Below are 576,716 nucleotides of genomic sequence, written 5' to 3'. Positions count from 1 at the left end.
TGTTCATATATTTTTGAATTCATTTATTTATTCAACAGAGTATACATTACCTTTATTAAAGTATAGTTAACAACAGAGAACATACAAAGAAATACATGTGAAGAAAACTATTTAATGCAAATTTTACTCTGCTCTCTGAGAATGACAAAAAAAGAAAATGAAAGAAGATTCAGTAGGAAAGGAAAGCAAGGGAGAAGGCAAGAAACAGATAAGGACCCACAGAGAGTCAGCAAAAGGGAAAGAGAAACATTAACTTCTTGTACAAATAATTTGAGGAAAAGGGCTTCAAAAAAAAAATGTGTCTCTAGCCACCATACTATAAGAAAAACACTGAAAAACCTTCCAAAAGGAAACAGGCTAGTTACGGAACTGCTAGCCATACTGGCTAAGGAAAAATGGCAAGTTGATACTTAAACATGAGCTAAGATGCCTTATGAAAGACTGTAGCCACCTCCGCCTGCAAATAAATGAAAGTTCATCAACTGGCAGAAAGATTAGATTAAATTTTTGCCTCTGGAGTAAAGAATTAAAACTGAAGTATCAATTAAAAGGAAGCAGATTTATATTCTCTAGAGTTTCCTTAAAATTAGATAAGTTAATTCTGGGGAGTAAAGGGCCAGAAGTGTTTTGAACTGTTAATACCTCTGCTTTGCTTTGGACTTGATAGCAGAAGCAGCAGCATGTATGCAGAAGGAAAATTGTTACAATCAATACCTTGCCTGAAAAGTGAAGGTGAGCCCAGCATGGAGGGGCAGCCTTCCATTTGCCCGGCAGAAGAACCAGCTGCTTTTACCTTCTGTAGAAAAGAACTGTAACAAGCACAGCTGTGATGAGCTCTGATAACCAGGGTAGCATGGCTGTAGGGAGCCAGGAGAAAAGTTTCTGCAGAGAGTGTGCTCAAAAAGTAAAGCATGGTGAGAAGGTTAAAGAGACCTGAGAAAAAAGTGAAGATTAACCTCACCCGCTTCACAAATTTGCCTCAGGCCAGACTTTCCATTCCATTTATGCCTTCATTTTTCCTCCCCTTATTATCAACTGAGCAACTATGAGCCTTAACTTGGAATGTCAATCCTAAATATTTATGTGTCAGCACAAGCTCCCACGCATTAGAGGTCTGATGTCTAAGCAGTGGTCAGAATACCTTAGCATGATAATCAAATGTCAGCATTATTTTAGTGTGGCAAAATAATAGTCCAAAAATATTCTATGTCCCAGTTCACTTCTAAACATTAATCACAAGAAAATGAGTGCTTATAATTATCTGTAATTTAGGAAGGAACTCATAAATTACAGCTTGTTATTTGCATGTCAAAATCAAGACGGCATGTACTATTTAACAATCTGGAAGTTGGAAAATTAAACTGATGGAAAGGAGAGGGAGACTAGATACAAATCAAATTGGTAGTTGTTTTTTTATTAGGTGTTTACAAGGAGCACTTAATAAGTTAATAGCAAAGGTCCTTATTAAAACAAGAAAGGCTCTTCACATCTATTTGTTGTGAAATAAATAGTAATTCAAAGACTTGGTAAAGTGTTTTCCCTTGGGAGTCAGAAGCAGTGTCAATGGTTGTATAAGAATAATAAGACTAAGTAGTCATGGCTATTACGGTAATAGTTTATACAATTTGTGCACACTTTCTTATATATTAACTCATGTAATCCTCATAAGAAGTTTTCTGTCCTCACTCTCTTTCCTAAACACCCTCCTCAAATCAGAGGTGAAGAAACTGAGGTCTGGAAAAGTCAATATTTTAGCCAATGCAACAAAGCCAAGGAGCTAAACCAGAGTTCAACACAGGTGTGACCTCAAACCCATAAACATTCACCTTTGAACAGCGCTTCCCTCTGTGAAGTACTGGTTCTGCCACTAACAAGCTCTATGATGTCAGATAAATTGATTAATTTCTCTGGATCTTGGTTTCTTTCTATGTAAAATTCCTTTACTGAATTACATGAATTCGAAGTCCTCTTTCTTCACATTCATCATTCCTCTATTAAAAGTATATCATAAAGCCAGAAATAAAGCATGTGATTTGCACTGTTTGTTTGTTTGTTTTTTAACAAGGAGTGATTATTCCCCTTGGAAATGAAAACACTACCTGAAGAATCAATAAATAATTCATAAATCAATACTTATCAAGAGCTGACTCTGTACCAGAATGATGCCTGTGATTGATACAGAGGATGCAATAATAAAAATTTAAAAAAATAAAAATAAAAATAATCCCTGCTTTCACAAGTTCAGAGATAACTGGAGGAAATGTGCAAGTCAAGAAACAATTTCAAAGCCATATGTTAGGGCAAGAAACTGGACATGATAGAACAGGCATGTAACAGAGACCAGGAAATCAGGAAAGGCTCCCTGTGAGCCATAATGTTGAAATATAGCTTGAAGGAAGAGAGATTAACTAGGCAAATGACAAGTAAAAGAAAGATGTTTTATGCAGAGAGAGCTGCAGATACACAAATATTAATAAACTAATATCCTAAAAGCTAACTTGCATACTGTAACTGTTCAACTTCCAAAATGTATCCATAATTGCCATGTAAACCACAGGACCTGATGTAGCAGAAGTCATCCTAAACATATGGTTCTACAGTTGTGCAAAATGATCTTCATAAATATTCAGCAGCATGACTAAGGCAATCAATTGTGTCTGATTCCAAAGTATGAAGCCTGTGCTCCTTACCTCTAAGCATTGCCAACTTCCTGTACATTTTTTCCTTTAAGTTCAACTGAGCAAAAATGATCCTGGTGCATAAACACATTTAAGGACACTGGACAACTGAAGCACTACTGAGTAATTGAAGAGAAGGTACAAGAAGACGTAAACTCAGCTGAAGAACCAGACTTGAACCTGCTCTAAATCCATTTGGAAAGGTCTCCCTGAATCTATGCCCTAGCCATGTACTAGAGACATCTCAAAGAAAGAGACTTTCTGCAAAACAGTAGTCAGAGGGGAATTTCCTTCCCTCTGAAGTTTAAGAGGGCAAGCCATCAATAGCACAAAACTTTAAGAGTACAATCAGATTCATTTTGTATAAGCAAAAGCATAATTTTACTTGTGGTTTGGCAGTAACTGGTAATTTATAGGTTTATATATTTTAACAAGGTATTAACATCCTATAATTTTTAAACCAAAAAGGTAAAACAAATTTGAGTTTTCATTTTTACAACCCAAGGAAGGAAGATCAATGATTCTTTCAAATGTCCATCACACAACATTCACTCCTTAACTGCACATCTGGTGTAGTGAGAGAAAGTAAATGCCTTCAGGCATGTGGATGTTGTATTTAGCAGATGTTTCCCCAGACTTAACTGGCGTTGAAAAAGGTACAGACCCATGAGTCACACTCTCAATGACAACAAAAATGAAAAACCAATACTCCAGAGATTATGGTCCCAAAAGAGATCCCCAGAATCACCCAAGAGTAATCTTTCTTTAGGAGGAATCCTGGGTAGTGGCTGGGCTGCAGGACAGACCCCAGCCCCTCATGGCCTCACCTTCTCCTCCCAACCAGGGCAGGAAGCGAGTTTCTCTCACAGGGCGCACAGCCTACGATTCCCTAGGCTTCCCCTGGGAAACTGACTGTGGTAACTAGAAGTTGCTACAGATAGTTGAAATAGAAAACACAACATTGCCACTATTAAAAACAAAAATCATAAATACTCACACAAGCAACTATACTCCAATTAAAATATATATATATATATATAAAATTTGATTATCGATGAGATCTTAGAGCTCTCTCCAAGGAAACTCTTCCACTAAAAAACTGAAACAGCAGTGGAAGAGGTCTTGTTTCTAAGAACATACTTTGTTTAAAGTAGGAAATCACCCCCCTAGCAGTGAGAACTCTAAGGATTTCATCATTATAACCCTTTTTTTCTGTAATCAAAACTGCCTTTCTACTCACCCTTGAAGCCACTTCAATAAAGGCTCTTCCTAGTGGGAAAAAAATAAACAAATAAATAAATACTCACACATTTGCTTTTTTTTTTTCTTTTTTTTTTTTTACGGGCCTCTCACTGTTGTGGCCTCTCCTATTGCGGAGCACAGACTGGGGATGCACAGGCTCAGCGGCCATGGCTCACGGGCCCAGCCGCTCCGCGGCATGTGGGATCTTCCCGGAAGAACCCGTGTCCCCTGCATCGGCAGGCGGACTCTCAACCACTGCGCCACCAGGGAAGCCCCATTTGCTTTTTTTAACATGCCACTAAAAATACCACTTTATTTTTTTTAACTTTATTATTTATTTATTTAAAATTATTTATTTGGCTGTGTTGGGTCTTAGTTGCGGCATGCAGGATCTTTGTTGTGGCATGCGGGATCTTTCATTGTGGCACATGGGCTTCTCTAGTTGTGGGGCACAGGCTCTCTAGTTGTGGCACGCGGGCTTAGCTGCCCCACGGCATATGGGATCTTAGTTCCCCAACCAGGGATTGAACCCGCATCCCCTGCATTGGAAGGCAGATTCTTAACTACTGGACCACCAGGGAAGTCCCAAAATACCACTTTATTTTTAACCAATGATTATATTCTATGTACATATTATGGTTCTGAAACTTTAAGCAACATTCAATACAGTCAGATATTTCTGGAATCCCCAAAGTGACCAATCAAAAATGTTTTCAAGATGTGAACTTAATGTACAACTTAAAGTGACAGAAGGAGGCCACTGACACTTAAGTTACACCCACCTGTCATTTCTGCAGCTGGTTCAGCTCCCAGTTCCACAGTAACCAGATGTGGATATAGCCACTTTTCACTGGTCTTCCCAAACTTCTCCCAAAAAAGTGTGAATGTAGCACACTTTTCCAAAGTTTGGTGCTGTAAAAGATTTATGTCAGAACAAGTGTCTTAAAACCAGATATTAGACAACTGTGCTCTCTAAAGACTTTAGCTATCCTGCCACAAGAAACTGTTTATCTCCTTAACTTATTAAGCACTTTTTTTTTTTTTTTGAAGATTCCAGAGTCTTGGAATCACCATATTGTATGGCTCCCTTCTCCAACCTCAGATTACTATTAACGTCTTAAGCAGAGCATTCTATCCAGCAACTTGTTTCACTTGAATAGTGTAAACCATGCCTTGGTGTCTTTCTCATCCCACCAAAGTGGACTACACAGGTATTTTTTTAGAGGAAAAGTTTTATCTTCTAAAAGAACTCTATGTTAGCTGTTTAAAAAACAACAACAACAAAAAAAGCTGAGAAAAGAATTTCTCCCGCTAAAGTAACAGAGTAATTTTGTTAAATTTAATTAATTTTGAGAAGTTATCATGAACTACATTAATAAGGCAGATAAAGACCTAAGAGCCTTGTTAGTTCTAACCTAAGGGATATTTTAATTCTATAAAACACCTCATTCCACATTTATTCAATTAAACGTCTATTAAGTGCCTTCTCTTTCAATATTCTATCAGGATGAACCATAAGGAGCCAAACAGATGTAAACTCTGGAGGTTATAGTCCAAGATGTGTGACAGATCATTTTCTTTAAAGTACACATATATGAAACTTGTGGGAGTTAATATGATGAAAATGACTGAGTGTGATGATAAAGAGTAGTTAGGGGGACTTGCTTGGAGAGAATGGTCAGGAAAACTGTCCATAAGGAAGTGACATCTGGGCCAAGCCCTATGGAATGGGAAGATGGTGGCCACCTGAAGACTCATTTTCAGAGTACCAGGGCTCTGAGGAGGAAAAGGAGAAAATGAAAGAAAGCCAGTCTGGCTGCCCAGCACCACTCCTAGACATAAGTGCACACACAGACCTTTTTCTTCCTCTGAGTCTACCCTTTAAAACAATGAGCAATGACCTTGGCCTGGAGAGAAGTATAATAGACCAGCTGCACTCCTACAACTCTGTGGGCCACCCATTAAGGAGTAATTCACTTTTTGTCCATTCTCTCTTAAGCAAGGACTCCTTTCAAATGGAGTTTTAAATACTGCATGGTGGTGACATTGCAGAAAACATCCACCAAGCCCTCAGGACACATTTGGGAATTGTAAACAGTGGTCCATCTGCAACTCATTTGCTGTCCCTTCAAAGAGTAGACTAATGACAAACTTTTGACTGATGGCTAGTTTTTTGTTTTGTTTTGTTTTTAAATCTTGCTTATTGGTAACAGAGTCACCAAAAATGCTATACTTAGACAGGAGCCTGTGGCAATTACTTGATTAAATGCAGCAACTGCATTGAGATAAGAATCAAACCACCATATAAAAGCCTTTAGAAAAACACATATGGACAAGATAGTTGATTTTTCTCCAAAAAATATTGTTTATTCATGAGTTAGTGTAGTTCTGAGTTGGATTTAAAGGACTTCAAAGTTACCTCCCTTTCTATTCCAACTGATGAGTGACTGTTATAATGAACATCACTGGGGTGTCCGTGCTCTATAAGCAACCTCTTTGGCACCACAAGTGGAGGTAGATAATGGATCTACATAACAATTCTCTTCCAGGGTCAATTTAACTTTTTTCATTTTCAATTAGAGACACTTGTAGTCTCACCAAAATGTCTTCATAAAAATGAGCAGGGGAAAGTATATAAAACCATAGTGACAGTTATAACTGTGCAATCTTGATGCTGATTCACCTAAAGAGAAGAGTCTGTCAAGGCTAAGGAACTTCGGACTATAAGGCCTGTTAAATAATCATGGGAACATGAGGAGGAGCTCAAACGCACTGGAGAAGTCAAGATCAGGAAATTGTTACTTCTACTTCTAGTGAAGCCCTCAAGGACTATCCTAAGTCTTATCTTCCAGTGTGAGATGGGTGTGTATAAATTATCTGAAAAGCAAATCAAATTCCATGTTTTTCTCTACCTGTCCTTATCTGTAAAAGGGAAAAGCTGACACATGAAAAGTAGAGCCTGCCCATAAATGAGCGTATCCACTGACATGAGATTCTTCAAGCCATTATCTTCCACACTGCTTATTGCTGTTATCATGGTTTTCGATTTTGTTTTGTTTTGGCCATGCTGTGCGGCTCGTGGGATCAGGGATCGAACCCACACCCTCAGCAGTGAAAGCACAAAGTCCTAACCACTGGACCACAGGGAATTCCCGACTATTATGGTTTATAACAAACACATCTATCTATAGCTTGGCTTGAAAAGTGTTTTCACAGTGTCCATCAGTAATAAGAAACCCATGCCCTTACTCATGTGCTAGTTAAGCCTATAACCTATCAACTCACACAAAACAAAGAAAATGAGGCTATGGGGGTAGAAGAAAGAAGAGACCTAGGATCCTGAGAGGAGCATCACTAAAATTCCTTTATTCTGGGAATGTGCACCCCAGTTCAGCAGGTCCTGGTATAAGTGGGAAGTAGGAAACTGGCTAAGAGTATCACTCACTTATGGGAGGAGAAGCCAAATGAGAGCTGAGACCCTCTGTAGATTGGGCCTTCAGAGCTCAGTGCACAGTAAAGCATCGGTCATCCCTTCCAGAAAACCACAACCCATGTTACAGCTTTTGGTTGCATTTGGATAAAGCATTATCCTACAGCCTTGGAAAGAGGAAGACCCAGTTTAGGTTGGGGTGGGAAGAGAGGGTCACCAACTAAGCCCTAGTAGGAGACACAACAGACTCAAGAAATGCAGCACTGAATAGAATGAACTAATTCTAGCCTCAGCTCTACTGCTTCCCTGCTATGTGACTTTCAACAGCATAGTTCACCTCTCAGTCTACATTCCCATGTCTGCAAGTGGGGCATGATAATAATACTCACCTTCGGATGTTTTTTTCTTTTCTTTTCTTTTTAATTAAATGAAATGACTTTAGTGCATGTAAAGTCATTCTTTTGAACACTGCCCTCCAAAAAATAATGGTTATTATTTAGTAAGTCTTTAGTATATACCCAGCATACAGCTGAGCAGTTTACATGAATGATTATCTCATTTAATCCTCACAAATATCTTAGGAGGTATAGCCATGTAGAAATTAAGGAAATGAGGCACAAACAGGTAAGCTAACTTGCCCAAAGACATACAAACAGACCTCAGTCAGATCCCAGCTCCTATGTTCTTAATCACTATAATGTAATAACTCCATATAACTAATTCTCAAGGATGTTTGTTATGAGCATTTCAGTGGCCAATAGTCTCACCAGTTTACTTTTATTCAATAAAACAATAAATTGCATTGGTTATAAAAAGAGTATTTTAAAATGAGATTCAGGGACGCAGAGTCAAGATGGTGGAGTAGGAAGACATAGAGTTCATGTCTTCTCAGAATTACAGCACCTACCAGGCACTGGTGGGGGACCTTGGACACCTAAGGGGACAGGAGGAACCCCATCACGACTGGGTAGGACATGGGGGGGGATGAGGGGGAGGGAGAAGTGGAGGTGGGACGGGACCATCACCCCTGAGGGGCGGCTGGGGGAGGGGAGGTTCCCATGCTTGGAGGGCCCCACTCACGGCGAGGGAATCAGCAGGGACAGGGAGACACCTTTGGGCAACTGGAGGATTGGAAGGGAATGCAGCCAGCATTTTCCCCGCACACTCGGGCCCCAGGGAGCCTGCTGCGATCCTGGGCCTAAACCTCTGCCCTCCGAGGCCCCCTCCAGTTGCACTGAGCCTAAGCCCTGTCCCCACCCACCAGGACCTTTTCCAGCAGCTCTAGTCCTAGAGCCTAGGACCTGCAACTCTCCATAAGCCCCACCCACCCGAGGAGGCTTTCCTGGTCCCTTTCTTTTCTTTTGCTATTGTGGTTCTGTTTTGCCTTGTTGTTGTTTCATTTATATTTTTTTCTAACACATTTTTTACTTTTCTAATTTTACTTTTTATTCTTTGTTATTGTTCTGTATTTTTTTTTTTCTTTTCTTCTTCTTTTTTGGGCTGTGCTGTGCAGCTTGTGAAATCTTGTTTCCCAGGCCAGGGGTCAGACCTGAGCTCCTGTGGTGGGAGCACCAAGTCCAAACTCAGACCACAGGGAATATTAATTAGAGTGAGGTCTCCCAGAGGTCCTCATCTCGGCACCAAGATCCGGCTCTACCCAACTGCTAACAAACTCCAGTGCTGGATGCCTCAGGCCAAACCACCAGGAAGACAGGAACACAGCCCTACCCATCAAAAAAATGAGAGGACAAAAAAATAGGTTACAGATGAAGAAGCAAGGTAAAAACCTACGAGACCAAATAAATGAAGAAGAATTAGGCAACTCCCTAAAAAAGAATTCAGAGTAATGATAGTAAAGATGATCCAAAATCTCAGAAATAGAATGGAGGCACGGATTGACAAAATACAAGAAAAGTTTAACAAGAAGCTAGAAGGACTAAAAAGCAAACAAACAGTGATGAACAGCACAATAAATGAAATTAAAAATACACCAGAAGGAATCAATAGCAGAATAACTGAAGCAGAAGAACGAATAAGTGAGGCAGAAGATAATATTGTGGAAATAACTGCCAAGGAGCAGAATAAAGAAAAAAGAATGAAAACAATTGAGGACAATACCAGAGACCTCTGGGACAACACTAAATGCACCAACATTCGAATTATAGGGGTCCCAGAAGAAGAAGAGAAAGAGAGAGGGTCTGAAAAAATATTTGAAAAGATTATAGTCGAAAACTTCCCTAACATGGAAAAGGAAACAGCCACCCAAGTCCATGAAGCACAGAGAGTCCTCTACAGGATAAACCCAAGGAGGAACATGCCGAGACACATACAATCAAACTAACAAAAATTAAATACAAAGAAAAAATATTAAAAGAAGAAAGGGAAAAGTGACAATAACCTACAAGGGAACCCCCATAAGGTTAACAGCTGATTTTTCAGCAGACACTCTGCAGACCAGAGGGAGTGGCAGGACATATTTAAAGTGATGAAAGGAAAAAACCTACAACCAAGACTACTCCACCCAGCAAGGATCTCATTCAGATTCGATGGAGAAATTAAAAACTTTACAGACAAGCAAAAGCTAAGAGAATTCAGCACCACCAACCCATCTTTACAACAAATACTAAAGGAACTTCTCTAGGCAGGAAACACAAGAGAAGAAAAAGACCTACAAGAACAAACCCAAAACAATTAAGAAAATGGTAACAGGAGCATACATATGGATAATTACCTTAAATGTAAATGGATTAAATGCTCTAACCAAAAGACACAGACTAGTTGAATGGATACAAAAACAAGACCCATATACATGCTGTCTACAAGAGACCCACTTCAGACCTAGGGACACATACAGACTGAAAGTGAGGGGATGGAAAAAGATATTCCATGCAAATGGAAATCAAAAGAAGGCTGTAGTAGCAATATGCATATCAGACAAGACAGACCTTAAAATAAAGACTATTACAAGAGACAAAGAGGACACTACATAATGATCAAGAGATCAAAGAAGAAGATATAACAACTGTAAATATTTATGCACCCAACATAGGAGCACCTCAATACATAAGGCAAATGCTAATGGCCATTAAAGGGGAAATTGACAGTAACACAATAATAGTGGGGGACTTTAACACCCCACTTATACCAATGGACAGATCATCCAGACAGAAAATAAATAAGGAAACACAAACTTTAAATGACACAATAGACCAGATATATTTAACCAATCCTTACAGGACAGTCCATCCGAAAGCGGCAGAATACACTTTCTTCTCAAGTGCACATGGAACGTTCTCCAGGATAGACCACATCTTGGGTCACAAATCAAGCCTTGGAAAATTTAAGAAACTGAAACCATATCAAGCATCTTTTCCGACCACAACACTATGAGATTAGAAATGAATCAAAGGAAAAATACTGTAAAAAACACAAACACATGGAGGCTAAACAGTGTGCTGCTGAATAACCAAGAGATCTCTGAAGAAATCAAAGAGAAAATTTAAAAATCCATAGAAACAAAAGACAAGGAAAAAATAACAACCCAAAACCTATGGGATGCAGCAAAAGCAGTTCTAAGAGGGAAGTTTATAGCAATTCAATCTCACCTCAAGAAACAAGAAAAATCTCAAATAAACAATCTAACCTTACACCTAAAGCAACTAGAGAAAGAAAAAACAAAAAAAACTAAAGTTAGTAGAAGGAAAGAAATCATAAAGATGAGAGCAGAAATAAATGAAATAGAAACGAAGGAAACAATAGCAAAGATCAATAAAACTAAAAGTTGGTTCTTTGAGAAGATAAACAAAATTGATAAACTTTTAGCCAGACTCATCAAGAAAAAAAAGCGAGAGGACTCATCAATAAAATGAGAAATGAAAAAGGAGAAATTACAACTGACATCACAGAAATACAAAGGATCATAAGAGACTACTACAAGCAACTATATGCCAATAAAATGGACAACCTGGAAGAAATGGACAAATTCTTGGAAAGGTATAACTTTCTAAGACTGAACCAGGAAGAATTAGAAAATATAAACATCCAATCACAAGTACTGAACTTGAAACTGTAATTAAAAATCTTCCAAAAGGGCTTCCCTGGTGGCGCAGTAGTTGAGAGTCCGCCTGCCGATGCAGGGGACATGGGTTCATGCCCCGGTCCGGGAAGATCACACATGCCACGGAGCGGCTAGGCCCGTGAGCCATGGCCACTGAGGCTGCGCGTCCAGAGCCTGTGCTCCGCAACGGGAGAGGCCACAACAGTGAGAGGCCCGCGTACCGCAAAAAAAAAAAAAAAAAAAAAAAAAAAACTTCCAAAAAACACAAGTCTAGGACCAGATGGCTTCACAGGCGAATTCTATCAAACATTTAGAGAAGAGGTAACACCTATCCTTCTTAAACTCTTCCAAAATATTGCAGAGGGAGGAACACTCCAAAATTCATTCTATGGGGTCACCATCACCCTGATACCAAAACCAAAGACATCACAAAGAAAGAAAATTACAGACCAATATTACTGATGAACATAGATGCAAAAATTCTCAACAAAATACCAGCAAACAGAATCCAACAACACATTAAAAGGATTGTACATGAGGATCAAGTGGGATTTATCCCATGAATGCAAGGATTCTTCAATATAGGCAAATAAATCAGTGTGATATGCCATATTAACAAATTGAAGAATAAAAAGCATATGATCAACTCAATAGATAAAGAAAAAGCTTTTGACAAAATTCAACACCCATTTATGATAAAAACTCTCCAGAAAAGTGAGCATAGAGAGAAACTACCTCAACATAATGAAAGCCATATACAACGACCCCACAGCAAACATCATTCTCAATGGTGAAAAACTGAAAGCTTTTCCTCTAAGATCAGGAACAAGACAAGGATGTCCACTCTTGCCACTATTATTCAACATCATTTTGGAAGTCTTAGCCACGGAAATCAGAGAAGAAAGAGAAATAAAAGGAATCCAAATCAGAAAAGAAGAAGTAAAACTGTCACTGTTTGCAGACGACATGATACTATACATAGAAAATCCTAAAGATGTCACCAGAAAACTAATAGAGCTAATCAATGAATCTGGTAAAGTTGCAGGATACAAAATTAATGCACAGAAATCTCTTGCATTCCTATACACTAACAATGAAAGCTCAGAAAGAGAAATTAAGGAAACAATCCCATTTACCACTGCAACAAAAAGAATAAAATACCTAGCAATAAACCTACCTAAGGAGGCAAAAGATCTGTATTCAGAAAACTATAAAATACTGATGAAGGAAAGCAAAGATGTCACAAACAGATGGAGAGATATACCATGTTCTTGGATGGGAAGAATCAATATTGTGAAAATGACTGTACTACCCAAATCAATCTACAGATTCAGTGCAATCCCTATCAAATTACCAATGGCATTTTTCACAGAATTGGAACAAAAGATTTTACAATTTGTATGGAAACACAAAAGACCCCGAATAGGCAAAGCAATATTGAGAAAGAAAAACAGCTGGAGAAATCAGGCTCCCTGACTTCAGACTATACTACAAAGCTACAGTAATCAAAACAGTATAGTATTGGCACAAGAACAGAAATATAGATCAATGGTACAGGATACAAAGCCCAGAGATAAATCCCCACACCTATGGTCACCTAATCTATGACAAAGGAGGTAAGAACATACAATGGAGAAAAGGCAGTGGTGATGTCTTTTCAATAACTGCTGCTGGGAAAACTGGACAGCTACACATAAAAGAATGAAATCAGAACACTACCTAACACCATACACAAAATAAACTCAAAATGGATTATAGACCTAAATGTAAGACCAGACACTATAAAACTCTTAGCAGAAAACACAGGGAAAACACTCTGACATAAATCGCAGCAAGATCTTTTTTGACCCACCTCCTAGAGTACTGAAAATAAAAACAAATGGGTCCTAATTAAATTTAAAAGCTTTTGCACAGCAAAGGAAACCATAAACAAGACAAAAAGACAGCCCTCAACATGGCAGAAAATATTTATAAATGAAGCAACTGACAAAAGATTAATCTCCGATATATATAAACAGCTCATGCAGCTCAATGTCAAAAAAACAAACAACCCAGTCAAAAAATGGGCAGAAGACCTAAGTAGACATCTCTGCAAAGAAGACATACAGATGGCCAACAAACACATGAAAAGATGCTCAACATCACTAATTATTAAAGAAATGCAAATCAAAGCTACAATGAGGTATCACTTCACACCAGTCTGAATGGCCATCATCAAAATATCTACAAACAATAAATGCTGGAGAGGGTGTGGAGAAAGAGGAACCCTCTTGCACTGTTGGTGGGAATGTAAACTGATACAGCCACTATGGGAACAGTATGGAGGTTCCTTAGAAAACTAAAAATAGTACTACATACAACCCAGCAATCCCACTACTGGGCATATACCCTGAGAAAACCATAATTCAAAAAGAGTCATGTACCCCAATGTTCATTGAAGCTCTATTTACAACAGCCAGGACATGGAAGCAACCTAAGTGTCCATCAACAGACGAATGGATAAAGAAGATGTGGCACATACATACAATGGAATATTACTCAGCCATAAAAAGAAACAAAATTGAGTTATTTGTAGTGACTTGGACGGACCTAGAGTCTGTCCTCCAGGGTGAAGTATGTCAGAAAGAGAAAAACAAATACCATATGCTAACACATATATATGGAATCTAAAAAAAAAAAAAAAATGCTTCTGAAGAACCTAGGGGCAGGACAGGAATAAAGACGCAGATGTAGAGAATGGACTTGAGGACATGGGGAGGGGGAAGGGTAAGCTAGGAGGAAGTGAGAGAGTGGCATGGACATATATACACTACCAAATGTAAAATGGATAGCTAGTGGGAAGCAGCCGCATAGCACAGGGAGATCAGCTCAGTGCTCTGTGACCACCTAGAGGGGTGGGATAGGGAGGGTGGGAGGGAGACACAAGAGGGAGGAGATATGGGGATATATGTATATGTATAGCTGATTCACTTTGTTATAAAGCAGAAACTAACACACCATTGTAAAGCAATTATACTCCAATAAAGATGTTAAAAAAAAAAAACTAAAAATAGAACAACCTTATGACCCACAATCCCACTCCTGGGTATATACCCTGAGAAAACTATAATTCAAAAAGACACATGTACCGCAACGTTCACTGCAGCTCTATTTACAATAGCCAGGACATGGAAACAACCTAAATGTCCAACGACAGATGAATGGATAAAGATGTGGTACCTATATACGATAGACTATTACTCCGCCATAAAAAGGAACGAAATTGGGTCATTTGTAGATATGTGGATGGACCTAGAGTCTGTCATACAGACAGCCAGAAAGAGAAAAACAAATATCGTATATTAACGCATGTATGTGGAATTAAAAAAAAAATGGTACAGGTGAACCTAGTTCTAGGGCAGGAATAGAGACACAGATGTAGAGAATGGACGTGTGGACATGGGGTAGGGGGGAGGGAATGGTGGGATGAACTGGGAGATTAGGTTTGACATAAATACACTACCATGTGTAAAATAAATAGCTAGTGGGAACCTGCAGTATAGCACAGGGAGCTTATCTCAGTGCTCTGTGATGACCTAGATGGGTGTGATGGGGGGGGATGGGAGCGAGACGCAAGAGGGAGGGGATATATGTATACATATAGCTGATTCACTTTGTTGTACAGCAGAAACTAACACAATATTGTAACGCAATTATACTCCAATAAAAAATAAAATGAGATTCAAAGCTATTTTTCTTTCAAGTGGGGGAAAGTAGTACATAAAATAGTTTTTCTGAAGTTTTTTTTTAACATCTTTATTGGAGTATAACTGCTTTACAATGGTGTGTTAGTTTCTGCTGTACCACAAAGTGAATCAGTTATATATACATATGTCCCCATATCTCTTCCCTCTTGCGTCTTGAAGATTCTTTAACCAAAAGATTTTTCACCTTTAACACATACTATCTTGCTGTAACATATTTTTTGGAGATTTTAATAGTAATACTAGTAACCATTTACTGACACTCTACATTCAAGTACTGTTTCAGGTACTTCAGGTTATGCCTAATACCCATTATAACACAAGGAAGTATCACCCTCACTTTCAGAGATACAAAACATTATAACGTGTAAAGGGCTCAAACCCTTAAGTGATGTAGCTGGGGTTCAAGTTCAGGTCTCTCTTGCCCTTCAAGCTGTGCTTTTTCTGGTTCAACAAGCACTGTCATAAATAGATGCCTCCTTACCCTTTCTTAATTGTGCCCTTACTCTCCCTGACTCTATCATCGCCCAAGTTCAAGTCATGCCTCACTGAAGCATTAAAAATGCCTCTGGATTTGCTTCCTTCAAATATATTCCACATTGCTACCAGAGTTACATAAGTAACAGCAGTGCAAATCTGACTATGAATGCTGTTCTTCACATACTTCAAGTTCCTTCAAATACATCAGCCTATGAAGCCCTCCACAGCTAGCCCTGCCCACGCTCCCAGAAACCTACACCTCATATTTTACTTTCTATTAATACCAAACGACACAGGGTTCGCCACATTCACCCTGTCGTTCATTCAGCACTGCCTTTGTGCTCTCTGTGGCAGGAACAATCTTCTGACCTTCCAGTCACTACCTTCTCTCCACCCCCAAACCTGGCCACACATGTTCATCCCTTAAGAATCATCCCAGACATCTCATCCTCCAGAAACTGTGCCTACCTTTTATTCCTCAAGCTGCATAAGGAGAACCTCTTCCAAAATCACAGTGCCCTGCACATACTTTTCTCACATTATTTTGAAACATTCTATATACGTCTGTATTTCTCTGGGACCATATTCCATTGAGCTTTGTTTCTCTGGCACTTGGTAATACTAGGAATTCAGTAAAGAATCTGTTGAAATAAACTGAAGCAACTTGCCCAAGTATAACAGTTAAGAAATAGAAGAAGCAGGACTTTAACTTCAGGTCTTCTGAGGCTGTGTCCAGTGCTCTGTTACATCCAAAAATAAACATATCTATGCAGTAAAGGATTAGACTGCATAGTCTTTCTTGAAACAGAGATTGCAATTACTGTCATCTTGGGAACAAATGACAGAGAAATATTTTTAGACAATTTGTAAACCACTGGTATCAGTATGTGGTAAATCTATGCTAATTTCTACTGTGGATCAGTGTATTTCTCAAGTGTCTGTAATACAGCAGTAAAAGTTTGTATATAAATGAAATATGTTCATACCAACAATGACCTTTGGTAATTACATAATTACTGCACTGCTTGGTACTGTTTATAGACATCCAGTTATTAAACACAGATTCGGAAGCAAGGGAGGAAATAACAATTTTCCCTGGTGGGCTCTCAAAAGAGACATAATTAAAGACTTAAAAAACCCAAAACATTAAAGACATTCCACAAAACAAACAGTTAAACATATCTTAAATGAATATTACCTTCTACCTTAGAATTAGGACAATGAAGCATATTTTATCTACTGCCTGTAAGGGGTAAACACATATGAAATACTGAAAAAATAATTTTAAACCAACTCCTTGATTCTGGTATTGTCTCTTTGCTGGATTTCAAATAAAATACTTTCCTCTATTTGGGGAAATGTCTCACTGTCCTTCACTGGATTCCCTCCTTTACGTAGCTCGGAAATGTGAGTGCCTCTTAGATGCTGCCTTTGGCTCTTCTCTCTTTTTTTGCATTCCCTGGGGACTTCACCAGGGAACTTCACTTCAACTACCACTCAGAAATGGACTGCACCACTCGATAGCAAAATACAAATAGCCTAAATAAAGAATGGGCAAAGGACTTGAACAGACATTTTTTCAAAATAAGACATACAAATTACAAACAGGTTATGAAAACATGTTCAAAATCACTAACCATTAGGGAAATGCAAATCAAAACCACAATGAGATACCACTTCACACCTGTTAGGATGACTATTATCAAAAATACAAAAAATACTAAGTGCCAGAGAGCATGTGGAGACACAGGCACCCTTGTACACTATTGGTAGGAATGTACAATGGTACAGCCACTATGGAAAATAGTACAGAGGTTGCTCAAAAAATCAAAATACAACTACCCTGTGATCCAGCAATCTTACTTCTGGGTATATACTCAAAAGAACTGAAATCAGGATCCTAAAGAGATATTTACATTCCCATGTTCATTGCGGCATTATTCATAGCAACCAAGATACAGAAGCAATATAAATATCTACTGACAGATTAATGGATGAGGAAAAGTGGTGTGTGTGTATATATATATATATATGCAATGAAATATTATTCAGCCTTAAAAAAGAAGGAAATTCTGCCATATGCAACAACATGAATAAACCTGGAGAAATGCTAATATTATTATATATAGTTATTATATAAGCCAGACACAGAAGGACAGTTCATGGTTCCACTTACATGAGAGATCCAAAATAGTTAAACTTACAGAAGCAGAGAGTAGAATGGTGGTTGCCAGGGGCTGGGAGGATGGGGAAATGGAGAGTTGTTGATCAAGGGATATAAAGTTTTAGTTATGTAATATGAATAAGTTCTAAAGAACTGCTGTACAACATAATGCCTGTAGTTGACAGTGCTGTATTGTGCCTTTAAAAATTTAAGATCTCATGTTAAGTGTTCTAACCAAAATAAGTTTTAGAAAAAGAATCACATTACTCCCAAGTTTATGACTTCAACCCATTTGTCACTTCTCTTCTCCATACTCTTACAAATGCCTTCTAGTCACTTACAGGTGGATATATAAGAAGTACCTAAGCCTCAGCATATCTAATGAACCTCATCATCTTACACGCAAAACTTAGCCCTTAAAAACACATTCCTTATCCTGGTAAACAGCACCACCCAGTTGCCAAACTAGTCCTTCTCTCTCCCCTACGACCAATTTTTACCAGTTAACATTGATTATCCTTCCTATACAGCTCAATATGACTCCTCCTCTTCCACCCAGTTGTAACTGCCTTAATTCAAGTGCCCTTCATCTCTTATTGCACATTTCAATAATCAGTTTTCCAGCCTCCACTCTTTTACAATCGCTCCTTCATTCTGCTGCCAGAGACATATTTCTATACTGAAAATCTGATCACACTCTTCTGATTGAAATATTTCAATACACCCCACCTCCTGCCCTCAACATCCTTAAATGCCCTTTTCCTTCAACCAAACATGACTCATTCCTGTATATCTTTGCTTATATTATTCCCTCTGCAAATTATTCTTCTCTTTTGCCCCTCCTTTACCTTTCATTCTTCGCTACTCCTTATCTTCTGGGAAAATGTATTCATCCTTTGATCTTAGTTGAAGGGTAACCTTTTCTTGGGATCGTTCTGCGATTCTCCTAAGCTCTTCTTGCTCAAACTGTGGTCATAGACGCATCAGATTCATCTGGGAGCTCGTTATAAACGCAGAATTTCAGATCCATCTCAGACCTACTGGGTCCCACCCAAGGAGGCTTTTACAGATATTAAATTTTGAGAAGCACTGTGTTAGGTCAGAGTTACTCCCCAAAGCACAGCAGCATCTGGAAGCTTACTGGAAATGCAAATAACTATCTGATAAAGACTTGTATCTAGACTATATAAAGTACTCTCAAAACTCAATGATAAGCAAACAAAAACAATCAAATTTTTTTCCCATCAACCAAATTTGAATTGCAAAGATTTGAACATATATTTCACTGAAGAAGATAAACAAATAGCAAATAAGCTCATGAACAGATGTTTAAGGTAAGCAGTCATTAGGGAATCTACCCCAAGATATCACTATATATATAAACTGTCAGTATGAAAAGAATAACAACAAAACCTGACAATAATCAGTGCTGCTGCCCAGAATGTTGAGCAACTGGAACTCTCATACATTTGGGGAATGCAAAAGTGGTACAACCATTCTAGAAAGCAGTCAGTCAGTTTCTCATAAGGTGAAAGATGCACTCAACATGTGACCCAGCAACCCCACTGCTTAATATTTACCCAACTGAAATAAAAACTATGTTCAGACCAAAAAAAAAAAAAACTGTAGATAAATGTTTATGGAAGCTTTATTCATAATTTCTAAAAAGCTGAACCAACTTAGATGACTTTCAGCTCATGAATGAATACAGTAACTGTATTACCATACACACAATGGAATACTCATCAATTAAAAGAGAACTATGGATACACACAGAACATAGATAAACCTCAAATTTATTATGTTAAGTGAAAGAAGCTAGACTCAAGGGGCTACATACTATATGATCCCATTCATATGACATTCTGGAAACTACATGATGTAGAACAGATTGGTAATTGCCAGGGTCTGGCAGTATGGAGAGGTATTGACTGCAAAGGAGCACGAGGGAATTTGAGAAGATGATGGAACTGTTCTACATCTTACTTTTGGTGGTGGGGTGGATAAAGGACTCTCCATTGTTGTCATAACTCACAGAACTATACAGTAACAAGGATGAATTTTAATATACATAAATTATATTGTACTTTAACAGAAAATGATAAAAGTTTTATTATACAAAGTACACATCTATTAAGATCCATATATTCTAAAATGGCAATTTTTCACATTTTAATACTTCTGAAATTGCGAGTTATAATGAATGGCATTTAACATAATATCCTGGTTCCAGTGGGCAGCAGTTTCTTCTTAGTGGAACATAACATAATGGTATATCTCAGAATCAGTGGTGTCTTAGATTTGATGAAATATGTTATGCACATGTACTGTTTCTAGTTGGTTAGGTTACATGCTTATTTTAGAAAATGTATAAAATATGTTAACGTAAAGGAAAAAGTAAAATTAGGCAATAATTCTAGAGATTATAGTATTACTATTTTTAGAGTACTGTATATTTTGTCTCTTTACTAAGCACATATATTTATGCTTATAATTTAAAGCATTTCTGCATTTGAAAAATAACCTAGGTTTGAATGCCACCTCTATCACAGAATAACTGAGGTGACACTGGGTTACATCTCTTACCTCTCTCAGCCTCAGTTTACTCAAATGACATCTGAGTTGGCCCTCATGGTTAGAAGACAAACATCTTCAAACTTTTTAATTCACTTATCTCAAAATTATTTGAAAAACTATATATTCTCTCATATATTTTTAATTGACTTAAAGTATCTTCTCATATCTTTAAGTAGATGTAATTTCTCTAAAACTGAGAATAAAACAATTACTTCACTCTTTAAATGTACTGAATGGAGTTAAAAACCATAAATATGTGATACCCACCCTAAAAATACACACATAAACTGTTGTTCAACTGAAAATTAACATATTTCTCTTTTTCACTTAACTATGTAATTTCATTACACAGAATTTTACTGTAATTATATAATATTTTATAATTGAATGCCTTATATTGATCATATATTCCTGTACCAAAAATATGTATAGAAAATTAAAATTTGTTTTCTTTCTTGTGATCAAAAGACTCTAAATAGCTAAAAGTTTCTTCTGGATTGAGTTATCATTACAACTATTATTAGCTAATAATCAAAAGAACATACAGGTTACAAATTTTAGTTTAGTAATAATTAACTTTAAACATATAATTTTGCTAGACGTGTATGTCTTAGTGAGATGAATGGGGCTTTTTTTTCCAATTAGTTCAACTATTTATAATTAAATGGACATAATTCTGCATGGATTGATGTCTATTTTTCTTTTTTATAACTGGAATTACTAAATAACTTAGTTCACAAAAACAAATAGACAGAAATGGAAGTTTTGTTAGAACACTGGCTCACATTTCTTTGAACTACTTCCAGTTTCACGATCAAACAAAAAAAAATCACATGATCTATTACTATGGAGTTTTTAAGTAATAAGCTAAAAACTCAACTAGATTCCCATTCAGTTTTATGGAAAGTGATATGTTAGGAACTGTTTGATATGCAAATATACTTTTATCCATTATACTAAAATATAAATCTTATGTACCTTCTCAAATTCTCTTGTTCACCTTCTCCTTTCTATGCCTTGGTCAGCACTTTACTTACACAAAGTCAGTGCTCTACTTCCATACTTGGATGAAATACTATGTATGCTTCAAGGCATGGGGCCTGGTTTTCTGAGCAGCCACCAAGATGCAACCAAGAAGTGAGATCATTACGGAGGTAAACCTTGACCAAGGGGAAGAGGATATGGGAGGAGGTCAAGGAGAAAATGTCCCCCTTCTTTCACGGTTTCTTATGGTTTATTTTGAGTTGAAGTTCCTTCTTTCAATCCTTCTAGAAAAGTCTAAAATACAGAGTGAACTGTGACTGCTAATGTCTCCTTTGTGGTTCTTTATAGTAACCAGTATAGCAACACACATCTCTTTGCCTCATTTCTCCTTTTCCCTTACCTTCACTGTCTTAGGCTTCCACTGATACCTCTCAAATAAAGTATTAGTCCTGTCAAGAACTGCGAAGGGTCTCACCTTGCTTGTGAGCTAACAAGTGAGCCTACCACAGTTTCATAGATGCTGGGAAAAGACACGAGGTCCTTGGTGGGAGACAAAGGACTTTATTGTTACTCACAGCACAGCAGGCAAGGTGAGCCTTATGATTATACTGGCTCCCCCTGCCAACCAAGTCATATGCAGACATTGCACACACAGTGTATTTGTGTTACAACTGAGAAACCACAAGCTTGGGAAACCCCAATATTTAAAGGGGTTGCTAGCAACTCTGTCCAACCTTTTCCCGACAGGGGAATATTATCTTTATTATCATGACATTATTCCTATCTTCCAAGGCTGTCTACTATGCAAACATCCTTCAAAACATAGACAAAAGCTGTCACAGATGTGTAGAAACACCATGGACAATTGGCCCCAAGAAGTCTTTTACTCTTTGCCTTCAGATCCACTTTCTAAAGGACCCAGCTAAGATATACAATCATTAAAGTCATTCATTTTCTCCATTTCTGGATATTTTCCAAATCTTCTTCTGCATCCTCACTTGGGCATTTTTCACTCTATTCTGTACTCTGGGAACTTGACCCCTAAGTCCCTTTTACCTTCAGTTGTGTTCAGCCAATGAGAGGCACCATCTTCAGGTCTGAGGGTGGCTGGTGAGGTTAGAGTCATTTTTGCCCTGCCCCCTCTCTGCTAAAGTCTTCTTTCATGTGGCAGCTGATCTAACAGCTAGTTTATAATTTTACTTTTGTTCACAGGACATAGAAAATGTTTAACTTTTTATTATCAAACAAGATGAGGAGTATTTGTAATTAGAACAAATTTATACGACATGACTTGGAAAAATTGATTTTAATTACTTTAGGTGACAATATATATTAAATCTGAAAGAAACCACATTAAAGTTTTATTTGGAGTTTTTTCCAATGTATTTTGAAAATTTTGGTATTTCCAGAAACATCCAATTGCACTGTTTAAAAAGCTTTCCTTCTCTATATTTTTTGGCTGTTCTTAGCTGCTTTCAGATACCAGAGAATAATACTGAGACAAGTGGAAAAAGATTTCCCTTATTTAAGAATGTAGAAAAGATCGTTTTTAAGCATTTAATATTTTTTAGTAATGTTCTTTCCTCAATGGACTCTTCCACAGAAGCCATAAATTCTTTGGAAATGGAAGAAGCAAAGCTGTATAAATAAAAATTGATATTATTCCCTTACCCTCTATACCACATATCTGATTTCACCTCATTCTTAAGTGGCAGAAATAGCAGGTTCTACCATTAGGCTTTATCCTTAACAGAAATATGAGCAAATTCAGGAAAGACTCAAAGCCCTCTAGGTTCATAGTGCTGTAATTAATCACAGCCGGAGGCTTCCCCTTTGTTAGATACCCAGAGAGGTTTACTCTTCAGGCAATATACCTTAGTAAGAAATAAGCTGAATGAGGAATTTGCATAGTCTTTATAAAGTAAGACTTGGGCTTTTGTGAGATAGGCTTGTTTTCTGACACATCAATTTCGGGGAAAAACTTCATATGAAAGTAAAGTATCAGGAAATGTATTGTTTTAAAACCGTTCATGCTTAGGTATCTTGGAAAGTCTTCCCATACTCCCAGGTAGATGACCACTGCACTATGCTATACTGTACTTCTAAACATTGGGAGGGATGCTAAAAGCTTATGAAAAATCTTGAGTTATCAAGTTACTGATTCACAAAAGCTCAAAACTACCTCAGTAAAAGGATAAAATCTATTTTTATTGCCCTGTTGAAAAATAAAATATAATAAATGTAATGTTTTAAACCAAAAAAAAGGGGCACAGCCTTAGGTAAATCCATATCATCCTACCATATTCCTCAGGATCAGAGTTCCCGTGGCCTTCCAACACTCTCCCACCTCTCTCCCAGGCATCCATGTGCCCACCTGCTTCACTTGCTACAGCAATATGCATTCCTCAGGAACTTGCCTGAATGGAGTGTGAATCAGTGAGCCCATTATTCCAGTCTTTTCTAGGACCTATTATCAACCCCCCTCAACTGAGTCCACAAAAACTGAATGTGGTAGGGGTTGCAGACCCCTCTTGCTGCCTCGTTTTCCTTCTAGGCAATGAGAATGTGCATTAGACAAAAACAAAGAAAGCTCCTCTTTTTGCCACCCGGAAATATTGAGCAGCCACTATATCCAACGCCCTGTGAAAACCCTGCATAATGACTGGTTCTTTAAAGCACAGTTGGATTTTAACTTAATTGGTTTTATTTCATTGGGGAACTGTTTAGTGTAAATTAGCATGTTTCAGAGGTTCCAAGTATAATTTTATAGTGTTGAAAGGGGAGACTCCACATTCAAAAACTAAATCTCAATTAAGATTGTGCACCATTCAAAAACTTCTCCAATCCCTAATTAGGATACGTTGCCACCAGGTGGCAGAGGAATGCTTTCATTTCATGAACTGAGCTTACTGGAAATACTAGTATTGCTATTTATTTTATTTGTTTGCTTTTTATTATAACCTAGACTCAATAATAACTAATGGAGATTAATGTTAATGTGGTATTAATTAATAATACCTTTTAGTACTAGTTAACAGAAATTGCTCTTCCTCTCTTTATCTCCATGGCATTTTGGGGGGTCCTCAAGACCCTTTCAGAAACTTCACAAAGTCAAGAATATCTTCTCAATATTGCAAAGACATTATTTGCCTTTTTCATTCTCATTTTCTCACAAATGTACATACAGCAGAGTTTTCCACAGGCTACATAACAAGGGATAAGATTATCATTCCGACAGTTAAAGGAATGAATGTATTATTATTGTATGTTTGTATTTTAATTTTTCTCATTTTAATTTCTAATGTGGTAAATACTAATATTAGCTATACAAACAGAAATTCTTTGGGATCCTAAACAATTTTTAAGAGTCTAAAGGAGTCCTGATATCAAAAAAAAATTGAGAAACGCTACTCTAATTAGTTAATTAGCTTTAATAAATGTTCATGTATTTTTGTCTCTTCTGAGGACAGGGATCATGTTATATTTACCTTTGGACTCAATCCCATTGAAAATCTAGCACTAACCATACATAATAGATAATAAAGGTGTGCTAAAAAACAAAGTATTGATAGCTGGGAGATGTGAGTAAAATGAAACAGGTATTAATGGAGAACACATTTTTTAAGTTTACCTATTAAAATTAAATAATAAAATATTTAATTTAAATATAAATCTTTAGGTAAAATCTTAAGCTGAGTACCATTTGGCCCCTTTCTATTATTAATAGAGACTACATTAATGAATATATTTGTCTTCTCCTCAAAGATAAAATTTTTAAAAAGACATTTTTCATATTTGTTGGAATTTACTTTCCTATACATAACCTGAAAATGTCAAGTTTTGGTCCCAAAATACCTCTAAGTTTCCTCCTAATATACAGTTATAATAAAGTCCACTGATACCATATATCTTCTTCCTCAAACATCAGTTTCTCAGCACTTCTTATTCTAAAACGCTAGTCTGTCATTTTTTTTGAAATTAAAATACAACAGCACCTTTATATGGTAAGTATGATCTTGATGCCCTGCCAATCTTTATCTTTGATGCAAACTCATTTTTTTGAAGTTGGCATATTGTACCATGGAGCATCATATTCTGAACACCATTTTTTTAATCTATAAAAGTTATAGATTCTTACACAAAAGTTTTAAGTAAAACTATTCCAGTCACTGAGTTCTAATGAAAATATACCAGAAACCACCATAACTCAACAAGAAGTCATCCTTAATTACGCATTGAGGACACAAGAAGCATTTAAAGCATGTGAAAGAGATTCTTATAACACAACATCATGTGAATTGGAAACTGATTGCTTAAAACAGTAATTATATGAGATACTAGGAATTAGCATACTGAGAAGAGCATTTCAAACATAGCCAAATACAACTTGCTTTGAGAAAAGGTAGGCTAAGAAGCAGCACAGCCTTATAGGGATGGACCTTCAAGGCCGCTCCCAACTTTCAGGAGAGGATTGCGGAATGACTTACTCATTCTCACAACTCTGGGTACAAATCTTGATTGAGCAGGTTTTACTCAATTCCTATATCTGAAATACTTAAAGGAATTCTGCCTTTACTTTGTAAAATCCCGAGTTGAAACATCAATACTGACTGAATCCAAACTATAGAATGAGGAAAATATAAAGTTTTAATGAGCATGATTATGTATAGGAAAAAATCTTATAAATCATATTGTGTGATTCTTCCATTTTCCCTTCATTCAAGCTAAGGAACAGGTAATACTCTTAACCTCAGGTAGAGGCTAATAAAATGTTTTAAAAGTCAAATAATTTCTTTTTTTTTCTTTTTTTTTTTTATCACACAGGGGTTTTACTGTAAACTAACTTCCTCTGTATTCCACACCATTCATATTTCCTAAAAGACTTACTAGAATTGTTACTTTTTTAAAATCAGGAATTGATAAGTACCAAGTGTTCTTAGGTTACCCAACTGAAACCTCTACGTTTCAGTTTTATTTAAAGATTCACCATAAACAATTCTATAGTTTCTGAAGTTTGTTCTTAGTTGTATAGAACTTAATGAGCTTCCCTCCCATCCAATAAGTGCAGTAAATTCTTGCTGCAGCTGCTCACATGTAAGGAATGGCACCTCTATTTGCGTGGTACACAGCTTTCAATTTCTTTTTGTTCTGCCTATAGGCTCTCTGGGTTTCTCTATGAGGCCTAATGTAATCTGTCTTTTTTGTGTTTGTTTGTTTGTTTGTTTGTTTTTGAAGCCACTCACCTTGTTATCTGCTCCTATACTGCATCAATGAGACATGTTATATAAATGTTATATATTTTTGGTGAGATTATTTTCCTAAATGTTTAACATAAAAAAGTGTCACTAAACCCTATTAGTAATAAATTATGATTCCATGACATTCTCTGAATCAAAATCCCCTGTAAGCACTGAAACTGTGAGGGGAACCAATGACCAAAGCCACCAGCCCTGGTCAGGCACGACAATAACCACTCGCATGAGTTCTCTTACTACAGGAGGCCCTGGAACCAACAAGGTACCCACTGACCGGCAGAATTCAGGAAAGGTCAAAAGGAGAGAGGAGACGCCAGTCCACATGTCCTACCAACCTCCCAGAATCCTTCTCGCTGGAATCCATCTTGGCTGAGTGACGCGCGGGCCACCAGGAAGGACCCTGAGTCAGAACGATTGGCCAGAGACAACCCGGAAACTAACCCCATTACCATAAAACCGAGACTGCGAGCCACGTGGCAGAGCAGTTCTCCTGGGTTCCCTTAGCCTGCTGCTCTCCACCCGGGCAGCACGTCTGTCTCTTTGGACAATTCATTTCCGAGTGCTAGACAAGAGCCCACTCTCAGGATCTGGAAGGGGTCCCCCTGCCTGCAACAAAATCATTTTATGCTCATTGTAATGTGGACAATATTTAGCTTTTTTTCATCCTGCCCCTTCACAGTATGGAATCCATGTTCCCAGAATACACTTTTTTTTTTACATATTTTCAAACATACTCAGGTTTCCAATGGCAACTTAAAGACCTTTTAAAGAACTCTGAACCCTTGTTTATTTCCATGTACAATAACAACAAAACAGCAAAGCATGGAAAATAATGAAAGATTTTGCCATTTTTACTTCAAAATCTATGAGGCATTCTTAGACAGAAGCCATTGGGCACAATTTTTGTTTACCAAGTAAAAGGGAACTCCCTACACCAGGAGGCTTAGGACAAGGTGCCCAGCTGACTCCTTCAAGCTCATTCAATGCCGAGGTGCTTTTCTCTTTGCATTTGAAAAAATAAAGTGAAGACCTGGCATATTTATTCAGGTTATTCACGGAAAGCAAAATTCTAGTACTAACAATAAAAGGAGACTTAAGACTATGTTTATTAACCAAATTTTCTGTTTAATTGCCCTACTCCCCTTTTCATTTTTGGTTTAATAACAATCCTATAATTTTACTGCCCTCCAGGATACCTAAATCCCTCCAAGAACAGAGCTGGGGAGGCAGAAAATGAATAAGAAAGATTCGGGCTAAAGCCAGGTAGCCTTTACCTCTTCCATTCTCTTCAAAGTATCTTATTGCTGTAGGGCAGTGAAGGCTAATTAAGGATTCACATTTCCAGGCATCTCCCTTTCCCCCCTGGTTTAGCACCAAGCATCAGGAAACCACTCCTGGTTGTGCTTTGGAGGGCAGTGGGGTGGGGAGGGAGTAGCCCACCATTAGAGTAACCAAGCCCAGCAGGGCCTCCCTAAGCAGCTGGAAGAGTGGAACTGATTTGTTTGGAAGCACTGACAAGCCTAGAGGGCAGAAGCTGCTGCCCTATAATTGCAAATCACTCCTCAGTCCTTCTTGGGGTATGTCATTAGCAAGTTATAGGAAGGATTAACTATTCAGATTAAAAGGGGTGGGAAGACAGTCCAAAAGGCTAAAACAACTAGCCATACATGAAATAGAGTATAAAGTCAATAAAGGCTGTTGACTGACTTGATGATATACATCTGTCTTTTTAGTATGGCAATTCTTTAAGAGGAAGAAAAAAAGCATTCTGTCAAAACAACACAATGTGTGAATTCACTTAATACAAATGAAAAAGATGATAATCACAAAGAGGATGATGATCAAGGATGGTTAACATAATTCAGGTACTTTTTCATCAAAGAGGTAAGGTACCTTACCCATGTCAACAAACACAGAATCTTCTTTTTTCCTTTCTTCATCTATTTCTAAGTGCATGAGTTTCCTCATGGATATTCATTTGTTCAAAGAAACAAATATAATAAAAAATGCCTGTTACATGCAAGGTACTAGGCTAGTTATTAAATACAGAATAAAAATAAAATAAGATGATTTTTATGAAAGCACACTGATAGTTGTAACATGCTATACAAATGTTTGAGGTTGTTATTACTACTACAAAGATTTATGTGCTTTTACACAATAAAATTTGGTCCTCTTCTGGGGTCTAGATAGGCCTAGTTGGAGCCCAAGGCAGATGCTGATGGGCAGGGACCCTCTGGAGTCAGGCTGCCAAAAGTGGAGCACTATCCTGAGCGCACTGAAGCTGAACAGTAACCAGAGGGAGGATCCCAGATATAGGCAAGAATGAAGTCTATGGCTCATTGGGCCATAAATACTCAACTATAGTCTAAAGAGCAAGATCTAAGTGAAAAGAGGCCAGAGTGATGGGAATAGGTCAGTATGGGATTTGATGTTATCCTATTTACAATTTAATAAGTTCACCTGAAACTAGTTCTAAATACTGGTAGAAGATATGGCACTTCTGGGTCAGAAATAAAAGACTTTACTACACACGGCACAGGAAGGAGCTCAAGCATCCATCTCCCTTGCTTTGCCAATCGCCCTGGGGCAATGCAGAGGAGGGCTCAGATGGATACACACGCCACTGACCTTGGAGAACCCACCATTGTACAGCAAGAGGTAAGGAATGTTACTCTTTGTCCCAGAGGAACATTACTTCATTCCTCAAGGTTGTTCCCTGAAAATAAAACCCGAAGAAATGGCCCAGGTAGAGAGCCCTCATGGCCTCGTATTCTTGGTATACCCAGCAACCATGTAGGAACATGAGAAATTCATGAGGTGTATCTCCCAACAAGTACTCCACATCAGGCAAATGTGTCAGATCTAAGATAGTACAAAGTGAAAGGATGCTGGCAGCCTGTTTATTTCTAGCACTGGCTGGTGGATTTGCTGATGAATTAAAACAGTCACCTTTCAACCCTACCTGGACATTAAAAACAGAACATTTAAAAAATCCACATCCTAAATATTCTGATTAAATTGTGGTCATGTGGCTTGCCATTTTTTAAAAATGACTCTAATGTACAAAGTTGAGACTCCTAATTTAAACAACCCTTGTGGGATTAGATCATGTGTCCCCATCTTCCTGAATGATAAGAATCATGTACAGAAATGGTTCTCAAACTTTAGCATGCATTAGAATCTCCTGGTGGGCTCACAGATTGCTAGGCTCCAAACCCACAGTTTCTCATTCAGTAGGTGTGGGGTAGGGCCTGAGAATGTGCAACTCCAAGTTCTCTGGTGATGTTGCTGCTGCTAAGTCTGGAAGTACCCTTTGAGAACCACTGATTTAGAGTGATGCCTCTTAAACCTGTACAAATACGAGGAGTACTTATTATAAGGAGTACTTATTATAATGCAAATTATGATTTAAGTCTAGGGTGGGTTCCCAGAGTCTGCCCTCGGATGCTGCCAATACTATTGGTGCTTGGCCCACATATTGAATAGCAAGGGGTTCCAGTTAAAAATATAAAACCCAAGGCCCCATTCCAGACCCACTGAATCAGATTCTCCAAGGAGAGACCTGGGCTACACGACCAAACACCCCAGGTGATTCTTCTCAAGACAAGAAATCTTTGTAATCTTAACGTTGAATGCAAATAAAAATAATATGATCAAACCTGAACTTTCCATTAACTTATATGCAGTTCTAGATACATTTCATTTTATGATTTATGTTCAACTGGCAGTAACTCTTAAGTCCCAGCTGAAAGCTTGTGAAGGGTAGCAGAATATGCCACCCCAAAAATATGTCACTTTGGCTTAGAATTATTTTGAGCTGAAAGCAATAGAGAAAAAAGCAGATACAAGAAAAGCTCTCTGCCCTCCCCCTCGACTTGTCTAAAAACAAGATATATACTCTCTACTAGAAAGGAGGAAAATTAATCACCAGAAAAATTCTTGACCCTTATCAGCCTAGAGATGGCACCAGAGGAATGTACCTAACAAATCTTGCTAAAGCTAGCCTTTATATACCATTAGTTTCCCCATATATTTCCCTTCCCACAATCTGCTGCCCCAAGAAGTTCAAAGTCCTCTTCCCTTCTCTTGTCATTTCTCTAAAAATGTATCCTTCTTTTGTTAAGATGTTATTTCCGCCCATGTTCTAACCATGCCTTTAAGTTACTCACTGCTGGGTGTTTCCATGTTTATGCACAATGCACAGGTTAATGTGGTACCCTTAGCACAGTTTCAGAAACACGAGGCTATATACCAATAGAACAGAATAGCTTCCATTAAAGCTAGTTTGTGTTACTATTGTTTTAAGCCTCAGTACTGTCTCTCTCTACAAAATAATTTAATATCTGCCAATAAATGCTTAAATGCACTGAGTTAGCAATGCTAAATATTTATAAAGCAAATACTCCTCTTTTAATACAAATCACTTCTCAATTAATGTTTATTAGACTTTTACATGTTTTTCTTAAAACACATGTCACTGGGGCTTCCCTGGTGGCGCAGTGGTTGAGAGTCCACCTGCCGATGCAGGGGACACGGGTTCGTGCCCCGGTCCGGGAAGATCCCACATGCCGCGGAGCGGCTGGGCCCGTGAGCCATGGCCGCTGAGCCTGCACGTCCGGAGCCTGTGCTCCGCAACGGGAGAGGCCACAACAGTTAGAGGGCCCGCGTACCGCAAAAACAAAAAACAAACAAACAAAAAAAAACACGTGTCACTGAGTCCTAATATTTAGAAGAACAGCGTGTTTAAAAGAAGAAAAAAAAAGGAGAAACAGAAAAAGCTAAAGTATATTTTTATTATTCTTATGATATTTTTACCATGGCTCCCTTTTTAAATCATTTCTATCCCGTACTTTGTTCATAACTGTCAGTGAGTAAAATTTTTTTTTCAAGACTTTAGCAAGAAGCTGAAACAAATTTAAAGCGCTTTGAAGTCAGTAGATAGGAATCAAAACATATGTCTAATTACCTCTGATGAACTTCAGTATTAAATATATATTAAACATGATTTATTCTCAAAGGATTCATTTTTATGCTTGGCATCACAATTTTTTATTAAAGCAGACAGCAAAAGATGAGGTTCACAAGATGACTAAATAACGAAGCAGAGGTATCAACTGAAACACACGTACTTTGGAATCTATAATTTTAGCAAATGTCTGACATACACAAGTATGGAAGAAAACTTTTGCCTTTGCAGGATCTAGATGAAGAGTAATAATTCTGATGCGGTGTCTCTACTATTCGAGATAGATTAAAAATCAATTTTTTCCTAATCTTCATTAGTTTCCAGGTTTCTCTCTTCTAACTCAATCAACATTTCCTACACAGACTAAACATACATCCTCATCTCAGGCCTATTTCTGGAGCTTCAGACTCACATTCTCAGCTGTTTATTAGCTGTTATTTCCTAGCTCACCTATCTGAACCATAAATTCAGCTTATCCTAAGCCAGTTTAATAACTTTCTCCCCCAGAGGAGATCCTTCTCTGGTTTGCAGGTAATAGGAATTCTTTTTTTTTCATACCTTCATGTTTATAATCACTGAGTTATTTTCAACTCTTCTTTCTACTTTGCCCCTTAAATTCTGGCAGTCGTCAAGTCATGTAGCTTCTATCTCCAAAATATTTCTTGCGTTCTCTCTCTTTGACCCTCACTTCCTCTGTCTTGTTTATGCCCTTCTTATTTCTAACTGGAGCTCCATAACAGGGGAGGGAGGAAGAAGTGCATCTTCTCTTCTCCTGTCCACTCTGGCACTGCAGTCAGATTCTTTCTTACCCTCAGCTCTCAACTCACTCTCTGGCTCTAAAGCCTTCAAGGGCTCTTCACTTCCCAGCAAATTAGCATTTTCACCCTGGTATTTGAGATCCTTCTAAATATGGACCTGGCACATATTCCCTGTCTTATTTCCTACTACTTTCCCTTAACTTCCACATGTTCCAGTCAAACCTGGTGGCCTCTCCAAATAGGACATGTGCTTTCTTCCTTCTAAGGCTTTCTTCCCTTCCTGACACTTAAAGACAGCACAACATGGTGGAAAGAAGAAGTGTGAGCTTTGGACTCACTGCATTCAAGTCCCTACTCATCAGTTGTGTAATTGTGGAAAAATTACTTAATTTTCAAACCCTCTATTTCATAATCTGTAAAAATGTACATAATTCCTACCTCACAGCTATAGTTTGAGCTTCTTTTTTTTTTTCTTTTTACCGCTAAACACCAGGCAGGTAAAAGGTGAATAAGAACCGACCCTGTGCTCAAAGATGTTAATGTCCTATTAAGGAAACAGACTTTAGACAATTAGGTTATCCCTCTTCTTTTTGCTCTTGGCATTTTGTTCTGTGGGCATCATGTAAAGGTGATGTGCAGAAGAGGATTCATGGAAACCTTCACGCTGGAGCTAGTGCTTGAAATGGGTCTAAAAAGATATGAGAAATTTTGTCAGGTGGATCAAATAGAAAGCAGAGATGTTACCAGACAGAGGAAAGAGCATGTGTGAAGGCAGAAGGAATGGCTTTATATTTGCTAATTTGATCAACCGGTGGATAAGGATGCCATAAACCAAGAAAGGGACCCATAAAAGGAGAAAATGGGATGCACGTTGGAAGCCCAGTTAGCTTTTCTTTTTTTACTTATATATCCTTTTTTTTCCCATGGTAACAGTAGCGTTTTTTTTTTTTTATTGCACACATGTCTATAAACCTAATAAACAGGTGTTTTCTATTTCTTTTTATACAACATGTTCTTATTAGTCATCAATTTTATACACATCAGTGTATACATGTCAATCCCAATCGTCCAATTCATCACACCACCATCCAAATCCCCCCGTGGCTTTCCCCCCTTGGTACCCATACGTTTGTTCTCTACATGTGTGTCTCAATTTCTGCCCTGCGCACCGGTTCATCTGTACCATTTTTCTAGACTCCACATATATGCGTTAATATATGATATTTGTTTTTCTCTTTCTGACTTACTTCGCTCTGTATGACAGTCTCTAGATCCATCCGCATCTCAACAAATGACCCGATTTGGTTCCTTTTTATGGCTGAGTAATATTCGATTGTATATTTGTACCACATCTTCTTTATCCATTCGTCTGTCAATGGGCATTTAGCTGCTTCCATGTCCTGGCTATTGTAAATAGGGCTTCAATGAACATTGGGGTGCATGTGTCTTTCTGAATTGGGGTTTTCTCTGGGTATATGCCCAGTAGTGGGATTGCTGGGTCATATGGTAATTCTATTTTTAGTTTTTTAAGGAACCTCCATACTGTTCTCCATAGTGGCTGTATCAGTTTACATTCCCACCAACAGTGCAAGAGGGTTCCCTTTTCTCCACACCCTCTCCAGCATTTATTGTTTGTAGCTTTGCTGATGAAGCCCATTCTAACTGATGTGAGGTGATACTTCATTGTAGTTTTGATTTGCATTTCTCTAACAATTAGTGAAGTTCAGCAGCTTTTCATGTGCTTCTTGGCCATCTGTATGTCTTCTTTGGAGAAATGTCTATTTAGGTCTTCTGCCCATTTTTGGATTGGGTTGTTAGTTTTTTCAATATTGAGCTCATGAGCTGTTTGTATATTTTGTAGATTAATCTTTTGTCCATTGACCCGTTTGCAAATATATTATCCCATTCTGAGGGTTGTCTTTTAGTCTTGTTTATGGTTTGCTTTGCTGTGCAAAAGCTTTTAAGTTTCATTAGGTCCCATTTATTCATTTTTGTTTTTATTTCCATTACTCTAGGAGGTGGATCAAAAAAGATCTTGCTGTGATTTATGTCAAAGAGTGTTCTTCCTATGTTTTCCTCTAAGAATTTTATAGTGTCCAGTCTTACATTTAGGTCTCGAATCCATTTTGAGTTTATTTTTGTGTATGGTGTTAGAGAGTGTTCTAATTTCATTCTTTTACATGGAGCTGTCCAGTTTTCCCAGCACCACTTATTGAAGAGACTGTCTTTTCTCCATTGTATATCCTTGCCTCCCTTGTCATAGATTAGCTGACCATAGGTGAGTGGGTTTATCTCTGAGCTTTCTATCTTGTTCCATTGATCTATGTTTCTGTTTTTGTTCCAGTACCATATTGTCTTGATTACTGTAGCTTTGTAGTATAGTCTGAAGTCAGGGAGTCTGATTCCTCCCACTCCATTTTTTCTCCCTCAAGACTGCTTGGCTATTCGTGGTCTTTTGTGTCCCCATACAAATTTTAAGATTTTTTGATCTGGTTCTGTAAAAAAATGCCATTGGTAATTTGATAGGGATGGCATTGAATCTGGAGATTGCTTTGGGTAGTATAGTCATTTTCACAATATTGATTCTTCCAATCCAAGAACATGGTATATCTCTGCATCCACTGGTATCATCTTTAATTTCTTTCATCAGTGTCTTACAGTTTTCTACATATAGGTCTTTTGTCTCCCTAGGTAGGTTTATTCCTAGGTATTTTATTCTTTTTGTTGCAATGGTAAATGGGAGTGTTTCCTTAATTTCTCTTTCAGATTTTTCATCATTACTGTATAGGAATGCAAGAGATTTCTGTGCATTAATTTTGTATCCTGCAACTTTACCAGATTCATTGATTAGCTCTAGTAGTTTTCTGGTGGCATCTTTAGGATTCTCTATGTATAGTATCATGTCATCTGCAAACAGTGACAGTTTTACTTTTTCTTTTCCAGTTTGTATTCCTTTTATTTCTTTTTCTTCTCTGATTGCCGAGGCTAGGACTTCCAAAACTATATTGAATAATAGCGGTGAGAGTGGACATCCTTGTCTTGTTCCTGATCTTAGAGGAAATGCTTTCAGTTTTTCACCATTGAGAATAATGTTTTCTGTGGGTTTGTCGTATATGGCCTTTATTAAGTTGAGGTAGGTTCCCTCTATGCCCACTTTCTGGAGAGTTTTTATCGTAAATGTGTGTTGAATTTTGTCAAAAGCTTTTTCTGCATCTATTGAGATGATCATATGGTTTTTCTTCTTCAATTTATTAATATGGTGTATCACATTGATTTGCATATATTGAAAAATCCTTGCAGCCCTGGGATAAATCCCACTTGATCATGGTGTATGATCCTTCTAATATTTTGTTGCATTCTGTTTGCTAGTATTTTGTTGAGGATTTTTGCATCCATATTCATCAGTGATATTGGTCTGTAACTTTCTTTTTTTTGTAGTATCTTTGTCTGCTTTGGGTATCAGGCTGATGGTGGCCTCATAGAATGAGTTTGGGAGTGTTTCTTCCTCTGCAATTTTTTGGAAGAGTTTGAGAAGGATGGGGGTTAGATCTTCTCTAAATGTTTGACAGAATTCACCTGTGAAGCCATCTGGTCCTGGTCTTTTGTTTCTTGGAAGACTGTTGATCACAGTTTCAATTTCATTACTTGTGATTGGTCTGTTCATATTTTCTATTTCTTCCTGGTTCAGTCTTGGAAGGTTATACCTTTCTAAGAATTTGTCCATTTCTTCCAGGTTGTCCATTTTATTGGCATAGAGTTGCTTGTAGTAGTCTCTTAGGATGCTTTGTATTTCTGTGGTGTCTGTTATAACTTCTCCTTTTTCATTTCTAATTTTATTGATTTGAGTCCTCTCTCTCTTTTTTTGATGAGTCTGGCGAATGGTGTATCAATTTTGTTTATCTTCTCCAAGAACCAGCTTTTAGTTTTATTGATCTTTGCTACTGCTTTCTTTGTTTCTATTTCATTTATTTCTGCTCTGATCTTTATGATTTCTTTCCTTCTGCTAAGTTTGGGTTTTGTTTGTTCTTCTTTCTCTAGTTCTTTTAGGTGTAAGGTTAGATTGTTTATTTGAGATTTTTCTTGTTTTTTGAGGTAGGCTTGTATAGCTATAAACTTCCCTCTTAGAACTGCTTTTACTGTATCCCATAGGTTTTGGATTGTTGTGTTTTCATTGTCATTTGTCTCTAGCTATTTTTTGATTTCCTCTTTGATTTCTTCAGTGATCTCCTCTTTGATTTCTTCAGTGATCTCTTGGTTATTTAGTAATGTAGTGTTTAGCCTCCACGTGTTTGTGTTTTTTTCGTTTTTTCCCCTGTAATTCATTTCTAATCTCAAAGCGCTGTGGTCAGAAAAGATGCTTGATATGATTTCAATTTTCTTAAATTTACTGAGGCTTGATTTGTGACCCAAGATATGATCTATCTGGAGAATGTTCCGTGCACACTTGAGAAGAAAGTGTAATCTGCTGTTTTTGAATGGAATGTCCTATAAATATCAATTAAATCTATCTGGTCTATTGTGTCATTTAAAGCTTGTGTTTCCTTATTAATTTTCTGTTTGGATGATCTGTCCATTGGTGTAAGTGAGGTGTCAAAGTCCCCCACTATTACTGTGTTACTGTCAATATCCTCTTTTATAGCTGTTAGCAGTTGCCTTATGTATTGAGGTGATTCTATGTTAGGGGCATATATATTTATAATTGTTATATCTTCCTCTTGGATTGATCCCTTGATCATTATGTAGTGTCCTTCCTTGTCTCTTGTAACATTCTTTATTTTAAAGTCTATTTTACCTGATATGAGTATTGCTACTCCAGCTTTCTTTTGATTTCCATTTGCATGGATTATCTTTTTCCATCCCCTCACTTTCAATCTGTATGTGTCCCTAGGTCTGAAGTGGGTCTCTTGTAGACAGCATGTATATGGGTCTTGTTTTTGTATCCATTCAGCAAGCCTGTGTCTTTTGGTTGGAGCATTTAATCCATTCAAGTTTAAGGTAATTATCGATATGTATGTTCCTATGACCATTTTCTTAATTGTTTTGTGTTTGTTTTTGTAGGTCCTTTTCTTCTCCTGTGTTTCCCACTTAGAGAAGTTCGTTTAGTATTTGTTATAGTGCTGGTTTGGTGGTGCTGAATTCTCTTAGCTTTTGCTTGTCTGTAAAGCTTTTGATTTCTCCATCAAATCTGAGTGAGATCCTTGCCAGGTAGAGTAATCTTGGTTGTCGGTTCTACCCTTTCATCACTTTAAGTATATCATGCCACTCCCTTCTGGCTTGTAGAGTTTCTGCTGAGAAATCAGCTGTTAACCTTATGGGAGTTCCCTTGTAGGTTATTTGTCATTTTTCCCTTGCTGCTTTCAATAATTTTTCTTTGTCTTTAATTTTTGCCAATTTGATTACTATGTGTCTTGCTGTGTTTTTCCTTGGGTTTATCCTGTATGGGACTCACCACGATTCCCAGACTTGGGTGGCTGTTTCCTTTCCCAAGTTAGGGAAGTTTTCAACTATAATCTCTTCAAATAATTGCTCAGGTCCTTTCTCTCTCTCTTCTCCTTCTGGGACCCCTATAATGCGAATGTTGTTGCGTTTATTGTTGTCCCAGAGGTCTCTTAGGCTGTCTTCAGTTCTCTTCATTCTTTTTCCTTTATTCTGTTCCGCAGCAGTGAATGCCACCATTCTGTCTTCCGTTCTTCTGCCTCAATTACCCTGCTATTGATTCCTTCTAGCGTAGTTTTCATTTCAGTTATTGTATTGTTCATCTCTGTTTGTTTTTTCTTTAATTCTTCTAGGTCTTTGTTAAAGATTTCTTGCATCTTCTCAATCTTTGCCTCCATTCTTTTTCCTAGGTCCTGGCTCATCTTCACTATCATTATTCTGAATTCTTTTTCTGGAAGGTTGCCTATCTCCATTTCATTTAGTTGTTTTTCTGGGGTTTTATCCTGTTCCTTCATCTGGTACATAGCCCTCTACATTTTCACCTTATCTCTCTTTCTGTGAATGTGGTTTCTGTTCCACAGCTGCAGGATTGTAGTTCTTCTTGCTTCTGCTGTCTGTCCTCTGGTGGATGAGGCTCTCTAAGAGGCTTGTGCAGGTTTCCTGATGGGAGGGACTGGAGGTGGGGTTGCTCTGGTGGGCAGAGCTCAGTAAAACTTTAATCCACTTGACTGCTGACGGGTGGGGCTGGGTTCCTCCCTGTTGGTTGTTTGGTCTGAGGCAACCCAACACTGGAGCCTACCTGGAGTCTTTGGTGGGGCTGATGGCAGACTCCGAGAGGGTTGACGCCAAGGAGTACTTCCCAGAACTTTTGCTGCCAGTGCCGTTGTCCCCACGGTGAGCCACAGCCACCCTCTGCCTCTGCAGGAGACCCTCCAACACTAGCAGGCAGGTCTGGTTCATTCTCCCCTGGGTTCACTGCTCCTTCCCCTGCATACTGATGCTCACACTACTTTGTGTGTGCCCTTCAAGAGTGGGGTCTCTGTTTCCCCCAGTCCTGTCAAAGTCCTGCTATCAAATCCCACTAGCCTTCAAAGTCTGATTCTCTAGGAATTCCTCCTCCCATTGCCAGACCCCCAGGCTGGGAGGCCTGATGTGGGGCTCAGAACCTTCACTCCAGTGGGTGGACTTCTGTGGTATAAGTGTTCTCCAGTCTGTGAGTCACCCACCCAGCAGTTATGGGATTTGATTTTGCTGTGATTGCGCCCCTCCTACTGTCTCATTGTGCCTTCTCCTTTGTCTTTGGATGTGGGGTATCTTTTTTGGTGAGTTCCAGTGTCTTCCTGTCGATGATTGTCCAGCAGCTAGTTGTGATTCTGGTGTTCTTGCAAGAGGGAGTGAGAGCACGTCCTTCTACTCTGCCATCTTGGTTCAGGCCCAGTTTGAGCTTTAAATAAGATAATTCAGCAAAGGAACCCAGTACATATTACTGTCCCCACCTCCTTTCTTCATGTAGACAAATCTCACACATACTGTTCTCACTCCATTAAACTTTTCTTCATCTTCTAACCCTTCTATCTTTACTGTTATTAAAATCATTTGCCAAGTAGCAAAATCCTTGATGTCAATGATTTTGTTTTATTCATCTCAGGATCTCTGGGGCACCCCACATAGTGTCTTGAATCTCGCTCGTTAAATATTCATACAATTGAATTGATTTTATTATCTCTAATAAAAAGCAGGATGAAGGAAAGAAGCCCCTAACTGATCCTGGTTCTATGGGGACAATCTAATCAGCCACATACAAGATGAGACTGCAGAATAGCGAGACTGCACATTCAACTACAGAGGACAAGACTGCATGTCTTCTCACAGAATTCATTTCAACTTATGGGAACATCAAACTAAACCTCAGGGCCGCACCTCCAGGAGGGTGCAGAAGAGTAATTGCTCTGGCCCATAATTTGAAGGATCTATTGCCACTGTAAGGAAGTAGACTCCAAGAATTAAAAATTGAGGGAGTTTATAGGGAGGACCAACAAGAGGTGATTTTACCAGTTGATGCCAAAAGTGACCTGAGACACAAACATTGCAAACAAAATCAGCATTGTCAGGACTGGATCCAACTACCAGGTTAGATATACCTTCAGGCTATTTGTTACCATTCTTTAAAATATCTCTCTTCATTTTTCTTATATTTTGCTATTACTCCAGATTTCATGTGGATAAACAGCTGTATGGTGGAAGGCCATTTACTGCATTTGTTTCAGGCCCCAAATCCTTGTAATTTGGTAAAGCCATTTTTTCTCATTAGCTAGAATTTCTTCACATACACTTTTTAGACACATTAAAAAGCTTCGGGCTTCCCTGGTGGCACAGTGGTTAAGAATCCGCCTGCCAATGCAGGGGACATGGGTTCAAGCCCTGGTCTGGGAAGATCCCACATGCTGTGGAGCAACTAAGCCCGTGAGCCACAACTACTGAGCCCACGTGCCACAGCTACTGAAGCCCGCATGCCTAGAGCCCATGCTCCACAACAAGGGAAGCCACCGTGATGAGAAGCCTGCACACTGCAGCGAAGAGCAGCCCCTGCTTGCCACAACTAGAGAAAGCCCGCACGCAGCAACGAAGACCCAACGCAGCCAAAAATAAATAAATAAATAAATTTATTTTTTAAAAAAAGCTTGGAAGTTCCTCTTTTTTGGTATCAATTCAAAGGAAAAGACTGCTACACATTTGCTTTTTGATATGGAGATTACTATGTTCTGATCTACATAGCGACTGATTCTATTTCAAGTGGGTTTCAATTGATAGCTATAAGGATAAAAGCAACTAAGAGAAAAACAATAAACGTACAAACAACTTCTTAAGGTTTCTTTTGTAATTATTTCACTTTGGGAGTTAAGAATAGGAAAACAAATATCAATTGTGTTCATAAGCTCATTAGAAAAAATAACAACTTTGTGCTGAAGACAACTGACCTGACTACAGGAATGTTTTGGTGCCAACAGTTTCTAAGCTTTGTTTCCCAGTTGAGCCACAGTATTAGACACCTGACTTGTAAAGAGTAGGTCCTGAGGGAAATGGAATTCCCTCTTTTAATGAAGCAGCCATGGAGAAGACAGACCAGCCAGGAGCAGGGCTCCACTCCTGATTATAGAAGCAAAGAAGGAATCACTGAAGAAGAACAGAGACCTGGTCAAAGAAAGCCCAGCAGTGTATGTCCTGCTTACTCAAGGACACAGAAAACCCACCTCACTCTTTTGGCTTTTGTTAGAACAGGGATCCTTGACAAAGATGCAGCTGCTATCACTAATATCCATCACCATTCCCACCTATTTCACTAAATTAAGCTTAATTCATGAAAATACCCTCCCTAGGACCAGGGATGCAAAATGAGCAGAACTGGTTCTCTTTTATTTTTCCTTCTTTTCATTGCACCAGCAAATCAACTTCAAAAAACCAACAAAAAAAAAAATAAATGAGAAGGATTCATTCAAATGAGTTCAAGAGGGAGAGAGTAGCATAAACTTCCTACTTCCTACTAGAAAAGTGGTACAGATGAACCTATTTCCAGGGCAGGAATAGAGGTGCAGACATAGAGTACAGCCATGGGGACACAGTGGGGGAAGGCGAGGGTGGGATGAATTGGGAGATTAGGATTGCCATATATGCACTACTATGTGTAAAACAGATAGCTAGTGGGAACCTGCTGTAAAGCACAAGAAACTCAGCTCAGTGCACTGTGATGACCTAGATGCGTGGGATGGGGGGGTGAGGGGGTGGGAGGGAGGTCTAAGAGGGAGGGATTCACTTTGTTGTACAGCAGAAACTAACACAACATTGTAAAGCGATTATACTCCAATAAAAAAAAAATTAACTTCTTGCTCTACAGCAGTTAAAAAAAAAAAATTGCTCTAGCACAGGAAATTCCCTGGTGGTCCAGTGGTTAGGACTCTGTGTCTTCACTGCCAAGGGTGCGGGTTTGATCCCTGTTCAAGGAACTAAGATCTCACGAGGTGCAGCCAAATAAATTTTTTGAAAAATTGCTCTAGCATATTCCGTGGCCATCTTTAAAACTCCTTCACAATGTGCGTAAGTGAGTTAATCTTGACTAGAACATTATCAGTTTTAGTGTTTATTCTAAACAGTTTTACTGAAAGTTATTTTAAATATGAGTAATATAAACTTTAAAGAGTCATTAACAAAAGTATCAATTTTGTCTAAATGGCAGTGTAAAGTGTAAGTACTCCTGTGATACCAGGATTAAAAGTCACTAGAGTGCCTAGGATGGTGATTCACATATAATGTTGTGGATCCAGTATCCACAATTGAAAGAGTATTTAAATCCATATTAAGACTGACATGAAGTTTAGTAAAATATGTTGAATATTCAGTTTCCCCCAGATGAATGCTTCAAAAAAGAATGGAAGATTTTTGGAGCCTAAGGGAAAGGGAAATTTCTACTGTAGCCCATGCAGTAGATACTTCTGTTTTATAGGTGCTTGTTTTGTTTTATTTTGTTGCTATGTGTGTGTGTGATATTGTTAAATTATTATGGCTGAAATGTTTTCTATAAAAAAATTCTCCTAGGGAGGGCTAAGGAAAACTCCCAATAAGTGGGAAAAGCTGAGAAATTCAAACAAGCAGGTATTGAGTAGCAGCTGGTCTCAGGATCTGTCACTCTCTCTGTTCAGCAAGTGACAATACACAAGTGACAAATGTCTTTACCTGCCCAAGCCTCCAGCGGCTCCCATCTACCCTATGTAAAATTTCAAGCTCTACATATGACTTGCAGATCTTGTCAGGCTCTGACCTCCATCTCCTCTTCCATCCCCAGATCTATATAGTTATTAAGATATACATTCCCAACAAAATGTTTCCATGTTCAATAATAATTTATCAATATTTATAGGAAATTCCCTGGTGGTCCAGTGGTTAGGACTCTGTGCTTCCACTGCAGGGGTCACGGGTTCCATTCCTGGTCGGGGAACAAAGATCCCACAAGCCACATGGCGCAGCCAAATAAGAGAAAAAATATAATTATGTTTCACTAATCAATTGTGTAATAATAATGATTATAATGCAACATAATCCAGAATAGAAATATTAATGTTTCAAGCCTTATGGCCAAAGTAAATTTTTTTAAAAATTCAATTTCAATTTAATAGACATAATTTATTTAAAGTATAATAGGCTGATCAATAAAAGATTTTCAAGCAAAAGCATATATTACATTAGGATGACATGATGTGGGATAAATGGAATAGAACTATGTATTTTAGGAGAAAAGAAACAATATAAAAACTCTTACAGTTAAAGAAGAGCTTGTCAAGTTTGAGTCAATTGTAGTACATCATCATATTTCTAGGACCTAAAACAATGTGTATTTATTATTCAATGAACCAGAGATATCCTCTAAACCCAGACTGAAAAAGAGATACAAAATAATGGAAGAAGCAGAAGAGCACTAACCACTGTGTGCTCCAGGCTAGCCAAACAGAGCAAAAATGTGTTAGAAGCAAGAATATAACTTTGAACCAAAGAGAGTTCCAGGTGACCCTGGAGAACTAGGTCTAACATGAACTCATCGAAATGAAGAGTCTTAGAGATAAATCACAAAAAGCATTTAGAACTATGCCTGGCATATGGCAAATCCTCATAAATATTTGCCATCCTTATTATTTTATCACATCATTATCATTATCAGCGGCCTTAGCCTACTTGGACTGCACCTAAGCATTCTCAGCAACTGGGGAATTTCTGAAGGACATTTTCAGTCTTCAGTCTTTAAGTGGACTCCCCTGTGCCACTTGACTGCCCTCCTTCTTGACTCCCATGACACTCACACCTGTTTCTATTTTGAAAATTCTGGTCACTATGTAATTCTTGTATAATTATATTTTCTTTTTCATAAGCTACCTACTGCCGTATACTTCCATCCTCAGCTCATCTCTCTTCTTAGCCTATATATTCTCTCTGAGTGATGGGTTCAACAACCCCTTTGGATCATTTCTAAGTCTGTTTATCCAGCTTTACCCTGTCCTCAAACCTCTGAACCACATGTCCACTTGGAGCAGATCTGGATGCTCCTAGGGGACAAAATGCATTCACCATTTTGCCCCCCAAAATTTTCTTACCTTTTCTCAGCTCTGTTAGCTAGTAGCACAGGCATTTTCCCCCTCACCCAAAGGAAAGATCTAGCATACAACCATTGCTTCTCTTCTTCTGTCAGCACTATTTCCTCTTATCATTGTCCTTCTCATATTACTCCTAGAACATTTGTTAATGCAGTCCTCTCCTCCTCCCCATTCCTTTCACGTCACTGCTCTGGTTCAGGCCCCACAATCTCTCAACTGGACTACTGTAATGGCTTGTTGACTGGTCTCCCCAACTGTAATCTGCCCTCAAATCCACACTCCCCGACCACGTCTGTCTCCCTTAAATATTATTCAGTGGTATCTTATCCAGCAAAGGATCAAGTATAAGCCCTTTAACACCACACGTGAGGGCCCCCATTTCCTCACCTCTGTCTCCTCCAACACAATGTGCCATATCATGCTCTGGAAAGATGAACCTGCATGCAATCTTTACTTTGCTCGATCCTTTTCCTGCAATGTTTGGCCCACACTTTTTATCTTAGATAATTCATATTCATTTATGCCAAGAAGCCTTTCCTGACCTCATCAGTCTGAGAGCTAAGGGTCTTGATGTATACTTCCTAATTATCTGTACAATATCTTTACCTATATATCCATATCTGTAGGTCTTCTATTAGACTATGATCCCAGTAGGACATGAATTTTGTCTTACACAAAGACAAAATTTTGTCTGTTTATCCCCAGCACCTTATCACAGTGCTTCAGCTATAGTCACTGCACCATAAATGCTGAACAAGACTGAAGTTTTGAGTAATTGCACACAATTCAGGGCCATACTTGGGTAAACAAACAGGATGAAATAGTTGCTTCCCGGTGGAACATAAAATCTGTTTTAAATGAGGCTTCACCAAGAACCTAAAAGGGAAATGTAAGAAGGAAAATGCAAAGGCTTACAAAGAATTCTAAAATAATACAAATCTAGTTACACATTGTCCAGACACATCAATTTTTTTCTATTTCAACTTTATCAAGTTTCAATGCTAGTTTCAGGTTCCCTACACAGAAGGACTGAATCAAATAGAGGTTTAAAATATGCCATGCTCTCTCTCATCTCCATGCCTTTACCGACGGTGCTATAACTTTCACAATTTTCTTCACCAGGTTAACCTATACGTCTTCAGTCTCAGCTCATCTGTATGTCTAAGGAAAGATGCCACAATAGTTAAACGCAAAAGGCATTTCACAAAACACTATGTATACTTTGATTCTGTCTAAAGATATATTTGTCTCTGTGTATATTCAATCCAAATGTATCCTTATTTTTACACAAAAATATTCAAAAGGGTACATTATCTACCTCTGGGAATTGGGATGGAAGAAGGACTGGTTCAGAGAATTTTTACTTCACCTTCATGATATTTGGGAGGAGTTCATATTTCACTTCTGTGACGTTTGACTGGACCTGCCCAGACTGGGTTAGGTGCTCCTCCTTTCTGCTCCACAGCATCCTGGACAAACTCTGGAGCATAGCAGCATCCCAACGAGTTTTTATAGTATGTTATTTGAGTATCCGTGCCACTACCTACAAGCTTTTTGAAAGTGAAATTTATTTCTGTACTCCCAACTGGTACCTGACATATAATAGAAATTGTTTTTATATTCTAGAAATTCAACAAATTTCAACAAATATGAACAACTGAATTGAATTCTCCATGACTATCAATCCTGGTGCTCTTTTTCAGGAACAGAAGTGGTCAGTTTGACAAGAAAAAAGTGCTCAAAGCTTTGAAATTCAAGTTTTTTTAGATACATCCCAAGATAAGAAAACCCTCTATATTCAGTCAAATTTGAAAACAGCTTTCCAAAATTCAGGAGACTTGCTCTTATATCCTTGTCAAAAGTATACCAACCCACTGAAAATAGGTAATCAAACAATTACTTATACATGAAATGTTCATAGCAGCACTATTCGCAAGAGCCAAAAGGTAGACACAACCCAAATGTGAATGTATGGATAAACAAATTGTGGTGTATTCATTCAATGGAATATTATTCAGCTTTAAAAAGGAATGAAGTACTGATGCATGCTACAACATGGATGGACCTCATAAACATTATTCTAAGTGGAGGAAGCCAGACACAGAGTATCACATATTGTATGACTCTATTTAAATTAAATATCTAACATAGATAAATCCATAGAAACAGAAAGCAGACTGGCAGTCACCAGAATATGGGGGATGGTGGGGAAAACAAAGAGTATTCAGGGTTTCCTCTTGGCATGAAAAAAAAACATTTTGGAACTATATAGATAGAAGTCATGGTTGCACAACATTGTGAATATATTAAATGCCACTGAATTGTTCACTTTAACGAGGTCAATTTTATGCTACACGAATTTTACCTCAATAAAAAAAACATGCCAACTGCTTATGACTTAGAAGAAAGACAGAAGTACTTACATAAGGGCTAATTTTATGTCTTTACCATCATACACCAAGTATTTAAAGGGAGGGAAGTTAACATGTGATGTAAGTCTTATTCATTAATGGATAGCTAATTTTTCATGAGTATATTCTATTTCTGTCCAGTTTTAAAGGTTTGAGGGAGATGACAAAAAAAGAACTACTGGGAGAGAAGGTCTACAGCAATTAATTTTTGCTATGTCCTAACTATAAAAACAGATTAGACGAATTTGCAAGGTTCATTTTTCTGCAGCTCTTAAATTTGTTTTTAAAAGCTAAATTTAGCTGAGCTCTTTCTGATAACAATCAGAATTAATTCTTTTATCATTATTAAATAATCTATCTCTATATGTGCTATAAACTTGAAACTGCAAAAATAGATGACTCAAGAATATGAAACTTAGATTCCTTGAGAATGATGTAATCACATTTGTTTGGATTCAGCTATTAATGTTATCCCAGATGGCACTGCCTTTGCTGTCATTTCCATGAGAAAATGGAAATGATTTTTCCATATGGAAAATGTAAAGGATTTTTAGTACAAAATAAAATATATACTTTGTTAATAATACTGCATGGTATCTTAATGACATGGAATAGTAAATGCAGTTTCTTATATGCTTACCTTATGGTGAAAATTACTTAGGCTTAATAGAGGGTTGCACAGGAATGCACAGTGCATAGTAAGGTGATTTTAAAATGTATGATATAATCTCTAGAAATACTATTAATATCCCAAGGGAAACTGTACAACTTATGGTTTCAATTAAGCTCAGCTCAACAAATATTGACCCTCTATTATATGCTGAACATTGTAAAACGGGAGAAAAAAATAGTAAAAAGAGAATTACTACCTTTAAGAAACTCACAGTCTGATGAGAGCCACAGAATCCAAACAAGTTGTAACTAGATAGTTTTATGTATAATAAAGTATGGACATATTACAAAAGTAGTACAAGGAAGGCAGTAATGAGCTCAGTTTGGAGAAATTAGAAGGAATGGTACATGAACTGGCCTTAGTAGAATGAATAGGAGTTCAAGGAGTGAACAAGCTGGGAAAAAATTTTTCAGATGGTCTAGGCGTATAAAACAACCTTGTCATCTTCAGAGAACAACAACCAATTTAATACTGAAGGAAGAGGAAGAAGAGGAGGGTGTGGGAAGAAAAGAAGGGGAGGGGAAAGAGGATGGGAGAAAAAGAGAAGCAGAAAAGGAAGAAGTAAAGAATTGAGAAGTGGCAGAAAATGAGGTGGGAGAAACAGATTGGGACCAGATTAGGAAGGGCTTTGTTGAGCTTGAACTACTTCTTCTAAGCATCAGGTAGTTACTGAAGGAACTCACCTAGGGAATGATATGGTCAGATTGAATTGTAGAAAGGTCACTCTGGTAACAATATGGAAAAACTGCAGGGGCAAGTCTGAAATCAGGAGGATCAAATAACAACCTACTGCTATAGTTCAGGCTGGAGACGACTAGAGCTTGAACTAACATAAGGCCATTGGTGACACAACAGAGAAGACAGACTTGAGATACAACATGAGTGACCACTTGGGTACTGAAGGTGGGACAACACAGGAAGTGCCAAATAACTTAGAGTTTTCTGGATTTTGGATAGTGGTGGTGGCATATCACTAATGCAGACAGGAAAAGAAAAGTGCAATAGTTTCAAGGTAGAGAAAGGGGAGCCACATTGCTCAATTCTGGGTGTACTGACTGAGGAACTTATTAGACCTCCAGCTGAAAATACATATTTAGGGTTATTCATTTTTAAATAATAATTTAAGACAGAGATAGATGACATTATCCGGGGAGAGAATATAATAAGAGAACTAAAGAGAAAACCAAACTCAATCATATTTCAAGTAAGTGTTACTCTAAAGAAAATATCACAGAAATAGTAGGAAATCCAGAAGAGCATGATGTCACGGAAATCATGGGAGGAAATACTTTCAAGGAGAAAATAATCAACACTGTTAAATGCCGGAGAAAAACTAAGTAAAACAGAGACTGAAAAATGTTCATTGGACTTGGCAACTATGAGGTGAAAAGTAATATAGTGGTAATTTCAGCAGAATAAGGAAGGCAGAATTCAGATGGTAAATTAAGGGCAAGGAAACAAAGGCAGTTTCTTTTATCCATTTATTAATTTAATCAATTTTTTTTTTTTTTTGCATTACGCGCGCCTCTCACTGCCGTGGCCTCTCCCGTTGCAGAGCACAGGCTCCGGACGCGCAGGCCCAGCAGCCATGGCTCATGCGGAGCATGGCTTCACGGCATGTGGGATCCTCCCGGACCGGGGCACAAACCCGCATCCCCTCCATCAGCAGGCGGACTCTCAACCACTGCGCCACCAGGGAGGCCCTTAATCAAATTTTTATGCTTTATTTTATGAAGGTATTATTCCAGTAAGATGTTAAAGAAGGACAGAAATAAAAGAGGTATTCACCATAGGAAAAACGTTTCAAAGAGTGTTTTAGGCTTCTTTTTAATGTTTTTAATGTCAGTTCAGTCTCTTTTTTTAAGAAAATATAATCACTGGCAGGTTGACCTCTAAAATTCTCCTAGTAGCAGGACAATCACTGCTGAAAGTTTTGAAGGGTTTTGAAACAGAAACTATAAAATTTTAGGAAATCCTTTGCAGCAGGGAAACAGACACCGGAGAGCAGGGCACCCTAATAACTTCACATACTGGCATGAACAGCAAATGAATGCCTTCAGAGGTGCTGCATATCAAGAAGCTGTTGACACCATGGAGGTGGTAACATGTAGTGGTTAAGAACAGCTCTGGAACCCATCTGTCCAGGTTCAAGGCCTGGCTCTACCACTTTCTCTCTCTGCGACCTTGCCTAATTTACCTGTGATCTTGCCCAAGTTAATTACATTGTCTTCAGTCTCAGTTTTCTCACCTGTAAAATGGAGACAATAACTCAATCTACATAATAAGTTCTGCCAGGAGTAAGTGAGACAACATTTCTCTGGCATTAAGTGATTAGAATGACGATGCTGGTTTGGTATATTTTGCTAGATGGTGACGATGCTGATTATACATTGTTTGTAAAATCTTATTTAAAGCTATGAAACTGGATGAGACCATGAAGGCAATGACAGTAAACGGAAAAGAGAAGCGGTCTAAAGACTGTTCCAGGGCTATAAGCTATTAGGATCTCGAGGAAGAACCAGCAAAGGAGACTAAATTAGAGCAGCCAGAGAAGTAAGAGGGAAACTTGGAGAGTAGACTCATGGAAGCAAAGGGCAGAAAGTGTTTCAAGAAGGAGAGGATAATTGAGTCAAACAATACTAGTAAGTCAAATAAAATGAGGACTGAGAATTGATCACTGGATTTAGCAAAGTGGAAATCTTTGACCTTGACAAGAGCAGGTTGGTGGACCTTTGTGTCCTATGTTAACATGTGTATGGCCTTGATCACTTACATGCAAGCCACTGCACTGACTAGTATAGATTTTTGCTCATTACAGAATATGATCCAAATAGGGACAGCGAAATGTGGCTGATGTTTGCTGGGGACTTCTGCAAAACATGTTTACATGCTGTTCTCAGAAAGCCAATGGAAAGATACACGTTCTGCCACTGGATGTGACCAAGAAAATGAGTATCACTGGGAATTGTTGGCAGACATTTTACAATCTTGAGAACTAGTTGTTTTGCCACAGAGGAATAGATAGAAGTCAGGCAGAAAAATAGTCACTAATGACATAACTGAATTACCAGTTATGTGGAGTTCAATAGAACTCTACTTATCCTCCCCGAAGTTTGCTTGGCTCAAGATAGCTATAACAGTAAATAAATTCCATGTTTTATATAAGCCATGTTAGATTTTTCTGTTCCTTGCAAAACATATATTCCTAACTAACAGTGCAACTTATCAAGGCTCAAACTACATGAGCTGGTTCAGGGGAGAGGCACTGGTTACTGGAAGGATTCTGGACAGTCAATAAAAATAACTCCCACCACAATCTATATATTACACATGACCAAATCCTGCTGTTTTTCATTTCTGTATACTTCCCCATTTTAAAGACATTCTAGTGATTTATAAAATTAATTAACTGATTTTTTAAAAACTAGAATTCTGTTCTGAGAGGATTCTGGGAAAGACAGCAATCAAATCTAAATGTCTTATGAGGGAAAGATGGCAGAAAAGTAAGACGCGGAGAGCACCTTCCTCTCCACAGATACACCAGAAATACATCTACACGTGGAACAACTCCTACAGAACACCTACTGAATGCTGGCAGACCTCAGATCTCCCAAAAGGCAAGAAAGTCCCCACGTACCTGGGTAGGGCAAAAGAAAAAAGAATAAACAGAGACAAAAGGATAGGGACAGGACCTGCACCAGTGGGAGGGAGCTGTGAAGGAGAAAAGGTTTCCACACACTAGGAAGCCCGCTCGCGGGCGGAGACAGCGGGTGGCGGAGGGGGAAGCTTCAGAGCCGCAGCGGACAGCGCAGCAACAGGGGTGCAGAGGGCAAAGCGGAGAGATTCCCGCACAAAGGATCGGGGCCGACCGGCACTCATCAGCCCCAGAGGCTTGTCGGCTCACCCACCAGGGCGGGCGGGGCTGGGAGCTGAGGCTCGGGCTTCGGTCGGAGCGCAGGGAGAGGACTGGGGCTGGCAGCGTTAACACAGCTTGCAGGGGGTTAGTGCACCGCGGCTATCCGGGAGGGAGTCCGGGGAAAAGTCTGGACCTGTCGAAGAGGCAAGAGACTTTTTCTTCCCTCTTTGTTTCCTGGTGAGCGAGAAGAGGGGATTAAGAGCACTGCTTAAAGGAGCTCCAGAGACGGGCGTGAGCTGCGGCTATCAGCACGGACCCGAGATGGGCATGAGACGCTAAGGCTGCTGCTGCCGCCACCAAGAAGCCTGTGTGCGAGCACAGGTCACTATCCACACCCCCCTTCGGGGGAGCCTGTGCAGTCCGCCACTGCCAGGGTCCCGGGATCCAGGGACAACTTCCCGGGGAGAACGCACGGCGCACCTCAGGCTGGTGCAACGTCATACCGGCCTCTGCCGCCACAGGCTCGTCCCACACTCCGTACCCCTCCCTCCCCACGGACTGAGTGATCCAGAGCCCCCGAATCAGCGGCTCCTTTAACCCTGTCCTGTCTGAGCGAAGAACAGACGCCCTCCGGCGACCTACACACAGAGGCGGGGCCAAATTCAAAGTTGAGCCCCTGGAGCTGTGAGAACAAAGAAGAGAAAGGGAAATCTCTCCCAGCAGCCTCAGAAGCAGCAGATTAAAGCTCCACAATCAACTTGATGTGCCCTGCATCTGTGGAATACATGAATAGACAACAAATCATCCCAAATTGAGGAGGTGGACTTTGAGAGCAAGATTTATTATTTTTTCCCCTTTTCCTCTTTTTGTGAGTGTGTATGTGTATGCTTCTGTCTGAGATTTTGTCAGCATAGTTTTGCTTCCACCATTTGTCCTAGGGTTCTATCCGTCCGGTTTTTTTGTGTTTTATTTTTTCTTTAAATTTTTTTTCTTAATAATTATTTTTTCTTTTAATAACTTTACTTTATTTTATCTTATTTTACCTTCTTTCTTTCTTTATTTCCTTCCCTCCTCCCCCCTCTCCCCTCTCCCCTCTCCCTCTCTATCTCTCTCTCTTTCTTTCTTTCTCTCTCTCCCTTTTATTCTGAGCCGTGTGGATGAAAGGCTCTTGGTGCTGCAGCCAAGAGTCAGTGCTGTGCCTCTGAGGTGGGAGAGCCAACTTCAGGACACTGGTCAACAAGAGACCTCCCAGCTCCACATAATATCAAACAGCCGAAATCTTGCAGATATCTCCACCTCAACACCAGCACCCAGCTTCACTCAATGACCAGCAAGTTACAGTGCTGGACACCCTATGCCAAACAACTAGCAAGACAGGAACACAAAATCACCCATTAGCAGGGAGCCTGCCTAAAATCATAATAAGTCCACAGACACCCCAAAACACACCACCAGACGTAGACCTGCCCACCAGAAAGACAAGATCCAGCCTCATCCACCACAACACAGGCACTAGTCCCCTCCACCAGGAAGCCGACACAACCTACTGAACCAACTTTAGCCACTAGGGACAGACATCAAAAATACCGGGAACTACGAACCTGCAGCCTGCAAAAAGGGACCCCAAACACAGTAAGGTAAGCAAAATGAGAAGACGGAAAAACACACAGCAGATGAAGGAGCAAGATAAAAACCCACCAGACCTAACAAATGAAGAAGAAATAGGCAGTCTACCTGAAAAAGAATTCAGAATAATGATAGTAAAGATGATCCAAGATCTTGGAAATAGAATAGAGAAAATGCAAGAAACATTTAACAAGAACCTAGAAGAACTAAAGATGAAACAAACAATGATGAACAACACAATACATGAAATAAAAAATACTCTAGATGGGATCAATAGCAGAATAACTGAGGCAGAAGAACGGATAAGTGACCTGGAAGATAAAATAGTGGAAATAACTACTGCAGAGCAGAATAAAGAAAAAAGAATGAAAAGAACTGAGGACAGTCTCAGAGACCTCTGGGACAACATTAAAAACACCAACATTCGAATTACAGGGGTTCCAGAAGAAGAAGAGAAAAAGAAAGGGACTGAGAAAATATTTGAAGAGATTATAGTTGAAAACTTCCCTAATATGGGAAAGGAAATAGTTAATCAAGTCCAGGAAGCACAGAGAGTCCCATACAGGATAAATCCAAGGAGAAATACGCCAAAACACATATTAATCAAACTGTCAAAAATTAAATACAAAGACAACATATTAAAAGCACCGAGGGATAAACAACAAATAACACACAAGGGAATCCCCATAAGGTTAACAGCTGAACTTTCAGCAGAAAGTCTGCAAGCCAGAAGGCAGTGGCAGAACATATTTAAAGTGATGAAGCAGAAAAACCTGCAACCAAGATTACTCTACCCAGCAAGGATCTCATTCAGATTTGATGGAGAAATTAAAACCTTTACAGACAAGCAAAAGCTGAGAGAGTTCAGCACCACCAAACCAGCGTTACAACAAATGCTAAAGGAACTTCTCTAGGCAAGAAACACAAGAGAAGGAAAAGACCTACAATAACGAATCCAAAACAATTAAGAAAATGGGAATAGGAACATACATATAAATAATTACCTTAAATGTAGATGGACTAAATGCTCCCACCAGACACAGATTGGCTGAATGGATACAAAAACAAAACCCATATATATGCTGTCTACAAGAGACCCACTTCAGACCTAGAGACACATACAGACTGAAAGAGGGGATGGAAAAAGATATTCCATGCAAATGGAAATCAAAAGAAAGCTGGAGTAGCAATTCTCATATCAGACAAAATAGACTTTAAAATAAAGACTATCAGAAGTGACAAAGAAGGACACTACATAATGACCAAGGGATTGATCTAAGAAGAAGATATAACAATTGTAAATATTTATGCACCCAACATAGGAGCACCTCAATACATAAGGCAAATACTAACAGCCATAAAAGGGGGAATCGACAGTAACACATTCATAGTAGGGGACTTTAACAGCCCACTTTCACCAATGGACAGATCATCCAAAATGAAAATAAATAAGGAAACACCAGCTTTAAATGATACATTAAACAAGATGGACTTAATTGATATTTATAGGACATTCCATCCAAAAACAACAGAATCCACATTTTTCTCAAGTGCTCATGGAACATTCTCCAGGATAGGTAATATCTTGGGTAACAAATCAAGCCTTGATAAATTTAAGAAAATTGAAATTTTATCAAGTATCTTTTCCAACCACAACGCTATGAGACTAGATATCAATTACAGGAAAAGATCCGTAAAAAATACAAACACATGGAGGCTAAACAATACACTACTTAATAACAAAATGATCACTGAAGAAATCAAAGAGGAAATACAAAAATACCTAGAAACAAATGACAATGGAGACACGATGACCCAAAACCTATGGGATGCAGCAAAAGCAGTTCTAAGAGGGAAGATCACAGCAATAAAATCCTACTTTAAGAAACAGGAAACATCTTGAATAAACAACCTAACCTTGCACCTAAAGCAATTAGAGAAAGAAGAGCAAAAATACCCCAAAGTTAGCAGAAGGAAAGAAATCATAAAAATCAGATCAGAAATAAATGAAAAAGAAATGAAGGAAACAGTAGCAAAGATCAATAAAACTAAAAGCTGGTTCTTGGAGAAGATAAACAAAATTGATAAACCATTAGCCAGACTCATCAAGAAAAAAAGGAAGAAGACTCAAATCCATAGAATTAGAAATGAAAAAGGAGAAGTAACAACTGACACTGCAGAAATACAAAAGATCATGAAAGATTACTACAAGCAACTCCATGCCAATAAAACGGACAACCTGGAAGAAATGGAAACATTCTTAGAAATGCACAACCTGCCAAGACTGAATCAGGAAAAAATAGAAAATATGAACAGACCAATCACAAGCACTGAAATTGAAACTGATTAAAAATCTTCCAACAGGGCTTCCCTGGTGGCGCAGTGGTTGAGAGTCCGCCTGCCGATGCAGGAGACACGGGTTTGTGCCCCGGTCTGGGAAGATCCCACATGCCGCGGAGTAGCTGGGCCCGTGAGCCATGGCCGCTGAGCCTGCGCGTCCAGAGCCTGTGCTCTGCAACGGGAGAGGCCACAACAGTGAGAGGCCCGCATACCGCAAAAAAAAAAAAAAAAAAAAAAAAATCTTCCAAAAAACAAAAGCCCAAGACCAGATGGTTTTACAGGTGAATTCAATCAAACATTTAGAAAAGAGCTAACACCTATCCTTCTCAAACTCTTCCAAAATATAGCAGAGGGAGGAACACTCCCAAACTCATTCTACGAGGCCACCATCACCTTGATACCAAAACCAGGCAAGGATGTCACAAAGAAAGAAAACTACAGACCAATATCACTGATGAACATAGATGCAAAAATCCTCAACAAAATACTAGCAAACAGAATCCAACAGCACATTAAAAGGATCATACACTATGATCAAGTGGGGTTTATTCCAGGAATGCAACGATTCTTCAATATATGCAAATCAATCAATGTGATACACCATATTAACCAACTGAAGGAGAAAAACCATATGATCATCTCAATAGATGCAGAGAAAGCTTTCGACAAAATTCAACACCCATTTATGATAAAAACCCTGCAGAAAGTAGGCATAGAGGGAACTTTCCTCAACATAATAAAGGCCATATACGACAAACCCACAGCCAACATCGTCCTCAATGGTGAAAAACTGAAAGCATTTCCACTAAGATCAGGAACAAGACAAGGTTGCCCACTCTCACCACTCTTATTCAACATAGTTTTGGAAGTTTTAGCCACAGCAATCAGAGAAGAAAAGGAAATAAAAGGAATCCAAATCGGAAAATAAGAAGTAAAACTGTCACTGTCTGCAGATGACATGATACTATACATAGAGAATCCTAAAGATGCTAACAGAAAACTACTACAGCTAATCAATGAATTTGGTAAAGTAGCAGGATACAAAATTAATGCACAGAAATCTCTTGCATTCCTATACAGTAATGATGAAAAATCTGAAAGTGAAATCAAGAAAACACTCCCATTTACCACTGCAACAAAAAGAATAGAATATCTACGAATAAACCCACCTAAGGAGACAAAAGACCTGTATGCAGAAAATTATAAGATACTGATGAAAGAAATTAAAGATGATACAAATAGATGGAGAGATATACCATGTTCTTGGATTGGAAGAATCAACACTGTGAAAATGACTCTACCACCCAAAGCCATCTACAGATTCAATGCAATCCCTATGAAACTACCACTGGCATTTTTCACAGAACTAGAACAAAAAATTCCACAATTCGTATGGAAACACAAAAGACCCCGAACAGCCAAAGCAATCTTGAGAAAGAAAAATGGAGTTGGAGGAATCAGGCTCCCTGTCTTCAGACTATACTACAAAGCTACAGTAATCTAGGCAGTATGGTACTGGCACAAAAACAGAAAGATAGATCAATGGAACAGGATAGAAAGCCCAGAGATAAACCCATGCACATATGGTCACCTTACCTTTGATAAAGGAGGCATGAATGTACAGTGGAAAAAGGAAGCCTCTTCAATAAGTGGTGCTGGGAAAACTGGACAGGTGCATGTAAAAGTATGAGATTAGATCACTCCCGAACACCATACACAAAAATAAGCTCAAAATGGATTAAAGACCTAAATGTAAGGCCAGAAACTATCAAACTCTTAGAGGAAAACATAGGCAGAACACTCTATGACACAAATCACAGCAAGATCCTTTTTGACCCAACTCCTAGAGAAATGGAAATAAAAACAAAAATAAACAAATGGGACGTAATGAAACTTCAAAGCTTTTGCACAGCAAAGGAAACCATAAACAAGACCAAAAGACAACCCTCAGAATGGGAGAAAATATTTGCAAATGAAGCAACTGACAAAGGATTAATTTCCAAAATTTACAAGCAGCTCATGCAGCTCAATAACAAAAAAAACCCGACCCAATCCAAAAATGGCCAGAAGACCGAAACAGACATTTCTCCAGAGAAGATATACAGATTGCCAACAAACACATGAAAGAATGCTCAACATCATTAATCATTAGAGAAATGCAAATCAAAACTACAACGAGGTATCACCTCACACCAGTCAGAATGGCCATCATCAAGAAATCTAGAAACAATAAATGCTGGAGAGGGTGTGCAGAAAAGGGAACATTCTTGCACTGCTGGTGGGAATATGAATTGGTACAGCCACTATGGAGAAGAGTATGGAGGTTTCTTAAAAAACTACAAATAGAACTACCATATGACCCAGCAATTCACTACTGGGCATATACCCTGAGAAAACCATAATTTGAAAAGAGTCATGTACCACAATGTTCATTGCAGCTCTATTTACAATAGCCCAGAGATGGAAACAACCTAAGTGTCCATCAACAGATGAATGGATAAAGAAGATGTGGCACATATACACAATAGAATATTACTCAGCCATGAAAAGAAACGAAATTGAGCTATTTGTAATGAGGTGGATAGACCTAGAGTCTGTCATACACAGTGAAGTCAGAAAGAGAAAGACAAATATTGTATGATAACACATATATACGGAATTTAAGAAAAAAATGTCATAAAGAACCTAGGGGTAAGACAGGAATAAAGACACAGACCTACTAGAGAACAGACTTGAGGATATGGGGAGGGGGAAGGGTGAGCTGTGACAAAGCGAGAGAGAGGCATGGACATATATACACTAACAAACGTAAGGTAGATAGCTAGTGGGAAGCAGCCGCATAGCAGAGGGAGATCAGCTCAGTGCTTTGTGACCGCCTGGAGGGGTGGGATAGGGAGGGTGGGAGGGAGGAAGACGCAAGAGGGAAGAGATATGGGAACATATGTATATGTATAACTGATTCACTTTTTTATAAAGCAGAAACTAACACACCATTGTAAAGCAATTATACTCCCATAAAGATGTAAAAAAAAAATGTAAATGTCTTATTTCCTATCCATTCCTACTTTGAATCTATTTGCCTATCTGAAGTCAAACAGCAGTTGGTGATGGTGAGCCACTGAGTATAAGTAAGATACTGAGTTCTGGAAAGGCCTTGGCAGAGGAAATAATGTTGGACCGTTTCCAACGTGGGGCAAGCATGAGTCTGAAAACCAAACTCAGAGACCCTCAAGATTAAGTTCACACTTGGTGAATGCTGCGGAAAGCTTCAAAGTTCTGTGCACCCCCAAGCATCTAAGGTTGACGTGGTCTCTTGTTACATTTCTTAGCCTGACTGAGGAATAGGCTAAAATTTCAATATTTCTGAGGGCAGAAAGTGTGAGTGGAAAGAGGAGCAGGAAGATTCTCTCTGCTGTCTAGATAGAGTCTGGCTGTCTACCTGCTGTACAATCCTTCAGGGAGTTAGACACAGGATGCCTTGCTTATCACTAACGAAACCACTGACACTCCAAGTTCTGTACTCAACTCCACACCAAGAAAAATAACAACCTGAAAGAGAAAGATCAAAGAATATAGGTTGCCAGTGAAACAGAGCTCCTGGGGAGATTAATGACAAGTTGAACAAAAAAACTTGAAGAGCACTTTAGTACAGCACACACACACACACAATCTAAATATGTATTTAAATCTAAAACAGATAATGGTAGGCTGTATGGGAATGTGTTTTTAAAAGTACTAAATAAGAATTCTTAAAATGATACTCTAAGAGTTTACAAGTGTTTACCTCAGCAAAACCTAGAAATTAGTGACAGGGGCAAGGTGGGATTGAGGTGAAGAGATTGGGGAATAAAAACATTCCAAACTTCTCATCTGGTGGGATGCAGTGGAGAAGATGAGCAAGTGAAAGTATGCTTAGGGGCATATCTTGTTGGAGTGAGTGAGATAATAATTAGAACTGGAAAGCCTTCGTAGAAAAAAGACTGGTCTCTCCTTTCACAACATATACGTATATCAAAGAATCACACTGTACACTTTAAATATATTATAGCTTTATTTGTCAATTATACCTCAGTAAAGCTAAAAAAAGAGCGAGAGAAAGGAGAGAGAGAAAGAAAACAAGAATCTAGTGAAGTATTAATTTCTTCATCCTGCTGTACCTTTTGTACTTCTCTGTTCTATGAGTCAATATAGTTCCTCCTGTGCTTAAATTTCGGGACAAAAAACCTAGGTACCTCGTTTTTAAACAATAGTAGCAGAGAAATATGTGTCTAACTTCGAGCAGCCAAATAGGGGTGCTTAAAGGGGTGAAGGGGAATGGAAAGAACAGTAACCTGAACAAACCAGGGAAATAAGAATAAATTGCAAATAATAAAGTAAAATAAGAGGAAAAATTACGGAAACAAATGAAAAGTATCAGACGATGTGCACAACGTCAACGGACCATACACTTCCATTAAAAGATTCAGTCATGTAACCAGAGGGTAGACAGAAGAAGCAATAAGAACTACAACCTTGCAGCCTGTGCAAAAAAACGCACGTTCACAAAAGGATAGACAAGATGAAAAGTCAGAGGGCTAAGTGCCAGATGAAGAAACAAGATAAAACCCAAGAAAAACAACTAAATGAAGTGGAGATAGGCAACCTTCCAGAAAAAGAATTCAGAATAATGATAGTGAAGATGATCCAGGACCTCGGAAAAAGAATGGAGGCAAAGATCTAGAAGATGCAAGAAATGTTTAACAAAGACCTAGAAGAATTAAAGAATAAACAAACAGAGATGAACAATACAATAACTGAAATGAAAACTACACCAGAAGGAATCAATAGCACAATAAATGAGGCAGAAGAACAGATAAGTGACCTGGAAGACAGAATGGTGGAATTCACTGCCATGGGACAGTATAAAGAAAAAAGAATGAAAAGAAATGAAGACAGTCTAAGAGACCTCTGGGACAACATTAAACGCAACAACATTCACATTACAGGGGTCCCAGAAGGAGAAGAGAGAGAGAAAGGACCCGAGAAAATATTGGAAGAGATCATAGTCGAAAACTTCCCTAACATGGGAAAGGAAATAGCCACCCAATTCCAGGAAGCACAGAGAGTCCATACAGGATAAACCCAAGAAGAAACATGATGAGATACAAAGTAATCAAATTGGCAAAAATTAAAGACAAGAAAAATTATTGAAAGCAAGAGAAAAATGACAAATAACATACAAGGGAACTCCCATAAGGTTAACAGCTGATTTCTCAGCAGATACTCTACAAGCCAGAAGGGAGTGGCATGACATAAGTAAAGTGATGAAAGGGAAGAACCTAAAACCAAGATTACTCTACCCGGCAAGGATCTCACCCAGATTTGATGGAGAAATCAAAAGCTTTACAGACAAGCAAAAGCTAAGAGAATTCAGCACCACCAAACCAGCACTATAACAAATACTAAACGAACTTCTCTAAGTGGGAAACACAAGAGAAGAAAAGGACCTACAAAAACAAACCCAAAATAATTAAGAAAATAGTAATAGGAACATACATATCGATAATTACCTTAAATGTGAATGGATTAAATGCTCCAACCAAAAGACACAGGCTTGCTGAATGGATACAAAAACAAGATCCATATACATGCTGTCTACAAGAGACCCACTTCAGACCTAGGGACACATACAGAATGAAAGTGAGGGGATGGAAAAAGATATTCCATGCAAATGGAAATCAAAAGAAAGCTGGAGTAGCAATTCTCATATCAGACAAAATAGACTTCAAAACAAAGACTATTACAAGAGACAAAGAAGGACACTACATAATGATCAAGGGATCAATCCAAGAGGAAGATATAACAATTATAAATATATCTGCACCCAAATTAGGAGCACCTCAACACATAAGGCAACTGCTAACGGCTATAAAAGAGTAAATTGACAGTAACACAATAATAGTGGGGGACTTTGACACCTCACTTACACCAATGGACAGATCATCCAAACAGAAAATTAATAAGGAAACACAAGCTTTAAATGACACAATAGACCAGATAGATTTAATTGATATTTATAGGACATTCCATCCAAAAACAGCAGATTACACTTTCTTCTCAAGTGTGCACGGAACATTCTCCAGGATAGATCATATCTTGGGTCACAAATCAAGTCTCAGTAAATTTAAGAAAATTGAAATCATATCAAGCATCTTTTCTGACCACAACACAATGAGATTACAAATCAATCACAGGGATAAAAACATAAAAAACACAAACACATGGAGGCTAAACAATATGTCACTAAATAACCAAGAGATCACTGACAAAATCAAAGAGGAAATCAAAAAATACTAGAGACAAATGACAATGAAAACACGACGATCCAAAACCTATGGGATGCAGCAAAAGTAGTTGTAAGAGGGAAGTTTATAGCAATACAATCCTACCTCAAGAAACAACAAACATCTAAAATAAACAATCTAAGCTTACACCTAAAAGAACTAGAGAAACAAAAACATACAAAACCCAAAGTTAGTAGAAGGAAAGAAATCATAAAGATGAGAGCAGAAATAAATGAAATAGAAAAAAACACACAATAGCAAAGATCAATAAAACTAAAAGCTGGTTCTTTGAGAAGATAAAATTTATAAACCATTAGCCAGATGCATTCAGAAAAAGAGGGAGAGGACTCAAATCAATAAAATTAGAAATGAAAAAGGAGAAGTTATAACAGACACCACAGAAATACAAAGCATCCTAAGAGACTACTACAAGCAACTCTATGCCAATAAAATGGACAACCTAGAATAAACGGACAAATTCTTAGAAAGGTATAACCTTCCAAGACTGAACCAGAAAGAAATAGAAAATATGAACAGACCAATCAAAAGTAATGAAATTGAAACTGTGATTAAAAATCTTCCAACAAACAAACATCCAGGAACAGATGGCTTCACAGGTGAATTCTATCAAACATTTAGAGAAGAGCTAACACCCAACCTTCTCAAACTCTTCCAAAAAATTTCAGAGGAAGGAACACTCCCAAACTCATTCTATGAGGCCACCATCACCCTGATACCAAAACCAGACAAAGATACTACAAAAAAGAAAATTACAGACCAATATCACTGATGAATATAGGTGCAAAAATCCTCAACAAAATACTAGCAAACCGAATCCAACAACACATTAAAAGGATCACACACCATGATCAAGTGGGATTTATCCCAGGGATGCAAGCATTCTTCAATATACGCAAGTCAATCAATGTGATACACCATATTAACAAACTGAAGAAGAAAAACCATATGATCATCTCAATAGATGCAGAAAAATCTTTTGACAAAATTCAACACACATTTATGATAAAAAAAACTCTCCAGAAAGTGGGCATACAGGGAACCTACCTCAACTTAATAAAGGCCATATACGACAAACCCACAGCAAACATCATTCTCAATGGTAAAAACCTAACAGCATTTCCTCTAAGATCAGGAACGAGACAAGGATGTCCACTCTCACCACTATTATTCAACATAGTTTTGGAAGTCCTAACCACAGCAATCAGAGAAGAAAAAGAAATTAAAGGAATACAAACTGGAAAAGAAGAAGTAAAACTGTCACTGTTTGCAGATGACATGATACTATACATAGAGAATCCTAAAGATGCCACCAGAAAACTACTAGAGCTAATAAGTGAACCTGGTAAAGTTGCAGGATACAAAATGAATGCACAGAAATCTTTTGCACTCCTATACACTAATGATGAAAAATCTGAAAGAGAAATTAAGGAAACACTCCCACTTACCACTGGAAAAAAAAGAATAAAATACCTAGGAATAAACCTACCTAGGGAGACAAAAGACCAGTATGCAGAAAACTATAAGACACTGATGAAAGAAATTAAAGATGATACAAACAGATGGAGAGATATACCATGTTCTTGGATTGGAAGAATCAATATTGTGAAAATGACTATACTACCCAAAGCAATCTACAGATTCAATGAAATCCCTATCAAATTACCCATGGCATTTTTTACAGAACTAGACCAAAACAATCTTAAAATGTGTATGGAGACCAAAAGACCCCAAATAGCCAAAGCGGTCATGAGGGAAAAAACAGAGCTGGACGAATCAGACTTTCTGACTTCAGACTATACTACAAAGATACAGTAATCAAGACAATATGGTACTGGTACAAAAACAGAAATATAGATCAGTGGAACAGGATAGAAAGCCCAGAGATAAACCCACACACCTATGGTCAACTAGTCTATGACAAAGAAGGCAAGGATATACAATGGAGAAAAGACAGTCTCCTCAATAAGTGGTGCTGGGAAAATTGGACAGCTCCATGTAAAAGAATGAAATTAGAACACTCTCTAACACCATACACAAAAGTAAGCTCAAAATGGATTAGAGACCTAAATGTAGGACCAGACCCTATAAAACTCTTAGAGAAAAACATAGGAAGAATACTCTTTGAAATAAATCATAGAAAGATCTTTTTTGATCCACCTCCTAGAGTAATGGAAATAAAAACAAAAATAAACAAATGGGACCTAATGAATCTTCAAACTTTTGCACAGCTAAGGAAACTACAAACAGGATGTAAAGACAACCCTCAGAATGGGAGAAAATATTTGCAAAGATAGCAACGGACAAAGGATTATCTCCAAAATATACAAACAGCTCATGCAGCTCAATACTAAAAAAACCAAACAACCCAGTCAAAAAATGGGCAGAAGGGGCTTCCTTGGTGGCACAGTGGTTGAGAGTCCGCCTGCTGATGCAGGGGACACGGGTTCGTGCCCCGGTCCGGGAAGATCCCACACGCCGCGGAGCGGCTGGGCCCGTGAGCCATGGCTGCTGAGCCTGCATGTCCGGAGCCTGTGCTCTGCAACGGGAGAGGCCACAACAGTGAAAGCCCGCGTACCACCAAAAAAAAAAAAAAAAAAAACATGGGCAGAAGACCCAAATAGACATTTCTCCAAAGAAGACATACAGATGGCCAAGAAGCACATGTAAAGCTGCTCAACATCACTAATTATTAGAGAAATGCCAATCAAAACTACAATGAGGTATCACCTCACACCAGTTAGAATGGGCATCATCAGAAAATCTACAAACAACAAATGCTGGAGAGGGTGTGGAGAAAAGCACACCCTCTTGCACTGCTGGTGGGAATGTAAATTGATACAGCCACTATGGAAAACAGTATGGAGGTTCCTTAAAAAACTACAAATAGAACTACCATATGACCCAGCAATCCCACTACTGGGCATATACCCTGAGAAAACCGTAATTCAAAAAGAGACATGTACCAAAATGTTTACTGCATCTCTATTTACAATAGCCAGGAGATGGAAGCAACCTAAGTGTCCATCATCGGATGAATGGATAAAGAAGATGTGGCACATATATACAATGGAATATTATTCAGCCATAAAAAGAAACGAAATTGAGTTATTTGTAGTGAGGTGGATGGACCTATAGTCTGTCATACAGAGTGAAGTAAGTCAGAAAGAGAAAAACAAATACCGTATGCTAACACATACATTTGGAATCTAAGGCAAAGAAAAAAAAAGGTCATGAAGAACCTAGGGGTAAGACGGGAATAAAGACACAGACCTACTAGAGAATGGACTTGAGGATATGGGGAGGTGGAAGGGTAAGCTGTGACAAAGTGAGAGAGTGGCATGGACATATATACGCTACCAAACGTAAAACAGATAGCTAGTGGGAAGCAGCCGCATGGCACAGGGAGATCAGCTCGGTGCTTTGTGACCACCTAGAGGGGTGGGATAGGGAGGGTTAGAGGGAGGGAGACGCAAGAGGGAAGAGATATGGGAACATATGTATATGTATAACTGATTCACTTTGTTATAAAGCAGAAACTAACACACCATTGTAAAGCAATTATACTCCAATAAAGATGTTAAAAAAAAAAGGCACATGCACCCAATGTTCATTGCAGCCCTATTTGCAATAGCCAGGACATGGAAGCAAACTAAATGTCCATTGACAGACGAATGGATAAAGAAGATGTGGTACATATATACAATGGAATATTACTCAGCCATAAAAAGGAACAAAATTGGGTCATTTGTAGCAGCGTGGATGGATCTAGAGAGTGTCATACAGAGTGAAGCAAGTCAGAAAGAGAAAAACAAATATATATTAACACATATATGTGAAACCTAGAAAAATGGTACAGCTGAACCGGTTTGCAGGGCAGAAATAGAGACAGAGATGTAGAGAACAAACGTATGGACACAAAGGGGGGAATGTGGTGGGGGGGTGCGGGGGGGGGTGTTGTGATGAACTGGGAGATCGGGATTGACATGTATATGCTAATATGTATGAAATGGATAACTAATAATAACCTGCTGTATAAAAAAATAAATAAAATAAAATTCAAAACTTAAAAAAAAAGCAAATAGCAATTGAAACGTATCACTGTTAAAATTTTGCTAACTATCCTTCCCCAAGTATCCCTGTTCATTTATTCATTCATTCCTTCATTCAGCAAATAATTTTTGAGCGCCTACTGTGTGCCCTGCAACTCACAGTCTGTGTCCTCAAGGTGCTTTTACTCTAGTCATATGTCTGGTAGTAAAAGTTTCAATGAAGAAAAATAAAGAAGGGTATTAACGTTAGACAGTAAAGATGTTATTTTAGATGAGCTCATCAGGGAAATTCCTTTCTGATGTGGTAACATTTGAGCAAAGGTGTGGTGGTGAGAGCAGGAAGATGGGGACATCTGGACAAAGGGGTCGGCTGTGCTACTAAAGTTGTGAGACGGGACAGTATCTGACTAACAGTGAGGACAGAGGACCAGTGTCCCGAGGAAAGGGGAGAGTAGTGTGTCATGAGGTTAGAGAAGTTACAGGGGCCAGATTCTACTCTGACTGCAGTGGAATGCCACAGGAGAGTATTGATCAGAGGAGGCTCGTGATCTCATTTCTTTTCAAAGAGCCACTCTGGCTGCTGCTTGGGGGATGGACTGTAAGAAGGAAAGTGTGGAATAGGGAGAAGACTGTAGTTGGAATCGAGGTGAGAGCTGATGGTGCTTGGACTAGAGTGGAGCAGTGGAAGAAGTATATATATATACAGGTATAGCCATATACTTACACCATTTTACAGAAATGGCACCATATCTATGCTGTACGTGTGGTTCATACTTTTCTTATTTACTCCTTTTTCTTTTGTTTGTCTCCCCATTACCTGATCTCCAGCCCACACCCCTCTGCTCCTCCCTTCCAGTAACTAACACAAGAAGCCAGCCAGATATGCAACCTTTCAAATTTATCTCCATTTTTATAAATCACACATGGAGGACTTTTTGATAATATCTTTCTTTACAAAAACTGAATCATACTATCTTACTTTGCTGTGTGAATTGCCAATACTTTTGATAACTTTTCTATTTGGTTGTTTGCCTTTTTCTTACTTTGAAGGCACATTGTAAGTATTGACTCTTTTTGTATCATTTATTACAAACATTCTTTCTCATTTAGCATATGTATTCTGACTTTATGGTTTATGGTATTTTGCCATACTTTAACAATATTTTGCATAATAAATTATGTCTATCCATCTTATAGTTTCTTGGCTTCCTTTCTTTCTTTAAATCATCTCACCTTAGCCATACATATATTCCAAATTTTCTTCTAAAATTTACTTGATTTTGCTGATTAAAGTGTGAAATAAAAGTCTAATCAATACCTGATTTAATTCTTTACACAAACTCCATTTTGAGTACCAAAAATCTTGTTTTTCAGTTGGTTTCAGTTGTTTTTTAATTAATCATGACACCCAGATGCCATTGCCAAAGGTCAGCAACTTTTATGCCAGAAAGTGTTCTCTCTCCACTGAAAGTGGTCTCTCCTGTATAATGGTTACCTCTATGTATGTCGCCTTTCCTCTACTGCAATGTAAGCCCCTTGTGGACAGATTCTTGACATTTATCTTTATGTCCCTGTGCTGATTTTGCGTTTGTTTGTCCTCAGGTCCATTTCTTATCTCCAGACTAGGAGACTCAAGAGGAAGAGGGCTAATGCCTGCTGCCTGCAACTCCCTGTTCCCTCATCAACTGCCTCCAGCTGGGTTCCATTAATAGGAAACACTAGGTGAGATTAAAGAGTGGGAGGAAGGGAGAAGCCAGGGCATTCCTCCTTTTCTGAGTCAGCCAGCATCTCTGGAGACAGCAACTCGCCTCCATGATCCCAGTTCTGTAACCCTGGCCCCCAAACCCCTATATGATCACCCTCTCCTTTTGCACACCTAGATGGTAGCAGCTTCCTAATGTTGCCTTACTGTCCTCTGTTTGGCTTCTCAGCTCTTCCATCATCTAAGTAAATCAATTCTCAGCTTTAAATTCCCTATATTTACTTGATTCAGCCCTGATACATTCTCCAGTAATATTTAACTGTGCCTTAATCAGAAGAAAAGCTCAACTTTTTTTAAAGCAATGAATATCATGATGGCCTTCCACACAGTAACACAATTACTGGGAACTGCTCATTCTTACCTATTCAACACCAAATGCAATATAATTGACCACACATTGCTAATTGAGTGTCACATAGCCACCACCTCCAGAAACACAGCATCCCGTTTTTCCATCACCACAAGCAATGATACTATCTTCATTCACAGATTCTGCAGACTCTGGATTTAGTTCACAATATCTCTGTTCTTCCTTGCCCCTCAATAGCATCTTTTCACTTATGATTCCACTAAATGTATAGATTATTAAAATCTTTCCTCTTTGGGCCTCCATGCTGTCAACTATCCAAACTGATCTGTCAAATTTATAAAGCAACTGATACCTCTTGAGAGCGCAGTATCTGCCAAACAGTATACAAACCAGAAGCTACAGGGTTACCATGATACAGTCTCTCTGAAATCTCAGTAAGCTGGTAATTATAATTCAGTGTGATAAAGGATGTTTTGGTAGGCAGAATTCTGAGATTCCCCAAGATCCCCTACGCCTGGTGTACACGCCTTGTACAATCCCTTCCCCTTAAGTATGGGCAGGATTTGTGAATATGAGGGGGAAGTCCCTCCCTTGATTAGGTTACAGTATACGTCAAAGGTAATGGGTAGTCATTTCTGCTATTATGTAATGTTACATAAGAGTCTTAGAAGACTGAGAAGAAAGATTCTCCTGCCAGTCTTGAAGAAGCAAACTGCCGTGTTGTAGAGAGGGCCATGTGGCAAGGACCTGACCTGAGAGTGGGCCCAGTTAAGAGCTATTAAGAAAACAGGGACTTCTGTCCTACAGCTGTAAGGAAATGAATCCTGCCGACAACATGAGGAAGCTTGGAAGCCTAACTCTCCCTAGTCAAGCCTCCAGATGAGGACACAGCCAGCCAACATCTTGATCTTGGCCTTAGATCCTGACCCACAGAAACTGTGAGAAAATAAATTTTATTGTTTCAAGTGCTACATTTGTGGTAATTTGTTACACAGCAATAAACAATGAAAATAGATTTGACAGACGTAAGCAAAGGATATTAGGGCACAGAGGAAAAGACCTAGCCCAGCCCATGGCCAGGGGTGACTTCCTGAAGGAAAACCAAAAGTTGAGACCTGAACACTCTGCCAGGTTTAGTCAAGCAAGGGGAGGGAAGTAGAGAAAGGAGGGATCGAGAGATAATTCAGATAGAGAATCCTGGAAGTGTGTGTGCGTGTGTGTACGACAGAGAGAGAGAAGCACAGACTATAAAATCTTTCTCATTAGGTCTCTAGTAATTTTATCATAAATTTTACCATAATATCCTAGGTGCAGAGAACAGCTTCTTTGACCCACAGTAGGTCTTCTCCATCTGCTTCACATAACAACTGTTTCATCATCTCCAGGATGCCACCTTAAAGTACCTCCTTTTAGCCTCTACCCAGAATCTCACACCTCACCGCCAACAGTGCATTTGTGTAACAACCGTGTGAACCTCCGTTCATGGTATCCTTGGCTTCTCGAGGGCTGGGACCACGTCCAGTTTATGTTCTGTCCTGTTTTAGTTTCTGTTATCATATCATAAACACCTGCTGACTGGCTAATTTATTTTCTGGCTAGCAAGGCTTAATGATATCTGAGCTATTCAAAGTAGAAAGAAACCTCTCTCATCCCCAGCCCCCAGACCACCATTTAGGTCTCCTACTCTCATGGGATACTGAGGGGTTTGGAAAAATGGGTAATGGGGTAGGAATTTCATTTTTATCTTTGTTACCCATCAAGTGTATGTATAGTTAAGCTTTTTTGAGTGCACATTATGTGCCCAGCATTGTGTAAAGCACTTTACATGGATTACCTCATCCTGTGCTCACAACAAACCTACAGATAGATGTAGTAGTATATTCCCCATTACACAGACATGGAAACTAAAGGTTAGGGAGATTTAGTAAGTAGCAAAGCAGGGATACCAGCCTCAGCATTGTGCGTCTAGAGCGCAGGCTCTCAACCACTATAGTATAGTGTTTCTTCAGGTCTCAACTTGGATATTACTCCACCCAGGAAGTCCTCCCTGACCAATGCCCAAATGATTTTGGACATGGGAAGCTGTCTCCTCCTCAGGGGATTTTATGTTCAGGCACAGAGCTGAATTGACACTGCTTGGATTTAATCACAGTTCTGCCATTTATCAACTTTGTAATCTTAATCCCTTGAGAAAATATGATTACTCTTATTCTGATCCCAAGAGAGCTGAAGCAGGTACGTATACTTAGAGTAGTGCATTTCCTACTATCTGGAGACAAATGAAAATGAAAACACAACGATCCAAAATCTATGGGATGCAGCAAAAGCAGTTCTAAGAGGGAAGTTTATAGCAATACAAGCTTACCCTGGGAAACAAGAAAAATCTCAAACAATCTAAACTTACACCTAAAGGAGCTAGAAAAAGAACAAACAAGACCCAAAGTTAGTAGAAGGAAAGAAATCATAAAAGTCTCAGCAGAAATAAATGAAATAGAGACTAAAAAATAATATAAAAGATCAATGAAACTAAGAGCTGGTTCTTGAACAAGATTAAAAAAAACTGATAAACCTTTAGCCAGACTCATCAAGAAAAAAAGGGAGAGGGCCCAAATCAATAAAATCAGAAATGAAAAAGGATGAGTTACAATTGACACCACAGAAATACAAAGGATCATAAGAGACTACCATGCCAATAAAATGGATAACATAGAAGAAATGGATAAATTCCTACAAATCTACAATCTCCCAAGACTGAACCATGGAAAAATAGAGAATATGAACAGACCAACTACCACTAACAAAATTGCATCAGTAATTTAAAAATTCCCAACAAACAAAAGTCCAGGACCGAATGGCTTCATAGGTGAACTCTACCAAACATTTAGAGAAGAGTTAACACCTACCTTCTCAAACTATTCCAAAAAATTGTAGAGGAAAGAGTGCTTCTGAATTCATTCTATAAGGCCAGCATCACCCTGATATCAAAACAAAACAAAGATATAATAAAAAGAGAAAATTATAGGCCAACATAACTAAATAACATAGATGCAAAAATCCTCAACATAGTTTTAGCAAACTGAACCCAGCAATACATCAAAGGGATCAAATACCATGATCAACTGGGATTTATCCCAGGAATGCAAGGATTTTTCAATATCCACAATCAATCAATGTGATACACCACATGAACAAATTGAAGAATAAAACCCATATGATCATCTCAATAGATACAGAAAAGACTTTTGACAAAATTCAATATCCATTTATGATAAAACTCTCCAGAAAGCAGGCTTAGAGAGAACATACCTCAACCTGATAAGCCCACAGCTAACATCATACACAATGGTGAAAGCTGAAAGCATTTCCTCTAAGACCAGGAATAAGACAAGAATGCCCACTCTCGGCAATTTTATTCAACATAGTTTTGGAAGTCCTAGCCACAGCATCAGATAAGAAAAAGAAATAAAAGGAATCCAAATTTGAAAGGAAGAAGCAAAACTGTCACTGTAGATGGCATGATACTATATACATAGAAAATCCTAAAGACACCTCCAGAAACTAGTAAAGCTCATCAATGAATCTGGTAAAGTTTCAGGATACAAAATTAATATACAGAAATCTGTTGCATTTCTATACACTAATAACAAACGACCAGAAAGAGAATTTAAGGAAACAATCCCATTTATGATCACATCAAAAGAGTAAAATACCTAGGAATAAAACTACCTAAGGAGTTAAAAGACCTGTACTCTGAAAACTATTACACTGATGAAAGAAACTGAAGACAACACAAACAGATGTAAAGATATACTGTGTTCATAGATTGGAAGAATTAATATCGTTAAAATGAACATACTACCCAAGGAAATCTACAGATTCAATGCAATCCCTTGGTACCCAAAATGCCAAGGGTATTTTTCACAGAAATAGAACAAGTAATTTTAAAATTTGTATGGAAACACAAAAGACCCCAAATAACCCAAACAATCTTAAGAAAGAACAGAACTGGAGGAATCACACACCCTGATTTCAGACTGTGCTGCAAAGCTACAGTAAGGAAAAGAGTATGGTACTGGCACAAAACAGACACATGGATCAATGGAATAGAATAGAGAGCCCAGAAATAAACCCATGCGCTTAAGGTCAATCTACAACAAAGAAGGCAAGAATATACAATGGAGTAGAGAGTCTCTTCTATAAGTGGTGTTGGGAAAACTGGACAGCTCCATGTAAAAGAATGAAATTAGAACATTCTCTAACATCACATACAAAAATAAACTCAAAATGGATTAAAGACCTAAATGTAAGATTGGAAACCATAAAACTCCTAGAAGAAAACCTAGGCAGAACACTCTTTGACATAAATGGCAGCAATATTCTTTGGATCTTGTCTCCTAAAACAAAGGAAATAAAAGCAAAAACAAACCAATGGGACCTCATGAAACTTGAACGTTTTTGCACAGCAAAGGAAATGACTGACAAAATGAAAAGACAACCTACTGAATGAAAGAAAATATTTACAAATGATAAGACCGATAAGGGGTTAATATGCAAAATACATAAACAGCTAATAGGGCTCAACATAAAACAACAATAACAACAACCCAATTTTAAAATGGGCAGAAGACCTGAATAGATATTTTTCCAAAGAAGACATACAGATGGCCAATAGGCGCATGAAAAGGTGTTCAACATTGTTAATCATCAGAGAAATGCAAATTAAAGGTACAATCGGATGTCACCTCACATCTGCCAGAATGGCTATCATCAATAAAAACATGAATAACAAATATTGGCGAGGATGTGGAGAAAAGGGAACTCTCAAATACTGCTGGTGGGAATGTAAATTGGTGCAGCCACCATGGAAAACAGTATGGAGATTCATCAAAAAACTAAAAATAGAACTCCTGGGTACATATCTGAAAAAAACAAAAACACTAATTCAAAAAGATACACACACCCCAATGTTCACAGCAGCACTATTTACAATAGCCAAGACAGGGAAGCAACCTAAGAGGCCATCAACAGAGAATGGATAAAGAAGCTGTGGTGTGTATATATATATATATATATATATATATATATATATATATATATATACACACACACACACAACACACATATATACACACATATACACAATGGAATACTACTCAGCCATTAAAAAGAATGAAATTTTGCCATTTACAACAACATGGATGGATGTGGAGGGTATTATGCTAAGTGAAATAATTCAGACAGAGAAAGACAAATACTTATGATATCTTTTATATGTGGAATCTAAAAATTAAAACAAACTAGAGAATATAACAACATAAAAAACAGATTCAGAAAACAAGCTAGTGGTTACTAGAAAGTGGGGAGGGACAAGATGGGGTAGGGGACTAAGAGGTACAAACTATTATGTATAAAATAAAAAAGCTACCAGGATGTATTGTACAACACAGGGAATATAGACAATATTTTATAACAACTACAAATGGAGTGTATCCTTTAAAAATTGTGAATCACTATGTTGTACATCTGTAACATATAATATTGTACATTGACTATACCTCAATTTTAAAAAAAGAAAAATATGATTACTATTATTTTGATCCTCAAGGGGGTTAAAGCAGGCACATATCCTTAGGATAGTGCATTTCCTACAGCGAAATAGAAAAATTCCTCTTAAGTCAAACATTCCTTTCCAGGCATTAGGATGATAAATGTCAGGTATGTTGAAAGTTGAAATGTCCTTTGAAACATTACCTTAATGATACTTTTTAAACTATTTATAATAACCAGAGGGAGAAGGGACTATAAATGAGTATTTTTACATTTGTGATCTTTAACGGTGAACTTTAAATAACACTGTTGTAAACTATGAAAAATTTCAGCTGGTTCCCAAATCCCCAATAACTTTGCAATAAGGTAAAAAGGATGGTGTTCAGGAGAGAAGCTCTGAGCCGCTATATATGCAATATAGCAGAGGGTGAGTAGTATGTTCAAGACAGGAGGTCAAATTGGCTCTTTCACTATTTTCGATGTAGCTAATGAAGGGCAAACCTCAAAATGTTCGGCGCTCCATGACTTTTCAGATCAACATTGGAAATTGTGAGTATAATTCATGTCGGATATTGATTTACTGAAAAATACAGATGTAGAGAGAAAATTTCAGCATTTTAATCTTTTCTAAATATGGTCTCCTTGAAATACAGCGGGAAAGGTCTCGACTATGAGCCAAGACATGTGGGCTCCAATGCTGGCTCTGCCTTAACTAGCTGTGTGGCCTTGGCAAGTTCCACCGTCTCCCTGGGCTTAGCATCCTTGTCTTTACAAATGAGAGGATGGGGAGCCTGACTGGAGGACCCCACAAGTTCCTTCCAGCTTTCATAGCAAGTGGAATAAACGACTTGGTATCTTTTATTTATTTTTGGTATCTTTTATTTTTAAAGCAGATGATCATCTTGGAGAGCATACACTTTAAATAAAGCAGTGGTTTAAGGCATCCTGGAAACGCATTTTCATGGCCACTGGCTGGAGGAAAATAGACTGCAATTAACATCTGGAGTCAAGACAATATTAAGTGACATAAGAACAGTACTTAAATATTTTCCTGAGCATAGAAATGGAACTTTCAGGATTATCATTTTTAAAATTGTAACTTTTCAAAATGTACATGATTAGTAACCATGTGAAAAAGTAAGTACAGCATAGTGTATATAAAATGTATTTTATAGAAACAGACTCACAGATTTCGAAAACAAACTTTTGGTTACCTAAGGGGAAATGTGCGGGGCGGGAATTAGGAATTTGGGATTAACATACACACACTACTATATGTAAAATAGATAACCAACAAGGACCTACTGTATAGCACAGGGAACTCTCTCAATATTCTGTAATAACCTATATGGGTAAAGAATCTGAAAAAGAGTGAATGTATCTATATGCATAATTGAATCACTGCTGTACACCTGTAACTAACACAACACTGTAAATCAACTATATGTCAATTAAAAATAAATAAAATGTATTTTACATGTAAATCTCAACTATAGAAAGCAAAGCCTTCTTATGAATTATTTTCAAACATTCAAATTAGATTTTAATTCATAACAGCCAAAATTTCCAATGAACTTACATATATACATATATTTGTATATTCACTTACTAATATATATATGAATTATTGCTAATCGGCTTAGTGAATTTCTAAGCATTACACATTTTTTTAAAACTAGGCTTCAATGTAATTATACTTCTTGTAACTCATCGGGACATTCTTGCTTCAGAGCTATGCAAGCCCAGAGAAACCCTTTATGTCTGAGTTTCACACATGAAATGGGAATAAAGTAATACCATATTTCCCTAAATCTTTACAGAGTAGTATATTCCACCAGAGTAAACTGGAAGTAGGGACTGAAAGTGCTTGTCAATGGTCTAACAGCTAATGGAAAGTCATTTCAAAACTGATGGAATGGCATTTCCCTTGGGAATTCGTGTGAATTTTACTGGCATGCTCCAAAATCTCTGACTGACTCCTGGTTTACGAATCAAGTTTTTGTTTTCTGTTGCTGTGTTGATACTTATTTGTCTTATTTATTTTTGTTTCAGTTTTCCCTCTCCCAGGAACTCTTATGAGCAAATATGATGATTTGTAGGCATATTTTGAAACTGCATCTTTCGTCTCACTGTCAGAAGATTATCTAATCCCTGATCTAAATTATAATACAAATGCCCAATCTTATTTTTGTCCTAGTGAAATCAAACAGCTCAGAGATATCTCTCAAATCCATTACCTATCCTCTCTGCATTCTTCAAGAGACATAAACTAAATTGCCAAACCTCTCCCTGAGAGTCGGTAAACAACGAACAAGATGAAGGTACCCCAACAAATGAGAGGGGAAAAAATTAGAGAGATTCTACATACTGAGCACACATACACACACATACATACACACATAGATGCTTATCTATGTTTTGACCAAATGCCACATTTAGAAAGTATTAGAAAAATTTATGTACGCTATATCCCTGTTAAGCATGGGATTACTGTGAATAATTCTAATTCTGCAGTTACCATTAGTAAATGGCAATTGTGTGTCTTCCAGGTGGTCTTGACAAAGAATGGTCTTGGTCTCCTCTGAATGGAAGGAGCTGCCTTCCAACATGGGTGATCTGCTACTTCTGAGATTTTTACTCTGGTTGCTCTGGGACGTTTAATGGTCATTTAATCAACCTTAAAGTACTCGTTGAACTAGCTCTAACTAAACATTGTGATTTAAGTGGTGAGATTAGTGAGATATTGCTCCAGGGAAATTGATGTTTTGAACGTTTCTAGGGCAACAGTTAATCTCTCCCAGCAGCAAGTCTGTTGGAAAATAAGTGGATGGGAATATTCAAACCCTTTTAAATTAAAGGAAACACTATATTTGAAGATTAAGGTCGATGGAGAGATGCAAACACATGCTAAGTCTACAAAGGCTCATGCTGTTTACGTAATGACATAGTTACTCAGAAAAGCAGAAATCAAAACAATTTCACTTGATTAGTTTTTTGTTTCGGTAATTTTGGTTTGCTTTTTGGTAAGTTACTTTCTGTGGTTTTTCAATACAGTTTAACTGCTGATCTGCCTAGAGGTTTGGCTCTAGGAGAATCTGAAATAACTGTGTAGCCCTTATAGCAACAGACAGGAATCTATGCGCAGAGCTGTAAAATAAGCAGATGCAGAGGAGAACAAAGGCAACTATTTATTTGCCTTTCTTTTTTTCGTTTTCTATGATCCTACCATTCTTTTTAGAACTACCTTTCCTCTCTATTATTTAATGTCCGTTATTGATGAACCTGGAAAACAGATATTCCTCTTCTGTAACAGAATATTTTCAATTATAGTATTTTTTTTATTCCTTTCAAAATCTGCAAAGGCTGAATCAGGGACTAATAATCTCGAGTGTCGTTTTTATATCTTTTTCCTCTCATTCATGTTGAGCAGGGGGTTGGGAAGTGGAAGACACAGTAGTTTTGGTTTCATATGCTTTACTGGGGGAGGAAGGAAGCCTTTCCATCTTCAGGAATCCTGCTGCATAATGCAGATATGGGTAAGAAGGATCAAACCTTTATCAACTGACATAATATTTCTCTAACTGATGACACTCCAGAGAGAAGCAGAAATTCAAAAAGGCTTTACAGAATAATGAGGGATGCTACTAAAGGAAATCTGGGAAGAAAATTAAAGGGAAACAAAATCACACCTGTAATCATATAACCTGCTAACCACCTGATTAGTAATCTCCCTAGATGGGTAGTTTGTTTGTTTACTGTTTGTTTTGGTGGAGAGGGGTCAGACTGTGGAGAGGGTACAGTTCTAAGAACATGAGGTTCTCCATTCAAGGAAAAGAAGAGCTCACTGAACACTTAACACTTGTCCTTGTATACACTAGTTTAGTGTACCAGCTTACCCCACCTTCTTTCCTTTTAAACAAGTTCATGTTGTACCATGTTCTCTCCTCCAATATCCACCAAGAAATGAAAGTTTTGTTTTTCTTCCTTTCTTACCAAAGTAGCTACAGAGAAGTGCTTTATTTTGTTTAATAGAGTAATTTGAAAAACAGGTCCCTGAAGAATCAGAGTAATCTCAATATACATAGAAACAAAAATATAAGTGAATGGAAAATTCCCAACAGCGCATTGTGTGACTGGCTGACCTCAGCAAAATGTGTATTTGCTTGTTTTTAACAAATGTGCTATGTTAACACCTACTCACTAATGAGAGCTATCAATGTTTCCAACTGACAAACAGCCAATGCAGAAGGATTAAGAAGAACATGGATAATAATTTCCTTGTAGGTAGAAAGAAAAATTATCACTCATGGTGTGTTTAAAGGCGGTCTTTCTGCCAGTGTTAAGTTCCTTGGGGAAGGGAGAGTTCCCAGTGCTTTACAGAATAAAATTTAAAAAATCAATGTGTTCAACTTGTTTTACCTATCTGAGCACATTTTGAAGACCTTCTCAAGAAAAGTGTCATTTTTCTAAGTTTTCTCTGATACAATATTTTTTTAGAACTACCTTTTCTTTTCATTATTCTAGATATCACCATTTTGCCTCTCCTGTGTTAGAGCAAACACAAATAGATGAGAGAAGATTTAGCAAGTTAAAAATAATAAGTACTTTAAAAAAAAAAAAGAAGACTTGGTAAGGATTATTTGATTATGTGTTCTTCAGTAAATCTATTTCTTGGCTACACCTATTAAAAAAAAAAATCACACCCAAGGACGATGTTAGAGTACAACTATTGTGAAAGTACTCTGTATCAGCTGCCAATCGAAAAAAAAAATCTCAGGAGGCAACGAATTCAGTCAACATAGACCTTCCGAGTTTCAGACCTGACCTGCTGAAAGGAATGAATAAAGTTAAGATGCTTTTACTTATAACTTTTAATTCTGCCAGATTAAACACCTAAATCTCTTTTCCCTAAATTATTAACATGTCTAGGTAGGGTGAGATTATTCAGAGGTTATTTTTCAAAAAATTTCCCAAACTCTGGCACAGGATTGGCAATATCCCTGTAACGTTCTTTCATTTAAAGAGTGGCGCTGAAGGAGAAAAAAATCATTTTAGTTACACACTGTAAACTGTCTAGCTGACAAAGAGCTTTCATAAGGATATTTGTTTCGGTGAAATAAATTGGTACTGATGCAGAGAAACTGATTCGAGAGAAAAGGATGCCAAAGAGGAAACAATGGAGGGATATAAATCAAAAAGTAATATAAGGAAGAGATTTAGTGACTAGCAGTAAATTGCTTATTCATGGCCATTTATTGATATTATACTTCCAACAAGATGCTAAAAGTAATACTAAAATCTTTATATTTTAGAGGCACATTTACTATTTACTCGAAGTCTTAAGGAACTCTTCACTCTATTTAATATACTTTTTGCATATCTGATATAAAATTATAGATATAGCAAATATAGTGTATCAACTGAAAAAAAAAATACACAACCTAAAAGTTGAGAATTATGTTTTATTCAGTGGACTTTCTGAGGACTTAAGCCCAGGAGTCAGCCTCTCAGATAGCTCTGAGGGACTGTTCTGAAGAGGTAAGGGAGGAACCAGGATATATAGGAGTTTTTACAACAAAAACCAGGTAGTCAAAACATCGAAAGATTACTGTTAATTAAAGAAAACCAGACATCTCAAGTTAATAAATTTAGCACTTTTCTGTATATGGGAAGATTCAAGAGTCTGGGCTCATTGAGATCATTCCTTTGATATGCACCTTAACTATCTAGGGCCAGCGTCCTGGTTTTTTCCATCCTGAATCCCCTCAAGGGTGCACAGTCAGGGCAGCTGCAGTGGCTGAGGGGTAGATGGCCCCAACATCCCTTGTTTACTGACATGGCAGGCGACATTCTTATTCCACAAGCAAAACTATCCCATTCTTATCCCTACTGTTTTCCCTTCCCCTACAGGTATTTGGAGGGTCATAAGGCAGAGTGTTTAAGATTCCATGTCCACACTTGGTAACCAGTTTGACAACCTCTTAAGGTCCGAGGATTATTTTATGGTCAGTACAAATTTAGTCTTAGTCAGTATGCCAGAGCTGGCTCATTCTGTCTGTAAGACCCAATTATTAAACTTTCAGGAGGTTTTGGAACCAACCAACAGCACCTTGGTAGTTTGAAATTGGCTATGTGGGAGTATTTACACCATGTTAATTGTCACACACACACACACACCCCCAAGCCTGAGAGATGGTTAATAAACATTTACCAGTACACTACTGGCCAGAGCTATTCTTTGACTTTTTCATAAAACGCCAAGGAAAATAAAACCAATTATATAATTCAGCTTTGACCAAAAAGCTCTCTAAAACATTTTATGTGTTTTTTTTAACCAATAATTTTAGAATTTCAGGAATTGGTACTATTAAATTTAAAGAATATAGGCCAATCAAATCATATTAGATTAGGCTTATCTGTAAATAATTCTATTTATTTTAAAGCTTGAAATAATGTCTTTCAAAGAAATATATTCACTTTATGCAGATGCATTCAGTTAAGTGAGTTCCATGAACTCCAATCCCTTCCTTCTGTCCCTCGTCTGTTTTGAGGATTCAGCTCTATTGATTCCACAATTTGACATCCTCAGAATACATTTGTCTTATGAGTAACTTTATACGTAAAAAAATATATTTACATTATTAGCCATTTGGGATTATTCCTCTTGAAGAAAGACCAAAAAAAGTCAGAAGACAATACAGTTGACCCTTGAACAACACAGGGGTTAGGGGCTCCAACCCCTGAGCAGTCAAAAATTCATTTATAACTTTATGTCAGCTCTTCATATCCATGGTTCCATACCCGGATCCAACCAGCCAAGGATTCAACCAACTGCGGATCATATAGTATTGTAGTACATAGTCAGTGAAAACAACCTGTGTAAAAGTGGACCCTCGTAGTTCAAATCCATGTGTTCAAAGGATAACTAATTGTAGTCAAATCGACAGAAATCAGAGTGACTGTAAATGTGAAATGTAAAATCCCCTGAGGAGGAGAGAAGGAGACAGCTTCCCAGGCTCAACATTATTTGGAGACAGCTGTAGTCAGGGAGGACTTCCTGGATGAAGTGATGACCAGATTGAGATCTGAAGGGACACCACACTATAATGATTGAGACATGAGCTCTCATAAATTCCTAATGGACAATAAAAAGATAGTAATATATCTGCACATGAACCTACTAAAATTTTCCCCAACTAAATTTTTATAGAAAAAACAAGGTTGTTTTATTCACTTTGGCTTTAGTTTCACATTTGAGGAAAGCACAATGCTGGTAAAGACATCTTCTCTTATTTCTCTGGTGAAAAATAGTCCCTGGATCTCTGCATAGTAAGTACTTAGCACCTTTGTGGCAGTGTCAATATAAACCAGATTCTGAGAGTATCGTCTATGTTTACAGGTGGACAGGGTTCACAGTGAGGTGAGAGAGCTTAAACTTTTCTTTTTTCCTGGGTTTGGCTCTTGTTTAGTATCCCTCAGGAAATGAGCTGTTAAGGGATGTGCTGCCACATCAAAATTCTGAAAGAAGATACCTTAAAACCATCAAAGTAAACCTTCCCTTGGATAATTTAGCAGGCTGATTATAGCACATTTCATCACTGACCAACAGAAGAGAAATAAGTACTACAGCCAAAGGCTTGTTCCAGAAACATTTCTGACCAAATAGTTTTCTCGAGCTTTAGCTTTGTGGGTTCATATTTAATCACTTCAGCACTTTGCTGGTTAAACTCTGATACGAAATGTGAATCCCAGAAAAGTGTTGTTTCATCCCAAACAGCTGGAAAATTGGTAATTCCTTTTCCCCTACCACTTGCTGTAGATTCCAAATTCCCACTATTTATTCTGCTCAATAAATTGTCTTGTTCTGTGGTTTTTCAGGAACTTTAACCAACAGTCCTAGTACCTTTTTGTAAATGCTGTCTCATTTAGATAACTGCTTTAAACAAATGATCTAAGCTCAGAACCAAATTCATGGCAGCAGATTCAGACTCAAGCCCTCCAGAGCACTGGTATCTATACTCCACATAACACGTAAGAACAGAGCTTCCTAGGTCAGGCAGTACAAGACCTCCACACCAGTGAACTCCTACCTCCTCTCTGATTCACATCACCATTATGTACAATTTTTCTCTAAATCGGTTTCTTTTAAAATAAATCAAGTATCTTTGTAAAATTACAGATATTATAATACTACTGATTTTCTTTGTTAAAATATTACTTCAATGACACTAACTCTGAAAAGTTATAAATGGCAAACGGCTTTTTCTTAGAGCATACAAGATACCAGATACACTGCTGCTTTCTGTGAACCAGTGATGTTCATGAACTTGATCAATGTATAACCATTTAAAAATCCATTAGGATAGAGTATGAGCCAGCTGGTGTGAATCCGGCTGTGTCCACCACTTTTTAACATCTGTTAGGGCAGTGGCCAAGTGTCACGTACCACAGCTGGATTCTCTCTGAGTGAATGGCAGTTGACCAGAGGGGAACTGAAATGCAAGGGTTCCCTGAACATATGCTCTTGACTCTAAATAACTTATTTGAGGCCCTTGTTTTATATCACTAAAACCAGAGTGTCCAGGTATGAGGGGGTCTAGCCCAGATGGAAGCCTAATCAAGTGCATCTCTGAGTGGGCCAAGCAGAACCAACCCTGTCCGTCCCTTTCCCCAGGATCTTAGAGCTGATGGTCTCAGAAAGTGCTTTAGCCCTACCTCTCCCTTTAGTTCTGGGCTCTATGTCCAGCTCCCTCATCTAGACCCATTTTTAAACTGCTAGGAAACTCTGGGTAGACGGCATATCCATGTGGAGCACACATTTGTATGATCATTCTCTGTATGTGTTTGGACCCTTTACTATGAAAAAGCAATCACAGGCCCCATTTAGCCATCTGATTCCAGGTTGGTTCCCTGTCAGACTCCAGGAATTTTGTTAAGCAAAGGAAGAAGCGTCTCCCAGTCAATCTTAACTTTCTGATTCAGGCATGTTAGTTCTAGATAGCCCCACAGACCTAAGCTACAGTAAGGCCATCAGAGCATTATATGATGCAGGGTCCTTCTTCACGTTAGCAGCAATAGCTTAGATACTGAGAACAAGGACGGGTCTTTTTCCTCCTGTTGTATTACATATTTTATTAGTAATCTAATAATCACAATATTAATATGTTTGTGCTGCTTAGTCAATGCCAGTGAGTTTACACTGTCAGTATTTTGTATCACTATTTATCCTTAATATTTTTCTTTGGGAGTGCCTTTGAACTAAATAAAGAAGGATAATTCTTCCTGTTTTTCCATTTCCTTCTCCATCTCCTGTCCTTTGGGCTGCTGTTATACAGAACACTAATTTATAAAAAGAATGGTCTCTCAGAAGTGATGAAATACAAAAATGTTAAGCCCCTTAATTGCTATGTTTGTTTCAAGTCTTACAACACTGAATTCTAATTTAGTCTCAACATTCTAAATTAACATTCCAAGGATTCTTTTATCTAGCAATGATGCAAAATACCAAGTTGAGAGTCAATCACAAGAAGAAGACATACAATTTCTACATAATTTATGTTTGGCTTTGCATTCAGGCGCCTGGGAGACCACTAGAACAATAATGTTTGCCATTTTCAGGTAACTTCAGTTTCCAGTGTGCAATATAAAACCAATTCGAATAGAATTTTTAGCATTCTTTTCATTACTCATTAGACTCTCATTTAGTGAGACATAGTGTGTATATGAATATGTCAGCTTATTTCTCGTTTCCCCCAAATACATGATATTATACTTTCAAGTTACGGGCTAAAAGTAGAAAAAAGATTCACAAACATTGTTTATGTTTGCTTTTGCCTGACTAATGGCAGTTGTAACACATGGCCCTGGCCAATGCTTGGGGAAGGCTGCCAAGTACACACAGACAGGCCAAACGTCACTAAAGATAAGCAAGTCACAATGCGTGGTTTGTGGTGGCACCAAACACCTGCTTAAAATAATTCCTCAAAATAAAAGAAATTCACTTAAGGGAAACGCAGCTTATTTTAAGAAATTTTCCTCTGGTATATTTCTTCTTTTGAAATTTCAATAATATCCTGTTGGATAGTCATTTTTGTTTGGACAGCTTCCCATAAATCACAAGGAGACACAGACTTGGTCTCCTCTGTCCCACACAAAGGCAACCTGGGACCCCTGATTAATGCTTTCCTTTCAAATTAATGCTAACTGTTGTTACATTAACTTGGGAATAAATTAAAACTATCAATAAGAAATAATAAATCTTAGAAATGAAATTGAGTTATTTGTAGTGAGGTGGACGGACACAGAGACTGTCATACAGAGTGAAGTAAGTCAGAAAGAGAAAAACAAATACCATATGCTAACACATATATATGGAATCTAAAAAAAAAAAAAGGTCTGATGAACCTAGGGGCACGACAGGAATAAAGACGCAGACGTAGAGAATGGACCTGAGGACACGGGGAGGGGGAAGGGTAAGCTGGGACGAAGTGAGAGAGTAGCATTGACATATACACACTACCAAATGTAAAATAGATAGCTAGTGGGAAACAGCTGCATAGCACAGGGAGATCAGCTTGGTGCTTTGAGACCACCTAGAAGGGTGGGATAGGGAGGGTGGGACGGAGACGCAGAGGGAGGGGATATGGGGATATATGTATACATATAGCTGATTCACTTTGTTATACAGCAGCAACTGACACAACAATGCAAAGCAATTATACTCCAATAAAGATGTTAAAAAAAAAGAAAGAATAGATCTTTAAAAATAACCACGCTCGCAAGGGGTAGGGGTTGTGGTGTGATGAACTGGGAGACTGGGATTGACATGCATATACTGATGTGTATAAAATGGATGACTAATAAGAAAAAATAATAATTAATTTAAAAAATAATAATAACCACGCTTTAGTAGAATAAGCTGAGCTATCAAAGTGCGGCTATACCTAGAGCAACACTGCAGTGAATTTAACCCAAAGGAGTTACAACTTAATAAAGATATATGAGATGGCATCAAAGCATTTTGGCAAAATATTTTCTGCCACTTTCATGTAGTTTATTTTAGAATATGTTAACTCAGTCTTCAGAATTTTAAAAAATATCTTAATATCTTCTATAATGTAACTGTTTAAATAGCATTAACATTAGTACTTACTGGACTCTTTCCAACATTAGGGTTATGGGTTGAAATTATTGCTTTAATCGCTTGAGTTGAGACATCTCTACTTTCAGCACTTGAGGCAAAGGAGCAGGAATGGCGACGCAACAGAGAGTACGCTGATTTTAGCGTTAACGTGTGACTGATCTTAACCGACAAGTCTCTCTTGTCTGTTATCACCGCTCTCACCCCATTATCTCTGTCTAGTTCCAACCTTCATTATTTCTAACATGGCCAGCAACAGTAGCTTCCTCTCAAGGCTCTGGGCCTCCAGTCTCCCTCTCCCCCAACCCACCCACTACTCTGCAGGAATCTGGCCATTTGACGCCCTTCCTTAAAGCTTTGGCAATTGTTCAACAGCCTATTGTACTTGACTCTATTAAGTACACCAATTTTCTATTAGGTAAATCAAGTGATAAACCAATTTCTTCACAATTCATCTTTAACCTATTTCTTCAGCCTTATCTTTAACCATCCCTTATGCATTCTAAATACCCTGAACTGTAATTTTTACCACAATGGCTAAAACACAGACTGTGTGATCAGACTATCTCAGTTCTAATCCCAGTAGTACCACCTTCTAGACGTGTGAGCTAAAATTAAGCACTTAATTTCTCTAAATTTCAGTTTTCTCATGTGCAAAATTGGTATCAAAAGGTTGTTGTTAATATTAAATGACACAATTACTCAATAAAGAGTAGCTAGTACTAATCACAGCAAATTAACACTTTATTCACTCTCACTTACACGCCTTTACCCAAAGCTATTTGCCTGATGTGACCCTCCCACCTGGCATCCTTTTTTCAATGAATTCCTATCTGTCCCTCAAAGTCTGGTTCAAATGGCAACTCTCTTTGAAAGCCTTCCTGTACCATTTCACTTAGAAAAAGGTAGTTGCCCCCACTGTGGTAATCTTACAGCATTTTGTGCATATCGCACTATTACAACATGCGTCTTCCTAGATCTATATATACCTTCTCCCCTACACTGTAAGATCTGCATGGGAAACAATAATATCTTTGCATCCTTGTATTATGGATTGAACTGTGCCCTCAAAAAAACAGATATATTTAAGTCCTAGTACCCAGTACCTCAAAATGTGGCTTTATTTGGAAATAAGGTTGTTGCAGATATAATTAGTTAAGATGAGATCATACTGGAGTAGGATTGGCTCCAATCCAATATGATTGGTGTCCTTAGAAGAAGGCAGCAATATGAAGACAAAGAGACAGAGAAAACACCATGTGAAGGTGGACGCAGAGCTTGGAGTGACACATCTACCAGCCAAGGAATGCCAAGGATTGCTGGCCTTCACCAGAAGCCAAGAAGAGGAGAGAAAGGATTCTTTCTGAGGGCCTTCAACCAACACCCTGGTCTCAGACTTCTAGCCTCCAGAACTGTGAGACAATAAATGCCTGTTGTTTTAAGCCACCCAGTTTGTGGTACTTTGTTATGACAGGCCTAGGAAACTAACATATATTCCCAGATTTAGGGAAAAAACTCCAATATATTTGTGTTGAAGAAACAAAAGGCTTTAAGAATTTCACTTAATCAATTTGGATTTACAAAGAAAAATAGGAGCACATGTAGATGGCTGTATTAGATCATCAAAAATTCTGGCTCTAAGAATCTATGATTCTGTGTGATTTCCTATTTTAGAGTCATATTTTAACTTCCCCATCTAAAAATTTCTAAGATGATAGATTCTTAGGACTTTGAAAACTTTGCTACATTCCTCCTTGCCCTGTAACCTACACTGATTACTCATAAAATGAAAATTATTATTAATCATCAAGGCAGTGATATAAAGTTTTTCAACAGATGATTCATAAAAATCACATAATTATTCATCTTTATATGTTATCTGTAATCTAAGGATATTGCGTCTGAGATGCTAGAAAATTTTTCTCAAAGCATTTTTACTTACAACATATTTGCTCTTAGTGGTCTATTAATCTATTGTAGTGTTATGCTGATATGTGCCCTACACCTCGAAATATTAACTTACACAGAAATAAGAGTGGAGTGTAAAGACAGATAAAACTAACCTTATATTTTAGGCCAGAATCAAGGTCTACTCTCTACTTTAGAAACTGTAGCTAAGAAAGAGGAAGAAAAAAACCTAGAAGAATTTGGAACGAGAAATATAATTTCAGTCATTGTCATTAGAAGGGATAGTCATTATATAACTAAAAATTCCAAAGTATACAAGGAAGGCAGAATGCCATACTATTTGTGCCTAAAATAACACATTATTATAAAGTAAAACAATTTCATTCTTAGAGCATCGAAAATCCAAGACTATGAAAATGTGCTTTCTGAGATCTCTCTAAGCCTTAACTTTAAGAATCTGCAGTGAAGGTGCTAAATCTGTCATAAAATAGAAAGCTCTGCCCTGTCTGAGCCAAATATCCAGTTTTCTGACACCTACATTTACTGCTGGCTCTAAATAAATATCTCATCTTTTATTGTTCAGGTCTGTGAGCACAAGAAGGAAGCCAGTTCAGCCAGTCGAAAGAAGAAAGCCAGAGTGACAGTCCAGTTCTCTGGCTTGTGGCATTCCTATGAGTGTACATGTTTTATTCAGTAATCCAATAATCCAACAGCCATGCAATAATCAATAATCACAGGTTATGTTTTATTCCAGGCCCACCATTAGTTTTCTGTGGCAGCTTTGAGTAAGTTACTTTTTTTCTGAAGATCAGTTTCTTCGTTTGCAAGCCGGAATAATGACAGTGCCTGCTTCCTAGGATTTGTTGTGTGGATTAAATGAGAAAAAGCTCAGAGTGCTTAACATAGAGCCTGGCATATAATAATCACCCAATAAAAGTTAACTGTTATCTTCAACATCATTATTACTGGGGCGGGTAATAGAACCAGGAAGCAAGTTAAGGGTAGGACCATGCCTATTAATGGACACCTGATACCAACACTCTAGACCAGTGACTGGCAAACTAAGCCTGTGGTTCAAGTACAGTCCAAAGCCTGCCTCTGTAAATAATCGTTTTTTGGAACACAGTCACTCCTGTTCTTTTACATGTAGTCTATGTCCACCTTCCCCTGAAGGCTGAGTAGTTGTAAAAAAGACCACCTGCAGATCCTAAAATAGTTATTATTTGGTCCTTTAAAAAAATAAATTTTCATGGACTTCCCTGGTTGCGCAGTGGTTAAGAATCCGCCTGCCAATGCAGGGCACACAGGATTGAGCCCTGGTCCGGGAAGATCCCACATGCCGCGGAGCAACTAAGCCCGTGCACCACAACTACTGAGCCTGCGCTCTACAACCCGTGAGCCACAACTACTGAACCCGCGTGCCACACCTACTGAAGCCTGCGCACCTAGAGCCCAAGCTCCGCAACGAGAAGCCACCGCAATGAGAAGCCCGCGCACCTCAACTAAGAGTAGCCCCCGCTTGCCGCAACTAGAGAAAAGCCCTCGCGCAGCAACAAAGACCCAACACAGCCAAAAATAAATAAGTAAATTAAAATAAATTAAAAAAAATAAATAAACACATTTGCTGATCCTGCACCAGGCCCTTGCTACCTCAGCATGTCAAAAATGTAGACACTCAGGTTCCCCAGACCTACTGAACCAGAATCTGTACATTTACACAGCATCCTCAAGTAACTCATATGCACATCAAAGGTTGAGATGCACTGGTCAAGGCCAGGAGTCAGCAAACTTTCTGTAAAGGCCCAATGGTAAATATTTTAACCCTTGAGGCGATGCATCTCTGTTGCACCTCTTCAACTCTGCCTTCCTAATTCGAGAGCAGCCATAAACAACATGTAAATAAATGGGCATGGTTCTATACCAATAAAGCTATTTATGAAAACTGAAATTTTAATTGCATATAATTATCTTACATCACAAAATACCCTTTAAATTTTTTTCAAACATTTAAAAATGTTAAAACCTTTTTTAGCTCATGGACCATAGAAAAACAGGCAGCAGGCTGGATCTGGCCCATAGTCTGCAGTCTTAGTCTAGGCTACTGGCACATCACTGCTGAGCCAATACTTTGCCCCTCCCCACTAATTCTCCCCAAGACTCTAAACACCTATTTACATTTTCTAGCTCATGTGGCTTTAAAGAAGTTACATGTTACTTATCTGACTTATCCTAGAATACATTTCTGTTCCCTATATAATTTCTAACTTGTAATATATTTCTGTTAATATTTCTATCAAATGATGTGATGGTATACTACATCTTTTTTTCATGAGCAGAATAGAACATAGCACAGAGAAGCTGAGCTAGGAAGAGATATTTATAGATCTATCTACCTATCAATAGATTTCATATATATATACATATATATGTGTGTGTGTATACACACACACACACACATACAGACACCTGCCTCTGAAGGAATGAAAAATTGATCTTCATGAAGAACTCTTTGGCCCTAAATTTGAACCAACCATATTAAGCATTTCTAAGTATGCCGTCAGGGTTCAAGACTCCTTATTTGATATGCATACCTTATGATATACTGAGATTTTAAACAAATCAGTATCATAAAAGAAGCTTAATTCATAGAAGCCTTTAATTAGTGTTTAAAGTTTACTGAAGTTGAGTTCAATAGAGACCTGTCACTAATAAGGGGTAGATAAGAGGTCTTGGTTGAATTAACATAACATTAATAATTTAGGATCAGCAATTTAAGAAACATGAAAGTACTCAAAATTCATCAAGAGCACAATCTATATGAACTATGTGAACAATCTTAGAGGAAACATTTATATCTAAAATTTTTAACCTGAATGAATTTGTTAGAATAGGTTCTGACTCCTGGTCTAGGCTAGTGCCACATCTTTATATATACTTTTGTTTTTACCTTATTGACTCTTTATCTTTCTACCATCATTCAGTTTTCTCTCTCCTTTCATCTGTTCTGTGAGACAGGCTAAGATAAAGACCTTTTTACTTAATCTGACAAATCCTTTAACTGTAAATCATTCACTAATGAAGTATTTCCCCCAGTGTATTAATTAGGAAGATTTCAGCTGCAAGAAACAGAAAATCCTCGCCTAACAAGCTGAAGCCTTATGAAATTTATTGTTTTATATAAGAAATTCTGAGGTGAGGCAGCTTGGGGGTTGCTAAATTCAATGTCTCAACAACATCATGAAGTACTAAGGATCTTTCCACAGTTCTATACTGCATTCTTCAGGATGTAGGCTTGTCCTTAGGCTAACTACCTTATATCATAACCACACAAAATAACATCTAGTAAAAATAATGTCTTTTTTTGTGTGTCTCCTTTCAATTGTGACAAAAATGTTCCCAAAGTTCCCCAGAAGATTTCACTTCTTGCATTAACCAGAAATGCATCATACCTATTGCTAAAATATGAACAGCCAAGAAGAATGGGAAAGCATATGGCCATATTGAAGAGGTTAAATTATCTGCACAAAAATCCCATATTGGAAAGAAGGAAGGAGGAAGGGTGCAGGGGTTATTGAGTAGTCAAACAACACTAATACTGCAACTGGAATTTGTACTTAGCAAGTTGTCACTAATAAAGCATAACCCATTCATCAGCCAGAGTTAAGCTGAAGGTAGCTAATTAATTTTCAAGAAACAGATAACACTGGGAGAGTCTGACTGTGACCGTATAACCCAAACATTGGCATAAGATAGATCTGAAGCAGCCAAAATGTAATTACAGAATTAAAGGCACATACCACAGTCTGAGAATAGCTATAGAGTTTGGCAAAACCTAACCCTAAAACCTTTCATAGATCAACGTCCATCATGTGATTCAGCCAGCTGGTATCTGTAACCGCCACTCTGGCTCCAGCCAACTTTCTCAACGATATGATCAGTTCCAATTAAAATAATTGCTAACCGATTGGAATCTGCATTTTTTTTTTAGATTCCTTTCCATCCAGCTCAGTCAAATGTTTGTCATTTTAATAGTATTCCATTGGTTCCTGAATTCCCCTCACATTTTTGTTGGCTCTTGATCATAATTTTACATTCGTCAATAGCAACCAACACTTGCTTTTACAGGTGGGATATTAGAGAGCAGTAGGGGCTGTGGAAAAAATGAAGAGCATATGCTCCACTTATGGAACCAGCTGCTTCTCTGCTTAGGTCTCTTAGCTGATGCTAGTGATTTTCAATATGGTGAGATTTTCCAATTTTTCAAGAGAAATCAGGAATCTAGATGTTTAGGTAGCAATCTCCCAATTTGTCAGTGTTGGCAATTAATTACTGGGTACTGATTACACAAAGATATTCATTTTGTGAAAATTCCTTGAGCTATACACTTTGATTTGTATATTATTCTGCATTAAAGTAAATATGTACTTGAACACAAAGTTTATTTTAAAACAAGCAAAAACAAAAAACCAAAATAAAGCAAAGTTAAGTTAAAAACACTCCAATATGATCTACAGGCTATCAGTCCATGACCACTGGGGGAGCTATCTCCTACAGCTTCATTTCAGGGTGCTCCAGGTGGGAAGAAACAAGGATTGGTCAATTCAGTGGCTGATGGGCGATAAGAGGACTAAAATAAAAAGAGAAGTTGGTGTATTCTCTTCCTTCTCTCTCACTGTCCATCCTTAGTGTCTACCCAGCAGCAGAAAGTACAGAAAGCTTGGTGAGAACAGAGCACTGTTTCTGAGACCCAGCTGGTGAAGGGGTAGCTATGCAGACTGTTACTGTTTATTTTTCCCAACTATTTCCTCAAACCAGGAAACAAAAACCTATTCTAAATATAACCTATTCTAAAACTACTCTAAAATTTCCAAATATAACATAGAAAGTTCTCAAACAAATTGCCTTTTGTGTAATTTAAAAGTCTAAATTAGAAACTAACTGATATTTGTTAATATACAGTAGGACCTGACATGTTTCAGAGATACTTATCTTACTTTCCTGTTATGTTTTGCTCTTTTTCATAGGAATATAGTTATATGTTGGGTAATTTAGGATGGGGGTGTCTCTTAGTGGGCTTCACAACAAGTAGTTTTGCTGACCTACTTATTTTAAGTATTTTGCTGCTAAAAATGTGACAGTTATATTTTCTTTTTCCCATGAATGTAGGAAGACACATTTAAACATTTCAACTTGTGAGAATCTGCTTACTTCCTCTGCAGAACATTGAAGGAAAAAAAGTTGCTACTTGAACAGAAAGATTGAAGCATTTAAATATGATCAGATATCTAGAAATAACACACTCCATAAAGAAATTGTGAGAAATCACAACATAAATATATTGTAAATGAACAACTCAGAAATATAATATAAGAGAACAGGAACATAAGTGATGCTACTAAAGCAACCTTATTAGAATAAGCAAAACACCACCAGACAAATTCTATTGAATTTTTTTTCACAAAGACTAGAGGAAAAAATAAGATAAAAACTGGTGGTATTAGAGTTTGCCATTCTTTAAACTTAAGGGTGAATTGTAGCTTGAGAATTTTCTAAAGGTTTAATGAATAATTATTTCCCTTTAAATCCAAAGTTTTTCCCTAATAGCTTTTTGGAGAACTATCTGATCCTCGACAGTACACAGCCCTGGCCTATGAATAAGGCAAAAATAGTTTATGAGGGAAGGAGTCTTCTATGTATAGACTTGTGTGTGTGTACATGCTTAAACTGTTTACAATGGAAACGTAACCAGAATAAAGATAAAATTACCGACTGGATTCTTAAATGACATAACTACTGTCTGAGAGTCTTGGGAAAACTATTGCTCAGAAACTTCCAGGATTCCAAGAAATCAACCAGGAAGTCTAAGAGAAAATGTAGGAAGATTTTAATTAAAAGTTCATTATCTAATCTAAGGTGATTTGATTGCTTCTATAGATGTTTATAAGATTTTATCACCTGTCGTTAAGGTTCATAAAACACATCATTTATACACACAACAACCATATAAGTCAAACTCTAAACTTTCAAGTTACCATCTAGCTTAAGGACATCACTTACCTTGATTTAGTACATTGCTCTAGATTCTTCCTAGATGGAATAGACTAGATATTGGGAAAGCAGCTAAAGACACAGACAAGCTACTGACCTTTATCTTTTCTCTCTAAAAGGCATTTAAGGGCTTCCCTGGCAGCTCAGTGGTTAAGAATCTGCCTACCAATGCAGGGTACACGGGTTTGAGCCCTGGTCCGGGAAGATCCCACATGCCGCGGAGTAACTAAGCCCGTGCACCACAACTACTGAACCTGCTCTCTACAGCCCGCGAGCCTCAACTACTGAAGCCCGTGTGCCCCACCTACTGAGGATCACGTGCCTAGAGCCCGTGCTCCACGATAAGAGAAGCCACCACAATGAGAAGCCCACAACCAAGAGTAAGCCCCGCTCGCCACAACTAGAGAAAGCCCACGTGCAGCAATGAAGACCCACAGCAGCCAAAAATAAATAAATTTATAAAAAATTAAAAAATAAAAAATAAATACAAGGCATCTAACAGAACTTCCTGTTTCAGACAGGTAAGATGTTGGTTTATGTATATTTTCATCTATAATAAGTATTGAGGCTTTGGAATCAGAAAGATCATTTTGATATTTCAAAAAATGAAGGGAAAGTGAGGCAAAAGACATTTTCCGTGTGTGTACTAATCTGTTACTTTTGCTACTTTGGTTTTTGGAATGGAAGGTGAGATCCTATTGGAGATCAGACCCTAGCTTACTTCTTGAAGGCCCTTCTGATCCTGTGAAGTACATGACTCCATGAATACTTGCACAGACCCTAACAACAGCAAATTCAAATTGTCCCATAATAAGATGCCCTTCAGACAAACAGTGACTCTTGTAGTCTATCTGACTTTTACTTCAAAACAAAATACAGGGTAGGAAATTTTCCAAGTTCTCATGCTAAAATTTATTGTCTGCTATTCACCAGTGTTCCACATACCTTTATTTAAATCTTTCTTCTTATATTGAGAAAAGTTGAAACCTCCCCATCACCAGTATCAGCTGCTGTCATGAAGCTATAGTGAACAGCCTCCTGTGTTCACAAAGCACCTTACAGATCCCAGCATTCTTAAGCACTCCTGGTTCTTCGGCCTCAGACTCTTTTGTCCAAAGAGGTCACGAAGAAGCAAATTCACTGATCAACATTTAGTTTGTTGGTTTAAAAAGAAGACATTTTGTGATTTATAGAGAGCATTTCACCAACACTATAAGCCATGCATGTGGAGTTCCAGAATACATAAAACAAAATCTGTCTTATTTTTATAATTCCAAATATCAACATGTGATAGAACAAACAGTAATAACAAATACCTATCCTGTGAAACGCAAATCAACACATACTCTCTCACTTCATGCACACTTCTGAAATTATTTCCATACTATCTAGTTCTGTAACCTTAAGCCCAATGGATGGGGGAAAAGCACAAACACGAAACCATCACTCAAGCAATAGAAAGAACATACCCCAGACTTACTTGTTGGTAAGATTTCTAAAAGCTAAGAATGGAAAGCGTAACAGGAAATAATAGTTTGTTTATAAACAGCTTGTTTATGGACCAAACAAGAGTTAGTCCATGAAAGTACTAATGTAGTCAAATCCATTGTTAAAATATCCCCTTACCTTACACAGCTTACAATTACTTCTAAATGTCACTCGCCTTAGTGACATTTCCCTTTCCTTGTTCTCTATCGCAACATGGTGTGTAAGTAATAATGAACTGAACCAGGACTGGAGGCGCGCCTAGTGACCCAGGTGGTTTTCCCACTGGCTATGCCGGGACACGGCTTCTGCTCCTTCTGCGACCCTCCTAGTTGCTGAGAGTGAGCCTGTCCCTTTAACCACCCCCCATGCCCCCCATAACCAGGTCATCTTTTAAGTCCTGAAGCTCCTCCGATTTTTTGATTCCTGCCTTTTTTTGGGGGGGGGGGGGTACGCGGGCCTCTCACTGTTGTGGCCTCTCCCGTTGCGGAGCACAGGCTCTGGACGCGCAGGCTCAGCGGCCATGGCTCACGGGCCCAGCCGCTCCGCGGCATGTGGGATCTTCCCGGACCAGGGCACGGACCCGTGTCCGCTGCATCGGCAGGCGGACTCTCAACCACTGCGCCACCAAGGAAGCCCATTTCTGCCTTTTTGATGGAACTCTGGGTCCCAGTTTTTTGTTGCTGTTGTTTTGTTCTGTTTGGTTTTTGTTTGGTCCTCCTGGTCTCTGTGAATTTTCTTCGTATTTGACCCCAGGAATCTTAACTTCCCGCCCCCCCCCCAGCGCCCCCCCCCCCATTCCCACTTCAGGAGTGACTGAAGTGAAGGAAGGCAAAGTCCGAAAACGATCAAATTCCAACAGAGTCAGGGACCATTCCAGACAGCGTTACAGCGGCCACACGCCTGTGACTGTATCCGAGGGCACCGAAAGGGAGGAGGATGCCCTCGAATGCACCGTTGTTTGGAGGAGTTGCTTAAGAATGGCCAACTGGTGTTTTGCCAGAAATTCGGTTTTCCCTTCTATTTTCCTCAACGTGCGAAGGAATTGCGGGGTGAACTTACTCCTTCTAAAACATGTATGCCCTTTTTATCTCAACTCACTCTTCAAGCCTGAACTTGTCAACGTCTCTTGCAAAAACACATATCCCCATCACGGTACCCCTTACCCACCTCCCCTGGAACATTCCGTCACCGAGCTCGCTGTGTTGCTCCCTAGACTCGTCTGATATCCACCCCTCCCCCACCCCCCGGGGGCAGGCAGGGCTAGGACACCAGACTTACCTTGGTCACAGGAGGCACGGGGCAGGTGAGGGTGGCAGGGACAGTGGTTTCTGAGTGCTCAGGAGCGGGTGGTGTTTGGAGGGAGCCGTCCTCGGTTAAGCGGCATGAAGAGGAGACGGAGAGCAGCGTCCTGGCTCCGCAGCAGGAGGGCTGTAAACGCAGACAGAGCCGGTACTTGCAGGCGGGCCATTCCGGCGGCCTCCTGCCCCACAGCGCCTAAGTTTCTCATATTGGGAAGGAACGGTGGCCTTCCCGTTGCTGAGACCTTCCTCGCTCCTTGACGGGCGCATGTGGGCGCCTGCCCCGCTCTCTGCCCACAGGGGGCGCAGGGACTCCCGGCTGCTGAGAGCCTTCAGCTTGCGCATGTGCAGTCTGCTTCCCGGAACTGGCCTGTGCCGGTCTGATCCTGTCACGGCCTGTTGGACCAGAGTCTGGCTCGGCACAGGTGAGCCTCGTCCAGGAGCTAGACCGCACCCCCTAACCCCTTCCACCCATTGACCGGCAAAGCTGGCAGAATAGCTTGAGCCAGACCCCTGCTTACCCTATCTGGGATGTAGAGAAATTGGAACCCATTTGGATGTGTGTGTGGCGGCCACTGCCCTAAACATCAAATTTACTGTGCTGTCCCGGCTTTCACTGGGGCCCAGCAGAGGGAACGGTTTTCACAGTACTTGGCGTGCCTCCCTCCCTATCAAGATTCTTCCTCATACCGTCAGTCCGTCAAACCTGTGGTCCATGGAAACGCAGCTAGGGACAAGCGCCGAGGAGAAATGGGGATCTCTCCTTGGGAGAACAGGAGGAAAAGGCTAGAGAACTTGGTACCCGCGATGTCTCATGCCCTAGGAGAACAGAGGTCAGGAAGCGGTCAATGCTGTCTAGCCCAGCGGGCTGCGGGAGAGGAGGATGATGGTGACTCCAGCACAGCTGGGCTTGCTGCCTAGGGGCAGAGATGTAGGGAAGAGGCTGGGGCGGTATCAAAGGAGAAGCTTTCCCTGCAGATGCAAGAAAGGAAATTATTTTGGGAACTGGAAAGGAAAGACCTGGGATCCTTTCTTCTTTTCCAAGGTCCTTAGGAGCAGTCATTTTTAAATTAATATAGTCGTCCTTCCAACGGTATTATACGAATTCAATATATGAATTTTAAGAATATAATTCCATTTTTCTCTCTCATTCCTTGTGCCATAATTTTCATGCAATTTATTTCTACTATATGTTACTAATTGTTTATTCAGACACAGTACCTCCTATGGTAAGTTTTTATTTAACTTTTTAAGAAACTGCTGAACTGTTACCCAAAATGAGTGTGACATTTTACATTCAGCAATATGAGGGTTCCAGTTTCTCTACGTCCCTGCCAACACTTGGAATTGTTAGCATTTTCAGTGTAAGCCATTTCAGTGGGTGTATAGTGATGTTTAATGGTGATTTTAATTTGCATTTTCCAAATGATTAAAGATGTTGGGTATTTTTTCTTGAGCTTGTTAGCCATGAAGTGTCCAAATCTTTTTCTTTTGTCCATTTCTTAATTGGGATGGTCTTATTATTGAGTTATGAGAGTTCTTCCTATATTCTGTGTATATATGTGCGTTTATGCACTTTGTCAGATATATGTTTTGCAAATATTTTCTCCCATTTTGCAGCTTGCCTTTTCATTAAGTCTTTTGACAAGTGGAAGTTTTGGTTTCGATGAAATCCAATTTATCAAATTTTTCATGTATTGCTTATGATTGTTTTATCTAAGAAGTCTTTGGCGAACCCAAGATCATAAAGATTTTCTCACATGTTTTCCTCTAAAAGATTTATGGTTTTAGCTCCTATAGTTACATAAATGACCTATTTTGAAATATTTTTGTGTGTGTGTATGGTTTAATGAAAGAGCTGAGATTCATTTTTTTCCATACAGATATCCAGTTATACTAGTACAGTTTTTGGAAAAGACTGTCCATTCCCCCTCTGATTTTTTGATACCTTTGTTGAAAATCAGTTGATTATGTGTGTTGATCTGTTTCTGCATTATCATTTCTGTTCCATTGATCCATGTCTATTCTTCACCATTATTATATTGCCTTGATTACAATAGCTTTGTAAGCCTTGAAATCAGATGATATAAATTCTCCAGTTTTGTTACAGTTGTCCATAGGTATCCACAGGGAATTGGTTCCAGGACCCCTGCCCCCCCACAGATATCAAAAGCCATGCATGCTCAAGGTGCTTAGATAAAATGGCATAGTATTTGCATATAACCTTCACAATCCTCCCGTATACTTTAAATCATTTCTAGGTTAATTGTAATACCTAATACAATGTAATGCTATGTAAATGGTTGTAAATGCTATGTAAGTAGTTGCGTCGCTGGTGCATGTCAAATTCAAGTTTTGCTTTTTGGAACTTTCTGGATTTTGGGGGGGGCATGGATATTTTTGATCCACAATTGGTTGAATCAGTGGTTGTGGAACCCATGGATACAGAGGGTCAACTGTATTTTAAAAAATCATTTGGAAATTCTAGATCCTTTGAATTTTCCTAAAAATTATTCAATAAGCTTGTCAATTTCTACTTGCACTCATTTATGAAAGATATATTTACTGGATATAGAATTTTAAGTTGACACTTTTTTCTGTCACCATTTTAGAGAGATAAGTCCAGTATCTTTAGAATTGCATAATTTATGACAAGAAGTCTGCTGTTATTTTTATCTTTGTTTTTCTGGATGCAGTGTATCTTTCCTTCCTTGATACTTTTAAGATTCCCTCTTTAACACCTTTTCAGCAGTTTGATTATAATGAAACTTGGAGAGATTTTATTATGTTTATTTCACTTGGGCTTCATTTTGCCTTTTGGATCTGAGGGTTTCTAGTTTTTTTTAATCAAATTTGGAAAACTTTTGGCCATTGTTTCTTCAAATATTTTTCTCTTCCTTTCCTTCTTCCCTGGAAATTCAGTTGCAAATATGTTAAATCATTTGTTATTGTCTCACAGGTCACTGAGAACTAACTTTTTTTAATCTTTTTTTTCCTCTGTGCTTCATTCTGAATACTTTCTACCACTGTTCAATATGTATGTTGGATTTGTGCTGTTTAAAAGTTCTTGTCTGTTAATTAATTTTACTATCTTTTTCATTTTGGATCTGTTGTATTGAGTTTTCTCCAAGCTATGGGTCATGTTTTTCTGCTTCTTCAAATACGCGGTAATTTTGTCTGGATGCTGGACATCATGGTTTTATGTTTTTGAGTGCTGCATTTTGTTATATCTTTTTAGGGTGAATCTGAATTACCTATAGTGCTTATTTAGCCCCACTCTTAAGGTGAGGCTCTTCTGGGGTCTCTACTAAATGCATCATATATTCACGAAGGTCTCTTTACTTTAGATTATGGGAACTTGAATGATTCTCAGACCTGAACTCCAGAAATTTTTACAGCTTACAGCTCCCTGATGATTGTTCTGTCCTCTGATACTGTTCGTGTCCAATGATATATTTTTAGATTGATATTCAACCAAAGATTCAGTGGGACTCCTCTGAAGATATCTGGAGCACTTCTCCATAGCTCCTTCCTCCTAGGCAGTCTGTTCCACAAATTCTAGTTGCCTTGGCTTCCCAAGTGATAATTTCTGTCTCTTCAATTCACTGACATACCCAAGTTTTGTTTGTATTCCCCCTTTCTTCCTGTACTTCAGTGAAAGTTACTTCCAGGCAGAAAGCCTGGGCAACAGTAGGGCTCACCTAACCCATTTCTTTCTCTTTCATCCAGGATTACTGTCCTGTGTTGCCTACCATCAAGTATCTTAAAATAGTTATTTACTAAAATTTGTCCAGTTTTCTAATTGTTTTTGAATGGAGGGTGATTACATATCCTTGTTTTCTCTCATGGCCAAAATCTGACATAACTTAGAATGGGGTTTGGTTTTAGAAAATTCTAAGATTTAGTACCTTTGAAATAGAATTAAAACATACATTTGGCTGTTTAAAAAAAAAATGCAGCTACCTTTATTATTTAATCTCACACATCCTCTGAAGTCTAATTCCTTCTACAAGCAGGAAAAGATAAAAATAACATTGGACTAATAAAATTAAGTCAACTTCTTTTCATTTTAAAATATTTTAGGGAAAAAAGTCAATTACAGGTTAGTCACAACCGTTTCTCCCCTCTTACAGAGACTTCTCTAAATCTCTTTCCTCTACAACTGGCTTGTGGGTCCAGGCCAACATGGTGGTATAGAGAAAGCTCTTTGGTCCACATGCTGTCTTTTTTTTTTTTTTTGGGGGGGGGTGGTACTCGGGCCTCTCACCGTTGTGGCCTCTCCCGTTGCGGAGCACAGGCTCTGGACGCGCAGGCTCAACAGCCATGGCTCACGGGCCCAGCTACTCCATGGCAGGGAAGCCCCCACATGCTGTCTTAAGCAATTTTTCCTTTCCTCCCTTATCACTGAATAGCCCACACCAATGCCTGCTGATGTATGACCGGTCTGGTCTTTTTCCATGGTTCCATCTGCCACTGCTGCCTCTGGATCTTATTATGTTCCCTCATCCTAAGGTCCTTATAGTGATTCTTTTCTGTTTTACGGATGGTCTCAATCTGTGACCTTTGTGGGAGGCCCAGGAGCCATCAGCAGACTTTCCTCACCATTTCACAATATGCAGAATTCTTTGAAGCAGTCTTCAAACATTGCCTCAGACATTGCTCTTCTTCCCAGAGACTACATAGCACCAACACAACGCTAAATGCAGGGTTTGCTATAGAACTTACAGCATTTCTTCTTCCCTCTCCCCAGGGCATTAGCACCCAAGCAGGTGAGTATGTCACTCATATCTATACTCTCCCACTTCTCTTTCTCTAGTTTTCAAATCCTGTTCTTAGTGAAAAGGAACTCCCCATCCTGTTACAAGGAAACTTTCCTTGCAGTATAGTCCTTGTTCTCTTCATGCTGTGGCTTATAAATACAATACTATAGGGTTGAGTGAACCAAACCCAGACTTTTACTTGCAAAGAGAAGCTTTTGAACCTTATAAAACACTCTTGTTCTTTAACAAAGCATGACTTCATGAATAAAGTCTTGCAATGGTTTAAAAAATGTCAGCTCTTAGACTCAAAAGAGGAGTAAAAGACCTCTTTGTTCTGTACCTACTCTCTGAAGCAATAAATGCCATTGATTCAACAGATAGGGCAGGCATTAAACACCCAGGGACTAGGGAACAAAAAAATAAACACTGATTTAATACCTGAAAAAGTATTATCCCTTTTACCTTCTTTATAGTAAATCTTTGCATGAGGATTGGCTTTCATCATATCCTCTTCCTCTCTTCTAGCATCCACATGGCCTAGTTGTAATAATAGTAAGAGCTTAAATGTACTGATTGCATAAGTTATGTCAGGCACTTCTCTAAGTGTTTTAACTTCACTTAATCCCTGTAACAATCCTATGTGGTATGTGTTATCATTACCTCTATTTTACAGAAAGGAAAGCTGAGGCACAGAGAGGTAAAGTGTCTTGCCCAAGATGACATAGACACTTTATCTTGGATAAAATTATGTAACCTTTAATTTTCAGAATTTTCATCTGTAGAATGAGGATAACAATTATAATAATATAAATGAGGCAGTATGTATAGCAATTAAGCAAAAGCTTCCCAGATCCAGACTGCCTGGGTTCAAATTCTGTCTCTGAGTTACTAGCTGGTACCCTTGGGTTCCTTGAGCTCTCTGTACTTTAGTTGCCTCAACTATAAAGCAGGAAGGATGGTAAATGTATCTGCCTCTGAGGATTATTATGAGGATAAATGCATTAACATAAGTAGAGACTTGGACCCAAACATGGCACATTACAAGTTCTCAATAAATGTTAGCTTTTTTCAAAGACTCACCCTACCTTATCTGAAATCCTGGAGACGAGGCAAATTTTAGAATTTGGAGATATTTTTTAGAATGGCAATATGGAACATTACCCTAGTAGGGTCTGAGAAACACCCCTTGACCAAACATTAAGACTTCTATAGCAAAATGCACAAATATTTGCTTTTAATGGGATAAATAAAAACTGAAAATATCCTCATGTCAGTTCAGGTCAGATTTTGCTGTTGAATCAATTATTTCAAGATTTTAGTTTTCAGAGATTTTTATTTTAGCCTTCAGATGAGGTATTATGGACTGTATTATTTCATATTGTTCTGAGGATTAAATGAGGTGGTCTATGTAAGCTAAGTCAAGCACAAGGCCTGGCACATAGTAAGTTCTCTGTAAGTGTGCATTTGTCATTGTTATTGAAATTAATACTGTTAGTATTACTACTATAGTAAATCCACAAAATATTTACATCTAGAGCAGCAGCTTCATAGTTCCTTTACAGTATTCTCCTAGACAGTCTCACAGATAACTTCCTATGAAGTTCCTTGATTTCCTTATTCTATCATATTTTATGCCTGGGCATGAAACTCGGCTATCCTCTTTATCTCCGCCACCTTCCTTGGTGAACAGTCCCTTATTTGATCCCCCAGCCTTGTCACTGTCTCATCAAGTCACAGTGAATGAAAGAACACAGCATCCTAGAAAAAGGAAGAAAGAAAGAATAAAATAATGCCTGTTGGGCTTCCCTGGTGGCGCAGTGGTTGAGAGTCCACCTGCCGATGCAGGGGACACGGGTTCATTCCCCGGTCCAGGAAGATCCCACATGCGGCGGAGCGGCTGGGCCCGTGAGCCATGGCCACTGAGCCTGCGCGTCCGGAGCCTGTGCTCCGCAACGGGAGAGGCCACGACAGTGAGAGGCCAGCGTACTGCAAAAAAAAAAAAAATTAAAAAAAAATAATGCCTGTCATTTGTTGAGTATTTGCTCTGGGATCAGTGCTAAGTACTTTATATAATTATTTTTTTATTGAAGAATAGTTGATTTACAAGGTTGTGTTAGTTTTAGGTGTACAGCAAAGTGATTCAGTTTTATATTTATATATATATATATATATATTCTCTTTCAGATTCTTTTCCTTTATAGGTTATTAAAAAATATTGAGTATAGTTCCCTGTGCTATACAGTAGGTCCCTGTTGGTTATCTATTTTATATATAGTAGTGTGTATATGTTAATCCCAAACTCCTAATTTATCCTCCCTCCCCCCCTTTCCCCTTTGGTAACCATAAGTTTGTTTTCTGTGTATGTGTGTCTGTTTCTGTTTTGTATGTAACTTCATTTGTATCTTTGTTTTTAGATTCCACATATAAGTGATATCATATGATATTTGTCTTCCTCTGTCTGACTTCCTTCACTAAGTATGGTGATCTCTAAGTCTGTCTATGCTGCTGTAAATGACGTTATTTCATTCTTTTTATTTATGGCTGAGCAATATTCCATTGTGTATATATACCATATCTTTTTTACCCATTCATCTGTCAATGGATGTTTAGGTTGCTTCCATGTCTTGGTTATTGTAAATAGTGCTGCAGTGAACATTGGGTGCATGTATTTTTTTGGATTATAATTTTCTCCAGATATATGCCCAGGAGTGGGATTCCATGATTATATGGTGGCTCTGTTTTTATTTTTTTAAGGAACCTCCATACTGCTCTCCATAGTGGCTGTACCAATTTACATTCCCCCCAACAGTATAGAAGGGTTCCTTTTTCTCCACACCCTCTCCAGGATTTGTTATTTGTAGCCTTTTTGATGATGACAGTTCTGACCTGTGTGAAGTGCAAATCATTGTAGTTTTGATTTGCATTTCTCTAATAATTAGCAATGTTGAGCATCTTTTTATGTGCCTGCTGGCCATCCATATGTCTTCTTTGGAGAAATGTCAATTTAGATCTTCTGCCCATTTTTTGATTGGGTTGTTTGGTTTTTTTGATCTTGAGCGGTGTGAGCTGTTTGTATATTTTGGATATTAATCCTTGTCTGTCGCATCATTTGCAAATATTTTCTCCCAGTCTGTGGGTTGTCTTTTCATTTTGTTTATGGTTTCCTTTGCTTTGCAAAAGCTTTTAAGTTTAATTAGGTACCATTCGTTTATTTTTGGTTTTATTTCTGTTACTCTAGGAGACAGATCCAAAAAGCTATTGCTGCAATTTATGTCAAAGAGTGTCCTGCCTACGTTTTCCTCTAGGAGTTTTATAGTATTGGGCTTTACATTTAGATCTTTAGTCCATTTTGAGTTTTTTTTGTGTGTATGGTATTAGATAATGTTCTAATTTCATTCTTTTACATGTGGCTGTCCTTTTTTCCCAGCACCACTTATTGAAGAGACTTTTTCTCCATTGTATATTCTTGCCTCCTTTTTCATAAATTAATTGACCACAGGTGCATGGTATATAATTATCTTATTTAACTCTCTCAAGTACTTTATGGAGTAGGTCCTGTCATTCCCTCTTTACAGACTGAGAAACTGAGACATGGAGAGGTTAAATGATTGCCCAATACTTTAGAAACAAGTCCCTGAAATTTTTCTTGTGCTTCCTCCTCCCCTCCTCCCCTGTGGGAAAGAATCATAGTTTAGTCATGTTTTCTAAAGGATGCAAACTGTTCCAAAGTATAAGAACCACTGAGATTATAGATATTATTAAAATAGTAGATATTATGGGTAGGATTAATGAGTGCAATCAGCTTCTAGATTCAAGTGAGATATATTTGCAAGTCCACCTTCCAACCTAGGTAGTGTAACATTGTTGACTCTGTGAAATGGGGATTAAAAGACGTCTCCAACAACATACAAGGCTGTAACCTTTTCTTCTCAGCTCACCTTCAGCATTTTCCCCACAACTTCTATCTTATTCCCTCCCTAAATCCTTTTTGTGTACTCTCTCCAGTCTGTCACCCTCACCAGATTAAAATCTCCTTTGAAACCAAGGGCCATGTCTAATTCCTCTTTCTATTCATCCCCAAACTACAATGTTTTACACATAGTGACTTCTTGATATGCTTTTGATGAAACAGAAACTAAAGCAATACCTCAGGGGAAATCTCAGACTGGCATTTCAGCCTCAACTGTGTCCTTATTTTACACATACATCAGTCTCAAAATCAGCTACAGCCCTTACATTCCTTTGAGTTCCCAGAAACAGAAGAATCTGAGGTTCTTGTCAAATAACTATAAAAGAACATTTTAAACAGTATAGTATTTCTCCAGGCAAACATCCTCTTAAATATTCCTGTTCTCCAGTCTCCGAAATTATAAAATGCACTCCCCTTTTCCTCCAGTTTTGTGTGTATGATGCAGATGTGTAGAAATAGGCTGTGGATGGAAACCCTCAAAAATTAAGCCCAAATCAATTCAAGAATTAAAAAAGAAAAGAAACCCACAAACAATCCCTGTCATTTCTTTATTTTTCAGTATAGCTTTCCTATAAAACACACCTATATAAAAATGATACAATAAAAGCTGTTTAAATGATACGACTTCATCCCAGTCATCTATGGAGCATATGCTATATAGCCATTTAATTTGAGTCTTTCTGTTCTCCAGAAAACCATCTTTGTCTCTTTTCCTTTAGTAAGGACTTTATTTGCATGACAGTTTGGGTCTTTGTGGGATACTGGCAATATTCTAGAATAGTGAACACTCAAATTTATGTTTCCATATTCACTTAAATATCTGCTGGGATCAGCATGTTCACATGGGGGGATTGAGGGGCAGCAGGAAGTGGGGGGTGGGAAAATTAGGAGGCTTGGCTCATTTGTTTTTATCTAAATTACATATCACAGATCAATGAAAATAAAAACGTTTTCAAAAGATGATTTTCATACGATTAAGAGAATGGTAATTGTTTAGCTGGTAAACATATTAATAAATTTGTGGCAGTAACTGGAGGGAGGGTTAGGGCACTAAAAGATGGTTCCCCAAGCCTCTTTTTGGCGTAGCCACCATTCATATGCTACTTTATATGTTAAACCACATGATTCTGCCACTGAAAATGTAAATAAAATTTGAATTTTAAATTAATAAGCATTGAGAAGTAGAAGGCATTTCTTTTCTTTCTTTTTTCTATTTTTTTCAAGGGCATATCCATTGACCATGCTACATATTCTGGGTAATACGAAGATACCAGAGATTTCAGGGTAGAAAGTATATGCCTAGCCCAAACTTTGGCCCATAAAAGTCTTTAAATTGCATCTTATAACTGTTGTCAAATGAATTTATTCAAACAGCAAAATCAATTTAATCATATATTGTTTTAGTTTTTTGTTTCGTTTTTAATTTCTTTTTGGCTGTGCTGGATCTTCGTTTCTGTGTGAGGGCTTTCTCTAGTTGCGGCAAGCGGGGGCCACTCTTCATCGCGGTGCGCGGGCCTCTCACTATCGCGGCCTCTCTTGTTGCGGAGCACAAGGACAAAAGTTTTGAGGAAAAGGAAAGTTTCTTTTCACCTTATTAATGGTAAATCCAAATCAACTGAATAAGTTAAGAAATTAAAAAATTCAATAAAGAGTTTCATTTCATCTTGTATGCAATAAACATTAAATTCTAATTTAGAGAATTTAATTTAATCTAATCATCTACTATTTAACATTTGTAGATGACATTTATTTCTCATTTAAAAAATTTTTAAATAAAATATATCTAAATTAGAATTTTTTTTTTTTTTTTTTTGCGGTACGCGGGCCTCTCACTGTTGTGGCCTCTCCGGTTGCGGAGCACAGGCTCCGGACGCGCAGGCTCAGCGGCCATGGTCACGGGCCCAGCCGCTCCGCGGCATGTGGGATCTTCCCGGACCGGGGCACGGACCCGTGTCCCCTGCATCGGCAGGCGGACCCTCAACCACTGCACCACCAGGGAAGCCCAGTAGATGATTTTTAAGCACTTTTATTTTGTATAATCAATTTTTAAATTAAAATTTTATAAAAAAGAGAAGAGAGCATTTTTTAAAAAATAAGACGGGTGAGACATTTTACAGTTTCTCAGTTGCAAGGAACAGCACTTCCTTTTCTCATGATGCCAAAAGCTCCCTGCGTGGTGTACTGTGTCTTATTAGATAGAATGTGTCTCTCCCTACAGCAGAGCAGTGACGTTACTTTCCCAACAGCTGATGGGGTCAGTCTGCCTCAGGGCACTCAGTGGACCACAGGTTATTACATTCCCAAGACTGAAGACCCTCCTTTTCTCTCCCCAGCACTTAATGCATCGTTTCTCTCTTTAGAAATTCAGCCTTCTTCCTCTGAGAAGTAATACGAAAGTCTGCTGAATTATGGCTCTTTCAAACTGGAGCTTGATCTATTTTTTCTTTTTTAATTCCTGGAGAGTAGATGGAAAAAATATGTTTAATTCACGATGTAACTTTGACCTCCATTTAATAGAATGGACGTTTGAAATTTTTGCACTGAAAAAAATTGTTACACAGTTATTTTAACTTTATTTCAAGAAGACTAGGCTTCTGTTGGATTGAAAGTTATGGGTAAAATTGGGGAATAAACAATTCATTAACCAGGAATTGTCACTAACCTAGTTTATTTTAAATACTGTAGATTCTGCAAGAGAAAAACATTCTCCTCCAGTTTGCACAGTAATGAATGAAATTATGTATGGTGAGTGATCATTTTTGTGGCTCACAACTCTGGAGCCTGTGGAGCCAGAACGGACAAATGAAGTGAAGGTGCTTTGATGTCTAAATTCCATTGATAACTTTTAAACAAAAATAACAGTAGGGTGAGTTGTGGAAATAGCAGTGGAAGAGAGTGGATGTCTCAAGAAAAATATTCACACAATTGTTTAACATTGAACTGATCAAACAAAATAAAATTGTGAGCCATTTTCTTCTAAGGAAAATAGGATGTTTACATTCTTAATTTTTCTTTTTATCTGAGTCCAAGTATGGAAAATCTAAGAGTCTAAGGCTGGCTGGATCTCCCTAATTCTCCTTCAGAGAAGCCTTCAGTGAGGAATTAAGAAAACCAATATTAGGGAAAGGAAGCTGTTTTAGTGGGAATGTGGAAAGCTGGGAGAAGGGGCTAAGAATATAAAACAATAAAGTCTAAAAGGGAAATACGTCCAAAAATCTAAATTCTTTCTCTTTTACTAGCTACTTGACTAGCATCAAATGACTCGACTCTAGTAAATTTAAGGCAGTAGTTTTTAATCAGGCATAAGCATCAGAATTACTCACAGAGCTTTTTCATAACACAGTTGCCAAGATGCCACCCTAGGCTTTCTGAAACAGAAACCCTGCAAGTGGGACATGGGCAGAGATCTTTTTTTGAAAAGTTCCCCCAGTTACTCTGAAGCATACTTCAGTTTAAGAACTACTTTTCTCATATAGTCCATATTTCCCCCAGGCCTCACCACTCTGTGCTTACAAACAAAACCACAATAACAACTCTGATCACCCTCCAGGTGTAATTGAGGGTCTCATCCACCCATTTCCATAGTCCCCAAAGGCATAGCACAGGGTTGAAGAGCACTCCTCCAAGATTTTTCTGCCTGTCCTCCCTTGCTGAGGTCCTGGCTAGCAGAGTCACTTGAGAGTGGTACTTAACACTGGCTCCCTACTCAGAGTGCTGACTCCCATCCTGGTTCTTGCAAAGTAAAACCCCTCAAACCCAAACAGGCTTTGTTATCTCAGAACAAGGCTGTGTTATGCCTAGACATGGTGAAAGGGTGCTCCTTCACAGTCCAGAGGCACCGGCTCACTGAAAGACTGAGACCTAATCACAGAACTAGAGAACTACTCCCCTCCCCACACACCTCACCACCATATTAATAAAGGTCTATTTACAGCAGTTACTTTTACCACTAAATCATGTTCAGCTCTCAAGAAAAATTACGAGGCATACCAAATGGCAAAAAAACACAGTCTGAAGAGACAGAACAAGCATCAGAACCAGATATGGCGGGGATGTTGGAATTATCAGACCAGGAATTTAAAACACCTATGAGTAATGTGCTAAGGGTTGTAATGAATAAAGAAGACAGCATGCAAGAACAGATGAGCAGTCCTCAAAAACCAAAACAAAGAGAACAAAGAGTGAACAAAACAGAACAGAATATCCAGGGACTTAGGACAACTACAAAAAGTGTAACATGCATAATGGAAATACCAGAAGGAGAAGAAAGAAGGGAACAGAAGAAATATTTGAAATAATAATGACTGGACATTTCCCCACATTAATGTAATATGCCAAGCCACAGATCTAGGAAGCTCAGAGAATACTAAGCAGGATAAATGCAAAAAACAAAAAACAAAAACAAAAACCCTACACCTTGGCATATCATTTGCAAATTATGAAAAACCATAGATGAAGAAAAAATTCCTGAAAAAAGCCAGAGGGGAAAAAACACCTTATCTATAGAGGAACAAAGATAAGAATCACAACCAACTTCTCCGAAGCCATGCAAGAAAGAAGAGAATGGAGCATAATATTTACAGTGTTGAGAGAAAATGATGTTTTTCCCTAACCTCTAACCTGCTTCATCACCTTGGCCCCTAAGCCACATGATAGGTGCTTTGGTGCCAGTGGAAACAGATTCATCTTGCAGTCCATGTCACCATCAGGATTCATACTAATTCCATGGGACCCGTTAATAGAAGAGACAGCCTCCTGTCCACCCATATCCCTTTCCATTTCTATCTCCAGACACCCTCCTCTTTGAAGATACTTTCCTTCTATGTAAACTACCTCACCAAAATAGCCTCTTTGAAATTTTAGCTGTACCTTTTCATCAAACACATACCAAAATTCCAAATCCCAGTTTAGGTTGAGATGAGATCCCTATTACACTAGTAGTTCTTTTACGACAATACCCTTTCTCTCAAGTTACCTAAAATCTAGCTAAGTCCAAGGGGATCGCAAGGTCTTAGATTAAGTGAGTTGTTAAACCTCTGTGGTTACCCAGAAAATGCAGTTAACATCTGTATTTTCAAACCCAAGGACCAAGTGTCTTTTCGATTGCCCCATGGATAAGGGGAGGGAAAAAGATTGAGAAGGCATTGGGTAGAAAATGTATACTCAGGTCTCCAATCTTAAAAACTATTTGAAAAAGTCTTTAAAAAATGATACAATGACTTTATCTACAAAACAGAAATAGGCTCACAGACATAGAAAACAAACTTATGGTTACCAAAGGGGAAAGGAGGGGGGAGGGCTAAATTAGGGATTTGGGATTAATAGATACTACTATATATAAAAGAGATAAACAACAAGGACCTACTGTATAGCACAGGGAACTATGTTCAATATCTTGTAATAACCTATAATAGAACAGAATCTGAAAAAGAATATATATATATATATATGAATCCCTTTGCTGTACACCTGAAACATTGTAAATCAACTATATTTCAATTAAAAAAATAAATTACAGAAACAGAAAAAAATATTAAAAAACCAGAAAACAAAAAATTGCCTGTATCATGTCATCAGTTCCTGATCTCCTTGCCCCCTGCAAGCCTCCTCTGCTCCCTGCTTCACCCCCACTTCCCAAATCTTCTTGTCAGGGTTTTTTACCTTTGCAAGTGTCTCCACCATCAGCCAGGTGTTCAAGTTAAAAGCTAGTTGTCAAATCTGGCTCTTCCTTCTCCTTCCTCTCACCTCCCACAATGGATCTATCACCAAGTCCCATTATACTCTGAATTTCTATTGACTCTATTGTCTCTTTTTCTCCATCCCCGCCATCTCTAGTCCAGACTTGACATCATGAAACTAATGCAATAAGCCACAACTGATTTCCTCAAGTCCACTTTCATACCCTGAAAATTTTTCTGTGGTACAAATGGAGTAATTTCTTTAAATGTCTGCTTCCCTCCCTATTAAAAATCTTAAAATCTCCCTCAATCCTTTGAATGTCAGAGTCTTCAAATATAAATTGAGTATAATGATTTCTACACTGATGGTTATTATAGTAATTTGAGAGAATGTAAAATATATGTATAGACAACATGTATATAAAAAACCTGATACTTTACTTGGCATGTATCAGAAGTTATTATTTTTTTCTCTCTAAGGTAATTGAGGGCATTGGATTAAATGGAAAAACAAAAGTCCTTTTCAGCTCTAAACTTCTATGATTGTATGTTACTAAAAGAAGCTGGATGTACCTAAATTTTAAATTTGATGCCATACTCTTGAGATTTTCTATTGGTAATAAAATACTGAACCAGATGGATACAGATATGACTCATAATAGGCTATGTCAAAGATGATAAAAATCACTCTTGTCTACATATTACACTTTGCCAGCCCCAGCTCTGTCATCATTTTTCTCCTGGGTCATAGGTTGCTGAAGGATTGCTCAGGCTAGGGAGTCAAAAGGGAAGAGTCAGAGCTTCAGATAAGTCAAGCCTTAAAACAAACTGAAATAAGAGATTTAATATAAGCACCACTCATCTTATCTTTGTCTCAAATGGGCAGGGGTTAGAGGGGACAATTTTCCAAAAGTGGAAGTGATGGATCATGTTTTTCATGTTAACCCTGAAGAAAGGAGAAAGGAACAGTCATAGAGAGGCATAACAGATGGTCTTCTTAGAAAGCTTATACTTTATAATTTAATCGAACTGAATTGAATTTAACCCCCACTCCCATTCCAGGTTCTCCTCCACAGGAATCTGAGGGTCAAGACACTGGGAAATGAGAAATTTGTAGTATTTCCTCTGGTTCCTAGAACTATTTCATGTCTTCTGAACCTGTATGTATATATATGGTAGCTGGTGAATGGGTTGGCTCCTAAGTGTGGAGTAACTACTAGGCAAGGGATGTGGATAAAGAATACAGAAGGAAAATGGTGTTTCTCAGCACCTTGAGATTCAAAATGGAGCTGTGAAACATACATCTATATGTATATATATATATATATATAGTAGCTTCTTCCAAATGCATAAGTCTATGTTCTGCTCTTTCCCTGATCGTCTTCTCCACATTCTAAACTCCTGCTTCATCATTCGTTTCTTGAAAGGGACCCCTTGGATCAATGACCTATCACATACTCAAGTCATTCCTGGAATTTCCGCAGACTTGGGAATCACACCATTTCCTTTTCAATCTGTAGTAGATAAACATATCTCTCTCAATGAATGAAGCATGAGTTTATTTGCTTAAGATAAATAAATAAATGAATGAATGAAGTTTGAGAACTCCCCACAAAGTTGGTTCTTACAGCTTGAATCTCAGAGTCTTCATCTGTAAATTGTGGGTAGAATGCCTACCTTGCTGATTGTCACAGGAAACTGAGAGTTAGAAATGAAAAACCTTATACTCTGCTTGGCAGAGAGTAGGCAGTTATCTTTTCACTTAATAAAGCTCAGCGATATCCCAAATTTGGAAATTAAATTTGCACACAAATCCCTAGGACTAGCATCGTAAGGATTTTTTAAATAGTTCATAGCTCATGGTTCCAATATACATGTTTAAAAATGTCACATAATTGATGACATCCATTAGACTTCCAAGGACATACTTGGCTTTCTATTATGAATTCCAATACTTGAAAACCTTGGGGGAAAGTCTTCTGTAATAGGGTATGTCAAATACAAGCTCTGTTTTTGCTTATTTATACTAAGTAGCCTCTAACCTCCGGTTCACTATGCTGTACGAGATTTATTTACAAAGTCTTCAGCCAGAGCTAGAGTTCCATGAGTTCTGAGTATACATGAACTTCCCTTTAGCAAATTATTTTGGGTCAGTTTCTCTGATGTGACTTTGATTTCAGCATGTTTGTCCACTTATGTTTAGAAACTACATAGTTATGAACAATTTTTTTCCAATGAGAGCTATTTTCTTTTAAGAGTATACTATTTAGAACAAAAACTAAATTTATTGAATACATTCCCACTTGGGTTATAAATTAAATTCTGTAGACAATGATCATTACATCTTAAGCAAGTCAGGAAGTTATATAATTTTCAAAATGTGTAGTGAACTCAGTTGACCCATATTTTGAAAAGCATTCAGATTTCTCCCTGTGGAATAATATGAATCACACACAAACCGACATTTACCTAGCTTTTTTAAAATGTAGGAAAACTCAGGTTTCTTTTGCTAAGTAAATTACATGTTATTCTTCAAGATAATTGTCGTGTGACTGCTTTAGTTGGCTAACCTTGTGTTCTCACCCAGATATAATATTATTTTAAAAGAAATTGTTTTTATATGAGGTATGGGGTGGGAGATTCTGAAAGTACAAAAATCCGTATCCAAATCTTTAATATTTAATCAGGTTTTTTCAGCACATTCACAAAAAAAGCAAGGTAAGCATATTTGAAAGTTACATTCATTCTTATAATTCATTTTGATACTATTCTTTGTAGAGCATTTATATTATTTCCAAAGTGACATGTTCACATATGAAACTTCATATACTGAAAATGCTACCTCCTGCAGAAATCTAACTCAACTATAGATTTAGTGATAAGCTGAGACATTGGCTTATCTTGAGACTATCAGGTGTGTGTAATGATAATGTAACCATAAGCACCTGTAGAACACTTTACACTATTGAAAGTGCTTTTACAGTATCATTTAATCACAAATAGTTACAGACTTCAATAAATTTTTTTGGATTGCTCAAAATGTAGAAAAAAACCCTAAATTTATATCTCAAATAACTTTTATTAGTATTTCACTGATAAGGAGATAGAGCATTTAACCAGAAGAAATAAATACAGGTTATGAACAAATATGTCGGAAAAACGGTTTTTCATTTAACTATAAAAGTGCATATACCATGACTACTATCAATTCTATTGAGTTTACTCTTTTGAATATATAACTACATTATAACTTGAGTGGGTTCAACAAGGGCACTGGCCAGATGCTACAAAGCTTAGGGACTAGAGCCTGATGTGTTAAAGCTCAGTTAGGAATTCAACAAGAAGGAGCCAAAATCCAGAGAGGAAATGGAGGGTGCAAATCATTGTTCTTAAGAAGCACAGTAGTCATAGCTGGGGAAACCAAGTATGTGTAATAGAACCACAGCCTAGAGCAGGGCTGACCATGAGAGGCTGATCCAAGGGGGCAACAAGCAGATCCAACTGGAATGGAACAGGATCCAAAGTCCTGGGATTACAGGGTGTGGAGTTGGAGTGTGAATTGTATGCCCTCATGGGTCAGCTGGTACTCAGTCAGGTACAGGAGGTAGCACTTACTTAAAGGTGCACATTAGGGAAGACGGATAAAATAGATCAAGTCTTGTTGGTCTTCACTTTGTGGTTATGAAACAGTAGGAATAGTGATGCAATTGCTGACTTCTTATTGATTTGGAATATTATTCAGACTGAATTTTTAGGAATCAGTTTCTGTAATTAACATTTATAAGTAATTAGAGAAATTAGAATTATTATTAAATATCTACTGAATTCCCAATAAAATTACTTTTAGGTCATTTTGAAGAGGATAAAGCTTAAATCCTCCATCCTGATTACTAGGAAGAATAAAAGTATTTCATAAAAGCTTTAGGCCTAGCACATTGACATGATAGATATTAAAAATTATTTGTTGATTGAGCATGCATTATTTCTGATTTGTTGCAGTTTGGGGTGACTCCTTTAATAGTCTTTTAGTAAGTGAAAATAAATACTGCATTTCAATATTATTTTTGTTTTGTTTTGTTTTCCTATTTACCTATGTGATTATATAATTCCAGCAAATCCATTTGCAGGATTTTGAATTCTGATTTTAATTATACATATAGGGTCTTTTTTGGACTAAAAACTGTACTTAATTATCCCCTCTTTTGTTTTCACAGAGGATGTTTCTGCCTTATGTTAGTTTTGATCTTTAATACATACATTTTTCTGAAAAATGTTCTGAGATATTTTTGTGTCTCATGAGGTTAAGGGAAATAAGTCTCCATCAGAGGATGTTGGTTGATACAGGGAAAATAACATGGTAAAATAGCAGGTCAAAGGTAAGTTTTCAAAATGCACACCTCCATTGACCCCATGTGAATTTGTGTGATCCACAGAATCAAACTCTGGAACTGCTGGGAAGCAAAGAAACTACAGAGCAGGCAAAGGAGCAGAAATATGCCAAGGACTCAAGGGAAATTTCAGGCGTAAAGAATAATGACATCTAAGGGCCTAAATAAAAAATCAAAAGTTGCACCTTATTGCATTTTGGCACCAGTGTGTGCCTTGAATTAAATATTTGAAATAGCATTTTATTCAGAGACAAGTATATAAATTAAAAAGTGAAATTAAAATGCCCACAACTAATACCAATGTAGAAAATCCATTTCTTCTCCTCTTCTCCTGACCCCTACCCCACAGTAGGAGGTTGACCTTCACTATTTGTTGGCTCAGGAAGAGAAATCACACATCACCCCCAGAAGTTGACCTGACCAGGGCAGGATACAGTTCTCCTGGGAATCATACAGCATTTATAAGTCTCTTGATAACTGCATCAATGGTGTCTAGGTTTGCCTCTTTTAGCTCCTATTTTTCTATGCCCTCCAAACCAGTGCAAGCAGAGAGGCTTTTTTCCTAGTCCCAGTGCAGCCCCAGAATGGCTGCTGTAGAAGTGAGAGATTGGGGGACATGATGTTGATTCAGTTAAGTCTTATAATCAAGACTGGATTTGTGAGAGGATTTGGGGAGGTAGATTTCTCTTCTGTGCCCAGAACAATACGTTTTTGCACTCTTAGGTGCCGCACAGTAAATTTAATGGTAACTGTGTGTTTATTTGTATGTGGCTAGGTGTTTTCCAATATCCTGAGAGAGTGCTGAAAAATACACACACACATAAACCCATACACACTTAGTGGAGAGGCAGAAAGACCAACTGAACTGTAGTAAAGCTTAGCTTAATCTTCAAACTAGAGAAATGGCATCACCATCAATTTAAAAAAAAAAACCTTCACAGTCAGACTGTCAGAAACCTCACCCAGGCCAAAGGTCCTCATCATGGCAGCCTTGGAGATCATCAGGAAAATTCTCTTAGAGACTTTGGCTCCTTAGCTCCAAGCGTCAACAGGGGCAGTGATGTTATTTTTTAATATTTTTTTAAAATATATTTTTTGTGTTTGCTTTATTTATTTATTTTTTTACTGCGTTTGTCTTCGTTGCTGTGCGGGCTTTCTCTAGTTGCGGCCAGTGGGAAGAACTCTTCATTGCGGTGCGCGGGCTTCTCACTGAGGTGGCTTCTCTTGTTGCGGAGCACGGGCTCTAGAGCGCAGGCTCAGTAGTTGTGGCTCACGGGCTTAGCGGCTCCGCGGTATGTGGGATCTTCCCAGACCAGAGCTCAAACCTGTGTTCCCTGCACTGGCAGACGGATTCTTAACCACTGCGCCACCAGGGAAGCCCCAGGGACAGTGATGTTAATCAACAGTTAGCTGTCCCACCTTTGCCTCACCTTCACCTGCCACCACACCCACACATATACCCACGTGTATTCATGAATAGGAACTGTTTACAATCCTTAACACCTTCTGTATTGAGGTGAGTGGTCCCACATTTGTCTCCTTTCTGCTGTTTCCTCAGACCAGAGTGTCAAGATATGAGCATATGTACACAGAAACACATGGCAATCTCCTAAATATTCATTTGGCTAACAGTCCAGCAAATTCCAGTACTCTGAGGATTAACTAGTCACTTTATTTCTTTTGGAAAGCTCTACTATAACTGAAGCCCAACATTTTGTTTATGTTCCACTGTTTATCTTCCAAGGAACGTGCTCAAATGTACTCATCATGACAAAGTACCTGCTGTGGAAATACATTTTACAATTGTGAGACATGAAGACTTTTTTTGGAGGAAGAAGGGTTATTATCGAATTTTTTAAGATTTTTGATCCCTTGTACGAGTGGACAAAATATAAGATTCTTAGAGATTTTAAACAACCTAACTTTAAGTAGTGTTTCCAGCCCCTCTTTAAAGTTAAGCAGATCTACCTTTATGTTAAATGGATTATTTGAAACCTGTAAGTACAAACAAGTTTCATTTAATTGTTTTGACCTCCTCCTCCTGCAACAGCACTTTTTGAAGAACTGCTAACAAACAGTAAAAGAAAGATTTGCATTTCAGAGCCCTTTCTTTCCCCAACCGTGCACTAGTGTGGGTTCTAATGAATAATGCAAAAAAACTCAGTGGCAGTAAGCCAAAAAGAGAATAAAGAAAAGCAAAGATGGAGATAAAAAACAACTCCACAAACTATCCCATTAATCCTTGAATGACTGGGAATTGATTATTAGTGAGCCCATTTTTTTTGTTTCAATTATTGACTAGAGAAGGCTGGCTTTGCCGAGCATCATAAAGCATGATTGAACAGAGGCTCTCTCAAAGGCTCAAGTCCCTATTTTTTCCCTAAATGGATGTTAACACTAGAACTATACAAGTCACATAACGTTGAGAAAAGAAATTAAGATTTTAGTTTCTTCTCTAAATATATTTTCATGAAAGTAAATTGGAAATAAAAGAACTCAGGGACTTTATTGCTTGTCTCAATGGCTAGATTTTGGGCATTTATATTTAAACAACTCTAATATGATGTAAGTGCTATATTCAAAATATGTGCTATGGAAGACAGGCAATAAATTATATCAGTAGTAATTAAGATGTATATTCTTAGCCTTTTTGACCCACATTTTATTCAATTATCAGCATTCAACAAATATTTGTTGAGCACATATTATATGACAAATATATCCATCTAACAATGCCAACTTTTATCTCCAATTCTCTTTTAAAACAAAGATAATTAAATAAATGGGGATTAATAGAGAGAGCAGATGATTTATTTGTCTTAGGAACATGAGAGGGAGAAAGAATTTAGAGACCTGGCTGGACCAGAGGTGTGATGATAAATGTTTAACAACTGGCTGTCCAGGGTTTAAAAAAAAAAAGGAAGCCCCATTTGTAGTGTTTGTTAATTGATGTGGTGTTAATACCACCACCACATTTGATTTCAGTCTACCAACCTGACACCACTGAATGTGGAGTTGGGAAGAGACATGCATAATCCATTCTCCTGATCCCTTATGAGCCCACTCTAGCACATCATTGTTAGTACTCAGCAATGACTTTCCGGGGTCACCCTGACAGCCTATCTGTGACTACATAACAGGAAGAACTGGGAGGTTAAATAGCTTTGCAAAGTGACTCATACATGCCCATAGATATATTTATATTTGCCTACATTGTCTTTATCTGTCTTCTGTTAGAGCATCCAGTCTCAATAGCTGTCTTTCTTTAGCCCTCTGCTACACTGAGCAACTGACCTCTGCTACCACAAACAGAAAAACAGCTTCTGCTATGGGAAGCTGGCAGTAACTTTGAGCTACTTCTGCAATATGTTCCACCGTTTTGTCACACAGTATTAAAAAGAGGTGTACTAGGGGATGAGATTTAATAAAATCCGTAAACGTTTCTGCTTCATCAAGGAAATTCTTAAATAAAACTTGCAGTTTTCAATGAGAATATGTTAAAATAAAGACTTCAATGACTGTAAGCCTTAATTAGAGCTAAATTTCCAAAAGTTTACCCACTATTGCTTTTGTACCATCAGTACGAATGTCAAAACAATTTAAAGGGCCAATAATATCTTAGTTTTATCATGAAAATAATTTTTACCTTGCAGGCCTCATAAAAGCATCTCTGGGCCTGCTAGGGGTCCACGGACAGCACTTTGAGAACTACCACTCTAGTCTAAAGTCACAAATGTCTCTTGGTTTGGTTATTGCAGTAGGCTCCCCACATCCATTCTGGCTACCTTGTAATCTGTTTACCAACAAACAGCCAAAGTGGACTTGTAATATGGCAAATCTAATCATGTCACTTCCTACTCAAAACCCTCTATGACTTCCCATTACTCTTAGGATTAAATGAAAACCCTTATCATGGTTGACAGAGCCCTCTATGATTTGGTTCCTGCCTTACTGCTGCAGCCTCATCTCCCTCTGTTCTCCTCTTCAATCTGTTTGCAACAGCTACGTTAGCTTCTTTCTGTTCTTCAAACACAGTAGATTCATTCTAGCCCCCAAAGTCTGCATGTGCTCTTCTTTGTATTTGTAATGCTTTCTCCACTCTCCATTGACCTGATTAACTGGACTTATCTTGCAGCTATCAACGTAAATCTCACTCTTAAGAGGATTTCCTTACCTGTCCCTTGTCAGATCCCCTGTCGTAAAAGCTCACCTTCTTGTAACAATATAATTACTGATGTACTTGTTTTTGAGATCTGCCTCCTCCAAGACCGTAACTGTTCTCAAGGAAGAGACTATGTCTGACATGCTCTCCATAACAGATTAAGGGCTTTGAATGTTGTCTGATTTGATTGAAGGATGGTACCTAGTATGAAAAAGAAGGAATTGGAACTTCATCTACACGTAAATGTCAGTCTTTCTGCTCCTTTGACTGTGTATAACACCGACCCTTTGGACCTCAACTGAGGGAGCAACAACCTTGAAAAGACTTTTATTATTTAAAAAACATGCAATCTGGAGGTGCAGAGAACATGTCCCTCATTGCCCCTAGGAAGTAAGTTAGAGCCAGACCAGCATGGTTGTATTCAAAACTGAAACTCCAATAGTGAAGATTTTGTTATAGGGATAATTTTGTCATACCTAAATTTCTCTTTCCTTTAAGATAATGTCTTTCCAAGGAGATTTCTAAATTCTTCATTGAAAGAGACTTCAAACAATCTATAGATGTGTTCCAGCAAATATCTGAACTCTGGCAGTAAGCGTAGCTCAAACGTGGACTTCCACTACACATTATCCAGTCATTTTATTATCTCATCCATTCCTCCATTTTAGTAAAAGTATTGAAGTATGTACTAGCTCTGAGTCAAGTCTATAACTTTTTGACTTTCCAGAAAAATTATCATACTCCCAAGCTTAACACCACAGTAAGTCTTACCTCTAGAAAATATTGTAGCTCTCCTTCTATTAAAGAAAAGTGTGCCAGAAATTAACTCTAGGAGGCTCAAAGTTCTTCTTTGGAGTATGCCCAGTGTGACTTGCATGTGTCTTATGCCAGGTGGATGACCAGCAGGTGACTGTAAACAGCAGCCTAAGAAGGTACAATTAGAAGTTAAAAGTTTTAATTATTTTTGGTTGGTTCAAAATAAGGCACCAAAATAAGACTTCCCAAAATACACCTGTAAATATTCTTTATTAATTCTAGTCAAAATGAAATTGATGTATCTTACACAATGCAATGTATGAACAATTCATATTATCAGAATTCCTTGGTGATGAAAAGTGAAAGTTGTGGTTAAATGGCTAAATATTTTATTTAAAATGTCTCAACTACATTTAGAAGCATGTGAGACATTGTTTCCTTTTTGTATTTCCTGCAGTATTCCTCCCAAAGCTAGAGTTTGTTTTAAAAAGATAAAGATTAAACACTGCAGTGAATTACGTCTGCGCTCATGTGCAAACATCTTTTTCTTTTTGCTTGTCTTTGTGAATATTTGAAATCTAATATTTATTACATTGTGTTTGAAAAAGAGACAGGTTAAAATGCAGCTTGAAAAAGAGAAGTTGGTAACTGTAAGAGATCTAATTACAACGAACCTCCCATAACTGGGTCAGCAAGAGGCTAGGAATGAATTTATCTGTAATGGAAATAGGAACTTTTCTGGAACATTTAAATAGCTGATACTGTGCCATTGCCTTGGATGTAATCAGTCATTTTTTTAGATTAAGTTTGAGAAAGGAATCCCAGGTTGAAAAGTTCAGAGCAGAAGGGGAGTATCTAGAGACGAGCTAGGAGTTGTGCTTGGAAAAGTAGACATCGCTGATTGCTGAAAGGAAGAAAGCAGCAGGAACCCCAATCCTGTAAGTGTGGAAGCATCAAGGAAAAATTCCATCCTCTGCAGCAGTTGGATGACATTGTTACTGAATGGTTTGGAATTTACCTATGTCCTTTTATATTTACTGTTTCTAATTTCTTTTTCTATTTGTACTGTTTGATTTTAGGCTGTTCACCCAACTGATGAGTCACATAGTGCTCCATAGTTCTATTAGGTCTCCTCTAAGGAAATTTTTGCTCACAATAGCTGTAAGACTAAATGACTTATCTATGGTGTATTATACACAGATTTCTTGATCTCAAAAAAGCTGATGGCACAATTTGTACATTATCCTGCTTCTTGCTTTTGATTTTCTCCTTGCTTCCTTTAGGCATACTTTTCCCATGGTTAGTGCCTTCTCCAGAGCTAGAGCAAGACTTCAAATTCATGACAGTTATGTTATTAGATGAACACTTTGAGAAAGATATGGGAGATAAGAAATTACCAGCAAAAGTGAGGTTTTTTAATTATCTATGAAGATAATTGATTCATATTATACATTCTTTCTCTAGAATAGCATTGTCTGGTAGAACTTTCTGTGATGGTACAAATGTTCTGTATCTGTGCTGTTCAGTGCAGTTACCATTGGTGCAACTGAGTAACTAAATTTTTAATTGTATTTCATTTTAATTATTTTAAATTTCAATAGTCACTATATATATAACTGATTCACTTTGCTGTACACCTGAAACCAACACAACATTGTGAGTCAACTATACTCCAATAAAAATTTAAACAAAATTTAAATAGCCACATGTAGCTAATAGCTACTGTACTAGTCAGCACAGCTCTCAAATATGCCTTTCAGTTATCATGCTCAGCTAGCTATACAATGTCATTTCATTAATTCCCAAACTACCAATTTAGGAACCATGATTATTTGACTTGAACTAGTATATCACTGACTTTTTGAACTATGAAGAAAATGGCTGATAATCAGATTAATAATGTAAAAAATTTATAGATCAAAAGATCAACTTTTATAGGGATAGGAACTCATTACAAGACCTAGTTTAGAACTATTAAAACTATTTATAAATTAATATAGATAATAAATTTGTTAGATGATTAATCACTTTTAGTATTCATTGATGTGAAGCAGGTCTAAATGGACCTTTACTTGGAAACACTCTTGTGATGGTTAATTTTATGTGTCAACTTGACTAGGCTAAGGGAAGGCCAGGTAAAACTTATTTCTGGGTGTGTCTGTTTCCGGAAGAGGTTAGCATTTGAATTAGTAGACTGAGAAAAGAGATCCTCCCTCACCAAAGCAGGTGGGAATCATCCCATCAGTTGAGGGCCTGAATAGAACAAAAAGGTAAAGGGAAGGCATCATTCTCTCTTCTTGAGCTGGGATATCCATTTTCTCCTGCTCTTGGACATCAGAGCTCCTGATTCTTGGACCTTATGACTCAGCTCTGGACCTTATAAATCAGCTCCACTAATTCTCAGGCCGTTGGGCTCAGACAGAATTATACCACCAGCTTTCCTGTCTCTCCATAACTGCGTAAAGCCAATTCCTATAATAAATCTCCTATATATATGTATCTGTATATATTCTGTTGGTTCTGTTTTTCTGGAGAACCCTGCCTAATACAACTCTTTAATAGTTATTCATTTATTTGAACTGTATGCCAGACACTGGACTAGCGTTGGAGATTTTTAAAAAGACTTGCCTTCAAGAAGCTCATTTTTGTCCTAGAAATTAAATATGTATCTTTGACTTTTTATAGTTTAATATTAACATAAATATTAATATATTTACCACCTTGAAGATATGCAAGGACATTAAACCATTTAATGTCCCCCCAAAAAAAGCTCATTTTTAAAGATGTCACCAGCACTTTATCTATTGTATGTCATATGTTTCTGAGCTTTTTCCAGATTAGTACAAAGTAATGTTTTTTAATATTTCATTTAATTGTATTTCATACTGATTATTTATGTGATTTATAGTTTATTTAATATATTAGCATATAGTATAGTATATATGTGTGTGTAATATATATCTCCAACATTTAAAGTTTTGGCTACATTTTTAGGTAACAATAAATTTAAAACTTTCCAATATTTAAACCATGATTTAGTTTTATATATAGTATATAGCACTAATGTACTAGTGTAAGTACTATATTCCTCATAATAAGTACTATAAGTTTAACTATACTTATATAACCATAAGAATAACTACATGTATTAAAATAGAGATAAGTAATAGTAATTTCTCCTTTTAATTTCTTGCATTATTATTTTAACACCTTATATGTGCTATCATTAATAAAAATGATGAATTGATTTGCATTTAATGAAAGGGACTTAATATGTTAGCCTTTCCAGGAATATTGAGCATTGGCTATGGGGCCAGACTGCCAAATTGTTCAGTTCCTAGCTCTCTCACGTACTAAATATAACCTTGAACAAGTCATTAAACTTATCCGTGCTTCAGCTTCCTCACTGGGAAAGTAGAAAATAATATTTGCCTCTTCATGGAGTCCTTGTGAGAATTACCTTAAAAGATTCATAAAAAGTGCTTTACATAGTCCCTGACACATGATAGTGCTCAATAAAACTTTATCTTTATTATTATTTTTTTTACTGCTACTGCTATTGGGAGTATTGCAAGACATAGATACATTTGAGACCCTGTGTCACCTACTTAGAGGAGATATTTGAGGAAGGGGAGCTTGCCAATATTCATGTATTATTATAGTATACCAGGTAGTATCTGTCTTCACAGAAACTAAGCCAGAGTTTAAATATCAGAAGATTTTTACTCTAGGTATCTAAATTTGTAGATAAAATCTTCAAATATTTTCATTTCCTTATAGAAAGTTAATTTACTTATATTTTTCCTCTCAGTACAAGGTTAGAAATTCCACACTTTTGTAATTTTGTACTTTATTTTAAAGAATGTATGTTTAACATGGAGTCATTGCAGAAGATGTCTCCCATGTTGAAAACAAATTTATTTTTCTCTTAAGGACATGTGTAAATGAAGTTTGAAAATGTAGTATTTACCCTTATGCCTCTAAAGCCAAGGAATGGATATATTAAAAATGTGAAAAACTTCTAAGAAAACTTCTCCATAATAAATACTGTCCTAGAAAGGATGTAATATTTGAGAAAGGCTATGATCCAAAAGCATGATCAGAAATTTTCAAATAGAGCATTGAATTAGATCTCTAAATGCCACCATGCACTCAGTAAACAGATTTAGCTGGCAATGCAAATCAAATTGGGAAAACTGAATATCTCAGTAATGCTTGCCAATTTCTCAAGCCTCAAAGATTTGTATCTTTAAATTCATGCTTAAGTCAGTATTATAGTATATGGAATGTTCCATGAGCTTAGTTGAAGCCCTACATTACAAGGTATGCACTTGTAATTCCACTCCTCAAACTATAGGCTTATAGGACATTTGAAGGAAATAATTGGCTCCAGATATAATCTATTTGCCCTGATTGATCTTAACTGTTTAAAAGTACATGCACAGAAAATAAATGGAAAGTAAATTTTAAAAAATATAATAATAATAATTGGCTACAAACTGGAGAGCTAAATAGGGAAATGTGAGCAGTAAGTGTGCTTTTGAACCCCTGTTTCTCTCTTTGCATTAATTTTGAGACCATTAGCTGCTATAACAAATAAACTTACAAATGTATGATAGCTCAAATACAGTAAACATTTATTTCCCACTCATATTAAGTCCAAAATGGGAATTCTTGGTTGACAGATGGTCTTCTTTGAGCAGAATTCAGAGACCCAGGTTTCTTCCAGTTTTGGATCCATTATTTTCAACATGTTGTTTCAATATGTCAGGCTAGTCTTCAGCTAATCAAAATGGGATGGAATAAATATCATCAAGTGGAGTGGTTTCCTGGACCAGGCCTGGAAGTAGACCAGGCCACTTCTACTCATATTGCACTGGTTGGAACTCAGTTACGTGGCCACACCTCACTTCAAAGGAAGCTGGGAAATATAGCCCAAGATATGCCCAGGATGACAGGCAACAGTGCCACCCTCCTCTGGATAATCTGTACCCTGCAGACTATAGTTTCCTCTCCTCAGTCACTAGTGCTCTCCTAGTTGTTTCCATCACCTCTTCAATTGCTGGAGGAAAGTAGTCTATTTAATTCACAGTTATGCGTCAGCCCTGGATGTGCATTTTAAAAGCAGAAGACTGGAGAATGATAACTCCGTAAGAAGACAAATGGAGGAGTTTTGTTGTTTTCTTTGTTTTGTTTTTGGTTGTTATTTGTGGGCCAGGTTGGCTGGTTGGTTGGTAAAACAGGATCAAAAAATAAGCAAGCACCTTAGTCTACAAAAAAAAAGACAAATTCTAAAAACCAGTCAATTTTTTTGGAGAACTGTGGGGGAGAGGATACAAATGAAAGAATAGGTAGTATAAATAGCATCTATTTAATTCTGGCTTTTTTCTCGTGTCTTTAGCTATTCACAATGTAAAGTACTGGCACATTGGTGTCTCTACTGGTATTAAGTAAAAGATGTACCTCATCAAGTCAACAATAGAGACCATGTGTCTTAATTCCTACACTGAGTTAGCATATATAAAAGTAGAAATTGTAAGTGCAGTATGTTCCAAAACTGAAATCTTGACTTTCTTTCACAAACTTGCTCTGCCCATAAACTTTCCCTTCTCTGTATTTTTTTAAAATAAATTTATTTATTTACTTATTTTTGGCTGCATTGGGTCTTCGTTGCTGCGTGCGGGCTTTCTCTAATTGCGGCGAGTTGGGGCTACTCTTCGTTGCAGTGCACAGGCTTCTCATTGCAGTGGCTTCTCTTGTTGTGGACCATGGGCTCTAGGCGTGCCAGCTTCAATAGTTGCGGCACGTGGGCTCAGTAGTTGTGGCTCGTGGGCTCTAGAGTGCAGGCTCAGTAGTTGTGGCGCATGGACTTAGTTGCTCCGAGGCATATGGGATCTTCCTGGACCAGGGCTTGAACCCGTGTCCCCTGCATTGGCAGGTGGATTCTTAACCACTGCACCATGGGAAGTCTTCCCTTCTCTGTTGATGAAACTTTATCCCAAAGTTGCACAAGACCAAAACTTTAGAGTCATTTTTGACTTCTCTCCTTCTCTCATACCTCTTATCCAAGCTTCTCTCTTCTCTTATCCAGGAAATCCTGTTGACTCTATATTCAGAATATCCAGAATATGAACACTTCACTGCTGGTTTGAGCCTCCATCCTCTCTCACCTGGATTACTGAAATAGACCCCTAGCTAATTTCACTGCTTTTACTTTTGCCTACTCCCCATCATCTAGACCTCCATCTCCCCTACACACACTCAGAGACAACTGTCAGCCCATGGGGTGGGGGAAAGAAGCAAAAGTTGAAGGAGTGAGATTAGTTAGGATCTGCTGCAGTAATCCAGATAAGAGGCAATGAATGCTCCTACCACCTTCCCTCTCAATCAGTCCACTTTAGCCTGAATGTCCTATAAATATTTCATTGTGTTTCCCATCCTCCTACACAGAATTTCCAAAAGCTCTTAAGCCAATTTTTCATTTTCTTTTTTTAAATTGAGGTGTAATTTACATATAAAATTATGTTAGTTTCAGGTATAAAACATAATGATTTGATATTTGTATATATTGCAAAATGATCACTACAAGAAGTCTATTAACATCCATTACTACACATAGCTACCAATTTTTGTTTTCTTGTGATGAGTGCTTTTAAGATCTACTCTCTCAGCAACTGTCAAATATGGAACACACTATTTTTAACTACAGTCCCCATGCTGTGCATTACATCCCCGTGATTTATTTGTTTTATAACTGGAAGTCTGTATTTGTGCCTTTTGAGCCCCTTCACCCATTTGCCAGCCCCCACCCCCCACCTCTGACAAACACAAATCTGTTCTCTGTGTCTATGAGCTTGTGTTTTTAAATATTCCACATATGAAATCATATTGTGTTCGTCTTTCTCCGTCTGACTTACCTCACTTAGCATAATGCACTCAAGGTCCATCCATGTTGTAGCAAATAGCAGGATTCCATTTTTTTAATGACTGAATAATATTCCATTGTATGTATAATACCATATCTTCTTTATCCATTTATCTGTCAATTAACATTTAAGTTGTTTCCATGTCTTGGCTATTGTAAATAATGCTGCAGTGAACATGAGGGTGCACATATTTTTTTGAATTGGTGTTTTTGTTTTCTTCAGGTAAATACCGGAGAAATGGAAATGCTGGATCACGTGGTAGTTCTATGTCTAAGTTTAAGAGGACCCCTCCATACTTTTTTCCACAGCGGCTGCACTAACTTACATTCCCACCAATGGTGCACAAGGTTTCTCTTTTCTCCACATACTCGCCAACACTTGCTATTTCCACGTCCGGTAGTTTCTTCGTAACCATCTTTGCTGTAGACGTGTTTGCCGCAAGCATTCTTGCTGGAAATATTTTCGCCACATAACTACTTAGCCACAAGGCAGTTTTGCCATAATAGTTAAAATAACAAAAAATAAAAGAGGGACATTAAAAGGGACATAAACAGGAAACATCAAAAATGAATAATAAAATTAAAAAGACTATCGCAAAATACAAAATACTTGAATACATTTAAAATCTGTGAAGATTCTTGGCAATACTGTACAAATAACTTATTTTATTTTGTGGTTTGTACCTAAGCACTTGTCTTCAAAGTCTTTTTTTTCATAGTATTTTGTATCTTTTTTCTTTCTTTTTTTTTTTTTTTGCTTGTTGATCCTTCTCCTTGTTGAGCATCACACTTTTTCTTTTTCACTAAAATTTCTTCCTTCATTAAGATAGACTTTCCAAATACTAGAATGCATATTTATAACTGAGCTTTGTATTGTGTTGTGAAAGCCTTCCACACTGTTGTTTGTTCTTGGAATATTATGTCACATGTCCATTGAGAGACATTACAAAATTCTATGGGAAATGTGGACCTTGCCTCTTTCTCCTCCCATGTAGTGTGTTTCAAAATAAAAAACCAATTCTTGGTGTAAAATCATCATCATCTGTCATGCTTTTTGTATGTCAAACCAAGCTATCAACCAGTTATTTTATCTTTTACAGCAAAGTTGCCTTACAGCCAACTAGTTATGCAGCAAAAATGCTTGTGGCAAAGATGCTTATGGCAAAAGTACCTAGAAACATTATTTCTTGGTTTTTAAATAATAACCATTCTAACAGGTGTAAGGTGATATCTCATTGTGGTTTTGGTTTGCATTTTCCTGATAACTGGTGAAGTTGCATTTTCCTGATAATTGGTGAACTTTTCATGTACCTGTTCGGCATCTGTATGTCTTCTTGGAAAAATATCTATTCAGGTCATCCTTCCCCCCACCCCATTTTTAAATCAGATTGTTTGGGGTTTTTTGCTGTTGAGTTGTATGAGTTACATATTTGGGATATTAACCCCTTATCAGATACATGATTTGCAAATATTTTCTGTCATTCAGTAAGCTGCCTTTTCGTTTTATTGATGGTTTCCTTTGCTGTGCAGAAGCCTTTTAGTTTGATGTAGTTCCATTTGATTATTTTTGCTTTTGTTGCTTTTGCTTTCAGTGTCAAATCCAGGAAATCATCATCAAGACTGGTGTCAAGGAGCTTACTTGATTTTTCTTTTTTATGTAATATATAGTACTCTCTAACATATCTTATGATTTGCATAATTTTTATGTTCATTGTTTGCCTCTCTTCCAGAATGTACACTCCACAGAGCAGAGATTTCTTTTGTCATTTTTTCCTATTGCTACTTTTCCAGTGCCTAGAAGAGTACCTGGCACATAATAGACACTCTGTGAATATTTGTTGTATGTTGAATGAATTTTTCTAGACAGCAATAGATAATTTTAAAAATTGATGATCCTGTCAGTTTTAAGCTTTTCTAGGTCACTATTACATGCTAAAGAAATTTAATCAAAATTCTTAGGACCGGGACTTCCCTGGTGGCGCAGTGGTTAAGACTCCATGCTCCCAATGCAGGGGGCCCAGGTTCGATCCCTGCTCAGGGAACTAGTTCCCACGTGCATGCCACAACTAAGAGTTTGCATGCCACAACTAAGGAGCCCATGAGCCGCAACTAAGGAGCCCACCTCCCACAACTAAGGAGGCTGCCTGCCACAACTAAGAGACCCGGTGCAACCAAATAAATAAATAATTTTTTTTGAAAAAGAGAGACACCTAGTTCTAAAAAAAAACCAACTAAAAAATTCTTGGGACCAATATTTTTCAAGATGTATTTGATGGAAAATTAATTTCACAAAGTGCTCTTGCCAGACAAGTTTATAAAACATGGCATACCATACCTCCCTCTTGGAGATTTGCAAAGTGTATTAGTATATTATAGTCTCTGAGATAGTATGCTGTAAAGAAACCTATTTAACTCTAATGCAGCTTTTCTCAAATTTACTTAATGTAACTCTTTTTTCATGGAGCAGCTATTAACATCCAATGGAATTATTGCTCTGAAGCTTATATTGGGGAAATATTGCTCTAGACCAATGTTTTAAAAATAAAAATATCCAAATGGGATTTAACCCAGAAATGAAAGATGGACTCAACATATGAAAATCAATCATTGTAATATACTATATTAACTAAATAAAAGATAAAAGCCACATGATCATCTCAATAGAGTCACAGAAAGCATTTGACAAAATCCACAATGCTTTCATGATAAAAACACTCAACAAATGAGGAATAGAAGGGAACTTCCTCAACCTGATAAAGGACATTTACAAAAAAACAAAAACAAAATCAAAACCTCAGCTTACATCATACTCAATGGTGAAAGACTGAATGTTTTCTCTCAATGATCAAAAATAAGAATGTTCACTCTTAACACTTCTGTATAACATTAAACTGGAGGTATTAGCCAGGGAAGTTAGATAAGAGAAAGAAATAGAAGTATCCAGAATGGAAAGGAAGAAGTAAAACCATCTCTATTTGAAAGTTACATGATTTTTATGTCACACAATTAGAACTAATAACCAAGTTCAGCATGGTTGCAGGATACAAAACCAGTTTATAAAAATGATCATTTATATTAATATACACTAGTAATTAACTAGGAAATGAACTTAAGAAAACAATTCTATTGATAATAGTATCAAAAAGAATACTTAGGAATAAATCTAACAAAATAAGTGCAACGTAAGTACGCTGAAAACAACAAAATATCATTAAAAGAAACCAATGAATACCTAAATAAATGGAAAGACCTGTTCATGGATGGAAAGACTCAATGTTGTTAAGATGGAAATACTCCCCAAACTGACCTACAGATTCAACACAATTCCTATCAAAAATATTAGTTGACATTTTATTCAGAAATTGACATGCTCATTCTAAAATTCATATGGAGATTCAAGGGAACCAAAATAGCAAAAAAAAAAAAAACAAAAAAAGGCTAGAAAACTCACACTTCCGGATTTCAGTACTACAAAGCTACAGTAACTAAGGCAGTGTGGAACTGGCGTGAGGATAGACAAACAGATTAAAGGAAAATAATTGAGAATTTTACAACAAATTAATTATGGAGCTGAGATTCAAACCCAGATCAGGCATGAAAATCCATGTTTTCCCCACTACCATTTAATTTTTGTTGTTGTTCTCTGTATTCTCCAAAATACCTACCCCAGGATCATGTACCTAGTAATCAGTCAATAAGTAACCAATGCGTGAATGAACAATGCTTCTGGTGATGACAGCTATCTTATAAAGCAGTGAGTGGCATGTAAGGAAGGATAATTATATCTTTAAGTACAACCCACCAGTTACCCTGAAGCCAAAGAAAGAAATTAAAAGCTATAGTTGTCTGTGTGCTGAATACAAAACACAGATTGGGTTTCTATGCTCTAACATCCTTCACCCTTCAGAATGGATTGGTAAGAATATAAGTAAAAATTATCAGCCTGAAATATAAGACACTAAAACTTAAGATCAAAACTAAAATTAGAATAACCCGGAGACTCTCACCTCAGATTCTAACTTTTCCTGCCAACCTATCATTTTCAGTGAGATTAAGATCAGTGTTGGCCATCTGGGAGGGGGAACATTACATATACACTAATACACATGAATTCTCCTGGGAAGTCCTGGGAGGCACCGTAACTTTTAAGATCCCTGGAAATTTTTAGTCTTGAAATAGATTCACCAAGAAAACAATCCTGAAGAGTTTAACATCGTCAGTAACTAATGTGCACTATCTCAAACCTGGCTCCTCTGACACAGAGAATGAAATGCTACCGCAATCAAGCCTGACAGTAATAGTGTTGAAACACTAAGTGGCTTTCTAACAAATTTAGCCTTGACAGTTATTTTCTCTTTCTCTTGTCTTAGTGGATTAGTCCGCAAGAACTCTGCACATTTTCTGGCTGCTGAGGGAAATACACACTAACCTATCTGCCTGCAGGCAGCCGTCCAGGATGGATGCCCTGCAGATGGGGCTGGAGGGTGTACTTGTGACAGCTGTTTGACAACAGTGGGGAAGGATGTCCAGAGGAGATTGTGGGTGACTGCTAGGCCAAACTTCTCAACTTCTCATTAGTCTCCTTTTATAGACTTAAGAGCTAACCACAAGCAGTTGCATGCTTTGATAAAAGTAGATCATAGAAATGGAAATAAATGCCATATTTGACACACATTTTAAGCTCATTTCTTTGGACAGTTGAATGTGAACCATTGTCTTCTATGGGGCAGTAATGTCTAACAGGTATTTTTAAAGGCTTTATATTTTATCTAACATTATTATATAAATTAAGCCATTTTAGGTAAAACAAATAGCATCTGAATATTGGTATTTCAATGTTTCTAACCTATAAAATCATCTAGAATAATTTGCTTCATTTTTAGAGCCTAAATTTTCCTGCTTATGAAAATAGCAATAATAAAAATCATCTTTCTGTTTCTTGTGTTACCAGGAAAGCTATTGTGCAGATAGTGTAAAATACCCCTTTGGTATGAATTTAGCCTTGAATGAATGATGTGGGTCTGAACTAAAAGAGTACAGGACCTTATAGGGTGCCTTCTTGGGAGCCAAACTTAAAAGGTTAATTTGTCTTCCTCTGCTTTTAGCTTGTTATGTCATATATGTATTTTATAAGAACCTGCCCAAGCCCTTTTGGAATAAAGTGAGGGTATAAATAATCAAATTTTAATTAAATAGTATAATCATTTAGTTGGATTTTCTTAAGCACATGCTAAGTGATTACAGGGATGAAACAAGGAAACAGTAGAAAATTTTAGTGTTTTCTTTAGGAACAGCAGATTGTCAACCACTTAAAATGCATAGACCACGTACAGATAAATAAGGCTCTCCTTAACATTTGGGAGAAATTTTAAAATGAAAAAAATACTGGGAGTGAGAATCAAATATTTATTAATACACTTTTATACTACATGTTATTGCCAGACATTATGCTGGTTGTTTTACATGTATGATGTATGTTCGATTATTACCACTATCCACATTTTACAGATGAGGAAACTGAGGATCAGAATGGCTAAGAACCTTGCCTGAAGTCACACTGGGAAAACGTAGCAGCCAGGGTTTGAAGCCAGACAGATTGGCTATGGGATCTATTACACAATTAGGCTGCATTACCCCTCCAAACAGCACAAGACAGTTGTGTAAATAGCTCTGTGATTCTCAGTCCTGAAGGCTCAGTAGCATCACCCTGGAGAGGGGTGAGGGAAGATTAATACACATTCTGATATATGGGCCCCATTCAGAAATCATCACATATATTTTCTAAAATCCCTACAGGTGATTCTATTCTTGCACCCTATGTTAAGAACTACTGAAATAGATGAACCATCAATTTCAGTTTATAAACTAAAGAGCAGCAAGGACTTTGAAGGGATAGTCTTTTTTTTTTTTTCAACAAAAACTTTTCCAAATATTTATTTTCACTATTTCTTTTTTTAAAATTTTTATTGGAGTATAGTTGCTTTACAATATTATGTTTCTACTGTACAGCAAAGTGAATCAGCCATATGTATACATATGTCCCCTCTTTTTTGGATTTCCTTCCCATTTAGGTCACCACAGAGCAGTGAATAGAGTTCCCTGTGCTATATAGTAGGTTCTCATTAGTTGTCTATTTTATACATAGTATCAATAGTGTACATATGTCAATCCCAATCTCCCAATTCATCCCACCCCCCCTTCCCCCATGGTATCCATACGTTTGTTCTCTACGGCCATGTCTCTATTTCTGCTTTGCAAATAAGATCATCTATACCATTTTTCTAGATCCCACATGTATGTGTTAATGTACGATATTTTTCTGGCTTACTTCACTCTGTATGACACTCTCTAGGTCCATCCACGTCTCTGAAAATGACCCAATTTTTTTTTGTTTTTGTTGCGGTACGCGGGCCTCTCACTGTTGTGGCCTCTCCCGTTGTGGAGCACAGGCTCCGGACGCGCAGGCTTAGCGGCCATGGCTCATGGGCCCAGCCACTCCGCGGCACGTGGGTTCCTCAGGGACCGGGGCACGAACCTGTGTCCCCTGCATCGGCAGGCGGACTCTCAACCACTGCGCCACCAGGGAAGCCCCAAATGACCCAATTTTGTTCCTTTTTATGGCTGAGTAATATTCCATTGTATATATGTACCACATCTTCTTTATCCATTCCTCTGTTGATGGACATTTACATTGTTTTCATGTCCTGGCTATTGTAAATAGTGCTGCAATGAACATTGGGGTGCATGTGTCTTTTTGAATTATGGTTTTCTCTGGGTATATGCCCAGGAGTGGGATTGCTGGGTCATATGGTAATTCTATTTTTAGGTTTTTAAGGAACTTCCATACTGTTCTCCATAGTGGCTGTATCAATTTACATTCCCACCAACAATGCAAGAAGGTTCCCTTTTCTCCACACCCTCCAACATCTATTGTTTGTAGATTTCTTGATGATGGCCATTCTGACTGGTGTGAGGTGATACCTCACTGTAGTTTTGATTTGCATTTCTCTAATGATTAGTGATGTTGAGCATCTTTTCATGTGTTTGTTAGCTGTCTGTATGTCTTCTTTGGAGAAATGTCTATTTAGGTCTTCCACCCATTTTTGGATTGGGTTGTTTGTTTTTGTGATATTGAGCTGCATGAGCTGTTTGTATATTTTGAATATTAATTCTTTGTCAGTTGCTTCATTTGCAAATATTTTCTCCCACTCTGAGGGTTGTCTTTTCATTTTGTTTATGGTTTCTTTTGCTGTGCGAAAGCTTTTTAAGTTTAATTAGGTCCCACTTGTTTATTTTTGTTTTTATTCTCATTACTCTATCTGAGCAGGCTTTTCAAAATCTTTGGAATATAGGAATGATTAAAATGAGTGCAGTGTCACAGTGACAAATACAGTAAAACAGTTTGAGAATAATCACGACCCAAAGAAACCAAGCCACATACATACAGGTCCCAAGCTGTCACTCTCCTGTCAGCAAAAGACATCACAGTTGCAGCAGTAGGAGTTAGATTCTGTATTCAAGAGAATACAGAAATTTAAGTCCAGAGGTGAAGGAAGGCAGACCAAGGAATACCTCTCTTACAGCATGTGTAGGTTGCACTTTCCATTAATAGAAATGGAAAGAAGTACCATTGTAAGGTAGCCACCCACCAAGCTAAATATACAGCTGCATACTCCATTTTTACTACATGAAAAAGAATATCCTTTTTAACCTATGTTTTATGGTCAAAACTCTGTGAAATATCTTTAAATTTGTGATAGTAGATCACAGAGGTTGAAGGTTAATTTATTAAGTTCATTTATTCTGTACTTAAAAACAAGACTTTATTTGGAGGAGGAGAGAGTAAGAGTAAAGGAGCAAGGAAGAGATTAAGTGAAAGAGGCTAAGTAAAGTAGTAACTTAAAACTAACGTGTGTATTTACCTTGAGAGTTGTTGATTCCTCATGGAGACATATGATGCAGTGCCTTTCAGTGTCAACCCTCAAACCCTTTCAGTTATTTTAGTTCCTGGAGTTTTCCAGAGGCACAGAGGATTTAACAAATTACAGAGACTACATATGTGAATTATTCACTGGGCATTTTTGGTGTATTTCATTCATATCCACACTGCTAAATTCAATTGTGTTAGGTGCCAAATTCCTGAAAAAAAAGGTAGTTATTTTCTCAATAATGTTTAGACGCTTCAGATCTTTGGGGACATGGTGGGGGTATAAAGAAGTAAATTAATATCTGTGCTCAAAGGCTCCCGTGTTTATTCTTGCACTGATATCAACCTGATTTGCTAATGAGGTGACAATAAAATGGTAGTTATAGTTCCCTACTTATATTTCACTATGAGGTTCTTAACTTTAGGGAATAAACTGCTATTTGTGCCCAGAAACGCATTCTTTCACCTAATTTTATCTTGACTGCCATGTAGTAAAAAAAATCCTTAGCCTTTATGTGGCTGATTTTTTCCTTTCTTTCTCTTCAGGCTTTACAGTTTTTTGGAGCAGTTTTACTGTTTGAAACTATAAAAGAGCTCCTTGAGAATTTGGAGGACTAGCTCCATATCAATATGAATAAGCCAAAGGACAACATTCTGCATCATCCTTCAAAGACTTCTATTTGCGAGGTATTATACCAAGTTGTTTGATGCTAAGGGGAGACTTTACCAAATGATAAGAAAAGTGATAGCCAAAATAATAATAATAATAATCTGTCATTAACGATCATTTGGGCAGGTTCTAGGTTGTCATTTTCTCTAGCCTAAGTAGTTTGAAGAGGCAGGCTAAACAAATTACTACTCTGGGTAAGATTACAGAACAAATAGTATTTCAAATAAATATTTGCTGGCGTGGTAAAAGCATCTGGTGATCTACAAGGCATTGTTCGGGGGGGAGTGTTATCCGAGGAGGGTCATTGCACAGTAATCACGAGGGCTCATCTTTCCCTCTTCACCTGCACTCTGCAGTGTCTGAGCTTGCGCGGAAGACCTAGACTCCTCCGTGAGGCAGGTGGGCAAGTGTAGGTGGAGTCAGCTTTGCCGAGCCAACACCACCTGCAGAAGGGCTCCAAGGTGTCCATTTTGAGTCAAAGCTACGGAACACTGCCTTGGGTCTCAGCTCCATTTTTGAATTCAGCTTTAGCAGCCATTAATACACTAACTCTTTCTCAACATTTGTGTCTACTTTCTACCACTTGGAACTCAGAGAAGAGAGGGTGTGACTCATTGACTCCTAACTTTTTTGTTTTTTGAGTCCTAACTTTCAATGGCCACCTTAGGCAAGTTGCTTCACCTCCCTATATTTTTTAGGAATAAAATGCTCAATACTAAGAGTCCCTTCAGCTATTTCAACTTTACTAAGTAATACATTTTTTAAAGCCAGCTGCAGCTGGCCGTAATCAAAAGCAGTCGAATGTGCATGGATGTTGAGAAAAGGGAACCCTTGTGTACTATCGGTGAGACTGTAAATTGGTACAGCCACTATGGAAAACAAAATGAAAGACCCTCAAAAAATTAAAAATAGAGCTATCACATGATCCAGCAATTCCACTTCTGGGAATATATTCAAAGGAAACAAAAACACTGACTCAAAAAGATAACTGTGCAGCACCCTCCGCCCGCTCCCCGCCATTCATAGCAGCACTATTTACAACAGCCAAGACATGGAAATATCCTAAGTGTCCGTTGTTGGATGAATGGATAAAGGAGATGTGGTGTATATATGCAATGGAATACTATTCAGCCATTAAAAAAAAACAAGAAAATCCTACCGTTTTGTGAAAGCACAGATGGATCTTGAACACATTGTGCTAAGTGAAATAAGTCAGATAGAGAAAGACAAATACTGTATGATCTCACTTATAATCTTAAAAAACAAACAGAAAACGAAACTTACAGAAAAAGAGATTAGACCTGTGGTTACCAGAGGCAGAGGGTGAGGGAGGGGGAATTGGAGGAAGATGGTCAAAAGGTACAAACCTCCAGTTATAAGATAAGGACTAGAGATGTAATGTACAACATGATGACTATGGCTAACACTGAAGAATGATATACAGGCATATTGTATTATTGTGCTTTGGTTTACTGCACTTCAAAGGTATTGTGTTTTTCACAAATTGAAGGTTTGTGGCAACCCTGCATTATCAGATGATGGTTAGCATTTTTTTTAATTTTTATTTATTTATTTTATATTTATTTTTGGCTGCGTTGTGTCTTCATTGCTGTGCACAGGCTTTCTCTAGTTGCGGCGAGTGGGGGCTACTCTTCGTTGCGGTACACGGGCTTCTCATTGCGGTGGCTTCTCCTGTTGCGGAGCACAGGCTGTAGGTGCACGGGCTTCAGTAGTTTTGGCACGCAGGCTCAGTAGTTGTGGCTCACGGGCTGTAGAGCACAGGCTCAGTAGTTGTGGTGCACGGGCTTAGTTGCTCCACAACATGTGGGATCTTCCCGGATCAGGGCTCAAACCTGTGTCCCCTGCATTGGCAGGCAGATTCTTAACCGCTGCGCCACCAGGGAAGTCCCTGGTTAGCATTTTTTAGTAATAAAGACTTTTTAATTAAGATATGTACATTTTTTTAGACATAATGCTATTGCTCACTTAATAGACTACAGTATAGTGTAAATATACCTTTACACGCACTGGGAAACCAAAAAATTCGAGTGATTCACCTTATTGTGATATTCGCTTTATTGCAGTGGTCTGGAACCAAACCTGCAATATCTCCAAGGTGTGCCTGTGTAGGCAAGTTGTTGTGAGAGTAAATCCTAAGAGTTTGCATCACAAGGAGAAATTTTTCCCCCCTTTTTTCTTTTTTTGTTTCTCTTCTTGTTTTATCTATATAAGAAGATGGATGTTAGCTGAACCTATTGTGGTAACCATCTCACAATGTATGTAAATCATACCATCATGCTGTATGCCTTAAACTTACACAGTGATGTATGTCAGTTATTTCTTAATAAAACTGGGGGGAAAAAGTAGCCAAATGTGCATTTCTCTAAAAACACCACACTTACGTTCAGGTCTACACATCTGTGAGACTTTAAAATAGGAATTAAAGATACAAAATAAATTCTCATCTACACTATTTCCTTCTATTCCTTTAAGATAGTAAATCAAATATTAAAATATCTTCTTTCCCATTAAAGGAATTTTACAATTATTATTTTCTTATCCCATTTAGGGTAAAGATGCATCTAGAAAATTTAAAAGGTAAAAAAAACAATACTTTATGAAAAGATATATGGATCCAGCATGTATTCATGAAATAAATACTCCAGGGCCTATCATCTCCAAAGCCAAATTGCTGTGAATCAAAAACTCAAATATGATTGCAAACCATTGCAGCGACATATTTTTGCCTAAAAAGGAAAAGGATAGAAAAGAGAATAATTTCGTCTTTTGAACATCTAGATGTGCTAAATACTATGTTAGAGACATTTATATGTTTATGTAATTGAAACCCCTGCAACAGTTTTGTGATGTTGATACTTTTATCTCCATTTTTATAGAGAAGTCAATTGAAGTCCAGAGAGATTGAACACTTGCTCAAAAACACACTGTTAGGAAGATCTAGAGTTTGAATCCCTATCTGATGACCCCAGAACTCAAGTCTTTTCCAAATCATTCTCACCGTGTGCTGGCATGAGTTACACTGGGTGGTGGCAGTGGAAAGTGTGTGTGCACAGCTATGATGACAGCGTGTTTTTTCACTTCTGACAGGATAAACTCCCTTTATACTCCCATCATCTATGTTTTTTTTCAAAGAGCATCTATTCAGTCATAAGGCTCACATCCTCAGGAAGCAATTGTCCCATCATTCTTAGAGGACTGTTATTTCCTTAAATGTTAGGTGGAATGAGGTCACACATCAGGCCCATGGCAACCAGTCTTTGTTTAATGTTTGATAATGCATTTGTCTTAAGGTCAAATGGGATTATTACCAGAACTATACTGAAACATAAAAGCAAATGGAAAAGGGACACAAAATAGGGTTGGGTCAGAACTCAAAAAAAAAAAAGAAAGAAAAAAAAACCCATCACAGAATGGATTTGATATTGAAAAGACAAAACCTGGGGAACAAAAAAGCAGTAATAGAAATATATTTTACAAATGTCATAAAAATATGTTTAAAAGACAGATTTCAGTTTTGCAAAGGAATGAAATCAAGAAAATGCTTGCTTCTTTGCTGTAGAGGGAAAAAAACTAGTAACAGATGACATCAAAAACACAGACTTCAATTTTGCTCCTTCATATATTACATTTTATTGAAAAAAATAACATACATATACATAAGTATACATCTCAGAGAATTTTCATAAAATGAGCACACCTGGATAACCACCACCCAGATCAAGAAATAGTACATTTCCAGGATTCCAGAAGTCCTCCTCGAGCCCCTGGCAGTTCCCTGCCCTGAAAAAGTATCTCTCCTGACTTATAACACTATAGATCAGTTTTGCCTGTTTTTGACCTTCATGTAAAGAGATCATAGGGGCTTCCCTGGTGGCGCAGTGGTTGGGAGTCCGCCTGCCGATGCAGGGGACACGGGTTCGTGCCCCGGTCCGGGAGGATCCCACATGCCGCGGAGCGGCTGGGCCCGTGAGCCATGGCCGCTGAGCCTGCGCGTCCGGAGCCTGTGCTCCGCAACGGGAGAGGACACAACAGTGAAAGGCCCGCGTACTGCAAAAAAAAAAAAAAGAAAGAAAAAAGAAATCATACAACGTGTACTTCTCTGCGTCTGACTTCTTTTGCTGGACACTATGAGATTTCACCCTTATTGTTACATGTAGCAGTTGTTCATGTTCATTGCTAAATAGTATGTCATTGAATAAATAAAGTGCAGTTTACTTATCCATTCTATATTTATAGATATTTGAATCGTTCCCAGTTGTGGCTATTATGAATGCTTAAGAATATGCATATTCATGTACCTGACTTTCTGTAGTTCACATATCTGCTGTATATGTACCAACGAGTGGAATTGCTGAGTCATTGGCTGTGCATTTGTTCAGTTTTAATATTACGAAAAGTTATTCTGAAGTTGCTGTATCAATTTACGTTCCTGCTAATGGTATATGAGAGTTCTGGTTGCTCCAAACCATTGCCTGAGATTGGTATTGTCAGTCTAGTTCATTTTAGACATTCTGGAGGGCGTGCAGTGATATCATAGTGTGGTTTTAATTTGCATTTCCCTGATGACAAATGAGGTTGAGAACATTTTCACATGTTACTGGCAATTTGGATACACTTTTTTTTTTTTTTGTCAAATGTCTCTCCATGTAAGTCTTTTGCAACATTTTCTAATATGTTTTCTATCTTTTACTGATCTGTTGAAATATTTTTTTGTATTCTAATTCTGTTGGTTTGTGTATTGCAAATATCCTCTGCTTTGTGGCTTGCCTTCCTTAATATTATATTTTATCAACGTAAGTTTTAATATAGTATGATTTATCAGTATTTTCCTTTTTGATTAGTGTTTTCTGTATCCTGCTTAGGAAGTCTTTCCCTACTCCAAGTTCATGAAGTTATTCTCCTGGGTTATCTTTGTAAACTTTTTTGTCTTACCTTTCACATTTAAATCTTAACATCACTTTGAATTGATTTCTGTGTGTGGTAGGAGTTTCCTTTCTGAAAAAATACCTGTTCTAGTCGGTCATCCAGGACAAGAGGTAGCACAACAGGAAAATCACACTAAAGTGAAAAAAACAATTTAATTGTAAAGCAGTCTTAAAATATTGTATATGTTTAGATTACTTGTGCTTGAAGATGGGATCCTTATTTATGAAATATATTGGCAGCTGTCACTATGGAGTCAGCAGCTTTATTCTGAAAGGATAAGAAAGAAAAATAAAGTGACTTTTTTTGGACACTAAAGAATACAAAGCCCCTAGTTATTTATGGTGGTGAGGGGGTAGGCAACTCCCTATTCAGAATGAGTTCAGGATCTTTAGCAAGGGTTTTACAGTCAAAAAGAACTAGGTTTATATTTCACTCCTACCACTTACCAGCTGTAACTGCTGCAGTTATCTAACTCAGTGTGTGTTCTCATCTGCACAATTAAAGTCATACCCATCTCCCTGCGTTAAAGGGAGGAGACAATTAGATACCATATATGTTTTATTCATTGTTGTGTCTCCAGCACTTACCACAGCATATGTCACACAGTAGGAGCTTAATATTGCACTCCCACCTGTTTACACTGTCATTATCAGTTATCTACACTCTATTTAGAATAAATAGAGGGGCTCCCCTGAGAGTAAAAATCAAGAGGTCATGAAGCAACTTCGAAAACATGAGACTATCTACTTTCATAATTTGGTCAAAGCAAAATTAGTAAGACAGCTTAATGCTGATACTCAAGAAGAAAGTAGAATATCATTATTTTGAAATGTCCTTGAAAGGCCAGAAAAAGAGTAATTACCATGGCTTTGCAAACCCAAGTAGTGCTGGAAAGACCAATTTAATTTCTTTTCCTTATATATAGCAATGCTGATAAAGGGAAGACTCTTTAATCTAATCACTAAGGGCTTTCATTTCATCCTACCCAACATTCCTGGGAATATACTAAATTCTTGCTCCTCAAAGTGTGGGCCTTAGCCCTGTATCAGCAGTGTAAATATCACCTGGGAGCTTGCTAGAAATGCAGACTCTCAGACCTACTGAGTCAGAACCTGCATTTTTAGCAAGATTCCCAGGGGATTCTTTTTTTTTTTTTTTTTTTGCGGTACGCGGGCCTCTCACTGTTGTGGCCTCTCCCCCTGTGGAGCACAGGGTCCAGACGCGCAGGCTCAACGGCCATGGCTCACGGCCCCAGCCGCTCCACAGCATGTGGGATCTTCCTGGACTGGGGCACGAACCCTTGTCCCCTGCATCGGCAGGTGGACTCTCAACCTCTGCGCCACCGGGGAAGCCCCCCAGGGGATTCTTAAGCACTCTAACTTTGAGAAGCACTGGACCAGATAGCAGATTAAAGTGTCTACTGATCTGATAACCCACACTTAAAAAATAAAGCTAGGAATGGAAGCAAGGATAGAAAGGAGGCGGGGGGCGGGTGTCAAGCTGAAGAAATGGTAACCATCCTGTATTATAAGGTCAGTTTATTTGTTAGCAAGGTCATTTTGACTGCAAATCCCAGGAACTGGGCACTGCATGCTCTCAGCCAGGGCTATTTATCTTTCCATTTATCACCATTTTTTGGTTCTTTTCTACACACACACACAAAAAAATCAAAATGATTGGATCTTACTTTTACTTTTGATTTCTGTCTTAGCTTAAAGAGGACTGCAGGCAAACTGAAGGGAAATAAAATGGAGGAAAGGAAGGAAGCAAAGTCTCTAAAAGAAATTGCAGCTGACATGCTTCATGGTCTCTCATTCAGATACTGATTTGGCCAAAAACTATTCTTCTCATTCTCTGACTTAGAGTCCTAAACTCAGAGTCCTAAACTCTTTATCTATACTTTCTATGTCCTCCCTTTGAAGAGAAAAACAGCACGAATGGATTGGGCTAAACAGTTTCTACAAAAGTGTTTTTTTTTTTTTTTTTTTTTTGCGGTATGTGGGCCTCTCACTGTTGTGGCCTCTCCCGTTGCGGAGCACAGGCTCTGGACGCGCAGGCTCAGCGGCCATGAATCATGGGCCCAGCCGCTCCGCGGCATGTGGGATCTTCCCGGACCGGGGCACAAACCCGCGTCCCCTGCATCGACAGGCGGACTCTCAACTACTGCGCCACCAGGGAAGCCCCTACAAAAGTATTTTTTGTTAGTTGGTTTGTAGAAGTAAACTCTGGTGAACTGAATAAAAGAAATGGGTGGCCCAGATCACTGTAGTGGTCTAAGAACCTAAAAGTTTGTGAATTGCTAGGTGGTTAAGTCCATTCTATTAGTGGGTACCCCAAAGACATACTGTGTACGGTTTAACTATCTTTCTTAAAGAATGTTGGTAAAAATAATGATAATAGTAACAATCACTAGTATGTATGGATTGGTTAATGTATGCCAGGCACTGTGCTAAGTGTTTTGGATATAGTCCCACATTTAGTTTTCTCAATAAGGTAGATGAGTTAGGGAGATTTTATATCAGTATTCATTTACTGAGTCCCAGTAGGTAAGAGGAAAGTAAAAGTCACAATAACACAAAATATTCACTAATAAGTTGACCACTTATAGAATAAATTCCCACTCAAACAATCATCACTTCTATTTAATGCCAGCATCCCAGTCCAGGAGCCAAAGTTTTTGTCTCTCACTTTCTTGTTAATTGTATCACACATCCAGCACCACAGTGAAAACCAAAAACAAAGTATAATTGTAGATTTTGGAAAAGGTGAAGTTGATAAAAAAATATGTTGGGGGCTTCCCTGGTGGCGCAGTGGTTGAGAGTCCGCCTGCCGATGCAGGGGACACGGGTTCGTGCCCAGGTCTGGGAAGATCCCACATGCCGCAGAGCGGCTGTGCCCGTGAGCCGTGGCCGCTAAGCCTGTGCGTCCGGAGCCTGTGCTCCACAACGGGAGAGGCCACAACAGTGAGAGGCCCGCGTAACGCAAAAAAAAAAAAAAAAAATGTTGGAACACTGTTCAGATCACAGGCAAAGACATTAACAACTGAGGACCTGGCAGAATTTAGAATAGTTAACAACTGAAAAAGAGAAAATAAGCAAACTTTTAGCAGGTTATGTTCTTCATAAAAGAAGAATTAATCAAAAGATTATGATCCTGCTGAAAAGCCAAATGTGAAGTAAAGATTGTCTGTCATGATATTATATAATTTTATCCCCAAAAGTATACCAAAAATTAATAACTGAATCATTCTTTATGCAAAGAAATAACTTTTTGAAATGTTAACTATGAATCAAGAGGAATTCATTTTCATATAGTTTAACTTGAATTTTTGAAGATGAATTTGCAAACTGCATGCAATTTGCTATGAATAATATAAAATGATATTTGAAGTGTATTCATTTTAAGTGGGTTTTCCTTTCAGTATCAATCCTGCTCAGGTAAGAAGGCTCTCCTATTTTATTATTATCCTTTTTTTAAAAATTGAAGTATAGCTGATTTACAGTGTTGTGTTAGTTTCTGGTGTATAGCAAAGTGATTCAGTTATACATATATATATACATATTCTTTTTCATGTTCTTTTCCATTACGGTTTATTACAGGATATTGAATATAGTTCCCTGTGCTATACAGTAGGACCTTTTTGTTCATCTATTTTATATATATTAGTTTGTATCTGCTAATCCCAAACTCCTACTTTATCCCACTCCCATCCCCTTTTCCCGTTGGTAACCATTAGTTTGTTTTCTACGTCTGTGAGTCTGTTTCAGTTTTGTAAATAAGTTGATTTGTACACTTCTTTTAGATTCCACATATAAGTGATATCATATGATATTTGTCCTTCTCTGTCTGGCTTACTTCACTTAGTGTGATAATCTTTAGGTCCATCCATGTTGCTGCAGATGGCATTATTTCATTCTTTTTAATGGCTGAGTAATATTCCATTGTGTATATATACCCCATCTCCTTTATCCATTCATCTGTTGACGGACATCTAGGTTGCTTCCATGTTTGGGCTATTGTAAATAGTGCTGCTATGAACATTGAGGTGCATGTATCTTTTCGAATTAGTGTTTTCATTTTTTGCAGATATATACCCAGGACTGTGATTGCTGGATCATATGATAGCTCTATTTCTTAGTTTTCTAAGGAACTTCTACACTGTTCTCCATAGTGGCTGCACCAATTTACATTCCCACCAACAGTGCAAGAGGGTTCCCTTTTCTCCACACCCTCTCTAGCGTTTATTATTTGTAGACCTTTTTTTTAAAAAATAATTTTTTAAATTTTATTTATTTATGGCTGTGTTGGGTCTTCATTTCTGTGTGAGGGCTTTCTCTAGTTGTGGCACACGGGAACCACTCTTCATTGCGGTGCACGGGCCTCTCACTATCACGGCCTCTCTTGTTGCGGAGCACAGGCTTCAGATGCGCAGGCTCAGTAATAGTGGCTCACGGGCCCAGTTGCTCTGCGGCATGTGGGATCTTCCCAGACCAGGGCTCGAACCCGTGTCCCCTGCATTGGCAGGCAGATTCTCAACCACTGTGCCACCAGGGAAGCCCCTATTTGTAGACCTTTTGATGATAACCATTCTGACCAGAGTGAGGTGATACCTCATTGTAGTTTTGATTTGCATTTCTCTAATAATTAATTAGTGATATTGAGCATCTTTTCATGTGCCCATTGGTCATCTGTATGTCTTCTTTGGAGGATGTCTCTTTAGGTCTTCTGCCCATTTTTTGGTTGGGTTGTTTGTTTTTTCAATATTTATTTGTATGGCCTGTTTGTATATTTTGGAAATTAAGCCCTTGTCAGTTGCATCATTTGCAAATATTTTCTCCCAGTCCATAGGTTGTCTTTTTGTTTTGTCTATGGCTTCCTATGTTGTGCAAAAGCTTATAAGTTTGATAGGTCCCATTTGTCTTTTTGCTTTTATTTCTATTGCCTTGGAAGACTGACCTAAGAAAACATTGGTACGATTTATGTCAGAGAATGTTTTGCCTATGTTCTCTTCTAGGAATTTTATGGTGTCATGTCTTATTTATTTATTTATTTTTGGCTGTGTTGGGTCTTCATTGCTACGTGCGGGCTCTCTCCAGTTGTGGTGAGCAGAGGCCGCTCCTCGTTGTGGTGCGCAGGCCTCTCACCGCAGTGGCTTCCCTTGTTGCGGGGCACAGGCTCTAGGTACTCAGGCTTCAGTAGTCGTGGCACATGGGCTCAGTAGTTGCGGCTTGCGGTCTCTAGAACGCAGGCTCAGTAGTTGTGGCACACGGGCTTAGTTGCTCAGTGGCATGTGGGATCTTCCCAGACCAGGGTTCAAACCCACGTCCCCTGCATTGTCAGGCAGATTCTTAACCACTGCACCACCATGGAAGTCCCATGGTTTTTGGGTTTTTTTTTTAATTTATTTTATTTATTTATTTTTTTGGTTGCGCTGGGTCTTCATTGCTGTGCGTGGACCTTCTCTAGTTGCAGCGAGCGGGGGCTACTCTTCGTTGCGGTGCGTGGACTTCTCATTGCGGTGGCTTCTCTTGTTGCGGAGCACAGGCTCTAGGCACACAGGCTTCGGTAGTTGTGGCACATGGGCTCAGTAGTTGTGGCTCGCGGGCTCTAGAGCGCAGGCTCAGTAGTTGTGGTGCACGGGCTTAGTTGCTCCGCGGCATGTGGGATCTTCCCGGACCAGGGCTTGAACCTGTGTCCCTCGCATTGGTGGGCGGATTCTTAACCACTGTGCCACAAGGGAAGCCCCCCCATGTCTTATATTTAAATTTTTAAGCCATTTTGAGTTTATTTTTGTGTACGGTGTGAGATTATGTTCTAACCTCACTGATTTATGTGTAGCTTTCCCAGTACCACTTGCCAAAGAGACTGTCTTTTTTCCATTGTATATTTTTGCCTCCTTTGTCCAAGATTAATTGACCTTAGGTGTGTGGGTTTATTTCTGGGCTCCCTAGTCTGTTCCATTAATCCATATGTCTGTTTTTTGTGCCAATACCATGCTGTTTTGATTACTGTAGCCTTGTAGTATTTTCTGAAGTCTGGGAGGGTTATTCCTCCAGCTTTGTTCTTTTTCCTCAGGATTGCTTTGGCAATTCTGGGTCTTTTAGGGTCCATATAAATTTTAGGATTATTTCTTCTAGTTCTGTGAAAAGTATCATGGGTAATTTGATAGCGATCACATTAAATTTTTAGATTTCTTTGGGTAGTGTGGCCATTTTAACAATATTAATTCTTCCAATGCAAGAGCATATGATATCTCTGAATCATCTTCAGTGTTTTATAGTTTTCCCCATATAGATCTTTTCACCTCCTTGGTCAGGTTTATTCCTAAGAATTTTTTGGGGGGTGGAATTTTAAAAGGGATTTTTTTTTTACTTTTCCTTTTTGATATTTCATTGTTAGTGTACAAAAATGCAACCAATTTCTGTATGTTTCTCTTGTCTCCTGCTACCTTGCTGAATTTGTTTATTAGTTCTAATAGTTTTTGTGTGGAAGCTTTAGGGTTTTCTATATGTAGTATCATGTCATCTGCATATAATGACAGCTTTACCTCTTTTCTTCCAATTTGGATACATTTTATTTCTTTTTCTTGTCTGATTGCTGTGGTTAGGACTTCCAATACTATGTTGAATACAAGTGGTGAGAGTGGACGAACTTGTCTTGTTCCAGATTTTAGCAGGAAGGCTTTTAGCTTTTCACCATTGAGTATTATGTTAGCTGTGGGTTTGTCATAAATAGCTTTTATTATGTTGAGATGTGCTCCCTCTATACCCACTTTGGTAAGAATTTTTATCATGAATGGATGTTGAATTTTATCAGATGCTTTGTCTGCATCTATTGAGATGATCATGTGGTTTTTGTCTTTTCTTTGGTTGATGTGGTGTATCACATTGATTTGTGTAAGTTGAACGATCCTTGTGACCCTGGGATGAGTCCAACTTGATTGTGGTGTATGATTTTTTTTTATGTGTTGTTGGATTCAGTTTGCTAAATTTTTTTGAGAATTTTTGCATCTACATTCATCAAAGATATTGGCCTGTAATTTTCTCTTTTGGTATTATCTTTGTCTGGTTTTGGTATCAGGGTGTTGGTGGCTTCATAGCATGACTTGGGGAGTGTTCCCTTCTCTTCAGTCTTTTGGAAGAGCTTGAGAAGTATCAGTATAAATTCTTCTTCATATGTTTGAGAATTCTCCAGTGAAGCCATCTGGTCCCAGACTTTTGTTTGCAGGGAGATTTTTTCATTTTTTTTTTTTTATTACAGATTCTATTTCACTTCTAGAGATTGGTCTGTTCAAATTATCTATTTCTTCTTGATTCAGTTTTGGTGGGCTGTATGTTTCTAGGAACTTGTCCATTTCTTCTAGGTTGTCCAATTTGTGGGCATATAACTGTTCATAGTATGGTCTTAATGGATTTTTGTATTTGTGTTGTATCAGTTGTTAGTTTTCCTCTTTCATTTCTTATTTTGTTTATTTGGTGGTGCTCTCCCTTTTCTTCTTGGTGAGCCTGGCCAGGAATTTGTCGATTTTGTTTACCTTTTCAAAGAACCAGCTCTTGGTGTTATTGATTTTTTCAAATTTTTTTTAAGTTTCTATTTTGTTTATTTTCTCTCTGATCTTTATTATTTACTTCCTTCTGCTGACTTTAAGTTTTGCTTGTTTTTGTTTTTCTTTAAGGTGGAAGGTTTAGGTTATCTATTTGATATTTTTCTTTTCTTTTTTCCTTCTTTTTTTATTTTGAGGAAGTCCTATATTGCTATGAACTTCCCTCTAAGAACTTCTTTGGCTGCATCCCATAGATTTTGTATGGTTGTGTTTTCATTGCCATTTGTCTCAAGGTATTTTTTAATTTCCTCTTTGATTTCATTGTTGACCCATTGGGGTTTTTTTAGTAGCATGTTGTTTAGTCTCCATGTAATAGTTTTTTTTTTTCTCATTTCTCTTTCTGTGGTTGATTTCTAGTTTCATGCTGTGTGGTCAGAAAAGATGCTTAAAATAACTTCTGTCTCCTTAAGTTTGTTGAGGTTTGTTTTGTGTCCTGCTATGTGGTCAATCCTAGAGACTATATCATGCACTCTTGAAAAGAATGTGTAGTCTGGGTTTTGTTTTCTTTTTTTGGATGTAATGTCCTGAAAATATCAGTTAAGTCTAACTGTTCTATTGTATCATTTAGGATCTCTGTTGCCTTATTGATTTTCTGTCTGGGAGATCTGTCCACTGATGTGAGTGAGGTGGTAAAGTCTACTATTATTGCATTCTCATCAACTTCTCCCTTTATATCTGTTAATATTTGTTTTCTGTATTTAGGTACTCCTATATTGGGTGCATATATGTTAATGAATATAATATCCTCTTCTTGTATTGATCCTTTTTTCATTGTATAGTGTCCTTCTTCATCTTTCTTGATGGTCTTTGTTTTTAAAGTCTATTTTGTTTGATTTGAGTGTTGCTACCCCACTTTCTTGTCATTTCCATTTGCATGAAATATCTTTTCCATCCCATCACTTTCAATCTATGTATGTCCTTTGCCCTAAAGTGGGTCTCTTATAGGCAGCATATTGTAGGCTCTTATTTTCTTATCCAATCTGCCACTCTGTTTCTTTTGATTAGAGCATTTAATCCATTGCCATTTAAGGTAATTATTTATAGATAGGTATTTATTGCCATTTTAAACCTTGTTTTCCCGTTGATTTTATATTTCTTCTTTGTCCCTTTTTCTTTTTCCTTTTGTGGTTTGATGGTTTTCTTTTGTATTATACTTTTGTTCTCTTCTTTTTGGTTTTTGTGACTTTGTTTTATGTTTTTGATCTGTGGTTACCCTGTTTTTCAAGTATGTTAATTCCTTCCTATCTCTATTTGCCTTAGACTGGTAGTCATATAGGCTCAAACACATTCTAGGGGAAAAAAGTCTACATTTTCTTACTTTCCTCCCCCACATTTTATGATTTTGATGTCCTCCTTTACGTCTTCATGTTCATCCTTTTGCTGTTCATTGTGGTCATCACTTTCACAGAAATTTTTTTAATTCTTTTTTTTTTTTTTAATCTGAGTACTGGCTTATTTAAGTGATTTACTTTCCAAATGTGATTTTCTCTTTCCTATAGATTCTTACTTCTTTTCTCTTTAGAAAAGACCTTTCACTATTTCCTTTAGAATAGGTTTAGTATTGCTGTATTTTTTTAGTTTTTGCTTGTCTGAGAAAACTTTTCTCTCTCCGTATATTCTAAATGATAATCTTGCTGGTAGAGTATCCTAGGTTGCAGGTTTCTCCCTTTCAGGACTTTGAATATATCTTGCCACCCCCCTCTGACCTTCAATGTTTTGGTAGGGAAATCAGCCTTATGGGGGTTCTCTTATAATTAACTCTTTATTTTTCTCTTTCTGCCTTTAGAATCCTCTTTATTTTTAACTTTTGCCATTTTAATTATAATATGTCTTTGGTATAGGTCTGTTTAGGTTCATCTTGTTTGGGACCCTCTGTGCTTCTTGTAACTGGATATCTGTTTCCTTCTTTAGGTTTTGGAAGTTTTCAGCCATAATTTCTTCAAGTACTTTTTTGATCCCCTTTTCTCTTTCTTTCCTTCTGGAATCCCTGTTATGTATAGATTATAGTGCTTTATATTATCCCCTAGGTCTTGTATATTGCTTTCATTTTTTTCATTTGTTTTTCTGTCTGCTGTTCTGATTAGGTGATTTCCATTATCCTATCTTCCAGATCACTTATTCGCTCTTCTGTAATATCCAGTTTTCTACTGATTGCCTTTAGCTCAGCTTTTGTCTCAGCAAATGGGTTTTCTAATTTTAACTGGCTTCTCTTTATAGTTTCTACTTCCTTTTTCCAGTAATCTGCATTTCTATCAATAGCCTTTCTCAATTCCTTCAGTATTTTCATTACCTCCTTTTTGAACTCGGGATCTGGTAGACTGGAGATGTCTGTTTCACTGTTTGTTCTTTCAGGGGAATTCTCTTGATCTTTTAATTGGGAGTGGTCCTTCTGCTTCTTCATTTTACTTATATTTCTCTGAATCTATGAGTTTAGGAGAAACAATTTTCTACTGTGGTCTTGAAGGGCTATTTTTATGTGGGAGTATTGCCTGCCACATCTTTCCTCAGTGTGTGTTGGCCGTTATCCCCCTGATAAGGGGTATTTTTGCTGTTGTGGTGACCAGAGCCTGCACTGGATGTTGAGTGGGGCCTCATCTTTGCTCTGTGGTTGTCACAGCCCTGTCAGGAGCAGGGTCTGCTCCCTGGTTGTGGAATAGACACCCCTCAATCCATTTCTGAACTGCAGTATGAGGTAAGCAGGACTAGAGCATTCCTGCTGGGAGAAGAGTCACTGAGTATTCCTCTGTAGGAGCTGTTCACCAGGAAGTGCACTCCGTGGTGTCACCTGTCACCCATTGTGTGGGCTCACAGAGTACATTGTGTTTGGAACTGCCCTCAGCCCATGGTCAGGCACTGGGACTGCCATAGTTGGGCACCTGGACCTGCCTTGGGAGCTACTGAGTCAGTCCAGGCCCTGGCCCTGCCTCTGCATACTTGACTGCAGTAATCCACTCAGATGTCCCACAGGCACTGAGTTTACAAAGCTGCCTGTGGTACGTAAATCCATAGATCACACAGCTGCTGAGACACTCAGATTTCAGCCCTGCTTCTGAAGTCATGCGACCCCTGGGAATCCACTAGGATTTCAGCCTTGCCTCTGTGTGCAACTTGATGATGCTTGCGTGCTCCCAGATCTGGTAGAGGTGGAGCTTCACCCAGCGTGTGCACACCAAGAATGAGACTGCTGTGGCTGTCCCTGCCCCTCCCTTTGAGCGCACAACTTAACAATGGGGCTTCAATGGTGGAGCCAGGCTCCTTCCTGATCACACCCCCAGTTGTAGCTTGGACCACACTCCAGCCCCTTCAGGCTGTCTTCATGCAGCCAAGCCCAGTTTTCTCTCCAGGTCTGTTCTCTGAAGCTTGAGTTTCAGCACCCAGGCCCTGCGCTCACCAGCCACCATGAGGCCTCAGGCTGAGGACTGCAGTGAGATGGTCAGGACCTTCTGTGCAGGTCTCTCTCTGTTCTTCTCACTACCATCCAGCTGCTTCACTCTCCTCTGAGGCTCTGAAGCTCCCTTTCTGTCCCAGCTCATCTTACTGCTGGTGAAGGGCCTTCCCAGGGTGAGTGAAACTTTTCTCTTTCACAGCTCTCTCCTAGGGGCGCAGGTCCCACCCTGATTCCTTTCTTTTTTTTTTTTTTGTCTTTCATCCTACCCAGTTACGTTGTGATCTGTCTTGCAATTTTGGTTGTATGAGATCTTGTGCCAGTGTTCAGTAGGTATTCTGTGAGACCTGTTCCACATGTAGATGTATTTGTGGAAGGAGGTGAGGTCCACATCCTTCTATTCTGCCATCTTGATCTGGCTCTTATCCATTTTATATACAGGAAAACTGAGGCTTTATATGGCTCTATAAATTGACTGAGATCACAGCTAGACATCCATTCTGCAAGATCCAGTCTTAGTCCTTCAGAGTATTGCTACTAAAATTAGGATTCTAAAATCATTTCTAATAATAAGAAGTTGAACAATGAAGCCAACAAAATGAGAAGAACTTTAAATTCCTGACCTCTAAAGTTGTTGAAAATAATATGATGATATAAGACATAGAATAGGACCTGGGGAACTCACTGAATTTATTATTTGGGGGTCAAGATGCATCTTCTTCCTTAGAGAAAGTGAATGCAACTGGTAATGAGAGAAAAAGTTTTCTAAAGATATGGTATTTGGTGGATAATTTAGTATAAAGCAAATCTGAAAGATGAGAGAACATCTATAACCGTAAAACCATGTCATCCAAGCCCAATGCTACATTCTGCTCAAGTTTATGGACTGTGACCATGTCATTGATTGCACATCCAAATTGAAACAAACGATGCAGTACCTATGGGAACTCTGGATACAACCTTTCATTTATATACATAACTGTAGGTCCCAGACTACACAGGTGTACATGCTAATTGCAGCAGTGACAAATCCCCTTATGATATAAACTGCATGATAAATGGAATATCTGCTGGGCACCACATCTTTTAATTCCAGTTGCTAGAATACATAGCCTTGTCTATTCTTACTTTTCATATATTTGAGGAAATTTAATCTGCTCAAATTTTTAGTTAGCTAAACATGATATCCTTGGGGGAGAGGGGAGAGAGAACAATTTTTTATGGTTCATTATCAGAGCTCCCACTGGCTCAAATTAAATGTAATTTTATTAAAGATGTAAACAACAAAAAGCAAGAAAGTTTAATGGTGAGAAAGATGTACTTGAACTGGGGAAGTTGGATGCTTTCCAATATCAATCTCAACTTGAAAACAATCTCAATCCTCTTAGTATAACAAAGAAATCGCAAGACACAAAATGCATACATAATTTGCTTTACTTTTTTAAAAAAAAAGTCACTGTATATTAACAGACAGAAATATGAATGCTTATTACTTTAGACTTCTAGGACAAAATAAAATAATTGTGTATAGTTGGTAAGATGAATTACATGGTGATTAATGTTTAGTTGTGCACATTTGCAAGGGTGAAATGACACTAAGCTGAATGTTCCAGCATGCACTCCCATGAGGGTAAAGTTGTAATATTTAAGCTAGGATATCTAAGGTAAGGTTGCATAGAATGGGTGGATTAGGCTTTATACAACTATACAAACGTATGATAGCTTGAAGAAGTCAGGGAGGTCTTTGAGGATATAACGCTTTAATAATAATAATAATGAAAATCATAGGCACACTACTATGGATCCAGGGTGAATTAATTGTGAATGAATGAATAAATGAATGAATGAAGTATTTAGTCAATGACTAAGCTAAAAGCCTACAAACAAAACTGAGAAATGCTTAAAGTGTATGAATGCAAGATCAGTGGATGAATATTTATGTAAGCATGGGAAAAACAGAGCAGTCACCCCAACAGAATATATTTGAGCATGTCAACAGAAGTCTCTCAAAAGCCCTAACACTGCAGAAAATGGCCTGCAGCATCTGGCCCTAACTCATCAGCTTGGAATATCCATCTGGGCAAATCATTGTCACCATATTTTTGTGTAAACTAAAATAATCGTCTCCTCAACTAGAGACTAGAGTCCTGGCCACAGTCACAGTCACCTCATTTGAAAGACTCAACCAAAGGAATGTGTGTGTAAAGGTACAGGCACCATAGCAAATGTCACTTCACCCTACCATATGTTCAAATAAATCATCCAATTTGTAAAACCCACTATCAATATTGAATACCATGTTAGGCAACAGAAAGGAATTTATAGTATGTTTATGAAAGTTTTCAAATAATACTAAGACAGGTGGGTTAATTACAGACAAAAACAAGGTGATAGCTAGTTACCAGGAGAGACTGGTTAAGAAAAGGAAAAAAATCTAAAGAGTCACAAAGGACAACAAATTAAACGTGCTGTCTCAATCCTTAGCCCTACACTGTCATATAACACTTACATATAGGATAAATAGGAAGATGGGAGCTAGAAAGTATTTTTCCCTCAAAGTTAATCTGTGTCAAATCAAGAGCTTTGTATTTGGGGGCCTTATATTGCCCCCAAAATTGGGAAACAGGAGAGAGTCTTGGAAGAATCTTAGGAATAATAAATAATTTAAAATATGCTAAGTCCTGTGAAACGTTAAAGATGTTTAGATAAGAGAAAAGAATAGCTGTCTTCTGAGAGTCTTAACCTCACATTTATTTCAGTGTAGAATAAAACAAAATATTTGTTTACTGATTTTAGATAGAATGGAACTCTTTATAACTCTTTTACAGGAGGATGATATCAAACCCTTATAACCACAATGAGCTACCACTTCATACCCACTAAGAAGGCTGTAATAAAAAAAGATGGACAATAACAAGTATTAATGAGGATGTAGGGAAATTGGAATCCTCATATATAGATCATGGAAAAGTAAAATTGTGCAATCACTTTGGAAGACAATTTGTCAGTTCCTTAAAAAGGTAAACAGAGTTATGTGACCCAACAGTTCCATTCCTTATATATACCTAAGAGTATTAAAAACGTATGGCCACATAAAAACTTGTACATTAATATTCACAGAATCATTATTTCACAGTAGCCAAAAGTATCAAAACCCAAATGTCCATCGATTGAAGAGTGGGTAAACAAGAAATGATATATCCATACAGTGGAATATTATTCACTCATAAAAAGGAATGATATGTGCTACAACCTGGGTGAACCTTGAAAACATTATGCTAAGTGAAAGAAGCCAGACATGAAAGATCACATATTATATATTTCCACTTATATTAAATGGTCAGAATAGGCAAACCTGTAGAGGTGGAAAATAGATTAGTTGATCTGGAGAAGGGATGGGGTTGGGGAGTGACAGGGAGTGGGGTCAGAGTTTCTTTTGGGGGTAATAAAAGTGTTCTAGGATTAGAAACGTTTTGGAATCATATAGTGGTGATGGTTGTACAACTTTGTGAATATAGTAAAAACCAGTGAATTGTACACTTTAAAAGGATAAATTTTATGATAGGTGAATTATATTTCAATGGAAAAACTGTATATGTGAGTAACTAATATTAGGAAAATAGTTATTATATTTTAGAAAAATAATGTTTTATCTAAACTAAACTAAACTTCTGCAGTTTAAAAATATTCATTAAAAGGATAGTGCACATCAGCTGTTCCCTCTTCTTCAGAAAAGATGAAATAAAAATAGTGGACTGAAATGATAAGATGAATTATACAAGGTCACTGCCTACATAGACTTCCCTGTACAGTGGAATAGACAACATGCAGACAAATAATTACACTACATGAAATACATGGGGGGAAAAATGAGAGATCTATACAAAGTAATATAACATACAAGAGAGAAGGTCTATCTCTTGGTGGCATCAGTGCTTAAGGAGCTTCAAAGTTAGTACAAATTGATCTGCGTCTTGATGGAAGAGTGCATCTTCCCCAGACACACAGGGTGTGCAAACACATGCAGATACAAAGAGCATGTCGGCTTCATGGGTCTGCAAGTCATTCTGTTGGGCCAGAACTTATAGTTTTTGCAGAAGAGCTGATGTGGCTCAAAAGGTTTTGTGTTTACAAGGAATGAAACTATGAGCTTTATTCCATAGGAGATGGAGAGCCATAATACTCAAGGGCTTCCCTGGTGGCGCAGTGGTTGAGAGTCCGCCTGCCGATGCAGGGGACACAGGTTCGTGCCTGGGTCCGGGAAGATCCCACATGCCGCGGTGCAGCTAGGCCCGTGAGCCATGGCCTCTGAGCCTGCGCATCCGGAGCCTGTGCTCTGTAATGGGAGAGACCACAACAGTGAGAGGCCCGTGTACTGCAACAACAACAACAAAAAAAGATAATACTCAAGGAAGTCAATTATTCAGATTTAATTTTAAGCAGATCATGCTGGCAGCAATGTGGGTCAAGGATTGGAGGACTACAAGGCTAGAGGCTGAGATATTCTTAGAGAGTAAATGGTTAAGGCAAGTAAATGATGAAGCACTATTGGCAGGAATAGAGATAAGGTGACCAGGTATGGAGATACTTAGAAAGGCACTGTGAGCTGAGGGAAGAGGAGGAATTGAGAATGACTCATTTCTGACTCAGGCAGGAAGATGTTTGTTTGTGTTGTTTCCATTTCTAATAAAATTACATTTAAATTGTAATGTTGAATTTGAAGTGTTTGCTCCAGGATTAGAAATCTAGATGGTAGAATTTTGAGTTTTCAGTGAGGGGGAGAATGTCTGGGCTGGAGATATATATTTGAGTGGGCATTAGAACATTCCTGAACTAATGGGAGTGGATAAGATTGAGCAAGAAGAACTGATAGGAAAAAGAAAAGAGGGCAAAGGCCAGAAACCATTAGAAGTCTAGATTATGGATAAGGCAGCACAGAGCCTGGCACACATTGCTCAGTAAGTATTTGTCAGATGAGTGGACAAGTGAACATCACATTTGCTCCCAAGGATAGCAGGTAGAATGAGGGATTGAATATGGAATCAAGAAAGAAGGATGCCATAGAATCTTCTTTCCTAGTTGTTAGTAGGTCACAATAAGAAATAACAATCAGTGCTCTACATTGGTTGGGCATAAAATTTTGGAAATTTTAAGCAAAGAGATGAGATTGCTGAGGAAATAAGTATGAATAAAAAAGAAGGCTGAAGACTGAGTTCTAATCAGGAAGAGGAGGTAGATCCAGCAACTAAGAGAGACAAGCAGCCAGTGAGATGGGGGTAAAGGGAGATGGGAGTGGGGTCTTGGAAACCAAATGAAGAAAACAGAGAAGGGGTAGTCATTGCTCCAAACGCTGCCGATGAGTCAAGATGAGACTGAGAATTTTATGTTGGATATGGCAGGGTGGAGGTCATTAGTGACCTTAACAAGTGCTCTTCCATGAAGCTGAAATGGCAGAAAACCTAACTGCAGTGGGTTTAAGAGAGAGTGCTGTGGAGGAGTCAAATATGTGGGTTCAAATAAAAGATCCAGGCAGAGAATGAGCAAGTGACGAAAATAGAAACAGGTATGGAGTTCTAGCACACAAGCGAGTAGAGAAATGGCAGAGCTGGTGTGGGATGAGGAGTTCTTTTTAATGAGATGGGAGATATTCCACATGCTTTTAGCTGGTGGGAATAATTTAGTGCAGAAAGGAAGGATGATGCAGAAGAGAGAAGAGATCAGCCTAGCCTCAGAGAGGTTAAGGAGGAACAGGACCCAGTACACAAGCTGGGGGGGGGGGGGAGGTGGTTGGTAAGAGCCATGCTACTGCAGGAAAAGCAGAGGATGTGGATCCAGATGTAGGAAACTCAGTAGATTTGGTAGAATTTAATTTTGCAGATAAGAAAAAAAAATAGTAATAAATAACTTCCCAAGAACCAGGAAGCCAGGATAGTTAATTTAATTTCTGTCTAAAAATTGTGACATGTTAAATGTTGGCCTAAAGGAGACATAGTATTATTCCTTAAAAATAATACTATTATTTTCATAAAGTAATTTGCCTCTTAGTAAATGTAAGAATAAAATGCTATAAAAGTTTGAATATAGGAGGTAGCTGGTTTTTACATATCAAATAATATGACAGCAATTATATTGGAATCCATGTAAAGGAAACTTTAACACAACTGGAAGATTTCTAGGGTCACTTAACTATCCTGACATTAAACAGGAAGCCATCAATAGCAATATTTACTTTAGGAATACATATCTAAATCAAACTCAGAGGGGTACATTTCCTTGTAAAATAAACAGAAAATAAATGCCCTAATAGCTATCTTCCCAGTAATAGTGTATTTTCACAAAACACTTTTAAATAATTAGAATTTATTAACGTATCTTCACAAAACACTTACAAATAATTAGAATTTATTTTACATAGTAGGCATTCAAAAAAATCCTTTTTAATGAATACACAGATGGATGAAGAAACATTGAGGAGTTTTCTGGATCCTATGAATAGTCCAATTATTCTTCAAAACATGAGTTACCTTCCCTTATATTCGGCAATAGAACATTGCCTATTTGGGTCCTAAAGCAAAAGAAAAAAGTATTATAAGCTCTAAGTCAATTAGCTTTTGTAGAACTAATTAATATAAGGGATAAATTTATCTGAATAAAGTCGTATTTTTATTAGATAGTGGAAAAAGCCTTGAGCAGGCAAGGTAATAGAGATTTCAGAAGGCACTAGGAAACATTTATTTTCTAAATTCAATGCTCAACGAATGTTGGATATGATTATAATTATCACTATTCATGTTTTCACTAACTTGTTTTGCAACTAAAGTTTCTTTACAGTTAGTGATTAGTTTTTCTTTACTATAAATAAAGCAGTTGGGATACTGTCTGGCACTTAAACAACCTGGATTTTTATGTCCAAAAGGGAAAATAATAATATTTAAATATTACACTTTGCATATATATATATTCAATAAATATTTGATAATTTGGTTTAAAGATTGTACCTATTTCACATGAAGTAATAAATGTTTAACATAATAAACCATCAATCCAAGAAAAGGTTAGAAAATAGTTACTATAAAATCAATTGGAGGACTTCCCTGGTGGCGCAGTGGTTGAGAGTCCGCCTGTGGATGCAGGGGACATGGGTTCGTGCCCGGGTTCGGGAGGATCCCACATGCCGCAGAGAGGCTGGGCCCGTGAGCCGTGGCCACTGAGCCTGCGTGTCTGGAGCCTGTGCTCCGCAACGGGAGAGACCACAACAGTGAGAGGGCTGCGTACCGCAAAAAAAAAAAAAAAAAATCAATTGGAGACGATACTGTGATTATATACGAACAAATTCTGACCAACAGAACAGATGTCCTGCTACTTAAAAACATAGAATTATTGCTTTTTGCAAAATACATAAATACAAAGTAAATGTATAATGCAAAGAAGAAATCTCTCTGGGATGCCAAAAGTCAGTTCTCTAGCTTACATAAGAGCTGGATTGTTTTTACCCCTTTATACCAAATAAATGTGCCATAAATGCTAGTTGGGAAGGAAAGCAAGCAAACTTAATCTTTTTTTACACAAAAAGTAAATGCTTTTTTAAAAAAGTTAATAATTTGATTATAGACCATAAATAATCACTTAAACAAATTCATTTAAATTTTAAAAGTACATCTGGTTCCTATTTTTATACTCAAGAGCATTATTCAAGGCACAAGCGTACTTTTAACCTGGAGTGTAAGTGAAATGGTATTTCATAAGTGCCAATTAGGCTTCTCTGCTAGACCTTTAAACAACATGGACACATAATTTTAGGTTAATTGCTTGAGTCAGTCTCACTTTGAAATCCCATATTGATAGTTCTGTGATCATTTCAATTCAGAATGCTTGCTAAAATTTATATGTATTGCTGTCATCTTCTCAAGGATCAAATGTTCTTTTTAAGGTACCGTAACAATTTGAAACAAATTTTAATGGCTCTGATTCTAGTGATTCTCTTTAACTGTACCTGAAAAGGAACTCATGGCCTTTTCTTAATTTGTTGGATTTTAAAAAATCAGCTAATTTTTTAAAAAATTTAATCATGTCATGTGTTAAAAATATGCAGAGGTTCTACAGCAATTCATACACAAATATATACCCATCTTCACTCTTCACCTTCCTTTGCCAGGTAAATTATTACTTGGGCTTCTTGCTGTCACAGGAAACTTGTAATTTCACAAAACACACAATGTACAATGTTAGGGAACTGAAACTTGATGATGTAAGATGAACGGGTATATTTGAACTGGCAAGTTTTTAAACTAATGCGGTCCTTAGGAGGTGTTTATTTGGCTTGGCGGGCCCCTAAGTATAGACTTCTGGGTTTGCATAGGTCTTACCATTTTGATACAACGAGCAAGGACTATCTTTTTTACTTGTGTTATTGACTCAGCACCAGAATAAAGTGTTGACAGTACATAGATTAGGATACTTTCAGCAGTTAGGATACTTTCAGCAGCAAATGACAGAAAACCCAACTCAAACTAACTTAATCAGATATTTATTGGCTTACTTAGCCAGAACACGAGAAGAAGGAGAGATGTTTTGGTTCCTTTAAACACTCCCACACTTTTAAACATAAGAGGAGATTGCAGATTTCTTTGTGACAGGGATGGGGTGGGGGGTAGAACTAACTCCCCAGAGATCAGGCAAGGTTAAGGGAGGGCTTGGCTGCTGTTTTTTTTTTTTGGGGGGGGGGTGGAGGGGGTACGCGGGCCTCTCACTGTTGCGGCCTCTCCCGTTGCGGAGCACAGGCTCCGGACGCGCAGGCTCAGCGGCCATGGCTCACGGGCCCAGCTGCTCCGCGGCATGTGGGATCTTCCCGGACCAGGGCACGAACCCGTGTACCCTGCATCGGCAGGCGGGCTCTCAACCACTGCGCCACCAGGGAAGCCCGGCTGCTGTTTTCAAATACAGTGTTTTTTGTTCCCTTTTTAGAAACCAGCTGCAGCTTTAGGTCAGAGCACATTAAAATGAGCCACTTCTGAACAAGCAGCGCCCAGGCCCCAGGCCCTGCTGTGAAGGCCCCGGCAAAGGTCAGGGCTTGGTCCGCATGACGTTCCTTCCCGTGCTCGTCCAAGCGGTGCTCTGCCTCAGAGTTCAACTTGCATCAGGTCACCTAGCAGAGATCAGCCATTCCTGGGCTCAGTGAGGAGGTTTGTTCATTTCAGGTGCCCTTAGCAAAAGACTCCCAAGACATTTAAGTGGCCAAAGCTCATTGATTAATGAGGAGAGGTATGCCATGTGTAACAGTTACGCAGTTCCTGGATCAGGAGCGAAGTTTGCTTAAGCAAAGCTTTTGTTACCATTAGCCTGTCGCATCCAGATTTCAAGACTGGAAAGGATTTGCCTCAAAGGGCACTCCAAAAATTGAACTGAGAAATCCCAAGGAAGCTGCCTGAATCTCCCTGTATATTCTTATTCAACATCATGTAAGGGACCAGACAAATCAAATTGGTGGTTTTTGCCATGTGGCTGACAGGGTCTTGGTGCTCCGGCCGGGTGTCAGGCCTGTGCCTCTGAGGTGGGAGAACCGAGTTCAGGACATTGGTCCACCAGAGACCTCCCAGCTCCACATAATATGAAATGACGAAAGCTGTCCCAGAGATTTCCATCTCAATTCTAAGACCAAGCTCCATTCAACAACCAGCAAGCTCCACTGCTGGACACCCTATGCCAAACAACTAGCAAGACAGGAACACAACCCCACCCATTAGCAGAGAGGCTGCCTAAAATCACATATAAGGTCACAGATACCCCAAAACACACCACCAGACTCAGTCCTGCCCACCAGAAAGACAAGATCCAGCCTCATGCACCAGAACAGAGGCACTAGTCCCCTCCACCAGTAAGCCTACACAACCCACTGAACCAACCTTAGTCCCTGGGGGCAGACACCAAAAACAACAGGATCTATGAACCTGCAGCCTGTGAAAAGGAGACCCCAAACATAGTAAGTTAAGCAAAATGACAAGACAGAGAAACACACAACAGATGAAGGAGCAACGTAAAAACCCACCAGACCAAACAAATCAAGAGGAAATAGGCAGTCTACCTGAAAAAGAATTCAGAGTAATGATAGTAAAGATGATGCAAAATCTTGGAAATAGAATGGAGAAAATACAAGAAACGTTTAACAAGGACCTAGAAGAAGTAAAGAGCAAACAAACAATGATGAACAGCACAATAAATGAAATTAAAAATTCTCTAGAAAGAATCAATAGCAGAATAACTGAGGCAGAAGAACAGATAACTGACCTGGAAGATAAAATAGTGGAAATAACTACTGCAGAGAAGCATAAAGAAAAAAGAATTGAGGACAGTCTTAGAGACCTCTGGGACAACATTAAATGCACCAACATTTGAATTATAGGGGTCCCAGAAGAAGAAGAGAAAAAGAAAGGGACTGAGAAAATATTTGAAGAGATTATAGTTGAAAACTTCCCTAATGTGGGAAAGGAAATAGTCAATCAAGTCCAGGAAGCACAGAGAGTCCTATACAGGATAAATCCAAGGAGAAACACACCAAGACACATATTAATCAGACTATCAAAAATTAAATACAAAGAAAAAATATTAAAAGGGTAAAACACAAGGTAAAACACAAATAACATACAAAGGAATCCCCATAAGGTTAACGGCTGATCTTTCAGCAGAAATTCTGCAAGCCAGAAGAGAGTGACAGGACATATTTATAGTGATGAAAGGGAAAAACCTACAACCAAGATTACTCTACCCAGCAAGAATCTCATTCAGATTTGACAGAGACATGAAAACTTTACAGACAAGCAAAAGCTGAGAGAATTCAACACCACCAAACCATCTTTAAAAACAAATGCTAAAGGGACTTCTCTAGGCAGGAAACACAAGAGAAGAAAAAGACCTACAACAACAAACCCAGAACAATTAAGAAAATGGTAATAGGAACATACATATCGATAACTACCTTAAATGTAAATGGATTAAATGCTCCAACCAAAAGACATAGACTGGCTGAATGGATACAAAAACAAGACCTGCATATATGCTGTCTACAAGAGACCCACTTCAGACCTAGGGACACATACAGACTAAAAGTGAGGGGATGGAAAAAGATATTCCATGCAAATGGAAATCAAAAGAAATCAAATATCAGACAAAATAGACTTTAAAATAAAGACAAAATAGACTTTAAAATAAAGACAAAGAAGGACACTACATAATGATCAGGGGATCAATCCAAGAAGAAGATATAACAATTGTAAATATTTAGGCACCTAGCATAGGAGCACCTCAATACATAAGGCAAATGCTAACAGCCATGAAGGGGGAAATCGACAGTAACACATTCATAGTAGGGGACTTTAACAGCCCACTTTCACCAATGGACAGATCATCCAAAATGAAAATAAATAAGGAAACACCAGCTTTAAATGATACCTTAAGCAAGATGGACTTAATTGGTATTTATAGGACATTCCATCCAAAACAACAGAATACACTTTCTTCTTAAGTGCTCATGGAACATTCTCCAGGATAGATCATATCTTGGGTCACAAATCAAGGCTTGGTAAACTTAAGAAAATTGAAATTGTGTCAAGTATCTTTTCTGACCACAATGCTATGAGACTAGATATCAATTACAGGAAAAAATTTGTAAAAAATACAAACACATGGAGGCTAAACAATACACTACTTAATAACCAAGAGATCACTGAAGAAATCAAAGAGGAAATCAAAAAATACCTAGAAACACATGACAGTGAAAACACAACGACCTATGGGACGTAGGAGAAGCAGTTCTAAGAGGGAAGTTTATATCAATAAAATCCTACCTCAATAAACAAGAAACATCTCAAATAAACAACCTAACCTTACACCTAAAGCAATTAGAGAAAGAAGAAACAAAAAACCCCAAAGTTAGCAGAAGGAAAGAAATCATAAAGATCAAATCAGAAATAAATGAAAAAGAAACGAAGGAAACAGTAGCAAAGATCAATAAAACTAAAAGCTGGTTCTTTGAGAAGATAAACAAAATTGATAAACCATTAGCCAGACTCATCAAGAAAAAAAGGGAGAAGACTCAAATCAACACAATTAGAAATGAAAAAGAACAAGCAACAACTGACATTGCAGAAATACAAAGGATCATGAGAGATTTCTGCAAGCAACTATATGTCAATAAAATGGACAACCTTGAAGAAATGGACACATTCTTAGAAAAGCACAACCTTCCAAGACTGAACCAGGAAGAAATAGAAAATATAAACAGACCAATCACAAGCACAGAAATTGAGACTGTGATTTATAATTTTGCAACAAACAAAAGCCCAGGACCAAATGGCTTCATGGGCGAATTCTTTCAAACATTTAGAGAAGAGCTAACACCTATCCTTCTCAAACTCTTCCAAAATATAGCAGAGGGAGGAACACTCCCAAACTCATTCTATGAGGGCACCATCAACCTGATACCAAAACCAAACACAGATGTCACAAAGAAAGAAAACTACAGGCCAATATCACTGATGAACATAGATGCAAAAATCCTCAACAAAATACTAGCGAACAGAATCCAACAGCGCACTAGAAGGATCAAACACCATGATCAAGTGGCGTTCGTGAACCCAGGAATGCAAGGATTCTTCAGTATACACAAATCAAACAATGTGATAAACCATATTAACAAATAGGGGGGAAAAACCGTATGATCATCTCAATAGAGGCAGAAAAAGCTTTTGACAAAATTCAACACCCGTTTATGATAAAAACCCTCCAGAAACTAGGCATAGAGGGAACTTACCTCAACATAATAAAGGCCATATATGACAAACCCACAGTCAACATCATTCTCAATGGTGAAAAACTGAAACCATTTCCTGTAAGATCAGGAACAAGACAAGATTGTCCACTCTCACGACTATTATTCAACATAGTTTTGGAAGTTTTAGCCACAGCAATCAGAGAAGAAAAAGAAATAAAAGGAATACAAATTGGAAAAGAAGAAGTAAAGCTGTCACTGTTTGCAGATGACATGATACTATACATAGAGAATCCTAAAGATGCTACCAGAAAACTAGTAGAGCTAATCAATGAATTTGGTAAAGTAGCAGGATACAAAATTAATGTACAGAAATCTCTTGCATTCCTAAACACTAATGATGAAAAATCTGTAAGAGAAATTAAGGAAACACTCCCATTTACCACTGCAACAAAAAGAATAAAATACCTAGGAATAAGCCTACCTAGGGAGACAAAAAAAGACCTGTATGCAGAAAACTATAAGACACTGATGAATGAAATTAAAGATGATACAAACAGATGGAGAGATATACCATGTTCTTGGATTGGAAGAATGAACACTGTGAAAATGACTCTAATGCCCAAAGCAATCTACAGATTCATTGCAATCCCATCAAACTACCACTGACATTTTTCACAGAACTAGAACAAAAAAATTCCCAAATTGTATGGAAACACAAAAGACCCCGAATAGGCAAAGCAATCTTGAGAAAGAAAAACAGAGCTGGGGGAATCATGCTCCTGGACTTCAGGCTATACTACAAACTACAGTAATCAAGACAGTATGTTACTGGCACAAAAACAGAAAGATAGATCAATGGAACAGGATAGAAAGCCCAGAGATAAACCCACGCACCTATGGTCACCTCATTTTTGATAAATGAGGCAAGAATATACAATGGAGAAAAGACAGCCTCTTCAATAAGTGGTGCTGGGAAAACTGGACAGCTACATGTAAAAGAATGTAGTCAGAACACTCCCTAACACCATACACAAAAATAAGCTCAAAATGGGTTAAAGAACTAGATGTAAGGCCAGACACTATAAAACTCTTAGAGGAAAACATAGGCAGAACACTGTATGACATAAGTCACAGCAAGATCCTTTTTGACCCACCTCCTAGGGAAATGGAAATAAAAACAAAATAAACAAATGGGACCTAATGAAACTTAAAAGCTTTTGCACAGCAAAGGAAACCATAAACAAGACGAAAAGACAGCCCTCAGAATGGGAGAAAATATTTGCAAATGAAGCAACTGACAAAGGATTAATCTCCAAAATTTACAAGCAGCTCATGCAGCTCAACATCATAAAAGCAAACAACCGAATCCAAAAATGGGCAGAAGACCTAAATAGACATTTCTCCAAAGGAGATATACAGATTGCCAACAAACATATGAAAGGATGCTCAACATCATTAAACATTAGAGAAATGCAAATCAAAACTACAGTGAGGTATCATCTCACACCAGGCTGAATGGCCATCATCAAAATATCTGCAAACAATAAATGCTGGAAAGGGTGTGGAGAAAAGGGAACCCACTTGCACTGTTGGTGGGAATGTAAATTGATACAGCCACTGTGCAGAACAGCATGGAGGTTCCTTAGAAAACTAAAAATAGAACTACCATATGACCCAGTAATCCCACTACTGGGCATATACCCTGAGAAAACCATAATTTAAAAAGAGTCATGTACCATAATGTTCATTGCAGCTCTATTTACAATAGTCAGGACATGGAAGCAACCTAAGTGTCCATCGACAGATGAATGGATAAAGAAGATGTGGCACATATATACCATGGAATATTACTCAGCCATAAGAAGAAACAAAATTGAGTTATTTGTAGTGAGGTGGATGGACCTAGAGACTGTCACACAGAGTGAAGTAAGAAAAAGAATAATGAAAACCGTATACTAACACATATATATGGAATCTAAAAAAAAAAATTGTTCTGAAGAACCTAGGGGCAGGACAGGAATAAGACGCAGATGTAGTGAATGGACTTGAGGACACGGGGAAGGGGAAGGGCAAGCTGGGACAAAGTGAGAAAGTGGCATGGACATATATATACTACCAAATGTAAAATAGATAGCTAGTGGGAAGCAGCCACATAGCTCAGGGAGATCAGTTCCGTGCTTTGTGACCCCCTAGAGTGGTGGGATAGGGAGGGTGGGAGGGAGACCAAGAAGGAGGAGATATGGGGATATACGTATATGTATAGCTGATTCACTTTGTTATACAGCAGAAACTAACACACCATTGTAAAGCAATTATACTCCAATAAAGATGTTAAAAAAATAAAATAAAATAAAAATAAGGGACTTGCCTGGTGGCGCAGTGGTTAAGAATCCGCCTGCCAATGCAAGGGACACAGGTTCAAGCCCTGGTCCAGGAAGATCCCACATGCCTCACAGATACTAAGCCTGTGCTCCACAACTACTGAGCCAGCGCTCTAGAACCCGTGAACCACAACTACTGAGCCCGCGTGCCACAACTACTGAAGCCCACCTGTGTAGAGCCTGTGCTCCACAACAAGAGAAGCCATGGCAGTGAGAAGCCTGCACACTGCAATGAAGAGTAGCCTCCGCTCGCCACAACTAGAGAAAGCCTGTGCGTAGCAATGAAGACCCAACGCAGCCAAAAATAAATTAAAAAAAATTTTTTTTAAATAATAATCCTTTTAATCAGTTTGAGTTTACCCTTTATTTTCTTCAGAGATCCTGCCTGAAACAATTGTAAATAATCACGCAAGCCAGGTTCTCCAAAATAGTAACTCCTACAGGTAAAACCACATTTCATCTTGTGGGTAACCTTTCCTCTAAGCACTTCTGGAATCAGAAAGAGGGTAGGGGGCTGCGAGGGGTTTTCCAGACTACAGACCCAGCTAGGCCCACGTAGGAGTGAATGAGCCTTCACATGGTTCCAACCCCAGCCTGCACGTCTTCCACCTGAGACTCCAGGTGTAGTGAATTAGCAACCCTGCTGTACCCCATCTGAATTCCTGACCCACAGAAACCATGAGACATAAAAACTTATTATTGTTGCTTTAAGCCACTACATTTTGAGGCACCTTGTTACACAGCAACAGATAACTAGTATACTTGTCCTCTCCAGTGTCTGTCCACTGAGAAACTCCCAACCTCTTTCTCTTTTTCACTGTCCATCATCTCTGACACCTGTGAGAAGAGGTGGTACCAGCACTCACTGACCCTAATCACACAGCAGAGCAGGGTGACTCATTTCTCCCATTTCCTAAGTCTTTCCTGGCAAGACTTCACAGCATAACACAGTGGTAAAGAGTGTACACCCTCTAGCTGAACTGTGTGGCTTCAAGTACTAGCCTAGCTCTGCCACTTACTAGCTGTGAGCCCTTGAACCAGTAATATAATCTCTACATGCCCCAGCGTCTTCATTTGTAAAATGGCTGATAGTGTTATTAGGAGGATCAAATGAATTATTATTTGTATATTGTTCCAGAGCGGCTTAAATATAGAAAGTGTGACATAACTGTTTGTTAAATAAAATAAGACAGTATGCCAGAAAATGACCACTTTCCTCACAAAGCAAAAGAATGGGTAAGAGTCACTGAATCCAGAAAACGTAAAGGATGGCATTAAAAACCTAGTCTCTTCTAAAGTATTCTAAAGTATTTCATGAAGGGTAACATACTAATTACCTGATACGACTATATACACATACTATTTTGCTAATTTGTCTCTGGCTTTCTAAAGCATAATTTTGAACCTCCTTACATAGACTGTGTGTAGCTTTCTCCCCTGCTCTTTAATAAATCTTGAGACCTGTATATCAGGTCTGGTATATAAGCCAAGATCCTGACAGGAAACAGATGACACTCGGAGAATTTAATTGACTTTTTTTTTGAAAGGTGGAGAAGATTTTTAAAAGGCAATAACAAAGGATAGTACAGCTAGAGATGGCAGGGAGCCGTTAGCTCCCACAGGCTGTAAGGCAAGCGTAGTTCTATAGAGAGGGTTGTCTGGAAGGGACTTTGGCAGAGGGACACAGCCAACCAGGGCTGACCCAGTTGGGAGGTTACCAGGTGTTTGGTTACTTATTGCTGTGAAACAATAATCACGTATTGTGCTCACAATTTTGTGGGTCACTAACTCTGGCAAGGGCACAGCAGAGATGGATTATTTTTGCTTCACAAAAGCCTGGAGTCTCGGCTGGGGTGGTTTGAACAGCTGGAGATGTTTGAGACAGCTTGACAGGGGTCATATATCTGGGGCCTCAGTACGGTTGTTGGCTGGGTTCCTTGGTTCTTCTCCACGATATGTCTGCTGGGATTGCAATATCCTCCAAGATATTGTCTTCACTCACATGTCTGCCCCGGAAGGCTGGAACAGCTAGGGGATGGCCAGCATTGCTCTCTCTCTCCTCCGGCTCTCCCTATGTCTCCCTCCAGCAGGGAAGTCTCAGGGTAGTTGACTTCTTACAAGACAGCACAGAGCTCCAAGAGTGAGTGTTCCAAGAGAGACCTAGGTAGTGGGGGCTTCAAGGCTTCTTGTGATGCCATAGCCTCAGAAGTCTCCAAATGTCACTGCCACTGCATTCAATTGTTCAAGCAGGCTACTTAGGCCAGCCCTGATTAAAGGGGAGAGGGGAATTGGACTCCACCCTTCCATGGGAGAAATAGCAAAAAAAACTGATGTCATGTTTAGTTTACCATATTGGGTTATTAAAGATTCTGAGCTCATTTTCCTCCACGCCTGCCATCTCTTTCTGATGCTCCCTGTAAACCAAGGCAGCCAATAGCCAGAGGGCAAAAGAGCTTGTTTTTCTTAATTGTGCTAAAATCTAATAAGCTGAGAAAATTTACAAATTTATAAATATACAAATTTATATTATACTTTTATAATTACATATATTATTAATATCAATACAGTCATATTCATATTATTTTTTTAAATTGAAGTATAGTTGATTTACAATGTGTTAGTTTCAGGTGTACAGCAAAGTGATTCAGTTTTATATATATGTGTGTGTGTATACACACACACACACACACACACACACACACACACACACATATATATATATTCTTTTTTCAGATTCTTTTCCCTTATAGGTTATTATAAAATATTGAGTATAGTTCCCTGTGCTATACAGTAGGTCCTTGTTGGTTATCTCTTTTATATGTAGTAGTGTGAATATGTTAATCCCAAATTCCTAATTTATCCCTCCCTCCCCCTTTCCCATTTGGTAACCATCCATTTATTTTCTATGTCTGTGGGTCTATTTCTGTTTTGTAAATAAGTTCATTTGTACCTTTTTTTTTTTAGAATCCACATATAAGTGATAGCATGTATGTCTTTCTCTGTCTGACTTCAGTTAGTATGATAATCTCTAGGTCCATCCATCTTGCTGCAAATGGCATTATTTCATTCTTTTTTATGGCTAATATTCCACTGTATGTATGTATATATATATATATGTGTGTGTATATATATATATATATATATATATATACCACATCTTCTTTATCCATTCATCTGTTGATGGACATTTAGGTAGTTTCCATGTCTTGGCTATTGTAAATAGTGCTGCAATGAACATTGGGGTGCATGTATCTTTTTGGATTATAGTTTTCTCCAGATATATGCCCAGGAGTGAGATTGCAGGATCATATGGTAACTCTATTATAGTTAGTTTTTAAAGGAAACTCCGTACTGTTCTCCATAGTGGCTATACCAATTTACATTCCCACCTATAGTGTAGGAGGGTTCCTTTTTCTCCACACTGTCTCCAGCATGTATTGTTCGTAGACTTTTTGATGATGACCATTCTTCCTGGAGTGAAGTGATACCTCATTGTACTTTTGATTTGCATTTCTCTAATAATTAGTGATGTTGAGCATGCTTTCATGTGCCTGTTGGCCATCTGTATGTCTTCTTTGGAGAAATGTCTATTTAGGCCTTTTGCCCACTGTTTGAATGGGTTGTTTTTTTGATATTGAGCTGTGTGAGCTGTCTGTATATTTTGGAAATTAATTCCTTGTTGGTTGCATCATTTGCAAATATTTTCTCCCATTCTGTAAGTTGTCTTTTCATCTTGTTTATGGTTTCCTTTGCTGTGCAAAAGCTTTTAAGTTTAATTACATCCCATTTGTTTATTTTTGTTTTTAATTCCATTACTCTAGGAGATGGATCCAAAAAGATATTGCTGCAATTTATGTCAAAGGGTGTCCTGCCTATGTTTTCCTCTAGGAGTTTTATAGTATCCTGTCTTACATTTAGGTCTTTGATCCATTTTGAGTTTATTTTTGTATATGGTGTCAGAGAATGTTCTAATTTCATTCTTTTACATGTAACTGTCCAGTTTTCCCAGCACCACTTATTGAAGAGACTGTCTTTTCTCCAGTGTATATTCTTGGCTCCAAAGGAACTTGTTTATATGGTCCTTATAGGTCAGCCTTGTGGGGAACAGAGTAGGACCTGGAGGAACAAACAGAAGATATCCAGCATATCCGATGAGTCTCTTAATCCTCAAATACTTGTTTTAAGGCTTTCAAGCACTGTGCTAGAGTTATATAGGAGTGTGTTCTTGAGAACATAGGAATGACCAAGAGGAGAGGATCATATAAGCCCTTCATTACCTACATTTGTATTTCCTATTATTGTACCTTTCATTCTTGCAGTCTTAATCTGTGTTCATATAGAACAGTGTTCTTTGGTTTGGGCTAGAATTTCATTCCCTACATACCCTCAATTTCTGGTGCTTCAATATCCCCTCCAGTTAGACTCCCCTCCAACTGGAATCCCACCATTGGAATATTCCTGGCAAATCGTTCTTACACAGGGTGGGTAGCAACATGTTAGTCTGTGTGTGCTAGCATGCTGAGGCTTGGGATGCAGTGCATTTGTACCCCAAGAGTCTAGCAATGTCAGATACTATGTCCCCTTCCATCATGAGGTTCTATTTTAAACAAAAAAAAATTTTTTTTTGATGGAAGGCAGGGAATGGTAGAGTATCAGGTGAAGCCCTTAAAATCATACTCTACATCCTTTGCTGTTTAGTTTATCATTGGAATCAAATAGTTAACACCTTTTTCAGCAAAGACTAGTAAAGTAGCATTCTTCTTCTATACCTTACAGAATTTTTTACTATCCAGTAATTTTAAAACATATTACAGTTTCTTCTTCTTCTTTTTTTTTTTTTTTTTGCGATGCGCGGGCCTCTCACTGTTGTGGCCTCTCCCGTTGCGGAGCACAGGCTCCGGACGCGCAGGCTCAGCGGCCACGGCTCACGGGCCCAGCCGCTCCGCGGCGTGTGGGATCTTCCCGGACCAGGGCACGAACCCGTGTCCCCTGCATCGGCAGGCGGACTCTCAACCACTGCGCCACCAGGGAAGCCCTACAGTTTCATTTTAAACTAAGTCTCATCACAGTTTTCCAGATTCCCCAAGTCAGAAAGAGCTTTTTTCTCCTGAACTATCCACATACTTCTAGTGACAGGTGGTGTAAGACACATTTATATTTCAACAGGATGTCTGACCCTTCTTGTCCTGAGATTAGGTGATTCTGAAGAATGGGTGGTAGGAATATTCTTATAATTCATTCCTCCAGCAGGGCAGCTAGCAAAAACTTAACAATAAAAAGAATTGACTTTGAACCAGATAAAGATATCCCCCTTAAACCAAACTAAATGTATACCTATGAACTTCCTCTTAGCTGGATCCCCAAAACGCCTTCAGCCACTCCAATGATATTACTGAAGAAGTCCGAGGAGGAATTTTGGGTGGAAAGAGTCGGTTGTCTTAATCAGTCAGCAGTTAAATAGTTGCAATGATGTGGTCACATTGCTAGGGACCCACTCAGAGACTCAGAAGGGGTCCTGTAAATGAATGATCCTGGAAGCTTCTGTAACTTCGGGATAAATCCACCTCTGCCCCTTTTGCAGATGATTTTTTCCTCAGGGGGAACCATTGCTCTTCTCTGCCTTTGTACCTAGATCAGGGGCATCCTGATTCAGCTTGGCACACTGTACCCCTCCAAGTCCCGCCGCCCCCAGCCGCCTCCCAATGCTAAATCACAGGTAATAAAGATACATGTTTTAGTTCCTCCTTCCAGATGTTCCAAATTCCTTATACAAATTCATTCCATCCCAGGGACCTTTTTTACTCAAGGGGTCCTAGGGCATGGCAGCCTTTTGTTTCAACTGTCATTCCCCCTTCAAACAAGGGAAACCTTCCTATACCACATGTACATAACTAAAGGCAAAATATCCCGTGATTTTTAGCAGAAGACCTGATTCAAAGAAACTGTCTGCCTCCTTTCTTACAGGTTGGAAGTGCTCACTTAATTTTTAATTTCCCCCCCTCAAAGTTTACCTACAGGTATTGCCTGCCTCAACAGGCACCCTGTTACTTTTTTTAGGTGACTACAGCAAATACATGTACATATATTTATCAATTACATACTATAATATTTTAGGTTATTATGTGGAGCATACACAATTTACTGTTCTCAAGGACCTTATAATCTGGTTATTCAATACTTTACTTAACATTAAGCACCCAGCATGTGCCAGACAGTATTGCGGGAGCTGGGACCCAGTGGTGAATAAAACAAACTCAGCTTTACGGAGCTTACAGACATCAGGAATAAACAAAAAAATAATAAATATAGAATATAATGTCAGAGTAGATAAGTGTATCAAGAAAAATATAGCTGTGTTTAACAATGGTCTGATCGTGTGTCCTATTTACTTACTCAGAAGACCCTTCCGAGGTGATGCGTGAGCAAAGATCCACATCAAGTGAGAGGTTGAGCTGCAGCTCTGGGTTTTTTCAAGTCAGAGAGGGCAGGTGTGAAAGCCCAAATTTGGGAGATTTATTTTATCTTAATAACAATAAAAATCGTTAATGAGCTACAAGAGCAGTAAATAAGACATCAGAAACATTATTCGTTCATTCAATAAATGATTACTGAGCCCTATTATGTTCCTAGGGATATAAATATGAATACAAGGTCCTGGGGTGTTCAACTAAGACTAGCATGAATAAGACACAGGGCCTGCCCTCCAGAAGCTCATGTCTTGATGTGGAAATAAATTTCAAGTAGAGGATTACAATACAGGGCAATGATTGAGCAGGTGCTATGAGAATACTTAAGAGGTATACCTAAATGAGCCTTGGGTGGGAAGTGGGACCCGTAGAGGGCCTGGGAGTGTGAGTTTCCTGGAGAACTTAATCTCTAAATTAAATCCAGAGGGAACAGTAGGAGTTACCCAGAAGCCAAAGGGAGCAAATTTCAGCCTCTTGCAAAGTCCTGGGAAAGTGAGAATATGCTACATTTAAAGAAATGTGGCACTGGTGCTTCTAGAATAAACCAGGTTCAGATCACAAATGGCTTTATATGTCCCACTGAGAAGACTGTCCTCTATCCAGAGGATAATGGGGAAACACTAAAATGTTTTAAGAGGGAAGTGACTCCATCAGGCTTACACTTTGGAAAGATCACTCTGCCTGCAACGTGGAGAATGCATGGCTTCAAGGATAGAAGACAGGAAGTGGGCTGGAGAAAAGGGGATGGATTTAAGAGTCATGATGTATGATCAATCTTCAGGACTCCGTGATTGTTGGAAAAAGAGAAAATTACGAAATGATTTATTTACACCAAAAAGGTGACTTCAGAGAATAGATTTGGAGTCAGTTTTGAAACTGACTGTGCTGGATTTGAATAGATGGAGTAAGGAGTTTAATAGAAAGGAGAGGGCTAGAAATCCCTTCATGTAGCTATTCTCCAGGTAAGAACTATTGAGCTCTAACTGTGTGCTGGGCACTCTGACTACTAAAGTATATTTATTATATCCCATAATGGAACAAGTCTATGTGAGCCATTGTTACTACTGTTACAGAGAAGGAAACTGAGGCATTGGGCAGTCACACAGCTGGCAAACAGGGTTGTGTAAATTTCCAATCCGGACGACAAAAAGCAGTGTCACTACTTTATAAACATTTCTCATTTTACCAAAAAGAAAAAATGTGTTTCCCACCAGATCATAGATGAAGTAATTTTGGCTATTTAAAATACACAAAAAAACAGGGCTTCCCTGGTGGCGCCTTGGTTAAGAATCCGCCCGCCAATGCAGGGGACACGGGTTCGAGCCCTGGTCCAGGAGGATCCCACATGCCACGGAACAACTAAGCCCGTGCGCCACAACTACTGAGCCTGTGCTCTAGAGCCCGCGAGCCACAACTACTGAGCCCACATGCCACAACTACTGAAGCCCTCGCGCCTAGAGCCCGTGCTCCGCAACGAGAAGCCCCCGCAATGAGAAGCCTGGGCACCGCAACCAAGAGTGGCTCCTGCTCACCACAACTAGAGAAAAGCCCGCATACAGCAACGAAGACCCAACACAGCCAAAAATAAAATAAATAAATTTATTTTTAAAAAACATAGTAAAATATACAAAAAAACAAATTCACTCTCAGCATAAAATAAAAACACCAAAATAATGTCACTAGTGAAGAGATGCAAAAAGTCTAATGCAGACTCTGAAAGCATTCAAAGAGGAATTTCCCAAAATGTTTTGAGCAATGGCAACACAGTTTATAAAAACATATGGCTGGGCTTCCCTGGTGGCACAGTGGTTAAGAATCTGCCTGCCAATGCAGGGGACACAGGTTCGAGCCCCTGTCCGGGATGATCCCACATGCCGCAGAGCAACTAAGCCCGTGCGCCACAACTACTGAGCCTGTGCTCTGGACCCCGCGAGCTACAACTACTGAGCCTGCGTGCCACAACTACTGAAGCCCGTGCATCTAGAACCCATGCTCTGCAACAAGAGAAGCCACCGCAATGAGAAGCCCATGCACCACAAGGAAGGGTAGCCCCCGATCACTGCAACTAGAGAAAGCCTGCGCCCAGGAACGAAGACCCAATGCAGCCAAAGATAAATAAATAAATAAATATTAGAAAAAAACAACATATGGCCTTCCAAGGTAACTATTGCAAAGAGAAAATCACTTGCATTGATCAATTCTAGAGTTTTAAGACATTATTGAAATGTTTTTCAGGTTCCCAGACCTAATATGAAAGAAATTTTGCAGGCTTTACTCTCATGTTGGAATATCTTGCACAATACTTCTAATATATGCACCACCTCAGTGATTTCATTGACAGAGAAGAATGAAAACAAACTGAAGGAATTGGGGCCTGTTCTGTGGAGTATCTCCTTCTTTCGACTGATTTACTGATTACTCTTCTTGGAAGTGCTATTATTTAAAGACAACATTTTATGTAAGCATAGCTGGAAATTTTATCCTAGAACTTCCAAATATTATGACTGCATGTTATCACCTTTAAATATACTTTTCATTTCCCTATAAGAAAGGAATGGGAAAATTGAGTCACTGTGACTATATCTATCAATAAAAGGACTGAACTTCTAGCTTCATCTAGATCTCTGTACAACCTTTGTTTATTTAAAAAATGGAGTATTTTCAAGGCATGTATCAAAGTGGAGTGAAAATTTTTGTACACCTTAAGTATCCCTAATTTGGCGGTCTTGTTTGAGTTTTAATTGATTTTACCAAATTGTAAAATGTTGATTTTTGTTTTCAAAGAATTGAGTCAAAGAAGTTTATCCAAAAGTTACTCCTAAAAGATGAATGTTATCTCCAGTCATGAGGTTCTTTCTTTTTCTCTGGCATAATAATTAAGTCACACTTTTCCTTATATATTTGGAAAGAGGCAGGCTTCACAATGGTGTCTACGCAGCCATCTGAGATTTTTTAAATGAGGCTGAGCACCAACTAAAAAGTTTTTATCTATAACTTATAAAGGAAAGACAAATGATTCTCTAGGCTAGAATCAAGATCAACAAACCTGTATCTCTTGGCTTTCTTGTAAAAATACACATTTTTGTTCCTTTAACCTTCAAAGAGTTTATTTTAAATGACCTACTTTTAAACTGGTTTTTAGTTAAGTGTGTCACACCTGGATACAGTTAACTTAAAAGTGTTTCACTCCTTGCTATTTCTTTCTAAACTAATTATTTTATTTTTAGTCATTCTGACTAGCTCAGGATATTTTCTCTAGGGAATGAAATCTTTTCTTTAGTAGGAAAGTGGATGAAAAAAATATAGAGTTGTTCTGGATGTAGGTGTTTTAGGTTATTTCATGTTTCTGTGAATGGTTAATATTATATATCAATTAAAACGACATCATTCCTCTGTTTTAACATATTCTCCATATGCAGGTGAAAGGGCAGTGAGGAACCTCCAGGTTCCCCTCTAGGGAAAAAGTCCACAGAAGTTTTTCATCATGAATCCATCTGTGTTGCATCCCTCTGTCAGGAAAGTGTGTCTAGTATCTGTCCAAAATCTCTCCTGTTTTAATGTAAGTCCATTTCCTCTATGTGTGACCTTCCTTGATATGAAGAACAGCTGCTTGCCATCGTCTGTGTAATGTCTTTTCACATGGATCAGCCTTTGTATATCAAAGTGAATTCTTGGCTGTTTCAAGAGGCTTGGGTAGAAAACCCTATGTTTGATTTGAGGGGAAAATGCTGTGTACTGACTGGAATCATGGCACTGCACTATAACACAGTTTTATCATTCATCGGTTGGCTCTGTCTTTGAAATTGAGAATTATGGTCTGATTTAAATTCACGCATTTAAAATATTAGGCTGAGCCCTACTGTGCAACAACTTGAAACATGTGCTCCAACACTGTCCTCAGAAAACTGCTATATCACATGAGCCTATTGCTGCTAAGAATAAGCTGATCTTATTAAGTGTGGTACGACTTCTAAAGACCACTAAAAGAAATAACCCTTCCCCAGAGATCAACTGCTGACATATTTACATACATACAATAAGCAAAAGTACTGCCAAAGTACTCTAAGAAAAACCCCACATTTCTTTTTAAATTGACCCAGCAAATATCTACTGAACACATGCTATGTCCCAATCATGGTGCTTTATTATATAATATTATTCCAGTTGGATTCCTGAGGGGGCCTCCACGACCCCCTCATCCTGCTGTTTACACCCTGGTATGATCCCCTCCCCTTATGTGAGGGCAAAACCTTGACTTGCTTCTTTCAACTGAAAAAAAGGTACAACCTGAAAGTTGAGAGTTATGTTTTATTTGGTGGCCTTACTGAGGACTATATCCCAGGATACACCCTCTCAAACAGCTCTGAGAAACTATCCCATAGATGTAAGGGAGGAACCAGGACATAGAAGAGTTTCTGCTGGGAAACAAAACAAAACAACAACAAAAAAAACCCCATGTAGTTGAACATCAAAAGACTACTGCTAACTAATCACATACACACACAAAACAACAACAACAAAAAACAGACAAAACCCAGACATTTCATCTTAATGATTTTTAGTGCTTTTCTATTTATGGGAAGATGCAAGAGTCTGGGCTCACAGAAATTGTTCCTTTGTTATGCATCTTAACTATCAATATCTAGGGCCAGTATCCTGCTTTTCTCCATCCTGTATTCCCCTCTGGGCACACTGTTGAGGCAGCTGCAGTGGCTGATGGCTTGATGGCAGGCAACATTCATTGTTTACTGAAATGGCAGGGAACTTTTTTTTGTCCACATTTCCAACAAATAGAATATGGCAAAAGTATGTATGTATTTATGTGATTATGGGTATGTGACTGTTCGATTACATTATTATAAGCTTATACTGCCCATCTTGGTGGAGGCTGCCTCCCTTGCTGGCTTTGAGGAAGCAACTGGCCATGTTGGGAAAATCCGTGTGGCAAGGCACTGACAGTGGCTTTGAGAAGCAGAGATTGGCCTCCAACCAATAACCTGTAAAGGTCTTCAGCCAGAATCCAGCAAGAAAAAGAATTTCTCAGTTCTACAATCACAAGAAATTGAATTCTGCCAAGAGCCTGAGTGATCTTAGCTGAGGATCCTTCTCCAGTTGAGCCTCGGATGAGACTGAAGCTCTGGCTGATACCCCGACTGCCTTGTGAGACACTTCTGAGCAGAGGATCCAGCTTAACCAACCTAGACTCCTAATTCACAGAAACAGAGGTAACAAACGTGTGTCGCTTTAAGCCACTAATGCTGTGGTAATATCATTGCATAGCAATAAATATTGAAGAGCTCCTCAGTCTTTGTCCTTCTTGACCTTGAAATCTTTGAAGCATACAGGCCAGTTATTTTGTAGAATTTCTCAATCTAGGTGTGTTTTATGTAAATCCCTCAATCTCATCCTCATGATTAGATTCATGATTTTGGCAGTAATGACACAGAAGTAACATTGTGTCCTTCTCAGGATATTCTATTAAAAGGTGTACACTGTTGGTTTGTCCCAGTATGAGTGATAATAAATCGAATCACTTGGTTAAAGAGACATCCACAAGGTCTCTCTGTTGTAAAGATACTATTTTCCCACAGTAAGTAATAAGAAACCTGTGAGGAGATACTTTCATTTTATTTTATTTTACTTATTTTTTATTTTTTATTGGAGTGTAATTGATTTACAATGTTGTGTTAGTTTCTGCTGTACAGCAAAGTGAATCAGTTATACGTATACATATATCCACTCTTTTTAAGATTCTTTTCCCATATAGGTCATTACTGAGTATTAAGCAGAGTTCCCTGTGCTATACAGTAGGTCCTTATTAGTTATCTATTTTATATATAGTAGTGTGTATATGTCAATCCCAATCTCCCAGTTTATCCCTTCCCGCCTTACCCCCGGTAACCATAAGTTTGTTTTATACATCTGTAACTCTATTTCTGTTTTGTAGATAAGTTCATTTGTACTGTTTTTTTTTAGATCCCACATATAAGTGATATCATATGATATTTGTCTTTCTCTAGAAGTCTGACTTACTTCACTCAGTATGACAATCTCTAGGTCCATCCATGTTGCTGCAAATGACATTATTTTGTTCTTTTTTGTGGCTGAGTTATATTCCATTGTATATATGTACCACATCTTTATCCATTCCTCTGTTTTTGGGCATTTAGGTTGCTTCCATGTCCTGGCTATTGTAAATAGTGCTGCATTGAACACTGGGGTGCATGTATATTTTCAAATTATGGTTTTCTCCAGATATATGCCCAGGAGTGGGATTGCTGGATCATATGGTAGCTCTGTTTTTAGTTTTTTTAGTAACCTCCATACTGTTCTCCATAATGGTTGTACCAATTTACATCCCCACCAACAGTGTAGGAGGGTTCCCTTTTCTCCACACCCTCTCCAGCATTTGTGTGTAGACTTTTTGATGATGGCCATTCTGACTGGTGTGAAGTGATACCTCATTGTAGTTCTGATTTGCATTTCTCTAATGATTAGTGACGTTCAGCATCTTTTCATGTGTTAGCCATCTGTATGTTTTCTTTGGAGAAATGTCTATTTAGGTCTTCCACCCATTTTTGGATTGGGTTGTTTGTTTTTGTGATATTGAGCTGCATGAGCTGTTTGTATAATTAGGAGATCAATCCCTTGTCAGTCACTTCGTTTGCAAATATTTTCTCCCTGTCTGTGGGCTATCTTTTTGTTTTGTTTATGGTTTCCTTTGCTGTTCAAAAGCTTTTAAGTTTAATTACGTCCCATTTGTTTATTTTTGTTTTCATTTTCATTAGTCTAGAAGGTGGATCAAAAAAGATCTTGCTGCAATTTATGTCAAAGAGTGTTCTGCCTATGTTTTTCTCTAAGAGTTTTATAGTATCTGGTGTTATATTTAGATCTTTAATCCACTTTGAGTTTCTTTTTGGGTATGGTGTTAAGGAGTGTCCTACTTTCATTCTTTTACATGTAGCTGTCCAGTATTCCCAGCACCACTTTTTGAAGTGACTGTCTTTTCTCCATTATATATTCTTGCCTCCTTTGTCATAGATTAGGTGACCATGGGTGTGTGGGTTTATTGCTGGACTTTCTCTACTGTTCCACTGATCTATATTTCTGTTTTTGTGCCAGTACCATACTGTTTTAATTACTGTAGCTTTGTAGTATAGTCTGAAGTCAGGGAGTCTGATTCCTCCAGCTCCATTTTTCTTTCTCAAGATTGCTTTGGCTGTTTGGGGTCTTTTGTGTTTCCATACAAATTGTAAAAATTTTTGTTCTAATTCTGTGAAAAATGCTATTGGTAATTTGATAGGGATTGCATTGAATCTGTAGCTTGCTCTGGGTAGTATAGTCATTTTGACAATATCGATTCTTATGTGAGGAAATACTTTAAGCTATGTAGATATCCCACCCATCATCACAGTCTCATTAATTAGTTTTAGCAACTATTAATAATTTTCTAATTACTTGATTCCTTTTATATTTATTAGTTGGCATTCTACTGTAAGGAACATTCCTTTCTCTTCTATTTATTTGCTTATCTAGTTTTTTATTTATATCAGTATGGAATCACAGTTTCTTATTTTAGTCAATGGTTTAAAATTTGCTGCTATCAGTATATATTTTGATATTCCAATTGCTTCAGACTTGTACATTGGAAGCCCCTTTCATATACGTCCTCTGTTCTGATATGTTGGTATCATTTTTAAGTCTTTCTTATTTTCTGTCAAAACAAGATTTTCCAGGCATATTTTGTACTTTCCCTGTCACAAACCTGGAATCTTTTCTCCAAAGACTCCTGGTTTCTTTTAAAGTGAAGAGTGGTATTTAGAAACCAAAATCTGGGACTAAGTGTACTCATAGTCACATGAATGTCATTGCTTCTAGTATCTCTCAGTGACAGTGGAATATATACTGAGATAAGTTTATTAAAATATGTGCAAGACATGTACACTAAAAACTATAAGACATTGCTGGGAGAAATTTAAAAGATCAGAATAAATGGATAAATATACTATGTTAACAGATTCTAGGACTCAGTGTTATTAAGATGTCAATTATGAAGATGTCTTCTGCTTAGCATCTCACAAGGCTGCAATCAATTTATTGGCTGGGATCATGGTGTCATCTGAAGCTTGACTGGGGAAATATCTGCTTCTGCACTCACTCCAGTTGTTGGTGGCATTCAGTTCCTTGCCTTTATAAGAGTGAGGAGTTCATTTTTCTTTCTGGATAGAGCTCCTTGTAGGCAGTCAGCTGGAGGCTGCCCACAGCTCTTAAAAGCTGCCTGCATTTCCTTGTCATGTGGGATTTCCCCACATGACACATGCACACACACACACACACACACACACAAACACACACACACATTTAATTTTTAACCTCCAATTCCATTTCAACACCACAATGTACCTTCTAGGCTTCCTGTTCAACAATGGGAAACCTAGATCCCATTATATGTGCAAATATATTTACTCAATTTTTTCAAGCCTGGAACATATAGGTTTGCTGCAAGGAAACAGAAGATATTATGTGGTATTTGAAAAAAAAAGGCAGGGAATATGTCATGACTTTTATAATTTGTGTTCTCTTTTTTGGAAAAGGAATTTGATCATCTGTGGTTTTGTTTGTTTTTTCTAGTTGTTTGAATAAAACCTTTAGCAGTAGAGGTCAGTAAAAATCATGCAGAACCTTGTAAGCCATGTTAGAGAGTTTGGGTTTTATTCAATGGGAATACATTGGAGGGCTTTCTGTTAAGTCATTGCATTTGTTGTAAGTAGCATTCACATCATTTTCCAAGTTATTTCCTGGTAATGTTTATTATTTACTCATTCTTCAACTTATTCTAAAACAAGATTTGAGATGGTTAGAGCAATCCATACCAAAAAGTTAGAACATACATAAAATAATGGGGCAAATTGGAATAAAGAATAAATGGAGCTGTAGAACAAAAGGCCAGGGTGAGGCCAGTTCAAAATATGCTTAACTTAAAGTACTTTAAAGTCACAAGAGGTATTGTTTTATCTGAGTTTTCTAGAGACTAGAACATTTTGAAATGCCTCATCCCCCATCCCTTGAGATATACTCACTCAGGTTAACAGGCCTTCACAGTAACCCTCAACCCAACATCTACACCACACAGAAATGAAACTCATGATGCGATAGTCCACGGATTGTTTGTCTTGCACAAACTTTTCGGAAGCCTTCCTGATTTCTGATAATTTAACCCTTTGAAGTTAGGAGAGAAAATGAACATTTGGATAATGCCTGTTAATTTAATCATGGTAGCCAGCCAAGGCAAGCAATTCAAGCCAAAAATCCACTCCATCTTTAGTAAGACGTAGAGTTTTAAATTATAATTGACCTCTTGAGAGGAGAAACGCATGGCTTTCCACAAGGAAAAACTGAGCACTTTTGTTCATGAGCACTGTAATCACTATCATAGTAACAAATTAGAAGAGAACTCCCATTTTAAAATCTGATATAATTTATTATACATTACTTCATTCTCTACTCCCTTGCTTGGTTTTTATTGGTTTGTGGCTACTTGCATACAACAATGAAGTTTCAAAGAAACTGAAGTTACAAAAGGACAATTATTTAATGCAGGAAGTATAAACCATTGCATTGGGGGATTGGAAGACATTTTTTAAAGTTCTCATATTATCTGTTTAATGATGTGTTTCTATGTGGTGAGTAATGTCTTACATTCTTGCCAAGAATATTTTGAAAGGAGTTTGTAAAAAGTATGTCAGCTAAATCACTTTTGGTATATCACTGCTAATGGTGTCATTCGCACGTTGTGAAACACAGCTCCAGTTTAATTTTGCCAAAAAAATTAGGTCATGGCAAAATACCATACTAAAACTGCACGGAGATGGGGATGAGGATAAAGCAAAGGAAGACACCAATTCTTTTTTGTAAAGCATGATAGGGATTGGACAAAACAGGGTAGTAAGGCTGAGCCCTTTTAAACAGATACTTTTTTCGTGGTGTGTGTGTATTAATTCCAGTTCAGTATAAATGATGAATTAACTTAAAATTGGGCTAACTGGCTGCTCTGATACCTGGGTAGTGCCCGTACTCTCGTTAACCTAATTGTACGGAGACGCCCTTGTTTTCTGACTTCATACACAAACCATCGTGATTATTGTATTTCAATCTACCTTTTTCTTTTTCCAGTCAGGAAAAGGGGCTTAATGCAAATTAAGCCTTTGATGAGAAGGCACTTAATTTATAATTATTATTGTTATTATTAACATTAAATCACGGGAATGGTTTTGTTGGAAGTTACCCACCAGGACCTGCAAATCTATTGAGGTGACACACGCCCCAACTCTCCTTACCCAGGAGTGGTCCTTGGCTGGGGCGCTTTGAGCCACTGCGCTGGTGGAGCTCCGAGGAAGGTGCGTCCCCGCTCCTCCGAGACCCATGCGCTGGGCTGGTGGAAAGCGAGGCGGGACAGTCATTGTTCTCCCAGGCCTGAGGAAAAGTGCCCGGGCTACCACCACCTCTCATTTTCGGGCGAAAATAACCCCAGCTACCGCTCTCTGGGCTTGGGATGGTTCTCCACAGCGCGACCTTCCCTTTCCTAGAGTGGGACGCCCAGCGAACACACCCAGAGTCACCTTTGCGCGCTCCTCTGGAGCCGGCTCGGCACACAGCGCACCCCAGCGGCCGCCTTGGCTTCCTTCTAGTCCTGGCCATTAGGCTTCCGGAGAGCTCGCCAGTCGCCGCCGCGGCCGCCTCGGAATCTTGGGACTGGAGAGACTGCGAGAGCCAGTCTCAGCCAGACCCCAGGGAAAGCGCGGGGCTGCTGCACCCCGCCACACCTGGGAGCGGTGACGACCGGGAGAGGCGGGGCACGGCAGGAGGGTGGCCCGGTGCCTGAGCAGCTTCGCCGAAAGCCGGCCGGACTGGAGCAGGGCGAACGGGGAGGGTCTCGAGGCAGAGTCCAGCTCCTCCAAGGGAGGGACCCCAGCTGGGGTGGAAAACCAGCACCAGCAAGCCGCAGAGACGCGCCGCGCCGATCATGGAGCGGAGCGGCCCCGGCTCCGCGCGGCCGCAGCAGCAGTGGGACCAGGACTCGGTCGAAGCGTGGCTGGACGATCACTGGGACTTTACCTTCTCTTACTTTGTTAGGAAAGGCACCAGGTAAGAAGAGGACCCACGGAAGACCCTGCCGGGGCCTGGAGCGTGACCTGGGGCTGATCTCTCTCCCCTATTGAATTTTCCCCTTCGTTAACCATTAAACCGTCTCCACTCTCAGGCCCTTTGCTTTTGAAGTAGGGCCATGATCCTGTTACGGTGTAGAGACCTCGACTTTAAGGCCAGTACAGTCGAAAAACCGTCGGATTCGATCCAACTTGCTCACAAAGTTCAAATACAAAAATGAACGTGCCGACTTCCCCCCCCCCGCCACACACACACACACACACACACACACACACACACACGCTGGCAGCCCCGGTATTCCCTGGGAGCAAGATTATTTTCATATATCTGCGCTCACAGGCCTTCCTCTAGCCCTTCTCTAGCCTCCTGGTTCCCCTAAAAATCCTTAGCGAAACCAAAACAGTTTTTAAGCCCCTTCCCTGCAGCTCCGGAAGCACCATTTCCAACGCGTTCCCTGTGGCTCCGCTCCTCCCCCGTCTCTCTTCGCCCCGGCCCTGGCGGGGCGGGGAAGCCAGGGTAGGGGCGAGACCACGAAGAAGCCCAAAGGCAGCAACATGCCGGAACCTTCCCAAAGTGAGTGCTGTCGCCTTTTGCCCCCTTCCAGTCCCCTGGTTGTTTCGCGCTCCCCTTTTCCTTCGCTTTTGCGCGCAAGGCGGCGCCGCCGAACGGGCTCCGCGGAGGGGTTCGTGGCGTGCACACAGGGCGGTGGAGGGCGCGGCGGTGAGCGGACCCCGGCGGGTGACAGGTCCCGCGGCCCGAGGCGACCCCAGAGGCCAGCTCTTCCTGGTCCGGAGCCAAGCGCTGGGGCGCCTGCTGCGGAGGGCGGGGAGGAGGGAGCCTGTCCTTTGGGAGGCGGGGTCCTGTCCTTTGGGAGGCGGCTGCGCAGCGAGCAGTCGGGGCGCGCGTGGGAAACGTTCGCGGGAGACTTAGAGAGGAATTGAGGCTGAAGCCGAGGGGCTAGGAGGGTGGAACGGAGAGTGCGTGGCAGGCTGGTGCCCCGAAGCCGGAGGAGTTGGTGCGAAGCCGGGGCGCGGGCAAGGCTGCTGCGCTCGGACTCGGGCTGACTCCCAGACGCACCCCTTTGGAGAAGGGGCCCGAACCTCGCCGTCGCCGGCTCCCGGCAGCGGCCTTCGGGCAGCTGACGCTGGCCGCCTCGCCGGGAGGGAGACGCACGCGGGGCGGTGATGGTGAAAGGGCCGGCCGGGGCTGGGCGCTGGGCTCCCACTCGCCGGCGCACCGCTGCGACTCGGCCGGGCGTTCCCAGCCAGGGGCCGGTGCAGCGCGGGGCGAACGGGCGGCCGCGGGCGGTGGCGCGACCGCGGGGGCGGTAGGGGAGCCGGCTTCGAGTTACCGGCCTCACCTGGGCACGTCGTCGGCCCCCGGCGCCTCCTGGAGTCCAGGGTCCGTCGAGGCCGCCTGATCTGCACCTCCAACTCATCACGTTTGCTATGTTGCCTTTTGGGGACAAAACAAGGTACTTCCTTCAGCATCTCCCCGTCTTTCCCACTTTCCCCGGGGGCGCGGTGGGGGCCGGGTGCTGGGGGGTGGCACCCGAGTCACACCGGCGGGCGACGCTTCACTGAAAATGGACTCTATGAGATTTTTGTCTTCCTTTACTTTCCCGTGGATGTAATACTTTGAGGTCTTAGATGGGGCTCTTTTTAACTCTACGTCTTCTAACGAACGTTCGGAGTTGGTGTCGATTTGATCACTTTCGGAGGTTTTTAATAAGAGGCGGTGGCTTCGGCGCAAATCTTATCTCTTCTGTTTAATTACTCCGCCCTCCTTTTAAAATCCTGTTCGCCGCTTTCGCCTTCTATCAAAATCCTAAATCTGGAGCGACCAGAGGATAAACCCTGAATGGAAAGTGGTTTCTTTTCGAAGAGGACTTTTCTGCGAGTTTGGGGTGAGGCACTAAGACCATCTAGGTCTGGAAGTATCGATTTCTGGGAGCCAACAGTTTTTAGAGGTCACCTCCTCGTAGGCCATCTGTCCCCGGTTTGCTTTCACCCTTGCACACTTCCACTCTTCCGCCCTTAATGAACTGTATAGCGCATAGAATGGAGAATGGGCAGGAGAACTGGGCTGATATTTTAAATGTGTAGGGGGATGTTCTTTAGAGATGTTCTTCAGGCAGATTATTAAGAAAGAACAAAATTACTTATTTTAAAATCAGAGTAAATGTCCTTTGTCTCCCCCCCCCCCTTTTAAAGACATAAACTTGGGATTGTTTGGCGGTAGGTTTTAACTCATACGTAAAAACACTTCACTTTGAGAGCCTGCCAAAACTTTGAGTTACTTTTTTTTGGAAAATAAATTGAGTGAGTTAAGTTACATTTCTTTTCACATTACTTTTTTTCCCAAGTAGCATAGGATTAAAATCCCAGTTCTCAAAAGTACACTGCTTAGTGTAAAATTTAGACCTTCAGTTAGGGTTTTTATATTACAGTTGATGTTGACAAGAGGCTGAGCCCTTTCTGTGATATATATATGTGTGTGTATACAATCTTGAGAGAAGAGTTTATGCTGAGTGTAAGCCGGAAAATGAAAGTGTAAGACATTCAAGAGTAGGGCAGGCCCTCAATTTTAGGAGTTACAAGGCGCTGAAAGTTGTCAGTGTGAAGAATATAATCTAAGTCTTATGCGTAGCCAGAGGTTTTTCAAGAAACAGTATTCCAGTTTGGGCTTATATTTGATGGCATTAACTGGAAACTTAAATTAGGAACCAGAGATTGGGCACTAGTTGATTATAAAAAGGCCAACCTGCTGAACACGGTGTGATTCACATGGTTGTGGTCAAATCTTATTACAGACACCTTAACTTTACAGGTAAGTCGTTTGTTTGTTTGTTTGCTTTAACAAGAAGATCACATTACTTTGCTTTTTTCCCTTTTGTTACACAGTGTAAAAAATGAATACTGTATGTGATTCAGGAAACCCATGCAACAGAATAGCTCTGTAGAGGCGTTTGGCGAGTTTTAAGATTTTAAATAAATTTGAATTCACTGAGATTGGCCATCTGTGCCTGTAAACAGTCTCATTGATAGAACTATTTCTACCTTATTTGATTTAATTGTTGTTTGACATTCATGCATGCTTCTCTATTCTCTCCCCAGACTGAATGGTCTGCACTCAATAGTAGTCACTGAATAGAAGGAAGGTTCTGGCACTAAATTCTCATTTAAACACCTGTGAATTTTGGTTGACCTTGAAAGCAATTATTGCTGCTGTATTACATTGTTTCCTATAATTATCTTCAAATACAGAGCTAAGCACCTCCTTAAAAGCTATAGCTTGCAGCACACAAATAGATGCTTTTCAGCAATCAAAACCTGTTTAAGTGAATTTTGAGAGTGTCAGTTGAACGATTCGTAACATAATCTATAGGCATAAAAATTACTTGGAGACTAGTAACTGAAACCTATGGAAAACCTCCACCCTTGCTATCATAGAAAACTTTGCAGTCCTACGAGTTTGAGATGCTGCGTTCATTAAGGGCTTTAATGCTTGTGCATTCACAGATGAAGCCTTTCTGGTGCTAATGCCACTTTAACAGCTGTTGTTATTCTTGACAGCTTATTAGAATAACTTACCTTTCATTAGTTACTAATCAGCTCTGTGATTGTGCACGATGTTTTAGATCGTTTAGAATTGTAGGGGTAATATGATTGACTTTTTATTGCTGTTTTTTGTACTAGACAAAAGCTTGAGAATATTTGGCATATACTGGAAATAGGAGATACTAAGTGAGGACAACTTTTTATGACCACTTGGATCAAAGTCCAGAAACAGAAGTTTTACACTCGCATGTAGTTTTCTATGATAGACCTTTTATTTGACACTGCAAAGCTGTGGTGAATTAGTTGATGTTCCAGGTCCTGAGTTTGGGATTCTTTCTTTCTTTCTCTCTTTCTTTCTTTCTCTCTGTTTTCTTTCTTTCTTTCTTTCTTTCTTTTTTCTTTCTTTCTTTCTTTCTTTCTTTCTTTCTTTCTTTCTTTCTTTCTTTCTTTCTTTCTTTCTTTCTTTTCTTATTTTTTTCTCATCTCTAAAAGCTGTAACTTTTTTTGCAAGATATTATCTTAAAGTCAGATGATAGGTGTAAAATAAATATTGCTATTCAATCTTAAAAATGATTGTTTCTATGATCATATAGGAATATAAACTCACAATTTTCAGACACGTTTTGTTAAGCATATTTTGTTAAGCAGTCACTAGTGTTGAAGATAATAAAATCCTGTGGGTATTGACTCAGTCTGGCTTTGATATTATTTCTAATATTTTCATTATGGTAATTCTGGTGTAATAATGTCCTTTTATCCTTGTATTGCTTGTAACCAGGGTCCTTATAGCCAGCTTGAAGATACCTTTTAGTGCCCTAAAAGTACTCATGTGGATTGAATTTGGATAGGATTGAATCTGGAAGAATCCGTATGAGCCCCTGAAATGATGTTTCTCATTGCTCTACTATCACTAGTGTTCTCAAGGTTTCATATTCAGTTCCATTTTTAAAGCCCCCAATACAAGATCATGATTCCTAAAACTGTGGTACAACTAATGCATTGCAATTAGTCATTCAAAATAAATCTATTTGCTTAGTATAACACTTAAATAGGCTTGTGGTACAATTCAGTAGCTTTTTTTTTCAGTTTGTGATCTGAAGATCTATTGGAATTGCCAATATTTTCTTAATATCGTCTTCAGTACCTAAAGATGAGCAGTTTTTAGCATTTTGATTATGTTGTACAACAAAATTTCCTTTTTAAATAGTTCCACCTAAAGAAATGACTTGAGTCTGGTCTCTGATATCATTTCTTTTAAAATATTTGAAAGTACTTTCAAATTGTATGGGTAAAGTTTGTACCTTCACCCTTATCTGATTACAGAGAGTAGTATGTCTTACTAAGTTGCTTCCCTTCCTCTATATTTGAAAATGTGAATTAACTTAAAACTGATTGAACTTCCTGCTACATTTTAATAATGCTTGGAAAAGAGTTCTTTCATACTTGAAAAGGCTTAAAAAAAAGTGCTTGGTGTTTATTAGTTTGTTCCCCAAATATTTTTCAAACTGTTTATTAAACCTGTAACTGTTGTGTTGAGTTAGATCTTTTTCTTTGTTCTCAGGGCTAATTGTAGGATAAAAACTCATCTTAGGATAAAAGCCTTTGGTAAGGACTGCAGAGCAGTTAAATAAATCACTGAGTTGATTGATATTGGAGGGTTGAAAATGACTAATTTTTGAGTTTAGAATGCAGACTAGCTACTGACTTTGCAGGACTTCTTATGAGATTACTTTAGCTGGACAGATGTAGATTCAGTTGAGCAATGTTATAACTGATTGATGTGGCCTTGGAAATATCTGTTAAATCAGGTTCTCAGTAAAAAAAAAAAAAAAGTGCCTGTGAATTACAACATAAGAATAAAAATTGAAGAAAGTCTTTCCACTTGAGTCATTCATTTGATATTTAGTTCTGTAATCTTATTTACCGACTTGGTATTCTCATTTTATTTTGAATCATAGTTTTTTTCATGGTGTGAGTGCTTTATTCATATTCTCTAACTGGTAGGAATTTATACTTATTGCCAACTAAATATTTAAGGCAGGTAAAGAAAACTGAGTGTTAAGTTCATAAGAGTCATTCTGATGAATATTCTAAAAAGCTTTAAAAAAGCCATATATATGGAGATACAGATATCCACGTGCCCCATTTGTAGTTTGTAGTGAACATGCTTTATGAAGTCTTAGGTGCCATTGTTAGCTTCTGTGTTCTTTGAGACCTTTCTCTTGATTCTGAATTGTAAAGTAAGATTAACATTTTGCAAATTGTCTTCTCTGAATAATTTTGTTACTTATTATATTTTGTAATAATAAGTATACTGAGGTCATAAGAAGAGAAAAGCTGATTTTTTTTTCTTTTTAACATCTTTATTGGAGTATAATTGCTTTACAGTGGTGTGTTAGTTTCTGCTTTATAACAAAGTGAATCAGCTGTACATATACAGATCCTGATTTTTTAAGCTGATGAAATAATTAAAACACACACACAGGATCTTTGAACTTTAGAGTTGGAGGAAATCATGTAGTTCAGTGTCTTTCAAATTTTTTTTTTTTTTTTTTTTGCTCGGGCCTCTCACTGTTGTGACCTCTCCCGTTGCGGAGCGCAGGCTCAGCGGCCATGGCTCACGGGCCCAGCCGCTGCGCGGCATGTGGGATCTTTCCGGACCGGGGCACGAACCCGTGTCCCCTGCATCGGCAGGCGGACTCTCAACCACTGCGTCACCAGGGAAGCCCAAGAAAGACATTCTTATTGATCCCCAGTATCTTAGTTAAAAAGCTTTTGGTCACAAGTGACAAAAACTCAACTTGAACTCGTACATAATTAACTCACATGATTGACGTTCCTGGAGATTGGTTTGGGTGTGAAATAATCTTGTCAACATTCTTTTTGTCTGTATGTTTATCTAGTCCGTCTGTCTTCCTTCCTTCCTTCCTTCCTTCCTTCCTTCCTTCCTTCCTTCCCTCCCTCCCTCCCACTCTTCCTCCCTCCATCTGTCCTTTTGGCCCTATGCTGCATTGGCTTTATTCTCCAGTAGACTTCTTCATGAGCTGGAAAAGTTTCTTCTTGGCAAGTTTATGTGGGTCTTAAATTTCTCATGTTTGAAAAGTACCTTCTTATCCATATCAGCCCTCTCAAAATTATTTGGCCTTGCTTGTATCACTTGCCTGCTCTGGGCCAGTCATTGTGTTGGGAAGAATAGGGTTGTCTCAGTACTTTGTTGGGGCAGGTAATGCATAGTGTGATATGTCAGTGGGGGGGGGGGGGGGGAGGAGGGGAATTCCCCAAAGAAAGTGATGTGAGTGCATCCAGAAGTTCCAGATATCTGCCATACCTAGTATTGACTTTCTCTCATTTTAATGTGAGTTAAATGAGGAATTCTTAAGAGTAGGTATAATTTAATCATAGCATTTATGCAACTGTAATACCAAAATAAATGTAAAAGTTAATTATGAATAAAATGATAAAACTCTAGCCAAATGCAAATTGACAACATTCATACTTGTACAGTGAATATGGCCCTGATTGGGATGCAGGGGGGTCTGGTAAGGTCAGCTTGCCTTTGCTACAGTTGCCTTGTGATGATTCACTTCTCCCACTGGATCTCTCGTAACAATCATGAAACTTTTAGTCCTATAGCACAATACACCAGCTTTTGGTTTTTATTTGGCTTGAAAGCACATTTACATATTAAATCTACCTCTTTTATTTTCTCTTTATCTCAGAACCATTGGGCGGCAGTGTGATTGTAAATACAAATATAAACTTGACTGCTAAAATTGCAGGATAGTATTTGATTATAAGGTGGTCATCCCAGTAATTTAAAGTGTAATTTAAAGTGTACATCTTTTACTTTTTTTTTTGGTTTTAATTGTCATTAGTGTGAAAACGCAAAATTGAAGCATTTCCATAGACAAACTACAGATCTTCAAACCATAATTGCTCTGGACTCTCAGGGCTTCTCATACCTCATATTGGGCCATGCCAATCTAGTCCAATCTTTCCCATCTCTAAGCTGCTAAACAAATCGGTTTACATATTTACAGCATAGATTTTGGTTATTAGGTTTTCTTTCAGATGCAAGTAAGTTTTCCTTTAAGGAACATTTTCCATACATGTGATTGTGAATGCATGGAAAATTACAAAACATTTCTCTTCCAACTCTTGGTCAAATTTGAATGTAAAACCATGTGAAGCAGTTCTGCATTTTATTTATATTTGGTCCCAGTAAGCTTCTCAGATGTTTTCATAGCTGGAGAAAACTTGGGAACATTAAATAACTTTAGACAGCATTTGTTTCTAATCCATGCCAGAAGCAAGGGAACTACTCACTGTAACATCAGAGTAGAGATTATTGGAGGAATCACTTGGAGGTGTCCCAGATAGCCCCTGTTTCATTTGATACACTGTTATAGTAGGTTAATCTTTTATTCTTCTAAACTGTTGCTTTTTTTCTTTTTTTTTAAATTGAAGTATAGTTGATTTACAATGTTGTGTTAGTTTCAGGTTTACAGCAAAGTGATTAATCTTTTTCATATTCTTTTCCATTATAGTAAACCATTGCTTCTTAAAGGGGATGCTGTTTGGCATTTGGTAGTGATACTTTTTGTTATTGTGAGAAACTGTTCAGCGTATTGCAGGATGTTTAACATCCCTGGGCCCCAGACACTACATGTCAGGAGCACCTGATTATTGTGACACACACTTCCAAATGCCCCCAAAAGCTGGCACCACTACTTGGTTGGGAGCCACTGTTCTGAACTCTTTAAAATTTACTTCAATTTATGGTGGTTAAGGGCCCCAGATAGGACAGATTTAAGCTTCAACCCCAGAACTACCTCTTTCTTAAAAGTATGACCTTTAGGTACTTTATTTGCTTTCTCTGTGAAATGGGAATAATAGCATTTACTTCTAGGGTTCTTAAGAAATTTAAAGGAACTAATACATATTTCCTTATCTTTTATAGAGTGATTTTCAGTAGTTTACTATTTATTTTACCTTGAGAATCATCAGTACCTTAATTATAATTGCAAACTTTGAGAGTCATCCCCTTATTCTGATAAGTGGGAATTAGAACAACAGAACAGGGATTTAATAGACTTTGTGTCCTTCTCATTTTTTAGAAGAATTTTTATTAATGGTTTAAACAGAACCTTTTGTGGATTGTGTAAGGTACTGGAAAGGGAATTGGAATGGGAGTCCAGACCTCCCGACTGTGTCCCAAGCTTTGTGACTGGCCCAGGTTAATAAATCTTGGCTTTAAAATGGGAGGTAGGAGGGGGTGAGAAATCAAGGCAGAGAAATTCATAAATGAGTTTAAAAATCTCTTTCAGCTCTAAGTATTCTTGATTCTCACCAGAGGAGCAGAGTATCAACTTCTTAGATTGAATAGTTTCCTTTAAGTATTTTCCAAGTATGAGTGGTGGATCTAGGTCAAATTTTACAAACAATGCAGCTAGAACTGTGTAAAATGAGGATCCAAGAGCAGGAGAAATATATACATTATATTATATTTTATGTGAGTTATTTTTATGTTTTTCCTACAGATAAAGCACATTTCCATATAAATTATCAACCATCCCTTTTTAGACAGGAAACTAACACACTTTTTGTAATTCTGGTTTTAGTGGTTAATTCATATGAATGATGAAAAAAGCACTGGAGTGAAAGAGAAAGGGGTGAAGTTTTATAGGAGACTTAAAAAACACGATCATGCATTGTGTTTTGTGGGCCATTCAGGGCTTGCAACGTTTTCCTCTGTTTTGTTTGAGGCACTCTGCAAATCTCCGCAAATGTTACTGTTCCTGGGTAACCTCCTTGAGACCCAGGCATCAACCTACTTACAGAATTCCCCCAAGTAAGCCCCCTTGGGTAGGAACTGAAATGGATCAACTTTAACCCCCAGATCTCTTGTAGCAGAGTGTTGAAGCATTGTTTTATCAAGTATTAAAATCATTCTCCAGTTTAGAATTATGGTTATTATGAAATATTGCTATGGTTTTTATTATAATTAGTTGTATATCACATTTGTTGTCAAACAGTTTTATGATATCTGTGATATTTTGAAAAAATCGTCCCCCAAATTCTATAACTTATTTTTAAAAATTAAGTTCTGAGTAGTAATAGAAAGTGATTTTTCTTAACTACATGTTCAGCTCTTAATCTTTATGTGTTATTCAGAAAATTTGTTATATGTAAGTGTGGTTATTGGTCTAGGGAGTCTATGTTTTTTCTATTCTAATTTGAGAAAATACCAACATTAAAACAATTTTTTTTTTGCACAGGTGTTTCTATAGAGAAATTAGTGCTTTTAAACTAGGAGCTTAAAAAGAAATAATGGCTAACATCATTATTCTGTAGAAACCCATGAATAAATTCTTTTTATTTTTACAAAAAAATTAATTGCTTTTGAAAATATATTCCAGTTAATGTTCGATTAACTTGGGAATTCCCTGGTGGCCCAGTGTTTAGAACTCAGTGCTTTCACTGCCAAGGACCCAGGTTCAATCCCCAGTCTAGGAACTAAGATCTTGCAGTCCATGTGGCATGGCCAAAAAAACAATGTTCAATTAACTTAAAAACAGTAACTATCACATATTAAACACTGTGTACCAGACTCTATGCCATCACTGTATAGGCATGATTTCCCTTAATTTTCTTAAGAAGCCTGTGAGGGTTAATGCCATTATCTCCATCTTATAGAGAGAGTAAATAGTGCACCTGAGGTCTTATCTTAGAAGCAGCTCCAGAGTTGAAGCCTAAGTCTGTCCCACCTAGGGCCCTTACCCACCATTTTCTACTGAAGTTCAGCATCACTGTTAATGGAAGCAATGAAAAGACTCATAGATTTAATGTCATGAGGAATTTAACTCAGGAAGAGGCTAAAGACCCTGGTCTAAAGACCCCAAATGTCTGACAATGGAAATGTCGAGCTCAGCCTTTTCCTGCAGCAGCTGCTAGGACCTGGCCGCCTGGCCTTTTGAGTGCATGCACTCATTTAGTTTTGTAGTGTGCTCTACCCACACTGAAGCACTGTCTTGGAGAATGCAGTGCTGTTAGTGCTATAAAGAAGCCTCATGAAATCAAAATGTGTTAAATGTTATTCCTCGTGACACTGATTTTTATATTAAATCATCATTGCATGGACAGTTTGAGCTGCAAGAGTCTTCAGTAAAGTAGAATATTAAGACAGTAAACTTCTGATTAGATTCATTGTTTTAAAAGAGTTGAGATTTAAAATCCAAGTCACATTTATGGTAAACTCATGACAAGTTTTTATCTTGGCTTTATTTCCTGGTGTCTAATTAATATCAATCTTTTGGGTTCGTTACTTGCTCAGTATGGGAAAGGGTTCCTTAGTGAGCGCTGAGCAGCAGCTGTGGTACCCACAAGTTTGAAACCACAGATGGTTTTCATGTTAAGCTAACATGAAATCTAACATTTTAGTTAGATGGGTGCATGTTACCTGAGAGCAATAACTCCCAGCATTGATTCTGGTACCCTCCAGGGTTTCTCTAGTTATTTTAAGACATATTGTAAAAGTTTAAAAACAAAACTAAATTGAATTTACCCATTTTAAAAAGATATATAATACAACTCATTTTTGAGGTAAGCAATTTTTTGTGTAATAAAATATGGAAGGAAATAAATGACTGGAGAATAATAAAACAGATTTTGGTGAGGAGAGAAGGAATGATTTGGATGGGATGTTAAACATCAGGATCTTGTCATCGATTATAAATTCTCAGCATTAATTTTTATTGTATTTCCCTTGGCTGTGGCTTTATTTCAAGGTCCAGGGCCTATTGTTTTTCATTAACAGCCTTGTAAAAGTTAAATCAACTCTAAGACTTCAAGAGGGCCACTCTGCTTGTGATTGCAGGACAGTTAACAAAGACTTGCTTATACATGAAAGCAGAGTCTCTAAGTTATTAGCGCTTGGAGCAGAGGGTAAAATACCTTTGTGGAACTTGCATGCATTTCATTCTTTCTGCTCAAATAGCTAGGATGTAGCTTATGGAGAGTTATGATGTAACTCTTCTATCTAGGGGGAAAACTTAGTGGGATTCTATAATAAATGACAGTCTGCAGTATCTGCTTTGGACAAGGACTTGGAATGCTCAGGATGCATGTAGCCAGCCTATTTCCAAACGCTATTAGACCCACTCGGCCTGTGGACCCATACCACCTGGAACACGACCTCTTTCCCCCTCACTTCCTCTGATTCTCTTGGCTGGACTTTATGAGGAAATGAACAGCCATTGCTCTTTACCCCAGCCCTACGTCTCCATTGGAATGAGTACTGAGGGTCTAGGAGATAGCAACATCTTAAAAATATGGAAGAGATTTTGAAATGCTTCCACATGCATTTTCTTTTCCTTTTTAAAAAACTTTATTTATCTATTTATTTATTTTTGGCTGTGTTGGATCTTCGTTGCTGCTCGTGGGCTTTTCTCTAGTTGCGTCGAGCAGGGGCTACTCTTCATTGCGGTGTGCGGGCTTCCCATTGCGGTGGCTTCTCTTGTTGCGGAGCACAGGCTCTAGGCACGTGGGCTTTGGTAGTTGTGGCGCACAGACTCAGTAGTTGTGGCTTGCAGGCTCTAGAGCACAGGCTCAGTAGTTGTGGCGCACGTGCTTAGTTGCTCCGTGGCATGTGGGATCTTCCTGGACCAGGGCTCAAATCCATGTCCCCTGCATTGGCAGGCGGACTCTTAACCACTGCACCACCAGGGAAGCCCCACATGCATTTTATAACTTGTCTCAGACATCAACCCTGTGTGGTGAGTGAAGCAGTAAGAAGTCTTTCCCCTGTTTGAAAATGGGGAAGCTGAGGGGCAAAAGGAGATGACAGGAGTTGACCAAACTAATAATCATCACCTACTGGCCTGTTGATAACATAAGAAGTTGTGGGAGTCTTCATGACCTGTTCATACAGCTGACCATTTTTATAATGAAGGACTTGTACTCTGGAGAAAACGGCCTCTAGAGAAGTTGTGATTGGTTCAGCCTCAGATCTGTGTATTCTTATAGTTGGAACTAGAGTTGTTTCCTGATGGCCAGTTTGGTATTCTTGACTTTATACTGTGCTGAAGACAGTCAGTACCTTGCACTTCATGAAGAAGGTAGAACAGGCAGTATTTCCCGTATTATGTAGAGGATGAAATTGAAACTCAGAAGAAGAAAATTGTTTGCCACTGGTCACAAATCCCATTGGCAGCAAATGCTAGATAATGATTGGAATTTTGAATTTATGGCTGAAAAACACAACTTCTCGGGGTGCTTTGTAAGTCCCAAGAATTTTTAGCAATTAGTCAACCTCCGTTTTATAAGTAGATTGCAGTTTGTTTTTTTCTCTATTAAATATATGGTATGGTTTGGACAGTAAAATGAAAAGGCTTGATTTAAGGAAGAATTTTATGCCACAAATTATTAATCCAAGAGCTTTCAAAAGGTTCAGTTATCAAACACAGGATCACAATGTGGTACACAGGATCCTTTGTGCTCTTTAAACGATAAAATTAGTGTTAGTGGTTTAATAGCCTGGAGCTCATTAGTATGCTCCACAGAACCTACCTTTTCTTTGTTGTCTATCTGCCAGTAATTTCAGTTGGGAAGAACAGAATATCGAACGACTAGTGTGGCTAGCTAAAATACAGGACACCCCGTACAATTTGAATTTTAGATTCTACTTATATTAAAAAATTATTCATTGTTTATCTGAAACTCAGTTTTAACTGGGTATCCAGTATTTTTATTTGCTAAATCTAGCAGCCCTGAGAATTACTCTTCTCTTGAACACATTTATTATACATTCTTTTCAGTGCATCATTTTAGGTTTATAAACCATGACCTGTTTTCAGAGAAACATAGGCATGGGATTCAGTTAGATTTTTTTCAGAACACAATCCTTAAGAACGTTTGTTCTCTGAGTCCCTTGGGGCAGTGTTTTTACCTCAGTGGTTTAGTGTGCCATCCCTTTACGATATGGATGGAAAGAATTAAGTTAGAGAATGTGTATTATAAGTGATTTTATTCTCTCTATGCCTTATGTGTTTAAATTTGATTTTTGATTCTTTCAGATGCAGCTAGACATTATGAAGTGTCTTCATGACAAACATTGGTGTTCTGGGAACTTTTATAGTCTTACAGGCTGTAAGACTGGGAATAGGAGACCTAGATTTGATTCCTGATTTTGCTGCCAGCTAGCAGAATGTGTGTGGTTCAGCCATTTAATTTAGCTGCATAATTGAGAAAGTAGGATTGTTAGTGTCTGCCTCACCAGGTTGAAATAAAATGGTGCTTTTTTTCCTTTCAGTATCACTAATGTAAATACTTTTCAAAATCTCATAGACTCAAGGAAGAGAAAGAAGGGAAAATAGAGATCCTGTCTCAGGCCATAGAGGTGATTTGCTCCAGTCAGAGCTACCAGCCAGGTTTCTTGAATCTCATCTGGTATATTTACCCTCGTATTTGACATGTCCATCTTTCCATCTTTCTTCATTCACATGCAGTTACGTATAACTTCACATGACAGCGAATACAGTACGTGTATAAATTAACTTCTGGACACAATATAAGCTTCAGTTTAGGGAGGAGAGGTCTGGGCTTGCTCACTCCTGTATCCCTGGTGCCCAGCCTAGTTAGTGCTAGTTAGTGACACTCTCAAGGACCTTCATGAGAATAATCCATTCTAGAGAAAAAAGACACTTAAAAGTGAATCCAGTTAAAAGCGAAAAATATCACTGAAAAGGTTTTGATTGGAACTTGATCTTGAAAAATGGAACCACAGGTTATGAAAGTAAGTTTACCTTATTTTGGACTTAGTAAAATTTAGATTATAATGAAAACTCCAAGCTAATTTGTAAAATATACAATTTTCTGGCAAGACTATGCCATAAACCAATATCTTTACTTCTTATCTGACATTTGCAGCAGGATCATAGAGTCTTTTTCCCCAAATATAGGTTTTTAAAATTAATATTTGAAGATGTCATCAGTTCTTCCAGCAGCCCTTCTTAATCTAGAATGCAGTTCTTTGAATAGAATTCTCTTTTCAGGTATTTGTTATGTCATGATCCTTGCTGTTTTTTAATTTTTTGATTGTTAGCAGTTTTTTTTTATTGAGCTTAACCTTAATTATCAGTGGCTTTATGTAATATTAGAATAGTTCTCCAACATCACTTTGGTTTACTTCTAGAAATTCTGTATCTTACATAAGAGTTTAAATTTCAGTCTGCAGGTGATTTGTATTTGTAGAGATTGAAGTATTAAAAAACAATCAACACGAAATGATAGATATTAGTCTTAGGAAGGACGGCCCACTTCATACAGCCACATAGGTCATGCACTGCAAAACGTCAAGGGATGCCTGAAGGGAGAGAGGTGTGAGAGATGATTTAATTTTATTTACGGTTGGTTTATAAGTGATTGTTTTGATGTTATGATAACATATGTTTTCCATACACAGGGATATATCTACAGGGACTCAGATAATAATGTGGTCATGAGAAAACCCTTTCCCCCATTACTGGTGATTAATAAAAATTGTTGATTGAATCACTGGATATACCAGGTCTACTGTTCCTGTGTCATTTAATACTGAGTTCATCTCTCCAAGAGAATATCTAGAAATACAACACTTGTGAGACTATTAAATATAATAATACAAAACACCTAACAAAGAATTTTTGGACACTGGCTCTGTTTAAGACATATGTTAGGCCCTACAGGATATATGAGGGTAAATTAGCCATGGTCAGTTATGAGGCTTACATCCAAGGGGTGATGAACGTTAATAGCTAAAACACAATGTTGATTTTCTGTAACAAATATATCAGCATTCACATTTTCAAAAGACTGTTGTCCCTTTTAATGCAGGTGATTTAGGAGTCGTCATTTATTTATTCATTCACTTCACTCAAATATTTATCAAGGACTCAGTATGTGACAGGCGTTTTCTAAGTACAGGAATGCAGTCGTGAAGAAGACAGACAAGTACGAAATTTACATCTCATCGGAGGAGGCAATAAACTAACAGATTAATAAACCAGAATAGATGATAGTAAGAATTCAGATAGTGTGGGGGGAGAACATAACGTGTCGGCACCACCTGACGTGGAGTGATCAGGGAAGACCTGTCTGCACAGGAGATGGAAGCTGTGATCAACAAGGTGCAGATGAGGAGAGCTTTCCAGACTGGGAGCAGTCTGACGTGCTTAAGGAACGTCAGGGAGGCATGGGTGAGAGGGACTATGGTAAGGGATTGAAAGAGTTTGAGTTTTATTCTTGATTCAGTGAGAAGCCAAGTAGGGTAGTTAAGGTGTTAAGGTTTACTTTGTTCGAAGATGACTCTGGCTACTGTGTGGAGAGTGGATTGAAGGGAGGCTAGTATAATATCAGAGAGACCAGTTAAGGGGCTGTGGCCGCAGTCCGAGGTGAGAGATGGTGGGGTTTGGACCAGGGAAGTGGTACAAGAGATAGAAATGAGCAGATTGGACTATAGGGTTTTAGAAGTCAAGGTGACAGGACTTGGCTGCTGGATTAGAAGAGAGAGTTGAAGGAAACAGAAATCCAGAATAATTCCTGGATGTTTGGTTGAATAACTAGGGAGATGATGGTGCTACTTACTAATACGAAGAAACCTGGCAGGGAGTGAGGCTGGTGCAAGATGAAGGATGGGGCATTAGGAATTCTGATTTCACCATGTTAAGTTGTCTGTTTAGACATTCACATGGAGCTGTCAAGTAGGTGGTTGTATTAAAAAGTTGACCACCATTTTCCAATGAGAAGGTTAGAAATAAGAGGAGGCTGTGTTTCAGGTTTGTAACTGAAGTAGTTAAAATGCCTCTTTTTATATTGATTTGAGAATTTAAGTTGCATGTACATATTTTTAAATAACATGATATGTTAATTTAAATGTATCACTTTTTTCCTGTCTTACATTTTACAAAACAGTTTATTCAAATGCTTCCTGTACATTTTTCACATGCATGTCTGACATCAGTGTCTTTGGCACTACTACTGTGATTTTGGAGGTTATGTAAGCATTTCCCAAAGTATGTTCCCCTCATTTCTATCGAAGTTTTTGAGATACAGCATTATTTTAATATCAATGTATGTTCTCATCACTGGAAGTTTTGTCTCAAGCCATGGCATGCATTTATAAAACATTAGGCAATTATATTTTAAACGACTCTGTGCTAGAGGTATACACCAGAGATGTGTACAATATACTTACTGCATTGCTTTTTAAAAAACTTTTGTTTATTATTATTATTATTTTGGCCGTGGTGCATGGCATGCAGGATCTTAGTTCCCCGACCAGGGATCAAACCCATGCCCCTGGCAGTGGGGACGCAGAGTCTTGACCACTGGACCACCAGGGAAGTCCCTACATAGGTTTTTAAAGAGAGCTTTAAAATGTATAACTATATCTAACACTTGGAATTATGAGGTAATCCTGATAATATCTGTGTCATCTTTTTTTGACCCATTTCATTCTAGACCGGTACCATTTCTGGGTAATATATATTTACCAAACAATAGAGTGTTGTTCAAACTAAAATAATTAAGGGAACATTCTATAAGTGAAAGACTTAGTAGAGACTCTGAAAAAAGGCTAACTCTTCTTTCCCCCTTCTGGATCTTCTTTTTTCACTTAATAAATTGTTGTGATTATTCATATCAGTATCCATGACCATTTTTAAATCTTTGTCTAGTGTTACATTTATAAATGTGCCATGATGTGTTTTCCAGGCTTCTGTTTGTGGTATTAGGTTTCTTCTCATCTTTGCTGTAACAAACAGTACCACAGTAAATAAATACCCTGGTACTTCCTTTGCCACATGTGTAAAATCTGTGGAACAAAGGATAAATGCGTTTTAAAACTTGTTAGATATTGCCTACTTGCCCTCTGAAGAGGTGTTATCAATCTCTACTGCATCCAAAAGGATGAGAGAGTGTCTGTATCCCTACACTGTCCAAAATAGTACACTGTCAGACTTGTTTATCCCAGCTCTTTGGTGAAAATAATCAGTAAGTCATTGTAGAGTGGAGATTGCATTGCTCTTATAGGCCAGTTCTTTTAAATATCCTCAGTGGTAGCAAGTTTTTGTCTTTTGAAAGTAAATTTGAGTTTTGGAAAAAGTCAAGTCTAATGCATAAGCTATATATGAAGTTAGCCATTACTCTAGGTTTTTTGCGGTTTTATTTGCTTGTTTTGAGAGGAAGGCTCAGTGAAAAAGAAGATCTAACTTTCAGATAAAGCTAATATTCTTATATGGCGTATGAAATTTTTTAGAAGTTAGTTTCAAAAGAAGAGTTTCAAAAATATCTAAAGTAATGGCACCATCAGTTGGCATAAGATTACAGCTGCCCAAGAGGAATTATTTCAGTTGAACAACAATCATTTGGATATATATGATCCGGTGTATTTGTTTTAAAAAATCACCCACTGTGAAGGCTTTATCTCAGACAGGTCTCTTCATGGGATGGCACATTAACAACATAAATAATTTAAGTTTTCTCGGGCTGAATTTTTTATACTAGTTATGCTTACTTTTTTGTTTTCCTCCTTTATACAAGGAATAGGTAATCTAGAAGAAGAGATCATTTTTACCATTATCTGAACAAACATTATCAGGATGATATTAATGAAAATCTACAATCTTTTTACTACATACCAGATCAAATTGTTTATATTTTTCATTTCCCTTTCTAAATCTAACGTATATATAGCAATATAGATAACAATTATCTAAAATTAAGCATATTAGCTAGCCAAATTCAGATAAATTTTTAAAAATATTTAACTTCGGAACAAGTTGTGTGTTTTAAATAGCAAATTAATTTCCATATCTATGTTTTCCTAAGACTATTGTTAAGTTTAGTGTCTTTTACTTTAATACAAATTGAATTTGAGAGGAGCAGACTTGACACTTGACGTGTGGTAAATCAGATATTTGAAAATACATGTATATAGGAGTCAGGCTTTATCAAAGTGTTCATTGAAGCAACTGTCCTCTACAGATTTGCAGAATAAAACTGTCTTAAATAAACCATCTTGTTTTTATTTTCTATGACAGATTGAACCATTAATGCCTCAGTTTACCATGAGAGGATTTTTAGAAGTTTTCAGGGGTAGCAATATTTAAGGAGGGGTGTTCTTCCTTATGTATTTACTGTGTCTACATGTTCTTTTCTGCAGAGAAATGGTCAATGCATGGTTTGCTGAGAGAGTTCACACCATCCCTGTGTGCAAGGAAGGCATCAGAGGCCACGTGGAGTCTTGCTCTTGCCCCTCAGAGCAGAGTCCCCGTGCAGAGAGCAGTGTCCCTGGAACACCAACCAGGAAGATCTCTGCCTCCGAATTTGATCGACCTCTTAGACCCATCGTTGTCAAGGATTCTGAGGGAACTGTGAGCTTCCTCTCTGACTCAGAAAAGAAGGAACAGATGCCTCTAACCCCGCCACGGTTTGATAATGATGAAGGGGACCAGTGCTCGAGACTCTTGGAATTAGTGAAAGATATTTCTAGCCACTTGGATGTCACAGCCTTATGTCACAAAATTTTCTTGCATATCCATGGCCTCATCTCCGCTGACCGCTATTCCCTGTTCCTCGTCTGTGAGGACAGCGCCAACGACAAGTTTCTTATTAGCCGCCTCTTCGACGTTGCAGAAGGTTCAACACTGGAAGAAGCTTCAAATAATTGTATCCGCTTAGAGTGGAATAAAGGCATCGTGGGACACGTGGCCGCTCTTGGTGAGCCCTTGAACATCAAAGATGCATATGAGGTAAATAAACTGTTGGAACAGAGGCGGGGTGAGGGGTGGAACACAGGTGGGGCATTGGACAACTACTGTGAATCGTGGGGATATTTGACACTGAGATGTAGTAACGTGTGTACTTATTTAAAATGGGAATATATGGCAAGAACTTTCCCATCTTTTAAATGTCAGAGTTTCTTCGCTAATGTCTGGGTCAAGGATAGAGGCCCGAGAGAAGTCTTGTCCTGTTTTTCTCCTTAATGATAATTTAACATAGGTCATCTCATATTTGTATTCTTTCATCTTTTTACCTGATCACTCTACATATCCCCTATCTATGTTATCTCCATGTGAACTTCTGGGAATTTACTAATATTCTAAAATGATAGGTCCAAAAGCCATCAGAAAACCAAACCCATGGTCTTTTTAAATTCATTCATTCAGTTAATCATATTCATTCATTTGAACTCCCATTGACAGCAAAGTCTGATTTTCTTTCTTTCCACTCTTTCGTTTGTTTTATTAAACAAATAAATTTACGGATAGCTTCAAAAAATGGAAATTTTTGCCCTACAGTATTTCGATGGAAAGATTTGATATTTATTCCACTTTTACTTCAGTTATGGACTTAAAGATTACACTATATGATTCTTGAAATTTCCCAGTTAAAATTAATCTTTTATTACTAGAAATAGAGGTTTTAAACAAAGCATCTTAATTGAATGATACTTACTATGTTTATGAATTATGTTCTAGCTACTTATCACGTGGTACACTATGAAGTTTCCATAGTAATACTAGCTTGAGGCTCCTCTGTGTAATTTGAGGGGTCATAGATGTTTTAGTCACCCCTGTATTCCTGATGCCTGGAACATAGTGCCTGGAACATAGATAAGTCTTAATAAATAGTGATTGGGAGAAAATTATAGTAGATGAGATAAATAAGTAGAATGGAAAGCAGGTCATAATAGATCCAGGGAAAATGTGTTAGGTTCAGGGAAGCAGGAGATCACATATAATTGGGGAGACGGAGAGAGGTTTCTTTGAGGAAGCAGTGATTGATGTGGACCCTGGAAGATGGGTGAGATTGGAGTAGATTGAGTTGTGTGCATAGTGAGATCCAGATGTAAAGAGAAGTTTGCAGAAGAGACAGGAAGTTGGACCATGTGGTGCTCGTATGGAAACGTGTGGGTGATAGTATAGATGTTGAGGAGCTGCTGGAGATTACTGGGGTCTTGAATGCCAAGATGAGGAGTATATGTTTGATTCAGAGCTATGAGGAATAACTGAAGATGGTTTGAAAGGGGAACCGGCATGATTCAGACTGTGATTTATTTTATTTTTATTTTTTTGCGGTACGCGAGCCTCTCACTGTTGTGGCCTCTCCCGTTGCGGAGCACAGGCTCCGGACGCACAGGCTCAGCGGCCATGGCTCACGGGCCCAGCCGCTCCGCAGCATGTGGGATCCTCCCGGACCGGGGCACGAACCCGTGTCCCCTGCATCGGCAGGCGGACTCTCAACCACTGCGCCACTAGGGAAGCCCCAGACTGTGATTTAGAAAGATGAATAATATGGTGGTCATAAAAGGAATTGGGGAAAAATACTGGAAACTGGGAGGATAGGTTATTTTAATAGTCTGAGGAAGTAAGGACCTGAACCAGGGCACTGGCCTTCAGGACCAAAAGGAGGGAATGGATTAACGAAGAAGAAGCTGACTCTGCTAGACTTGGCAGCTAATAGGAGATGGAAGTGAGGAGGAGAGAGGAGTTGGAGAAGACTCAGGTTTTGAAGTTGGTTGAATAAATAATGGTAACTGGTGGGGAATACTGAGGGCAGGGATCTGGGGAGAGATGTGATAGTTCGGCTAGATTAGATCCTGAGATAGGTGTCAGAATCCACTCTATACCAGCAGTCTTTTCCATTTTGATTCTTCACGGAGCTATCTCCATGACCTCCTTGAGCTCTGTGAGTAACATCACACCATGGCAAACTCCAAGAGGGGTATTAAGGGCACAGCTGCAGAATCGCTGCCGAGTTTGCAGAATTCCCTTCCTGTCTTAGGTGACAGCTGGGTTTCCGCTTTTCAATGGCACTATAGTCCCAAGTACAGTAGGACCATAAATATGCTGTAGCTTTGCTGAGAAAGCCTCCATTTGTCTGCACGATCCTAAGTTTCTCCAGCCCTGAGGATTTCTTCATTTATATACGATTTATTTAATCTGTTTACCATCTTTAGAGTTTTGATGGTGTAGTTTTTGTCTTGCAGTTAGTAATAATTTAATTCTTGTACTGCCATCTGAAATAGGCCCAGTGTCCTTGATTTGCAGTGACCCCGGGGTGAAGCCTCTTAGCCTGTGGATTTCTCATGTTGCTGCTTCACCCTTGACACCCTTGATCTGTGTTTATAGAGGCCTTGCGGAAGTTATTCCTGTCCCAGGAATTTCATTAGAAGTTGTGGGATTGATCTGTGACATAATTTACATTGGTATTAACAGTGGAAGTCAGTTGGCTAGTGGCTAATTCATTACTTAGCTCACTCATAGCTTGAATAGTCAAAACACTGTCTCATAGCCTTTTGTGAAAATAATCAGAATATCAAAGTATATTCTATGTTTTCTGAGTCCTACTTCCTTAAATAGGTGTCTGTAAAAATGACACATTTCTTTAGCTTATGTGACCATAGAACACTTAAAAGTTATGACGTAGCAGTAGAAAACCAAGAAGTGGCCATGAAATAGAGTAGTGCTCAGATTCAAGCTCAGAGTGAAATAATAGTCTCCTAGATAGATTAATTGTAAGACATGGTCAACATTTGATTCACTTTTTAAAACTTTGTAACAGAATGATATAAACTTGGAGATTCAACTGTTTTATTACTAATAAAATAACACATTCATATTTTAAAATATAAGACAAGATCAACACCTTAGACCAGTGAATCTCAATTAGATCACAGATACCAGTGATGTTCAGTCACACATCATCTCCTCCTTCGTCAGCCCATCATTCACGCGACTTTCTTCAATATGGCAGAGCATTTCATAATAATAAAATATTAACCCATAATAATCAGAGCCACTGTATAAATGTGTTGGCATTGTCCTCATATATAAAAACTAGATATCATCCAGTATCTAGATTGGATTGTGTATCAGTCAGTGTTCTTCAGAGAAACAGAGCCAGTGGGATAAATAGAGATAAATAAGAAGTGATGTACTCTAGGAATTAGCCACTTGGATATGGAGGCCTAGAAGTTCCACAGTCTGCCTGCCATCTGCACGCTGGAGAATCAGGAAAGTTGATGGTGTAATTCAGAGTCTGAAGGCCTAAGAATGAGGGGGGCCAAGAGTATAACTCTGGTCTGTGTCTGAGGCCAAAAGCTTTAGAACCAGGAGCTCTGATGGACAGCAGGAGGGCAAGAGAAGATGGATATCTTAGAGAGCAAATTTGTCCTTCCTCTGCCTTTTTTGTTCTATTCAGGTACTCAAGGGATTGGCTGATGCCCACTGGCATTGATGAAGATCTTCTTTACTCATTCTACTGATTCAAATGTTCATCTCTTCTGGAGACATCCTCACAGGCACACCTGGAAGTAATGTTTTATCAGCTATTTGGGTATCCCTTAGCCTAGTCAAGTTGACACATAAAATTAACCATCACAGATTGCCTGAACCCCTGGTTCCACATCTTATGGAAGCCTTAAGACTCCGCAAGATTTCCTATGTCAGAGGATTTCTATTGTCTACACAGTCCTCTTTTTCCTAAGTCAACTGGAATGCAAAACCTGGGCTCTTCTCCTGTTTCCATGGGACAACCTCTCCATGGATACTATGATTACTTAGGGAAGGGTCACATTGTCACTCATGTGGCCTTCACCGTGGAGCCGCTACTCCTCCCACTCGCACTTCATTCCTTCCTTTTCAGTCCTTTTCCAGGTAAATAAATCTTCACCATCTCTCATCCTGCAGGTCTCACTTGCTGCTCAAGTGAATTTCTGGTGAATAAAATTATTTCCAAAATGAATCTCAGAGGAAAGAGATAACAATAGCAACTGTTCTAATTTTGATAAATTATTTAGTTTTGATAAATTATTAAATTTGATAATTTTGTCATGGTGTAATTGTGCCCCAGGGAACACAGTTTGGGAACTGCTATATCTTTGTTCAATGTTCTAATAATCTCTAGATATTCCACTTTGTGGAAGAAAACCAGTGCATATAATTTGGCAAGTCTACCGTGTTATTTCCTTTTTGTTCCCTGTTATTTTTATTTTTATACCATTTCAAGCTTAAAGAAAAGTTGCAAGACCAGCATCAGAAACTTATGTATACCCTTTACCCAGATTCTCCAATCGTTTATATTTTGCCCCATTTGCTTTATTATTTTCTTTTCCTGTATATAATACATATAAGTAATATATGCAGATTATTTTTTTCTGAACCATTTGGAGACATTTTTACTAAATATTTCAGTGTATAGTTTATAACAAGAATATTCTCTTATACAACTGTGATACATTTATCAAAATCTGGAAATTTTATGATACTGTACTATTATCAAACATTCCATAGTCAAATTTGGTCAGTTGTTCCATGAATGTCCTTTATAGTTATTCTTTTCACTCTGATCAAGGCTGTAATTCAGGATTACATATTGCACATACTTGTCCTATCTCTTTGGTCTCCATTAAATCTGGAATAGTTTCTCAGTGTTTATCTTTCTTTACATGTAGTTTGGAAGAATACAGGCCAGTTATCTTGTAGAATGTTTTTCTTGAATTGATTCAAGTCAGGCAGTTTTGGCAGGAATACGACAGATGTTGATCTTGAGACCTAGTTTGGTTTTACAAACAGCAATCAATTCTTTGCTTCTCCTACACCAGCTGGGGTGTCCTACAATCCAGCTCAATTCTGACACTAGCTCCTGCAGTTCGTGCAGACGCCACAGGTTAAGGACTCAGTCCCACAGTGCCGTCCCCACTTCAGATACCAGCCCTAAATAGGATACCCAGGCTAGCCACACTTATGTCTGGCTGACTACAAATTCCGGGGTTCCCTGCTCCGGTTTAATAATGTCCTAAAATGACTCAGAACTCAGGAAAACACTAAAGCACTACTTAAAATGACAGTTTTATTATAGAGGATGCAATTCAGAAATAGCCAAATAGAAGAGGTGCATAGGGCAAGGAGCGAGGCAGGCGGGGGGCACAAAACTTCCATGCCCTCTCGGCGGGGGCCGGGGAAGGGAGAGGTGCACCACCGTCCCAGCACACAGTTATCTCCACCAGCCCAAAAGTTCCCTCAGATCTGATGGCGCGGTTGATTAAATCATGGCCACTGGTGATCGGACTCAAGCTTCAGCCCCCTCTCTCCTATCCAGAAGTCAGTGGTGGGCTGAAAGTTCTAATCCTCTAATCACTTGGCAGCCAGCCCCCATCCTGAAGCTATTTGAGGCCATCCCCCCCCGCCCCCCCACACCCCTGTGGGTCTTCTCGTTAGCATGAACTCAGGAATGGTTGTAAGGGGTTTGTTATGAATATAAAAAGAATCTCCTATCACTCAGGAAATTCCAAGGGTTTGAGGAGCTCTATGCTAGACCAGTATATTTTTTATTATACCACAGACCTTCTTAGCATATGTTACCAGGTAGCATATGATGTTACTCTACCCCAGTATTGATGATGTTAAATTTGATAACTTGGTTAAATCGGTATCCACTAGGTTTTTCCACTATAAAGTTATAATTTTCCCATTGTAATTAAGTATCTTAAGAGGAGATATTTTGATATTGTGTAGATATTCTATTCCTCATCAGTACCTTTACCAGTTTTGTCATCCACTGATTTTCCAACTTCATAATACCTTATATATATGTTAGTCGGCATTCCAATGTAAAGAAGGGCTTTGCCTTCTTTATTCATTCATTATTTATTTATTTCTATCATTATGGACATTTTAATTTTGTTTAATGAGTTATGCTCTGTTACTATCTTTATTTATTCAAATTCTCAGATTATATCAGATTTACCGGCTCCTGTGTCTTTTTGATATGTCCCCATCACTCTTGGCATTTTCTTGCTTTCTAGGGGAGCTGAAAGTTTTAACTGCTTAACAAGATGTTCCAGACTCATCTTTTACTTTCCCTGCCCTAGCCCTATGATCATTCTTTTCCCCAAGGAGCCCTGGTTCCTTTCAGTGGAGGGGATGGTATTTAGAAACCAGGATCTAGGCAGTAGGTGTGCTCACTGCTACTAGTTTATCAGCAGACAGAGCTAGAAAAAAATATATACACAGATACACAGACACTTATATTTTATTTATTCCTATATGTAACTACTCACTATATGATAAACAATGAATTCTTACCTCCAACTTCAATCTAACACCTCAAGGTATATTTTTTCTTCCTCTTTTCTTAATATATATAATATAATATTATATATATTATATATGTAATATATATATGTTCTTTCTCAGATTCTTTTCTCTTATAGGTTATTAGAAAATATTGAATATAGTTCCCTGTGCTACACAGCAGGTCCTTGTTGATTATCTGTTTTATATATAGTAATGTGTATATGTTAATCCCAAACTCCTAATTTATTACCCTCCCCTTTCCATAAGTTTGTTTTCTATGTCTGAGGGACTGTTTCTGTCTTGTAAATAAGTTCATTTATGTCTTTTTCTTTTCTTTTTTAGATTCCACACATAAGTGATATCATATAATATTTGTCTTTCTATGTCTGGCTTACTTCACGTAGTATGGTAATCTGTAGGTCCATCCATGTTGCTGCAAATGACATTATTTCATTCTTTTTTATGGCTGAGTAATATTCCATAACACACACACACACACACACACACACACACACACACACACACAACAAATCTCTGACAAAAGAGGCAAGAATATACAATGGATAAAAGACAGTCTCTTCAATAAGTGGTGCTGGGAAAACTGAACAGCTACATGTAAAAGAATGAAATTAGAACATTTTCTAAGACCATACACAAAAATAAACTCAAAATGGATTAAAGACCTAAATGTAAGACCAGATACTATAAAACTCCTAGAGGAAAACATAGGCAGTACACTCGTTGACATAAATCATAGCAATGTCTTTGTGGATTCGTTTCCTTATTCTTCATATATTTGTGCATGTGCTCAAGCCATGTTCCAAGCTCTTTACTCCCTTCTGTAGAATCTCTTATCTTTCTCTTCAAGCTGAAGAACTCTCATTAACATTTCTTTAGTCCTGGTCTGGTGGTGACGAATTCTCTGATTTTGTTTATCTGAAAATGGCTTTATTTTGCCTGTAATCTTGAAAGATATTTTCACTGTCTAGACGATTCTTAGTTAATAGTAGTTTTCTTTTAACACTTAAAAAGTTCTCCCACATTTTTCTGGTTTTCACTTTTCTTATGAGAAGTCTGCTCGGCTTCATTTTTCACCTTATATGTTTCATAGTATATATCATTTTCACACTGTGTATATATTTAAGGTTTTCACTAACTTTGGGAAATTTTTGGTCATATGTTTAAATATTTTTTCTGCTCCATTCTCTTCTCTTTGGACTCCAGTTGTATATATGTTAGACTATTTGATGTTGTCCCACAGAACACTGAGGCTCTGTTAACTTTTTACAGGTTTTTTTTTTTGTCCTCTCAGTCCTTTGGATTGGATACTTTCTGTCCATCTGTCTTCAGGTTCACTGACCCTTCCATTGTTTCCAATCTGCTGTTAAATCCATCAGTGAACTCTTGGTTTTAGACTGTGTACTTTTCAGTTCTAGAATTTACATTTGGCTTTTTAAAAATACTTTTTCTTTCTGCAGAGATTTCCATCTGTTCATTATTACCATATTTTCTCTTCAGTCCTTAAATACATTTATAATAGCTGCTTCGAGGTCCCTGTTTGTTAATTCCAACATCTGAATAATCTTGGGGTCGTTTTCTATTGACTGCTTTTTTTCTTCACTGTGGGTTTCAATTTCCTGTTTCTTCACATGTGTTGTGATTTTTTTTTTATTGTATGCTGGACATTGCAAATGTTTTGTTGCAGGGCATTTGGATTATATCAACTTCCTTTAAAACAGAGCTGACCTTTGTTCTTGTAGACAGTGGAGTTACTGGAAGATCCTTTCGGTCCTGTCAGGTTTGGTGTTATTATTTGTTAGGATGGATCTACTTTAGTTTTAAATTTAGTCTTAGGGAATGCTGCTCCGGTCCTTACCCCCCAAGGAGTGGCCTTTCTGTGTCTCAGCTGAATGCCTGAGGTGCCTAGTGAGGTATCTCCTCTGGTGGGTAGAACCCCAGTGTCTTCAAACATTTTTAGAATTGGTTATCACCATTCACTTTCAGCCTTCAACAGGTAATCTTTGCTAGGTCTCTTAGAGTCTTGCCAAATACATGTCTGTGAAGTGACTAGCCACTCACTCTTCTGCCAATCCTCCTTTACACCCCTAACCCCGCCCAAAGCACAGCCTCTCTGATCAGGTACTTTGCCTTGCACATACCAGCCAGTTTAGAAGCCCTGAATTCAGTTCTATTTGGAGCTGTTACTCTGCCTGCCCCCAGGATACCACCTGCCTGCCCCCAGGAGGAACCGGATTATTGCAAGGCCATCATGTGTATTCCCTTCTTCACTGTGTGTAGTTTAGTTATCGCATGTATTTGGTCTCATCTTGTATTTTTCAGCAGGAGGGCAAGTCTGGTACTAGTTGTTTTAGTATGGGAGATGGATCTCTAAGCTTTGTGGGTTTTCTTACACTGTCATGTTCTCATAAACAGTGAAAGAAATAATCACAATAATAATGAAATAATAGTGCTCCGTTTTTCTTTCAATGTTTACTTGGACCTAGAGGGGTTAGAAGTTCTCTATGTGTTTATAGCCCCTGCACTGGGTACATTATTAAAGGAAAAATTCTTTGAGATGCCAAAATTCACTTAAAGTGATTTTGAAGTATACATTACTCCTACCTCCTTCAATGAAGAATGAAATCCAGGGCTGCTGTTTATTTTAAACTTCCAGTATGCACAAAAAAATTCTATGAAAGTGCTACTAATTTCAGACTCCTGCTTTGATTAGATAGTTGGGTTTAATCCTCTTTTTTATAAATTGGTCTTGTAATTCAGATAGTCATTAACAAAATAATTGCTGAGGATGCATTTCTATTCATATTTTGATTATTAGCTTGTAGAATAATTCACTATATAAATTCATAATTTTTATCTTCTTTTAATTTGTCCGTGTCAGTATCCTGTCTGCTTTCTTTAGATACCTTGCAATATAGTATGCTATTTAAGGACCGTTTTTTGGAAACATTGAGCCAAGGTTTTCTCTGTCTTTCAGTATAACTTTGAGCATGTTTGCAGAAAAACTAAAAATGCAGTCGTGTATATTTATAATATAAAATATTTGCATTGATTTTCTACCATTTTATAGCTCTTCTTTTGAAATTGCCTTCAATGCCATGTTCGGTCCTCCCATGGGGAAAATCGGCCTCATTTCTGACCCGAGTTGATGGAATCGTTTACTTCATTCACAGCTTTGGCTTTGCGTGACTTTAGACTAATTAAAAAAAAAAAAAAAGAAATGACCTTCAAAGATGAGGATTTTTTCCAGTGTGACTATTCCATATTTTCTGAAGGGAATTCCAAAAGCAGAGTTTTTAGAACAATAATGCTATTATTAGGTTGAGCATGTAAGTTCCCAAGGCTGTTGCTTTGAGGGGAACAATATTCATTCAGATGTTTATGTTCTGGTATGTTTGCTTCCGTTCTAATTGTATCTCATGTACTGGTCTGTGTCCATTTCCTTGAGTATATTTTTCCTCCTACCTATAAGGTTTGCTTTAAACTATAGTAAGCTAAAAGTGATCATGTTGGATAACTGTGATATCATTTGTTAATGAATTCCTTCATTTGTTTAACAGATGTTTTTGAGTTCCTGTGCTAATCTTGGGAATACAGTGTGGTGAACCAAAAAAAGCCCCTCATAGAATTTACAGCCTACCTTTGATCTCCTCAATCTGGTTTAATGGAAGATAGCCTGTATCTTTCTTTCTTTAACCCACATTTAGAACTTTTACACCTTTCAGCAGTCCTTTGTGATTATTGGATGTGGGAAGATGTACTTTGTAAAAGGGGAAAGAGATTCAAAAGATTGAGGAATTGTTTGTAGTCTGATGAAGGCCATGCAGTTTTATTATATACAAAAAGAAAGAAAAGATAAGATTTTAATTCTTATGAAACACCTGAGATAGAAATACAGAATACTGAGGAAATATATATACAGTCATTACAAGGGAAGTCAAGTTAGTATTGAAAAGGTCATTTTGGAGGTGGTGGGTTTTATAGGAAAAGTTTCAGACCAAAGATGCTTTTCTTTTTCAGAAGAATCAGTGTGATGGGAATAGGCAAATTGTATTACAGAGGAGGAGAGTTGCCACTTTTTCCTGAGTTTAAGTGAGGCTATCTAAATTGGCTAATATTTTGAATTTCCTTTATTTCTTAACATTTGTTTACATCTGTATTTTTTTCATAAATACTAGCTGCTAAAAAACCCTTAAATTTATCTTTGTCAAAGATGATATGTACTTGTATGCTTTGATGCCTTTTACAATAATAAAATTGTCATTCAGAGCAACAAGGTGAGTCGACAATTAGATTTCTCTAATCCTATAAATCAGAAAAATCAAATCAATCTTTGAACAGGTCAGTCACTAAATTGAATTTCTTCTTCCTTACTAGGATCCTCGGTTCAATGCAGAAGTTGACCAAATTACAGGCTACAAGACACAAAGTATTCTTTGTATGCCAATTAAGAATCATAGGGAAGAGGTAAGCCAATTTTCCATTTTATTCTAAAAGGTCATTTAGAAACATTTTTCTTTTTGAAAACAATTTTTCACTTTGCACACTTACGAAATAATGCTTCAGTGACAAGTTAACTATAAAGTGCTTAAATGTTCTGCTTGATGTTTTTGATTTAGACTTTAGTAATAGGGTTGACTCCTGGTACTTTACTTTGACTTAGAAATAAATTTTAGACATGTCATTTCTTTTTATTTAATAAATTTATGTATTTATTTATGGCTGTGTTGGGTCTTAATTGCTGTACATGGGGTTTCTCTAGTTGCGTTGAATGGGGGCTACTCTTTGTTGCGGTGCACGGGCTTCTCAGCAAGGTAGCTTCTCTTGTGGAGCACGGGCTCTAGGCTCGTGGGCTTCAGTAGTTGTGGCACACGGGCTCAGTAGTTGTGGCTCATGGGCTCTAGAGCGCAGGCTCAGTAGTTGTGGCACATGGGCTTAGTTGCTCCACGGCGTGTGGGATCTTCCCGGACCAGGGTTCAAACCCATGTCCCCTGCACTGGCAGGCAGATTCTTAACCACTGCACCACCAGGGAAGTCCCTAGACGTGTCATTTCTTTACCCCTCTTTCCTGAGGACCTTACTGAATCCTAAGATGTATAATTGTGGTTGTAATCAATTTATTTCATGTTATATTTTACACATCTGAATAACGCTTATTTCTTAAATGGTTATCCAATTGCAGTGGTAATCAGCTGATTTTTTTGTTTGGATTCAAAATGAGGTTTTGAAAAAATAGAAATTGTATATAACACCAAGCAAAATTTATTGTGAAATTGTAACAAGCAAATGAAAATAGGTTGGTTTATATTTCACCTAACTAGAAGGTTTGGATTCTGTAAGCACTGAATTCTCTCTTCATTTTACATTTACTTGAGAAAAAAAATAGTCATCATTTAAACTGAATGCTTCAATTGAGTGTCCTCAGCCCTGTCTACACATTACAGTCAACTGTGAGACTCTAAAATATTACCAATTAAATTAGAATCCCTAAGGGCAGGGTCTAGATACGGATACATTTTTAAAGATCCCCCAAGAATTCTAAAGTGTAACCAGGGTTGAAAATCATCTTCCTCAATGAAAACAAATAGATTGAAAGAGCCCATATTTGTGGTTCTTAACCTTGGCTGCACATTAAAATCACCTGGGGAGCATTTCGAAATTCTAATGCCCAGCTTTCACCTTAAATCAGAATCTCTGGTGTTGGGACCTAGGCATCAGTATTTCTTAAAGCTCCCAGGTGGTTATCATGTGCTGCTAAGGTTGAGAACCACTGCCAGGGATACAAGAAACACTTTGCTGCTTCTACTTGATTTATATTCCGATTCTGACATCTTTCCTCTCCGTCCTCCATCCAGTCCTTTACCAGGTCCCATCGATTTTTTTTTTTTTTCTGTTACTGTTTCTCATTTTGATCTCTTTCTTTTCATTCCTGCTGCCTGTACCATAATTCAGATCTTGAAGTAATGCCTGAACTTTTAAAATATTCTTGTGAGGGGTTTCTGTACTTTAAGTCAATTTCCCTTTAATCCACCCTGCATATGCCCTTGGGAATTTTCCTAAAACACGGTTTTCTAAATTGGTGCTTCTAAAACAATAATGCGCATATGACTCTTAAAATGCAGATTCTGAATTCAGTAGGTCTAGGTGAGACCTGAGTGAGATTCTTTTCTAACAAGCAACAAGTTGATGCTGATGCACTGGGTCTACAGATATTTTGATGAACAGGATCCTAAATCAGTCACTTATCAGTAGTCTAAGATAAGTTCTCAGTGCCTTAGAGTTGCTGCATGGTTTTTTAAGAGGGTAGTTACAGCCACAATTACTAAAAATTCCTGCAGCTACAACATGCATATGAGATTCAATAATTAATTAGCTAATTAATTGTGAATGAATAAATAAAATTGAAAAGGCCATGCATGGACCAGTGGTGTTCTTAAGCAGACTGCTAGATAAAGCAAATAAAAAGCATGTCTTATGCAATATTGGGGACATAGTTATACTAAAAAATTATTTGTTGTTCATCTAAAATTAAATTTGACTGGACATCCTATATTTTATCTGGCTGCCCTAGTTATAAACCAAGGATTATGATTGTGTGCACTTAAAAAGATGATGTTCAGCTTTTAATTTGTAAGTATGTTTTAAAACCTTGGCCTGAAAAACAACTTTGTACTGGGTGAGAGATTCAGCTTGAATCATGCTCTGGTTAAATATCTCTTTTTAAATAGCATGAGCAATGGGGATTGGGGGAACCCATGAGAATGTGCAGCACAGTCAACAGGGTGAAGTAGGTGAGACTGCCCTTCTGTAAGAGAGCAACCTCTGGATACACGCGTTTCTGTCTTTATGACTACCAGTGAGGATGATTTAAACTAAAACAACAATAACAAAAATCCCCACTGTATTGAGGTATGACTGACGTACCATAAAATTCACCCATTTTAAGTGTATAATTTGATGAGTTTTTGACAAATGCATGTACAGTTATATAACCACCACTATAATCAAGATACAGAACATTTCTGTCCCCTCAGATATTTCCCATGTAGTTGACCTCCTCCTCCCTCAACCCCCAGCCCCTGAGAATCCCTGATCTGTTTTCTGTCACTGTCGTTTTGCCTTTTCTAGAGTGTCATATAAATCATATAAGTGGAGTCATACAGTATGTAGTCTTGTGTGTCTGGCTTCTTTCACTTAGCATAATGCTTGTGAGATTCATCCATGCTATTGCGTGTCAGCAGTGTGTTCCTTTTTATTGCTGAGTGATGATTCCTTGGTATGGATCTGCCGCAATTTGATGATCCATTCATCTGTCGATATACATTTGAGTTGTTTCCAGTTTTTGTCTGTTAGAAGAAAAGCCACTGTTTGCATACAGGTCTTTTTGTGGACATGTTTTCATTTTTCTTTGGTAAATATATAGGAGGGGAATTTCCAGGTCAAATGGTGGGTGTATGTTTAATTTTATAAGAGACTTCCAAGCTCCTTTCCAAAGTGGCTGTACCATATTGCTTTTTTACCAGCAATGTATGAGAGTTGCAATTGCTTCACATCCGAGGCAACGCATGGTATGGTCAATTTTTTAAAAATCTTAGCCATTAAATTTGATGGCATGAATGAATAACCCCACTCTCAGTCAGGGGTCGTCTGCTCACTAACAGACCTGAGTAAAGTGGGTTCAGCTGCAGGTCCCCAGATTGTGATTGTCCAGAGCTCTCCTTAAGATTTCTTCTGGGTTCCTCAGCGTCCTCAGGGTGATCTTCCTCCGTGCTCCTTCATCCTCTCCCGCTGTCTGTTTCCCCCTATGATAACTTGACATGAAGGCTGAGCTCTTCACTGGTTTCCACAAAAGTTTTTTCACATGAAGCATTTCATGAGATAAACAACCTTCCGTAACTTCACTGGAGTCTTAGTAACTTTACTGATGGGAAGGTTTCCAAACAGCTTTTTAAACATCTTGCTGACCCTCCCTATTCTCTGTCCTCTCCCCCTTGTTCCCTCTCCTCCCACGCTCACCCTGCCTGGTTTGAAATTATTTCCTGTGAGAATTATTTCTTCAGAAAAAAAGGAATGAAGAGAAACAGTCAGAAAAACAGGCATACTCTCAGCATGGCTGTTGAAGTATAAAAAGTACTTTGGCTGACCGAGAACCAAGGCCCCTAAGAAGATGCCATATACGACTTCCAGAATTATCCTTAAATTATAGCTATATAAACAAACTCAGGGCAATGTTTGCTGTTGTGTACACGTAATAGAAAGTACTCTTTCTCCCACGAAGCTTCTGAAATCAAAATGGAGAGTCACAGTAAGGCTTTGGGGAGTAATTGTTAAGATTGCTTGCTCTGGGCTTGAATCCCTCACCACTTACATGATGAGTAACCAGGATGGAGCTGGTTAATCCCTTTGATCCTCAGTTTCCTCATCTGCAAAATGAGGGTTATAAAAGGACCTGCCTCACAGGGTTGTTGTAAAGGTTAAATGTGTCCGTGCATGCAAAGGGCTTCCCATACTTTCTGGCACACTGGGAGTGATCAATAAATGTCAGCTGTTATTTTTTAAAGGAGACGTAGAACTAACTGAACTCTTATGAGAAACAAGGAATGATAAAGTTGTATGCAGAGGTCATCAGCCACGTAATAACCAAACAGCTGGGATCAAATGACAAGCAGCTCGGTCCCTGACTTAACTGGTCTGTTACCCTGTAACAAACTTTAAGCGTAAAAGAAAAATACTTTTCATTGTTTTTCCTCATAAATGAGGCAAAGTAAATTTGGTTTCTTCTTTTTGTATTAGTCCAATTGTATTGAGTAAGCCAACACTGATTCCAACTAATTACCAAGAAACCTAAGAAGAAATGTCATTACTGACTGTTTATAAAACAGTCCTGGTACCTTTTAGTGACCCCAGTTACTTAAGGTACCAACTCTGGAGAGCTGCCTGAAGGGAGCAGTTGAATATTGAACACTAAAGTCTGAACTACAACATAGTCCAGAAAATTCAGGAAGATTTTTAAGATTCAGTAAAATGTATAATCACTTCATCCGCCTCTAGTGAAGTATCTCAACTAATTAAAAATTTTCAGGAGTTCTTTTCATTAGTGTTATAATCATAAGTGTAATAGTGCAATGCTTTTTTAGAAGTCAGGATCATAGATATTCCTAAAACTTCTGTGACAGAGTTTTTTTTTAAATCACAGAGGATAAGTTTTTGCAATTTTCCCCTCTCTGTACTCCCTTCTAAGACAATGGCGCTAACTGGCAAAGTGTGTGTGTGTGTGTGTGTGTGTGTGTGTGTGTGTGTGTGTGAGTGGGGACTGAAGAAGCTAGAGGAAGCTGAAATAATTTATTTTGGAAAGGTCAGAGAGCTACTGGCTAGAGAAGATGAATGAGGACAAAAAGTAAAGGGGTCTGGGGAGAGAAGAGAGCCAGCCCAGGCTCTATAACAGAATGGCTTGAGGGACGACAGAGTAGGACTTCGGAAATAACTGCCTATCCGGTGGAAACTATTCTAAGGACTTGACATATATTAATTCATTTAATCTTCATAACAACCATAGGAGGTAGTCATTATTTTATCCCCACTTAACAGATGATGAAACTGAGACACGGGACATTTAGGGAACTTGGCCAAAGTCACGTAACTAAAAACTGGCAAAGCTGAGATTTAAACCTGGGCAAGAGGGTTTCTTAAAATTCTGCCGTGGATGATGTCTACACTCTCCTTTCTTCCCCCTCATGTTTTCTTGAGCCACTGCAGTAAACATTTAGGTTACTATTGATTTGGGGGTGGGAGGTGCACTGATGAGAGATGTGGCTATGTGTAGAAGCAGGGCTTGAAGGTGGAGACAAGGAGAGCTGGCTATATTCTGATGGCTCTTCAAAGTTCAGTGTTGCAACCACCCTGCAGAAGGACTCTTTAAAATGAGAGAGAGTGGTGGCGGGGAGAAAGAAGGGCAGGGAGCAGGGGCGGGGGAGAGAAAGAGGGGTCAGAGTCACATCCTCTATAATGTCTTAAGAGGAGTCCATCCAGTAAACAAGAAGAAATCTTTACCAGGGATAAAAGAGTTACAGGAGCATGTTTGATGTTAATCTGGGCCAGTGTGCTCTGTGATATGCACAGGAAGCATCATGAAAAAAATGTGCAGCAAGTGTGTGAATTTTTAGAGCTGCTGTTAAATTTCTTTCAGGCTTAACACTGGATTTTTCAGACCTGGGCACTTGGATCAATTTTTTTTGTTTTTGTCACATGCATTAGTTATTTCTATAACCAGATGGTTCTTTTATGTTTAGTAAAGAAGTGCAGGGAAACTCAACTCTTTCTCTCTAATCTCAGATGACCTATTTCTGAAATACTGCCCTCTCTTGAAGTATTGCTTGTTATGACATGGTGGAGATGAGTGCTTTTTTTTTTTTTTTTAATTTATAGGGGCTGCACCAATGAGGTAGAAGCCAGGACATTGTGAAATAGTGCAAATTCTGTGAAAATTTCGTATTGATCTGAGGTAGAGATTATATCCAATAATGTCAGGCTAGGCTGATACCTGTTTTCTCTTGATTGAATGTCAACTCCAGTTATTAAGTAAAAATCTAATTTGGAATCAGAGCTCTTATCCTCCTCTGTTTTTATCATTTTGATTTTATTTTATCATATTTGATGATATAATTCTTTGATGCAAATATAGCAGTTGTAATAAAAGAATTATATAAGTTTCTTTTACAGTGTAATAAAGGAGCATTTTTATCTAACTGTCCAATTGTTTATATCTTCTTTTAAAAGAACAGTGAAAAACTTCAAAAAATATCAGCGAATTTTATGAGATTTTTATGAAATAAATATAATGCTTTGATGAATCAGAGAGACTTAATGCCTGCCAAAAATCATAAAGTAAAGCATTAATGGAACCAAATGTGTAATTCCAACTTATATAAAAGTAAATGTTTTCTAGAACTTAAGCTACATAACATTTTTTAAATATTTATTTATTTATTTATTTATTTTTTAAGCTACATAATTTTATCTGCTCATCCCCCGCCTAAGTTAAAAATATTCTCATCCCCCCCCCACACAAATTATCTTGTTTTGAAAGTAATTGCTGAATCACTGCAATATGTAGAGTCCTGGTCTAGGCAGTGAGGATATTAAAAAAATGAAGCAAGGAAGATACTTAGAAACTTTTTTTTCAATTTCAATAAGAGGGAGATCTTATATACCAAAAAGCAAATATCAATACAAGGTAACAAAACAAATGTTAAATGAGTTAAATATTCAGCACCCAAGTTCAAAGGAAAGTCTGTGGATTTCAAGAACTGGAGGAATCACAGGAAGAACAAAAGCTGTGGTTTCGTACAGCAGATCCCTGCTGTGTTTATCCCACAGGCTTAAGAGAGGAAGCTTGAACATGCTTTCTGTGAGAGGGCGGAGACAGGGTAGATGCTTGCCTATGATATTCTGCTCACACTACTGACTGGGGCTTTTCTTAAACTTGTCATGTAAGTTTGGAACAGATGAAGAACATTACAGCTTTATACATAATCCTACAATTGCATGTCAGACTGGATGAAAATATAGCTATAAGAATAAGCAGAGTTTAATTGCAGACTGTCAGCTGATCTAGATCTATTTTAGTCTTAAAGAATTGGCTAGTTACGTGTTTTTTGAAAACTTATAAATTGTCCATTGCATTTATTCCCCTGTGATATTTTCTCGTAGCTTTGTTTTAGCAACAAAACTAAAATACTCAGAAAAGTTTCCATCGGTTCTGGACTTGATATGGTGATGGTGAAGATCTTTTCTTTTTCTTTTTCCACATTACCCTTTAAATAATAAACAAGTATATTTTACAAAGAAGACGGTAACCGCTTTCCTAAGGGAAAAAACATTTCTCAAGAGCATCAGATGAAAAACATAATGCTAGTAGGTTCAATCCCTGAGGTTACACTACTGATCCAGGAGAAGAAGAAAGAGTGAATAAAAGCTTGAGGCTGAAGATTAAGTTAATGGTAGGCTATATTTACCCAAATCTCATTTTGAATGCTCAGAAAATTTGGTTCAGACTGAATGCTCTGATTTATTCAAGATGGGGTTTATCTTCATTGGCAGTTTTAGAATAACCATTCCAGCACTTGTTGGAATGCATTGCATTTTTAATTTGATAGAGCATTTGTAAGTTTAATTTTGAGAATTTTTATATAGATCCTGAATAATGAATAGTAGACGTCTGGAACCAGTTGCAGATAAGCATAAACGATTTCTTTGTATATATAATATCTGACCCAGAACCACATAATTAGACCTGGGGATGGATTTTGATTATTAAATAATTTTCATGCATTCTTAAAGAGTTAAGGTAGTTGTCAGTGAAATTGCTGTGCGCTCTCTCTCTCTCTCTCTCTCTCTCTCTCTCTATATATATATATATATGCAAACATCTATATTCATCTAAGAGCCAAGATTATATAGGTAAAGTGCTTTATAAACTATGTACTCTGTATTCCTTCTTATTAAATCCTCATCTAAAAGTTCCTACTTGTTTCTTGTCTACCATAGAGTGGAAATTAATATTCTAGGCAGAATTTAAATAAAAGTAAAAATGTTATCTTATAAAATTTTTGAATCATAATTTTCTTTTTTTTTTGGTGTCACTTGGTAGCAGTGATAAAGTGAAAATGACCTGGATTTAGAATTCCAGATCTATTTGATTATTACAGATTATTTGATGATCCTAAGTATATTAGTGATCTCTTGCAGCATAACAAATTACCCTAAGGTTAGTGATTCTGAACGACAGCCTTCATTATCTCAGTTTCCGTGGTTCAGAAATGCCAGAGCGGCCCAGCTGGCTGGGTGCTTCTGGCCCAGGTTCCCTGCCTGTGGCCGCACTCAGGAGGCAGCAGGGGGTGCCTGACTCACGCTAGAGCGTGCACTTCTCAGAGGGCTCACTCGCGTGGCTTTTGGCAGGAGGCCTCAGTTCCCGGCCAAGCGGGTCTCTCCACAAGTCACTCCGTGTACGTAGCACGTGGCAGAGTGAGCAAGGAGGAAGCGGCACTGCCTTGTATGACCAAGTCCCCAGACCTGTTCACCTTCGCCTCACGATAACCATTCATCAGAAGCCAGGCATCAGGTCCAGCCTGAACCCGGGGAGGGCAGTTAGGCTCCACCTCTTGAAGAGAAGAGTATCAAAGAATGTGTGGAGATGTCGTGAAACCACCAAAAGTACTATGTGCGTTTTGAGGCTTTAGTCTCTTTCCTTAAAAAACTGTTCAGGTGATAAATGAGGAACTCTGCTTGTTAATTAAAGTAATATCTTAAACAAGGGCCTACTGTATAGCACAGGAAACTATATTCAGTATCTTCTAATAACCTATAATGGAAAGAATCTGAAAAAGAATTGTGTGTGTGTGTGTGTGTGTGTATAAACTGAGTCACTTTGCTGTACACCTGAAACATTATAAATCAGCCATACTTCAATAAAAAAAATCTTAAAAATTAGTACTTCTCAACCTTTCATATACTAAAAATAATATGAACTACCAGAGGTAACACAGACTAGGTTTAAATAAGGTGGCAAGTTGGGGTATGTGCTCTGCCAGATTGGCTTGAATCAAAGGGAAAAGAGGAAGTAGAATTGAAAGAGGAGGGCTGAGGAGAAGACGAGGAAGATGCTTGCTGTTTGAGCTGCGGCAAACCATCGAGGTATTAAAAGTCTTCTAAAATGTTGTGTCGCAAATGCAGGTCTTCATGAGATCACTGTTTGTGTGTAGCTTAGGTACTTTGCTTCTTTTTTTTTTTTTTTTTTTTTTTGGCGGTATGCGGGCCTCTCACTGTTGTGGCCTCTCCCTTTACGGAGCGCAGGCTCAGCGGCCATGGCTCACGGGCCCAGCCGCTCCGCGGTATGTGGGATCTTCCCGGACCGGGTCATGAACCTGCGTCCTCTGCATCAGCAGGCGGACTCTCAACCACTGCGCCACCAGGGAAGCCCGGTACTCTGCTTCTTAATGCCCATGGAAAATGCTCACTGGTGCATCCTTATTATTTCTCTGCACCATTGTTTTCTGCCTCCCTCATGGATCAAGATTGGAGGGAACGTGTCTAGTAAATACCTTAGCACTGGAGGCGAGGCTGTGCAGCCAAGCTGAGGCAAGATCATGAAGCGTCCTCAAGCTGCCATGCGAAGGAGGTGCTGGTTTTTTTTTTTTAAGCCAAGAAACATTTGCTGTCATTTAAAGATCTGTGTGGCCATAGCATTAAGGGTGAAGAGTTTTCTTTGTTTAATCTCTAACCAGAGCCACATAATTTGATACTTGATAGGTTTTGATTTCCATATTTGTTCATACACGGAGAAAGCCCTGGGTCTGGAAGCAGGGAAGTTGGTAAGGAGACTTTTGCATAATCCAGACTAGGAGTGGATTTGTTACACTTCTGTTTAGGTGGTTGAGGGATTGATTTGATGGAGGGTTAAGTAGAAGGAAGAATCTAGAATATTTTCTAGTGGGGAGAATTGTGATATTCCCTAAAATAAAACATGCAACGGAGAGAATTGGTTTGTGGGGATCAAAACCGTTAGCTCTTTTGCGGGGGGTGTTGTTTTACTGTCTGTTCCTTTCTCCTCTTTCCTCAAGTCTCGGTGTTGCGTCCCCATCTCCACTTTCATCCGGTGGTCTTGCTCACTCTTCCAGTGAAAAATAAAGCAGTTACAGGAATAATTCCACAAGAGAACTTCCCCATTCTCTTTCCCCCGCTCTTGCGTCTGAGTTTACATCCTCTGGTTTCCCTTTTACATTAACCATCTGTGAAATAGCCAAAGTCAGTCTCGCACTTGTGCACCAGATCTCATCCCATCTCATGTGCTCCAAGACACGGCTCAGCAGCTCTCCCCTCTGTGACCAGAGTCACCAAAATTCCCCTCTCTACCAAACTGGTTTACCAGCATACAGACACGCTGTTATTTCTCCCATCTTAAAAACAAAAGCAAACGCTCATTGGACTGCATATCTCCTTTCAGAGATCACGATTTCTCTGATTACCATCAGAGCTAAACTCTTTGAAAGAGTTGTCCACATGTGCCATTTCCATTTCCTTCCACCCAAGCCTTCACCCTCACCGCTCTGTGGAAACCACTCTTGGCAGGGTCGCGTGGCGTCCATAGGGCAGGAGCTTACGATCATTTCTCAGTGTTCACTTTACCCGGCAGGGCGGCAGCATGTGGCCTTGTTGATCACTCATTCCTCCAGGACAGATTGTCTTCACTTGCTCTCCAGGACCTCAGACTCCCCAGTTTTTTCCTTCCATCTCTCTGACTGCCTCTCTGTCTCCTTAGCTGGGGCCCGCTCATCACAACACTGCTAAATGGCTCAGCCCTGGACCTTCACTCACTGCTTATGTGATCTTATTTACTCTCATAGTTTTAAATACCATTTGTGTGCCAACCGAACTTACATTGCAGCTGTATTGTTTCTTCAATTTAAACTCATATATTCAACTGCTTACTTGACTACCTATATGTGTCTAGCGGGCATCGTGAACTTAATATGTCTAAAACATCACTGCTAATCTTCCTTCCCACTAAACCTGCTCTGTACTCATCCCCACCACACTTAACTTCTCTGTCATCCCAGCTATTCAGGCTAAATTCCTTCCTTCTTTCTCCCACAGTAGATATCCAGCTGATCAGGAAACACTCTTGACTTTCCCTTCAATCACTGCTCTCCACCTGTGCTTCTACCACACTGGAGCTTCAGTGTGGAGCCATCAGTATGGAGCACCTGAATTATTATAGTAGCCTCCCTAACTAGTGTCCCTGCTTCAAGCCGTTAAGGCCCTTCAGTCTATTCTCAACACAAATTTTAGAAAACATGCTAGATCTCATCCCTCCCCTGCTCAGAACCCTGCAGTGGATTTCCACTTCACTCTCTGAGAAAGGTCCCCCATGACCTGGCTCCCGAAGCCCCTCTGATATCACCTATTGTCTCCCCCTGCTAATCCTCTCTAGCACACTGTTGTTGTTTTCTCTGCACCCCAGGGCCTTTGCACTTGCTGTTTCCTTGTCTGAAGTTCCATTGCCTAGTTCTCCACATGGCTCAGTCTGTCATCTCCTTCAGGTTTTTACTCAAATGACATCTCAGGAAGACTTTCTTTGGCCATCCTTATTGACTGTCTACCATGATGTCTATCCCTGCTGTTTTCTTCATGACACTTAAGCACTTAATCACCATTCGACATACTACATATTAACTTACGGGTTCATTTCTGTTTCCCCTCCCTAGACTGTAGGCTCCGTGAGAGCAAGGTGAAACAAGAATGCTTCACAGAGGAGGTGACATTTAAACTGCATCTGTGGTATGCAATAATAGCTGACCTGAGAACTTCTTTTTCAAAAATGTTTCTCTGCCGTCTTGAAGCATGGAAACCAAAGTAGATTGACAAATTAAGGGATTTCAGGTAGAAATTTAATCAAGGCTATGTGGTAAATAGTAGTAGGACTAGCATCTTCCTGCCAACCCTTAGAGATCAGTAATAACTATTCTGTATTGATGTTATCCTCCCCATTTTAGATGAAGAAATATGGACTGCATCAAGTTAAGGAAACTTCCTGATATTCCATCTCTATTAAGTAGCAGAGCTGGAATTGATACCCATGTCATCTTATTCTAAGGCTGCATTTTTCTCACTGTGAAATAATTACCTTCTTTCATCTTTATTCATGATTGTACCTGAAAAGCTACCAGCCAACTCTTTACTGTTTTAGTTTTTGAAAATGCAAATTATGGACTGGAATAATAGAATGATAAAATCTAGAGTTGCCAACAATGATTCCAAATTAATTGCTTTGTATATTATCTGGCATAGCTGTGTGGAGGAGGGCATGTCTTTTTGTGCTGGTAACACCTACAAGCTAGGAGTTTTGCCAGTGAGACTGGTGTCTGTCTGCATCTGAGCTTTCATATGTGATTATCTTTTCAGGCTCATCTTCCATTTGGAGGAAAAAGCACTTAGAGGTAAAATATTATAAGTTATATTCTCTATATGAAGGATTTGTTGAGTGTAAAAAAATTATAAACACACATACATTTTTCCCCTGGATCTCTTAAGTTAAATGTTAGGAATATCTAGCTTCTATGATGTGAATATCTAACTGGCTGTGATGCAGTTAGATGGTCCAGTAGAGGCAAGAACACTGATCTGAACATTTAGTTCAACTCCCGCTGAGACGGCGTTCCTTTGATACCAACTTGAATTTGCAAGTGAGATTCAGCCTACTCAGTGTTTTGATGCATGAAACTTGCTTTCTGCCACTTTTGCTGTGTTATTTCTCCTCTGTTTGTATTAGGCCCACATTTATGAGCACACCCCTTTACCCTGTAATTATCAGGAAGCTCTACTAGCACAGCACCTGGCCAGGGTAGAGAGGCATGGACCTGTTGTAAGTGCAGGCAGTACTGGAACAAACTCAATCCTGGGTTAACAGAGTCCAAATCCAACAACACTGTCCAGGGTGTGCTTTGCAGGCCAGCATCTGGCGGAACGCAGGACACCACCCTGAAAATAAATCATAGTTATTAAATAGATCCAAGGCTCTGAAGTCATTTTTGGCAGTGTCATGTGTAGTGGTGGGCATAACAGTGATATAATTATTCTGATACAAAGTGCAGTTTGTACCATATATATTGAGGACACATTTTTTTTAATTGTTATTTTGGACTTATTCCCGAATAGGCAGAGAGATAGAGTTTGAAAGAAAGAGTTCTGACTCTGGCAAAACGTCTTGAGTGCTGGTTTAAGATCAGTGATTCCTTGAGCAACTTTCTTCACCAATCTGTGCTTAAGGTGACTTGTCTGTGAAGCTCCAACATGAGGTACAGACACACAGTGCGGGGTTTGACAGTGGTCATAGTGAGACAAGAAACGTGACAGTGTCCACCACAGAGCTCGTCACCTAGTGGAGGTTCAGAAAATGGCTGTTCCCTCCCTTTGGAGTGTTGCAAGGCCGGACAAACGGAGGAATGGAAAGTTAAATAAAAATGGTAAACACTGAGCGTACCCTGCCATGGGAAAGACAGCAGGCTCCTTTCTGCTGTGTACCCTTTGTGTCTCTGCAGTTTTTAAAGGGCATAGAAGGAGACTCTGCTCGCAATGGTTATGTGCTGCTCTGTCTCAGGCCTGAATCTCTGTATCCCAATGGACAGAAAGATCTGATTAGAAGGCAGCAGGTCCCTGTGGTTCTAAGACCTTTACACCTCATTGCTTAAAAGCTGGTGTGGCAGAGAGTTTGGTATTTGGCAAGGAAGAGGAAATTGTGTGTGTGTGTGTGTGTGTGTGTGTGTGTGTGTGCGCGCGCGCGTGTGCAAAGGGATAAGAATAAACGCTAGGACTGAGAATTATTCCCAGCTTCCCCTTGTCTGGAAGGAATGCAGTCTTAGGTTGGCACCTCTCCCACTCGACATTCCCAGGGCAGGACAGCTACTGACCCCCAGCGGTGGATTTGTCCTGGCGCCATCTGGGGAGCATCCGTCCTGTCTGATAGCACAGAGCAGATGGTCAGGACCTCAGCACGCTCCAGGACAGCTGAGAGCTCAGCACGTGGACCACCACTTTCAAATGTCATCAGCAATTACAAATTTACTTTTAAGACTTTCAAATACTTTTTGAAAAACAAGGTAAAGTTTACATACAGTGAAATATGCAGATCTTCTTGTACGGTTTGATGAGTTTGACAAATGTTTATTCATCTGTATAACACCCCAGTCAAGACAGAGAACACTTTCATCACCTCTGTCACACAACCCATGGGCATCACCTCTGTTGCACAACCCATGGGCAACACAGTTCTGATTTTTATCATCATAGACTAATTCTGGTTTTTCTTGAATAATCTGCTTATTTTTGAAACTGCATTATTACCTGTTTTCCCCTGAAACATAGGATTCTTTATGTTACGTAAGTAGTTCTTGGCTATAAAAATGTGTCTTTAAGGTTTATAATCGAAGTCAAAGAAAGCAGAACTTTTAGCAGCCATTTTGGATTTGTCTTTGTTTCCTTCTTTCTTTTTTTTTTAAAATTTATTTTATTTATTTATTTTTGGCTGAGTTGGGTCTTCATCGCTGCGCATGGGCTTTCTCTAGTTGCAGTGAGCGGGGGCTACTCTTCGTTGCGGTGTGCGGGGTCTAGGCGCGCGGACTTCAGTAGTTGTGGCACGCGGGCTCAGTAATTGTGGCTTGCGGGCTCTAGAGCGCAGGCTCAGTAGTTGTGGCACACAGGCTTAGTTGCTCCGCTACATGTGGGATCTTCCTGGACCAGGGCTCGAACCTGTGTCCCCTGCATTGGCAGGCGGCCGGGAAGCGCTGTCTTTGTTTCTTAAAGTTATAGTTTTGAAATTGTTCCATTCCCTTTGATGAAAGCATGCCTTAAAAAGATAAGCGTATGGGGCTTCCCTGGTGGCACAGTGGTTGAGAGTCTGCCTGCTGATGCAGGGGACACGGGTTCGTGCCCCGGTCCAGGAAGATCCCACATGCCGCAGAGCCGCTGGGCCCGTGAGCCATGGCCACTGAGCCTGCGCGTCCGGAGCCTATGCTCCGCAACAGGAGAGGCCACAACAGTGAGAGGCCCGCGTACCGCCAAAAAAAAAAAAAAAGATAAGCGTATGTATGGGGTCTGAAGACAGTCTTGGATGTACTGGAAAACCAGTGGTCTTCTTGATTCCTCTAGTTTAAACAATAGTGCTTACGAACCTGTATTTTATATACACTAGTGCTGGTTTCACTTTCCCCTGCGGGGGAGTAGCAGGAAAAACACAAGCTTTGGGATCAGACCTGGAGAGCATCTGGGTCTGTACGTTCTTGCACTACCTATTTAACTTTTCTGAACATCAGCTGCCCTTGTGATAAAATGGGAATAATAATATCTACCTGAAAGGGTTGTGACAAAGGTTAGATGGATTAACAGACAAAGTGCCTGTTACATAACAGGCCCCCTCTTTTCCTTTTTTTAAGTGGCAAACTTTTTGACATTATAAGTTTTTCTTTCTTTCTTTTTTATTTTTTCTTTTTGGCTGTGAATAGGTTTATTAATTAACTATTTTAGGGCCACTGGCCATCAGTCATGTATTTCTGATGCCAGTCATCTTCAGAGCACTGCTCTTTATATCTTTCAACTTCCTAGAAGCTTCCCTTCACCTTGGCTCCCTCTTCCTGGCCACCCAGGCTGTGAGAATAAACTAAAATCATCCACTTCTATGCGCGTTCCTGTCTTGTCTTCCAATCCTGGAAGATTGATAAACATACTCCTCAGAGAAATAGGTGTAGCGGTGCCTGTACATACAGAGGGATAAAATGAGTCCCAACCAAGTAAAGTCAGTCTTACCATTTAAAGAAATATCAAACCTTGATTCTCAAACTCATTAATGAAAGCCAGACAACCCCAAACAACAAAAAGGTCAAAATTGGCAAAGGTACACATAGGCAACACAGAAGAAGAAAACCAATGTAGCCAATAATAACTAAAAAGCAATAATAATTAAAAAGCTCTCTAGTAATCAGGAAAATGCAAATTAAAGCAATAATGAGATACATTTTTATACCCAACAGATAGACAGAGGTTAAAAATTTAGCCTCATAATACTAGGGGTTGGTTAGGACGTGAGGTTAGCAGGAACCCTTATACATTGCTGATAAATATAAATTTCTGTAATCCTTTGAAGATTTCATCAAAAAAGCTCTCGCACATGTGCACAAGGAGACCTATACAGAGATGTTCAATGTGGATTATTTGTAATAGCAAAAAATTGCAAACAACCCAAACATTTGGGGATCAAATGAGCAAAATTTGGCATGGAATACAATGAGACTGGGAAGGAAAAAGTCCAGTTTGTTGTTATCTTAATTGAACTTAAAAAAAAGAGGAAACATTAACAAATATTAATGCTTAGTAGTTCTATATCAATGGCTCTCAAAGTGTTTTTTCTCCCCACACCAGCAGCCTTTGGCATCACCCGAGAACTTTTAGTAAAACAAGTTCTCAGGCGCCAACCCAGATCTCTGACTCTGAAACTCTGGGGGTGGGATCCGCAAGCTGTGTTTTAACAAGCCCCATTTTACCACTATTCTAGATGACATGGATACTTACTGTACTTTTGATATTAAAAATTAAAACTAACAATCTCAAGCTTTTCTTTCCCACTCTCCCAAAGCCGTTTTAGGCTATAAGTTTCAACTCCATAAGTAAAGGCTTATTAAGAGTATGTATTTCTAAAAAAAAAAAAAAAAGAGTATGTATTTCTTACTCACACACGAAGTTTTTGTATGTGTACAGATCTCTTAATATCAAGCAAAGAGCAGAGAAAAAAATGGGCAAAAAATTTTTTTAACATCTTTATTGGAGTATAATTGCTTTACAGTGTTGTGTTAGTTTCTGGTGTATAACAAAGTGAATCAGTTATATGTATACATATATCCCCATATCCCCTCCCTCTTGTGTCTCCCTCCCACCCTCCCTATCCCACCCCTCTAGGTGGTCACAAAGCACCGAGCTGATCTCCCTGTGCTATGCAGCTGTTTCCCACTAGCTATCTATTTTACATTTCGTAGTGTGTATATGTCAGTGTTACTCTCTCACTTCGTCCCGGCTTACCCTTCCCCCCCCCCCCGTGTCCTCAAGTCCATTCTCTACGTCTGCGTCTTTATTCCTGTCCTGCCCCTACGTTCATCAGAACCATTTTTTTTTTTTTTAGATTCCATATATATGTGTTAGCATATGGTATTTGTTTTTCTCTTTCTGACTTACTTCACTCTGTATGACAGACTCTAGGTCAATCCACCTCACTACAAATAACTCAATTTTGTTACTTTTTATGGCAAAATAATATTCTGTTGTATATATGTGCCACATCTTCTTTATCCATTCATCTGTCGATGGACACTTAGGTTGCTTCCATGTCCTGGCTATTGTAAATAGTGCTTCAATGAACATTGTGGTACATGACTCTTTTTGAATTATGGGTTTCTCAGGGTATATGCCCAGTAGTGAGATTGCTGGGTTGTATGGTAGTTCTATTTTTAGTTTTTAAAGGAACTTCCATACTGTTCTCCATAGTGGCTGTATCAATTTACATTCCCACCAACAGTGCAAGAGTGTTCCAGCATTTATTCTTTGTAGATTTTTTGATGATGGCCATTCTGACCGGTATAAGGTGATACCTCAGAGTAGTTTTGATTTGCATTTCTCTAATGATTAGTGATGTTGAGCATCCTTTCATGTGTTTGTTGGCAATCTGTATATCTTCTTTAGAGAAATGTCTATTTAGGTCTTCTGCCCATTTTTGGATTGGGTTGTTTGTTTTTGTGATATTGAGGTACATGTGCTGTTTGTATATTTTGGAGATTAATCCTTTGTCAGTTGCTTCGTTTGCAAATATTTTCTCCCATTCTGAGGGTTGTCTTTTTGTCTTGTTTATGGTTTCCTTTGCTGTGCAAAAGCTTTTAAGTTTCATTAGGTCCCATTTGTTTATTTTTGTTTTTATTTCCATTTCTCTCAGAGGTGGGTCAAAAAGGATCTTGCTGTGATTTATGTCATAGAGTGTCCTGCCTATGTTTTCCTCTAAGAGTTTTATAGTGTCTGGCCTTATATTTAGATCTTTAATCCATTTTGAGTTTATTTTTCTGTATGGTGTTAGGAAGTGTTCTAATTTCATTCTTTCACATGTAGCTGTCCAGTTTTCCCAGCACCACTTATTGAAGAGGCTGTCTTTTCTCCATTGCATATTCTTGCCTCCTTTATCAAAGATAAAGGTGACCATATGTGCGTGGGTTTCTCTCTGGGCTTTGTATCCTGTTCCATCAATCGATATTCCTGGTTTTGTGCCAGTATCATACTGTCTTGATTACTGTAGCTTAGTGGTATAGTCTGAAGTCAGGGAGCCTGATTCCTCCAGCTCCATTTTTCTTTCTCAAGATTGCTTTGGCTATTCGGGGTCTTCTGTGTTTCCATAGAAATTGTGAAATTTTTTGTCCTACTTCTGTGAAAAGTGCCATTGGTAATTTGATAGGGATTGCACTGAAACCGTAGATTGCTTTGGGTGGTATAGTCATTTTCACAATGTTGATTCTTCTAATCCAAGAACATGGTACATCTCTCCATCTGTTTGTATCATCTTTAATTTCTTTCATCAGTGTCTTATAGTTTTCTGCATACAGGCATACAAGTTTTTTGTCTCCTTAGGTAGGTTTACTCCTAGGTATTTTATTCTTTTTGCTGCAGTGGTAAATGGGAGTGTTTCCCTAATTTCTCTTTCAGATTTTTCATCATTAGTGTATAGGAATGCAAGAGATTTCTGTACATTAATTTTGTATCCTGCTACTCTACCAAATTTATTCAGTAGCTCTAGTAGTTTTCTGGTAGCATCTTTAGGATTCTCTATGTTTAGTATCATGTCATCTGCAAACAGTGACAGCTTTACTTCTTCTTTTCCGACTTGGATTCCTTTTATTTCTTTTTCTTCTCTGATTGCTGTGGCTAAAACTTCCAAAACTATGTTGAATAATAGTGGTGAGAGTGGGCAACCTTGTCTTGTTCCTGATCTTAGAGGAAATGGTTTCAGTTTTTCACGCTTGAGAACGATGTTGGCTGTGGGCTTGTCATATATGGCCTTTATTATGTTGAGGTAAGTTCCCTCTATGCCTACTTTCTGCAGCATTTTTATCATAAATCGGTGTTGAATTTTGTCGAAATGTTTTTCTGCATCTATTGAGATTATCATATGGTTTTTCTCCTTCAATTTGTTAATATGGAGTATCACGTTGATTGATTTGCATATATTGAAGAATCCTTGCATTCCTGGGAAAAACCCCACTTGATCATGGTGTATGATCCTTTTAATGTGCTGTTGGATTCTGTTTGCTAGTATTTTGTTGAGGATTTTTGCATCTATGTTCATCAGTGATACTGGCCTGTAGTTTTCTTTCTTTGTGACATCTTTGTCTGGTTTTGGTATCAGGGTGATGGTGGCCTCGTAGAATGAGTTAGGGAGTGTTCCTCCCCCCGTTATATTTGGAAGAGTTTGAGAAGGATAGGTGTTAGCTCTTCTCTAAATGTTTGATAGAATTTGCCTGTGAAGCCATCTGGTCCTGGGCTTTTGTTTGTTGCAAATTTATAAATCACAGTCTCAATTTCAGTGCTTGTGATTTGTCTGTTTATATTTTCTATTTCTTCCTGGTTCAGTCCCAGAAGGTTGTAATTTTTTAAGAATTTTTCCATTTCTTCCAGCTTGTCCATTTTATTGGTATATAGTTGCTTGTAGTAATCTCTCATGATCCTTTGTATTTCTGCAGTGTCCGTTGTTACTTCTCCTTTTTCATTTCTAATTCTATTGATTTGAGTCTTCTCCCTTTTTTTCTTGATGAGTCTGGCTAATGGTTTATCAATTTTGTTTTTCGTCTCAAAGAACCAGCTTTTAGTTTTATTGATCTTTGCTATCATTTCCTTTATTTCTGATCTGATCTTTATGATTTCTTTCCTTCTGCTAACTTTGCGGTTTTTTGGTTCTTCTGTCTCCAGTTGCTTTAGGTGTAAGGTTAGGTTGTTTATTTGAGATGTTTCTTGTTTCTTGAGGTAAGATTGTATTGCTATAAAGTTCTCTCTTAGAACTGCTTTTGCTGCATCCCATAGGTTTTGCGTCATCGTGTTTTCATTGTCATTTTTTTCTAGGTACTTTTTGATTTCCTCTTTGATTTCTTCAGTGATCTCTTGGTTATTTAGTAGTGTATTATTTAACCTCCATGTGTTTGTATTTTTCACAGCTTTTTTCCTGTAATTGATATCTGGTCTCATAGCGTTGTGGTCAGAAAAGGTACTTGATATGATTTCAATTTTCTTAAATTTACCAAGGCTTGATTTGTGACCCAAGATATGCTCTATCCTGGAGAATGTTCCATCAGCACTTGATAAGAAAGTGTATTCTGTTGTTTGTGGATGGAATGTCCTATAAATATCAATTAAGTCCACGTTGTTTAATGTGTCATTTAAAGCTTGTGTTTCCTTATTTATTTTCATTTTGGATGATCTGTCCATTGGTGAAAGTGGGCTGTTAAAGTCACCTACTATGATTGTGTTACTGTCGAATTTCCCTTTTATGGCTGTTAGCATTTGCCTTATGTATTGAGGTGATCCTATGCTGGGTGCATAAATATTTACAATAGTTATTTCTTCTTCTTGGATTGATCCCTTGATCATTATGTAGTGTCCTTCTTTGTCTCTTGTCTCTTTGTCTCTTTGTCTTTATTTTAAAGTCTGTTTTGTCTCATATGAGTATTGCTACTCCAGCTTTCTTTTGATTTCCATTTGCATGGAATATCTTTTTCTATCCCTTCACTTTTAGTCTGTATGTGTCCCTGGTCTGAAGTGGGTCTCTTGTAGACAGCATATATACAGGTCTTGTTTTTGTATCCATTCAGCCAGTCTGTGTCTTTTGGTTGGAGCATTTAATCCATTTACATTTAAGGTAGGTGTTGATACGTATGTTCCTTTTACCATTTTCTTAATTGTTTTGTGTTTGTTATGGTAGGTCTTTTCCTTCTCTTGTGTTTCCTGCCTAGAGAAGTTCCTTTAGCATTTGCTGTAAAGCTGATTTGGTGATGCTGAATTCTCTTAACTTTTGCTTGTCTGTAAAGGTTTTAATTTCTCTGTCGAATCTGAATGAGATTCTTGCTGGGTAGAGTAATCTTGGTTGTAGATTTTTCCCTTTCATCACTTTAAATATGTCCTGCCACTCCCTTCTGGCTTGCAGAGTTTCTGCTGAAATATCAGCCGTTAACCTTATGGGGATTCCCTTGTATATTATTTGTTGTTTTTCCCTTGCTGCTCTTAATGTTTTTTCTTTCTTTGTATTTAATTTTTGATAGTTTGATTAATATGTGTCTCAGCGTGTTTCTCCTTGGATTTATCCTGTATGGGACTCTCTGCGCTTCCTGGACTTGATTGACTCTTTCCTTTCCCATGTCAGAGTGACTATAATCTCTTCAAATATTTTCACAGTCCCTTTTTTTTTTCCTTCTTCTTCTGGAACCCCTATAATTCGAATGTTCCTGCATTTGATGTTGTCGCAGAGGTCTCTGAGACTGTCCTCAATTCTTTTCATTCTTTTTTCTTTATTCTGCTCCCTGGCAGTTATTTCCACCATTTTATCTCCCAGCTCACTTATCCGTTCTTCTGCCTCAGTTATTCCGCTATTGATTCCTTCTAGAGTATTTTTAAGTTCATTTATTGTGTATGCATCACTGTTTGTTTACTCTTTAGTTCTTCAAGATCCTTGTTAAATGTTTCTTGTATTTTGTTCATTCTGTTTCTGAGATTTTGGATCATCTTTACTATCATTACTCTGAATTCTTTTTCAGGTAGGTTGCCTATTTCATCTTCATTTGTTTGGTCATGTAGGTTTTTACCTTGCTCCTTCGTCTGTAACATATACTTTTTTGTCGTTTCATTTTTTTTCTTTTCTCTTTGATGGTGGGGTTGTATTCCTGCCTTACTGGTTGTTTGGCCTTAGGTGTCCAGCGCTGGAGTTTGCAGGCAGTTAGATAGAACTGGGTCTAGGTGCTGAGATTAGGACCTCTGGGAGGCCTCGGTCTGATTAATATTCCCTGGGGTCTGAGGTTCTCTGTCAGTCCAGCGGTTTTGACTCGTAGCTCCCAGCACAGGAGCTGGAACCAAGATCCCGCAAACCGGTTGCTGGGGGTTCCTCCCATCCCCTTAGGTGTCCGTGGTCCCCCACTGGTGCCTGGTAGGTGCTCTAGTTGTGCGGAGACACGCATTCTACATCCTGCTAGTCCGCCAACTTGACTCCGCCTTTTGTAACAACTTTAAATGGAGTATAATCTAATGCATACAGATCAGGAAGCTGTCTTAGAGAACAGCATTCTCTGGCCCATTTCAGTTCCTCCTAGATCAACAAGGAGGGTGACCGCTCTGGCCCAGACCAAAGAAATCTACCACCTCGCTGAAGGTGGGGGCTCAGGTCCGGGCGACCGTGAGAGGAGGGGCCAGACCTGTCCAAGGCAGCCCCTCTGAAAGCGTGAGCCAAACCTGTCCTTTAATGCGCTCCATACATCCCAGAGCCCTCCCTTAATGCAGGCCTCACCAAGCACGCCGAAATGGGCAATTTTTATTAACTATTATTCAGATGTGAATTGTCCAGTAAGTACATCACCTAAATAAAACTTTGATATCTGACACTTCTCCCATTATCATCAAGAACAAATATCTGGGAAGCATTGAGTACATTCAGAGTCTGATGCTTCCTTAAGACATAAGATATAAATCATGTCCTTAGGAAACAATTGAGTTGGATGTGAACAGAGAAAATGAGGTTAAAAATGAGAATACCTCATTGTCAGATTATAGCACCCTCAGCTGCAACACAGAATTTCAGGGGGCTTTGAAGGGAAGCTTTCTGGAGACAGCCTCAGCCGAGAAACTAGAAGGTAACATTTCAAGGAATGACGTGAGCAAAGGTCTTTGTAGCATTCTACTTCAGAGGCCCATGTAAGTGATTTTAGTTCAAGTTCAGCCTATGGAAGGAGAGTCTTCAGTTTTTGTCCTATAGATGGACGCATGGAAGTATTAAAAGCTTTGAGCAATGAGATGACTTGTATGTGCAAAGTAGTGTTCCAGGAAGGGAAATTTGGACTTATGTGTCATAGACGGACTGAGGCAAGAAAACAATTAGCCATGAGATGCCAGGGCTTTCAAAGAAAGTGAGGATTTAGATGGTGAAACACAAGATATAATGTGGGGTCAGGAAGAGTGAACGAGGAATGGGAGCATGTACGAGTAATTCTAACGGAACATATTAGGTTCTTATTGCTGCTGCCAAAAACTACTGGAAATTTAGTGGCTTAAAACAACACAAATGTATTATCTTATAGTTTTGGAGGTCAGAGTCCAAAACAGTTGTCACTGGGCTGACACAAAGGGTCGGCAGGGCTGTCCTTCTATGTGGAATCTCTAGAGAAGAATCTATTCTCTTGCCTTTTCCTGCTTCCACGGGCTGCCCACATCACTTAGCTTGTGGCCTCTTTCTATCTTCATAACCTGCAGCCACGGGACTTCCCTGGCGGCCCAGTGGTTAAGACTCCACGCTTCGAATGCAGGGGGTGTAGGTTCAGTTCGATCCCTGGTTGGGGAACTATGATCCCACATGCCTCAAGGTCAAAAAAACAAAAAAACATAAAACAGAAGCAATATTGTAACAAATTCAATAAAGACTCTAAAAATGGTCAACATTAAAATAACAAAAAAGATCTTATTAAAAAAAAACAAAAAACGCTGCAGCTGCATCTTAAAATCTGTCTGACTCTCCTGCCTCCCACTTTCCATCATAAGGATTCTTGTGATTGCATTGGGCCCACTCAGATGATTCAGGATAATCTCCCTGTCTCCACATCCTTAACTTAATCACATCTGCAAAGTCCCTTTTGTCATTAAGGCAGCATAGTCATAGGTTCCAGGGATTGGGATGAGGACGTCTTTGGAGGCCATTCTTTTGCCTATACCACAAGGAATATGACCATAATTTGCTGATTGCCTAGGATTTGGAAGAGAGGTGGAAAAGCCTGGATTGGTCATGTCAACCCTCTCAGTTTCATTTTACCTGTAAAACGGGTGGGCAAGAGGATGGGGGTGGGATTCCCTTCCAAGCCTAACACTCTGACTAGAATGTCAGCTCCATGAGTACAGGGATTTGTGTCTGTCTTGTTCACTACTGAGTCATCTTCATTGTCTAGAAAGTGACTGGTATATTAAAGGTGCGTATTAATTATTTGTTGAGTAAAATATTTGTTGCTAAATGAATGACCGAGTCAAGAGAAAGTTTGAAAAGAGCACTGGGAAGAATTCTCCACTGGTTCCTGTCTACATTAAGTTCTTGTTTTCCTGGTGAAGTAAGGTTTTCAGCTTAGGTTACAGATGGTCTAGAATCCTGTCATTATAATAGAGACATTCTGCAGGTGGGACAGAGGGATAGCTAAGATTTGTAGAGTTTGTTCCTTTTCTCCCTGGCTTTTAGCCTCCATGCTGAGCATCCCCTGGAACTAGGAACAGGGAAATGTATAGTAGGGATTGATGTATGGCCTCAGTAAGGGTCGGGGCAGCTGCTGATTGAAGAAGAAATTGCTCGCTGTGGCAGTGATCACTTGTCCCTGAAGCGACCAGCTGTCACATTCCTCACTGATCACCCAGCGAGAGTCAAGTCTTGCCCTTTGCATTCCTAAAAGAACACTTGACCCTGTGAGGACATAATATTCATTTATGCTCTGAAAAGTGCCAGTGAAATAGAAAACAGAGAAGCTTCTTTGTGCTTTAAAAAAAAAAAATAGCATAAAGTATTGGTGTTTGAGAGTACTGCAGGTAGATAGCAGGTAGGCAGAAGTGATTGGGCTTCTGATATGGAAGCTAAAATTTTTAGGGGCTTTGCCTCTCAGATATGAGGTCTGACAAATTCTTGCCATAAAAGCTGTCTTTGAAAACTGACATTTAAAAACCTTGTCTTGAAGAAAATTAATTTGTTTAAAGGAGCAATAGATGGTAGAAGGAGGAAAGACTTTTTCTCAACACAAGGAGGCCGGGGGTGCAGGTTTTGCTAGGCTCCTTGAAATTTGGAGAATCAAAGTCTTTTTGTCTTTTACTGTCTTATGTTACCATGGACAAACACTATACTTCTTCTCTGATTTTTATCTGTTGTTTTTATCAGTGGTATTTTTAAAATGTCATCCAGCTAAGTATTGAGGCACATGTGAGTACCATATTTATTTTCCTGATCTAATAGTCCCTTGAAAGAACTTGCCTGTTTTTTTAAAAAATAATTAATTATATTTAAATAGTCATCCCTTAAACAAATTAACCTCTAATGTCTAAATCTATAAAATTACTAGCGAGAGAAATAATTGGTCACCGAAAAGGGTGAAAAATTCTTCACTGGAAGTCTTCATTCCATGAAGTTGCCTAATGATTAATATCTTGCTCTAATGTTAGGGGGACAAAATTAAATATAGTAAAGAGCTGGTGTTCAGGGGGTACAAAGTAGGGTTTAAAGCCTGTGAACAAGACTTCTGATCAGTTTGCCAGACTGAACAGTTGCAGAACACCACCCACCTCCCCATTCTGCCAACAAGTAGAGAATAAAGTTTCACCAAAAGCGATTTTAAAAATTACAGATAAGCTCAAGAAAGGGAAATCCCCAGATATCAGAAACAAAGAGGGGAACCCAAGGTAAGCAGCGTGAATGACCAGAGTCCAGATGGGCTTCGGAGATGTGAGATTCAGGATGGTAGGGTGAATGCCTGCGGGTAACATCTGCAGGCAGGGGTGATGCGTCCCCTCCACAGGCACGGGTGAGGGCAGGGAGGGGAAACTAAACTCCCAGGGGAAGCCTAGGTCTGTAAAGTTTCCATCCGTGGAACCAGGCCTGGAAAACTTTTCAGCAACGAGGAAAGCTTGCCTCTGCCTGCAGCTGCGAGACAAAGAAGAGACACCGGTGAGCCATGAGAGCAGGGCTTGTGCCCCATAGGGTATGGAGTTCAAGTTCATGCCACCAGTGCAGTGCCAGACAAGCAGCAAGTTGCTATGCCTGACACTTCGTGACTCAGGGGACTAAGGCTCCCATGGAAAACAGTCCCTGCTATGGGTGAACTTACCCTCAAAACTCAGTATGTTCTAAGAGATGAAGGACAGCTGGCACTAGTATTTAAAGGAAAAAAAGAAAGAGGAAGAGGGGAAGGAGGAGGAAGAGGCGGGGCTGAGAAAAGAATCAAATAGAAATTCTCGAAATGGAGAACGGTTATTGAACTACGTGAGCAGTGTTGTATTGGTTGAAAATCGTCTTGCTTGTAGTACATTGACTCACACGGCTCCAGGTACAAACAGCACATCAATACATGCTTCTTTTAATACTGTATAATTATCTGAGAAGGTTTGCATAACAGTCTCTTTATCTGTTTTAATCTCTTCTTCCTTAAAATGAAGATTTAAAAATTTAACTTTTATCAAACCGTGTATTAAAGACAAATAAAAACTCAAATGTCATCATTTCTGAGAAACCTTCTCTTTTATGCATATTTGGTCTCCCTTCTGTGCTCTTAACAATCTGTGGGCGCCTGTATCATCAAAGTGATCATATGTGTGCTGTAAATATATGTCTATGTATCACCCATTCTTGATTCTTGAGCTCCTTCCGGGTAGTCTTTCTCCCAGTTTTTATCACTCCTTGGTGCACGGTGGTCACCACAATATTTGTTGAGTAAATGAATGAATGCTTAAAATGAAATCACCAAGTTATACTGGTAGCACTATGTATTAGACCCCAGTGACCCTCAAGAGGCTCCCATCAGTTATATTCAAGTGAATGTGCCTGGCTGCAGTCCAGACGTTTTGACCTCAGACAAAAGCTTTTGTAGGCATTTTGTCATTGAGATTGGAGCATCGAGAAATCTGTTAACCAAGAGCTAAAGAGTGTAAACTAGGTACAGGATAATTGGATGATTCTGCTTTTTAAAATCAACATCTCTTTACTCTGTCGTAGGGTGGGGAGGAAACGTGTTGAGAACAGAAAACTACATCAGACAAGAATGTATTTCTCTGTCCTTGCTCTGCTATCTTGGAAGGGCATTTTTTATATCCATTTCTTAAAGCTATGGGCTAGAGTGAGCTGAGAAAAAACGATGGACCATTCACACAAAACTCAGGACTTTAAAGTTTAACCATTTAGAGGATAATAGCTTTTTACACTGATATTATATTGTAGAAGGAGGAAACAAGTAGAATTTATAAGTAGTAAAGAGGAAGCAAAAGTAAGTTGAAGGTCTTTAAAAGACTAATAAAGTAATAACACAAACTTCAAGTTGGAACTAAATGGGTAAGTAAAATATACTTTTAAGTAGGAAGATGAGAAGTTTCTTCAAAGTCTTGCTAAATGTGTTTTGGAAACTTAAGACATATTCCCAGAGTTTAGCTCAGTCTTCTTAAGATGTAGTTTATCTTTCAAACACCTTCTGATTTGAAATAAGGCTCAGTCTGTTTTTCAATAAAACTTCTTTCCACCAAAGTAAGTCTATTGAAGGTAAGATACTTTTCAAGTTCAGAAATTTCAAAAGAAGTTGGACAACATCCCTACATTAAGAATTATTTTTACCCTAATTGTTCCTCCTGCATTTTCAATTCTGTGACTGGCCATTGGTCCTATTTCACTTTTAGTAAAAGATCATTTAGCCCATTTGAAATATTATATTTAAAACCAATATAAAATGTTCATTTAATCATATATTCTGTTTGAAATGTGATATAAATTTAATGTTTATTTTTTATTCAAAAGCCGTGAAAAATAGTCACATAAAAAGTGATTGCCAATAATTTCTTTCACAGGGCAGCATGAAATCCCAGAATGAAATATAGTTTGGGACCCAAGAAGTTAGAAACATTTGAACTCTTATTAGGAAAAAAGAATGTACAAAATGATACAGGACTAGTTCAGATGCTGTGGGGTTGGTTTTGATTTTGTAGCTTATCGTTATTGTAAAGCACATGTAGAAATTATTCTGTAAACACGCTTTGGTGAATTTATACCAATAATTTCAGTCAGCGAAATTACCAATGTTCTCTTCTTATACCAGGTTGTTGGTGTAGCCCAGGCCATCAACAAGAAATCGGGAAATGGTGGGACATTCACCGAAAAAGATGAAAAGGTACCAAAACTTGGGTCTGGTATGATCTCAATTTAGGAAGATGCTTTCTCTTTAGAGTTGTATAGACCTCTGGAATTAGTGATTGCTGAAATTGTTGATCACCAAAACATTATGGTTTAAAATGATCCGAAATGTTCAAAAGTGTCTCTTGCCTCTGACTAAATCAGTGCTGACCTGAGTTGTGGAGTAGTTGTGGTCTTCAGTCAACAGAACCCCATCCCCACTGCCTCCTCACCATGCCACCAGGCCTCCCCCAGGGCTGTGTGCATGTTGCGGCCATCCGGAGGGTGATACGGTGTTCTAACTCTCTCATTTACCTTTCATCACTGCTATAAAGAAATTCAACCTCACGTAAAATCCCTAAAGCACTGCTCCAAGTTCAGTTGCTCCAGGTCAGCTTAAAATTAGCATTGCCTCCTGGTGAAGCAAATGCAGAATGTTTTATAAGCTTTGTATGCAGACGGTGGGGTGCCAAGGTGTGAATTCAGGCTAAATGATGTGAATTTAGCTTCAGAAAGAGTGCAGTCAGCATTATTTTATTACCCTTCTCGTCCAACTCTGAAGGAACACATTCCTCACACCACATCGACATGCTTTCCTTTTAAGGACAGACGTCCTTAAACCTGTTTATAACTTCGTTCTGTCAGTAGGTCTTGTTATTTCTCTCCTTGAATATGCAATTATATGTATATCATGGAGCCCACTGTGTTCTTCCTATTCAAGCCCACTGCTATTTCTGTCACACCCCTGAAAATTAGTAGGAGCTTTTGGAAGACATTCCAACAAGACAGAGTTATTTTTGTCTCATGTTGTAGGCTGTGTTGGCACTAGTGTTGGTCCCTGTGTCTTAATTGCTTCAGAACATAGCAAGTACCTTTCTAAATTAGTGTAATAGACATCTAGTCTCCTATTCCGTTAATGACACCTGAGGATATTTGGCGGGGAACGTGGTTCTAGATTGGCTATTTATTCCACTATTTGTTTATAGTCCATTAATGTAAACCCCTCTTGAAAGATTTGAATTCTTAGGCTGTATCATCTCTTGGCAAAATAAATTCATGATTGTGAATAAAGTATGCCATGTAAGGATTTCCTTTCATCAATAATTAGTATAATTGTGAGCACATCACCTTCGTATAGTATAATGAGGGTGATAGATCAACTTTAAAATGATATATTTAAACTAATACTAAATTTGCAATTTAGTATGGGACTAATATTGGCTATATTATTGCCAATATTCTCCTAACAAGATTGTGAGCTTTCAGTTTGCCCCAGTAATAAGTTACAGGCTATTTTTATGGTCTTAGCTGAAACCCAAGTCTTAATATCATTTAGAGACTACACCAAATTTTGCATAGAGTGAATTTCAGTTTCACATGGTGTACAGAGATCTGTGTCTCCTCTCTTTCTCTTTGCTAATTTCCAACTACTGTATGACTTTAGGAGACTGTGTTAACAGTTGTCATCTACTGGTTGTACCATTTAGCTAACAGTTGCTTTGCACCAGTTCCTAATTTTATGCAGAATAAACATCTACGCTGCTGGTTTCCAAATAGTTATTTGAACTGTAAATATTTTTGAATGTTGTTTGTGTTTCAAGCAATATAACAAGACAGGTTATTGACAGTTCTTATTTGGCTGTTGTCTTGCCTGTTTTCTAGGACTTTGCTGCTTACTTGGCATTTTGTGGAATTGTTCTTCATAATGCTCAACTCTATGAGACTTCACTGCTGGAGAACAAGAGAAATCAGGCAAGTCTAATTACTAAAGAGAGAGTGTAGAAATTCTTTTTTAAAAAATGGTTAAATTGTTATCCAAGTTTTATATATATATATATATAATATGTATATTATATATATATATATATTTATATATATCATTAGAAATCCAAACCGTGCAGATTCAATTTCTAAATATTTTAACTGTTTCTTCTAATAGTTATTTTTTCCATTTCGTATTTTCCATGAGCTGTGGCTTTATCACTGTTAACAGATGAAGATTTATTTAACTTACACCACCCTTTACTTTGCCATTATGGTACCAGTATTTTTATGTCACTGTTTAAAGTTATTGGATGAGTTGTGCGTGTAATATTAAGAGTTTTAGTTCTTATTCTATCAGAGACATCATCTTTTTTTTTTTTTCAGAATATGCTTCTGTATTTTATTATTCATGTTAAAAGATACAAAATGTGAACATTATTGTAGAGAACTTCTAGAAGCATGGGAATAAGCTCAGGAAACACTGTAGAACACTGTTAGACATCATCTCTTATTTCATGCTTTATAAAATGATGATCTTAGCATCCCTCATCTCTCCTTCCTAATTACTACTCCTTACCTCTGCTTTTCCTATCTGGACTTTTTCATTTATATTGCCCACATTGGTAACATATTTACAGATGGTCCTCGACTTACACTGGTTAAACTTACAATTTTCCGACTTTACGATGGTGTGAAAGCTATACACATTCAGTAGAAACCATACTTCGAATTTTTAATATTGACCTTTTCCTGGGATAGTGATATATATCATGGCACTCTCTCATGATGCTGGGCAGTGGCAGTAGCCACAGCTCCCAGCAGCCACGCCATCACAAGGGTAAACAACCAATACACTTAAAACCATTCTGTCCCCACACAACCATTCTGGTTTTCACTTTCAGTACAGTATTCAATAAATTACATGTGATATTCAACACTTTATTATAAACTAGGCTTTGTGTTAGATGATTTTGCCCAACTGTAGGCTAATATAAGTGTTCTGAGTATGTTTAAGGTAGGCTGGGCTAAGCTGTGATGTTCGGTAGGTTGGGTGTATTAAACAGATTTTCAAATTTAAATATTTTCAACTTAACAATGGATTTATCAAGATGTAACCCCGTCATAAATCGAGGAAGATCTGGTATTGTGCTACAACCATGTTTGACTTTTCTAAAGCTTTGTCTAGGCTAATTCTAAAGTTGCAGTTTAAAATAAAGTGTTTATAAGTACCGTGATGTAAATGTTGTTCTTACTAATTATGTAAATGTTGTTGTTCATATTACCTTTGTTATATAACTTAGTTTTTCTTGTTGTTTCTGAAATCTCTTCTTTTTTCCTTGAACTGTTTGCTCTAGTGTAGCCTCATGTTGTTGGTCCCCCTCCCCCTGCAAACTCTCCATTATTTAGGCATTCTCTTGAGTTCTTTTTCATGGAGAATCCTCCAATTGAGGTTCTCTCTCTTTCTTCTTTCAAGCAAAACTATTTTTCCCCATGCCTGCTGCAGAGGGGTCATCATAGAACTTTCCTTCAATGCTTTCTTAGAAAGACTCCACTGGTTATCCACTGGATCCCAGAACTTTTTTTTTCTCAGTTTACTCCCTTGTTCTAGTGTAGCACATTCTCAGTTAACTACTTGAGAACCTGTACTGGAGAGGTAAGCTCTCTGAGTCCTTGCATGTATGAAAATATCTATTGTACCATCCTACCAGTTTGGCTGGGTATAAAATTCTGCATTGAAAAATTAGTTTCTCAGAATTTAAAGGTAGTACTGTCTTCTATTAGCATTCATATTGTTCTGATTCTTGGTGCTTTTTTTTTTTTCTATAAGCTTTTTGAATTATTTATTTATTTTTGCTTTTGTAACTGAATTTCACCATACAATTCTTTTTTTCATTCATCATGCTGGTACCTGGTCATTCCTTTCAGTCTGGAGACTTAAGCCCTTGGGTTTTATGTAATTCTTTTTCATTATCTCTTTTTTTTTTTGCGGTATGCAGTCCTGTCACTGTTGTGGCCTCTCCCGTTGCGGAGTGCAGGCCCATGGCTCACGGGCCCAGCCGCTCCGCGGCATGTGGGATCTTCCCGGACCGGGGCACGAACCCGGGTCCCCTGCATCAGCAGGCGGACTCTCAACCACTGCGCCACCAGGGAAGCCCTTCATTACCTCTTTGATCATTCATCTCCCCCACCCTTTAATTTCTCTGTTTAGAACTTATGTTAGATTGTGGACCTTCCGTGGACTTCAACTTCAGCATGTTCCTGACGTCTCCCTGCTCCATTTTTGCCACCCATTAATCCAGTCCTCATTTTTACAAACATACTTGTGATTCTTGTCACTTCTGTCCTGCAATCCATCACAGTCCAAACTGCTTGAAAAGAAGATAGGACTTTTGAGGTTCCTTCTTCACTTACCTCTGCAATTTCATCTCCCTAGTTCTCCTCTTTACACTCTATATTCTCATAAAATTTGATCAAAACTTGCAATATGCTACTTTCTCTCAATTCAGTTCTTTTTGATTGAGATATTTTCCTTCCCCACTTAACCTGAACAATTCCTGCTCATCTTTCAGGCCTCAGCAAGGATAGTATCACCTCCAATAAATTTTCTATAATACCCTTTCTCCCCCGCTCCTTGCACAAATACTTTGTGAGACTAGATGAAATCCTGTGTAAGTAAAGAAAAGAGAAATTATCAGGAAGAACACAAAAGGAACTCTTAAAACTTTATTTTGGACAATATTTGCTGTGCTCTGTGAAAATGTTGGCAATGTTGATAAATGTTGATCTCAGAAGTTTGGATCACCAAAAACAACAGTATATTTTATGTATCAGACACTGTTCAAAATGCTTTATAAATGTTAACTTATTTAGTCCTCACAACAGCTCCATGATTTTGGTACTATTATTATCCCCATTTTCAAGAAACTTGCCCTAGATCACAAAGCTAGCAGGAGGGGAAGCTGGGATTAAAAACGGTTGGCTTTGGCTTCAGAGTCTGTGATCGTAACCAGTGTACTAATTGTACTAACAATCAACAGGGAAATTTTGTTAGTAAGCAGAGACTTATGTATTTAACACTTGAATGGGAACTTGGTTGTAACTTGTTAGATTACAACCCATATAAATCATTGTATTGCTTTAATAATTACAAACAATTACTAATAGTAAGCTCTTAATTTTTTTGTCTAGGTGCTGCTTGACCTTGCTAGCCTAATTTTTGAAGAACAACAATCATTAGAAGTAATTCTAAAGAAAATAGCTGCCACTATTATCTCTTTCATGCAGGTGCAGAAATGCACCATTTTCATAGTGGATGAAGATTGCTCCGTGAGTACAGAGTATGACTTATTTATTTTTAGAAAGACAAAAATTTATATTCCTTAAAACACTGCTTTAAACCTCAGGTTGGCCTCAGAACTCTCTCTCAAATCCAACTGAATATGGTTGTTTATGTAAAGCCAATCCAAGTATGAGCTGTTCTGGTTGAAAAGGGGTAGAGGTGAGGTTGGAGGATGCCTTCAATGCACCCTTTCACCTTGTTGACCCTCCACTAAGTATTACAGTTACCATTGGTAATGTCAGTGTGTTGCTTTTGTCAATGGCTACACTACCTTGATGGAGAAATACATTGTCACTACAGTGTGCAGACCTTTTTTGGTTGAGAATAGTTGTGCTCTATTGCTATGAACAGGTAGACCACCTTCTGAATGGGTTGGCTTATAAAAATTTCTTTTTACCAGCGATTATGTAGAAACCAAAAGGCATGGCCCAATGGAGGCAGTGCTGCTAAAGGTACCTATTAGTCCCAAATTCTTTTTTTTTTTTTTTTTTTTTGCGGTACGCGGGCCTCTCACTGTTGTGGCCTCTCCCGTTGCGGAGCACAGGCTCCAGACGCGCAGGCCCAGCGGCCATGGCCCATGGGCCCAGCCGCTCCGCGGCACATGGGATCCGCCCAGACCGGGGCACGAACCCGCGTCCCCTGCATCGGCAGGCGGACCCTCAACCACTGCACCACCAGGGAAGCCCAGTCCCAAATTCTTTACCCACCGTGGAAAGCCACTAAACTGTTCTGATTGGTAGATTTCAAGCCATTGATTTGTAATGTAAAGAGACAGGATGTGTGTGGAAAGATGGAGTGTTCTCATACAGTGCTGGTTACTTCAAGACAGCCCAACTGAGTTTGCTGTTAGCATCAGGGCCTTTAGCCCAAGGTTGTTTTCTTTTATGCAGTTTCTTTTCCTTCTCAACCAATGAACCACTGTTTTTGGTATATTTCTTTTTGATGTAGTTGTTTGCTTCCTTTTTCATTTAGACCCTGAGAACAGGCTCTTCATTGGTGGGTTAGGAAAAAGAATGGGAATTCTCAAGTGTATAAAGTCAATTACAGTCCACATATGATATCTGAATTGATGGTTTTTTGGGAAGTAGAATAATGAAAGATATTTAAAACTTATATTTTATATTTTTAATTATTTTATTAGATAGTAAGACCGTACTGTGTGATGCAACATTATCTGAATCATCGTGTGTGTGATTCTCATTAATAGGAAATCAAATAAGAATTCACTATGCTATGAGATAGTATTCTCATGGATATTATTCAATATTTTCAATCAGTTATAAGCTCCTTAATATAGAGATAATTACAAGATTGGAACTATCCTTTTACAGTTCAGGTCAGAACTCTTTAATGCAGTATGTCAGTTTATCATTTTTGCTCTGTGACCTGCTCTTTGGCATTTAATTTTTGAAAGTTATACATAAGGGCACTCCTTTTTTTTAGACAATTTAAATATCACTTTAATTAACATTCAGCTCATCCAGTTAACCCCTATCATGGCAGCAATTGACTGGTATCAGTGTTGCTTTAAAATATAGCTCAGCAGTATGCCCATTAATATTTTTGCTCGCTTTTTAATGACTTAATTTGGTGGGTGTAGCAATTAAGTGACTTGATGTTCATTTATACTGTAATTATTTTTTGATTAAAAATATTTCAACACATGAGCAAAAATCCAAATGTGAACAAGAAATGTACTTAGTTATTCTGTCCCCAAATTAAACTGATATCATTGTTTTATTTGTGTTTCCTTCTAATTTTTTATTCAGTTGTAAATATAGTATGGGTTCGAATGTTGCTTTTTATTTTAACTTCAATTTAATTTAATTTAACTTCAATTTAACTTCAAAAATACTTCTCTATGTTGTTAAAATCTTCATGATTTAATGATCTCATAAAATATTACTGAATTAGGTGTCTTTTCAAAAGACCCAACAATAGCAATCAATGTACGCATAAAAGCTAAAACTTGAGGATTTTGAATAAATATAGAGAAAATTTGAAGCTAATTATTTATTAACAGCTGGCAGAAGAACGAAAACTCAAATAAGCATTTTTGCAAGTCAGTATCAGAAACAACAGCAGCATGTTCTAAGGAATAGGTAGATTTGAGGATGTCGTGAGCACTTAGGTCAGTTTTGTCTGAAAAAGTGAAAAGAAATTGCGAGGATTGGTGTCTTCAGTCAGTTCCACAGGCTCATATGTCTGTATTTAGATAGTTTTCATTACATTCTCAAACTTATTTCTCAGTCTGTGTCGTTGCTCTGTTTTCAGGATTCTTTTTCTAGTGTGTTTCACATGGAGTGTGAGGAATTAGAAAAATCGTCAGATACTTTAACAAGGTAAGAAAACTTAATTATCTGTCTGTCTTTATCACAAGTATGTAATTCTGGCTACATAGTTATTTCACGACCTATTTAATTTAAGGCATAGAAGCTACAGCTGCTTTTTTCCTCCCACAAATAATTTCATTTGTGAAAATACTTTACTATTTGATGTTATATGTCCAGGGTTTTTTCCACTGCATTTGACATGTTGGAGAATTCTTTCATAGAGTGAATGGTGTCACAATTAGTATAGGCCTGGGTACAGTGTGTTTTGTGAACTGACTCATTTAAGACCCACAAGTGCTATATTTCAATTATATTTTTTCATTGCATATTAGACCCTCACTGGAAATTTGACAGGCTTCTGAACACATTTTTTTCTATGAGTCTGTTCTGCTTTGGAATCAGCCATAGGATTTAACTAACACCAGAAGGAAGCCTGTGATCTCAGTCACACCAATACATGTACCCTATGGCTTGAATCAGACCAGATCTCTATTGTAGTTCATTTTTTTTCATGTTTTTTTTTTAAATTTTAAAATTAGTATTCATTTTTTGGTGGTTGTTAACTGGTACGCAGGAACAATAGAAAGTATTAACATATCAAGGTCATACTTGTTACTGGCCCAATTGTATATTTGCTTTCTGAAGAATTTTAAAAAGGATTTAGAGTAAATTACCAAGTGTTCTTGTCATATTTCCTTTTGCACCCTTAGCAAAACAGTGGTGGTTTTTGCTTAAGCAATAAAATAGTCTAAGGAATATAAGTCTGCCAGGGTAAAGCGTCAGGAATTCTTGGGCATAATGCTGGTTTTATCACATTATTCCTTATTCATTTGTTTCAAATTATTTCACTCCCTAAAATAATTTGTGTCAATTTATATTACTCCTAATTATTGATATTATAACCAAAAAGCCTCATATGATCATGGAAATAGAACATTATTTTAGCTTTACTATTTGACATTAAAGTTCCAGATTTTTTACTCTTCAGTTGACTTATCAGAGAATTATTTCATATAGGTGAATGACGCCACAGTTAGTACTGTCCTCAGTAACCAAGCTCCTTGGTGGTGATACTTTAAAAATAACCTCTGTGCAAATCTAAACTATAGAACATTCTATAGGATAACTGGCCTGGTCTCTTCAAAAAGTCAATGTCATTGAATAAAATGGAGGCAGGGACTGTTCCCAGACCTAGCAGCCAAATGCAGTATGTGAACCTTGATTAGATCCTGGTTAAAAACAAATAGCTATCAAAGACATTTGTTAAGCCAGTTGGAAATCTGAATATGGACTGGATACTAGGTGTTGGTGGGGAATTATTTGTACCTTTTCTTTGGAATTAGGAAGGTATTGTGGTTAGTAGGAGAATGTTCTTATTTTTAGGAGATTCAGGCTGGTGTATTTAAGGATGAAGTGTTATGATGTCTGCACCTTAGTTTAAAATGGTCTGCCAGGGCGGGGGTGGGGGTGATAAATTAGAAGGTCGAGGCTAACATATACACGCTACTAAATATAAAATAGATAACCAGCAAGGATCTACTGCATAACACAGGGGCCTATACTCTATATTTTGTCATAAACTATAAGGGAAAAGAATCTGAAAAAGGGAAAAGAATCAGTTATACATATATATGTATATGTATAACTGAATCACTGTGCTGTACACCTCAAACTAACATGACATTGTAAATCAACTATACTTCAATTAAAAATTCCCAACAAAAAATAAAATAAAATACGGTTCAGCCAAAAATAAATAAGTAAATATATCTAAATTCATGTATTTAAACAAATAAATGTTTGCACATACATATACAGATATAGCTAATGTGGCAAAACATTAAAAATAGTTGAATTTAGGAATAGGATATTCATTTTACTTTCAACTTTCTTATGTATTTCAAAAGTTCATCATAAAAAATTGGAAGAAAATGTTTGTGATAAAAACTTGGAAACAAAGTAAAATGAAAATCACCTCTGTAGATCATATAAAGTGCCTGAGTTTGCAACTGCAAGAACAAAATACTTGAGTGCACAGCCTGGTTTTGTTCCGACCCTCCTAATTAAGACTGACCCCATGGATCAGTGTGAGGTCTGCAGAAGCTGTCTTCTGCCCTCTGTACCCTTTCCTTTCTTCTCTTATCTTTTCTCGCATTTCCTGTCCTCTTCCGTGTTCCCCATCAAGATGGAGAAACTGTTGACTACAGTGATTTAGAGTTGTTAGTTTAAGTGATTATATTTAAATCAAAACTCATTTCAAGACTGTTATTTTAACAATATGATTATTTTAACAATATGAAAGACCTTTTCTTCTATTAAAAGAATTTCAGGAATTAGCAAAGGAGCAAATGTAACTTGGGGGCAGGTAAGGAATGGGTTTGACTCAGAAGGTACACCTAACTTAGGCCTTGACTGGTGACTTGGGCGTGGGATGGGTAGTCAGGGTACATAAACCATGGTATCTGTACCCAGAGATTTTCTGCTACGCTGGAGTTTTTGGTTCACAAAGTTAGAACAGAATAGCTGATCTTTATTTCCCTCTTGGCATTGCTGGTAGTGAACTGAAGTTTATATCCCGTCTCCACATCTATTCTTTTCTAAGCTTCTGTGTGTATATTTTCTGGCATATTTGACATTGTTTTAGTTGAAGTTGAATCCTTTTTGAATATGTGATAATATGTACATGTCCTGGAGAGTATGTATGTATCTTTCTTAAATACTGGTATTGGGCTATACTGCCTAGGTCAGTTATGAAGTCTTATTCTTAAGAGGAGCATTAATAGATACTATTTTGATTTTATGATACCATACATTTTTGTTGCTTTTTATAAAGAACATTTTAGAAAGCTTCTAAACCTGTAAATATATGATTATTTTACTATTTGGCTTGCATAAATAATAAATTGCTATATAGACAAATAAAAAAAGAAATATATACATGTATATTTATGAATTTACATATATCCAGAGGACAGTAGGAAAATCAGTATGATAATGCATCTTAAATGTATAAAATGATGGGAATTCCCCGGCAGTCCAGTGGTTAGGACTCAGCACTTTCACTGTTGGGGCCTGGGTTTGATCCCTGGTCAGGGAGCTAAGATCCTGCAAGCCGTGCAGCATGGCTAAAAAGAAAAATATTTATATAAAATGATGAATTATCTACATTTACCTTTGAATATTTGTATAGCAGCATATGCCTGTGTAATTTTATTTTATTTTATTTTATTCACATTTGATTTTTGTTGTGAAGTCAGACAAGTCCTCTTATTTCTCTGATAGCTGAACAAGCTCGTGACTTGGTATGATAGTGACCTCTACTGGTCAATATGCATTAAAAAAAAACTGAGGTCCTACTATATATATATTTAAGTCTTAGTATTTATTTATTTATTTATTTATTTATTTCATCTTGATCTTTTGTTAGCACTTTTACTTTGTTTCTGATGAATATCACGTTCCCTCTCTGTAGGAAAAATGGAAGATATCTTTCCACTTTTAAAAATTATACCAAGACAGTCTTAGTATAAAGATTGTTTTATAAAGGATAAATAGGTCAGTGTGGTTACCTTAAAAGAGACTAATTTACATGGATCATTTAAACTGATTCATTAACTGATTTTACAGTAACGAAAATTATTCAACACCAGTGCCTTACATTAGCTAATAGTTAGCCTTTCTTATAATGATGCAATAAAAGTCCTCTTAGTGATGTAAATATGGTTTTATTTTAATAAAATTAGATTTCAGGCTTAATTTTGTGAAAACTCCGAATTAAAATGGTGTTCAGTAACTTCAGCTTTTTGAAGGACTAACTGGTATTGACACTTGACCAGCAGATTCTGTATTATGTTTCTAAAATTGCTTATTGATAGAATTTAGGCCTCTCCAATTCTCATTATTAACCACTTTGTCAATCCAAACACTCTTCCATGAGATGAAGTGCTAGGCAATTGGATGATGTTAGCAGTAAGCAAATCATCCTTTTTAGGCAGTTATGTATCTGTTTGGTATTTTTCCAACCAACCCACTAATTACCTTTTATAAATTAAAATAATTTGTTGAAGACAGTTTTGAAATGTTAAGTGTAAAAATAAAAAATATTCAGGGTGAACATTACACATAATTGTTAGAATCATATCATCACTGGGATAAAGCACAGTAAACTGTTGGAGTTTGGGTCACCCAAGAATTCAGAAGGGAAGCTCATTTCTAGATGGTGGGAGATTTTAGAGTTTCTATGCTTCGATTCAAAGGAAAAAGTGAGTGTGATGGGGTACAGTTTATGTTAGCTCTTAATTTTAAGAAATAGGTATTTTAGTGCTATAATTCCATATCAGTTAACTTCATGTTAATTTTAAATGCACATTTTGTCATACAATGACAAATACATAGAATTACTCCTTTAAGCTCACTTTCTTGGAATACATATACTAGTTAATACTTATTAGTTATAACTATATTGGAAAACAATTATAGTTAAATACAGTAACACCTACTATTTTTAAAATAGTAGAAAGGTTTTTACTACTTTAAAAAATGGTAGATACAGAGTGTAAGAGTATAGACTCTGAAATCAGACTGATTGTATTTAAACTTAAGTTCCACCACTTACTAGCTGTAGCGCTTTGTGTGAATTATTTAACCTCTCAAAGCCTCAGTTTCTTCATCTGTAAAATGGAGATACTGATGGCAGGATTGTAGAAAGGACCAAATGAGTTAATGCGCATAAAATGCTTCAGAAAATTTCCAGCACATAGTAAGTAGTCAGTAAGTGTTAGTATTTCTGTGTCTCTTTGATGTGTTTTTTCTGTCTTTGGTTCACATAACCTGAAGTGATTCCCATTTACATCTAAAAGCACAGAAGTTTCTCAGCGTTTCCAAGCTTCATGTCCCTGACTGTCTTCCCAAGGATGTACTCACGTACACCTCCCTCGATATCCACTGTGCAAAAAACCTTAGAGGTCTGAGTTAGCCCAGGCCTTCCAAGAAGCAGATGCCAAGACTAGATTAAATGTGTAAGACATTTATTAGGGGAACCCCATGTGAGAGTAAAGGGGGAGGGAGCTGGGAGGGGATGAGAGAGCCGTGGGCTCCCCACACAAGTCTGACCCAGAGTGAAAGAGAGGGTAAAGAAGGAAAGAGCATTGTGTGGAAGTGTCTTAGGCAGCCGAGCAGTTCTAAGGAAAGTTTGGCCAGGCTGCTGGGGAGTTCTGTAGCCAAAGCCTCCTGTCAGAAGCATCCTGGGTCTCCCAAGCCTGGGCTACCTTCGTGCCCCTGCTGTGTGTGCTCCATCTTTTTCCAGGAGCAGCCCTGGGAAGTGTGTCTGCAGTACAAACACAGTCCTGGGTTTCAGAGAGCACAGTGACTAGAGACACTGGTCATTTAGGTCTCCTGCAGTTGTAGGTCTGAGAGGCACATTTGCAAGGCTACCAGAATATTCCTGTTATTTAAAGAAAGATCCTGTCCCTTTGCATTGCACTTTCAAAATCATCCACTACCTGTCCTAACATCTTCAGCCTGAAACCATCACTTTATTCCTAACAATCTGTAGCTGTTTAATGTTTCCCAAATATACCTAGAACTCTTCCATTTCAGCAATGTTTTTATACTGTTTTTCACCCTCCTTTTCATTCTTGATGTCTTTCTATGCATCCTTAAATCTTACCAGCCTTTTGCTCATTTCCCTAATAGCCCGTCTTCTCCAGCCCACTCCACCAAGGGGTTATCTGTCCATCTTCTCCACATGTGGCGCTTTCATTGTTACCAATTGTATTAGTCAGGATTAGGTTTGAGTGTGAATCATAAAAACCCCAAGTAAAAATAGCTTAAATAAGAATGCAATATTATTACTCTCTCCTGTAAAGACCCAGAGGCAGGCAGCTCAGGCTCTGTGTTGCTGCTCTGTTCTACAAAGGCCTCAGGGACCCAGGTACCTGCAGGCTTTCTACTCTGCATCTCTAGGGAGTGGCCCTTTTCTTCAGGGTCCAGCATGCAGCTCCAGCCTTCATATCCACGTTTCAAATGGTAGGATGGGGGGCAGGGAAAGAAGGCGCAGAGAGCATACATCAGCTGCCTTTTAGGTAAGCTTTCTAGAAGCAGTCACATTTCCTGTTGCCTAGAACTTACATCCTGTTGCCTAGAACTTAGTCACATGATGATCCCAAGCCACTGGGGTGGCTGATAAATGTAGTCTTTATCCTCAGCGGCCATGTGTCTAGATAAAGAGAAAGGGAGAAGAGTTACTGAGGGACAGCTGGGGGCTTCTGCTCTAGACTCTGCTCAAAGAGGACATGCAACTGGACATTGTATTATTATTCATTCTCTGTCACAGTCCTCTACGAGATTGCAAGCGCCTTATGACAGCTACTGACCTCTAGAAGTTTGTCTCCCCATGATGCTAAGGGTGACTCTCATGGACGAAGTGCTCAGTCTTTTGTTATTGAGGGGAGGAAGTAAGAATTTATTAGCACTTTTTACAGAGTAAGAGATAAGATGCTATCACATAACCTTAATAAATCTAATACTAATTTTTCACTAAAGTAACCATCAGGAAAACTTAAAATTTTCAGGGAATTGAAAAAAGAGTTAGGTTTCTATTGATTTAAAAGTAATTTTAATACTCCTGCTTCTCTGTATCAATGCCTATACATCTGAATTTATGATCTCTGGCAAGTTGCTTAACTATTTGGGTTTCATCTATCTCCCACTGTTGACATAACGATGATGATAAGAACAATAAAAGTCGTCATCATCATCATCATCATCATTTTAAAAGAGGTTTGGACAAAGATATCCTCTCCAGTGTATTTCTTTCTCTCTGTAACTACCTTTTCATTTTTCTTATCTTTACTGCAGTTTCTTGTTTTCTTTTCGTGAGACTTTTGCTGTCCATGAAATATTTGTGGTTTTAAAACAGTTTTGTTAACCTACATCCTACACTTATAACCTTTTCTTGGGATTCTACCCAAATAATATGTATGAAATAGAAACCCAGGAATGTCCTAGGTCTGATGTGTCTGACATTTTGCATGCCTTCCCACATTATCAATCTAGGCTCAGAAAATGTTCAGTCTGAAGTTCATGTATTCCTGTGTTACTATTGTCATTTCCCTTTCATTCTTTATCACTTGTATATAATACTGGACATACGGCCAGTACCTGATTTGACCAAATTACTGTTAACCTAAAATGTACAGCAAAGAAAGGAAAGACTCAATTATCTTGGCCAGGAATGAGGCCACGACTTCAGGAATCTTTGTGGAATCACAGTGATTGAGAACATCATTTGAAACCACTGTCCTAGAAGCAGTTTGGCAGGCTGAGTGGGAAGGATGGAAGACAGGAAAAGATCAGCACTTGGAGAACTCAGACCAAGTGGACATTTTTCCTGAGGCACATATTTTATTTTGAAATGTCTCCCACTATTAGACTTTCCTATTTTCTTCAGTTAGTGATCTTACAGTTAATACAGGCACATACTTATGGCTGGAGTAAATTTCTATAACTTGACCCTCTTTGTGGAATTCATTCCCATCACCAAGGAACATAGGAAGTTTCCGGATGAAAAGATGCGTTCTGTTCTGTTTTCCCAACTCCATTACTGGCACTGCACTTATGAACCCTGTGACATCAGGTTAACCTTTTGTGATCAACCTGTTAAGCAAGAAACTGGGAAAATGTTGTAAGTTCAAAAATTTTTTTTTCAATTTAAAGCAGAAAAAAGAAGAGAGAAGAGCTTAATAAAATTCTTCTAGGCCTGCTCGATTTTTCCCTTGGTCTGAAATGTGTAAAAGATTGTTTTATTGGAATGGATAGACTAAATAAATAACTGAGGAAGTAAAAACAGACACTAGACTTTAGTCATTCTATAAACTGATGAGAAAATAAGACATAGGGAAAATTCATATGGATTTTAAACAGCACAAAAATCAACATGCCCATTAACAGTGGTAATAAGATTACTTAATGACGTTTTAAACTTGTTTTAGATAGCTGAAAAATTGTGGGTCTTTGTTTTTTCAAAGCATTTCAGTTATAGTAACTACCAAAGTTGTAAATCATCAAATATGTTTAAAGCTGCATTTTCCAACTAAGATATACGCTTTGCTCTATAATTTAAGACTGGTATGTTTCTCTTATAATCATCTATTTGACTCTGTTTTGCCTGCGTTTTTTCACTGCACAGAAAGAACTCATCTCTGTTATCTCCACAGGGAACGTGATGCGAACAGAATCAATTACATGTATGCTCAGTATGTCAAAAATACTATGGAACCACTTAATATCCCAGATGTCAGTAAAGATAAAAGATTTCCCTGGACAGTAAGTAACCCAATTTTAGACTTGGAGCTTGAAGGTTGTTTTCCTATCAGATCTGCACTTAAACTAGTTACTCTTTTTTTTTTCTTTAATTTATTTATTTATTGATTTTTGGCTGCGTTGGGTCTTCATTGCTTTGTGTGAGCTTTCTCTAGTTGCAGTGAGCGGGGGCTATTCCTCGTTGCGGTGTGCGGGCTTCTCATTGTTGTGGCTTTTCTTGTTGCAGAGCACGGGCTCTAGGCACGCGGGCTTCAGTAGTTGCGGCACGTGGGCTCAGTAGTTGTGGCTCACAGGCTCTAGAGCACAGGCTCAGTAGTTGTGGCTCACGGGCTTAGTTGCTCCGAGGCATGTGGGATCCTCCCGGGCCAGGGCTCGAACCCGTGTCCCCTGTATTGGCAGGTGGACTCTTAACCACTGCGCCACCAGGGAAGTCCCAAACTAGTTACTCGTAACTGAAGGACTGGCCCTAGAATTGGCTCTTCGGGAGTGATCTGTGCTTTCCGTGATCTGAGGAAGGAGAATAAAACAGCTTATAACATCTGTTGAGAGGTTATCATCTGTACTTGAGTATTTTTCTCTGTACTTTTATTAGTTTTTTAAACATGTATTAATGAACTATCATAAACTAATTTTGAGGTAATTTAACTATTACCTACTTAATGACATTCTTTAGATAGTATGGCTGGAGTTCCTGAGTTTACCCTCAACAATTAAGTTTCATATGGCTTAAATGCCTATAGTTGGTAATCTACCGCAGTGAACAGCTCTGTGGAAAACTGAATATCTGTTTTCCTCGAGAGCAAAGCTACAAGGGTCAGTTTCTCAGACACTGAAAACTTTGAATTCTAGTATTTTTTCTCATCTAACTTCAGAAAAGCATTGCAGTTTGAGGCAGCTGCCTTGACTTTGTTATATTTGCCTACCTAGGAGACCTTTTCAGAACGTTAGCGATATGGGCAATAGATAACAGTGGGAAAACTAAACAAGGACAAATTTGTAACATGTAGAATCCTAGGTGGTGTAATGCTTTTGACTTCTGCCCCTCTTGTTAAGTTATTTCAGACATCCACTACACAGGGATAGTAGAAACTGAATAAATACTTTGCTTACTATTACTGTAAGCTGCTTGGAGAGTTTAAAATGGAAAATAAAAGAAATACAGGTAAATAAAATGGAAAATATGAAAAAAAATTTTAAAGAAAATAGGATATTTAGTATTTTTAATAATGTAAAGACTAGTTGCTTTATAGTACATTTATGTGAACTTCATTATAATTTGTACATTTTCTGCACTCTGATGTTATCTCCAGCTAATAAAAGATGAATATATTAGTGGCTTCCGAGGTCCAATATAGTTTCTATAGCATCTAATGGACAAACAGTCTTCTCATAATATTTAGCTGTCTTGTTTTTGTTTTTGTTTAGAATGAAAACACAGGAAATGTAAAACAGCAGTGCATTAGAAGTTTGCTTTGTACGCCTATAAAAAATGGAAAGAAGAATAAAGTGATAGGTAAAGCCTTTTTGTTGACCTCTACTCTGCACTTATTAAAGAAAAACATGTATTCTCAGAAACGTCTTTCAAGTGTAAATTTAAAGACTAAAATGTTTGGAAAAAAGATAAAAATTGGAATGATAAAAGAATTTTGAAATAATTTTATATTGATAAATGTCAACAAACATTTCTTAAATATCTTATTAACTATGATGTATTTTGGTCATTGTAATCCTGTTTCAATAGAAGTTTGGTTTAAGAATGACGTGTTGAAAGTTAGCAAACAGGGAGATCAAGTCGATGATGTATATTGTTTTAGGGCCTTACTTCTTGGTTTCTGGTTTTTCTTTTTTGAATACATGGTTTAGATTGTAGGTTGTATTCATTGAACACTCCGCTGCTTTAGGCACTTGGGATAAGTCAGTGAACAAGCAAAAACCCCTGCCTCAGGGAGTTTACATTCTTACATGAAGTTTAGTAAAATATGTCTACTGCGGGAATGGTGGAAGGAGGCATTCTCAGAAAAATGAGATGATGTTTCCTGTTATCGACATATTTATTTCTTGGCATTGCAGGTTATATTAAACGTAGAACAGAAAATGTGAGGTTTTATATGCCAATCGTGCATGACTGACACTGTGAAAACAGTCTGAACTGTTAAATATTCTCCCAAGAACTTGGAACAGAGGCTAAACTTTTAAATAAAAACCCTAACGGAGCAAGGCTTAGCTATATAAATTTACCTTAAAAATTCTGATGAGTTTCCAGGTTGTAAGATTTGACTGTAATTTTATTAAAGAAGAATGTTGGTCAGAAAGGTGTGGGGGTGTGGGGGAATCGTTCATGAAAATGGAAGGAAAAAAGGACAAATATTGAAAGTGCCTCTCCAGTTGTGTGCAGTAGTCAGGGAACCTTTGCCTCTCACATGGAGATGGATGAAGAAGGTTGTAGCAGTGTATAGGGTATGCTGACCTCTTGGCAAGGCCAGCACTTGCGTGGCGATGGATGCAGCAGGTTGTAGCTGGTACTGCTCGGTGATTCCAGTCTGTCTGCTGGCATGCGTCCTCACTGTGAGATGGATACATGGGCTTATGCCATTAAACAACCCACCAGTCTGACTTCCCTTGTTCTGATTATTTTCTTTCCAAGATACGTTAACTCATAGGAAGAGAATGCATTCTTCATATCCTCTCGAATACACTGCTCGCTTTGCCAGTTGTTTCTCATTGTAAATCGGTGAACTGGGCTTGAGGCAATGGGCTGAGTTGCAGGTGCGCGTACTCGGGTTCCTGGGACAGATCTATTTCTTGTTGGACATTGATACTATTCTGGTTTTATAAATCAGTCTTGTGAACTTAGGTACTGTTCTCTACCCCAGAGAGTGGGATCTGTCCTCAGCATGGTAAACTAGTTTGTAACCCTACAGGGCTGGGCTTGCTGACTCCAGTGCACTGCCTCATAAAGCCTCTTGGAAACCAGCCTGGCGATTCCCTGAAGGCTGTTCATCACCTGCACGCTTCTCAGCTCTCAGAGAAAAAAGTAGAGCCTAGTGAATCCATATGTCAGCTCTCTTTTCAAGATTATCACCGATCAGATCTCTAATATAAACAACAGAAGAAAACTGACAAGGGTGCCCTACAATATGAAACTACATAAATGTTTAGGATATAAAATTTTATATTCTAGGAGTTAGGTGAAAACTACATTATAAATGTTATGCTTCCTTTTTTTAAAATTTTTTTTGAATTTCATTTTATTTTTTTTACAGCAGGTTCTTACTAGTTATCTATTTTATACACATTAGTGTATTTATGTCAATCCCAATCTCCCATGTTATACTTCTTTAAAATGCTTTTTCATATAAGTATAGAGCTTACCACAAGATGCCTTTGACCTTTGAAAATGTGAAATGGATTCCAGAAGCAATGCATCATTTACTAATAAGTTCTGATAAGAAGGAGGACAGAGTGGCAACTTGCCACATCAAGGCACATCATCGCTTTTTCTCAGCAGCATCTCTTTGGAATAACTGGGAATGGGGAGTGGCCGAAGGAAGTTATACATTAGGCTTTTTCATCACTTTACACATGTGATAAGTAAGAGGATTTGGGGGAAGTGCAAAGGTCCCTGGATGGGAATAGGGCTCACAACATCCGGCTGGCTCCACTCTCCCTTTAAGCATTTAAAAGGTTATGGGTGCTTCCCTGGTGGCGCAGTGGTTGAGAGTCCGCCTGCCGATGCAGGGGACACGGGTTCATGCCTCGGTCCGGGGGGATCCCACGTGCCGCGGAGCGGCTGGGCCCGTGAGCCATGGCCGCTGGGCCTGCGCGTCCGGAGCCTGTGCTCCGCAACGGGAGAGGCCACAACAGTGAGAGGCCCGCGTACCACAAAAAAAAAAAAAAAAAAGGTTATGGGCTTCGAGCCCTGGTCCGGGAAGATCCCACATGCTGCAGAGCTACTGAGCCTGTGCGTCACAACTACTGAGCCTGCGCTCTAGACCCCGCGCGCCACAACTACTGAGCCCCTGTGCCACAACTACTGAAGCCCACATGCCTAGGGCCCATGCTCCACAACACGAGAAACCACCACAGTGAGAAGCCCGCGTACCTCAAGGGAGAGTAGCCCCCGCTTGCCGCAGTTAGAGAAAGCCCGTGCGCAGCAAGAGCCAATGCAGCCATAAATAAATAAATAAATTTATTTAAAAAAAAAAAGGTTATGGCCACATTATTCAACTAACTAACCTTTCAGATCCCTTCAGAATCCACATTCTGTGTTCCTGTCACTGTTTCAGACAAGTGAACAAAGAAAGAAATACCAGTTGAAATAATCAGACTTCTCTTGGCATACATTTTGTGTCACCCTGCTTGATAACAGAGTCAAAAGTAAGTAAATGTTGTCTTTGGAAAGGAAAAATTCCCTGCCAATAAAAAGAAAGAAAGAAAGAAAAAATGATTTCCCTGGTGGGGTTTCTGGGGGGGCATTTTCAGGTTAATTTCAAGAGGGAATATTTCCAGTGTTCCCTGCTGTCTTTATAAGTGTGACAAAACAGAGAATTTGAATTCTCAACTATACTTTGTACTCACAGATGCAGCATGGAAAATATCATGGCCATAGATCACTTTTCTTACATGTCACACAGACCAGATTCTGCTAGTATGTAATTCTAATACAGAATCCCCACAGAGTTTCCATGCAGAAAGACAGACGGGCCCATGTGTTTTTGGTAATCTTCTTTCCCTTCCTTTTTTTTCCCATTACTGACAATTAGATGAAATTATAGACATTAGACCAGTATGGGGCCTGTTGTATCATCAAATGTATTCCCTGAGGTATTTTTTCATATCAAATGTTTTCTCAGTGCTCTGGCTAACACAGAGTGTTTCCACCACTTTGTTTTCAACACTATTAAGAAAATACTTCCTCATTCAAATTCACTTATTTTAACCAATTATATCCCCTATTTATTAGACTAAATTTTCCATGTCAATTTCAGGGCATATTTTGAAGAAATTAGTTCCATTCCCATCCAAAAAATATTGTTGAGAACATCTCCACTTTAAATAGCTTACATTTTCATCTTTTTTTTTTTTTTTAGTGAAAAAGTAATAAAAATCATAGTGTTATACCACACGTTGTTTGACAGTGAAGTATGAGAGGGGAATATGTATTTCTTACTGAATATATTTTCTAAACTGATTTCCGTCCTAATGCTCTGCTCATCTGTGTGTTGCAATATGATCCCAAGGCATAAGTAAATATTGTAAAATTATGTAAGTTTAAATTTGACTCCTTAATTTTATTTTTCATATTATATCATTTGGCAATATCACTAACTATTCATTTATTTTTAAAAATATTTGCTAGGATTTTCCTAATGCAGATATTACACTGTGCAGTGTCGTCCATGGTACATACTGCTTATATTGCTTAAAGTATACAGTTTTTCCCAATTAAAGAATTGTTAATTATGATTAGTGATAAGTGCCAGGAAATAAGGCTGTAGGGGCAGTAATAATGGGAAGAAAATGAGAAAAAAATAAAACTAGGAGATTATAGCTTGAAATTATAAAAGTGAAAATCTATAAAATAAAAATAAATATAAGGATTATAGTTTCAAGAATTGATTGAAGAAATAGAAAAATAAGAGAAACCTCATAGTAGCCCTGGAAAACAGAGACGCTTAACCTTTATTGGACCAGAAACATTGAGGAATTTCTAGAAGATAGGAAGAATATACTATTTGTAAGAATACATTTTACACAGAATGGGAAAAATTTGAGTAGAGATATCAATATCAGACAACGTAAATTTTAAGGTAAAAACATATAATATAAAGAATCACTTTGCATTGATTAAGTTAAATTCACAGAGGAAAGTGTAATTGTCATAAATGCTTCTATAAAGTAAATAACATCATTGACATACAAAAACCAAAGCTATTAAAAATACAAGGAGAAATGGACAAAATGGTGATCATAGTGAGAGTCTTTAGTACCCTTTTCATAGAATGTTACACTACAGGAAAATATAAGGAAACATTAGAATTGATTAATACAGAAAATGAAATGGATTTAATTGGCATATAAATATTTACTTTTATATTTCATAATTTAAAGACACAAATTCCTATCAAATATTCATCAGAAATTTACAAATATTAGTGATACACACACATGCAACACAAACTTAGTCATTTCTGAAAAGTAGAATTGACAGCCACTGTCATGGATCACAGTGCATTAAAACTAGAAATGTGTAATAAAAGGATAAACTGGAAGGAAAAAGCTCACTTAGAAACTGAAAAACATTCTTCCAAATGACAGAAGAAATCAAAAGTCAAAATGAAAGTATAGCATTTTAGAAAATTAGTGGTTGTATCAATTTAACATAAAAACTCAAGGTACAAGGTCAAAGCTATATATATAGAAGTTATATAGCTTTAAATATTTTGCCATTATTAATTAGGACATAATGAAGTTATTTGAACTAAGTGTTCAACTGAAGAAATTAGAAAGACAGCACCTTTCTCTTTCTCACCCTCTATGCTGCCCCCAAAGTAAACAAATAAATAGGAAGAAAATAAGCAAAGAAATTGAAAAGATAAATTTATGAAATGAGAGGGGATAGTAAAATGAGATAATGGGCAAACACAATAATAATAAACACAGATAATGAGGGAAATAAAAGAAACACAAATAGGAATGAGAAAGGAAATGTAATTACAGATACAGAAGAAACTTTAAAAGATGTTAGATAATACAATGTACCAAAAAAATAATATGTTTTGATGGAATGGAGAAATTCTATAAAAATTGGTAATAACCAGTACTAACAGAAGGAGAGTTTAAAATTTTTCATAGAAGAGGGTGTGGGGAAAAGGGAACCCTCTTGCACTGTTGGTGGGAATGTAAATCGATACAGCCACTATGGAGAACGGTATGGAGGTTCCTTAAAAACCGAAAAATAGAACTACCATATGACCCAGCAATCCCACTCCTGGGCACATACCCAGAGAAAACCATAATTCAAAAAGACACATGCACCCCAATGTTCATTGCAGCAATAGTTACAATAGCCAGGTCATGGAAGCAACCTAAGTATCCATCAACAGATGAATGGATAAAGGAGATGTGGCACATATATACAATGGAATATTACTCAGCCATAAAAAGAAACGAAGTGAGGTGGATGGACCTAGAATCTGTCATACAGAGTGAAGTAAGTCAGAAAGAGAAAAACGAATACCGTATGCTAACACATATATATGGAATCTAAAAAAAAAATGGTTCTGACGAACTTAGGGGCAGGACAGGAATAAAGATGCAGACGTAGAGAATGGACTTGAGGACATGGGGAGGGGGAGAGTGTAAGCTGGGACGAAGTGAGAGAGTAGCATTGACATATACACTACCAAACATAAAATAGATAGCTAGTAGGAAGCAGCCGCATAGCACAGGGAGGTCAGCTCGGTGCTTTGTGACCACCTAGAGGGGTGGGATAGGGAGAGTGGGAGGGAGACGCAAGAGGGAGGGGATATGGGGATATATGTATACATATAGCTGATTCACTTTGTTATACAGCAGAAACTAACACAACATTGTAAAGCAGTTGTACTCCAATAAAGATGTTAATTTTTTTTTCATGGAAGTAGTTGAGAAAGTTATATTTTTAAAGTCACTAACAAAACAAAACAAAACAACTCTTGCCCAAAGTAAATTCTTACCAAAGCAATCAGAGGACAGGAAAGGATGAAATAAGGTGAGGCATGGAAAACGCAAAGGCAAAATAACTTAAAAAATGATATGATTGTTGAATGAAAAAACCTAAAAGAATCAGCTGAAAGTACCTATCTAAAAAGAGACTTGCGGAAGTTCCTGGCTATCAAATTATTAAAAGAAAATAACTTTTTAGAAGCCAAGACAAATTTGTTAGAAAATAATAATGGAAAAATCATCCTGTTTACAATAGTAACAAGGAATAAACTTGATCAGAAATAGGAACATCTATATGAGGAAAACTATAAAAGTCTACTAGATAACTTGAAAGTCTTTAAGTTATCTTTAAGTAAGTGAACTGATATAACATTTCCTGACAATAAGAATCTATTATTTAAGATGTTAACTTTTTGCAGATCAGATTTATATCAATTTTAATACATGTCCTTATAAGATTTTTTTTTGAGGGGGTAGAGGAGTTCTTGACCAACATATATAAAATTCATCTGGAAGAATAGCATAAAAATAATCAGAGTTGATGGATAGAGAATTGCCTTGTCAGAAATTAAAATAATGCTGTATAAGTAACATTATTAAAAGTATTATATGTGTGCTAGAAGAGATGGCAAGATTGATGGAACACAGTAGAAAGTCTAAATGCAGACTCAAGTCTGATATAACAGTTGTGTTACTGTGCATAATAGAGTATATTTCATTGTTTCTAAGGTGGCATTGGTTGAAAGACACCATTTTATATATCTTTAAGAAAGAGAAAAATGATTTCAATTACATAATGACAAGCAATTGATTAGGATGCATACTGATTTCATAACATTTAAATGTGAAAAAAGTACATAGTTGAAATAAGTATGAATTTATTATTTAAGGTGACAATTCAAATTATTAAAGAATGGATAACTATTTATGTTTTGCAAGAATCCAGTAGCAATTTAGGGAAAAAATTAAGTAGAATTAAAAGATTACATGTGATAGAATGAATCTGTAAAAGTGCCAGAGGAAAATATAGGTTTGTATATAACTTTAAAATGGGGAAGCTTCTTTTAAAAGCAAGACACTATAGTTGAAAACTTAAAAGATAACTGTTTTAGTTACTTGAGAAATGAAATCTTTTCTACAACCAAAAAACTCCCTAAGTTAAGATAATTGACAAATAACAAGTGGGAAAAAATTATTTGCAAGGTAGGTGACAAGGGTAGAAGGGTAAGTCTTACACATTAACAAGACAGGATGCTAATTTTGGAGCCCATGTTGTGCAGGAGAGAGGACAGGAGACCACAAGCAGGATATAAGAATTGACCCCCTGCTCTGCCAAGAGGCCAAAAGGAAAACTGTGGTTGGTAACAACATCTGATCCCTGGAATTATAGAAAAGGAAACATAAGTGTGTGTTTAGAAACTGTCTAGTCCCTTCAGCATAATTTCCAAAGATGCCTTCAGTGCCAACTAGCTCTCAGAGCTGCTGTGATGACCGCGTGAAATAATGTCTGGACAAGTACTTTGTGAACTCTAATATTAACACTGATAGTTTGCTATCTAACTGTACTACTTCTTGGTTTTCTCCTAATATATTTTTGAATGTTTTATTTTATTTTTGTATATAGTTATTGGTTTTTGTTGAGTGATTTTGTTTTATTTTTGGTTCTGCAATAACTACTTTGTTTTTATATATAAGTGATTCTGATTTTATATGGTTTACTAGTAGATGTGGCATTTCAAATGACCAGTTTTAAATTTCATTATTGTACTCTTCATCCACTCTTCCAGATCTTTAATGAATAAGTTGTGAAAAACATCTGTAAACGGGCCCAAGCTTTACATTTTCTCAAAGAACCCTATTTGTTTGTTATGAACCTTTTCTTCTTCATAGCTTTTTTTTTTTTTTCCGACTTGGGTATTTTTGTTTGATAGAATTAAATTTTATGAAGGGTGTAAAGAGATCAACAGGATTGTCTTGAATGCTGTATAAACGTGACTGCTTTCAAAGAAGGATTAAGTTATATTCCTAAAGGGATAATTTGTCTTTACCCATTTTCTTGCCCTGAGCGTAACTCTGTGTCTGCGTGTCTGTATCTATAGAGGTGGATTGTGACACAGACACACTTTAGCTGTTCTGCCCTGAGCTGTGGTTGTTACAGCCAACTCTTCCTACTTGTACACTTAACATGCCATTTTAGTACCTTTCAATTCCTGAGGTATTAGTTAATACCGCTTAATATATTCATTCAATGACTGTTGGCTGAGGCCCAGATTTGAACCGCTGTCCAGGAAAGAGTTCCTTACCTCGGTCCCAGGCCCAGCAGACTGCCTGATGGCCACATCTCAACCCCTCCGGGTTGTCTTTTCCTTCCCATACATGCAATCAATCTTATGCAGTGATATAAAGAAAAATCTTGGTTATGAAAAATGGCCATCAACTAGGAGAAAGCTTTAGTAAAGATTGAAAGGCAGTCACATTGTGATGTGAGGATAAGGCACAGAATGCGTGACCCTCAAGAAAATGTGATTTGGGAGATAGCCAGAAGCCTATACAAACAGTTCCATATTTATAATTTGGGGATTCACAAAGGTTGGCGGATATAACCCAGGCGTTTCTACCGTACGTGGGACATGGTCTTTTAAGGTAATGAATACCGATTGCCATATTTACTCACAGTTTTTACTTGCAGTGTCCAGATTCATTATGTCTTGTTTAAAATTTTTCTTGATAATGGAATGTGTTAGAGAAGTAATCTCTGCCATACTAATACAGATAGATAAGGATGCCTTTACTGTCTAAAGTAGAAAAACTCCCACAAACAAAAAAGAGCAACATGAGAATACAGATAATTTGTAGGGTTAAAAATAAAGTGCACACCAGTGGTAATAAAGGGATTTCATATGCAACCATGCATCGTCACGGACGCTATAAAATCCTTTTGTGCTCCAGGAAAAATAAGAGATAACAGAATATAGTCTTCATGGGAAAGTGGTTTGGGTCAGAGCCGCAATCCTTCATTCTTTCATTAACTCAGTAAACATTTTTTGAGTCCTGCTCTATGCCAGGCATTGCTGGCTGAGGAAGTGGAACTGAAAAAATGAAATCTCTAAGCCCAAGATATGTACGTCCAGAAAGAAAGACAGAAATAAAATCCCCCATGATACTCCAAATGATAAAGTTAAGGAGATAGAAAGGAGAAGTGGCCGCCTCACCCGGGAAGTGGGAGGCCTGTGGGAGCTCGCTGTGAAGGGCATGTAGGGATCTATTGGACAACAGGAAAGAGAGCAGTGGGGAGCAGAGTAGGCCAGCGGGAAAGCATAGGCAAAGGTGTGGGCAAGCAAAGTGCAGTCAGGGAACTGCTAGCAATGATCTGACAGGGGTGAAAAGGCACAGAGCAGCAGTGTGGTAATAAACTAGCCTTTGGGGCTAGGCTGAGCTGGGGTTTCAATTTTAGACATAAGCGTACTAACTAAGTGACCTGGAGCATATGACTTAACCTTCCTGAGACTCAGTTTCTTCATCTGTAAAATGGGCGTGGGCACACCTTTCTCACAGTATAAACTGTGCAGACTAGAGTTCATGTGTGTATTAAAGCACTGTACCTACATGCACATGATGGAAGTCTATATTACATATGCAGAGACAGAAGAGATGAGGACTTTAACAACAGTGTGTTACCCAGAGGTAGGAGGTCATCAGACTCCTCACAGAGACCACTAGGCTCAGAGTCCCATAGAACAACTAGTTCAGTAAAGATTTGATGTAATCTTCTATTCATATCGACTACGTGTTTGACTTTCTAAGAAAGGCCAGGATTTGGGAGGTTAGGTTACGATTGTCTCCAAAGATTAGTTCTGCTTTTATTTCTCACTAAATAGACATTTCTATGTGCATTTATTTGTAGTATCAAAAATGATTGGAAATATGATTCTCCTGGATGCAGAGGTGCATATTTGAAACTTTAGACTGTCTATGTAAATTGTCTGTTTCATCCATTCTATTTTGTATGTAATTGTGTTATTTAACTTCTGGTTTCTCAGTAAGGAGAGGCAGTCTGTGTGACCCAAAATTCTGATGTGCATCAAAATTGCTCTCTTGGCAAATGTACAAAAATCCAATTAGTCTCCAAAGGACAAATTGTCTTTGGGCACTCAGCTGATCTGAAATTCGCGACCGAGTCTGGAAGAAAATAGTACTCTAGGATTTTTTGAACACAGACAACATACATTTAGGGCTATGTGAAACAAGTTCTCATGTAAATTGATTCAGATGACTTTTCTAGCTTATATTTGTGAGGATTCATTTGCTTATTTGGAGATACCAAGCATTCCTAAGAGAAAAGTGTAAGACAGTCTTGGTGGGGGGGGGGGTCTTAAAGTCAGTGAGAACTGTGATGATGAATAGTAACACTTGCTTGACTTCTTGGATTCTTACAGGGGTTTGCCAACTTGCTAATAAGATGGAGGAGACCACGGGCAAAATTAAGCCTTTCAACCGAAATGATGAACAGTTTCTGGAAGCTTTTGTCATCTTTTGTGGCTTGGGGATCCAGAACACACAGATGTACGAAGCGGTGGAGAGAGCTATGGCCAAGCAGATGGTCACGTTAGAGGTGGGCTGACACTTACGGGACTTCTCCGTCTCTATGGCCAAACTCTCAACTTACACCTCTCCCTGTAACAGCTCTTGGTGTCTGTTACATCACTGTATCCTTACGACAGTCATGTGCTTTAGATGATCAGATCCTTCTCTCATTTAAACAGCTGAGGAAACTGAGACCCAGAATATTTTAGAAACTTGTCAGGGGCCTTATGACCAAACCAAAGCTCCAGCCGTTGGTCCCTTCAGTCCTCTGCTTTTTCGGCCAGAAGCAGTCCTTGACCTTAATAATCCATTCACACAGATGTCTACTGCCACTGCACCCCGTCTGTCCCTTCCCCATTGCCTGAGGCTCCCCATCTCTCCTTGTGAGCAGTTGTATTCACACGTTTTAAAAAACAGAAACAGAAATCCTAAGCACTCAGAATCAGAAATGAGGAAAAGTGAAAGTCCTTCAAATTACAGATTTGTGGATCCCACTTCTGAAAATTCTGATTCAATAAGTCTTGGGTAGAGGCTGGGAATCTGCATTATTACAGAGCTCCCCCAGGTGACTGTGAATGTGAACCATTGGCTTGGGGCACTGACCTCAGGCAGACTCCCTCCCAAGCAGGACAAGCCTACCCAAGTGGGCCAGCCCTTTCCAGATGTACTTCACTAACTACCTGAAGATGTTCACTTCGTGTAACATGGAAATTTCTTACATCATAGACCAAGTTAGGGAAATAGACTTCATAAAGGGCATTACTTCATTCTTCATACACTGGTGTGAAATATACTTTAATGTTTGCCTGCTCTTAGCTAGTAGAGATCAGTGGAAATCAATGTTTGGGATATAGATCATTAACTTTTCCTCCAACCCCTAATAAACAGATACCTAACCTAAAGAGCTAGAAGGATATATAAGTCAAGATTTACCAATAACCAAGATAGTATGCTTTACTTTCTAATGTGAATATATAACACTAATAGTTTTGCTATAGTGTTACGTAAGAGACCTTGGCTTAGAAACCGGTAGAAATCTGTTTCAAATACACACACACGTATGTATGTGTGTGTATATATACAAACATATACATATATTTCAAATTACATATATGCACACATGTACATATATGTATGTGTGTGTGCATATACAATTTTTAAGCAAATTTTTTTTTACTCTTTCCATGGCTTTGCACTGAAGAATTGAATCTAAGCCATCTATCAATTAGAAGTTATCTCTTTTTAAAAAACTTCCTATTTGGGAAATTTCAAACATAATGCTGAAGTAGAGAGAATAGCTTAAGGAGCCCCCACGTGTTCATTAGCTGTCTTCGGTAATTACTGACCTGTGGCTACTATTATTCCGTCCATACCCTTGCTCACTTCTCTGCACTCTTCTTCCCTATTAATCCATTGATTATTTTGAAGCAGATCCCACATATCATATCATTTTATTCAAAATCTCTGAATATTTTCCTGGTTGAGATTTATTTCTATTTTTACACTATAGTTTTACTTGAGTTAAATATGAGTCATTAGGCTTTCACTTAATGTATACATTTCAATTTCAATTCATTATAGGAAGGCATATGTACAATCACAGGTTTAACCTTGAAAAAATTTTTTCTTCTGATGTATTGGATAAAAGCTAAGGACATGAACCCCTCATGTTTTCTTATGACAGGGAATTATTTTGACCTGGAAAACATCATTATGACAGTAAAACAACAACAATAATAGCTAACCTTTATCAAATGCTTACTCTGTGTTCTCACTTGTGTTAACAAAATTAATCCACACAACCCTACGAGTAAGGTGCTATTTTTATCTTCAGTGTGTGATGAAATTAATTTTTTTAACTTAGAATGTCCTGTTATTCCTTTATTCACTTATCCATGTTGCATTGCGCTGATTTATATTAGACTAATTCATGGTCATAGCCTTAGCCTTTCTCAACAAACCACCTCTGTGGTGTCAGCAGCAGCTTAGCCATGACCTGTCCATTTCACAGGAGCAGGAGACAGCAAGTCCAAGGTTCCTGAGGTTTCCTAGTGATTAATGGTTCAAACACTAAGACAAATCAAGTGTATCATAGTATTATAACATTCTGAATCACAAGATAGTAGATGTATATACCGTTTGGCTTTAGATTTTGAATTGCTTAAAATTTTAAAAACTAGTTCAAGGGCAACTAGTTTGGGCTGCTGAATTACTTGGCTCACCATTTAAAGTCTGAACATGGGATGCCTTTTTATCACTGATTTTAAAACTTTGAGGGATTTTAGTAAATCTGTGTTGACTCTGTCAAAAATGAAGTTTTAAAAATGTGTTTTTAAAATATGATAGTTTAAAATGCAATCACTACCTTGGTTTAAAAGAATGTCTAAAATATTATTCCATTACTTAAAAGTTATCACTTTTGAAAATGGGAATGAATGATTCTCATGTTAAGTTATAAGAAGACAGTAAACCTGCCTTACCATCTTTTTACAACTTAACTCACTAGGGCGATGGGAAGTGTACTAAATTGGGAGTTGAAAGCTGGGTTCTAGGCCCTCTTGTCTTCTCACTGGGTGTGAGCTCACAGCCAAGTCATGAGGATCCCTGAGCCTAGGTGTCCTCAGCTGTTAATGGATAGATTTATAGACCAGCCCTACTCTTCTCAGTTCTTGAATCATATGAGTGTAAAAGGATCCTTGAGTCTGTGTGACATTATATCTCCGCTGTGCAGTTTTTCCTTATGAATTCTGCAGTGGTTACATACTTCATCTGAGAGCCACTTCTAGGCTACTTTCTTTCCAAATATCAACGTTAAAATGTCAGTTTATGCAGAGGTCTTTTATCTTGATTCTGTACACAAGTAAAAATAACTAAAGTCAGTTTTTTTTAAAAGAAAGTGACCCAAAATTTTCTGCCAAGTTTGACCTAAGAGTGTGGCTTATAAATAATGTGTTTGTTATATCAACAATGTCAGAGGAAAAGTGACAGTTTTCTTTGAACATAGGGAGTATAACTTTCTGTTTCCGTAATAAACATTTGAATCAAAGTCTGGGATTTTCTCTCTGTTGAAGAAAGCAGCAAACAAGATATGATGTTCTGAGGAGTCTAGCTGTCTCTGCAGGAAGTTTTAGCAGAATCTCAGGCTTGAAACTGTGGTCTGTGTTTGGTAGTCCTCTCTTGTATAACCTGCATTCCTTCTTTTCTCGCCCTGTAGGTTCTGTCATATCATGCTTCAGCTGCAGAGGAAGAAACACGAGAGCTCCAATCCTTAGCGGTAATCCTCCTCCTCTTTCTTTGTAGAAATGAATAACTAGAGGCATCTAATTAATACATAAATATGCTTCTCTCAGGACAACTGCTTCTAGTGGTAATGGTCCCCTAGACATTTAATTAAATGTGGTACATATTTATATGGACATTTATAAAAATATCTAATCAAATCTACTTTCTTGCAGGGCTAGAAATTCACTGATAACACAGCAAAGGATAGCATCATATTGATTTTGTAATACATTATATGATTCTGATATTTTTCCAATAATTGTTATAATCTTTACATCTTTCTTAAGCCAAAATTAAATTTAGTTTTCAGTTCATGGGGAAGTGTGGACAGGCGACTGCAAGGTGGTTGGTTGGTTAGAGTAATAACAGCAAAGATTTTATAGCTTGTAACTGATAATGTACTCTGTGTTATTAAGAATTGAGAGTGATTTTAATTTCTGATCATATAGCTTACAGAATGTTACTTGAAATTGGGTTCAAATAAGGTCAGTTGCTGAATTCTCACTACATTCTTATTTAGGATACTATGAGAGAAAACCACATTGATATGTAAGTGGAATATCACGTGTTCTAGGTCTTGATTGAGATTGCCTTGGATGAGATTAATGAAAATTCGAGCCACTTACACATTGACAACCAAGACTGACCCTCTGAGTTTAAATTTACTTGAGACAACATAAAGTCTATATGAGATTTGGTGAGAGTCAAGTAAGGAATGAGAAGGGTCACTGAGATCATTGAGATTCTTTTTCTTTGTCGTCATCATCATGGCTTGCCAAATGTTCACCCTCCGTGCCCTTACATACATTTTCTCATGTAAACAGGACAGCTGTGCTATGAAGCAAGGGACGTGCTCACGGTCGCAGTGGCAGGAAGTGGAGAGTCAGGATACAAACTCACACTGTCTCTCTCCAGAATGCATGCATATAATCACTGTCTTATCTGTGATGGGCTATTAGGGAGAGAGAAGGCTAAAGATGATTCAGATATCCTGACCTTGGTAATTCAGAGAGTGATCATCCCATTCATTAACAAAAATGGAAATATTGAGAAAGAAAACGGATAGATTTGATTTAGAACATGGTAAGTTTGAGGTAAGTGAACAACCAAATAGACATCTTCAACAACCAGGAAGGGCAGGTCTAGAGTGGGGAGGGGCTGGTGGGCAGAACTAGAGGCGGTGATTTGGAAGTTAAATCACGGGATCTGGGGGAGTCCCGTGGTAGTGAAAGACTGGGAATGGAGCAAGTTGGGGAGAGTGCAGAAAGATGTGCAAGGCTGCAGGCAGAACTCTTGTGGGTATAGGTTTAGATGGAAGGTGTAGGAAAAGAAACCAGCTAAAGCAGCGAAGTGGGAGTTAAACTGGGAGGAAGGTTTAGGCTAGGCAGTGGCACAGAAGGCTAGTAGAACAGTTTTTACAAGAAAGGAGATCCCATCATTTGTTATAGGAAGGTTGAGAAATAGGACTGAGAAGGCTGCTGGATTCAGTGATGAGGTGATTGTTCAGAAGGCAACTTCAGGAGTGAAACTGCAAAGGGTATGAGTAAATGGTGAGAAAATGGAGGAAATGAATACAGACTTTTTAAAAATATGGTTTGTATGAAAGAGAGTGAAATAGCTAAGACAGGTGTTGGCTGCATCATGTGAAGTTTTTTACTTGTTTTGTTTTGTGTTTGTGAGCAGGGTTTGCTCACAAGCAGGAAAGCCAGCATGTTCTTGGACAAAGGCGTAAGGTCCAGGGTGAGTGTGAGACTAAGAAATTTAGTCAATTTCCTTCAAGCAATTGAAAGAGGTCTGGACCTTGAAGTGGCCTAGATATTAAAGAGACATTTCTTTGGCCAAGACGAGAGAAAAGGGATAATAATAATAGTAGTAATAGTAGTAATAGTAAATAATAATAGCTACGCTTAATTGAGCACTTACTATATACCTGGCATGTTTGAAGTTCTTTGTGTGTGTTAACTTAAGTGCATTAAATCCACAGCCATACTATAAGGTCAGTTTTAGCATTTTGAAAATGGAATTTGAGGTTGAGAGGGTTTAGATTGTCCTCCTCAGGATCTCCCAGATGGTGAGTGATGGTGCCAGGACTAAATCCAGGCAGTCCAGACCCAAAGCCCACACACGTCATTGCACAGCACTGGAGAGAATGCGCTAGGAAAGAAGGAAAGAGAATCGGGACTTGTAGATGTTCTTGATTAAATCACCGAGTAGGAAGCTGAGTCATCTGCCAAGAACAGTTGAAGGAACTTGAGATGATTTCATCCGAAAGATTAAGCTTCTCTAGGGGTTAGCCTCATTCGAATTGGCTGTATTTCTTTTGTTCACGGTGACGTTTGAAGGAATGAGACGTTTTTCAATTATTTACAAAGGTTTAGAGGTTTAAAGTATTTCTCACATCAGACTTAATTGCCCGTTTGTGTAATCCTCGTAGAGTGATAAAGTTTTGAACTAACAGCATACTGTGAGCTGGAAATGATCGCATGGAGAGATACATTTTGAAGTGCTTGCAGGCTTTGTGGGATTATTAAGTTAGCTCTAAAATGAGGGCAAGGGTACACTTTGTTGTTTTAGATAAATAAAAACTAGCAAATAGAGTCATTTCTAAAGATAATGCTTAAAAAAATCCATTAGGATATTAAACTTTGCTTTTTACTTTGAAAATAGCATAGTCTTTCAGAAAAATTTGAAAATTATTTTCTCAATTATGTTAATAATTTTAGCCAGAGAAAAACACTTTGGAAAAACTGAGAATTGCTATATTGCAGTATTGTTCAAAACCATCTGTTGTTCCGTTTGGAAAATAGATTTCTGGCAGCTGCATTGAGAAATTTAGGATAACATAGCTTGTAGGTCAAATAATTCATTTGAATTGGTTGGAATTCAGCAACTGATTTCAATTCTGTTTTCTATCTTCCTAATAAAAATTCCTTTGCAGCCCCAAATACACAGGTGTCTGCATCATCCAGAAATTACCAAAATTGCTGTCTTAGTCATGTGTCTGATGGTTTATCTCAATTTAAAACCTAAAATAAATTGAAAAGCTGTCAAATGCTTCTCAATTTTTATTTTTAGAAATCAGTTCTTGAAAGAATTAAATAATGTGCTTAAGTATACTAAATATTTATGCCTATGTTCAGAAAAGTTTTCTAGTCATAAAAGTATAACAAAGTTGATAGGAAATTCAGAATCCTTTTTTTCCCTTGCTTAACTTGAGTTTTTATCCCATTTTTAATCTTATTTTCTCTTGGCTTAAAATTGGGTGTAGCAGAAATAGGGCCTCAAACAAGCATTTTGCCATATACCTTTTTTTTTTCTTTCTTTCTTTGCGGTATGCGGGCCTTTCACTGCTGTGGCCTCTCCCGTTGCGGAGCACAGGCTCTGGATGCGCAGGCCCAGCGGCCATGGCCCACGGGCCCAGCCACTCCGCGGCATGTGGGATCCTCCCGGACCGGGGCACAAACCCGTGTCCCCTGCATTGGCAGGCGGACTCTCAACCACTGCGCCACCAGGGAAGCCCTGCCATATACCTTTTAATGATCCTTACAAGTTACTGAGCTAAAAATAAAAGGACCCCAGCTGACCTGGTTATGGTTATAAGAAAGTTGTTAGTTAAGATACCAGAATGAAATAAATGTTTATGTATTATAAGTAACTGAATATTTGATTGAAAAGGCCTTTTCTGCCTTCTCTTGCTAGAAGAACAGTAAATAAATACGTTTTAGAGTTTAGTTTTTTAAAATAAACTTCTCAGTTTTGTCATGGAGTCAGTGCTGATTCGGTTCCAATCCCTACAGATTCTGCTTTATAGCAGTTTCTTTAATCACACGTAACGTATCTCAAAGCAAACTGAGACCCTGTTGTGATCCTGAAAGGTCTTCTGTATCAAAATAGAGAGGGAAAAGCTGGCCACTTAGGCAGGATTTCCTAGGACAGAATTTATACCTCATCTTGACCTTAACCTTTCAGAGCCAGAAACTTCAAGTGAACCCTCTTGATCAGGCATGTGTGTGAATGCTGCAGGTAACAGCAGTAAGGGGCAGAGCCAGATACCTGACCCAAATCTCTATTGCCTAAGGCAGCGTTAGAGTATAGAGCCACTTCCTTATGTCAAGATGATCATCACATTCCTTCACTTTGGGGGAAAATCTCTATGGATAGTCAAATTATAAATGGAAAATTTTGAGCAGATAATAATAAAGAAGAGTTGACCCTATGATCTAGATAACTAGTGTCACCGAACTGTAGCCAACAAGGCATCCAGTAAGGCATCTTCTTCCTTAAAAAGTGCTAGAAATACTCTGGAACAATTTGGGTCCTTTGGACTTCCTGTACACTGTCAGTTGATGCATTCATTTTTATAGACGTCTATAACATGAATATATCTTTTCCACATTGCAAGATTTAATAGATTCTGTTTGGTTCTTCCTACTTTCATTTCATTTCTTACCTATTTTGCTTTGATTTTACTAGTGGATTACTTCCAGTGGTAGTCTTAGCTCCAAAGTATGGTGGCACTGTTCTTGAGCTTCTTATATACTAATTAGATGCTAACCAAATCTGAGTGTATTAGTCCCAACTGTAGTCATACATTTTCTCTGAAGTTTTACTTATAAGCACATATGTATTTTATTGGAATCTTGACATTATTATGTGCCTTCATTACATGGTTTTGAAAAACCTTATGCTCATTATTCAAGTTGTTTTTATAGTCTGTGCCTCTTCCCTATTGAGATTTAAAGGAATCCATTTATATAATGTTAGAAAGAAGAAAAAATAGTAAAATATGTTAATATAGTTATTGAAGAAAATATGCTAATCTAGTCCTGCTAGGCCTTATTCATGTCTTTATTCTCTTTAAGATTTGGTTCCACATGCTGAGTTGGAATATTCACCTCTCTTTGTATTAGTAGGTTTCTTTCTCATTCATATTTGGATCCAATTCCTTCTTAGAGAAAGATATATTCTAACAGCCTTGTAAACTAATTGTGTGGGGTTTTTTCTTTGAAAACACATTTTCTGTGCATGTTAAACGTGGGGAAGAGAGACATTAGCCTTCTGTAAAGTGTAATGTGATGGCTGTCAGCGTGGCTTTGTTCAAAGACCCAGACCCAAACTGCTCTGCATAAGAGTGCCCCAAGAGGCAGGCTAGTGATGGGGACTGATAAGGAGAACTTAAAATACCTGACTGAGCATCTCTCCTTGTGGCTACCAATAAACTCATCAAATACCTACATTAATTTTATTCCTGAAAATAATTTCCTTAAAGAATGGATCTTTGAGGAAAATCTCCTTCCCTCTTAACATCTGTATCGAATAAACATCAAGGAGTAATGTAACAAAATGCCTTCATAAAACACTGAAGCTAATTAGAAGAATTTGACATTTTATGGAAGACCAAGTTCAGTGGCTGCCTTTCTTTCAGACTGAATTTAATAAATAACTTTCTGAATAAGGGCCTTTCGTAAGAGTTGACAATTAGGAGTTGTTTCTGTAATTTCTATTTTAGCTCTTGAGATTTGATACTTCAGACCTCAGGCAGGCAGAATGCCTTTGATTGCAGTGTGACCTTTTTTGTGCAAAGATTATACAGTTGAGCAAATTGTGTAGCCACATGTCTTTATTTTCCTCCAAGGTTACCAGAGACTTTGCCACAGGCTAAATATATAAACCTTTTTCATGAGACATCCGCCAAAAATATGAAACTCAATAATTTTTAAATGACCCTTATATTTACCATACCCAAGTGTATTATTTTCCATGAACATGTGATTTATGGGCTTCAAGGAGACTATACATTTTATAAATGTATTATTTCCTATAAAGTTTCATTTCCACGCTTGTGTAAAAGGGACCCCAGTGTGTCCCTTTTTGTTGTGTAAATGGACTTATTTCATAATAAGAAATAGTTGAATAAAAGAAGAGCTGTCATTTGTCTTAAGTAAGGTACTGATAAAGCTCTGGAACAATTCTCTTTGACTTTAGAAAAATAGGTGACCTTACTAGTCAGGATTCTCCAGAGAAAAAGAAGCAGAAGGAGATTTTATATATGCGTAAATGAGAGAGAGAGAGATTCTGAGGAGTTGGCTCACATGCTTGTGCGGGCTGAGAAGTCCACAGTATGCTGTCTGCAGACTGGAGACCCAGGAAGACCAGCGGTGTCATTGAGTTGAGTCTAAAGACCTGAGAGCAGGGGAGCTGATTGTTGAAATCCCAGGCCCAGTGCCTGAGAAGATAGGAGATACCCCATTCCAGTGGGCTTGGAGGAAGCAAGAAGGGGCACGTTCCTCCTTCTTCCACCTTTTGTTCTGTCGGGCCCTCAGTGGATTGGATGATGCCCTCGCACGTTGGGGAGTACAGTCTCCTTTACTGAGTCCACAGATTCCAATGCTCGTCTTATCCAGGAACACCCTCACAGACATACCCAGAAATCATGTTTCATTTGGGCACCCTGTGGCCAGTCAAGTTGCGACATAAAATTAACTATTACAAGTGACTAAAAAAGGTAGTTAAATGTGTACTTACATTCTCTGTCATTATGTTGTTAGGGATCACTTACGCAAACTTATTAGCATCCTTGTGTTGTTGCACTTAAACGATATATTTCAATTTTTTGTGTGTCTGTCTTCTCCGTCAGACTGTTAGTTCTTGAGTCATAATAATAATAGCTACTATTTAGTGATTGCCTAACAGGAACCTGGTTTACATGTTTTGTTGAGTAACTGAGTGAATGATTCTGGAAAATTAAGACTTTTAGGAAGCCTATAATCTAGCATGAAATAACACAATTCACGATCCTTCAATGCATTCAACAAGATTATGCTTTCTTTTTTCTTAAAGTGATTATGAAGCTAGAAATAATTTAATAGTTGATGAAATGAATAAAACAGCGGCTAACTGGTCATAGAGCTTTCATTTTCATGAGTATAGCATGATGGTTAAGAACGTGAGTCTAGAGAGAGATGTCTAGGTTCAGATTCCAGCTCCGTGATCTCGGGTAAATCTGTGACTTCTCTGAGCCTCAGTTTCTTCATTTGTAAAAAGAGAATAATGAAAGAACTTAGAGAGTTGTAGTGACCAGAGCTCCTGGTACACATGCCTCCCCCCCTATTATGTGTCAGTTATTATTAGTAATGGTGATAGTGGGAGGAAAAGCAGTTCTCCTAAGGTAGTAGGAGCAACGTTGAGGCCTTCATCTTCTCCGTCATGTTCCAAGCCTTTTTGCCCAAGCCATTCTAATTATGCACCATCAAGAAAGTTGTTGGGGGATGGAGGGAATGAAAAGTGCCCACCAAACTGAGAAGGTATCTTGAGACTGAAAAACAAGGCAGGCAGCTCCACACACAATGGATCAGTTCATCATAGTGTAACTTACAGGGCAGGATCGGATGGACAACAATTTGGAAGCATTCACAGCTGCACTCCACACCACCGAGGGGCCACTGGGACAATTTTATGGTTAATCTAGGGTATACAGGTATGTGCTTAGAAACAGGGAGTGCATTCCTAAGTCAAGATTTATGAATGGGTAGCTAGTCTCAGGGGCGCTGGGAATTCGTCAGTGAAGGTCTTCATCATTGTTTGGAGCTAACAGAGCATTGAGGCCACCTGGACCTAATGATTGTTAAAAATATCTATTAACTACAAAGCCCTTGATGACGGAGAAATGATTTACCATATAGTACAGTCCTGGGGAGGGTCAGTGGAAGGACAGGAGGAACTGTATGGCCCCAAGATGGTGTCAGTTATGCTAACAACCATACAAAAGTATGCACTCATTTTTGAATTAGCCAAAAAAGAACAACAGGTGGGTGGAAAACAGGTAGGAAGAAAAAAGCACCATGTGTTCTAAAATAAATGTAAACCTTTTGTTTGTGAAGTGTAACCAATTCTCTACTTGAGGGGAGTTATCTAGAGTTGACCATTTTAAGTAACATCCTACCCAGAGCTGCTAAAAAGTAGAAAACTTTTGGTCATTGCTTTCCCATCCTGAGTTTCCAGTGTTCTTGCAAGTGAATCAATCAAAATTTAATGACACTTAAAACAAGCTGAAGCTGAGTTTTTTCAATTACAGTAGCGAAGTATTCATTGTGCAGATGAAAGAGGGAATTCAGCTATAAAAATTTTTTCAAAAGTAAATAAAGTGAATAATTGAACTGTAAGAGAAGAAGTCATAGTCTATAATTTATCCGTTGTGTCTCACTCAGCATGGTTCATTACTAATGTTTGTGTTATAGCTCTTTGCCAAATTAAAGTAAATATTATGAAGAACTGACTAGGTGCTTGATGATCACAAAAAGTTTTTCATTTATACATTCACATTTATCTATTTTATGTGGGTATTATATTAGGTGTTACAAATATAACAATAAGTAATCAATCTCTGTCCTCTTGGAACTTAAAGAATAGTGAAGGACTATATGTATAACTTAATTATATAATATTATATAATTATCAGAAAAAAAGCTATGACTGTAAAGTATAGGCATCATGAAATTATATACTATAGACATATTCTAGAGTGAATGGTTTGGGATGTGTGTAGTTATCCACATCTTCTTAAATGTCTCAGTTCCATTCTTGGTGCCCCACTTACTCCTGATCAATGCTCTAATGTTCACATAAGAGATACGGCAAGTCTGTGATTTCATCCTACACCATCATTCAGCAGCCTACAGGATAAGACTGTGTGTGGGTTTCGAGATCTGGCTCACTTTGGAAACTTTCATGTAAGCCAGAATCAGAAAGCCACTAGGCCATCTCCTTCCAGAATCAACCATCGCAGCATATGTTGGGAGTGAGAAAGCTGCTGCCAGAACTGAAGTCTCCACAGCTGCATAATACCCGCTGGAACCACATTTTAGAAAAACGGGTTCCTCATGTGGTAGGCACTGTGTTAGTTTGAAATTCAGGTATACCTCATTGAAGAAACCAAATTTCATCTGGAACCCTAGCTGAAAGGGAGTCAGGGAAATATATTTTTGAGCTTTCTTAACTCTTCAGAAAATGAAGGCTCACTAGGAAGAGGTTGAAATAGATGTTATGTTAATGGAGTCTTGCTACAGTATCTACCACAGAGACCCGGAAGTGAAAGAGACAGCATTAATTAACCTTGAAAACAAATGGCAAAAACATAGACACCTCTCCCCACCTTGCATAAAAAAGTCAAATGATGGCAATTTCCAAAAACTCAATTTTTCATTTAGAGCATTATTGCAGTAAATATAGAGGCTACCACACACCCATGAAAAGCATAGTATAACCGTAACAGCTAAGGAGCACCATCCATTTACCTTAAATGGTGAGAGAGTCAGAGACGGAGCTTGGGCCTGTACAGGAAGGTCGCTGGCAAGATTTAGATGCCACTCACAGGGTGGCCTTGGATTCCAAAGTGAGAAGGCAGTTATAGATCCTGGAGTCCTGTGGACACAGAGATAAATTAAACCTTAGAGACAACCCCCTCATTTTACAGGTGAGAAAATGGGCAGAGGTTGAACATCTTGTTCAGGGTGACAGAGTCAGTGGGGCATCAGGACTAGAAATAGCAAACATTCCTTTACCATGTGCTTCACCTTGCTTTCAGGTTTCTCTTTTTATGATCATTATCTAATGCCAAATGCAGATGTGGTAGCTGATCTAGGATAATGCCGGCTGGTGATCAGTTTATTATATAGATCCTCATCAGTCCGACGGTACTCAGAACAGCTGGTTTTAATTAAAGATCACTGAGCAGTTAAAGTATTTTTATAGCTCTGAATACTGCTTCCTTTAACCCAATCCAGTCCTACTCCCAAGGATATGTCCAGTTCCACCCTTAGTGAATTTCACTTCCAGAGTTTTGTTTTGTTTTGTTTAATTTTTGCAAGAATGGTGAAAAGGGATCAAGACTTTAGAAAAAAGAGTCATAAAAAAGGAACTTGAATGAAGAATTTCCTCTAAAGAGTCACGAGAGGTAACTAGTTTCTTTATGAGTTTGAGTGGCAGATATAATTAAAGAACTCAGAAGAAAAATGACTTTGTACTACCAAACGGTTTGCCAGGTTGAATCTTTAACCCAGGGAGCTTTGTATATTCTTTATATTCTGTATTTGGTTAATTTGACACAAATTAGAACTCCCAACCCTAGAAAGGCTTAACTATATTCAGATGAAGCACTAAAATATCTAATTGCTATTGCCTGAGAATTCACAGGCACTCTGCTTTCATGTGGGGAAATAAGCAGTATTGTGCAGTATTAGGTGGTATCATAGTTCCAGAAGCTCGAATTGGATTAGTCAACCATAATACATATACACATTTATAGCTTTACAGAATCTATAAAATATGTTACTTGTTTGTCTTCAACATCATGATGCAATAAGTTATATTATCCCCCAAAGAAAAACAAAGTCAGAAGTCTCACTTTGCAAATTCTAACAAATCAAACGGTCAGTGAAGGAAGCTATAAAAATCCAGAATTGTATATACGTAACCTCTCCCAGAAATACCACATATTTTTTCCCTGCTATTAGTAAGATGTAGACTATTTCGTTTTATAAAATGGTAAGTTAGAATGACAGGCAATATGTTTTACTTAAAATCCCCTTTATCCCAAGCCCTTTCAGGGCAGACAGAAAGTTGAATTCTCTTGTGATGCTCAGAGAAGCAGTTTACGAGAGCTTTAAATGATGTGTGACTTTCTCATGGCTTATTAGCAATCGATCCCAAGAATTCCGAACCTCTGTATCACTGACCACAAGTTTCTGAAGGAAAATGTCTGCACATCCCCCCAGGTCAGCTTAGAAAGGTTGAGTCGTGGTGTGACGTGGCTGAACAAGCAGAAGAGAAGCGTCTTTGCTCTCAGGAGAGAGCGGTCGGGAGTTAGAGTGTATAATGGGGCGAGGCACAAGCCATGTTGGCCGTCTTCATCCCGTTGTGTTTAGAATATCCTTTGTGGAAGGAAAGAGGGAAAACTTCCTGCTCTAAGAATAATGATGCCCTAAGGAACAAACATCTGTTCTCTTGTGCAATGTTTAAGGGAAGCAGCTGTCATCTGCTCTGAGTTAAAAGGTGGGCCTACTCCCACCTCCACACTTCCCCGGTCCCCTCAAGCTGTCTGCTCCGTCTCGATGTTGGAGGCTGGTGTAAACAGCGCTACCCTTTCTCGGTGCATTTTCAGCCCTCCTTTCTTCCCCTAGTTCAGCCCACGCATTAGCCTGTCGAATTGACTGAACAGAAGGTGTATTTCCTCGTGAATTTTGGGCTTGGGCAAAAGAGTCTTGGTTTGGAGTATGAAGAGGGTGACATTCTTTTAAAGTTTAATCAGGTCTGGTATATGTAAGTAAAACACGAGGGTCCCGATGAGCAGAGAATGTGCGCGCGCCCTCAGGCTGGTAGGGAAAGTTCTAGATTGCTCCATAAGGTTTTAGTAGTTTTGACCTTTTTACTTCACAAAAGATGGAGGGGAGGCAGAGAAGTGATATACCAGATTCTCAGAAGAAATTTAAGGGGTTTGGAGGGAATCAAGGAAAAAACGTTGGAAAGAACCTGGTTTTCTTCCCTCTGCCCCACACCAAGTTAAAGCCTCTTTTCATCACGTCAATCTCAGCCACATCTGGCTAAGGCAGTTACAGTGCTGGCAGAGTGAATAGTCAAGGGGATGGAGAAGTGGGGTTCTTACAAGTTCTCATGCCGGCAGGGGCGCGGCAGGAAATCTAGGAGAGAAGCCTGACAGCTTTGCTCAGTATGAGGGAGCCGGGGGCCCTCGGCTGTGGCCAGCATTGCTTCATGGGAATTGGGGCTCAACGTGGCCGGATTTTCCAGGAGACGCCAGAAATCCTGTTTTATTGTTAAAACTCTCCCAATTTTTAAATAGTATAACAAATTCGGTGGTTTTTAAAAAATATTCAGTACCAAACCAAACGAATTGGAATGCATTTGCCAGGTCTGCTAGTTTTCTAACTCAAGTTAATGGGCTCCACTCTCCTAAGAAGTTTTGGGACCTTAAAACCAGAACTTATAACTCAAATTAAGTGAAGGGAATAAGATTTTTCCCCTTCCATTCATTTAATAAATATTCATATTAACAAATATCAAAACTGTATCCATCAGTAGACACAATGGATACAAAGATGTGTAAGGTACAGCCCCACCTGTCAGTCGCAGTGTACTTAGGAGACAGATAAACAAGAAATTACATTATAGTGAACTTCGTGTAATTAAACAGGTATTCCCAAGGTGGGATTAGCTCTGAAGGGCATTTAACTCTTATTTGGATGGGAACTGTGTCTTAAGTCCTTTAGTTAAAGAAAGTAGGAGAAGCAGGAGGTAAAAGGAACATTGATTTAAAAAAAAAAAGAGCAAGGTGTATTTGAAGAAATTGCAAGTGTTTTACTACAATTAAATGACTAACAAATCAAAACTGAGGATGTTAATTAAAACACAGATCCCCCTCCAAAACACCAGTTTCTTAACCCATCCCAGACCTACTGAATCAGAATCACTAATTCTTTTTTTTTTTTTTTTTTTTGCGGTATGCGGGGCTCTCACTGTCGTGGCCTCTCCCGTTGCGGAGCACAGGCTCCGGACGTGCAGGCACAGCGGCCATGGCTCACGGGCGCAGCCGCTCCGCGGCATGTGGGATCCTCCCGGACCGGGGCACGAACCCGCGTCCCCTGCATCGGCAGGCGGACTCTCAACCACTGCGCCACCAGGGAAGCCCACTAATTCTATTTTTAATAGGCACCCTAGGTGATTCTTGTGGTCAGGCTTGAGTAAAGTAGGTTCTGTTGGTCTCTAGATTAGAGATTGTGTCAAATCTGAGAGCAGCATAATCTGTCTGCACTGGAAGCCAGGCTCCAGTCCTTACCTGGCTGTGCTACCATGGGTAAGGAAGTGTTCATCCATGCTCACGTTTCTGTACTTGAAAAATGGAGCTAGAGTATCGATTTCATAAGGTTGTCTTGAGAGTTAAATGTAAAAAGCTTAGAACATTATCATTATCCTGCTCACCACTTATCCTCTGGGACGGGGCCAATAATTACTCAATAAGTATCTGTTGAACGAATAACACTGAGGAGGTATAAAGGGGCAGGATCACTGGAGTCCTTAGTTCTGCCTACTGTTCTAGGTACAGTTACCCTCTCTCCTCCACCTGGCCTACCTGGAACCATATTAGTTACCCACATGTGGCTCCGTTAAAAAAAAAAAAAGAAATGGAGTAACTTCTACATTAAAAGATTTCTAGTATATGACATTAAAAGGAAAAAAAATAAACACAGTGTGCTATTTCCCCATAGCAAAGCAAGAAAACTTTGTGAATCACTGCTGCTTTAACAGCTTTATCTCACTTTCTTCTTCTCCCCTTACCTAAGGCTGCCATGGTACCATCTGCCCAGACACTTAAAATCACCGACTTCAGCTTCAGTGACTTTGAGCTGTCTGACCTGGAAACGGCACTGTGCACAATCCGGATGTTCACTGACCTCAACCTTGTGCAGAACTTCCAGATGAAACATGAGGTAGGAATGCAGTGATGTCCTCTGGAAAGCGTGTGTGTGTGTGTGTGTGTGTGTGTGTGTGTGTGTGTGTAAGGGAGAGAATTAGTTTTGGACACTAGTATGGAATAAGGATTTTTAAGTTTCAGAGATTCATATACTGTCACCTAATGCATATCCAGGGTGTTTAAAGAAAAGTTATCAACCATTAAAAAGACATGTATTGGGTTCCCACATGTATCAAGCACCAGGTTGAAGAATAGGGGAGAATATTCCCAACAGTGAGAGCAGCATGTGCAAAGGCAGGATGACAGAGAGCGGGGTTGGAGGCATGGAGCACTGGTGAGGGGCTGAGAAAAGCAACCAAGAAGCAGATTCTGTAGAACCTTGTACACTATTCAGAGGAATTTGGATTTTATCCTGAAAACAATGGTGAGTCACTGAGGAATTTTAAGTAGGGAAGTAACGTGATCTGATTGTGGAGGTTACGATAACACAGTAGAAAGAAGGACCAAAACAGAGTGAACTCCTTTGGAAATGAGGGAGTGAAGAGGTTGATGGGAAGCCAAGCTCTTGGTTCAAACAGGGTCACCCATATGGAGTGAAGATGAAAACTGATTTTAACCCCCGTCGATTACCTTATTCGCCTCTCAGAAAATAGCAAGACTGAAATCAATACCTTCTAATACCAGTTGGGAGATATCAGGGAATTCTATTCTGTTTCATAATGGCTACGTGTATCTCATCAAAGAATAAGGGAGAATAGAAAGGCCGATATGAAAAAAAAAAATCAGTAATTTGCCTTTAAAACTACTTTTTTTCCGGTCAGTTGAATGTCTAGTCTCCTCGTACAGATTTCCTATCTGGAAATGTAAATACCTTGAAGGCCTCCACTATCCAGCAATCCATTCATTCATAAAATGAATATTTATTAACAGTAAGCAGTGTATCCTGTACTGTGCTAGGTACACATTTCAGTGATGATTCGTCCCTGCTCTCAAAGCCTCACTGAGGCATGAAAACTGAGGGCTAATATAGCTAAGGTTAATACAGTGTCATTTCTGGTATTACTGGGGGCCCGGATCTAGTTCTTTCTTTAATTTAACCGGTTTATATTACTCTTGGGTGAAAACAAAGACCAACTGTCTGTAGACTCTTCTCTAGTAATACTTCACTCCTATAAGAGCGTGTTGATTAAGAGATCATATCATTTAATTATTTTAAGAAGCTCTCAAGAAAGGTTCTTTGGTTATTATTGTCCCTGTTTTACAAATGAAGAAATTGACATAGCATGGTGGAGTAGAAAGTTCATGGATTTTGAGTCATAGCTCGACTAGTGATTACCTCTAACTTCTTCGGGCAGTTAATCTCTCACATTCTCAGTTTTGTAATCTGTTCACTGGGAATAGTGGTACGACCTCCCCAACGGGAGTCCTGTGAGAATTACACATGCATCTGTGAGACTGTCTATTTGCATGCATGTGTATGTGTGCACACTTGTATATTTCGATTAACACACAGGTGTAGAGTACATGTCAGTTATCCCTTCCTTAGACCAAATTTGACCATGGTTATATTTCCCTATCAGATTTCTCTGTGGTAGGTTACAGGGCTCATTTTAAAAAGCCTTTTCTATTAATGGAATGAAGATCTCATTTAGAGCCAGAAGTTCTAAATGCAAATCTCAGTTCTGCTTCTTGCTAGTCACGGGACTTCTAAACCTAGATAGCGACTCAAATCCCTTTCCATTCCTGAGATCGCCCATACTTTACACCAGTGCTGATTCTGTTGAAAGGGCCTGGACAGAACAGGAATATGATCCTTGTACCTATTTATGAAATTCTTATATAAGTTGATTTATTTCTTATTTCTTAAAAACATAAGCTTTTAGATAGCATTTGAGTGTTGGGTATGAAGATAGTCACTGAGAATTTCTTTTACAGTCTTTATTTTTACCTTTCCTTGAATGTTTATCCATTAGGCAGATATTTCTCCTCGATGTCTCATTCATCTACTCTCCTTTTCTGTTTGAATAACTACTATTCTAATTCCGGCCAACATCAACACGAACATTGCTATTATTCTGGTTGGCCTTCCTGCCTTAGTGACTCTTCTGTTTTGTTTATTTGAGATATTATTGTCACTGTACATTTCAGATATAATTTTAGGATGATAAAACTAAAATGTTACTGCTAGAGAGGATGTTAAGCACCATGAAGTGCCCCGACAAAGAATATTTCCTGCTGAAAGTTATGTCAGATCTTCCTGTCTCTGCTTGGCTTCCAAATCTTGAGTTACTCTCCTATAACTCTTGCTGATCTCTGAAGCAGATTCTTCAACTCTACTCCAACAAATCTGCGTGTGCTGTACTTGTTTTCCTTGACCTTCTGTCTTTTACGTGTCATTCCTCCCCTGAATGGACAGGATGGCTCCACTTCCAAGTCTGCTCCAAGTATGTTGTGCCATAACATAACTTTTCCTCAGAGCCTGACTTAAAAATCTCTATTTCTGGGAGAACCCTAGGATTGACTTCATGCCACTTGGAATGCTATTGACAGTTTATAAATTTGTGCTCTCATTTTTATGTGAATTTATTTCCTTTGTATGTGTGCTTTTGTTACTTTCACTCACTACTGATTGAAATTCTTGAAGGCAGGAGCTAAGCTGTGTTTTTTCTTTCTTCGCTTTCTCCCATAGCATCTTAAGGATGCCGTGCGGGACTTAGGGAGCCTAATGTTGGAGACTGATTCAGTGTATTGAGCATGCTCCCTAGGGTCTTCCAAACTGCACATAATTACTCAGCAGTCCTGTACAAAAGAGTGTACTACAGATATGAACACGCCAGGCATATCCACCAAGCATTAAGCAGATCTGACCATAATTTTCCTAAACGCTGTTAAGAACATTTGAGAACAGAATCCAAAACTGTACTTGAATCTAGTTACTAATTAGATACAGTTGGGTATCCATTGGGTTACCTAGTTCAGTAGGCCCATTTCCATAGAAGCAGTATAGGGAGTTCCCTGGCGGTCCAGTGGTTAGGACTCAGCGCTTTCACTGCCATGGCCCGGGTTTAATCCCTGTTCGGGGAACTAAGATCCCACAAGCCACGCAGTGTGGCCAGATAATAAAAAGAAGCAGAATAGAGTAGTCCATCAGGAATTAGGTTTCATAAAGTCATTTTGGTCATTATTTCACATTATATGCATAAGTGCCTATTTAATTATATCTACAGATTTATGATTAGTAAAGAGATATGTCCATAGGTTAAATTTCTGGGTTTTCCTGCTTATTTTCCTTGACTCTTTAATTAATCGCCAGTAATTTTCCATCACACTTCACTTTCTAAGCATATCAAAGAAAATTAATTGCTCTTACTTAAAATTCTCCTAATAAGATAAATCTATCATCTTCGGGGTCGACTTTGTTGAGAAATGGTCATGCTGCAGTGTACTTCAGGTTAGCACGTCAACCTTAGGCATACGGAAATCCTCTGGGAAATATGGTTACTCGGGGGTGAAAGAGCTAGGGGACATTTGGGTTCTTTTTATCAGAATTCCCTGTGAACTGCGTCATAGAACTGGAACAAAGAGACCTGAAAAGAAAAGGGAGGATATGAAAGCATTGATTTTTCTGCCAAATCCTCTATAAACAATTTCTACCAACAAAGAAGAAACCTTGTTTTTGGCCTACTTTTGCAGCCAATCAAACTGTGTTGAATATTGTTAAAGCAACATTCGTTTCCCTGGTACTTTTTCTATTCCCCAGGGCAATGCCCTTTGTGTTTGAAATATCTCCAGTGATACACGTAGGGAGAAGCACATATTTATTTTTAGAGATCCCCAAAAGTATAGTAAATCATTCAGTATTGAAGAGAGGCAGACTCTGATGCTAACACAAACACAAAATTATCAAGCTTACAGCCCATGAGTCCCTGGGGATTTTACTGAATACACCACTAAGGAGTTGAATTAAACCCAGCTTGTGAGATTTTTCTGAAATCTATCCTTTTTTTCCCCATCTTTTAAAATATGTGTATAACACACACACACACACACACACACACACACACACGCGCCAGGGCTTTATGTTGCATATATTATTTTTTGTTAATTACTTCTTGGTAACCAAGCAGTAACTCTGCCTGAATATTTAAGCATAGTTTAAAAGGGACAAAGATTGGGACTTGGAGCTCCAGTTTGTCCTTGGACATGTGCTGTGTGCCTTGCCCCCAAGCCATCCCCAGAGCCTCACACAATTACTTTTGCAGACATACAGAATGGGAGCATGAGAAGAACTGGAGACTGGCTGCTTGCATGGCTCCCTGAGAGTGAATTCGTGCACGTGTGACTGCCTACTTGGACTCTCCTAATTGATGACACATGGACATAATATCTTTTAAAAAGCTAGTCTGTGCCCTACCCATGACAAAAGTACCTTTCTTCGAGCTGCCTTGCATTTCACATCTAATTTAGTTAGCACGGTGGTTTGCATGGTAGGCTCTGAAGTCAGACTGCTGAGGTTACAAGCACTGTGTTGGGCAAGTCTCTGAATGTCACTTTCCTCATCTGTACAATAATCAAAACGGCAGTGCCTCCCTCAGAGTCCCGGGAGTTAGATGTAAATGCTTTGTACATTGCGTGAAGATTAATAAATGTGTGATAAATGTCAGCAGTTATTTTTACTACTTAACGCTTTATTTCCTAAAGGTTCTTTGCAGGTGGATTTTAAGTGTTAAGAAGAACTATCGGAAGAATGTTGCCTATCATAATTGGAGACATGCCTTTAATACAGCTCAGTGCATGTTTGCCGCACTAAAAGCAGGCAAAATTCAGGTACTTCTTAGAGCCATTTATATATTTAAGACATTTTGTTGCTTTGCTGCAAGAATACAGCATATTCTTTCAAGTGTTTTTTTAATGTGCACTAATGACGATTGAGAATAATATTTAATGCCACTTACAAAATAAATTACATTTTGTTAATTAAGGAAGACTGGTATGGCAAAATAATTTCTAATTTTCTTTCATATATAATATATACGGCCTATTTTTAAAAATCTTTAAAATAGCTTCATGTTAAACTTAATAGCCTTTGGGCAAATAAATGCTTCCTTCAGAAGAAAACTCTACAATATAAGAAAAGTATCAAATTTCTCATGTTCACATTCAACCTGCTCCATAGTAGAATTCCTCAAAAACCACTCAGGTCCTGAACTTGGCTCCATAGATGAGTCCAGGGTTCTCTGTCACATTTTCTCTGGAGCACTCTGTTAATTTTATAAGTACTATTTCATGGAAACGGTTTTGGTTTCATATACATTGACCAGAGACTGTTTACAGGAAGATCAATGCAGAAAACGTTCAAGTAATTCATTCTTTTCTGGGCCAAATTTTTCATATCTCTGTCCTTAGATTTTAACTTCAGTGGGAATCGACAAGTTATTCTATGTCAGTGATTCCAGGCATACATCATAAAACTGTTTTTAATTCAGAGCTTCCATGCTCTTTTTTATTTAATAAATTCTAAAAATGTTATTCTCTGTCTCTACTTTCATAGAGTGCACATTTTAGCTGGCTAGAGCTAAAAAAAGTGATTGTTGTCCAAGAAGCCGTATCAGATACCATAGTAGTACTTTCCTGCCATAGCAAACATTTATAAGAAATAGGGTGGAGCTTCCCTGGTGGCGCAGTGGTTGAGAATCTGCCTGCCAATGCAGGGGACACAGGTTCGAGCCCTGGTCTGGGAAGATCCCACATGCCGCAGAGCAACTAGGCCCGTGAGCCACTACTACTGAGCCTGCGCGTCTGGAGCCTGTGCTCCGCAACGAGAGGCCGTGATAGTGAGAGGCCCGCGCACCGCGATGAAGAGAGTGGACCCCGCATGCCACAACTAGAGAAAGCCCTCGCACAGAAAACGAAGACCCAACACAGCAAAAATAAGTTAATTAATTAATAAACTCCTACCCCCAACATCTTCTTTAAAAAGAAATATGTATATATATATATATATATATAGACTATAGGTGGACAGGTTATTGATTATTTGAGGCATTTGAACTTTTTCGGTTGATAATGATAATCCCATTCTGAAAACAAAGTACGACTGATTGCCTGCAGAATAGGATTCTAGCGTGAGTCCTATGTGACTAGAAAGCACATATGTAAAGCACTAAGGAGAAAACCACGTGATTCGTGGAAAGAGGTGGTATAATGCGCTTTACCAAATTGTTCTTTCTCTTTCTTTCTTCTGCTCTTCGGTCGTGCAGAACAGGCTGACTGACCTGGAGATACTCGCACTGCTGATTGCTGCCTTAAGCCACGATTTGGATCACCGCGGTGTGAATAACTCTTACATACAGCGGTAAGGCATTCACCCCAGCAACAGAAGAGATTGTTTCTTTTAAATTGTAGTTTTAAAAGTAAAAGCCACCGCATAATTTGATGGTACAAAATTTCAGTTGGTCAAGGTCCCATAACATACTCTGGTTTTATTTAAGGGAAATGGAAAAAATAATGCAAGTCCAATATTGTGTTGGTAACATCTCTGGCCTGAAGTACAAAAACTATTTATGTTGAGAATCTTATTTCATTAGATAATTACCAAGCATTTTGCTTTTGTTTATATACACCCAGCTTAGGAGCTTCATTGGAAAACTGTTAAGAGTAGATCAGAAAAGGTAGAATTTCACTCTGGAATAAAAGATAATATTTGAAAAGTGCTTAGCTCTATCCTAAGTACTTAGTAAATGCTGCCTAGAAAGAGGCTTTTGGTCTTAGCGAAGGCAGTGGAACACAGTGTTGGAGACTTTGGGCTCTGGGGTCAGACTTGGACTCAAATCCTACCTCTGCCACAGAGTTCCTCTGTGACCATGGGCAGGACACTCCTCTCTCTACACCTCCATTTCCTGGCTTGTGAAATCGAGATAACAGCATTCCTACCTCATAGGGTTCATATAAGTTTTAAGACATAACACACATCACTACCAGGTAGAATGCCTGGTACATATCTAAGTGTTAAATAAATCTTAGGAGCAGAAGCCTGCCTTTTGGCTGATGTTGCAAGTAAGATACTAACTCTTCAGACAAGCTTTTCAGGCTCCCTTCTGAACCACGCTTAAGTAACATTTGCAATGACAAATGAGATAATAAAGGTGATATCACTTTTCATCAGATTTTTGAGCCACTGTGACATTTTTATTTTCTTGAAGCAAGTTAGTTGAAAGGCATACGTTTTAATGGTGAAATCTCTTACTACAGAGCATTTTTAAGGTATGCAAGTGATTCAACTAAAGCATAGATCTCTCTAGGAAATTCCACATGTCTGATATCTTGAGGGAATTTCAGAAAGCTTTCTAATCACATTCCCTTTATCTAAATACAGTAAACGGAAAACTTCATGTAAAAAGAATTGTAGCGATGTAGCAACCGTGTCCTCTGCTGACCTTTGATGGGAAAAGATAGCAAGCTCTTGCCTCACTATCAGAGGCTTGCTATCTCCTCTTTAAAGTCTAATGTTTTGGAGAACTGACTGGGTGACATGTCCTTTGTACCCTGTGCTTTGTCATGTGATTGTGGTCCTGAGCCTCCCATCAACACAGGAGTAATTATGGAAGGAAACAACGACGTGAAAAGATTCACAGCGCAGAGTCAAGCACAGCCTAAGGATGAGAGCCAGCGGTGCTGCCTTCTCTTCTTGCCTCAGCACTGAACACCATATCATTGGGATATGGATTATTAGTGTATGGATTGCCGTACTGCCCTGCTTTGGAGTGAAAAAAGCCACTAAGCTATTTTTTCCTTTGTTTATTTAAAAATAATTACCCGGAAAAACATCTGGAGAAACGTCATCCTCTCTTTGAAAAAAAAAAAAAGTCCTGGGAAAAAGTCAGACCACACAATCTTGCTTTCACATACACCGCAGAGCAGACTTACACTAAGTAATAATAACTTTTAAAAAAATTAAAGGAGTTTCAGAGATATTTATTTCTTCCTACATCCTTGTGGTTTGAGTAAAGGAAACCAAGAATTTCCCAGGGATGTTTCTTTTTTTCCTTTCCCTAGTGGTAAACGAGTGATACCTCCAGTAGGATTTTCTTAACCAGGGGACTCTTTGGAGACTAAGAGTATCAGAAACATTTCCATATAAAGAACTAACTTCTAAAAAGGTGTACTGTGTCCAGACCTCATCAGATATTCAAACACTCTATAGAGAAAACCAAAGCAGTAAGACACAAAAGTAAAAGTAATATATCAAAAAGACAAAAAAGCCCTCATATGGTAGCAAAGTTAGAAACTGAACTCTGTCATTTGTGCTTGTTGAACATCTTTTCAGAAAATTACATTGAAGTGAGATTTTCCTTGTTTAGGAAACTGTGTTTTGATTCAGTATCTGATTCTTTGATTCCTTCTTGGCCTAGGAAGATTGCCATTGTGAAGAGCGCTTCAAGTACGCCAGTGAAATCTTTGAGAGAAGAGTTCACTGCTTGTGCTTTCTTCTCCCACATGGGTGGATGGAGGCAAGAGTGATTCCAGATAGTTGTTGAATTATTCTTTTAAAAACAGGCAGTCATAGGAACAAAATGGCTGAAGCGCAGACATCTGCTTATGTAGAGAAATTTCCCCACGTTAGGCCTGCCGTCAATATAAGAGGACTCTTGTAGATGCATTTATTTGGTTAGATTCAGGATTGGTGTTTTATAAATATAGTGAAATTATCCTACATTTTAGGCAAAGAGATAATGTGCAGTTACTGGGGCCTGGTACTTTGCTAGGCAGAAAGAGAGCTATAAAAGTATAAAATTCGGCTTCTGTTATCAAGGAATTTGCAGTTTCATGAAACAATGGTGATTAATGCCAGAAAGTATCTAGTAAGTCCTGTGTTGTTTGATAACGTGGGCTATAAGTGGTCAGTAGAGGAGACTGACGATGATCAGTGTAGCCCATCCTTACTGTTAATGGAGGAGGTGAGACTGCAGCCGGATCTCTGAAGTGTGTAGCATTTGGAGAGGGGAGAGCATGAAGGTACTCCAGGAACACCGTGAAGTGGGCATATTCATGGAACAGACATGATGGCTAGTCTGACTGGTCAGAAGGCTCACTGACTAGGGATGGAAAGTAAGAGGATGAACAAGTGGAAGTTAGAAGACCCTTCCGAGGGAGAGCTGGAAAACCAAGCCGTGCATTTTATATTCGGCGTAGTGAAAAGACAAGGAGCCATTGCTGCAGTGGGTAATGAAGACATTGTTTAGGAAGAAAAGTCTGTAAGTCAGGTACAAGGTAAATGGGTAATAATTAGAACCACAGAGTTCCAGCCAGAAAGCTGTTAGGTAGGGGAAGCCAGGTGTATGTGAACATCACATATTAGCTAGAGAAAGGAAGAGACTGAAGGAGAAAATTGTGTAAATATTGAACAGCTAGTTATATGCAGGAACGAAGGGATAAAATCATGACTCTGGGTCCAAGAAATTAACAATGATGGTGCCACTGACAACAATGAAGAACTGAGAAGTGTGTATGCATGTGTGTGTCCTTTGGGAGGGAGGATGGAGGGGAAAGGAGTTTTGGCAATGAGGAGAAAGTAATACATAGTATGGAGGTTAGAAGAGGTAAAATGACCAAATGAATGTTTTTTTCAAGATTAGAGATTCAGCAAAATCAATAAAAAATTTCCTGGTACCGACAATCAGATCATGTATAGTTGTCCTGGAAGAACTTGCCCTGTACCATGGTCCTCTCTGCTCTGTGACAGAGGAACAGGAGTGAGCTAAGGTCGTGAATAGGCACAGTGGTAACAGGGTCAGCAGGCTCCTAGAGGCTTAAAAGAGCAGTAAAGACAGCACAGGAATCACAATTTGTGAAGTTCACACTGAGGAGAGTCTTTTTTAGCCAGTGAGATCATCCTTGGTAAGGTCGGAGGGCTTGAGAGACTAGAGATCTGAATATGAATAAAGTGCAAGTTCAGTTAGTCGCTAATAATAATAGTAATAATAATAATAGAAGCTAACACTTAATATAGGTCTTATCCCATGGCATTTGGAACTCCTTCTAGCACTTATGTACATGAGCTCATTTGGTCCTTAGACGACCACGCAGGAGCTGTGATGGTTATGGTGCAAATTTGAATCCTGACTCCTCTCACCTTGTGACCTTGGGCAAGTCATTTAAACTCCCTCTCTATGTTTCCTTCTCTGTATAGTAGAATAATGACAGTGCCTGTCTCACAGGGTTTCTTGTAAGGATTAAGGAGTATAAGTAGATGTAAAGTGCTTGGAACAGTACCTGGCACAGACTACATGCTCAACACGTTTTAGCTATTTTCACAGGAGGATACTGTTAAGGATAGATGGGAGTTGAAGATCTTGCTTTTTTTTCCCCAGGGAGGGACAGGGAGTAGCAAAGAGACTATGCCTGGTAGCAGCTAGGAGCTGTGGAACAAAGAAGGGACTGTCTATTGTTGATGTGAAAAAAGGGCAATCAGCAGAGTCAAGAAGGTCCAAGAACTGGGGTCACAAGGTCAAATGAATCATCAACTTGAATATCTGTGATCACAGAGAATAGGAACATAAAATAACCCCTGACTCATAGAAGGCAATAGTGATGATTTGCATAGAAATTGTGAAGTTAAGAATTAAATGGGTTGGGACTTCCCTGGTGGCGCAGTGGTTGGGAATCCGCCTGCCAATGCAGGGGACATGGGTTCGATCCCTGGTCCAGGAAGATGCCACATGCCGCGGAGCAACTAAGCCACAACTACTGAGCCCGCATGCTGCAACTGCTGACGTCCGTGCACCTAAAGCCCGTGCTCTGCAACGAGAAGCCACTGCAATGAGAAGCAACAAAGAGTAGCCCCCCGCTCACTGCAACTAGAGAAAAGCCCGTGTGCAGCAACAAAGACCCAATGCAGCCAAAAAATAAAAAAGAAAATTTTTTTAATGCCAAATTTAAAAATAAATAAATACATTACCAAAAAAAAAGAATTAAATGGGTTGACATGGGTCACAAAGAGTAGCTAAGAGATTTGAGCCCAGAGCAATATATATGGATGAGAAGCCAGATTAAGGACCGTTGTCAGAATCAGTGAAAAGGAGTACTGTGCTGGGGTGGCTGTGTTTTTCTCACAGAACTTTCATTTTCTATTGATTTCTAAGGTTCTGTACTCCTGAGACATTGGTTTGATTTCTGCGTTGGCATCCTTACGCCACTCTCAGAGATGGACCAACAACTGCAGGACAAGAGGAGATGCAGGGAGGGCGTGCTAGCCCATGACTGCTCACTGATGTGTGGGAATAACCCAGCAGCAGGAGTGGTTTAATGGGTCCTTGTGACACACCCTCAAATAAAGAGGCAACGAAGCCTTGTGTTTGAAAGAGTAAAAAGTAGCAGGATATAGAATGCATTGGTTTCCATGAATATCTTTGTAAATGGAAAATTTGGGGAATTTGTCACCCTTTCATTGATTCATAAATCCATATTTTTAGAAGTAAAGGCAAACACATAATTTGCATTCATCTATCTCACAAGCCAAGAATTTTCTCTAATGTGAAACCGTCCTTTCTGCACTGTCTAAAAATGTAATGTGCGTTAGAAGTTTTAAACATGTCTGTGTTATATCCACCTAATCGCATTTCTAGTCCAGCTTCTAACTGGGTTGGTGAGTGGATACTGTGTGCAGAGTGCTGTAGGTCACAAGCCAGTGTGATGCAGTGAAAAGGATGCATGTGAATCCCGGCTCTGCCTTTTCTGTTGACCTTGAACAAGTTAGATAATCTCTCTGTACCTTTGGTCATCTAAAAAACAAATGCTAAAATGCCAGTTTTAGAGGTCTCAGCCTGGGTCACCCAGGAGGCACAGCCTGAGACAAAAGCTGGCGTGCATATAGCTTATTAGCGCGTGCGATCCCAGGGAGCAGGAATGCAGGCCTGGGAGTGGGAAACAGAGAAGGGAAAGCCAGGAGAAGGACGAGGTATCCAGCTGTCCACCCATGCAGGCAGCTGGTGCTCAGTCCCACCAGGCGCTTTTGAGAAGTCTTACGACATGAGACCCAGAACTGTTCGCAAAAGGACAGAGACTGCAGGGGGAGGGGCAGCTCCGCAGGCTGCCATACCCCACTGGTCACAGGGGACCTCCAGAGGCCTTAACTCCACACGCTCCAGGCTGAGTGAGTGTGAGTGCAGAGAGCCCTCCTGTGGGCAGAAGTGAGAGGTATTCTCGGCGGGCCAGGGCAGGCGCCTTCTGACGGGCTCCTCGTGCAGTTAGTTAGAGCAGGCGTGAAGCTGGACACTACATCAATGGCTGCAGTATGAGGTGGGACCGAAGATTCTGATGCGGTGAGCTGAAGTGTCCTACAGAGGACTATTGTAAAAATTAAATGTAAACTACTTAGCACAGTGCTGGACATGGCATAGGCTCTCAGTAAATAGTAATTGGTAGAGTCGTTTTCCCTAATGATAACAAACTCAAAAGGAATACAGGCTAACAGGGTAACAGCAGAATAAAACTGATACTAAGCTAATACTGGATGTGCTTGGATTCCTCGTATAAACGACAATAACAGATACTCTAGAAGCTTTTCCTTTTCTAAGTGAAGGGAATGAGGAAGGCGGTAGCTGTACTGAAGTTGACTTGAGCTTATCCGGTCTGAGTGATGAGAAAATGCTATTGCCAAAATAGATACTATAGAATACAGGCAGGATTTGGAGGGAGATCATCGATTCTGTTTATGCTAGGCCCTCTCTTATCCCGGGCCATCTCCCTGGAGCACCTCATCCACTCCTGTGGCTTGGATTTCCAAGCATGTTGATGTGATCCACATCTCTCTTTCCAGCCCAGACCCAAGTTCAGACTGTTATACCCATTTGGTTGTACCTCAGGCACCTTAAAATTAATAGATCCAGCACTCAACTAGTCCATCTTCCCCTCCTTCATCCCCCATCTCTAATCATCTTCTCCCTTTTTTCCTATGTCAGAAATGACAAAGCAGAAGCTTAGCCTCCATACTTTCCCCCTTCATCTCCCGCATCCCCACTAGCTCCCAACATCAGGATTCATTGCCAACTCCTAACTAATCTACCTCCTAAGCAGCTCTTTTTATTTGGGATTCCACCACTGTAACCCAGGCTGTCTCTTACCTGGGTTACTAGAATGGTTTCCCACTAGTCTCCTAACTAAATCCCGGTAGTCTCCATGCATCTCCAGTCTTGGTTCCAGCAGATTTATCTTTTCTTACAAATCTGCTCATTTTAGTCCCTCCATTGCCTTCCCACTGTCCAGTGATAAGCACAGTATCTGACCCACGGTACAACTCACTAAATACGGAAGGAACAAAGAAGACAAGGCAGGAGTTCACTTGGGAAAGGTTACAACAACAAAACATGGCAGTTTGGAAGTCAGCAATATCCGTGGTGGCTTAAACACTAGTAGATGAGATCACCCATTCTCTTACCTTTATTTTCGTTTTACTGTTTTTGTTTTTCCCTTAAGCTTCTCTCACTCCAACTCATTTTTTCCTGTGTTACATTTCTTGTCTTGGGTAGGTTCTCTATCTTCAGCAAATTAAGTGCAAAGTAAAAGAATGATTCATGTACTAGTACAGAGGAATAACAAATCAATTGTGTTATCTAACACTTGTATCGTGCTTTACAATTCATAAACCCCTGTCGTATTAATTCAAGAAACAGAGACTTTCAGGAGCTATAACTTTCTGTCTTCCTTTTAAAGAACAAAGAGTGCAAATGGTGCTTTATGTTCACATGTGAAGGGTCATGAGAAATAGGTGGAGGACTCTGCTTGTCATGCTTTAGAACTTGATTTGTGACTCTGTTACATATAATGAATTGACTATAATATTCCTCCCCTCACTTCACTCAGCCAAATGGTCTTTACCATTTTCCCCAAGTTCATTTTAGAGCACCGCCAGGATGTCCTGCATTGAAATAACCTGGATCCCACGCTGGGAACTTTTTCTGACTCAGCTGTCTCCTTCGTTCCTCCAGAAGGGGATGTGCACCCACTGTCCCCCATTTCCTTGCCTCTCATCACTCACACCTCAGCTAATTCCATCTCAGTTGACTCTTTTCTTATATACAGGCACACATAGGGATGCTGACCTTCAGCCTTATTTCAGAAGAAAGGCTTGCATGGAAATTTATTTCAGATTTTAAATTAATTGCACTTTTGAAACTGAAAACTATTATTGGCACAGCTATTTCAGGGATTTTTTTTGTGTGTACAGAAAGTAATCCTTTGTCCTTATTCCTTCTACTATTTTAATAAATATTAAAACCAATCAAATTGTTCATACTTTGAACCGGCATCAGTTAACATTGGTATTTGAAAACAGTTTGACTCTTTATATGTATTTCCCAGAGATTCCCTCACTCTTCTTAGCAAAAGGAGAGAAAATTGTTAGCTGGATTAATTTTTGTGAAGTAGCCTCTTTTTCAGTTAACCAATAATAAGGAGAAATTGATAACTGATATACTGGGGAAACTGATAATTTTTTTAAACTTTCTTCCTTGCTTCAACAAACCCAGAAGTGAACACCCCCTTGCTCAGCTCTACTGCCATTCGATCATGGAGCATCATCATTTTGACCAGTGCCTGATGATCCTTAATAGCCCTGTAAGTACCTAATTTATGGTTGTAGAATTTTAACAGAGCACTTTATAAATTCAGTTTTATTTTTAAGTTTTGGATTTATTCCCAGCAACATAAATTCTTGAGCATGCTTTATTCCTTTTTGGGTAAGAAAGGCAAAGCCAAAACATTTGAGATCTTCACAGCCTCACTTCTCTAGAAACCAAAACTGTCTAAATGTTGCCTGAAAAGGGAAAACTGGTTACTCACCTCCATTTGGTTATTCCAAATTAGAAACAAACAAAACTGGTATTTTATGGCTCTCAGTTCTGTTTTTGTTTTTGTTTTTGTCAAATGAAGTGGTTTATACTACTCTCAAAGGTTTTCTTTCATAAGGCAGTACCTTTTCCTCTTTTTATGGAAACTTTTGACCACTAATAAACATTTTCATTAAGGAATAAAGCTATTCAACAATTTGGCTAAATGAATATTTATCAATGTAAGAAAGCATATAGTATGTTACTCTAGTCATATTTTTGTTAAGGAAAATAAGGTTAAAATGATATATGCCAAAATGTTCGCAACGGCTTTGTCTAGTTAAACTATTAATATTTTTTTTATTTTCTGGTTTTGATTTGTTGTTCATTATTCACATTACCCATTGTATGCGTGTATTACCTTTATAAGAAGAAAACAGTGAAAGTTGTAGACGATTACGTTGAACAAGCACAAACGCATGGTATATAATTTTAAAGCAATTTTACCTCCATCTCTTTACATTTGCCCAGTGGCACTAGTTCTTCCCTGAGCCCCAGAAAACACAGGTGGCCCATGACTTTTGTGGTCACTCTTTGATAAGTTTTACCCTCTAGTTACTACTTCAGGTCCTAAAATATAGCATACAGTTCTCAATTTAGAAACCAAAATGTGCAGCCCTATGTAGTAGTCCAGATGTGGGGCTTGATTTAGTTTCAGGTTCTCTCTTCCCACCCTGGTTGGCTCCTTTCATCCCTCCCTTATGTTTCTTCTGACTCCTTCCTCACCCCCAAACCCCCATGTCCCTTCCTACTCCCCCAGACTTGGAGAATAGGAAACAAGAGACTGGTAGTGTGATGAGTGTCCCCCTGTTTGTGCCTGGTAGGTGTTTAAACCTAGTTCTTTTCTTACGAGTAATTCCATGATCCTGGCCGAGCGCCTTAACTGTGTGGCTTTTCCACTGACGTCGCCTTAATATGAGTGATCGTCTCTGTCCCGTTTATCACCTTACGTCTCCTTCCTCAGCTCCCGGAACTCTGATTGTTGGCTTTCAGCTCCTTTCTGCTAAGGTTCTTTTGCCTTCTTTGTGGTCCTCTTGAACAGGACAGGACTTAAACCAACCCCATGCCTCCAAAACTCAGAGAAGGCAGCCCGTCCTGTTCAGTAGCAACCTCTCCTTCACTGCTGCATCAGAGCATCTAGCCAGCCTGTGTCTTGCCTTGTAGATTTTTCAGACAGGAATCAGACACAAGGGTACTGGAGCCCACCCCACCCAGCAGACTCCAGCAGGCATACGCCGCGACTTCAAGCCACTCTCTCTTACTTGAGTGAAGGGGAACGCAATCGCACCTGTTGGTGCGGGTGAAGGGATAAGAGTTATGTGGCCAGTTTGGGCACCTCCTTATAAATTCTGCACATGCTCTAGTACAGACTGCTACAGATGTGACTGTTTAACGTGAATTAGCTGATGTATGATTGGGAGGTAGGGGAATGATGTCAGTAAAATGTATAAGTTGTACTGTTTCATGAACAAGTTCTCTTGGGTGAGGTGCCAGAATTATGGGAGTTGAATTTTGACCTTCAGCAAGGAAGGAAGCAGCCCTCTGCTTGGCTCCTGCATGAGCAACCCTTTCGGTTCTGTTTTAGGAATATTGAAAATGGGCACTTAGCCCTGAGGCGCTCTCCCTCGCCTTGGGCTGCTCTGGGCCCACGGGAAGGAGGTTGCTCTTCCTTCAGCACCTCCCTTAGTACAGCCCCATTGTCTCCGCCATCCGTCTCTGCCATCCAGTTCCCCCTGTGCTGCCTCTGGGCTTCCACAAACCACCATTTCCACTCAGCTGTTTCTGTGCTTCTTTAATGTCCTCAGAGGCAGCCCCTAGACTCGCTAGCCTGGCCTGTCCAAGTTACCTCCAGAGGTGCCAGTTCTTGATTTGGTTTGTGCTCTGGTTATAAAGTCACATAGGCTTTGAGTGGTCTGCCCTAACACTGTTTCTCCCAAAAACCATGTTATTTTTAGTGTGGGGTTTTTCCGAACTGAGACTTCTCAGGAATGTGTGTGTCGAGTTATAGCAGCAACATCTGTACTTTCATTGGAATTTGCTGTCTTTGCCCTTCAGCTCAAACTTCATTTTAATATCCTATTTAGTTTTAAACAAAATATGCTAACCTTTTAAAAAAAAAACGTATTTTACAGTATGCCTATCATAGCTCTCTCTGTTATTAGATAACATAAAACTTATGTAATATATTATTACTTAACATAAAAGGAATCTGGTTGTATATATGGCTGGCCTCACATTATAAGGCCGATCTATATTCTGTCTTTGTAAGCACCAATACACAAGAATTTACAGCCTTTGTTTTTGGAAGGGAAAATAAAAATATAATACCAAAAGACATTTCTACTTTTCCACTTGAAATAGTTTTGTCTTAAAATAAATAAAAGTATCAGAATATAGTTTTGTTTTGCCCAGAATCTAAAGTGGCTTAATATTTAAAAATAATGTTTCTTGTGTAATCACAGATTCATTAATTAGACGTATACCACAATTTCAGCATCAGTTATCCTCTAACCAATGTTTGAACCTGGCTCAGCAGTTTCCTTTCTTCAGAACAAATCCTTTACCTCCAGACCCTATTGCTAAGCTTCTGGGTTTTTTTCTCAGCCCTGAGGTTTAGGAAGCACATCTGACTCAATTTACAGATGTTGTTTTGAGTATATTCTGGGTACCCAAGGTATGTTTTACTTAGTTCAAGATTAGAGAGTCACTGTGCTTTAAATTACAGGCAAGAAATAAAAAATGATTACATAGCAAAAACTTTAGATAACTTGCACATGGATTAGCCACCTTTGAAATAGTCCTTATAGATGTTTCAACTCTTGCTTTCTTTATACCACCAGTAAGCACATCATTGCTCACACCCTCTACCCATCTGTATTGGCATGTTCCTGAGGAATACACACTGTTCTCAATATGAAGTTAAAATTATATGAATCTGCACCAGAAATGTTATTGGATTTATTACAGAAGCCACAGAGAAATGATTTTTAAAATAATCAATTGTTTACAATTTCCTCACCCTGTTCTTCACATATATTAATACAGTTTTTGATTTTTCAAACTTTTACTTGTTCTCAGATCACAGCAGTTAGCCTGCCCAAAGGAAAAAGGTATATAATTATTAGATTTGGGGCCTGGACTAAAGCCTAAGGAGTAGAAGAGTTGGAGAAACATGCATACTTCGGCCCATGAACCATCATGAGGCTGTTTTTTCTTGTATGACAAGGCGATGAGGGTGGGTGCATAGAGAGGAAACATTATTTCACGGTATTTACTTTATGTAAGCAGGTGTCCTCTATCTTCCTGAGTTCAGAATACTAGGCATGTGTTTAAGAGATGTGACTATTTTTTCAGATTTTGTTCTTATCAGCAGCTTCTCCAGGTGGAATGCTAATGATGGTTTTCTTTTTTTTATAAAGGGCAATCAGATTCTCAGTGGCCTCTCCATTGAAGAATATAAGACCACGCTGAAAATAATCAAGCAAGCTATTTTAGCTACAGACCTAGCACTGTACATTAAGTAAGTTTTAAGAAATATGTTGATAAATAGGTCTTGGATGTGTTTGCATTGTTTCAAACTTTAAAAATCCACACTGGGGTATTTTTAGATTATAAGGACAAATGTCCTGGCAAAGCTGTCTATCAAACTATGGAGCAGTTTCTCAAAGGAAGCCAGAAAAGTCTACTTCTTCTGCTTACTTAATGTTATAGAAATTACAGAATACAGAGTTATTTCTGATGTTTGTCTCTGAAATAATGCGCAAAGCAAATAACCATCTCAAGGTCATTCCAAGCTGGGTTGACCAACCTAAAGATTATGTAGGCCATTTGCTTTTCCTCCTTTCCTTCTCTCCCCCAACTTCTGACCATTTCACAATTCCTTTATACTGTCATCCAAGCTTACGTGGGCTGGAAAAGGAGCTGAGTGCCAGACAAGTAAATTTTGTTTCTTTTTATTGGATTTTGGCAAAAGAAGGATATTAATGCAGAACTTTAATGAAGTTCGTGATTCAAAAATTAAAGTATGCATTAGAGTGTATTAGGGATGTAGGTATGTTTGCATCATTAAACTGCCTTTCTAAAAGCAAGGAAAGATGTTGCTGCCTTTGGGCAAGCATTCGTTTCCCACACAGAGACTGAGGTCTTTGCTGCAAGTTTGGGAGTGAGGGGAGTCCGGCAGTCACACTCAAGGGATTTCCCAGGAACACAGGACTCTCTCCCTCTGTACAAGGATGTGCATTATGGTTTTAGCCACTCTTTTGAGAAGTAAAAACAAACAGAAGAAACACACAAAACCATATACCAGATATCCACTGCTGTGCATCTGAAAGTAACTACATCTAAAAGAGTCTGTTTCCTTGGATTTTGGAGCACTTTAAAGTTAATTAGGGTAAAAGAAAATATAGTAAATTTCAGTGTATTCAAAATGATTGCAGAATAAAGATGATCAAATTACCAAGAATTTGAAAAATACCTGTAACCACAAAGGCTTCCCGACCCTTGTGGAGACCCACATGGCTCTCCCCTCTGAACCCTTTTGAAACCTCTTTTCATTTTTGGTACTTCTTCACAGACGGGCAGTTTTGTTATGTAAGTTTCTCTTATGTTTGTGTCTTTGACTAGATTTTAAACACTGAAAGGAACTCATGTCTAATAATTTCCCAAGACGCCTAACAATGTTGAGCACATAGAGGTATTCACTATACAGTGAATGAATATTAGTTTATACTTTACTTGGTCATTCTTTGCTTCAGAAGGACTTCACAACTTTATAGTGAAAGAGTAATTATTATGAACATTTTTTACCCTATACCATAATATATGTGAATGAGGTATACGAAATTAAACTGAAAGCATATAGATCTTATTATGCCATACGCAAAATTTCTTAAATCATTCTTGGCATCAGACTTTTAACTCATATTGGTTCATTTTCTTAAAATCATGTTCAAGAATTGAAATTTCCATTATTTGTGATTCGTAGTTAAAAACGAGGTGAGATTTAATGTTTCAACCAAAGAATATGGTAGAAGAGAAGAAGGTAAGGTATTTAAGATTTTTAAATGATAATTTTTATTCTAAGATGAGAAAAAACCATTAGAGATTTTTTCCCAAAAAATTTTACTCCATGAGTCTTTCTAGACCAAAGGGATAAGAGCTTGGGGAACTCATCATAACTATGAAATATTTTTCTTTATTTTAAAGGAGGAGAGGAGAATTTTTTGAACTTATAAGAAAAAATCAATTCAACTTGGAAGATCCTCATCAAAAGGAATTGTTTTTGTAAGTAGGATTACTATCCTTAAAGCTGAAGTTTTGCTACCTAATTAATTTTATTGCAGTTATTTGTTACAATGTGATGATCTTAGAGGCTGTCAGAATTCTTGAGTGTTGTACAGAAATGAATATTTACTTGAAAAGAAATGCATTTGCAAATTCAAGTGAATGAATCACTTTTGTCCTAGAAGGACCTTTAAAATGTGGTAGAGTATCAGTACCAGGCTATAGAGTTCCCTTGTTCATACTCACAATTCTTTGGAATTGAAGACCTGAAAATAGCATCCTAAAGAATGCAGGAGCAGGAACATGGCTGTGAAGTGTTTACTTCTCTTACGTGATGGCAGAGTAGCACTGTCAGAACTTAAGGGTTTCTGTTTTTCCTCACCTGTTCCTCTGTCCCTCCCTCCCATCCTTTGCTATTACTATCACTGCCTTTGTCATGACAAGAACTGGATCAATAAAAAAGAGCTAAGTGTCAATAATAAAGAAAAGACAGAGGTAGTAATACTAAGGATAGTGGTGTATTACAATTTTATACATTTAAACATTCCTTTAAATAGATTGGTATTACTTCACATGCAAACAAAGATGCAAATTATAAGGAAACATACAAATGCCCAGCTGTCTGTTCTCTCTAGTCATGCTTCACCTAAGAGTCTCAACGTGTTTTTAGAACAGTGCCTTAGAAAAGTACAGACACGCTACTGTGATTCGTGAACAGTTTTTCTCAATGACAAAAGTGGAATCTGACCACAATTCCAAGACTGTGCCACAGTTTTCACTGCTCCACTCTCCTAACTTCTGACCTCTCGGCAGACAAGCACTCAGGACATCTAGTGCTTGCGTTGCCTCTTCCACTCTTCACAGTCCAGATTGTAGTTAAGCTCACACAGGTGCATAGTCTTCTTTGGGGGAGGCAGTTTGTATTGGCAAGTATTATTGAAATCCTTCATGATTAAAGATTTCTCTGGTGCACTCATTACTTGCGAGGGAGTTGGTATAAGAGATAGAATTAGAGGCAGAAAACTATTTTCTTTGTGGCCTAATATGGTTAGGGAGAATGTACTTTTAGGTTGGGTTTCCCGAGAGGGACAAGTGATACAGTCCTTTACCTTGAGTGCTTCTATATGACAGTGACGGCCTTTTTGCCTATGTCTTCAAACAAATTAAAAGGATTAGATGGCAGGTATTTGGACCTGACATGGGAAAACACTGCACTAAAGAGGGAACTATTTTCATACAGTAGTTTTATACAGTATTGAGTTGTAGAGCGCCTTGTCACAGACTCCAGACTCCAGTATGGTTTTCAGCTTCTCTAACAAGCGAAGGAATAACCAGCATCATCCTCTCATTTCCCTCTTTTCTCCAGCAGATACTGTTCAATAATTCAAAGGCTTTTCACATAGGAGTCACTACATGTGTTGAGTGAATTAGGATGACCCACCATAGTTCTTGCTGTCATGGAACTTTTATCAGTAGGACAGCTGAAGTTATCCTTTAATGGTTAATTATTAGTAATCAGTGTGTTTTCATCATACTGTCACTGAGATTGGAAGACCAAAGTAAAAAAAAATAATAATAGCAGGCAAGTTTGTGCTCAAAGGTTAGTAACTTCTCTCCTGCTGCTAATGTGGAGATAAATGAGGCAGTGTGAAGGCAAATTCCAGTAGTTCACTGGGTAACCAAAACAATGACACTGTGATATCACTGTATCAGCCCTGCTTCTATGTAAATTCTATTTCTGTTTCTTTAGTCTGTAAACTGCCATCCTCGTAGTTTAGAGGGTTTTAATTTAACTGTTTTATTAGTAACTATTTACTAGGGTTTATATTCACATAAAAGTAAACAGGAGTATTGGGCTTCTTTTTCCCTTAACAGAGCGATGCTGATGACAGCTTGTGATCTTTCTGCAATTACAAAACCCTGGCCTATCCAACAACGGGTATGTTGCTTAGTGATGATAAAAGTAATAATTAAAAAGTCAAAATAAGATAAATCTTTGCTCTTAAATATAGTTTTTGAAGTATTTGGGGAACTTTTTATCTAAATTTTAAGTAGTATTAAAAGCAGATAATTGGACATAAACAGGTTTTCTTTTTTAGAGGACTCATTAGCACTTAATAATATTTGTAAGATATATTAAGAAAGAAAGCATCTATATTAACACAGCAAACCTAGCTGTTGATAAAGCTTAATTCCAATACTACTGCTGGCTTAGTTGGGGATTTTTTTTTTAACACAGCCCTTTAATAATATTAAAGTTTAGAAGAAGCAAACTTAAATTTTCTTACGGTTAGCGTATTAGGCTATACCTCAACTCCAAATAGGCATTAACAAGTAGAACTTAAACACTTCTGGTGCTTAGAAGTATAGGACATGTTGATATAAGATGTCAGGAAGGATCTGATCAGGGCCTGTGGCTAGGAGGCTAGAAATACATCCTCTCTCAGTGCTGTAACATTTTGCAGTGGCGATAAAGGCCCTAAGCTAAAAGAAGGGGTGGGTATATATGCAATGATGTGTATGTTGTGGTTTTGTTTTTTGAGATTACATCTTGAATCCTAAATGTACTACCTGAGATTATTGACCACTGCTGTTGGTCACAGCTCTGGGCTGCATAGTCATGGAGCCCAGTAATGACAGGCTCATCTCATGAAACAAATGCTGAGAAAACGGTATCAGGAATGCACTCTCCAAAGTGCCTTAAAGCTGACATGCCACAAGCACTCAAGAAATGTCTTTATAGACCTTCCTGCTCCATAATAAAAGACTATATGCCCATTTCCAAATAGGAAAGAGAATGGAAGAGGGAACAATTTGTCTTTTCACTTACTCTTTCTTTTTTCTGAATGAAACCCTGAAAAAGTACAGCAGTGAAGTTGGGGTCCAGACATAAAAAGCAACACTATAAAACCTCTATAATTAAAAGTTTGGTATTGGTGTCAGACCAGTGGAACATAATAGAACATTTAGAATTGCATAGAACGTTTAATATATAATAAAGATAGCATTTCAAATAACTGGGGGAAAAATAGACTTTACTAAATAAGGTTAGGATGATTTTCCCATCTCCATAGCCGGATGGCAAAAGACGAAATTGGATCTATTCTGCATACTTCCAAATGGGGCATAGAGTTCAGTGCAGAGAATTAAACCATACAAGTACTAAATAAAAACGTTTGTGGATTCTTTTATAAACAAGGAGTGAGAAAAGTTTCCTAACCATGGCTCAACATGCAGAATCAATAAAGGAAAAGACTGACAAATTTGATTACAAGAAAATTAAAAAATTAAGAAAATTTTTTGCATGGCAAAGACACTATAAGCAGAGAAAGACAATGAAAAACAGGTAAAAATATTTGCAACTTTTATCTGATAGATAGTTAATATCCCTAATATTAAAGAACTTCTTAAAAATAGAGAAGAAAAAGGCCAACAACCCTACTGGAAAATGGGCCAAAGATTTGAACAAAAAGTTGATAGAAAAAGAAATGTGAATGGCTCTTACTCATTTGAAAAGGTTCTCAGAACCTCAATCATAAGGAAAGATGCAAGTTAAAACTACACTGACACATGGAACTTCCCTGGCAGTCCAGTGGTTAAGATTCCGTGCTTCCACTGCCGGGGGCAGGGGTTCGATCCCTGGTCAGGGAACTAAGATCCTGCATGCCACGTGGTGTGGCCTTAAAAAAATGAAACAAAACAAAAAACCAAACAATCAAAAACTACACTGACACAAAAGAACTTGTACAGAATCTCATTACAATAACAGCGTTACTCCTAATAGTCAGAAACTAGAAACAATCCAAAAGTCTCTCAACAGGAGCGTGGATAAATGCATTGTAATACACTACTCCTTCACACAGTGGAGTACTGCTCAACAGTGAAAAGAAACTGAAACTGATACAGGCAACTACATGGATTAGTCTCATCAACACTAAACTGAGCAAAAGAAGCCAGATACAAAAGAATACTGTTATGTCATTTATGTGGTGTTCTGGAAGAGGCAAAAGTAATTGATAGGGTAGCAGTTGGCTGGGGAGGGAGGGAAGAAGGTGCAGGGATTCACTGTGCAAGGGCCTGAGGGCACCTTCTGGGTGACAGAAATATTCTGTTTCTTGGATGGGGTGTGTGTTACCTAGTTGCATGCATTTATTAATATACTGAACTGTATACCCATGGTCTATGCAATTCACAGTATGTAAATTCTACTTCATTTAAAAAAAGCACTGAGACACCATTTCTTAATTGTCCAATTGGCAAACACCCAAAGGTTTCACAACATACTCTGTTGGGGAAGCTGTGGGAAAAAAAGGAATGCAAAATACTATAACCCTTTGGAAGTATATGAATACACAAATTCATTTACCATTACTCCTAAGAATGTTATCCCAAAAATGTACTGGCAAGAATATAAAAAGACATTTACACAGGCCTATTCATTTTAGTGCTATTTGTAATAACAAACACTGGAAATAACCCAAATGTTCATTAATAGGTTACTGATTGAATAAACTGTAGTACATTTACATGATGAATCCTCTGCAACAGCAAAAAGAAATAAGAATTCTCTATACTACCAGGGTGTGATTACAAAGATATATTATAAGTAAAAAAAAAAAAAAAAAGCAAGGCAGAGAAAAATGGGTATGGTATCCTGCCATTTATCTGAGGAGATGAAATAATATATGTACATATTTGCTTATATTTTAAAAAAACAGAAGGATTAATCACAAAAAAGTTATTTTTTTCCCTCAGGGGAAGGAGGGAATAAGATAGAGGGAACAGAGATATAAGCTAGAGTTGCTTGCATGTACTTGTTTTGTAGATTTAATTTAGAACCATGTAAATTGCTCTTATAGTTATAAAATAAATTGAATTTTTAAAAAATCACTTAACCTTGAAAGTAAAATGAAACAAAATGATTTTGGTTGCAGAAACACACTGAGAGGGACTGTTTTATTCCAAGTGACATTAAAACAGTAATTTGACCATATAACTCTGGTGAGATGTACACTGAGAACAAAAAGAACTCTAAAAAAAAGAAACCTTTAAAACTGTTTTTAATCATATTAGTGGTAATTTTGTATAGATATTCAGTCATCATTGTGGGTGATGTGGGATAAAAGCAAATGAAAAATTATATGGGTATTGTTGAGAAGTAGGATTTTCAGCATGAGTAGAAAGATAAAGATCTAAGGTGGATAAGGTTTTGCAGAAATCCCGTAGTTCTGAATTTGAATAGGAAATACTGTATGAACTTACGTTGTATCTTAGCTCCATCCATTAAAAGGGCTTAAAAAACAATGATCACCCTGGTAGTAATGAATGAACCTAGTGCCCAGATTGAGGTCTCCAAATACTTCAGTTTAAAGGAATTAGGCCTCCACAATGAAATGGCTGATTGTGGTTCCAAAGCAGGCAATGTACAAGATGAGCCTAGAACATCTTGTTATAGCAGAAAGCAAGGAAGCTATCAAAGACTCATGAAGCCACGTCAAAAGAACAAAGAAGCCAACTTAATGTGCTCTCAACTGGCCAAAATGGAACAACGTCTGAGTGTCAGTGAGGACTGAAATACATTATAATGTTTAAATCCAAGAGTTCAAAATAATAATAAAAACAATAAAACAAAACCTTCCACAGCCATCTTTGGTGGATGCTTGAGAACCAAGTTATTTTTTTTTTAATAGTAACTAAAGTAGAGAAAATCAAGTATTTCTCGTGCTTTACTTATACAAATTGTACTTTAGGGCAGGGGTCCCCAACCCTCGGGCCAAGGACTGGTACTCGTCCATGGCTTGTTAGGAACCGGGCCTCACAGCAGGAGGTGAGCAGCGGGTGAGTGAGTGAAGCTTCATCTGTATTTACAGCCGCTCCCCATCACTCCCATTACCGCCTGAGCTCTGCCTCCTGTCAGATCAGTGGTGACATTAGATTCTCATAGGAGTGCGAACCCTACTATGCTCTGCGCATGTGAGGGATCTAAGTTGCATGCTCCTTATGAGAATCCAATGCCTGATAATCTGAGGTGGAGCTGAGATGATGCTAGCGCTGGGGAGTGGCTGCAAATACAGATTATCATTAGCACAGAGGTTTGACTGCACAGAGACCATAATAAATCAGTTGCTTGCAGGCTCATATCAGAACCCTATCAGTGAGTGACAAGTAGAAAACAAGCTCAGGGCTCCCACTGATTCTGCATTATGGTGAGTTGTATAATTACTTCATTATATATTACAATGTAATAACAGAAATAAAGTACACAATAAATATAATGCACTTGAATCATCCCAAAACTATACCCCCGACCCTGGTCCGTGGGAAAACTGTCTTCCACGAAACTGGTCCCTGGTGCCAAAAAGGTTGGGGACTGCTGCTTTAGGGTAACTAAATAATTGATATGGGGAACTTTATTTTATTTCAGCTATAAAGGAAAAAGGAATGATTGCTTTGCATATTACCTTTTTGCAGCCTTTTAATTAGTGAATCTAGACAAAGATCATGAAGGGTTGTTAATCTCACAAAGAGAAGCAACCAGGCATTATACAGCCCTTGAGAAAAGTACAGGGCACTGCCTGTGAAACAGTCATGGCAGAAAAAAAAAAATTCAAGTCTCAATCTAATCAAGTGTCTAGATCTCACTACTGGTGTATGGAAATACAGGGTACAGAGAAACATTAAATTTCATCATGCAAACACAATCAACAAAATCCAGACAGTGGAATACTGCAGGATTAACAACCCAGTTTATTCCACAACAACCAAAATTATAAGGAATATTTTTAAAAAGAGAAGAGGAGGAACTGGTAGATTAAAAGAAACCTAAAAGGCATATCAATCAGCCTCAGTATATGGACCTATTTGATACTGTTTTACACAGCACCTCATACAACAGATGCTTAATAAATATATCGTTGATTATGATACAGATGGGCACGCGGTACTTTTTTTCCACTGATTGATGAAGTTGAAATAATGTTGCTTTTTTCTGTGTAATTATAGAAGATTACAAACTCTAGCCTTTGTGATTAGGTACACATTAAAACAAATAAAATTTCTATTAGTTGTTACTGCTTTATTCTAATTTTACTGATGTGGTTGAAAGCTACAGCTTTGATAGATTTTATCTTCATTTAAAGTCTCTGTTTTACGGAGTAATATGCTTTTATTTACCCAAACTTAGTTTGTTATTGATTTCAGATAGCAGAACTTGTTGCCACTGAATTTTTTGACCAAGGAGACAGAGAGAGAAAAGAACTCAACATAGAGCCTGCTGTAAGTACGAGACCTTGCTGGTAGGAATTATTCATATACATTTTTTATTGTAGATTCTTTTTATGCTTCTATGAGATCTTAGGAACAGAATTTCTCGTTATTTTTAAAAACTTTTCTTACTAGAAGATTATACATGTTTGCTACAGAAAACAAGCAAATAACAAGTCATCATATTGTACCTATATTTTGTAATTTACTTTTTGCATTTAAATATCATAAGCCATTTTTCATTCTAACAGATGCTGCCTTATATATCATATATAATGGTTACATGAAATAGATGTAACCATAATTTACTTTTTGGTACAATGTTTGCAGAGTTCACTATTACAAACAGCACTTTGATAAACATCTTTGTTGCTAAACATCTGTGGGCCAATTTTCATTACCTTGTTAGGATAAATTCCAGAATTGCTGTGTTGTAGGGCACACAGATTTTAAAGATTTTTGGATACATACTGCCTTTCTGTATAGTGTAGGGAATCTCGAATACAAGAAGATTCTTCTTAAACCACTGGAGAAGTTTTTCCTGGAAATGAAGCATAGAGTCTTTTTTTCAATTCAAATGAACATTTACTGAGCCCACATTAAATGGGACATGGTTACGAGATGTCCCTCCTCCGTCTGTGTACCATTCCTTCCACTCTGCTTTTTTTTTTTTTTGCGGTACACGGGCCTCTCACTGCCGTGGCCTCCCCCGCCGTGGAGCACAGGCTCCGGACGCACAGGCCCAGGGGCCACAGCCCACAGGCCCAGCCGCTCCGTGGCACGTGGGATCCTCCCGGACCGGGGCACGAACCCACGTCCCCTGCATCAGCAGGCGGACCCTCAACCACTGCGCCACCAGGGAAGCCCTCCATTCTGCTTTTTATCCTCCACTGGGTACATCCTATGTCTCATTAGTCTTTTGCAGTTATTCAGTCTCCTATTATGTAGTAGTGGGCTTGTTCAGAAGCTCAGAATCTTCTCAGGAAATGGTGGGTAGCAGAGTGATGGTCGCAGCTAATGGAGAATTTGCTTCATTTTAAACAAGCACTGACACATACTCTTTGCTCCCCATGGAGGTGCTGGGCTTGTCCACTGCACCAGTCATGAGCTCCTGGGAATAAGCAGCAGTGACATCTGCATAATCTTCACGCAAAAAGCTCTCTGTGTGAATTGAATTGTAATCAACTGTGGCCTCAGTGCCTTTTTCCACAAAGCTGAGAGTGTTTGATTCCACATCAGCAGACAGTTTGAAAGCATGTGTGTTCTCCAAATACATGTCAGCAGTGGACTCTAGGTCAGTGCTTGACTGTAGGTCAGCAGTTGATTCTAGGTCAGTGATCAATTCTGGGGGTCATGTGGGGAAAGTCACAGCCGGGGTGAACACGGGAGAGAGGACCAGGGCCTTCCTGAGTGTGGTAAGAAGGCAGGTAGGCAGGTATATAGCCTTCCTCAGCTAACCCAGTGATTCATCTTTTTAGAGCCAACTTGCATTGTGTTCTTTAAGTAAATGCAGATCTGTGTGTGTCTGTTTCTGTTTTCAGGACCTAATGAACAGGGAGAAGAAAAACAAAATCCCAAGTATGCAAGTTGGATTCATAGATGCCATCTGCTTGCAACTGTATGAGGTATTTATTATGAAAACTAGTAGACTTGCTAAAATTTGACCATGTTATGAATTAAAACCTAAAGTAAATTGAAGCAACTAACACCAGGCGTATATTTTTTGCGTCTTAATCAACAAACTAGAAATAAAATTATCAGGATAATTTCTTTTGCTAATGAACATGCTGTTTGTACTGAATAAGGAACACATTTTATATTTACTGTTTCTCAAAAATGTTAATTCATTAATGTATAACTACCTAGCGAGTGCCTACCACATGCTGGGATCCAGCAAATTCGTGTAGGGAACGCTAAGAAAAACCATGTGCGAGCACTACTGCCCTCCAGGAGGTACACTGTGCATACTCTATGTTCTTTTTAAGAGCATATTATTTTTAAGTCTGACTTTTGGCCTAAATAAGGAAAAATAGTTATCTAACTTTTTCTCATTGTCATAGTGTGGCTTAAGAAAATTTTTATGACGATTAAAAGGCAGCGGCTAGAAGAATATTGCAGGTTCCCATTTCCATATACCTGCTGGCTTGGGGTTTTGTTTTGGGTTTTTTTTTTGCTTATTTATTTATTTTTTGAGTAAAGATATTCTCCCTAAAACATCCAATTTACTAGTTTTGATGTTCATGCCCCAAATATAGAAAGTAGATGCTGTCCTTGTCTTTAGAAGTTTAAACAGGAAACTGTCTTAAGTTTTAAGTATTTGGGAAAAGAACATTTATCATGGTGTAATCATAGACTGTCAAGACCAGAAGAAACCCTAGAAATCTTCTAATCCAGACATTTCACAGATTCCGTCATTGAATCTGTAAAAAGTCCAACTTCCAGGGAGATGAAATGTTTGTCCCAAACAGGTAGTTAGTGGGAGAACTGTATTTAGAATCCAGTTCTCAGCCTGAGTCCAGGGTTCTAGCCAGTGGATGAATTTAAGAAAGAAGCTGTGGCTGAGGAGGGAAGGACAGGAGAGACAGCAAAAGAAAACAGGACAGAAGAACACTGGGTGTCAGGCCTCTGCACCACTGTCTCCCCACCTTTCTCGGCAATCTGTGCAGAAGTGTGTTCAGAGCAGTGTCTCCAACATCCCTGAATATCTCATTCTTTCTATAACAGATGCTTTTCTTGTGGATTGATTAATAGTTCCTCAGTTGTAGACACTCATGTCTCTCTTGATTTTTTTTCCCCATGCCTGTAAATATAGTCAAACTAACAGTCAAATCACCCATTATAGATTTCATCTTTCTACATTTCCTATTTGTGCAAGGATTCATTTTATTTGACTCCCCTGTTGAATTCTATTTGATATAGACATGCATTTTTACCATTATTACAGAAGTAATATGTTGTTATAGAAAAATCAGAATACGAAGAAGCAAAAAGATAAAATCACTTATAATTCTACTACTCTGAGACAACCACTGTTATCTCCTTTCAGTGCATATGCTTTATGACATTTTCACAAATTTTTCATTTAACAAAAATTGCTCTTTGCAATCCGTAATATAAGATACATCTTTCTGTTTCAAATGTGTTTCTATGACATTTTTAATGGCTGCCAAATAGTAACACGATATTCCTAACCCCGTTGTTGGGTATTTAAGTCATTTTCAATGTTTGTCTATTACAAAGAAATCTGCAGTGAACATTCTTGTAGCTAAATATTTATGGCACTGTAGTTGGTAAATAATAATGTTGTTACATTAAACATAATGTTACATTAAACATATACACATAATTATAAATTAACCTTTATTATAATCTTGGATAAAAATCTACTTAAGTACATTGAATAAAGTCATTTTATAGAAAAACAGAAAAACTAAGCAGCTCTCAAGGCAGTCAACACTTAGGGAGAACCATTTGCACTGCATAAAAGCAAATGAATTATTTCTCTGCAGAGCCGATTCCACACAGATCTGCCTCCATAGCTGAATAATGTTATTTTGGAATGTGTGTTTGCTCTCTCTCTCTCAGCATGTACTCCCTGTCTGTATAGCTTAAGAGGAATCATTCATAAATGATCTGTGCTCACACAGTTTGTGAGAATCCCAGCAGTGGGCCTGCTTATGAAGTGAGTGTACAATGTGGCCCTTTGCGTCAGGCCTGGGGAGAGGGCTTATTTCCTAGCTGCCATCTAGTTGTTGGCTTTCTTTTCTTTCTTTAGGCCCTGACCCACGTATCGGAGGACTGTTTCCCTTTGCTGGATGGCTGCAGAAAGAACAGGCAAAAATGGCAGGCTCTTGCAGAACAGCAGGAGAAGACATTGATTAATGGGGAAAGCAGCCAGGCCAAGCGGAACTGAGTGGCCTATTCATGCAGAGTTGAAGTTTACAGATGGCGTATTCTGCAGTATGCCTAGTTTTGCTATACACTGTACAGATTTGGTGTATACTTTGCCACTGCTGTATTTTTATTTTTGCACAACTTTTGACAACACAGCATGAAATGTTTTTAGAGGACTATTGCATATTTTCTGTATATTTGTTTTATGCCACTGAACTGAGATTATCAATGACACCTACTCTTAGCACATGGATAAGAGCTCTGTTTTTGTGATATTTTGTGTACTGCGAGGTACAAGTTGCATTCTTGCACTGAGGCTGGTTTTTTTGTTTTTTTTTGTTTTTTCTTGCTGGTGATTTTAAATAATTGGTTTTGTGTTTTCTGAATTACCAATCTTTCAAGAATGTTTGGAATCGTTTTTCTTAAAAACAGGCTAGGAGCAAAGTGAATATATTCTGTGACATTTAAAACCTTCATAGAATAGAGAAAAATATTGGCTGAGTGGATTTTAAGAGGAATGGGGTATATTTGTCAACACTGTATTACCTTAACAAAAAACGTTAAAACTCTAAACAAATGGAAAGTACTATAAGGTAGTACTGTAAAGAAAAGGCGTTATTTAATTATTTTGCTTTTTTTGTTGTTAGAGAACAGGCAGGAGAGAAATTTCTCATTTCAATGCAATAAATCTATCCAAAGGCTACCCATAAACTCGCTTTGATCTAACCTACCTGATGGAAAGCAGGGGAAACCTTGGGAGAAGATCCAGTCACTGACTTTGAGGGATGAGTGCGATGCAGAAACGGAACAGCCGAGGATGGCTGTCAGTGAAGAGAACGTTCTGCTGGAAGACACTTCTGACAGTCAGTGAGTGTTTTGAATACCGAACTTCCTTTTTTAAATAACTTCCTTATCATTCACCTTATAAGCCATAGCTTGTAAGTCAACACTTTAAAACTCAACAGGAGAGCGAGAAAAAGTGATCATGGGAGCATTAGCCTGAATTGAGAGATGACTGTATAAGATAAGAGGGTACAAACTGAATCATATTTTTTTCTGTTTGTTAAATGGAGTACAGAGAAAAGTACAAAGAGCAAAGGGCTATGCTTGATATTAGGGTCAAAAATTAAATCGAGGGAACAATATGGTAAGAAACCTTAAGCTTGAGTAAACTTAGCAGTATTGAGTTCGTGACTGAGAAACTGCCATATCTTGGTTTACAGGACTAGTCAACCCAGAATCACAGAAGTTTGGGTATGCACCCTAAACACTGGCCCTGAGCTTGTAGTTAGTGGTATCTACTTCTCACAGCTTTTAGTACATTTAGAAAATGTTAACATTTTCTTAGAATTTGAGCCCATTTAATTGTATTCCCACCGTACATGTGTGCCCCTAAAGACACTTTTATTACATATTGGAGAAGTAGATAATGAACTGAGAACCTAGTTCAGGAAAAGAAAATCTGCCCTAAATATGCAATAATGTTTGTGGGCAAGAGTAGGAAGAGAGGTATTTGTTTGATTTGTTCACCCCCCTCCCCACCCCTGAACAAAGTTTCTGAGTTTCTATAACTAGTTTGTATAGAAAAGCTCTTGGGGATATGATAATGCAGCATTCTCAAAGACTTTTCATTAAAAGATGTTTTCCATTCATAACCATTTGTTCCCTAAACTACCTAAAATTCAACATATTCGTTAAGTTTTTAAAATTCTGAGTGTGTATACGTATCTTGACATAAAGTGGCTTTATTCTTACCCTTCAGGTTTTAAAAAGAAAGCAAAACAAATTGTATTGCCATTACTTTGTAGCGGTAAGGGCTATGTATTACTGTTGTGACACCTGTATTTTCAAGATGTTATTCTGTTTTATGTAATATACATGAGGTCTGTGAGGTTGCCTCTTGGTGGCACTGGTGTGTAACTTACAAAGACTGTCACTAAAATAATGTATCTACATACTGGTATACACCTATGCATGCAGACACAACTCCTTAGTACAGAAAAACTGTCTGAAGAATAGCAGTCTTTAATAACCTATCTTTTTGCCGTACACATTGTGATTTAGCAGTTATGCTAAAATCGGTAGTCAAATACTTTAGTAGTTTGTTTAGAGCCCTCTAATATATGTCACTGAGATTTTTAAAGACACAGTAGACTATGTGCGGAGGATTTGTATGTGTGTCATTTTAAAAAGCAAGAAAGTGTATTTAGATTATAAATTTTTGGTTTACTTTTAGATAATGGCTTATTTTACCTTACTAGTTTAGAAACTGAAAGAAGTGGGGCAGTGACATACCTATTTCATTTTTGGGTATTTTAGTTCATACGGAAGAAGAATACTTCTTTAGGACTGGTTACTTGGTTCAAATAATTCTTAATTTTTTAGGAAAATCACTCCGTACATGGATTATTACCTGGTACATGGGCACAAATTTTCTTATGTGGATATTTCCTTTCCAGTATCTTCTCAAGTTGGAAAAAATATATATATGTAGTCTTCTCTCACCCTACCCTATATTTATATTACCTGTAACCTAGCAAGAAGTTGTTTTTGCTCTAGATTAGTTTGTTTTCATTATAGCTGAGTACCATGATACCATTTCATTTCAATTTTCAGCCCCAAAAGTTCCCACTATTTTACTAAGTTGTGAGAAGATGTCTGTAAAATTGCCTGGTCTTGTACTTTTCACAGGATTGGCCTTTGCCAGCCACAATCCTGTGTGAACTTGTGTAAGTCTCTTTAACCTCTGTGAGTGTGAACAAGTTGTGCTGTTGAAGGAGTTATGTTTGGGCTAAGCCTTGTCTCAGAGGAGGATGTCACAGAAGGCAGCTACTGTGTAAGCCCTAATGGGCCCTGGAGACCACTGTCAGAAATGGGATAGCAGGCCAAAGAGCAAGGTATCTAATCCCTTAAGTCATTTCCTGTGTTGAGTTTCCAAGACTGAGAAAAAGATAGTACATTTCTTTGGCTTCTCATGCAGATCACTAGATGTGTGAGATTTAGAGCTGTTTGAGCACCTCATCTCACGGTACAAACCCTGGACGATGATGTTTCACCACTGATCTCTTTACTATGAAGAATGGTTTCCTTCCATAGGAGTGTTGGAGAAAAGAAAGTGTATGAAAGTGTACTGGAAATAATGGATTGCGGGAGGAAACCGGTTACAGATATATTCTTGCCTAGCAGTGAAGTGCCTTTATTTTCAGCACAGAGCACAAATGTTAGACCTACTCCAATCTGATGTTCAATTTTCCTGTGTTTTCCACCTGATTGTACTCCTAAAGCTTTACAGGCCATCAAAAGAAATGCTGCTTGTTTTGTTTTACAAGATTGATTTAAGAAGGCGGGGTGGGGGGAGGGATGTAACTGCTCTCCTCTCCTGGGAACAACTACAGTTAAAACAAGGTGGTATAATGTAACTGCTCAGTGTTAGACATGCCTCGATCCACCTTTTATTGAGTTCCTGCTGCATGTCAGGCACTGTGCTCCACTGGGGAGAGAGAGCAGTGACCTCAAGGAGCTCACAGTCTCTGCAGGGAGTGCTGGATAAGAGACTTACCAGCTTCTGATCCTGCCGATTTAACATGAAAATATAGGGTACAGTTATCACTTTCATTTCCATCTATAACATATGTATTACGTAGTTTTCCAAGGACCTTCTTTACCTGGAACTTATTAAGAATCTGTCAGTCAGTGAACATCTTGTCTTCTTGCAAGCATGAATCACTTAGCCTGCTGATAGCTTACAGAACACCTTATGTAAGTAAGGAGTCATATATTCCACTATGTAGATTATTTTTCCATATGCTAGCCAGGTAGAGATTACTCAAGAGTTCTCTTAAGACTGTTAAATTGCACACAGTTTTGGACCCCTTCTGCTCCAGCGTAGGGAGTGAGGAAGAAAGTATTAAAGCTCACTTTGCCCTTCCATATGCTTCTCAAAAGTCTGTGTAAACATATCTTAATAGATGTTGAACACCATGTAAATAGTTGAAAATATAAATTTCTATTTCAGTTTAAGAAAAAGCTTATGAATCATCACTAGCCACTGTTAATATCTATTTGTATTCTTACACCTTTTCAATACATTTGAACAAATATATAGTTTCTGGCACTATTTTTGTACTAGGATAAAGGAGTTACTATGTATATTATGTTTAGCTTTTAAGTCATTTTAAGTAATTGTGAATGTTGATTTCTTGTCTTTCCTCTCCCCCCACCATGAGAACCATTTCATGTGACTCTCCTATGACAAAATCACTTTAAAGGAACACTTACCCACCTACGATCCCTGTAAAGTCAAGAGACGGTCAGGGTGGTTCTCCACTGCGCAAACTCTTCGCTTGTCAGTTGCCTCCTCATTTTGCCATGCTTTGTAAGAATAAAAAGAAGAGTGAACAAGCAGGTATGAGTGTTGTGTGATTATTAGGGACTCTGAATTTTAGGCAGGGAGAATGGACCCAATAGTTTGAGAGACCTTAATCAGGCTAACCTGTGGTCCTGTTAGCTGAAAAAGATGTGGTTTAATAAACTCCTTTCTTTCCTCAGCCTAGACACCTCAGTAATAGTCTTCTTGTTAATATTCTTTGCTACCAGTTTGAGGGCAACATTTTCCATACACCTCACCACTTCTCAAGTCCCTGACAATTCTATAGAGGGTGATGATTGTTACCATCCTCAGGTTGCATGCGGAGCTAAGGCTTAGGAATTAAATACTTGCCAAATGGCATGAGCTGGATTCGATCCCAGATCTGTCTAGTTTGAAAGCAGGTATTTATTCCACTTAATTCTCTTTTTGAATTTTAATAGTAAAAGGTCCCAAATCCACTCTTAGTGGATCAAATGGGCTACCTAGAAGCATTAGATACAAGATTTCCCACACCCAGCAGATCTGGTTTTGTTTGGGATTTTAGAGTTAACGTTCCTTTAGTTCATCTAGTAATAGCTAATGCCGTGCCATCACAGGATCCCAGGTACCACCGTGCTTCAGTGCTGCTAGTCTAGCGGCATGGAGGTATAATTAAATGCAAGATTTCTGACTCGTTATTTACTTTTGCCACTAGACAAGCCCTCTTCACGTGGAGCAGAATATCTAGGCTATGCCTAATTCACAAAGCTAAAGGCAAAAGTAAAATGAAAGCTCATGTAAAACAATATTTTAGACCTTCTGATCACTAGAGTGCGCCAGTTTCAGCTGTATTTAAAGAAGTAATCTTACTGGGTACAAACATGAATAAAACTGCTTTTTTAAAGATTTTTACCAGCTAAAGAAAAACAAATGGAAAAAATCAATGGGGAATTAAGATTTGCTTACTTTCCTTTGTCCAGGATCATTTCTTTAAGATTTTCCCCAAACAATAACTGATCACCTGAAGTCTCTCTGATTGATACTCAATATTCCATCCACAGAGACATCATCCCTTCTTGTAGAAAAGGGAGGCATTTGACAACTCTCTTGAACCCACATTCTTGCTATCCGCTGTGCTGCCTTCTCAGCAGACAGGGATATATTTGATATATGCAAATGTCAGTATATAATTTTCTGGTTTTTTAAGGCATATAACAAATTAACAGAAACACTTTGAACCTGCAGAGAATATTCCTTGATTTTAAGCTATATTCAGCCTTGGCAGGAGAAAGACTCTATGTTTCTAATTTACAATCCATTTTTTCAAAATAAATATCCACAAGAATTATGAATGGAATCAAAATAATTATTTGAATCAAAAGAAATCTAATTAAATGGCATGTTTGCCTCATTTTAAGTGTACGTATGAGCGTGCATGTGCGTGTATGTGTGTGGTGTGTAAATATTCAGGAACTGAGTTGACTCAGTCATCTGACAGAATCCCAATGGCACATTCTAGGATTCATCTTTCTAAGTGAATTTAAGGGACAAGACTGCATGGCTAAGGGGGAGAAAAAAGGAATGAACATGAACTATCACAATAGCTTTAAATGTTAATATCCCCTATATTACTTTTAGAGCCATATTTCACTTCATATCACTGTTTCCCCTACCCAACAGGAGTGTTTTTTAGGCTTTATATGACGCCAATCCAGCATATATTCCTCTAAGACACCAGCTTCCCCCTTTACCAACCAGCTCTCTGAAAAATCACGAATTCCCTGATCTCGCTGATGCACCCTGACCAAGGAGAAAAAGTATAAAACATGCTCAACAACTACCTCGGCTACAGCTGCTCTCTCTCCAGAAAAGCCAACAGAAGTAGTTACTAAGGGTGCTCTACCGAGTCTGTTAGAATGAGTAATGCACTTGGAGGAGTGTATGAAGGCAGGACCATGTCCTATCATTATTTCCTCTGTTTCTTAAACCTCTGCTTCTCTTTTTCTGTTCTGGCTCCATTCATAAGGGCTTCAAACATACTTGATTCTCCCCTGCTCTAAGAACACCTACCTGAATTACACAGCCCTCCCACCAGCATCTCTGTACTCTGTCTTGTACTTTGAAGGTACTCAACAAACACTGAGTGAAAGACTAGACTTCTCTCCTTTCCCATTTGACATAAAATTGAATTTTTTATAAAGAAAGGAGAAGGTAATTCCAATGAAGGACAACAGAAAACTCAATACAGCATTTTTAGAAATTCTCAGTTGGAAAAGAACTGAATTTTAAGATGAAAAAAAAAAACTGAATCAAACAATTTGGGGTAAGAATATTTGTTTTCTATTGTGAAAAATTAGTTACCAGGCTTTAACTCATAAATTGATAACCATTGGTGGAGTTACTCCCAGGGAGTTTTACCATACTGCTAGGAGCCAAGGAAAATTCACAAAGGCTAGAGGCCAATGATCTTGTGGAAAAGACAAGATTTACATTTAAAAATAAAAATAAGCAAACAGAAGACGTTCATTCATTCATAAATACTTGATTCTCTCCTGAGTGTCAGGCTGGGGTAAACTAATAGGCATGGTCTCACAAAGCATCTAGTCCAGAGGAGGCTACACACCAGGGCAAAGAGACAACCATGTCTATGCACTGAGGATGGGAGTGGAGGGTTTACAGATGGTTCTTTAAGTGTGTGACAACTGGTTTATAGCTAAGTGAAAAGGAAGAAGAGTATTCCTAGGCAGAAGAAAACATGTGAAGACCTAGAAGTAGCAAACTTGAGAACTTGAAAGCCTTCTCACAATTTATTTAAATAATTATAAATTTTATATTTTTAAATGATAAGGGTTAAAAATATATTTACAAATATTATGAATACTTATGAATGTTATATAAAATAAATGTCATTTTTTTTAATTGAAGTGTAGTTGATTTACAATATTATGTTAGTTTCAGGTGTACAACATGATGATTCAGTATTTTTATATATTATACTCCAGCTAATGTCCTTTAAAGGTATATTTGAGCTTTTAAGAAAATAAGAGAAATCCCCACAGGCCAAAATAAAGCAAATTAAAAATCCAATCAGCAAGCATGTGAGATGATACTATGTCAGGCCTGGGAATATTTGCAGATCTATATAATGAAGGGGTTTTAAATCAGACCAGGAAACATGGTCTTGAGATCCAGTGAAGCACTTGGGGAATGGCCCTCCAAGCAAGACTGAAAACTCTGAAAGCTGTGCTCTCAACATGTAGAAAGGGGAGGGGGTAAAATTCACTCAGAGACACAGAGACACAGGACAACTGAAGGAAGCATGCCTGTCTTAATCTGAGCTCTGGTTTAAAAAAAAAAATTGTAACATTGAGTCCATCCTCACATTAACACAGATTTGGGGTTTGAATGTGATGCAGGACTACCCAAGTTATTGATAAATAGCAGAAAAAGAAGTCTCAGGCAGGTAATATCCCTGAACAACTGGCAAAAGCAAAGGCAAAATGTCTTTGGAAGAACACAGCCTCAAATAGGCCCATGAAATTTCCACAGAAATAATGCCACTAAAGAAAAATTCATAATTGCAAAATACATGAGGAAACAATTCACAGTGTACAAAGTCAGAAGCCACAAGACTGTACGATCAGATACCCAAGAAATTCAGGCAACAGAACTCTTTGATAGAGGTGGTTGGGAGGAATCATTGACTCCTCACTCTTGTGTTTCCAAATGAAGGGAGACCCCTAAAATGGCAGTCTTGGTCTCCTGTTCCACCCTTAACCCAGTCAGATATGTGATTGGAGGGTGACAGCCATCAGTCCACAGTCCTAAAACGGGTGTGATTAATCTAATAAAAACAGTAAACACTGGGGATTTGTTTCTTTCTACCCTGATCCAGTGCAAGTTGAAAATCCTAGGTAAGTGTGTTCAGTATGTGCGCTGTCCCAAGGTATAGCCTACGGAGGGGTGGGGGTCAAGGCAGGGAGTGTCAGTAAAGCCATCTGACCACAGCATGCTCTCCAAAGGAACTTATTTACAGGACCACCTCCACAAAGCTCCATACGAGCCACTGTCGCCATGATGTTCTTGGAGAGCTATGCCTACCTCCTGTTAGGGTTTAGAGACTTGCTCATACCAATGGGTCTTTTCAATCAATGTCCTCTCCTGTGTCTGAATGTGGTAAATCAGCGCTTTCCTGGGTCTGCTTGTAAGCTGTGCCCTTTGAGAGCACAGAGAATGTGCAAATAAGAACATCTTCCTCCCCTCTCCTTCCTGCTGGTGGCTGTATAGAAGGCAGGAGTGAAGTCAACACTGAAAGAGATCCCATTTTAGGAATGCAGTGAATTCACTAAAGAATTCAAGAGAAGCATAGTTGGAAGATATGTTGTTCTATTTTATATTAGAAAATTCTGAAAAGTAAATTTCACACGACCAGAACTTATCATTCACATTTTTTTCCTGCCTATCCTGTTTAAGACTTGCATCTGTGATAATCAGCACTGAAACACACGAACAAACTTTGAGTCATTGGAAGCGAGTATTCACAGGCAGCACAATGAATGAGGCAGCGTCATGAGTAATCATATAACCATTATAAATAAATGGTATTAGGGAACTGCAGAGGCAAGAAGATCTACATTATTTTTGTACAAACTGGTTTTAAAGACCACAGCATTGTGAGTATAACAGTCACTATTTTCTTCTGTCAGTGGGAGTTATGAAGTTAGAGACAAAGAACACATTTGACAGTAAAGAATACAAGCAGGTGGTTCCTGAAATTGAACACTATCAACATGAATTGATTTTTACATGGTAATGAAATATGTACATATCGCTTCTGTATTCAATTTCCTAAATTTTCATTGAAAAAACATGATATTAGTTTCCTACTGCTGGTGTAGCAAATTACCACAAATGTACTGAATTAACACAAATTTATTATCTTATAATTCAGGTGATCAAAAGTCTAAAATGTGTCAGCAAGGCTACATTCCATCTAGAGGCCATTTCCTTGCCTTTTTGAGCTTTCAGAGGCTGCCTGCACTGCTTAGTTGATGACCTCTTCCTCCATCTTCAAAGCCAACAGCATAACATCTTCAAAGCACTCTCCCTCTCTCACAGTCACACATACACACACTCCCCCTGACCCCCGCTTCCATCCTCACATTGTCTTCTCTAACACTCCTGTCTCCCTCTTGTAAGGATCCTTAGGATTACATGTGGCCCACCCAGATAATCCAGGATGAGCTTCCTATTTGAAAATGCTTAACAATCATATCTGCAAAGCTCCATTAGCCATGCAAAGTGGCATAGTCACAGGTTCCAGGGGTTAGGATGTGAACATCTTTGGGGGCCATTATTCTGTCTAACACAGTCACTCTCACATGGACTCACGAATTATGTAATACATTTTTGGTGTGTTCTTTTAATAGACCATTTTTCAGAGCAGTTTTGGGTTGGAAGAGGATTGGCCAAGATAGAGTAGAAAGACCCTGAGATCACCTCTCATGAGCACACAAAAACCACAACTAATTGCAGAACTATCACTGATGAAAAAGACTGCACCTACCAAAAAGGATCTTCTACAGCTAAAGACATAAAGCAGGAACCACAGTGAGACAGGTAGGAGGGGTGGACTCATGATATAACCAAGTCCCATAGCCCTAGGTGGGCAACCCACAAACCGGAGAATAATTATACAGCAGAGGTTGTCCCACAGGAGTGAGAGTTCTGTTGGGCTCACCAGCCCAGGGATCCTGCACTGGAAAAATGAGCCCCCAGAGGATTTGGTGTTGAAGGTCAGTGGGGCTTAATTTCAGGAGCCCCACAGGACTGGGGGAAATAGAGACTTCATTCTTAAAAGGTACACATAAAATCTCACACCAGGACCCAGGGTAAAAGCAGTAATTTGATAGGATCCAGGTCCAGACCTACCTGCTGGTCTTGGAGAGTCTCCCGGATAGGCAGGGGTGGCTGAGGCTCACCCTGGGGACACAGACATTGGCGGCAGCCACACTGGGGAGCTCCTTCTACCACACGGACCTGCCTGCTGGTGGCCGCCATTTTGGGATCCTTCCTCTAGCTCATTAGTGCCAAAACCTGGCCTTACCCAACAGCCTTTAGGGCACCAGTGCTTGGACACCTCAGGTCAAACAACTAACAGGGCAGGAACACAGCCCCACCCATCAGCAGACAGGCTTCCTAAAGACTTCCTGAGCCCATAGCCATCTCTTGACACTCCCCTACACATGGCCCTGCCCATCAGAGGGCCAAGACCCAGCTCCATCCACCAGTGGGCAGGTACTGACCGTGCCCTCCAGGAAGCCTGTATTAGCCTCTAGACCAGCCTCAACCATCAGGGGGCAGACATGAGACACAAGAAAACTACACTCACACAACCTGTGGACACAGCCTACCCACAGCAGGCCAGACCCCACCCTGGGACAAGCCAGGCCCTGGCTGTGCCCACTAGCAGGTCAGCACAAGCTTCCCCAGACCCCATACCCAACTGTGTCAGGAACTGGTGCCCCCCACCCCCACCCCACCCCCCGCCTCTGCCCCAGTGACCTGACACCAGCTCCAGGATTTCTGGGCCCTGCAGCAACTTCAGGACCTGAACCTCTGCCTGCCAGTAATCTGGCACTAACCCCAGGACCTGGCTTTATCCACCAATGAGCTGGCACCAGCCCTGGAGTCTTCTGGACCCAGACTCCACCCACCAGTGAGCCAGGACTAGCCCCAGGGCCTCCTAGGGTTCTGCAGCCAGCTGCCTCATGACCAGGCCACACTAACTAGCAGCCAGCAACATCCACATGAGGCAGGGCCTGGCAACCAACCAGGCTGGGGGTCACCCAAACCTGTAAGACCACCCACATAGTCAGCCCATCAAAACAGAAGGACCCACACAGCCCTCTTAGGGGGAACCCCTAGAGCATATAGCTTGAGTGACAAGAGGGGAGTGTGCTGTTGTGAGGCATAGGGCATCTCCTACAGAAGGCCACTTCTCCAAGGTTGAGAAACATAACTAACCTACCACATACATAAAAATATAAATAGCAACTTAAACAAAATGAGGCAGCAGAGGACTATGTTCCAGATGAACGAACAAGATAAAACCCCAGAAGAAGAACTAAGTGAAGTGGAGACAGACAACCTACCCAAGAAAGAGTTCAGATGTAAAGATGATCAAAGAACTCGGGAGAAGAATGGATGCACAGAGCAAGAAGTTAGAAATTTTTAACAAAGAGTTAGAAAATATAAAGAACAACCAAACAGAGGTGAAGAATACAATAATAGAAATGAAAAGTACACTAGAAGGAATCAACAGTAGACTAAATGATACAGAGGAACACATCAGCAAGTTGGAAGACAGAGTAGAGGAAATCACTGCCACTGAACAGAAAAAAGAAAAAAGAATGAAGAGAAATGAGGACAGTTTAAGAGACCTCTGGGACAACATCAAGCCCACTGATGTCTGTATTATAGGACTCCAAGGAGAAGAGAAAGAGAAAGGTGCTGAGAATATAGAAGACATAATAGCTGAAAACTTCCCTAATCTGGGAATGGAAACAGTTGCCCAAAACCAGAAAGCGCAGAGAGTCCCATACAGGATTAACATGAAGAGGAATAGAGCAAGACACAACATAATTAAAATGACAAAATTTAAAGATAAGGAGAGAATGTTAAAAGCAGCAAGGGACAAAAAAAGACAACAAATAACATAAAGGGAACTCCCATAAGGCTATCAGCTGATTTTTCAGCAGAAACTCTGCAGACCAGAAGGGAGTGGCATGATATATTTAAAGTGATGACAGGGGAAAACCTACAACCAAGAATACTCTACCCAGCAAGGTTCTCCTTCAAATTTGAGGAAGAAATCAAAAGCTTTACAGACAAGCAAAAGCTAAAAGAGTTCAGAACTACCAAACCAGCTCTACAACCAATTAAAGGAAATTTTATAGGTGAAAAAGAAAAGGCCACAACTAGAAACAAGAAAATTACAAAATGAGAAAGCTCACTGGTAAAGGCAAACACACAGTAAAGCTAGGAAATCATCTACACACAAAGCTAGTAGGGAGGTTAAGACAAAAGTAGTAAAATCATCTATATCCACAATAAGCAATTAAGGGATATACAGAACAATGAGATGTAAAATATGATATCAAAAACAGTAATCATGAAGGGAGGAGAATACAAATGCAGGGTTTTAAAATGCATTTGATGTTAAAAAAAAAAAAAAAACTGAAACCTGGGGATATATGTATACATACAGCTGATTCACTTTGTTATACAGCAGAAACTAACACAACACTGTAAAGCAATTATACTCCAATAAAGATGTTAAAATGAAAAAAAAAGAACACATGCTAAGCCTCAGTCTCTAGACCTCTTTCATTTTCACTAATTGCTTTGTTCTTAGCCAGCTTGCTTTGAAATTAAGAGATCAGCAACTTAAAACAATCATGTGTATATATATATATATATATATATAGAGAGAGAGAGAGAGAGAGAGAGAGAGAGAGAGAGAGGGAGAGAGAGAGGGAGATTACTATACAAAAACCTCACAGTAAACACAAACCAAACATCTATAATTATATATGCACACAAAAAAGAAAAAGGAATCCAAAATAACACTGAAGATAGTCATCAAATCCCAAGAGAAGAGGAAAATAAGGGGAAAAAAAGACCTACAAAAACAAATCTAAAACAATTGACAAAAAGGCAATAATGACTACATATTGATAATTACCTTAAATGTAAATGAACTGAATACTCCAACCAAAAGACACAGAGTGGCTGAATGGATACAAAAGCAAGACCCATATACATGTTGCCTACAAGAGACTCACGCAAATGGAAATCAACTGAAAGCCAGAGTAGCAATACTTATATCAGACAAAAGAAACTTTAAGATAAAGACTGCTACAAGAGACAAAGGACACTACATCATGATCAAGGGATCAATCCAAGAAGATACAACAATTGTAAATACATATGCACCCAAGAGAGGAGCACCTAAATATATAAGGCAAATATTAATGAACATAAAGGAGAAACTGACAGTAACACAAGAATAGTAGGGGACATTAATACTCCACTTACATCAAGGAAAGATCATGCAGACAGAAAATCAGTAAGGAAGCACAGTCCTTAAATGACACATTAGACCAAATGAACTTAACTGATATATAGACAGCATTCCATCCAAAAGCAACAGAATACACACTCTTTCCAAGTGCACATGGAACATTCTCCAGGATAGATCACATGCTGGGCAACAAAACAAGCCTTGGTAAAATTGAAGAAAATTGAAATCTTATCAAGCATCTTTTCCAATCACAACACTATGAGACTAGAAATCAACTACAAGAAAAAAAACTGCAAAAAAACCACAGACACATGGAGGCTAAACAATATGCCACTAAACAAGCAATGCATCAAAGAAATCAAAAAGGAAATTAAAAAATACCAAGAGAGGGGGCTTCCATGGTGACACACTGGTTAAGAATCCGCCTGCCAATGCAGGGGACATGGGTTTGAGCCCTGGTCCGGGAAGATCCCACATGCTGTGGAGCAACTAAACCCCTGCGCCACAACTACTGAGGCTGTGCTCTAGAGCCCATGAGCCACAACAAAAGAAGCCACCACGATGAGAAGCCCATGCACTGCAACAAAGAGTAGCCCCCACTCACCGCAACTAGAGAAAGCCCGCGCACAGCAGTGAAGACCCAACACAGTCAAAAATAAAATATATAAAATAAATAAATTTTTAAAAAATACCGACAAATGAAAATGAAAACACAACAATTCAAAACCTATGGGATGCAGCAAAAGCAGTCTAAGAGGGAAGTTTATAGCGATACAATAAAAGAAATAAAAGAAATCCAAATTGGAAAGGAAGAAGTAAAACTGTCACTGTTTGCAGATGACATGATACGACACATAGAAAATCCTAAAGATGCCACCAGAAATCTACTAGAGCTCACCAATGAATTCAGTAAAGCTGCAGGATAAAAAATTAATACATAGAAATATTTTGCATTTCTATATACTAACAACAAACTAAAAGAAATAGAAATTAAGGAAACAATCCCATTTACCAATGCATCCAAAGGAATAAAATACCTAGGAATAAACCTACCTAAGGAGGCAAAAGACCTGTACACAGAAAACTATAAGATGCTAATGAAAGAAATCAAAGCTGACACAAACAGATGGAAAGATATACCATGTTCTTGGATTGGAAGAATCAATATTGTCAAAATGATTATTCTACCCAAGGCAATCTATAGATTCAATGCATCCCCTATCAAACTACCATTGGCATTTCTCACAGAACTAGAACAAAAAATCTTAAAATTTGTATGGCGACACAAAAGACACCAAATAGCCAAAGCAATCTTGAGAAAGAAAAACAGAGGGGGAGGAAATCAGGCTCCCTGACTTCAGACTATACTACAAAGCTGCAGTCATCAAAACAGTATGGTACTGGCACTAAAACAAACATACAGGTCAATGGAACAGGATAGAAAGCCCAGAAATAAACCCATGCACCTATGGTCAATTAATCGACAACAAAGGAGGCAAGACTATCCAATGGGAGAAAGACAGTCTCTTCAATAAATGGTGTTGGGAAAACTGGACAGCTACATGTTAAAAAAGTGAAATTAGAATATTCTTTAACACCATACACAAAAATAAACTCAAAATGGATTAAAGACCTAAATGTAAGACTGGATACTATAAAACACCTAGAGGAAAACATAAGCAGAACACTCTTTGACATAAATCACAGCAATATTTTTTTGGATCTATCTCCTAGAATAATGGAAATCAAAGCAAAAAAAAAACAACAAATGGGACCTACTTAAAAGCTTTGGCACAGCAAAGGAAACTATCAACAAAATGAAAAGACAACCTACTAAATGGGAGAAAGTATTTGCAAATGATATGATCAATAAGGGATTAATATCCAGCATATATAAATGGCTCATACAACTCAACATCAAAAAAAACAAACAACCTGATTAAGAAATGGGCAGAAGACCTAAACAGACATTTTTTGAAAGAGGAAATGCAGATGGCCAAGAGACACATGAAAAGATGCTCAACACTGCTAATCACCAGGGAAATGCAAGTCAAAACCACAATGAGATATCACTTCACACCTGTCAGAATGGCTATCATCAAAAAGAAAACAAATAACAAATGTTGGCAAGGATGTGGAGAAAAGAGAACGCTCATATGCTGTTGGTGGGAGTGTAAACTAGTGCAGCCACTGTGAAAACAGCATGAAGGTTTCTCAAAAAACTAAAAATAGAACCACCATATGACCCAGCAATTCCACTCCTGGGTATATATCCAAAAAAACACAAAAACAGTAATTCAAAAAAAGATACACATACCCCAATGTTCACAGCAGCATTATTTATAATTGCTAAGATATGGAAGCAACCTAAGCATCCATCAATGGATGAATGGATAAAGAAGATGTGGTGTGCATATATACACACACATATACAATGGAATATTACTCAGCTATAAAAAAGAATGAAATTTTGCCATCTGCAGCAACATGGATGGACTTGGAAGGCATTATGCTGACTGAAATGTCAGACAAAGACAAATACCGTATGCTATCACTTATATGTGGAATCTAAAAAATACAACAAACTAGTGAATATAACAAAAAAAGAAGCAGACTCAAAGAGAAGCAACTAGTGGATACCAGTGGGGAGTAGGGGAGAGGCACTATAGGGGTGGGGGAGTAAGAGGTGCAAACTATTAGGTATAAAATAGGCTACAAGGATATACAACACGGGTAATATAGCCAGTATTTTATAATAACTATAAATGAAGTATAACCTTTGAATATTGTGAATCACTATATTGTACACCTGTAACTTATATAATACCGTACAGCAACTATACGTCAATAAAACACGCACACACATGCAAAGGAAATAGAGCAGTTTGGGGTTCACAGCAAAATTGAACAGAAAGTACAGACTTCCCAGATACCCCCATACCCACCCACGCACAGTCTCCCCCACCATCAACATCCCTTACCAGAGTGGTTCATTTGTTACAGGTGATGAACCAACATTGACACATCATTGCCACATAAAGTCCAAAGTTTACATTAGGGTTCACTCTTGGTGTTGTACATTCTATGGGTTTGGACAAATGTATAATGACAAGCATCTATCATTGCAGTATCAAACAGTAATTTCACTGCCCTAAAAATCCTCTGTCCTCTGCCTATTCATCTCCCCCAACACCTGACAACCACTTATCTTTTTTTTTCAATTTAAAGACTATTTTTTTAGAGCATTTTAGTTTCACAGCAAAATTGAGAGGAACATACAGAGACTTCACATATACTCCCTGCTTGTATCCATCACTATGGTATCATACAAAGTAGTTCCACTGCCCTAAAAACCCTGTGTGTCCTACCTATTCATCCCTCTCCCCTCCCTCAGCCCCTGGCAACCACTGATTTTTTTTTTTTTACTGTCTTCACAGTTTTGCCTTTTCCAGAATGTCACATGGTTGGAATCACATACTATGTAACCTTTTCAAATTGGTTTCTTCCACTTAGTAATATACAGCTAAGTTTCTTCCATGTCTATTCTTGGCTTGCTAGCCCATTTCTTTTTAGTTCTGAATAATATTCCATGGTATGGGTGCACCACATGTAATATATTTTTAGTCATATTGCTTATATAGACAGGGGCCTCACACACCCAAGGAGGCTGCCCTGCCCTGAGGCCTCAAGAAAAATTTAAATTCTGTCCAGTATACTCCTTTTAGATAGGCAAAGAATTTACATGATAAAGTAGATTTTATGAGGTTTTTGAAAGACATAAAGAAAATGTGTTAAGTGCCCAGTACAGAAAGTGCAATGAGTAGACTAGTAGACTTCTATCAATATTATTGTCACTGTTATTATGATGGTAACAATGAAAGACTTCTATCCCAGAAGTTAAAATAAAAGCTTTCATTTTTAAGATAAAAGTTGACTATTAAAAGTATATCTAGGAAGAATTAAACTTAGATTGTGTTTTGCCATTTACCAAGCTCTTTCACATACATGAGCTTATCTTACCTTTATAGCAATTCTGTGATGCAGGCATTATTTTCATTCCTGATTATCAGATGATGAAACTGAGTCTGAGAGACTCAGTTGTTTCACCTTTTATAATTTGCAAAGGTGCCACTTGAACCCATATCAAATCTGGTATACTTTGCATTACAAAATAATTCCACTCTCTAAGGTTCCAAATGGTCAGGTTTTTATTATATAAATCAGTAATTTTCAAAGTGTGGTTCCTGGACCACCAGCATCAGCATCACCTGTTGATGCAAATTCTTGAGCCTTATGCCTGACCTACAGAGGGTCAGGCTGAGCAATCTGAGTTTTTTATTAGCCCTCCATTTTATTCTGATGTACGCTGAAGTCTGAGAACCACCGATCTAAGACACTGCTCTTTTCTTCTAACTGCTAACAATCCCAAGGTTAAAGAGAAATAAGATATCGCCACACAAAGCCATTTAAGCAATGATTTAATGATTAAAGTAACAGTTTTATTCAAGAGAAATCTGAAACAGCAAACTCACTGAAACTTTGTTCACTCTCTAATTATTTGGATTTTTCATCTTAACAAAAGCACAACATATTCCATCTATGTAGGGAAGAGAGAAGTCAAAACATGGGGGGTTTGGATTGAGTTTCAGCAGGGCAGAAGTAGGATAATAATGATGGTTTCCAAGGTTTCCTCTCCTCCTGTATTATCTACAATTGCTTAAGCAGGACTTTGAAAGATTAGCATAGATCACATCTTTGGAGAACACTTAACTGCCAAAGGCCAGGATGATGAAATTAAGTCCTCTCACAGTTGGAACAAAGACAAATTGGATGTGGCATGTCACAGGCTGAGATGGGCAAAGGGAGAGCTGACATTTCATATTTTACGGATACTGCTTACTGATAATTCTCCCCATTGTTTCTAGATCTGGGAGAAGAGGGCAAAGGTGCTCTTTCTGATTTATCATCTAAATATGTCCAGATGGCTTGGATCAACATCCAGGAGCAATTTGGGAAGGCAAAGATTTCTGCCAGCTTCTGCCCCACAAGTCTTGACAGTCACTGTGCATTATCAGAACCAAGGGATCAGTCCAGCTTTGAAGAAGGCCCTGGCAGAAGACCTGGGAAAAAAGCATCCCTGAGCATGCAGTCTGTTCCAAGTCTATCAGAGACACAAGCATTTCAAAGGAGATTTAGGAGAGGAGGTGAAGCCAGTGGTGCTTTCATCAGAAGTCAAAATCTGAGGGGGGGTGCTGATCTCCTGCTCAGCCCTAGGCCTTCCTAGCTGCTCTAGTTTACAGGCTCTTCAAAACCCAGGGTAAACTCCAGATGAGGATGGGGCCGTCCCAACTACACAGAGAAAGAGAGCTCTACCTTGGCAAGGGCGGAGGTCCCCAGGACCATCCTGCTGCAGGTAAAGTGAAGTATCTTTCTGGCCTGAGCCCTGCCCCTTAGAGGGCTCTGAAGAGCTGTGAAGTCTGTGTCCTGGGCACAACTGGCAGATGATTTCACACTAAAGAGGCCTTTCCTATAGAATTACCAGAGGACAATTCTTGGTGTTACAGAAAGGCCTTCTAGCAGAGTGGAGGGAAGGAGGTGAACGTTTATTGAGCAGCAACGATGTGCCAGGCCCTTTCCATACATTAACTCATTTTATCCTTACAACAATCTTATTAAGTATATAATTTTGTCCCCAGTTTTCAGAAATGAAAACAAGGCAGAGAAAGGTTACCTACTCAAAGGCACACAGCTTGCAAGTGACATAGCTAGAATATGAACTCAGGTCTGGCTTCAAAGTCCCTGCTCTTGTCACTACTGTGCTGTGACAGGAGAAGTGACCCAATGGGCTAATCACCTGTCTCTGAGAGGCCACCTCAGGCCTTCCTGTGTGAGCTGTGGCCCACAGATCAATGGCGATTACAGTGTATATCTCACCTGTGCCATCTTTCTTGGCCTGCAAACACACATCCTAGTTACCCTGTCCCGAGAGAAGAGTCACTATGCACTTGTACTATCTCAGAGGGCACTGGAGATCAAAGGCAGCTGAGCTGGGAGTCCTTCTCATGGATGATCCGAATGTGTGCTGTCTACTCCTCTTTCTCCATCCAAACCTCCTTCCTCCAAATCACTCCCATACATCCCAGTTAAACAGAAATCCATCATCTTTTTTTTTTTTTAATCTCTTACGCAAGGGAAAAAAAAAAGGCTGAGGTGAATGAGCTTTTTATTGCAACGGTAACCAAAGAGCATTTGCTGCAATCTGCTTATTTCAGCACAATCCCCTAAGTGCTCTCTTACTTCCCCTGATCAAGCTTGATATACAATACAGTCATAATCATCAATGAGATTTCGGCCAGTTAATCATTCATTTGTGATTGCCTAAGTCATAAGAACCGTTTCCCATGAAGTTTGTTTTCCCATTTTCAAGCTGGCCAAACTAACTTCTTGTAGAAACAGACTCTTTTCCTGGGGTATATATCTATCATTCCCCATTGGAGATTTTCACTATTCTTCACTATTACAGAATAGTGAAGTTATTACCTAATACTTCAGTTTGTATTTGTCACCTACAATAATACCCTTCCCTTAATAATCTATATGCCAGGACAACTCCATGATAGAATCCAGTCCCCTACGGCAGGGTTCCTGCACAGCACTAACCCAGGGTACTGCTTACCAGGCAGAGTAAACAATTTGGAATGGAAAGGGGGTGGTGGGCATTTGTAGGCAGCCCAGTGTGTTCTGTCATGGCCTAGACGTAGGAACACTTACCCTCATCTGTATGAGAGCTGATTTTACTGCGGCCATTTGGCCAAATAAATACACTTTATGAATTTCTCCTAAGGAAATAAAGGTATGCATACACTGCAAGGGTGGGGATCAGTCTCCAGGGTATAGTATACTTATTAATAAACATTATATGAGACTCTATCATTGATAGGTAGAATATCCGGTGCTGGGAAATAAAGAGTAAAAGTAGACGTTGCCATTTTGCCATCACTTCCCACTCCTTCAACTCTGGCTTCAGCAAGTTAGGAATCCTGTTTCCCAAGAGACCAAGACAAGGCAAGAAGTCACCATCCTAGCAGGAGTAATCGACCCCGAGTATCAGAAGGAAGGGTTGCTCTTACACAATAGGAGGAGGAAGGAATATGTTTGGTATCCCCACGACCCACTGGAGAATCTTTCAGTATTTCTTTGCCAAATTTTAAAAGAAAAATGGATAAGTACAGCAGCCACAGTGAAAGAAGGGCATGACTGAAAGCTTTTAAAGAAGCAGATAAATTCCCAAATCGCCTTCTCTATACCACACCCATGAGTAATTGCCTCTCACAGCCAGCAGAATTATTCTACGGAGAGGGTAAACAGAAGAACTCTTGACTGAGGGATACTAGACACAATTGAGATACAAAAAACGTGAAGAAACAGGAAGATTGATTGAATGTGTGCCTATTAAATATTGAGAGACCCACCCAATTCTCGTTTTAGAACACTAGGAGACAAGCCCTGACTTTCTTTTTCTTTTTTTTTTAATTAATTAATTTATTTATTTATTTTTGGCTGTGTTGGGTCTTTGTTGTTGTGCATGGGCTTCCTCTAGTTGCGGCGAGCAGGGGCTACTCTTCATTGTGGTGTGCAGGCTTCTCATTGCAGTGGCTTCTCTTGTTGCGGAGCACAGGCTCTAGGCGCGTGGGCTTCAGTAGTTGTGGCACGCGGGCTCAGTAATTGTGGCTCATGGGCTCTAGAATGCAGGCTCAGTAGTTGTGGTGCATGGGCTTAGTTGCTCCAAGGCATGTGGGATCTTCCCAGAGCAGGGCTCAAACCCATGTCCCCTGCATTGGCAGGCGGATTCTTAACCACTGTGCCACCATGGAAGTCCCAAGCCCTGACTTTCTACACAAGATTTTGGAAGAGTCTTCTCTGTGGGAGCTGACCAGCCCATGTGGAAAGACCTAAAGAAAACTACATGGCACTTTTCCCAACAAATGGCCCACCCAGGTCACCCTACAGGGAGTTCACCGTTGGCAAGCTCACCAGGCCTCTAAAAATGAACATTTAATCAAGGAAACATTTGAGAAAAAAACTCTAATATGAAATATAGAGAGCAAAACAAATAGATGAAATGATTTTAGATATATGTGGGAAGTATAAAACCTCAAAAATCAAAACAGGAATATATCTATAATTAATATCCTCAGATATAAGAGAATATATGTATCTCTGGGGAAAAAAAAAACAGGATGCCATGAAAAATTAAACAGAGAACCAAAAAAACAGCTCTTGGAAATTAAAAATGTGATGGAAGAAATGAAATACTTAGTAGAAGAGTTAAGTGATAAAGAAATATCTCAGAAAATGTATGAGGGGCTTCCCTGGTGGCGCAGTGGTTAAGAATCCGCCTGCCAATGCAGGGGACACGGATTCGAGCCCTGATACCGGAAGATCCCACATGCCGCGGAGCAACTAAGCCCATGCGCCACAGCTACTGAGCCTGCGCTCTAGAGCCCGTGAGCCACAACCACTGAGCCCGTGTTCCACAACAAGAGAAGCCATTGCAATGAGAAGCATGCGCGCCACAACGAAGAGTAGCCCCCACTCACCACAACTAGAGAAAGCTGCATGCAGCAACGAAGACCCAATGCAGACAAAAATAAAAACAAACAAACAAACAAATAAATAAGAAAATATATGAAAGAGACAAAGAAAAAATATGCTGCTGGAGGATAAAATATGCATACAAAAGCTGGATTAAAAAAAACTTTAAAGTATATTTTAAAACGGGGAAATATAATACTGAATACTTTTTCAAAGTGAAATATCAATCTACCTTCCCTAAAACAGTGTACGTAAAAGTTCCCTTAGGCCACATCCTCATCAATAACTATTTTTCCTTTAGAAGTTTGTTATTATTATTATTATTATTGTTATTGTTATTAATATTATTATTATTATTCATTGTAAATCTGTCTGAAGCTGATATCTTCTTCATGAGAAAAGTTTTAAGACAACAATTTAATTATAATAATATACAGTATATATGTAATAAAACAATATATAGGACATATGATATAACATATGTAATATGTATATTCTATCTATATGTATATTCTAATCTATTCAATCAATTCACTATATTTCAGCTAACCCCTTTTATCCCATCTTCCAGAGGTACCAATCATGGAGCCTTTTGAAGATTCTGCAGTATAAATTAAGTTGGTTCCCTGATTCCCATCCACTGCCCCTCACCCCATCCTAGATTTGGCTTTCTCAGTTCTACCAAGTAATTTGCCACTTACCATCTACTTTCCAGATTTAAAACTTGCATTGATATTGTCTCATCTTCTCTTTTCCCCATCTCTATGGATTTTTGAAAAGCTTTAGTTGGGTTTTGAAAGAAAATAAAATTGGACTTATGTATTAAATCTACTGTCTTTACTAGGAAATGTGACTTTAAAAAAAAATGAAAATGCAGATTCTATGACTAAACAGTTTTGCTCCTAGGTAAACTCTTGACATGTGTACCAGGAGACATGTGCAGAAATATTTACAGTAGCATTGGCATAATGGCAAAAATCCAGAAGTAACTCATGAATGAATCTTAGAAACATAATGGTTAGTTTTAAAAAACTGCAAAAGAATGTGAACAGTATGAAATAAACTTAGTCAGTTCAAACAACATTAAAGAAAATCGAAGTAGTAGTTAGCCTTGGTTGGGGAGAGACAGAGTTGAAATTGGGAATGAAGATGAGGAGCTTCAACAGTACTGGTGATTGTTAGAATACCCCAGGAGCAAACTCTGATGCAAGAATTTGGGTGTAATTACAGTTGACCCTTGAAAAACATGAGTTTGAACTGTGTGGGTCCACTTACACATGGATCTTTCTCCACAGTACATATTATAGTGCTATATGATCCAAGGTTGGTTCAATCTGTGGATGTGGAACCAGGGATATGGAGGAACCGCGAATATGGAGGAACTGCAAATACGGAGTGCCAATATAAGCTATATGTGTGAATTTTTGACCGTGCAGAGAGTCTGCACCCCTAACCCTGTGTTGTTCAAGGGTCAACTGTAGCTTATTTGGGAGACTATCCCAGGAAACACTGGTAAAGGAGTAGAGAAGTGAGATGGGAAAGGAAAGGTAGGAAGTTATAAAGGGTGAGTTAATAAGCAGATTATTACCATGAACAACCAAGGCTCAGTTTCACTGGGACCTCTTGGAGACTGTATAGAATATATCTCAAGGTCATCCTACCTGAGGGGCAAGGAAGCTTAGATATTTATTTACCACCTCCATCCATTATTAGTTGAGGGCTGCTCCTGGTGGCCTTGATCCTCTGGCACTTCCAGCATACCATATTTGCAGGGGCTAAGCATATTTCTGTGACCAGAGGAAAGCCTGAAGGCAAAGCACCTCAGGTGCTTACAGCAGATGCCATTAGTGCTTTTCAGGAATAGTGAGCACTAATGGGATAGGCCTGCTGCAGTACCACTCTACTTTTTAAACTAGAAGGGGCTAAAATGGGATTTATTTGGTTACTGTTTGTACTATATATGTGAAATATATTTTCATATCAGTGCTAATGTTAATAAAAGTATTAAGTAAACGTACATGTTTCTTGAATTCACATTTTATTCTGTGCAAAATGTTCTGTTAGAAATGTGGACTTTATAGTATGTGTTCATTCTTCATTTTCACTGACCTTCTGCTCACATGCAGCAACAGGACCACAGACTCCCTGGTGTCATTGGGCCCTAAATCATTTTTTGAACAAATGAGCCTTTCACTGCAGGAGGGATATTGTGATTAGATTTAAATATGGCCATTTATATAGCAGCAGAAACTGATTTGCAAGAACCCTTTAGACAGTATATTTTAGGAAAACATCCTGGTGTGAAATTCAATTCAACTTATGTGTTTGTTTTTTTATTATATGGATCATTTTTACATAGTAAGATTTTGGCATTTGGGGTCTCAGAGGTCATACGCCTTGGGCTAAGACAACTTTTTGGATTATAATTAATTCAAACCCCAATTATGCTCTTCCAAGCAGGAATGGTTCTATAAAGTCCTAGTTTCTATGGCCAGCATGTTACAGTTTAGTTTATTTAATATATTAAGCCAAATGCACTATAGGCTGTGCTTATGGAGCAGGGTCATTCAATTGACCAAGGCAACTAGAGCAGACAACTGGACACTTTACAGAACAATACACTGCAGTTGGACTCAAGAAGGAAACTCACTAATTTGTACCTGGTTACACAAATAGGCTGAAGGTGACTGAATTGATTTTAGAGAATTGTCTTTGACCACTCAAAATCAATGGAGCCAATTGCTCTGTATGAAGTAAGCTAAATAAACAGATAACAAATGTTTACTGATTAAATTACCCCTTTAATCCATCAGCTTTAAAAAAAAAAAAACTTTGAAAATAAATTTCAAAAAAAAAATCTCAATGCCTACAATGACATACATATCTGTACTCCTTGATACAAAGTTTGAGTTAATCCTTTGTTAACAACTACCTCTAAGGCAGCTGAAGGGTAATAAAAACACTTCTTACAAAGGAACTGACAATCCACTAGCTTGAAGGGCCCTTAATTTTTCTCTGAACAAGATCAGGCTCATCACTCTACTTCTGAAGATCTCTATTTGCATTGACAAACCAATCAGAAACCATGAAATGAGTTGTTTCAAAACAGCTCACAAGGGCTAACTCTACACAGATAAGCAGAATAGAGGAGTTGGTAACATGAAAATGTTTTATGGGACATTCCTAACAGGAAAGTAGAATGCATTGCAGATCCCTTTAATTTTACAAATCTATCTCACGGCCTACTTGGTGAGGCAGATCAATTTGGTATTCCCTTTGTAACTGTAAACATTTCCATTTAACAGTCATTAGTTTAATCATCTCTTAAAATGAATTAATCATTAGCATTTGAAGATTGTTTTTATTCTCCTTCATACAAAAGCCCATTAAATGAATGGATAGATGGATAACTATAATTTAAACTGGAAATTTTGACTGATGCAACAATATACAAAAACACATTTCAAAGTGAGCTGTTAGAACACAGAGACTAAATTTCAACACAGATATAAAAAACGATGGCAACTGAGAATTTTTTTTTTTTTTTTTTTTTGCGGTACGAGGGCCTCTCACTGTTGCGGCCTCTCCCGTTGCAGAGCACAGGCTCCGGACGCGCAGGCTCAGCAGCCATGGCTCACGGGCCCAGCCACTCCGCGGCATGTGGGATCTTCCCGGACCGGGGCACGAACCCGTGTCCCCTGCATCGGCAGGCAGACTCTCAACCACTGCACCACCAGGGAAGCCCGAGAAAATTTTTTGAGGAATACTTCATTGGAAAGAGAGAAGTGCTATGGGGGAACAATGATGAGGCTTGTTTGCAATGCACCTCAAGACAGTCACAGAACTCAGTAAGCATCTCCTGTACTAATCCTGTCTTTATTTAAAGTTTTGATATCTTGTTCATCATGCTTTTTTGCATTAATATTTACTTCAAAAATATTTCATTAAAATATTGTTTACCTTGACTGCTGAGTTTTTTGGCACTCTCTTTAATTCTGCACTCAAGGTGAGTGCCTCACTAGCTTCACAGTAATCCCAGTCCTGACTGATGGGCACAAGGTAATAACGTCTGACCCTCACCTGTATCTACAAAAGCCACCTATGACAGCAGGACATAGGTGGGTGACTAGGAAGGTACTGCACTCTCCTCTAGTAATGGGTCAAAAGTATGGGAATTCCAGGGACTAGATGAAAAATAGTGGTATAAACATCTGCCTGGGGTCACTTAAAAAGGTATCCTCTCCAACAGGATGGTTGACACCGAGAGAGTTGACAACGACCTAGGAGAAAGGGACTTTGGGAAAACTGCTGCAAGGGAGAAGCCAAGGGGCACTAGGGTGACCAACTGAAGGTGAGGCACTGCTGCATGTGGAGAGTTAGGCTGAGGGCCAGGGCAATCAGAGGGGCCACCTTTCCACCCTCCTCCCAACTGTACAACCCTAGGAGTTGAGCAAGGTTTATAGCATACTCTTCCCGGAAGACTGCTGGCATGCCTGTAGCCAGGCCGTGGGATGAAGGTGGGGTGGGGAGAAGTCTTAACTGAAGGAAGAGCAAAGTATTCTTTAATATATTACACAAAACCTAAATACTAAATTAAAACTATGATTTTGATATTCAAATGACCCTAGGACTCAAGGCCGTGTTGTAAAACTCCAGCAGCACCATTCCCATTATAATTTATCGGAGCTGGGCTCCAGGAGACTCATTTACAAAGATTACAATGCAAATGGTACCCCTGAGAATTGTGCAACTTGGAGGCCCCGATAGAACATTTTATTACTTGAATGGTCAGAAAAATCATGGGACTGCACAGGTTTTTATACAGGCACAAGAAAAACTCCCAGTGAAAGTTAGAGACAAAAATGAATTTGCATTTTAAACTCCATAAATTATGCTTATTCCACTTAACCGTTACAGAAGGATGGATGGGGGGAGAATGAAATGAATTTAAAAAATAGATAGTGAAAGGAAATTTAAGTTACTGAAGAGAGTGATTCTATTTAAATTAATCTGTTTCCTTAACAGTGAGTTGATTTAAGAAGAAAATTCCTGTTGAAAAGGGTAGAAACATTCATTGGGAGCAAATTTCAATGTCTGATTGACTGATGTTATTTAGAGACTTTATCTGTATTTCAAAGGTTGTTCTCCCATATAGATGAGCTAGCTGAAAAGAGAATACTGTGCCCTGATGACCTTGGGAAATACCATACCCATCTGGTACAGCTGTCATCTACCGTCTTGTTTGCTATTCTAGTCTCTGATAGCACCAGGGTGTTCCCACATATCTGTGGTTATCTTTTCTCCAATCTCATTTCACCATCTTATTTTCAGTCCTCATTTCTCACCAAGATCACAATAATATTTAATTAGCCTTCTCTTCCAGATGTGTGCCTCAGATCTTTTCTATATTTTGTGCCAAATGAAGCCTTCTAAAATATAAATCTGATCAAATGAAAATATGTGTGTAGGTATCCACACACACACAAACATATGTGAGTATACACATATACATACTTATGTATTCGTATATATACAAGATGTATATACATACATACACACACATGTATGTACATGGAATACATGAAAATATACATATGTGTATGTGCGTGTACATACACATATACTTAAAACCAGAAGAATCACACATAAGCATTACAGTAATTATGTTCAGCTGGTATGATTATGAGTCCTTGATTAAATTTTTCTTTATGCTTTTTTACATTTTCTAAGTTACTGCATTGACTGTTCATTAATATAATTTTTAAAAATTTCTTAATGATATAGAGAACATTTAATGAAATGAGAATATTTTAAATAGTTGTTAATTTTTGAAGTGTTTACGAAATAGTATATATAGTATGAACCCATCTATCTGTGTAAAATGTATATTTTATACACAGTAAGTCCCCTACATATGAACCAGTTCTGTTCCAAGAGAGTGTCCGTAAGTCCAATAAAGTTAGCCTAGGTACCCGACTAACACAATCGGCTATACAGTACTGTACTGTAATAGGTTTATAATACTTTCCACACGAATAATACCTAAAAAAAAATAAACACAAAAATAAAGAAAACATTTTTAATCTTACAGTATAGTACCTTAAAAAGTTCAGTAGTAGAGTACAACAGCTGGCATACAGGGGCTGGCACTGAGTGAACAGGAAAGAAGAGTTACTGACTGGAGGAGGGAGAGGAGGTGGGAGATGGTAGAGCTGAAGGATCGTCAGCAACATGAGATGGAGGGCAGGCTGCAATTTCACTCACGCCTGATGTGGATGGCACAGGTTCTGGTTCCTTGCTGGATTCAATTCTATCTACCCGCCTGAGAAAACGATCCAGTGATGTCTGGGTAGTAGCTCTTTTTATCTCATCATAGATGACATGGTAGCACTGGATTACATTCTGAACGGCTGCTGCAAACTTTGTGTACCGTTCTATGTTCAGGTCCTGCGCCTCAAAAACTAACAGTGCCTCCTCAAATAGCACCAACTTACGTGACTGGACACATGAACGCATATTCGTATCTTTGAAAGTTCACAACTTGAAGGTTTGTATGTAGGGGACTTACTGTAAATGAATGGTGTGTGTATATACATACATATATATATCTATAAACACATACATGTAAATGCTAGCACTGATTACCTTCGGAGATGATACCTTGAGCAATTTTTACTTCTCTTTGTGCTTAGCTATATATTCAAAATTGTCTACAGTGAGTATATATAGTCATGATAGTCTCCCCACTAAGTGTGATTCTCTGTGGCAAGGAGGTAAAACTATATAAAAGGTATAGCAAAGCCCATTGATGCTTTTCCTAAAACTGGTAACATGTTCTTTATTTCTGCAATATTACTTCTGCCAAGCCTAAAAAGTGGCACTTTGGCAACATCATTCTTTCACTCTGAGATGAAAATTCACTTCATTTCATCAAGGAGCCAAAGTCTCTTGTAGTATTTTACCAACTAGATAGCTTTTGAGCCAATTATCTGCAACTAACTTTCTTTTGGAAAGCTTGCAAATGCATGCTCCTCACTTAGGCTGCAAAGTAGGCAGGGAGTCAAAATACTACACAAGGTAAACCCATGACCTTAGCGTCAGAATAGAAAGCAGTGAGGTAGAGCAGGGATCAAGATGGCAGAGTAGGAGGACGAGGAGTTCACCTCCCCCCACAAACACATCAAAAATACTTCTACACGTGAAACAATTTTCATGGAAAATTAACTGGAAACTGGCAGAAGAACTCCTGTACAACCAAAGCTGCAAGAAAGATCTCCATGTAATCAGGTAGGACTGGGAAAAAAAGCCATCTAGCTGGGACCTGCGCCCCCTGGGGGGATCTGTAAGGAACAGAAGGTCCACATGGGTGGACCCTTGCCTTGGGGAGAGACCAGGTGGAGCCACAATCTGGGAATCCCAGTCCTAGGGTCCTACATGGAGGAGACAAGCCCCCTTGCCTGCTGGGAAATCCACTGAGACAGATAGGGCTGGAGAAGCCTAGACTCTACTCACAAGAAGTGCACATGTGCTGGCTTGCTAACAGTCAGGGTGGAGAGAGCCTTGCACTGGCAGCTGCTGCCTCACCACACTTCCCAATCCAAAGGGGCAAACATCCCAGCCCTGCTCACTCCACACTACAGCCTGGCACGAGATGTGGGCAAAGACTCGGTCTAGTCACATGGAGACAGACCAGGGTGCCTGGGGAATGATCCAGGTGGAGCCATGAAGGCCACTGTCAGTGCACACATCTGGCAGCAGGTAGGGCCACAGTAGCCATTGTTAACACATGTAGGGACAGCACCACAGAGCACTTAGCAGCTAACTGCTGAATCTCAGGCAGAGAGCCCTGGGAGAGAACTCGTCTAGCTACACAGAGACAGCCCAGAGGGCCTGAGGTATTGTCTGAGTGGGGTGGCAGAAGCCACTGTCAGCACACTCAGGAGTACAGAGCAGCTCCTCTCCCATGGAGAGCTCCCTGGCACCGCCTACTCCACACCACAGCTTAGCACTAGATCTGGGGTAGACAGGTCCTGGGAGAAAACTGCCACAGAGGCAGCCCAGATCTCAGACAGCAGCACAGCTACCTCAATTCCTGCAGCCACAACACCCCAACCCCCAGCCCTACCCTACTCCACACAACACTTTGCACTAACTAGGTCTGGGACAAACACAAGAGAGAAAGAGATGTGACCCTGGGCTGCTTCTGAGCAGAACTGCAGATGCCTACACACATGGTGCATAGGTTCTCAGTGATCAAACAGGCCTCACTCCTTCAGCAATCACCTCCTTTGAGGCAGGGCACACACTCAAGGGCAACAGAGCCTGATCAATCCTAAACTTCAAGGCTTCTACTTCAACATCTGGGGAGCAGACCCTGGCCCTGACAGGGTGACAACAGCTACAGATCAGAGAGGAAGCCCCGCTTCACATCCAACACAGGCTCTAGACACTACGACACCAACCACTCCCCCTAACAAGAGGTAACAGCCAGCACACCCTGAGGAAAGGCATGGCTGGCATCCATACCAAAACCAGCCCTCACACCAAAAACATTAGACACGCACAGTGTACACAGGGACTCTCCCACATAAAAACACTCCTTCAAGGCCACAGTAGATAACTGTTTTTCCTAAATTCATAGAGACAGAGAAGCTTAAGTAAAATGAAAATGGAGAGGAACTACTCCAACTAAAAAAAACCAAAGAAATCCCCTGAAGAACAAATGAAACAGAGCTTACCAGTGTACTAGACAACAAGATCCAAAAGGAGGTAATAAAACTGCTAACTGAATTTAAAAGGATTATTGACAGAAACACAGATCACTGTAACAAGGAACTAGAAACTATAAACGTGAACCAATCAAAAATAGACAATTTAATTGCAGAGATGAAAACCAATCTAGAGGCACTGAAGAGCAGACTAAATGACACAGAAGAATGAATAAGTGATCCAGAACAGCAGACAGAAAGACAAATGAAAAGAAATGAAAGCAACATATGAGATCTACAGGATAATATAAAATGTGTCAATCTACACATAATAGGGGTTCCAGAAGGAGAAGAGAAAGAGAAGAGGATTGAAAATGTATTTGAAGAAAGTAAGGCTGAAAACTTCCCAAATCTAAAGAAGAAAACAGATATACAGGTACAGGAAGCAGAGGATCCCAAAATAGATGAACCCAAACAGACCCAGACCAAGACATATCATAATTAAAATAACAAAAGTTAAAGGTAAAGAGAGGATTCTAATGGCAGCAAGAGCAAAACAAAGAATCTGTTACAAGGGAATTCCCATAAAGCTATCAGCTGATTTCTCTGCAGAAACGTTGCAGGCCAAAAAGGAGTGATATACTCAAAGTCTTGAAAGGGAAAAACCTGCAATCTAGAATACTTTACTCAGCAAGATTATCATTTAGAATAGAAGGAGAGATAAAGAATTTCTCAGTTTTTTAGCAAAAACTAAAAGAATTCAGCAATACTAAACCTATCCTAAAAGAAATATTGAAGGGTTTTCTCTAAATAGAAGAGAAGCAAAAATCTATGGAAGAGGGAAAATCACAGTAGGAATGAAGGAAATACATAAAAGGAATGAAGATCACTTAAACAAACCAGTGCATACAAAAAAAAAATCAAAAAATTGTAAAAACGATTATAACTGCAATTAATAGTAAAAGGATAAGCATGAAGATGTAAAATAGGACTTCAAAGTCACAAAATGTGGGGGAAGGGAGAATAAAAATGTAGATCTTTTAGGACTTGTTTGAACTTACATGACTGTTAATTTAAAGAACGTAGATTTAGTTACGGGTCAACATACGGGTCAACATGGTAACCACAAATCAAAAACATAAAATAGATTCACAAAAACCAAAAAAGAAAGGAACTTAAGCATACTACAAAAGAAAGTCATCAAACCACAAAAGGAAAAACAAAAAGAAGTAAGAAATAAAGAAAAACTACAAAAACAACCAGAAAACAAGGATTAAAATGGCAATAAGTACATTCCTATCAATAATTACTTCAAATGTCAATGAACTAAATGCTCTGATCAAAAGACATAGAGTGGCAGATTAGATAAACAAAAACAAGAACCTAGAATATACTGCCTACAAAAGACTCACTTCAGGGCAAAAGACACACACATAGACTGAAAGTGAGAGGATAGAAAAAGATATTTCATGCAAACGTAAACAACAAGGAAGTGAGGGTAGCAATACTCATACAAGACAAAAAAGACTTTAAAACAAAGACCATAAAGAAAGACAAAAAGGGCATTATGTAATGATAAAGGGATCCATACAAGAAGAGGATACTTGTTAACATATGTGCTCCCAATATAGGAGCACCTGAACATATAAAACAATACTAACAGACATAAAGGGAGAAATGGACAATAATACAATAATAGTAGGAGACTTTAACACCTCACTGACATCCATGGACAGATCATCCAGACAGAAGATCAATTAGGCAACAGAGGTCCTAAATGACACAACAGACTAGTTGGACTTAATTCATACCTACAGGACACTACATCCAAAAAAATAAAACCAAAAGCAAAAACAGAATATACATTCTTTTCAAGCACATATGGAACATTCTCTAGGATACAGCACATACTAGGTCACAAAACAAGCCTCAACAAATGTAAGGGGACAGAAATTATTTTAAGCATCTTTTCTGACCACAATGGCATAAAACCAGAAATCAACCACAGAAAGAAGAACAGGAAAAGAATGAACACATGAAGACTAAACAACATGCTACTAAAAAAACCTATGAGTCAATGATGAAATCAAAGGAATCTGAAAATACCTTGAGACAAATGAAAACACAACCTTACAAAATTTACAGGATGAAACAAAAGCAGTTCTAAGAGGGAAGTTCATAGAGATACAGGCCTTCCTCAAGAAATAAGAAAAAACTCAAATAAACAACCTAACCTACCACCCAAAAGAGTTAGAAAAAGAAGAACAAACAAAACCTAAAGTCAGCAGAAAGAAGTAAAGAATAAAGATCAGAGAGGAAATAAATAAAATAGAGATTAAAAAATAGAAAAAATCAATAAAACCAAGAGCTATTTTTTTGAAAAGATGAACAAAATCAACAAACCTCTAGCCAGGCTTACCAAGAAGAGAGAGGACTCATATAAACCAAATAAGGAGAAATAACAGCTGATACCATAGACACACAAAAAATTGTAAGAGAATAGTATGAAGAGCTATATGCCAACAAATTAGACAACCTGGTCTAATTTGGACAAGTTTCTAGAAACATACAGCCTGCCGAAACTGAGTCAAGAAGAAACAGATAATCTGAACAGACTGATCACTAGACGTGAAATAGAATCTGGAAGTTAAAAAACTCCCTGCAAGGCTTCCCTGGTGGTGCAGTGGTTGAGGGTCCGCCTGCCGATGCAGGGGACACGGGTTCGTGCCCTAGCCTGGGAAGATCCCACATGTTGCGGAGCGGCTGGGCCCATGAGCCATGGCCGCTGAGCCTGCGTGTCCGGAGCCTGTGCTCTGCAACGGGAGAGGCCACAACAGTGAGAGGCCCGTGTACTGCAAAATAAATAAATAAAATAAATAAAATAAAATAATAAAATAAAAAACTCCCTGCAAACAAAAGTCCAGGACTGGATAGCTTCACTGGGGAATTCTACCAAGCATACAAAGAAGAACTTATACCTATCCTTCTCAAACTATTCCAAAAAATTGAAGAGGAGGGAACACTCCCAAATTCATTCTATGAGGCCACCATCACCCTGATACCAAAACCAGAGAAAGACACTACCAAAAAAGAAAATCATAGGCCAGTATCTTTAATGAATATAAATGTAAGAATCCTCAATGAAATATTAGCAAACCAAATCCAACAATACACAAAAAGGATCATATATCATGATCAAGTTGGATTCATTCCAGGGCTGCAACGATGGTTCAACATACACAAATTAATCAGTGTGATACACCACATTAACAAAAGGAAAAACAAAAGACACACGATCATCTCAACAGAACAGAAAACGCATTTGACAGAATTCAACACCCATTCATGATAAAAACTCTCACCAAAGTGGGTATAGAGGGAACATATCTCAATATAATAAAAACCATTTATGACAAATCCACAGCCAACATAATACTTAACAGTAAAAAGCTGAAAGCCTTCCCACTAAATTCAGGAATAAAGCAAGGAGGCCCACTCTCACCACTTCTATTCAACATAGTGTTAGAAGTTCTAGCCACAGCAATCAGATAAGAAAAATAAATAAATAAATAGAAAGATAAAAAATAAATAAAAGGTAGCAAAATTGGAAGGGAAGAGGTTAAACTGTCTCTATTTGCAGATGACATGATACTCTGTACAGAGAACCCTAAAGTCTCCACATAAAAAACAATCAGAACTAATAAATGAATTCAGCAAGGTAGCAGGATATAAGATTAATATACAGATATCTGTTGCATTTCTTTATACTAATAATGATATATCAGAAAGAGAAAATAAAAAAAAAATCCCATTTAAAATTGTGCCAAAAAAATATCTAGGAATAGAAGGAAAAAAACAGGAAAAACTAAAACTACCTAAGGAAACTTGACCAAGGAGGTGAAGGACCTAGATGCTGAGAACTATAAAACATTGATAAAGGAAAGTGAAGATGATTCAAAGAAATGGAAAGATATCCTATGCTCTTGGATTGGAAGAATTAATATTGTTAAAATGGCCATACTACCCAAAGCAATCTATAGATTTAATGCAATCCTTATCAAAATATCCATGACATTTTTCATAGAACTAGAACAAATAATCCCAAAATTTATATGGAACTACAAAAGACCCAGAATTGCCAAAGCAAGTCTGAAGAAAAAGAACAAAGCTGGAGGTATAACCTTTCCAGACTTCAGACTATACTCAAAGCTACAGTAATCAAAACAGCGTGGAACAGAACAGAAAACCCAGAAATAAACCCACACACCTCTACAACAAACGAAGCAAGAATATAAAATGGAGAAAAGACAGTCTCTTCAACAATTCGTGTTGGAAAAGCTGGACAGCCTCATGTAAATCAATGAAGTAGAACACTGCCTCACACCATACACAAAAATAAACTCAAAATGGTTTAAAGACATAAATGTAAAACATGACACCATAAAACTCCTAGGAGAAACATAGGCAAAACATTCTCTGATATATATTGTAGCAATATTTTCTTAGATCAGTCTCCCAAGGAAAATAAATAAAATCAAAAATAAACAAATGGGACATTATCAAATTTAAAAGCTCTTGCATAGCAAAGGAAACCATAAACAAAATGAAAAGACAATCTAGAGAATGGGATAATATCTGTAAATGATGTGACCAAAAAGGGGTTAATATCTAACATATACAAACAGCTCATACAACTCAATATTGAGAAAACAAACAACCCAATCAAAAAATGGGGAGAAGACCTAAATAGATACTTTTCTAAAGAAGACATACAGATCGCCAACAGGCTCATGAAAAGATGCTCAACACTGCTAATTATTGAGAAATGCAAATCAAAACTGCAATGAGGTATCACCTCACACAGAAGATTATACTTAGTGAAGTAAGTCAGACATGTATTATACTTTGTGAAGTAAGTCAGACATGTATCAAATACTACATGATATGACATATGTGGAATCTAAAAAATAATACAAATGAGTCTATATACAAAACAGAAACAGACTCAGACATAGAAAACAAATTTATGGTTACCAAAGGGGAGAGGGAGGGTGGGAGGGACAAATTCGGAGTATGGGATTAACAGATACAAACTACTATACATAAAATAAACAACAAGGATTTACTGTATAGCACCGAGAATTACATTCAAAATCTTGTAATAACCTATAATGGAAAATAATCTGAAAAAAACCTGAATCACTATGCTGTACACCTGAAACTAACACAATATTGTAAATCAACTATACATCAACAAAAAATCTAAGAAAAAAACAGCACTGGTGTACTGTTCATTATCAAACAACCTGTTAGCTAGTCAATATTCACATCCTGTAACCAGAGTAGGAAAAAGTGACACTTCTAAAGGGGCAACAAGGGCTTTAATTAGAATACATGAACTTATTTCATTCATACTATGTATCCATTTTACATCATCTCTACCCTCAAATCTGAAAGTAGAAGAGTAGAAGAAACAAACAGGGTAACAGACTATTACAATCAATACAATAAGTGTAAAGAAATAGGGTTATGATGATGATACTGATATGAAGGAAAGTTAGCCCAGGCAAGGAGGAAGGACATAGGCAAGTCAGGCCTATTGGAGAGGTGACATTGAGCCACTTCTTAAAGGCTGAGTGGATGTTAGGCAGGAAAAGCATGGCAAGAGGGGTGGGATTTCCATGCAGAGGAAAGAGGATGCACAAAGAGAGATGTGAGAGATGATAGCATCTGGTGAAGGAAGAGTAAATGGGGGTGAACAGGAGAGGTAAGGAATCTGGAATTTTATGCTGATAGCAATAGGGTATCAGTGAATGTTAATAGGCAAGGACAGAAAAGAAAAACATAGGCAAGGACAGGATATGGTCAAATTAGCATTTTATAAAGATATTCTCTGGATAAACTGGATTCTGGGAGAATAGAGAGGGGAAAATCATTTAGGAGATTATTGCAGTCACCTAGGTGAAAAAAGGTGATTATCTGGGAATACAAAGGAAGAGGGGATATATTTAAGTGATATTAAGGAGTAAAAATTGTATTGATTTGTTGATAAAATGGAAAGCCAAGGATAAAGGAGAGGAAAGACTTTAGAATGATTCCTAGGATGGCAGTATCATTCACTGATACCAGGACATACAAAAAGAGAGAACAAGGCTGAGTGGAACATCAAGGTCCTTTCCAGTTTGTGGAGTTTGAGCTGCCAATTGAACATGTACACAGAGCAACTTGGTAAGGAATAGGTCCCTGGTAGGAGAGAGATCTGGGTTGTACCTTAAAATTTTAGAGTCACATAGACGGAAACTGAAGCCATGGGAATGGCAAAAATAGCCCAGGTAAATTGTGTGGAATAAAAAGAGATCTTAAGATGCAACCTCAAAATATAAAGTGTTGGTTGAGAAAGAGTTGCCTGTGAAAGAGCCTGAAAAGGACATTCAGAGAAGTAAGAGGAATATCAAGAAAGAATGAAGTCAAGAAAAGAAAAGGAGAAATTTCAAAAAGGGAGGAGTCGATAGTCTGGAATGCTGTAATGACATAAAATAAGGGCCAAGGGGTGTGCACTGGTTTTGACAACAAAAAAATTCAGCAATGAGCTTAGTAAGTAGTTTCAGTGGAGGGGTGAATATGAAAGCCCCACTGCAGCAGACTGAGGCTCTAACAGAAGATAAGAATGAGGAGACAGTATAGATTACTTTTTCAAGAAGCCTGGCTATCAGGGAAAGGAGAAAGATTGAGTAGGTTCTAGAAATGTCAATAGAAGCCAGGGAGACTTTTTTTCATTTCTTAAGATGGAGACTGGATTATCTTAATGTGAAGAAGAAAAGATCCCACCTCAGCCAAATAAATAATTAAAAGGGAGATATGGAGATAGGAAAAAAAATCTTTATATGTACCAAATTATTGTAATTTCAAGCCTTGCTTCTCTTGAAACTGTATGTGTTCATCATTCTATCTCTATAATTTAGCATAGTGCCTAGGTTATAGTGGGAATTCTAATATATGTCGAATGAATAAGTGCATGAAAGAATTTATAGAAGTAAAGTAGTAACAGATAACACTGAAAAGGAAAGCACATAAATTGGGAGAATTATTGCTTGCTGTTTTATTTCCCCTGTGGAGTAATACCCAGGTCATCTGCTGAAGGCAAGGGAAGAAGACTATAGGAGAACGATTAAAGATCCAGTCACTGTCACAAATGAGGAGGGAGTTGACTGAGGTACACAAAAGTCTTGCCAGGCAGGGCAGAGGATTCAGTTGAAGCTGGAAACCGTGCATGTGTAATAGCACCTGGAAGAGCACAGGAGTTATTTTATTTGCAACAGGTATTGACTGGATAGAGAATGTAAACAAACCAGGAGGGGATTCCAACTTGGGGGAAAACAGAGGCGACAACTGACTGAAGTTCTCTCCCAGCTAAGAGCTGATACTGTGGGAGAAAATGAAGGAGCTGAGAGGATGAAAAGTTGTGGCCGGAGAGCGGCATGTTAAATTTCACAGAAGGAACAACTCTAGTAGTGACAAACCACAGGTTACAGCCCTGGACGTAACTGGATAAAGTGTAGAGGTAAAGATTATTAGAGATGAGGAGGTTAAGGTACCATGAAGCCAGAGTGACAAGTAGCTTATCCACATGGACTTTGAGCTCACCCAGGATGATGGCAAGACAAAGAGGATGATGGTGAGCCTGGTGTCATGATTTTCCGTGATAGATGGTAGATAACAACAATAGATGGGATAGATGGTAGATAATGATGATGAAGTTGGCTGGAAGGTGACAGCCAAATGGAAATGGTCTCAAAGGAAAAGATTTTCTTTAAAAAAAAAAAAAAAAGGCAGAAACATAATGGATGTGGGAGGGGGGAGCTGAGATAATGCACACCTATCTTCCTCTGTGGTATGAGGGGTATAGGAGTTGAGAAACCTCCCATTCAAATTGCTTGAGGGAGACTCATTATTTGGGGAAACAGATCCAGATTAAAAAAGATAAGACAGAAGATGAAGTCATAAATCCTTCATGCAACATCATTCAACTGCCACTGATGGCTGTCTTGTTATTAATGAGAATCAGCAAGTTGCACTCACCATTATTTGGTAGATACCTCCCTGTACACTGCTGTAACTCTATAGTCTTTTCGGAAGAAAATCAACCAGCCATCTCAGGTACGAAATCCTAAAACATAATTTAAAAGGTCTTAATATTTCTAAAATTTAGAGGCTTATGGTTAAAACAGAATGAAGTAAACTCTTTAGGCAAACTTTACAATTCTCCCTCATTCCCCATTCACTGCTAGGGATTGGACAGTAACCTTAAGAATTTCCTGTTGCTCTTTCCATCTGTCCCTCAAATCCTTCTCTTACATGGCCCTAATAGAGACCACTATTTTTTTCTGACATGTAAAAGTTAAATAACTTGGGACTGAATAGGAGGATTCAGAAATTCTGAAGTGGTTAGTAAATGCCTGAAAATGCTATATCCCATAAATTTTATATATATATATATATATAAATGCTCTATAAAAACTTTCCCTTCTGGGCTTCCCTGGTGGCGCAGTGGTTGAGAGTCCGCCTGCCGATGCAGGGGACACGGGTTCGTGCCCCGGTCTGGGAAGATCCCACATGCCGCGGAGCGGCTGGGCCCGTGAGCCACGGCCGCTGAGCCTGCACGTTCAGAGCCTGTGCTCCGCAACGGGAGAGGCCACAACAGTGAGAGGCCCATGTACCGCCAAAAAAAAAAAACCAACTTTCCCTTCTGCTTTACGATGGGGTAAAAGGATTTCTGTGATCTCCAGAAAGCTTTTCCTTTGAAATGAGCTTGAAACATCATATTGCCCCTCCTGTGATATCTCTGGACTTCATGATGATACTGTTTTCCTGGTTATTATGAATCAGCTGCTTTAACCTCTTATGAGCTATGCTGAGACCTTTAGAAGGTCATTGTACTTGGGAGAAGTGACTTACCTGACCCATTCTTGGTGGTTCAGGGCAGCCTTCTTAGAGCACTCAGTGACCAAGCTGTGACCTGAAGCAACAGAAAGCAAGCACATTTAACAGACTGAGGACTACAAGAAGTTTGATATATTTAGATTTTAGAGTACACAGTAAGGAATGGCAGGAGACTGGAGATATAAGTAGGGGCTTCAGAAGCCACGTTAAGGAATGTGGTTTGTACTTTCTCTTGGAGGAATGGGATAGGGATGAGCAGGAGTTTCTGCTGATTTCCACTTCTTCCATACCACTCAGTGGCTGATGCAGACCGCAGAGTCCACACAGAGAGTACAACTCTACCTCCACAGCATCTGCAACCCCCCCAAACACACGCCTAATCCACCCACTTTCCCAAGCTGCAGGACCTTAAATCTTCAAGTATTATCAAAGAAGAAAATAAAGGACTGGGTCTGTCCTCAGCTGATTAGCCCAACTGTATCATCAGTACGAGAGGTCTGTAAGGGAAACTGGTCCATAGGTTCTGTACAACCTTTTCTAGATGGGGTCCAGGTAAGTGATAAGAATTGGAGAGTTACAGAGTTCAGAAGCTGCAGAAGGAAAAGTGTAATGTTAAACATTTGATCTAATCATTTAAAAAAACTCCAATGATGCCACACTGCAGAGATAACAGGGATTCCTTACCGACTTTAAATTAGGTTACTGCCACTGATAAATGGAAGACTGAAAGTTTAACATGTCCATTCTGTTAGCAGATTTGCATGAGACCAAGTGCTATTTGTTTTCATCTGATCCTATTCTGCTCCTCCTGGGAAGCTCAAGGTGGCCACGAGAAAAAGGGCACTGTTAGGTGAAAAATGGTAAGAAGCCATTCTAGTTTCCTCCTCCCCACCTTCCTGAGTGAGGCACTTTTACTTCCATTGCTGTGAGATCATAGAGAGAAAAGCTGTATTCCCAGAGGGGTCTGAAGTATCATGCTAACCTTAACAGGCAAATCCAAGTCATACCTAGCCCCAAGTTAATCACTAGTGCAAATCAAAAAATACCTAAATAAATAAATTTCAGGTGACTTTCTAATAAACAATTGAAAGACATAGATTTCCCTTCTCAAATATCAAAGTGGTTTGGGACCTGGGATACTTCTAAAAATTTATTATTGAGATTGATTTTCTTTCTCAGGGAACAAGAAGAGAAGCAAAGGTTTATTGAGTACTTGATGTCTATCAGTTGCTCAGGCTCATGCTTTATATAATTTTTGTATTGATCATATACCTTGATCATATCACTCACTCTGAGCCTCAGTTCCTCATCTATAAAATGAGAATAATTATTAATTATTAGTAATTATTTAGGCTCAGAGAGATTGACTGATATGATCGAGGTCCTGTACAGTGTATAATGGGTTTTGCAGGCAGTACTGAAACCAAGTCTTTTTGTTTCTAAAACACATGTTCTTTTTACTGCACTACACTTCTATTCCAGTGACCAGATACATCTATTTTTTCTAATCTAGAAAAAAAAAGATTGGATCCATTATCCATGGCCTGCTAAATTCACAAATCACCATAAGTAGTGGATTACCTGAGAGACTATTTAAACCCTGGCTCTAGAGTAACCATAAACTTCTCTTCTCCAAGTTGAAAGTACACTACGTGATGGTTCCCAAATAATGAGGTTTTCATTATCTTTGGCAAAAGAGAGAAGTACAAAGATAAGGTAGTCAATTTTTTTCATATGTAAAGGACTTCCCATTATTCTCAAATTATGATCTCTCTTCCCTGACCCACCCACTTTCTCCCTCTCTTTCTCTGTGTGTGTGTGTATGTCTGTGTGTATATTTGGATGTATTTTCCTTTTTAAATGAATAACGGATTTGGTTGAAGGTAGTTTACTGTTTAATGTGCTTGAGAAAATAAAAAGTGGGCAACTCCACTGAAAGAGTGTGCCCAATAGATATCAAAATTTTTAAAACGTGGACTTCCCTGGTGGTCCAGTGGTTAAGAATCTGCCTTCCAATGCAGGGGGATGTGGGTGCGATCCCTCATTGGGGAACTAAGATCCCACATGCCGCAGGGCAACTAAACCCGCGCACTCTAGAGCCCACGTGTTGCAACTACTGAGCCCGCACTCTCTGGAGCCCACGCACCACAACTAGAGAGCCCATATGCCACAACTACTGAGCCCGCACACTGCAACTACTGAGCCCGCACGCTCTAGAGCCCAGAAGCCACAGTTAGAGAGAGAAGCCCGCACAGCACAATGAAAGATCTCACATGCCACAAAGAAGATCCTGCATGCTGCAACAAAGACCCAATGCAGCCAAATAAACAGATAGATAAATATTTCTTTAAAAATTTTTAAACTTTATTCTATTTCCCAATGTCCTGTTCAAATCTGTTAGATACGTCCCTCCACTGACCCTGAATGAAATCTTGGGCATGCTCTGTAGTTTCTCTACTGAGCTTTAGTTAATAAGAGGTTCTCTGGTCACATTCATGCACAATAATAGTCTCTTTTTAATAATGAGCATGTCCAGGCTCACTAATAATCAAAACTGCACACTTCACACTAAGTTAATGGTTTTTCCTGCACCAGCTAGAGCATGCTTCAGGTTGGAAGCCTGCAGTGGGGGCAGGGACAGATACGGTGACCTTCATCTCTCTTCACCTTTCTAGCTACCCTCTATACGCCCAACCCACCCAACACACACATTGAGTTTTGGCTTAGGACAGCACCAGGTTTGGGGATGAGAGGGAGTGAGAGTTAAACAAAGGAATGGTTTTAGTTAATGGCATAGCTGACATCTGGCTTTTGTTTTTTCTGCACGTGGCAGATGTTTAAAGATGTTCTTTCTCTTATGGGAGTTGTCATGTTATCCAGCCACATTGCTACCTCTTGAAATTTTTCTCAGTGGCCTATCACCATTCAAGACCAAAACAAAAATATAATGGGTCCCTATTGTGTGTCACACACTGTACCAGGTGCCAGGATATTTACCCAAAGCCATGGCAATCCAAAAACACAATGCAAAAGGACATATTAGAAAAATAAATAAATATACAGTATCAATATCCTATTAACCTTAACTTTTCAGCTGTGTTCGGTCATGAAGTCTTACTTTACAAGGTAATTGCTATTGTAAAAAAGGGATACGTCATTAATAGTCTCACTTCCCAGATGTTATTTGATATATGCTCTAAATTATGTTACATTCAACACAGTGTGCACTTTGAACTTGTAAGTGGAAAAACTATCTACAGACAATATGCATTCTAATCCTTGAAATAAATGTGCCCACAATCATAGTTTAAGACACAGTAGGTATGCTTATCATGCTTTAATACAGCTGAATTTCAGGAGAGGAGCTAAGGAATTTATAGAAACTAGGGAAACTATGATGGTTTGGCATTAATGTAGTTAAGTGACTTCTTGAACTTTAAACTTCCACATCACAGTATGAAGTTGGTTCTAAGATAAGAAATAGCATAAATTCTCTCCTAAGGACAGCCCTGAATCTCTGATTGCCTAGAGGCTCAATCAGCTGGAGACCATGGCGTTCGATGGTACTTGGAAGATAGACCGAAACGAGAACTATGAAAAGTTCATGGAAAAAATGGGTAAGGGCTTAATACTTTAATGGCTTGTACTTTTGTTTCTCACAGACATCTTTCTAACTCCTTCTAAACCTTAAGGCTTAGAGAATGACACCTGCTGTGGCGGTGCGGCTCAGGAATGGTCGATGGTTCAGAGTAGCAAAAACCATATTCCCACTTCTTACATTGGAAGGAATACACTGTCTCACCACTGGAAGAAAAGATTCTTGGGTGCTATTCTCTGAAACACAAAAAACATCCAGATACATTTCATTCACGTTAACTGCTGATTGAAAATTGATAGTTTTTTTGTTTGGAAAGTAAAATATGGCAGTGTGTAATGATAACTTCCAGACTTTAAAACATTAAATTCTAGGGAATGGAAAAGCAAAGTCCATAAAATAAAGCAATGAAAATGAGTTCTATCAAAAGTCACAGCTCTGAATAAATGAGACTTAATTCTCTTTTCCTCTGACATAATAAATTTGACTGTAATGTTTGCTAATTTTCTCATTTTTGAGACAGTCGGAAATGCCACAAAAAACAAAGAGAATTATGAAGTTCAAAATTTTAAAGCCATTATGGAAAGCAAAAGGACATTAATAAAAAAAAAAGAGTACCATACATGTAGAATTAAAGTTGTATATCCTTATAAATATATAAATATACTTTTAAAATCCTTCACTTGACACTCCTGGAATTTGGTTTACTTAACACTGAAACAAAAACATTGATAATTTTAAAAAACTTACTCAGTTCTAAGATTCAATAATTCCTGCTTCATTTAATTTTTCTTAAGTTTTGGAAAAATAGCTTGATATGATTGAGCCTGAACTTTTTCTACAGAAGCAATCTGGATGCTCTTGTGCAAAGTCAATGCTATCAGGTTTCCTCCCCCCTCAAAATATTAATTGGTTAATTAACTAGTTAAAACAAAACTTGGAAAAGTAAGCATTTTCCATGGCATTTTTTAACTTTATTTCCTTAAATCTCTTTCCCTTTGCAGGTATTAATGTGGTGAAAAGGAAGCTTGCATCTCATGACAATTTGAAACTGACAATTACACAAGAAGGAAATAAATTCACAGTCAAAGAATCAAGCACTTTTCGAAACATTGAAGTTGTGTTTGAGCTTGGTGTCACTTTTAATTATAGCCTCGCAGATGGAACTGAACTCACTGTAAGAAATTTTTTATAAGCAATGTATTCTTGATTTTTCTACACAATACTAAAATAATCTCTGCTTTCTGTCATTGAATGGTTTAATTAATGTAGGTCTCCTTCATTTACTGAAGCAGCCAATGAAGTTTATCCATATTATATATCAAACAAGTTAGTTAGTTAGCAGAGTATTTAAACATAACATTTTGATTTTCATACACATCTGTAAAGGATTAAACAATAAGAATTAGAAAAATATCTTTGAATGACTGAGTATACACCTCTTCATAAAGAAAACTAAAGTTCAGTGTTTTCAACTTTACATATCTGACAGCAACAAAAGCTTTTAGAGTTATCTAACGTAAACGTAATAGACATTTAGTTAATGTAACTGAAATAATACAATAAATGAATAAATTAGTGAATGAATTTGTGACCAAATGGAAAGGCCTAATGCTACAATCTAGGTCATTGGGAATTCAACTTTTAATATTTGAAATAAAATTTTATGGAGTCACATTTTTCAACTGAGTTTTGAAAAACTTTTTTGCCCTTAGAATTTTTCTGGTTAAATTAAACATGTTTCCAATGACAATCACACTGTCAAATATTTTATCCATTGTGGTTATGTTTTAATTACTACAACAATTACATAAACTAAAACAAGCACAAGCTTGTTAGCTTCTCCATGAAACTAATATGAACTATGACTAAATTTAGAACACTCTTTTTAATGTGAAAGGTTTAGAAAAAAGAAGCCCTGATGATCTGCCTTAAAATCTGGCATTTGGAAACAATTGAGTGAGGACAGCATGATGGTTACCAGCGCATACTCTAGAGCCCAATAACCTAGGTTCAACCCTGGCTTTGTGACTTTAGGTAAATTACTGTATTTCAGTTTTCTCATCTGTGAAATGGAGATAATATTTACTTCATAGGGTCATAGTGAAGTTTGAAGAAGTAGACCTGTAGGCCTCAAAACAGGGCCTGACACATGTAAGACCCTAAAAAATGCTATTTTATTATTATTTTTTAATTTTATATAGGGGACTTGGAGCCTAGAGGGAAATAAACTTGTTGGAAAATTCAAACGGGTGGACAATGGAAATGAACTAAATACTGTCCGAGAAATTGTAGGTGGTGAAATGGTCCAGGTGAGTGGTTATTATAGTTATTTTCCAAAGGCAAAAATAATCACACAGCAATGATTTTATTTTGGGGGTTGTTGAGTTATATCATCAATAAATAGACTATTACTTTTCTCATTAATCTTACTGATTTTTAAAATACAGATATTTTCTGATGCCTATTTATTGAAGAAAACGTATATATGTCAATACATTGAGCCTATTTTAACTAAAAATGTGACTAAAAACCAAAACGTGTTTTTAAATGGATGTATCCTGTATCTGTATAAAGTGTTGTTATCAGGTACAAGAAAAAAAAACTATAAACTTATTTCAAAGCTATAATACTACTAATATTTTTCTTAATTTAGCCTTTAATCTTAATGGCAAATTCTTCTATGTTTGTTAACACGTTTCAGACTTATGTATATGAAGGAGTGGAAGCCAAGAGGATCTTCAAAAAGGAGTGAGCATTGTTCCTGGAACAGAGCCCAGAACACAAATGAGATGGAAAATCTATACTGAACCAGAACTTATTTTCCTCTCCTCACCAAGTGTAAGGTTGCTGACTGATTAGTCCTTTTATGAACATTAGCCAATGGCTTATATTTCCAGTCTTGCTAAAGCAAAACACGTAAAAGCTAATTAGGATTTAATTTGTTTTACATTCTCTAAGATGTACATTTACTGGTGTTCTAAAAGAATTTGTCACATTTTAAAAAACAGATGAATAAATATTGTTCCCACATTGCTTTATAAGTCGTCTCTCCTTTAAAAAAAAAAAAAAAAGCTATGCAGCATATGCACTGATAGATGGTTTTGGGTTTTTTCCCACATTTGGTAAACTAAAAACATACATTGCATGGAGGTCTTTAAAATCTTGTACTGGTGGTAAATATTTTCCTTAGTAACATTTATTATAAAAATAATATACATTCAATCAGAAAATTTAGAGATAAAAAAGCAAATGAAAAATAAATATTTCCATAAACCCATAATCCAGAGATAATCACTATTCTGATTTTAATAGATAATCTCCCAGTCCCCTTCTCCCGGTGTGGATTTGTATATTTCCCCATACATACCACTTTGAATAATCTGGTAGGAAACAAATGATGTACTAGGGTAAAGAACTGTATTATATTTTTCTACATTGTCAGTGATTCCTAGACCTGGGTAAGCATCAGGATAATCTGAGAAACTTAAGAAATGTTTGCATGCTTAGTCTCCACTGTTATCCTATTAGATCAGAATTTCTGAAAATAGAACCAGGGATTTTAGAAAACTCTCAAGTGATTCTGATGCAGCAGGTACACTAACCTGTCTTTGAGAAAAAGTGGGCTATCAGATACCAAAAGTGTCACCTTCAAGTGGCATCCCCCCTTTACTCATAAACGCATACACATACAGACAGATTTTTAGGGCCTCAAAAGTTTTCTTTCACTCATATGCTCACATGATATACTATTTTATGTATTTCAAGCAATTGCATTTTAGGTGGTTGTGTATTACAGGGCACAGAGGGTGGTCAATTTTTTAAGCATTTAACTCTACGGACTTTTGTTTTGAGTAATTATTTTTCACACTGCAGAAGGTAACAGCTAATATTTATATAGTTCTTACCAAGTTCCAGGTATCATTCTAAGTTGTATATAAACACGGCAGATACATTACAATGTGGGAAGAAAAATGTTTGGCATACATGATGAAGATGAATAGATTAGAGAATATGTAATCTTTTGCAAAAACAAGAACTTAAATCCACTGTTCATTTTAGTATATGTGCTGCCGAAGCGAGCACCACTGTTCATGTTATAACTTCATTAAAAACTTCACATTGAAAATAGTAATGATTCAAATTTTTCACACTCTTTTTAAAAATAAAGGTTCAGGGCTTCCCTGGTGGCGCAGTGGTTGAGAGTCCGCCTGCCGATGCAGGGGACACGGGTTCGTGCCCCAGTCTGGGAAGATCCCACATGCCACGGAGTGGCTGGGCCCGTGAGCCATGGCCGCCGAGCCTGTGCGTCCGGAGCCTGTGCTCCGCAACGGGAGAGGCCACAACAGTGAGAGGCCCGCGTACCATAAAAAAAATAAAAAGAAAAGAAAAAACAAAGGTTCAAAGTGCTTCTACCTCTCTGATCTTATCTATGTATGTGAAATAGGAATAGGGCAGGTATTAACCTCACCTGAAAGTGGAGAAACTAAGGCACAGAGAGGTTTATTAGCTTGTCTAATGTTGTACAGAGTCCATGAGGAACACAGGAATTAAATGTAGGTCTTGACTTTTAGTCCAGTACATTATGATCTATGCTATTACTCAGCCTATTATAAACAAAAATATCTTAAGGAAAAAAAGTCCCTTAATTCCTTAGTGGCACCCAATAATAGCACTCCAAATGAGTCAGGTCAGACTGTAAAATAATGGCAATTAAGTGATTAGGCACTTATCTATTTCTAGCCTCACTGCAGGCTCACTTTTTTTTTTTTTTTATACAATTTATATCCTTTCTAGCATTAAATCTCCACTATTTATTAGTATTGGAGAGCAGCCTATTGTTTGCTAAGTGACTACCATTGCTATAACCCCTCTTTGGGAAACTGACCTTGATATCACGCCAATTTGATTGACCAAGAGAGGGTGCCTGACCCAAGAGCAGCCAATCTAACACAGTTTGGCCAGTTTATGTTCCTTCTCTGTGCAGAAGGAACAACACAATGAACTGAACCTAGAAGAACCTCCCTTTAGGGAGTTTGAATGTGAGAAATACACAGTTATCGGTAGAAGGAAAAAGGTTTCCGGAATTCCCTGGCGTCCAGTGGTTAGGACTCCACGCTTTCACTGCTGAGGGTGCGGGTTTGATCCCTGGTTAGGGAACTAAGATCTCGCAAGCCGCGCAGCACAGTCAAAAATAAAAAAATAAAATTAAAAAAAATGTTTGAAAAGGTTTAAAGAGGGCAGGCAGTAAGTAAAAGACATGAGTATGCGAAGCTATGAACAAGCAGGAGCCACAGGGTAAACTGCAGGATAGAGGAGCAGTTAGAAGCAGCTGGGGTAGTAAAAGCTGAAATATTTACACATGAAATATAGTATCTGGGGTCTCCTTCAAATTGCTTCCTCCCCAATCTAGGGTCAGGGAGGTAGTGGGGAGGAGTATAGAAGAAACAAGATTGGTCACAAGTTGACAACTGTTGCAGCTGTTGAAAAGTGCCCAACCCATGCTGACACATGATAGGTTCATGGGGTACCTAGTAGGAACATGGCAATTCATTAAACTTTTCTCCCTACTTTTGTATGTATTCGATATTTTCCACAACAAAAGGTTAAAAATTTTAACATATTTCATTTCCACTGCTATCACCTTGGTCAGTCACCATTTATCCTTCCCTTGATTACTGTAATAATCCCTAAAAAGCCTCCTACTTTCTTTCTACCTTCCTTACTCCACCCACTTAGTCTCTTTTTCAACACAGCGTCAGAACGATCCTTTAAAAATCTAAATCAGATCATGTCACTCCTTTACACAAAATACCGAAATGTCTCCCATTTCATTCAGAGAAAAAGCCAATGTCCTTACAATGGCCTGCAATATCCTATGTGATCAGATCCCCTATTACCTATCTGACATGTGTTCCTGTTTTCATGGAATATCTGGAGGAAGAATGTTTCAGGTGGAGGAAATACCCTGGAGCAAAGGCCCTAAGGCAGGAGCAAGGCTGGTAAATTTGAAGAACATGAATTACCTCGTAAGAGTCCCCAAGATCATCCAGAGATGATCAAAAACAAGACTGATGTTCAGGAAATATAGGCTGACTCAGTCTTCCTAGAACTCAGGAATGACGTGGTAAAAAAGGAATGGGTTTTAGAATAACACAGACTTACCTAAACACTTATCTTTCCAGTAACTAACTAAGATTCAAGTTCTGAGCCTCAATTTTTCTCACTTGAAAAATAGAGAAAATAGCAATGATTTTCTGAGAGTGTTGTCAACTGAGGTATTATATATAAAACATCTAGCACAGTGCTCAGCACATGGCTGGTACTCAATAAATGTTACTAAGTAATACAAACCTGTGCCCTACTCTTGAAGAGAAAGCAGAGCAAAGTGTGGCTTAGGTAGATGGGAAAACTTTTCTTAAAATATCTCTCACAGGGCCTGTGTGGTAGATGGAGCCTTGGCTGGTAGAGCTTTGGGCAAGTCACTTCACCTCTTTGGAATTTAGTTCAATCATCTTTAAAATGAGTTAACTGGACCAGATGATCTCTAGTGCTAAGATCCAGTGCTGAGATTCTGTATCTGAATAGCAGTCAGTGACTCCTCCTTTAAGTAGCCCCTTGGGTATGTATCACAGGGAGGTGTTGCAATGACAGAGGGTGGGGTGGGGAGAAGGAGATATCTTCTAAATTCTGAAGCCTGGCTTGCTTCATGGGTGTGTGACCTGTCTAGGCTCAGAAGGGCTGTGTGCTTAATTTAATGCTCTGCTGCTAGTGTCTCAAAATTCTCAATAAATTTTGAACAGGAAGACCTGCAAATTATGTAGCCAGTCCCGTTCCTAGGAGATGACTATGAATAAGTAAGTATAAAAGATATTTTCCTGTGATTAATTAGACACTAGCAGTAAGACAACCCTGGGCACCTGAAGAGAGGTGACTAGATGGGTAAGATAGTTGTCTGGGATAGAATTGAAGTGGCAGGAGGTTTTGTGGGGATCAGGAGGGAAGGATGATGATGGATGAACATGTCAAAGTACAGTTGACCCTTAAACAACAGTAGGGGTTAGAGGCGCCACCCGCTCCCCAGTCGAAAATCCAAGTATTACTTTACAGTTGGCCCTCCGTATCTGCAGTCCTGCAACCACAAATTCAACCAACCGATCGCTTAGTATGTATTTATTGAAGAAAATCCATGTATTAACTATAGCATAAGACTGCCATCTACTGGTTAATGATATGAATTCTTTCAAAGATTTCCAATGCAAGGTCTTTGCATTTCAGTATCTAGAGGGTTCCAGAAAGGTTTGACATACTATATTGTACAGTTTGAAATAATTATTAAATGCTTCCTCAGTTCCAACTTCCAAAATAATCAAAGACTCCTTTTCTGTTTTCCTTAACAGTTCCCTAAGGCTGCTTTCATTTGTTCAAAAAATAACTTTTAAAAAGTACTATGTGCCAGGTATCAAGTATTCAAAGATGAATGCCATTGGTAGAGATATTTAGGTCATTAAGAACTTCATCAAATAGATTCAAATTGTCAGGTTCATCCTGGGTCTGAATCAGAATATCTAGAATAGCATCATCTTCAAAACTGGATGGTCATTTAGGGGTAGGGTTATGCTTTCATTCAACATGAAGTGCTATGAAGAGCTTTGGGCAAGTCACTTCACCTCTTTGGAACAATATGAAGTGCTAATATGCACGGTGATGTTCAGGCCCAATGACCAACATTCAGGCTACTGGCTTGAACAGACATTATTGGAGAATTGACTGGAAAAGAAGAGTAAGCAAGGCTGTGATAGAAGATGAAGGAAGTTAGGGGCATGGGGCAAACTAATAGTCACAGATAAAGAACAGTTTTCCAGGGGGCTTCTCTCATCCATAAGCATCCCCACTGAGAATTCCACTAGAATAAAGGGTTACCAGAAGTCCTCTCTTCTACAATATCTAGATTACCAGGAAGAAAAGAGGGAATTTAAATACTCAACCAGTCATTAGTGGTTAGGACCGCTGTGAAGGGAGAAGAGTAGCAGAAATCTAAAGAAGGGTGAGGAAGATCTCTCAGGATCTCTGCCCAGTTTTAAGTCCACATTCCTCATATTACAGGTAGTGTAACTGGTTCTTTTCAAATAATTCTGATATACTCACTACACTAACTGTAGAAAATATCTGAGAGCCAAAGAATAATACTCTCCCTCCACTCAACAAACAAGAAAAAGTCCTTTACATAAACGATTATATACTCAATGCCATTTCTTGTTTTGCTTTAGGTAATTTTTTAAACATCAAGATAACAAGGATATCAAAGGACATAAATGTTGACACTGAACTTCCTCTCTTTAACATATACTTAGGGCAGAAAAACCTGAGTGAGGATGGGGCTTATTTCACACTCCCAGACCCCACTGATTCATCTGTGTTCCCATAGCACAATGTACTCACCAATATCATACCATTTTTCTGCCTTCAGTTTGCTTGCCTGTCTCCTCTAGTCTGTGAGTTCCGTGAAGGCAGGACAGTCTTATATCTATACCCCTCCCTCCACTATATTCCTTTAACACACAGTAAACATTAATAATTGCAGTGGAGTAAATAAATGGGGCATGCTGGACAGTCTCAGACTCAGCAACCCAGCCTTCCCATCCTATGTTCTGAGAACTTACACACAGAAGCTCTACTGAAGGAATCAGCCCCAGCTGTTTTTATACACAGATAATCTTATTCTGAACCAGACCAACACTACCTTGGCCATAACAGATTAGGCCACTTGCTCCAAGGGCAGTCAATCTATATACTTAAGAACAGCCTATGAGAACTTTATTCAAGACCAATAATTCTAATTAGCTAAACCAGTTAGGGTCTGATTCTTGGGAATTTGACTTCAATACACAGAAAAAGTCATCAGCTAGTAATGATGGTTACAATGATGGGAACAAAATTTGCCACTCCAAAATGTATCTCTTTGGCATTATGATTAATTTAGGCTGATTATCTTTAAGAAACAGAAGACTCAGAAAGCCTTTCTTTTTACTTCCCTCTTAGCTGCCTAAAGTATTTAAATAAAGGGCTTATTCCCAGAATAGAGGTATCACCAGAAATATCTGCAAAGAATATGGGCTAGATGTGGTGGGGGAAACTCAGTGTGGTCTAGAGATCAGAGTCCACCCAAAAGGGGCCTAGAGACCAGAGTCCACCCAAAAGGGGCCTAGGGACCAGAGCACACCCAAAAGGGTCCTAGGGACCGGAGCCCACCCAAAAGGGGCCTAGGGACCAGAGCACACCCAAAAGGGGCCTAGGGACCACAGCCCACCCAAAAGGGGCCTAGGGACCGGAGCCCACCCAAAAGGGGCCTAGGGACCAGAGCACACCCAAAAGGGGCCTAGGGACCACAGCCCACCCAAAAGGGGCCTAGGGACCGGAGCCCACCCAAAAGGGGCCTAGAGACCAGAGTCCACCCAAAAGGGGCCTAGGGACCACAGCCCACCCAAAAGGGGCCTAGAGACCAGTGCCCACCCAAAAGGGGCCTAGGGACCAGAGTCCACCCAAAAGGGGCCTAGGGACCAGAGCTCACCCAAAAGGAGCCTAGGGATCAGAGTCCACCCAAAAGGGGCCTAGAGACTAGAGTCCACCCAAAAGGGGCCTAGGGACCACAGCCCACCCAAAAGGGGCCTAGAGACCAGTGCCCACCCAAAAGGGGCCTAGGGATCAGAGTCCACCCAAAAGGGGCCTAGGGACCAGAGCACACCCAAAAGGGGCCTAGGGACCAGAGCACACCCAAAAGGGGCCTAGGGACCAGAGCACACCCAAACGGGGCCTAGGGACCAGAGCACACCCAAACGGGGCCTAGGGATCAGAGTCCACCCAAAAGGGGCCTAGGGACCAGAGCCCACTCAAAAGGGGCCTAGGAATCAGAGCCCACCCAAAAGGGGCCTAGGGACCAGAGCACACCCAAAAGGGGCCTAGGGACCAGAGCACACCCAAAAGGGGCCTAGCGACCAGAGCACACCCAAAAGGGGCCTAGGGACCAGAGTCCACCCAAAAGGGGCCTACGGACCAGAATCCACCCAAAAGGGGCCTAGGGACCAGAGTCCACCCAAAAGGGGCCTAGGGACCAGAGTCCACCCAAAAGGGACCTAGGGACCAGAGTCCACCCAAAAGGGGCCTAGGAATCAGAGCCCACCCAAAAGGGGCCTAGGGATCAGAGTCCACCCAAAAGGGACCTAGGGATCAGAGTCCACCCAAAAGGGGCCTAGGGACCACAGTCCACCCAAAAGGGGCCTAGGGACCAGAGTCCACCCAAAAGGGGCCTAGGGATCAGAGTCTACCCAAAAGGGGCCTAGAGATCAGAGTCCACCCAATGTCCCATTTTCTCTGCAGGGCCCAGCAAACATTTGTTTATCAAACATTTGCTTTTTCATCTCCATGACCACTGCCTTCCTCCCCTCTGAAGTCCCAACATCCTCTTTTATCTCTAGCTGACGATGGCATTTATGGTGAACTTTTGGCCAATTTGGCAAGTTACTCCATGTTCCTGGGTCTCTCCTATGTCTATATGTTATTTAATTTTTGTTTGATTTTCTCCTGCTAATCTGTCTCATGTCAATTTAATTCTTGGACCAGCCAGAAGAACCTAGTTGGGTAGAGGAAAATTTCTTCCTCCCAGACAATGGGCAAAAGTAGAAAGGCATAGAAGGAAAGGCAGACAACAGAGGCCATGAGGCAAAAGGGATCATGTTGAATTCCAGTAAACAGAAACTGGATATAAGAAAAGAGGGTGAAATAATAGCTTCTTAGAAATGGAGATAATAAATTCTTGCTTCTGATGAATAGAAATATAACTTGTTCACTATAGCTTCCTTGGATCCTGAGTGGCCAAAAGTACGTATTTCTTAAACAAATATGAATTAAGCACCTACCAGGTGACACATATGACATGACTTTTACAGGTAAACAAATCAATTTGGTTCCCATGGATATTTGAATCCAGCTCAGAAACATAGCATCTAGAGTTTGAAGACTGACAATAAACAAGTAAAAACAATTGTGATAAGCATTACAAAGAAGTAATGTAGGCGCTCACAGAAACACATAGTATCTTGAATTATATTTTCCATTGGCTTATCTTTGCTAAGTTGCCTGATTATACAGCCTTTACTGAATTCTACGAGGCCTAACTTACATCTGAGATTCTTTTCATCCTTTTTTCAACAGTAACCATACATAAAAAGGCTACTTCCCAGGGTCTACAAAATCTTCAAAATACAAATTGGCTCCAAATTCAAAGAGAAAATCGTAAAATCTAAGTAAGTAAATGTTTTCTGCGCAAAACATAGCACTAATTCGAACACACTACGATTAGACGCTCCAGCCAGGCGTCAGGGCTGTGCCTCCAAGGTGGGAGAGCCAAGTTCAGGACACTGGTCCACAAGAGACCTCCCAGCTCCATGTAATATCAAATGGCAAAAATCTGCCAGAGATCTCCATCTCAATGCCAAGACCCAGCTCCACTCAACAACCAGCAAGCTACAGTGGATACCCTATGCCAAACAACTAGTGGAACACAACCCCATCCATTAGCAGAGAGGCTGCTTAAAATCATAATAAGGCCACAGACACCCCAAAACACACCACCAGACGTGCACCTGCCCACCAGAAAGCCAAGATCCAGCCTCATCCACCAGAACACAGGCACTAGTCCCCTCCACCAGGAAGCCTACACAACCCACTGAACCAACTTTAGCCACTGGGGACAGACACCAAAAACAACAGGAACCACGAACCTGTAGCCTGCAAAAAGAAGACCCCAAACACAGTAAGTTAAGCAAAATGAGAAGACAGAGAAACACACAGCAGATGAAGGAGCAAGGCAAAAACCCACCAGACCTAACAAATGAAGAAATAGGCAGTCTCTCTGAAAAAGAATTCAGAATAATGGTAGTAAAGATGATCCAAAATCTTGGAAATAGAATGGAGAAAATACAAGAAACATTTAACAAGGACCTAGAAGAACTAAAGAGCAAACAAACAGTGATGAACAACATGATAAATGAAATAAAATATTCTCTAGAAGGGATCAATAGCAGAATAACTGAGGCAGAAGAACAGATAAGTGACCTGGAAGATAAAATAGTGGAAATAACTACTGCAGAGCAGAAAAAAGGAAAAAGAATGAACAGAGTTGAGGACAGTCTCAGAGACCTCTGGGACAACATTAAACGCACCAACATTTGAATTATAGGGGTCCCAGAAGAAGAGGAGAAAAAGAAAGGGACTGAGAAAATATTTGAAGAGATTACAGCTGAAAACTTCCCTAATATGGGAAAGGAAATAGTTTAAAAAGTCCAGGAAGCACAGAGAGTCCCATACAGATAAATCCAAGGAGAAAAACGCCAAGACACATATTAAACAAACTATCAAATATTAAATACAAAGAAAAAATATTAAAATCAGCAAGGAAAAACAACAAATAACACACAAGGGAATCCCCATAAGGTTAACAGCTGATCTTTCAGCAGAAACTCTGCAAGCCAGAAGGGAGTGGCAGGACATATTTAAAGTGATGAAGGAGAAAAACCTAAAACCAAGATTACTCTACCCAGCAAGGATCTCATTCAGATTTGATGGAGAAATTAAAACCTTTACAGACAAGCAAAAGCTAAGAGAATTCAGCACCACCAAACCAGCTTTACAACAAATGCTAAAGTTACTTCTCTAGTCAGGAAACACAAGAGAAGGAAAAGACCTACAATAACAAACCCAAAACAATTAAGAAAATGGTCATAGGAACATACATACCGATAAATACCTTAAATGTAAATGGATTAAATGCTCCAACCAAAGGACACAGACTGGCTGAATGGATACAAAAACAAGATGCGTATCTATGTGGTCTACAAGAAACCCACCTCAGACCTAGGGACACATAGAGACTGAAAGTGAGAGGATGGAAAAAGATATACCATGCAAATGGAAATCAAAAGAAAGCTGGAGTAGCAATTCTCATATCAGATAAAAGAGACTTCAAAACAAAGATTATTACAAGAGACAAAGAAGGCCACTACATAATGATCAAGGGATCAATCCAAGAAGAAGATATAACATTTGTAAATATTTATGCATCCAACACAGGAGCACCTCAATACATAGGCAAATACTAACAGCCATAAAAGGGGAAATCGACAGTAACACAATCATAGTAGGGGACTTTAACACCCCACTATCACCAATGGAAAGATCATCCAAAATGAAAATAAGTAAGGAAACATAAGCTTTAAATGATACATTAAACAAGATGGACTTAATTGATATTTATAGAACATTCCATGCAAAAACAACAGAATATACTTTCTCCTCAAGTGCTCATGGAACATTCTCCAGGACAGATCATATCTTGGGTCACAAATCAAGCCATGGTAAAAACTGAAATCGTATCAAGTATCTTTTCCGACCTCAATGCTATGAGACTAGATACCAATTACAGGAAAAAATCTGTAAAATATACAAACACATGGAGGTTAAACAATACACTTAATACCCAAGAGATCACTGAAGAAGTCAAAGAGGAAATCAAAAACTACCTAGAAACAAATGACAATGAAAACACGATGACACAAAACCTATGGGATGCAGCAAAAGCAGTTCTAAGAGGGAAGTTTATAGCAATACAATCCTACCTTAAGAAACAAGAAACATGTCAAATAAACAACCTAAACTTACATCTAAAGCAATTAGAGAAAGAACAAAAAAAACCCAAAGTTAGCAGAAGGAAAGAAATCATAAAGATCAGATCAGAAATAAATGAAAAAGAAATGAAGAAAATGATAGCAAAGATCAATAAAACTAAAAGCTGGTTCTTTGAGAAGATAAACAAAACTGATTAAACCATTAGACAGACTCATCAAGAAAAAAAGGGAGAAGACTCAAATCAACAGAATGAGAAATGAAAAAGGAGAAGTAACAACTGACACTGCAGAAATACAAAGCACCATGAGAGATTACTACAAGCAACTATATGCCAATAAAATGGACAACCTGGAAGAAATGGAAAAATTCTTACAAATGCACAACCTTCCAAGACTGAACCAGGAAGAAATAGAAACTATGAAAAGACCAATCACAAGCACTGGAATTGCAACTATGATTAAACATCTTCCAACAAACAAAAGCCCAGGACCAGATGGCTTCACAGGCGAATTCTATCAAACATTTAGAGAAGTGCTAACATCTACCCTTGTCAAACTCTTCTAAAATATAGCAGAGGGAGGAACACTCCCAAACTCATTCTACGAGGCCACCATCACCCTGATACCAAAACCACACAAAGATGTCACAAAGAAAGAAAACTACAGGCCAATATCACTGATGAACATAGATGCAAAACTCCTCAACAAAATACTAGCAAACAGAATCCAACAGAACATTAAAAGGATCATACACCATCATCAGGTGGGGTTTACCCAGGAATGCAAGGATCCTTCAATATATGCAAATCAATCAATGTGATACACCATATTAACAAACTGAAGGAGAAAAACCATATGATCATCTCAATAGATGCAGAGAAAGCTTTTGACAAAATTCAGCACCCATTTATGATAAAAACCCTCCAGAAAGTAGGCATAGAGGGAACTTTCCTCAACATAATAAAGGCCATATATGACAAACCCACAGCCAACATCATTCTCAATGGTGAAAAACTGACACCATTTCCACTAAGATCAGGAACAAGACAAGGTTGCCCACTCTCACCACTCTTATTCAACATAGTTTTGGAAGTTTTAGCTACAGCAATCAGAGAAGAAAAAGAAATAAAAGGAATCGAAATCAGAAAAGAAGAAGTAAAGCTGTCACTGTTTGCAGGTGACATGATACTATACATAGAGAATCCTAAAGATGCTACCAGAAAACAACTAGAGCTAATCAATGAATATGGTAAAATAACAGTATACAAAATTAATGCACAGAAATCTCTTGCATTCCTATACACTAATGATGAAAAATCTGAAAGTGAAATTAAGAAAACACTCCCATTTACCACTGCAACAAAAGGAATAAAATATCTAGGAATAAACCTACCTAAAGAGACAAAAGACCTGTATGCAGAAAATTATAAGACATTGATAAAAGAAATTAAAGATGATACAAATAGATGGAGAGATATACCATGTTCTTGGATTGGAAGAATCAACATTGTGAAAATGACTCTACTACCCAAAGCAATCTACAGAGTCAATGCAATCCCTACCAAACTACCACTGGCATTTTTCACAGAACTAGAACAAAAATTTCACAATTTGTATGGAAACACAAAAGACACCGAATAGTGAAAGAAATCTTAAAAAAGAAAAACGGAGCTGGAGGAATCAGGCTCCCTGACTTCAGACTATACTACAAAGCTACAGTAATCAAGACAGTATGGTATTGGCACAAAAACAGAAAGATAGATCAATGGAACAGGATAGAAAGCCCAGAGACAAACCCACACACATATGGTCACCTTATCTTTGATAAAGGAGGCAAAAATATACAATGGAGAAAAGACGGCCTCTTCAAAAAGCTGGGAAAACGGGACAGCTACATGTAAAAGAATGAAATTAAAACACTCCCTAACACCATACACAAAAATAAACTCAAAATGGATTAAAGACCTAAATGTAAGGCCAGACATTATCAAACTCTTAGAAGAAAACACAGGCAGAACAGTCTATGACATAAATCACAGCAAGATCCTTTTTGACCCACCTCCTAGAGAAATGGAAATAAAAACAAAAATAAACAAATGGGACCTAATGAAACTTCAAAGCTTTTGCACAGCAAAGGAAACCATAAACAAGACCAAAAGACAACCCTCAGAATGGGAGGAAATATTTGCAAATGAAGCAACTGACAAAAGATTAATCTCCAAAATTTACAAGCTGCTCATGCAGCTCAATATCCAAAAAACAAACAACCCAATCCAAAAATGGGCAGAAGACATAATAGACATTTCTCCAAAGAAGATATACAGAATGCCAACAAACACATGAAAGAATGCTCAACATCATTAAACATTAGAGAAATGCAAATCAAAAGTACAATGGCATATCTCACACCGGTCAGAATGGCCATCATCAAAAATATCTACAAACATTAAATGCTGGAGAGGGTGTGGAGAAAAGGGAACCCTCCTGCACTGTTGGTGGGAATGTAAATTGATACAGCCACTATGGAGAACAGTATGGGGGTTCCTTAAAAAACTAAAAATAGAACTAACATACGACCCAGCAATCCCACTACTGGGCATATACCCTGAGAAAACCATAATTCAAAAAGAGTACCAAAATGTTCATTGCAGCTCTATTTACAATAGCCAGGACATGGAAGCAACCTAAGTGTCCATCAACAGATGAATGGATAAAGAAGATGTGGCACATATTTACAATGGAATATTACTCAGCCATAAAAAGAAACGAAATTGAGTTATTTGTAGTGAGGTGGATGGACCTAGAATCTGTCATACAGAGTGAAGTAAGTCAGAAAGAGAAAAACAATTACTGTATGCTAACACATATATATGGAATCAAAAAAAACATTTCTTCTTGGTCATGAAGAACCTAGGGGCAAGACGGGAATAATGACACAGACCTACTAGAGAACGGACTTGAGGATACGGGGAAGGGGAAAAGTAAGCTGGGACAAAGTGAGAGAGTGGCATGGACATATATACACTACCAAACTTAAGGTAGATAGCTGGTGGGAAGCAGCCGCATAGCACAGGGAGATCAGCTCAGTGCTTTGTGACCGCCTGGAGGGGTGGGATAGGGAGGGTGGGAGGGAGGGAGACCCAAGAGGGAAGAGATATGGGAACATATGTATATGTATAACTGATTCACTTTGTTATAGAGCAGAAACTAACACACCATTGTAAAGCAATTATACTCCAATAAAGATGTAAAAAACAAACAAAAATAACAAACAAAAAAAGAAACAAAAGGATATAACCAATATGACTCATAGCAAATGAGAGGACATAGCCAAACGTCATATTCCAGGCTTTGACTTCCCTTTGGTGGCTATTGTCTGGGTCTGTAATGCTTTATTATAAGAAAAAGGAAGCAATGAGAAACGTGTCTTCAAACTATCTGTCTTGGAGAACCAGAATAATCTACCATGCCTGTGGAAAAGAGCAAGAGAGCCTCATGGTCATGATGCACACAACAGGGCCCTGTCTTGAGAAACAATCACAGATTTGTTCTTTGTCTTATTCTCTTATATTTCAGACAACTGTGAACTAAATTTCAAAAACTTGGCTGGAATATCAGCTATTTTTTCTATTGAAAACTCTAGTTGTTTTGCATTATTTTGATTCATGGACCAAAAACACAGCTAGAAAGGTTACTTTATTGTAACTAAGCAACAAAGAATTTTTTTTTCTTCATAAAAGAGTTTCACACAACTACGTTCTTCATCATTTAAGAGCAAAATTCTTTCATTTTTCGTAAATAATCCAAATAATAACTAACGCTAATTATGCTCCAGGTATTACTTCTAGTGCCCTTCTTAAACTATTTCATTTAATTCTCACAACAACTCTATGGGTTAAGACTAATATTAATTCTATTTTACAAATGGGGAACCTGAGCCTCATAGAGGTTAACCAATTTGCTCATGCGGATACACTCAGCAAGTCCTAAAGTTGGGATTTTAACTCAAGTAGGGTAGATCATGAGAGTTCGCATTTTAATCACTCAGCTACACAGTCATTAAATAATTTATAATACTCAAGGTCAAGCTCAGTATTTCACTCCTCTTCAACCTTTTCCTCATTCTTTTTCCTATATTTGAATACCTCACAACCAACCCCTCCAACTACATCTAAGCAGTCACCAAATCTTACTGTTTTTTTCACCTTTATCTTTTTCAGGAGGTCTATGCTCATATATACATCTGCCTAATAAAATTTTCCACTTGAATATCCCACATGTACTTTAAACTCACCATAACTCAGCAGTATCTTATTCATGTATTTCTTATTACAGTGAATAATACCATTATCCCCTCATTTGAGGAAAAAAAAGTAATTTGATGGACATCAGAAATTAGATAATTTCTGCCTCTTGGACTGTCTACCCACCAAACACATATGGGTTGCATACACACACACATGCATGCAAATACACACAGATACCACCCCACCCATCTGACCAAATCACTAATCCTTGCTAATTATCACCTAAACTATCACAAGTGTCTCTTTACTGATTTTCCTGCTTGCTTCTTATTTCACTCCACATCACCTCAATCTAACTTCTGTACTGCTGCGGAATGGCCTTCATGGTGTAAACATCTTCTGTCTTCTTTTTGCTTGCATTTTCAGAATGGACTATAAGATAAATTCTAAACACTTTCACAAAGAATACAAGACTTCAGAATCTGACATCTGCCTATCCACTCAGATAAATTTTCCAATTACTTTCAGTTTCCTTTGTCTGGAGTATCTCTTCTCTGGGATTCCCACAAATCCTACAAGCTTCACTTGAAATGCTGCTTCCTTCATGCAGATTCCCTGTCTCTTGAAGCCATGTTTAGATACTACTGCTCGCCATTCAGTATTTTTTTTTAACATATCACTATTATAACTACAATATTGTTATATTGGTTGTTCACATGTCTGTCTTTTCACCAGGGTTTTGGGAGGCAAAACAATATATACACTTTAAAATTAGAAAAAGTATTTAAATGTGATATACTGACACTACAGACACCTTAGAAAATTCAATAATGTCTAAAGAAGAGTAAAATTATTTATATTTCTTCCACAAAGAGGATACCATTATTTTTAAAATATTTATTTTTTTCATACACATACAACATAAGTTATATATTTTTTATTTGTCTAGAACATTCATGGTTTGGTTTCATTTTTTCCTAACAGCTAGCACAGGGCTCACAGCTAGCACATACAAAATAGTCTATTTGTTGAGTAAATGAATGATTCTAAATGTATGCCCTTTTCCTCTATTTCCCCAACTACTGTCTTATAATCATTCTTCTGAGCTACTCTAATTATATCTTCAGTTGGTCTCATTGTCTCCAGTTTCTTCTCCCTTTAATTCATCCTCCACATTGTTGCCATGGTTATAATATAAAATAAAAATCTTGCCACATTATTGTCATATTTATGAATCCTTTGATGAATTTTATTTCCCATGAAATAAAATGTAATTCCTTATCAATCCAGACTTTTCACAATTTAGTCCTAATCTACTTTCTTGATTCTTCTTCTGTTATTTCTACTTCCTGTATCGGCATCAATCTAGTCTAGTTACACTAGACAATTCACAGTTCTGAAAGATTCGCCATGGAGTCTCACTTTGTGCCTCGACTCATGCTACTTCTGTCTAAAATATCCTTCCCTAGTCTTCCTCATCAGGCAAATATTTGATTCATCCTTCAAAGATAATTTTTTTTAAAAAAAAAAAACCTCTTCTGTGAAGTCTTCTTCAACCCTACCTCCATTTTTTTTAGCCAAATAACTTGCTCTCTCAGCTGTTTCCAAAGAAGTATTCCCCAGAGCTAAAAGTATAGTTCTGTAAAACTGCATTCCCTCACCTCCCCTTATGCACTCATGGAGGTTCAGATTTGGTAGGTCTGGAATGGAGACAGGAATACATTGTTTTAAAAACACGCTACATCCCAAACCAAACAATGCGACTTCAGGGCCAGACTGAACTCCGGGTTGCTAAGTGCTAAACATTCTTTTTAAAGCATGACTCAGAACTGCGCTAGAAACAGAAGTAGAGCATGTTGGGGTCCATGCTTTCAGGTATAAACAAAACCAATCATTGTTTTTGATAGGTTTTATGGGTATGAGTCCTTAGGAAGTGAAATCAGACTCTTATTTCAAAGTGTTCAAAATACCAGAGAAACAGAAGGATTGAAAACAAAGTGAAACAAAGGCATACAACTATAAATATTAAAAAAAAAAAGAGGAAAGGACACGAGGCCACATAAGCTGCTTCTATTATATTGTACTCATACAAAAGTGAGGAGATGAAGCAGCACAATGAAACTAGTTATAAGAAAATATGATATGTGCCCAAGAAGCCAACAAGGGCCTTGGCTCATTCAAATCCTAGAATGGCATTACTGGCTCTAAATAGGTCACTTAGCACAAAATGCTTGAGATTTTCCTCATTCACAAAGACATGCAACTCCTTTTAAAGATTTCAGTTCAAAGCAACTCTGTGTAAAACCTATCCCCATTTTCTCTTGCATACAATATACTCATTCACTAAACAAGTGCCCAGAGAGGAAAAGTGCATTAATAGTTAATTTTTTAAATCAAGAGTTTTAGAGACAGAAGGACTGTTAGAGGATCACCTAGACCACGCTTCTTAACCTTTTTCACAACATAGTGCACATGGAAAATTATGACTGTCTGGCACTGGGATAAAAAGATGAGACTGCTAGGGACTAACAGTGATTGGCAAAGAGTTCATGCTGCTCGAGGCCACACTTGGGGATCATAGAGATCAAGATGTCATACAACCTCTGTAACCCATATTGCTTGAGAAGATATACTAGATAAACCAATACATCATAGAGATGAGGAAAAAACCAAGCCCCAAAGGGTGGCTTAACAGCAGAGGGGTTAACAAAATCACTTAGTGGGAAAGTGAGTATTGGTTTTCACAGGCCTCATATGAACAATGATTCTAATGTGTGCTATTCAGAATTCATCAGTTCTGAGCATTGATGGCATCATTTTGAGTGGTACACCAATTCACTGAGGTACCTAACATGAGCAATAGAAAAGACAATGAAAAGACAATGATCTCTCCCACAAATATGTGTACCATTTTCCAACTGTATTTAAATGCTACTTGAAAAAATAAAAGAGAAATTCATTCATAATTCTCTAAATTCATTGAAAAATTGCTAGATGAAATACTAGAAACAATTTTTAAATGAATGCAAGAGGCTTCCAGGAAAGCAGTGGTATGAATATAGGGAAAGAAGTGAGAACTGAAGCAGTTGGGTGCCCTGGGAGAACCTTTATACCCAGGCTGCCCAGAACTGTACATCTTCCAAGAGCAGAGAGCTCCATCTAGCATAAAAGCCATGCTCAGGAAAAGCCATTCACAAGGAAAAGAGTTCACTAGAAACAAGTGAATAAATAACGCTTCACAGAGGTAAGCAGGAAAGAAAACTGTCTAGAAGGGGAGAAAAGCTCTCCTGAGAATTTATAGCCACTGGAAGGTTCAGACATGGATTTAGGATCAAAATTTATACTGTTTACGTGGTAAGGAATATCATACACTAAAATTCTTCATTTCTGGACTCATTTAAACTGGACTCAGGTCTGTAATGTCGTCATACCCATGGCAGAAAGAAACACAAATCCTCCCTTGAGGAATGAATTTATTCTTCCCAGTTTCTAAAATGAATACACTCTCTATTTTAGTCTGCCTGGGTTACCAACTGATGTAGTGTACTCTGCAGTTTTTGTGTGGAGTATTCTATATATGTCTGTTACATCTCATTGCTTTATAATGTCCTTCAAGTTCTCTATTTTCTTTTCCTTTTTTTTAAATTGAGGTATAGCTGATTCACAATATAAGTTTCAGGTGTACAACATAGTGATTCAAAGTTTTTAAAGGTATACTCCATTTGTAGTTATTATAAAATATTGCCTATTTCCCTGTGCTGTACAATATATCCTTGTAGCTTATTTATTTTATACATAGTAGTTTGTACCTCTTACTCCCCTAGCCACTATATTGCCCCTCCCTGCTTCCCTTTTCCCACTGGTAACCACTAGTTTGTTCTCTATATCTGTGAGTCTGTTTCTTTTTTGTTATATTCACTAGTTTAGTTTTCAGATTCCACATATAAGTGATATCATACAGTATTTGTCTTTATCTGAAAGTCCTCTATTTTCTTATTGATCTTCTGTCTAGATCAGATGTTTTGCCCATTACTGAAAGTGGAGTACTGAAATTTTCAATTATTATCGTAGATCTATTTCTCCCTCAGTTCTATCCATGTCTTCACATATTTTGACTAGGATTTGCTTGGTTTCTGTAAACCTTTGACTGTTTCCAGAGTTCTGGCAAACTTATTTCAGGTTGTTTCTGCTTATTTTCAATGTTTCGTGGAGGGACAGAGGCGTGGAGCTGCCTACTCTACCATTCTGAACATGGGTCTCACAAGGTGGTTTTTTGATAGAGTTCTCATCAGAGCAGAAAAAAATAAATCTGTTTTCTAACAGGGCATATTTATAGATATGAACATAAAAGCTGAGTTCTCCAGTAGAGGCTTGAAGCCTCATTCCCTGCATCTATTGCTCCATTTCATGTTGGTCCCTGAGTTCTCCCTGAGGAAACATGGAGCTCCATGAAACACAGTTTGAAAAACACTGTTATAAATCATTATAATCCCCTGATATTTATGTGCCTAGTGCCTGTGATCTGATGTTAGAAATACTTAAGTAATCATTTTGACCTAGACTTATCTCTTTCTTGTTTCCTAACTTATTTCAAAAAACTTTCTTCCCATCTTCCCAACTTTGTGAAAAAGCACCAAGAATAAAATGATCTGTCATTCCATCTCCCAGAGTTAACTGCTGTTAACATGTTGACATTTCTCACACCTATAAAACAAGTGTAATTCAGGTTAATATTTTATATATAGCAGTTATCACCTGGGCCTCCATTTGCTTAACACTGCTATTCTAGCTCACACCTATGTCAATAGTGTCATGTCTACTCTTGGAAGCCTATTACATGACTTTATGAGAGAAGACGTGTCGTGTATTGACTAACCTTTCAATCTGCACCCTCAATGACCATCCCTCCAACACCTTTCAATAAAACAAAGGTTGATTGCTCTATTGGTTAGCATAATGAGACTTCAAGGCTGTGGGTTTTAACATCTTTGTCATCTATGACTACCAATTAAGCTTGGCCATATTAAGTTGTTTTTAAACTTCAAAATGCAGCAGAATGCCCTCTTTATTTTGAAATAAAATCTTTTATGAAACCCCAAAATATAAAATAAACAAAACTGAGCTCTTAAGGTTGAAGTCTGTATGTGTGCGAGTAGGTAGGGGGAAGAGGATAGGCAGTTTATTCACAGCCAATCCTGCTTAGCCTTCCTAACATCCCAACCATGATGCAGAACCCCAGGGCTCTGGGACAGTGTTTGAATATCCCATATCTGTGAGATGTCCTCAGCCAGTACTTCTAAAGAATTGGATGACTATTGCATCTGTATCTCCTATGGCTCCTCAGATAGTGCCTGACACACAGTAGGCATTCAAGGAGTATTCACTGAAATAAAAGACATGAAATCCAAAATGGGGGAATGGATTAGTGTATATCCATTACTGGTACTTGAGAAAAATCTCAGAAAGTATCCTCACTGACAGTGGTAGATCAGTAGTGGTAGATCTCAGTGGTATCATTATACTACTGTGTTACAAAAGAGATAATTAAGATTGTATTAGTGGCTGCAGAATACAAGAAACATAACTGAATAAATATTTAATTTCTTCCACATTCAAGGTACGGTTTGAGAGACTATAGAGGCTGCAAAGATGGTAAGAATATAGGATAGGTAAAATATCCTGAAGAATATTTAATACTCTGATAGGCGAGATAATTTACATAAAATTTTGCTACAAAGCAAGCCAACGTACCAAACTATGTCAAGAAAATTTCAATGTTTTTTGAGCTGAAGGTAGAGAAGTTTTGAAAAATGACCAGTAGACACCTCATCAACAGGTGGCTGTTACAGAATGTAGAGGGTAATTGATGCAGAAGAAAGGCAAAAAACTATGGGAACAAATACTCACTGCATAATTTTCAGAAGATAACTCTCACCCTAAGAAGAAAGCATGACATATGAAGTAGTTGGAGATGAGTTAAATGTGAACTTTTTTGCAATTGGTGTGTTAAAAATACTGAGAATGGAGAGATCAACGTGACCTGTAGCGAGGGAAACTTTATGAAGTTGGCAATTTGAACTGAAAAAAGATGGGAAGGATTAGGATAGGTGGGGAAGCATTTCAGTTTAATGAAGACAACATGTGCCAAAGCCCAAAGGCCAAAAGGAGAAGAGTTTCCATGAGGAAGAAGAAGAAATCAATCTGGCTGGAGCAAAGGGTGTTTGCTGGGCACCAGGCTGGCTGAGTGGGGTGGAAACAGATTAATAGCGGGAGCTGCTAAAGGTCAAGATGAAGATAAAAGAGAAGCTGCGGGCTTCCCTGGTGGTGCAGTGGCTGAGAGTCCGCCTGCCGATGCGGGGGACATGGGTTCGTGCCCCGGTCCAGGAGGATCTCACATGCCGCGGAGCAGCTGGGCCCGAGAGCCATGGCTGCTGAGCCTGCGCGTGTGCTCCGCAATGGGAGAAGCCACGACAGTGAGAGGCCCGCATACCGGAAAAAAAAAAAAAAAAAAAAAGAGAAGCTGCAACAAATAGCAATTAGTTTTGATGACTGTACAACTCTCAAAGAAAACTATCATAGGTGTGTAAAGTAGTAATGATGGAAAAGAAATAAGAGAAATGAAAGTCCTAAGGATATTGAGGTGGCCTGAGATGTGGACAGTGAAATAGATTACCCAGAGAATTCGACAGTTTGAATAGAATCAGGGGTGACAGAGATAAATCCTCTGACTTGACGGTAAAGTTGCACCAGTGTCAATTAAGAAATCCAGTTTCTGATTCTCTACTGTAAGTTTAATGGTGAGCTCTGGGGTGCAGCTGAGGATCAGTTGACCCTGTCGTTTGATGGGGTACTGTCCCTCAGAGGGGTAAAAATATACCCTCTGAGGGTGCTGGGGTCTAGGGAGATTGTTTTTTAAGCTTTTCTTTCTCTACAGCCATTAGAAATAGAAAACAAGAGTATTCATAACAGAAGACACCAGAGTCACTATAACCCCCCCAAACAGTTCAAACAAATGTTTTCTCCTGTTAATCTAAATTCAGAAAGAGAAAAAGACAAGAAGAGACTCTTACCATTCTCGTTTATTGGATACTACAGGCAGAAATCTGGGAGACTGACTAGTAGAATTCTCATCTTCTGCCGGCTTATGTTAGAGGTCCCAGGATCTGTCACCAGCAGCAGCCCTGGAGTGAGCAGTGTCCAGTTAGTGACATCCATCCTTGATACCAGAATTGTGGGCAAGGAAATGTTCTCTACCACTCTGTCCCCTGCAGGACTCCAAATGGATTTCACAGTTTTACCTCCAGCTCTAGGCTAATCCCAGTGGTTTACTGTCTGTACACCTAGTAGATGGACTAAATGCTATCTGACTAGACATGATAACACCACACAGCAGTGAATAAATTAATAACTAGATTATTTCTCATTTTGGTATTCCTTTATGGATTGAGTCAGACCAAGGAACTCATTTTATAACAGAAATAAACTAAGTGCTTGCAAAAACTTTGGGGTACTCATTAAAATTTCATGCCCTGCACCGTCCCCAATCCTCAGGGCAAATAGAACATAAAAATCTAGACATCAAAAGGACTTTAGTGGCTTCCCTGGTGGCGCAGTGGTTGAGAGTCCGCCTGCCGATGCAGGGGACACAGGTTCGTGCCCCAGTCCGGGAAGATCCCACATGCCGTGGAGCAGCTGGGCCCATGAGCCGTGGCCGCTGGGCCTGCGTGTCTGGAGCCTGTGCTCCGCAGCAGGAGAGGCAAAAGGACTTTAGAAAAAGTCTATCAAGAAACTGGACTTAATGGCCAGAAGCACTACCTCTGGCCCTTATAAAAATCCAGAATACTCCAAATAGAAGGTGTGCATTAACCCCTTTTGAAATAGTGTTTGGTCACCCTATGCCTACTGGCGTCTCTAAACCTCCCATTTCTGGATTGAGTGAACACTATAGGGACTTAAGTGAACAATATGACACTACGACTAGCCATATACAAGAACTAACTAGTATACTTGGGGGATATTATCGACAGTAAAAAGGGCGTGGAATGCACTGACTTGCTATCCCCTTTGACCAGGAGATTGGGTATACATCAAGGTTTTTAGAAGAAAGCATGCATTGTCATCTTGCTGGGAAGGCCCTTACAAACTGCTGAGCACTTACACTGCCATCAAAATAAAGGAAAAATCCTCCTGGATTCATGCGAGCACTGCCAGCTTTGACCCAGATCAGCAGCACTCCCAGGACAACTGGAAGACCATTCCTAAGGTGACCTTAAACTAAGGATTTCCAGGACCAATTTCCAGGTCCCAGAAGCAGACAAAATCATGAAGTAGACAGTTGTTCCCAAGATCACAGATCAAGAAACTTCCTTCTACCTATTTTCTCCCCTATTGCATCTCCCTAGTCCCAGATGAAAAGAAAAAAAGTGCTTCCTTGTCACAAAGCCCTCCCTTTCTTTAGCCATTTATTAAAAGGCTGACTGAAGGGGCTTCCCTGGTGGCGCAGTGGTTGGGAGTCCGTCTGCCGATGCAGGGGACACGGGTTCGTGCCCCGGTCCGGGAGGATCCCACATCCTCTCATCCCACAGTGAGAGGCCCCATACTGCAAAAAAAAAAAACAAAAAAAAAACAAAAAAAACCCTTTGGCTTCTTTGTTCATAAAGTAGCGCCACATAAACACACTAGACCAGGTATTATAGAAAACTGGCTTGTGTACACAAGTCTAAGTTCTTTTCAGTACTAAGATCCTTTTTCTTAGGCTTTGGAACTTATGAGTTGGAAAAGGCAGTTCTAAATCTTTCCATCGTAACAGAACAACAGTTCAATATTGGTATGCAAATGTCGGAAGTCTTTCAGTCAAAAGTTAGTAGCCTCTGCTGGACTTGAAAATCTTCTTGCCCCGGACACACTGACAGCCCAAGAAAGAGGAGCTTGTGCCATCACTGATGAAGCATGCTGCTTCTATGTAAATCACCTGGGACAAATAGTGTCTAATCTGCACCTTTTGAAGACAAGATAAACACCCTCCATCAGATAAACAAGGCTCAGCCATTCTATTGGACTGACCTATTCCCAGGGATGGGAGACTGATTTAATGGGATATGGGGAAGTGTGCTTAGATGTGTTGTTTTCTGTTTATTCATCCTCATTCTAATCTATGTTCTTCTCTCCCTTTGCAGATCCCTTGCCACTCTGCTGCTAACCCAATTCTTCTCTCCACAGCCACTAACTCAGAGTTTATGTGAAACTTCTAGGGAAGTTTCAGACAGGGGAATGAAGGAGTTCAGAGCATGTCACCCCAAAATATGTCACTTTGGCATATTGAATATTTTCAGTTAAAGGCATTTGAGAAACAGCTGGTGCTAGAAGTGCACTCTGACCTTCCTTTTTCTTCCTGAAGGAGATAAAATTCCCATGTAAAAGATGCCCTCCCTACATCAGGAGGAAGAAAAATATTTTTATCACCAGAGATGGGAAATTGGACCAAAAAATCCATACAAACAAACCTTGTTAAACTAACCCTTATCTTCCTAGTCATTTCTCCACAATTAACTACCCTTAACCAAACCTCTTTGTGTTACTTGTTTCTTTTTCTAAAAGGTAGAAAAGCTTTCTGCGCTGGTCACTTCCTCAGGTCTTCACTCTCTTGTGAAGGTTCCCATGTACATGTAAAAAAAAAAAAAAACCCTAAAAACCACTTCTATGCTTTTCTCCTGTTAACCTGTCTTATGTCAATTTAATTCTTATGCCCAGCTGGAGACCCAAAGAGAGTAGAGGAGAATTTTCCCTTGCCTACAATGGTAAATCATTTTCTTTCTGCTAACATTCTAATGTCATGGGGGATCACACTCCCAAACCCTTGGATTATTCTTAAATTCACTCCTTTGAGGTACATACAAAATTCTCACGTTTTGCTCTCTGGCCCCTTTAGAAACTTACCCTCACACTTATGATGTCAACCTCATTAGAGCTGTTTACAGAATTTAATCAAATAAGTGTAACATGTTAGGGACAGTACAAAACCCATTAGAGGAGGCTCTTTTAAAACCTTGGCATAAGGACCCAAAAGGAATACAGGGATAAGGAGGGGCGACCATGGGCACTTCCAAGGTGGAATCAATCACCTGTCAGGAATGGGACGTGAAGTGACTTCCGGTCCGGCCAGAGAGTATTTCTTCTAGCGAAACCTGAATAACCGGCTTCCCACCTGGACGCTGCAGGGCGGAACGGGCGGACAGCTTCCCCCGCCTCCAAGTGGAGACGCCTCTGTCCGTCCGCAGTCACGGAGGTAGCGGGCCGACGGGCGACGCCCGCGCGCTGGGAGGGGCGGGTACAGGGCTCACTTCCGGGGCGGGTACAGGGCCCATTTCCGGGGCGGGGAACAGCGCATGCGTTGTGGGGCGGGGGGGGGGGTCGGACTTCGTCCACTTTTCCGGCGAGGCGAACGCGGAAGAGCGGAAGCTGAGGATTTCCGACTACTCAGATTGTGGCGTGGCGACTGCTGCAAGATGGAGGTTGGGTTGGCGGCCGAAGATGGTCGGGATGGTCCCCGGGAGCGGCGAGGCTTGGGTGAAGCCGAGAGGCCGCAGCAGAACCACGAAGTGCGGCCTCAGTCCGGGGCAGACCGGTTACCAAAACATTCCTACTGGTTGGATCTCTGGCTCTTCGTCCTCTTAGACGTGGTGTTGTTTTTCTTCGTGTATTTTTTACCCTGGTGAGTACTCTTAACGCATCGTTGAAATGGTAAGGGGCTTAGAGACCATCTACCCCAGTTTGGGGAGGTGGGTGCGGGAGAGGCGAGGAAATTGCATTACGGAAAGTTACGGCCTGTCCACCATCATCCAGCTGGCGAGTGGTAGGATAGGGTAGGCGCGGGAGTGGAACGAAGACCAGAGTGAAAATGTCCTTCCTTGGCACCTCAGTTGAGGGTGTTCAGATGAGGTGTAGAGGAAACTTGGCTTCATAAATTTTTTGTTCTATGTTGGGAGGAAACCGGCTGGGTTTGAGTTCCTGCACTACCACGAAGAAACTGGAGACGTTATTTGGCTTTTTGGAGCTTTATATTCACATTTACCATTTGGGACCAATAGTAACCAGGTCATAGGGGTGTGGTGTGGCGTGGTGTTTCAGATAAATCGCCAGCTTATCTAAAAGCGATTTATTTGCATATTGCCTGGCAGCAGTCAGCGCTCCGCTAAAGCTACTGTTACTGTACGACGGTTTGACCGTGAGCAGGCCGTGCACGGTTATCTCACATGGGTCCAGAACTGGACTCTTGACTTCGTACTCAGATGACCTTACTTTTCAGTGTCCCCATTTCAGTAAATGTTAACTTTATTCACTCACTTCTCCTCCCGGAAGCCTGGGTCTCATTTTCTGATTTCCCGCATTGCTTTATATACACACCCGCACACTCCAAAACACCAACTGATGAGTCACAAAACTCTCTAGATTCCATTTGGAAAATCCATGCTCTCCATTTTCATTGCCACCCCCTCTGAGAAGACTGTTTTGGCAGAGGATAAAGGAAGGGGACTTAGAGAAGGGGCTTGGGGGAGCAGAACAAGGAGGAGGATACAGGACTGAGATGATACAAGGGACAAGTTCAGGAGAGGAGCAGTGAGCTGAAGGAGGAAAGGCGGTGCAGCTCATTTAGTCATTAAACAGCTCCTTTGGACTTCGGAGCTAATCCTTTACGCACTGTAAGTTAATTTCACTCAGCCATCATGCTTATTGAATTTGTGGTAATTATGTCTTCTTCTCTCACCCCCAGCCCCCAATTTTGGCAAAAATTTGGGCATAAACTCACTGTTGGTGAGGCCCCATTGTCTCTGATTCCTTGGATTTCTTGAATGGTGTGGCTGAGGGTTCAGTGGGACCAATGGAAGATGGGTGTTTCTGTAAAATCCTCTGTCAAGTCATTTGTAAAGGAGAATCTTTCCACCCACTCCTCCTGATATTTGGTAGAGTGATACTTCAAATGCAGTGTTTTTTTGTTTGTTTTTGTTTTTTTTTTAATGATCTGAATTTTCAGCTCTGGATAGAAAATGGAAGACTTATAAAGAATAGTCAGGCCTTTTTTTGCTCTTATCAATATGAAAATCATTTAGGAATAGGCAAATGATTAAGACAATCAAAGTTTTCAAAAGTTGGCATAAAGTATTTAAAGGGAAAGAAAAAGGAAACATTGTTGACAATTATTTGGTTTTTACAGAATGGTTTGCCTGATACCTAAATTAAGAATTTTGGCTCCTGGAGTGGATCCTGAAAATGACTACAAACTTCTTGAACAAAGAAGGCAGGATTGTGCACCAGAAGAATTTCAGACTCTAAGGGACCTTCATTTCATTTTACACATTCTGTTATTCTTTGCGGGAACTATATTAAATGGGTAATGATCTCAGCCATTCATAGCTAAGTTCTTAAAACTCGGCTCTGATTCACATTTTAAAACTTTTTACAGATTATTTGGTGGCTTTACAGGGGCTGAACATAAAAAGTATTTATCATGAAGGTTTATTATACTTATTAGGAAATAGATTGTTTTTCCTTTAACATTTTAAGGGTTGGCCAAGGTTTAGTATGATGCAGATAATATGGTGAAATAATAAGGTGAAATATTTAGAAATAAATTATACAAAAGCAAGGGAAGAATTTTGAAAAAAGGAGTTAAAAGCTATACAGAAAATGCAGGCCCACAATATATTTGCTGTAAGTGCCAGTTTGATTTTTAGATTAAGTGGACCTCTGTTATGGTTGCTAGGTTGGTACAATCTTAGAGAAAGTATATAATATCCAGTAATGGAAGGCTAGAGTGCATGGGGTCTTACCTGGATGCTTCCCCTCACTTTTAAGCTCTTGAACTCTGTAAAGTAGGACTGTGTGTTTCAAACCTAATTTTTATTGTGGTTGCATTAAGAATGTTTGTGGCCAAAACATGTTTATTATAATGTCTGTAACTTACTTTAATACTCCAGCAAAGTCACCATATTTACTCTTTAAGCAAATGTTTGAGCACTTACTGTGGGCCAGGTACCGCACTGAACGAAACAGACAAAAATCCTTGCCTTTATGGAGCTTACATTCTTTTTTATATAAGTATGTTAACAAGAATTTATTTCCCAGGAGTGATCAGCTAGTATTTAGTCAAAAAGGTCACATTCCCAAAGCAGCTACTATAAGCCCTTCAGAAGCTATTCCTATTATATAACAGATGTTAGAAATGGGCTCTTGTCCTTGAAATTGGTGACATTTTATATATTGGAATTGCCTAAATATTTTCCCGTCCCTTAGAAGCAGGGCATAGATCTGGTAAACTCTACATCCTCTGTTCTTTAGAATGGCATTTAGGGTTAGTGTGAAATCTGGGATTGATTTTGGAGGCTTTTAGCCTAATGCTGACTATAAGTTTAACAATTACGCCTTCAGAGAACCTAACAAACCTGCCTGAGGAGAACTTTTTAGGCAAGGTTGAAGCATCTAGAGAAACAGAACTGGGATTTCATTGAGGGTACCAAACAGATTGTATGAATTGTTTTGTGCTACTTGCTAGTAATTTTGTCCAATAAATGTTGATTATACAGGTAAATTGGGTCTGATTTCCTTTCATTTTAACAAATTACTTGTGTGTTAGGTCACACACAAAGATTTATAATCCATACTACCTTTCTGAGCCTAGAATCAGCCTTCTACCACAACTATTGTATATTCTGAAAATTTCTAGTACAGGGAAGATACTACTAAGAAGAAAGATTGTAGTATTGTGACATGACTGTAAATGGTATCCAAAATGGTGGCAGTATGAGGTTTGAGTATTTCCTACAGATGAAATTGTGCCTACCACTGAATTGTGCCATCTCAGGGTAACATAGTATACTTGAAGGCTTTTAACTGGGTAAATGGGACACCAAGAAGAATTGGCAAACTTGCTGTGATAAAAATAGAAACATCAAAAGTATTTACATCAATGTGATTTTAGTCTGGTAAATTCCTTTGTAAATTTCATATAAGTGAAATGATTGTTTCAATAACCGTTTGAAATCAACTGGCCAATGAGCAATTGTGAGGAAGTCTTTAGAGTTCTGTTAACCTGAAAATTTTAGGATGTAAAGTGCTCCATATACCTAGTCCCTACATGTAATGGGAATACATTCAGAGACTACAGAATATTTAGTAAGGGCATTTAATGTAGAGGTAATTATGCTCTAGGAAAAGGGTCATCAAACTACACTAATGGGCCAAATCTGGCCCACTTGCCTCTCTTTAAAGGCCTGTGAGCCAAGAATGATTTTTAACATCTTAAAATGATTGAAAAAAGTCAAGACTATTTCATGATGTGAAAATGATGTGAAATCCAAGTTTCAATGCTTATAAAGTTTTACTGGAACACAGACATGCCCATCCATTTGCATACTGTTATGTAAATGTTACCTTACAGCTGTTTTCACACTACAGTGGCAGAGTTGAGTAACAGAGATCCTATGGTCCACAACGCCTAAATTATTTACTATCTGGGTCTTTAAAGAAAGTTTGCCAACTCCTGTGGGAACGCTCCTTTAGGCCTTGAGGGGGTTGAACTCTTAGGAGTCTCCTGTGATAAATTTTTTGATCAGTGATATTCCAAGTTCACCCCTTAACTTTAAATTGACTTACATTTCCCATAAAATATATAATTCACAGAGGTGAAAGGAAGCCACAGTTTATGAATGCAAAGAAAAGTCCCAACCATATTAAATTAAAAATCAGTTTATCCCCCCCAAAATTTTGAATCAGAAGAAACTGACTTCACAGAAAGATACTCTGAAGTATTTTGAACATTACAATCGTTGGATGTGTTATTTTAAAAGTTATAATAAGCTTATAACCAGAAGAAAACATCTATAAAAATAGACACCCTAGAAACAAAAAATTCACATGTGCATGATTAGTAAATACATAATCTATATTTGGAGTGTTGAATCAACAAAAACAAATGGTCAGTTTCTAGTCTATTAGTACTATAACATGATTCAGGAGGTTTCAACTGGACAGTACTTTAAAAAGAGCCCAAATTGGACGTTTCTATTTGATATTTGCAACTCAATTGTGAGTTGAATCCCATACAAATCTATGAGATTATTTATAAGTATCAGAAATCAGTTTAAATGTTTCAAATAATACATTTTCAACTGGACAAAACTACACAAAGTTTTTGAAAGCTATTAAAAATACTTGAAGCTCATTTTTCTAGTATTTTACAATGTTATAAAAGCAGTAATTAAATACAGTGACATTTCAAACACAATTTTACAAATTTACAATATTTACAAATCCCTCCATACTAAAAGCTATGTTAAAAAAAAAGATTTCTTAAAAGATAAAATTTTATTTAGTTGATATTCAAGTATTTCTAAATTAAGAGAATATAAAGTAATAATCACCTACTGTTATAGCTAGAAAAGGCTATTAAAAACTTCTCTAGGTGGAAGACAAAATTTGGCCAAGATTTGATAACTCTGAGCTTAGACTTCTACAAGCAATTACTTTCTACTTACCTAGAAAATAAGATTCATTTACATTTTGGAATATTTTAACAATTTATGGGATTGGTCAAGATATTAAATTTACTAATTAGTTTATGGAATTATTATGTTTTATATATAAAATTTAAATTCTCAATTCTCTAGTGTGGACAATATAAAACTATTCTAAACTACAATTAGTTTACCAGCTTAGTACAAAATTAAATGACAACTATGAAATAAGGCAATTACTTATTTTCACTTGTAAGGTCATCATCATAATGGAAAATCCCCTTTTTTTTTTTTTAAAGAAAGACTTCTCCATGAAAATAGGTGGGGTAAAAATTAAATTATTTGTTTAGAAAAAAGGGAGGGATGCTCAAATTAATACATTTCATTAAAAATTAAATCTATATGAAAGGCAAAAATTTAATCTGGAAACCCAGAAAGATTTTCAAATTCAAGAATATGAAAATTACTAAAATGGGCTGACAACCTACAAACAGGTAATATTATAGCAGGGAAAATTTAGGCAGTCACAGTGATATTCTTAAAAAGAGGACTATAGGTTAATTCCTAACACTGGTTATTAGCAGCCCAAAGTAAACCAAACCAAAATAAAAACCTTTCACATTTCATATAAAATTAGAAAAAATGTAACAAGATAAATAAATATACTAAAGTGAAGTATTTTTAGCTTACATGACTGAAGTAATGTTTATGAATGCATACAACAAAGGATATTCTGAAGATAAAAATTCTAGGAGCAAAACTGTCTTCTCTTCTGACCTTGAGAATTTAAAAATTGTTTTATCATTAAGGCTTTTTTCCCCCAAATGCCATCAATTTCATGGGTCGATACATTTTAAGACACTTAAAGGGATCATATGTAGTAGACTATCACAGAAGTCAAAAGCAAATGGGTGAAGTCCTCTTTTGGCTCCCCATTAGAAAGTGCTTCCTCACAAAGCAAATATTGCTTTGACTACACAAGCTACATATCATCTATCTTTCAGTTAGCAGAGTTTACCAATCTACATATGAGTACTGGTTAGTTTAATACCTATGGGTCTACCAGTCAGAAAATAAAGGGACAAATTACATTTTTACTCAACTGCAGCATATGATAAATGACTTTCTGCATACCCCCGGATATTCTATTTTTTGAGGCATGCCAAGACTATTCAGAGGGAATTCCAAAATATCCAATAAGTAGATCTTCACAAAATAAAATATCTGTATAGAAAGTTAAAGTGATTAATGAGTTAAATATTGCCATGGTTTTAATTTCATATAGCACTAGGTTTGGTCATTTGATTCCTAGTTAATGGCCTCAGAAGTAAAAGCCTGTCGGTTTCATCATTTATCTATTACAGTGTATACCAGGTTTATGTCTTTGCTTGGAAGGGCAGTTTGAACCAAGACTACTATGTAACACAGGCCCTAGCCCTCTTTCATTCTGAGAAAGTGAATTATCATTACAAAAGCCACTGCTCTCTGGAAAACAGAGCTTGGGCCTCTGATGGTATTTCAATCTATATGTATCAGTCATGCAGTTATCCACTGAAAAATAGGTAGTTAATGAAACTGTCTCATTTGGACAGGTAGAACTAGAGTCTATTTCTGGCTGGCAAGAAGCACCAACAGCTGTACCCGAGTCGGCCTGAAAATCATTAGCTGAAGAGCTGGACGGGGTGTTTGATGTGTTGCCGACATACTCTTTTGCTTGAAATGTTTCCTTAAGTCTTTCATCATTCATATGTGTACTCACTTCTAAACCTGGTTCTGAAGCTGTACTTAAACTGTGCTTTGGAAGACTAGAAGAATTAGCTTTAAACATCTCTGTTGGTTTGACAGCAGGTGGAGCATCATTTTTCTCTGACTGTGGCACATCATTTTTCTCTGACTGTGGCACACTGGTTATAGCATATTTCTTTGGTGGCAGAGGGGGTGGGGTATTCTGGCAAACAAGTTCTGGCATCTGACAACCATCAGATCTGCAGGTTGACTGAATGAGATGTTCCCTGGATAGAGAGTTCTCAGAGTAACACTGTTCTATCGTATTTTGCTGCTGGATGAGGGGAGCAGTTCCTGGCTTCAACCCCACAGTTCTCATGTGTGAAGACCACAGTGAAGATGGTGAGACTGTTCCATTACTGTTCACTCTCTTTGCAGAAGCAGAATTATCATCAATGTGAAAAAGCAAACCTGTTCCCTCAGAATTTTCTATATTAAGCCACTCAGAAAATTTGCATTCACTTGCTTTTTCAAGTTTCTGTTCATCTGACTGGTGAGTATGCTCTCTTGCTGTATGGTCCTTGAGTATTTGTGGATTGGATGAAGGGAATAACTTTCCATTGGTTTCACGTATATGTGACCTGAAAAATAAAAACAAAGCTAAAACGCCATACACAAATATGCAAAATTGGAGGGAAAACAAACATTTGTAGTTTAACTTCCCGATACAGCACTTATGTTATTTGTGTAACATAGCAAAAATGGAAAGATATTTGCAACCATTAACAATTTATACTCTCTGAATCCAAAATCTTTATGCCAGAATACATAAATGTTTATTAGAAACATCCGTCATTACCAAGATCAGATTTATAACCAGAAGTATAATTTAAAAAGCAAATTTCAGGGGCTTCCCTGGTGGCGCAGTGGTTGAGAGTCCGCCTGCCGAAGCAGAGGACACGGGTTTGTGCCCTGGTCTGGGAAGATCCCACATGCCGCGGAGTGGCTGGGCCTGTGAGCCATGGCCGCTGAGCCTGCGCTCCGCAACGGGAGAAGCCACAACAGTGAGAGGCCCGCATACCACAAAAAAAAAAAAAAAAAGCAAATATCAGAGAATTCCCTGGCAGTCCAGTGGTTAGGACTCGGCGCTTTCACTGCCCAGGCGCAGGTTCAATCCCTGTTTGGGTAACTAAGATGCCACAAGCCACACAGTGCAGCCAAAAAAAAAAAAAAAAAAATTCAACTTAAAAACACTGAAATTACATTTATTGTGATAAAATGTAGCATAGACTTAAGAAAAATGTTACTAGCAAACAATTCAATATTCTAAAACACTTCGCACCCAAAGTTTATAGCAATAGAGGTACTTTAATTTTGATATATAATGCTATAAGGATAGTATACTAATTAAAAATAATTTGGTTAATCAAAGACTACCTTTATTTAAGTAATAGTTAACTTCTAAGGTGAAGAAAAATGATATCACATTGCAGATTATTTATCTTCATATGATTAAATTATTTTTCTCATGAGAATTGCATAAAATTCAATTAGAGCACAAAGATGAAAAGAGTTGAGGCTCTGCTAAGTAGATAAGAGCTATATTCAAATCTCAACTCCGTTGCTTTGGCCAAATTACTTAATCTAAGCCCCAAATTTTCTCTTTTGTAAAATACCATACATCTCAAAAGAATGCTGTGAGGTTTAAAACAAACAATCATATATTGTACAAGGTACTTTGTAGGCCCCCTATCATTAAGGTTTACATCCTTTTAATGATCCCCAATAAAACATGCATCATAATACTCTAGACCAGCAGTCCCCAACCTTTTTTGGCACCAGAGACCAGTTTCGTGGAAGACAATTTTTGCACTGACTTGGGAAGGAGCGTGTGGTTCAGGCGGTAATGCGAGAGATGGGGAGCGGCAGATGAAACTTCGCTCACTCGGCTGCCACTCACCTCCTGCTGTGCGGCCCAGTTCCAGTATCAGTCTGCAGCCTGGGGCTTGGGGACCCCTGCTCTAGACCCATTGCTTGCAGAGTAGTGACAGGTAGTATGCCTTTCTGATAAAGAGTTCCTATAATACATGCATTTAATTTAAAAGATTTTAGTATTCCAAATAGCTAGGATTACCTTTTTATCAAAGGATTTTTTATTTGTAGATATGATTCTGGGTGGGACTCATAAGATTTATAGGCTACTTCCAGGTTCTTGAGTTCTTTTCTAAAGCCTGAGGAAGGGAATGAGAAAAAATTATTTAAGTGATCTTTTAGAATTTACTCCATCTATACTTCTCCATAATTTACAAAAGATTTTCTATAATCAGGTAATTCTCTTCCAAATTAACAGATGAAAACTAGTTCTTCAAGCCTCAGCTCAAATAATACCTCTTTCCTGAACCCTTTATACAAAATCAATGGCTCTTTCCTCAATTTTTTTTTTTTTTTTTTTTTTGGTACGCGGGCCTCTCTCTGCTGTGGCCTCTCCTGTTGCGGAGCACAGGCTCCGGACGCGCAGGCCCAGCAGCCATGGCTCACGGGCCCAGCCTCTCCGTGGCATGTGGGATCCTCCCGGACCGGGCACGAACCCGAGTCCCCTGCATCAGCAGGCGGACTCTCAACCACTGCGCCACCAGGGAAGCCCCTATCCTCAATTTATTATCTCTTGAAAATGTCAGCAATCCCCAAAAAGTGTTATTCTAGATGGGTCGTGTGGAGCTGTGCTTCCCCTGTTTACTCTTTACTGACAAAATGGTGGGAAAACGCTACATTTGGAGACAGATGGCTTGAGTTGAAGTTTGGATTCACAGCTTATTGGTTGGTAACTTTATATTCCTAAAACCAACTTTACAAAACTTATACCACCTTACAGTCTAGGTTTCTGCCTTTAAGTAATGAGATGCTGATATCTATTTTACCAATGTCACAGAAATATTAGGAACATCAACCGAATTTAAATGGGTGGGAGGGTATTATGATAACATAAAATGTTATCACACCACTAACTAGCTTCCATTTATTGACTGCTTACTCAAGTTGTAAGAAGTTGATAATAATTATTTCATTTAATTTTTACAACTGAACACCTTTTTACTTGAAAAGACAATGAATGAACTTCAGTTATTCAGACTTGAGTATGTGTCAGAAATTTTCTTGAAAATAAAAGAAGTGAAACTGTCACTTCGAATAAAACAACTGGCAGTATTTATTGCCAATGATAAAATTTAACCTTTTAGATGAAAGTAAAGAGTTTTGGAAAATTTGTATTTACCACCATGAGTTCTGTACTTTTCCAATACTTATAAAGACTTCCTGATAATATCTGTGGTGATGTTTTAAAATCTGTTCTTTAAAAATATATAGAGAGGGCTTCCCTGGTGGTGCAGTGGTTGAGAATCTGCCTGCCAATGCAGGGGACACAGGTTCGAGCCCTGGTCTGGGAAGATCCCACATGCTGCGGAACGACTAGCCCCGTAAGCCACAATTACTGAGCCTGCGCGTCTGGAGCCTGTGCTCTGCAACAAGAGAGGCCGCGATAGTGAGAGGCCCACACACCGCAATGAGGAGTGGCCCCTGCTTGCCGCAACTAGCGAAACCCCTCACACAGAAACGAAGAGCCAACACAGCCATAAATAAATAAATATATATATAGAGAGAGAGAAAAATGGACTTCCCTGGCAGTCAAGTGGTCAAGACTCTGCACTCCCACTTCAGGGGGCATGGGTTCAATCCCTGGTTGGGGAACTAAGATCCGCATGCCGTGTGACACGGCCGAAGAAAAAAGGATATATAAAAAAATGTATCCAGATAAATGACCTGGAAAACAGAATGGTGGAATTCACTGCTACGGAAGAGAATAAAGAAAAAAGAATGAAAAGAAATGAAGACAACCTAAGAGACCTCTGGGACAACACTAACTGCAACAACATTCGCATTATAGGGGTCCCAGAGGAGAAGAGAGAGAGAAAGGACCAGAGAAAATATTTGAAGAGATTATAGTCGAAAACTTCCCTAACATGGGAAAGGAAAGAGCCACCCAAGTCCAGGAAGCGCAGCGAGTCCCATACAGGATAAACCCAAGGAGAAACACACCGAGACACATAGTAATCAAATTGGCAAAAATTAAAGACAAAGAATAATTATTGAAAGCAGCAAGGGAAAAATGACAAATAACATACAAGGGAACTCCCATAAGGTTAACAGCTGATTTCTCAGCAGAAACTCTACAAGCCAGAAGGGACTGGCATGATATACTTGAAGTGATGAAAGGGAAGAACCTACAACCCAGATTACTCTACCCGGCAAGGATCTCATTCACATTCGATGGAGAAATCAAAAGCTTTAGAGACAAGCAAAAGATAAGAGAATTCAGCACCACCAAACCAGCTCTACAGCAAATGCGAAAGGAACTTCTCTAAGTGGGAAACACAAGAGAAGAAAAGGACCTACAAAAACAAACCCAAAACAATTAAGAAAATGGTCATAGGAACATATATATCGATAATTACATTAAACGTGAATGGATTGAATGCTCCAACCAAACGACACAGGCTTGCTGAATGGATACAAAAACAAGACCCATACATATGCTGTCTAAAAGAGACCCACTTCAGACCTACGGACACATACAGACTGAAAGTGAGGGGATGGAAAAAGATATTCCATGCAAATGGGAATCCAAAGAAAGCTGGAGTAGCAATACTCATATCAGATAAAATAGACTTTAAAATAACACAATAATAGTGGGGGACTTTAACACCTCACTTACACCAATGGACAGATCATCCAAAATGAAAATAAATAAGGAAAGCTTTAAATGACACAATAGACCAGATAAATTTAATTGATATTTATAGGACATTCCATCCAAAAACAGCAGATTACATTTTCTTCTCAAGTGCGCACGGAACATTCTCCAGGGTAGATCACATCTTAGGTCATAAATCAAGCCTCAGTAAACTTAAGAAAATTGAAATCATATCAAGCATCTTTTCTGACCACAACGCTATGAGATTAGAAATGAATTACAGGGAAAAAACGTAAAAAACACAAACACATGGAGGCTAAACAATATGTTACTAAATAACCAAGAGATCACTGAAGAAATCAAAGAGGAAATCAAAAAATACCTAGAGACAAATGACAATGAAAACACAACGATCCAAAACCTATGGGATGCAGCAAAAGCAGTTCTAAGTGGGAAGTTTATAGCTATACAAGCCTACCTCAAGAAACAAGAAAAATCTCAAATAAACAACCTAAACTTGCACCTAAAGGAACTAGAGAAAGAAGAACAAACAAAACCCAAAGTTAGCAGAAGGAAAGAAATCATAAAGATCAGATCAGAAATAAATGAAAAAGAAATGAAGAAAACAATAGCAAAGATAAACAAAACTAAAAACTGGTTCTTTGAGAAGATAAACAAAATTGATACACCATCAGCCAGACTCATCAAGAAAAAGAGGGAGAGGACTCAAATCAATAAAATTAAAAATGAAAAAGAAGTTACAACAGACACCCCAGAAATACAAAGCATCCTAAGAGACTACTACAAGCAACTCTATACCAATAAAATGGACAACCTGGAAGAAATGGACAAATTCTTAGAAAGGTATAACCTTCCAAGACTGAACCAGGAAGAAATATAAAAAATGAACAGACCAATCACAAGTAGTGAAATTGAAACTGTGATTAAAAATCTTCCAACGAACAAAAGTCCAGGACCAGATGGCTTCACAGGCGAATTCTATGAAACATTTAGAGAATAGCTAACACCCGTCCTTCTCAAACTCTTCCAAAAAACTGCAGAGGAAGGAACACTCCCAAACTCATTCTATGAGGCCACCATCACCCTGATACCACAACCAGACAAAGATACTACAAAAAAAGAAAATTACAGACCAGTATCACTGATGAATATAGATGCAAAAATCCTCAACAAAATACTAGCAAACAGAATCCAACAACACATTAAAAGGATCATACACCATGATCAAGTGGGATTTATCCCAGGGATGCAAGGATTCTTCAATATACGCAAATCAATCAATGTGGTACACCACATTAACAAACTGAAGAATAAAAACCATATGATCATCTCAACAGATGCAGAAAAAGCTTTTGACAAAATTCAACACCATTTATGATAAAAACTCTCCAGAAAGTGGGCATAGAGGGAACCTACGTCAACATAATAAAGGCCACATATGACAAACCCACAGCAAACATCATTCTCAATGGTGAAAACTGAAAGCATTTCCTCTAAATCAGGAACAAGACAAGGATGTCCACTCTCACCACTATTATTCAACATAGTTTTGGAAGTCCTAGCCTTGGCAATCAGAGAAGAAAAAGAAATAAAAGGAATCCAAATTGGAAAAGAAGAAGTATAACTGTCACTGTTTGCAGATGACATGATACTATACATAGAGAATCCTAAAGATGCCAACAGAAAACTACTAGAGCTAATCAATGAATTTGGTAAAGTTGAAGGATACAAAATGAATGCACAGAAACCTCTTGCATTCCTATACACTAATGATGAAAAATCTGAAAGAGAAATTAAGAAAACACTCTCATTTACCATTGCAACAAAAAGAATAAAATACCTAGGAATAAACCTACCTAGGGAGACAAAAGACCTGTATGTAGAAAACTGTAAGACACCGATGAAAGAAATTAAAGATGATACCAACAGATGGAGAGATATACCATGTCCTTGGATTGGAAGAATCAATATTGTGAAAATGACTATACTACCCAAGGCAATCTACAGAGTCAATGCAATCCCTATCAAATTACCAATGGCATTTTTTACAGAACTAGAACAAAAAATCTTAAAAATCTGTATAGAGACACAAAAGACCCCGAATAGCCAAAGTAGTCTTGAGGGAAAAAAACGGAGCGGGATGAATCAGACTCCCTGACTTCAGACTATACTACAAAGCTACAGTAATCAAGACAATATGGTCCTGGCACAAAAACAGAAACATAGATCAATGGAACAAGATAGAAAGCCCAGAGATAAACCCACGCACATATGGTCAACTAATCTATGACAAAGGAGGCAAGGATATACAACAGAGAAAAGACAATCTTCAATAAGTGGTGCTGGGAAAACTGGACAGCTACATGTAAAAGAATGAAATTAGAACACTCTTTAACACCACACACAAAAATAAACTCAAAATGGATTAGAGACCTAAATGTAAGACGGAACACTATAAAACTCTTAGAGGAAAACATAGGAAGAACACTCTTTGACATGAATCACAGCAAGATCTTTTTTGATCCACCTCCTAGAGTAGAGGAAATAAAAACAAAAATAAACAAATGGGACCTAATGAAACTTAAAAGCTTTTGCACAACAAAGGAAACCATAAACAAGACGAAAAGACAACCCTCAGAATGGGATAAGATATTTGCAAACGAATTAATGGAGAAAGGATTTATCTCCAAAATATATAAACAGCTCATGCAGCTCAATGTTAAAGAAACAAACAACCCAATCCAAAAATGGGCAGAAGACCTAAATAGACATTTCTCTAAAGAAGACATACAGATGGCCAAGAAGCACATGAAAAGCCACTCAACATCACTAATTATGAGAGAAATGCAAATCAAAACCACAATGAGGTATCACCTCACACCAGTTTGAATGGGCATCATCAGAAAATCTACAAACAACAAATGCTGGAGAGGGTGTGGAGAAAAGGGAACCTTCTTGCACTGTTGGTGGGAATGTAAATTGATACAGCCACTATGGAGAACAGTATGGAGATTCCTTAAAAAACTAAAAATAGAATTACTATATGATCCAGCAATCCCACTATGGGGCATATACCCAGAGAAAACCATAATTCAAAAAGACACATGCACCCCAATGTTCATTGCAGCACTATTTACAATAGCCAGGTCATGGAAGCAACCTAAATGCCCATCGACAGACGAATGGATAAAGACGACGTAATACATATATACAATGGAATATTACTCAGCCATAAAAAGGAACGAAATTGGGTCATTTGTAGAGATGTGGATGAATCTAGAGACTGTTATACAGAGTGAAGTAAGTCAGAAAGAGAAAAACAAATATCGTATATTAACGCATGTATGTGGAACCTAGAAAAATGGTGCAGATGAACCGGTTTGCAGGGCATAAGTTGAGACACAGATGTAGAGAACAAATGTATAGGCACCAAATGGGGAAAGCCGTGGGGGGGGGTGGGGATGGTGGTGTGCTGAATTGGGCGATTGGGATCGACGTGTATAAAACTGATGACTAATAAGAACCTGCTATATAAAGAAATAAATAAAATAAAATTCAAAAAAAAAAGTTTTAAACAAGAAGCACTGCAGGTACAATGTTACCAAAAAAAAAAAAAAAAAGAAAGAAAAGAAATGTGTCAACATTTGGAAGACTTGCATAATTTAGCAAACCAATATTTTCCAAATGAGGATACATGGATGTTTCAAAATCATGCGTGAGTAAAGGATTTATTCATTCTTTAAATGAATAAATAAAATATTTAAGATTTTCAGGTTTAATGCCTAATACAGCGAATCTTAATAGATATAGCAATAAAAGCTTTTTGAGGTCCTCAATACCTTTTGTAAACAACCGTTCCAGTTAATTGCAAATAGGTGTCTTTTTAAAATCTGAGTCACAACTATTCTGTAAAACTTCCCTTTTTATAACCAAGGAATTGAGACTTAGGGAAATGAAGTGTCCTAACCGATGCCATATAGGTGGTTAAGTGGCAACACTCAAACAAACCCAGGATTAACTGCAAAGCCAGTGCTCTTTCTACTACCTGCAGGCTCTCTTTCATGTATGCCTAAAACACAAGATCATTATACAGAATCTCCTTCTGATGAAACTACGCCATTAGTATGAACATCAAATAACAGGATATACTTTAACATGCTGATGCCCACAGAAGATACCAAAATATATGGCATTAGCTTGAATATTCAATTCATTCCCTATACTTCTGTACAACTCCAGTAAATTTTCCTGTATTTTCCCTTATTTTTAGTTGACCTTTTCATCATGTTAATTTATTTCAGTTTCCTCTCATTCTCATGCTTCTAGTCTACTGTACACCAAATCTGTGAACCAAAGATTGCAAAGAAAACAAAATCAAGTTATTAAAAAAGCAACTTTTATTTTTTAAACAATAGATAACTTTATCTTAGATGCCTTTTTATCTCTAAATTGATGTTCTAGGTACATTTTTTAAAACTACCCTGTCACTCAAAATTCAACTGGAACCTATAGTTGATCATAACATCTAAATATTACCCTATTTAAAAAATCTATATTGGTTATTATATGGCTCTGCAAGTTAAATCTTAGAAGTAATTTCCAAGAAAGAGTAATGTAATATACATGAGAAATTAATACCCTATATGCCATACTGCTCACACAGTAAATGGCAGCTCCCAATAAAAATGAAAAACACTGTTTTTTCTTTTTTTAAATCACCTCCACACTGTCCACATATTTCTAACTCACTGATCCAAGACAAAATAAGTATAAACTGAGACAAATTCTTCTTACCTTCCCCTCCGCCAACTATTTCTATATCTACCAAGTGCCATACTAATAAAGTCTCAGAAATAAAAGGCAATATAATATATCACAGAGAGTCTCATGACCCTGTAACCTTGACACACTGCCTGAGTCTCAAAAACTAAGCCTCCCTCTTAAGTGAAGTACGTCAGACAGACAAAAACAAATATCATATAATATCACTTGTATGTGCAATCTAAAAAAATGATACAAATGAACTTAGTTACAAAACAGACAGACTCACAGACATAGAAAACAAACTTATGGTTGCCAAAGGGGAAAGCAGAGGGTGGGGGAGGGAAGTAAATTAAAGATTTTGGGATTAACATACACACACTACTATATGTGAAATAGATAAACAATGAGGACCTCCTGTACAGCACAGGAAACTCTACTCAGTATCTTGTAATAACCTATAATGGAAAAGAATCTGAAAAAGAATAGATATATATATACATGTATAACTGAATCACTTTGCTGTACCCCTGAAACTAACACATTATAAATTAATTATACCTCAGTTTAAAAAATGGTTGTTAAAAAAAAAACTAAGCCTCTCTCTTTGACAGCTACTTTATGACTAAAGAAAAAAAAAAGTAATATCAGAAGGAATCTTGATTATTTTTCAACCTTTAAAGTTTGAAAAATTTGTAAGTTAAAGTTACATTATAATTTCCCACCCACTGTGATTTTAACTTTGGAATGTTTATTTACTTCTTAACTTATCCAGAACTTCAAGTTTAATATTCACAAATACAAAAAAAATTAAATACTTAATTCTTAAAGATTTCTTTACTTTTATTAAAGTATCCACGCAATGGGCAGCAGGAGGCAGCAGAGGTTTTATAAATATGTTTGAAATTTTAATATCACTATGGCAGGCATTCAACCAAGTGGTTTGACTTCAGAATTCCAACTAACTTAAAAATAGATGTGTTATTTTTCTCTTCTGCTGACATAGACATCCATGTGTCTTTACTGGGAATTTTGGCTTCAGGTTCTTTGCAAATCTAAGATAGTCAGATTTTAACACTTGGCACAGAAAATACTTCAACATCAAGGCAAGATGCTTTAATTAATAATGCTAATTTTGGTACTGTATACAAAAAACCTAAAGCCCAATAGTCAAGAAATCAAAATATATATACTTAATCTGAAAAGGTGACCTAGATTTAAAACAGACTTACATAGCAAGAAAACCAAACTGCTAGTCTAGACACTGTAATCCTCATTCTTGTTGTATCGGAAGATTTCAGACTATAATAATAATACTGCAATTACAAAGTCTAAACATTCAAGAGCAATAACCTAATCAATGACCTGATTTACTATAAAAAGACAGTTAAGCAAAATTTGAATATTTTAGAAAAAAATCACAAAACTTTAACTATATAAATATTTCTGGCTAAATTTACTACATGCCAAAAGGAACAGAGAGATACTTTAATATGTAATAATCTACCCTATCAGATACTAAACTTGGGGATGATACAAAATAAAAAGGCAAGAGTCAGTAACTTCTTTCCTCACTGGGATTATAATTTAAAGAAAGAGCAAATAATGCTATTTTGCTACAAATTAAATTTCAATACTGAAAGTTTATGGTTTTAAAAAACATATAAACATTTGGTGGTGCTGGGCCACAGCAAGTGCCTCTCGATGGTCTATGAAACTCTTAGAGAAAATAAATTTAGTATGCACAGAAACAAAACCAACTGTGAAAAGTACCTCATTCTTCAGATATACTCTCTAAATGAATATACTCTGAAGTTTGCAAAAAACATCTTAGAGGAAATAAACTTACGTATACGAATAAACTCTTCCAGTAAAATTTTTTTCATTTACTAATTTTAGGATTTAACAACATTAAGGGTAGTATATTTCACTTAACATAATGGAGGTACAGATTTTTTTACAATAAGAATTAAGGGAATTAACAGATTTTTCTGACCACTGATTAACTTCTTTCACTCTTCCTTGTCATTTGCAAGATCAAGATTCTCAGCTTGAACTAACCCTGACTTCTATGATTAACTGAGATTAAGCCAAGTATTACAGACCCTAAAGTAAATGGCAAAAGTTTTTTGAAAGACCTAATAATTCCTTTGTGATCTGTTATTTACAATCTATAAATATCCAAACACATATTTATTCAGTAGATAACCTTACTCCGTAGAGAAAAGAGTCCACTAGGTATGAACTCCTTCAACTGACTCATCTAACACAATACACACTGAATGGTACCAACACTCACCTTTATCTCTCCCATTACAGAAAAACTACTACTCCCTTAATTCAAAGCTTTCCTTTGAAGTTCCATTCTCACTCTACCTCCAGAGATCTTACGCCATTAATTACTGTTCTGGTCTATTCTTATCTTCACACCTTTCTCACCCTCTGTACATCATTAGTTCCTTACCCTCTGTAACATACATGCAAAACTAAGCTCTTGGTTTCATTTTTCTCCTTTAGGTAGGGCTTCTTTACTATTCACAGCAAGGGTTTTGACAGACATGTGCACTTATTTACTTCTCTTATTTACTTTTTATTCTACTGTAACCTTTTCTGAAAAACTTTTAATTTGAAGATAATTTCATAAAGTTCAGAGAAGTTGAAAGATATACCTACCTGCATATCCTTTACTCAGATTCACCTATTATTAACACTTTACCCCACTTTTTTTTCTGAACCATTTGAGAGTAAGTTACAAACATCATGACCCTTTACTTCTAAACACTTCAGTTCTACCTCAATCTTGCTTCTATTCTAATGTTCCCTCTATTCTAATGTTTCTCTAATACTGCTTTTACTAGGTCACTAATGACTTACTAACTGCTAAACCAAACTTGGACTTTTTAATCCTTATTCTGCTTAATCTGTGATCACTTTTCTTTTTGAAGCTCTCCATTTTCCCAGTTTCCGTGTGCTAACTCCCTCTCCTGTATTTTCTCATACTTTCCAGCTACTCCTCATTCTTTTCCAAAGTTGCTCCTTCTCTCTACTCTTAGCTCATCTCTTTTAGTCAGCAAACCCCATGTTTCTTCCTTTGTCTATATTTTTTTCCCTGAAATCTCCCATTTTCCTGCATGATGTTGTCCATGTCTACCGCATTCAATTCCCATATATGTTGATGGCTACCAATACATAATCTTTCCTGCATTCCAGACATTTGTTCCTAACTAATCTACTTACCTAGATGACAAACCAAACAAATCCAAAAATAAATTTGCCATCCTCTCTCACCCCCAAAATTTGTCCCTTCTTCCTATATTCCTCCATTTGGTAAATGGTGAATCCATTTATGTAATACCCAAATACGGCCACCCCCAGCTTTCTCCTTTTCCCTCACTGTGCACATCTGTCACAGAAAGTGACTCCACTGTCCACACATTCTTATAATCTCTCAAATCTTCTTTCTTGACATTGATACTGCCTTAGTTTATACCCTCATCTTTTCTCTCCTAGGCTATTATTCATCTAAATAATTTTTCTCCCACTGCTCCAAATTCACCCCCTACACTGCCACCAAAGAGTCCTTTCTAAATGCAAACTGGAGTACGCTACTCTCCTTGTCCTTAGATGCCTTTCCATTTACTTTTTAGGATTTAAAAATAGCATAAAAGTTTCATCATGATTTGGCTTCTCTCTATCCTCTAACCATCATCTCACAATTTCCAGGTATGCATTCCAGCCTTGTATATAACAAACTAGCTGTATCCTTCCAATATGTGATAGTTTCTCCTGACCATGTGCTTTTGAACATGTCATTTCTTCTGTTTTGAATGTAATTTAAGGCATTTGACATTCTCCCCATTAGTGACCCATTTTTAAAAGAGGAGCTAAAATAATCTAAGTGGCATTGTGGAATTTCAACAATGTTCCCAAATAATAGCTTTAGGCAGTGTAGGTATGTTTGTTTGCAGCAGAATCCATAAATATAATAGGCTATATAATATCTCTATCAATGAAAAACTATCAGTGAGATAATTACAATGGCATTGTTATAGATTTTAATTTCTCTACCATCACATAAACTTGTACAGACTAATATTGAAAGCTGACTTAAATGTCAAACAAAATATGAAAATAAAAAATTTTCTAAGGGTTCTTAACTTTGTAAAAGTCTTTTACCTATGGATAGAAAGTCATTCTTCAGGTCAATAATGTAAGTGTACCCCCATTTTATAATTAAGAAGTAGGAGAAATCCAAGAAAATCATACCAAGCCACAAAAAATTAAACTGTGCCTTACTGAAAAAAAGGAAAAAATCCACGCAGGGCCAGTTTTTAGCTTGGAAAAAAAATTCCTATACCCACTTTAACATGTTCTCAAAGACTAGGGGAGGGAAATACACATACAGATACCATAAGGCATGAACTTTAATAAAGTTTCCCTAAGCAAACACTAGCTTAAAGAACTATGGTAGGCTTTGAAGTTTATTAAACAAGAAATAATTTTAATGTAATGCAATTTATGTAGTTAAATAAAACGTGGGGTACATAAAACCATAACAAGATACCACTTCACACCCATTAGGATGGCAATTCTCCAAAAAAAAACCCCAGAAAATAACAAGTATTGGTGAGGATATGAAGAACTTGGAACCTCTGCACTGCTGGTGGGAATGTAAAATAGTGCAGCTGCTGTGGAAAACAGAATGGTGGTTCCTCAAAAAACTAAACAGAGAATTGCCACAGGATCCAGCAATTGTGCTTCTGGGTATATACTCAAAAGAACTGAAAGCAGGGATTTCAGATATTTGTACACTAATATACACAGGTGCATTATATACAATAGCCAAAAGGTAGAATCAACCCAAATGTCCATCAACAGATGAATGGATAAACAAAATGTGTTACATCATATAATGCAATATTATTCAGCCTTAAAAGGAATGAAATTCTGATACGTGGATGAACTCTGAAGACGTTGTGCTAAGTGAAATAAGCCAGTCACAAAAAGACAAACCCTGCATGACTCCACTTATATGAGGTACCCAAAGTAGTCAAATTCAAAGAGACAGAAAGTAGAATGGAGGTTGCAGGGGCCAGGGGAGGGGGGAATGGGGAGTTGTTTAATGGGTACAGTTTCAATTTGAGAAGATGAAAGAATTATGAAGATAGATGGTAGTGATGGTGGCAAAACAATGCACATGTACTTAATATCAGACAATGGTAACTTAAAAATGGTTAGAATGACAAATTCTGTGGTGTATATTTTACCACAATAAAAAAAATTAGTTTTAATTGGCTACATACATACTATTTCATATTAAGTGGGGAAACCCAGAACAAAGCTATTATAGCAATGCACTCCTAACCATCGAAATTTCTATGACCTTGTGTTTTTATTAATATCAGGAAGCAAGCATCATTTTATAAAGAGCACTGAACTTGCAGTTATTGTTCAGTTTTTACTGACTTCTGCTGTTGATTTCTGGCCAGCCTTTTACTGTTTCCTGTAATACTTGGTTACCAGACTTTTATCAGATTTTTTAAACAGGCGAGACATTTTATATGGGAAAGGAAGGTTATTTCCTTAATATAAGTGTTTCCTTCTGATATTATACCATTTGATGAAAACAAAATAATTAAACATTTAATAATATTCAATATCTGCAACCTGAAAAATAATCTCCACAAAAGCCTTAAGGATGATAAAGACTAAAAACAAACTTTAAAATGTGTTCTTCATGGCTATTTTTTATCGTGAAAAACTATAGCCCTTCTAATCCTCTGAATTCTAAAATTTGAAGACAATGACTTTGATTCCAACCTCAGTAATCCCCTTGCTCATCATTTTCCTTGATCCCTGTTCCCCAAATCCTTCAGGTATAACCTCTCAGTAACAATGCCGAATTCTGTAGACAAACATCTAGTTTTCTTTGCTTCTGGGCCTCTATGTGTTGCTAACAAATCGCCTATAATAATGTCACACCATTACATATTTATTGTTTCCGAAGTGAACTTTTCTAGCAGGCTGTTTATCAATTTTTCTATCTGTCCTTAACGCCTGTGGTAGACATTAGGACTGCTCATACATATTGCAGTGCACCAGCAAATTACCCTTTTCCACCCTCTTTGAAATTAGGCCTAGCTGTTAAGACTTGCCTTGGCCAGTCAGATGTGAGTGGAAGCACATTTATCACTTCTGGGTTGAAAGTTTTAAGAGCTTACATGTGATTCACTATGTGTGTCCCCTTCAATCTTCTCTCCCCCCAGTACTGCAATGATCAAAGAAGTACTGGTAGAGATGGAGTCCCATTAGCCTCAGGCCCTGAGTGATTACTAGGAAGAGACTTCATGCTGACATTCACAGGACACGTGCTGTGAGCAAGAAACAATCTTGTACTAAGACATGGAGATTTTCAAGTTGTTACCACTGCACAGCGCAGAACCTAGCCTAGCCTGACTGACACACTTTCCCTTTTTCCTATTCCCTGAAGTAGCTATTCCCATCTTTTAAGACTTCAAGCATAAACTCTCCCAGCTTCCATCCTCATTACTCATAAACTTATCAGTGACAGGACTGTCCTTAGCTTCTTTACTCGTAATACCATGATTTATTCTTTACTGCTACTATGATAATATATTTAAATAAAATTTTTACCTTCCAAGTAGTTTTTGCTCTGTTGGGAGGTACAGTTCATACGATCTATGTTTAGATTGCTTGTCTTAATCTGGTTGCTAGAGAATAGAATAAAACACACACCAAACACATCAGCTATAATGGATTATTATTTAGTTTACCCCAAGAAAAAGAAAGGAAATAACATTTGCTAAACAATTATTATATACCATGTGCTGTTCTAGGGGATTAATGTACATTATTAATCTACATCTCACAACTTAAAATACTTAAAAGGAGTTGTTATCCTCATTTTTCAATAGGAGATTAAGGCTGTGAAAGTCAAATTAATTTGCCCAATAATTAAAATCCAAGCCTATCTGATTACAAAGTTCTGATCTTTCTAATACCCTAGGCTACCCCTTTCGAAGAAGTATTATGAAATTACCCTGCAAAGTAAAAAAGCTTCCCAAGTCTTTATTACAGTGATTATTTCGGTAAAACATGAGCGGTCGCTTTTTCTGGCTTTTCAACAATGAATGTAATAAAACACCAGCTAACATCAAATTAAGATGCTTTAGATCGATTAAGAGCAGAAATAGTGGCTAAATTGACCTAAGTGGTGGACATGTTTTAGAGGTTACACAAAGAACTGCAAATAGACTGCTAACAGTAATATAATAAATGATTTCAGAATTAATTAAGAATTAATTGAATACAAACTTAGTTATTTGGCTGTATTCTTTAATACTTGCTAAAGGAAAAATATCTCTTTCATGGAACTGGGTTGTGACAGAAGAAAATAACCCTAGTTCTGAGTTACAAATGTTAGAAATGGGATAATGAACATTAACTAGGTTGAAGAATTAAACAATTAGCTGAATGACTGAGATACACCAATTTAAATCTATGGTTTAAAACCTGTAGTATATATACATCAATAGCTTTTAGTGGCAACAATGATAATGTATTTTACTTTCTAAACTTCCCCAAAATAAACAGTTGTTATTTTTGGAATCAAGAAATAACTATTAAAAATAGAAACTTGAAATATCAAATAACCTGCAATATCCCAGGATACTCTGAGCTCAAGCTCTTTGCCTTTCATTTAACTGACCCCAACCTTTGAAAGTTACTTCAAATAACTAAAAAGAGAGAATGGTGGGGGGAAATTATTCACATAACTTGTGTATTACCTGAAGGATGCGGTTTCTTTAACACCACTGATATCCATCACTGCACCATTTCCATCGATAACAGGTGACTCCAAATTAGCAGAGCCATTACTGATATGATCACTGCTTTCATATCCAGACTCTGTCCTTTGCATCTGCCAATTGTCACCATGAACTTTAGTTTCTTTGAGGGCTTTATTTTTTTCTGCTCCTTTTCCATTAAATTCAAGGGAACTCCTGCTTCCTGTTTCCTGCTTCATTTCATCTTCATATATAGTCATTAAACATTTTTGCTTTGGATTCTCTTTTGGACAACTGTTAAAACTCTGATCTTTGCTACATTTAGATTTGTTACTAATATTTGATTTATGTCTTGGACTATGCTGCCTTTTTTCACTTTCATTAAAAATACTATCGACATTTAATGTTTCTCTCATAGGTTTCCAACCTCGATTTCGGCTTTTAGTGCTGCCATTACAGCTGCTTCCTTTATCCCTAGAATCTTGGCTACTGTCTGTATCATATCCAGTACCACTGTCACTCTTAAATTTGCCAGTTATTTTCTCTCCTGAAGCAAGAATCTGGGATTTACTTGAACTTAATGTTTGTGCAGAAGCTCGACTCTGATGGGCAATTCGGTCATGCTTACACGGTCCTTTTCCTTGACTATGATATAGATGTGGATTCCCATATTGTCTAAAGCCATTTGGGGCAGGAGGTGATCCAGACTTGAAATGTGGAAGGTCTTCATTAACCAAATCTTTAAAAATAAATAAAAATACAAATGAGCTACTCTTCAGAGCCACTTTTTAGTCACAAGCCAAATACCTTGTTTGAGAAGAAATGTTAAACAGTAATAAGTAAATCATAAAATAAATGGTTATATAATTATTTTAAAAAATGATCTCTAAAGTAGATGATAAGATAATTACAGCAATTTTAAAAAACTATTCTATCTCATTCATAATTAATAAAAACCATAAAAATAAAAATATTTCCCACCTATTATATTGGTAAAGATTTAAAATTTATTAAACCAATTGCTGCTGGAAACAGACATCTAATCACTGTTGGTGGGAGTGCAGACTGTCAAGTATTTTAGGAGGACAACTGAGCCACACCTACCAAAGTTGAAAATAAATAAACATACCCTAAACCCAGCAATTATTCTGAAAGAATTTTATGCTAATGGCTGTATGCAAAAAGTACCTGTGAAAGGATTTCACTGCAGCAAGAATCTTAAATCAAGTTCTAAAGTCTAGCAATATCGGTTAAATTATACTATGTTCATAAAGAAAAGAGCATAAAACCATAAAAAGTAAGACGTGCTCATAATGAACTGGAAACTATTAACAGTGGAACAGAGTGAAGGTCAAGGGTTGCAGGAAAAGAAGTTCTTTTCACTTAATTTTATAACCTTCCTTATTATTCGAATGTACCATACGGGTGAATTGAATTTATAGTTAAAAGTAAAGTTGAAACATAAAAAACACAAGTATTCCAGGCTAGAATTGAATAAGAACTAGGAAAACTTTACATTTATAGGTTTAATAGGTATATTAAAGAAATCATACTAAGATACATAATATCTAAATAAATATATATAATATATAAAGAAATTATATTAAATTGTATTAAATTATAAAACTTAGCTTTAAAATAAGATTTTAGCTGCCCCTTTTCCAATGAATGCTGTAAGTTCTTAATTTACCTCTATGTCTGCCCAAATCTTTTCTTTGTCCCCTTTCCAAATCTTTCCTTTGTGAGGAAAGTAAGTTTTTCTGTTCAATGGCTTTTAGAGCACATTCTCTGGAAATGTCTTTTATTTTTTCCCTTTGATCATTGTGACTTGACTTAACTGTAAAAGAAACCATTCTTTAATAATGATACAGATCATTTTTCAAATTGCTCAATAAAAGTACAAATTGAACTATATTAAAATTTAAGATGCTATATATTAACAAAATACAGATTAAACTATACAATGAAATCATTTTTATGCTTAACTAAAAACTCAATGTGATTTATGCTGACACTAGAGATGCAAGCTGTGTTTTAAAACTTCATGTATAGCTCTACAGCGAATGTAAAGGAAAACAAGAGAACTTTTCTTGAAATAATGAGAGCTAAAGGTAACTGAGTGGTTAGTATGTGTCAGGCGCTATTCTAAGTGTCTAAACTCATTTATCAATACTTCTCAGAGGTGGGTACAATTACTATCTTCATTTTGGATTCGGAAACAGAGGCATAGAGAAGTTAAGAACTCGCCTAAGTTCACATAGCTTGTACGTGTAGAACCAGGATTATTAACACAAATTGCCTGGCTCCAATGTTTGTGTTCTTAAACACATACAGTTTCTAGTAAAAGTAGGTATCTTTGAAAAATAGATAATGGCTTAATATAAGAGTATCAATAATACATAAAATGGAAAAAGTTCCATTAAGAACTTTTAAGAGCATTTATCGTAAATGGTAATTGTTAATGCTGAATCTTATCACCCTTGATTAAATGGGTTACTTTTAGGGTTAGACATTATTTCATTAATATATTTAAAAGTTCCTTACAAAATCATCCTCAACATCCACCCACTTAGAGTTTTGCATATTTCTAAACCATAACTGTACATCATGCTGTGATTGTTTCATGTTGGACCCTAATCACAGATCTTGGATTGTGAAAATTAAAGTTGTGGAATGATAATAACAAGAGACAGTTGAATAAAAATGAGGTTAAAAATAAATTACAACTATAGTAACTTCAAACTATTGTTGCATTCACTAATACTACATTTAATTTTGGCATATGAGCCAAATTATTAACTGAATGTTTTTCCTCTACAAGTTAACAATTAACTCCTTGAAGGAAAGGCCATATCATAGCTTTCTCTGGTGACAGTCCAGGTTGCCTCCACCCTATTACGTACAGCCTTGAGTGAATGGAGAAACTCAAACACTAGTCACGTCAAACTGTTCAAATAAAACTATAGGTCTCGGAGAAATGCTTAAGTCCAAATACAAAATTTTGTTTCTACTTTTTATTTTCTTTTCATGGCCAAGGAAAGCTAGTTAAGGACTCTCCTCTTGGTCCTTACCAAGAATTACAGATTCAGTAAGTGAAGAAAGAGGGAAGCTTAACTATGAAGAGAGGGGGAAGCTTAACTATTCAAGGACGATGTAAAAATGACAATTTAAATACATACCTGTTCCTCTACTGCCACTTGTTTGAATGTGGCTCCGATTAAATGATGAAATACTATCTGCTTGAAATTTTTGATTTTCTCTCTGTTTTGTCTGATCACCAAATCCATTTTCTTTTGAATTCTCCGACTTATGAATTGAGGACTTTTCACATCCTTAAAAAGACCAACAAAACTGTATAATCCCCTTCCTCCTCTCCACCAGCAGAAGAGATATTTGAAACATCTTTTCAGACATTTTTAATGATATAGAGAAAATTACTTAAAAACTTAGAGGACTGACATCTTTTAAGGACTTCTACATGCTTTGTAGGGCATTCAAAAATGGCCTCGCTGCTTTGGACTTTTCCAGTGTACTAACTCACTTTAAATCTCAATATTTACTGCTAGTAAGAGCTACCAGCCAAGTATCCCCTCCTGTGTTTGTGTGACCATAGTCGTGGGTGGCTGCTGAAGGTGCTTCTGAGGCCACAGAGGAGGAAAGGTTTCTTTATAAAGACTAATTCTAAGTATTAGAATTTTCCTGAACTCCACTTTACTGAAACTAAATTTTGAAATTATCCTCAACATTCATTTCATATTCAGTATATTAGTATTCCTAGTGTGATTGTGATAACAGAAAAACACTAAAAAGAACTTTTAAACAATTACCTATATTTTCTGCAACGGATTTATGAGGTGACCAGTTGATGACCTGCCTGAGCGCATCTTCAGTGGAAACTGCTGTGCCATCTGGGTTTGCGTAAAACAAAAGCAGTGGTTGGAAGTGGCATCGGATACACTTGGAGACCACATCTTTCCATCTAGTTCCAACCTTAAAAAATTACAAATGAATAGAAACAAAACAAAACCTTGTAATCAATGTGTTACATGAAAAGGCAGAGACTGAATTACTTTGTATATTAAAAAATTTTAAAGACACTCAGACACTAGCAGTTCAACTGTTCATCACACTATATGATTAATTTTATTTAGTAACTAGTCTAGATAAAAATCATATAAACATTATCATTAAAAAACTGATGGGCAAGATTGTACACTTTCTATATCAAGATCTAGATTACCAAAATTTTAAAGGCTTTGTTCATACATGTTGACTGACTTTTGACAAAGACTTCAAGCAATTTAATGGGGAAATATAAGAGTCTATTCAACAAATGGTGCTGGAACAACTGGATGGCCGTATGATGACTGGATGGCAGCCGCTGCTGCTTCTACTTTCAATGGATTCCAGAGACTGACCATCTACTATGTGACGTCAGGGCCAACATGGCAACTGATGCAGCAAATCCAGAACCACGACTTCCCACTCGGAGTAGAGGAGCAGGATGTTGGCACTCTGCCTGTGTCCTGTGCTTGGGAGAGTGGAATGAAACAGCACCCAGAAGCCTGTGCTTCAGCTCATATTAATGTGTAGATACCATTCTTGTAGCTGTTAACTGCGAGTTTAGCTTGATTTAAGGGTTTGGGGGGGACCATTTAACTTAATTTCTGCCAGTTTTGAGATGTCTATGTAAATAGGGTTGGCACAGATGCAACAATGTGTAAGACTAGGTGATGGGGTCACACTTATCCGTGTTCCTATGGAAACTATTTGAACATTTGTTTTACATGGATTTTTATTCACTTTTCAAACATGCTACTAAAGTGTGCCCCTCAACTGCTGAGCAAGCATTTGTAGCTTGTGCATTGGCAGAATGGGCCAGAAGCTTAGTGTTGTGACCTGTTTTAAAATAAATAAATAAAGTATCTTGAAATAAAAAAAAAAAAGATATTATGCCTAGCAAAGGAAGCCAAACACAGAAAATGTCTATTGTAAGAGACCATTCACATAAACTGTAGAATGAGATCAATGATTTCCTGGGACCCAGGGTTGGGGACAGTAAAGGGACATGACAGGATTTTCTGGAGTGATGAAAATGTTCTATACAATGATTGTGGAGGTTAAACAGGCATGTATACAGTTGTCAAAATCCAAACTATACACTTAGAATGGGTACATTTTAATGTTTGTAAATTATACCTCTATAAAGTTCATTTAAAAACAAAACAAAACCAATGAAACAAAGCATTCTAGAATATTCGCTTTTTATTAGAGAAGGGGTCTTTAAAAAAATTTGAGGAGTTTGTTCAAATTACACATGTTTACTTTTTTTTTTTTCCGGTACGCGGGCCTCTCACCGCTGCGGCCCCTCCCGCTGCGGAGCACAGGCTCCGGACGCGCAGGCCCAGCGGCCATGGCCCACGGGCCCAGCCACTCCGCGGCACATGGGATCCTCCCGGACCGGGGCATGAACCCGCGTCCCCTGCATCGGCAGGCGGACTCCCAACCACTGCGCCACCAGGGAAGCCCCAAATTACACATTTTTAGCTGTTTACCCCCTTTACCTGGGATTCTGAGATACTTGAAGAACGAGAGTAGTTTGAAAACAAAAGAAACCTGAAACTCAGAGAGTGACTACCCAGTTCTTCCTTCAAATTTTGACAATTTAAACTATGAGGATGCAAAATAGGAGTGCCAAAATGTTGCTGCATACTGACTCAAGATGGAACTTCTTAATAAACTGCCATATCAAAGTACTAAGTAATTCAAGCAAAGTGTGGACTTTAGAATATGAATTTCCAAATTTTTTCACTGGCTTTATTGAATATAACTTAATAAAATAAAACCATCCAATTACACTGTACAAGTCAGTGAGTTCTGCTAAATGTCTACAATGATGTAATCCTCACTTCCAAAACTTTCCCTGTACCCCTTTGCAATGCCTGGCAACCAATGGTCTACTCTGTCACTTTGTGTTTTCCTTTTCTAGAATTTCACATAAGCGGAATCATATTATTTAGCTGTTTGTGTCTCACTTCTTTCATTTAGCGCAATGCTTTTGAGATTTTTCTACATTGTTGCATGTATCACTAGTTCATTCCTTTTTATTGCTGATTATTATATTCCATTGTATGGTTGTACAACTTCTTTATATTCACCTGATGATAGACATTTGAGTTGTTTCCAGTTTTGGTTACTATGAGTAAAACTGCTATGAAAATTGAAGTACAAATTATGTATGGATACATGCTTTCACAGGAGTGGAATTGCTAGGCTGTATGATAAACATGTTTAAATTTATAAGAAACTGATAAACTGTTTTCTAAAGTGATTGTTCAGTTCTGCGTTTCCATCAGCCTCACAAGAGTCCTTGTCAGCTCTTGGTATGGTCAGTCTTTTTAATTTTAGGCATTCTAATAGGTGAGTAATGCAATCTCATTGTGAATCAAATTTGTACTTCCTTTGTGCCTAATGATGTACTGAATATCATTTCAAGGGCCATTCATGTATCTTCTTTGGTGAACTGTCCAAATCTTTTGCCCACTTTTTAATTGATTTGTCTTTTTATTATTGAGTTTAAGAGTTCTTGGGCTTCCCTGGTGGTGCAGTGGTTGGGAATCCACCTGCCAACGCAGAGGACACGGGTTCGAGCCCAGGTCCGGGAAGATCCCACATGCCGTGGAGCAACTAAGCCCATGCGCCACAAATACTGAGCCTGCGCTTTAGAGCCTGTGAGCCACAACTACTGAGCCCACGTGCCACAACTAATGAATCCCGTGTGCCTAGAGCCTGTGCTCTGCAACAAGAGAAGCCACCGCAATGAGAAACCTGCACACCGCAACAAGGAGTGGCCCGTACTCGCCGCAACTAGAGAAAGCCCGCACGCAGTAACGAAGACCCAACACAGCCAAAAATAACTAAATTAAATACATAAATTTAAAAAAAGAGTTCTTTATATATTCTGAATATAGGCTTTATTAGATATATGCTTGACAAATATTTTCTCCCAGTCTATGGTTTGTCTTTTTATTCTCCTAACAGTACCTTACTGAAGAGCAAAAGTTTTGACAAAGTCCAATTTATCAGCTAGTTTTATGGTCCATGTTTACTGACTGTTATTTAATAAATCTCTCTACAGCCAAACAGCAGTTTTAACCTTCTTATCTGATATGTCTACTTCTGTCATTTTTGGTCTTTTTTTTTCCTAAGGCAATTTAATATCAGATCTGGCCTGGAACTGACCTCCGAGATCAGTTATTAGTATGAACCCTCGTTTTTGAGGTGCTGATGAAGTTTCTGAGAGAAAAGAAGGTGTGCTCCATTTCCCTTCTTTGCCTGCTCACCCCATTTCATGTGATTTGAAGAAATGAAATGGCAGAGAAGGTCTGTTGTTACTGATATTCCTTCAGGGCATGGGTCATGTCTTCCTACTTCTTTGTATATTCGGTAATTTTTTAGTGAATGCTACTTTGAAATGGCATATTGAAATTTCACTGAATTTTACATTTTTGGCTATTGAACTATTTTGTTTTCCTTTTAAATTGTTGACATGTAGTTATGTGTTATGTCATATGGTATCATCTTGGCCCTTTGAAGGCATCATTTTAAGCTTTTTATGTCAGGTCCAGAGCAATCTTCAGTCTAGGAATAATTTAGCCCCACCATTAAGGTGATATTTTTCTGAGGATTCAACTTGATGTCCTGTGTATCCACTCTTGCTAGTACGGATGCAAACTATTCTAGCCCCATGAGTTTAGGGAATTGTTTTCCAGTGGTCCCTTCTGCCACCTTGTGCTCATTTACCCTACAAATGGTGGATCACTATTCAGCCAAAGATTAAAGGGGATCCCTCTGCCAATCTCCAGGACTTTCCCTCTGTGCAGCTTTCTTTCTGGTAATCTGTCCAGCAAATTTTAGCCATCTTGGCCTCCCTGAACTCTAATTTCGGTTTCCTCAACTCAGTGAGACTACTAGGCTTTGTTTGGGTTCTCCCTCGCTGCACTGCAATCCAGAAACTACCTCTAGGCAGTAGGCAGGGATCATTGTAGGGTTCATCTTGTTGGTTTCCCTTTTTTCTGTTCAACTGCCTGTCGTCCAGTGTCTAAAGTAGTTGCTTCATCTATTTGGTTTTCTAATTTTTAATACTGGAGGGCTTTAAATGATGCTATTATAATTAAATTCACTTATTTCTATTTTATATAAATACATATAATAATTATTTTATATAATTATTTCATTATTATATCATTTATTCCTAAAAAGTAAAAATCACAATAAATATTCCAGTTTGTAAAGCGTCACTTACCTCTTTCACATTTGCATCATCAAAAAATACCCATTTGGAACTCTTGGTATGAAAAGCAAAGGCACAGTAATGTCGGCTAGTGTAGCAAATCATGCCAACAAGGTGAAGTTCGCTATTTTTGGCATTTTCATCAGTAACCCTATAAAAAAGCTGTTTAAAAATAATGTATATTTAATACTGTATCTTTTTTAAAATGAGGAACAATTATTTGATGAGTCATGCATTTGATTCTCTATGAAAAATATTTCTCATGCATACTGCCCCAAACTGATATTATATTAGTACTAAAGACACCACATTGCCCTGTTAACAGAATTACTACTTTCAATTAGTCCACAAGAAACATTAAGTCCAATAAAATGTATTTATTACAACTTAGTTTAGTAGCACAGTATCTCTAACACAGAATTGACACTTTACATACATAAACTCAAAATGTGAGGTAAATTACACATTTCCTGATAATTCATGATTGAATCACATATTTTAACATACATTAAACGTACTACCTCAAGATAACTATTTAAAAGTTTAATTGTAATATAAACCAATTCAAAATATATTAAGATGGTAAAAAGCATATTAAGAGATAAGAGCTGTAGATGAATTTTAAATCTTAAATTTTTCTAGCTTAATATTTATATTTATAATCATTATCAAACACACACATACACACATGCATACAGTATCATATCATCATCACTCTATAGTGATACAGGGATAGAGCACATGATGGTTTAGTTTGTAACTGAAAGACATTCCTAGTCTAAGCAAGAAAGGCATTCCAGTTAGCCTGATTTGATTAACTTTATCAGAGTTACATCTGCAAATTATTTCCTTTAGAAAGAAAATTTAGTTCTGAAAAACAAAGTGCCTTATAATATATGAAGATGTTTTAGAGGAATTTAAAAATAAAAAGGAAGAGAATGAAAAGAGTTGATATACCCCGGGAAGATAAAGATGTGTCGCGAGATTCCGAACAACATCCTCGGTCAAGTCAGAATGCTCAGAGTCCCAGACTAAACCAATTGTAACAATCTCTGGGCAATTCATTAAAACACGCCGAATTTTTATTTTTTGGCCACAGTTACTCTAAAGAAAAACACAAAAGACAACTTTTGAAATTATCAAAACAGATATACCACATGTAATGCCTTATACAGTTTGTATTATGCAACAACATTCTTAACATGTATCAGAAATTTATTTCTTCAGCATATTAAAATAGACTTCTAGCAAAGTATTTGTCTTAATTATTGATTAAACATAAAGTTTATTTTAAATCAAAGTACTTTTCTTCGGTATTTTTGTAAATCTGTTAAAACAAGAATTCAACCTAAAAAAATAGCAGATATAAAGCCCTTGAAGCCATTAATAATGTTACATGAGGGAAGAATAATACCATCTGTAATGTTTATTTAAAGAAAAACAAAAAAGAAATTCTCTTTAGTCAAATGATAGACTTCAGAACTTAATCAACATATGCTACCTTAAATCCTTCACAGTGTTACAAGTTTTTAAAGAAATAAGAGCTCATATGGTATAAAGAGTTACTAAGAAAACACTGAAAAAATAAATTCTTCAAATTAATTCCAGATATAATTAATATTTGCATGGTAATTTCTGAATGTCTATTTTCAAATTTACAAATACAGAAGCACACTAGTGTTCTCCAAATTATACTTACAGGACATTTCCTATAGTCATCAGTTGTATTTGCTGCTTGCAGCAATTCTGCAAACATTTCAGGCTTAGAGCGTTCATGCCTTTCCATCATTCTTTCAACTTCATTGCTACAAAAGAAAGAAGCAGTCCCAAACCTGGCCTACGAACTTAAAAAATATCCAGTAAATTTGCATCAAAAATACTAAGTTATCAATATCGGTATGATCATTTTTTCTGTCTTAAAACACAATTTTGTTTGAAAAATTAACCATGAAGTAAATTTCCATGAAATGAAAAATTATGATATTTGGCAGGTTATGATGAAAAAAGGTCAAGAACAGAATAAAATAACATGAAATCATACCATTGTTTGGAATTAGATGAATGAGGTAAGATGTTCCATCTGAAGGTAATTCTAAGTTAACAGTTTCTTTTACGTTATTACTTAACAAACAGGGACTTGAGTTTAAACTTTTGCCTAACAAGAACAAGAAACTTTAGGAAAGGCTCCCTCTCTGGCCTAAAGTTCCCATAAACAAAGTTATTTTCAGCTAAGAGAAGGGCCCTTTGCTGATTAATGCAGAAGTCACAACCAAAGCTACTTAAATGAGGCTTGTGCCTTTTGTTCCTATTATGACTACTAACCATTTCATTAGAGTCTAGGCAGGGTATCAGTGCCATTTTGTATCCAACTTCTCCTAGAGTCAAATTTTTACATATCAAGGTATTAAGTAACTTTAAACAACTATTTAAACATTTCCAAAAAGATATATAATGTAAGCTCAATACGCCTACTAGTTTGCATTCGTGGTGCTCTGGTTTTACTTAATAGTAATTTTAACTATCCTAGAGCTGGATATATTTTACAGTTCAGTGGTAAGTAATATACAATATTCAATAACAACTAAAAGTACCAATTCTTCTAAAGCACTTCACAAGTAGACTAGAAAGCACTAAATCTGACAGGCTCATTCAAAATGCACATAATGGTTTTTTACAAAATTGACAGCATCAGAGTAGTGGTTAACCAGATACATTTTGAATTTGAAATGAACCCAGACCTGGATTTCAATCTTAATTCATCCATTTACCAGGTTAATCATATTAAACCTATTTCTTGATCAACAAAAGTTTTTGTTAAGATTAAAAGCAACAATTAATGTAAAGCCTGGAACATAGTAAGCATTGAACAACTGGTATTCAATACTTATCACCAATAAAAAGAGAGAGATTATAATTAGAATTCAAATTCTGGGCTTTAGCAATTCATGGCATGGACCAGAGAGAGACTGATGGAACTCTAATTCTTATTACCTGATACTGTCTCAGAGCACTGTCATTTTACACAAGAGTTTCAAAGTAGACTTAAAGTTTTACAGCTTTTAGTTTGTGGTCTATCCTGATTCAAACACCACCCTACTCTTCAAACAAAGTGAATGAAACTGACTACAAATGACTGAAGTTTAAAGAATGTTCCTCTAAATCGATGTTTCCCAACTCTGTATATATCCAAATTACCAACTTGCTATATTCAATGATCTTTAAGAAATAATGTGCTATATCCAAAATAAATCAAGGAAGTTTAATAATACAATGAAATGGATGAGCACCTAATATGCACTTTGTGCAATGATAAAAATATTGGTAGCATTTAGTAACTAACTGCTGTACTGATGCATTCTGATTAATAATTATTGACCCATGTTTTGTCTTTTGTACTAAAGTATCTGCAAACATTTATGATCTCATTCAGTGTTTATCATACATCAAATATTTACACTCTCAAATACCTGTTGCCGTGTTCAAACAACTCTTACTATGTAAAGTCTAGAGATCATTTTTGGATCCCTAAGCTGATGTTTCATGGCTAGGGAGGGAGGGGACAGACAAGCATGGCAAATTTTTATTTCAGGTGAATGTTATGGCCTTAAATGCAATAAACCTAATAGAGGATTATTTTCACTTTTTTCTTTCTTGTCTGCTTACCCTAGCTTTCATCACTATGCAGGGACATGGTGGAGCCGACAGGAGACATGGCCACTACAAAGGTAACACCTTAGCAAAAATGAAGAAATCATGTACAATTCCATTTACCCTTGAACTTGTCATTTTAAGCTCTCCTTCACGGTTTCAAAAACTTGCTATAAATATAAATAAATATACATTTTGACTAATATTCTGTACATTTCACTGAGTGACATCTATACTTGGTTAAGTCAGAAACAACTGAGATAGACATCACTTAGTACCCCTGATGGTAGCACATTCGTTAATCTCAGAGAGTAGATATTCAGATATGCTACAGTTTCATAAAATGAAGGCTCAATGTGATCACATACATGACTAACATCTTTGGTAAATATGCTTTAGTAGGTTCTTACCATAGGGCCGTTGTAGAAATGTACCGCACAAATTCTGTAAAGGGTAGAGGATCTGATGATGCTCCACAGCTACGACACACACACTGCAGGTAAAAATATATGTCTAATTTATCAATCATAAAACATAAATATAGTCTCTAATAAAACAGTTAAGCCATCTCACCTGTTCATACAGAGTCATAGCAAACTTCTGGTGAGTGATACAAGATTTAGAGGTACACATGTCGGCATCTCTGCTTGGCACTATGTGAAAATGAATCCTCTCCAATATATTTTCCTAATTAAAAAATTAAGAGACAAATGAGTTGCAAATCTTGCATAGGACACTTCAAAATACAACTCTTTTTAACTTTACAAATTGAAAAATCTAAGTATTTTCCAAAGTGTCAAACTCAGAAGTGCCATATACATTGTCAGCTTTTCAGCTTCCCTCTTTAACCGAGCCTTCAAATGTTGCTCAATTATTCACCTTTTGCAGCATTCGATTTTAAAAAAATTTTAGCAAAACATTATAATGTAACATGATTTTAATAAAGATTTAAAAAATCAATTCATGGTGGCTGACATCTAGAATTTAATATTAGAAAACAAGATTTCCTATGTTCCCAGCATTCTCACATTGAGAAAAAGCAATTAATTAAAAAAAATCCTACTTGGATCATTTGGATAGTCTACATAACTTAAATCAAAACATCAATGATAAAGGCTTATAATACCTGCACTAACAACCCGAATGCAAGTAATCTGCTCGTCAACAAACTTCTTATGAAAGTGTGGATTTGTAATATAGATCAATAAGGGGTATTAATTTCTTTAACAAATTATCCCTTTTACCAAAACTTAACCAATGGATTATTTTAATTAGTTAACTTCCCCCTCCTCTGCCCCAGGACATTTATAACTATTCAATTATTTAAGCCTGGATTTCTAGATATCCCATGAATAATCATATCATGGATTAGTATACTTCACTTAAGTGAAAGTAAGACTATAAAGTTCAGTATTGTACAAAATATATCCATTTATATTTTAAGCAGTGGAGCAATTATAAACACGAGAAGTATGAAAAGCATATTTCATGACTGTGTGTGTTGTTTTTGTCATATTTTAGTCAACATGGCAAGTGTGCTAAGCATTCAAGATGTTCATTTAAAAAAAAACACAAATGCCAAATGAATTCTATAAAGAGTAATAAATTCTTCAGAAATTTGGAGAATGGATTGGGATGCTTTGATGATGCATTATCTAGTAGATGTGACTTATGTTGAACTTTAAAAAATAATAGGTTAGGAAAGTTTTGAATATTTCAGGAACTTGAGCAAAGGCTATAAAACAGGAATTTAAAAGACATGTTTGAGGAATGGACTGAAACTATCTCACCAGAAGGGAAAATTCAGGAAGGAAGCAAAGAGATAAACTGGAGTTTGAATTTAAAGAGCCTTAAATGTCAGAAGAGAGTCAGATGTGAATCACAGAAATATATGAAGTGCAAGCATTTATCTGAAAAAAATTATATTAATATGGTGGCTGTTAAAAAAGACTCTTAGGATATAGGTTAAAAGGACACTAGCAAGGAGGCTTAAATAATGCTGAGAGTAGAGGCCCGAGCTAAACAGAAATGGTGACAGGGAAATAACATGGCGACGCAAACCTTAAAAGGGTTTCTGATGAAAGAATTTACAGAATTTGCTGAAGAGATATAAAACTAAGAGAAGAAATAGCTATCTTAAATATAGGTGACATCTATTTTATTGAAACGATTAAACATCAACATGCATATTTAAGAAGGTATATAAGGTACATCCCTGATCAAAGGAATGCTCTACTTATCAATATGGTGGTAACACAGTCTCAGAACATCAACCTCAGTGAGTGATTCTCAACCTGGAGTAAGGTGTATATCAGAATTGTTGCCCCTGACAGCTGCCCATCAAGATCCTCTGCTCTTCAAAGAGAATCATTGCATGTAATGAGAAATGTTACTGGGAGAGTGTGTTGCATATGTAAATCCCATGGAACAGAACGACTTAAGTGCTATGATTGATACATAATAAGCCTTTTTGCTCCAGTAACTAAATTTTAAAGTATTTTAGTAGCCTAACTGAAAAATTAGAGCAGCACAAATAATCAAAAGCAAAAGTACACAAAACACATGTGGACTTAAACTGAGCTTTGAAGGGTAGGTAAGACAGGGATCTACTGAGCAGTTCTGATACTTTTCCACTGCTATAAATTTGTTTCATTTGTCTCAAAAGGTGCATAATTTAAGGAATGCAAACTGCCATTCTAACTTAAGGATTATCAGAAATACTTACAAAGCACTCTGCAGCATCATCCATAAGGCCAAGCTGAAATCGCTGCTCATCTTTGAAACTTTCTGCAAGAGCATGCCTTATGTTATCCGAAGGAAGTGCTTTTTCTCGACTGTGTTGAAACTGTGCAAATATCGTCTGGGAATCAACAAATACATCAACCAGTAAGTTTAACACCAACAACTAAAAAACACTTGAGCAATTTCATTTCAACAGCGAAACTCGAAACTCTATACTCAAACTAACAGTCTTTTGCTTTAAAATTCCATTAAAAAATTAATTATTTCTATGAGTAATATGTAGAAATGGTTGCCCAAGTCTCTAAATCAAATGTTAGTGCATAAGAATTAAACATGGAAAGTTCTCAGATCCCATCCTCAGAGATTCTGATTGAGATGAGGCCCATTTTTAAACTGTCTCCTAGCTGACTACGATCTAAGTTATTTAGAAAGAGTTTTGAGATAAGTTGCTTTAAATCTTAAAGTGTACTGCAGGAATTAAAATTATGTTATACAAAAATAAACATCATATAATCAAATAAAACAGTAGGAACTCACTAGACTTGAAACAGTGGGAACATCATTCAAGAACATTAAATTATAGGTGTTAATCTGGTCTTCTATTTTCTTTATTGAATTTAAGCAAGAAAAACTTTTTAATAAGTTCCAGTTTTATGACAATCATCTTAGGTGAGTGAAAGTAGGGAAAAAATAAAGTTTGCTGTGTGATAAACCACCAAATAAGGATTGATCATATTAAGTTCTATATTAATTAGCTCAAGGGGTATGTCATCTCAAAAAAAACTGCATTTAAGATGAACATATGGTAGGCTAGGAAATATTTCAAGAATCTGTTCCACTCATACAAGAAAATTTAATTTACAAATAAGAAATTTAAAAAGAAAGATGCCAAGTGATATTAGATATTCAGAACCAAAATTTTTAGCTACAATTACAAATGATAAAAAATGAAAAATATTTTCAAAAGTCATTTCTTATTTAGGTAGTCAACTTTTCCAGGTAATGTTTAAGATATTAATCCTACACATTTAACATCTATTTTTTTGATTGTCTAGTATATGTGAGGCATTGTTCTACACCAGACAACAAAGACCCTGCCCTCATGGAGCATACATTCTAGTTGTAGTAATGAGGAGAGGGCAAATAAGTAATTATATGTCAGAATGTAATAAGTACAATAGAGAAAAACAAAGAAATACAATACAAGAGAGAAAGATAAAGTAGTGTAATAGGGATAGGCATGCTGGGGGTAGGAGAGAGGAAGGGAGCTTACCTATTACCAAGGGTAGTCAGGGAAGGTCTCACTGATGGAAAAATAACATTTAAGGAGAGGCATAAAGGAAATAAGGGTGTTAGCCACAGGGACATCTGGAAGAAAATCATTCTAGACAAAAAGAATAATAATGAAAACACTCAGAGATGAAAGCCAGCTCTGAGAAACTGCAAGGAGGACAGTGCAGTGTGTGTGTGTGTGTGTGTGTGTGTGTGTGCGTGTGTGCGCGCGCGCATGCATGTGCACACGCGCACGCACAGGTGTTTTGAGGCAGGGGACGCAAGCAGGGTAAAGAGGCAGGTGATGTGTAAGGCTATGGGAAGACCTGAGCTAGAAAATTTAACTAGTTTTTACAACTGGACAAAACATTCAAAATTTACTGCAGAGTAAATAAAATGCAATACCGTAATCTGATCTAAGTTCATTCTTCATCAACCCTATTTTTACCATATAAAAAAGAGAATATAAAATCGCCTCCTGATTGGGATTGACATGTATACACTGATGTGTATAAAATTGATGACTAATAAGAACCTGCTGTATAAAAAAATACATAAAATTAAATTAAAAAATTTTTTAAAATAAAATAAAATTGCCTCCTTTGGTGACTTATTCAAACAGCCTTTTTAGGAATGTAAGTCAAAATAAAGCATGAAAACCACCTTTTATTTTCCTGTATTATGTATATGTGTGTGTACTAAGAATATTCAAGAATGTAAAAGACTGAAATATTTATTTCTGAAAACATATTAATCAAATCTTAAATTCTTGGGCAAAAATTTCAACGACATAAATGAGTTACTAATATATACTGGACTCCCTGTTTCTGCCTTTGTCCCTAATCTATATATTCTCATCCAAGCAGCCAAAGAGATCTAGTCCAAATATTATACTTACTTAACACAGGTTATATCACTCCTCCACTCAAAACAATGCCACGACTTCCTAAATCACTCAGGAGAAAAAGTCAAGGTCCTCACAAAGGTCTAGAAGGCCCTACACAATCTGAACTCCTGTTCCAGTTATCTACTGCTGCACAACAAAACCACCCCAAATCTTAGGTACTAAAAATAACATTTATTTTGGCCACAAGTTTGCAGTTTGGGTGAGGACGGCTCAACTCTGCCCCACTTGCAGTCATCTGTAATAGTCTGAATGCTGGAACTTGGGAGTCATCTGAAGGTCGCTCACTAGTGTCTAGAGGTTGATGCTGGTTGTTGGTGCTGCCTGTTGGCCAGGAACTTGGCCGTAGCTATGACCAACTTGGCTTCCTCATAGCATGGCAACTCACTTCCAAGAATGAGCACCCCAACAGACAGAGCCAGGTGGAAACTTTATCACTTTTTCTAATCTACCCTAATCTCATTTCTGCCACATTCTATATGATGGAAATGAAACATTAGGGGCAACCCATATTCAAGGAATTAGACTCCACCTTTCAATAGAAGAGTGCAAAAGAATCTGCAGACATTTTTGAAGTCACCACAACTCACCTTACCTCTGAGCTCATCTCCTATCACTGTCCCCCTTGCTCACAAAGCTTCTGCCACCAGTCAGGTTTCCTTTAATATGTCACGCACACTCCCACCTCAGGGCCTTTGCAGTTGCTGTGTCCCTGCTTGCCTGGAAGGCTCTAGTCCACTCCATCACCTTTTCCAAGTTGTGATTTAAATGTCATTCTCTCAGTGAGGCTTTCCTTGCTACTCAACACTCTCTAGTACCTATCCCTGATTTATATTTCCTCCTTTGCAATTATTATTACCTAACATACTTTATATTTTGTTTATTTATTTTCTTCTCCCTTACAAGAATATAAGCTACATGAGAACAGGGATTTTTATTAGTTCCGTTCACTGCTGTATCCTTAGTAACTACAGCAGTGCCCAGAATTCAGTAGTAACTCAAAAAACATCTGTTAAATGATTATTTCAAAATAATGAAAAATATAATGTTCCTAACACAGAAAAATGAATCCGTAAACCTGAATAAGTCATACTTTAAGAATTTCTCTTCAAAACTGTAAGTCACTTGACAATAACTTTAATTACAAATAAACTAAACAAATATGTCAAACAAACCAAACTATCAAATAAAATTAAATCTTTTGAGAAACAATAGTAATTTTTCGGAACTATTAAAAGGTTACCTTCAATGCACAAAATATGCAGGCAACTCCCTGACAAACATGTCCATCCAGAACCCGCAAGCTTCTTCGGAATATATCTAATTGCCATAAAACCTAAAAAATAGTGAGATGTAAAGAAAGAAAGAAACACAGTAATATTTTTCTCACTGGGATGAAAGACAGATTTAAATATGTTTTAAATTGTGGGAGGCTAATAGCTTCTTTTAGTCTCTTGCACATAATCAGATATATACTACTAAAAATAATAAGTATAAAAGTGCTATATACATGTAGTTCATATATAAAAGATGGATTTAGAAAATATTACTATGCATTCACATGTAAAAACCATGACAGGCACAGAACAAGAAAAAAATAACTCCTCAGTTAAGGAATTTATATGAACAGGAAACAAGGGATACTGAATGCAGGACTTGGCAGAGACTTGAGAGAGGAAGTGATTATAATACTTGGAATGAACTGAAATTTAGGAAGGAAATATAATTGCAGTTAAAAGTCAGGGTGTACCAAATAAGGGTCAGTATGTAGTGGCAAGAAAAAAGGGCAGAGGCCTGTGTGGTCATTGTATATTGAGTGAAGAAGGGGGCATCTGTGTAGTCATGGGGGTACAGCATAATATGAAGCAGCAGTTAAAAAATAACCTGAATATATTTGCTGCAATTATCCAATCATCATTTACTACTAAAAAAACAAAAACAAAATAAAAAAGACTGTAGTTGTTTAAATAAATCAGTCTAATACTTAAAATCATTCTAGAAAAATCTGAAATTTATACAATGGGGATAACTGTGTCAGCCTCATAGACTGCTTGTAAGGATTAAACATATGTATGTAATATGTGAAGTGTTTAGAGCAGTGCCCAGTACACAAGTGGCATGCATTGAATGCAACCTGCTATTTGTTGCTGTAAATACTATTACAACAAACAATTAAGATACTTCCTCAAATAATAAAACCAAGAAAATCCATTCACCATCTCACATTTCTCCCAACCAAAAAAAAAAAGTTAATAAAAACAAATAATTTTAAAAGTTTCCTATTTTTTAATAACTCAGTAACTGAAAGCCATTTCAGAATTTCTCTGATAGTTGCTTTTTCTTAAAGCATAACTAATAGGATTCATTTAGTTATCACAAATAACTCAGTGTTTTGCAGAGCACTTGAAAATGTTTAACAACTTTCTTGCATATCATATTCTATCATACCATAAAATATACATTAAAATTCATTCATTTGTCAAGATGAAGGTCACGACAGCACAGCTGTGAGAAGTGCACAGCACTGTAGTTAGTGATACACCCTCTGAAGACAGGCTGCCTGGGTTCTAATTCTGGCTTTACTGTTTACAGCTCTTGGGCTGACTTGAGCAAAATATTTCCTGAAACTTAGTTTTCTCATCACTGAAAGGAAGATTAGAGTAGTACCTATCTCTTAGGATCACTGTAAGAACTAGATTAGATAAAACACAGTGTACCAAAGAACAGTAAGAGCACAATAAATGTTAGCTATTAAATATTTTAACTTTGCTTTTAACTTACAGAACTCAAAACCACACCAATTATGTCATACCTACTTAACTGTACCACTTTCTCATCAAATAAAAGTTCAAACTATTCAGCCAAAAGAGAAAACTCTATAATCTGCTTATAAGGCTTACGAATTACGTCTTTCAAATGTAATGTTTTCTAGGGTTAGCAAAATGTTTAACTTACACTGGATCTAAACTACAGAAAAAAATATTTTATGTGACTTCTCTGTATACTACTCAATATAAAAGTTTAAAAATGATTTTCACAAATCCATACCAAAAATTATCTGCATTATAGTTAACCTTTATCCTATTTCATTTAAAAATGTTGATTATATTCTACCACCTGTTTTAAATTAAAGCCTAAGCTAGTTGTTGGACTAATTAGTTTTTAGCAATATAATTTTATAATATAAACATTTTTCTTTTGCATTATTTCCATGTTTCATTTTAACATGGTACCTAACAAAATTAGTGTAGTTATTTTGAATGTTTATGCATGTTTCTTATTTAGTTATTCCCCAAAGATTAATACATATATGCATATGCATTTAATAAAGGAATATAAACCTTTCATCATATTCCTGACCTCAAAATAATATAAAAAATTTTAAAAAATTAAGGGGAAATGGCATATAAATTCATTTTTCTTACTTATATTACATCCAAAACATTTTAATAATGTCCATTTTTAGTAATTTCTTACAAAACGTATTTCACAATTTATTTCTCAGCAGTTTAAAAAGTACTCATCAAACTGCGTATTAGCATTTATATTCTGAATTTTTAAAAATGAAGTCAGGCTTTTTCTGACAGAAGTCTACTTGAATAGCTGTTTTGTCAGTGAGGACTGGCTTTCTAAATTAGTTTATACACTAGACATTTTAACATCAGGGGCCAGCAGATTCCCTTGGTTGAAGGCATGGAGCTGGGAGTTCAGGGAAGCCAAAGCAGCTAGAGTTGGCGGGACACAGTGCCGCAGGGGGGAGAGCTGCACACAGTTAACACCAGAGCTCGCGAGGGGGCCTCTCGAGTATTCAGGTAAGCACTGTGAGGAAACTACCTGAGACCAGGAAAGAAAATCCCAGAAGATTAGATGTAATGCCCAAAGCACATATCAGTTCAGGGCAGTGCCTGTTCTCAACAGCCAAAGTGGAAAACATCATAATTCACAGAGCATCAGTTAAAGAAAGAACTGTCCCTCCCCACTAGCAGAGAAATTAACCCCAGAATAAGCACAGTTCTGGTACTGCCTACAAAGCTTAAACATAAAATGATCAAACTGTTTCTAAATAAACTAATCCTATCCCAGAACAATGTTCAAGAATATTTTTAGGAATATAAAAATACCCATCACCCAACAAAGTAAAACTTAAAATGTCGTCTGACATCCAATCAAAAATTACCAGGCATGGGCTTCCCTGGTGGCACCATGGTTAAGAATCTGTCTGCCAACACAGGGGACACGGGTTTGAGCCCGGTCCAGGAAGATCCCACATGCCACGGAGCAACTAAGCCTGTGCACCACAACTACTGAGCCTGCACTCTAGAGCCCATAAGGCACAACTACTGACGCCCACATGGCACAACTACTGAAGCCCGCGCGCCTAAAGCCTGGCTCCACAACGAGAAGCCACCAGAATGAGAAGCCTGTGCATCGCAATGAAGAGTAGCCACCGCTCACCTCAACTAGAGAAAGCCCACATGCAGCGACTAAGACCCAATGAAGCCAAAAATAAATAAATTAATATTAAAAAATTACCAGGCATTACAAGAAACAAGAAAATATATTCCAAACCTAGAAAGAAAAAGAACAGAATTTGCACAGACAGAATTAGTAGACAAGTACATTAAAACAATTATTATACCTGTATTCATATATTCAAGAGGTCAGAGAAAAGACTGGACATGTTAAGTATAGACACAAGTGATTTTTGAAAGACCCAGAGCAAACTTCTAAAGGTGAAAATTACAATGTCTGAAATTTAAAAATACACTGGTGATATTACTAGCAGATTAAATAAACACTGCAAAAGAAAAAAATTAATGAACTTGAAGACACAGCAACAGAATCCTATAAAATGAAAGAGAGAAAAACAAAAGAATGAGAAAGACAATGAAGAGCACATCAGTGAACTTTGGGACCTAAAGCAACCAACTGAATATGTATCAATAACTGGAATCCCCCAAAGGAGGGGAGGGATAGAAAATTTTGAAGAAATAATGGTCAAAGAGTTTCCACATTTTTTTTAAATTTACTTTTATTTTATTTATTTTATTTTGGCTGTGTTGGGTCTTCACTGCTGCGTGCGGGCTTTCCCCAGTTGCGGCAAGTGGGGGCCACTCTTTGTTGCAGTGCGCAGGCTTCAGTACTTGTGGCACACAGGCTCCACAGTTGTGGCTCACGGGCTCTAGAGCGCAGGCTCAGTAGTTGTGCTGCATGGGCCTAGTTGCTCTGCGGCATGTGGGATCTTCCCAGACCAGGTCTCGAACCCGTGTCCCCTGCATTAGCAGGCGGATTCTTAACCACTGCGTCACCAGGGAAGCCCATCCACATTTGATTAAAATTATAAAGCCATGGGTCTAAGATGCTCAATGAACCCAAACACAAGAAGCATGTAGAAAACTATAGCAAGGCACATCATAACCAAATTGTTTTAAACCAGTTAAAAAAAGAAAATCTTAAAAGCAGCCAGAAAAAAAGGGGAACATTACAAACACAAGAACAAAGATAAGAATGACAATAGTTTTCCAGGAGAAGTAATACAAGCCAGAAGACAGATGAGCAAAATCTTTAAAATACTAAAAGAAAAACTGTCAACTTAAACTTCTTTAATGAATGAAAATATTTTTCAATAACAAAAGTCATCCTTCAAGCAGAAGAAATGATACCAGATGGAAAGCTGTATCCACACAAAGGAGTGATGAGCACCATAACTGGTAGCTATGTAGATAAGTAGAAATAACCTTCATGGCAAAGGTCAGTGGACTGTTCATTTTTTTTCTAAATATATCAGCATAGGAATACTTCTCCATTTTCTTTACCACTTAAGTGTCCTTGCTCAGAGTTTTCTTTTGTTATAATAAGCTTTTCATCTCCCTAAAGTATACACAGTATTTTGGGAGCCAAAAACAGGGACAGACACAGAGGGAAACACATAAGTGTAAAAAAAAAGAACTGGAAAAGGGTTAACAGGAAAAGATTTGAAATGACAGAAGCTCTTTCTCAGAGCCTGATTCAATAAAAGCATATAATTCCATGTCTTTTGGAGTCTGGTATTTCTCTATATCAGGTGTCATTCAATAAATATTTTCCTGCCCTTGTCACAGCACTTAATGCCAAAGGGATCCTTCAGCCAGGGCAGAACAGTGACTGTCATTTAAAGGTCCCCACATAAACTAGAATTAATGCTTTTCTAATACCAATTGCTTCTGTTTCCCTGAGTGAGTTATAAAACTTTCAAGTTTGACATATGTCCTGGACAGCAGACAATTAAGAACACAAGTCTGAGTCAGATGTCTGAGCACTTGACACATTCTAGATGTGTTCATTTATCAAATGAGTTAATTAAGCAATATTTCTCTTCCTACTCTCAGTTTTCAGGAGGAAAAAAAAAGCAATAGAAAGAAAACATGTGAAAAGCTATTTGTTTTCAATAAAATCTTTTAAGGTATATTCTAGCGTCAATAGAGTAACATTCCAATATTCTAAATCTTCCTCATCCTTAGTACTATACAATCAACGGTCAGAAGGATATAGGCCCCTAAAAAATCTGAAAATGTTAAATAAAAACTATCATACATAAGAAAAGATATTTATGTAAGGCAGAAAGTTGGATTAATACATATTTGCTAATTAAAAGAATTTCAACAAGGACTGAAGCAAAATGAATTAACCGTTAATTTAACTACAACAGTGGTGTCCAAATTATGATTCTACAGAGGGGATTTAAGGTCACGGTGTGGTGGGGGGCGCGGGGAAGGAATTTGAGTACTGAGATTAAAAACTCTGCATTCTTGGGCTTCCCTGGTGGCACCGTGGTTAAGAGTACGCCTGCCGACGCAGGGGACGCGGGTTCGTGCCCCGGTTCGGGAAGATCCCACATGCCGCAGAGCGGCTGGGCCCGTGAGCCATGGCCACTGAGCCTGCGCATCCAGAGCCTGTGCTCCGCAACGGGAGAGGCCACAACAGTGAGAGGCCCACGTACCGCAAAAACAAAACAAAACAAAAAACTCTGCATTCTCATTTCAATCCACACAGCTTGTTTCTTTTTATGCTGTCTATGGGGATCCTACTGCATTTCTTAAACAAAAAAAAAAGGGGGGAGAGAGGGGTTGACTAGCTAATTCAAAAAAATAATTTTATGTATTTTAGAAACATTCTTAATTTACTAAGTAAACATTTTAAGCCACAAGATATTTTTATATCCTAGCAATGTATCATTCTGTTGAAAACAACATTTCCATTTATTATAAAAACCAAAATGCCCAGTCAAAATATTTTGCTACTATTAAAAGTGATATTAAAAAGTCATTCTAGTCAATAATAACTTTATTCTTAACTTACAAGTTAAAGAAGGATTAAGCAAAGAATTTCCTGAAAGGCACTTTTTAAAATTTAACAAGAAAAAAAAAAATTTAACAAGAAATTATGGTCTCACCTGTACAGCACTATTAAGAAAGCAGCTGTTTTGTCCTGGTTCATTCAACAAGCCTTTGGTAGGGGCTAGGGATAGCATACTCCCAGGTTGATAAGCTTTTCCAAGATTGCCACCAGGTTTCCGTAAGAATTTTACCCATGCCATTTTCAAGCAACTTTGTTTGCATTAAAGCTAAGAATTATATACTTATGTGACACTTCTGATGATAAAATGGATGGTTTCTTGAATGATCCACTTAAATTCGCTGCAGCCTATTACCATAACGTAAGTTTCCAAGTCCATATCTTTCCTGATGCTGTAGTTTTGAGGACTTTGTCAAGTAAAAAAAGGGTACATTAAGCATTGAAGTTCTGAAAACTAAAAAAGAAAGCTATTTTAAACAAGGTCTTAAAGATTTAAAAATCTTTGTGTTAAATTTTATAAGAGTACAGTTTAAGGTGAAAAAGATTTTTTAAAAACTGCTAAAGTAACATTGATGAACAAATCATATTCTTTAAAGCACAAATCATTTGTCTTGATGGTTTTAAAAACAGATGATACAAAAAGATGTAGAGTTAGCATTTGGTATGATTCATTTGGTCATTTGTTTTCCTTGTGTTTCTTTAATAAGAAAGAAGTCTTTCTCTTTCCCAGGTGAAGTTATTAAAGGTGACTTCATATTTCATATCAATGTGACCTCAAAGCAAACCTATAAGGAAAAAAAGAAATGTTTAAATAAAAGTAAAGGCTAATAAAGAAAATTCCTACTTTACTATATGGATACAAATATTGAATACATAATTAAAATATTATATATATAATCATAAAATGATTAGAACTAATAATGTTCTTAAAATATGAAAATGAAAACAGTTCATCATTTAAATTTTCAAAACATATCAAGGTGACATCAAACGCTACCTACTTCAAGATTTCAATGGTCATATGATGGTTTCATGTTCTAAAGAAAACTAGAATCAACTTAGATCTCCAGGCAGTGTTTTGAATAATACTAACTTTGCTACCAATACTGTATTGCTGTTTACTAAACAGAGACTCTACAGAGACTCTATATTGTTATCTATGTTACAGAGAATCATAACATTTCTGCAAGAAAGTCAATAGCTTTTATGTAAATTGACATGCGTTAAAACTCAGAAGAGGGCTTCCCTGGTGGCACAGTGGTTGAGAGTCCGCCTGCCGATGCAGGGGACATGGGTTCGTGCCCCGGTCCGGGAGGATCCCACATGCCGCGGAGCGGCTGGGCCCGTGAGCCATGGCCGCTGAGCCTGTGCGTCCAGAGTCTGCGCTCCGCAACGGGAGAGGCCACAACAGTGAGAGGCCCGTGTACCACAAGAAAGAAAAAAAAAAACTCAGGAGAAACATTAAATTGATAAACAAATCTTAGTGAATTAGAGTAAATTTCCATACTATTCATGAACACATACTCCTGGCTAAAAGGACTTCAAAATGTTCAACTTCTAAAGTAAAAACAATCAAGTATTACTACCAAAGTTTAGTTTAATCAATTGAATTTCCTTCCTGCATTCATTCTTTCAACAAGTGTTTATTGAGCCATGTACTATGCCAGGCACTAGAACTGGCATTTTAATGAGGAAAGACAGACCATAATTCAGTGAATAATAAATTGTAGAGTGTACTAGAAGAGTTATGCTCTGAGTGCTCATGGAAAAACAATTCAAGCAAAGTGCTCATGGAAAAACAATTCAAGCACGGGCCTAGCTGCTCCACAGCATGTGGGATCTTCCCGGACCGGGGCACAAACCCGTGTCCCCTGCATTGGCAGGCAGACTCTCAACCACTGTGCCACCAGGGAAGCCCCAATGAACAGGATTGATAAAGGAGAAATGACCACATATAGATGAGCAACCAAAAGAAATACAAAAGAATACCACTTAAATCTTATGACAAGTTGATTCAGAAGTGTATATAATGGTAGATGGTTTGCACTTTTAAATAGGATAGTCTCGGAAACTGTAATTGAGAACGTTACCTTTGTACAAAGATTTGAAGGAGGTGAAGATGCCACTCTGGAGAAGGCACTTCTAGCAGAGTGAACAGCATGCGTGGCATACTGGAAGGTAGTAAGAAGCCCAGTGTGGCAGAATAAATATGAACAAAGAGGAGAATAGATGAAAAGGGTGGATGGGAAAGAGAGAGAGATCATGAAGGGCCTCAAAAGCCCTGTGTAAGGACCTTGGCTTTAAATTTAAACTCTAGATGAAAGCCATTGAGTTTTACTTCACAGCACAAAAACATGAGAGGACAGAACATTATAGGTCAGTTCAATTCCATTGATCAAATACCCACTAAGATAGCAAAGCACTGAGGAATAAAGAAGAAAGGCATTAGTCTTTAGAGAATTCAAGTCAGGAGACTTTTGTTTGCAGCCCCACGTATTAGCTCATCACTTATTAGCTGTTTGGTCTTAGATAAGTTCTTGTCATCTCTGATTCATAGCTTCATCTATAAGATGGGGACAAGAATAACAGCCCTGTTTAACATAGGTTAAATGTTTCAAGAATTATAAAACACTACATTATGTTAGTTTTTTTCTTTTTGTTGTAACTCTGTGGATTATAACTTCCTCTAAAGGGATCGAAATAATCCTAAAAACTTTCATACAAATTTTTAATAAATGTAGTTATGATTTTACAACATTAAGAAAGCTCTGTATCGGTAGTTAACTTGTGTTTTTAATGGAAGAATCCTTTGAAATGGTATTCTTTCAACAATCATTTAACTAGGCACCAGGTCTTACCCTGAACTGTGATAAGATACATGAAACAATCCCTACCGTAATGAGTTGTTTTGTGATGGGCACACACACAAATAGATAATTTTAAAATACTGTAGTTTCTGTTCCTGTGCAAGATGTCAAACTATATGTCCTCCTGGTTCCCTTCCTCCAACCCAACTCCAGAGATTATACAAAAGCAACAGATAGTATAAGCAGAAACAGGGAGAAACATTAAGTAACTGGTTGCCAGAATGTGAGGGAAACAGCAGTCAAGAGATAAAGAGGGCCAAGTGTTACAGACTGGGAAAGTCTTCTTAGTTGTGACCTTTTCCATTCTTCATATTGCTCTGGGCAGAGAATTCCCATCCCACACAATGCAATGAAACAGGAAAGCTCTGTTACCACCCCAGGGCCATCTGGAGGGTAAAGGAAATTATAACATCAGGTAAGCATGGGAGGAAGATGCAAAAGGGAGGAGATATGGGGATATATGTATATGTATAGCTGATTCACTTTGTTATACAGCAGAAACAAACACACCATTGTAAAGCAATTATACTCCAATAAAAATGTTAAAAAAAAAAATCAGGTAAGCATCAGAGAACAGTTGGTTTGGGAAGTGGTAACAAGTACAGACACCTGCAAGGCCCCTGCGTGTTCTATCCTCGCCCTACTCCACAAATAGAACAGAGGATGGTAGGACCTGGAGAAGATCACGCCTCTAACCGAGTAAACAGGAAGTTCTTTTTGGAATCAACTCTTAAGCCATATCACCCCAAATCAAGCCTTTACGTCCCCACCTCTGCTCTCTGAAATTATCCAAAGAAACACAAATCAGAGCCTAATGCTTTCATTCTTCTCATCATGTAAATATTACTAGCTTATCACTTGGTACTCCCAGGAAAAAGATAACCAGATACTTGCAGAGTATAAGCATTATGAGAGAAAGGCAACAAACTGAACAATCTACACCACAGGAAACAGAATGAACAGACCAAAGGGAACACAAATTTAAAATAAACTTAATACATATCCACCAATTGAATGAGTACATTTTTGAAACTGCTGAAAGAAAAAACTCAAAGGATGAGTTAACTAGCAAAATGAATAGAAGGAAACATCATACTAATGAGCAGTAAGTCCAGGTCTAGAAATTCTCCTAAAAGTATTAAAAAAACAAAGTGGAAAATATAAACATTTTCAAAAAGCTAAGATACACAGATGAAATCTAAAAGTGTCAAAAACTATCTAAAAGGATCCCCAGAAAGAAAGGGGAGAAAGTAAACAGAGTAGACACTTTTAGAAAGATTAAGATTTTTCCAGAATTAAAGGCTGAAAAACCAAGAAAAACAATAGATAACACAAAAATCCAAACATGATGTGAGGAAGAAAGGAAGTAGGATGAAAATTGTGAAACCTTGAGAGAGAGAGAGAGAGAGAGAGAGAAAGAGACTGATTTTTCAAGCCTATTAATAGGCAAACAACAGAAAGAAAAAATAAATCTAAAACTAAACTTTTGAAAAGCTAATAAAAAAAATCTTCACAAGCATGATTAAAGAAAAAAGAAAAGAGAAATATAACATGAATAGGATTTTTTTTTTTTTTTTTTTTTTTTTGTGGCACGCAGGCCTCTCACTGTTGTGGCCTCTTCCATTGCAGGGCACAGGCTCCGGACGCACAGGCCCAGTGGCCATGGCTCACGGGCCCAGCCGCTCCACAGCATGTGGGATCTTCCCGGACCGGGGCACAAACCCATGTCCCCTGCATTGGCAGGCAGACTCTCAACCACTGTGCCACCAGGGAAGCCCCGATGAACAGGATTGATAAAGGAGAAATGACCACATATAGATGAGCAACCAAAAGAAATACAAAAGAATACCACTTAAATCTTATGACAATAACTTTGAATATCTAAAGGAGCAGGTAATTTCATAGCAAAATTCAAATTACCAAAATTAACTCAAGTGAAGTAGAAAAATTTTTTAAAGACAACAAGAAAATGGAAAGGAGACAAAAGTTCTTCCATTGAAAATGCCATCTGGATCAGATGGATTCAAAGTTAAATTTTACCTAAACTTTAAAGAACTGTTAATTCTAATGTTAAAATACCACAGGCCACATGAAAATAAAATACAAAGAACCCCAAATCATGTCATGAAGCTAACATAACCTTAATATCAAACCATGATAAACCTCAGACCAGTGTGACATGTGATTAAAGATGCAAAACTTATAAATAAAACACTAACAAACATAATCTATCACTGTGTCAAAAGAATAATGTACCATTGAAAAAAATAATAAGGTTTATTCTAGGAATTTAAACATGATTCTATATTTATTCTTTCAATAAATATTTGAGAAGCTGTGCAGAAAAGAGCTAACACAGCAATATTTATAACAGCTGAAAGGTGGAAAAACAACCCAAATGTTCAACTAAAGAATGAATAAAATACAGTGTGTGTGTATACACACACACACACAATGGAATATTATTCAGCCATAAAAAGAAACGAAGTACTTAAACATGCTACAACATAAACACTGAAAACATTTTGATAACTGAAAGTCACAAAAGACCACACACTGTAAGATTCCATTCATACAAAATGTCCAAAAGAGAGAAATCTAGAGACAGATAGTAGATAAGTGGTTGCTTAGACTGGACAAGTGGGGGCTATGGAGAACGAGTGGGAACGGGCACAGAAAGTGATAGCTAAAGGGTACTCAGATTCCTTTTTTTTCCTTCCAGTTTTATTGAGATACAACTGTCACATGCACTGTGTAAGTTTAACGTGTACAGCATAAAGATTTGACTTACATACATTATGAAATGATTATCACAATAAGTTTAGTGAACATCCATCATCAAATATAGATACACAATTAAAGAAGTAGGAAAAAATATTTTCCTTATGATGAGAACTCTTAGGATTTACTCTAACAACTTTCATATATAACAAGCAGCAGCGTTAATTCTATTTATCATGTTGTGCATTACATCGCTAGTTCTTATAACTTATATCTTATAACTAGGAGTTTGTACCTTTTGACAACCTTCATCCAGTTTCCCCACTCCACCCACCCCCTACCTCTGGTAACCAATCTGCTCTTTGCCTATTGAGTTTATGTTTGTTCATTTTTGAAGTATAACTGGCCTACAACATTATGTTAGTGCCTGTTACACAACAAAGTTATTTGGTATTTCTATACATTTCAAACAAAAGTTACAATATGTCACCTTACAAAGATATTACATAGCTATTGACTATATTTCTGACATTGTACCTTTCATACCCATGACTCATTTATTTTGCAAGTGGAAGTTGGTACCTCTTAAGCTCCCTCACTTACTTCTTTCCTTCCTCCAACCCTCTGCCCTCTAGCAACTACCTGTTTGTTCTCTACATCCATAACTCTGTTTGTTTTGCTATGTATGTTCATTTGTTTTTCAGAGTCCACATATAAGTGAAATCATACAGTATTTGTTTTTCTATGTCTGATTTATTTCACTTAGCATAATGTTCTCTAGGTCCATCCAAGTTGTCACAAATGGCAAGATTTCATTTTTTATGGCTGAATAATATCCCATTGTATGTATATAAATATATGTAACATCTCTTCTTTATCCATTCATCTACAATGGGCACTTGGGTTGCTTCCGTATCTTGGCTATTGTAAAGAATGCTGCAATAAACATAGGGGTGCATACATCTTTTCAAAATAGTGTTTTTGTTTTCTTCAGGAGTGGAATTGCTGGATCATATGGCAGTTCTTTTTTTCTTTCTTTCTTTTTTTGGCAGCTCTACTTTTAATTTCTTGAGGAATCTCCATATTACTTTCCACAGTGGCTGACCAATTTACATCCTTACCAATAGTGCATGAGGGTTCCCTTCTCTCCACATCCTCACCAACACTTGTCATCTGTTGTCTTTTTTAATGACAGCTATTCTGAAAGGTGTGAGGTGATATCTCATTGTGCTTCTGATTTGCATTTCTCTGATGATTAGTGATGTTAAGCATCTTTTCATGTGCCTGTTGGCCATCTGTCTGTCTTCTCTGAAAAAATGTCTATCCATATCCTCTGCTCATTTTTTAATCAGGTTGTTTTTCAGATGTTGTATGAGTTCTTTGTATACTTTGGATATTAACCCTTTATCAGATATATCATTTGCAAATATCTTCTCCCATTCAGGAGGTAGCCTTTTCCTTTTGTTGATAGTTTCCTTCACTGTGCAAAAGCTTTTTAGTTTGATGTAGTCTCATTTGTTTATTTTTACTTTTGTTTGCCTTACCTGTGGAGACATATCCCCCAAAATATTATTAAGACTGATGTCAAAGAGAGTATTCCCTATGTATTCCTCCAGAATTTATGCTTTCAGGTCTTATATTTAAATCTTTAATCCACTTTGAATTTATACTTGTGCATGGTGTAACAGATTAATCCAGTTTGATTCTTTTGCATGTAGCTGTCCAGTTTTCCCAGGACCATTTATTGAAGATGTTGTCTTTTCCCCTGTATATTCTTGCTTCCTTTGTTGTAGATCAATTGACAATATGAGTGTGGGTTCACTTATGGGCTATTTTGTTCCATTGATCTATGTGTCTGTTTTTCCACCAGTATCATACTGTTTTGATGACTGTAGCTGTGCAGTATAGTTTGAGGTAAGGGAACATGATATGTCGAGTTTTGTTCTTCTTTCTCAAGAATGTTTCAGCTATTCAAGGTCTTTGTGCTTCTATACAAGTTTTAGAACTATTTGTTCTAGTTCTGTGAAAAATACCATTGGTATTTTGATAGGGATTGCACTGAATATATAGAGTGCCTTGGGTAGTAGGATCATTTTAATAATATTAATTATTCCAGTCCATGAACACAGTGTATCTTTCCATCTGTTTGTATTGTCTTCAATTTATTTCATCAGTGACATAATTTTCCAAGTACAGGTCTTTTACCTCCATAGTTAGATCTATTCCTAGGTATTTTATTCTTTTGGATGCAATTGTAAATGGGACTGTTTTCTTAATTTCTCTTTCTGATAGTTCATTGTTAGTGTATAGAAATGCAACAAATTTCTCCATGTTAATTTTGTATCCTGAAACTTTAATGAATTCTTTGATGCACTCTAATAGTTTTTGGTGGCATCTTGAGGATTTTCTATGTATAGTAACATTTCATCTGCAAACAGTGACAGTTTTACTTCTTCCTTTCCAATTTGCATTCCTTTTATTTTTTTTCTCATCTGATTGCTGTGGCTAAGACTTCCAATACTATGCTGAATCAAAGTGGCAGGAGTAGGCATCCTTATCTTATTCCTGATCTTAGAGGAAATGCTTTCAGCTTTTCACTGTTATGTGAAATGTTTTCTGTGGACTTGTCATACATAGCATTTATTATGTTGAGGTAGGTTCCTCTATACCCAAATTGTTGAGAAATTTTATAATGAATGGATATTGAATTTTGTCAAAAGCTTTATCTGCATCTACTGAGATGAACATATGATTTTTATTGTTCAATTTGCTAATGGGGAAATCACACTGATCTGCAGATATTGAACCATCCTTGCATCCCTGGGATAAATCCCAACTGACAATGACATGTGACCTTTTTAATGTATTGTTGAAATCAGTTTGCTTCTGTTTTGTTAAGGATTTTTGTGTCTATGTTCATCAGTGATATTGGTCAGTAATCTTTTTTTTTGTGATATCTTTGTCTGGTTTTGTTATCAGGGTGATCCTGGCCTCGTAAAATGAGTTTGGAAGTGTTCCCCTCTCATCAATATTTTGAATAGTTTGAAAAGAATAGGCGTTAACTCTTCTTTATGTGTTTGGCAGAATTCACCTGAGGCCATTTGGTCCTGGACTTTCATTTTTTGGGAGTTGTTTAATTACTGATCCAATTTCTTTACCAGTAATTGGTCTGCTAATATTTTCTATTTTTTCCTGGTTCAGTCTTGGGAGGGTGTACATTTGTAGAAATTTGTCCATTTCTTTTAGGCTGCCCATTTTATTGGTGTATAATTGTTCATAGTAATCTCTTAGGATCCTTTTTATTTCTGTGGTATTGATCATAACTTCTTTTTAATTTCTGATTTTATTGATTTGGGTCCTCTCCTCTTTTTTCTTGATGATTCTGGCTACTGGTTTATTAGTTTTGTTTATCCTTTCAAAGTACCAGCTCTTAATTTTATTAATCTTTTCTAGTGCTTTTTTTTAAGTCTCTATTGCACTTATTTCTGCTCTGACCTTTATGACTTGTTTCCTTCTACTAACTTTGGGTTTTGTTTGTTCTTCTTTCTTTAGTTCCTTTAGGTGTAGGGTTAGGTTGTTTGAGATTTTTCTTCTTTCCTGAGGTAAGCCTGTATCACAATAAACCCTTCTGAGAACTGTTTTTCCTGTGTCCCACAGGTTTTGGATTGTTGTGTTTTCATTTTCATTTGTGTCTAGGTATTTTTAAATTTCCTCTTTGATTTCTTTAGTGATCCATTGGTTGTTTAGCCTCCACATGTTTGTGTTTTTTTGTAGTTTTTTTCTTGTAGTTGATTTCTAGTCTCACAGAGTTGTGGTCAGAAAAGATGGTTGATATGATTTCAATTTTCTTAAATCTACCACAGCTTGTTTTATGGCCTAGCATGTGATCTATCCTGAAGAATGTTCCGTGTGCTCTTGAAATAGCTCTAACGACCAGAAGGGAGTGTGCTGTTGTGGTGGGCTGACTATTGTGGGCAGTCTAGTAGGCATGGCTGGCTGCCATTCTGGTTGACTGCCAGGCATGTTTTGTGTGGAGACTGCCAGCTGCTGGTGGGTGGGGCCAGTTCACAAGGCTGCTGGCTGTGGGGCCGGGGTGGAGGTGGTCCTGTAACTATTGCTGCCCCACTGGTGGGAGGTGGCTGTTTTGGAGTGGGTGGCTGCAGGAGTGGGGGTCTTCATTCTAGAGTCAGCCTGCTGGTGGATGGGTCTAATTCCTGACACAGCTGTCTGCAGGGTCCGTGGTGTCCCAAAGCTGTTGCTAGCCCACTGGTGAGTGGAGCTGGATCCTGGGGCAGCTGGCTGAGGGGTCCAACGTGTCTCCAATATGGCAGTGAGCTGCTGGTGGGGTGAGGCCAGGCCTAGCAGATCCCAGGTTAGCGCAAGCTCACTGGAGGACAGAGCTGACTTCCCAGGTCTCTGGCTGCAGGGCCCTAGGGGATCTTGGAACTGGTGTGGGCATGCTGGTGAGCAGAGCCCGTTCCTGACACAGCTGGCTGTGGGGTTTGGTGTATCCCAAAGCTAATGTTAGCCTACCAGTGGGTGGGGCCAGATCCCAAGGTGGCTGGCTGAGGGGCTGTGTTGGTCCTGGGGCTGGTGTCTGCCCACAGATGGGTGGGGCCAGGGCCCAGGGGTTCCCAGGCCTGGTTCCTGCCCAGTGACTAGTAGGTAAGGGCGGATCCTGGAGCTAGTGCTGCCCCACTGGTGAGCGGAGCCAGGTCCTGGGGCCTGGCTACAGGTTCCTGGAGCTGGTGTTTTGGCCTGCTGGTGGGTGGGACTGAGGCCCAGGGGTTCCCAGGGTTAGTGCTAGCCCACTCTTGGGTGGAGTTCTAAGGTCCCTGGCTGTGGGGTCCTGGGGCTACTGCCAGCACACCAGTGTATGGAGCTGGGTCCTACAGTGGCTGTGGGCTCATAAGATCTTAGAGCAGCAGTCCTGCTGGTGGGTAGGGCTGAGCCTCAGGCCAGCTAGTTTCTTGGCCTGAGGCATCCTAGTACTTGTGCTGACAGGCCAGTGGGCCTGGCCGGGTGCCAGCACTAATAAGCTAGAGAAAAGAATCCAAAATGATGCTTACCAGCACCAATGTCCATGTGGTAGAATGAGCTCCCAAAAATGGTGCCACCACTGTCTATGGCCAGGATGAGCCCCAGCTGCCTTCTGTCTCTCCAGGAACACCTCCAAGATCAGCAACTCAGACTGACCCAGGGTCCTTTTTAAATTACTGCTTACCCTGGGTCCTAGAACATGTAAGATTTTGTATGTACCCTTTAGGAATGGAGGCTCTATTTCCGACAGCCCTCTGGCTCTCTAGAAAGTAAGCACCACTGGCCTTCAAAGTCAAATGTTCTGGGGTCTCATCTTCCCAGTGCAGGACACCCAGGCTGCGGAGCTCGATGTGGGGTATGGACCACTCACTCCTTGGGGAGAACCTCTGCAGTTGTAGTTATCCTCCCATTTGTGGGTGTCTAACCTGGGGTTATGGGTCTTTACTATACTGCATCTCCGCCCTCTTACCTGTCTCGTGTATATCTTTAGTTGTAGAAGGTATTTTCTGCTAGCCTTCTGGTTTTACTCACCAATAGTTTCTCTGTAAATATTTGTAATTTTGGTGTATTCATGGGAAGAGGTGAGCTCAGGGTCTTCTTACTCTGCAACCCTTGGCCACTCCCCCAGTATCATACAGTTTTGATTACTATAGCTTTGTGGTACAGTTTGAAATCAGGAAGTGTGATGCCTCCAGTTTTGTTTTTCTTTCTTAGGATAGCTTTGGGTCTTTTGTGGTTTCCTACAAATTTTAGAAGTGGTTTTTCTCTTTCTGTGAAAAATACCATGGGAATTTTATAGGAAATGTGCTGTATTTATAGATGGCTTTTGGTACTATAGACATTTTAACAATATTAATTCTGCCAATCCATGAACATGGGGTATCTCCATTTCTTTGTTTGGCTTCAATTTCTTTCATCAACATCTTATAGTTTTTAGTGTACAGATCTTTTACTTCCTTGGTGAAATTTATTCTTAAGTATTTTATTGTTTTTAATGCTATTATAAATGGGACTGTTTTAGTTCTTTCTTTTTCAGACAATTCATTGTTAGTGCATAGAAATGTAACAAATTTCTGTATGTTGATTTTGTATTCTGCAACTTTACTGAATTTATTTTTTAGTTCTAAAAGTTTTTTGGTGGTTTTTAGAATTTCCTATATATAATATCATGTCATCTGTAAACAGAGAAACTTTACTTTTTTCTCTCTGATGCAGATATCTTTTATTTCTTTTTCTCACCTAACTGCCCTGTCTGTAACTTCCAGTATTATGTGGAATAGGAGTGGTGAGAGTGGGCACCCTCATCTTCCTGATCTTAGAGGAAAAGCTTTGGAGTTGAGTCTGATGTTAACTGTGGGCTTAAAAATATGACCTTTATTATGTTGAAGTATGTTCCCTCTACGCCCACTTTGTTGAGAACTTTTATATTGAAAGTAAGTTGAACTTCGCTAAATGCTGTTTCTGCATCTATTGAGATACGCATATGATTTTTAACTTTCCTTCTATTAATGTGGTATATCACACTTATTGATTGTGCAAATGTTGAGCCACCCTTGCATCCCAGGGATCAATCCCACTTGATCATGGTGATGGATCCTTTTAATGTGCTACTGAATTTGCTTTGCTAATATTTTATTGAGAATTTTTGTACCTATATTCATCAGCAATATTGGTCTATTGTTTTATTCTCTTATAGTGCCCTTATTTACCTTTGGAATCAGTGTAAAGCTGGCCTTGTAAATGAGTTTGGAAGTATTCCCTCCTCTTCAATTAATTGGAAAAGTTTGAGAAGGATTGACAATTTTATCTTACGCAAGTATTTCAAACTTATGATTTAAAATTTTGAATTTGAACTTGAAAATGTGCCAGGAGTTTGAAAGGGAAATAAAAAGAAGAAGGAGAGAAAGAAAATCACTGCTGCTTTCTTATGAATCAGTGTTTTACCAGTAATAAGTTAACCCCAAAAAGCAAGATGCCAGGGCTTCTTTCCTTCGTTACCCTAGATACTAACTCCATTTTCTTCCCCCAAATTTTAAGCCCAGTATCTTAAATAATTAGGAAATCTACAGCACACTAAAGTCTTTAGTTGAGGTAAATTTCCTTCCCTATTTTTTTTTTTTTTTTTTTTTTTTTTTTTTGCCGTATGCAGACCTCTCACTGTTGTGGCCTCTCCCGTTGCGGAGCACAGGCTCTGGACGCACAGGCTCAGCAGCCATGGCTCATGGACCCAGCCGCTCCACGGCATGTGGGATCCTCCCGGACCGGGGCACGAACCCGTGTCCCCTGCATCGGCAGGCGGACTCTCAACCACTGCGCCACCAGGGAAGCCCCTCCTTCCCTATTTTTAAAATGGAGAGGACTAGGCTACATAGAATATATTCAAATTCTAACAAACAGTGATTTGATTAGGCTACTAGAACAGTCTAGGTAAATGGTAATAATAGCTTAAATTGAACTCATTTTATGGTTAAATTGTGTGTCCCCACACACACACACCAAGAAGAAAAAAAAGATATTTTGAAGACCTAACCTCTAGAACCTCTGGACATGACCTCATTTGGAAACAGGGTTTTTGCAGATGTAATTAGATTACGAAGAGGTCATCAGGATGAGGCCTAACCCAATAGACTAGCAGAAGTCATTAGAAGAAGAGACACACACACAGAGAATACCATGTGAAGATGACAGGCAGAGGTTGGAATGATACAGCTACAAGTCAAGGAAAACCAAGACTTGATAGCCACCACTGGAAGCTAGAAAGCGGCAAGGAAGGATTCTGTGCAGAGCCCTGAGAAGGAACCAATCCTGCCAACACCTTGATTTTGCACTTCCAGCCTCCAGAACTGTGAGAGAATAAATTTCTATTGTTTTAAGCCATCTCGTTTGTGGTAATTTGTGACAGGAACCCTAGGAGACTAACACGATAGCTGATAAAGCCATGAGACTCCTTTATTTGTTCTTTTCAGTATATTGGGTTTTGATTATAAAATAGTATTTGTTTTTTATATGGATGTCTAAAATACATATAAATACTGCATAAAGGAAATTAGAAATACCTACAGTCTAGGTATAGTAGGATAGAATAGTAGTAGTATAGTAGTACAAAATCACTGTTAATAAAGCAATTGAAATTATTCTTAATAGTACCCTGGCCGAGCCATCAAACTGTAAAGTGAAATTTCATTTTAATATCTTTTCACAAATAAGCAATACAGCTACTCAAGGACACACTTAAGACTTTTCACTGATATATTACAACTGTTCATCTTATTAGTAAAAGTATTTAAGGCTTTATTTTAGATAACTAGATTGCAAGCTATCTATAGGTATACAGATAAATATACCTATATATAAATATGTAGCAAGTTAAAGCAATAAAAAAATCTCATTCGTTATAGAGGTATCTCATTTTTACAAAGTTAAAGGATTACAGTAAGAAAGACAACCGAAGAATAGATGTCCTTTGATAGAGAAAACCACTGTCACTCTACAACTAGAGGAACTGGAGAAGACTATACTAGAAAATTTATAAAACAAACACAGAAAATAAAACTAAAGTAATAAGGACAATCTATACCACCACCACCAAAAACAGCAAATTTTAAGTAATTTTCAATGTTTTGTATTTTCTTTGTTCAGTTTCTTTGTGTACAATAAAGAACTGTGCTTTATTTCTTCTGGCTTTTACTAATCACAAGTTTTCACTGGTAACTAATTAGAGAAAAACAAGAGTGCATGTGTATCCAGGACACAGAGTATGAACATTAAAGGCAATGGCTTATGGCAATCTGCTTTAAGACATCATGTTCAGAAGAAAAGCATGCCAAAGCAGGCATAACCTAACATTCCTTTGCCTTGATAAAGCCCCAAACTGAACTCTGGCTTTACCTATATCTTCTTCCCCATCTTAGCTGATAGTAACTTCATCATTCCAGTTGCTCAGAAGAAATATCTTGGTATCATCTTTGACCCCTCTTTCTTGCATATCTCAGTCAGAATGTGACCAATTCTCACCACCTCCACTTCTACTATTCTGGTCTTAGCCATCATCAGCTCTTCCCAGGACTGCCAGAACAGACTCCTAACTATCTCCTAGCTTCTGCCCTTACCCATTACAGTCTATCCCCAAGATTAGACCAAGAAATCCTTCTAAAATTAAATAATAATGTCATGCCTCTGCTCAAAACCTTGTAATCGGTCCTTATTAATTCAGATTAAAAACCAAAAAGTCTCTATAATGGCCTGCAAAGTAAAAAACCTGCTAAAAGTAAAAAACACTTTATTCTATACTCTCACACCACTTCTGAGCCCAGATGTGTGCGTTTTTACACAACAAGCAATTCTCTAATTCTCAGTAGAAAGCACAATTTAACTCCATTTGACATTACCGGAGTTAGGGTCGGATTCCACAAGGCAAGGGCTCAGTCCCTCTAGACTGCCCCCCCCCCACTTCAGACACCAACCACAAGTTCCAAGTTGTCATCTGTACTTCTGATCAATAACCAATAAGTTAGGGGTTCCCACTGACCTCTTCCATGGATTCAATTCACTTGCTAGCACAGCTCTGGAAAATAGCTTACTTGAGTAGATTTCAAGTTTATTATAAAAGGATACAACTCAGGAACAGCCAGATGGAAGACCCGCATAGGGCAAAGTATGTGGGAAGGGGAGCTTCCATGCCCTCTCAACAAACGCCACCCTTCCAGCACCTCCACAAGTTCCCCAACCCAAAAGCTCCCTGAAGCCCTTCAGTTAGGACTTTTTATGGAGGCTTCATCACGTAGGCATGCTTGATTAAAGGGGGGGCTGAAAGTTCCAATCCTCTAATCACATGGTTGGTTTCCAGGCAATAAGTTCCCACTTTGAGGCTAACCTCCAGCCACCAGTCATCTCATTAGCACACAGAAAACATTTACCACTTTGTAGATTCCAAGAGTTTTAGGAGTTGTGTGCCAGGAAACAGCCAGATACCAAATATATATTTCTTATTACATAACACCTGTCCATCTTCTCACCTCTAACTTCATCTCTAACTACTTTCCCTTTACATTCTCCTTTTCAGCTTCATGGGCCACCATGAAAACTCCTGCTCTAAAGCCTTTACACTATCTATTCCTCTGCCTGGAATACACTTCCCCTTGATACCCACAGGGCTTCTCCTTGGCTCACTGCATGATTCCTGTGCTCAAAAATCACCTTCTATATGAGGCCTATACTTATTTAAAATTGCAACCCACTCCACATTCCCAATTCCCCTTTCCCTGCTCTATATTTTCTTTTCTCCTTGGCATTCTTTGCCAACTAATATAGTATACGATTGACTCATTGTTTTTATTATTGTTTATTATTGTTTCTCCTCCCAATCTTCTTAGAATATAAAGTGAATTCCAAGCATCTAGAACAATGCATAGTACATGGTAGGTAGTTATTAAATACTTATTGAATGAAGCTCAGGAAATAAAGTGAAACCTCAATCAACAAACCCTCTGAAATCAACAAAGATGACCTATGCACTAAGGGTACAGGACAATCTCCTATCACCTCACAGCTAGGTTAGTGTCAGTACTATATTGATAAGGAGGTAAGATTATCTCAGGCCTATACAGCAGTACCTTATAGGAGGAAAAATCTTCCAGGGTTCAAACAGCCTGCTCACCTAAAAACAGGGAGGGCCATCATTAGAGGGGCAGGAGCTTATTATGCAGGCTGAGAAGTTTAGAAGAAGCCAAAGCACAAAGTACCTGGTAAACAAACAATGCTCTGATGGGTTCTTGACAAGGATGGAATCCATGTTTTGATACTAACCTCATGATTCTCAATTATTCTACCTCTGAAAAGCTTCCACCAACAAAGCACATTACTCAACTACTCAATCATTAAAAGCAGATGAGTTCCATCATCTGTAATCATAACCTATATAAAAAGGTTCAGAGAATTATTATAAGAATCATCAACCATGTATAAAATACCTAATAAATGCCCAAAACATAGCAGGTACTCGGTAAAGGCAAGCTAATTATAATGACAGCAAAAACACAATCTTTGATATAAAATGATTTTTTAACAATATAAATACACATTTGAAGAAAAAGTAAAAGCTGTATTATGATATTTTATACCCCATTTTATTATTTCTCCATTTCCTTAAACTGACATATCAATCTTGACTAAAGCCTTAATCCAGATTAGTGGCATCAGCTAAACTGTACAATAAAGTATTAATTTCTAAATTTTAAAATCTATTAATAAGTCATTCTTAGTAGAAAAAAGCACATTCATTTATAGAACTATCCTACTTTAAGAAAACTTAAAATATGAAAAATTCTAATTTACAAAAAAATGTTTGGGAATGCTTCATTTTACAAGTGGACTCACCATAGTAGTATTTTAAACATTCATTTACAAGCTGTTTGGGCTACAGAAAGAGAAATGAGTTACAATATTAGAAGGCAATGCATCAGAAATAAAGGGAAAGCAACTCTGAAATAACAATGTAAGCAACAGAGAAAATTTAATTTAGAAAAATTCAACCTACGTACAACTTTTCAGAAAAATAATTCAAAACTTCCTTAATGACGATTTTAATTCATAAATAACACGACAATCCATCCAGCCATAAACAATAACTAGAGCACCCAAAATGCCCCTTGACATTGCTCACATCATGTCTCTGGGTCGTAAGAATGCTCCCCGCACTTGCATTACCAACCCTTGTGCTGTCCATCCAGTATTCTCCTTACACTTAAGATGCAATACACATATCATCTTCATTCCCTTAGTTTTTCCCTCTTCCCTCTATAAATCTTTAACAATGAGATTTAAAAATACAGTGGTAACCAAAAATGAAGATAATTCACAGGTGTGGTATAGATGACTGGGAAGCTGGAAGAGAAGGGAAGCAGCACGTTGCAAAAGCAAGGGTGTAAGAAAAAGACTGTTTTATCTTTGTAAACTCAATGCAGTTGGGGGAGGATTGGGAATAGTCAAAGACAAGGCTTAGGAAAGGTAGAACTCTTATTTCTGACTACTTCAACACTGTCTTATTAATTTTCCAATCTCTAGTGCCTAGCATACAACAATAGGTCAATAAATATTTACTGAATAAATTTGCTAGCTTGGAAAAATCACAAAAAGTAAAAAAAAAACATTCCAAAGGAAAAGTATTTCTCCAAACTGCTTTTCGCATGTCAATATTTGTAAAAAATAGAAGACTAAAGGACTAATGTAATTATTTCCAAGTTAATTCAAAAATACCACAACAGCTCAGATAACTGACTTTATTCATTAAAACAGCTAAGATATTGAAATATGATTTATGTTGTATAACATTTTATTTTCTGATGAATTACAAATATATGAAGCAACTTTTCTGAAGTGACTCATCTAAAACAAAATTTCTTCAACCATATGCAATGTTTTGTGGCACTCTGGGGTATGTCACGGACACCTTTAATGGCCTAATGAAGCCTATGGACGCCTCAGAATAATGTTTGTAAAGCACAAAATAAAATTCATGGGACTAAAATTAAAAAGGAAGAAAAAAAAAGAATATATATGATTCCAAAGAAAACCAATTACATTAAAATTCAGTCCTAACCACAGACCACAGTTCTAATCATGTACCCTTAGTTTATAAAAGAACTGCTGATAGAGGATATGGATTAACTTGGAAAAGCAAAGAACAAATACTTTTGCCTAAATATTCTATATATGTAGTATTCCTATTATTTAAAGAAAATAACTAGCCAAGATTAGGATATTAAATAGTTATTTAAAGTTTAAATAACCTCTGAAAATTTTATCTGTGGTAGAACATTCCTTGTTCCTATTGTGTGCATATACTGTAATGCAAAATTTTCTAAAATCGTTACATCTGTACAAAATTAATAATACACTAATGCTACATATGTATCATCGCTAATTTGTAGCTATCTCTCCAAATATGACATAAATTAGCACACTTCCTCCTTTAATCCAAGAGCTCATGAGCAACAGTAGGCTATACTGACAATCTTTTGAGCCCAAACACATCTAGCACACCCTGTGTTCAAAATACTTCCATATGAGATATCTAAGTTACCTTACTGTAGCGTGCCTTAGGGCTTATAATTAAGAAAAACCTTATAGTTAAAGCTGTCAAATACCAAGATCTGCTAAGTATTTTAGTAACTAAACATCCTTGTAGGATAGCTCAATCTACCACTTTATAGATTTCAAACATATTTTTGGAAAATTGTAGGGTAAAAAATGTCCTTTCTAGCATGATAGGTGAGTTCCAAACAGTACCAGCAGGGAAAATAACTGTGATTTTGACTTTTGAATGTGTACACTACCTTAAAACAGAATTTTCATCTTTAAACTCTTTGTCTTGCTAAAACGAACTCCTAAACCATGATCCCAAAATTGTTGATACTACACAGTTTAAAATAAACATATGACACTAAATAATAGAAAAGATCTTGACCCACAGTACATACTAAAACCATAAGTTTTGTGATTTCTTTTTTTTAAGAAAAAGAAAACTAGGTGAAAAATGGTGCCCTTCCACCATTAAAATTGCTTTCCTTGTAAAAACTACTTTTTTGTATCTTCTAAAGAAAATAATATTAATGAATGACTACTGGTGTCAAGTTCCATGAACTATATGCAATCTACATACATTTATAAAAAGGTTTTTTTAGTTAATAGGGAAAAGGAAAGATCTGTTCTTGGTTGCTTATTTTTCACACTGTAGTAAAAAATACACTAACTACCAGTGAGTTGAGTTGAATAAATCACCATCATGATTTATCACCAGTAATCATGAACCTAAACAAATTGTCCAAAGAGCTCATTTTAAAAACGTCTAAAATGTAAAATAAAAACAAAAACCTTGTTTTTTCAGAACATAATTAACTCCTACCTACAGTGAGTTTGTCTATTTGGAATTATGACAATGGTAGATAAATCATATATTCTGATTTTGCAAAATAAGTTTCGTTTGTTTTAGTTTCTCTTTACAAGATTAAGGATTATATGCCTAGACTATCATCATGGAACTGAAAAGACATAGAAAATTAAACTAACAAGAAGTATTAACTTAGCCAAAAGTTCATTTCAATCACAATTTTGTTAGCAATTTCTCCTCCTTTTAAATATTGAGAATTAGCAACGCTTTCCCTTAAAGAACAGAAAAGTGAGTCAGACCCTAATCACAAAGACCCTGCTAAATTTAAACATCCCTCAGAAATAGCCTTGAAAACTCCTTGCAAAAAAATACGTATTTTTTTCCAGATGAGAAAACATTTGGCAACTCTGCTATCTAACAAATAAAGCCTTGCAGTACATTTTGCAAGCATTAATCAGGCTTCGCATTGATAAAGAAAACCTTGTAGCAGGATAACAAAACCTCAGAGCACGCTCAGATTGCAGTCTTTAGAAACGGAGGGTATTACACCTGTGCAAGTACTTCCTGTTCTCCAACGATGTTTAAAAGTAGTTTGGTAAACGTCCCATAAGTCGCCATTTAGAAGCTAAACATTAACTTTCTAAATTACTACTACCACCCAGAAACCACCAGCCCAAAGATTCTCACGAATCATCTCTTCTCCAAAGAGGGCAACATAACTACCTGGACCCCTTTCAAAAGCTGCTGCTCGGGAGAGGCAGTGCTTGAAAAGTGAGGGGCAGGCGCCAGGTAAGCGTAATATTCATAATCCCAATGCAGTAAACGACCCAGCAGGATCCCAGGTTCTGCCCCGGGCCAGCCCTCAAACACAGCAGCAACTAACAACCACGACCCAGTAAGTACAGCACCTCCTCCCTTCGCGCGCGCCTCCAGCCTGGCCAAAGGCATCTCCGCCAGATCCCGGACGCGGCGGGAAGGAGGCGGGGAAGCTGCGTGACCTCGGGCGCTAGAACCCGGCAAAGAGCCCTGAGTCTGCCCCGAGGAGGGTGGGGTGGGAGAGGAGGTCGCGGGACTGCGAGGGGAGAGACGAGGCCTGGGACTGGAATGAGGGTCTCCGAGTCAGGCCCATGGGGGTAGCAGGTCGTTGGACCTCCATCCAGGGACTAGTTTTGGAGACTTACCCTGAGCTCTGTCCTTTTAGTGAGGGGAGAGTGCGGCTCAGGTAGAGAAATACGGGCCTTCTACCTCCCGCTGGCCCAGCTCCGCCTCAAGCTGACAACAGGCTGACACACCAACAGCTGCCACCGTAACCGGGTCTCACCGGGAACTGGAGCAGAGGAGACTGGTCTCCGCCGCCCAAAGCGCGATCCTGCGCACGGAGCATGCGCACACGTCTCAACACTGCCAGTCAGGGCAGTGACACCTGCGATCAACAGGTCCTGGGAGCCCCGCCCCAATCCCCGCCTCGCCCCCGCCCCGCCTCCTTGGAGCGGGCCCCGCCTTCATGCTCACCGAGCTGGCTCCGCCCCCGCACGCGATTTCCCGGCTTTCGGGACCTGCCGAACTGTGTTCCCGCGGGGGTTCGTTGGGGCGCGCGATCCAGTTGACTTACTCGGAGGCGCAAGATCCCGCGAGAGCAGGAGCTTGACCATTTTTCCTAAGGCGGGAGCGGAGCGCTGTGGCTTAGCTGTTGGAGAAAGGTGGCTGCAGGTTGGTCTGTGTGGTGTAGAGGGGAGGAAGGGATAGCTCCTCAGGTGGAGGTGATTATTCCGATACTCTTGGTCGTTTGTTTCTTCAGTATTTTCTAAGCTCAGGGACGCGAATCCACCAAGGACTGGGCTTTAAGTTAGGAGTTGTTACCTCAGAGAAAACCTGTACTGCCTGGCCTCGAAACCCTTGCGAATACTCAGTTCTCTTTAGCATCTGTTTGCAGTTAAATGACTTCCATTGGTATGAGTGTATATCCCCCAGCTGGTTGTTTCGTGACTATTAATAAATTGAAAGACTTAATAAACACGTTGACCCGGTTAATGGTTAATTGTGGTGAGAAAAATGTGTCTGCCTCCTTACTGTGCTTTCAACAAGTTTTAAGTTGCAAGCTAATGCTTGGGGAATGGGCTAAACTTTGTTTTGGAATAACTTGTTTCTTAGGAACAGTAGTAAATGAAAAACCCACTGTCTACTGATCCCTCCCAATAAGTAGTAAGGTTTTGGAACTCATTTCAAAGCTGTTGCAGGTACAACATAGAGATTATAAAAACTGATATAACTAAACTCGTAGGTAACTGTAAACGTTTATTTGAAGAAACAGAACGAAGAAACGTTTTAGGTCGGTATAAGCGAAGAGTACCTGGGACTGAATCAATGAGAATTTACTGAACATTTAATGTTCCCTTCACTGAATTGAGCACTCAAGAAAATACAGTGAAATTTCAGACATGGTTCTTGCCTTCAGGAAATTTAAAACGTTTGGAGAATGAGGGAAAAAATACTCTACATTTAAAAAATAGCACCATTAATTCTACACTTGGTTTCCTTAGTGCCACTTTCTCCTGCTTCTGCAACTACCTCTTTGATGCACTTTAAATATTTTTCTTCTTATATGTGCCCTCTGTGTTTCCAAACTATCCATTTTCTTTTGTTGTTAGTCCTCATCTCCTTGAGCAATCTCTTCCCCATGATGGACTTACCTACTAAGTATCTTGGGCGCCATGGACTCCCAAATGTATATCTTCAGGTTAGACACTTTTAAGCAACAGCATCTTCGTTTGGATTTCATATAGGTACTTAACTATGTCCCAAATTGACGTGGGCATCTTTACCATTCCCTATTCTTACTGCCGTATCTCTTCCCAACCATCTGGAACCTAGCCTGCTTTCATTCCCTATTTCAGATAATAGCACCCAGTTGCCCAAGTCAAGAATCCGTAGGTACCCCGCTATTACATTTCCTTCATTTCCTCTATCCTAATATCAAATTCTGTTGACTCATCTCCTTAAGGATCTCTCAAATCCACCTCTCTTTTTAATCTCCATTCTCACTGCCTTAATCCATCAAGTAATCATCTCTCCTAACTCATCTCCCTTGACTATTGCAATAGCATCTAGTTATTTCCCACTCCAGTCCAACCTCCAGCCTATTAATAGTTTTTCTAACATGAAAATATAATCGTGATATTCCTCACCAAGATTTTTTCAGGGGCCCCCATCCTCTTCATGATCTGGCCCCAGACTGTGAATCTCATCTGCCATTCTTGCCCATTTACTCCACACTAGCTATACTGAACTCCTTGCACTTCTTTGATTCTACTAGGTTCTCTCAAGATCCTGTAGGTCTCAGTTGAGTACTTATTTCTTCCCTGGAACCTTTCATAACTTCCTGAGACAGACTTGCCCTTCTTTCACCATTTCTGGACTTATTTATATTATAACAATTATGTTGTACTATATTTCTTTGCAAATGTAACTGACAGAGCACTCTTGAAAAATAATTTGGACTGTGGATAATGAAGGTTCATACTATCTCCCTTCCTCATTTCGAGATTATAGAAGAATGCCCTTCAGTTCACCTTCCTCAAGAATTTGACTAAAGGCTTCCCTGGTGGCACAGTGGTTAAAAATCCACCTGCCAATGCAGGGGACACGGGTTCGATCCCTGGTCCAGGAAGATCCCACATGCCGCAGAGCAACTAAGCCCGTGAGCCACAACTACTGAGCCTGTGCTCTAGAGCCCACGAGCCACAACTACTGAGCCCACGTGCTGCAGCTACTGAAGCCTGCACACCTAGAGCCCGTGCTCTGCAGCAAGAGAAGCCACCACAGTGGGAAGCCTGTACACCACAACAAAGAGTAGCCCCCGCTCCCCACAACTAGAGAAAGCCCGTGCACAGCAATGAAGACCCAACGCAGCCAAAAATTAATGAATTAACTTAAAAAAATTTTGACTAAACCCTGACTGTACACTTTTTTAATCGTGTAATTTCAAACTTTCTACCAGTTCTTGGCATATTTAAGTACTGAGTTTTAAATGATAGACTTATAATAGGTCACAAGTTAAGCATCAAGAGGGCAGCCTGAAGCAAACATAGAAAAAAGGAAAACTGACAGTGCACCGCATTTTAGGGCAGGAGTTGCTCCTAGAAAATTTTGTAGTTAGAAATGTCACAACATAGGTTTTAAATGTATTGCCTCTGAGAATTACTGTTTGTCCTTGGGGGATATGTGTGTATGTTTGATTCAATAGTTATTTATTGGGTGGAACCAAATTAATAAAAATGTCTGCACCTCACACTGGCTTGAGATCATGAAAGGGAGTAGAGTTGGAATGCCAAAGATATCTTACACTGTTTGAATGAGGCCTACCCAAAGATTACATCATCAGCACCACCATACTTAAACGCCTCTTAACTATTATTCTGGAGTGATTATAACTCAGACTTTGGGAGATGTACCATCTTGAGGATATATTCACCCTGTCACTGATAAGTGGTAAGAGTAGCAATATTCTTTCCTGAGGAGCTGTGATCCAGTAGTTCCAGGAGGTAATCAACATCTAAAGGCGTGGCAAAGCATGAATCAGCTGGGTGAGGTAAAGTGAAATACAATATAGAGAAATAGCTGAATGGCTCCCTCAGGGCTGGATATGAGGCAGACTCCTTTTTTCCTAAATGCATCAAGGAAATATTGACAAGTGTTATTTTCTTAGTAAGCTTCTAGAGAGCAGGGACCATATTTTTTCATTGTTGTATTTCCAGGCAATGAGCCTTAACTAATGTGTTCAGCGGATAGAGTGAAAAACTGGAAGTTTTGTTGATTTTTTAGAAAATAGAGACATCTATGTGGACGAAAATTGTTGGGGAAAGCTTCTGTGGGAGATCAGATATGAGCTTCAGCTTGGAAGGTTTATAGGTAGGCATATTTGAAGGCACTGAGGAGGAAACATGTCTACTTCAAGAGCAAAGTTTTAGAAACAGGAATGAACAAGGCCAATGCAGGGCTATAATAGGAAGCCTTTATAAGTTCTTGAACAGGTTGTTTAGTTTGGAATTATATACAGAAGATTTGTAGAGGAAATTGTAGTTAGGCAAGAAGATGAGCTAAGCCAGTGCAATTCCAGAGAAATCTTCAGTCTGTGACTTGATGATGAGGCCAACCAGGAAAATCTAGTTACAGTCGACCACTTCCTCCTTGACTCACCTCCCAGTTTTTGTAACACCATCCTCTTTCATGGCTTTCCTCCAACCTCTTTGTTTGCTCCTTTTCATACTGTTTTTCTCTTATACTTTGCAGTCTACTTTTATCTTCTAAATGAAGATAAATAATGTTCCACAGTGCCTGGTCCTGAGATCTCATTTATCCTCATGGTTTTAAATCTATTTCCCACACAGGAGCCAAAGTAGCCTATTGTAAATGTCAACGTGTTACTCCCCAACTTAAAATTGTTCAATGGCTTACCATTTACATAAAATAAAATCCAAATTCTTGCCAAGGCCTGCAGACCCCTGAATGGACTAATGATCTATCCTTACTTCCCTAACAGCATCTCATGCTATTCAAGGATTTTACATTCTTTATTCCCTTTGCCTAGAACAGTGGTTCTCAACTGGGGATGATTTTTTTCTCCCAGGGGACATTTGGCAAGGACCAGTACATTTCTGGTGGTCACAGTTAGGGTGGGGAAGGGGTGCCACTACTGGTATCCAGTTGGTTGAGGCCAGTGATGCTGCTAAACATCCCACAATGGACAAGACAGTCCCCCACAATAAAGAATTGTATGGTCCAAAATGTTAATAGTGCCAAGGTTGAGAAACGCTGACCTACAGCACCTTCCCCTGAGTCTCCAAGTGGCTGACTCCTTTTCATCCTCTATACTTTAGTTTTAGCTTCATCTTCTTGGAAAAGTCATCCTTGACCTAGAACTCCCTGCTTACCTCTATCACAGTGTTCTGTTTATTCATCTCATACCATTTTTCACAACATGTGATTATTTAGCTTATTTATTTGCTTATTTGTTTATTGTCTTCCTCACTATCTAGGAAGAAGATCCCATGAAACACCTCTCTCTTGATCATCATTCTTTCTGTAAAGTCTAATACAGTGGCACAGAGTAGGCATCAGTAAAGAGTTGTTCGACACCTGAATCTGTATCTACAATAAGTCACTGAATGGAAACTTAACAATAAGGCTTTCTTTTCTTCTTTTTCTTTTTTTCTGTAAAATTAAAATATACAGTTACCAAGAGTGAAGACACCTGGAAAGAAGTTGTCGTCACTAAGAGTGTCTTCTGGAAGGCTGCTGGTCTGCGGTCAGTATTCAGATGTGTTCCACGAATACCCTTCCTTCTTAAGTAGCTTCTCACAATCAGAACCAGAAGTAGAGTCATATTATGGCCAAATTAACTCATGTCTGTGAGATCATAAAAATCTGGAAGGAAAAAAAGAAATAAGGGAGAATAGAACCAAAAATGAGGTAAAATTATAATATTTTTGATCAAGTAATCTCTAAGTTTAGAAGACTTAATTTTTTAATATATGCACATCTAAAAAAAGCCATTTCAAAGATGTATTTAGAAGTGCCTGGTTATTATACATTTCCATTATTTCAATTAAGAAAATATGTATTGTGGACATACATTGCTTTGTCTTTTCCTGCTTTTAGTAATCCACACCACTAAACCACAGGATGGGCACAACTCCTTGTGGGGCATTTCACCATTTTCTGGCTCTGGTGATTGGTATATGGGTGATTCATGCTAATCAGCATTCTTTCCCAGGAGTTTTCAAATTAGAGCTTACAGGAAAGATCCCTTTTTTCTCTGATTGCAAAGCTATAAAACTGAGCTCAGAGGTTCTTGTGGCAGTGTGCCTTGTCATTTATAGTATCTGGTCTGAAAGAATAAGGCAGAGATGGGGAGAGTGGGGAGAGAGAGAGTCCCTGAAGTTTCTCTATCCTCTTATAAAATAGGTAATTCAGGAATTGAGTGTTCTCTGTACTCCTCAAAGTTCTGCAGCATGACATGTTAAACATCAGAAGATCAAATTCAATATCCGTGGCATCTCAGCCAGCTCTTCATTAGGCAAAACTTACATCTCAACCTTTCTAAGCCTCTTATATACTAGAGTCAACATTAGCTAGTTAACCAGTTAGTAGTTTAGCAAATAACCTCCTTAATTTTTGCTGACTTATTGTCAGCTTAGGCAATTTCATTACCTTTGTTTGTTATTTCACTTTGAAACGTCCTAATTTTCTTATCTGTAAAATTGGGATGAGAAATAATGCTTATATATGATGTCTTTTGATGATGCCCCAGATATAAGCAATTGTAAAGTCTTATACTGTGTTATTATGGCCATTAGTGTTGTTATTATGATTACCAATACTGCTGTCATCAATGATAACATGATGCTATAAGAACCTATGTATTGTTTTTCTTGCCGTAATATGTATTTTATTACATGTATTTTATTACAATCTCAAAGATGCAGGAGACTTTAGATTCCACCTGTCCAGCCTCCCACTCACTAAAGGATCATCCCTGCTGGTGGTTGTCCAACGTCTGTTCAAATATAGTGACAGTGATAGAAAACCTGATGCTTTGTGGGGCATCCTGTTCCTTTTTAAGACCTCTTTAACTATTAAGAAATTTTCATCACAGTGAGTTGAACTTCACCTTCTAGTAATTTCTACACACTGGTCTCATTTTCTGTCCTTTATAGCAACAGAAATCTATATTCTCTTTTCCATAAGATGCTATTGAACTTTGAAAACATCTTTTGTGTTTTCAAGCTAAAAGTACTCAGTTCTCTCAACAATTTTTTGAAGCCCTAGTAAATATTAAACTAATCCACTCATTCATTCATTCATTCATTACACTTCACCTTATCCTACAAAGATTTAAAGTAAATTCTAAAAAATAAAATAAAATGAATTCTAGTATATAACATAAAACAATGGTCAAATGTAAATAAGAAAAAGAATCAGAGCTATGGGAAATTAAAATACAAGTAGAATGTAAAGAATGAGAACTAAAGAACATAAATATGCATGAGCCCATGGTTTAAATTTATTTGACTTTGATCTAAAATCAAAAGTGAAAAAGAGGGCTTTCCTGGTGGCGCAGTGGTTGAGAGTCCGCCTGCCGATGCAGGGGACACGGGTTTGTGCCCCGGTCCGAGAGGATCCCACATGCCGCGGAGCGGCGGAGCGGCGGGGCCCGGGAGCCATGGCCACTGAGCCTGCGCGTCCGGAGCCTGTGCTCCGCGACGGGAGAGGCCACAACATTGAGAGGCCCGCGTACCACAAAAAAAAAAAAAAAAAGTGAAAAAGATATTTAAGGTATCAGTTACAGGAAGACATTTTTCTGTCATCATCTAAGATGCTTTTTCCTCTGTGTGGGCCTTCATCTAAGGAGGCTCTTACCTATGTTCACTGACAGTGGACTCATCAACATGCCCCTGGAAAATGCAGTAACAGTCTTCATAATCCATGAAACTGAATTCAGGATTCACTTTTGTTGTCAACTTCTGAAAAAATGTGGTGCCCAAAAATAAAAACAGGTTTTTGCAATTAGCTTGATTATGGTTTGGGGAAATTATTTCCTTTTTTGGTTCAGACACTGTTTTTATCAGGACAGTTTAAGTAAGATTGTTTTAACCTATTTTGTAGCTATGTCACTTTGTTAGCCAATATAAGTTTATGTTCAAAATACTAAATTTTTTGTTCCATTATTTTGTTTTTATGAATTGGCATTAAGCTGAGTTTCACAAATTTTAATGCCATTAGTTTTTTTGGACACAAATGCTTATATTGCCTCAGAACACAAGCATCTTCATCATCTGTTTCGTTCATTTCTTTAAAACATCCTATTAGGTTTTGAAGTTTTAGCCCATATTTCTTAAAATTCACTATTCTTCCTCAGTTTTTATATTGCCAGAATTAATTATATCTTCTTTGTCTGCAGCTAAATCATTGAGGAAAATGTTGATGAAGGCTGGATTCCTGACATTCAGCTCCAGCTGTAGCCCACGTTAACCCTCATGGCAGCATTAAAATTGTTTAGAAAGCCAAGTAGAGACCGTGTTTAAGGGCAACACGGTATCATAAAAGAGCATGGCCTTTAGACTTGGACAGACCTATGTTCAAATCCTGACTTTACCATTTATTGTTTGTGTGACCTTGAGCAGTTATTAACTACTCTAAAACCCAGTTTCCTCATCTGTACATAGCAAGGTGTCCTAGCTAATCCCTAACTGCGTTGCTGTTGACAGGATTAGTAGCATTGCCACCCCTGTGGGCATTTATTTGCATGTTTTTTTTCGTAGTAACGTTTTTGTAATCTGAGAGAAAGAATGAAAGAAACAGATAGTGGAATTGCTTACGTTCAGAAGCAGCATAATATGATAGAAAGAATGGATGGAGAGTTATGGAACTCTTTTGCTCTCAAGGAGCTGAGCCTGTGGGAGGTCAGCTCACCTCTTTTAACCTCTTAATCCATAAAGGAAGGGGTTGAGCCACGTGGTTCTAAACGCTGAAGATGTGAAATGGGGCCTTTTCCCAGTTGTTACTTAATTCCAAAATACACCATGAACTAAGTGTTTTATGCAAATTACATTATTTAACTTTCCTAACAACCATAAAATATTAATATTTGGATATTATTAATATCCTTATGTTAGAGACAGTGAAAGTGGGGTACCTAGTACAGTGTCTGGCATATAGGAGGCACTCAATAAGCAAACTGAATGACTAAGTAAAGGAACTTATCAGTTAAGTATGACGTCTGGTTACAGCCATGGAAATACAGTAGAGTAAGTAGGAATGAGGAAGGCAATATGTGCCATACTAACAGATCCAGAATTAAAGGCCGAAAACATCTAGGTTTTGATTGAAAGCCTAGGATTCACTAGGATTTTTGTGCATTAGTATAATTTATCTTTAATTTTTTTCAAAAACAAGTTTTATAACGTTTTATTTATACAATTCTTTAGAATCTTAGAGATAAAGAGGATCTGAGAGATTAGTTTGCTAAAATCCCTCACTGTACAGATGATAACACTTAAGCTCAAGGAGGTAAAGTTACCTAGGCTCATGCTAGACACTGATAGCAGAGCTAAAATTCAATTCCTAGTCACAGAATTTTCCTGGTGTGAAATATTTTCCCTGAAATATTCTGAAAGTTTCATAGGAGATAGTACTCTTTTGTTTCTTAAAGTGCAATCAGATTTCTTCTATATTCAAATACTGGTGATAAACATACTTGACACCTTTGTGCCCTTCTGAAAGACACGGGAAGGGGAACATAAGGAAGAAGTCAAGAGCACGTCACAGGAAAAGATGTTCTTTTTCTCAATTGTGATATCTGTGGTAGTACTCTGACTTTATGAACAACACTATGGCGTTTGGAAATTTACCAAACTTACTCTGTGACGTGTGTGTGCGTGCACACACACACAACTATATATCTTAGACTGCCTTGTTTTTGAGGTAGTTCTTCAAGAAATACAATAGTAAAATAACACCATATCTTTTGCTCATAGCGTATTGGCTAAAGCCATGAACCCAAAGGAAGTTGCCCTGGAGAGCAATTTTCTTTGTAAAGATGACAAAAATATTCAGGGCACCATTGTTTTCAAGTTGAACTTCCTTGTTGAAATTCACTTCACAGTCAAAGGAAAAAAAGGTTTACTTTTTAATACAGTAATAAAATTGTTGGAAAATATTCAGTGATAGAAATAATTCAAAGAAGTATAGGTAAAGGCAGAAATTTTAGAGTATTTAATTTCTTTATTTCTTAGCTGTTAGTGCTCTTGAGGTTTTTAGTCTCTTATCTGTAAAACAAGCCCTCAAACTGAAATTGTGCTGGAGGAAAAACAAACCAACTCTTGGCAAGTAATATCCCTGGAATGTGTGTTAATGCCATTTTGTACATTTTTAAATCAAGGTTTTCTGATTAAATTGTTTTCTACAAGTTTTGTTCTGCTACTGTTTCAAATTCTTTTAATTCTGAATAACTCTTTATCAAATTAGTTATAATAGTTTTGATGTGATGGAGAAAAGCCATTCCACTTGCTATTAACAGTGCTGACATTTAAATTTTAAACAGCATTTAGTAGTAGGTACAACAGTAACTTTCAAACATTTTAGACTGCAACCTAGAATATGCAATATATTTTACATTGTGATCCAGTTTGCATGAACATATATATAAAGCAAAATCAGTAGTTTCCTGAAATAATACTATTTCTATGAGTGATATGCTCTGATGTTTTCTTTTCCTTTATTCTGTTTCATTTGAAAAGCTGCTGATCATAACCATCTAAGTTAATTTTTACACCACCTAACTGAACACAACTATGGGTTGAAAGACATGGACCAAGAGGTTTCTGGTGGAAGGAGCAATGTTTACTCTTTTTTTTTTTTTTAATACAGTATGGAAATGTACCCCCTTCCAGTTAGGAAAGAATATTCATTTTGGTTTGATATTGTCACATTAAAATTTTTTACTGATTAAAGTAAAACTTCTTGATATTGTAAAAAAAAAAAAAAAAGCCTTTACTCTCTGGTTCCACATTTTATTAACATTACCCCAATTCAGAGTTTTATTTCTCTGTGGCTAATAAATAAGGTATACAAATTATATAAGGCTATATTTATATAGATATAGATAAATATTAAATCATGTACAGTATGTTGTGTCACCAGAAGGTGTGTGGTTTGTGCCCATCATCTGGATGATTGTGTTCTCCACTGAGATAGGAGAGAGAATAAGTTAGTGGGAGGAATGTTAGATCAGAAGCAGGAATCTTGGGTTCTAATTTTAGACATGCAACGTGAGACTGAGCCAGTTCCTTAACTTTTCTGATCTAAGTTTCTATTCTGTAAATGAGGGAATTGATCTAGAGTATTTCAAGATAGAGTCTAATTCTAAAGTGCTGTGATTCTAAGTAAATGGTTGTTTATTTAAACCAAAGAGAGTATTTCGTTACACTATTAACATAGTACTAGTGGGTTGTATTTGGTAAAATACAACTTTTTTGCTTATTCCTATTATATCTTAAATATTAATATCCTTTTGGTATGCTAACAAGAGGACACTTAAGTAAACATCAGGGTATGGATTTGTACATAGGCTAGTACATAGTAATGCATATTCTAATACATTATGATAATTATGATCATTAACCCTAATTAATACATTATACATATATGCATCTAAAAACATGATAATTTTTCTGCATTGCTATGTGTCTTAGTCTGTTCAGGCTACTATAACAGAATACCATAGACTGGGTGGCTTATAGACAACAGAAATTTATTTCCCATATTTCTATAAGCTGGGAAGTCCAAGAGCAAGGCACTGACAGATTGGTGTCTGGTGAGAGCCTGCTTCCTGAGTCATATTTGGCTATGTTCTCTCTGTGTACTCACATGGGGGAAGGGGCAAGGGAGCTTTGTGGAGTCTCTTTTACTAATCCTATTCATGAGGACTACGCCCTTATCACTTATCACCTCCTAAAGGCCCCACCTCCTAATACTATCACATGGAGGTTAGGATTTCACCATATTGATTTTAGGGGGGCCATGCACATTGTCTATAGTATTATGATAAGTTTAATGTGTTTTTAATAGATTTTGATGAGTTTGTGAGGAAGCTTATTGTAATTAACCATAAATTATATCTACATCTCTTTCTATGCATCATAAGTAAAGAATGTTTTTTGAATAAATGTGGTCCATGTTTATGTTTGACTTTATGTACCAAAATAGCAACTGAGCCTAGAGTGCTGTATGGCTCAGAAGACAGCCTTGCACAAGAGGCCTGGAACCTGAGGCAAATCAGTTGTGTTACAGAAACTTCATTAGCTCCAATTTTTCACATAGGTAGAAGTAAGGTAAAATAAATATTAGGAACTGAGTTTAAAATTAAGCTTAGAAAGTATGCCTGCTTTTTCAAGATAAGTTGGAAAAGAAAAAGTTATTTCAGGTTGATTGTATTTAAGTGAATTTTCCATTATGTTAGCATCAGCTCACAGAGGAATCACCTCCTTTCCATGCTTATGACTACCAGATGCCTAATTTCTTTAAGCAACATGGAAACCCACCAGAGAAGGGGACTTGGGGTGATTGTTTTTATTCATTGTACTCTAGAGATGACTGTGCCAAAACATTAGGATTCTGGGGCAACATACTTCCTGATTTGAAATATTCCAAACAGTTATTTAAATGAAAAGCCATTTTAGTTTAAAAAAAAAAAAAGAAGGATTATGTAGCCATCTGTCCATAGGAACTCCTTTCTGATTGTATAATGTATTTTCTAAAAAGGTAGTATATACTGATCAAGGAAAGTATCCACTATATCGATTTTTTAAAATTCTCAAGTGACCTACAAAATACGTGAATGCTCACAAGAAATAGTACTATTTTAGCAAGATCCTAAAAAGTCTCCCTTAATTGCAGTTTTGAGTCTGGAGAATAGAGCTGACACAAGCTTATCCTAAAAAGTAGTCAGGCCACATTAGTGTTTCTGATTATGTATGTATTTAATATACTCATTGCGCCAACATATATTAGCTCCAAATCAGGGTCAAATATATTTATCCCAAAGCAGTTCCAGTGTAACCTCTAATCTAACTTCATTCTAAATGCCTTTGCTTTCTTACTGTGTGATAATTTTTTATTTTGTTAATAATAATAGCTAACATGTATCAAGCATTTACAATGTATTCAGTAATATAATGTATAATATATAATTTTTAAGATAGATACTAGTATTATCCCCATAATTAAGATACATTTAATGAACTTTTATTGTTCTTTACTATATACCAGGCACAGAGGATACAGTAGTTAATAAAAAAGCAAAGTCTCTACCCTCAGAGAACATTCATTCGAGTGGGAGAGATAAATAATAAAGGAATAACTACATACATTATGTGTGGCGGCTACATCTTGTGGATCTTAACGTAGTTGTCTGAGGGCCCCAGTTCTACTCCCTCTGACCTCCATCACTGCATTCTTGCTGAGCCTGCCTTCCGCAGTCTGCTCCCAGCCACTGAGGGACCATGACAGTGACCCTAAGGCAGACTCGTTTCTGGGAAACACCGGACCTCTCCTACAGGTGACTTGGGCTCACAGATCCTCCAACAGCCTTGCTGAATCTTCCCTAGACTGCTGGGCAGTCTAGAACATATCCATGCAGTTCCATCTGAGGTCCCTTGGGTCTCTCCCAGCCTTTCTTTGACTCTCTCCCTGCCTTTCTTTGACTCTCTCCCCATTTTCTCTCATGTGGGCAATTTTCCTAATAAAATTTTTGCAGGTTTAACCCCATCTTGGCATCTACTCCTCAGAGGACCCAGACTAACACATTATGTTAGGGAGTAATAAGGGCTATAAAGGAAAAATAAAAGCACAATAAGGGGTTATAAGTGTGCTCTCTTAAGGGTGGTCAGGGAAGGTCTTAGGCAGAAGTGGCCTTTGAAACACATAAATAGTTGGAGAAAACTTCCAGAGTGAAGTAAATTGCTTGAGATTATATTACTAATTTGTGGTAGATTAGCAGATAGCTGGCACATTTAAATACAACCGCTTTAATATGCAATTTATAAGTGCGTGTTGATAAAGAAAATGTAATGAGAGTTATCTATTTTGGGTGACAATTCACATTAGACAATTGATATACATATAACAAAACTTCTTCAAAGGGGGTAAGGAAAATGCTCTAGAAACCATAGAATATCACAGTTATTTCCTTTCGGCCTGCTTCATTCTGGCCTTCCTTTTTTCCCCCTGTTCTTTTAGATTTATTTTGCTAGTGCTGCAGCTTCTATACCAATTCTTCAATTAGTAATTGAATTTACCTTTTGTCCTTCTGACTCTTTCCAATTCTGTTTCCTGAGCTGTCTCCATCTCCTACACTGCCTAAGTTGTCATTGAAATGTGCTTCAAAATATTACACAATCCAGAATAATAAGCACATTGTTTTTGAAACTGAATTGTAACCTCTTAGAAATAATTTTCCCCCCTCTTTGCCCATACGTACCAAATCTTCCTATTGAAATCACATTATATTGAGAAGTCAGAGAAAGTTTATATCCTGAGTTGAAATCTAGTTCTTTTATTTAAGGAATTCAAATAGGGACGTACCCTTTTATTTATCTAATAATACTTCAATGTGTAAGCCATTGAAATTCTTACACAATTTTACTTTTTTCTTAGTTCTGAAAAGTTTAACTTTTTTAAGCATTATAATTTTCTAAAAATCCTTTGATATATTTGTGAAGTGCTTTGATCAGTTAGTTTGGAATAGATTCCCCTTGCTTGTTCTTTTGGCAAAAGCCTGGCACTCTTCCACCTTTCATAGAAAGTGAACTGCCCTTCTTCCTACAGAATAGAGCATGTGGAGGTTGAAAGTATTTTTCATAAGAAAAGGGGCATTCAGAGCAATACTTTCCTAAGCTTAATAAAAAGCAGTTGTGGCTGGGAAACTGCAATGATGTCATGTAAGTTTTATCTTGCATAAGCAGCAGAGTGAGGAAATTCCAGAATTAATAAGTCGGCTGGTACAGCTGTGCCCTGAGTTGGAAAGTTCAGGATGTTCTTTTCACACTCATGACTGGACATTCTGCTCCACTTTAGCCTTTGTGAGAATAATTGGCTCCCTCCATTTCCACGCTGCTAAAACATTTATAAATTGGTCTACTTAGAAAATGTAAAATTTTAAGTGGATAAGTGGTCATTTTGACTAAAAATTATTGTCCATATTTGCCTTGATTTTGTAATAACTGATAATTAGTTATTTTAAGTTATCTAGTCCTTTCAAATATTGAGTTAAGAAATGGAAAATACCAGCCTTGAGAAAATTGAAGGGAGTGGAGAGTTAAAAGCCAAGAATGAGGACTTCCCTGGTGGTCCAGTGGCTAAGACTCCTCACTCCCAAGGCAAGGGGGCCTGGGTTTGATCTCTGGTCAGGGAACTAGATTCCGCATGCTGCAACTAAAAGATCCCGTATGCTGCAACGAAGATCCGTGTACCACAACTAAGACCTGATGCAGCCAAATAAATACATAAATATTAAAAAAAAAAAAAAGCCAAGAATGATCTAACTATTGCTGTAGTTGTTAATGCAGACCTAGTGTTATCCAGAAAACAATTGGCCAGCTGATCATCAAGAAATTGGCAAAATAAAATAGGAGATAAAATTTTATGACCCAGAAGTCAGTCTGTTGAACAGTATAATGGAAATTCTTCTAAAGTTTTGAAAAGTTGAAAACATTTTCATTTAAAGGAATGTTTTTGGAGTGTTATCACACTAGATGATTTCGTTCAGCCTTATGGTTAGTGTTGTGCATTTCTGTCCTCTTTATTTCTTCTTCTTTCTCCCTTTGCCCCTTACAGGGGAAAGAAAAAAAAAAAGTTTACATCGATCAGAAGTGTGCACAATGCTGAGCAGAAACAAGCAGGTTTAATCAGAGTATGCTTTTGTGTTTCTCTGATTTCATAATTAAACATGCACATTGCTTGTTTGAAAGTCTGAAAGTTCAACTTTTTATGATTATGAGTGCCTGAATGACTTTAGAGGGTGACTCTAAAATTACTCAATTTATAGCTATATTTTCCCAAAATTAATATAATGGAGATTTTTTATTACTTGTCTAGACATAATAAAATAGTTTAAGGCTGAAATTATTCTGAAAGAGAAGTTATGAACCATGAGTTCTTAGAGCATATATTTTAGAGCCAGACTCACCTATTTCTTCTACTTTAGAGCTAGAATTAAGCTAGTCACCTTAGTTCTCTGAGGCTCAATTTTCTTATATAAAATGGAGATTATAATACATTTCTCACAGGATAATCATGAAAATAAAATAATATTTAAAATATAGGGAATTCCCTGGTGGTCCAGTGGTTAGGACTCAGTGCTTTCACTGTGGTGGCCTGGGTTCTATCCCTAGTTGGGTAATTAAGATCACACAAGCCATGCAGCACAGCCAAAAAGTAAAATAAAATAAAATAATACACATTAAATAGCCTTTATAAACCAGTGAGTATAGTGCTTGGCGTTTAGTAGTCCATCAGCAAATATTATTTTCATTCATTTACTTTTTCTTTTAATTTTCTTTCTCCTTTATTTCATTTTTCATTATACAAATGTGGGTGGAAAAAATGCCACAGTCTTTCTGCTGTTCTAAAAAGCCTATCATATTTCTTCAGACTTTGAAAGATTTAGCTGCTTTTTAGGTCAGTGGAAAACCCATCCAAAATTCCTTTCAAATTCTAATTGTGTAGCAACCAGATTGTGAAATTTGGCATTTCTAAAGGTGTCAGACAACTGAATTAGAATTAATAGATACTTCCAGGAAAGGAAGAAATATGATAGTGAGCAGACGGCTATTCCATCATTTTCTAACCGATCTTAAAAAAAAAAAACTTAAGATTTCCCCTTTTAAAATTCTCCTTTATGATGTGGAGAATACTGTTCTATAACTAACATATTTAATTGCTGGCCCCTTTTTGGTGGTTGACAGAGTGGTGACACTGAGCATAGAGTTTAACTATTTGGAGATAGTTAAAATAATGCAATAAAATTTCAGTTTAATGAAAAGTAGTAACATTTCAAATTGCCAATAAAGAACTAAACCATTTCATCAAAATGCATAATAGAATATGACTCATTTTTTATTTATTAAAAGATTAAAATGAACAAAAAAATGGCACGATGGGGGGGCTTCCCTGGTGGCACAGTGGTTGAGAGTCCGCCTGCCGATGCAGGGGACGCGGGTTCGTGCCCTGGTCCGGGAAGATCCCACATGCCGCGGAGCGGCTGGGCCCGTAGGCCATGGCCACTGAGCCTGCGCGTCCGGAGCCTGTGCTCCGCAACGGGAGAGGCCACAACAGTGAGAGGCCCGCGTACCGCAAAAAAAAAAAATGGCACGATGGGACCCTCATATCTAGAGTTATCGTAGATGCCAACATTGTTATTTTAAAACAGGTAAATACCAAAACATAAATAAAACTAATATATCTTTTTTTTAATATAACTTTATTTATTTATTTATTTGTGGCTGCTTTGGGTCTTTGTTGCTGCATGCAGGCTTTCTCTAGTTGCGGCAAGCGGGGGCTACTCTTCATTGTGGTACGCAGGCTCTAGGCGCGCGGGCTTCAGTTGTTGTGGCGCATGGGCTTAGTTGCTCCTCAGCATGTGGGATCTTCCCAGACCAGGGATAGAACCCGTGTCCCCTGCATTGGCAGGCAGATTCTCAACCACTGCGCCACCAGGGAAGCTCAAGGTATCTTTTTTTTGTTTTTTTGTTTGTTTTTTAATATTTGAATTTTATTTTATTTTTTTATACAGCATGTTCTTATTAGTTATCAATTTTATACATATTGGTGTATACATGTCAATCCCAATCTCCCAATTCATACCACTACCACCACCCCCGCCACCCCCGCTTCCCCCAAAACTAAGATATCTTAAAGATATACTTTAGATTATACAAATTCTCTACAGTGATAATATGCATAAGTAAGATACTGTTCCTTTCTAGGCACTGCGTTTTTCATAAGCAAATTTGTAAAGACTAGAAGATGATCAAAACAACCACCAATTTCAACATTACATGCAGATTCTTTTGTAAATATGTGATGTTGCTACACAGCATTTTCATTACTCTGTTATACACTTTCCTTCTTCCAGTCTCCTAAACTTAATGTGGTAGATAGTTTTCTATGGATAAGACATTTCTTCTGTGGTATAAACATCTATCACAGAACTTTTAACTGAATTGAAATGGGAAGAATTGATATTTATGTCTTACCAGTTCCATGGCATATATTTCTTCAACCATATTTTAAGATATATCTATAACTTTATATTAGTTTGAGTCTTTTATACAAATATATTAATATATTTCATGATAGATGTGTGCTATATTACTCTCAAATGCTTTTGTGTTCTTCCATGTCTTGTTTTTATTTGTGTTTTAGGCATATACTCCCTCGTGCTTAAGGATTTGAGCAGAATTTAAAGATTCAGCAAAGAAAGCTGCCAATTCAAATTACACACTCTCTTTTCCCCCCGTCGTATACATATATTTATTTCTATGTATACTAGCATGTATTTTGTTATTACTCTTCTAAAAATGCATACATAAAATTGAACCTAATCAACATACAACATTGTGGAACTTGAATTCCAAGTATACCTTGATCATGAAAACTGCAATAGTATGACGTTCTTTGAGTCATTGTCTCTCAGTCTCCTTGACTTAATACTAAACAAAAATAATAACCCAGTTGAACTCTGGCGAATGCCATCTGGAACAATTACCTAATGATTCAAAGCACGTTGAAAAATACAAAGCACTTTAGAAATTCTAAGAATGACTAATGAAAAGACTTCATCTAGACAAGTTATTTTATCATGGAAGCTTGTCAGAAAAGAAGAACCCAACCCTTTTCTCCATCAATAATGTTTGTATATCAACTTCCATAGCTTTCATCCCTTAAATAAAACTCTGAATTAATCTAAATATCTTGCACTATATTTTGATTCTAGATCCATTTGAAAAACTTATTCAGTAATAGCTTATATTAAAGGCAAAAAAGATGAAACCCTTTGTTGTCAGTAACTTTTCTGGACTTTCTCATTGAAAAGGCTGGATTGCTTAGACCAGGTGAAAACAAGATTATGAATAAAGACGAGTGACTTAAAAGGTTTTAAAATAAGATTTTTAATTATTTATTAGATTTTGATCTGAGATTGAAATTAAATGTCATAAAAGGAAAATTGCTAAATTGCTATTAAATTATTGCTACTAATGAAGAGTGTAAGTGGCTTTGCAAGTAAGTAGAATAATAAAACAGCAACATTGACGTTTACAGGTTTTTGTGTCACATACAACTTTCTTTTCATAGGTCTTCTGATTCCGGTATGGTGGTATCCTCTGTAGGTTCAGTTGTTACCACTATAGGAATATTCTCAGATATCCATCCCTTAGGAGTCCTATTAAAGGACCGTCTTCCAGAAAGAGGATTGGCAAAGGCCATGAATCTGGGATCTGTTAGAAGTAGTAGGTCAAAATCTGGAACCTTAAATTTAACCATTTTTGATGCTTTTTCAAAACCTCCAAATGGGGTGGCAACTCTGTGAGAAATGAAAAGAAAAAGAATAAATTAATTAATATTCAAATTTATTTGACAGAAAATAGAAAACAATTTAATGCATGGTCTTATGGGCATGTTGTTGTGTTATATTCTTAGTAGGGTTTCAGTTTTTGACCTCTGAGGCAAGCATTTCCATTCAAAGACCATGCCTTTATGATAAAACAGATATTTGATAATAAATTGGTGTAAAGTCCTTATGTACATACTCTTAGTTTTGGACTGAACTAATCTGTTCCCTGGACATCACAACATTTCTTGCCTTTGTGCCTTTGCTGACAATGTTATACTTGCTTAAGATATTTCCTCTGTGCCTCCTCTCCACCAGCCCTCACTCCCTTTCTTAACCAAATTCCTGTCACGTTGATTGTCTTATGTGAGTCATTAGGTGCTTATAATATCGTACTTTGTATTGTTAGCTTCTCTTTTTCAGAATACGATTTTGTTTGGGTCATCTGTGAATTATAAGCTCTTTTAAGGCAAGAGGTATATCTTTGCATCTTTCCACCTCTATCTCAAAAACCTCAGAATCCTTCTACTCATCTGAATACAGTCCACCTTCCTTACCTTGGCATCCAAGGTCCCATGTAACATTCTAGCTTCGTTTGATTTAGCCATTAATTATTCATTCACTCAGTGCCAGGCACAGTTCTAAGTGCTGGGGGTATACCAGTGAACAATGTAGTCAAAGTCTAAGCTTTTATATTCTAGCGAAGGAGACAGACAATTAAAAAACATAAACAGAGTCATACAGAGTGAAGTAAGTCAGAAAGAGAAAAACAAATACTGTATGCTAACACATATATATGGAATCTAAAAAAAAAAAAAAAACAGGTCATGAAGAACCTAGGGGCAGAACTGGAATAAAGATGCAGATGTAGAGAATGGACTTGAGAACACGGGGAGGGGGAAGGGTAAGCTGGGACAAAGTGAAAGAGTGGCGTGGACATATATACACTACCAAATGTAAAATAGATAGCTAGTAGGAAGCAACCACATAGCACAGGGAGATCAGCTCGGTGCTTTGTGACCACCTAGAGGGGTGGGATAGGGAGGGTGGGAGGGAGATGCAAGAGGGAGGAGATATGGGCATATATGTATATGTATAGCTGATTCACTTTGTTATAAAGCAGAAACTAACACACCATTGTAAAGCAATTGTACTCCAATAAAGATGTTTAAAAAAATAGAAATTAAAAAAAACAACAGTGGATTACAGATGAAAAAAAACATATGTAAGTCAACTGTATGTCAATAAAAAACTAATAAATTTTAAAAAACATAAACATATAGACAAATATCCAATAATGAAAAGAGCTATGAGAAGATTAAAATAGGATGATATAATAGGGCACAACTGAATGACTAGATAGGTAGAGAAGACATCTCTGAAGAGGTGACATTTAAACTGCCATCTGAAGGTCAAAAGTTAGCTATGGACCGTATGCCTGAAGCACTTCAGCATTTCAGGTAGAGACAGTAGCTAATGCAAAGAATCTAAAGCAGAAATAATGTTGATCTTTTCAGGAAAAGAAAGAAGGCCTATCTTGTTAGGCAGGTGAGGGGGATGGCAGAAAGGAGAGAGGACAGAGAGGTAGATTGTGTGGAACTTTGTCCAATAAGGAATATGGATTTCATTCTAAGTGTGAAAGGGAGCCATCATAAGGTGTTCAACAGGGGAGTGATAAGTATAATCTGATTAAATTTTTATAAAGATCACTCTGGCAGCTGTTACTATGTGAACAATTATAGGTGGACAAGAATGGAAGAAGGGAAGATATTGTAGCAATTCAAGTGAGAAATTATGGCAGCTTGTATTTCAGGTGTTTTCCTTGAAGAAGTGGGTGGTTTCAAGATGTGTTCTATGGGTGGAGTCAACAGGATTTGCTGACAAATTGGATAAAAATTGTGAGAGAAATGTAGAAATCAAGAATTACTCCTAGGTTTAGAGTTTCAGCAACTGGCTGATAGAAGACAAAGAGGAACAGGGTTGGTGTACGTGTGGAAAAAATTACCTTGACATTCCAATGGAAGGGTCCATGCTGGTTTTTCCCTGTTCACTTTCATATACTATTTGTTCCAGTCAAACTGATACACTGCTTGCTCTTTTCCTGATGCTTTCCAACCTCATTGCCTTTACAGATATTCATTTTTCTCTGCCTGGAGTGCTCTGACCCTTATTACTACATTTCTAAATCCCCTTTAAGTTCTTTAAGTTCTAAGTATGTTATATAAGTAATTTAAGTATTTACTAATTTAACTTTCTTCTTGAAGCTTTCCCTGATCTTCCACAGCCAGAAATAAGCTCTTTCTCCCCTAAGTTTCCATGGTCTCTATTTTAACCTCCCCTGTAACCCTATTTTCCATCTTTCATTATATCCACTGGTCTGACTGTTGTATTTCTTACCAGCCTGCACTCCAAGAGGACCGGAATTCTCTCTGATGTATCTTTGTAACTTACTCAATATATGTACTTGTATGATGTATTGTACCTAGAAGATTCTTATAAACGTTTGGACAATGGAATTGGCAAGACTATATAGATTTTCCAGTATTGCAGAGACTATTTTAAAGCCTGGAAGAGATCTGATTTTCTTCAAATCTCAATCACCTATGATCTTTCTTGAATATCTTAATTTCTGGGTGATAATAGTGAGGGACCATGGAGTCTGATAAAGTAAGGAGAAAATGATTGATAGACTTTGAAAAGTGAGATGGCTTTGATGTGTGGAATTGAAACATTATTGAAATAAAGAATAAATGAAAAATAAAGATAAAATGTGATAGAGAGTGGGATGCCTGAAATTGAGATTTTGAAGGTAATAATAGGTATTGGTAGTGATAAACTTTAAGAAAAGCCAAGAGTGACTAAGGTGGGATTGAGAGACGGATCCTTAAAAGCAAGACAGTGAAGGACATGAAAGGGCCGAGAGTTCAGTGGGTTATTTACGTGGATACTTAAGCCACCAAAAAGTGATGACAGGAACAGTACTGGGGAAGAAGAGGGAAAGCCAGATAAGATCTTCAGTGTCCACAGAGTGGATAGGTGACCTCAACAATGGCTGTAGCAGATGTAACTGTGTCATACAGTATAGAATCTCATGTCTTATTGGCCCATAATTTTCTTGTCTTCCAGTGTTTTGCTCCCTTCTGAAGAACAGTATGTTTTACTTTCTATTGCATCTGTTCTCCAGATAACTGACCTTGTAATATTTTCCCCAAATTGCTGTGGAAGATATGGATAAAAACAGATCACTGACTGATGCAGTAACCTCAGTCTAATGTAGTATTTCAGCAATCATATCAGGATAGACTTTCACATTCCAGGGCCTAAAACCATTACTCTGAGGTGAGAGAAATTGTTTAGGAAAATAACTTTAAGAATTTAGATCATCAGTCAGGTGCTTTATGACTGTTAAACTTCAGAAGGCATAGTAATAAAGCTAATATTTATTGACAGGGTACTGTGCACCTGACACTGTTTTAAGTGCTTCTCAAACTCTTTTGGTATAGGAATCACCTTGGGATCTTGTTGAAGTACAGATGCTAATTCAGTCAATCTAGTGTGTGTCCTGAAATTCTGCATTTCTAACCAGTTCCCAGGTGATGCCAGCACAGCTGGTCTGACCACACTTTGAGTACCAAGCTTTACATGATTGTCTCATTAAATTCTCACAACAAACTTATGAGTTGATTCTTTTTATATCCCCATTTTATGGATGAAACTGAAGCACAGATAGTTAAATGACTTTCCCAAAGTCACCCACCTAGTAAGGTGTAGAATCAGGATTTAAATCTAGGCATCCAAACTCACTGAAGGCCTTCTCTTCTATACTACTTTATATCGTACCCGCACAAGATAATTCTTAAGGAGTATTGGGCCTTCTCAGATCACTTTCTAAGTAGAGCAGTATATTTAGGAATCTCAACCACTTGTCTGTGTCTAAATGGTGTCAAACCAGGTTGCTATCACATTCGTGATGTAACTAGGTGATTAATGTCCCACATTTTGTTACATGATTTAGTGAACTGAAGAGTCTTTATGACTCAAATTTGACTCAGTACATAAGTAAAACTTATTCTTGGATGTCCAAGATGTCCAAGACAACATTTTGTCATTTTAGAAATTTACCACTGTAAAGCAATAGTTTGTTCGTTGATTCATTCATTTATTCATCTAATGAATTACTGATTGTTTATTATATCTAGACACTCTGCTATATGCTAGGAATTCAAAGATTGTAGTAGGTCTTAACCTCAATGAACTCACAGACAAGAGAAGAGTAAAACGTGAGGGGGGAAAAAACACATATGGACCAATGTAGTTACTTTAAGGGAAAAATTTCCTGAATACAGAGGAGCTTAGGGTAAAGTTTAGAACCTGGGATCAGGACCCGCCACATAATTTTGTAGGGCACAGTGCAAAATGAAAACTCGAGCCCCTTTGTTAAAAAATTGTTAAGAATTTCAAACATTAAAACAAAACATTAAACCAGCCGTGGTCTTTTTAATTGTGGGGCCTCCAGCAATTGCACAAGACATACATTCATTTGCGGGAGTTTAAGAGTATAGATATCCATTGGATACAAGAGGCTGGAGTTGAGCATTTCTAGATTTAGGCTGAATTTGGTCAATTAATCTTGTATTTATTAATTCCAGTAATCACCTTTACTTATGTATTTATTTTTTTTCTGAATTAAATGAAAAAAGAAATGTTCCCGTGCCACTGAAATCCAATATTTGGGTTTGGCATTTAGTGCATTAGCTTTTCCCTTTTTATCCAGTTCTGTTTTGTTTTTCCCACCCAATTGGTGGGTCATTTTCTTCTGTAAATGAAAACATTCCCTTCTGTTCATCACCCATCTCCTACCTCCTACCGCTTATCCAGTGAAAGGTTGCTCTTTGAAAAGCAGTTTTCTTTTCTTTGGCACCATTGAGACTATATCCTGTTTAAATTTTTATTGCCCTCGGACACAAAGTAAAGAAAATCTTTTAACAGAGATGTTAAGCATTCAAAGTGAGAGACTATTTGTAAGATTTTTAAGATCTCTGAAAATAGTTTCAAGTTTTAGTTAGTGAAGCAAAAAATTCCACTGAAAGATTTGGAATATTCTACTAAAAGATCACTGTGCATCTCTGTGATTCCCGTAACATAATTTCTTCAAACATAGATCTGACTTAAAATGATTTTTACACTTTATCGTCTATGTAGTGACTAACAAGCTTGTTTTACTCAGATTCAGTTAATATATGAATCTGTTTTGTTGCTTTGTTGTTTGTTGTTGTTTATTTCAATTGATCAATAATTGGTTTGCATTTGTAAAAATTAATAGTGCTGGACATATAAAACACCCATAATAATTACTGATTATTCTATAAGGTAAAAAATTATATAAAATGGTTGTATAGAAGTTAAAATAAATTGCTCTACTAAATAGATAACGCATGTAATATATTTAAAGGTACTTAATCATATAATCATACAATGTATTTACAGATGATGCAATTAATACAAGGAAAGGTTAAGTGACATACCCAAAGTCATACAGCTTTTTGAAGCAGAGCTGGAAACCTCCTTGCTCCTAGTTTACTTTTCCTCACATGTTACATAGGTTTAATATAGTGTTATTTAAATATAACATAAATATTTAAATATCTCAAAATGAGTATAAGAATACAAAGTTGTATTAAACTATGGGCTATTTTGAGATTATGATTAGACTTGGGAGCCCATTCTCATCTAGTCATTACCACTGCTGAAGGCTGTAAGACTGTATCTCACTCTTACATGCTTTATTAACAATATCTAGTAATTATGTATAATAATATGGGGCTACCAAAGAGCATTATTTTACTCTTTGCAAAAGACTTTGAGAATATTTGGAAACTACTTATTTCCTCCCCCTTCCTCTCCCTGTCTCTGTTCTCATTTGTTTTTACAAAAAGAAAAAAATAGATATATTAAAATAAAATTTTCTCAGGTAAAGGAGAACTACTAGCAAGTTAAGTTCTCTCCCCCCCTCCTTCTCTCTCTTTCACACACACACACAGTGTTACATTTACAAAAGCCTTGATTTAACACAGGGAGCTACATTTCCTAATTATATAGTATTGTGTTCATTGTTATAGCACTCACTTGGTCTTTATACAATCAATAGGCATCTCTTTATAACCAACCCAGATACTATAGTGTGTTTGTAGAACTGGAAGCAAGCTGCTCAGCAGGTATGGGGTACTGAAGCCACAAGGTATACAGAAGTCATATGGCATCTCTAAAGCACTAATCTCAAAAACAAGCCTCAAGTATTCCATTAGTTTCCATTTCTTCCTAGTGTTTTACTTTTATAATTTTCTACATTCTCATTTTTGAAAAAAATTATATCATTGATTAGAATGGGCTTTCAACATCTTTTCTTTGCCACACCTCAAACCCTCCTTAAATTCTATGATATACCTCATTTATGCAATAGATGTAGTACTAATACTATTAGCATTACTAATAATGCTAGTAGTACTAGGTGTAATACTAGTAGATGTATTACTAATGTATTACTAATAATAGATGTAGTACTCATACTATTACTATAGCAATATGTGAAAACTAAATTGTTACTAGTACAATAATTTGAAAAGTACTAAGGAAGGTCACTATTTAAATGCAGACTTTGTGGCATTCTTTTGTAAATCAAAAATGTACTCCTTAATTTATTAATTTTTAAGTGAATAATCACTAAGCGGCCTATAAATTGAGTGGGTGTGAGACAGGATACCGGAGATATTTTGCTCTAAAATGAAAATCTAGTGGTCAAAGAATGGATTATGAGACCATTAAAAATATATGAAAATTATAAAAAATGGATAACAGGGAAAAATAAATGTCCATTGTGTAAACTATAATGCAGATATTATTTGGCAGTATTTTGGGTAGCATAAGTATTGGTGTGTATATGTGCTGGAGTCTTGGCCCTAAATTACCTTTAATCTGGCTTAAAGCCTACGCAAATATAAATTGGAACCTAGAGTTAGATGGTAATTCTCACAGTCCTGCATGCAAATTATTTCTGAAATTCTTGAACAGCATTGTCATTTGGAGCAACACATAAACTAATATCAACCTTCAAATTAGAAATTATTATTATTAAAATAACATTTTAAAATGTCGGAGATGATCTTAGTGATTGTTTCTGTATTATAGCATTCATTGTTACACTAAAAAGGGACTAAGGTTTGACATATTAATAATATTGCAAAAATGAGTCTTTGCTATTTAGAGTCTTTAAAAAATTTTTTTCTACCAGAAGATTCAGTTCTCCATACCATGATATAAAAGCCTTGGTATTGCATGCTGAAGTGTCACCCAGGATAATTGAATTACCTGTTAAAGCTCCTGTAATCAGGCAGTTCTGCCTTTCCTTCAGGCTTGAAAAGTTTAGGGTATAAAGCCTCTAAAAGCTCCGGATCATTGCTAATGGCCTGTTCCCAGGGTGACTGGTAGTACTTAGGGACAGCTGTGGTGTTGAATCTTTCAGGAGGAATTTCCTTCAGTGGTCCAGAATATCCTTTGGAAAAATATTGCAAGAATAAGTAAACACAGAGTGCCTAAGAGTTACTAAACTCCACCTAACATTTTCCCATGTTTAATTTTTCATGCAGGGGTAAATTTATGAAGAGGGCATTCTTTTTATGATCTCTCAGAAAAGAGTAGTCTGAAAGTGTGAGACATTTTTAAACCCCTTTTAATTCATGGAATTTTCAAAAGAAACCACTTAGTGTTTAATTTTACCAAATCATAGTTAATTTTTTCCTTGACTATCTTAGTATGTATTTGTTCAGTGAAACTATTAACTTAATTTTTAAAAAATTGTGCCCCTTATATTAATTTATACTAGGCCTTATATACCACACTTAATGGATTAATTTAGAAATGTAAATTGAGTGTCTACTGTGGTCTAGGTTCTGGGGAAATATCAATGAAGACAAAATCTCCCTCCTCTGGAGCTGATTCTTTAGAAGTAACGTTCAGGTGTTGACTATCCTAAATTTCTGAGTGGTCTGTAAAATGTTCAAGCTTCAAAATGGTGAAGCAATTTGTTTCCACTGTCTTAATCAGGCCCTTCTTATTCCCTGATGTGTCCATCCCTTGTTTACTTTGTTCCTGAGGATTTCTAACTTTTCTTCTTCCAGTCTCACCTCCTCAATTTATTTTCACATGAGCTAGAAATTTTCTGTAATTACCATTTAAAAGTCACACAAATTCCTGGCATAAATGTGAAACCATTTTCACATGCATTAAGTGACATTCTTCAAGTCTTCAAAGGCACAGCTGTTTACTCTCCAGCTATACTACCATACCACCTAGTTATGTCTTTCATATAATTCTCTCTTCCACCATGTCAAAACCTCTACCATGTGATCACTCCTACTTTGGGGTTTCCCTGATGCTCTTTTCCTTCTCTAAAATGTTTTCAGTTTTCTTCTGTCAAACCATGCCTATCCTTTCTTTACACTAAAAATTACTTTTTCTTTTCCAAAAACTCTTGATAATTTCACCAGTAGACAGTTATTTTTTGCAGTAGTTTAATTTTCTTCTGATTGCCTCCGGTATCAAATGATAGTCTCTTTGGTAAGCTGCTTCTCTCCGCTTGCCGCTTAAACGTTGGTGTTACCCAAAGCTCTTTTCTTAGACTATACACTCTGCCTAGAAAATTTCATTTATATTCTTGGCTTTAACTGTGACCTACATATTGACGATTCCAAGGTTTGTTTTTGATCTCCAGGCCCTTCTATTCAACCACCTATTATATTTGTCCAAATTAATACTCTCCTGGCACTCTTTATAACCTATCTAGACCTACATGTATCCGTTTTCCAATACATGCTGCTTCTTTTTGTATATTGGTCATCTTAGCAAATGTTATTACTACCCTCAGATGTCCAAGACAGAAGCACTGTCCTAAACAATTCCTCATTCCCACAACAAATCAATAAGTATTACCAACTATATTTGAGGATTTCTAAAATAGGGGCCCTCAACTTTGTGTTTCTGAATCACCTTGGCACCGACTTAAAATGTTGATAATGGAGTCTTCCCTCCAAAGACAGGAAGTTTCAGATATTGCTTACAAATTGTATGCAGGTGATTTGCAAACAGAACATTGGGAGATCTTGTTCTAGCAAATTACCTCTTTCCTCCTCATTTCCATTTTTCCCTACCTGGTTCAGGCCCTGCACATCTCTTGCCTGGGTTTTCACAGTAGCCTTCATACTTATCCTTTAGCTCTCAACCCTTCGTCCAGGCACCTCCCTGTTGCTGCCTGAGTGACCTTTTTAAGTGGAAAACTTTATCAGGTCACTCACTTCCCTTACTCCAGGTTCTATTATGGCTCCCCAGGACAAAAGTCAAAACTACTCAGCAAGGGAATTCCTTGGTGGTCCAATGGTTAGCACTTTCACTGCCATGGCCTGTGTTCAATCCCTGGTCAGGGAACTAAGATCCCACAAGCCATGCAGTGTGGCCAAAAAAAGAAAACTATTCAGTATGACACAAATGGCCCTACCTAGCTGTCCAGCCAGCCTCATCTCCTGCCCTCTCCTCTCACATTTTATGTTCCAGAACTGTGGCTCTACTTGAAACTTGTATCCCGTTATGCCTCCCTATTTGTTCCATTTGTTCCCTGTGCCTGGAACACTCTCTCTAACTCTTGTCACCTACAAATTGCTATTTTAAGCCTTAGCTTGAGGTTATCACTTCTGTTTATTCACTCCTGACTTTCCCAGGAAAGCAGAGTTACCTTTTACCATGTCTTTTCTTTGTATAGTATACATAACTCCATTACCATGACTACCACATTTTATTTCCTATTCCTTTCCTAAAATTGATCAGAGTCAACCATATAGAAATTGGAAAATTTCAAATTCTGTATTTTTAAAAACGTATTCAAATCCCACTACCAAAACACAATTTTTCCCATTTTTCTTCACCTATAAGCATAATGATCACATAACTATAATTCTAGTGCACATGGAATCTTGTATTTTATTGCAAATCAATTTTGTTTGAAATACTTTTGAAAGCTTCTACATCATGTTCATGATCATTTTAAGGGTTTTGTAATAATCTAATAATAATCTATTGACTTGAGGAACTATAAATGGTCTAATCTTTTCACATTTTTGAACATTCCAGGTTTTCAGATTTTTTAATAGACAGAATTAACTAATAACTTTTTTCTTTTTTTGATACGCTGAATTATTTACAAGAAAGAATCCACATAGTTTAACCTCTGAGAAATAATACAATTCAACAATGCTATATGCCAACATTTTTGTTTGATTTTTAAATATATTTTTAATATAACTTATTTAAATTCAAAGGAACTTCATTCCTACAGTATTGTGGCATCGTAAGACTTATTAATTCATATTTGAGATAAGTTGGCTTGTGGAGACATAGTAGGTTAATCAATAAAAATTTTTGCTAAATTGGGATAAGCTATAATTTGCCCCCTGAATTTGTTATACTTTTCAACTCATCGACCAAGAAGGAAGGATCCATTACTCTTGCTTAATCACAAGCTATCTGATAACCTCCAAACTCTCCCTTTTCTTAGTCTATATTACACAGACATATCCAAATATTTAATAATTGAATATTTAGCTTTAAATAGCTATATGAATTTGTATTTTCAAAATTTCTCTCTCTCTTTATATATATACATAGATAGATAGATAGATAGATATTAATAGATAGATTCCTGATGGTAAATAAAATGTACATATGATATTGAATTATATATGCAGAGAGAAAATGAGACTACAAATATAGTGTGGACATTTGTCCTGTCTCCCTATGTATGATTCCTTGAGGGTAGAGATGAATTTTTCTATTCCTTTTGCAATTTCATAGTTTATGATAATGATTAATAATAAACATTTTAACTTAGTAATGGGAGTACCAGATTGAATCAACATAAACTTTTCTATATGTCTTCTGTTTCCTATTTAAAAAAAAAACCCGGGCTTCCCTGGTGGCACAGTGGTTGAGAGTCCGCCTGCCGATGCAGGGGACACGGGCTCGTGCCCTGGTCCGGGAAGATCCCACATGCCGCAAAGCGGCTAGGCCCGTGAGCCATGGCCGCTGAGCCTGCGCATCCGGAGCCTGTGTTCCGCAACGGGAGAGGCTACAACAGTGAGAGGCCCGTGTACCGCAAAAAAAAAAAAAAAAAAAACCCTACCATTCCAAACATTAGAAAGCAAGAGGTTGCAATATAGTGGTTGGAGCTAAAAGAATATGTATATAGTCTGTTGAGTATTAAGAATATAAAGGTGGGTAGGGAAAGGATTAATTTTAACTGAATACTTTATTATATGTTAGTGACTATACTTACATTTTCACATTTAATTCTCACAATGACCATGTGCAGTGAGATTTATTTTCCTTATTTTACAGATGGAGAAAACTGAGACTCAAAGAGATTTATTTTCCTTCCCAACACAGTAGTAAAATGGGCAGAAATGAAAGGAGCCTGCAGGTTGAACCCAGGTCTGTCTGATTCTAAAGCTTCTTTTTCCCCCATGTGCTTAATGTTGTATTCGAGAACTTAAAATTGTAAAGCTATTTGAGAACTCTATTACAATGCTTCACTTCAGAATTCTGTGCATTCTAATTGTGTATTTGGTTCCCTTCAATGTTAGTTTATTATGTTTATCAATACCTTTTCTCATTGTGTTCAGTAAGAACGTCCTGATAAGTCTAAGCTCATCAGTGACTGACATTCAACTTACTTTTAAATAAGATTTAATATTATACAGTTGCTTTACTTATATATTTTCAAAAACACTAGTGCTATTTGAGAAGATTTCCAGAAGTACTCTTGCTAAATTTAACTGTTTAATTTACAAACATATGACATAAGTATTGCTAATTTCAATATAAAAGTAGTTGAAAATTTTATAAACCTACTTTATACATTACTCTTGAGGAAAAACTTAAGGGTATTTGCTTTAAGTTATTTTGAAAAGTTATTGTCTAAATAGATCAGATAATTTTTCTGATTGAATATTTCAAAATCAAACAGTACTTCTAAGTAACATATACTGATTTGGATAGCATTTGCTTCTCTTTTAAGATAATAAACAAATATACAGTATTAAAGGATTGCATTTAAGGTTCTGTAAGAGAGCAGAAAATAACAAAAGCAATCTCCACAAGGTCGCTTCACATGAGGCATCTGTAAATTTGGTACCAGATCTGGATTTAATTCTTGAACAGTCAATATTGACTTATAGCTATTCACAACCTCAGGTTCTTAATTTGTAAAATGAGGATTATAATAAATGTCATAGAGTTATTATTAAATTAGACAAATATATATCATAGCAATTCATAAATTATACAGTTCTATACAAATAGGATTTCAATATAATTACAAACAACTTAATTTTTAATATAATAGGTGATTGCCAACAAATACAATGGACCATCTGAAAGAACGTAAGACTCCTGTAAATGTTTTACAAGACTCCTCTAGGTCTAAATCTTTACATTTGTCCTGAACTTATCTACAAAGTAAATATATAATGAGAAAAGCTGTATCATTTAGATACCATTTACTAAAGAATCCAAATGACTTGAGTCATATATTTAAGTGCATAACAACTTTATTGTTCTATTTGTAAGGGGATTAGTTACCTGGTGCAATGTTTTCTGGATTTGGGGGACTTCGTGGATCCGGGGTGTTAGGAGGAGTAAATGGGGCTTGCTGTGAACCACTTTCCAAGTTGCTTCCATCCAATTTCTCATTCTGCATGGCAATATTGTGCTGTATTTGATCAAAAGTAAACTCAACTGAAAACTCAAAAATATTAGATACACTAATAGGAGAAATCATATGTGCAAGATGCCATTTGTATACTTAGAATTTAAATACAATGCCACTTCATTGTTACATGAGGTCTCAATAATTTATATTGTAATTAGTTGAGCTATTGAATGAGAAATTTTACTGATACCAATCTAAGATCTGTTTTGTGATGGCAATCCACTTAATTAATTGAGCCTTACTGTGTGCCAGGCACTGTGTCTAGGGCTTTGTATCAATTATGTAATTTGCTATTCACAACATACCTAAAAGGGAAATCTAAGTATTTAATTTTTAAGTCTTTACTAACTTAATATCATACAGCATACTCACCAAACATACGGCTTAGTCATTGTTACATTACTATTTTATTTATACTTGGGATTTAATGATATGCTTTAATATGCCTTGTTTTAAAATTTAATCTGAAATTTGGACAGCAGTCATATATAACAAAAAATATTTGCACTTTAAGCTGCATGAACTTTTAGAAGGAAGAATTTGGGGTTTCTAGAAAATAAAATGCTTAGAAGAGCATTTGTCTTTAAAGTTTTAGGTGAATTTGTTTTACTCTTATAATTTGGGATTTATTCTATGGCAATATAGCAGTTTAAAAACAGTCAGTTTGCATTTTAACAGAGAAAAACAGACATTGTAATAGGTTATATCCTCAGAAATATGGCTAGGACTTATCTCTATGGTAAAGTATTGTTTTAATCATATATGAGAAATATATATATACTTTTTAAAAAGCCAATCTATTTAAGAAGTGCGTAAAGTCAAATCATCTTTTAACTTTAGAAGGAAAAATTTATTGAAAGGCATAGCAAATAAAGACCAATTTTGACTTTCTTCTGTATGACATAAGCAGAAAGTAGTTTAAAATATTTTTTCATTTCTGTATTTATTTATAAGATGATAAGGTAAAGTACAATTTTACAGTTTAATACTTATTCAACTTTATAGAAATGTGAGGATAAAAGACTATTTTGTCCTAAAATCCAAATACTATAATTAAAGGCCATAAATTAAGGCCTCACCTGATAAAATTATGAAGAAAATTAAGTTTATTGCATTTTCAGGCTTCTCCCACCCACAGCCACTCTCCAGGTGCCTTTTACCTTCACCTTACTCTAGGCAGCACCCTGGTAAAGTTGCTGTGGAAATGAGTAGGGCAATGTTAGTAGGGGTAAGCTGGCTTGTGGAGCCATGCAAGAAGGCATGAGAGGCAACATCAACTAGGTGAGTACGGGGTCTTGATTACTGGGCATGAAAGTTTGCATTTTACTCAAGAGGCAATAAGAAACAATTTCTAGAAATGAGTAATGCTATACTCAGATACATCAGTTTTCCATGTTTTGAATTTGGCTCTTGTCTTAAGTGTTCAACTTAATTGACTGGATTAATATCTTTTATCACTTCTGAACCTACATCACCTCTTAGAAAAGAGAAAAGTTCTCCCTAACTTTAATTATAAATAAAAGTTGGTTGACATAAATATAGAAAGTTTAATTGTATCATGCATAAAAATTACTTTTTACAAATTACTGAAATGTGCCCATGAAATGAATTTCACCTAAACTTACAAATCATTCTACCTACATTAATTTAAAAATTGTCACACTAACCTCATTTATAGATAGGAAAATCAACTCTTTCTAAATAGTCATTAATTATCAGGAGACACCTAGTAGCTCTATTGTCATTGTTAAGTATACAAACAAAGGCTTTTAATAGTTGGGTAGTGACTTATTTTAGTTATGATATGAGCCTTAAAGTATTTTTTATAAAGTTATTTTTTGAACAAAATAAATAAATGTTCAGAATCTCAATGTATTTAGTTTGGTCTTATTTCAGAATTACTTGTTACAGTATACTTCCCCTTTTCCCAGTATTATCTAATATTTTAAGGATTTTGAAAAGTCCATAGTTACTAAAAGCTGATGTAGTCTTAACTGTAAAATGTGAATTGTTTTGATTAACATCCTTTTGTTGTGATTTATAGAAGGGACTTTTAATTCTGATGAATCATTCTTCTATTTTATTTTCACTCTAATGCTCATTTTCTTCATCCTTTTTTTTTTTTTTTTTTGCCTATTTCTGTAAGAAGTTGATCAGTTCATGAACTAGGGCTTCAAAATTGGCATATGTAGCAAGCAACGTATCTTCATTTCTTTTTAAAAATGCCTATTTTCTGTTGTTATTTATGACATAAGAAGTTTTGTGTGGCTTCAGTTTGCCAGTTTCTCAGCAATAGAGTAAGCCCAAAGCTGTGCTTTTTTTTTTTTAATAACACTTAATATTTAAACCAATGGCATTCATTACCAGGGAGTTGATTTATATTTTCATCTAATGATGTCCTGAACATTATAATAAAATAAGAAATGCATAAATATAAGTTAAATAATTATTTTGACAATATCTGTAGCTCAAGGGAAGCAGTAAAAGGAAAAGGTCATTTCAGAAAATGTAGTCAATAAGTTAATTTGATATAAATCATATAAAGATGATTCAAGAATTAGATTATAAGTAAATAGTTGTTTTCTATTTTTCAATGTTATTTTGTCTATCACTAGACAAGAGCTATTTATCTTTGAAATCCCAGCATAGTTTCTAGAACATGGTAGGCAATCAATAAATTTTTGCCAAAAGTATAAATAAATGAATGGAACTAGACCTGAACCTAATATTTTTTAAATTCCTGTCACATTATCAATGCTTGCTTCAAGTTGCAATCTAATACCGTGATAAAGCAAATGTGTCATCATACAATGTAGCTCACTACCTTCCTCAGTGATTTATTATGCAGGTCATTTTTAGAATTAGGATCAGAGAACACAGATCTTTAAAGCCAGAAAACACCTTACAAAATCATTTGCATCAATCCCTTATTTTATAAATGAGAAAACAGGTCCAGAAAGGCAAAGAAAGTTTTAAATTGACTCCAAATTACACAGATTATGGGAGAGCCAGGACTGAACCCTGGTCTTCCAGTTTCCAGGCCAGAGTTTCTTTTAATTACACCATGACAAGTGTCAGTGCAAGAACTCTAGAATTCTGAGAGCTGGGTTTCAGTCTACTTATTATGGTGTTACTTAAGCCAAATAAATATATGTACTTCCTTGAATACTACTTTCCTCATTTCTAAAGAAGAGAGAGTAAATTTCATCAGACTTCAGAGTATGTTATGTAACTCAATGACATGTGACTTTATTCCATATATTATTATTGTTTATTGCTCTATGTTATTTATCAGCATTTAATTGTTTATTTCAATATAGCTATTTGGGATTATTTTATTTATTTAGTTCCCAATCTTCTAGGAACACTGAAAAACTATCAAGACCTGTTCTTAAACATTTTACCTATGACCAGAACATTTGACCACAGGTGTATAAGATTATTGTCAGTAATTGGAAATACTAGTGATAAGAGAATATGCTTTATTCTAATGGACATTTTAAATCTCATTGTACCTTCCACCAGAACTGTAGTTAAAGCATTATACTTAGAGATATAAATGTAAGTTATGAAAACTAGATTTATTCATTTATTCAGATGTCTAGACTTGTAGATGACTTTTCAGAGAATCTCCCTTAAGCTGCTATATTTCATATTATTCTTCAAAGCTGCTTCTCTGTTGTCATTATTGAAAGAATATGATTATATAATTACACTCTGTCAGATGAGTTAAGGGTTATTTTAGGCTCATGCTGTATTAGCTGCAGACATTTTCTGATAAGATGATACTGGGCATAATTATAGGGTAACATAACATTGCATTTATCCATGACTTCAAGTGAAAACCATTCTTCATAAGTGTAAATACTATGGTTGAGTAAAATTTGATGTCTAACTGAATTCATAATTATAACTAAATTCAATTCATGGATGTTGAAGGATGCTCATTAATGTGAAAAGAAACTGTTTAAGATGTTCTCTAACCATTTATTGTTAACCAGCATCATAACAAGGGAAATAGTTCAGGAATGAAAAAAATTGTATTGTTTGTGAGTGCGGTTGTTAGTTCTGTAATGTGTTTTAGTAATTATGATAAAAGGTCAGTGAAACCAGTCTGTTTGCTTTAAAGAATTTAGCTGTCCATTCAAAACAACTTAACTAGTGATGGCAGCTGGAAAGGTTTCAGGTTTAAATTCATAAGTAAACTTATAGACTTTTCATAGCTACAGGAAGAAACCCTCAATAAAAATACACAAAATACAAAAAAACAACTTATATTTGTTGTAGTCTCTAGCATCTCCTCAAATTTAGAACCAATGCACTGTTACTTTTTGATTCTTCATACCTGGTATTTTATTTTTAAAGTCATTTTCCCAAAGCTAATTGTTTTTCTACTACGAACTTCTTCCTCTAAAATCTCTCTGAATGACAAGAGAATATGGTATTCATGCAATATGTAAAATATTGTTTGCTTTTTTAAACTTCTGATTGATGAAAACTTTTGTCCAAAGAGTTTTATCCACATTGGTTTTGTTGTTAATAAATAACAGACTTCTCTACACAATGTGGAATAAATGCTTTGAAAGGAGATCAACTGTGTCTGTAGTTCCCAGGCATGTTTTACTGCCAGGATGTATTCAGCCAATAAAATGCTTATACTTACTTTATGGAGCACTGTGTGCTTTGGAAATATTTCCATCCCAAACATTTAACCAGTGGTGATAAGACCATGGAAACTTTTAGTACCACAATGTCCACTCCCTCTCCCTGGTCTTAGCAGAACAGAGGAGCTCTTCAGTGCCAAATCTACAAACTTACAATGTCTGTACTGAACTAAAAAGATACTCATATCATGCATAATATTTCCTTTGTTTATCCACCTAAACTATTCATTATCATGAAACTAAAAAGTCTAACAGAATCAATGAAAAGAAAATTTGTAGAATACTTGTTTGAGAATCTAATAACACATATAAATTTAGAAGTGCTGCCCGTTTATTTAGATACCACATTATCAAGTTATACCTACATTTATTTGTGCTTTAGATTCATAATGGAAATTTTCAAATGTATATTTGTCAGATCTTCTTTGTCGCATCTTAAACAGTCTGGCACCACGGTTACTGAGATGGGATAATTCTTCCAACATGATGTCTCTGGGGATGCTGACTTTTTTGCCCAGGTCCATGCCATCTACATCTGTAAAACAATATTCATGTGCATGAAAACCCCAAGATAAGCATTTTTAAGTGCTTTGCTAAATTTCATAATTTATTGCCCGCTATATGCTAGTATAGTGACTAAAATACAGGCTCTTTACTCAGACTGCCTTGGGTTGAATTCTGGCTCTACTACTTTCTAACTGTATGATCATAGATATGTTACTTATTTTTTGTAAACCTCAATTTCCTTATCTCTAAAGTGGGGCTAATAATAACACCTACTGCATAGGGTTGATTTGAGGATTAAATAAAATGTTTCTTATCAAACACTTAGCATCATACCTGGCACATAGAAAGAGTGAATGAAAGTAAGCTAATGACACTATTAATTTAATCTTTCCTTATTTAGTGAGTTTTCAAACAACACTGATCATAATTCTCTTCATAAGCTCTGTTTGACTCCCAACATTTTTCTGTATCAATTTTAGCAGTCTCTGTTACAAGAATGTCTACCCTTTGGCCCATGCCACCCATTTTCCTGTCTCTGTCAGAATGCTATTCATTCTGCATCTAGCACCAAGGAGCCTAACATAAAGTAGGTAGGTGATAAGCATTAAATAAACAAATCCTTCTCAATCTAGCTTATGTGCCATTTCTGTCAATTCCTTCTCTAAAATCTTTATTCATAATTATTCATGCCTTTTCTGTATTCCCATAGCACTGAATCACAATTACTTGATTCCGTTTTACTTATTTTATGGCTTGCACATTCTTTATGTTTTTGTCTTTGTGTCCCCCATGCCTTAAATATAGGAGATGTTCAGTAAACAACTGAATGTAAACAACAGTAAACAACTGAGATGTTCAGTAAACAACTGTTATTTTCTATTTCTAGTACTGAAGGACTTTTCTAAAATCCCAAAGAAATAAAACTCCTCCACTTGCACCTTTAATCAGAAATATCTTTTTGTGTAACCCACAGAGTTCTTTTGCCACTGTGGACTGTTCTTAAATGCAAAGAAGAAAAATTGGACCATTTGTAAAATAAATAATTATGCTGGTTGATGGGGACAACATTTTCTGATGTAACAAATTAACCCTAATAATTAGGCTTTTGGAGGTCTTTAGAGATAAAATAATAAAATTACTTACAAATTTTCTCCCCATTTTGCCTTGAAAAAAAATCAATTTGTTTATATATTTTGATGTTACCCAGAGAGGAGCTCCACTAATTATAAAAATTATAGTATCAAGACTTCTGCTTCTGGGAAGATAGAATAGATCTACTTTTCCCTATACTTTTACTAAGTAAAACTAAAAATCCTGGACATTATGTATAAAATAAACATAAGAAGACTCTGGAAGTTGGAGAGAAGAAGGCAGACCAGCTAGGGACAACAAAGTCCTTCCTCAGGATCCAAGGAACAACAAGGTACTGAATTCTCTGGGTTTTCTTTTAGCCCCATATATCCCAGACTTGGAGCTGAAGATGCTATTAACCCAGAAACACTAAAAGGTGCAGCCAAAAGCCTCCAAAAAGATTGTTCTCACTAGCCAAGACCAGGAAAGAAGCAACCTAGAAAGACAGAAAACTTTTAGACAATAACTACTCTACTTCAGCCAAATACCACAGGAAAAACTTTGGCCTCACCCATATCAACAAAGTTCAAGTGGGGAGCCCAGAATTTTACCCTTGCAAGGCTGTAATGAGGTGCCCCGATGCTCCCATAAGGGTGGTATCAGAGGGGCTAAGGAGGAAGCTGGGACTTTCATCCCTGTCAGCCAGTAACAACCCTCCATCCCTGTAGTGTTAGTGGAGACCAGGTGGGGATTCTGAACTCCTACCCCCTCCTACTAGTAACTAAGTGACCCTCCTCAAGTTTCAGTAGGGGCCAACTGGGAAACCTTGACTTCCTACTTCCACCTGGCAGTGATGAGGTGGCACTCTCCTTCCCCTGCTGAAGCAGTGTCAGACTAGGATAGATAAAACAGAAGGCTTAAATAAGAGCAAGATTCTTAGAACATAATATGACAATATGCAGGCTCAAATAAAAAAAATCATTTGTCATACCAAGAATCAGGAAGATCTCAAACTGAATGAAAAAAGACAGGTGCCAACATGAGGTGACTGAGATATTAAAATTAAATAACAAAGATTTTAAAGCAGCCATGATAAAAATACTTCAAAGAGCAATTACAAATTTCTGGAAACAAATGAAAGAAAAATAGAAAATTTTAGCAAAGAAATAAAAAATCATGGCAGAGAAATAAAAGTTGTAAAGAACCAAATGGAAACATTAGAACTGAAAAATAAAATACCCAAAATAAGAAGTTCAGTGGATGGATTCAGTAGCAGAATGGAGGGAATAAAGGAAAGAAATGGTGAATTGAGAGATAGAACAATGGAAATTGCCCAATAATAACAACAGAGAAAAACAAATAGACTGGGGAAAAAAAAAAAAGAAAGCCTTAGGGATTGGTGTGCAGAACAAAAGATACAGCATTTGTATCACTGAAGTCCCAGAAGGAGAGGAGGAGGCATGTGGGACTGGAAAAGTACACAAGGAAATAATGGCTGAAAACTTCCCCAATTTGGCAAGAGACATAAACCTACAGATTCAAGAAGCTAAAAGCATTCTATAAAAGATAAATCTATAGAACTCTACAACAGGACATATTATAAACTTCTAAAAACTAAAGACAATGGGAAAATCTTGAAAGCAGCCAGAGGAAAATGACAACTTACCTATAGGGAGAAAAAAATGAGAATGACAGTGGATTTCTCATTAGAAATCATGAAGTTCAGAAGGAAGTGGCACAAAAATGCTGAAAAAAAAGAAATGTCAACCCAGAATCTGATACCCAATGAAAATATTCTTTAGAAATAAAGGGGAAATTGAGACATCTTCAGATGAAGGAAAACTAGGAAATTTGTTGCCTGGAGACCTACCCTCGAAGAATGGTTCATGCTGTTACAACAAAATATCAAAGACTGGTGGCTAATAAACAACAGAAATATATTTCTCATAGGCCTGGAAGCTGAAAGTCTGAGATCTGTGTGCCAGCATAGTAGGTTCAGTTGAAATCATTCTTCTGAGTTGTAGACTGCCCACTTCTTACTGTGTTCTCACATGGTAGAAGGGACAAGAAAGCTCTCTTGGGCTTCTTTCATAAGGTCTTTAATATCATTCATGAAGACCCCACCCTCATGGCCTAGTCACTTCCCAAAGGCCCCATGTCCTAATACCATCAGGGACATTAAGATTTCAATATTTGAATTCTGGGGGGCCACAAATATTCAGACCATAGCAAATAACTAAATTAAGTTCTTTAAACAAAAGGGAAACAATAAAATAAGGAATCTTAGAACATCGGAACAAAAAAAGATTACAGTAAGCAAAAATGTGGGTAAATACAGTAAGCCTTCCTTCCCCTCTTGAGTTTTCTAAATTATGTTTGATCATAGAAGCAAAAATTATAAAACTCTGATATAAATATATGTAGAAAATAGTTAACACAATTTTATTATAAACAGGGGAGGGTAAATAGACATGAAGTTAGATAAGTTTTCTGTACTTCACTTGAACTGATAAAATGACAATATCCGTAGACTTTGATAAGTTAAGCACATATAATGTAATAGAACAACTACCAAAAACTATACAGGTACACTTGAAAAACTATAGATAAATAAAAATGGAATTCTGAAACATGTGCAAGTAATCCGTAGGAAGCTAGGAAAAAGAAAACAGAAGGGAAAAACAGAGACAACAAACAGAAAACAAAAAATAAACTGATAGACTTAAGCTCTACTACATCAGTAGTAGAGCTTAAATAAAAATATTCTAAATACCCTAATTAAAGGATAGAGACTAGCAGACTGGATTTTAAAACATGACCCAAGGGCTTCCCTGGTGGCGCAGTGGTTGAGAGTCCGCCTGCCGATGAAGGGGACATGGGTTTGTGCCCCGGTCCAGGAAGATCCCACATGCCACAGAGAGGCTGGGCCCATGAGCCATGGCCGCTGAGCCTGCACATCCAGAGCCTGTGCTCCTCAGCGGGAGAGGCCACAACAGTGAGAGGCCCGCGTACCGCAAAAAAACAAAAAAACAAAACATGACCCAAATATAAGCTGTCTAGAAGAAACTCACTTCAAGTAAGTGCCTTGAACAATATAGGCAAGTTGAAAGTAACAGGATAGAAAAAGATATCAAGCAAACATTAATCAATGGAAAGCAGAAGCGCTTATGTTAATTCCAAAGTGGACTTCAGAGCAAAGAAAATTTCCAGAAACAGAGAACGTTATATAATGATTAAAGTGTCAATCCACCAAGAAGACCTAGAAATCCTAAATGTGTATGCACCAAAAAACAGAGCTGCAAATGGAACAAAAATTAATAGAACTAAAAGGAGAAATAGATAAACCCACAATTAGAGTTGGAGACTTCAACATTCCTCTCTCAACAAGTGATAGGACAACAGAGAGAAAATCAGCAAGGATATAAAAGAAATCAACAACACCATCAACCAGTAGGATATAATCCTACTGTTTATAAAATATTTATAAACAGCATAAAATATTCTACTGAACAACAATAGAACACATATTCTTTCCAAGTGCACATGGAGTATATACCAAGATAGACCAATATCTTGGACCATAAAGTAAGCTTCAACAAATTTAAAAGAATCAAAATTATATACAGTATGATCTCTGATCACAATGGAATCACACTAGAAATGAGTAACAAAAAGTTTACAGAAAAATCTCCAAACATTTGGAAACTAAAAAAAAAATCACACTTCTAAACAATCCATGAGTCAAAGAAGAAGTCTCAAGGGAAATAAAAAAATTCATTGAACTCATTGAAATTAAAAATAGAGCATATCAGATTTATGGGGCACAGACAGTACAGTGCTGGGAGGGACATTTATAGCACTAAATGCATACATTAAAAAAAGAGGAAAAGTATCAAATCTATACTATAAACCCAAAGCAAGCAGAAGGAAGAAAATAATAAAGATAAGAGTAGAAATTAAAAACAGAAAAACAGTAGAGAAAAATCAGTTGAGCACAGAGTTGGCTTTTGAAAAGATCAGTAAAATTGACAAACCTCTAGCTAGACTGACACAGAAAAATAGAAATGTAGAAGATACAAATTACCAGTATCAGGAACAAAATAGGGGATATCACTACAGCCACTGCAGATAGCAAATGGATAAAAAGAGAATACTATGAACAACTCTACATGTAAATTCACATAAATTTGAAAACAGAAAAAATATGACCAATCCCTTGAAAAGCAGAAAGTAACACATCTCACCCAACATGAAGTAGATAATTTGATTAATCCTATAGCTATAAGGCAATTGAATTTATAATTCTAAAATCTCCCCCAAAAGATATCTTCAGACCTAGATGGTTTTACCAGAGAATTCTACCAAACATTTAAAGAAGAATTAACGCCAATGCTACATAGTCTCTTCCTGAAAACAGAAGATGAAGGAACACTTCCCAATTAACTTATTACCTTGATAGCTAACAGAAACAACACACAAAAAAAGAAGCTACAGATCAATATCCCTCATGCTTATAGAAGCAAAAATCTTTACCAAAATATTAGTAAATAGAATTCAACAATACAGAAAAAGAATTCTATACCATGAATAAGTGGGGTTTATTCCAGGGATACAAGATTGGTTCAATATTCAGAAATCAATGTATTCTACCATATTAAATGGCTAAAGAAGAAAAATTACATGATCATACCTTTGGGATCTAGGGCTGGACAAAATGTTGTTAAACTTGACACCAAAAGCACAGTCCATAAAAGGAACTTTGCTTAATTAAGCAAAATTAAATACTTTTGCTCTGAGAAAGACTGTGTTAAGAGGATGAAAAAACAAACTACAGAGTAGGAAACAATATTTGCAAACCACATATTTGAAAACAGACTAGAATATATAAAGAACTCTTAAAACTCATCAGTAAAAAAGCAAACAATCCAATTAGAACGTGGGCAAAAGACAGGAAGAGATATTTCACTGAAGAAGATATACAGATGGCAAATAAGCATAGGAAAAGATGTTCAACATTATTAGTCATTAGAAAGATGCAAATTAAAACCATGAGATATAACTATACACATATCAGAATGGCCAAAATGAAAAATAGTGACAGCATCTAATGCTGGGGAGGGTGTGGAGAAACTGGATCACTCATACCTCACTGTTGGAAATGTAAAATGGTACAGCCACCCTAGAAAATAATTTAATAGGCTCTGTTAAAAACTGAACATAGGACTACCAGCAATACTGGGCATTTATCCCAGTGAAATGAAAGCTTATGTTCATACAAAAACCTATACACAAATGGTCATAGCAGCTTTGTTCTTAATAATAATAAAAGAAACAACTCAAATGTACTTTAATGAGTAGGTAAAAAGTTAAAAACACTGTGGTCCATCCAAAGCATGGTACTCAGCAATAAAAACGAACAAACTATTGAAACACAGCAAATGGATCTATCTTGAGGGAATTACACTGAGTGAAAAAAGCCAATCCCCAAAGGTTACATACTGTATGATTCCATTTTATAGCATCTTAAAATGAAAAGATATATATATATAAATGGGAGACATTAGTGATTGGTAGGACTCTCTTGACTGCATGAATATCAATATTCTGGTTGTGATATTGTACTATACTTTTACAAGATGTTGCTCTTGTGGGAAACTGGGAAAAGGTACGTGGGATTGCTTGGTATTCTTTCTTACAGCTCCATGTAAACTACATTTATATCAAAATTAAAAGTTTAATAGAGCTATCAAGCCATGAAAAGACATGAATGGCCCTTAAATGTATATTGCTAAGTGAAAAAAGACAGTCTGTAATGGCTACTATATGACTCCAACTCTATGACATTCTGGAAAAGACAAAACCTTGGAAGACAGTAAAAGAATCACTGGCTGCCAAGCGGCTGTGTGGAGGGAGTGGAGATGAAGCGGTTGAGCACAGGGGAATCTTAGGGCAGTGAGACTCTTCTGTATGATACTGTAATGGCAGACGCGTGACAGTGTGCATTCATGAAAACCCATAGGACAGTGCCGCACAGTGTGAAACTTTATGTAAACTGTGGACTTCAGTTAATAATACTACGTCGATATTGGTCCGTCAATCATAACGAGTATAACGCACTAATGCAAGATGGTAATAATAGGAGAAACTGTGTGTTGGGAGGAGAAGGGGTATATAGGAACATTATACTATACTTTCTGTTTAGTTTTTCTGTAAACCTAAAACCGCTCTAAAAAATAAAGTCTATTATTAAAAAAATGTTCAATTTAAAAAATTTCCATAGCCCTTCCTAATGCAGCGCAGAGTGGCATTGTCTACTCTCTAAGGTAGAAAAAAAAAAAAATTACAGTCCCCAGGGTTGGCAGAAATAGCTTATGGAAGAGGAATGAAGGTGCACAGCAGGGTAGATGAGGATATTTTACAGTTTCCTGGGATTTGTTTGCCAGCTCTGCTGAGTTCTACAGGGAATATTCACTATTGTTTATTTGCAAGTGTTTGGAGTCTGTTACTGTGTGCTAGCAACATGGAAGGAGCTGGATTATTTTTCAGTGTGTCTATGAATATATCCCTCAGTGTTCTAGAAAGTGTGACAGGAGTGGACTGTTTCAGCTTTTTGATTCTGGAATCAAAATAGCAAGTCCCCTTTAGATCACAAATGACCAAAAAGACACAATATGGCTTATAGTAATTTGATGCAATACTACGGGGTGGAGGGGAAATCTCCTTTAAATGCTTCTTAAAATAATTCAATTAGCAATGCAAGAGAGAGAAACAGGATAAAATAATAACACAGAAAATCGAAATCGATAGATTTTTTTTTGTCCATTAACCTTCTAGGAATACACATTCTATGTAATGTATTTATATATGACAAATAATGTTTTTAAACAAATGTTTTAATGGGACATTTTCAGGAAATAAAAATGCCCCAAAGCAGGCAGCCACTAGAAAATGCAAAAACAACAGTCTTTATATTATAGCAATGGAATCTCTCCTTACAGTTAAGGCTACAAAGTTTTTTCATAAGGAAACCAAAACAGGGATGCAGCTTTTCTCTTTCTCTCCTTTTCTGTTACCAATTTGAGTCATTATAAACAGTTAAATGAAAATAGAGGAGCTAGAAAAAGGAATAGCATATTATTATGTTATTTTCTATAAGTTCTAAATTTCAAGCTATGGCATAAGTTTAATTTGGGGATCCCAAGACAAAAATTTGAGAAAATGTTTTTATCTCATTTTCCTCTTCCTAATGGCCCCCAGTATTAGCTGATTCCACCAATGTTTCTGAAATAACCACATGCCCTACTTGAATTCCATCCCTCTGGCCACTTAGATTTACAATAGTTTTCTGGGGTATATTTGACAGGAATTAATTAACCTTTGTGATTGATACAGGAACAGGTGTGTGACCTGACCTAGGTCAATGAGGCAAAATATCAGGACTTTTCTTTGTGTACATTGTGTCAAAGATACTTTCTTTTCCTGCTGCAGGTAAGCACGGATGTATATTGCCCAGGAAACTGTTGGTATGCACTTGATAAAATGATAGAGCCAGATGTGGGGTGAAGCTTACCCCAAGAAAATCAGAGCAGAGGGAGAAAGAAACCTGGTCCTTAATGGCATACTTGAGCTGCCAGATGAAGACTTATCAAATCACCTCTGAACTTTTCAGTTATGTGAGGCAATAAATTCCCTTTAGTTCGTTTCTGATTTTCTGCTATTTTCAACTAAAAGCATGCTAACTATGGTTATTCTCTTTAGATCTTCATCTCACTGATGTAGGTCCAAAAAGTCTATTAAGATTGGAATCAAGAAAGAGTAAAGAAGAATAGCCTAGAAGCCCAGCAATGGGGGCCTCGAAGAGGAGAGGAAAAAAAGAGCAGAAGTATAAAATATGGATATACCTCTGGCCAGACTCATTTGGGCTCATAAGAAACATTCACTCCTTTTTAGCAAAACACAGTAATCATCACCCAAGTTGCTACAAGGAGTAGATGTGCAGCAAGAGCCATGAGGAACTTACCTACCCTCAATAATCAGTTGGTACAATCCATTATTACTAGTAAATTTATACCACAAGAGAGGAGATAAAAGAGACAAAAAGGAAAGAGGAGAAGGCACACAAAATAATTGACCAACTCTCAACTCTCTTTGCTTATTCTTCATACTTCCTTCTACTACCTTTAAGCCTAAATTTTCTCCCTCTTACTCTGTAAGTAACAGACAGTGAGTTAATAGTTGGCTTTGAGTGACCATCTAAAGGTCCTGTGTATCTCTGGGACCAGAAGCACTGCATGAGAAATCTAGTGGTGTCTGGAGCAGGCTTGTACTGGTTCACAAGAGTCGACTGATAAATTTTCAGAAATTCTGTTAGCCAGTAGTTAAACTCAGTGAACATAACCACTATTAAAATTAAATTATATAAACTTAATAATAAGTTATATTAAAAAGAAAGCAATAAATACTCAAAAATATCACTTTCTAAATGTTTTACTCCTTTTTGCTATTATCTATGCTCTTGATGTTTTCTTATATCTATTATATCTGTATGGTGGAAATACTGTATAGTGTTGTATTACTACACATCTCTTCCCAACTCTGCATTCAGTTTCTCCTTGATGGTAGCTCAAAATTGGCCATGGCAAGAGTATTTATACCACAGAAATTGGCAAATTCTACAAACCAAGGCATTTTTCCCACCAAAGAACCAGTTAAATATTCACTAGCATACTGATAGAGACATAGGAACATTTTAAGTCAATATATTTTGCATAAACAAACAAACAATAAAAGACATAAACTAAATTCTCCAAGGTTTTTTTTTCCCCTTCCCTTCCAGTAGTTAAGTTTATGATGTAATTGGCGCTGGAGTTCCAGACCATCTGTGAGTTGGGAAATCTAATGTATGAACACTTTCATTTACTTAAACTTTCAGAGTGAAAAGAATGGTGTCAACTGAGCAGATAGAATCCAAGTTCAGCTGTTCCCTGCCCTTTATTGCAAACCTCTGTGCAGGGTCTTAACAGTGTGTTTAATCTGGATGCCTGATAAATGATATAACTTATTCAGGGTTCATATCCTTGCCCTGATGGATTAGAAGGTTGTCTTTGTGGCATTAGATCATCTATTGAAAATAATATTGCTAGGCATGCTTTCCTGTTAATGTCGTTTATAGTGATCCAGAATTTTCCATTTATTCTTTAAAGATTTTATAGGACTTAATCTATTATAGTTTGCTATTATTTTAAGGAAATAATGATTATTTTGGAATAAATATCTAATTATAAAAAACTATTACAATATAACTTTAGTGTCTTGACCATTATCAAATTAATTCACAAAAACCTCCACATTTTTCAATCTACTAGAAATATTAAATAATTGTAATCAATATTCTTTCTCAGTAATGTCCTCAAATGTGCATTATTTTTGTAGCTAAATTAAGATTTAAAATCTTACATTAAAAAGTTCAAACTTTTGATTTTTGAATATACTTTCCTTCCACTTTAACCATATTACTATGAGTACTGGAAACCAAATGGAAAATTGCATTTTATTGGGAGAGTATCAGTGATCTTTGAAAATGTGATCAATTCCTTTTTCAAACCTTTCTTCAATATGTAGTCTTATGAGCAGACACTGAACCTAAATTCCTCCAAAAAACATTTTTTTTTCACATTTATATCATAGGTTAACATTCTAAAACTTAGTCAACAAGGATTTATGTGTGCACAGGTAGTTCTGTATTTTTAATTTGTAATTTTGATCCTGCCAAAGTTACATATTTAGTTAGATCAGTGAATCCAATTCATAGTTTGTAAAGATACCCACTTATAAATAATAGTAGTAAGACGAAAGATCTTTTAAAACTGTTTCGCCATGATTTACGGGCAGCTGCAATTCTGGTAAAATGGGCAAAACCACAGAAGGGGAGATAACTGAAATTGATTTGCTTTAGGGTGGTCCTATCAATTTACTTAAAAGCCTGATTGAAGCCAAGAGATTTTCTCTACACTTAACAGGACTCTTCTGCCTGTTTACAGACAGTTGGCCTGTGTAGATTGAATAATAGTCCATAAATATACATTATTGCATACTGCAACATGCATATATACATATTATATAAAAGTTAATAGTCCAGACTGTGGTTTTGAATAATACTTGAAAAGTCTACATTTGATTAAAAGTTTATTAGTAATCTTTAATAATTTTCTGTAGATTAAAAAGTTGATTTTGAAACTCATCTGGGATTCTATATTTTCCTATTTCATATCTCCTTGCCTTGATTTGAGTTCAAAAATTTACTGTTAATGTATTACCATTCAATAACTGTGTAAATCTATAAACATTTAAAAAATGAGATTACCAATGTATTGAATTATGCAAATTGAGTTACACAAACCAGTAATTCATCTAGTACTATTTATAGGACTTATATCTAGAGCATATTAGAGTGAAAAAGGCAACAAAGAAATGATGTTCATCATTCTTCTAGGATGATAGAACATGGCAAGAATTAAACATTGTAATTTCAACTTTGGTATAAATTGGAATTTAGCCTAGTTCTCTGCTGCTACTTTGCTGGAGAGCGTTATTAGAGGTTTAGAAATCTATGGCATGCTTAGAAAAATCCATGATTTCACAACATATTATTGCACACCAATTTTCAAGATAAAGCATGCTTTTTCTTCGGGTTATGAGAATGCTAATGTGAAATTTTAAACCAAAGAAAACTAACAAATTTGTACATTAAGCATTAGGTTAAGTTCTTTTTCTCCCCTAGACTTTTTACATTTGATCTGTAGTGTTTAAGTCCTTCCTGGTGTCCTCATTTTTATATTGATGACTTGATTAATTATACTTTAAGATATGCTTATACAGGAAAAGTAAAAGGGGTCTTCACATTATCTTTTGTCTGAAAGTCAAGACATTATATCTATGCTTTTCAAAGTACCCCTGCAATTTGTGTTAATATTATCACTGCCTCTGTTATTGGTGGAAAAACTCAAATACACTGATGTTTGAGCACATAGCTCAATTTATTAGAATCATGAAATTTTAGAATTAGATGACTCAACAGATCCAACCTCTTCATTTTCAGATGAGGTATCTGCTGTCTGGTCTGGAACTCAGGGCTCCTGGTACGATATCAACAACAGCACTCCATTTAGAACCTGGCTTCCTGTTTTCAGACCACAGACTAAACTCTTTTCCTGAAATCGCAAAAACAATCTGCTCAGTCCTCTTCTGTGTGCTGGGAAAAGCTGTTCACCAGTCATGAGGGAAAAAACAAACAAAAAAAAAACATACCAAAAAAGCCCTCACAGAGCCCAGGTGTGAAAACTGTAGGATGACTGAAACAACTGTAGTCTTTTTATTTCTGAAGCTCTTCTTCTAAACTGTCAGCAATATCTGTGCTTAAGATCAGGGGACAGCATACTCCCAGTTCTTAGATAATTTTAATTCCTATTCCTTTTCCCCACCATTTCTGGACGGATGCCAGTTGCTCTAGAGTGCCTCTCCTTCCTCCATTCTCATTCCCCATTCTCTTTCTCTATAGACTTATTACTTCCTATTCTTTTATCCTTCCCTCTCTCTCTCCCTTCCTTCAGTAATCAAGTCTCAAATGAGTTACTGAGTGAGAGAGAAACATGATCACCACTGGAGAATATGTACAGCATCAGGAGTAAATAGCACAGGGCTGGTGGGCATGGAACCATTATAAGCCATCTTTTCGTGCCTCCACAACTAATTCATGACAGATAATGGCAAAGTATTTTGGTGTTTTTGTCTTTTAGAATGGCACTTGTTATATCAGAGTTTTTGTCTTTTAGAATGGCACTTGTTATATCAGAGTTGCAACATGGCTCTGATATTTCTGTTTAAAGCTTCTGGGTTTTGCATCACAGTAGTAACACAAAACAGCTACTAATCATCAGCTCTAACACTTTTAATATTGATGTTGATGACCATGTTGATGATCATCATGATATGATGCTGAGGATGGTCTGTCTGAAGGTATAGAGCCTTAGTGTTAGGAGATACTTTTCATTAATTACTTTTGCTTCTGGTACATTATTTGACACCAAATCATTATGGATCCATAATGAGTGAACAATTTGGCATATAGTTAGTAGAGGCTGTGAGTTATCCACATTTTTACTTGTGCTTTCCAGTTCTATGTATTTTAGTCTATACGGGTAGGATTTCTCAGTAATTCTTTGAGGTTATTTCTCCTTCAGATTCAATGAGTGCTCTGATGAAAAACTCTCCTTTTTGATTCTTATATTTTCCTACTGATCATCTCAAGGCTCACCAGCTATAGTCTCTCTCCCCACAGCAAGAACTGGACTGAACTCCTAGCTCAGGTTTAGAAGACAGCTCATTTAGCCATCTCATTGTCACATTTCATTCTCCTCCAGGCTAAATGTCTTTGAAGAGTGATATAAAAAATAAATGAATTATAATACTGAAAAAAAAAATCTTGATGCACAAGGGGAGAAGGGAGTGGGAGAAGAACTTCAAATAGCTTCTCTATTCATTTTTGTAGAGGACAATCCAGTCCAAATTTTAATTAGTCTTAGAATTAAGATCAAAAGAGTTGCATGCTTTATCTTAAATTATCCAGGTTTTTGTTGGTTGAAGTGTTTGAAAGTTTGGAGAATTATTCCCAGAAATGTTTCTCTGCAGTCCATGTCTCATTTCTGCCTCCTTAGAAAAAATGATACTCCCCTAGCTCCAGATCTCTAAACACTATGTCATATACAAATAGTAAAGTTCCATGTAAGATGTCAGAGGAAATAAAAGAGGGAAATTATTTAAACTGCTTCCTAAAGTACTGCAGCTGTTTTATCTGAGATGAGTTAAGAAAGAAGTCTGTGATTATCCCTGTTATCTGTAGTACTTGACCTCCAAACAAAGGCAGAGCATGTGACTCCATTTAAGGGACTAGAAATCTTCCCGTGACTTGGGAGGGAGGGCTTCAGCAGACTTTACTTGGCCAGGACCTGTTGGTGGTGAGATTATAGTCTTGAGGGTTTTTTTCCCCTTGAGATATAATTGTACTTTTTCTTTATATTTCATAAAAAAATAAAAGTTATATTATAAAAAAAAGGAAAAGATACTCTTATAGGTCTATGTCAGAAATAAGAGAGTAGAATCCAACACATGATTTAAACTGGGAATACATTAAAATGATGGATTGATTTATGATTATGATGCAATTAGAAAATGATAACTTATCCCAAGCCTAGTTTTAAGATAAATAATTTAGTCTCAAACTCAAGTGATTATCTGATTTTTTCCTTATTGATCAAGGAAACTATTAAAACAATTTCAAGTAAACTACATGAAGCAGGAAATACAAAGAAGTGCAAAAATTTAAAAGAAGCCTGAATTTTGGAACCTTGCATTGGTACAAATTTAGTTCTGGTGTCTGATTCAGAATTATTTTCACTTTATTCCAAACTAGTTTGACATCTTAGTAAAACATGGGTCTAAGTTGAATCCAGTATGGTGATTTTGTACTGCAAAAAAATAGAAAACAAAACTTAATAACAGAACCCTTTAGATATGACTGCATTGTGGGGGGAAGCATCTAACACAGTCTCTGATTGGTTCTATTCAGCTTGCTTTATGGAAGGTGAAATATGAAAATGCTATACTTATGCCTTTTCCCAGCTACCTGGTGAAAGATCTCATTGCTCTAGGTCTTAGTATTGTTCAGGTAAAAGGTCACATTCCTTGTTAATAGAAGGGAAATAAGGAGGTGCCCTGAAAACTCCACAAATATATTCTGGAATGGCTCAAATCAGCCCTTAAAACTATCTAGATATTCTACTTATTAACTTTTAAAATTGATGCTATCCTTTGCTCAATTTCCTTTATAACAATCAAAGTTGAATTTCCCTTATAACAATCAAAATGCAATGTATAAAGCATTACTTTCTAGAGTGTTTTGCTAGAACTTAGAGAAGAGAGTGGAATATCATCTTGCATCTAATTTATATTAAATTTTTTTTGAGTTATATGCTTGAGACTATAAGAAATCTATATTTTCCTAGAAATTATAAATAGAAGTAGATTTCCACACAGAATATCTCGGTAAATCAGTTACTAAATATGAAGACTGGTTTCAGGGTTAAAGAAGTTCACAATGAATATGAATTCCAACTTAACACCTTTTTTTTAAAAAAAAAAAAAGGACGCTAGAACAGATTTTGAATGATTTATGTAATATAAGGTAAAAGAAATCAAGATAGATCTTGTGGGATGGACGATGTAGACAGGATTGTATGAGACCTGTCCAAAAAAGAGAAAAAAAGATCTGAGAGTGGTGATATTAACTTATAACGTGAAATGTGAAAGGCAAGCCAAGTAGAATGTACATCAGCTGTCAGATTGCTTCATTCCTTTAGAGCAGTTGTTCATCTGAAAATAGCTTTCAAATGAGAAAGGATGACTACAAAAGGATTAGTTACCATAGGCTTTTATACACCCCCTAGAGCTCCAGGTTTGTTATGACAGAATAGCAAGAATTTAAAGGAAGTAAACTATAGAATATTAAATAACATCAGGAAGAGTCTACATTAATGCTGAGCTATATTATTGCTGTGAAGGGTTTTCACTGATACCATTTCCATGGATTTCCTTCATGATGGCTGATGCTTGCTGTTTCCTCTGCTTCACCATGGTATTATGTGATAGCATGATTTTTTTGTTCCCTCCCTGTGAAAAATAAAGGAACATTATTGAGGCAATGTCAAGAACTCATTTGGAGTGTTTTATAATCATCCTTTTGAGAGACAGCATCTTTGTTCTTTATTAAGAGTTTATTATTGCTTTCTACTGAAAGACTTTAATACCATTCCTTGTCTGGTGACAGAGCATGCTATTCATTGACAGGCAATGTCACAGTGAACAGAGGCTGTTTCTCAGAGTTTCCAGCCCAGTCTTATCTATATACTAGTACAATGATTATTGGGCAATAAGAAACAATGAAAGAGCTGAACTCCTTTCCCCTTCTTCTCTCTTTTCCACAGTTTATTTTAATCTGTCATTGTTTCCTTACTGGCCTCCATTTGTACCAACATCACAGTACATCAATTCCAGCAAATTGTAAGAATGAAGAAAGGACGCCAGATTAAACCAGAACTCTTTGGTGGTAGTATTTTAATATTGGCATCAACAGCTGTCCTTTAAAGCAAAAAAGCCCATTAATGAGTCACAACTCTGAACTTCCTTGGACAACTGACTAAGAGAACATTTTAGGAAACAATATACTTACCTTGCTCTTAGACCGTGCTTTTCAGGAAGGATGAATCCTGATTTGTGGAGGAAAGACTGGAGATGGAATATGGATGGCACTTGGGCCCGATGGTTTTTATCCTTGAGCCTGGGATAGCATGGTCCCTAGCTCTGACTCAAACTGGGGACTGAGCCTTTCTGAAGAGACTGGCATCCAGCTGACATCAACTGACTATATATAGCACCAAATACTTCAGCTACTCATATCTTCCTGGCAAAAGGGAGGAACCAAGAAAGATTAGGTTCTCACCATTGTGTTTCTAGTTTGTGAGATGTTTGAATGAACATACAGAAGGTTTTTATGGAGTACCTTCTGTTTGAAGAGATACTAGCCAAAAAAGAGTTTTAAAACTTTTAAAGATGTACCCCTTACATTACATCTTAATTGAGGTGGCAAAAGATACATATTGAATACGTCAATTAGAACAGAATGATAGATTATTAACAATTAACATGAAAGTATTGACCATAATATCTAAGGAGTTTCAAGAAGAAAGAAAGCAATATGGGGCAGATCAATAGTGCCATCCCTTAAGCAAGAGTGAGAACCTATAGTAAGTTCAGAAAAATGTGTTATATTTGAATGGCGAAGTGGGGGAGCATTCTGTAATGGGCCTTAGAGGTTGAGCCTTGAAGCTATCTGAGTAAAAGCTTAGACTCACAGCTGGGTCATGAGTCTTTCTGAAGAGACCCTGTAGAGAACAGTGCCTGCAAAGTTGACTGATCTCTGCAAGGTCTGGAGTCAAGGATTTCTGTTTGGGAATCAGGATAAGAAGTTGGGAAGGTAGGCCATGTTGGCCTCCTTGCTGGTCTTTGAACACAGAAGCATGTTCCCTCCCACATCCAGGCTTTGGCTCTTACTATTTCCCACTTCCTGGAACATGCTCTCCCCCTACCACTTGGCTTACTCATGCATTCAGGACTCCCCCCAACTATTGATTCCTCATAAAGTCCTTCCCCAGTCACCCTGTCTAAAATATCACATGGGGCTTCCCTGGTGGCACAGTGGTTGAGAGTCCGCCTGCCAATGCAGGGGACACGGGTTCGTGTCCCGCTCTGGGAAGATCCCACATGCCGCGGAGCGGCTGCGCCCGTGAGCCATGGCCGCTGAGCCTGCACGTCCGGAGCCTGTGCTCCGCAGCGGGAGAGGCCACAGCTGTGAGAGGCCCACGTACCGCAAAAAGAAAAAAATAAAATATCACATGGTGCCACACTCTAATCCCTTACTCTGCTTTACTTTTTAAATATTTTTGTATTAGTTAAGATTAAAGTCGAATGGGAGTGACAGAAAACCCTAAAAACAGAAATTTCAAAAAGATGGAAGTTTGTTTTTCTCACACATAAATTTTGCCCAGAGGTAAATAATCTAGGGTTTGTGTGATTGACATAATTATCACGGGCGCAGTCAACTCTTAACATTTTGCTTCATTGGCCCTAAAATGCAGCCCCTTGGGCTTAAATGATTGCTTCAGCTCTAGTCAGCATGCTCTTATTTCAGTCAGCAGGAAAAAAGAAAAAGTAATGAGAAAGGCAGCAGGAAAAAGAAAAAGAAAAAGTAATGAAGGTCTCCTTCAAACATGTCCTGATATTGCTCAGATCTCTTTTGTTTACATCCCTTTGGCAGTACTTAGTCACATAGCCAAACACAGCTCAAGAGATGTTGGGAAATGTAGATTTATTCTGGGTGGCCACGCCCAGTTAAATTCAGAGGTTAATTTACTGACAAAGAAGATAATGATTACTGGGTGACAACTCTCAGTTTTTGCCACAAGGGCATAACACTATTTTATCTATACCTATATCTATATCTATTTGTCTAGCTAGCTAGCTAGCTGTCATCCATCTATCAATCTATCTCTATCATCTATCTGGTATCTCTTTTTCCTATTGAACTTCATAAGACTTAGGCTTTATATCTTCAGCAGCAAGAATTGTAGACATTCAATATTCATTAAGTGAATGAATAAATGAGTGGGTTGGAGATTGTGGAATGCATGAGTTTGGAATTATTTTCCTGTTATGTCAAACACTTGGGGGGAAATAGAATTGTAATAAACAGTCAATTGAGTATGAGATGATGGTGGCTACTTAAGGGAGAAGTTGTTTTATATGCGACCAAAATAAGTGCCTGATCATAGGATGAACAGTTCAAGGTAGTAAATGGTAGCTGTAAGCTGACCTGTTGCAACTGCTTCTAAGTAAAAGTTTGCATTGAATTTATTAATTAGGTACCAGTGAGAAACATTTAGCCAAGCCAATGAATTTAAGTTCCCTCTCAAGATCTCTAAATTGCTTTTATATTCCTGGCTTAAGCATTTACAGTGGTGTGCTATTAGTAAAGTCTCTGAAACTCTTAGTTTTTTCGTCTGTAAAATGGAGGTTACAGTATCTACCACATAGAACCATGGACATTTTACATGTAACAATTTTAGAAATTCTTGTTACTTAATAAAAGTTTAGTAAGTGTTAATTTTTCCTTTTACTGTTTTATTCCTGCAATATGGAAGAATTTAGAACCTTAGAATAATCAACTGCATTACTCAGTAAAAAATTAAAATATATTCAGAAAGACCATTTTCCTATTTGGTCACCTTTATATGTTTCCAATTTTGTGTTATATACAGTTCTATAGATTGAAATGGTGTCCTCAAAAGACAATAATTGTTATGTTGATTTTGGTTTCCAAAATGAAAGATTATTTTAAAAGATTTTTAAAGTTTTGAAGAATAGAATAACTTACTTGTTTTTGTTTATTTCTGAATTATACCAAAAATTGTTTTGCCTTATATTTTAAGCTCATTTATACATATCTCTGATAGCTTTCTGGTTTTTGAGTTATTATTTGTTCTCAAAAGAAGAAAGAATTAGTCACTGGTATCATAGCTTTAAAACAATGTATACTATCCATTTGCTTCATGACACAACAGCTAAATTTTTTTTTTAACATTTATTTATTTATTTTTGGCTGCGTTGGGTCTTCGTTGATGCGCATGGGCTTTCTCTAGTTGCGGTGAGCGGGGGCTACTCTTCATTGTGGTGCGCAGGCTTCTCATTGCAGTGGCTTCTCTTGTTGCGGAGCACAGGCTCTAGGCACACAGGCTTCAGTAGTTGTGGCGCACAGCCTCAGTAATTGTGGCTCGCGGACTCTAGAGAGCAGGCTTCAGTAATTGTGGCACACGGGCTCAGTAGTTGTGACTCAGGAACTTAGTTGCTCCGCGGCATATGGAATCTTCCCCGACCAGGACTCGAACCCATGTCCCCTGCATTGGCAGGCGCATTCTTAACCACTGTGCCACCAGGGAAATCCCAACAGCTAAATTTTAAAAAGAACTTTAATGCTTATTATACAGCATTTTCAGATGGTCCATTCTGAAAGTCAGTGCCTTTCAATTTTAAATCAAGTCGCAGTTAACATATTTCTGTTTCATCTACACAGAGGTCTGGCTCTATATTAAACTGCCCTCCAGTTTGTCATGTTGCAGTCTTTCTTTGGCTGTAGCCCCCACCCTCGCACCTCTAAGACCCAGGACTGCCCTCCTCCCTGTGTCCTCTCCACACCCACACATCCTGTACACTAGAGAAGAATCTCTCCTACCCCCAGGGTCTCAGTACCTACACTGGTCCTACTAATCATTCCTGTCCTTGAAGTGTCTCCCTAACCCCAAATGAAACAGAGTAGGACTTTATTTTCCCCCCAAGGCCCTAAGTATTTTAAACTAATTGATGCTAAAGATAATGACAGGACCTTTTACTGTAGGCAGAATAATGGGATTCTAACGATGGAACCTGGTGCCTTAGGAGGCTAGTGACGATGAAGTTTTTGGCAGAGCTTTTCAACACCCCTGTAACCAAATCATTTACATTTCTGGGCCTGCTGAAGTTGCATTTCCAACTCTTTTACCACTTGCTAAAAGAGAAAAAAAGAATAAATAAGGTGAATTTTACTGCCAATAAACCACCTAACAAAAATCCACACCATTAGGACCCATGAAAGGCAACTTTATTCAGCCAGTGGTAAACATGAGCCCTTTAGCCAAGTGGTAAACAATGTCTACATTGATATTCCTTTGACTGGGCACTTGTTTTTTAATCCTGTGTTTCTCCTTGTCCCATTTTGAGTCTATATTAGGTGACTGTAGGCAGTTGGAGATTAGGGCAGGATCTGGGAGGGCCCAAGATGTAGGGACTGACCGTCTGCTAGGTGGGCAGACAGCACATTACCATTACTGAGGCTCAGTTCTGGATTACTGCACGGAGAATCCAAACAGGGCAGCTCCCAGGCTAGTGCTGAATGACATATCTGAGAGGACTATCTGTTCTTTACCAGCCTTCAGGGCCTTAGATATGGTGGTAACCCTGGGAGAAAAGAATGTGCTTGAAAGGATAAAAAAAAGGTGTAAAAACTCACAGCTGATGAGGCTGTCTATGGAAGCATGGGCTTTGGTTTGTGCAAAAAGCCTTTGCATTCTCCTTAATAGCTAATTGCCATGCCTTCCATGGTTTCTATTTTCCTATATTGAATAAGGTCCAGCTTACAATTGATCTCCTTACCATCCCATAGCAAAGGCAGAATAGTTATAAGCAGAGCTGTGGTGATTATCCTACTGGCCAAAGTGAGATAGTACAAGACAGAGACCTAAGGGCACCAACTAATAGTAAACAGAACTATTACAGCCACTATTTAGTTACTGTTTGCTAGGCAGTTCCTTTGTTTTGCAGATGAGGAAATTGAGGTTCTGAGAGATTAAGTAAAATCCCCCATGCAACATACTTGTAAATTATAGAGATGAAATTAAAAGTTGTTTCTCGGGACTTCCCTGATAACGCAGTGGTTAAGAATCCACCCGCCAATGCAGGGGACACGGGTTTGAGCCCTGATCTGGGAAGATCCTGCATGACACAGTGCAATTAAGCCCATGCGCCACAACTACTGAGCCTGCGCTCTAGAGCTCATGAGCCACAACTACTGAGCCCATGTGCCACAACTACTGAAGCCTGCGTGTCTAGAGCCCGTGCTCCGCAACAAGAGAAGCCACCACAATGGGAAGTCCATGCACCAAAACAAAGAGTAGCCCCTGCTCACAGCAACGAAGACCCAAAGCAGCCAAAAATAAATAAATACATTTATTAAAAAATAAATAAATAAAAGTTCTCATTTAAAGGCTTTTGTGTTTTCATTATACTGTGCAGAAATCTCCAACTTCCTGATCTCTGAATATCTCTGTAGTGATACCTTCATGATAAAAACAGAGTTAAGAATTGTCAGATTAAGTATTTCAGTGTGCTCCTTTTTGATTCCCTTTGGAATTTAGCATCCCAACACTAGGTTTATCTTGGCTGAGGTGCTTTTTACTTATTAACATTTATGGCTCTTTCCCAACTCATGTTTTTCTGGTTTTCAAACTTCTAGAGTTCCTCATGGTGTCTATCCTCAGGGTGCTTTCCTTTCCTTCAGCTGTGCAAATACTAACGTTATTAAAATGCTGAACATAAACAATGAAAACGTGCCAGTTGTTGTGCAGACCTCTCCTTCCTTTCCTGGCCCGTGTACCACACACACAAACACACTTACCACCTTCACTGCCAAAAATAAGGATCAAATCCAACGCCATCAAAATAATCCATTTATAGGCAAGCCCAGTGTTTTACTTGTCTTCCTCTGCAAATTTATGTCTTTTAGTAAGCATTTCCTTCTAGGCTCTTAAATTAAGCCTTAAGTTAAACTGGGGAGAAAAGGAGAAGTAAACAGAGCCCGATGACCAGCTTGTCAAGGACAGAAGCTAACATAATAAGGTTGGGAACCTGGAAAGAGAGAAAGTTTCATATACAGGAATAATAAGAAAGATGTTGCCAAAGAAAACCTGCAAATCATTTTTTTTCTTTTGCTTGTATAATCCCAGCATTTATCCAGAACTTTGTCACATTTTCTTTCACGATTCTAGCCAACCTGTATTTTTCCTGTTGTCTACAGGAGCATTTTCTTTGACAGTTTTCTCACCTGCAAGAAGTCACCCCTGCTTTTATATACAAATTTAGCATGACCTAATTAAACAAAAGTTAATTAAAGAAAACATAAAGTTTTTTAAAAGAATGTATAGTCAAGGAATTTAGTGACAGAATCTGGACTTCACAGCCATGTATCACATGCTAGAGTCTCAGCAGCATGGTTATAAAATAAGGACAATCATAATATCAACATCATAAGGCTGTTGCATGGCATAGTACTTATCTCAATGCCTGGCTCATATTAATTGTGTAATAAATGTTAGCCATTATTATTATTATCACCAAAATGTTTAACTTTAGCATAAACATGAGAAAGGATGACATTCAAAATATGTTGTCACCTTAAAAAATAATGGCTTAACCCCTGTTTGCAGACAAGGCACAGAGAGGTTAAGTCACATGTTGAAGGCCACACAGATAGAAAAAGAATAGTGCCATAACTGAGAAAGATATAAATATGAATTGAGCTGTGGGATTAATATAAATAAAGCATGTGTAGATCAAAAGAGGAATTGCTAAGAAATAAAACAGAAAGTGAAGGGTCTGGTATACTTGTTAAGTATATATCCTAGGTGGGAGTGATTTATCAGTGCATCAGAACCTAATGTCATTAACAAAATCTGAATTGTATGAATAACTCTCCTTATTCTGATTCTATGCTCCCATGCAAATGTCCACTAATCTACTGGTTTCCCATGTAGTTTGCCTGAACCCAAATCCACCTACTACTTTATCTCATAAATTATGACACATTTTAAGAGTAAAAAATTCAGTGCCTAGTAAATGTTTATTGAAAGGATGAATCAGAAAAAGTTAAAGAAATCGGGAAAAGAAAAAAACAGGAGAGCAAAGTTCAAGAGAAAAGAGAATTTTAAGGCACCGTCAAATTCTCCACAGAGATTATAGAGGATGACATATGAGAAAAGGTCACTGGATTTAGCAAGAAGTAGGTCACTGGCAGAATTTAGAGACACTTTTTAATGTGGTAGTAACAGAACCCAAATAGAAAGGATTTAAGGCAAGAATGAGTGGATGGGAAGTGTAAGCTGCAAATGGAAACCATTTATTTAAAAGAACTGTTTGTGAACTAAAGGGGAGAGAGAGTTCAGTAGCTAAAAAGAAAGCAATTTGCGTGTGTGCGTGCTTGTGTGTTTAGAAAGGGGAACCTTTGACAGTTTGGAGATAAAAGCGAAACAAATATTGCTGTGTAAAACAATAAAAACTCTGATAATTTGCGATTTGGGGTGGTTAACTTCAGGATAGATGTAAGTCTATGATGGTTGATCGTTGGAGAGAAATCCTGGTAGGAGGGAAGAAGTATGTGCCATGCAAGTTCGAATAGGAAATGTGCATATGGAGGTTTGGCATCTGGGCCAAGTGGTGCCATCAGAAGGCCTTCCAGCATGCCATCATCAGGGTAAATTTACCAGGGCCCAGGTGCTGAACAGGTCCAGACATGCCAACTTCCCAATTTCATTAGTCTTAGGCTGTGCCCTGTCAGTTCACTGAAATTACTTTTGACACAAGTGACCTCCTTGATGGCAGATCCTAATCTATCTCCTGGCCTTCTTAACTTGTATTCCAAATTGCAACTGGAAAACTCATTTTAGTATCCCACAAACATCTCAACATTAACATGCCCCAAACTGGGCTTATCATCCTCTTATATGAGCTCCTCATCAGGAATTCCCAATCTCAAACAATATACTTATCACTACCTGCCCAGTAGACCAAGCCAGGAATCATCCTAGAATCCTCTTTCTACCTTTTCCCTCTTACAATCTAATCAAGCTCTTAAGTCATTTTTAGGCTGGGGGGATGGAAGTCTACCTGTACCGCACCCCTCTTACCCAAAGAAAGAGAGGAAATAATAATCTGATTGTTGGTTCCCAAGGCACAGATCTGGTTAGGTTGGGTGGTGAAATGTGAAATTGTCAAAATGTGTTCAGAGGATATATAACTAGGTATTGCTTCATTCTTTGCTGTCTATTCCAAGCAAGCAACAAAAGTTGTAAGCAACTGCAGTCCCAGTTTTCTTGCTGTTCTCTCCTGTTTTCATTTTTATATGACTGATAAGATTATATTAAAACTATGTTTGGGCTTGAGGTTGGTAGGCTCTTCATTGTTTGGAACTTAGAAGTTTTACAAACAATAGTTTTTCCCTCTACTTGATGAGTTCTCTTACTTGGTGAGTCTCCACTGATTTTTCTACAGTCCCCTTCTACAAATATTTCTACCTCCTTGAAACCTTCTCTGACCTTCCTAAGTAGAGTTTGTGCTTGCTCTTGGGCTACTTGCTCTTCTGGGCTTATGTTGTATTATGTTTATATGTACAATACATCTATTATTATATTCAATCTCTTTGTTCTAACAAGCCTTTGTTCTAACAAGGCCTTCACCACCATTAGCTTAATCATCCATTCTCCATTCTTACCTCCTGATTCCATGATATGCAGTGGTGGGTCAAGAAGTGATGTTGGTTAGGGGACCTTTAGCTCCCTTATTTTGTATCAAAGCTTTTGATGCCAAAATGGCATGCATGGCTTCAACACATCTCAAATAAACACATCTTAAGTCAAAAATGCATCAATATTACCTTTTTTCTTGAAGAGATTTCATTCCTGATTCCAGGAAACCATATAATCTTTGTTTTCCTCCTCTCTTCCCTCCTATTCACTCAACAAATATTTATTGAGCACCTATCATATTAGTTACTATTCTAGGCACTGGGTAGTAAATAAAAATTTTTAAATTCTCCCCTTCATGGAGCTTACATTCTAGTAGGAGAAATAGGCATAGGGCAAGATAAACAAATAAGAATACTGTATGTTAGATAATGATAAATACTAAGAAAAACAATAAAGCAGGGAAAGCAGACAGCATTGCTGGGAGTAGGGATTGTGATTTTCGATAGAATGACTGAGGCAGACCTCATTGAAAACATGACATTCAACTAAAGATCTGAAGGAGATGCAGGAGGAAGCCAGAAGTATATATTAGGAGAAGAACATCTCAGCAAGAAGGAGCAAGTACAAAGGCCCTGAGGTGGTAACATGTCTGGTATATTGGAGAACAGTGAAGAGGCTAGTGTGACTAGGACAAAGTAAGGGAGAGAGAAGTTAGGAGATTGGTCAGAGATAATGTAGGCCTCATCAGCCATCATAAGGACTTTAGTTGTACTCTAGGATGGGAAGCTGTTAGAGGGTCTTATCCAGAGAAATGACATGATATGACTGCAGTTCTAATAGGACAACTCTGGTTGCTCTGTGGAGAACAGAGCACAGTGGAGCAAGGACAGACCACCTAGAAGGGCTGTTGCGATAATCTAGGCAAGAGATGGTGGTGGCTTGGTCCAGGGTGGGGAGCAGTGTAGGTGGTGAGGAGTGGTCAGATTCTGGATATATTTTGAAAGTAGAACCAATAGAATTTGCAGAAGAATTGGTTATAAGATATGAGATGGAGAAATGACTCCGAGTTTGGGGAGCTGAGCAATGGGAAGAATAGAGTTTCCACCCTCTGAGACTGAGAGGATTGGATTTTGGGGAGAATGTCAAAAGCTCAAATTTGGAAATGTTAATTTTGAGATGTCTATTAGACATCCAAGTGAAGATGTGAAGATTGGGATATATGAGCTAGAATTTAAGGGAAAAAGTCTGGGGTAGAAATATAAATTTGAGAATTGTCAGTGCTTATATGATACTTAAAGCCTTGAGACTGGATGAGATCCTCTTTGCTGGTTCCTATTCAGCAACCCAAACTCTTAATGCTGAAATGCTTAGGGCCTAGTCTTTGAACCTCTTCTCTTTTCTGCCTGTACTCACTCATCTCTTGTTCTTTCCTTTTTCTCTCATACTCCTTATCAAATCTGGTCAGCAAATCCTGGGTATATCCTGGATTTTGAAGACTTCAAAATAAATCCAGAAACTGACCCCTTCTCACCACCTCCACTGTTACCACTCTGATCTATTTCTTTTGCCTAGATTATTGCAATAACCTCAAAGCCAATCTTCTATTCCTGAAACTGTGCCCCATAGAGTTAACAGAAGCTGATGACTAACAGGAATTCTTGAGCTTGTCTTGCAGAGCAACAGATAGGGGAACAGCTTGTTAAAATCCCTCTGCATGTAAACTGCCTTCACTGATTAAGCTCGTTTTAGTCATTGTTTTCTTCCTTTCTTTTTTTCTCCTCTTTAAGTAACCCAGTTGTATTCAGAAATTTGGAGTTAGCTCTTGTCTGGTGAGAGCTGGCTAAGACTGATTAGACCACCAACCTTAAAACTGGGCCTGCTCAGGTGTCTGATGAATGGTGTTTTGATGTCAGAGGGCTAGAAAACTTAGATCATACTAAGCACCTCCATTTCTATGCAGAAGAATGTAACCTGAATACATCTGCACAAGACACTGATTACCTCACCTTTTCCCCTACCTCTAATCACCTTTCCCCTCGCCTAAGACCACCCTGCCCCTCCCATAAATATTCTACTACCCTTGCCTTCAAGGAGGCAGATCTGAAACTTGTCCTCCTGTCTGTCTCCTCGCTTGGCTGCCTTATGAATATACTCTTTCTTTGTTGCAAACCTCCGCATCTCAGCATTTGGCTTACTGCCCATCAGGGAGATGGACCTGGTTCAGTAATATTTCCACATGTATCTCACTTAGGTCTGTTCTCGAAAAGTAGCTAGAACTTTTTAAAAAAGTAAAATAAATTTTACTCCTCTGCTCAAAATGCTCCAACGGTTCCTATCTTAGAGTAAAATCCAGTCCCAAACATGGCCTAAATATATCTTCCACAATCATATTATCTGATAACTCACTGACCACACCTCCTATGCTCTCTCCTACTTTTGCTGCTCTAGACCCCCAGTCTTCTTTGCTTTTCTCAAACATCCCAAGCTGTTCCCTCTGAGAGGAACACTGCTCCAGATGTTACCAAATCCAAGCTCACTCTGCTCGCTGCACGACAGGCCAATAAATAGGGAGACGAGGTGTTGAGGCAAGGAACACGACTTTACTCGGAAAGCTGGCAGACCAAGAAGATGGCGGAATAGGGTCCCCAAAAACCATCTTATAGGGGTCTGGATGCCAGTTTCTTTTATTTTTTATCTTATTTTTTTTTAATTCTTTTTATTTTTTGGCTGCTTTGGGTCTTGCTGTTGTACGCGGGCTTTCTCTAGTTGCAGCGAACGGGGGCTACTCTTCGTTGCGGTGCATGGGCTTCTCATTGCGGTGGCTTCTGTTGTTGCGGAGCATGGGATCTAGGCGCACAGGCTTCAGTAGTTGTGGTACGTGGGCTCAGTAGTTGTAGTGTACGGGCCCAGTTGCTCAGTGGCATGTGGGGTCTTCCCAGACCGGGGATCTAACCCATGTTCCCTGCGTTGGCAGGCAGATTCTTAACCACTGGGCCACCAGGGAAGTCCCCAGTTTCTTTCATAGAATCAAAGAGGGAAGTAAAATAAAAAGGCAGAATAGAGAGGGAGAGGCAGGGAGGAAGTAAAGTAAAAAGTGCCATCAGTCTTGGAAAACATTTCCTGAAATGGCCAGCCTCGGGGAGGGGATGTCAATTTCTTCTTTCTTACAGCCATTCACAGGTTGGTAGGGTTCCCTGAGGCAGGCCATTATGTATGATTATAATAACAAAAGCAACACAAAGCAAAGGCTAAAGTCAAAGAAACAGATCCAACATGGAGTCAAAATGGGCTCTTCTCTGTTATACAGATATCTGTGTGGCTCTCTCCCAAACCATATTGGGCCTTTACTCAATGCCACCTTCTCAGTGAAGCATCCCTTGTCTACCCTGTTAAAAAATAGAAAAAATAGTTCCTCTAGAACTCCCTATCCTCCCAGATTTTTCTCCATAATACTAATCACTGTCTTCATATTTACACAAACCCCATGAAGGCATGAATTATTGTCTGTTTTGTTCTCTGCTGTATCCCTAGCATTGAGAATAGTGTCTGACACATTGTTGGCACTTAATAAATATACTTTAATAAATGGATGAATGACATAAACATACAATCTAAGTAAAAATGGCCTGCTAGCTGTGTGAATGTTGTTTCATTCACCCTCTTCCCTCAAAATTCCCTCTAGGCTCCTAAATGAAATGTGGAAATACCCACAGATGGTACAGTAGAAAGTACATGCTGTGGGGCTCAAGAGTCATACTGAGTGCTTCTTTAGGTCATACCTATGGCAGACATTTATAAAAATGATTAAAATATGGTTCCAGGTTTTGAGGAATTTGTAGTCCAATTAAGGAGAAAGTTGTGTACAATGTGACTTGCATAAAAAGAACAAATCTTAACATAAGTATTCCCAACTTTCCCTTTGGATGCCAATTCCTAAAGAATATTTTGAGCATTAGGCCTCAGAGAGCTCAAATTTGAAAGAAGCTGTGTGGGCCTCCTTCATTTACATTAAAAAGGGGAGGAGTGGCTCAAGGATGCTTTTCTTCTGAAAGGCCAGATTAGAAAGGAAGGAATTGGGTAGTGATAATAAGAAGGAAGGAGTATGATCAAGTAATAATCGTGAGCTTAGGTTTTGGCAATAGGGTGCATGGAGGGGGAAAAAAGAGAAAGATTTTGGAACAGCTTCCATAAAAATTGGAGGAAACCATGTAGATAAAGAGAATTTTTAGATTATTTATGGGTCAAATAAAGGAAGTCCTTTCTTTCCTCTAGAATATCCCAGTTTTATGACCACTTTTTATTTCTAAGAGCATCCAAATGACTTGGTTGTAAATGTACCTCTAGGAGGCTGAATAAATTCATCTAATGTTTGCTATTTGACTTGGAAAATACCTTGTTTCAAAATGATAATTTCAGTTTTGTCTAATATACAGCAATTCATTCTGACTATAAGTAGCAAAGATCAGAGGCTATCCCTGGTCTTTTATCAAACCATACCATCAGCACAGAGGAGAATGTTTGTGAAGGAACTATTGCATCTGGTACTTTTACAAAAGAAATCTATGAGTCTATACATACATAAAGCTCCCTTTTATCTAGAAGGTACTGCATTTGTACTTTCATTGTTTGCTCTTTAGAATACTTTCTTCCCTCTTTTTCCTTTTTTTTGGCTGAAATGTTAAGGGTTTTTTTGTTGTTGTTGTTGTGCTGGGTCTTAGTTGTGGCAGGTGGGCTCTTTAGTTGTGGCACGTGGGCTCCTTAGTTGTGACAATGTGGGCTCCTTAGTTGTGGCATGTGAATTCTTATTTGCGGCATGCATGTGGATCCTAGTTCCCTGACCAGGTATTAAACCCGGGCCCCCTGCATTGGGAGTGTGGAGTCTTAATCACTGTGCCACCAGGGAAGTCCCAGCCATTTTTATACCATAAAAAAATTATAAAATTTTATTAGTGTTAGATGTTTTTCTTTTTAAATTTTTCATCCTTTTATACAGGGACTCATTGACTGACTGATGAACTGAGCCAAGCAAGGACTAGAAAGACCCTTTTCTACCTTCTTTGTTAAGCGATCTCTGAGTGTGTGATTTCTACATTCCACAAGTGGATTATCATTGGATCAGTATTAAGTTTCTATATATGGTTGTCTGTTTCTATGACATCTATCATGTTCCACTGGTCTGTTAGTCTGTTTCCATCCCAATATCACACTCTCTTAAATTTTATATCTTTATAATGAATCTATATCTGGCAGGGCAAGCAGTATCCTCTCTGTTTTTCTTCTTTAAGAAGATCTTAACTTGTCTTGGATCTTCCACATATATATTAAAATCATTTTGTCAATGTCAAGAACTGTGTGAGTTCTGAGATTTTGCCATACTTACAAGCCACCAAGTTAGCTTACCACAGTTTCATGAATGCTGGCAGAAGACACGAACTCCTGAGTCAGAGATAAAAGACTTTACTTAAGGCACAGCAAGCACCATGAGCTTCCTATTTACATCTATTCTCCTTGTCTCCAAGTCCCATGGGGCAATGTGGATGGGCTCAGATGGATGCCTGCATCTGCATTGGGTGCCTTATAGAAAAGGAACCCTAAGCTTAGGGAACCTGAATCTTTTATACTGGGCAGTAAGTATGAAGGCTGTTTGCTCCAGAGGGAGACACTATACCTTCCAACACTGTTCGTTATACAAACATCCCGGACAAGTTAGTCCAGAACAAAAGCAGTCAATGTCTCTTATCTTTTAGTTTTTAAAATATTCTCTTATTTTAAAAACCTCTGCTATATCTGCAGTGTTCCCCTTTTTCATTCCTAATACTGTTAATTTTTACCTTACCTCTTTTGCCCTGGATCAACCTTTCTAGAGGTTTGTTAATTTTATTAGTCTTTTCAAAGACCAACATTTCATTTTGTTGCTCCTCTATTATATGTTTGTCTCTATTTCCTTATTTTCTATATTATTTTGCTCCCCAACTTTTTGTGGGGGGTTATTTGTTATTTAATTCCAGTATCTAAAAAAATTTATTATACTCTTCTCTTTAACTCTTGAGTTACCAGAATTGTTTTTAAAAATTTGCAGACAGAGAGGATTATTTTTAGCTCTTATTTTATTTTTAATTTCTGTGTTCTCATAGTAAACTATCAGCGGCAGCAAACAATTCCAAATCTCAAAGGGCTTAACACACTACAAGTTTATTTCTTGTTCATTTGAAGTCCAACCTGAATGTTTCTGTATATGACACAGAGAATAAGCTTCTTCCCTTTTAGGCTGCCAAAATTCTCAACACGCTGCTCCTTACGTTTTTGAAGAAGAGGAAGCAAGAGCGTGGAAGGTTGCACAGGATATTCTGTATTCAGGCCTGACAGTACATGCAACACTTTTACTCACATTCCATAAGACAGAGCTAAGCCTCCTAAATTTACCAGGGGCTGGAAATGGCGTCTAACTCTCATGTCCAGGACAAATAGGAAAAAGCAGAATCCCTGCCATAATTTCTAATGTTAATTATATTATTATCAGAAAATGTGTTCTGTATGATACCAATTCTTTAGGAAATGTGAGACACAGTCAATTTTTGTAAATGTTCTGTGTGTGCCTGAAAATAATGTATATTTTCCAATTACTGAAGGCAGGCTTCTATATACATCAATGAAATCAAACTTTTTAATTGTTTTGTTGAAATTATCTACATTCTTACTGGTCTTTCTTTTTAAAAAAAAATTTCCTCCATTTTATTTTATTTTTTATTGAAATACATTTGATATATAGCATTGTGTAGATTGAAGGTTGAAACATGTTGATTTGATACATTTATATATCATAATTTGATTGCCATTGTAGTCTTTATCATATCACATATTATCACTTCTTTTTTTGTGGTGGGAATAATTAAGATCTACTCTCTTAGCAAGTCTGGTGATTATAATACAATATTGTTGTCTGTATTCAGTATACTGTGCTTTAAATCTACAGGACTTATTTATCTACTGGTTACAACCTTATTGGTTGTCTTATCTACTTTAAGTATTAATGACCAAGAGATATGAGGTAGAAATTTCCCACAATGTTGATGAACTTGTCAATTTCTCTTTGTAGTTATTTTATGTTATTTATTTTGAGGCTATGATATTAAACAGTATACATTTACAAATGTGGTATCCTTTTGATTATATCCTGTTATTTTTATACAGTTCCCTTCTTTATTGGTGGTGTTTTTTCTTTAAAGAATACTTCGATATTTATTATGGCTACATTACTTTCTTTGGGTTAAATTTTCCTGATTGTTCTAAAATTCTGACTAGATATATTTTGGACTTTCTCTGTTCTCCTTGTGTCTTCAATTCTTTTTTAAAAATTTTTTATCTTTTTATCTTGATTGCTTTATTCTGTGTAATTTCTCCTTTTAAGTAAAAATCTTCCATTTTATTAATTTTCTCCTCCATTGTAACTATCTGCTATTTAACTCTTACATTGAATACTTACTTTCAATTATCATACTTCTTATTTCTAAGAGATCTCTTCCTCCAATTCTGCCTAATCTCTTGCTGATTAGTCATATTTTCACTTCCCTCCCCTCCATTTTAAAACTTCTTTAAACATATAAATATATTTAATTTATTTTCTAATATATTCCTTGTATTTGTACATTTCCAATATTCCAAGTTCCTGTTGTTTATAATCTATGTGACACTTGATTATGGTGGCCTAGTTTCTCATGTGTTTTGTGATTTTTCTTTTATTGTGAACTTGTATTCAAAATAAAACACAATCTTTTGAACTTTTAAAATCCATTCCTCAAGGGAGGATTTGTGTTTCTTTCTGCCATGGGTATGAGGACATTACAGACCTGAGTCCAGTTTAAATGGGTCCAGAAATGAAGAATTTTAGTGTATGATATTCCTTACCACGTAAACAGTATAAATTTTGATCCTAAATCCATGTCTGAACCTTCCAGTGGCTATAAATTCTCAGGAGAGCTTTTCTCCCCTTCTAGACAGTTTTCTTTCCTGCTTAACTCTGTGAAGGGTTATTTATTCACTTGTTTCTAGTGAATTCTTTTCCTTTTGAATGGCTTTTCCTGAGCATGGCTTTTATGCTAGATGGAGCTCTCTGCTCTTGGAAGATGTACAGTTCTGGGCAGCCTGGGTATAAAGGTTCTCCCAGGGCACACGACTGCTTCAGTTTTCACTTCTTTCCCTATATTCATACCACTGCTTTCCTGGAAGCTTCTTGCATTCATTTAAAAATTGTTTCTAGTATTTCATCTAGCAATTTTTCAATGAATTTAGAGAATTATGAATGAATTTCTCTTTTATTTTTTCAAGTAGCATTTAAATACAGTTGGAAAATGGTACACATATTTGTGGGAGAGATCATTGTCTTTTCATTGTCTTTTCTATTGCTCATGTTAGGTACCTCAGTGAATTGGTGTACCACTCAAAATGACGCCATCAATGCTCAGAATTGATGAATTCTGAATAGCACACATTAGAATCATTGTTCATATGAGGCCTGTGAAAACCAATACTCACTTTCCCACTAAGTGATTTTGTTAACCCCTCTGCTGTTAAGCCACCCTTTGGGGCTTGGTTTTTTCCTCATCTCTATGATGTATTGGTTTATCTAGCATACCTTCTCAAGCAATATGGGTTACAGAGATTGTATGACATCTTGATCTCTATGATCCCCAAGTGTGGCCTCGAGCAGCATGAACTCTTTGCCAATCACTGTTAGTCCCTAGCGGTCTCATCTTTTTATCCCAGTGCCAGACAGTCATAATTTTCCATGTGCACTATGTTGTGAAAAAGGTTAAGAAGCGTGGTCTAGATGATCCTCTAACAGTCCTTCTGTCTAAAACTCTTGATTTAAAAAATTAACTATTAATGCACTTTTCCTCTCTGGGCACTTGTTTAGTGAATGAGTATATTGTATGCAAGAGAAAATGGGGATAGGTTTTACACAGAGTTGCTTTGAACTGAAATCTTTAAAAGGAGTTGCATGTCTTTGTGAATGAGGAAAATCTCAAGCATTTTGTGCTAAGTGACCTATTTAGAGCCAGTAATGCCATTCTAGGATTTGAATGAGCCAAGGCCCTTGTTGGCTTCTTGGGCACATATCATATTTTCTTATAACTAGTTTCATTGTGCTGCTTCATCTCCTCACTTTTGTATGAGTACAATATAATAGAAGCAGCTTATGTGGCCTCATGTCCTTTCTTCTTTTTTTTTTTTTTTTTGAATATTTAATAGTTGTATGCCTTTGTTTCACTTTGTTTTCGATCCTTCTGTTTCTCTGGTATTTTGAACACTTTGAAATAAGAGTCTGATTTCACTTCCTAAGGACTCATACCCATAAAACCTATCAAAAACAATGATTGGTTTTGTTTATACCTGAAAGCATGGACCCCAACATGCTCTATTTCTGTTTCTAGCGCAATTCTGAGTCATGCTTTAAAAAGAATGTTTAGCACTTAGCAACCCGGAGTTCAGTCTGGCCCTGAAGTCGCATTGTTTGGTTTGGGATGTAGCGTGTTTTTAAAACAATGTATTCCTCTCTCCACTCCAGACATACCAAGTCTGAACCTCCATGAGTGCATAAGGGGAGGTGAGGGAATGCAGTTTTACAGAACTGTACTTTTACCTCTGGGGAATACTTCTTTGGAAACAGCTGAGAGGGCAAGTTATTTGGCTAAAAAAAAATGGAGGTAGGGTTGAAGAAGACTTCACAGAAGAGGTTTTTTTTTTAAAAAAAATTATCTTTGAAGGATGAATCAAATATTTGCCTGATGAGGAAGACTAGGGAAGGATATTTTAGACAGAAGTGGCATGAGTCGAGGCACAAAGTGAGACTCCATGGCGAATCTTTCAGAACTGTGAATTGTCTAGTGTAACTAGACTAGATTGATGCCGATACAGGAAGTAGAAGTAACAGAAGAATCAAGAAAGTAGATTAGGACTAAATTGTGAAAAGTCTGGATTGATAAGGAATTACATTTTATTTCATGGGAAATAAAAGTCATCAAAGGATTCATAAATATGAAAATAATGTGGCAAGATTTTTATTTTATATTATAACCATGGCAGCAATGTGGAGGATGAATTAAAGGGAGAAGAAACTGGAGACAATGAGACCGATTGAAGATATAATTAGAGTAGCTCAGAAGAATGATTATAAGACAGTAGTTGGGGAAATAGAGGAAAAGGGCATACATTTAGAATCATTCATTTACTCAACATATAGACTATTTTGTATGTGCTAGCTGTGAGCCCTGTGCTAGCTGTTAGGAAAAAATGAAACCAAACCATGAATGTTCTAAGACAAATAAAAAATATATAACTTATGTTGTATGTGTATGAAAAAAATAAATATTTTTAAAATAATGGTATCCTCTTTGTGGAAGAAATATAAATAATTTTACTTTTCTCTTCTTTAGACATTATTGAATTTTCTAAAGTGTCTATAGTGTCAGTATATCACATTTAAATTTTTTTTCTAATTTTAAAGTGTATATATTGTTTTGCCTCCCAAAACCCTAGTGAAAAGACAGACATGTGAACAACCAATATAACAATCTGGTAGTTATAATAGTGATATGTTAAAAAAAAATACTGAAAAGGTGAGCAGTAGTATCTAAACATGCCTTCAAGAGACAGGGAATCTGCATGAAGGAAGCAGCATTTCAAGTGAAGCTTGTAGGATTTGTGGGAATCCCAGAGAAGAGATACTCCAGACAAAGGAAACTCAAATTAATTGGAAAATTTATGAGTGGATAGGCAGATGTCAGATTCTGAAGTCTTGTATTCTTTGTGAAAGTGTTTAGAATTTATCTTATAGTCCATTATGAAAATGCAAGGAAAAAGAAGACAGAAGATGTTTACACCATGAAGGCCATTTCGCGCAGTACAGAAGTTAGATTGAGGTGATGTGGAGTGAAATAAGAAGCAAGCAGGAAAATCAGTAAAGAGACACTTGTGATAGTTTAGGTGATAATTAGCAAGGATTAGTGATTTGGTCAGATGGGTGGGGTGGTATCTGTGTGTATTTGCATGCATGTGTGTGTGTATGCAACCCATATGTGTTTGGTGGGTAGATAGTCCAAGAGGCAGAAATTATCTAATTTCTGATGTCCATCAAATTACTTTTTTTTTCCTCAAATGACGGGATAATGGCATTATTCACTGTAATAAGAAATACATGGTTAAGATACTGGTGAGTTACAGTGAGTTTAAAGTACATGTGGGATATTCAAGTGGAAACTTTTATTAGGCAGATGTATATATGAGCATAGACCTCCTGAAAAAGATAAAGGTGAAAAAAACAGTAAGATTTGGTGACTGCTTAGATGTAGTTGGAGGGGTTGGTTGTGAGGTATTCAAATATAGGAAAAAGAATGAGGAAAAGGTTGAAGAGGAGTGAAATACTGAGCTTGACCTTGAGCATTTATAAATTATTTAATGACTGTGTAGCAGAGTGATTAAAATGCGAACTCTCATGATGTTCTACACTACTTGAGTTAAAATCCCAACTTTAAGACTTGCTGAGTGTATCCGCATGAGCAAATTATTTAACCTCTATGAGGCTCAGCTTCCTCATCTGTAAAATAGAATTAATATTAGTCTTAACCCATAGAGTTGTTGTGAGAATTAAATGAAATAGTTTAAGAAGGGCACTAGAAGTAATACCTGGAGCATAATTAGTGTTAGTTATTATTTGGATTATTTATGAAAAATGAAAGAATTTTGCTCTTAAATGATGAAGAACGTAGTTGTGTGAAACTCTTTTATGAAGAAAAAAAAATTCTTTGTTGCTTAGTTACCATAGAGTAAGTAACCTTTCTAGCTGTGTTTTTAGTCCATGAATCAAAATGATGCAAAACAACTAGAGTTTTCAATAGAAAAAATAGCTGATATTCCAGCCAAGTTTTTGAAATTTAGTTCACAGTTGTCTGAAATATAAGAGAATAAGACAAAGAACAAATCTGTGATTGTTTCTCAAGACAGGGCCCTGTTGTGTGCATCATGACCATGAGGCTCTCTTGCTTTTTTCCACATGCACGGTAGATTATTCTGGTTCTCCAAGACAGGTAGTTTGAAGACACGTTTCTCATTGCTTCCTTCTTCTTACAATAAAGCATTACAGACCCAGACAATAGCCACCAAAGGGAAGTCGAAGCCTGGAATATGACGTTTGGCTATGTCCTCTCATTTGCTATGAGTCATATTGGTTATATCTTTTTGTTTCTTTTTTTGCTTGTTTTTTTTTTTTACATCTTTATTGGAGTATAATTCCTTTACAATGGTGTGTTAGTTTCTGCTTTACAACAAAGTGAATCAGTTATACATATACATATGTTCCCATATCTCTTCCCTCTTGGGTCTCCCTCCCTCCCACTCTCCCTATCCCACCCCTCCAGGCGGTCACAAAGCACTGAGCTGATCTCCCTGTGCTATGCGGCTGCTTCCCACCAGCTAATCTACCTTAAGTTTGGTAGTGTATATATGTCCATAACTCTCTCTCGCTTTGTCACAGCTTACCCTTCCCCCTCCCCATATCCTCAAGTCCATTCTCTAGTAGGTCTGTGTCTTTATTCCTGTCTTACCCCTAGGTTCTCCGTGACATTTTTTTTTTCTTAAATTCCATATATATGTGTTAGCATACGGTATTTGTCTTTCGCCTTCTGACTTACTTCACGCTGTATGACAGACTCTAGGTCTATCCACCTCATTACAAATAGCTCAATTTCGTTTCTTTTTATGGCTGAGTAATATTCCATTGTATATATGTGCCACATCTTCTTCATCCATTTATCCGATGACGGACACTTAGGTTGTTTCTATCTCCAGGCTATTGTAAATAGAGCTGCAATGAACATTTTGGTACATGACTCTTTTTGAATTATGGTTTTCTCAGGGTATATGCCCAGTAGTGGGATTGCTGGGTCATATGGTAGTTCTATTTGTAGTTTCTTAAGGAAGCTCCATACTGTTCTCCATAGTGGCTGTACCAATTCACATTGCCACCAGCAGTGCAAGAGTCTTCCCTTTTCTCCACTCCCTCTCCAGCATTTATTGTTTCTAGTTTTTTTGACGATGGCCATTCTGACTGGTGTGAGATGATACCTCATGGTAGTTTTGATTTGATTTTCTCACTTTTGATTAGGGATGTTGATAATCGTTTCATGTGTTTGTTGGCATTCTGTATATCTTCTTTGGAGAAATGTCTATTTAGGTCTTCTGTCCATTTTTGGATCGGGTTGTTTGTTTTTTTGTTATTGAGCTGCATGAGCTGCTTATAAATTTTGGAGATTAATCCTTGCTCAGTTGCTTCATTTGCAAATATTTTCTCCCATTCTCAGGGTTGTCTTTTCGTCTTGTTTATGGTTTCCTTTGCTGTGCAAAAGCTTTGAAGTTTCATTAGGTCCCATTTGTTTATTTTTGTTTTTATTTCCATTTCTCTAGGAGTTGGGTCAAAAAGGATCTTGCTGTGATTTATGTGATAGAGTGTTCTGCCTATGTTTTCCCCTAAGACTTCGATAGTTTCTGGCCTTACATTTAGGTCTTTAATCCATTTTGAGCTTATTTTTGTGTATGGTGTGAGGGAGTGATCTAATCTCATACTTTTACATGTACCTTTCCAGTTTTCCCACCACCACTTATTGAAGAGGCTGTCCTTTCTCCAGTGTACATTCCTGCCTCCTTTATCAAAGATAAGGTGACCATATGTGCGTGGGTTTATCTCTGTGCTTTCTATTCCGTTCCATTGATCTATCTTTCTGTTTTTGTGCCAGTATCATACTGTCTTGATTACTGTAGCTTTGTAGTATAGTCTGAAGTCAGGGAGCCTGATTCCTCCAGCTCCGTTTTTCGTTCTCAAGATTGCTTTGGCTATTCGGGGTCTTTTGTGTTTCCATACAAATTGTGAAATTTTTTGTTCTAGTTCTGTGAAAAACACTACTGGTAGTTTGATAGGGATTGCATTGAATCTGTAGATTGCTTTGGGTAGTAGAGTCATTTCCACAATGTTGATTTTTCCAATCCAAGAACATGGTATATCTCTCCATCTATTTGTATCATCTTTAATTTCTTTCATCAATGTATTCTAATTTTCTGCATACAGGTCTTTTGTCTCCTTAGGTAGGTTTATTCCTAGATATTTTATTCTTTTTGTTGCAATGGTAAATGGGAGTGATTTCATGATTTCACTTTCAGATTTTTCATCATTAGTGTAGAGGAATGCCAGAGATTTCTGTGCATTAATATTGTATCCTGATACTTTACCAAATTCATTGATTAGCTCTAGTAGTTTTCTGTAGCATCTTTAGGATTCTCTGTGTATAGTATCATGTCATCTGCAAACAGTGACAGCTTTACTTCTTCTTTTCCGATTTGGATTCCTTTTCTTCTCTGATTGCTGTGGCTGAAACTTCCAAAACTATGTTGAATAAGAGTGGTGAGAGTGGGCAACCTTGTCTTATTCCTGATCTTAGTGGAAATGCTTTCAGTTTTTCACCATTGAGGACGATGTTGGCTGTGGGTTTGTCATATATGGCCTTTATTATGTTGAGGAAAGTTCCCTCTATGCCTACTTTCTGTAGGGTTTTTATCATAAACCGGTGTTCAATTTTGTCGAAAGCTTTCTCTGCATCTATTGAGATGATCATATGGTTTTTCTCCTTCAATTTGTTAATATGGTGTATCACGTTGATTGATTTGCATATATTGAAGAATCCTTGCATTAGTGGAATAAACCCCACTTGATCATGCTGTATGATCCTTTTAATATGATGCTGGATTCTGTTTGCTAGTATTTTGTTGAGGAATTTTGCATCTGTGTTCATCAGTGATATTGGCCTTTAGTTTTCTTTGTGACATCCTTGTCTTGTTTTGGTATCAGGGTGATGGTGGCCTCGTAGAATGAGTTTGAGAGTGTTCCTTCCTCTGCTATATTTTGGAAGAGTTTGAGAAGGATAGGTGTTAGCTCTTCTCTAAATGTTTGATAGAATTCGCCTGTGAAGCCATCTGGTCCTGGGCTTTTGTTTGTTGGAAGATTTTTAATCACAGTTTCAATTTTAGTGCTTGTGATTGGTCTGTTCATATTGTCTATATCTTCCTGATTCAGTTGTCAGGTTGTGCTTTTCTAAGAATTTGTCCATTTCTTCCAGGTTGTCCATTTTATTGGCATAGAGTTGCTTGTAGTAATCTCTGATGATCCTTTGTATTTCTGCAGTGTCAGTTGTTACTTCTCCTTTTTCATTTCTAATTCTATTGATTTGAGTCTTCTCCCTTTTTTTCTTGATGAGTCTGGCTAATGCTTTATCAATTTTGTTTATCTTCTCAAAGAACCAGCTTTTAGTTTTATTGATCTTTGATATCATTTCCTTCAATTCGTTTTCATTTATTTCTGATCTGATTTTTATGATTTCTTTCCTTCTGCTAACTTTGGGGTTTTTTTTTTTCTTCTTTCTCTAATAGCTTTAGGTGCAGGGTTAGGTTGTTTATTCGAGATGTTTCCTGTTTCTTAAGGTAGGATTGTATTGCTATAAACTTCCCCCTTAGAACTGCTTTTGCTGCATCCCATAGGTTTTGGGTCGTCGTGTCTCCATTTGTTTCTAGGTATTTTTTGATTTCCTCTTTGATTTCTTCAGTCATCACTTCGTTACTAAGTAGTGTATTGTTTAGCCTCCATGTGTTTGTATTTTTTACCAATCTTTTCCTGTAATTGATATCTACTCTCATAGCGTTGTGGTCGGAAAAGATACTTGATACAATTTCAATTTTCTTAAATTTACCAAGGCTTGATTTGTGACCCAAGATATGATCTATCCTTGAGAATGTTCCATGAGCACTTGAGAAAAATGTGTATTCTGTTGTCTTTGGATGGAGTGTCCTATAAATATCAATTAAGTCCATCTTGTTTAATGTATCATTTAAAGCTTGTGTTTCCTTATTTATTTTCATTTTGGATGATCTGTCCATTGGTGAAAGTGGGGTGTTAAAGACCCCTACTATGAATGTGTTGCTATCGATTTCCCCTTTTATGGCTGTTAATATTTGCCTTATGTATCGAGGTGCTCCTATGTTGGGTGCATAAATATTTACAATTGTTATATCTTCTTGGATCAATCCCTTGATCATTATATAGTGTCCTTCTTTGTCTCTTCTAATAGTCTTTATTTTAAAGTCTATTTTGTCTGATATGAGAATTGCTACTCCAGCTTTCTTTTGGTTTCCATTTGCATGGAATATCTTTTTTCATCCCTTTACTTTCAGTCTGTGTGTGTCTCTAGGTCTGAAGTGGGTCACTTGTAGACATCATATATATGGGTCTTGTTTTTGTATCCATTCAGCCAATCTGTGTCTTTTGGTGGGAGCATTTAGTCCATTTACATTTAAGGTAATTATCGATATGTATGTTCCTATTCCCATTTTCTTAACTGTTTTGGGTTCGTTACTGTAGGTCTTTTCCTTCTCTTGTGTTTCTTGCCTACACACATTCCTTTAGCATTTCTTGTAAAGCTGGTTTGGTGGTGCTGAACTCTCTCAGCTTTTGCTTGTCTGTAAAGGTTTTAATTTCTCCATCAAATCTGAATGAGATCCTTGCTGGGTAGAGTAATCTTGGTTGCAGGTTTTTCTCCTTCAACACTTTCAATATGTCCTGCCAGTCCCTTCTGGCTTGCAGAGTTTCTGCTGAAAGATCAGCTGTTAACCTTATGGGGATTCCCTTGTGTGTTATTTGTTGGTTTTCCCTTGCTGCCTTTAATATGTTTTCTTTGTATTTAATTTTTGACTGTTTGATTAATATGTGTCTTGGCATATTTCTCCTTGGATTTATCCTGTATGGGGCTCTCTGTGCTTCCTGGACTTGATTAACTATTTCCTTTCCCATATTAGGGAAGTTTTCAACTATAATCTCTTCAAATATTTTCACAGTCCCTTTCTTTTTCTCTTCTTCTTCTGGAACCCCTATAATTCAAATGTTGGTGCGTTTAATGTTGTCCCAGAGGTCTCTGAGATTGTCCTCAGTTCTTTTCGTTCTTTTTTCTTTATTCTGCTCTGCAGTAGTTATTTCCACTATTTTATCTTCCAGGTCACTTATCCGTTCTTCTGCAGCAGTTATTCCCCTATTGATCCCATCTAGAGTATTTTTAATTTCATTTTTGTGTTGTTCATCGTTGCTTGTTTCATCTTTAGTTCTTCTAGGTCCTTGTTAAATGTTTCTTGCATTTTCTCTATTCTATTTCCAAGATTTTGGATCATCTTTGCTATCATTATTCTGAATTCTTTTTCAGGTAGACTGCCTATTTCCTCTTCATTTGTTAGGTCTGGTGGGTTTTTATCTTGCTCCTTCATCTGCTGTGTGTTTTTCTGTCTTCTCATTTTGCTTATCTTACTGTGTTTGGGGTCTCCTTTTTACAGGCTGCAGGTTCGCAGTTCCTGTTGTTTTTGGTGTCTGTCCCCAGTTGCTAACGTTGGTTCAGTGGGTTGTGTAGGCTTCCTGGTGGAGGGGACTAGTGCCTGTGTTCTGGTGGATGAGTCTGTATCTTGTCTTTCTGGTGGGCAGGTCCACTGGTGGTGTGTTTTGGGGTGTCTGTGGACTTATTATGATTTTAGGAAGCCTCTCTGCTAATGGGTGGGGTTGTGTTCCTGTCTTGCTAGTTGTTTGGCATAGGGTATCCAGCCCTGTAGCTTGCTGGTCGTTGAGTGAAGCTGGGTGCTGGTGTTGAGATGGAGATCTCTGGGAGATTTTTGCCATTTGATATCATGTGAAGCTGGGAGGTCTCTTGTGGACCAGTGTCCTGAAGTTGGCTCTCCCACCTCAGAGGCACAGCACTGACTCCTGGCTGCAGCACCAAGAGCCTTTCATCCACACAGCTCAGAATAAAAGGCAGAAAAAGAAGAAAGAAAGAAAGAGAGAGAGAGAGAAAGAGAGAAAGGAGGAAGGGAGGGAGGGAGGAAGGAAGGAGGGAAGGAAAGAAAGAAAGAACGAAGATAAAATAAAATAAAGTTATTAAAATAAAAAATAATTATTAAGAAAAAAATATTTTATTTTATAGGAAAAAAAAAAAAACAGACGGATAGAACCCTAGGACAAATGGTGGAAGCAAAGCTATACAGACAAAATCTCACACAGAAGCATACACATACACACTCACAAAAAGTGGAAAAGGGGAAAAAATCATAAATCTTGCTCTCAAAGTCCACCTCCTCAATTTGGGATGATTTGTTGTCTATTCACGTATTCCACAGATGCAGGGTACACCAAGTTGATTGTGGAGCTTTAATCCGCTGCTTCTGAAGCTGCTGGGAGAGATTTCCCTTTCTCTTCTTCGTTCTCACAGTTCTCGGGGCTCAGCTTTGGATTGGGCCCCGCCTCTGCGTGTAGGTCGCCTGTGGGCATCTGTTCTTAGCTCAGACAGGACGGGGTTAAAGGAGCAGCTGCTTCTGGGACTCACGCCGGGGGGAGGGAGGGGTACGGAGTGCGGGGCAAGCCTGCGGCGGCAGAGGTCAACGTGACGTTGCACCATCCTGAGGCGCACCGTGCATTCTCCCGGGGAAGTTGTTCCTGGATCCCGGGACCCTGGCAGTGGCGGGCTGCACATGCTTCCTGGAAGGGGGGTGTGGATAGTGACCTGTGCTCACACACAGGTTTCTTGGTGGCGGCAGCAGCAGCCTTAGCGTCTCATGCCCGTCTCTGGGGGCCGCGCTTTTAGCCGCGGCTCACGCCAGTCTCTAGAGCTCCTTTAAGCAGCGCTCTTAATCCCCTCTCCTCGCGCACCAGGAAACAGAGAGGGAAGAGAAAGTCTCTTGCCTCTTCGGCACGTCCAGACTTTTCGCCGGACTCTCTCCCGGCTAGCCGTGGTGCACTAACCCCCTCAAGGCTGTGTTCACGCCGCCAACCCCAGTCCTCTCCCTGAGCTCTGACCGAAGTCCGAGCCTCAGCTCCCAGCCCCGCCCACCCCGGCGGGTGAGCAGACAAGCCTCTTGGGCTGGTGAGTGCCGGTCGGCCCTGATACTCTGTGCGGGAATCTCCCCACTTTGCCCTCCGCACCCCTGTTGCTGTGCTCTCCTCCACGGCTCCGAAGCTTCCCCGTCCGCCACCTGCAGTCTCCGCCCGCGAAGGGACTTCCTAGTGTGTGGAAACCTTTCCTCCTTCACAGCTCCCTGCCACTGGTGCAGGTCCCGTCCCTATCCTTTTGTCTGTGTTTATTCTTTTTTCTTTTGCCCTACCCAGGTACGTGGGGGGTTTCTTGCCTTTTGGGAGGCCTGAGGTCTTCTGCCAGCGTTCAGTAGGTGTTCTGTAGGAGTTGTTCCACGTGTAGATGTATTTCTGGTGTATCTGTGGGGAGGAAGGTGATTTCCGCGTCTTACTCTTCCGCCATCTTCCCCTCGTCTCTATACAATATATTTTCACCCTTAAAGTTTTATCATTTATGGTGTTCAAGCTCTATAACACAACTCAGATTGATCCTGAATCCAGAAGCATAAAGTTCTTGATCTTGCTCTCAAGTCCTTCATTTTGTTTTCTGATTATTTGCAATAGTAGCTCTCAAACTAATTTAGCCCCTCGGGGAATTTGGCAATGTCTGGAGAAATGTTTTGATTAGCACAACTGGGGGTGCTACTGGCATCTAGTGAGTATTGGCCAGAGATGCTGCTAACCATCCTCTAATCCACAGAGCCCTCCCATCTCCCACTGTTATCCCACCGAAAATGTCAACAGTGCTGAGTTGTGAAACACTGGTTTAAAAAAAACCTTACTGGGAACATTGCTTTTTTATCTTTCAGCTACTATAGAGGATTTTCTAGGTCCTATATGAAAAAAATGTCAGATTTATAAGAACTTATACATTCAAATGAAAGTTGTGCTTCAAAGTCAAAGAGACAATAGGGTGACAATGGAAATCAGAACCTAGGTTGAGGGGGGTTGTTTTATTCCAGAAAATGGAGGCTTTTTCATAATGGAAGGAGGAAAGGAGGAATCAGTGGATGTAGGTGCAGATAATTTCAAAGATGTACAGATATAAAGTTGAGGTCACCTATTTAGAGGGAGGTGGCAGTGGTGTCCTAGGAGGTTTATAAACAATGGAAGTTGAAATAGCCACTGTAGAGAATGGACAGTGGCTGTGCCCGAAGTTAAATGCGTCGGGGCATCACAGTTCAGGTAGCTCATCGAGTTAGTAGTGTTAAACATAGGCTTCAGGAGAAAGAGACTATGGAGGAATAAGGAAGGGCTCATTTCTTACCAAGTGGACCAGGGTACAGGACAGAGTCCTAGCCATAGCAAGGGGGGAAGCAGTAAAAGAGAGAAGCCCATTTATAATGGCTGGACAAAAACAGTGATGGTTAAGGGAAACGATTGGAACTTGATGGGCATGGAAAAGCCCAAGCTTATACAACGAGATTAATTCTTAATCTCACCTGCAGATGGGAATGAAAGTCTTATTCACATATGTTTCAAACACTAGCTCCCACAGTTATTGGAATAAAGGCTGGCACACTGTGGAGGCTCAATAAATATTTGTTGAATGCGTAAATGCTACACACTGTTCTAGTACTGGAGATGCATACTTTGCTGAAGAAAATGGTCTTTTCTTGCTTAAACTGCTTTGATTTGTGTTTTCTGGCATTTTGGTACTGAAAGAGATATAACTGATACAAGGTACAAGCACACTGTACTCTGAGACCCAAAGGAGAGTCATTTGACAGCCTTGAGGGTTCAGGGGAGGCTTCCCAGAGGACGTGAGCTTTGAGTTTGTGTAAAGCATGCCAAGGATGAGGCAGGATCATTTTATTTTTGTAAGGATGGGTCCAGGTGGGTTGTGGTAGGCAAGGTTGACACTGAGAAATTCACTCTTTGCCCTAAATCCCTTTACCCTCCTGCCAGAGAAAAGTTGTGTAGGACGGGAATATCCAACAAAAGCTGTAAGTCTAGGGAGACCTTACACACGTTAATTGTGAGCCAGCTGCCTGTTTTACATACTTTACCAAGGACCATATGTATCAATTCCAAGGTCAAATTATACCAAATTAAGGACAGTCAATTGAAGAAATGGTGAAAGTCCTTAATGTGGGGATGGACAGCAAAGCTTTTGTATTGATGTCATCACTTGAGTAACGTCACTGAGCTGCTAAATATTCCTACCTCAGTTTCCTTTTTAGCAGCATGAAATTTGTATTATCTCTTGACATTAATCAGTATCAAAAAAAAGAAAGATTCAGAATGCTTGGAGTAAGGAGTAGAAAGTAAAATTTAGTTTTCTATTCAAGATAAATATTCAGCTACATTATCCAGAAAACACATTTCTTTGTATTAATACATAATTTAGATATTATGTTATAAAGCAGAAACAGCTGTATTTTTTGGCTGAGATAAAATACATTTTTGCTCCTTTAGGCTTGATGTTTTAAGTTGTTGGACCTAATTCTTGCTAACGTGTCTTTTCACATTTGATCTTGCAACAACTTGCAACAAGTAACCTGCTAATTATTAAAATACTTCCCAAGGAATCTGATGCACAAAATGGGGCCAAGGGAAAAAGTCCTTTGATGGCTTATACCAGATTCCAGAAATCTACTAGTCTGATGAAAAAAACTTAAAATGCATTTATTTTTTTAAAGCGTTTTGTGTTTTTCAAGATACTTTATCATATATTAATTTAATAACTCCACAATAATTGTGTGAATTAATAAGTATTATAATTTTACCCATTTTATAGTTTAGGAAGGTAAGGAGGTTAAAGAACTTGGCCTAAGACCCAGGGGCTACTGTGGTAGAGTCAAGTCACCAAGATTGCCTTTCTCATGGGTTTCATGTCCGTGCTACCTTCTTACTTGTGGAAAACCGTCCTCCCCTCCAACATGTGGTCTGATTGGCAGCTGCCTCATCTTATATAACCTCAATCTTCTGAGCTACCCTAACCAACCTTGGAGTGGCCACTTGACCTAAGCTGGACTAATAATAATAATCTTCCTGACCCAACTCATGAATGCACGAAGAGAGCCTGGAATCTCTCTTACAGATTAGAGTCTTTCCTTTTTAACTTGGATGAGGAGATGGATGGAGAAAGGTGAGAGAGGTGATGTGGGGAGAACATCCTCTTCTCTGATTGGGATGCTATTCAGATGAGAGCCAGAGGAAGCCACTGAAAGTTGTCGTGGTAGGCACATTGAGAGCACTGGTCCATGAGAAGGAAGCTGACATACAGACAGAAACGGAGATGAAAGAGAGGGAGCTGACAGCATTCATGTCTCTGATCCAGTTGCCCCTGATGACAATTATGTTTTTCTCCTTCTGCCCATTTGGTTTCCTGAGCCGATAAACGCCACCTTTTCCTTTGCCTAAGCTACTTCTAACTGGGTTTCTTCAACTTCAGACAAAAGTCCTGACTAACACAACTGTGAATAGGCAGAACCAAAATTTAAATGGATACTCTTATTCCAGTTTCCCTGCTATTTCCACCAAACCACAATATCCATCATGCCTCTACTCTGGGGTCCTCAGGTCCTTCTGGAATCAACATGTCATTTATACTGACAGTAGTAGACAAGTTGTGCCAGGTGCAAGTTTCTGGCTTTCTGTCTTGTCTCTCATGATTTATGCTATCTGATCATTCCAGACTGGTTTTTCTGGTAAGAAAAGCTGAACATCCAGGTGGACTCAGGATAAGCTAAGTTCTGGGCTGAAGTTAAGTTGTTCAGATCTTGCACATTTAAAACTAGCTGGAAATCTTTGCTGTTAGGTCTCAGATCCAGTTTTCCCCCTTTGAGGAATTAAAGCCAAAGAAGTGGAAACATGAAGGATATTTTTCAAATGTGGATTTTAATGGTCTCCCAGAAGAATTAATTTTGGAACTACAGCCTGCTCATTTGGCTTAACTATATCCTTTGTCATCTTATTCATTAGAATAAGATGGCCTGTTCTTTCTGAATGACAGAAAGTGGTTGTTTGTGCTTCTGAATTCACATTTTAGCTACCATTACATATTCCAACAGCTTTTAAAAATCTTTAATCCATTTCATTTTTTTAAGGAAAATATTGGTTATTTTGTTATCATAGAATCCTTGACCGAGAACCTTAATTCCCAAATAACATTACTTAAAAGTACACTTATACTGAAAAAATATTTATGTATTCATATACGTAAAATCATGTATTTCATATGATGTAGACTTTAATAAATTGCAATTTTTTGCATAGAAATAAGACATTGAATTAAATGACTTACCTCGAGCCCCCAAATTCTGATTATACAGTATTCTTAATAATAACTCTCTGTGATTGATAAGTCCTTTTTAACTCTATTCAACTAGCAGGTGAAGAATTCATTTACAAGGGCTACGTAATGCACTCTATAGTATAAGTTAACATAGGATATATCATTCATGATAAGAAAACATATACACCTAGTTGTGCTTGACCATTTTCCCCCCTAAGGATTTACTCTCTTAACAACTTTCATATATAACATAGAGCATTGTAAATTATATTTACCATGTTGTACATTACATCCATGGTACTTATTTATCTTACAAAGTGTTTGTACTTTTTACTGCCTTCATCAAATTCCCCCTCCGTACATCTCCTGCCTCTGGTAACCACAAATCTGATCTCTTTTTCTATGAGTTTATGTGTTTGGTTGTTCATTTTTTGAAGTATAATTGACCTACAATATTATGTTAGTCCCTGTTACACAACATAGTGATTTGGTATTTCTATACAATTCAAAATGATCACCACGATAATTCTAGTTATAATATGTCACCATACAGAGATACTACATGGTTATTGACTATATTCCCCACACTCTGCATTTCATACCTGTGACTCCTTTATTTTCCAACTGGAATTTTATACCTCTTAATCTCCCTCACCTATTTCTTTCCTCCCCCCACCTCCTCATTCTTGGTAGCCACCTGTTTGTTCTCTGTATCTGTAATTCTGTTTCTGTTTTGTTGTGTTTGTTCAATTGTTTTGTTTTTAAGATTCAATTGTTTTGTTTTTAAGATATAAGTGAAATCATACAGTATTTGTCTTTCTCTCTATGACTTATTTCACTTAACACAATACTCTCTAGGTCCATTCATGTCGTTGCAAATGGCAAGATTTCATTCTTCTTTATGGCTGAGTAATGTTCCATTGTATATATATATACAACATCTTCTTTATCCATTCATTTTTTGATGGGCCCTTGACTGCATCCATATCTTGACTATTGTAAATAATGCTGCAATGAACATAGGAGTGCATATATCTATTCTAACTAGTGTTTTCATTTTCTTTGGGTAAATACCCAGGAATGGAATTGCTGGATCATATGGTAGTTCTATTTTTATTTTTTGAGGAATCTCCAAACTGTTTTCCATAGTGGCTGTACCAATTTACATTCCCACCAATAATGTATATGACTTCCTTTTTCTCCACATCCTCACCAATATTTGTTATTTGTTGTCTTTTTGCTGATAGCTATTCTTCTGACAGGTCTGAGGTGATATCTCATTGTGGCCTTGATTTGCATTTCCCTGATTAGTGATGTTGAGCATCTTTTCATGTGCTTGTTGGGCATCTGTATTCTTTGGAAAAATGTCTATTCAGATCTTCTGCCTAGTTTTTAATCAGTTGTTTGTTTTTCTGATTTTGTGTTGTATGAGATCTTTGTATATTTTATATATTAACTGCTTGTCAGAAATATCTTTTGCAGATATGGTCTCCATTCAGTAAGTGACCTTTTTGTTTCGTTGATGGTTTCCTTTGCTGTGCAAAAGCTTTTTAGTTTGAGGTAGTCCCATTTGTTTATTTTTGCTTTTGTTTGCCTTGCCTGAGGAGACATATACAAAATAATATTACTAAGACTGACTTCAAAGATAGTATTGCCTATGTTTTCTTCTAGAAGTTTTATGGTTTCACGTCTTACATTTAAGTCTTCAATCCATTTTTAATTTGTACTTGTGCATGACATGAGAAAGTAGTCCAGTTTGATTCTTTTGCATGTAGCTGTCAAGTTTTCCCAGCACCACTTGTTGAAGAGACTGTCTTTTTTTCCATTGTATATTCTTGCCTTCTTTGTCAAAGGTTAATGGCCTATATAAGTGGACTCTCTGTTCTGTTCCATTGATCTATATGTCTGTTCTTGTGCCAGTACCCTACTGTTTTGATTACTCTAGCTTGGTAGTATAGTTTGAAATCTGGGAGCATGATAACTCCAGCTTTGTTCTTTCTCAAGATTGTTTTGGCTATTCAGGATCTTTTGTGTTTCCATACAAATTTTAGAATTATTTGTTCTAGTTCTGTGAAAAACGCCTTTGGTATTTTGATAAGGATTGCACTGAATCTGTAGATTGCCTTGAGTAGTAGGGCCATTTTAACAGTATTATTTCTTCTAATCCATGAACACGGTATATCTTTCCATCTGTTTGCATTGTCTTCAATTTCTTTAATCAGTGTCTAATAGTTTTCCAATTACAGGTCTTTTGCCCACTTAGTTAGATTTAGTCTTAGGTATTTTATTCTTTTTTTAAAAATTTATTTATTATATTTATTTTAATTTTGGCTGTGTTGGGTCTGTTTCTGCGCACGGGCTTTCTCTAGTTGCGGTGAGTGGGGGCTACTCTTCGTTACGGTGGGCGGGCTTCTCATTGTGGTGGCTTCTCTTATTGTGGAGCACGGGCTCTAGGTGAGTGGGTTCAGTAGTTGTGGCTCACTGGCTCAGTAGTTGTGGCTCGCGGGCTCTAGAGCACAGGCTCAGTAGTTGTGGCACATGGGCTTTGTTGCTCTGCAGCATGTGGAAATCTTCCCGGATGAGGGATCGAACCTTGTCCCCTGCATTGGCAGGCAGACTCTTAACCACTGCACCACCAGGGAAGCCCCAAAGCTCAGGTACTTGACGTCTCATTGCAGAAAGAATTCAGCGAGAGACAAAGTGATAGGTAAGAAGTGGATTTATTCAGAGAGAAATACACTCCACAGACAGAGTATGGGCCATCTCAGAAGGTTAGAAAGGCCTTGGGAGGAACACACTCCCCAGAGTGTGGGCCATCTCAGAAGGTGAGAAAGGCCTATTTTATTCTTTTTAATGTTATTGTAAATGGGATTGTTTTCTTAATTTCTCTGATAGTTCATTGTTAGTGTACAGAAATGCAACAGAATTATGCATATTAATTTTGTATCCTGCAAGTTTACTGAGCTCATTGATGAGCTCTAGTTTTGGTGGCATCTTGAGGATTCTTTTATGTTTAGTATCATGTCATATGCAAACAGTGATAGTTTTATTTCTTCCTTTCCACTTTATATTTCAATTTAGATTACAATTTAGATTTTCTTATCTGATTGCTATGGCTAGAATTTCCAATACTGTGTTCAATAAAATTGGTGAGAGTGGGCATCCTTGTCTTGTTCCTTATCTTAGAGGAAATGCCTTCAACTTTTCACTGTTGAGTATGATGTTAGCCGCCATGGGCTTGTCATATATGACCTTTATTATGTTGAGGTATGTTCCCTCTATACCAACTTTGCTGAGAGTTTTTTTTTTTTAATCATAAAAGGATGTTGAACTTTGTCAAAAGCTTCTACGGCATCTGTTGAGATGATCATATGGTTTTTCTTCAGTGTGTTAATGTGGTATATTGATTGAGTTGAACCATTCTTGCATCCCTGGGATAAATCCCACTTGATCATTTGATCCTTTTAATGTATTGTTGAATTTAGTTTGCTAATATATTGTTGAGGATTTTTGCATTTATGTTCATTAGTGATATTGCCCTATAATTTTCTTTTTTTATGATATCTTTGGTTTTGGTATCAGTGTGATGCTGGTCTTGTAGAATGAGTTTGGAAGTTTTCCTTTCTCTTTGATTTTTTAAAACAGTTCAAGAAGGATAGGTGTTAACTCTTTTCTAAATGTGTGGTAGCATTCACTTGTGAAGGCATATGGTCCTGGACTTTTGTTTTTGGGGAGTTGTTTTATTACTGATCCAATTTTATTGCTGATCATTGGTCTGTTCATATTTTCTATTTCTTCCTGGTTCAGTCTTGGAAGATTGTACATTTCTAGGAATTTGTGCATTTCTTGGCATATAATTGTTATATTTTCTTCTTGGATTGATCCCTTGATCATTATGTAGTGTCCTTCTTTGTCTCTTTTTACAGTTTTTGTTTTAAAGTCTCTTTTGTCTCATATAAGTATTGCTACTCCAGCTTTCTTTTCATTTCCATGCGCATGGAATATCTTTTTCCATCCCCTCACTTTCAGTCTGCATGTATCTTTAGATCTGAAGTGAGTCTCTTGTAGGCAGCATATGTATGGGTCTTGTTTTTGTACCTGTTCAGCCACTCTATGTCTTTTGATTAGAGCTTCATCCACTTACATTTAAAGTAATTATTGCTAGGTATGTACTTACTGGCATTTTGTTAATTGTTTTGTCTTTCTTTGTTGTTCCTTCTTTTTTTCTCTTCCCTTGTGATTTGATGATTATCTTTAGTGTTATATTTGGATTCCTTTCTTTTTTCTCTGTACCTTGTATAGATTTTTGGTTTGTGGTTACTGTGAGGTTTATATATAGCTATATACATACATACATATATAGATCTATGTGTGTGTATAATTATTTTAAGTTGCTGATCTCTTAAGTTTAAATGCATTTTAACAACCCTGAATTTTTACTCCCCTTCCTACCATGATTACAGTTTTTTTACATCATATTTTACATCATTTTATTTCATGTATCCCTTAACTATTTAATGTGGATGTGGATGATTTTACTACTTTTGTCTTTCAACTTTCCTACTAGGTTTTGTGTGGTTGATTTACTACCTTTACTGTATATTTACCTTTACCAGTGAGATTGTTCCTTTCATAATTTTCATGTTTCTAGTTATGGCTTTTTCTTTTTCACTTAGAGAAATCCCTTTAACATTTTTCATAAAGCTGGTTTGGTGGTGCTGAGCTCTTTTAGCTTTTGCTTGTCTATAAAACTTTGGTATCTCCAACAAATCTGAATGAAAACCTTGCCAGGTAGAGGGTCCCTGGTTGTAGGTTTTTCCCTTTCATCACTTTAAATATATAGTGCCACTCCCTTACACCTGCAGAGTTTATGCTGAAAAGTCAGCTGGTAGCCTTATGTATGTAATTTGTATGTAATTTGTTGCTTTTCCTTGTTGCTTTTAATTTTCTCTCTTTATTGTTAATTTTGGCCATTCTAATTACAGTATGTATTGGGGTGGTCCTCTTTGGGTTGGGGCTCTTTGTGCTTCCTGGACCTGAATGTCTGTTTCCTTTCCCAGGTTAGGGAAGTTTGCAGCTATTATGTCTTCAGATATGTTCTCTGCTCCTTCCTTTCTCTCTTCTCCTTCTGGGACCCCAGTAATGCAAATGTTAGTACATTTGATGTTGTCCCAGGGGTCTCTTAAATTGTCCTCATTTCTTTTTATTCTTTTTGCCATTCAGATTCAGTGATTTACACTACTTTGTCTTCTAGCTTGCTGATCCATTCTTTCGTATCATCTAATCTACTATTGATTCCTTCTAGTGTATTTTTCATTTCGGTTGTTGTATTTTTAAGCTCGGTTTGGTACTTCTTTATATTTCTAACTCTTTGTTAAGAGGGAACAGAGAAATATGTTCCAAACAAAGGAACATATTTTGCCTAATTTGCTTTTTAAAATTTCTATGTATTTGGTAGGTTGGTTACATTTCCTAACCTTAGGGAAGTGGTCTTCTGTAGATGTTCTGTGCATCGCAGCAGCCCACTCCCCTCTGGTCACCAGAGCTATATGTTCTAGGGTTGCCTCCTATTTGGACTGTATGGGTACTTCTGTTGTGGTGGCCTGGCTACTGTGGGTGGTCTAGTAGGTGTGGCTAGTGCCTGGTTCAGTTGGTTGCCAGATCCTGTCTTGTACAGAGGTTGCTGTCCACTGTTGGGTAGGGCGTGGTCACACGGCTACTGTCTGTGGGGCCCTAGAGGATTTCAGGGCTGGTGCTGGGTCAATGGTGGACAGAGCTTGGTTCTGGAGTGGTTGGTTGCAGGGCCGGGGGTCCCAGATCTAGTGTCGACCTGCTGGTGTGTTGGGCTGTTTCCTGAGACACTGGCTGCAGTGTCCAGGGTGTCTCAAAGCTTGTGTTGGCCTGCTAATGAGTGGGGCTGGATTCCAGGGAGAGCTGGATGAGGGATCCAAGATCTCCCAGAGCTGCTGTTGGCTTGCTGGGGGTCACTGCTGGAGTCCAGGATGTCCCAGGGCTGGGGCCTGCCTGCTGGCAGGTGGGCTGGGTCCTGGGGCTAGTAGCGGCCCACTGTTGGGCAGACTCGAGTCCTGGGATCTCTGGCTGCATGGCCCTGGGATTCTAGATCTGGTGTCAGCCTATTATTGGTGGACAGCTGAGGCCCATGGGGACACAGGGCTAGTGCTGGCTCACTCATGCGTAGAGCCAGGTATTGGGGTCTCTGGCTTCAGGACCCTGTGGGGGGGTCCCGTAGTTGGTGTTTGACCCACTAGTGGGAGAGGCCAGGGTCCAGGGCGTCCTGGAGCTAGTGCCTACTCACTGGTGGGTGGGGCTGGTCCTGGGGCTAGTGCCAGTGCACTGGTGTTCAGGGCCAGGTCATGGGCTCTCTGGTGGACAGGGCTTGGATCTGGGGTGGCTGCAGGCTCAGAGGGTCATAAGGGAGCAGGCCTGCCAGTATGTGGCACTGTGTCTCCGCCTGGCTAGTTGCTTGGCCTTAGGCATCCCAGTACTGGTACAGATAGGCTAGTGGGCAGTGCTGGGTCCTGGTGCTTACACTAGAGGGAGGATTTCAAAATGGAGCTTGCTAGCACCAGTGTCCATGTGGTGGAACGAGCTCCCAAAAATGGCTGCTGCCAGTATCTATGTCCCCAGGGTGTGCTCCTGTTGCCTCCTGCCTCTCTGGGAGGCTCTCCAGTATCAGCAAGTGGGTCCGACCCAATCCCCTTTCAGATTACTGTTTCTGCCATATGAGAGCTTGATGTGGGGCTCAGACCCCTCCCTCCTTGGCGAGAATCTCAGCAATTGTAATTATCCTCCCATTTGTGGGTCACACACCTGTGCTTATGGGCTTTGACTATACCACATCTTGACCCCTCCTACCCATCTCATTGTGGTTCCTTCTCTATATCTTTAGTTGTAGAAGATCTTTTCTCCTAGTCTTCTAAAACTTCTCATTAACAGTTGCTCTGTAAATATTTGTAATTTTGATGTGCCCATGGGAGGAGGTAAGCTCAGGGTATTCCTATTCTACCATCTTGGCCACTTCCTCCCAATGGTCTGTCCTTGACCATTTGGATGTGGCCATTTTTATTGAACTAATTATCAAAGCAGCAGTAACAACAATTACAACAACAAGTACTCATTTAATAAAAATATTCAGTGAAGAATATTAAAGACAAAACCAACCTTAGATCCATAATTCAGTTAAGAGAGAGACCAAAGTTACAGTGAAGAATTTAAAAAGGTCAGATCAAATTCTGTGTTCTCACTGACCTGCAGGACTGAGTGCCAAGTCAGCTTTAGCTATCTCTTTTTTTCCTTACCATGCTCACAGTTTCTTTTGCCATCAATAGAGACGATAAAAGGCAATAGGAGCAAGAGGCAAAAACAATAATAGGGCAGTAGACTCTTGCTTGTTTTTAAGTTTCTCATCAGTCCTGGTTTATGGGCTTTCCATGAATATACATGTTATTTATTTTCCTTTGCCAAGTCACCTGATTTCTCAAGTCCTGGCTTAGGAAATGTGACAGGCAAGGAGGCATGTCATTGGCTCTCAGAGAACAGTGTCACAAGTGCCTTTTGTTTTATTTTTATTGTACAAAGCATAAAGTGCTATGTAATTACAAGACTGGATTATTTATACTCTGAGGCTAAAGAAGGTAAGGATTAGTCCCTCTATTTTTTTTATTCCTATTTTTCCTAGACATTTCTGCTTTGCTAAACTCTTAGATTACAAGATATTATTTGCCAGAACAATGATCTACATTTTGATGTCTGATGTGCAAATACTAATCTCTTCAGAATAACTGAAAATTTTAATATTTTGAGGATATGAAATAATACTTTGAGGTAAGCTCTAGGATTTGATATAAAATTCATATTTGTCCCCAAGGAAAAGCAAAACACTGATGTGATACCTACTCAAAACTTGGTGGGTAATTGTGAGGAATTTGAGAAATTGCTTTCTAAAGAAAAATTTGTTAAAAGCATTGAGTAGCTGAAAAGTAAATAAAATTATTCTAAACTCATGCTATATCTATATACTTTATGTGTAATTTTTTGTACACGTATTTTTCTTGTTTAACTATCACAGCAATATGAATGGATGAGGCTTCACTGCCCCCATTTTGCAAATAAGTCTGAGACAGAGTGATTAAGTAGCTTTCCTGCCACCTATAGCTAGTAAACAAAACCAGGATTTGAAGCCAGGTCTATAAGTTCTAAAATCTACATACTTAAGCCCTATGTTATACTCTTTCCTTTTTTATTTGTTTATTAAAAATAATAATAAAACAAATTTTTAAATCTACTTTTTATATTGTGGAAAAGTGACCTGCCTGAAGCCCTCACTCTTTCTAGTGACTAATCTGAATCCTAATAAGTGAGGTCATGCTTCCTGAACTAAAGCTGGAACTTTTGTTAAATTGGTGAGAGTTCTTTAATTAAACTAGCAGATTAGGACTCAGATTCATGAACACACAGTATATGAATTCAGAAAAAGACACTGGCACACTATTCTCACCTAGACAAAGAGCCATAGTCTGAAAACCTGTTTGAGTAGAAAAAATTGAATCCTAGCTCTTGAATGAACTATTCCAGCACCCACACTCAAAAAATACCTCAAAAAGAACATTTCTAGAGAAAATGTTAGTAACTTAGTGGTAGAGATACTATAATAAAGAATGAATTACTTTTGCTTTGTCGATCTTTCTTTCCTTCTTTTTTTCCTTAGTCATCCATTACTCTTAGCTGCTGGTAATCATAAAAAAGATATTGTCTCGGATTTTCAGGATTTCTTAGTATTAAGTCATTGTTACTAGGTGGAAGGAAGTTGACTACTTGGAATTTAAGTGACTTACTCAAGATTACAACAGTGAGTCATTTACTTAGCTGAAAAGGGAGCATGGAACTTCCTGGTTATAAGTGTTGTACGTTGGCAACTCAATCTGCCTTTTCTCCATTGCTTCCCCTTCAAACCCATGGGCTTTTAGTGCAGGACAAGAGGGCTTGTTCTTCAGTGTGACCATCACTGCTGCTCTCTGACGGGACATCAGCTTGAATTAGGATTTGTTTCTATGGTCAGCATACAAACCTCATGGTTTTATTTTGAGAAGTTAGATCTTGAAGTGAAGATTCCTTGTCAGTTGCTAATTTCTTTGGACAAACATTGCCTTAAGAGTTGATTGTTCCTGGAGAACAAAGGTTTTGAAGTTCAGGCAGTCTAGGGTCAAACTGTAAGGAGGCATAAGGAATGAGACAGCGTGACCATTTGCCCTCTTATTTTGAAATATAGTTTACACCCACTAACTATCCACATGGTATGATGTAATATTTCAGGGGAGGCACTGTTAGCTGTGACTTACAGGTATCACTGTTGTCTGGACATGAGTGATTTCTAGAATTTATTTCTCATGAAGTAAGATTTTATATGTAGTGCTTTAGTGCTTAGAAATTAATGTTACATACATATTGATAATTCTTAAATACCAAGTTAATTTTTCTTTATATCTGTTCCCAATTCTGAACTATATACCATATTCTTTCCTATATTGCAGTTGTCTCTATCATAATTTTTCTCATGAGTTTTGATTACATAAAATTAATAGAAAGCTTCACCTTTCTTTAAGTATTGCCTTTTACTTCTCCCTGCATGGCCCCCAGGGATAGATAATATTGCTGATTAAATATTTAACCTTTTAATAACATTTTCTGAATTCTGCTCACTTCCTACTTTCCTTAAGTAATAACAGTCACTGCACATCAGAATACATGCTCTCAGTCAAGCAATGTGATTTTGATTCCTAAGTCCAGGTCATATGATATTCTTCAAAGCTGTTGCACCATCCACTAGTCATTCCTGGAATGTACTTCCTCCTCAACTACATCTCTTGCCTCCGTTAAAAACTGCTATTAAATTTCCTTCTATAGATTTCTTACCTGCCCACAATACTTACTGAATTTATTGTCTTCAGAGAATAAAGGATAGCAATAACACTAAGAGAAGAGGGTAAGTGTGTTCATTGTAGCCACTTTCCATCAGTGATCCAGGAAATCATCCACATTCTTCCAACCATATATGCCAACCTACCTGCTTCTGTAATGTTATATTTTGCCTTCTTTCCTATTATAACAGATTAATTATCCATGCTGTTATTTAGAATCAAACCCTCCACTTGTGCACTGGATCCTCTCTAACAGCCTCACTTCATTCAGGTTCACTGCTTCATTGTCATTACAAAGACCTTCTCTAACAATCTAAAATAACAGCTTTCCCACATCATTGCCTTCTATCCCCTCAGCCTGTTTTACTTTTCTTCAAGGCAATTATCATTACCTGAAATGATACTATACATTTTCTTGTCTCCTTCCACTTAGAACAGAGGTTGGCAAACTATGGCTTGAAGGACAAATCTGCCTGCCATCCGTTTTAATTAAAAAATTTAATTTTAAAATTTAGGCTTTAAAATTTTTATTGGAACTCAACCATGGCCATTTGTCTGTCTTTCTCTGATGGCTTTGACATTTACAACAGAGTTAAGTAGTCATGAAAGAGACTGTATGGATCACAAAACCTAAAATATCTATTGACACTTTATAGAAAAAGTTGGCCCACCCGGCACTAGACCTCAAGCCACACAAAGGAAAGTACTTTATTTTGTTCCCTGCTGTATCCCCAGTGCCTAGAAGAATACATGGCACTCGATAATTATTTGTTGAAGAAAGAAAAAAAGAAAGAATGAATAAATGGATCATCCCTGCACCATCTTGATTCAGTCTTCTCTGTTCTCATTATCCTTCTATTTTCCATAAACTCTGTCCTCTGATTTGTTTCTTCCATTAACCTTTTTTTTTTCCCCCCACATGCATCAAATTTCCAGTTGAAGAAAAACCCTAAAAATAGCTAAGTAACTTCTGGAAATATGAAACTTAAGTTAGAGGAATTTTTTTCCTCTGGCAATAATATATATTTTTTTCTTTGCTAGCATTTGTATCATTGTGTTCATTTTGGAGCAAAAACTCTGTCAGGAAGAAATGATATTTCTTTTAATAGTCATCCTTCACAACTAGTTACCTAACATATTTCTTGATACTCTTGGCAATTTTTGCTAATAATGTTGGCATTTTTTTAACCTTTTTTTTTTTTTTTACTCATTTTATGGAGTTTGATTTTTATATTTGGTTGACTGAGCACTTTTTATTTTAATATGTATTATGTGTATTATGTTTACCTCTTCTTCAGTTTTTGCTCATGAGTGTCTATCCAAAAAGTAAACTCTCCTGACACATGCAGTTGTTTTGATTTCACAACTTACCCATGCCGGAGATACTTTCCATACTAACTTTGATCTCTTGCAGATGGGGAGCAAAACCAGTACTAGATAAGCGAACTTTCTATGCCTATACTTAAAACAAAAGAAAACAAACACAAATCTCTGCTGGATCTGATTACTCCTAGGTGACTAAAAATTCTGTGAACCTGTGAAATCTGGAATGTGCTGGCAACAGAGAGCTGGGATTATCTATTAGAATCTTGGATTATGTATTTGAAATAGGAGGTTAAAGCTCTAATGTATCCAAAAACAATCTAAAGTGTGAGTTATTATTGCTCCCTTAGAGGGAAATTACAACTGTATGATATCTGTGGTAAAAATATGTGACTCTGAATATATAATTATTCACGTGATAAGAGTGGATGCACCAAATCAGATCCATCAGAGCTGTCCTGACATGATCACTTCTGTAATTTGCTTCTAATACCAAACAGACCTTCATGGTTCCTCAGTCAAGGTGATTTGCTGCTGCCTTATCATGAGTAATGATGAAGACACTTGTCTCCTCTCTCTGTCTCTAGCTCTGACCTCACTTATTTAAAATTCTGAGGTTCACTCCTGACAGATCTTCAGTTCACATTCCACCTCACCTACATACAGCTCTATAACTCCTTAGTTATAATTTATTTGAGTCTCATAAGTAGTGATAATGGCCGAGAAGCCGGATGAAAAATTTTTATTTCTAAATATCTAAGTAAATTCCTAAGTCTATTTCAAAATATAAAGTTTGTAAATAATAAAAAATTTTTCTTTAATAATAATGACATCCCTAACTAACTTTGATGTTTCCTAGTTTTCTAATTACTGTGCTGGTAAAGACAACTAAGATACTGGGAAACAGAAAGATTAACCTACATCATGTAATGGAAAGTTTTTTTTTCTTAACTATTGGTTTTTGTTTTATTTTTGAACTCCAGTAGATTGTTTTTGCTTGTTTTTCATAAATCTCTGGCATTAGGTACTCAAAATAAAATTTACCAAGTTTATTAAACATGTATATGATTTTTTGGTAAAAAGGGAACCTTCATATTACATGACAGCATAATATAATTGAAAGAAGTAAGTTCCTGGGAATCAGGAGACCTTGACCTGGAATTCCTTCCATTGTGTGATGCTAAACAGGTCACATAACTTCTCTGGGATTTGATTTCCTCATCAGTGATGGGCGAAGTTTGAATTACGTGATCTCTCTTCCCTTGCAGTCTTACACTGGAATAGTCTCACACTCTATTTTAAGGGCCTCTGTCATATGTGTTGTGGAAACAAACTCACAAGCTGGAATCCAGGTATATATTCCTACTTCCAATTTTTATTGCTTACTTTCAATATTTCGCTCAAAATGAGGATCAAATTAAATTCTTTTACTCATCTTTTGTTATTCCAAAGGCACACCCAAACATGGGTGTGTGAGAAAAATGTTCAAACATTTGTAACCAATCAACTTTCCTAATGTGAAGGCCAACCAAGCAAAATCCTAAACAGGGCAAGGCAATGAAAACAGTCTAAGTTCTGGCTTGGACTCCTTTAAGGGGTCCAGAATTAGGATTCTTTGTTAACTGTATCTTTTTTATCTCTCATTCTTCTACAGCTGTGTTTTATTGCTTAAGGCAAAAATGGTGCAGAAAGATAATGCAACTGACTCATTGAAACATAAATCTCAGCATAATGATTTAAACACTATGACTTTGTATTAGGCTGATCACCAAGCAATGTGATCAGGCAACTTGACTCAACATCAGACTGCACAAACTGTGAAGGGCAACCTGACGTTTTGGGTGCCCAGACCAAGCCTGTTGCTAAAAACAGCTTAAAGCGTTGGTTGAAAAAACTCTTGATTGTTTGCATTCATGAGCTGGAATACTCAGGCCATGAAATCAGTGAAGTTGGGAAGCCAGAGAAGTAAGCATAGTACATCTTCTGAGTGTATTTTCTGACGTGGATGAACTTGAGGGTTGATTTTTACATCTTTGCAATTTTATGGGGATGGGTGACACCAGGAGGAGAAAGAATGGCACCTTTGCTAGTAACCTGGCAGGAAAGGGAATCTGGAAAAGAGAAATGGAAAAATGTCTACAAGGAATTTTCAAATGGTCAGCTCTGGAGTGTGTGCTCTGAACTTTCTCTTCCTTTGTTTCCATAAAATCCTTTGTCAAGTCCACATTTCTCAGCAATATTTTTCTGTGAAGTGGATTCATTATTTTGTGTGTGGTTGGGGGAGGATGTTGAGGAGCTCAAAGAGAAGGACCAGGAGACAGATGAAATCCGAGTTACATTTATACCCGATCTCCTAATTTAAGCTGCCAAGGATACTTTTTCAAACATAGGGGAGAGGGTGGGGAAGATTGAATGGGCTTTGAGTAAAAACAGGAAGGTTGTTTTCTCTGAAAACTCAGTATGATGTTTGGATAGTGCTGCTTAACCCAGACGCCAGAGTAAGACACAAACTGGGAAGACTCATCCTTCCCTCTCTGGCCTAAAGCTGGACATCCTCTGTGGAGGAAGTACACAGCCGTCTTTTTTGAACCCACAGTCCTGAGCAACCCTGAGCCACAGCACAAGATCTGGCAGTAAAACAGTCATGTGTGTCAGGAAATATACCCTGGGCATGTGGACTTGCTATTGTTAGCCTGGAGGAAATAGCAGGACAGAGAGGCTAAGAAACTTGCTCAAGGTCACAAAGCAAGGAAGTGACAGCACTGGGATTTGAACCTAGGCCACCTGACTGCAGAATCAGCTTCCTCACCACCATACTAGATCCTAGAGGATAGGTTCTGGAAATCAGATATCTGGGCTGTTCCCAGGCTCCACAACTGTATTCAATAGACTGCAAGCTCCATTGAAGTAAACTGGACAAGGCAAGGAGTATGTCTGCTCCACTCATCACTGTACACTCAGCAGCTGTTAAATGATAGGTATTCAGTGTAAGGCCAACTGGCCCGAGGCAGGGGAACACAATCAGATTCACAGGTTGCATCAGACCGAAACTCTCCGGACCACCCAGTTCCAGAAACTGACCTGGAGACATTCCGGACCACCCAGTTCCAGGCACTGACCTGCGGACTTTGCACCCGGCCCAGCTTACCGCCTTCCGAGGGGCGGGACTAACCGTTCCCCAGGATACCCGAAAAGACCACCAAATAAGGAATACCCTGCGCCCTCCCAGATTCACCACACCCCTTTCCCTTCTTCCCCTATAAAATCTTGCCCAACCCTCGCCCGGGTGCGACTTCTCTGGCCCCTTTCTCTCGGACCAGTGAACCTCGCCCGGGAGCGCTCCCTAATAAAGCTCCCTTGAAGCTTTCCTTTGTTTCGCGGTGCCGTTTGTTAAGATCCGACCTTACATTCAGTAAATATTTACAGAATGAGTAAAATGAAACATATCACTACATACACAGGATGTCTTCTCTCATCCAGACTGGAATTCTCTATGCTGTACAAGTCGGTAGGATGTACAAACTAGAGCAGAAGTACTTTATTTTATTTATTTTTTTAGTTTTGGCTGTGTTGGGTCTTTATTGCCGCTCGTGGGCTTTTCTCTGGTTGTGGCTAGCAGGGGCTACTCTTCATTGCGGTGTGCGGGCTTCTCACTGAAGTGGCTTCTCTTGTTACGGAGCACGGGCTCTAGGCACGTGGGCTTCCGTAGTTGCAGCACACGGGCTCTGTAGTTGTGGCTCACGGGCTCTAGAGCGCAGGCTCAGTAGTTGTGGTGAATGCGCTTAGCTGCTCCGCAGCATGTGGGATCTTCCCGGACCAGGGCTCGAACCCATGTCCCCTGCATTGGCAGGCGGACTCTTTTTTTTTTTTTTAATAGATCTATTTATTTATTTTTGGCTGCATTGGGTCTTCGTTGCTGTCCGCAGGCTTTCTCTAGTTGCAGCCAGCGGGGGCTGCTCTTCGTTGCGGTGTGCGGGCTTCTCATTGCGGTGGCCTCTCTTGTTGTGGAGCACGGGCTCTAGGTGCATGGGCTTCAATAGTTGTGGCGCGTGGGCTCAGTAGTTGTGGCTCGTGGGCTCTAGAGCGCAGGCTAAGTAGTTGTGGCACATGGGCTTAGTTGCTCCGCGGCATGTGGGATCTTCCCCGACCGGGGCTCGAACCCGTGTCCCCTACATTGGCAGACAGACTCTTAACCACTGCGCCACCAGGGAAGCCCGGCAGGCAGACTCTTAACCACTGCGCTACCAGGGAAGCCCCAGAGCAGAAGTACTTTAAATTGTTATTTTGCTTTAAAAATGAAAGAGAATGATCTCTGATAAACTCATAGAGATTAAAGGAATATGACACACCAACTTTATAAATGAGTGACCAGACCCAGAGTGATAAGGAACGCTGCCAAAATCACACCGTCAGGAAGGGCCAGGACGGTGTTAGAATAGGCAAACCAAGCATGTATCAGGGAGGGGAGAGAGAGAGAGAGAGATCAACTCTAACCAGCTCGTTCAAAATGTAAAACTCACAAAGTCTAGAAAAACAGTAGTCCTAATTTCAGTGTACAGGTAAGTTATGTGTCATTAAAAATATTAAAGTGTTATTTGAATTACATAATGGGAGCCGTGGTGGACCCATAGTCTTTTCTGTGCTGGGACCTAGAAAGATCTAAGTCCTACCCAAGCCAGAACCAGGAAGTGGACTCAGACGCCTTTGCAGAAAAAGGCTTTAGTCTCCTTGGCCTTCCCTGATTTCCAAGGATTCAAGCAGTAACTAATAAGGGAAGTGAAAGAATGCAGAAACAAGGAAAAGCAGACAAGAAACAATAATAGTTCAGTGATAAAACACAATCCTGGCCCTTACTGATGGTGTAAACTTGGAAGAGTCCCTTACCACTCTGGGTCTAGTTGCTCATTTATAAAGTTGGTATGTCATTTTCCTTTAATCCCTAGTTCCTCCTCAAGGGATACCCGTAACAATCCAACACGTATCTTTAAGTTGTTCTGCAGGAACTAAGACCCCCCCACCCAGGTGGAGGATGATGACTTCATGCTGAGCACAAGCTTGTAGACCCCAGACTGGTCAGACCCAGGTTGATGATTGAGATTCCTGAAACACCACCCTGTTACCTCACCACCAACCAATCAGAAGAAAGTCATGCACTCTGCAGCCTTCACCCCAAATGTTGCCTTTAAAAACTCATCCCTGAAAGCCATCGAGAAGTTTGGGTCTTCTGAGTATGAGCTGCTTGTTCTCCTTGCTTGGCCCTCGCAATAAACCTTTCTCTGCTCCAAACTTGAATGTTTCGGTTTGTTTGGCCTCCCTGTGCGACAGGCACACAAACTTAGGTTCGCCAACACTCTTTCTCCCTTTTGTCACATGGAGCTATTGTGTCAAGGGCCTGGCTTGATTCTGAAGGAGATGCTGAAGGAGGGGTGAAGTAAGGAGAAGGAATGTGGATGACGGATTCCCAGCCCATTATTCCTTTTGCTCATTATTCCTTGAGGCCACAAATGACACAAGGAAGAACTGGACTCATTAGTCATGTTCTTTGTCTTTGTCATATGTCCTTCTTCCCTTTTTCTCCTGCTTCGAACCTCCCTCTTCCCCTCACTTCTTCACCACAGCAAACATGTTTTAATCTGAAATTTTAGTCAGGTCACAGGATCGGTGTGAACCTGATGACACTGAGTGAGCCAGCGTGATGCATTTTCTGTTCATAGCTCAGAACCTCGGTATTCTGCTGTTCCTGAAGTATTTGTCACCTTTCTTTTCCTTCACTGTTTTCTAGTTCACTCCTCTTTTAGGGCATGTGGGTGGTAGGAAAGGAGGGAGACAGTAGGAGACTCTGGGTCGGAGGCCCCACCCTCCTGCTCTACTCCAGGGGAGGACTGGGGGGTGGCGCTGAGCCACTCCCACTCAGCGCTCCGTCTGTGGGCACAGGAGGAGGCCTGTGCCGCGCCCGCAAACCCTCCCAAATCGCTGTTGACTTTTCTTTAGGCTTTATTTACAAAAATTTGTGACTACAGATAATCATCTAAGTCTTGGAACCAGAGGTGGGTGCAGGTTTTGTGGAGCCTCAAATATGTCCAAATTTGGGGCCCACTTTAAGAAAATAAAGACCTAAAGTTAAAAATATAAAATTAGCACAGAACTTTAGAAGGGGCCTCTATAAATCAAGTCCCTTAAACTACACGAAACCAGGTTAAACTATATTAACTTCAGGCTAAATCCTGGGAGGGCTTTTGACTTTTAGACTGAAGACTTTTATTTTGTGACTGTAAATAAGTTATGAGGGCAAAGATTGTTTCATATGCCTTTTCCACTTCTCCAACATTTAGCCACAGCACCTACTACTGCTGGATGATAAGTACTGGTCCATGAATTGTGTTGTTGTGGATGAAGCTATCTGATAGTCAGGCATCGTGCTAGACTGATGGGATCACTATAATGAATTGCTCTGGAAACATTTGGCCCTAGAAGTGGTGGGGACATAAGGGAGGAAAAGGTCAGTTCTATTTGGGGCAGAGACAGAGTAATCAAAAAAAACTTCAGAGACAAGTTGATCCGTGAGTTGAGACTCGAAAGATGGGTCGAGGTGTGGGGATAGTGTTGAAAGGCGTTTAAAGCAGAGAGAGAAGTATGAGCCGAAGCTTGCTGTCTGAAACCACATAAGGAGTTCATGGAATTGTAAGTAGTTTGGTGTGGGAGGAGTGTGAAGCACTAGAAGAAGAGGGGTTATTAGCAAAAGGTAAGGCTGAAAGGCAGGAAAAGATGAAATACCAGAGGGCTTCACAGGAGTTGGGACTTTAGTCTGTGAACCATGGGGAGCTGTTGATGGCTTTGATGCCAGGGAAGACCACAACGTGCATTTTTGCAATATTATTCTGGCACTTGTATGAAGAACAGACTGGGGATGCAGCAGCAAGACACTTAAGACCCCACTGCAGTAAAAGGCCGGGAAGGGCTGATCGAATGCTGTGACAATGGTGGTGGTAGGGCAGGCGAATAACCAGAGATGCTAAGGAGGGAGCTCACAGTGTTTGGTGACTGATGTGTTGAGTAAGGGCTGGGGTGAGGAGAAAAGTAGGGCAATGATTTCAGTCCTGGCTTAGGTAGTTGGGTGGATGGTGGTGAAACCAGGGCATGTAGGAAAAGGAGCAGGCTATGGGGGAAGTGAAGTCTCTTCTGAATCGATGCTGTTTGAGAATCACTCAAGCAGTAAAGTCTAGTGTGATTCAGGGCTGAAGCTGAAGGGATCATTGAGTCAAGCTTGGATATGGATTATCTGTCATCAGGATGAGGTGGTTGTAATTGGGTTACTCAGGGAGAGCCTTCGGAAAGAGGAGGGCAGGGGCAGGGTTGGAGCACTCATGTTAAGAACAGGTAAAGGCATTTCCACATTTGCTCCTTTGGAAGTTTTGGAAACCTACTAGCTGCTACCTGTGTCAAATGGCACAAATGCTCCTGTAGCAGGTCCAAAGTACTCTGTCAGCTCCTTCTCTTCCCTGGCTAAGAAATATTGAGCTGTGTCCTGATTAAATCCTACCTACTGTCCCCCATGTAGGGTTGGGTCCCCCAGCCGTGTGTACTACATTCAGCACATATCACAGTTTAATTGGTGGTTTCATTTTTTTGTGTCTGTGTCTCTAGTCGGGAGCTCCATGAAGGCAGGGAATCGTAGATCCCATGCTTACTCCAATGCCTGGCTCATTATAGGTGGTCAATAAATAGTTTCTGAAGTGGTAACTGTGGATGGAAATGGGTGCCTGCAGGTGATTGCCACTGGATAAGAGAGCGAAATGGGGATCCAGTTAATTCCTCTGGGAGAAGTCCTTGCTGAGCAGTAATCTCTACTTGGTGCCTAGTACATAATGTGATTTCTATAATGGCATTCATGATAAGAAAAGTTCTTTATTTTAGCAACAGATTTGTCATTTATTAAAAAATCAGTGTATAATAAATCTTATCATGTAATGTGTAGAGAGCTGTGCTCCTGTTGGTTTTATTTAGAAATAAGTAAGATTTAATTACATTCCTGGCACCAGGTCATTACTTTTTCTTTATACAGAGATTAAAAGGCCAGTCTCTGGAATCAGAATGCCTGGATTTGCATCCTGAATCTGCCACTTACAAATGTGAGGCCTTGGGGAGGTAACTTGACCATTCTATACCTTACTTTCCGTATCTGTAAAATGGAGGTCACGATAGTAACTTATTTATAGAGTGATTGTCTGGGGAATTATATAACTTAATATGTAAACAAGGGCTGACATGGTAAGCACCCAATGATCATTAGCCATTCTTACTGTTATCTGGTGGTTTGTTTACTTTAAGAGCAGTTTTCCATGGTAAAGTTTAAAATGTCCACTCTTAATATCAGTTCGGTATGTACAAACATAGAACTTTTTATTTTCCCTCCTAAATTTATTTCTCACTTTAAGTCTTCCTCATCTCAGTAAAATTATGCCATCCAACCAATGATTCAAACCATAAAATCTAAAAATAAACTGCAGTGCCTCCCTTTCTTTTCTGCCCACGTCTAATACATTTCCAAGACCTGTTGAGTCTATCTTCCAAATATAACTAAAATCTGTATGTGTTTCTTCCATCTCCAGTGACTCCGCTTTAACCATTGTTTGCCTGGACTTCTGCAAGAACTTCCCAATTGGTCTTCCTATGGTTACCCTTGCCCTGCTTCAATTCATTTCCCTCATTTTTAAATGCACAGGTTAAATGTGCATTTAAATGCCAGTTCCACTGGCTAGGAACCCTTCCATAGCTCCCATGGTTTTTAGGAGGAAATCCAAATTCCTCATTATAGCCTACAAAGCATGCAAAGCATTCATGAGCTGTGGCTGCCCTTACCATCTTACCTCTCCAACCATTTTCACCAATGTGGCTAGAGCCACATAAGCCTCTTTCTTTCCTTGATCATAGTGATCATTTTCTTCCCTACTGCCTTGCAGTCCTCTCTGCCTGAAATGCTCTGCCCCAACTCTTTACCAGGCTAGACATCTTATCCTTGAGATCTTCATTAGAATACTAAGTGCTTGGAGAAGGCTCTTCTGACCCCTCTTTCTAAGATGGCCTTCCTCAGTTATTCGCTCTCTTATCTGCTATCTGTTACTTCCCTGGTATTATTTGCTTGTTATTTTCTGTTATCTGCATTTCTTGGTAGAAATAGCTCCATGAGGGCAGGGACATTATCTGCCTTTTTACCACTGTGACCCCTGTGCCTAGCAGAGTACCTGGCACAAAGAAATATAATGAATATTTACTGGAAGAACTAAAAGACTGAATGAAAGCTATTGGGGCAAAAATTGACTTGGAAATCAAGAAACCATAGTACTCTCAGTGTATTCATTCATTCATTCAAGCATGTATTGAAGACCTACTATGAGTCATCCATGTGATTTATTAGGTGTTAGAATAAAAGATAAGCAAGAATAAAAGATAAGCAAGTCATTGTCTCTAATATTGAGTATAACTGAAATATTATAGAAATGCAGAGGAAGGAGTTTGGAGAACGAAATGATTTAATGAGTGATATCTTAGCTGCTTCTTGAAGGATGAACAAGTTCACAGGCTAGGAAAGGAGAAGGCATTTTAGACAGAGGGAAGAGTATACTCAAACACATAAGGGAAGGAACCCAAACAGCAGGATTGTGGAAATGGATTATTGACCAGCTGGAGCAGTGGTGGGAGCCAGAGCAGGAAGAAGGATAGATTGGTGCTTGATAAGGCAGAGCTGGGCCTTCAGCAAAAAGGAAGAGAAAACCATTATGAAGAGTTTAAGGAATTCAACATTAACAGGTCTGAGTTAATTATAATTATAATAGAATTATATATAAATATAATTATAATAGAAAATAATGGAACTGGGGATGGAGAGACACAGTATGATGCTATTTTAATAGTTCAGGTAACAGATGATGAGGACCTAGACTTGCAGAGTAGCACTAGGAGTAGAGAAAAGTGGTTCTGCACTCCACTGGGCATTTTGTCCTAGCTAGGTCTCAATTTTCTTTCTGCAAAATGAGAGTTTTGATTAGATAATCGCTATGATACTTTTCAGCATCATGATCCCATACATGCCTTAGAATTTTTCTTTTGTTGTAAATTTATCTATCTAGTTTCCTAAACATGGAGAGGCCATGCCGTCTACATCTTTTTATCATGTATATATAGATAAGTGCAAATAGAATGGGCTGTGAAACAGAAATGGCCAAGTTCAAATCCTTGATCTACCACTTTCTGTTAGTATGACCCTGTCAGTTATTTATGCATTCTATGCCTCAGTTTCTTCATCTGTAAATGGGGATATTAACAGTATCAAATGTAAAAAGTTAGAAAGATTAAAAGAGACAATAGAGTTAAAACGTTTAATACAGGATTTGGTACATTTCCAGTATCTATAGTGACTATCATCATCATCACTCTTTCTACTTAGCAGAGTGCTTATCACCTAAAAAATACTTACTGTATTCTTTTTTTTTTTTTTTACTTACTGTATTCTTGATGAGTGATTGGATGAATGCAGTGAAAGAGAATAATCATTCAAGTAAATTATGTCAAATAAATCCCTATTAATTGTTTTCTGGATTATTGAATAAGATTGTTGTTAATTCTGTGAAAATAGATAAGCAACAGCTAAGTCTCCAGTGCAAATCTGCACCTTGCCATGTTTAAGAAGGTTCATTTGGATTGACATATGTGATGAAATCAAAGCAGATCAGAAGAATATGTGGCAGAATTGCCTAGATTTTGTGACACTTCTCCGATTTTTTTCTGTTTTTGAAAATCCATAATAATTAAACTCTTGTGACTTTGTCATAATTTTTCACATATCATCCTGTTGAAAGATTTTCACATCATTCTTGAACTTGAACTGTTTGTTTATGTGGGTATAATAGACTGGCAATTTCCAGACTTCAGAGCTGCTTTAGTTAGAATGAGTTGTTATTGTAGTCAACTCTGACTTTTTCTGCTTTACTCTTTTAGAAGCACAAATATTATACATCTTCCACTACTTCCACTCCTTCTCCTTCATTTTGTGTTTCTCCACTTTGGGAGGATTTGAGGATGGAGATAATGATAGAGTGCACCATAAAACTATCCCCTCGATTGCCAATGACATCATCTCTTGTCTGTAGAACAGGAAGGGAGGAGGGATGTTAACATGGGCCGTGTCTGGAAAAACATCACATTGGTTCAGGTCTATACACATCAAGCGCCTTAAGAGCTTAAAATGGAATTGGTATTACAGCAACATTCATGTTTGAAAATGGCATTGTACCAAAGGTAGGATAATACTGTCGTCTTAAATTTAGCAGATATTGGGTTAGAAAAGCTCTGCAATCAATTCTTTGAAGAAGGAACACAACATTGAAAGGAAAGAGAACCTGGTACTCATTTTGGCTTTCAAAATCCCTCCTGTGTTTCCTTATATGGTGTCTAGGTCCCCTTCTCATTTTAATAGTCCATGAGTTTTGGAAACTTACCAAAGATATTCCTATTTTAGTTCTTAATCTATTAAAATAATTTCAGTATCAAAGCGTTTTTGTGGCATATTTAATTTTAAATGCTTTGAAATCAAGACTATTTAGCAAAGGATAAAATCTTAGATTATGCTGCAGGAAAAGAAGACGGCACATTACTTAATCTGCCAAATGCAAAAGAAAAAAAAAGATTTATTCCTGTCAACTGGAAAATAAATGTTCCAAAGATTGTAACCACATCTGTAACATATATTGATGGCTTGGAGGAAGGCTGGGTCACCCTAGTGCTCACTCAGCCATTACCGTCTTCCCAGAAATTAGAGAAGTGGGGCTACTGGGGGTCACTCTTTCAGCACAATTCCCTGTTCTCTGTTCTGTTGAAAGAGTTTTAAAGAGCAGGCCAGCTGGCAGCCATGCTGTGTGTTTGGGACAGGGGTGGTGAGATGAGGAGGGTGAGATGGGAGGAGGAGGCACTGTGGCAGAGAAGGGAGTGGGCAGTAATGGGGGAGGGAAGGGACATTTAGGGGGTACCCTAGTGTTGACTGATTTAGTACAAAGTGTTCAAGGAGGCAAACCGTGCTTCCTTTTCACAGAAAAGACTTGACAGCTCTCCATGTCCTTCTTTCCTTGGACCGTCCTCTCTCAAATGTATCTTCCCCACTGCTGCCAAAATGAACTTCCTACCAAGAGGACTAGGTCAGGCCAGTTCCTGTTTAACATTCTTTAATGGCTGTCCATGGTTGCCTGACAGCAGGAATAGGCAAACTATGGCCAACAGCCCAAATTTGGCCTAATGCCTTATTTATTTATTTATTTATTTATGGCTGCATCGGGTCTTAGTTGCAGCACGTGGGATCTTCGTTGCTGCATGTGGGATCTTTTTGTTGCGGTGCACGGGCTGGAAGCAACCCTTTGCTGACTTAAGTGGTTGGAAAAAAAATTTTTTAATAATATTTGATGACTTGTGAAAATTATATGAAATTTCAATTAGAGTCTCCATAAATAATATTTTATTACGCCAGGCTCATTCATTTTCATATTAGCTGTAGCCACTTTTGTAGAGTTGAGTCAAAGCCATATGCTTCTCTTAGCCTAAAGTACTTAGTATCTGGCCTTTTACAAAAAGAAAAAGTTTATCCTTCCCTGTGGGATAAAATCCACTGCTTTCTGACTCTCCCTTTATTATCCAGCAACAACACAGAACTGCCTGGAGTTTATTAGCTGTGCCCTCTGTCTGGAATGGGCTCTTTCTTTGCTGTACTCACCTCTACCAATAGAGGTGAGTACAGTCACTCAATCTTTAAGACTCAACTCTGCCATGAATTCTTCTAAAAGGCTTCTCTGAGGACCTTTTCACCCTGCATACAGCAATCCTCCCACCCTTAAGGCTGGGGGTTTTTTTGTTTTGCTTTTTGCTCTTCTCTTAATCTCTGTGTACAATCCTATCAGTATTCTTGTCTCCTTACATTGTACCTTCTATTAGTACTATCAGCTCCCTGGGGACAGAGGCCACATTTTATTCACTAATACATCCCTGGCATGAAGCATTGTATTTAGCCCTGAGTAGGTAAATGATAAAGGGTTGCTGACTGATAAGTGAATGCATCCATCTCCCCATGACAGTAGTTCCTGGAGCTGCCAACAAAAGGGCTTTATGTGCCCTGGTTAAAAGTGATACATTCTAGCGGAATTACTAAATGTCCACCAACTGTGATATTCCATTCTCCTTCCTCAGGTTCTCTTCTTAAAATCTGCAGAGTCTATAGCCATAGACTATGGTGAGCCCATTTATGTTAGCTTTCCACTTAGGGAAAGGATTTGAATTTGCTCTTCCTTTAAACCCAATTCTGGGTACATTCACTGTACCAAGAAAAAAAGTCTAGGGCAGAACAGAAATATCATTCAGTGTTTTTAAACCTGCTCAGGCTGATAAAATTTAATGTTTCCTTTTGTCACAGAAATTAAAAATCAGGATGAGCATTACTTGCTGACCTTATAATTCTGCTGTATTCACCAAAGTCACAATTTTCTTAGATTAAAATCAAATCTTGCTATTGGTAACTTCAAATAATAATAACTCGGGAAAAATTCAAAGTTGGTTAATTTAATGCCTGAAGGGAGATCTCTTAAAGTGAATGCAATGCATGTTTTATGGAAATATTTGTGCCATAAATATCAGTGTCTTCATGGTAGTAAAATCATTTGTTTTATACTTATGGCTAAAATTCACCCCCCTTTCTTTTTTATTCATCTTGGAATGGCCCTCTTTTAATGTGCTTTGTTAATTTTATAGCAGGGTAATGGTGAAATAAAAACGTGTTACAAATCATTTTGCAACTTCCTCAAGTAAAATATTTATAGAATTTGTTCATACCTCTGATTTTTTTCTACCTGATAGCACTTTAGTCCTTGAACAGTTAATTCTTATTTCTTTCTCAGTGCCTTCTTTTTTATGCAAAATGAGAAATCCAGATACTTTGCTTATTAAAACATCTTGTGGAAGTTGAATCTCTCTTGGAAACACTGTAAGATTTTCAAACACCACTACTGCAGAACGCTGCAGGACATGAAACCTCTGCCCTCTTTTTGGTTATTTTCTTTATCAAATTCATGCTGGACCTAGGGCTTGGCTTAGCTGAGCATTGAACTTTGGCTGTTTTATCACAAAATCAGGGTTCTTATTCCTCTTCTTAGCCCCCTAGTAAGTATCAGCTTCAATCAATTAAAGGCATTTTGTATTGCTGATAATCAGAGCTGTAGTTACTGTAGATAGAAACCGGAGAAGATATCATTCGAATTTAAGGACAAAATTTAACTGGCATAAAGTTCCAAATAAAACCAAGTTATGAAAAAATAGGTAAAAGCCCTCCCTATTTATTTATTTATTTTAAAATTATTATTCTTCTCTGTCCTATTTACTTACTGGTCTGGCAGAAGGCTATGGTATGAATGACATGTAGAATAACAGGAAAAACTACCAACTTCTTGAAATGAGGCTAGTCCTGACTGGGTCAGGGATTGGCCCTGGGTCCTAAAAAGCTGCTGTGGACTCCTGTCATAGATTTCTCTGCTGCTTAAAAAATGGTTGCTCCATCCAAATGGGAGTAGGGGCAGTACAAACAGTGTATCTTCCCTAGTTTAAGGATGGCACTTTACTTTCCAGCATGTGCACTATACCTGCAGAATACAACTATAGCTCAGTTGTCTAAATGGATAATTTTTTCTAGAAGAGGTGATGCTGACGAAAGGCTAAGCAGGATCCTCTGAATGTTCGTAGTAATGTAGACAGGGTTCTTCAAGGTCAGTTTGGGCTTACATAAAATTGTGCCTTTGCCTACATATACCCCATTATAATTTATTTGGTAATTTAGGGCAAACCTCACATTTATTCAAATCATCATGGTGAGGCAGTCCTGCTCTACAAAGCCTTTTCAGACCCTCAAGTAATATGCATAAATCTCAAAATGCTGAAGAGGTGGTGAAGCTTTTTCCTCTTGGCTGGAGGTGGGAATGGAGGACAGTTTATTAAGAAGAGTGACATAGGGACTTCCCTGGTGGCACAGTGGTTGGGAGTCCGCCTGCCAATGCAGGGGACACGGGTTCGAGCCCTGGTCTGGGAAGATCCCACATGCCGCGGGGCAACTAAGCCCGTGTGCCTCAACTACTGAGACTACGTGCCTAGAGCCTGTGCTCCGGAACAAGGGAAGCCACCGCAGTGAGAGGCCCACACACCACAGTGAAGAGTGGCCCCTGCTCGCCACAACTAGAGAAAGCCTGCACATAGCAATGAAGACCCAACGCAGCCAAAAATAAATATAAATAAATACATTAAAAAAAAAAAAGCAAAGTGACAGAAAAGTCACGGACAAAGAAGGTACAATGTAGCAACTCTTCACTACAACTTTAGAGAGGAAAAAAATATCAGAGCAAGATACACTGGTGGCATTTCCTCTTTAAGTGGTTTTCATAAAATTACTTGATTTTTATAGGGGGGATTGCCAGACTCTTTCTAGAAATATAAACTGTCACATTTTATAATGCTGTGAATAATGAAATGTCCCTTTGTGAAAAATACTGCTCCATTAAATTTGAGAAGTCACAGATCCTGTTCTTTTCCAAAACCACTGAGGAAAAGTACTTTGCACTAAATACTTCTGGTATTATGTGGACTAGGGAAACACTGGCTAGTCCTGAAGCGTCTCTGTTGCTGTCTTCCTGGTGACTAGCCAGGGAATTGGACTCTCCTTGCCTCAGGCTGCCCGCTGGCTCCATGTGGAGATAACATAACTTATCTTTTGGCATGTTTTGAGATTTATAGTTTACTGAGTGCTAGGAATTCCTAAGAGGAAAGGGGCTTTTTCTATGGCATTAGCATCTTCAGTCATGTGAACAAAAAAAGAAGAGAGTGTCACTCATCATCTAGTTATACAAAGGGTTAAGTCGGAATCTGCTGCAGTTGGCCCACCGACAGAACAGTGCACCCTGAGGAAAATACAGCATGGAAAAAACGTATGAGGCATTCTGTGCTTTGGATAAACAGGCCCCTAGGTAGTTAAGAAGCACATCTCAGGAAGAATTTCAGTGAGCCCAGTTTCTTGCAGAAAAGCACAAAAATCATTAATTTGAGATATCTGTTCTATGTGATTAGCAATAATCTTTTACTAAGATGTTTGCTTGACTACCAGTATTTCCTAGCAAAAAAATTCATAGGTATACTGGCTCCTACCCTGCCTCTTCAGAGCAGTTTCTCAGAGCTACTGAGAGACTGTCTTCCTGGCTGTAGTCCTCAGTAAGACCCCAAATAAAACTTAAACTCACAACTCACAACAAGTTTTTAAATGTTATAGCTAAAATGTTACCAGCCAGCATGAAATTCTTTTGATGTGTCTGGAAGCTGATACAGTAGAAACTAAAATTTAAAAATATGTAGTAGATAAGGTTAAATCTTTGGAGTGAAAACTATTTCAAAACAATTTTTTATAAGGAAAAATAAAAAGGCTGTTTAAGTTGATTTTCAAGTTAATATTTATTACTAATACAATTTTGATTTTCAGTATGCATCTTTCAAATACAGTCTATTGGGATTAACAAAGGTGGAAATGTTAAGCTAATAAGCAGGAGAACATAGTCTATTTTAGAAGAAAAGGTGTGGACAATGTAGATACTTCTATTTTAAAAGGAAATCAAATGTGAAAATCTACTTTCTCTTAAAAACAAACATTTCTACAGTTCCTATCTAATTATAATAACTGAGCCTATTTGATGTATTTTTTTATCCAAAGTTGCAATTGATTAATATATATATGTATATGCTTGAGCCCTAACTGTGTAGCCCTTTCCAGTGTGGGTGATGGGGCCAAAACATGAGACATATTCAGAGATAAATGGACTAGAATTGTGCAGTTATAAAACTTAAAATACAGCACAGTATTTAAATCATCTTAATAACAGACACTTCACACACATGCAATGATATATTTAAACTCAAGATGGAAAGGAGGTGCCAAATTAGTGTACTTTTAGAGAATGCTTTTTAATCCATGGTAGAACAGAACTCTGTACCTATGTGACTGCTACTAGTAGAAAAATGTCTTACAACACATGTGGTATATATTTACAAAGCAACAGCTCTTCTCTAAAAAGACTATTATTTGGAATATAAGACAAACTGATTTTATTTTTGTGAGAACAGTAGTTATCTAGGTATTCTCAAAAGGAATCAGATATCAGCATGGCAACCTTAGCTCAAACACTAGCTTGAGTGTAAGCAATCTAACTTTACTCCTTTTGAGTAAACTGGAGATAAATACCCATACATTTTGTGATGATTTGACAATGGCACTTCTGCTTTTCAGAATTATGTCTGCAAAGTATGACTTCTTGAAACATTGACTTCTAATAAAAATATGAGACAGTCATTTCCTTGTGAATGAAAAATGCATAACTTTCCTGCCATGTACTGTCATTTTCATGATGTCTAGAATAAATTCAAATAGCTTAATACCATGATTATTTTGATCTAGTGCATGCAAAGAGGGAGATTGTTGTTTTACAATAATATTTAAGTTTAAAATGTCTGCTTCTCTCTATTTTGAGTCTAGTGAAAGTTTTAGTGAATAATATAATGTATATCAACTTCTGGAATTGAAGTATCTAAAATCTAAGGAGTAAAGGAAATAACTTCTAGCATCATAAAAGAAAGCAACAAAATAGGATATGATCCTGTCACACAAAATCTTTTCTGCTAAATTCTGCATATCTTAAAACATTGACATGTAGAATAACTGAATCACTATAAGAATTTTTATGTGGGGATTCCTGAGAATTCCTGACAGATTAATCAATATACCAGACATTATTTTTTTAATTCTTTAGGAATCTTTAGGAATTCTTTAGGAATCAATAATTATATCTTATAATTTGAGAGAATTAATGCTGTATCAATTTAAGATAATTTAACACTATAAATTTAGAAAGTACTCTTCTTAATAACTGAACAAATTAGTATCTGGGTGACTCCATTACCAATAGAATTTACTGTGATTTCTTCAACTTTTTATCTTTGTTTCCAACATAAGGGATTACTTGTATCCTGGCAATTTAAAAAAACTTTATCCTGTGAAAGAGACCATCATAGTGATAAATTCAAGAGTCAAAAAAAGTAAAACAAAACAAAATAATCATATTTAGAAACCTAAGAAAGTTTTGAACACTCAAGATGTTTTCATTTTAAAATGTTCTCAATTCTTGTTTATGATGTAAAATACTTTGAATTTCCTTGTATTTAATACTTTGTGGGTATGGCAGTGAGGAGCAGGTGTTTGACTGATTGTCTCATGGTCATGCTAACAAGGCATGGGTCATGGAATTGTCCAAGCAACTGTTTAACTTCCTTTGAACATCCTAATGATGTCTTTCTAAAGAAGCACCACTTGTTGCATAGGCTTCTGTGGCATGCTTTCCATAACTAAATAAATGGTCATGACCTACGTTTGCATAATAACAGACACATCCTCTACCACTTCCTTAAATCCACTAATAGCTTTTTTTCTTCACATCAACCCTCACTCCACATAACACATAGCACAAAACCTGCCGCCCAACAATTCCTCTTGGACCTTTAATGATACATGTAGTGACACCAGGGACCTCATCCACTCCTAAACTTAATCTGATATTTATATGATGAGCAATAAAAATGCATAATGCATCAAGGGTCATTCTACAAATGAGAGAAACTCAGAATATCAGAGCTGTTAAGGATATAAGAGATTAAATAATCTGATATTCTCATTTGACAAATGAGAACGCCTGAACCCAGAATCTATTCCTGTCTCAGGCTACTGGCTTTAAGTAGATTAAAAATAAATCCTGTAGGGCTTCCCTGGTGGCGCAGTGGTTGGAAGTCCGCCTGCCGATGCGGGGGACGCGGATTCGTGCCCCGGTCCGGGAGGATCCCACATGCCGCGGAGCGGCCGGGCCCGTGAGCCGTGGCCGCTGAGAGGCCTGCGTACCGCAAAAAAAAAAAAAAAAAAAAAAGTAAATCCTGTACCTAAATCTTTCTATTCCCCACATATTACGCCATTTATCTCAAAAATCCGTCTGAAATGTATAATTGTCTTACTCTCAAATATTTATTTCTTTCTGAGAACATCTATATTTCAATTCCAAAAACCAAATTTTATCAGATTTTAAATATATTTCAGAGAAATGCTTAAAATACCACCAAGGAAATCCTTTTTATGTAATTATTATTCATTGTCATATCCCCATTGAAAAATTCTCCAATGTTATATATTCTTGCTGTTACTGCTAATGACAATTAGCATACCATATTTCATTAATTCCATCCTAGACTAAGGCACATACAAGAAAATACTTAAATTTCATTTTAATTGAGAGAGTTTAGTTGCCTAGACTACTCCATATTAATGAAAAAAATGGAATTAAGATTATGAATTACATATAAGTGCCATCAGCACAGAAAATGAATTTTTCTTCAAAGAAATTCTCTATGCATCTGCAGAGAAGGAAGTGATTCACACTCACATGTGCATACACACACACACACACACACACAAACTCAGATAAATGACCTATGAGAACAAGCCAAGATCAAAAGTGAATCTAAATCTGTTGGAAAAGTCAAAACCACTGCAAAGAAACATTAAAAAAAAATTATAAGTGGCACATGATCAGTTCTTCTAACTTTCATGTTTGGCGTCTCCATCCCCTAGGGTGTGGGTTATAGTTGCAATTGGTTACTGAAACACAGTAATCAGACCTGGTCTCCATGGACATTATTTCAGAATCATTTCTGGAAGGCTGCCTATAATATGCATATGGTACCTGTGAATCATGTTGGGAGTTGGTGGGCATACTATTATTGGGTAGGAATGCAACATTATACTCTTGCCTTCCAAATGAGCCCATATTGGCCTTCTGGGTTTGAGGGACATAGGACAGTCTTTCATTCCAATCCTCAGACGGCCCTGGAAGCACCTTCCTCCGAGCTGCTGAGACCACATTTGCCATAATGGATTCCTGAATGTTTCTGGGTCTGAAGGCATCATCCAGTAAACCAAAAGAAGACTTGGCTGCTGCTTCCCCAGGAGTTAGTCTCTTGTTTGCTTCCTCTAGCCCATCAGTTGGTTTGCTAGAGTAGCTATAAGCAGGCTGGTATACCCAAGGAGATGTTGTAGAGATGGTGGGTGGGACTGGTCTTCCAGGAAGAGAAAGAGAGCGTCCACTCTGCTAGAAATAATGAAAATGTTAATATATCTCATTCATGTTGGTTTATGCTGATTGACTGTTATTCCAATGTATTCTCCACACCATTACTAAGCACTATAAAAATCAAATCACCACAATGCTTAGTCCTAAAGCCAAGATAGGCTGCCTCTACCCGGTGTATTATTAGTGCTGGTCTGGGACTTGGCCCTCATTTAGGACCTCCTCCTTGCTCTCCTTTTCTGAACCCATAGCTCCAATTGCTACCATCTTTCTTAGTCATAACCACCATGGCAGGTGCCCTGTCATCACTGGGAGCCACCCTTACTTCTGTCTGCACTGTTCATATTCATATCTATATCCACAGCCCACCCTCATTCTAATCCTGTTTTCCTGATACCAAATAAACTTAACATACTGATAACTCTGGAAACAGACCATGAGCTACTGGGCTTTGTACTTTTCCCAAGTGACTTTTAATATGTTATATTGATCCACTGATTACAGCAAAAACAAAGAAAAACTACTTAGATGTATTCAGTGTTACTGGTCTGATGGAGTAGATCGCCTTTCTCCAGCCAGATTCTTTTTATACAATAGTGAAAATCACATCAATCTTTATTTTCTGAGTGTGGTGTATTGCCCATGTCTTGAAGGAAACATTTCAGCCACGTGTTTCATTTGTGCTTTGGTTCCTTTTATGTGTATTACATTCCTTATTTCCTTGAGAGTGTGTGTCCCTGAAATATTCCCTTGTATATGCTAAATGTTCAGTTTGTCTAATATGCAGAAATATAAATTACTGAAAGCCCTTTTATTCTCTCTTTTTACCCATTCTGTATTTTCAGGGACCTTGAAGTCTGGTTATATACATTATATTCTCACACATTCCCATTCGCATGAGACCCTTAGACAAACTCTTGGCAAAAAGTATCAAAGGCACACTTAAGAGAAATGAGTCAACTTGGAAGTATCATAACATTGTGTTTCTTGAACAAAAAGCATTGCCATGCTTAAAAATGTGTTCAGATACTATAAATGGTTTCAACAGCTTTTCTTTCTTAATCAAGTTCTTAAATTTAAAATGAATAGCAACACCTGGATTTGGACAAAATGTCTCAGATTAAAATGTTTAGGTATTTCTGTTGTTGTTATTCCATTAGGCACACAAAGAAAGTGGGTGGTTCAATCTTGGTTTGCATATAAAGAATAAGGGAGTCAATATAATGAATCTTGATTCTCTCTTTTCAGTCATTAAAACTTTAGCAATAATGGGGAAATTTCCTGGCAGTCCATTGGTTAGGACTCAGCACTTTCACTGCGTGGGGCCCGGGTCCGATCCCTGGTGGGGGAACTAAGATCCCTCAAGGGACACAGCCAAAAGAAAAAAAAAAACTTTAGTAATAATGGTTGACTTTTAGCAAAAACTTGTTTTCATTAATCTCCTTCTCTTAATCTAAATCCAGTAAGTCACTATTTAAGGACTTGGTTTCTATTCCACATTGTTAGTGCATTGTTTTCATTCATTTATTCATTTAACAAAAATTTTATTGAATACCTAATGTTTCTAGGCACTTTCCCATGAGCAAAAGATACAAAGATGCTTCAGATAAAGTCCCTCTCCTCAGGAAGCATACAATCCAGTACAGTTTTTAGCTCTGCAATTGTGAGTTAGTCAATCAGAAGTCAATTTAGAGAAGAGACTCTTTACCTATCTTGACAGGACCAATAGCCAGTTTTGTACACTGTGAGAGATATTATCATTCAGCATGATAAAGAGGAATTAGCTCTTCTCTCCCACAGTATGTGTCTATGTCTCCCTTTTGTCCTTAATCTCTGGAAGAAAGAGAACAACATTGGTCTATAGAGTCCCTGGGACGCTTTTCACATTCCAATGATATCTGTTTTCCATCAGATACAGCACCTGCTTTAGTCTGGTCTTTAAAACAATAGAGACGTAAAGGATGGCAACAAAAAGACTCAGGTCTCCATAGAAATATAGGAGAGGCTCCTGAATATACATACAGGTAACTAACATCACTGGCTAATAACTGGAAAAATAAATAATTACAATATATTTGGAAGTATTAAGTACAATGTGAAGGCATACACCTCAGTGATAGGGCATGAAAAACACTGGATGAAAGAGAGAACTTTATTTTCTGGTCTTTGTTCTACCCACTTAGTTGGGAAATCTTCAGAAGAATGGAATCTTAACAGAAATGTAAAAGTTCAAAACACTGTTGAATGATACTCTAAAAACAAAGACATCAGGGATTGTTTTTCAGCTAAGGCAAAAAACATTAATCAGTTGAATGTGGGGAGAAAGAGTAAAACTTTGAAGTATAGTGTTGAAAGAGTAAGTCATAGTTTTCTGAAGAGAA

General features: G+C 38.0%; 5 protein-coding genes and 3 long non-coding RNA genes across 13 annotated transcripts; 5 read left to right on the top strand and 3 right to left on the bottom strand.

The window, feature by feature from the left end:
• Positions 1–182,518: 182,518 nt before the first annotated feature.
• PDE5A (phosphodiesterase 5A) lies at positions 182,519–317,909 on the top strand (the record flags this gene model as incomplete). The annotated part of the gene is made up of 21 exons (XM_082653112.1): positions 182,519–182,640; positions 201,421–202,009; positions 212,735–212,824; positions 241,003–241,074; positions 242,739–242,828; positions 246,030–246,167; positions 248,455–248,522; positions 256,730–256,838; positions 258,261–258,348; positions 268,979–269,154; positions 272,341–272,400; positions 285,761–285,907; positions 290,593–290,718; positions 292,152–292,246; positions 300,417–300,504; positions 304,196–304,296; positions 305,982–306,059; positions 307,935–307,998; positions 313,260–313,334; positions 314,864–314,947; positions 317,098–317,909. The coding sequence occupies 21 exons, from the start codon at positions 182,519–182,521 to the stop codon at positions 317,233–317,235; spliced, it is 2,598 nt and encodes an 865-aa protein (XP_082509238.1). The 3' UTR covers positions 317,236–317,909.
• On the bottom strand, positions 272,278–388,731 carry LOC309821628. 6 transcript variants are annotated; one of them, XR_014296644.1, is made up of 7 exons: positions 388,538–388,731; positions 385,487–385,597; positions 356,908–356,968; positions 356,032–356,119; positions 321,495–321,587; positions 281,702–281,828; positions 272,278–272,362 (listed from the first exon to the last, which is right to left on the bottom strand). It is a non-coding gene; the product is annotated as an uncharacterized lncRNA (long non-coding RNA). The 6 variants fall into 6 exon arrangements; XR_014296645.1 differs by lacking the exons at positions 272,278–272,362; positions 281,702–281,828 and adding an exon at positions 313,362–314,866; XR_014296646.1 differs by lacking the exons at positions 272,278–272,362; positions 281,702–281,828 and adding an exon at positions 313,362–313,863.
• On the top strand, positions 360,443–363,242 carry FABP2 (fatty acid binding protein 2; the record flags this gene model as incomplete). The annotated part of the gene is made up of 4 exons (XM_082653097.1): positions 360,443–360,509; positions 361,492–361,664; positions 362,692–362,799; positions 363,192–363,242. The coding sequence occupies 4 exons, from the start codon at positions 360,443–360,445 to the stop codon at positions 363,240–363,242; spliced, it is 399 nt and encodes a 132-aa protein (XP_082509223.1).
• Positions 388,732–388,818: 87 nt separating the features above from the next.
• ARLN (allregulin) lies at positions 388,819–392,001 on the top strand. The gene is made up of 2 exons (XM_082653111.1): positions 388,819–389,127; positions 390,628–392,001. Coding segments are annotated over exons 1-2 (207 nt in total). The 5' UTR covers positions 388,819–388,921; the 3' UTR covers positions 390,629–392,001.
• Positions 392,002–393,333: 1,332 nt separating this feature from the next.
• USP53 (ubiquitin specific peptidase 53) lies at positions 393,334–458,085 on the bottom strand. The gene is made up of 16 exons (XM_082653093.1): positions 457,878–458,085; positions 437,279–437,966; positions 431,090–431,182; positions 427,654–427,788; positions 425,502–425,615; positions 425,339–425,421; positions 422,980–423,085; positions 422,238–422,384; positions 421,293–421,442; positions 416,815–416,977; positions 416,167–416,319; positions 414,678–414,824; positions 412,988–413,726; positions 411,834–411,910; positions 397,785–397,881; positions 393,334–396,291 (listed from the first exon to the last, which is right to left on the bottom strand). The coding sequence occupies exons 2-16, from the start codon at positions 437,420–437,422 to the stop codon at positions 395,277–395,279; spliced, it is 3,363 nt and encodes a 1,120-aa protein (XP_082509219.1). The 5' UTR covers positions 437,423–437,966; positions 457,878–458,085; the 3' UTR covers positions 393,334–395,276.
• Positions 458,086–458,337: 252 nt separating this feature from the next.
• On the top strand, positions 458,338–488,432 carry LOC309821545. Its single transcript, XR_014296627.1, has 3 exons — positions 458,338–458,406; positions 462,928–463,000; positions 488,303–488,432. It is a non-coding gene; the product is annotated as an uncharacterized lncRNA (long non-coding RNA).
• MYOZ2 (myozenin 2) lies at positions 476,400–511,373 on the bottom strand. Its single transcript, XM_082652943.1, has 6 exons — positions 511,200–511,373; positions 510,547–510,640; positions 494,704–494,873; positions 489,545–489,674; positions 484,229–484,412; positions 476,400–476,836 (listed from the first exon to the last, which is right to left on the bottom strand). The coding sequence occupies exons 2-6, from the start codon at positions 510,620–510,622 to the stop codon at positions 476,602–476,604; spliced, it is 795 nt and encodes a 264-aa protein (XP_082509069.1). The 5' UTR covers positions 510,623–510,640; positions 511,200–511,373; the 3' UTR covers positions 476,400–476,601.
• Positions 511,374–550,481: 39,108 nt separating this feature from the next.
• On the top strand, positions 550,482–557,406 carry LOC309821923. Its single transcript, XR_014296665.1, has 3 exons — positions 550,482–550,504; positions 555,379–555,462; positions 555,765–557,406. It is a non-coding gene; the product is annotated as an uncharacterized lncRNA (long non-coding RNA).
• Positions 557,407–576,716: the final 19,310 nt, after the last annotated feature.

This window comes from Grampus griseus (genome assembly GCF_964374135.1).
Source record: "Grampus griseus genome assembly, chromosome: 4".
NCBI classification, from domain to species: Eukaryota; Metazoa; Chordata; class Mammalia; order Artiodactyla; family Delphinidae; genus Grampus; species Grampus griseus.
The sequence above is the reverse complement of the archived record's forward strand: the minus strand, read 5'-3'. Positions and strand labels throughout refer to the sequence as shown.

Bases quoted from the DNA above. Each gene is read 5' to 3' on its own strand.
- ARLN (XM_082653111.1), top strand. From the start codon at position 388,922: ATGGAGGTTGGGTTGGCGGCCGAAGATGGTCGGGATGGTCCCCGGGAG.
- USP53 (XM_082653093.1), bottom strand. From the start codon at position 437,422: ATGGCATGGGTAAAATTCTTACGGAAACCTGGTGGCAATCTTGGAAAA. The intron at 423,086-425,338 runs GTAAGAACCTAC...TTTCTTTTGTAG, and splicing joins ATTTCTACAACGGCCCTATG to CAATGAAGTTGAAAGAATGA. The intron at 413,727-414,677 runs GTAAATTAAGAA...TTATTTTTAAAG, and splicing joins AGATTTGGGCAGACATAGAG to ATTTGGTTAATGAAGACCTT.
- MYOZ2 (XM_082652943.1), bottom strand. From the start codon at position 510,622: ATGCTATCACATAATACCATGGTGAAGCAGAGGAAACAGCAAGCATCA. The intron at 494,874-510,546 runs GTATCAGTGAAA...ATTGTTTTACAG, and splicing joins GAAGGAAATCCATGGAAATG to ATGTAGATGGCATGGACCTG. The intron at 489,675-494,703 runs GTAGGTATAACT...GATCAAATACAG, and splicing joins AATCTAAAGCACAAATAAAT to CACAATATTGCCATGCAGAA.